The sequence below is a fragment of the Diaporthe amygdali genome, assembly GCF_026229845.1.
Source record: "Diaporthe amygdali strain CAA958 chromosome Unknown NODE_24_length_778219_cov_64_757418, whole genome shotgun sequence".
NCBI classification, from domain to species: domain Eukaryota; kingdom Fungi; phylum Ascomycota; class Sordariomycetes; order Diaporthales; family Diaporthaceae; genus Diaporthe; species Diaporthe amygdali.
In genome coordinates this window covers 318,492-778,219 of record NW_026517044.1, presented here as the reverse complement: position 1 = coordinate 778,219, position 459,728 = coordinate 318,492, and the positions used below count along the sequence as shown (strand labels likewise).

The window sequence follows — 459,728 nt, the reverse complement described above, 5'->3', positions numbered from 1 at the left end:
AATAAAGTTTTTTAATATATAAAAAGCTTAATATACTTTTTTATTTTATATAAAAACTTTAAAATTTATTTTTAAAAAATTTAATTTTATAATATTTTTTTTATAATATACTTTATTTAAAATAATCTCTTTTAAAGTATTAGCTTTTTTATAATTAATAATTTATAATAATAATTTAAAATATATATTTAAATAATAATTATAAATATAATAATTAAGTGTAATATATTAATAATAAGTATATAAGTTTAATATAATATATAGCTAATTTAATATAATATTTAATAAATATATTAAAATATTTTTTATAAAGCAATTTAAATTATAAGTACTTAATACTTTTTTTTTATAACTTTTTATATATAAACTTATTAATTATTAATTTAATATTTTTAAAAGCACTTTATAATTAAATATATATTTAAAAAAATAAAAACTTAAAAATATTTTTAATATTATATTTAAAGTATTATATACTTATAAATTTAATAATTTTTAATAATTATAATATAATATATTTAGTTAATAATATTTAATTATTAAAATTAAATATATAAATATAAAAACAACTTTATTTTTAATAATTAAAAAAGGAAAGTAAGTACTTAAAAATATATTTAATAAAAAAATAAAGCTATAAACTAAAAATTTTAAACTTAAAAATATAATAGTTATAAAAATTTTTTATATAAATATTACTTTTAAAGCTTATTTATAAAAATTAAAAGTATAATATTATAAGCTTAATTATATATTATACTTTAAAATATTTAAAAAAAATATAGTTTTATAAGTATTTATTAAGAAATATAATTTAATATTTTTTAAATATAAACTATTTTTTATTTATTTACTTTTAATACTTTTTATAATTAAGCTTTATAAATTTTAATAATTATAAAGTATAGCTAAAATAATACTATTTTTAGTATTTAAAAAATAAAAAAGAAAATAATATATATTTTACTTTTTAATAAATTATATACTTTTTAAAATAAATTTAAAATATATTTAGCACTTTAAATTTAAATACTTAAAGAAAAATACTTTAAAAAAACTTATTAGTATTATAAAAGAAGTATAAATTAATAGTATAATATAAATTAATTATAAATACTATTTAAAGGTATATATAATAAAAGTTATATTTAAAGCTTATTTAAATTACTTTTTATTAAAGCTTTTTTAAAACAATTTTTAAAATTTATTTAATTTTAAAGGAGCTTTAAATTTTATAAAGTAAGCTTTTATTATTAAAAATAAGTAAAATAAAAGATTATTTATTTACTTTTTAATATAAAAAATAAAGAATTAAGTTTTATTATTATTATAAAACTTTAAAGCTTAAATTTATTAATACTTTAAACTTATAATTTATATAATATATTTAAATAATAATATATTATTATTTAGTTAGTAAATTAAAATTAATTATATAATATAAGCTAAAAGCTTAAAAATTAAGCTTAAAATATTATTAGTAAATATTTATAAATTTAATAAAAGCTTAAAAAAAGTTAATTATAAACTTATTAAGCAATTTATTATTATAAGTTATAAAATAAACTTATTATTATATTTAAAATTAAAAGCTATAAAAGTAATTTATTAAATATATATTATTTTATAATATTAAATAAAAAATTAAAAATTTTTAATAAAAGTATTTAAAAAATAATATATTTAATATTTTTATTAATATAAACTAGTAATTATAAGAAAACTTATTATAAATTTTTACTTTAATTAAAAAAGTATTTATACTTAAAATTACTAAACTTATATATTTAATAAAAATAAAGTATAAAAAATAAATAAGTATTTATTTAAAATATAAAAGCGTATTTATATAAAATACTTTATAAATTATTATATATTTAACTTATATAAAATTTAAATTTTAATATTTAATAAAATATAAATTATATATAATATACACTTTAATAAATAGTTTTTTTTATAAAAATTTAAAAAATAAAGCTTAATAAATTTATATTTATAATTAAAATAATTAATAAAATTAAAAAACTTATATATATTATAAATTTAAATTTATAAGCTATAAAAAAAGCTTTAAATAACTTTAATTAACTTTAAAAAAGTAATTTTAAAAGTATATTATTTAATATAATTAACTTGCTTAATATATAAAAAAGTTAAAACTTAAAAGTAAATATATTTAATACTAAAAAATATAAGTTTTATTAAAATAATATTTTTTAAAAAAAAAGTATAAGTAATTAAATATAAAAACTTTTAATTTTAAAAAAAATATTTAAGTTAGTAAATATATTAAGTTTAAAGTTTAATTAATTTAAAAATAAGTAATTAAAATTATAATTTATTAATTTAATAATTAAATATTTTTTAATATTTAAATTATAATTAAGTTAAAGTTTAAAAAAAAATTAAGCTTTAGTAAATAAAGTTTTACTATTAAAAAAAATAATATTTTAATAAATAAAAATTTGCTATTAAAAATAATTATAAAGTATATAAAAGGGTTAGTAAAAAATTATAAACCTTTAATATATATAAGTTGTTAATTTATAATATAAAGAAATAATAAATTTAATTATTTTTTAATATTTATAACTTATTTTTTAAATATTTTAAAATTATTTAAAAGCTAAAAAAAATTAAAAAAATATTTATTTTTTAAATATATTATAGCTAAAGTAAGCTAATATAAGTTAATAAGTAAAAGATATAAAAGAATATTACTTAAACTATTATTATACTTTATATTTAATTATTAAAACTATAGTTTATATAATAAATATATTAATAAAAAGAAATTTTTATTATTAAAGCAATTTTATAAAATTATTAAATAAATAGTAAAACTTAAAAAACTATTTAATAAAAAATAATTTTATTAAAGCTATATATACTAAAATTAAAATACTAATTAAATTAAGTATATAAAAAATTATAAAAAAAAAAGGTAATATTAAAACTTTTATTTTTAAAATAAATATTTATTTATAAATTTAATAAAAATAAAAACTTTATAAAATATAAAGTATAGATTTATATATAAAGAAATTTTTAAATATTTAACTTATTATAAAATATTTATATAGTAATATTTATAATTAAACTTTTTTAAATAATTATTATAATAATTATAAAGTTTAACTTAAAAATTAATTAAATAAATATAATTAAAGTATTTTTAAATATTATAAAAAAAAGTTATAAACTAGTATTTTATAAGCTACTAAATAGCTTTTAAAAACTAAAAAAGTATATATTATTAAAATATACTTTATATAAACTTTAAAATTTATTATTATAATAGTATAAAGAATTTAGTTATATTTTTAATTAATTTAAGCTTTTACTATTAATAAAAAAATTATACTTATTTATAAACTAAATAAAAAGCATTATAATAATTTTTTATATAAATAATATTTTAATATTTTATTATTAAAAATATTAAATAAAAGCTTTTTAAATTAAAAAAAGTATTAAATATATATATAATATAATAAATTAAAAAGTTATAAAATAGTTTTTAAATATATAAATAATTAGAAATTATAAAAAAAAAATAATTAACTTAATATATAATATATACTTTAAAAAAATTATACTTAAATTTAGTTTAATAAGTAATAAAAAGTTTTTACTAATAACTTTTTTATTAATTAATAAGCTATAAAAATATATTAAAAAAGTTATATATATTAAAATTAAAAAATATTAAAAGTATATAAAATTAGTATTATATATTATAATAATACTTTACTTAAATATAGTATATATAATTATACAGCTTTTATAATTCTTTATAAACTTTAAACTTATATATTTTAATGTAAATAACTATTTAATATAATACCTTTATTTAATAAAAATATTAAAAATTAAATATAAAAAAGGATTTTAAAATATTAATATACTTTTAATTATTAAAAATGCTTTTTTTATAAATAATAAAACATTTTAAAAATTATTTTAAAAATTTATAATTATATTATTTAATAAATTAATTTATTAAAAAATAATTAAATAAAGTATAATAGCTATTTTAATTATAAAAGCTAAACTTATAATTTTAAACTATATAATTAAAAATATAATAGTACTTTAAAGATTTTTTATTAATATTTTATTAAATATTAGTAAACTATAGAAAATTTACTATAATAATAAATAAGCTATTTAGCTTATTATATTAATAAAAGATAAGCTTATAATTTAGTTAAAATATTTAAATATTTAATAAATATAGTTAAAAAAATAATATTAAAAAAAAGAGTTTAAAATTAAATACTTTAAAACTAGTAAAATACTAGCTAATAAGCTTATAAAAAACCTTATAAAAAGATAATTTAAGCACTTTTAATTACTATTAAACCTTTATAATATAAAAATATTAGCAAATTAAGTTAAATAATATATATTAATACTAACAAATTTTATTTAGCTAAATTTATAAAAGCTTATTAATAATTAAATATTTAAAATATTAATTATATTATAACTTTAAAAAATAATATTATATTAAATAAAAATAATTTATAAAGCTTTATATAAAAGTATTATATACTTTTTTAATTATATTTTTTATTATATAAATAAAAATATACTTTATATAATACTTAAAGTTAATTATATAGTAATTTTTTTTATTAGTATTTTTAATACTATTAAAATTAATAGTTTAAATTTAATAAGTAATTTTTTTATTAAAGTTTTTAATTAAAAAACTATAAAAAACTTAAAAAATATACTTTTTAATATTAAAATTAATTAATATATTTAAAAATAATTTAATATATTTATTAATAACTTCAATAATATTATTACCTATTAATAAGCTATTACTTTTAAATATATTTTTTATATTAATATTTTTAGTATTACTATTAAGCTTTTTAAAATTATTATTTAAAAGTATAAAAAATAAGCTATATTTATTTTTAATATTATTAAGCTTATTAATAAAATATTATTTTAAATACTTTTTTTAAATAATATAAATATTTATAAAAACCTTTTTATTAAAATTAATAATTATATTATAAAAAGTTTAAATATTAATATATAAAATAATAAAAATAAAAATATACTTTTTACTATAAATATATTATAAATAGTAATTATTATTATTAAAATAATTAAAATAATTATTATTATTTTTATTATTAATAAGTAAATATATATAAATAAAGTAAAGCTTATTATATTAAATTATAATTTTAAGCTTAAATTTATTTTTAAAAAATAATTTATAAAGTATTTTATAATTATAAATAATAATAAATAAAATATAGCTAAATACTTAAAATTTTAAATTAATATAATAAAAAGCTTTTAAAGTATATTTTTTAAAAAAAGTTAAATTATTTATATTTAGCTTTTTAATACTTTTTTTTTAAAGCTTTATAATATTTTTATATTTACTTTTAATAATAATATAAGCTTTTTTATTAGCTAAAAGCTTAATTATATTTAAATAAATATATTAATAATATTTTAATAAATAAGTAATAATAAAAAGTATTTATAAATAAAAAAAAAGTAAAGTATTTTAAAATTAATAAAAAAGTTAAAAAATATATTATTTAGTAATTTTTAATATATAATAAATTAACTATTTATAATTTTTATTAATATAATTTATAATAAAAAAAATTAATAAAAAAGTTTTTTAATAAATATATAAATAATAGCTTAAAAAAACTATTTTATAAAAGTATAAGTTTAAAATATATTAATTATTTATAAAAATTATAATTTAAATAATTATATATAAAGTTTTTATAAATAAAAGTAAAAAAATATTATATATTATAAAATAAGTAATAAAAAAAAGGTTATTATTAATATAATTAATAGTTATAAGTAAAAAGAATTAAAAATTAAAATATATACTTTAAAAAATTATTTTTATATTTAAAGCAATAATTAATATATATTATTATTAAACTTATTAATATTTTAAAATTATTATTACTAAATACGTTATTATAATTATTAAGCGCTTTTTTAAAGGAAAATATTAGACTTTACTAAATTAATATTTTTTTTATTAAATTTTTTTTTAATTAGCTATATTTATAATAATTAGTTTTAAATTACTTTTAAATAAATACTTAATAATATTTAAAAAATATATTATAAATTTAATATATATATAAGCTACTAAAAGTTATTATAAAGAAGTATATATTTGCTAAAGCACTTATAAATTACACTTTAAAAGCTTACTTTTTACTAAAGTAAACTTAGCTAAAACAATAACGCTTTTATTTATACTCCACTACTTGCTATATAATTCACAGTGCTTTACAGGATAACAGATTAAAGAGACTTAACTATGTGCTTTGTGTAATAAAGTGCTTTCCCACGGAAGGACCATTCTGACCATGTTACCATTGTTCAGCCATTGTATTATTGCTCTTGAAATTTTTACAAATAGACGGGAAGAAAGACCAGAGATAGCCTTTCATTGATCAATGCTGCTAACACATACAGGGACGGCTTAACCGTTCCAGACAATAAACAGATTAGAGTCCTCCTAGGCACCGCTCCTCTTTTCATAATTATGTTTTGACCCAATCTGCAAAATGGTGTGAAAGATACATCCTGAAAAGCCTTACCTGAACATCTGGTCCCCCTCCCATCCCAAAACAAGAAAGAAAGCTGCAACATGGATACTGTGTAATATGCATGGTACCTTTCATTGGTAGGTAGGCATGCATCACAAAAGCAGTGCTTGCATTTGGTTTTTTTTTTCTTTCACATTTTTACAAAATCTCTACATAGGTACGAGGGAAAGTATCTGGTAGAGGGTATCATATGCATAGATCAAGAATAGAACAAATGTAAGGCACGTGTTAGTTTCTTGGTGTGATAGACTTTCTTTGCAGTCCTCTAGCACGCTGTCGTCCGAGCCACTGGCAGGGTCTCTATTCTAAGGTCTGAACAGGGCGCTTCAGAGTGGTCGCAGCCAAAAATTTAGATTTAATCTACCAAAGTATAGACTCTTTGCCTTGGTCCCTCATAAGTGAACCTCTCATGGGACCACCTCCTCTGGGAACATCTCCCATCAGCTATACCCCTGCTTGCTTGAAACCCATCCAAAGAATAGACTCCATTGTACCAATAGCTGATCGCAACTTGGTGAGATTTAACATGCTCGCTGAAGTGCAGTGCAAATTTGGTATTTTCTTAACTTGGTCGGGGTTTGTGAAGGGCCATATGGTAGCCCTGGTCTATTCCAGCTCTGCCTTCACGAGGCGTTGTGTTTCCCAGTAGTTTCCGTTCCATCAGGTAATTTGCGCTCCTCCCTCTCCATTTCCTCCAAGACCCGCATAGCCGTGGCTGGGCTTACGCCGCGGGCAGGCGGCATGTCCTCTGTATAATTGAGTTCCGCAACGGTCAGCGGCCAGGCGTGCTCATCTGCAGAATAAAATCGCTCCTGTAATGCCACTTACTCCAGGCAGGATGACGCTCCAAGATCTCTTCACTAGTGCTACTCCATGCTCGATCAAATGCGTCTTTGAACAGGGCCTTTGTGTCCTTCTCTTGAGTTGGGTTCTGTGTGTCTGATTGTACTGGCGCGGCAGAAGCCTCGTTAGGACTATCGGAGGCCACCTTGGCCTTGACAGAATGCGTGTTGGCAGACATTGAGGTGGAAACGGGTTGTTTCTGGAATTGCGAAGACTTCGTTGCACTGGAAGTTTGGTTGTGTGGAACGGCGAGATTGGAAGGATGAGGCTGAGACACGGGGTGTAGTGTTGGGGCTTTGGGGCTCTAAGTACCCTAGGGCGCCTGGCTGCTGCCTCAGTGCAGTGGGGTTTGGGCTGTCAGTTGGTCGCGAGACCCATTCTGGGACCTTGGCAGCCTTCAGTATTCAGGCTGCAAAGCATTGCCACGGAAATCTAAAAGCAGTCATCTTTCAGATACGATCACTACAGTTGTTTACGACGACCCTGTGAGCATTAGGACCACCGTTTTGATTTATGGCATCTGCTAGAATTGTGACACACTCTAAGTTAGTCGCGTCTGTACTGCTCTTGCCTCCGAACTGAATGACAATGTTCTGGGTTCCGCTCAAGTTCGGGATTATATCCAAAGACTTCGTCTTCCATGACCACTTGATCATAGCATTGTATGTTGATTTCTTCGTGGTTGGGTCGATAGATCTGTGCTACTGTTAGAACAATAGGAGCAACAGGTGAAGAAAACCTGTTTAAAAGCATGGCAATCAAGCTGGAGAATTTTACGTATTCCCACGTACCGGGAAAGTGTAGGAATAGAACTTGCTTTAGGTAGTTGAAATACGCAGGTAACTAAGGCTTACTCCTCGCTAAAACTTTCATACTCCCACGTATTCTGCAAGATGTGTGCTGTGTACTGTGCATGTTATTTGTGCGTGGCAGGCTGGAAGCCGGTACTGCACCCTGATCAACTCAGCCGCACTGGACGCTGCCCCCGGCCCCAAGCCCTTAGCCAACTATGATCTGCATGGCGCAAAAGGAACACAATTTTAGATATGCACGACGTGCAGCTGCCTCAACATGATAACGTTACTTGTGCTACTGCGTAATTAACATTACTAGGTATACATAGTGCTGCACTAAGGAATATCGTTTAGTGTCCGCAATTGGGGTGGCTTTGTTCTTCCGGACTGCATCGCGGATCCTTGAAGACAACGCTGCGGCATGCTTTGTGTAAGGTTAGCAATCTGTCACTCTGGAAGATGACCCAGACGCTAAATGGGAACAAGGGCGCTGCCTGGTGTCCCATAAATTTATGGCAACTTGCACGAGTGACTGCGCCCTGGAGTTGTGTCACACCAGCGCCGAGGGTGTTGTGCAAAGTGTCGTCACGAAGTATGCGAGATATCAAGGACAGCTGCAAACGCTGCAGCCGAGCATTATCTCTAAAGCGGCATGATTTCATTTGGCGTGTTTGAATGAGCTGCGCCTTCCTGCTAATTCAGCTTTGCTAAAAATTAATCTGCCCTAATGCTTTAACTTACTTTTTGTTGTTGATAGCTTAAAGGCTCTGCACATGATGACTGGTATGAGATCGGCAACAGTCTGTACTACTCGACTCAATCAGCAACGGTCTTGGCACATGAACTTCAGAATATGCCAACTGAGACGAGAATCTTTCTCAGGCAATGAAATGTAATCTCGAAGAGAGGTATCACCGGTATGAGCCCGGCAGCGTCTGGACCTTGGCTTGAAAGCATTGCGTTCCTTGAAAAAGGGCACTTGCATAGTGAATGACTTATTCATCAGCCCTACTTCGTTACGCCCAATTTGAAATTGTTACGAGCCAGCTCGGCTGTGTTGAACGATCAGCTCGTCTCATTCCTGCGGGCTGCTGCGGCACAGTACAGAATCCTCACCTGCTTGCATATCGTGCGACCACGTGGATTCTTGACACTAATCCATGGCATCGTTTATCTCCTTGCTTTTTTTAGAAGTCTTAGAAGCAGCATCTGAGCCCTTCTTATTCGAGTTATGTCCAATTACTTGAGAGAGCTCCTATATTCCAGAACGCTATGTATCCTCCAGAAGGCTATAACTGACCTGCATTGTTAAACGGACTTCCTCTTAACCTTCCAAACTCCATATTGACATATCTAACAGTCAGAAAATACCGCCATTCGAATAAATACTGCTGCTCTATGCTTCAAGGCAGCTCATTTTCAGACCTGCTCAGATTTCTAGACAATTGTCTCGAGTCCAGAATTCGAGCCAGCTTAGGAAGTTCTGCAGCCATAAAATGCGGCGCTCATCAACAGGCTCGCCAACACCGATCAGGCCACTGTCAATAGACTCGCTATGCATCGCTGACAATGAAATCTCCTCTGTGGCTATGAGACAGGAGCTTTCGCCACCGCTTTCACCACCTGCTATTGTCGACTCTCTGCATGACGACTCAGCGAGGGATTCAGTCGCGACTCCACTAGCCTCTGACTACAACACTATGTTGGGGCCAAAGCGAACGGAATCTCCAGCACAGCAATCCAGCCCGGCTGATCCGAACGCGGTATTTCTTCGAGACATGTGGTTTTGAAAGACATCATGCATTCTTTTCAGCTTTGCTTGCGTTATAGCCATAACGATTCTGTCAACCCGATTAGATGGCACCTGGCTCTCAAAATGGACATTCTTCCTGCAGCCAAGTACGACTTTCTCAATTCTTATCACAGCAGCCAAAAGCTCTATGATGGTAGCTGTGGCAGAGGTACTTAGCCAAATAAAATGGCTTCAAATGAGCCTTCCAAATGCCCATTCGGTGTCGGACTTTGCCGCCTTCGACTCAGCTAGTCGTGGCCCTATGGGGTCGCTCAGTCTTTTCTATCTCTGGAAGCCCCAGTCAAGGATCCTACCACCAATGGTCTATGCGGCGTCTTTGATCACAATTGCCGCCCTGGCCATGGGCCCTTTCACCCAGCAAGTCATCATGATCCAAGCAGACAACTTGGTAATACAGGAAGGTATCAACTCTACTATTGCTGTTTCTAACTACTACAACCATGATCCGACAAACAATGAAGTCGGAATGTCATTGACTGAGACTGGAGGCTTCGAAATGGGGGGCAATTCGTTTGGGACTGATGTGGAACCAGACGTTCAAGGGTCTTTCTATAACGGCTGTTATAATCTGGGAAAGTCCTCTCTCGACTTTAGCTGCCCTTCGAGCAACTGCTCCTGGGACGCCTTCAATTCTCTGGGTCTTTGCAGTACTTGCCAAGACGTTTCTGAAACCACCCAGATAGTTGGATCTCTGAGTTCCGCGGTGAGTGTGCTGACGCCTCAAGGCTGGTTCGTCAATAGCATCAACGCTTGGGATCGGGTGGTAGCCATCGCAAATGAGACTTTTGTCCATTGGATGTTGGAGGCCTTTCCGGGGGCTCAGAAGTTTGACACTTTGTCAGCATCGTCGACGTTGGAGAACTTGCCAGCAAGCCTCGTGTCAATGATTTTCCTGCAAATTTCGTATGAAAGTGTCGGACCGAAACTCACTGTAACGGAATGCTCAATTGATTGGTGTGCAAAACAGTACAGCAACATCACTGTTGTAAGTCGTTCTGTATTCCTCACTGCCTCTTTTGTGACCCGCCTGACTGAGATACTAGATAAACGGGAAACTTCAAGAACATTACTCAATCCAGGAATTGCCGCTCTGGCCTGTTGCTGGCCAGGACTTCGGCGGCCTCGCCAGAGGGCAAAGGGCCTATAATTGGGAGTTGTTGTTAACACCAAATACCGACCGTAGTAATACCTCCTCTCCTTGGTCGCCTTTCGATCACGGCGGACTCAATGTCAGCATTTACGAACACACCGCCCTGTCATCCTTCTTGGTTGACAAATTTAATACCAGTGGACCAGAGAGCGAATCGAAGGCCACACTTTTTGGAAACGGGCAGAACGTAACGTCCACTATTAGGAACATCACCGACAGTATGACGAACGCGATAGTTAGGTCGAGTTCCAAACTACCGGCCCTCGGTATTGTATGGCATCAAGAGCCCGTTATTCATGTTCAATGGGCGTGGTTAGCCCTGCCGCTGGTTTTGGTTCTGCTCAGTGCCATTCTGCTAGCATCGACGGTAGTGGCGACAAAGCGCTTTCATGCCCCACAGTGGAAATCATCTCCGCTGCCCCTCTTGTATCACGGCATCCGAAACTGGGACGACGATGAAGAGCAAGACTTAGTGGAGGGAAGACTAGAGAGAGTGCATGTAATGGAGGATAGGGCGCGCTCAAAGCAAGTGCGGATTTTCACCACTTCGAAAGGCGGCAGGTGGTTGACAGTTTAGTACCTTGACTCGTAAGGCGAATGAACTGAGAATATCAGCTATACTCATGTCAGCATGAGTCCAGGATAACAATGAATAATCTCTCACATTGTCAACCATGTCATCTCTCCTATATACGAATGTCGTCTTAAGACCCAAGCCTCTCAACCTCCAAACTAGCCCAAACAAACGCGGCCTCGCCCAGCGGCGCATTGAACACAACAGGCCGGCCAGTATAGTAGTCATAAGTAGCAGTCGAGTTCAGACTGCACACAATAACAGTACCATTCCACCCCAGCGTGCCATTCCCATAATCAACAACAAACTCATTCGCTGTATAATCATACGCCCGCAGCGCCACGTCCGCCAGCGGCTGATTATCCTCTACCAGGCCCAGCCGCAGGCCCTTGAGTATCGAGAAGATATACAGCGCCGTGGACGAGCTCTCGAGGAAGTTGCCCTCGCGGCCGGGGAAGGCGGGCAGCTGCCACCAGACACCGGTCTCCTCGTCGGCATACTGGACCAAATTGGTCATCAGCGTGGTCGCCTGGCTCCGGATGGCCGCCAACAAATCGGCACAACCACCCGCACCGCTGCCGGCACAGCCACCGCCTTCCGCGGTCAGCACCTCCCACGCGTTGACCAGCCCAGTCAGATACCATCCGAGGGCCCTACCCCAGGCGTATGGCGACGAGCCAGTCGAGTTGTTGGCCCACACCGCGGTCTTGGAGGCATCATAGCCGTGGGCCGTCAGGCCCGTCGAGTTCTGATAGCACTTCTCGTACAGCAGCGTGATCTGCAGCAGCATGTCCGCCGTGGAATAAGCGCTAGACGGCTCCGCCATGTACGGCAGGAAAGACGCCGCCCCGTCGAGGTACGACCAGTACGGGTAGACATAATACCAGAACCCGCCGAACTGGTTGCGGCGCTGCAGCGCGAGGGACGAGTTGAGCGTGTCGAGCGTCAGCACCTCCGCGGCGGTGAGCTCGCCGGCGCCGGGGCTGTCCTCGAGGCCCAGCAGGGCCTGGGCGATGGTGAGCCTGTCCAGGGGCAGCAGCGCGGCGGCTGTGGCGTTGGAGAAGGCCGGCTCCGCGGAGATGCTGCTGATGATGTCGTCGACGTACGCCGAGAAGTCCGCAACCTGGTCCGGCGAGGAGGACCCGTACAGTTCAAGCCAGGCCTGTGTTGACAGGGCGAGCACGCCGGACTCGAGCGTGCTGGTCGACTGGCCCGACGACACGATGCCCTGCTGCCGGCTGATGGCCGACTCGATCATCCGGGTTGAGAACGGCTTGGTGGTTGCATTCTGGGCGGACGCGGACGCCGTGGCGAGGGCGAGGGCGAGGGTGAGGAGGACCCCTGGGCGTGGAGACGGCATATTGGACGACTTTCCCGGGCTCTCAAGACAGCCTGGTCTGCTTGATTGGACGGACGCTGTCGCGAGGTAGGGTGTCGAGGGATACTTTTGTCCTGGCCACAGCCGTCAAGGTCCTCTACTGCATTTACCTATGACTCGCCGGCTCATTTCCCGCGAGAGCCCGCGCAGACTCCATTGTTCGTCTCCTTTTTCCAGGCTCCGGGTCCACCGGCTGTCAGCATTGAAGCACCCCTGCACAATCGGAGATGGGAGCCGGGGACTGAACTAGCCTGTGCCGGCAGATGTCGATGGCGATCCCCGGTCAGAACAAAGTCTAATTGATGACGCCCCTCCCCTAAAAAAGAATACTCTGTTCGCCATCATTCCCGCGATGAACTTGAGGAATGTCCAGCCAAAGTGAAATTCGAATAGACATGCTACGTTCTCAAAGAACACTACAATCCATGCATGACTGACATGTGAACAACCCAATTGTATCGATGCTCATAAGATTATATCTTTGCCGCCATCTCTACCCTCCAGCGGCATTCATTCTAGGATACCCAACGTCTATCATTATGAGTAGTACAACAATTAGCCACGTAAACCGCACCAGTAGAAACGCCACGCTGACCCAGAATCTTGTCATGATACGTATGTGCAACAAAAGAAAATTATGTCCTCGCAAGGACAGCAATCCCATCAGCAGCGCCATGTTCCCACAAAGTCTTGAAAGCCCAAACAGTCAAAGCCGTGGGCATTCCTCATCCCACCCATCGTCTTGTAAACGGTTGTTGGCCTCCCCCGTCCGAATCCATTACCACATTTAGGAACAACAATAAAGTCTCCTCTAGTCATCATCGTTCTCCTCGTCGCACCTCACTTTGCCATAGTGACCACCACTTGTCCCCCAAGCTACCAGGTCACCACCCACCTAGGCCTCCCTAGGCCTAACATTCTCATCACTGTGCCTTTTCAACGGCCGTGAAAGGAAGGACCTGTTGGCAAAATTGAACCTCGGCCTGAAGCTAACCTTCGATCGGCTTGCAGTGCCATTATCACTGCTGCTCCACGGACCCGCCCAGCGTAGGCCGCTCTTCAGCAAAGAGCTCGCCCCACGAGTGCACCGGGGAGTCCACTACCGCCCACGGTCGTTCTCCTATGAGCCGTCGTTGCTTGCGCTGCTCTGCCGCGGCAGGCCGAGCGGACTACGCTGGCTCGTTGGTATTATGGCAGTGTTACCAGCTGTCATCAGCAGGGGGTTGCCGCTCATGAGCGCCTTGCTCCCGAGCGACTTGTGCTTCGCAGGCGGGCCTTCGGGCGACAAGGGTACGAGGAATTGGCTTCGTCTCATAACTCCATCAATATCCAGGTCGTTATCATCCGGTCCAGTGTCATCTCCTATGAACGTCCAGCTCTCCTCTTCGGCGTCGTCATCTAAGTCGTCGGAGCCCGAAGTCGCTGCCCGTTCAGCTGCAGCAGCGTTCCTGCCCGCCTTCCTTTCGATGAGGGACTTGGCGTACTCCATATCGCGATAGATGCATTGAATGGCTGTGTCAACACCATTTTCCTGCCCGACAAAGGTTAGCAACAGAATCATGATTCCAAGAGAGCAGAGCTTACCTTGCGAATGTTCTCCCCTAAAACTCGCGCCTTGACAATCATCCTTTCTGAGTGCGTGGCCTCCCACAGCGCTCTGGCGAATGAGTTCACACCCCACTTCCTGAGAAGAATGCCAACACCGAGGTCATCGACACGGTTTCCGAAAAAGAATTGATCGCCAAAGAAGGGACGGACTATAGTCGGTATACCAGCCCGCAAGCTTGCGCCTGTCGTCCCGGAGCCACCATGATGTGCCGCGGCGTCGATTTGGTTGAACAGCCAGTCATGAGGAGCGGATTTGATGGGGAATATTTCAGGGGGAAGGGGTGTCTCAGTTGTGCCACTGCTTCCAGCGTGAGCACCCTTGGTAGAGCTGTTGCCATCAGCAACTCCTGTTTTCTTAGCCTCTTCAGACTTGGGATCAAGACGATCGCTCCACCCCTTGCTGAGAATGCACCGGACATCCGCCTTCAGAACGGCATCGATAATCTCACGGGTGAATTTGGCCGGGTTGTCCATGATGATGCTGCCAAATCCAACATACACAATTTTCTTGTCGTCTTGTCTGGCTTTCTTGATGAAAGCCACCAGGTCTGCTGGAGGTGTCCAGTCCGCACCACCCTCGTTGAGGAACCAGTAACCAGTAACGCGGATCCAGTCGCTGTAGTCCAGCGGCGGAGGCACGACGTGTTGTGAGAAGTTGTACAAGAACGGGACCTTGTTGGGTTGCATCTTCTCGAGGCTGGTATTTGGCAAGCCCAGGGTCTTGTTGCGCCAACGGTTAATCTGGTGCGCAGTGAATTTCCAGAAGACGGAGTCGAAAAGAACATATGTGACCAAGTTGTAAGCACCGCCCATCTTCCTCTCAGGCATCATAAATGCGTGCGGGTAGGCCCTGGTTCTCGTCCAAGGCATGCCAAAGGCCCGGAAGTAGGGTATACATAGCTTCTCGGCAATATGAATGCCTCCCATGGCAGAAGGGCTTTCGATAAGGACATCAGAGCCCTTGCACGCCAACCAACTGCTGGCTAGAAGACCGTCTAGCCAACTCCGCATAGTAGAGCTAGCCTCTCGGAGGAAGGCTACTGTGAATGTGCCGTTCTCGATACAAAGTCGCATGAGCTCTCCAGGATCACCTTCAATAGGGGCAAAATCAATGCCATGTCCTTCGATCCAGTCCTTGAACTCGGCGTGGGTGGCGATCTTAGGCTTGTGACCTTCGGCAAGTAATCCTTTGCAAAGTGCAATGTAAGGCTGCACGTCGCCTCTCGAACCAATAGTGAGACAGGTGATTCGAAGAGACTTCTCGGGCTTGAAGTTGATAAAGGACGCCTTAGGATCATCGAATATGATAGTCGGCCCGTCGGAAACGTTCGAAGTTTGGCGTGGGAGAGTGATCTCATGTTCAGGAAATTCATCATGCCGAGCTTCCTCGAGCGCTTTGTGTTCTTCCTCTGCGTTCTGAGCATCTTCTTTCTCGTCCGAGTCTAGCTCCCCAGACTCACGCAAGAATTTGGCAGCTTCAATACCCCTCAGCAAGAAGACAGCCAAGTCGTCGCGCAGCGCTGAGTCGCCGAACTCGAAGAAAAGCTCCTCATGACCACGGATAACAACCACCAGACCAGCGTAACCGAAACGGAAGCCACTTGACTTCGTGACATTCTCAATATCACGAATTGGAAGGATCAATTTTGTGCGAGACCCAGCAATGAGACTTCGAAAGCAGAAGTTCCGGTCGCTCATGTAGACTTTGCCGTAGAGAGGCAGGACACGCATGAAGTAACCAAAATAGGTCGCCCTCAACTTTTCTGACCTCGGCAGGGCGAAGTGATCCTGGAATCGCTGCTCGGAGACCTTGTCCTGTTCCTCGTCGTCGGCTTCGTCGTCTGTCCGCAGCGCAGCCGGCTCGTCATAGTGTCTCTGGCCGCCTTTCCACATTCCGGACATCTTTCCGGCGTAGCCCACCGATTCAGTAGCAAGCATGCCACCTACTCGTTTGGAGTGTCGGCCTAGGTACTCCGCAAAAGCGCCAACTCTCTGCAGCGGGTACGAACCCATCTTACTGATCGTTTGTAGCGTGGGAGTCGACGGATTTCCCTCCATCTTCTCGCCAGAAGAAAGGTCAACTGCATGTCCTGTGGTAGCGGCATGGTGAGGCCTGAAATGAGCATTGATGGATCCAGTGGATACGTGGTGATGAGGACTACGAGGTGATTCACGCTCGTTTCCCCTCGATGCGGAAGCTGACCTCCGGAGCGTAGGGCTGTGAAAGACATCGCTTCCTCTGAGAATTTGGCTGGCTGATTGGTCCATCTCTCCTGAAGTCGTCATGGCTGAAATGCTCGCTATGCTTGGGTCTTCGGTTGATTCGGCATTGGAATCCGTGGACGTGAATTTGTCTGCCCCGGGTTTGGTGTCATCGTGACGATGTCTGCTAACTGACCGGCTGTCTCTGCTGTAACTCCTCCTAGGGATTTCATGACGGCTCGTGTCCCTACTTCCTCGACCGAACTGTCGGATCGCATCGAAACTGGTCCTCGAGAAATCACCACTAGCGCGAGGGGAGGGGCCTGTCGGTGATTGAGGGGACAAGGGCGAGAGTGTAGCCCTCACGTTATCTCGCAACTTGGCAGTGCGTATTGGCGCTAGGCCAGGCTGGAGACCAGTGAAGGAGCCCCTGGATGCTGGCCCAGTTGACGTAGCTGCTTCATCCACAGTTGGCGGTACGTCGACCTTCTTGGTTTGACTATCGTTGCTAGACGTAGCGTCTTCGATAAGGATTTTGAGGACGCCAATCGCTTCCTTACCAAAACTGAAGAAGGAGAAGAAGTACTATTGAGTGTAGGTTAGAAAGTTTTACCACAACGGAGAGTTTTCTTCAGCTTGTGCCCTACCTCGTCAATAGCGTACGTCTCATCATTGTCGATCACACGAATTTTGCAGGTGTCTGCAAATTCTAGCATCTGCGTCTCTTCAATGTCGATCACATTCGCGATCGGCAGGCTGATTTTGACGCTGTCTCCGTCGTTGTGACTTCGGAAGATGACCCGCTGCAGACATTTGACCCATTCCTTAGCACTCGGTGCGCTGTCTGCCCGAAAATGATACGTCCTGTGGTCAGTCTCAACGGAGAAATGAAGGCCATCCTTATCCTTGTCGGTGATTGTAGCAGAGATGCCATATCTTAAATCGATTTGGCCATGAGGAAGGTACAGATTTGAGGGATCGCGAAAGTACGAGAGCACATCGCCCTTGAGCCGGAACCAGTACCTGTTGTACTTGGGATTTCGCTTGCCGGACTTGAAAAGATAGCCAGACTTGGTGACCTCATGCTTGTATATTGTGAGCGATGTTCTCTCGGGATCTAGTTCGGGCTGACTGACCGCTTTCTTGGGAAGGTATGCGTAGAAGCAGATGTGTTTAGACGTTATGTAAATGTAGCCCTGCAGGAGCACACCTTGAAGCAGCCAGCATGGATATTCTATTCCCGATGTCAGCTCTTGTCCAAATACTAGGCCACAGGGACAGTGTCCAACCTGAGATCAATTCCTCTGGCTCATCAAACTCAAAAATCTTCTGCAGCCTTTTTGAGAGTTCAGACGGCCCTGGGTCTGTAGTCTCTGATGACTCGCCCTGTCTATCAGTCGAGCGCCGCTCTATGTCAAAACTTGGCCGTGCCGACATTTCGGCGCGTGCATCAAGCATTCGGCTCATCATCGGCGCAAGCCGGGGTTCGTCGTTCGCCTGGCCATCGCCAGTCGAGGACTCTGGCTCCGACTCCTCTTGGATTTGAGACACAGACTTCTTGCTCTCCTTCTTAGAGCGACTCTTAGTCGACAACTTGGATAATATTGGGACAGACTTCATCAACTTGCTATCGCTGAACTTCCGGCGATGTTGTTTGCTGGTCTTGGATGCCGGCTGCTTCAGCACTGTGGTCTGCGCCAGTTTTCCAGCGGTAGCATCGCCTTTTCGCTTGGTATGTGGTCCGTTTTCGTCAGACGCGTCTCCCTCCTCTTCCTCACTGCTGTGTCCCTCGAATCTATCGTGGAAGTCGACCTTCGGGCCGGCAGCAGCAATGAGACCGAAGATGCTCTGATTCAGGTTCATGAATGATTGGTTGCCCTGGCCAAGCCCGACAGGCAAGACGTCCTCCTCTTGATCCTCGTCTCCATCTTTTTGTTGAAGCTGTTCCGGAAAATCCATGCTGGACAGGTGAGGGGGCCGTCGCTTTTGCAGCCTGCGATGAGATACTCGACGGCGGGACTCGTCTTCGGAAGGGCGGCCAGGAGACCAGGCGCCACGCTGACGATGTGGATGAGATGTTGTTGAGGTCGTATTGGAGTCTCTTTGTTGGTGTGCACCGTGTTTCGCGTCTGCCTGTGACTCGGCAGAAGGTTGTGGAGGGTTCGGAGGTTGAGAATGCTCGGGCTCCATTGTCTCGTGGGTCGGTCTAGGCAGACCGCTGCCTAGATGGGCAAAGGATGCTGCAAGACAGTCTGGAGGTCAAGTTCCTAGTGGATGATATGCAGGTGGGACGAGATGCAGCGAACGTTGGACAGCAGGGTTGAGCTTTTGTCCAAGGATGGAGGTGTGGTACCCCCGGATGCAGCTTCCCTGGGCTGGACGTGGTTCACGATGGAATACTGAATGGAGTACTCGGACTGTCGAGGCCACCAGCTGACCAGTGTGAAGAGATCCAGGACAGAGGCTTGGTCGACTGATCCACCGGTATTGGCTTGGACAAAGGCCCGCAGCTAACAACTGACAACGTGGGCTATGAAATCGACACAGTCAGGGCAGATGGAGTGGTTATTGCAGAGAGAGGCTCGTCGTGCACCCTTTTCGGATAGCTTGGTCTGCTGTGGAGCATGTATAGGTCACACGCCAGGCTGACTACCCGGATACCGTCCAGAGTCTGGTGAGAGGATAACGATGGCCAGGGCAACAGAGGTGTGTGATCAGAGCGAGTGAGGTGTGCAACTGCTCGACAAGAGAACGAATAAGCACTTGGAGGTTCAGGACAGGGGCCAGGAACACGGCGGCCGAGGAACGGTTGCTGGATGCTGTGCAGGCAGTATTTTTAGGAATATCGCCAAGTCTTGCGGCACAGGCAGGAGATGGTTTGAGCCCGGAAAAGCAGGAATGATCCAACAGCAGGGCTCGATTGCCGCTGTGTGCGAGGCGAGTCGAGTAGAGAATCAACGAGACCCTGAGCGACGGTACGTTCTAGGTCGAGGGACCTGTGACGACTTGGGATGAAGTGATGGAGTCGGCATGATAGATAGCGAACGAATGACCCCAGTGATGAGCAGAATGAGGTCTTCACATTGGCCGAGCGCAGCTGGCAGTGGATACTGGAAGACCCACCCGCCACTTAGCGCCTTCTGCCTTATCGATTAAGATGCCCAGGCACGCCTTTGTCCCTCAAGGTCCAAGGTGCGGGACTCGGTGACGCTGGAAAGCTCCCCAGCTGACAGCTATCACATGCCAGAAGGGGGTCACTCGAGCTCTGGAACTAGTCGCCCCGGCGCCACTTCGCCTCAAACTCATCACGACTTGGGGAGTCTCAACCGCACACATGCGCCGCTCACTCTGGCTGTGGTCGAAAGCTTTCGAGATTACTGTAGAGCTCTGTTTCTGTTCATTTTGGTGTTTACCCTGCGACAGAGGGGAGCATACTGCTTCCAGGGATATCCATTCCTCCCGAGCAGCCTCCAAGGCCACCATCTTCTGCGCTGTGGAGCTCTCCGGAGTACCCGCCACGTTCTAAACCCAAAGAAACCAGAAAGTTTTCACCACATTGGTCTATTGCTTGGATTCATCCAAGGCTGCGGTTTAGTCTTCTGCAAAAATACATTATGCTTTTTACAAGCTGCGGATTGTGCGACATCGCTCCCAGCTGACCCCGTCAACTCCCGAATGTCGGTTGAGTGCCATGCAGGATATCGGTGCATCCGTTCCCAACATTTCCAATGAAAGCGTCCCAGTTCACATCCACAGGCACACCTTGCCCGAGGCTGTACCACCAACCACCCAGTTTTGAGACGGATGCAGATGCGCAACAGCCGGTACGGCGGTAATGCCGTCACCATCCAGTTGGGCTAATTGCTCGCCATTGGCGTCGTAGACGTCTACGAATCTGTTCATGTTTCCAATCGCAAGCTTCTGAATGCCATCTGCTGGGCGTCGCTGCCATTGCGGCTTCAGTATCGTGACCCATCTTCCCGTCTGGTTGTTGTGCTTCACGATGCTCGAAGGCTTCATCTCCTTCTCGGATATTTTGTGCCCCACCTTCCACGATGTGGCGTCGTTGAAGTCGTAAATCTTGATGGTGTCGTCGTAGGAGCTGGTAGCGATGTGACCACCAGGGCTCCAAGACGCATGTGACACTGACAGCCTTGACACATGCTCCTCAATCAGTGCTGGGTGCCGCATGTCGCCCTTGCCTGATATCTTTCTCATATCCCAGATTTTCATTGTGCGGTCGAGCGATGCCGTGGCGAACAGATGAGGAGCGTAGGGGTGCAAGGCGAAGCCCCCGATTTTGGAGTCGCTCAATTCCCAGATCTCTGCGTCGTCCTTTGTGCGAACGTCGTATCGACCGACGGACCCTGAAAGTGTCGAGAACACAATGGTACTGGCGTCATTTTGAGCCATGTCGATTGCACTGATAGGGAGGTCTTCGTCATCGTCGGGTGCGAATACTTGCACAGAGACCGGTGTGCCAGCCCCGAGATCCAGCTTCCTGATGGACGAGTCGTACGATGCCGTATAGACTGATTTCAGGTCTGTAAGTGGAAAGTGGAAAGATGAAATGGTTCTTGTATGTGTCTTGAATGCTGCAATCACTGGATCAGGAATCTCGGCGTCCTCGTCGTCATCGTCGACTTCAGGCGCATCTTGAGATGCATCGAAAATTCCCATTGCGCCTTCTTTATCGCCTGCAAAGATGAGTGGCTTGTCCTCCGTGGGGTGGAAGCCCATCGAATAAATGCGCTGTGGCACAATTTTGATATCTGTGTTGCACTCAGGTCAGATGCCCGCCCAGAGACCGCCAATGAATTTCTCTTTAACCCACCATTGACTGCCCATTTATCATATAACTCCAAACTATTCATCTTCTTCCTCAAATTTCGCAGATCTTCGTCCGTGGTTTCCTTAATGTCATCCTCGTCAAATGTCCGCACCCCCGGTTCCGCCCCCAGTCGTGGCAGAGAGATGAGACCTGTGACTGCATCGACACCGTTTGTGGTAAACTTGCGCCCCTCGACCAAAATGTCGCCGAGGTTCAAGTCATCGTTAACCCTGGCTTTCTTTGCCGGTCTGTCCGAAGGGAAAAGTGAGGCAGGTGCCAAATCCTCAGCTTCGCGCTTGACCGTTTCACCCTTCAAGCGCGAGCTGGCGCGAGTCGGCACAGCCCTCTCCCTCTTGGGCTGCTCCCTTCTCTCTACTGCTGGCCTCTTAGGCCGTGGGCGAGGTTGAGGTTTAGGGGCGGCAGGCTTGGCGATTTTGGAGGCGGCGTGTGATAGGTCCTTCAAGATCTCATTGTTGGCCACGATATTCTGCAGGCGGCGCTGCTCGAAGGCCGACAGGGGCTCTTTTTCCTTCTTAACGGGCATTTTCACCTGATTGCGCAATTCCAATTGCAGTGAGACTTTCTGAATCCAGAAGAATGTGTGCCTTAGGAGCGAGAATGAAAGAGCAAAAAGTCCCAGGCAGTGATGGTGCGGTCGGTGATCGACGCGTCAAAGAAAAAGCACTTTAAAGTGTGACGCGCCCAACCGGGGACGAGACGCGAGTGGCACACGCTTGCACGCTATGGAGCCTGGAGCTGCCTGGAGCTGGGAGGCTTAGCAGGGGTGGCCGATAAAGTGCTGGTCCAAGCGTCCAGAGCCTCTTATCGCCAGAAATTTTGGAGAGCCGCAGACTGGGCCTGCACCTCTTAGGACCACCCGAATTACTGCTCCCTAACATTCAGGGCTCTCTGTCGTTCCAAAATGTCAGCGACCTTGACGCCCTTTCTGTTCCAGACACGGACGTTGGCCCGGTTCGCAAGAGCCGGGTCTGTAGCGCCGCCTCGTCTCGCCCGGTCACTGCGTATCGGCACAGGTCGTCGACGCGGAACATCCGACCACGACCCAATCCCCTTCGAACTTCCCCCGGAACTCGAGAACCCGGACACGCTTCGACGCGCAGAGCCACTGGATACGGGTACGATCACGCCCGTCGAGCGTCAAGCCTTTGACAAGATATTCAAGGAAATCAACGAGAAGGGGAAGAGCCTGCCCATTGTCCCGCCAAAGCGAGAAGACACGCCGGACCTTGCACAAACGGAGCCGAGCTTTCTCAAGGCTCTCTACGATGGCGGGCCGTTCAACATCAGCGCGATAATACAGGATGCCGCCGAGAGGCAGACCGAAGCCAAGGCCTCAACCAGCGGGTTCGACCCTCTGTCCCCGCTAGAGTCGACGTTCTCAGCTGCCGATCGAGAGCGGGCACTGTTGAAATTTCCACCAAGCCTCAGACGAGGGGCCAGGACAGCGTTTGGCATGTTGGACTCCGCTAGGGATGTTTCCGTCACCACGGAAGGTGGTGCTAAGGAAGAGTTGGGTCTCGGAAATTCGCAGGTAGATGCAGTAGAGGCTGTTGAGTCGTCCGATAGGCTGTCCAAGACACTAGAGGTGGAAGCATTACGCCGGGAGGCGAGACTCACAATCAAGGCCACGATGGAACAGGCCGAGAATGACTTTGCACTCTGGGACGTGGTGGAAAAGGAGGTCTTCCCCTTGGTCAAGAGGCTTGGGATCTCCAACACTCAGAGTCAGCCGGAGCCATCGCCGAAAGGGAAGAAGGCGAAGCTTGTCAAAAAGAAGAAGGCGGTTGCAAATGGAGAAGAGAGTCCTGCTTCTACAGAGGCGGCGGCGCAGGCGCCTGCCAAGGCTGAGCTCAGCATGGATATCTACGGGCCGATCTACCCCATGCTCCTCCTCGACGCTCTGCACCTGCTCGACAAAAAGTTCTCCAGGCCCTCACCCCTGGTCTTCTCCCTCCTGCCACGAATCAAACAGCTCGGCCTGGCGTCGTACGTGCTTGGCGTCAGTACACCGTTCTACAACAAGTTGATCAGCGTTTTGTGGGAGCGATTTGGTGATGCGGGCGGTGCCCTGTCGCTCCTTGAGGAGATGCGACATGCCGGTCTGTCTTTTGATGAGGAAACCAAGTCCGTTGTGCATCAAATCGAGCGGGTGCTCTTTTCCGCGGAGAGAGGGGACAACGGGCAGTTTCTCAAGAAACTAATGGACATGCCCGAATACGAACCTATCCTGGCCATGAGGTTGTCACATTGGGTGGGACAGATTGATAGGAGTATTAACGAACGCAACAGCGCGTTCAGGTACTAGAATGAGGTCACTTTGGGACGAATTGAAACTGTAAATATACCGAGGCGATCTATACAGAGCAGTGCGTCGACTCCTGGAAGCTGTCCGCTGACCTGACGTCTTTGGGACATCAGATGAAATCTCAATCAACACTCTGCAGCAAGTACAGCAAGTAAAGATAGAAAATCCACCTGAGTCATTACATCACGCTCAAACTGCTCGAATCAGCAAGAAACAAGCTGGTTATGTCTGAGGCCTCATTCCATTCGGATCCTCGACAGTACTTGCGAAATTTCCTTTTCCGGTAAACATGGAGACGAATACGATTTCGATGTTGAAACCGCGGGCTGTGTTGAAGCATTGATTCTGGTGAGCCAATCAACTAGCTTGCTACCATGAACCAGCTATAATCCCCAAAACGGATGTGTAGCGGACTCCTGCTTGTCTTCAAGCTTTAACAGTATGTGAACCATTTCTATAAAAGCCGTCGTGTTTGTAGGTTTGCAACTTTCTCTTGATTCATCGACATCACTTCAGCACCAACGCCATTCCAAAGTGTCAGCGCCTCCTATAATTCCCAAGACGTCTTACAACCGGAGTAACATTCCCTACACAGTTCTCTTCTACAGCTTAAGATAACATGGGTAGGTACACGCTCCCAATTGATCACAAGCACAACTGACAAGCGGCTCAGGTCGCTTCGAAATAACGTACTGCGGCACGATTCCAGCCGGCGTGAACAAAGAAAAGGCAGTAGCGGTCATGCACGACCACGACGGCTACTTCCGCGCAGCGGAACACTACCGGGAGCACAAGGAGCTACCCGACGACAGCGGCTCCGACCACAAAGTGCCGTCGGCGATTCAGGCCCGCAGCGCAGGGTCCTCACCCGAGGTCAAGATCTACTCTGTGCGCAATGAGGTGCCCAACCCCGTCTTCAGCTCCAAGGTGGACACGAAATACGAGGTTGTGGATCTGGCGGACGGGATATGGTACCGCGCTACATCGGCGATGGGGGTTGTCAATGAAGGACTGTGGACCGTCGAGGAAGGGTCTGATGGGCTGCAATTGTCTGTGAGCATCCAGGTTGAGTGCAATGTCGCGCTGAAGGGACTTGTTAAGGGCCAGGTTCAGTCTGGTGCTGAACAGATCCACAAGAACCTCCTTGCGATCATGCAAAAGTAGAAATAGTTTCTACGAGTTCAATTTATCCAATAGACACCGAAATCAATGGGTCGGTTTTATCATCGATTCTTGATTACTAAAGCTTAATCCAAAAGGTATCATGTGGATGAGTGCACCTGGACACAGGCATGCATAAAAAGTCCAAAACTGCAATGTGATTATATTGGAGTATTGTACGGAAGATCGTCACCGCCTCTATCTCAGTCCCATAGGCCCATGGTCTCTTATGGGCATCCACGGCCCCAACCTGTTGAGATCGCACAGCAATCGGCGCCCTGTCAAATGAAGATCGGTCAGCCATACTCACCAGAGAGTCCGAAAGGAAGGCGAGAACACTTACGCATTCAACACCAAAATTGTTGCAGAAGTCGAGCTGATACGCTGGCTCGTCGCATACACCGTTGCGAGTCTTGTGTTGGTTCCTGCAGCCGCCCCGGCCGGACCAGCAGCAGTCCTGGCTGGGGTCACACTAAAGGGTGATGGGAAAACGTCAGATTTCGCGCGTACAAGCACATAGTCTGAAATTGAGGGCAAGGGGGCTGTTAAATGGATTTGAACATACAGCGACAGTGACAGAGACCATCACGGCCAGGACGGAGAGGATGTGGCTGATCTGCATTATGGCGAATTTTGTGGCTGCAAAAGTGTATTACTTTAAGATGTATAGACGAAGATCAGTATGGTCCAGGATTGGAGCAGACGAGAGTGGTGAGGCCAAATTCGGGGGAAAGCCTTTGAGATGAAGGTATCAGAACAGGACTGTGCAACTAGACCGGAAGCTTGAACACTGTCCACCAAATCTACAAGATCGACTGGAAATCTGGGTCTCTTTATGTTCTGATCGAGCAAATTGAGCCCAGAAATGGCACAGTATGGACGAGTCAGGAGCCTTCTTGAGATTCCATCTCGTGCCAGATATGGCATGCCTTCTTCTGCAGCTGATAACAGACACCTTGCCAAGTGAGATTCCTCTGAGACTTGGCTGGCACAGTCCTTTTCCGGAGTTCTATGTATGGACTTCAGACCCGCCCGGAATGGTACTAGCCGGGAGAATGACAACTCATTTATGAGTTACTCACGTCAGGTCAGCCTTGGATAAATCACCCATGCGTACCATGGACTCGTTCAAGCCTCATGCCACCAACATCGCCAATAACCACCACGTGGTCCCATTTATTCGGGAACTTGCCGTTCAGCTTGTTCCCCAGACTATCCAGGATTCAGGTACATCGTATAAAAGATGGATAAACTGGGTCCTATGGACCGCTGATCGATCGGTGGACCCGAAATGAGCTGCGCCCGACTCAGTCAGTCCAAAAACATAGATAATCGGCACTCAATGACGCAAAGCAGATAGTGAAAGTTTAGGGATGGAGAATCAAGATATTAGGATGCATCCACAATAAAATCATTTTACCCCATCACCAGTGTCATGGGAAAAGAGCGGTCGGCATCGATATTGCGTCTAGCTTGGGTCGATGGCATTGCCTCGATGTGACCTTTGAGATCATCACGTGTCTACTCTGGCACTTTGTTGTGATCCAGAGACGAAGTCTCAACTACTAGCTGCGAGACCCTTTCTTGGGTAAGCATGGACACAATGCGGCTGAAGGATAATGTAGGCTAAAGATACACGAATAACAGAATTAAAGGCACCAACGGCAGCCTCGACCATGGACGTGCTCGCTAATTATTGAGGGACAAGACGTCCGTGTCGTGAATTTTAACTACAGACTATAGAATGGTACTACGTGATATTCTCAGACATTAGACAGATTAGAGGAAGTGCATCTGGATGAGGCCAGGCAGGAGGACACAGATCGATGGCAAATTATTGAATTATTAGGTGTGTTTTTGGAAAGAATCGTGACAATAAATCATCCAAGCGCAAATTCGTAAACACAGTCATGATTGAAATTGATTAGACAGATTTATCTGTGACGGCTCCCTTTGCGTGACAAATCTTCTCGCAATAATACGTTATCTGCAACAAGTGTTAGTTAACCCGAGGAAGATATTAGTATCTTGAAAGAATCATTTTTTTACAGACCTCGTCTCCACCGATGTGCTTCATTTTGGAGTTGCAATATACACCGTCGTAAGTGCAATCGGGGCAAGTATTCCACCACTCAGTGCCCTGGTTCCGGTTCTTATAGGCGTTGCATGCACACTCGGTGGCCTCCGCTTCAATATCATTGCCCCAAACGTAATCCTCGCCACGGCAGTAAGCGATGTGGTGCAGATCAGCCAGCGTGCTGTAGGGTTGATTTGAAAGTTAGCGCGTTCAATTCCACAATGAATGAGCCGAGAAGGCAGTGCTTACGTGGCCGCCATGAAGGCAACGATAATGGCCTGCTTGAAAAGCATTGTGAGGGAGATCGACTTGGTAAAAAAGATGTTTGGAGTGGCAAAGTAAGAGAGAGAATTGTGGTTGATGTAGAGAATACGATTCCGAGAAGTGGCAGGAGGTGATCACGTTATATAAGATCAACATCCAGTAAACCCACCCTCCAGTTACGAATCGGTGCAGATGAAGAGGCCGATAACCCCCAACCCTATTCCATTGTGTGCAATCAATCCGCAATCGTGCCAGGTCGGCAACCCACTATGGTCCGAGTCGTAGAGACATCAACAAACTTGTCATCCGACGGCAGATAACCCTTGGATCCAAAGATAGAACTTGCTTCATCTTGGGCCGTTGGTTCCTGGAGCTGATTGAAGTGGAACCACCTTGGAAAGCAGTGTATCAAGATGCACGTGAACTACTTCACTCTGCTTACAACCATCAGGGTTCTGCAGTTGGATTACGAGATAGTGGAATGTAAGTGGATGGACCACTGCTCTACTTGTCTGCAGGCCCGCCGCCAAGTCAAGCAGAAGAAGATAAGATCTACGAACGACAGGCTTGTGAGGCTTATGCCGACTGTACCGAGCACGTGTTAGGCTAATTTAAAAAGCACGCACTTATAAGGAGAAAGACTTAGAGGATGGTTGTCAGATCTCAGAACGAAACCGATTCAGACACATGGGCCCTGGCCCACACCAGGCAGCACCCCTGTTGGCTACAGTGAGCCCTACAAAGCTTGGCATTTAAGCTTAAACTGACGTTGAAATGTTGATCGCTCTTTAACTAACCGCCATTCGAGTCAGGAAATGGAAACAGTGCAAAGCCGGATCTTTTTATCTCATGTGACACTCCGGCTCGGCATGACCCGAGATTGCGTTGATCCTAAATGGGAATGACGACAGACAATTGGGAAGAAAAACAATGATCTGTAACAGTGAACATGAATCAAGTTTCACGTCGATAAGCTTACCTTTGTGATGAGCCTATCTTGCTTAGCATCCTGACGCCTGAAATGGATCCAAGTCGCTCCACAACCTGTTCCTGGGCGGACCTTGCGGCCCCCATTTTCGCCCCACAGGTTCCCCAGTTCCACCAAGTCCACAGAGTAGTGGTCTTAGAGGACAAGGCCAATGGGAAGACTAGGAAAGACTATGTTCGTGGGGTGGGATGTTAGGCGGAAAAGGGGGTGGGACCAAAATGTGTGAAAAGATGGATGTCTTGGCCTATCGAGAGGTGGATAGAAATAGTTCATAGCCTGTGGAGATCGAAGTGATACAAAATCAGCGGAACGAGTCAAACAAGTCAGCATATCTAGTCTCGTGACGAGGCTAAGGCTTGGTTCACGTAGGAATCATGAGTTCGGGCAGGAATACATGGGTTTGCCGGATGTCAGGCAAGGGTATACACAAGTCCGGTATACACGTGGGATATCGCGGGTGGACTCTCACTTTGTGGAATTGTTGAGTCGAACGTCGGTGGGCGACTAGTCATGGCCACAACATGATGGAGATGCGTGCTCGAAAGATTGCAACTGCAACAGATCTATTTGAGTTTGAGGGTCATATATAAAACTACCTGTGGCGCCCTTCCAGATCTAAGAAATTTTCTAAGCAGGCTCATCAAGCAATCCAATCGCTCACTCTTGATCTTCGATCTCTCACTCATTCAGCCATTTCGCTCATTCCAGTGCCCCTGTCAAAATCACGATGCATTCCAAGATCATCATTGCCGCCTTCTTGGCTTCCATTGCGAGCAGTAGCCCGGTGTCCGTCACTCGGTCCGAGTCGACCCTCCCCTTCACTGGCAATGTCGCCCTGCCCGAGGAGTACAACAGCACTCTCTGGGTCCCTGGCACTGTCCTCAAGGCTCACCAAGTCCTGCTTTTCGGCGAGAACCGCGCCGAGGTCGTTGACCAGGATGTCTGGACGAACCTCATTGAGCCTCAATTGAACCAGCTTCACGCGGTCGATGAGACTGCCGGACAAGTGATCTCGACCCGGGAGGAGCACTGGGACGAGAAGCGAGAGTGCCAGGAGATCACGTCTGCCGTCACGGACAAGACTGAGAACTTTGTGGACTGGGACGTGCAGATGTCTCCAGTTGTGAGTTACCTTACGACCGTATTATTTTTAAAGTGCTAAACTAATCATTCTGGTTCTCAAGATTCACGGTGTTGGAGCGCGTACTGTGGTCACCGTCACTCAAGGCTACAGCGTCACTAACGGTCTTACTGTCGGCGGCGGTCTCGACTACACCTTCACCAAGGACATCCTGAAGGGTGCCCTCAAGATCGACTACTCGCACTCCTGGACAACTACCTACCAAGCTGCCATGGCGTACGAGGTCACTGAGGGATATTCCGGCACTGTTGTCACGAAGCCCACCGTCACCCGGAGGACCGGCCGCATCCTCAAGGGTTGCATTGGCAGACAGGTGAGCACTGTCCCCTCCGCCTTCCTGGTCTATATAGTGGATTCTAATCTAGCTCTGCCTATCTCAGACTTCTCAGGGCACCTTCTCGGCAACTTCCCACGAGGAAGGCCAGCGTGGCGGTCTGACTTGGGTCCAGGGTAACATCAGTCTGTGCCAGAAGCAGATTGCTGATGGTGCTCCCCTTTCTCGTTGCAACGGCGGCGGCAACTTCATCTAGGTTTTCCAACTAAGATCTGAGACAACCCGGGGGGGAGATGACACTCCACGTGCACTTGTGCACTTGAGCGGAAGTCTAGGGCTTGTGCTGGAGTTTTAACGAGCCACATGGTTCCATAATTCGATGAATACCTAGTTCACAGTTTAATCTAATGATTTCGAAGCGTGGCTATGGACTGTATTATTTCCGTACATCAAGATAATGATGTGAAGCTACTTACCCAGGGTGACCCCCGTTTTCCCCACCCCATCCCAGTGATAATTCAGCAGACTATCTCGCCGGCATGGCATGCAAGGAAGTGATTTTTCAAATCCATGTATTTAGCAAAACGACTTTCGCAGCCAGAGCTGATACAAGATCAAGGAAGCTGACCAGGGTGTAGCCATTGGAAGGGATCGCGCAAACTTACTGTCAGAAGTAAGCCCAAACTATTTGCTTCGAGGTTGAGAGGGAAAAGGAAGGCGGCTTCGCAATGACTGGATGATATGACCATTTGCCGACGAGAGCTGAGCGCTATTGTCCTCCGTTTTGGCTCCTTCAGCACAATGCTCAGGGATCACAGGGGTAGCGCGGCACTAACGCCTCCTTCCGAGCCTCAATGCGAGAGGGAATTTACTAGCGCCGTTATTGTCCTTTATGATCCCTGAGCATTGTCAATTTCGGGTCGGACGTTTCCACACTATCCCGAATATTGAACTTTCTGCTTGTGTTGTTGCGGTGTATTTGAGTTGCGCCTCTATGCTGTGTAAGCACTACCTAGCTAGACTTGGCCATGCAAGTTGGGTTCGTTGGGTCAGATTCTCACGTCAGCAACTGGGAACCGGCATATGCACCAATGTCTTGTTTCTCGTGCAACCTCGGGATATATTCCCGCTCTTCCCTTGTGAATCAATGCATGCAATTACAGTCTTTAATTTATCATTTGCAGTCCACAAGTCCTGCGATAACCACGATGACGAACCCAACGAATTTGCCATCTCGTTATGAGATCCGCAAGCTCGATCTTGAGCACTCACAATGGGCAGCAGCCATCGTGTGTCATAGCAACATGTTTCACAGCACCGTCTTCCCCCACGTCTATCCGGAGGGTAAGACTGCGCGTTTCAACAATATGTTAAAAGCCGCCGACTACCTTGTCGACCACCAGATCAACTCCGGCCTATCACTCGGTGTATTTGACAAAGAATACCAGTACAAAAGGACTGAATCTGCCTCAACCAACGGCAAATTCTACTGGGACCCCGAAAATAATGATGTTTCGGGCGAGGAGCTTCTTGAAGCCATGGACTTTCCCCTCGTCAGCGTCGCTCTTTCCTACGACGGCGCTGATACTCTAGACTCAGCGCGAATGGCACCGTTGGTCGCCAGCCTTCCCGTCTTTGCGTTAGTGTATCATCACCTTGACGTCCTGGATCCGCGGCCCTTCGAGGACTGGAGGCCTGCCAAGCAACGCGGGGAGATCCTCATGCGCAATGCCACGAGCACTAGGCGTGAATATGAGGGGAAGGGGCTCATGGCCGCCCTTGCGAGATACCTGATGCGAGACGCCGCTGCGAAGGGGTACAAGGCATCGAACATCGAATGTCTTAATGATGCAGTGACGCATGTATGGTCGGAGCCTCCCAGTCCCTTCAAAGGGGAGATCATTTCCAGTTTCCGGTCTGAGGAGTACGAGGAAGATCAAGATGGAAAGAAAATTAACCCATTTGCCCCGTCGAAGCAGCTGGTCACGAGGGTTTGGACGACGCTTTCGGGCTCATAATTTTAGAAGGCACTGTATCTCAAAACTCTCCTCAGATATCTGTCGGCATTCCAGCTCTTCTGGGGTCGGGATTTGACGAGTTACCAGTGAAGAAGAAATTGCTCTCGGCCATCTTGAGAAGAGCCTGCGTTCTCAACCAGGTCGACGCTTAGGCAGCGGACAATTTAGGTTGCCCTAGAGAAGAGATCCACCTTGAGCTCTGCGGTGATGACAAGAAAAATAGATATGGACGTTTAAATAAGAGATAACAATAAATTATATAGCCGATTGATAATCTACTCAATACATTTGCTACGTTCCACGTCAATGCATGACCTGGTAGCCAAGACCATGTGCCAAGCGATAGAGTCCCTCCATCCAGCCAGTTCACTCCTTCCAGCTTACGTCCACTCAAATATTCTCCTTTCGTCGTGCTTTCCCGTGTCGACATGTGCGCTTGCATCCACAACAGGCTTAACGAGTGAGACCACGAAACTGTCCGGAGATCAGTGCTGCCACCTGAATTCTTCCTCTTTTTACATAAACCAAACCTATACCCTTACTGCGTCACATCCCATCTGACGGATTCCCAGAGCCTAATTTATGTCATGTTTTCGCTGGGAATTGAATCAACCAAGTCTTCCGATGTCATCTTTACTCAAGGTTTCCGCTCTGCTCATAATGATGAGATGTTTGATCGCCTGCGACCATTTGCTACCACCTTCTGAACTCCAAAGTAACGCTGAACGGACACACATCACGCTTCCAAGCTGGTCTCAGGCCTCGGAAACAATGGATGAAGGACACAGTGGCTCGTACCTAGGTACATACCCACCCAAAAGGTTGGCGGGGCGCTCAAGAACGAGTTAAATTAACGCTGTCAGAATCTGTGGTGGCGGTCAGAAATCATGACTCTGTTCTTGTCAAGACTTCCGAGGCGCATCAGACGCTGCTCATTGCATCCGACTCAGTTGGGCTGCCTCCGTCTGAAACACCAGCCCCAAGCGAGTATACAAAGTCAAGAGTGAGTACTGCTCATTCATCTGGAATCTATACAATGACTTATCTGATACCCAATAGCAGAAGGCGGCGTCTAATGGGCAACAACATCCATCAAAGACGAAGGCTCAAACAGTTGGTACCGGTTGTAAGAAGTGGACAATGACTCAGAAACAAGCTGATACTACAGCTTGGTTTTCGCTGCTCATCTGCATCGTGTTCTGTCTTTAGGGTGGAATCATCTATTGGAGCCAGAGGCCATGAATGCCAAGATCACCGACTTGTGAACAGGATTGCGTACGCGATCTTATACAACTCTACCAAATTTGCTGCTCCTGCATTTCCATAGAAAGCATTCCCTGATATTTCACCAACCGGAGCCACCGAATAGCCCGTCTGTAATGCGTGGCATCAAGCGTGCAAGAGTCAAAGGTTACAGTGTAGCTACTTGCACATTGAAGACAGCGCTCCAGGTACCGCACCTATTCAAGACACGGCAAATGAAGTCTTGTCGCATAAGATTCAGAGTCCCGTCCCTGACTTCCAGATTGTACTGCGAAATATTGGCTTTCATTGACTCCAATGCAAGTAGTGGCCTTTGAAGACCAACCCGAAGATATGTTGAAATCATGCAAGTGGCGTGGTCCATTCAACGCCCTGCCCCAGACCTTCTTCAACACCAACCCGCCCAAGCAAAACTTCGAGAAGCCTATACGCAGCACTGGGATTAAACTCCGGCAGTTCATGGCCCGCCCCAGCCACGTCCACAAATACAACGCCCCTCTCATATACCCATGTTCCCATCTCCCCAGCCTGCCCCACGAGGCTGGCATTGCCCGTGGCAGACGGGACAAGGAACCTCTGCGTCGGCTCGGCGCTGAAGCCAGTTGCCCCACGCCAGGTCACATTCTGCAGGGCAAAAAGGGTGCCCACGGAAGGGATGAGCATGTCGAGCGCACCATTGAGGACTAGGTTCAACGGGACACTGTCGAACACAGCGGGCAGGGCCCCGAAGGATGCCGGGGGAGCCAGGTCACCGCCTGTGCCCGGGCCGCCAGTTGCACTGTCGTTCACAAAGACGGACCGCGGGCCGCAGGTAGAATATGAGACCTCTGGGGCGTTCATGGCGCGCTGGACCTCGCTCTGGTTGAAGTAGCCTCCTAACTCCGTTTTGGCGACGTTGAATACATCCAGAGGGTCGTACTTGTTGGGACATGTATCCGTGATGTGGTAGACGTTGAAGCAGGGATTGATCAGAGTCGCGGCCTCGGTGACGTAGTTACGGAAAGGTGAGTCTCCCTCGTCTATGTCAGGCCTCGTAGGCATGGGGCCTGAGGTTGGGAACTTGAAATATGTGTCGAAGAACGAGGTGTAATTGTACTGTTCTTGATGGACAATTCGAATCTCGTCCTGAAATGAGGAATTGAGTCGTAAAAATGCTTGATTGTTCTCCACAAAGTCTAGCATGGGAACTGTGGCTCGGTTAGATATTTTTTAGGCTTGAAAAATAACATGTCTCACAAAGCGAAAGAATCCGTGGTTGAGAGACCCTCCGCAATGAGGATCAGGCAGGCCAAAGAATAAAATGATTAGAAATGGAGAAGGGCAGGAGACATACTCTCAACCAAGGCTACATCTGGACTGATTGCTGGATCGATGAGCATGGTTCCTTGCACATTGTAGTACGCCGTATCGTTGGCATTCAACATCGCCTGCGCGATGTAAGGGATGTATTTCTAAGACGAAGAATGTCAGCACTTTTCCAACACCGTAAAGCAGTGTCTCGTGCATAACTTACGCCAGCATAACTTTCCCCCGTAATGTATACTTTTCGGTTCGTTAAATTAAACGTGTCGATAAAGTTCTTCCAAAAGCCCAAGAACTGGTCAGCAGTATCATCCGAACCATATGCAGTAGGATCGCCTTGAGAAAATCCCGCGCCTACGGGCTGGTCGATCCAGACCATGTTCGTGAGCCTGGTCCATGCCCATGGATTCGAGACCGGCTGCGCTGTGCCCGCTTGCCACAGGAAGTTGCCGTTCTCCTGAAGCAACCCAATCAGACTCGAACATCCTGGCCCGCCGTTTAGCCAGATAGTGATTTCGTCGCTCGCTGCGGGATTTTCCGAGGGAGAGAACCAGAAGTATAATTTCTGCGTGTCATTGGGATTGGACGAGACAGGAAGAAGTCCACCGTACGACTCGCCTATGTCGAATGGGACGTAAGGGAAGTTGTAGCGATCGATGACAAATTCCTCGGACCTTTTGTTCAGATAAGAAGAGGCGTCGCAGAGCCCAACTAGTAGGACTAATTTGTGAAAATGCATGGCGATGCCCAAGTCCAGAGGAGTCTAGAAACGAAAGATAAGCGAAAGAATGTTTCCGTTGAGGACGAGGTGAGACCAGGAGAGGAATAGTGAGAGTCTTTCCGGTTGAGAAATGTATATATGATGCTCTCAAAAGTGCCCCCTAGATTGAGGGGAAATCGACTGATAAGGGTCAATTTCCGAGTCGAAGCAAAAACACCACCTTAACCTTGCACGTACAGCGCAGCGTAGTACATCATATGCTTTGCTTGCTGGAAACGAGCTCCAGCGTACAATGAACCCCTCATCTTTTCTCCGACTCGCCAAAATGACCCAATCTATTTAAGGTTTGCCGCCCACCCAGGGCTGCTGGGTCTTCACGAACCTTCTTCTAAGCAATTGGAAACAAAGCAAATGTCGAAATAATTCATGCGTCTAAGCATCGTCGCCCCGCTATGGATTGATTCATCGGAAGAGACTCCATTTTCGAATGTTCGTCGCCGCAGAAAACATCCACGGCTAGTGACATGCCGGATACCAGCGACTTCAGGGCTGCATGTAGTTTGCCGGGTTTGGTGAGACCACTGAATCCTCGGTACACCAGAATTGGAAGTCCCGCTGGCAAAGGGGCCGTCATCGTGTCACACCATCGGTTTGTCGAAGGATAAATATATTCTTACTTGTTCATGATCTTAACGCCATCTTCTTCCATATCAACATTCTGGTACCGAACAGCAGTGCAGTCAGTCATTGCGAGTCCGGCTCAGCCGGATCGCTATCCCTGGCAACATTAGTAATTATGAAATACGAACACGCAAACACAGCTCGCTTGACGTATGCAGCAAGGGCAGTTTATCCGGTATATCTCAATGAGTTCTATCTTGAGAACATTTCAACAAAAGTACTTTGAGACAAGCCAACGAATAGTTGTGTTGAAGTCTTTACTGTTTTTTAGCCGAAAAGGCTCATGTATCGGTCTCACACCCACACACGTGCGCATTCCAAAAGAATGTTCATACATTTATACCGAAGGTACTCTCTGTTGTACAGTGCGATACTCAAGATGATGCCTCGGTCTCTCAAGCGGTTGGTTCCTACAAGCCAAGTCAAGTCTCAAAATCAACACTCTTAGCGACATCCGAGAAATTATGAACAGCCGTGTTCAACTCTCCAATCCGTCCCTGCAACATACCCAGCGTGTCTTCGCCGAGCGGAACCCTGAGAAAGTCGGATCCCTTGTCCTCGAACGGGCCTGTACCATCCACAGCCTGCACAATTACTATTGCCGCCCGATCGGGATCAATCTTGTAGCTCTTCGGGTCATGCACCATAGCTAGCATAGACTCCAGCGCGGCGTCTTTGTACTCCGGCCTCAGCGAAGCATCCTTGCTGGCGCTGATGCTATTGTCTACGAAAGGCGTGCGGATTCCCGCGGGGGTGGCGATGAGCAGGCGGATGTTCAAGTGGGCGACTTCTGCTGCCAGTGCCGTCGAGAAGGCGTCCACTGCACCCTTGCTTGCGGAATACACCGCGATCGTGGGCATCGGGTAGACCGCCGTGGTGCTGGAGATGTTGACAATCGTGCCACCTCCCTGGGCCCTCATCAGTGGGACGAGGAGCCTGCTGAGCCTCATGATACCCCAAACATTCGTCTCGAAGATTGCCCTCGCGAGGTCTATCTCGAAGTCCTCGAAGACGGACCCGCCGGCAATGCCGGCGTTGTTTATGAGGACGTCAATCTTGCCGTGGACCAAGGGCAGGATCGTATCTTGGAACTGGCTTTCCAAAGATGATGATGACACGTCCAATGTGGCCCAGATCCCACCCAAGGAGGTGATTTCGGCGACCTTGTCGGGTGTTTTGGAGGGGTTCCGTGAGGTTGCGATGACTTTGTGGCCGGCTGCGATGGCTGCCTTGGCAAGAGAGTACCCCAGACCGGAGGAACAGCCCGTGATAAGAAAGACTTTAGGGTGAGTAGACATTTTGAATGCTCTCTTGTATTGTCACAGGGTTTGAATTTGCCAAAGTACGATCTTGAATGCTCTGGAAGGAATTGAGTGATTGTTTGCAGACCTCATCCATTTGCAAGTGGTGATACTACATGCTTATATATCTACGTACTGCGCTATAAAGACCTGCCTTGGTCGAACGTGACAGCATCTCAAGCCAGAATGTTGGAATTGGTCAGCTTGACTCCGTTGGTGATGTGTGCTGTGCGCGGCTAGATTTCAGTCCGTGAAGTCGGCGCTTGGCACCGCCGATATTGAGGGACGGATGTGAGATCACGGGTGGATTGGTCCATCCGCATCGGTGGTCGGAGACTATTTACTTACCCACTAGTCCGGCTTTAGGAAAACTCAACTACTCCGAGCATAAAGCGGGATTCTGACAACCGATAGTCTGGGTAGGCACTTTTCCAACCATCTCAAGTTATGGGGTTAATAATGTGAATCTCAACACTAGAACAGGCGGACCACCCAGCATTACTAACCGGTGTTAGACCATAAGACCGATAATCTCCAGCGTTTAACTTTACCTGGTGGAGCAACGATAGCTTGGCGACAAGAGACCTAATATGTGAGCTCAGGAAAGTGGCTTTCAAATTATAAGATGAGAACTGCCCTGCTACTATTCCACTCTCTCAGCCCTAAATATGTAGTGGAGCCCGTGGCAGGCTGGAGGAAGTTTCAACTCATCGCTGAGTTTGTTCATAGCAAGCTCAAAGTCTAAGGGGATACTTCCACAGCATCTATTGCAAAAGAAATAGAGTCCCAAAACTGTTCTTGAAAATTGAAAAACCTTCCCAGAAAGTCTTCACTTGAGGGCTTTTCAAATTTCAGACTACTATTCAACGATTTTAGGTTCGTACCTACTAAACAATCCGCAGCGGAGGAAATATCAATGGTTTTAATGAAGTCTTTCAAGCCATGATAGAATACTAAGTTGGTTATGAGCATCTGAGTTCCAAGAAATACAATCCGTCGGCGAGAACGACTTGCATACATCTCATACGACCCATCTTGAGATGGCCTACATTGCCACAAACAGCTGAAATTTTTATCATGACTTCAACTGGTGTCAGTCTTTGCTCCCAATCGATACTGAATGGCATCGGCTAAGATTGAACAGGTAGACACCCGAGACTTTGTCCTTCGAGTGTCCCCAGCCTGCCTGTCTGCCAACTGTCTTCAAGTGTCTTCTTGCACATCATATACTCGATAACATGTCACGGTCCTCTTACGGCTATGTCAGCGGTACACGATTCGAGTCTCGACCGTACTCTTTGTTCGGCTGTGTCTTGCACATGCATAGCTGCCTTCTTCCTAGTCCCAAAGATCCCCTCGTCAGTGCCTCAGTGCTGCATAGAGCATTCGACTTAACGCCTGCCAGCAAAACGAGTCGACCGATCTGGCAGAAACTCAAAGTGACCCCTCCGTTCTGCAACCAAACGTACCACTACTTGCAGTATCTCTTTGATAATGAGCCAATATGTCATGTTAAGGCCAACTCCAGAATCATCCATTCAAATTGGCTGCGCCTCGAGTTGTCCCAGTCCGTGGCGACAACTTTGAGTCCACCACAAAGCTATATAACTTGAAGGCCTAATGGACGTTCAATGAGGAAATTATCTTTGCACATGGTATTTCTGAATATCATCCCTCTCAAAGAGCCAGATATCAGGGTGAAGCTCGGGTCAAAATCTTCCTGGAATTTCCGGAGGACGCCGATACGTAAATATTAATACGAGAAAGCAGGGCATTTTATCCATGTGTCTCTCCTATCACGGCCCAAGGATGGAGACTTGTCGATCCACAAGGACATATCTTTGCAGCATAAGTGGACCGAACTACCTTCAGCTGTCGAGCTGTGCCGCTGACTGAAAAGAAAGCTGCCATCATTCAGTATCGCGACCTGATCGTAGTCGAATGATTGCGTAGGCTTAACCTCCAACCAGATGAGCGCATGTGTTCAACAACTCCATCCTGACACACACGACGGCACACTTCACGACATGCTCCCTAGGTAAAGTATTCTGCTGCTTCTGTTGAGCGTACCCACCTGTAGATACCTAGCAGTTTGTATCTGTCAATAAATAAAGTTTCAAACTACGTGATTCATGACTTGATAACTCGTTGAGTTTTCAGCTAGGTTTCCCTCCCTTTTGTAGCCTGATTCTGCATGATCAGCACTCTGGGGAATCTATTTTTACACTACTTTGGGTCTCGTCTCTCCTCACGAGCTGCAGTAGAATTCCATGGATATAATCGCAAATGTGTATTCCGTCAACTTTGGTCACAATAATCTTTCCATTGTAAGGACATTCTAACAGGCACATCTTCACACACTGGCAGCCATCAGATTCGTTCCAGTCCAAGGTTGGCAAGACAGCCCCTAACCCTACCTGGGGACCATGCAATTGGGGCTGCCCAGGTGGTTGCTTCCCGGCCCGTGGCGCCACTGGCGAGGGCCTCCCTCGCTGTGGTGGGGTTCCCATGGGCGGCTCGTCTTCAATACTTCGTATTCTGGGTTCAGCTACCCACTGATGCGAGCCTTTAGGCCGAGAGAACTGCCGTGGGTTCCGGTACTCTCTCTTGTAGGAAAGTGTAAAATGTTGTGTTCTATTGAATGTCTCGTCGAGATCAGCCACAAACTCGATTTGATCGTCGAAAAGCACAGGTGCAACCGAAGGCCACTGTTTTTGTGGAATCCTCCGACGTGCAACCCGCCAAGACATGTCAAGTGGTAGGTCATCAGGTGGCTTGCCGGGGATACAAAGTCGCGCACCACGTTCCTTTTGAGTTTGATTGCGTAGTGCAGGAGGATCACAGGGTATCTCGGATGATTTGATTGCCTTCTTGGGAGGTTGATTGCTTGATTACGGCTTGGAGTGATGGAGAAACGCTGGCGACATTGTGGTAATCTCCTGCGATGGGCGGATGCAGGCGCGCTCGCATCGATCTTCAATGAGTCTGCGACCCTCCGCCCTGTCTACCGTGCCCTTGCGTGCAGATGGAGGTTTGACTCCAGATCACCACACCAGATGGTGAGGACTGATGCAGCCCGTCGATCTCTGCCGGAAGTTTAACCTGCAGTGCTGCGCTATGCTGTGCTGTGCTGTTGCTGCGGTGTATACACGTGGGCGGTGGCCTCCCACCGATCGACGAACTGTTGCGATGTTCTGCTACCCTGAATCACATCCCTCCTTGGGTCCCATGGCATATCGGCGGCCTTATGAATCGCTTCGAGATTCAAAACCAGGAGCCAGTTGCTTCAGAATGCCGAGACGCGCGAGTCAAAACCTGGGGAAGGGCTCGCAAAGTCGCATCTATTTCTAAGTGTCACAAAGGGGAGCCCCTCTAATTTTGCCGCTCCCTTCCGCATCTGACACGCCCTGGCCGCCCTCATTGGCCAATCGTGGTGGCCGATGGCTGGCCGTTCCTGCATTTTTTGTGGACCCTGCATGAACGTTGCAGCTGAACCCCGACAGGGAAGGCAGGGGCAAGCGCAGGGAAGGCATGGCCATTCTCAGGAATCTCCAGCAGCAACACACCACTCCTGCCTCGACCTGCCACACCACGGAATCCGCTAAGCTTTTGCCGCTGGAGAGAACCCTGTGTGAATTAAAGACCCCAAGACCACAAGACCACAGGAACCACAGGAACCCAGGCACAAGCCACACACACCTTGCTCCTTCCCGAGATTCCTCTGACCACCAATTTTGGCTGCTGCCCCTTCCGCTGTTGGTGGTAGTAGTCTACTTTCACTAGTAGCTCCTTGGCCTCGGCCTGGCATCCCGTCCAGGAGGGTCTCCTTGTTTTCCCTCTACTCTTATTCTCCCTGCTTGCTCGCTGGGCATCCGAGGCCAATTTCTTCCATTCTTTCCACTCTTTTTCCCACGCCGCACCTTCCCTTGACAGCTTGACAGCCAGCCCCCTTTCGTGTCGTTGAGTGAGGTGTGGATCGTGTGGATTGCAGATTGTGGATCGTCGTGGACTGGGCCCTCTTCTCGCCTGCTCCCTACCTTCTTCGTACATTCCTTTGTTCTGACGACGACTTGCTTGTGGCATATTGATTGCCCGAGATCCCCAAGACCGTTTTTATCCATTTCAGCACGTTCCTTTACTTATCACCCCATTTGAGACCTCGAATCAGGACATTTGACTTCATCCACAACACTGTCGCCGTCACTGTCGTATTGCGAGCAATACACAGCAACCTTTAGTTTGCCTGCAACCCGCAACCCGCAGCGGCAGTAACCACGCTCCTTACTCCCACCACCATCCGAGTCTCCCGGAACCAGCCCGACGTAATTCAGGACGGACGCCACCATGGAGAGAATACACCCCCGCGAAATTTTGTCACCCGCCGCTCGAGCAGCAATGGACACCACCATGGCGACGACCTCCACTTCCACCTCCCACAGCCTTCTGAGACGCGGCGCCAGGATAGCCCGCTCGGTCCTGACCAGCCGAAAGGAATGCGTGGAAAACTCGCAGGTCAACACCTGTGAAAAGCCGTCCATGTCCACAGACGCAACAATCGGTATCATGGTAGCAGTTGGGTAGGTCCTCCACCTCATTGTGACCTGCAATGCCCCACCCGGTGCGAGACAGTCAACTGACCGTCAGCATATGACATTCAGAGTTGTCGCCCTCGTCGCCGTCTTTGGCGTCCTGGTCATGCTTCATCTCCGTGCTCAGCGCAACGCCAAAGCCGAATTTGCGAACGACCACCACGACCTCTCCGACTACGGCCTAGACGAAATCCCAGCTAAGAAGGGAGGCAAGAGCGGCCACCTACAACAACCCACCACTCAAATGAATCGTCTTTCGGCGCAAGAACTCGTGGAGGCTCAGAATCCGTTCGGAGCAGGGGCAGAGCTGTCAGACACAGACAAGATGTCGAGCAGGGGCAGCCCACCAAAATATCCCGACGCAGTGAAGATGTAGGAAATCGATGAGAAGGCGATACATCCTCGGGCAACAGATGGTACGCGCATCGGAGGGGATAGGACATGGTTTCTGACACCGATCATGGAGGGAGTAGTGAGCGGATTCGGCACGAGGGATCGACCTCGAGGAGCCCCAACATGGAATCTTGCGTGGAGCTTGGTGCAAGGCGCAGAAGCGCGGAATACCCAGATCATCCTCCGCCTTACATCCTTCGTTCGATTGGTGGGATTCTGTCAACGTCATTGGCAACCCAGTGTCTCCAGATGGTTGACGGCCGACGGGAAGGAATGGATTTCCTAAGATGCCCACAACCGACAACGACGTACCGATCACGCAAACAGCACCGTCGATTGACAGAGGCCAGCTGGGGTGTGATTGGGCTTGCTTGAGACGATCGATGGCATTTTGACATTGACAGACAATAGCAACAGGGAATGTCGAAGAAAGTTCGACAGGTTTTACGGATCACGATATTCACGATAGGAGCATTAGTAATTGTTTACATTCTTCTGAGCCACATTTTCAGAAAGTTACTATTTAGTGATTCCCGGCCGCGATGCATTAGGCCCCTGGGCCGAGGAAATCATGCTCGGAGATAGTACGTGATCTGCCACCAGCCTCTGGCTGGTAGGATCGGCTGGTGCGTATCTGAGTCGTCCAGGCGGAAGCTACACGTAATGTTCGATCAGGCGAGCAGCACGCGTCCAATGTTGGTCGTTCTAGCTTTGCCGTGGCTGCGTAGTTTTCGGGGCAAGCTCGCCCGGCACCTGCTATGTTGTGACGCCGGAATGATGGCAATAAGCTTCTGAGTCTAACACGGCCCAGAGCCCCGGATCTTACGATGACATAACCCCATGCCAGTCAGTCTATTTGTGTCTTGCAACATTCCAATGTGAAGGTCTTAATATCGTGCACTGCCAGCTTTTGGTGACGTCGTTGCCCTTCACGCGAGGAAGGCCCAAGCATTTTGGGAAGTGCCTGTCATCGAGCACAGGGTCGTTGTGCGCTCTATTATGAGTGACTGGGCTTCTATTGGGTGAGCACTTCTCTGCATTGAGCTCGACATGGGCTGAGCATTCTCCCAAGACCAGTCCTCTTGTCATACAAAGGTGCTTGAAAAAGGAAGGTTGCCTTCGAGAATCTGGATGAGACACCTAATGGAGATGCCGCAGTGTCAGCTTCAGGACGTACGGGCTCAACGCAGAAGTGATGTTGTGTTTCCAGGTCTCCATCCTCATCCACAAGCCTTGGGGTTCCAGTGCACTTGATGTGTTCGCGCTGCAGAAGCTAGAGGAAAGGGGAGTAAGAGTGAGGAGGCATTTTCCCGGTAGCAACAAAGTCAAGATCACTCCGCCGTCAACCAACTCGTCGTTGACGGAATGACACCCTGCGCCTCTTCAACTGAGGTCCACAACCAGACTTTATGTGGAAGGGAGCTCTTAATTGACTGGCCCGAGGCAGGATCTGGCTCATATCGCCAAGATCGCGGTGTATGGTTACAGTAGCATCTGGCTTTTTCGAGTTCTCATGTGCATTCGGGAAGGATACAAGGGACTGGTCGAATTTCTCTGCCCTGACCAGAATAGTCACCCCCTTTGGCTAAACAGGTAGTGTTCATGAGGTGCGTTCCTTGGCCTCCCCTGGCGATCCGGGCATCAATAGACCGAAGACCCATGACCCATGTGTCTCTCCCAGCAGAGTGGTTCCTCTCCCCAGACTTCTCCGCACCACTAGCCAGGCCGCCGTCTGCTTGTCAGGCTTGTCTGGGGCCGACAAACGTCAACGTTGGGGAAGCCCCACCGCAAACCCAATTTCCGATCTCCACCGCCACGGACTTCCACCCTCCATAGCTGCCAATAATCTGACCAATTGACTGACGCATGACCATGTACCAAGTCCATCTCGGGACAGAGTACCACGACTGCCACAGCACGGCCAGCAGAGGGCTGACGTATATCTACAGGATGAAGACATGGTGTGCGCTTGACTGGCCCTGCCTCTCTCTCGGAGATGGTGAAGGCGCCTGGACAAAAACACTCTTCCCGTCAAGATGCGTCTCCAATGGCTTAGGCGAGGCATTCTGCCTCTCCTCTCGCTCGCAGCAACTGTCCGAGGTACCCTGATTGCGAACCAGAGCGACGCGTACCTTCTCATCGCCAATGACAGACTGACTGCCGCCGTCAATAAGTCAACAGGGTCTATCAACTACCTCTACTTGGATGGACAGAACCTGCTTGGTACGACGGCTTCGTCTGTTGTCACGCCTGGCGGCTCAACAGGAAACGGAGTCAGTGGCATTGGGCCATACCTGGATTGTTACTGTACTCCGAGCGGAGCCTACACCCCAGGGTCTCAAAAGGCCAACTATACACTTTACTCCGGCGTCGATTCATTGAACGTCTCCTATGGAGGAATATCTATGAGCCAGGTCTATGCTCCGACCGGGCAGGTGCTCGAGCAGTACTGGTTCCTCCGCGACGGCGAGACGGGCCTGCACATGTTCAGCCGCTTCGCCTACCACAACAAGACGAGGCCTTCGTCGGGCGTCTTTCAGGAATTCCGGACACTCTTCAGGCCCAACACGCCGCTCTGGACAGAGCTGGTCACAGACTCCGAGATTCACGCTCCTTCTCCTGTGCCGAACCCTGCAGCAGGCAACTCCTCGTTGGCATACACTGTGCAGGACGCGACATGGTACATCGGCAACAGGACTGCGGACCCGTACGTCGAGGCATTTTCTGACTACTTTACAAAGTACACGTTCTCGAGCGTGTGGAGGGACCAGAAAGTCCATGGAATGTTCGCAGATGGCAAGCACAGCAACGATGGGTCGACTTTCGGTTCTTGGCTTGTGATGAATACGAAGGACACGTACTTTGGAGGCCCAACCTGGTCGGATCTCGTGGTGGATGGCATCGTGTACAACTACATCGTCTCGAACCACCACGGCAACCAGGCACCTAATATTGTGGATGGGTTTGATCGGACTTTTGGCCCGTCCTACTATCTTTTCAACAAGGGACAGCCTGGGGCTGCATGGCAGGATCTGTACAACGAGGCACTCGAATTGGCTACCCCCGAGTGGAACGCACAGTTCTACGACGACATTGCACATCTCGTGCCGAACTACGTGCCCACTTCTGGCCGTGGCTCCTGGAAGGCCACCGTTAAGATCCCTGAGGGCGGCGAGAATCCGGTTGCAGTGCTGTCGGTCCCAGGTTTCGACTTCCAGGACAACAGCAACGACACAAATGCATACCAGTACTGGGCCGACATCGATGCCGAGACGGGCGAGATCCAGATCGATCGGGTCAAGGCTGGTAATTATAGGCTCACCGTGTATGCGAACGGAATTTTCGGTGACTACGTCCAGGAGGGCATTGTGGTAGAGGCTGGAGAGACGACAGACACTGGGGTCATCACTTGGGAAGCCGAGTCGGCTGGCAAGGAGCTCTGGCGAATAGGCACGCCGGACAAGACCGGCGGCGAGTGGCTCCACGGCGACCACCCCGACCCAGACCATCCCCTTCATCCCCCAGAATACCGGATTTACTTTGCCGCGTACGACTACCTCGATGACTTCCCCAACGGCGTCAACTTCCACGTTGGTACCTCCGATGAAGCCAAGGACCTGAACTACGTTCACTGGTCGGTCTTTGGCGGCTACGCGAACTCTGTGCGCCCGACACAGGTTGAGGGAGACGGGAACATCAACAACTGGACCGTGACTTTCGACGTGGACGAACAGGCATTAGCCGGGACGACGGAGGCCATCTTCACCATCCAGCTCGCTGGCGCGAAGGGGGCTTCTGGGAACACAGACGTGTTCAATGCTTCGCAGCCATATGCCAACATCCCTTACAACGTGGTGATGAATGGTCACGAGTTGGAGACCTGGACAATCCCGTAAGTCACTCGACTAAGAGCTGCCTCTGTGGTATCTATGGATTACTGACACAATGAAATTTCAATAGGTATAATCAGTCTTCATCATGCGCTGTTCGAAGTGGTATTACATGTTACCATGTATCCAACAAATGGACCTTCCCCACGAGTTACTTGCATGCCGGCAAGAACACTACGAATGAGATCATTCTGAGTCTGCCTTTTAATGCTACAGACTACGAGAGCGCATTGTTACCAAGGAGCATATATGTACAGTATGATGCCCTGAGGCTGGAAGTAAAGTAGTCTCTTGGCAGATTGGACGTGTATATAGAAGTGGGAATTGTACAACTCATCACACATTGTCCATGACACCAGGCTGAATGATCTCGAGCTTCGCTGCCAGCTCCGTCCACAGCTGTTTTCCGATTTTTTGACCCTCTGGGCCTCTTACGAAAGCGGATGGCCTATGAGTCCTGTCAGTGTTGGGTTACTGGAGAGAGAGAGAGTCTCTTGCACTTACGTTCCAACCTGGCAGTCATCGAGATATTGGCCATGGGTCTCCTTGCCTCCTTCTGCTGCGTTGACAAGGATCCGCCCTCCCTCTTCAGACGTCCTGGACATGAGAGCGGCGAGGCACACATAGTAGATGCGAAACAGCCAGGTGCCATCCCTCATGATTTCCGTCTTGACGAAGCCGGGGTTAATGATGGAGGTCGTGATCCGGCCTGGCTTGGACGACTTGGTGATCTGGTCGGCTAGCTCCCGGATGATGAGCAGCTCCATCAGCTTGGAGACGTTGTACCTGAATGTCATCAGAATCTACGTCCCGGATCGATGGTAGGTGATGGGCCGGGCAAATTACTTACCTGTCAGGCATCCTCGCCTTCTTCTCGTCCGCCAACTCTTGAAAGATACTCTCACTATTCCGCTCCGGGAAATCCGTCATGTAGTGAACAAAACTCCCCGTGAAAGTCAAAACAACCTCCTTATCATGCCTCACGCTCGTCTCTCTCAGCTTAGGCAGCAATAGCAACCCCAGCAGGAACGTACTGACCACATTGACTGTGATCGTCACCTCATCCTTCTCAGCCACAGAAAACCCGCTTTTGTACACATACATGCCCGCATTGCAGACCACCACATCAAGCCTGTCCAGCTCGGCGGCGGCGCGCGCGGCGAAGGCCCGGACGCTTGCGTAGGACGCGAGGTCGAGCGTCCACACCTGCACGACAGACTCGAGGCCCTTACGGTCCGGGAACGAGGCCCGGATTGACGCGGCCGCGGCGCTGCCCTTGTCGGGGTTGCGGACAGCGAGGATTATGCGCGCGGCGTCGAGGCGGACGAGATGCCGGGCTGCCTCGAGCCCCATGCCCGTGTTGGAGCCGGTTATGATGATGGTCTGGCCGGTGAAGCGCTTGGTTGGGGTGGGGAGGTGAGTTAGGAGTTGGGATTTGAGGAATTGTTTGGTTCTTGGCCAGTTTACTTCTGCCATAGTGGAGGATCTAGAAGGCTTTCTCGTGCTTCTGGGATTCTATTCGGTAGCAGTTGTCTTACGGCATGGATGTATGTCTCTAAAATTCGCAAATATTCTGACATGTTCAATCTTGGGATATTGCATTTATAAATCATGGACGAGTCGGATTACATATTGCACCGTCGGGATGTCTTGAGGCAACAATGAGCCAAGTTCATGGAGAGCTTCGAAACGCTCCGAGCACCCATGAATCTTTGTGTAAGCCAGTTGCATATGGATCTTCCGGCAAGCCTCCCGAGCCGTGACCCGAATTGCCGTATTGGGGGTTTGGTCCTTGTCTTGATTGGCATGCCCTTTGTCCTGGATCTAGCCAAGCCAGATCTGTATTAGTGGTGTAAGCAGCCTGCATATGCGCTAGGCCGAAGGAAGCGAGAGGATCGTGGTAGCTCCGCCAGGGGGGCGTACTTGTCCGACTTAATAAAGACGTCAACCCACCCGATGTAAGCAGGTTGCATATCGCCGACATCATCTTCAGATTCGAGCTTGTGGCCTGCCCGAGATGGCGGATTATAAGCGTGACACTCTGCTTTCACTGGCCTCGATGCCCCAGCTGCAGGATGCAAAATGCCCCGAGGATGACTGGACTGGCCTCCGGGACCGAGCCGAGAGGCGGAAGAGACAGAACCGGCTGAACGTCAGAGCGCACCGGAGACGGAAAGCTGCTGCTGATCAACAGAAGCCAGATTCTTCTGCGAGCTTTGTTCCTCTCACGTCGAAGGGAAACACCGATGCGGGCCGGAATGCAATACGTAAGCCGCAGTCGGGTTCCATGGTAACGACCACGTCGACGACGACCTCAGCCCTACCGCTACGAATCGCATGCGACGTGAAAGGGAATCCTGATTTCAAAGGCTTCTCTTTTCCGCTTTCGCAAGACCACCTCATCCACATCATCGAGCTGAACGTCTACCGCGCCTCTCTGACCAACATCTATATCCTCGGTGCTTACAGCCTCCTTTGCAACCGGGAGTGTGGGTACGCCCTGAACAACTCCGAGCCCCCCTTATTTCCATGGACAGGCTACCAGCCCTCCGGAAACATCCCGGAATCCCTCAGGCCGACGCCGCTCCAGCAGAGCACCCCTCACGAGGTGTGGATAGACATACTCCCGTCCGCCCGGATGCGGGACAACGCTATCGTTGCCGTGGCGGAGGGCAGGCTGTACAATGAAGACCTCTGCGCGGATATCTTGAGGGGCATTTGCGGCGAGGGCAAAGGGTGCGGTCGCAGTCGGAGTGTGAATACCCCCGGCAGTAGCGATGATGGGGTTGAGGCTCGGTTGATCGTGTGGAACAACCCGTGGGACCCGAGCGGGTGGGAGGTGACGGAGGGGTTTCTGAAGAAGTGGGGGTTCTTGCTCAAGGGTGCTGGTGAGGATGGCATGGTGGCGGCGACGAACCGGTGGCGGGCTTTGAGGGGGGAGGATCCTATTGTTTGGGAGGTGGAGTGATTTCCGAGTGATAGTCAATGTATTTACCTACGTATCTGCAGTAGTCCAGGGCCTCACCGATACTAAGTAAATGAAAAGGGACCTCAACCAAGAATTGCAGTGATTTCGGGCCCAAGGTATCATATCAAGGTTTTGGGTATCCCTGAAATATGCTGAGAAACCCCGACAACAATTTGTCGATGTGCCGTGCTTGGACAGCTGTAGGTATATGTAGCAGTTGATCGCCAAATTCATCAACTTCTGGATTCTAAATAATAGCAGGATTGGCATTTCTTTTGACTCGTTCGCATGGTCAACTAGGCCTGCAAGTGGGTTACTCATAGTCGAGCTTTTCGTCCACGAATGACTACTGTAACTTAATTCTCTCTATAGATGGGAATGTGGGTATTTGCACTGACGATGACCTAAGCGTAACAACCGATTACGCACAGCTTTTTAACGGACTTTATGGGGAGATGCTTCTACCCCAGCTTGATGGATGGTGAGCCGTCTTCTGGGAGATGATGAGAACTTCGTGCTCACAAGAGGACAGCCAGGCTTGTTGACATTGCTGAAATAGTTCTAACAAAGCTCGGCCTCACTGGATCCTGAACAAGTAGAAATAAAGAAGTGTATAGCCGGACTATAACGTCATGACGAGTCAAATTCTGATAGGATCGTCTGCTCTTGAATTGGTGGAGCGTCTATATTGAGGGAAGCATTGCTCAGATTCCATTCCCAACAAGAATCATCATTTAACCGAGTATTCAAATAAGAGATCTGACCATGTCTTTGAATTTGAACCTGTCAATGAGGAAGTGAACTTCTTGAGACTCAATGTAATGTGTCGCTTGTCATTCAGACCTACTTCTCAGTTACAACAAGTAGTCATGGAAGCTGTACAGTGAGATTATGCTGTCTGCCCTTCGAGGATGCTAAATAAGATGCACGTCATGCATGTGATGCCTCTGAACCCATAATGTAGAGCCAGCCATACGAGATGCGTTAATAGAAGAATCGTTTGAGTGACTTTCACCTCGGCCTTTAGATTCAGGTCCTTCAACACTTATTGACTGTTCAGGCGTTTTCAGGCCCGGAAGTACCATTGCACGCGTAGACATCGTTGTTTCCACTCACTCGAGTGACGGCATGTGCTCCTGTGTCATGATTTTAGGCGATAAAAGGGGGCAGAACAACTTGTGGTTCCTTTCGGGATGACCCATAAATAGAACATTCTGCCCGCCCCTTGTCGTATTGTCGTAGATTCAAACTAGCTGACCATTGCCAACTTCGGCACCATAGCCTGTACGAGATCGAAATCGCAGATCTGCTCGGGACAGATCAACCCGTGTGTGGGGTCTTCACGTTGAAACCATGTTGGCTGCTTGGGACTGTCCACCTTGTCGCCTCTCCTCTCGTGTTTTAGGAGAAAAGCGATATGTAAGACCAGTCTCGACTGACATCATGATCATTTGTAGCATTCTAAAGCCGGTCTTCCGAGGCTGTCGAGGCTAGTAATGTCCTTTGCGCTGGGGCCAATCAAAAACATGAGCGAACCGTACAGTCTTTAGGTCCCTCATCACGTAGCCTTTAATTCACGAATGGCACTTGGCCGTCCTGAGCAAAGTCACGGTGGAGCTGTCAGGGACCCATTTTGGCTTCCGTATAGCCGTGCCAAAAGCATTGACTCAAGTAGCTTCAGCTGGCGAAATCTTGGACAGGTTCAATGGCGCCCAGTAGGGCTGTACCGGTACATGGGCAAGGCCTGGTTCCCGCCCCCACCCCCACCCCCTGGCACCGACCCGGAATTCCCAGACTCGACACCACCAGGTAAAACTCAAGAAGAATGTGGAACTCACAATTGATACGTTTGATCTTGTTGATGATCTGAAAGGCCTACCTAGACAGGCGGCGCTACTTCAACCTTGAGAGAAAAAAACACTTGAGCCGATGGAGCCAGGCTGAGCAAATAATGCTCGGTCTATCTCTGACCAAGCGCAGCTATGTCAGGGACCAGCACTGTACGAAAGAGATAAGAACCTTGGAAGCTTACAGGTGGTGGGAAACCAGCCGCAAGAAATTGCGGAAGTTGTAGCGGCATCGCCGGGCCCGAAGGCGTTCTCAAGACGTCCATCGTCCCATGCAGTCAAGAGATCGGCTTCGCGCGAGTAGGAGCTATGAAATTCAGAGACCATGAACATTGCATGATACGAAGGAGAGCGTCCACAGGTGGCTTGTTTATCCTTTTTGCCGCTTCCATCGCGGAATGATCGGGACGTCCCCGGGGAGACTAATTATACCGGCGCCAACGCCTCAAATGACATCTGGATCTGTGCGGACGGTCGGTAGCGAGCGGCCCTGGATGTCCTGGCCGACGTTATCGAAATTGGTGGCCCCGACCAAGAGTGGTGATGGTGTGTAGAAAAGCAACGGCGGCTGAAGAAAATGTGACGGCCACAGCGTCAGAGCGCATGCAGGAACCCAGATTGCTGATATTGCTGATAAGCTCGTTGGCCATCCAGCAGCCATCACCCTGCACCCTTTTGATCATCTATTGATGCCAATATGCCGCCCACAATCTCAATGTTGAGCGCCTTCCTCCTTGGCCTCAGCCTCGACCACAATGCTGAGTAGCACCCGCATTCGTGCACGGTCGTCTACCGCGATATCGATCGAGGGCTCTGCAGCGGGCATTCAGGAACGCGCAATGTTACTCCATCTCCTAGCACGCCACGAGGCGCGCCACTCAGAGACGGCTGAGCTCCATGGCGCGCCGGACCGGCGAAGAGCTCTTGTGCCCTGATCGTTGCGGCTCACGCAGGCAGCAAAGTCAACAAATCCATCCACCAGGGCCATCGAGACGCGGAGCTGGTGGCGCGGTGGTTGGCCTGGAGCTTATCGGGCTGAACACGAGGGGGCTTGCAGCTATTGGGAAAGGGCTGCGTGACAACGTGACGGCTGCATGCTCTGCCTACAGACTGAGTAGACTACTGTGCTGGATTGGCCTACAGCGTGGAAGGCTCAATCCAGCGGCAGATCATCCAAGATGGGATGAACACGCCTCGTATCTGGCCTCCTCTCATGATGGCTGCATGCCTCTGCCACCCGCGCTATGACGGCATGCATGAGCATGAGCACGAGCAACGAAAATGAGAGCTTTAGCTTGTGAGAGAGAGGCACAGCGGCGTGCAGAGGAGGGTTACAGGAACCCCCACGGCTCCCTCCCTGGCCCCGGAAGCTGCCATCTGCCATCCCAACTTGTTCCGAACCAAAAGAAAACCCCTTTCGACGAGCCACCAATCTGGGCCTGGTACCGATCTGGCTATCCGACCAAGCCTTTGCCAACTTCAGGGTTCTTCCAGGCTTGATTCCAGCCTCAAATAGAGCCGCCGGGCTTCCCGCGTGCTTGGCGTTTCTGGAAATTTTTAACCGAATTTCATCGACTTTCGCCTGCCTTCAGACCTTTAACCCGCCAATTTCGGGCCCAGTACACGCCCGGTGGAGCCAGGACAGACGTCCCAGCCAACCGGTCCACTCAATTGTTGCAACGTTGGCCCATGACGAAACCTGGGTCGATAAGAGTGCTGATCACGACCCACTGTTTCTATTTCGAGATCCTTTCCGTTGGCCAAAGGCCAGATCCTGTCCTCTCCTGCCCCGTCGGCCCCGTGCAGGTCCTTTCTCGCCCGCACCAAGCACGATGAAGACTCTTCCAAGCTTTGTCGCCCCTCTCGCCCTCTCCCCAGCTTTGCCCATCACTCGCTCATCAGTGGGGGAGCTAACGACTTCTGCACTGCCAATGGCCCACACGATCTCGCAGCACAGAAGCGCGCGACAGTGCCCAGTCTGCAGTTCGAGCCCGCTGTCTTGGGACAAGCTTGTTCCCGCAACGGCGGGCAACGGCCAACGGCAGCCGGGACATTGGCATACCGTGGCATGAGCTTGACGCCGTATCGCTCCCGCCAAGCTAGCCCCGAAATGACGAGGCGGTGCTGGGCCGTGGTCTGTGGACTGTGAACGTCGTGGACACGAAAAGTCCTGAATAAGGTTGCGCCCCCACTCCCCTGTCTCAGTCCCACAGAACAGGCTTGCCCTGGCGAAATACCCGAGCCGACTTGGATCATCAAGATCTACCGCGGGATCAAAAAGCACTGGATTCTGGACCTATGTACCCCCGAAGATCTGCTGTGAGCAGCCTCGCCCGCCCACCAACCCCGGCCTATCCCACTGCGCCAACGGCCTCTTTCACCGCTTGCGCGTAACTGGCGTACGACGCTACTCCCGGTGTGGCATACCACATGCACGTCGTGCAACGATCGTACTAGGCTGACTAGTAGAAGCAGCATGACAAGGTTGTTTTCACGAGAAAACAGCAGCCTGTAGCTCTCTTATCTCTCTGCTCGCTTGAAAGTGTGTGTGACTCGGGGCACCCCATCAAAGCCTGTCTCCACCAGAAGCCTGTATTTCGCACATGCATGCCTACTATGGCTGTATGGTACGTATACACTGTACCTTTTGGGCGAAGCCCCCTATCAGGGATCCATGGGACCGAGGCAGAGGTTTCCAAAGGCGAAAGTGTCCACCTTGAAAGTCCAGAAGTATCGAATGAATGTGGGATCGAGCCTCCTATTGCATCAGCCGCTGTGGCTGGCCCGCGCCGGGATAGAGAGTCCCACTACAATGGGACCCGCCGCCACGAACATGCTAGCTACCGCCAACGCATCTGGGACGTACTTCCTGGGATTCCTAACATCTCCACTGTACCTTTCGTGGATCAAGTGTTAGCAAGCATGTCCAACGTGCTCAACCTTTCCCCGTCACTATGCATCACGAATAGCACGGCCATGACCTCGTATCCCCTTCAGAGTGGACCTGCCTGCCTGACCCACGGGGCGGGTTCGGGAATCGTGCGAGCCAACAAGTTTTTTTTTGACTTTTGACCATCTTCAGCGGTGGTTCGGTTTCTCGATTATTTTCTTTCCCGTAACTATTCTCTCGCTTTTTGCTTGCTGTTTCGTCATTGCTGAGGTGGCTTGGTTTTCGTCTTCCTATCTATCTTGTCTGTCTGTCGTTCCGACCTTGTCACTCGCTCGTGTTGTTGCCGGACCCTCGCTTTCCTCCAGTTTTCTTATCTTGTTCCGCAAATCTGATAGAGGGAGAAGTCGACATACCCAGAATTTCATGCGTGCTTCGACGCGCGCCGAGGGACCTGCAAGATGTTAGTCCCGGAGTCCTTGCTTCTCCTTCTGGGTTCTCTCATACCCGCCCAGGCTCTGAAGTATGACCCGGACTACGAGGACTGGAACTTGAACACAAATCAGAACACACAAAATCCTTTGGAATACACAGGGCAATGGGAAGATCATGACTTCAACCCGTCTCCGAAGAATTGGAGATTTCCCTTCTACACACTCTTCCTGGACCGGTATGCCAACGGCGACCCAACAAACGACAATGCAAATAATACAGTCTTCGAGACGGAGGTCATGGGGACGCAGCTGCGGTTTGGCGGCGACATAGAAGGATTGGTCGACAGTCTCGATTACATCCAAGGCATGGGAATCAAAGGCCTCTACGTGGCTGGCTCGCCTTTCATCAACCAGCCCTACGCTGCTGATTCCTACTCGCCGCTCGACCATACTCTGCTGGACCTTCACTTTGGTAACATCACAGCTTGGCGGGATGCGATTACCGAAATCCACCGCCGCGGCATGTAAGTGGATTCTGCCCGACGACTTTGCTCGGCACGCTTGATGCGTTGAAGTTGGGGGATCAGCTTGGCGCCAAAGCTTGGCCTGTTCCCACAGATGCTGACAACACTCCAGGTACATCTTACTTGACAACACAGTCGCGACTATGGGTGATCTCATGTAAGCCATGCCTGACCCCTATCTCTCAGCAATTCCCAGTGCTGACCTTCCCGAAGCGGTTTCACAGGCTATCTGAACAAGTCAGCCCCGTACGTTCCTGAACACGAGCACACAGCTCTCTGGAAGACCTCACGGCGTTACCACGACTTCACCTTTGGAACTACATTCAATGATACTTGCGAGCACTTTCCAAGGCTGTACTGGGATAATGGATCCGAAGTCGGCTCTGCCGTGTATGGCAGCTTTGGTGGTTGTTACAATGGCGACTTCGACCAATTTGGTGACACTGAAGCTTTCGGCGTGTACGCTGATTACCGTCGACAACTTACCAAATTCGCTTCCGTCCAGGATCGACTTCGCGAATGGGTCCCTGATGTGCTAGAGCGGATCTCGCTGTTCTCATGCCTTACCATTCAAATGCTCGACATCGATGGATTCCGTTACGACAAGGCAACCCAGGTCACAGTCGACGCCGAGGGGAAATTCTCAGCAAACCTTCGCAAATGCGCCAGGGACGTCGGCAAAGACAACTTTTTCCTACCTGGTGAAATTACTGGTGGTGATACCTTCGGTGCTGTTTACGTTGGTCGTGGTCGGTCGCCTGATCAATATATTGACAACGAGGAGAAGGCTGTCAACTTAACGAACGTTACCGCGGCCGATATGGACATCTTCATTCGAGAGGAAGGACAACAAGCTCTTGATAGCGCAGCTTTCCACTATTCTATCTATCGTAATCTGCTACGATTTTTGGGTATGGATGGTGGTATGGAGGCTGCGTATGATCTCCCGAAGAACTGGGTTGCCGCTTGGAACAGAATGCTGCAGACGAACGACTTTATCAACGCTGAGACTGGCCTTGTGGACCCTCGACACATGTACGGAGTGGTCAATCAGGATGTGTTCAGATGGCCTGCTATCACCTTTGGTATCGAACGCAACTTGCTGGGCCTCTTCATTACCACTCTGCACATGCCAGGCATCCCGCTGCTTCTCTGGGGAGAAGAGCAAGCCTTCTACGTGCTCGACAACACGGCATCGAATTACATGTTCGGAAGACAGCCCATTACTTCTACCCCGGCATGGCATGCTCATGGATGCTACAGTCTTCCCGGTGAGCTGTACTTCCACATGCCACTCAACGCCACTTTGCACGGATGCGAGGACCCCACAGTTGCGTGGGATCACAGAGATTCGACTCACCCCATCCGAAACGTCATCAAGCACATGTACTATCTTCGTGAAAAGTTCCCGGTTCTGACGGATGGCTTCTACCTGGAGCAGCTGTCCAACAAGACGGAGTGGATCTACTTGCCAGGAAGTTCTGGCGTTGGCACAGAGGAAGGTCTATGGTCCACAATGCGGTCTTCATACCTTGGCATCCAAGACATGGACACTGACACACCGGTGTGGTTGCTCTACCACAATCGCAACACCTCGTACACATACACCTTCGACTGTACCGATGACGATCAAGCTCTCATCTCACCCTTTGACTCGGGAACCACAGTGAAGAATCTGTTCTTCCCTCACCAAACGATGGATCTCAAGGACTCGCCCAAGAAGCTCAAGATCAACGGGTCGACCGAGTACAATGGTTGCGTCGACTCTGTCACTCTTGATGCATTCGAGTTCCGCGCATACGTGCCACAGAAGCTATGGGTTCCTCCTCCACCTATGCTTACCAAGTTTAAGCCCGGCCATGATTACAGGATCCAATCGACCGAAGAGAGCACAACTGTCCTCGTTGAGATCCACACGAATGTTCTCATGGATTGCGACTCGTTTACCCAAGCCATCAACTTTACTTCAATCACGGAATCAGGCCTCACTCCATCTATTGACACCTCTACGGTCAAGTGTGGCAATGTGACAACCATTGAGCAGCCTGATTATGTGGGAGTCCTAGAGTCTGCATGGGGTTGGTCTGCCAACATCACCGGCTTTGGCCAAGGTATCCACCAGATTATTGTCAACAACGCCACAACCGCTGATCTAGGTTCTTACACTAACTCTACGGACCGCTTCCTCCTCCGAATCGGCGGGGCAGACAACCCTCTCATCTTCCCCCAGACCTCCAATTACTCGTCGACGCTTGTGACCAAGGACTCAAACGGAGGGCTCACGCTGAACCATAGTGCTCCAGGTGCCAGTTGGTTCCGCTACTCGACAAACTGGGCTTCCTCTTTCAGTAACTGGACGCGGTACGAGTCAACCACCGCAATCGACATGTTGCCATGGTCGGGTACCACGGACCAGGAGTGGAAGGGCGAGCACGTCATTGTGCAATACCACAGCAAGCTCCTCGGTAGCAGTGCTTTTGAGCAGCGAGGTGATGTGGACTACGATGGTCCTATGCGGCGATTCCCGCATATCTGGTCTTCTGGCCCATTCAACCAGTATGGATATGATGCCGGTGCGAGCAACCAGTTCAAGCACACCGCCGAGTCGATCTGGCAGTGGCACTACATGGATGAGTGGCCGGCGACGGTTCAGCTCAGCGTCTGGGGAATGAACCCCGATAAGACGCCGGACCAGTCCTTCGTGTACGGCGATATTGACACTGACGGTGTACTCGATCGCCTCCCGCCGTCTTCGCTTGTGGAGAGTAACATCAATATCTCGAGCGCACCATCCAAGCCCCATCTGGCGTACAGACTGGTGGTCCAAGATTCCACCCTGAAGTACGGCTTGGTCCCCGTCGGCAACATGTACCAGCAGCTGGTCCTGTACCTTCTACTCTGGATTCTGCCCGTCATCCTTGGCTTCGCCGCCGTGCAAGCTTTCAAGCGCTCCTTCTACAAGATCAAGTTCAACGAGGTCGGTGTTGCTAAGGCATCCGGATTCACTCTGCTTGTTTCCAAGGCCAAGGACACCATCGCCAGTATGAGCGGCAAGGACGAGAAGGACGCCCAGGCCATGATCGCGGCCGCTGCAGCAGGAGCAGGCAAACGCAAGCGTGTTCTAATCGCCACCATGGAGTACAACATCGATGACTGGGGTGTGAAGATCAAGATCGGCGGTCTGGGTGTGATGGCCCAGCTGATGGGCACGGCCCTGAAGCACCAGGATCTTATTTGGGTTGTGCCTTGTGTTGGAGGTATCGACTACCCTGTTGATACACCCGCCGAGCCAATGTTCGTCAAGATTATGGGCCAGTACTATGAGATTCAGGTGCAGTACCACAAGGTTGAGAACATCACTTATGTTCTCCTTGATGCGCCCGTGTTCAGGAGGCAGACTAAGGCAGAGCCGTATCCCCCGCGTATGGACGATATGGAGAGTGCTATCTACTATTCCGCCTGGTGGGTAATCCCCTGATTTTACTTGTCTCTGAACCACCTTACTAATTTCTTCTCAGGAACCAATGTATTGCCGAGACTGTCAACCGATTCCCTGTCGACATGTACCACATCAACGATTATCACGGTGCTTGTGCTCCGCTGTACCTCTTGCCTCGCGTTATCCCCGTGGCCTTGTCTCTCCATAACGCTGAGTTCCAGGGAATGTGGCCTATGCGAACGCCTGAGGAAAGCAAGGAGGTCTGTGAGGTCTACAACTTGTCAGAGGACATCGTCAAGGAATATGTTCAGTTCGGCTCAGGTAAGTCGTCCCAAAAATCGGCGCATTTTCTTTTTCTTTCGCAAGACAAGCGCTGACTCGTCACCAGTCTTCAACTTGCTGCACGCCGGTGCCAGTTACCTGCGAATCCACCAACAGGGTTTCGGTGCAGTCGGTGTCTCCAAGAAGTATGGTGACCGGTCTTTTGCGCGTTACCCTATCTTCTGGGGCCTGAAGAAGGTCGGACAGCTGCCAAACCCGGATCCGACTGTAAGTGAAATACCTTTGCTATTCCCGATATCGTTCTGAGGGCCAAAAACTGACATTCCGTCTCCTAGGACACTGCCGAATGGAGCAAGGACACCGCTCTCACTACCGACGCCCCGACTATCGATCAGGAATTCGAGGCAGGCAGAGCAGACCTCAAGCGCCAGGCTCAGGAGTGGGCCGGCCTTGAGCAAAACCCTGAAGCTGAACTCTTCGTCTTCGTGGGACGTTGGTCTCTGCAGAAGGGTGTTGACCTCATCGCTGATATTTTCCCCTGGGTGCTGGAGACATACCCTCAGACCCAGCTGATTGTAAGTACACTCTGGGAAAAGTGAGCCCTGGGATTGGATGACTGATTATTCGACAGTGCATCGGACCTATGATCGATCTCTACGGTAAATTCGCAGCTTTAAAGCTGGCCAAGCTAATGGAGAAGTACCCCGGACGCGTTTACAGCAAGCCTGAGTTCACAGCGCTTCCCCCTTATATCTTCAGTGGTGCGGAATTCGCCTTGATCCCCTCCCGAGACGAACCCTTCGGTCTTGTTGCCGTTGAATTCGGACGTAAGGGAGCCCTGGGCGTTGGTGCCAGGGTTGGTGGTCTTGGACAAATGCCTGGTTGGTGGTACACGGTGGAGAGTACCAAAGCATCGCATCTGTTGCACCAGTTCAAGAACGCAATCGTGGCAGCTCTGAAGACAGACACCCAGACTAGGGCAACGATGCGCGCATACTCTGCCAAACAGCGATTCCCAGTTGCCGAGTGGCTCGAGAAGCTCGAAAAGCTGCAGCAAAACGTCATCAGGATATCTGAAAAGACAGCCAAGAAGAGCAGCAAGAAGAAGTTCTTGTCCAGCACGATGAATCTTCTGAACCCGAGCAAGGAGGCGCTGAACACGGAAATTCAGCTGCAGGACCGCATGCCCCCTTGGATGACACAGGTTTCCGACCACGACGACGATGCCTCCACAATGTACAACCAAAACAACCAATCTCGCCTCACCACCGCCCTGAACACCCCGATGCAGAGCCGTCCTGTGTCACCTGGTGGCTACGAGTCCGCAATGAGCTCGCGATCCGGAACACCGTTGCCCTGGTCTCCTGGCCACGGCCGCATGGAATCTGAATCACCAAGCGTTCTCTCCTTCTCTCGACCGTTCGCCCTTGGCATGCAAAATAATGCCAGTCGAGCCTCTATGCTTAGTGTCGATGAGGTCGTCGGTGAGCGTCATGACTACAAGCTCCAACAGACTGATCCCTTCTTCACGGACTCTAGGGGAGAGTTCTACACGGAGTTCGAGCAGAAGCTGGGCACCCTCGACGCGAGCAACTCCATCTCGGACCTGTGTATCGAGGACTATCTGATCAAATCTGAGAAGGAGTGGTTCTCAGAGTTCCGTGACGTACGCTTGGGTAGGGGTCGGGCCCGCGATTCCTCGGCGTCAAGACCTGGGTCCCGCGCCTCGTCTCGCAACGCGTCTCGGAACCGTTCCCGGTCTCAGCTGCGGTTGTCTCTCGGCCACGAGCGTCGGCCCTCTCGCCTGATGAACGCCACGCCTGTGGGTAGCGATGCAGGGACACCTAGCGAGGAAGAGGATTATGAGCGACAATTCGAGCTGCCCCAGGACTACAAGCCGCCCAGCGGATTGCAGAAGTACCTCCAGTACCAGTTCGGCGATTGGCCCGTCTACGCAATCCTCCTCTCTATCAGTCAGGTCATCGCCACGAACTCCTACCAGATCACTCTCTTGACAGGAACGGTCGGACAAACAGCCACGAAGCTCTATGTCGTCGCATCCATCTACCTGGGATCCACAATCGTGTGGTACACCCTGTCCCGGACCCTCAGCCTCGTCTACTCGACGGCTATACCCTTCTACTTTTACGGTATCGCATTCGTCATCCTCGGCTTCTCTCCATTCGCGAGCAATGACGATGTGCAAGGCTGGCTACAAAACGTGGCAACAGGTTTCTACGCGTTCGCGGCCTCATCCGGTGGTATCTCCTTTGCGTTCAACTTCGGCACCGACGGTGGTTCTACCGTGTCTACCTGGATCATGCGCCTGGCAATCATCCAGGGCGTGTCCCAGGTCTATACAGTAGCTCTCTGGGCATGGGGCAGTGCCATCAGCGACGCAACGGCCGACGGCGAGACCGGCGCCTACTCCCTGGCCAACTCACCCTGGATGCTCGCCGTCTGTCTGCCAGCTGCCCTCATCCTCTGGGCCATCGGCACAGTCCTCTACCTAGGCCTGCCTGAATTCTACCGTGAGACGCCTGGTCCCGTGCCGCAGCTGTGGAAGACGCTGCTCAAGCGCAAGACCATCGCGTGGTACCTGCTCGCGGTCATCATCCAGAACTACTTCCTCTCGTCCCTCTACGGCCGCAACTGGTTCTTCCTGTTCTCGTCGGCCGTCCTCCCGACCTGGTCCGTGATCCTGCTCGCGCTGTTCTTCTTCGTCATCCTGTGGTGCGCGGTGCTCTTTGGCCTGGCCAAGGTGTCGCAGTCCCACCCCTGGCTGTTCCCCATGTTCGCCGTCGGCCTCGGCGCCCCGCGCTGGGCGCAGATCTTCTGGAGCTGCTCGCGCATCGGCCTGTGGCTGCCCTGGGCCGGCGGCGCCGTCGCCAGCGCCGTGGCGAGCCGCCTCGTGTGGCTGTGGCTCGGCCTCCTGGACTCGGTCCAGGGCGCCGGCATCGGCATGATCCTCATGCTCACGCTGACCAGAGTCCACGTCGCCGCCGCCGTCATCGCCGCCCAGGTGCTGGGCTCCCTGGCTACCATCGCCGGCCGTGCCACCGCGCCTGACAACCTGGGCCCCGGCCCTGTCTTCCCTGATCTCTCTCAGGGTGCCGGGCACGTACTCGGGAGCGCCTGGTTCTGGGTGGTGCTCCTGCTGAATCTGGGTATTTGTATTGGGTATTTCAAGTTCTTCCGCAAGGAACAGGTTAGCAAGCCGTAAGAAGGGCTTGGTATTGGTCATTTCCTTTTTTTTGTCTAATGGCTTTCAAAGGCTTGGTGCATATCCTGGGGTTTTGGTATATACACTTATAGATGTTGGGCCCTGCTTGGGTGGATCGCATGGCGTATGGGGCGTGAATGTACATATGGGACTGGGCTGCTAATGTTTATTTTACTTGTTCAATAATGATATCCTCTGTATCAAAGTTCGTCTGTGTTATCCACCTTTCTGGCTTTTGTCCCCGCACGTGCCATCGATCTCTGTGAGTGTTCAAGAACTCGAGTTCGATGTCCTATTTGGGGATCAACAGTGATAGAGCTTGACTGCAGCTTCGGGACGAACTGATCGACGTTCACGCTGCAGCTCCTCGCATTGTGCAGCAAACAAAGCTGCATTGCTAATCTCCCACGTGGGTGGCACGCCACCCTCGGGATGTGGTGGCAGCCCGAGACACACATGAAGTGGGACTGCGGGATGACCGTGACCACATTGGAGAAAACCCTGCTATGCGGTCAACAGAGAATGCTACCTCTCAGCCCTATTCGTGTTTCACACAGGGGATCTTTTGTGTCTGTCAGCAGAGAGAGGTGCGGGGAGGCGCGATCGGTGAAAGGGCCGCTAACATTGTCTTGGAAAGGCTTGGTCCTGAAGCTTCGCCATCGCCGCGCAAGACCGTGGGGCTGGCTGGAATTCAACCACTCGCGGGGACTGTATTATCACACGGATGGAATTGGCAGGGTTGATAAATGTCTCATCTTTTCAGTGTAAGTTATGTTTCATTTTATTAAGGCCGGCCTAGGTCAATCTTTGGCAGCGAAGGCTACGAGGATGTTCGGAATAGACTTCATATTGCCTGGCCAACTTCTGATCAGAGCTTAGACTTGTCCACTGAACCCCGTCTCCTGAAGCTGGATTCTGAGAACACGGTAGTTTTGATTTCGCCAGCTGTAAATAGCTGCTTAAGTCATTTCTGGTGAAGAGTAGAGACTTGAACCTCGTGCACAGGACTATAGAACAAACGGGCATGTGTTGAGCCGGTCTGAGCTCAGCACTATGAGATGGACATTTGGAAAGGCCGTTCTGACCGATGATGATCTCAACGAGGCTCGACTGACTTGTATTCGTCACCTTCGCGCCTCTACGTTGGATCCGCGAGGCCCAATCACCTAGGTGCTAGACAGCACGGGCCACAATGCCACGCAATGCTTGATCGGTATACCTAGTTATCTCCATTCTTGTCTTGCCGGGAAGTGATGACATTCCCCTGCCAAGACTTCCAATTTGGCCCCCTCCGTTCTTCTTTTTGTTCTTTTCTTAGACAAGGCCCAAGACACAGCAAAAGAATTGGCCAGTCAGGATCTCTCGAAATCGAATCCGGACGAAACGTGCTCAGGGAACGTGTATGTCTGACTCGATGGGTGCGAATATGTTCTGGCTGTGCTTGTGGGGAGAACCTTGATGCGAATTGACAAGCCAGGATTTCGTGATATACGGTCTGGGTTGCAGTTTCCTCGTTGTTGTCGTGGGTTTTCAAGTCTGGACCTGTTATCTACCTAGGTATACTCTATGTATGGTAGGTGACTATTAGAGAATCTCGGAACACCAGTTTACCCGTCATTCTTCTGTACTCAGTAGGAACAAGAGCAGAGCTGCGGAAGCCGAATTGGCATCCGTTTTCTTTTGTTTACTCTACACGTGCCTTCGACGACGAAAAAGTTGTTGGTGTGTGATACCCCAGCAAGGATTACACGTATCTAAGTATGGTGTTGCACTTGGTGGAGCTAGTGTTCTCCCACTTCCCGCCGCTTCGCCCCTTTCAAGCTCCCTTGGACCCGCAATTTTTACGCAGGATACGAGGAATGTCCAATGAAGCACCGTTGAAATGTAATGATATGGACCTTGTTACGCGTGTCCCGCGGTTATCTAGGTCCAGCCTTGTCTTACGCGTAATAGCCCTGCTGCATTCATCACGGTGGGTCCTGCTCGGTGACGGCGCAGATGCTGATGAGCCTCCTCCCGACGTTTACCACCATCCGAACTGTGGGCCATCTGGGGAGCGTCGTGGCACTCCACGCATGAAGAGTAAACGAAACAACCTTCTTTTTCTGGATCAGATGAAGGTCGATCTGTATATAAGCTAAGATGGTAGCTCCCAAACTTGAATCGGACGAGATCTTCATCCTCATCAACAACTCTCACACTCACTGAGTAGCCTCTATCACTTTCTTTACTGCCTCATTTCCACTGTCGAATACACAGTCGCTTTCGTACGATACCCAAATTTCCAAATTTCAGTTTCTCAATTTCAAAGTCATCAAAATGGTTGGTTTCTCTAAGATCGCCACCGGCCTCAGTCTGGCCGCCGGTGCCCTCGCCCACCCCGGCGAGCACCACAGCAACGATCACATCAAGCGGGAAATCGAGGTCCGCGATCTGACTGCTGAGATTGGCGCTCGTTCTCTTGGTGCTTGTGCCAACTCTGCTACCGCCCGTCGCGTCAAGCAGCGCAACATCCAAAGGAGAGCCAACACCGTCAAGGCTATCCGCGAAGCCCGCGGCATCAAGGCCAACCCTAAGAAGTACCGCCGTGATCTGGCTGCCCTTGAGGAATGGGAGACAGTCAACCACAACTACACTGGTGTCAACGACTATGACATGTTCACGGCCCTTGAGACGGTGTTCGATGCCAACACGTCTTGCATCCTCGCCCCTGAGGTCACCGCCGGTCCTTATTACATGGTTGGCGAATACTTCCGCTCCAACGTCAAGGAGGCTGAGTGGTCCGAGGGTGTCGACCTGTTCCTTGAGGTCCAATACGTGGATATCTCCGACTGTTCCCCGGTCCCCAATGTGGCCGTGGATATCTGGAACGCCAACGCAACAGGTGTCTACTCTGGAATCTCCGTCTCGGGTAACTACGCCGCGGATGGCGTCAACTCCACCTACCTCCGTGGTGTGCAACTGACCGACCACGACGGTGTTGTTTCATTCGAGACCATCTTCCCCGGTCACTACGATGGTCGTGCGACTCACACTCATCTGCTCGCCCACACCAACGCCACCGTCATGCCCAACGGAACTATCTCCATCTGGAACAAGCCTGTTGCCCACATCGGCCAGCTCTTCTACCCTGAGGAGCTCCGCACCGCCGTTGAGGCGACGTCCCCCTACAACACAAACACCGTTGACGTGACCACCAACGACGAAGACATGTGGAGCATCGTCCAGACCGACACCAACTACGACCCCTTCCCCCAGTTCCTCTACCTGGGTGACGATATCACCGATGGTCTCTTTGCTTGGATCCAGATCGGTATCAACTCCACTGTCGACTACCAGAACGACGATTACTACGCCATTGCTGGCTACCTCGCTGCTGACGGTGGACACGCTCAGTCGAATGCTTTAACTGGATCTGGTGGTGGTGACGGTGGCAACGGAACTGCTCCTTCTGGAGCTATGCCTTCTGGGGCTGCCCCCACATCCGCTTAAGAGGATTTTTCTTTTCTTCGCGTGGAAGAACATCTCTTAAATATTCACGAAGTCTTTTTAGGGTTTTCCGTTTTACTTCATAGCGTTTCCAAATTTTTATAGGCAGACAATAGAACGAGTCTTGGGAGTGCATTCATGTATGAGGACCATCGAGCAACGTGAATACATCATGCTTTCAGTTCGTTCCTCTTTGGGTTTCAAATTTTGTCCGTGTGATAAATGTCACTCTGTTCAATTTAATCGTACATTGATGCAGCCCTCTCCGCTTCCATGGACTCCGAAAAAGTCCAGCCCGCCGCCGAAGGGACGACGTCCACACCGTAGAAGCCCATCAAGTCGAAGAAGTTTTGACCCAGGCTTAGAATTTATCAGCAATTGTTTGTGCCTACCCAAGGCAATTTCTTTAGGCCATGGTACCTACAAAGCTCGGGTCCTGGTAATCTCGTCGATCTGCTGGCCCGACTGCCTCTCTTCCGGCATCAGGCAGACTCGTTTCGCCAGCTTACGAAGGGCCATGGTGAAAGTCACCATGCTTTGGCGGTATTGCAGCTGTGCTGCATGGCCTTGGCTGCGGACTATCTGGGAGTCTACAGCATTGTAGCAGCGGTTCAGAAAGTGCCGGTCCACGCCCGGAATCTGCTCCATGTAATCGACGTGCTTTAGGTTCTTGGACCCGACTCCATCTGTGAGTTCTGTCTGGACCTATATCTCGCGTTAGTGTTTAACCCAGATACGTATCAGGAGACAAAGCACGTACATTTGCCATGATGACTAAGGTAGATTGCTTGTAATTTGGATGTGATCCTTGCTTGCGATGGTGAGTTTGAGTTGGCAATCTCTGTTGATAACGCGAATTTCTCTTAACTAGCAGAGGAAATCGCAAAGTGGGCGTATGGTCCGGAGTTCAAAAGACAGTTTCTGTGTTCAAACACCAAGGCTGACATCGGGGTTCATGAAATTTCAATTCAGACGAGCACCTATGGCTCATCCCTCTGTATTGTGCATCAGACCCATTGAGCTCGAATGTGTCTCAATGGATGAGAGCAAGAGCACAATGTGCAACCCCTTTCATCTCACCTTCCGCAAGCAGCCTCGTCACGCAGCCGCATGGAACAGGCTCATTGTGGTTCGAAAAACCTATGCCAGCTTTGTTTTCACTACGCACACAAAGCATTGTTCCAGCTTGAGAATTACTAGCTCTAGACTTCCTATATTACAAATCACATGAGACCCCGCGAATTCATATCAAAATTTGTTTGTGTCATCAGAATTTCGCGATACTGAGAGAAATCATTGTCACCAGTCTACCATGATCACTGGGGTACTTTTGTCACTGGTATACTATCATCACTGGTCTACATTTGATCCCTTAGGATTAATCGACTTGGTCTCAATACTACAAGTCTTTTTTCCAATATGCCTTCCTTATTAAATCATCTAATCGGTCAGTAAGCCAATAATTATGTTAGCTTTACATATCTTCTCGAAATAGCCCTCAGGGTGGAAATGTGCCAGAGATTGTCGACTACATACTCTGGGCCACAAAAGAATATCTGAAGCTGTGCTGATGGCTTCGCATTCCAAATTCCTCCTATACGTGATTGGCAAGCGGCAATAGGACTAGATCAAGTTATCCATACTGTCAGTCCTCGAATTCTTCAAGAGGAAATGCAAGAACACTTCCGACTTTCAAAAGGTCTAGGTCACAAAACCTCGGGCTTCCAATGCACCCAAATGAATCGAGGAAGCTAGCAAACTTTTCTAGCAGCACAATAGTAATGGCTTCACAGATTAGCGTCACGCAGTAACATGAAGCCTAGCCAAGGCATGACATGTTGCTGGTGCCAATGGTCCAGTGCTGTGACTTGCTTCTTCTGGTGATACTTAACATCTTGTAGCAGCTAATTTTAGTGCTTCAAACTCTAATTATCCCTTGCCTAAGTGTAACAAACACATGGACCATTACCGAACAATGGTTCGTGTTGGTAAATAACCCCCCAAAATTACACATTCGGAGACTTCCTGGATATTCCCAAATTCCATTGTTTCCTGCAATCTTGAATGGCTTCTAGCCTTTTGAAATTCAGAATTTTTTGATCGAAACGCGCTTCGCCTTGATGACAGCTCACTTCCCGAGAAGCATCAAGGAGATTATATGCGTGTGATGCAGCGATATCCATGTTTTTTATGCCATTCTGGTCTAGACTGTCCCAGATTTCTGGAACCCAAGCGGCGGGACACCGCTTGCTGGAACCTGGCAAAGAGAGACTCATCGCCAGTACTAGTGCATCGATCGGAAAATTTGGGAATTCAAATTCTGGTGGGAACCCCCCTGCTCCGCCATGATTTACAGAAAAGTTCATGTGACAGTGACTGTGTGCCAACCCAACTTGTCCCTTGCCCTGTCAAGCTGTCGCCTACCCTCCCTACTTCTGTCTCGATGAATCCGACGATAGGTACTGCAGTGGTTATGCTAGTATGCCACACTTTCCACAAATTTGCTTCCAGAGGTTCTTGATATGAAATCAAAAATTTTCCAGGCGATCATTGTTCTCGGGAGATTGAGTGCTTGATAGTGTATCCGCCAACCGTGAGACTGTGGGTCGAATGAAGCAACAAACGGCTTTAATTACTCGCAAATAAGCCAGCTGACACGATCAACACAAGCACAGGCGGATTTCAGAAGTACTAGGTGCTCGGATCTGCAGCAAAATAGCCATTCATGATGGAGATTCCGTAGAGAACCGTTGATGATTCCGATGGAAGCGCCCATAATTTCATTAATCGTTAACTACCCACTCAATTACATCCTGGATTTCGTGTATTATCAATCTGCACCGGTCTTCGCCAAAGCTCCAAAACACGCATGCACTACCTTCTGAGCCCCCCGGCTGCCCTTGAGCCGAAGCTATATCAGGAGACATATCGCCACAATGACAAGCAAGAACACCGCTAGGATGAAGATTGACGGATGTTCCCGTGAGAACTCCTTTATGGATCTCCAAACTTTCCGGATCCATCCCTTGACAGTTCTCGGTTTCTCTTCTGGGGTACTCATATTGGCCTCCTCAACATTGACCCACTGGTTGTCTTGCTGGTACATGACCACACCCCTTTCCGACTCCGCAGAGCTGATTGACTCCTCGTCGATGCTCTTGGCGGTGCTCTTGTTGAAGCGTTGCTTGGTTGAGGAGATCCTCCTCTTCAGCACGTAGAGGTATCGTCTCCGCTGTCTCGGCTCCGGGTCCTCCTTCCCAATTGGCTTGGGTGCACTGTCGGGGAGAGGAGTGTATCCTGGCAGCGCAGGGGGCAGGTCTTGGCCGAGGCTTTCGAGGTCATACTCTGGCGGATCGTCGGTGTACTGCTGGCTGTCGAATGGGTTTTCCACGACCGGCTCAGGTGTCTGCGTCCTTTCCGAGCTGCGATCTGAGCTTAGGTCAGGCATGGTCTCGTCGCTCATGGCGGCGTATCCAAGCCGCATGCGGCGTAGGAGGGTGCGCCCCTTTGGGTCTGACCTTGCATCGGGAAGCTGGTGAGGCTGCACGTGCTGGCCTGAGTGCCAGAAGATAGGAGCCGTGAGAACCATGATGTTGGATGGCTGACTGTGCAGGCTACGAATGGGCGAATCTTTGTGGCTTGGATGCTTCTGCGGTCGAAGGAGAACAAGTGTGAAAGCGCCTTGGCTTTTGCTTGCCGCTCAAGACCTAGCTAGGGCCAGTGGTAGTGCGAAGGAAAACGTATGCAATGAACAAGACAATCAGAAAGTTGAGACTCCAAAATTTGTGTCTCATCAGTCGGAATGGAAGATGATATACGATTTGGGCGCGTCGAGAACAAGGTTCATACAGACCTGTAACAAGAAATTAACTTTCATGCTGCCTCTGTGCCGTCATCGCGTATGCGCGCTGTAGCCCTAAACCGCGTCCTGACTCCGTGAATATTCGGGAATTCAATGCCTTGACTCTTCGCGGGCGACTGTCATCGGTTCCGAGTACAGCTCAAAACGCATCTCACCGCACATGGGATTCCTGAGCCAAGGGCACTACTGGCATCAATGCAAATATTTGGGTGCTTAGCTTGAAATCCCCGATAGTGGATTATGCAGCCTCACTTGCCAGCCTACGTGTCAGACTCTTGGCGGTGGCCTCACCGGCGGTCCCCTGTGACTGAACCTCGGTTCCTGTTTCAACCACGCCTTGTTCAAGGTTGTTGCTGATTGGTATGAATTCGTGGCGATTAAACATCTAGGGTTCCCCATGATCCCTCTCCAAAATCCGAGTCGGGCCATCAAGGCACAAATTTCACTTGCTCAAACGCATACCGCCAAAAGTCAATATTGGGCATTAACGAATAAAGGTCCCTGTGGGCGAGTGAGACGGATCTCGATCATTGCAGTGCATTATGGTCACTAAAGCGAGCTGAGTCAAAAGTAGTAAAGCCCCAACAGGCGCGCCTTACCTCAGCAGCAGGCGACCGAACACTTGGACTCTCTGCCCCAAGAAGTCTAGACCAAGGTGAAAGACCGTTTCAAGAAGAATTAGTACAGTTGGTCAACGATGACTTCAAAGCAACTGTGCCGGATATCCCTGGTCACATACACCCCCATTCGTCATCGATCCCTCAACTCGGTATGCCCTATCCTATGCGCCTTGTTGTCGGAACACATCCTTGAGAGCCGAGAATGGTTGGCCAAGAGTGGATACCGCGCGTGAAAGGTTCGGGCCTACGCGATGGCCGATCCTGGTCTGCCCCTGGCATCATGCTTCTTGCGAAGAAGCGGCGTTGCTTGAAGCAATTCAGTCACATGTGAGCGATTCCATCAATGATTTTCAAGACCGCAATGCCCTCAAAACCTGCCTCCAGACCAGCAGAGGATATCTGTCTTCTGCACAGATCCCGGCTGATTAGTTGCAAGGCGGTCAGTCTTGACACGATGCGTGCGTGTCATTTGCATCAATTTGCGGGGGACGTGGAACAGCTTTTTGGCGAATCCGGGTTGACTGCCTTCCTAATTGATATGCTAGTCGTCTTCAGTTGCGCGTCTGGATGTAGGGAGCGCGTCTCGGAAGTAGTACAATTCCCGGAAACGGCGCGGCAGCTTTTCTGTCTCGAGCTGCTTCTTTGAAGCAGATCGAATCTCGGCCTGCACAAGACCTCGTGATCGCTAGCTATGAGTCTGTATTACAAGACTTCAAGATGAGTGATGATGCTATATCCCTTTACGTCACCAATCGATGCATATGATTTGATTTTCAACATTCTGTGAAATGTCTGCTACTAGTAAGCAACTCATCAACGGGGGCTTTTGGAGTAATACATACCGAGGCAGCTTCGGTTGTCGCAGAGAAATTTCAAGAGTCGGCGCTGGCCTACAACAACTAAAGACCGTTTTGACTCGTGATTGGCAAGATCTCACGAGCCGTAGCATGTGGCGAATCTCAGAGGCTTTAGAGACTTGATTGTCCCAAGATCATCATAGTTCATTATAATGCATGTGACCTCCAGTAGTGGACTGACAAAAGAATTAATGGGTTTCGACTAGGAGCAACTTAAACGGAGGTAGTCTAGACGCAACTATGGCCAATTTCTCCTTGAATCTTCCACGTCGGTGTCCTCCACACTGGCAACTATTGGCAACAATGGCCCATGACCCACAATTACTTAGAGTAGGCTCTGGACATGATGAGTTCTAACCTGGACCTCCAGTCTTCTACTGATTTGAATCTGCGCCACATCCATTCATCATCAACTTCGACACTCCAGTCGGATCTGAGATTCGCCGGATCTACCGAATGCCATTCTGGTCCATCCTCTGTCTGATGCCATTTCACCCCAAGGCTCTGAGCTGAGAGGTATTCATCCTCGCTTAGCCTGAAGTCATTGAGCTCTGTTATGACCTCCCTCATTCGTTGCGGCCAGTAAGTTTCCCAGAAAGATATACCATACGGGTCGTCCTCCGTACGTAGGGACTGAAACTTTGACTCAAACTCCTCTACCAACTCTTCAAGAAGCTGTAACAAGGAATTGTCTTCGCTCATGAGCTCGTGAATCTCATTGTCATCACGCTGAAATTCTTGAAGTTGTTCATCATGAGAGCATGTGTGGCGAATCTCCAACAGTTCGAAGGTCAGGTAGCGGATTGCAGACCGAAGTTGCTCCATGGTGATGACGGGTCTCCATCCGTTCAAGAATCTCGAGAATGCGTAAATGTCAATTTGCCCTGGAATCTTCAACCAAATCCCGTCCGGGCTGGGATTACCCCCCAGGAACCATATGAATGGAGAGCAGCCGCCAGGAGAGCATTTGCAGTGGCAGCCATCGCGGACATCGTGAGTCGACAAAATATCTGTCAGGAACTGGACCTTGGGCACGTCATATTCGTGGAGTGCTTCGAAATGGTTGTGTATAATGAGACTTATAGATCTATAAAGATAATGGGCGGTTGTCGCCAAAAGATCGGGAACTGGATCCCATAAATTGGCGCCATGTTCGATCAGCCAGGCACAAGCCCCGTACCGGTGGGATCTCCAAGTATGATATTGGTTAATACCGATGTCTCTGGGCATTTCCAACCAAGAACACAGAGGAGGTACGTCAAGGAAATCAAACTCCTCGCAATCGCGAAAACCAAGCTGAAAAAGAGTATCAAAGTGGGAGTGATCGAACCAGTTGAGGGGGCTTTGGTGAAACATGGATTCAGGCAGGTATATTTCGAATTTCGCGTCGGGTGGATCAAGTCGCAAAGGCAATGGTATCTCGAACCCTCGACTTTTCAAAACCGTGACGACAAGGCACGCTCTGGAATCTAAAACAGCAGCCTCATGAAGGCCTAGGGCAGCAGCCATATCGCCTGATAGCCTTTCCAGAGCGTATATTTTCAATCTTTCTCTCCGATTTCTCATATGCTTCAGAAGCTCACCTCTGCAGCCTTGACAAAGGTATGAAAAATAGACTGAGAAAGGAATCGGCACTCTACAATCAGACTCAAGAAGGACAGCCACAGACGCGTTGCAGGGCTCAGTGGGCAGACTGGAACAAGTAAATGCGGCATATTCCAGTGCCGTGTGACCGACGCAATCCGTCTGATCAAGCAAGGCTGTCCCAGGACCCCGCAGTAAGAGTCTCAAACAGGCCGGCTGACCAGCTGCCAGATGCACGGGAGTGTGGCCAAACAGGCTCCGCTCCTTGAGTGTGGATGGATTGTTGGCAAGGAGGTTCGCAACCTTCTCTTTGTCACCACTAAGGACAGCCAAACTCAGTGGGCCGCATTCGCAAGCTTCGCAGGGATATTGTCATTAATCGAAGATTCTGCGATATTATTAAGGTAACAGGTCACATACCTTCAGCCGTTGCTTGAGAGCGACGAAGTAGACTTAGGAGAAATATAGGCTCCACGTGGCTCTCAAGGAAGAGATCGACTCCCACCAAAGATGAATGGGCGAGAATTGGTGTGCAACGGTCTTGAGAACAAAAGAAATCAATGATCGGTGAATTACATGGCTCAATTTGTTTATAAAGTATTTTCGTTGACTCTGGTGCCGGATATTCGACAATGCATAGATCCCAGGCAGGTGTCCTGATGGTGAGAATCATCATTAGATCATGCCTGAGCGGGCGAGTGCGAGTTTTGTCGGTAAGAACTCACTTGCCGTGAATATCTTGTGTCATCGATGGGACCCCATAACGGATAAGAATATTCGCGAGGTTGAGATAGCGATCGTCCACATGATGTTTTAAAAATTCATAAAGCGAAGATGAACCTGCTGTCAATGCTTTCTACACGGTTCATCAGTTATACTACATGAAAACCTCCAGATTCACTTATGCCTCGAGCAGTTGACGGACCTTGCTTTGTGTCAAGTGATGCATAACCGAGCGTCCACGGTCGTCGATTGCCTTCGGCGCGGCTTTCCCGTCCCGGTAGAGAAGAATTATATCGGCAATGCAGAGATCAACGAATTCCAGAAAAGTCGCCGTCCATGTTTCCGTTGCTCCGTCTGCATTCCATGGGAAGAGATTCAGGAACCAGTGCAACATGTTGAATATACGGAAGACAGGTGCCGTTGAGCTGTCGACAGAAGGGTAGTAGGTGAATTTTGGACTCAGGCTGAAGCCACCAGCGCCGAAGCTGGTTGAGAAGGACAGGCCTATAGCACAGCTGATGAGCCCTCTCAAACCATTATATCGCATCTCCCAACGCGTTCCTTTTGTGCTACTTAGACTGGTATGGAAGGGGCAGTCTGGCAGGTGATATTGGACCTTTGAGCGTTCGCTAGAAAAGACCCAAGACGCCATCGTGGTTATTTTCTGATACGTGAACCGGCGTTCACGACACGAACAACTCGAATGAAGTGGTTGGAATAGCTCAAGATGATCAGTCTTCCCGCCGGGAGGGGTGATTGATTGTGATACCGGACCTGGAAGTGTGGTGTCGTTCGAGATTGTATTGGATGTTTGGTCATCGATCATCTGGCACAGCTTCCTCAATTGTGATGGCTTCGCTATGAGACGGCCGACAGCTTGTTGATAGCTTATCTGAGAGGAAAGATCAGCATATGTTGTAGATTGTGATTGTTTAGGGGACAGATCATTGCAGGGCGTTGATGTACACCAACAAATGTCTCCTCAGACATATGCTCCTGTGGACGATTTCTCATGCTCAGAGGATTCAATTGTCTATAATGAGCGACGACTACACCTACCAACTCCAACTGCTTTTTCTGGTCGCAAGCAAGGTCCTTCAGAAGAGGAAATACATCCTCAATGAGCCGGGTTTTCTCGAGTATCTTGTCCGTGAGCTGAGCAGCATTGGCCATGATCTGAGGTGCAGTGTTATCAAGCTGTTCCTGAATGTTGGGCAAGGTCGACTGTTGCATGGTCATGATGGTCGACTCGATGCCGACAGCAACGTCTCTGCACCCAAGTCAACAAGGAGAGCAATGTTGCAACTCTACATGAGTGACTCACAGTCCAGCCACTTGCAGGGCCGTCTGGAGCGTTCCTATGACCTTGGCCAACTGAGCCTGCAGTTTCTCAAGTCTCGAGCGGTGGAATGCGTATGTGAGCTTCTGTCCCTGTTCTTTCATGCTAAGTGTGATGCGGCTATCATGGCTCCCGGACGTGGAGCCCTGCAGTTCGGAAACTAGGCTCTCCAGTGCTACAACCTCCTTCTCACACGTTGCGATGCATGTTCTCACAGCTGATGTCGACGATTGGTGAATGGGCGAGATTTTGGCGATTGATTTCTCGACCGTTGCGAGCAGGTTATACATCCCTTGTGCTTGCTGTTTGGCTGACTCGACTTCTTGGTTACTGCTCTTGAAGGCGTCTAGATAGCTCGTCACTGCAGTGCAGGTCTTCAACCCAAATGCGACCAGTCCAGTAACAGACGCTGCTATCGAAAGTGGGTCACTCATGATGATAGTTTGTTGAAGAGCGCGCCTTATCAAAGGAGAACTTCTTCGACGGCCTGTTGACTTCTTGGTTGTGAGAATGTCAGAAATGGAAGACTGAGTAAGAAGGAAATCAAAGAAATTAGACTTTGGGCTTAGCCTAGCAAGACCAGGCATCGCAAGGAGGCAACCGGCACATGAGCACCACTTCCTACACAAGAAATTGCCGTGAACCCGACTGTCCGCGACGGCTGGCCGCACACGGGTCCCAGCTTCCATACTAACATGGTCTGTGTTTGCTTGCGCAACCACAAGGAAACGGGCCACAGGCTGCTGTGTTCCCAAAGCAGTTTGCTCTTGAAACCGCTCAGCGACGCGGATGAAGTTGAACACGGGCCTAGCGAAATCAAGAAGGCGGGAAAGAGAGGCCCCGAGGACACATCGCGTGAATAGTGGCGCTTTGTGGAACAACGGCATTGGAAAGAGACGAGAACAGCCAGTTGATTGCTTCCATCCTTAGGATGCACTTGGTCTCTTCAGCGCGATGCACATGGGTTTCTAATGGTCTCCCCAAATCTCTACGTGTGTACTGATTTCGTAACAGGGGCGTGACAACCGAGGGGTATTAGTCATTCGTCATGTCATCTTGTCATCGTGTAGGACCAAGGGCCTCAGGATCCTCGTATCTATGCTGGCTTCGTACTACTCCTGCGCCGCTCTCTTCTCCTCCTCTTCTGGCGTCAGGGCTTTCACCTGTAAAGCGTGTATGCCGCCTTCCCGTGCCATTTCCTCTTTTAGTAGCTGGTTCACCATGCGGTGGCGCTGGATTTGTCGGCTCCCCTCGAACTCCTTGGAGACGATGACCAGTCGGAAGTGCGTTTCGGCAGATGTGCTGCCGGCCATCGCTTTGTGGTGTTTGTGAAGGTGAGAGTCATTGTAGATCTTGACACTGTCTCCAAACTTGTCGACGAGCTGCAGTGGCAATTTATGTCAGCTGTTGCAGATCTTTTGAGTCTTGTTGGTGAGGCAGTGCGCATACCTTCTTCCGTATCTCCTGCTGGACCGGGCCGCCAGACTCGGAGCTCGCGGCCGGGCTACCAGGTTGCGACATAGCAGCAAACAAGCGTTTGTTCAGGATTGTCGTGCTTGGAGCCGAACGCAGAGAACGTAAAGATTGACGCAGCAACATGGATGAGTTGGACACGCGGCGATGTGGCTGCTGTCGTTTCCAGAAGCTCGAGGCGGGCAGAATGCAGAAAAGCTGGGTAGCTCTCGGTCGTCAAGGTTCGGCACAAGCTCGAGAAAGTTGAGCCTCTCAGATGCGCATCATTGCACATGCACATCAAGGGTCGTGCCGATCCTGGATGGAGCCCCAGCCAGATTACTAAGCCCAGCAGCCCCTGAGTTCGGGGTTACCGCAGGGAGGCCCTTGCGAGGGCGGGTCGCGAACAGACACTGCAGGGCTTGGGTGGAAGCGATCGAGACACGTCTGCGACGACGAGCCAGTACCTACTGTACGGCAACTTCGACAAGCTGGCGTCCGTCGTCCCGACTCTCCCTTTAAACCTACTGCGAACCTAGAGGAACCCTATCTACGAACAAGATTTTGTACGAACTTATAAGCCCACGTCGTCTTCGGATCCCCCCACCATGTCTGGCATCAACTCCCCCGAGCTCCTCGCCGCCTACGAGGCCGTCCGCAGCGACAAGGACGAGACCAAGTGGCTGCTCATCTCCTCGAGCACGACTAGCAAGCAGATGACCCTGCAGGAGTCAAGCACCGAGTCCTTCGAGGCGATGGTCGACAAGCTGGCCGACGACCAGATCCAGTACGCCTACGCGCGCGTCGAGTACGCCAACGACTCGGAGAGCACCCGCGTCAAGTTTGCGCTGATAATATGGAACGGCCCCAACGTCCACTCGGCCAAGAAGTTCAAGATGCTGTCAGAGGTCCAGGAGGTCAAGAAGGTGCTGCACCACTACAGCAAGGAGTTCAACGCCGACGACAAGAGGGACCTCGCCTTCGACGACATCGTCAAGGAGCTGCGGAGGTCCGGCGGCGCCGACTACAACGGCGGGCGCGGCTAGGCGTCGCGCTCGCCCGGGGTGTTTGAGAATGGGTTGCGAGCGTCAGCATGGTGTTTGGCGGTGGTTCTGGTTGAATTCAAAGAGGCAGTTGCGCGTTGCGCTCCCTTGCTGGGCGTTTGGTTGGATACGCATCTCGTGGGGCATCGGCATTCGATACAGCGTGGTTGTGGCAATCTACAATTCCGATTTCTTCGTGCGACATTTTTATGTCCAGGCTTTCACTCCCTTCTGCCTCTCGTGGTCCTTTCCCCGCTGTTCTCTTACCGTCCCCGGGACAAGAATGAAAGGCATGTGACCGACACGGCGTGGTTCCAGCGACTAACAAAATCAGCTTCGACTAGTCCTGTTCCTGCTGGTAGCTTTGGAGTAAGACGGCGAAGACCCCTATTCACAGGCATGCGGACCTTCATGGTAATCTCGCTTCTCAGATTTCGCGAAGACCTGTTGGGCGCCGGCTGGACACGCGGTCGGTGAGTACCGTGGATATACTGACAAGAAACAGGATTCATCATTATCGTCAATTTCCAAATTTCGAAAAGGGACGGATTTCCTCCAGCCTATATTATCTTGAAAGTGTTTTGAGGGCTTCCTCTTTTCCTTTTTCTTTCGACGGCCAATATCTGCTCGCAGACCTGCAGATCGAGAGCGAAACATATTTTCTGTCAATGTTGGGCTCCATACCGGAAGGCCTCGAACGCCATTTCGACCGACGTCTCTCTGCCCTGACACAGAGAGTCGTTTCGTATTTCGATTTTGTCATCACCCTGGCACAGCAGGAATTGGGAATGGTTAGAGGTCCCGGTCTATCGTTAAAGTCTTCATCCACGGCGCTGTCGCTGAACGCGAGTCTTATGACATCGTGAATGAAGCACAGTATGAACTGCAATGATTTAAAGGCGACGATAACCACATTTTGCGTCTCACTGCAATGGAGTCGGTGAGTTTGCTTCTAGACATGGCCAATACCAGTATCTACGGCCCGAGTCCCGATGAATGCATATAGCATAGAGTTCTACACCGAATCTGCTTCACACAATGCAAAGCACCAATCTACTGAGACGCGGAATCGATTACTTATGCATGGCAGAAGGATGAAAGCAGGTAACACATGCTTATACCCCGGGTGATAGTTTGATAGGCAGGGAAAAGAAGCAGCACAAGTTTATGAAATGTATTGGCGTCCCTATTGCTCTTGATCCCATGCTAGTGACGGAAAAGAAGAGAAAAGTAAGTGTGCGTGCGCTCTCCACAATGTAAAATAAATATGGCCGTCGCCAGTACTGGTGCTAATTCGGAGGCAGCTGGTCGTCCTCTGCCTTGGGCGCCCGCAGCTGCTCACCCAACTTCTCAAACGCCTCGAGTATCTCTGCCCGGTGGCCCTCGCTCCAATCCTTCCTTGTCTCGTCCCCAATCTTACCCTCCGTAACGGCAAGCATGCCCTCCGGGCCGCGGCCCCCAAAGAAACCCAGCAGCGGCCGCGGCTCAATGACAGTCAAGCCCATGGCGGTCAGGACGCCCTTGACCTGTTCATTGGCCAAGTTGCCTCCCTTCACGCCGTAGCTGACAAGCGCGACGGGCTTGCCGGTGAAACCGTTAAGGAGATAATCGATTGCGTTCTTGGTGGCGCCAGACATGCCGTAATTGTACTCGTTCAAAATGAAGATGTAGCCGTCGTGAGAGGACATCTCGTCAGCCCAAGCCTTGGAGGTTTCTTGCTCGAATTGGGGCCCGCCGGGCTTGATCATCATGGGAGGCAGGGACTCGCTGAAAACGGGTAGGTTGAAGGACTTGAGATCGACGGTTTTGAGGTTGATATTTGCCGCTTTGGCTGAGGGCTCAAGGACTGTTGAGAGGAGGGATGCGACAGAGGGCCCTATACGGATTCCGCGAGTCGAGGTGACGACGAGGGCCACACTTTTGGCCGCGACAGACATTTTTATGTGTTTGTGATAGATTTTGCCTGGAAAAACTTAAGAAAATTACTTTTATCTTCAGCACAATTGGTCTTTCCTCTGGATGCATCTTCTCAAATGAAGCAAGGCTTCGTTCGATTTTATATGCGTCGCACACATGGTGATGTCTCTGCCTTGAGGCCCATTTCTCTTTTACAAATGCACACTGATAGTCGGGGATCAACATGCTTTGCAATCAAGCGCGCGGAAACTTTCACTCTAGGCAACTAGAAGGCACACAGCTAGCTCCACATCAATTCGTCGTGAGCACTGGCAATGGTTTCAGTGGCCATCTCCGGCTTAGAAGGAAGGGGAAGGGCGAGCCGAGCGGCCCTAGCTGCTGATTCTCAAGATGGAAAGGCGAGACGGGCGAGGATGTTAGTAAGCATGACCTCCTGTGACTATCTCTCGATTACATTGTGCCGCCCTTCTCGGGTCGATGTCACCTCGCGGCCGCTGTCATTACATCAACGAGGAGCGTTTTAGAGTCCAAAGATATGTCGAGAGAGGACGCAACGTGATTTACGTAGGATTTCGGAGCTTTTCTCAACCTTAGAGTGACCAGTCTGCGTGCACTGCGCACTGAGCTCTACCACCAAGAGCTGTTATCACCCTGCCTGGGAGACCGCCCGCCCCTACTTTGTATGCTACCAAAGCACTTTCACTTGACGCCTTGCCTCTGCATATGCCCTACCCTTCCTCATCAGCGCCGTGTCTCTTCCACGGGTAACCTGATTTTCTGACACACTTCCCACATTTCCAGGGTATGTCCGAAATTTTGGAATCTCTGCTTCCCCTTTCCGCTGCAGGGTCCAAATGCCAAGACTTCGCTTTCAAGTGGTCGAGTTCGCATTCCATGCAACCGTGTTGGACAAAGTAGGCGCTGTAGTCCGCCTCAGAGTCGCCGACCCACGTGCTTCGATTTCCCTTCACAGCAACAAGGAATAGATCAGAAGCGAAACTGGGAAATTTGGTGATCAAATCAATAAAGGTTCTTGACCTGTACAGGCGGAACCTGACAGCATGCGCGTAGTCTATTAGGACTTGTTGGCAGGGTTTGGCGTGCGGGCATACATCGTATGCGATGGCCACGGCACTGAAAAATTCTTCAACGATCGCCTTGATATCTCCGGCTGGCTTTGTTTGATTCATGATCTTGATGTTGGGTTCCAAATAATCTTCAAAGGTGGCGATGATGTCTTTCTGGAGTGGTTCGAGGCCGAAGAAGTCGGCAGCAGACCAAAGACGAACATACTTGCTGATGATGGAGTCGCCCTCGCATTCGTTGACGCTGGTCGTGTCCATAGCTTTGCCACCAATCAGCATGCAGAGAGAATATATGCTAGGATGAGAATCACGTACCTCCTGAGTACAGGTAGCGGACAACCACATTGGTCAGCTCTGGCGAGAATTCTGTGATTGTGATCTTCCTTGACGCCGCCTCCTGTACATTTGGTAAGAGTTAGTTGATCGCGAGGGAAAATGGCAAATAATCCCTTGTAAACTCACCTCAAAATCGCCGGTGAGAGCTTTCTCAAACCATTTGCATCTCTTGCAGATGACGCTCCTGTGCAAGCTCCACGAACGATCACCACAGACCAATTCCACGTCGCTAAAGTTTCCAGTTTCAAGTAGACTGCAATGTCCATTGTAAGAATCACGTTGTGCAAGCTAGCTGAGGAGTCTTGGGATCTGGGATAGGAGCTCACCTCAGGTCGCTTGACATGAATCTGTCTTCGCAGTTCTCAAGGTTCAGCGCTTGGGACAGACGCGCGACGGCATCAGCGTCTGGTTGCGCCTTGGGAGTTTCTGCTTGAGACATCGTAAATGGCGCTCCGCGGTGATAGTGTTGCTTGTTTGCGAGATGACAAGAGTATCGAGGTAGTAGGAAAAGGGAGCTAGAAGTTTTGCAAGTCGGGGGAGGAAGGCATTAGGTTTTGACCGCGCTAGCTTCCCAACACTCGAAGCTGAAAGAAATCAGACGGTCAGGTCGAAAGTAACACTGTAAGGTCAAGGCAAGCCGCCAAATGATTACGCAGTTCAAGTAGGTACTCCACCGGGTGCTTGCTGGTGTCCGCGTATTTTGATGCCGCCTGACAGCAGGCATGACCAGATGGCCAGTAGCTTTTGGACATTTGCAACCAGTGGCAATCGTCAGACACTCCCTGCATCCGTCATGTAAAGTCTGTGAAACAGCTTCGAGATCCTATTGTACCAAGAGGGGTACCGCTAGACTACTTGTTGGTGTTCCGAAGTGAAATCAGGACTTTCTTGAATGTTGCCATGATACTGAACGTGACGCAGCTCTAAGAACCAACTGGCGACCATCAAAGAGCCCCCATACTTTGAGTGCGCTTCAGTCCTAGTCGTCGCCAAATGAGAAGCTTCCACTCGGCACAAGTCCACTGAAAATTGACTCCGAGTCTCAGTAAGATCCTGCGTTGGTTCCTCACAAAGCTGCCAAGTCCATACACAAGCCATCTATCTTTCTAGCTGCTGATTCATCGTTGCCACACTGCCCTTTTCGCCTGTCCAAGGCCCCTCACCAGGATCGTCGCAGTACTTACCTCGACGACTGAAAGATGCCAGTGCAATTACCGGCAAAACTTGGCTACTGTTGGGTGCACCTTTTAACTGCCTTCTATATGATTATCAATCCCCGGTAAACTCTTGAGATTTCCATACGATGTACGCATTACTTCATAAAACTCTTTGAATTATATATTTCATTCACAATACCGTGGGTTTGTCTACTATAATATCGAAAAGTATATATTTCAAGCGCTGTGAAGAATTGAAGTATATTTTTTTCAGGCCACAGCAGCAACAATCGCTACACTGATGAAGCACACACGGCCTCGTAGTTTCACATCACGCACCGCATACACCAAAACGCGCAACACTCGGGTCATGATCCGACACAACATCGTCCTCAGCTGCCCAAGTGTTGACATGGATGTGCTCATAGCCAGCACCCTCCTCGAGCCCCGGGCTCACGTACATATGGTCAAGCGCCTGAGTATTCATGTCATACGTGTACGTGTACCGCTCCTCAACAGGCATGCCGACAACCTCATCCAGCTCGGTCAAGCCAGAGATATCGGCGAAAGCTGTGAGCGGCTCAACGAAGGCGAACTCGTTGAAGTCGCCTGCGGCTATGACGGCTGCAGAGGAATCAATGGCGAGAATTTCCGCAATGAATTGCTGTCTTCTGTTAGCTTCTCCATATGAATACTGTAGGAAAGAGAAAGATAACTTACGCCTGTGACATTTGCTTGCAGCAGTCTGTTGCCAACGACGCCGTTGACAGGCGGCCTCAAATCACCCTGCAGACTCGAACTGCCGCCCTTGGAGCTCCAGTGGACATTCACCGTGAAGAACGGCTTCGTCGCGCCCTCGGCAAGCCATGCAGCTACCAGTGGCTTGCGGGTGGCATCCCAGGCCGGGTTGGCCGGGTCGAGCCGGCCGGGGTTCAAGGTGAGTTCCGGGCCAGATTCTCCGGACACGACCTCGGTGGCAGTGGTGCTGTCGCCAGTGTTCGGCTTGTACAAGCTCAACACCTCAGGGCGGTAGAGGTAGGCCACGCGGATATTTCCGCCCGGCTGGCCGCCGTCCTCGCCGTCGACTGGAGCAATCTCGACGAAGGAGTAGGTGATGTTGCTGACGGCCGCGATGGCGTCTACGAGAGTCGTGAGGGTGGCGTTGGCGTCGACCACACCGTCATTGGTCGGCCCGCTGTTGTCTTGGATCTCCTGGACGAACATCAAGTCCGGCGCGCCGAGATAGTTGACGATATGGTCTGCCCTCTTGTCGAAGTTCGTGGAGGTCGGCGCCAGGTTCTCCACGTTGTAGTCACCGACGGTGATTCCTTCGCAAGATCGCGTGCTTGTCAGCGTCGTTGCCGGCGCAGCTTCCTCTGCAACGGTAATGAGCTCGTACGCCGTCAGGGGAATGATGTAGTAGAACCCAAATTGCTGATATACAACGCCGGTAATGTCGGTTGCTTTGTCTCCGATCTTGGGCGACGCCGGATTGCTTGTGCCGTCGAGAGGCTCGTCAATCTTGATGACCTCAGGGTTTGAGTCCAGGGCCGTCATAGTCAGACTGCCTCTTGCGCTGCGGCCAGTCACCGGCCATCCGCCCGTGACCCATGTCTCTCCGTACGAGTTGGGGCGCGAAATGATTGTCACATTCTTGATGGTGACTAGCTCAGCACTGAGACTCTCCCAAAAGTCAAGACCATAATTTGCTGGATCAAGCACCGGGTTCACCGATGAAATATTGGCAACAGCATTGGGTATGGCGTAGATATCGCCCCCATCAAGACTGGAGAACTGCTCCGTGGGTGGGTTGAGCGTATCCTCGCCAATCACCAGGGCAGTGACCGTGTTGTTGCTCGAGATGACAACGACATTTGTAGGTGAAGTGAGTTCAGTCAGGTAGAGGTAAGTGGAGCCACTAGACCTGTACTCGCTCACTCTGGCATCGAAAGTGATGATATCTCCGACGCTGAGCGAGCTGCCCAAGCTGGTGCTATAAACGAAAGCTGAGTCGGATGTGGTGGTATCATTGTCCGGAGCCGTGGATCGAACAAAGATCCCGGTGGACCCCTTGGCAGTGATCAACCCACTGATGTTGGTCAAACTCTGGCCGGCGTATGGCGACAGGAATTTGTTGCCATTGATCTCGGAGATGCTCACCGCTGCAGCAGAGCGGATGAGCAAAGCGCTGGCGACGCTGCAGAGGAACTGCATCATGTTTGCTCGGCGGGAGAGGGTCGAAAGGCCGATGGACTCAGATCCATCTTGCTCATGTACATAAAGCTCTCGATGGGGAAGGGTAGCATTTGTAGTCGTCACTGAGTAGATCCCGGCCGAGCCTCACAAGGGAAGGATGCCAGGGGCAGCTGGCGGAGAAGGCTGCCAAGCTGCTGAATGCAAGTTATCCGAGGCATCGATCTAATCATATCGCACATTGGAGGGCACGTTGCGATCTATCAATGGGGACCCAGTCCCAAAACGACAGGTCGAAGAGGTGGTTTATCACGCCAAGGCGGCAAAGGCACAAGACAGGCAGTGTTCCACCGCGACTAATCTCAGCTATTGGGCGAATCAGGGCTGTCCCCAGCAGGTGTCGCGCCCCTGCTGGTCCCGCCAAGGCCTCTATTCCGACGTCTCTCGATATCAGTATTGAAAGGGGCAGTAATGGGCATGGACGACGCTGAAATTAAATGTCTATGAATTATGTACAGCTCCGGCCCAGTCCCCGGCGATTTGTCTCTGCGTTTCTTGATCGCCGGACCACTGAAGATGTCTGGGCTGAAAGACTTCGGGTAACTGTGCCGTTTATAGAGATGCAACAATCTTCGGCAGAAGGGTATGTTCCGTCCAATTCCATATAGCGGTACTGTCCTGCGATGTCCAAGCTGCACCCGTCCACCACGTGTTTCTCTGTCCCTGCAAGGCATTGATTTCATCATAGAATCTGTCCTCGATAGCCTCGTTAGAAACGGTCAGCTGGTAGGGCGAATGGTTCTCGAAAGCCGCGAAGCTAGGAATTCCTGAAATGTTGTACCCGTTTCCAGTAACGATCCTCGATAGCTCCTGCAATATTGTTTCCTTCATGGCCTCGTCTGACAGGAAGGCGGAGCTGCCAAAGTACACCGTGGCAAGACTTGGGTTGCCAGCTACCGTTCGAAAAGTGTACGATGTTGGCTGAGCTGGAATCGCATACGGAGCGTCGAGATCGACATTTGAGAACAGGGTGGATGGAGGAAGACCAGATACGTTTAGCACACCGACTGAGGTGTAGCTATTGTTGAACTGACCAAAAAGACTCCTCTCATGGTCACCCAGATCGAGACCCAGATTCTGAAGGTTAGAGAGTGTTGGTTGAATCGCAATGAGAAGCTCTCTCGCATGGATGACCTCTGTTCCACTGGGAGTGCTTACAGACACGGCCACACCGCAGCCACTTCGCCTGATGCTTGAAATTGTGCTGCTGAGGTATGCGCCCTTGCCCAGCTGTCCGAGGGCTGTGTCATAAAGGACTTGGTTTCCGCCGCTCGTCGCTGGCACTGCCACCACCCCGCTCCCGGTGCCGACGAATTGCTTGACCAGGGACAAAGAGAAGTACTTCATAACATACAGGGTCCTTTGAGCTAGGATGTTGCCAAGGCCTTGCATGTAGATGAATGACATGTCCGATATAGCACCGAGCTCGTACTTGTCCAAGAAGTCGCCCCAGGGTAACAGGAGATCTTCCGGGACAGGATCTGGGAGCTCGAATCCGTTGTCGAGGTATGGGTACTGCGCGACTATCTTCATGTACTTTTGGAGGGCCAGTTGCAAAGCCGTTTGGTTTGCCCACAGAACGGAGTCGGGTATCTCGACCGCCTTGCCGTCTGTTTGAAAATTGGCGTACAGCCTAGATGTCTTGCTGCCGGATAGGGATGCAAATGGGACTTCGAGAGAGGTGAAGAAGTCCGTTACCACAGAAACATTCTGGTATTGCATCACTCCAAAGTCGAAGACCTTGCCCGTGGTAGTGTCATGGAAGGTGTTGACATGGCCTCCAAGTTGCGACTGCTTCTCTACCAGGGCAACGGTGTATCCCATTTGTTGAAGACGTATCGCAGCGTACGTTCCGCTTGCGCCGCCGCCGATGATGGCGATGTCACGCGTTTGGTTGCGGAGGGTGCCTGCAGTGGCTAGAGCCACGCCCACCGTTACGGCCAGGAAAGCTGGGAAACTGGCAAACCGCATGGTCAGAATGTCATGCGCAGGCGTTCTGGAACGAGCTGTCGATGCTGGAGTTTGGAGGCAGAAAAGACGCAGATGTCAGATGGCGAGATATTTGCAGGTGTTCTGACATTTAATATGTCGGCGTCATGGCAAATTCAAGTCAGACCGGGCCAATTGAATTCTGCGGCCCTGGAATCTGTCGATCATTGTCACTGCTGGATTTGCTGTGCCACATGGCTGCCTCAACAGCCCACCAAGCCTGATTTGGCAGTCTGTCAGAAGTCCCAAATTTGTATAAATTTACAAGATTCAATTATGATTCTGCAAACGTGTCATTTGCAAGCCTCGTTTTCGACATCGCTGGGTCTCGAAAACCGAAACTCGCTTCTCATTCCTATCCGTCTCGCAGTACACAGTCTACAGCACACAGGGCACATTCATTTGCGTTGCCTGACGTCTTTGCTCGGTACAGTTGAAGGGAATAGCAAAATACTAGCTGGCATGACGCTAATGCACGCAACTGTCCCAAATTGCTGAAAAACGCACACCGCTCAATTCCTGTTGGCTACTCAATTTTGTTGACTCTCCTTTTCTTCGCAATCGGAGATAAGGTGTGCCAAACAAAGTGTACAAAAGCACAGTGCATTTTGCTGAGACGGGATGCTAACAATCAATCAGAACATTGAATGCAAACTAGAAGCTCACACGGCCTCTGCCACAATGTGCTCGCCCGACCTCGTTGACAATAGATCCATAGTACGAAGCGGTCGAGGATTGTGTTTTAAAGAAGCATGCATTGTTGAACGAGCCGCCTTTTTGTCTTCATAAGAAGGCTCCAGTGACATTGTTTCGTGCCCCTTGCCGATGCTAGACTGGGAGCATTGTTGCAAACAGCCAGTATTTATGTCTGTAAGTCACACGGGACCTGACTGGGAGATTGTTACCATGCAATCAATTCATCAGACGGGATCCAGTGAGGCTGGGACTCTCACATCACATTCTTTACGCGATCATCAGGGCTATCAGGCATAGTCTCATACAGACATCTATCATGTCCGTCCCTACACGAGACAAAATCGACATGGTTGTCCAATCTAGAAAGCGCAAGCACTCTGACGATAACGTGCTCAAAGCCGATGAGCCTCCCCAGAAGAAGAGTCGTACCGAGGAGACAAATCTCTGGACAACAGTCAAGGAATACCTGAAAAGTCCTTGTGAAAACTCGCAACCTTCAGTGTCGTGTCCAATCTGCATGATACCCATCGCAATCCGTGGTGTTCCCCAACTCAGGCCGTGTCCTTGGAAACTTGCTGACGAATCTCAGAAAGTTGGGGTTGTCCTACCCTGTAGCCACATTATTTGTCAGGATTGCATGAGTGGGCACATCTCTGCTCAAGATGAACTGATCCAGTCCGGGGATAAATGGTGTCCATGCTGCCGCGCTGATTTGTTGTTCTCCGGATGCCTGCATCTCATTCCCTCGCAGCGATTGCCAATAGCTACGTGCGAGAATACCTCCATGGTCCCGCTGACGAGACCAGAAATGCCGCCAAATGATTTTCCCGAGGATTGCTGGGAATGCACTGCGAAATGCACTACAGACTACATCGATGTCAGTATGAGCTTTGTTTCGGAACTCATTCACGGAGTACCGCATGAAGAATCCCCCGAGTGGGAGACACTTGTTCAACAGTCTCAGCTTTTAGTCAGAGGCTATTTGGACCAACAGCGTACTGGTCCGAGCTGGCGGAAGGGCAGTATCTCTGCCAGGAAGCTTCAGGTAAGTTTCATGGACGAAGGGCTCGCTGATCTAGCCCACGATGCTATTGTGCATTCGACGGAAAATAGCACCACTGCGTTTGGAGCATTCTGGTTTGTTCCGGTCCATCGTAACTTTCAAGGACCTCCTTAAATAGCGAAACCCTCATTGTGGGTCGCAAAGATCAATGGCAGCACTGGACCACGTTCATGCCTTGGTACATCATTTTCAAGTGGATGGGTGGCTGGCTGAAATAGATATAGAGCCTCAAAGCATTCAACTGGGCAGTTCTTAATTTTCAATTTGGCAAAAGTGATTCTCAGATTTGTCTATGGGGGAGCAACTAGATATGCGCTCTCACATGATGGACTGAACGATTAATTGTAGCATATTCCAATTTGTCCAGATATCGGAATGAATCTAAACATTCGTTGCAAATGCGTGCGACTAGCTAATCTGCCCCTTGTAGCAAAGCCACAGCGTTGCGTGTCATGAATGTCATATGTTGATCTATGAGCAGCTAACGATTGTCCTCGTTTGCTTGGAAATCGTTGACAGGGTCTTATTTACTACATGGCGCTATGCAGGATATGCTACTTCCTAACTGCTCGGCGGACACAGGTCTGAATTCCAAATTCTCAATTCAACGCCCAGTGTTCTCATCATAGATGCTTTCACAACTCCTGGTCTCTCCACAAACTACGATACTAGCAGTCTCAAGCAGACTTTCAGTTCAACTTCAGGGTTCCTAGCTAGATCTCCACCGTTTCGGTACTCTTTCAGGATTCTATTTCCCCAGATTTCGATCTCCAGGATCTCGCAGGCACGAACTTTAGAGAGCAGGAAGGGGACTGTTTCCAGATGTAGACGTGAATTACAAAATAGGCCATCGAAATACAGCGACGGCCCATCTTTGCTACTGCTTTCGATTTGGTCATTGGGTGACAACCTGTCGTCTCGCAAGGTCAGCCGATCTAGGTACAGTTTGGAACAAAACTACAGCCCCGATATGGCTTATTTGCTGTTTACGAGTTTAAAACTCCAACACAATACAGCATTTACTGCGCAGCGAGATCATTCGGCAGTTCATAGTTGGAACAGGTCTCCCTTTATTCATGTGCGTCTATTTCCTTCAGTACTACGACTGGCGTACGTTGAGACCGTTGAAGAATATGTCCGTGCCCGATATTTAAGACTGCCAAGTCCTCTCAGAACAACGTGCGCCTCGAAGCAGCACTCCACTGAGCGTTTCCAGACCGTCAATGTAGACGTCGAACTGCTCCGCCATCTGCACTTATCTGGCACCTCATGCCAAGAGTATGTTTCCCTATGATCGATCGAGGCCTGTCTTTATATGCCGCCGATTCAGTCGCGACTCGACAACACCGTGAGATATGATACTCAGTCCTCAGCCGAACAGTGTCGGCATGCCGAGATGTCCTTTCTTTTCGTCGTCTAGTGAAGGGTGGCAACTCAAGATGTCCGCAGCGTAGCGCTACGGGCCATGACCGGGTAAGAGCGGCTCCGTCTCGCCATCTATCTTATCATCAGGCAATGCGTCATCTACAGCACCGCGGTAGAGGTAGTAATGCTGGAAGAAGGCCACCAGGTCGAAAAAGACGGTGACATTGCCCAGCGCAAACTTGGCAGGGTTAGCAAGGACCGCGGACCAGTCACCACCCTGGATCGAGTCTATAAAGAGTTGCACGAGTGACAGGACCGCTCCAGTCAGGTCCAAAGAGAACTGTGTGATGCTGAGTCCTCGTGTAGACTTGCGCCGGATGTTGAGCCATATCTGCGGCGCGTATTTGACGAAGGTGAGGAAGGCCTTGACGTTTCCCATGAGGTAGACCTGTGAGAGTAAGAAGATGACATGTGTGGATGAGACTGAGCCTGGCACCATCGTTCATGCACTCACCACGTCTAGCCATTCCCACCTGAAAGAAGTTGGCTGGAGACCGACAACCAGTGCGCCGAGCATGACGGCACCGACGCAGCCCCAGAAGAACCCAAGGGACCACCGGCTGCACCTTATGTTCTTGATAGGGGCAAAGCGCCACAGCCTTGGGTAGAACTGAGAGTAAATGAGGACCGCGATGAGTGCGCCGTGGACGGCGTAGGCGATATCGTTGGGCTGCACTGTCGGGATGGGATTACGCGGATAGCGATGCGCGTACTGCGCCCTCACCACGGGGGAGAGGAACAGGACTAGATTGTGGACGGCATAAGAGGCCATTCCCAGAATGTTGAGGAAGGCAAAGTCGATGGAAAACCCCGTCGTTGTTCTGCGGCGGATGTTGAGGAAGAACTGGGGGTAGAACGATGCCGTCCAGCAGAGCATGTAGGTCCACCCAATGACGGTTGATAACGTCTTGATGGTGATGAGAGCCATCCTGAGTGACCGATGTATCAGCTCTGACAAGAGCTTCTTGACTATTGGATCTGGTGAGGCATGTGGTTGTGATGTAGATAGATGTGTTGCGGTGTTTAAATTCTGCCAAGCACGGTCAGGTCCTCGTGGCACCCGACGGACCGGCCAGATAACGGCCGATTTAGCTGCATGATGGGCTGGGCCCGCCTTAAGCTTTGGCGATCCGGCCGGCCGGCGGCCACTGATTTGTCCCTGATGCAACTTTAGCTGCCCGGCCGCCATTCCGATTGCATCCATCTGCTGTACCCCACTTGCTGTTCGTCGTGGATGACCTGCATGGAGGGCAACGTGCCTATCTGATTCCTGAAATCCATTTCAGAGGTCTCTATAAATATACTCTGTCAGGTCGCTCTGTGGACTTCGAAATCCTGACGTTTGAACTGTGTCTGTCTTGGCTTGACGAAGATCTTTCCCGCCCCAAGCACCACTCTTCCAGGGCCTACCAGACACATATTTCAATGGATGCTCAAGTACGACAAACCCGAGAGGATCTTTGCACAACTTGCCTGCAAACAATATTCAGCAGGTAGGGCATCTGGATGACAGTGGTCTGCATTGCTCACATTTAGACCTTCTCAGTCAGTAGGGTTGCCCAATGATGTGGTCGTGTGTCCCGAAAATAAGGGCTCTTCGACAACGCGAACAAATTCATTTCGACGGTATCAACTCCGGGTGTCAAGGTTACTAATTCCTGGGTCACCGGTTTCGCACTGCCCCCAATATCGGACCGCTGCGACGACGTTCAGTAAGCGGAAGATGTAAGACTGCCTTGCAGACTGTAATAAACTGATATGTCAACCAAATCTGAATTAAGCACTAAATAATCATCTGGCAGCATAGTCTGACACTCCTACATGCTCGTACAGTCTAAAATCTAGCCCCTCCTCTTGATTTTTCAGCAACGTTATGCGACGTGATTCCACTTTGCAAACCCCACTCACCGAGGCTCTTCGGTGATCGGCGACACTGACGATGACTAAACCTACCTAGTACAGTAGGAACCGTCCATTGTGCCTCGGCACAGCTCTTTACTGAGGAGACCGCCTTGGCACAGCGCCTGGCCTCGAAGTGTTTAGTGCATAGCAGTCGCCCGTGGAACATTCTTCGGGACGTGGGCCGTGGGGCATGGCAGGTTCAAAGTTGTATTATTCATCAGAACGTCACCGCAACGGTGATATAACAGCATCAGGTGCCCCTGACTCGATACGCCAGATCTCAGTATGAAAATATGACAACGCCTCTCTGAGTATCTTAGGATCGGTCAACATCTAAAAACGAACAATTTACAACAGACATCCCGGAACAGAACATTGTGTTCAACCTGCCATCACTCTCCTTCAACCCAAACTTCAATCTCGGGATCACCGCAAGCATGTCTACACCCAACAAGACCTTCATCTTCAAGAAGGTCCCTAAGGGCTTCCCAGTGCCCGGGCAAGACCTCGTGACCGAGGACCGACCCATTGATCTGAATGCTGTCCCCCAAGGCGGCTTGGTCCTTCAAAATTTTGTCAGCAGCTTCGACCCCTACATGCGTCCGCGAATGAGGGACCCAGGCATCAAGTCCTACTCGCCAGCTTTCGACTTGGACGGGCCTGTGACGAGCCACTGCATCGCCAAGGTTCTCAAATCCAATAGCCCGGACTTCAAGGAGGGTGACCTGGTTGCCGCCTTCGTCAACATCGCTGAGTACTCTTACGCGCCCAAGGAGCTGATCGCCGGGAAGCGCGTGTTCAAGCTCCACAACCCTCACAACCTCGACCTCGCGCTCTTTGTCGGCACCCTGGGCATGCCCGGCCTGACGGCTTATTCTTCCCTGTACAAGATTGGCCAGCCCAAGAAGGGGGAGACCATCTTCATCAGCAGCGCTGCAGGAGCTGTGGGCCAAGTCGTCGGCCAAATCGCCAAGCACGAGGGTCTCACCGTCATTGGCAGCGTGGGTTCGGATGATAAGCTGGACTTCATCACCAAAGAGCTTGGTTTCGATGCCGGCACGAACTACAAGAAGGAGTCGACTGCCGATGCGCTGAAGAGGCTGGCGCCCAACGGCATCGATATTTACTACGAGAACGTCGGCGGCGAGGTCTTGGAGGGAGCGCTGGATGCCTTGAACACACACGGCAGGATCATCGCCTGCGGAATGGTGAGTACATTTTCTTCTGAGCCCCTAACGGTTATTTTTGATTGAAACAATATGCTGACGACGTGGCGAAGATCTCTCAATACAACGCCAAGGACGCGTCTGAGCGATATGGAGTCAAGAACTTGATGCACATCGTCACAAAGAGAATTACCATGCAAGGCTTCATCGTTGGCGACCCGGGCTTCGGGCCGGCCTACGCCCAGGAACACCAGGAGAAGGTGCAGTCGTGGCTCGCCGACGGAAGCTTTAAGGCCAAGGTGCATGTCACAGACGGCATCGACAACGCCGCAGAGGGCTTCCTTGGTCTGCTCGAGGGCAAGAACTTCGGCAAGGCCGTGCTGAAGATTGCGGACTACTAGATACTATTTGGGCACTAGTGAATAAATATACCACACAAGCAGTTTAATACATAAGAGCAAGTACTGTAAGATTTGTACCCCAGCATGCTCACTTGGATCTATAGATCTGTCACCCACTAGGCGAGCGACCTGGGCGGCACAGCAGATCCGACCCACTTGCTTGCGACACTGCGCCCTAGGGGCCCCATCTCGGCATATTTAGACCACGGCAGGATCCCATAATGTTACCGGGGTCCATATCACTTGTCACATTCAACAGACAATCGGACGGACTTATGAATGTTGGTATCTCTTACCAAGTCCTGAGATCTCATTCGAGGTAAACCTGGCCGAATGTGCAAGAACGCCAGCCAACACCGAACCGCCCCATGTATAACTCACCAAAAGTGACGATTGCGGTCAAAAGATACTATCATAAGATGTGTCAGAGCAATCATTCTGCCTTTGCAGGCCTAGATACCCAATGCACCTACTTTGCACCTGTTTGGCACCTCTTGGTTAGAGCCAAGGAAGGGCTGGCTTGTAAGCGGAGAAATGATGTGCGCCGGTTATGACCGCACGATCTCCGAGTGTACGCAGGTCGACGGCTTAGCCTACTGCCTTGGCACCTCGCGCTCGCTCTGAAAACCGCGTGCCGAACTTATAAATATTAGTGATCTTTAAGCGAGGTTGTACTTACGCGAAACAAGTATGCGACTGATCGCCCCAGTACTTGTTTTGTCAACATACAAATCATACTCTCGCCCATCTGGACATTCGCTACATAGCGTCCTAAACAGAGGGGCCTTTTTCGAAATACTTCACCTTAAGCGGAACGTTGCATTCACACAATTCACTCACAGAGGATTAAAGCTCTACCATAGCGATCCAGAGGAAGTAAACATGTCCGCCCCATCCAAAAGAAAGATCCTCGGCATCGGCATCCTCAAAGAAAGCTCTTCACAAGATCCAGCATACAGTCCTGAGCGTGTCAAGCAAGAAGTCGACCAAGAACTTGCGAGGCTGCGGGAAGCAGGATTCGAGTTTACGCTTTACTTCGCGGACAGCAAGGACATCGAGGCGACCATGCCGGCAGTCAAAAGTCTATTGAGGGACTCAACATGGGATGGTGTCTCCGTCGGCTTTGGACTCCGGGGTGCGCCGGAATACACGGCTCTCTTCGAAGACATTGTCAATGCTGCCATCAAGGAGACTCGGGGTCATGTGCCGAAGCTCATGTTCACGAGCTCGACCACAGATATCTACGATGCTGCCATCAGAGTTTTGGGGGCAAGGCCGTGAGGAACGAAATCCAGCAGTTGAGGACTTTTGAGGATGAGCTGTGGCTCATGTTGCATCCATGAAAAGCTTGAACCACAGTGTCCGGGCCGAATCGAAAGTAATCAATTAATAAGAAAATTCAATTGAATGAAACGTACTCCAGTACCTAAGACCTGCACCCGCACCCCCCCCCCCCACCACACACACACACACACACACACAAAGATAAAGCAGAAACCTGATACATAATTCGAAGGGCATTGTGCAATCCACGGTACAAAATATCCCACTCCTTAGAAAAGATGACCAGTCTCTACTCAGCCCGAGGCTTCACATTTACCCTGAAGTCCTTAATGCCCACAAACCAGGCACACTTAGAAGGCAACTCAGGCATCTTACTCAATGGCTCAATCAGAGTCATGTCAAAATTCCTCACCAGATACGGAATCACCTTCGCGATCTCCAACAAGCTGATGTTTTTTCCAATGCAAGTTCTGCTGCCCAGACCGAAGGGCATATACATCGCGTTCATGGCCTTCAGCTTCTCCTCGGAAGACTCAAGCCATCTCTCAGGGCGGAACTCCTCAGCGTCCTCGCCCCAGACCTCCTTGTTGCGATGAGCCACCCAGCAGTTGACTCCGACGTTCGTACCCGCAGGGAAGTACGTGCCGCACAGCGTCGCTCCTCCGGCAGGAACTATCCTCCAGAGGCATAGACCGACCGCGGGGTGCATCCGTAGTGCCTCCTTCAAGACCGCCTGCAGGTAGGGCAGGTTCTGGGTCTCAGCGAAGCTGGGCGGGTCGCTCAGAGCGCCTCTAGTGTGGGCCTCGTCCAGCTCAGCGCGCAATTTGGTTAGCACCCTTGGGTTCTTGATAATGTTGTAGAACGTGGCGTTTAGGGAGATAGAGGTGGTGTCGCTGCCTGCGAAGACATTCCCGCTGCATCCGCCCGTAACAAGCTCGTTCTGCGTCAGGCCGTCCAGCTTCTTCTCGCCGCGCTGGGCGGCGTCGTACATGTCGAGGAGCTTGGAGCAAAAGTCTGGCTGCGTGATGGCCTGGCGCTCCGGGTCGTCGTAGCCGTTGATGCTCTCCTTCTTGGCCTGTTCGATGCGCTCCTGTGTGAAGGCCGAGATCTTCCCGGGGCCCTCGGCTGTACTTCGCTGGGCCATGAAACGCGTCAGGGAACGGAGAGGAGCAAAGAAGCCGGCGGTGTGGCTCCACTCGAGGATGCTGCCTATTGTCTTGATCATGCCAGCGATATCCTTTCCGGTTTCCAGAAAGCCGAATCGTTTGGAGTACTGTTAGTCAGAATTGTGGGGGTCAGCTTCGTTGTCCCTCTGATAGAACGTTCCCGTGGCCTTGACATGATGGAACATACGGTGATCTCGCCAATAACATCAAAGGCATAGTATTGGAACCACTTTGAAAGGTCAATCGTCTCGCCGGACTTGGCGCGCATTCGCAGCCTGTTTGACAGAATATCGATGCAGTTGTTGACGTATGGTTCGTAGCTGACAAGACTAGACATGGCATACACACCCGCATAGTGCCGGCGTGTGCTGGAGTGCGCCTTGATGTCTCTAAGTGCGAACAAGTTGGTACGATAGAGATCGTGCCGTGCATTCCAGACCTCGTACCACTTGGACTTCTCGTATTGCGTGCCGTGGCCATAGATTGTCTTTATGGCGGCCGGGTCGTCGATACTATAGTAGTTTGGACCCACGCGGACGATTTTTCCTTTTCATGTTGTTAACGAATGGGAAGAGCTAGTAGTGTTTTCAAAAATCAGAAATATTGCGCACCATATTTCTGGTGAAGTTCGACATGTTCAGTCTGCATCTTCCCCTTCGACTGCCTGTACGCCAGCCACAGGTCGGTGAAGCGTGCGAGAAACGGGCCTGGTGCGCTAGGGTTTTTACTCCAAAGACGGGATACGATAAAAATGACGAAAGCCAGGCCTGCCACTGCTGGCCAGCTGGCGAACGGTAACGTCTCAAGCATGTTGGTCAGTGATTGCGATTATCGTCGACAGCAAGATGGTCTGGTGTGTTGCTGCCTTCGGAACAATTCGTGGAAAGAGCAGAATGAAGTCCAAAACACGAAAGCTCGTACTCATATAGACAGCTGCAAGAAACCATGCGTAGTATTGCGGGGTCTGGAGTGTTGATTCATGCTTAATGCTGCCCAAGGTGCTCGGACTCCAATTCGAGGGCGATGCCCCGTGGAATACTACTTTTTTGTTCCGCGGATTTAAAACCAGACCTTGGCTCAGAACCCACTCCTTCTACACTGCAACCTTCAGCACTTGACCTCCAATTGGTCGCCAACCACCCTATGGATAGTATTGATTTATTTTTTATACCAGCCTACGTCGAACTTAGATTCGTTTGATACCAATGTTTTTTCTGTTTTGTTTCCCAAAATTTGATGCGGTCACATGGTAGTTAACGTTGATTGGTTCATAAATCCGTGGAACGACCTTGGTAATGACGGCACATCGATAGGTTGAGGTGGAGAACCCCATTACACGCACCACCAAACAGAAATGGACCGTGGGCTACCCATCTAGCAGCTATGACGGAGGAAAAGCGACTCCGATAATAGAGCGGTGTTGATCTAGCACATAGTATACGGGGCAATCGGGTCAAATTACCGGCCGACAGAGGACAGGGTCGAAGACATCCTGCAACAATAAACCACCATAGATTTCCGAACCCCCGAATACTCACATATGCCCAGGTGGAGCTCTTAAGTCAGGTTTCATGTCCTACCGGACACCTGATTCAGCCCGAAGGCCGGTCCCGTCACCCACCAATCCGGGTGGGGACTAGCTGTCTCCTGGTCGCCGTCATGAATATCCGTTAGACTATACACAAATTATCCTGCTAGACGTTCTATATGCCAGGAAATTTATGTCACCAAAGAAATCAAGCCCAAGTTCAACAAGAACTAAAACCGACTGTTGGCTTGAATTTTTGACTTGGCGTGTCCCGAATCGTTGATTCACTCGTACACCACGGCATCCTTACGGTAATCGGAGGCGCCGAACCTGCGATTAAAAAAAAGTGATGTACGGCTTATTGACGAGTTTCCAAGAATTCGGGTTGTCCCCGACTTGTCGAAGCATTTTGCCGCTCCCAGAATGACAACGGGTGCGATTTGCGTTTGCTCTGGACCAAGCCATGCCGCAAAATAGGCTGCTTTTAGCAATGAATTGGGATATGCAACTTGCGAGATGCGAAGCGGGCTTGACGAAGGCATTCAATTCAACGCGCGAGCTCTCAATGAATCAAGGTCGGTGCTTCGGGCTGGTCGGAAGGCTGTACATGAAGTTCTGTGTCTTCTTCGGGCAAGGAGAGCGGGCCGCATTGACATAGCAACCACAGTACTGTAAAATAACCATGCAAGGCAGCTTCTTGGCCTCTTTCCAATCGTGGCATAACCTGCCCGATCCATGTTAATCTTCAGGGTATAGATGCATCGTTCAATTCAAAATTCTTTAAGAATTATAAAATTACCGGTGCTTAGATGCTATCACAAAAGGTCCAAGAGCATATGCGTACAGAAGATAACAAATAAAATGCACTAATCAATAGTCTCTAAAAATAGATCATGGACACACCCACACCCTAGGGGTATCAATACCCAACCTCAAGTGCCCTTTCACTGCTGAGACAAAGTTTCGAAGTCCTGAATACTGTCCGGTACATTTAATAGACATGTAGAAAATGATTTAGTTTCACATTCCTTGAAACCCTGGAAACCTACTTTCGTCTAAGCGTCGGGTGACGCAGGGCAACACGTCAGAGCTGAGGCGGCAACGTAGAAGCCAAGTAACAGACTTAGACTGATTAAGGAATGTGAGGTTCACTCTAGCGTCATGCGCACGATTCACCCAAGATGAAGCCAATGAGACCCATAGATACGAGGACTATATTGGTCGTGCTGATAGACCTTGAAAGGCATGAAGCTGTGATCTCGCGTTATGTCTGTGTTGACCATGTACACGCCTGTCTGTTGCATCAAGACATTGAAGACTAGGACCTCGATTTCGAAAACTCAGGCTCGAGCAGATTTGTCTTAGGCCCAACTGCTTGATTCCACTAGGCTTCCACCTTGCCCCTCGTTTGAGCTCCGTGCCGAAGTCCAATAAAGGTGAGAAGGACACAGAAATTGAATCGGGAGGCTGTGTTGACCCAGTGACATAAGATGTCAACGGTGAATTGTCTTTTGCTCTGGGAATAAGGATTTACGTCGTCTGATTCAAACATCTTGCGGTGAGGATTAGGAAGATGGCCTGCGGGTACGAGAGGGACGAGAACCTTGCCGGCCGGACGACTTTGTTATCTGGAGGTCTCCGTACATCCAATCATACACGCACATGCCTGACTTATGTGAAGCTCATAATGAGGTAGTGAACAATCTACACGGAGGAAAAGGGGCTTGACTGAAGGACTGTGTTGGCGAACAGCCAGGGGCAAGTATCTACTAACAGTGTAACCGGCCCGGGCGTGCTAGGTTTGTTATTGCAGGACTGCTCCATGATGGCGCGTTCCAGCTCCACCACCGCACATACGTAGATGCAGAGTTATCTATCTTAACTTGGAAATTCTGCATGCTATTGAGATATATTCGTCATCATCTGCTTCATTAGTGGATAAGGACGAAACATGGCCAAAAGCGGACAGCACAGTGGACATCGAACAGGCCTTGATCAGTCCACGGAATCTTATCTGCACGTGACTGTACCCATCTTTTCCGATCACGGCATCAGAGACGAATCTGACGAATCCTGACTGACAGCAGTGGCTGCGCGTCTGTCCCAGAACGGCCTTACATCACGGTAGTAAGCCACTCCATACATTTGTGTATGTCTAAATTTGATACAACGTATACACTGAAGCACTGTCGGCACCCGAGCATCGAATCACACCGGGGACTACCGGCGCGGGGATCCTTCCGTCATACCGCTGCCCTGACCCATCGTCGCAGGCTCAATTGCTTGATTCCCCGGTCTGCGATACAGGGGCGAAAGGGGGCGACCCATAGCCGCTCAGCAGCATGTTGTGCATGATATCGACGGCTCCCCTTCCTATAAGGATGGGGAGCCGTCAGGCTCGTTGCCTCTCAACTGTCGTCTTGGGTGCGAGACGCAGCGTGAAATCGAACTCATCAGCGACAATGGGTACTCTTACTCCTCCACGTCAATTCCATGGACCGCAGGGATGGACCAGGATGTACTCCAGCGGTAGAAGATACGAGTCGGTGGTCGTTGGTGCTGGCGCTGGAGGTATTGGTGTTGTTGGAAACCTACTCGAGGTGCAGAAGGGCCCGATATTGTGGGCTGACGAGTTGTTCGATGGTGGACGACTTAACAAACATTACCGGGAGGTGCCTTCGAACACCAAAGCCAAATTCTTCACCAAATACGCCGAGGGAGTTGAGGCATTCAGGAATATTGCCAAAGAGACCCCTGAACCCAACGCGATGAGCCATCTCCTCAGCTTGGACCCGGAGAAGACATGTCACATAGCACAAGCTGCAGACTTGTGTCTGATGTTAACAAATGGGCTGGATGAACAAAAAGGGGTGTCAAAACACCAAGGCAGAGTCACTGATGCGGCATGGTCAAACTCAACTTGGAGCGTTTCCGTCTCAACATCCAGCAGCACTTCACCCACACAATTCGATGCCAGCAGACTCGTTTTCTGTACCGGCTCCTCACCCATCAGCGGTCCTCTCCCTGTCACTCACCTTCAGGAAGTCCACCTCGACACCGCCCTCTCACCCACACTCCTATCCAAGACCCTCCCCACCGACCAGCCCACGCAGATCGGCGTGATCGGCGCCTCCCACTCTGCCATCCTCGTCCTACGTAATCTATCTCGCCTAGCAACCAGCACCCATCCCCAGCTGCGTATCAAATGGTTCACCCGCCACCCTCTCCGTTACGCTGAGGAGCGCGACGGCTGGATCCTGCGGGACAACACGGGCCTCAAAGGCGAGGTTGCCACCTGGGCGCGCGAGAACTTAGAAGAGCAAGTCCTCTCTTCATCATCCGTTTCAGGCCACCTCGTCAAGATCGCGACGAGCCATGGCGACGAGACGGAGACGTACAAGCGCGAATTGGCAGACTGCACTCATGTGTGCCAGGCCATCGGCTACAAGCCTGAGAAGCTGCCTGAGCTGCGGGTTGAGGGCCGGAAGGTGACGCCCAAGTTTGACAACACGACGGGGTCATTCGTCGACGCGGAGTCCGGAGACAAAATACCGGGCCTCTTTGGTGCTGGTATTGCGTTTCCCCAGCGGGTTGTTGATCCGGAGGGCAACGTGGAGTATGCCGTGGGGTTATTCAAGTTCATGAACTTTTTGAAAAAGGTAGTGCCCGAGTGGTAGACATTTAGAAGACTGCATTGCATGTATAGAGGGAAAGAGGTCCTTCTCCACATATACAAGATCCTTGGCTGGTTTTGGGTTGCTGAGGGTGGTTGTGGGATCATTAAACTAAACTTGCATCGAAGGTGTCCAAGAAAGAAAATAGACATAAATGTACTCGAGGCTAGGAGTCCCCAGGTAAGCAAGTCGGAGATATAAAATAATATATCTATGTAAAAGGAAGAAAGATAAACTCTACTTAGTCTTTGAATTACTAGCCTAATTTCTAGTAGACTACCTCCTTTCTCTGAAAAATCATTTAAGCACAGTGTACGCTCCCTCAATTCTGCCCGGAAACTTTCTGCATCGCTGCATGTGGTGAATCCGGCGTAAGCGTCTGAGGCTGCACAGTTCTTCCATTCCTCGCTCAGCTCTTCATTCCAGAGGCTTTTCAGACCTAATCGTTCTTGATCAATTTCAAGCATCAAGAACGCTCTACGAGTTTCACAAGGTTCACTACACTTGTGGTACAATTCGACGGCTCCTGAGGGTAGAATGTCATGAGGTTTGCAAGCAGCTTAGCTCGAAAGCGTTGCGAGGCTGTAGCTCTACATGTTCCTGCAGCTGATTGGAATCCCATTGAGAGTCTTGTTACTTACCTTACTGATATTTAGTAGCTCCAGAGTCCTCCAAATGGTTGCCTTGGGATTTATCGACCCCTCTGGTCATTCACCGACGTGGAGGTCGATGTCAGTCAGAGATCCCTCGTCCTTATAGACCAGCCGTACAATTTCGACTCTGTCCCGAAGACCAGGATTCTTCGGCACTGAGAGATTCCACTCTATCTCAATTAATAGGATTTTCTCGCGAAAAAAAATGCTATGTGAGGTTTTTTCTTGTTTTCTTTTTAGTGGGGGGGGGGGGGGTTGGTTTTTCTTTCAGTCTGTCCTCGATTTCCACGGAAAAAGATCTGTATAATCTGATATTAACAGACATATACAACGACTAGTGAAACCAAACCAAATTAAATTACAAAATAAATATCTATTGAAACGGTCCTCACGTAGTCACGGCACGAAGACTCGATTTGACTACAGAGATTTGTTGATTCTTTGTTGAGGTTTGCCCATCAAAAAGAACGAGCTTAACCCAGGTGTCCGCTTCGCCATTTCGCGGCCACAATATGTCTTGTAACGGCACATCTATAAGACTGCATTGTGCTCCAGAAAGCGTCCTGGATTCTAACTTTTTGAATAAGGAACGTACTCTTACTATAATTCAGAGGTGTAGGGCGCCGTCGCATGGAGTGGATAAGTAAAAGAAGGGGGGGATAGCTGTAGGATAACCAGCTATAAAATAACCTTTCTTAGAATACCCTCTTATATAATAACCTCCTATAGGACAACCTCCTATAGGATAAACTCCTGTGGGATAACGTTCTGTAGAATAACCTCCTATAGGATAACTTCCTATGGGATAATCTTATATAGGATAATCTCTTATAGAATAACCTTCTATAGAATAACCTCTTATAGGATAACCTCCTATAGGATAACCTTCTGTGGGATAGCGTCTTATAGGATAACCTCCTATAAGATAACCTCCTATGGAATAACCTCTTATGGGATAACCTCCTATGCGGTAAACTCCTATAGTAACCTTTTTTAGGATAACCTGTTATAGGATAATTCCTTAAGTAATAATCTCTTCTAATCCTTTTCAATTAGATAGGCTCCTATATGGGAAAGTATAGAAAAGCTATACGAGGCCTCTGTAATGAGATGTTGAAAGTTTTAAAGGTGTAATGATGTTCTTCCTGAGACGGGGCCCCACGCTGCTGCACTATAAGAAAGTGAATCAAAAGGTGAGAATCCAGAACATCTTCTGGAATACAGCGTCGTCTTATATAGCCGTGCTGTTATAGTTCTAATAGTATATGTAAAGGCAGAAGCAGCGCAGCTGCACACATATGATCAAACCTATCTGCAGACAGTGGACTGACAAGATATAAGCTATCAATACAGGCCTAAGTTACACGCACAGAAGCGTTAATCCCGAGAAATGCTGCCCTCAAGAAATATATTTTCGTTCAGAAATATTGCTCTCGTTCAGAAGCGTTGCCTCGGCTGAAAATACAAGAGCACTCAAAGATCGCTTCGTTTAGTACTGTTCCTCGCCAGCCAAACGCCTACACTTGGTTGACAAACGTGAGCTGGAAAGAGGTAGACATCGATAGACTTTAAAATGTTCCCGAGTCTGCAACCAAGCAACCCAGCTGGAGTTACAACATTAGCAGCGGCGAACGCTCACACCTCCACAACGACCAGTCACCAGCAACATGTTCTAGCGAAGTCGCTCAAGGAGCGAGAGCCTCCATACCTCTGCTACTTTGAGCTGATGATGCATTCCACCCCAGCCCCCTGCCTCCATCATCAGAAGCGGGGGTATCTATCGACATGTCAGTCAGCATGGTACCGAGAGGCAACATCGCCGGCCCTTTGTTGCCGCCCTTGACCACCACCATGACATCGCCCGTGATCCGCATTGCTAGCACCCCATTCCCTACATTCCATTTGCCGTGGTCCAGCCTTGGTATGCCCCCCCCCCCTCTTCAGGCTCTGCATGCCGAGGTTAAGGATTGGATCGGGTGACCGAGCGGCGCTGGGCGGCATGGCCAAGGCGATGGTTAAGAGGAACTGCTTGAGATTCGACACATTCTGGGGCAAAGACAGCTTCGCCAACGACATCATGTCTGGGTCGTAGCACAATTGCCGTGACCTCGGCAAATTGGCCCCCGAACTTTTACTTCCACCTATTCATGGAGTTGCTAGTTGCTCGTCATCTAGTGGGTTCAATCAGGATGGCTTGCGAGTTCGAGATGACGATCGCATTCATCTTTGACACCTTTGGAATCTGCTTAATGGGTATCCCATAAGCTCTTCTTCCACCTATCCACCATCGCGGTCACGGCATTCTCAGAAGTCGTTGTTCGACTCACCTCGCAAGGAAAGCCCATTTCTTGGGAAGCATCATGGACGAGTTGGCTCGACCTGAAGAACCACTTTGACTACGAATGGACGAGGTCCAACCACCCGTTCCCAGCCAGTCTGTTGGTGGCTTCACCCAGACAAAGCTGGGTTCTTACAGGGAAGTTCGGGACAAGCTCATGGAGTGGAAGATTGGACACCAGACAATTCGAGTCGCCCTTCCATATCGAGAGGCCCATATTCGACCATGTTAACGAGGAACACGGTGTTCCGCCCAGGGGCTGGTTGCAGGTGGTCCCACGGCTTGAGAGGAAGGCACGCAGGAACTGCCTGGACAAGTTGAGCAGGGGCAGGAGGGTGCCTTCCCACCCAGGGCCACGCAACCAGCGAGCAGAAGTCTTGAGGACTTTCTTCAGGCAGGCCGTGGCCCCGTGTTCTCATGTCTTCAAGCAACCATCATCGAAAATGCCCGCTGTTATCAAAGAGTTCGCCGGGCTCTTGGCCCGCTTCAAGCAGTTCGTTCGCCCGTCCCGGGGCACGGGGGTGCCCGCGGGAGATGATTCTTGTCTCCCGGAGGAGGGAGTGCCCATCTCTCTCTTTCTCTGGCAAGATGATGATCCCTCGGTGCCGCCTCCCCCTCCCCCCTACGTCCCTCCCTCCTCCTCTTCTCTGCCACCCTCCCCTCCGCCACCATCCCCCCTTCCCAAGAAGAGGGCGGCTGTTGCCGTGGCTCGGCCAGCCAAGAAGCCAAAGAAAATCTAATCACAAAAAAAATTAAAAATTAAAACCCCCTCAAAAAAATTATCATTACCGACACGATTTTGGTTGCTTTCGCTCGCTGGCTCAATCAATGAGGGTCGCTCGCTGGCTCAATCAACGGGTCGTTCGCTGGCTCGATCGACGACTTGTTTCACGAGCTTACTCAACGAATCTCGGCTTCTACTTCGGCTGATACCACAGGACTGGCCTTCAAGAACTCCTCGGGAATTCGGGGGTCACCCAGGCACATGTTAGTCCCACTTGCACCCACATAGCACTGTGCTGATCAGACCAGCTCTAGCTGACGGCTAAATCGTGATGGAGCATACCAATACCGACTAACCAAGATGATTTCGTCGATTCGACACAACGAATGAGACTCAGGAGCAACAACCATCACGCTGGCCACATCGGCATTGGCTCTCTACCAACATCACGATCGAACCACTTACCGAGCCCTTCAATCAGACACACACGCGGTGGGAAATGGCGTGGTGGGCTCGAATCGATTCGAGAGTGCTACCGAGAGGTCCCTACTTCCTCTTGACCCAAGAGCAACGAGGTATGTTAATTGTACCTTGAGTCTATACGGAACTAACTGTGCTGCAAGATCACCCTCTTCGAAGCCAGCAGATTGGGACAAGCACTGTATGGCTCTACCATTTTGAGTGGGGGAGAGCGAACAGAGCACATGCTCGAGGGGCCTCCGGCCTGATAAGGGGTAATTCAGCACATGATTTGAATGGAGCGAGGAGCTTCTGGGGTGGTTGTTCGCAAATGATGGTGGCGGGAGTGGAAGTGGTACGCCGTTATGGCACCTGGTATTCATTCGCACGTGTGAGGGCATCCTCTTGGTCTCATGCTGTCTCTTTGGGGTCTGGATACATTTTTTGGGCGGTCTGGAAATTGGTTAGGCTATGTAAGTCCTTATTTGACTGATTGAGGCATATCTACGCCCCCCCTCCCCCGGAGGAGGGGCAAAACTACTTAGGGAAAGACTAATAGGATTTACTGGCGTATCGGCTTGAATACTCAACAATAGCTTACAGCTTCTACCACTAAATGATAGATGGCTTCAACTGCGTCATTATTATCGAAACTATCGACTTCGCTGATGTTCACGATGAAATGTAATATGGGTAGCTATGTAAATAGAGAACTTTTGTTCCGAACAAATATAACTTCATGATGATTCGTTTACTTGGACGTATATTTATTCGAGGACTCGCGCACACAGAAATATAAAGCTGACGAAAGTTTTCAAGCCACAGAGCTCACGCCCGTATGAACATGTTCTGTTCAGTTGTGTAAGGAGCAGATTTTAAAATGAAATTTCCTTGTCAGTTCTCAGTCACTGGACCTACTTGCCCCATGTGCACGTTGTCACTCTGCAAAGTGAGTCACTGATTTCAATGACAGTGATCTGCAGATCTTGGGGAAACAAAAAGGTGATCTGGCCCGTTTCATCCACCTCAGTCTCTCTTCCAACTACGATCACGACTACCAGCAACAAATATTCCAGACAAGTACTCCTACCAAACTTCAAGTTGTTTCCAGGGATCTACGATCAAGAGAGTTTGCAAAAGAGACACTTCAACTTCTTGGAAGCCCTCGTGCTGCCTTGGGAATACCCTCATTCGTTATGGATCCCACTCGAAACCGAGGCCAGCCTCCAAACCAGGATCCACGGCAGCGACCGGGAGGCTCTTCGATGCCGTCGACAGGGGCTACTTCTCAACCTCGCCCAAACCTGATTCCCTTCCTACAGTCTCGTCAACCCAATACCACGTCCAATACACTGCGATCAGGACCTACCCAAGCCCCACTCTCAATGGATGCCCCAGGACAAGATCAACGCCCCAGGGCAGTCGTATTCATGGAAAACTACGAGGCACCTCAGAATGTACCGCGAGAGCTAGGTGGCAAACAGATATTTCCTCGGGCTATGGCGGGTGAGAGAGGCTGGGCTTTCCGATCCCTCCCCGTCACCGGAAGCATGGGAGCTTCCGTCCATTGGATCTGGGTAGTCGTTTCTATCGGGGGTGCGACAAGGCGCGGCTGGATGCCGCAAGGGTCACTGAAGCCCGGTGAGTTCCTATGTGACTCCATGCCCATCGAGATTCCAATGCAGAAGATGCATCAGCCTCCTCTCCAAGAGACGACCTCCCAACAGAAAGACACTGTGTTGTATCGAACCCTGCAAGGTATCTGGGAAGGCATACGTAACAACCGAGATACATTTCTTGCACCCATTGCCAGTCAAGAAGACATCAGTCTCGCGGAGCTGACTCTTTATGGAACAGGGGGTAGTGGGTATGCCGACCTACTCTACAGGTCTATCTCCCCCCAGCTTCGGAACATCATGGATCAGGGTCACTTCAATCCCCGGGAGTTTCTCGACCCAAGCAAAGCTGTCCGGCAGATGACTTCGTCGTGGCCGAGCGACGACTACGCCGTCATCTACCTCATGGTATCGGACGGCGTCCAACATGGCATCAAGAATCTGGTCAATCCACCGGCGCAGAATGACCTGGCCATCTACGCAGGTCAAGGGGCAAATGGTCCCAACCGCTGCTTGACTGGTGGATCAAGCTGCCATCAGTGGCTTCTAACGCATCCGGAGCTGAGGCATGGCAATTGCGTCAAATACAAGATCGCAAGAACAGGCAAAAATACTGTCTGGATCCCATTCATGTTGATCAAAAAGTCGAACAACGAGCTCCACGGCCTGGGTTGGGAGAACCTCCTTCACGTGGCCGAGCTGACGACCGTCATTCTACTGAAGACGTGGAACCCCCTCGTTCTGAAAACCGTGAACCCCCATCAGATGGGTAGCTATGCACGGGATTACGAGTCAGCCTCTATATTCAGGGGGCTCATCGACGAAGTGTCTGAGAGGACTGGCTAGCATCCGGCCCCAACACTTGGTACGAACTGGACGACCCCCATTTACTCGATGATGCCCGAGGAACGGGTATGGGTTTCGTGGTATGATATTGAGCGGCAGTCTTACTTCTTCCGCACGCGATGCACATTGCACTTCTTCAACCCAGAACGCGCATCAAAGCCGCTCACGTCGAAGAAAGGCACAGTAACACCGCGGCGCCCAGGAACACAGTTGTGCCTCAACATCTCGGGGCGCAAACTGACCATACCGAAAGATTTATACAAATCGAACCATCTAAAGCCTGGTGATGGAGTACATGTGTAGGTCGAGAGATCGCCAGCTTCGTATTCTGCAATTCCCTTGTTTAGCGGAAGCAGAGGTCTGGTACGTTTTTGAAAGCTAATGTTTGGTACCTAGGCTCTTTGAAATGTGCTGCGATGAAGCCATGCGGGTATTCAGGCGACACGACATACCTTTCGTGCGCATTCCCAGTATATGTGGAAACCCAGAAGTCGAGAAGCTTGCATCCATGTCACTCAAATTTCAGTGGGAAGACCCCGCTTCCGGAGGATGGAAAGAATGCATTGGACAGCGTCAACGGCTGTTCTTAAATAAAGAGGTCTCCCAACTCTCGACCGGAATGCACATCTTCTCAATTCTTACACAGTCAATCTACGTCAGTTCTCACACGACACAAATCCCCAAGTGGTTAAATACGGGATACCGCAACACGGTCAAGACAATCAAGTACAATCACTTACGACAAACCCAAAAATTGGAAGTGGTACCGAGGAAGACAATCCCATGGCCAAAGGACAATACAATCGACGAGAACCGCGTGCGGCTGCGGGATTACTTGCAGGGGAAGGGGGCAGATACTGTGTTGGACGACAAAAGCCAGATGAGCAAAGTCCGTGGCCCACCCCGAGGGAACTGTGATCTGTGCTACTCACTTATGAGTGTATGTCAATCCCCCCCTCTTTCTGTACACAGCGTAGGGAACAGAAGTCTGACCGAGGCTCTTATCTTAAAATAGACAGACAAGTGCGACTACAATCCGGGTACCCTCAGCTGTTGGCGATGTGAGGCGTTCAACCGGCCCTGCACGTGGACTACCAAAGCTGATGGGCCTGGCTCAACCAACTCGTCAGGCCTAAGCAAGGCTACGATCGACTTGTTGGCATCCGGGGGCCCCTTGGAGGGCCTCGGTATACCAGCCGCGTTCCACCGCGCGGCAAACCTAGCGAAAGAACCACAGGGAATGGTGTGGAGGATCGAGCCTCCGTTTGCGATGGGCATCGAATCAGACGTGGCTGAGGAACAAAGGGATGCCCCCTCACCAGACATGGACGATATGGAGGGTAGCGATGAAGATGAGTAGGTGAGTGGTGATGGCGTGGCATAGACAGCCAAGCATACAGAGGAAGGGGTGGGTGGCTCTGAGAGATGACTGGGCAACACCAGGCTATTGCATTGCTAGGCTAGCAAACCAATTTGATCGATGACTTCCAAAAACACAAGCCACTCAACCAACATGCCATGTAGATTGACGTGAGGGGTAGCGCTCTGTTCCTGAGCGCATTGTGAGTAGTTACAAAGGCGAGAAGACTGTCTCGATGGCTATCACGGCATCGTCGGTCCACCCGCTTTCAAACAACCTATGTTCCATGCAGAGGACTCCAGGACCATCGACTTGTGCCACTTCGAAGGTCACTATTCGGAAGATTCATTGGGTGTCAGTATTGCCATGCTGCCAGACCTGTAAATGTCAATGCACGCTAGCCAAGGACTCTATGAATTACGACATGGCCTGGCGCATATTTGGAGCTTAACATGCACTAGGCGAAGACGGGGCAATCAAACAAGAGTCAAAAAAAGACAGCAACCAAGAAAAAAAAGGTAGTTTCACATCTTGATGATGTGTATGTGCCCCTTGAAGATATTAGAATATGAAATTCATGAAGCAGAGGAGCACACAACTTACCCAGGCTGAGTCGAACAACCGATCTTCGCATTACAAGTGCGACGCCTTACCACTTGGCCATAGGGGCTTGAGAAAAATCTTGAAATATTAAATTATAATCCTAGGATGATTGATTTCTTAGTTTCAGCAACACGATGCAATTTGGTATTCTACCAGTATTATCATATAGTCATCGCCTCGGTCCAGATAAGTGTTTAAGAGATAGTTAATATCCCCAGCAGTTTATGATTTATAATTTAATTAGGTCTGAATGTAACTGATATGAAAGCGGGGCTGGAACCAGGAAGATTGTTCTCAAGAGTCACAGAGTCAAAATAGCTTTTCTCAATCAAGGTCCAAGCGTGGCCTTTGAAACTGGTTCTCCCCATATACAGCGGTATATAAGACCACTGATTACACTTTGTTAATGACTGATATTCTCAACAAACGCCCCCTATAAAGCTATAGAGTATTACAATACCTAGAATGTTAAAGTACTATATGATATCCCATTTGAAATATGTCCGATTGGAAACTTGATGCTAGAAAGTTGTTCCGCTGAGACAACTTCTCCCAAATATTAAACTTCATGCGACCCCCTATGGAATACCGTGGTATCGAAGGCTTCCATTAATAAAAACCGGACCTGAACTTTTGAAACCCCTGTGGGCTATAAGCAATGTTCTCTGAGCCTATACACTTGTGTTTCATATTTCTCTTTTCGAACCTGGAGGAAGTCAGATTAATATACGTGGAAACCATCATTCAGGTGCCCCATTGCACCTCACACCTAGAATACTGTTCCTTACTTTTCCCTGTTATTTACTGTGATAAATTAGATGGCATCCGCCTTCATATATAGCTTCCTACGATATTACATACCTAGACCTGCGACTATCTTCCGTTTCCCATATTGATAGTATTCTCGATCAAGGAAAACTCACAGTCCCAAATTTTGTCACCTTCAGTACTTACCACACCACACCCCTCGTCCTCACGGTTTCACTCTCATCATGCTTCTTGACATTGACATTCTTCCATGCTAGCGCACCTGCGATAGCCACAGGTATGACGCATATGCTTGTGATGACCATATTCTGCTGAGCAGCCCAATATGCTGAGATTACAGCGTTCCGGATCGAACTGCCCATTGGATAGTGTTTTTGAGCATCCAGGGACCCGAATATGTCCTTAGCAAGGTGTTCACTGTCTTGCGGCAGTGCGGCTTCCAAGGCGCCTGGAAAGACATTCGACCAGATAGCTCCAGATATACCGAGACCTAGAGCGCCGCCGATATAGAGGAAGGCACCCCAAATACCGATGGCAACAGCAACGTCATCGTGCTCGATGCTGCTTACGGCTGACATCTGACTGGATGCTGTAAGAATTCTCTCCGAGATCCCGATGAAAGCTTGACACATGAAGAGCAGGCTAGGTGGAGTGTTAGGCTTGTGGAAAAATAACAAGAGCCCAGTAAATACTCCAAGCATCGGGCTAGCAAAAAGTGCCGGATATTTGTAGTTTCCAGTTACCCGAACGATGCTTGTGAATAGTTAGATGTTTTCAGGTTCAACACACAGGGTGTAGAATTTCGAGAGCTATAGAAGTAACTTACATGCCGAAAAGAGGTGCAGAGATTGCAAAGGCAAGAGGATAAGTGTTGGTGATATACCCAGCAGTGGTTATGCTCTGATTGTGAACCACTTGAAGGTATGAACCGTAATAAGCATCCCAGATGCCGACAGACCCAACAGATGCAAAGCCTACCAGGCAGCCCCCAAGTATGTTTCTGTTCCTCATCAAAGTCCAAGGCATAAAAGTCACGGTAGCAAACCATTTCTCCCAGACAACAAATCCGATGATGGTTGAAAGGCCTAACACGAGCATTGTGATGATTCTTGCGCTTTTCCAACCATTCTCGAATGTGGGAGCGAGGGTAAAGGAGAGAAATAACAAGCAAAGTCCGGCAGTGCTCAGAGTGATACCCGGGACATCAACTTCTACCACAAGGCTTCGAAGGGTTCGAAGCAAATTTCGTTTGGCACTGCTTTGGACGACGCCACTAGCCCGGCCCGCCGACTGAACGACACGGCTGGCACGAATGAGGACAATAGTAAGCGGAAGGCAAGTAGCCACCAGGGTGAGTGCCGAAGCGCCAAAAGCCCAGCGCCAGTTGATTTTAACATGAAGAAGCTCTGCAATATTTGGTGCCGCAAAACTAGTGGCTATGGTCGGGGTCACGTATATGCCGTAGACCAGAGCTGTGGAGGGTAATCGTTAGCGGAATTTCAAGCACTTCAGCGAAATAAGTTGGGGTTACAAGGGCAATGTTTAAAAAAGATGATATAGCGATAGTAGGCAACATGGTTGTTCCAACACAACTACAATAGTGCGAATACAAGATTTTGGTATCTGAACGAGAAAGTCAAAGCAAAAAAGAAAAAGAGGAAGTCATTTTTAGTACTCTTTCTGTTGCAATATATTCTTTTCTCCTCCCCATCCCTTATTTTGTTCACTTTGTTTTTCTTCCCTGTAACTACTTCGCTGCTTGCCAGTTGCGTGTATGCATTCATTTTACTTGTGACTCGACCATCTGACACAAAACTTGCAGACTCGAATCAACGCAAAATGAGTTTGTGTGGATATTACGAAAAAGTGAAACTGGCTTTATACCTACTTCTGTTTTTGAGGGAAGTCATGTCAGCCAAGAGGACTGTAAAAACGTAATCAATCGAGTTCCAGCCGATTCCATAAATAATCTGAGCGACGGCTGTTGTAGGAAGATTTTGAGCTAGCGCCTGGATGATGAGGCCCGCTATCATGAGACCTATCGCCAGCAGGAAGCCATGGACTCGACCGAATTTGTCGATGTATTTGGCCAAAGGCAACCTCGAAACGCCGCCCACAATTCTGGTTATCATGAGTAAGAGAGGAAGAAGGTGGTGACCGGAGAATCGCGATAGGACATATGGCGTCAGGCTGACAATGACAGTCCCCACGAGCAGAATAACAAAGCTGCTGATATATATGCTATTTTTATCTTGTATTAGATTGGCTGTCGATTCATAGATATGTACTTAATGTAGAGGGGTTCACACTCACAGTGAAAAGGCTGTCCAAAGCGCCCTTACAGTTAGGAAGACGGCTAAAGCTGGAGCCTTTTCATTTTCCGCCCTGGGAGAATTCATATTCTAGTAGTAATTATTATGAGGTCAAAGATGTGTTTTTCATCACTTATTGAAACAAAGGGAGGAGCAAGTCATGATTTTATCTTTCGATGGCAATACTATGAGTCCTTTTGGATAGAATACCTGTCTCCCTTGAAATCGGTCAAGTCATTGTAACGCAATCTGGGAAGACAGATCTGTTTAGTTTTGATTCTGCTAAGGTATTGACGCTACTGCAAATAAGGACTTTTAACTTCGGCCGGCGCGAAGGCGGCGCCCATTTGACGTGGAGCCGCTTCCTCAAGCACAGTCATAGTGTGTCATATGAGTCCGAGCCAAGGACTGGAGCTGGCTGAGCTACATAGCACCTCCGATATGCAGATTGGTAAAGCCCACCAAAGTGTCAACTGTTACTAATCTGAGGCTGTAGAGGTTTCATGGGATTATCAGTGAATCTAAGCCTGTTCAGCCACTGTTTGTCGGCAGAAAATAGCATGGTTTGATAGCACAGAAACACAGATGTTGTTGTGAAAAGAAACATGTGATACCTATTTGCTCATCTCCGCAGTCATCAAGATTCTTGGTATTCTACTCGTTTGCATTGTTTGTAACCGACAAAATATTGCTGGAAGCTTTTCATTAAAAGCCCTGGTGAGACTAGACAATTTATCACATGCTGCCTCTGGACTAAGTTTAGTTACGACCTGAAGGATTCGAGAGCAGTCACATTACATGTGAATGTAAACTGAAGGTGCGTAAGATCACACTGAATAGCTTCTCACCCCGGGTAAAGAGGGGTTCTTCGTATCCTTGGACGCATCTGAATGTTCTTGTACCTTCACCAAGCGCTAAATTTGGATGCCGAGTCTTTAGAAGCCTACGCCCAAGCACTAGGCAAATAGGTCATACAATTGTGAAGCATGCCAAAGCTGCTATTAGAAAATATTTGCTGGCAGCCGCAGGGAACCGAACGCTGCTATATCAGTACTATAAGAAACTAAAAGAGATATGTTAAAACGGCGAGTGGGCCACTCGCAGTTCCAGACGCAATCGTGCCCGCGAAAGGGAGAGAGTAACGTCACCATAGTACGATGTGTCTGTCCAAATAGAAATGAGCACATAGCTTTTGGTTCCTTCAGAAGTGGGCCATCTAATAATTATTTGCATCGGCTCGAAAAGCAGTGGTTATGGACTCGTTGTTTAACGCCACACCCACTGCTTCAATGCTAAACTATTCTGACATTCCGCTTTACAACATTACTTGGGCCGGGATGTTCCAGCTACTACATGGGGAGGCAAGTCACGTTGGGACTAAGACCCAGGCACTTTGACTGATCCTACTGATTGGACTTTCGCAACCACAACTTAGGTATGTATTGATATTGCAGCGGCTATTGCCAGGGCCAGAATCACAAAATAAGCCCAGTATCGCAATGCGGTTGAGATCTAGGACAGCTTGACTAAAGGAGCGGCGCTTTGTATCTGGGTGACGGAAAATGCCTTGAGTATCAAGAAATTCAAGAATGTTGACTGAACTGACTGTGTGCAATAATTAACTACTTTGTCAGTGGCGGTAACGAACGTGGCTATGTACCCCTGACAGATATTTGAATTGGACAATGACATTCAATCAACCTTTCCAAATACGCGAACGCCATGTCCTCTCCAAGTGATCGGAATAGTTGCGCGGTGGTTCCGTGCTTCGAGTCCCTCACTTCGATTCTGTTGGCTTCGGACCTTCCAAGCCACCGCTGCCCCCGCTCCCCCCTGAACCACCACCAGACCCTCCGACACATCCTGGATAAAAGATCATTGTTTTAATCGCTGCTTTTTGCACAGTCAGTGTAACCCAGGCCGTAGTGAAATTGCATGGACTCAGCCAGTAAGGGGTTCGGAGCACTGACTCACGCAAATGAATAGGTCAAATGGGCTTGACAGACTTGTAGTTCCTGATGGTGCATTTTAACAGCCTCCAAGAGAGCAAAACTGGCTTCTTTTTGAAGTAGCTTGAAACAACTTTCTTGGTACTATTGACAGAAGGATCTATGCCATGGTACCGTACAGGCTGCCGCACTTGGGTGACAGTGCACAATGAAACAACAAAGCGAAAGCGAAGGAATCTTCGGGTCTTGAGATTATTGTGTACTCTTTCTGTTTGCATTGGCTTCACGGCGCAATAGACTTACGTGGCCTTTCACAAGACAGTGGATCATGGCGGATGATATGGGACACTATGATCTTGTATTCCCGTTTCTTGATATATATTGGACACTGCTGGAATAATTACGATCCAGAAATCCACATAAGTAGGACGGGTACGACGAGTGCAACGTCCGATCCAGAGCTCAGACGGGCATGAGGCACATACCCACACAAATCAGGTAATGAAATAGGGTACTACAAACACGACAATGTGATCAAAAGGTGCTGTTGTGGACAAGTCTAACGTATTATTGCGCTTCAGTTTAGGTAGCAATCGCTAGAGCTTATTGTCGACCTGTTTTCAGAAAGCGGGCAATGTTACGCCCCTGACACAAGTCCCACGCCAACTCTTTCACAGTGCCGTCATCAGCTCTCAAGAGTTTGATCAGATATGCTCGATAGTTGGTCATCTCAAAAAACCAACCATTTTTTAACCATGCGTCTCTGGACCGGGGGGCAAAACTATAGACGTCATCTTGATAATAATCCAGAGACATCGCCGTTTCTTTGCGAGAATTGAGCAGCATTTGAAGACTCTTACACGCTTTATTGTAAGCGAGAGTCACAGTTACCCCATAGCCGCAATACTGTCCCACCGCGTCCTCATGTGATGGTTTCAAGGCAGTCGTATTCCGATGTTTCAACCAATCCGACAGCATGTTCTCGAATCGTTGCTTCTGATACCGGCACTCCCTCTGAGCCATGGGCAAAATGCACACTCTCGGTGTGAGCTCAAAAAGCTCCTGTGTCATCACAGCTGCGGTGAAATCACTGGGGTCTGCGTAATTGATGCCGCTGCTGAGGACCACAATAGCACTCCGTGTCTGTGGGAAGAATCGCACCGCTGCAGTACCATCGCTGCTTGTGCCCATTGCTTGGTAGGAAAGAATCTTTCGGGACGTTTGTCCTAGCACGTGAGCATTTATGTACTCCAGATCAGTAGCGAAGGCGCCGTTGGCCAGTGTCTGGTTGCAGTTACCCCAGTGTATCATCCGATGAGGCAGGACGACTTTGAGCCAACCAAGGTGAAAGGCTGCGACATTTTCATCTGCACTCCTCGCCGGCCATTGCCAGTAATGATCGTCCAGAATAGTATCGACTTGTTTCAGAGGAGTCGAAGTGTCCCCGTGGAAGGCGTCCATCATTGCTGAGCACCATGTCAACATATCTTTGACAGAACTGCGAATACCAAATGTTGCCAGCGTATGCGTTTTCTTTTCCGATGTCCATTCATGATTTTGAAGAATCCATGTACCATCATCCAAGCGAATCTCACCCAGCGCAACATTTCCACAGTTGAGCAATTGTGACTCGTATATGGCCGTCGCATTCATTCCCAGTGGCTCGAGAATACGATCCCTGACGAAGTCGGCGTAGCGCATTCCACTAATTCGCTCTATGGCCAATGCGACTAATGCATAGCCAATGTTGCTGTACTCGAAAGTCCGGTCGTAGAAAGATCCAAAGTTGTCGCCCGTGGGAGTACTGTTGGCCGAGAGCATGAAGTGTTCTGCATCCACTGTCAATGATCCCTTGGGCCCGGATATTGGGACCACATAATTAGTGATACCGCCAGAGTGGCGAAGAAAGTCCTTGAATGTGGCCACGGTTGATACTCGAGCGTCGTCTCTTGGCTGAAATTCGGGAATGTAGTTGCCAACAACGTCTGTCCACTTCACTTTACGTTCTGCCACCAGAATTCCCAACGCAGCAACCACGAAGGTTTTCGACACGGAAGCAATCGTGTACAGCGTCTCATCCGTAGGTTTTTCGCCTTTGGCTACGTCACGGAATCCGCAGCCAGCGGAAAAGATGACTTCACCTTCGTGAAGTACGCCGACCATAACGGAACTATTGCGGCATTCTCGAAGAATACACTCAACGTCTTCCATACCCTTTGATAGCCTCCTCAGAATCGTCTGATAATTTCAGCTCCCATAAAAAGACAGAAATTCCACACGATTTTCTTACCTCGTCTGAAGCTGCCATTGCGTGTGGAAAAGGCTGACGTGAAAGAAGGCTACTAGCGAAAGTTATAGTAGGTGAACAACAGATCCTTGATTTGGTGTTAGAAGAGTGCTAGATCTGAATAGTGTTCCCCAAGCCATGCAGTCATTGAATCGTAAACGCCTTAGACTCTTTATTTGAATAATTAATGTATGTCAATGGCCCTGATAGCAGGTCGCCGAATCGTAATATATCCGCAGAGATTGCCTGGGAGACTTGAGCCTGCTTCGTGTGAGCTCACCCTTGGTCTGATTTCTGCGGCTTGCCGGATTATGCCAGGTAGCACATGAGGCACGTCGCCTGACATCCGTAAAAATGAGAGCATTGTTGTGTCTGATTATTTCGTAGTACCACCTGTTTGCTTGCATTGATGATAGCCGTCTCCTTTAAGCTACACCCTCCTGTTTTGGGGATGTTAAGTCCTGCTGCGAAGTCACATGTATTGTTATGGATCATACTGCCCGTATGCATGATGCAATAATAGTTATCGATATACAAGGCTGTGCCGTGCACCAAGTAGGTCTTCCTCCTCACGTGCAAACCAAGCAACAGAAAGTCCCGAAGTCCACGTCCTTACTCGGCTGCTTCTTACTAGTAGGAGCCCATCGCTCAACGTGGTCCAGCATGCCCCCATTAATCAGCAGTATTTCCCGTAGCAGACTGTCTCTGACCATCCAAACTATTGACAACAAGATGGACTTCAAACAGTATGCTGGAGATATTAGCACAAGGGGCGCTCGAAATTCATGTTCGCACCGTGCTAGACCGTGACAAGCATAGCGGCCGCTTGCTGTGCCCATATCGCCACAGGCATTTGTGTCTGCCATTCTGCTCCTGGGCCGAGGTCGTGGTCTATATCATGTTCGAGTAGAAGACGAACAAAAACGTTATATTGAGCATCCTTTGCTACGTGCAGGTAGAGGAGCAGAGGGGCTGCGTTTGCTTCTTGTGAGGGCATGGGGCTGAATGCTAGCGGGGACCTCTACAGTAGGCTGGGATTCACAGGGCCCTTGTTGGTAGGCTTATCTTATCGGCTCACCGCCGTACTATAAATAGTTTCAAGAGCACGCGCGCTGCTGCGCTGCCTCTGTCTTTCTTTTGGGTAGGCGAACCTCAACAGAAATCAATGAATTTCTACAGCCAAATTGAGCCTTCCTGCTGTGACGACGTAGGGAGCGTCTCACTTCTGAGGAGTCCTGGAAAAAGCTTAGTTAGCAGCTCTTTGGTACTCCAGATAGTAGGCCGAGAAAGCCTTTTCCTAGGAAACCTAATTGAGACATTCTCTTACCCTCTACAATTCGTATTTTAAACATCGATAATTTTACATGAAATATTATGATTGAAACTTGCTTAGACTTAATATATTTTATAGAATATAATTATAATCTTATGTAAAGCCTGTTAAATAGTTGCTTTCATAGTTACAAGTAACTAATAAGCGAGTAATTCTGTGCCCGTGAACGGAAATAAGATACAATCTCAAAATAGCTTTTCATGCTCGTTCACCCAAAGGACCTCATGCCAAACAGACTCTTCGCAAATACATAGGTCCACTCACACACGCTACACGTGGACTGCAGCGTAGTGGGTCGCCTATGCAGATAGACGGCCAGGCATCGATCAACTTTCCCGTTCAATACCGCAAATCCAATGTTTTCTTCCTTTCTAAGCTGCTCGACAACCCATTAACACCACGTTTGATTGTCGTTGCCTTGCTCAGGCACTTAAATTGTTATGCGGTCACAACTGTCATAATGGCAGAAGTCTCAGCATCCATTTCATGTCCAATTTGCGGCCAACAGAGGTGTGACGCTGCTCCCAGTGTCGAAGACCTCCGAATTCAGCTTTACAATCGATATGGAGGTTCGGGTGCTGATCGTAGGATCGACGAGGCCGAGCACAATGATTACTTCCGGGGTACATGCGAACAGTGCAACTTAGAAACTGCTCGACACAATCAACAGCAACTCTTGTGCCCTCTATGTCAGCATCTTCGACTAAGACATTTTTTCAAGTGCATCTATGGCAAGCAACGTTTTTTTGGCCTGAAAATACGCCTCGGATCCCTCCAAGAAATCCACAGTCGTCGACTTACCTGTGTATTCTGCCAATTTCTCTACACAGCGATAACTACGCATTGGAAAGCTGAATATGATGAGATACCTCCCCAAGATGGCCCAGCAGCTGGTGCCGCAGCTGTATTTCTACGGCACTCGTCGAAGCGGCAAATCTTGGTGGAGCATGGGAGCAATTGCACTCGCATAAGCCTTCTTCTATTTAAAGAATCTGCCAGCATTCCTCAGCTTGTTGTAGGTCAAGACGGCATCCGGTTCCGTGGTGCCCCTGTGGTCGGCTCAAGGTTCTCTTGGGATATGATCAGGCAATGGATTTCGGAATGCAACTCCGAGCATGATCACGCCAAGGACATGGTTCATCATCTAGCAAGCCCCCTGCCCCAAGGATTCATGGTTATCGATGTTGTGAACGGCTGTGTCGTGAATGCGCCTCCAGAGTGTCATTATATCGCTCTCAGTTACGTGTGGGGACAGCTTCATAACGACGACGTTATCGCCACTTCGAAAACCTTGGAATCTTTGAGGCAGCAGCACTCTCTCGGGCAACGGAATCTACCAGCCACTATCTGGGACTCCATGACAGTATGCCAGGCTCTCGGTGTGCAATTTCTTTGGGTCGATCGTTTGTGCATCATCCAGGATGGTGAAGCCCAAAAGATGGAGCAAATTAGAGCTATGGATGCAATCTACTCACGAGCGGCCTTCACGATCTGTGCGGCCAGTTCTTCCAGTTCTGATTCCGGCCTTCATGGTGCAAAGGATACGCCTCGCACGTTTTTTCAAGGACACGTCAAAATCAACGATTTTGAAGTCAGGGTGCGACTACCCGATAACTTCGCTTCGAGGTCCCAAACCTGGTGGAAACGGGCTTGGACTTGCCAGGAGCTTTTCCTGTCTTCACGGAAGCTGATCGTCAGCCCCTGGCAAATCTCTTTTCATTGCCCCAGGAACATCGAGTTTGAAGAGGGAACGACGGGTTTTGGAGGCGGACTATTTAGTGCAAAGTCCAGCGCTTTTGAAACATATATGGACTTTATATCCCAATATAACCAGCGCGAACTCACAATTAAAGAGGACATCTTCAACGCATTTCAGGGCCTTTTCAAACGGGCGTATGGGAGTCTCAAATACTCCATCCACGGACTCCCAGAACCGGACTTCGACAGTGCCATACTATGGGATGTTTCCCCGATCAAGCCAGAGGATGTCGACCCCGACCCCATACGTAGGCCACCTCCCAGCGCATCGCAAGATCTAGCTCAGGGCGGCCTTGGCCGGCACAGGCAACGCATCCCCCGACAGAGCGACCGTGTTGTTCTTCCTAGTTGGTCGTGGGTACAGTCGCGGGGGTATGCAACGTGGATCGGAACGTTGTTGCGAAGCACTTCGACTGGACGCGGTGACGCTGCCAGAATCATTGCATCACTGGCTCGATGGAATATTGTGGAACAGGGCGCTGAAAGACCTCGAGCTATACTGGCCCAGGGAAGCATTGGAAGAGAAGAGGACGAGAACAGATGGCAAATATACGCATGGAGTGCATGGGCCAAGAAGTGTTTGGAGGAGGACCTGCCAAGCGAACTGCAAGATGCAAGCAATCTGTCCCGTTTGAAGGAAAGAGTCGTGAAGAGATGGCCAACATACGCCGACTACTGGCAGGACGCCCTTGCTTCACCCAGTCCTTGGATCTGCGGCACCGCTGGCGAGATCGCGCTCGCTAGGGAGAAGCCTGGCAGAATAATACTTCGCTCAACTTTGGCGACACTCCGACTCGATTATCGAGACTGCTGCCTGCGATCTCCGAATGGTGAACCTGTGGGTATCTTGGTGGATCATCATAATTGTGAACAGATGATGGGCAAGAAATGGACCTGTGCGGCCTTGGCAAGTGGCCCAGCGATCTCCCAAATGCTGAAGGTCGTTACGAAGGCAAATGATGACACATGGGGGCATGGCCGTAAAGCTGGTGCCAATCTATCAAGTGAGCCTTTGTAAGTGTACGTTACGATTGTGCCTGATAATATGCGACGCTGATGCTATGGCCAGACGCTACAACCTTTATGCTGACCACTCTTTCGAACTCGGAGTGAGGCCGGGGGTAGCGCCATATGTATACCCACCTCCCGATTGTACAATATATGATGACAGCGGACATCCTCTTTGGCCTCCGCCAGCTATATATTTGATGTTGCTTAGCCAGGATGGTGGTATTTTTCGCCGTGAGGCTATTGGTCATGTGTTGTTGAATGAGTGGGCTAAACTGCCTTCACAGTTTCGTACAATTGTTTTAGAATAGCTTGAAAGTATGGCCTTTAAGAATTACAGGCTCTTTGTTGATATTGGAGTTTCCAAGGGGGGACGAGAGTTTGTATACATTGTCACGGCATAGCTGTACCCCGCGTGACGGTCATCAAGTCAGCAGAGGCCCGCTATTGCTTTAGGAGGGCCTCTAGCCACCGCTGTTTGGCCCTTTCTTTCCTCAACCATCCACACCGTATTCCGTACAGCTCAGCTTAGTTCTTCTATTCTCAATAACAGGCGGTTAAGCAGGGTTGTCCCTTCGATTGCCACCGTTGTGACATAATAAAAGTTTACTCTGGTCACTACTAGATCACGAACGCGACTATCGACGCCGTCCATGGGCAAATGAGTAAGCAGCCTCCTGCTACGCTACCAAGCATAGACGACCTTCCGCTGCGTTCTCAAGCGCACCCTACTCTACGGACACCACGAAGCACTCTGTCACCATCGAGTCGATCAATCAAGTTGGCCCGGTTCGAAGAAGAGCCCCGGGGCACCGCGCGCTATTAGGTGCGCTTCGTCAACGAGATCATCACCCGACCAGCGCACCGAGACAAAGCTGAGCCGCCGCTCTACTATCGTCGACCGCACTACCCTGATTAGCGTTGAATCCGAGACCATCATCATGACAAACACCGGTGATGGTAACGAAGCGGAGGGCATTGTCTTGAGAACACCTACGAAGACTACTGTGCAATCGCCCCCTTATTTATGTTCAAGAGTCTCTTTGTGCCTATCTAGGCTGGCAACAGAGGCTCGCACTGGGGCGCGTCGGAGTGGTCGATCATCATGAGGTCTTCGTGAGTTGCTTGGGTGGCTGTTTTTGGTTGACAAGTGCGTGTTGTACGAGGGTCGTTCGGACTGAAAAGACTGAGGTTATCTCGCACAAAATACTGGTACGTACTTTGTGGGTCTTGAGCATCAACGTCAGTGCAGTGGATTCATGTCATGGCATGAGGGCTGTGATCGAATTTGTAGTGTACTGTAGCTGTTGATTAAAAAACTGATGTGCAACAGAGTTGCAAATCTATTTCAGTCTGTGTTAGCCATTGCTTGCTAGCGTAGTGCATATGCGATAGTACGACGAGGTTGGCCAGTTCAGGCGGACGACGTCGAGCAGGAGCAAGGGGACCGCAATATAACAGAGCTTAATCACGTTCGTGGAGCTCGGCAGCGTTTGAGTGAAGCAGATAGTTACGCCTCCTCAAGCGTCGATGTTGAATTCTCCATCTACAGGTCGTCCAGACTCGTCTTGCTCGGTCGATACGTGCAAGACTGCATCAAGATCAAGGGACGACGTAGGTCAGGTCACAATCAGAAGCAAGAGCCAGTCGCCAGGCGGTCTCGAACAGGGGGTGCGGGAACTTACATAATCACGCTAAACTCTAAACTTTAACCCCTGTAGTCGCGCTAGACCACCGATGACAACCGAGAAACTGAATGCCGCGTCTCATCTCAGCTTGCAGCCAGCATCGTCAACCAGACCTTCCCTTTGCTCAACTTTCGCAAATTCACCGGCTTGCTCCTACCTCCTTGCTCGCATCAACTGGTTGAGCTCTACTCACTGAAGACGCACTTCCCAAATCAACCATGTCTGACGAATCCGACAGCGAGGAGCATTACTACAGTGGCTCCGAGGAAGGTGACGAGTCGCACGAATCCGACTCTGATGACGCCAACCACGGTTTGCTCGACCTGGAGGCTTCTGAAGCGAGTGATGAGCCAGCGTCCGACAGCGACCAATCATCCGATTACGGCAGCTACGTCGAGGACTTTCCCAAGTTCATGCAACTGCCGCCCGAGATCCGCGAAATGGTCTGGAACGCCTTCTGCCCAGATCTCGAAGCGGAGTCGCGCGTCTTCGAGCTCCACCTGCAAACGATAATCTCACCTCCGGGCGCAGTCCATCTGCCCCTGATCGTGCGCGGCGTCGTGCCCGGTGCACAGCTGGAGGACCAGACCGCGCCGATGAGGGCCCTCATGGCCGTCCACCGCGAAAGTCGGGCCCTTGGTCTCAAGTCGGCACCTCACGAGCTCTCACTGTCGCAAGGTGAACTCGTGCGTTACCACGAAGAGCGAGACGTCCTGTTTGTTTCGTGGCAGCAGGAGGTTCTCATGCGTGGGATAGCTCTACGATTCCAGGAGTTGGGCATCTCGGCCCAGAACCTCGCCTTTGAGAACGACCTGATCCTCGGTTGCGTTGATGATCTGGTAGACCTTGTGTACCTGCTTCCTGAATTGAGAAGGCTCTTCCTCCTCGAGGAACAGATTGATCTGGACGAATCCGGCATATCTCCTCGAGAATATGCTTGGGCCGGTTCACACAACGTCCACAAATACCGTGTGGACGTTGAGGAAGAGGGTGAGGCAGGATTGATGTCACCAGTCAGCAGGATTTTCTGTTGGCCTGATCTTGACAATAATCGCGAGTTCGCCCAACAAAACATTTGTAAATCTGACGAGAACTCGTGGTGGGCAGAGACCACTGGCGAGTGTCGTCGCCGCTTAGCAGACCCTCTGGCTGACTCACGAGAGTTAAATGACAGTGACTTCCCGGATGAAGAGAAGACTGAGGCTATTAATCGACTTCAAAATATCGAAGTTTGGCCTATGATCAGATTTAATTTTAGGGAGGGTTTGCGGCGACTCATGCAAATGGAAGCTTGGAATCGATCCTGGGACGAATGGCCAAATGATTCGGAGGGCTCGTATGACGACACCGAAGATGAGTATGAGAGCGATGGTATCGACGACGCTCCCATCGATGACTCTACTTCTGAGGAGGAGGAAGACGACTTGCTTGTTCACCAATTCGACCAGGAATCGGGATCTGCTCCAGACTCCAGCCATTTGCTCGACAACACCTCTGAAATTGAGGGACTACCTCCAGCAAATTTCTCGAGCGACGAGGAGGATGAGAACCAAGGAGAGCCCGGCACGAACACATCTGGTTCGGAAAACGAGTCGGGATCACAAACTCGCGCCGCTCGCCCAAAACGGCGGGTCGTAGAATCTGACTCCGACGAGAGTGCTACAGAGACGGAGCAGTCTCCCCGACGTTCCAAGCGGCAAAGGCGTGCGATTCATGCGGAATCAGATGATGACGAAGAAGGATCATCGGATGTGGAGCCGGTGAGAGGAGCGAACAGGCGTACACGGGCTCTGCCCGCCGAATCCGAGGACGAAGACGGACAGGATGACGACGAATCACCACAAACCTCCCGTGCTGGCCGCAGACGCGTTCGTGTAAATAATGTTGACTCGGACGATGACGACGAGGAAGAGGAAGAGGTCCAACAGCCCTCTCGTGGCAGGAAGCGGCGCGGACGAGCTGTGCAAGTTGAATCCGACCAGGAGGACGAGGATGGAGAGAGCGATTCTAAAGGCGGCGGTGCCAAGACTCAAGCGGCTGGTTCTTCCGACGAGGAGGATGAGGATAGCTCAGATGAGGACGACGATGATCCACCACCGCCGAAGCGAATGTCCCTTGCGGACAGACTTCGCATGGAGAGCCGAGCAGCCCGGCCACGGCACTTCGACGACAACGATGACTCTGGGGCTGACGATGCGACCGGCGACGGCTACGGATACAGCGATGACCAGGAGGACGACGTGGACGAGTCAGACAGTGGCATGGTTATGGGTATGGCTGAGGAGTACGAGGGCGAGGATGGTGGGAGCGAAGAGGAGTATTGATCCCATAGAACCAGTGGTTGTAGATGGTTTGTGGGCTCTGGGACGTTCTGGGCACGGTTTTCTGACACATGTCGAGATACTCGGGCACAGTTGATGAGTTTTGGAAGATGGCTATCTGAGTAGACAGATGCATACGCGACAGCCTCATCTGAGGATGCAGCGTGCGAGACAGCACCATCAACGATGATCTCCCTTTTTGATACCCCGATTAAACTGCATCCTTGCCTGCCTGCGCTCTCCTGACTTGCCCGCATTCCTTGTGCGCATCTGCTTTTGCATATATCCTCGGTACCACATCCTCAAGACTGGCGGAATGCTCCCACTTGCCAAGCGGCTCCGTCGAGACATCTCTTCTCAAGCCACTAGTCACCAACCCGATACTCGCTCGGTATGTAACCGCAAGTTACAGCTCGTACTCGCTCTTGTGAACACCATGCTGGTTGCTGGCGTTCCGCAGGCCAGAGCAATCGTTGCAGTTGGAGCAGTTGATGAGGTCCTATTCGTGAATGCCAATGTAAGTAAAACGAAGCGTCCATAAGTCAAGAACCAATCGACGGATCAATTTTCGCTGGTATTTGTGCAAGCATCATGTATAGCACCAGAAGCACATGCATCTTCTGCAAAGGTGCAGACCAGCATTACTCGCATTACGGTTCTTCAAGCGTTCCTTGTTTGTGGAAACTTTCTCGGCGTCCCTCGTCAGCCCACTTGGGTTGACAATGTTGTTGAACTCCAACACAGCTTCTAATGTCGTTGCAGACGTAGGAGTCCTGCATTGGGGGTCGGGGTTGCCAGCAGAGAGCGCCGCCGGAGAGGTTCAAGGTGAATCAATGGGACTTGTGGGAAGGGGATAGAAGGAAACAGAAGGGACATTTCCGCTCACCGTGCAGTCCTTGCAATTGCTCGACTCAGTGCAATCCTATCGCCGGTGATTAGCTCGGTGCGGTTAGGAGGGTGAGATTGTGGCCGGTGCTCACGTCGCTGTCCTTCATGTTGCTGCAGTTTGTCAGTCGGTTGCATCCGACGCCTAGCCAAGGGCAAGTATGTCAGTAACGGGGTCTCCAATAGTATTACGCTGCTCTGAGCGGGCGCAGAGGCCAGGGAACCTACAGTTGCTGCTGTCTGTGCAGTCATAGCAGTCCTTCATGTTACTGCAATTGGTGTTTCCATTCTCGTCGGTAGTCATGGTGGGCTGTGTCTTTGAATGGGAAGAGGCGGGTAAGGTGTGGTGCTGTGGTGTCTTGGAAATGGCGCAATTGAGTTGACTGTTGAGCAAAGGGCTACGTTTGATGCTTATTTATCTCAGTGTTCCTGCTTGAAGGTGAATATTTCTTGGTCATATTCTCCGCACCTCTTGCAGAACGCCAGTTAGGACGGACGGTGATGTTTTGGCCCGTCTGACAGGCACATTCACTTGTGCTTCGCGTACTATGACGACATGCGACACCAACCCATTCACGGATGAAAGACTCCGGCGGCACACTCGACCGGTCGGATTGGTGGATAACCAGATGGACTATTTCGTGGAAGGATTCTCGCCTGCCAGCTCATTTGAGTCTTTGACGAATGGAGCTGTAAGCTCCCAACGCTTGGTCTTATCGGCACACAGCAGTGGATAGTGTAATATGGACTGCAGGACGGGACCCAAGCAGTGACTGGATGGCGTTGTTTAAGTTGCGAGTCTCAAGCCTCTCACCTTCCCAAAAGTGAATGGTTCACGGCCACTGGGTAGAGTAGACTCAATTCAGGCATTACTATGCGCGAGTTATTCTTGTCAACCCAGCTCAACCGCCCGCGTCACGCCGTCTGTGGCAACTAATTACCTAGGTACAGAGGAGTGGCCCCCAAATGGGCTCGCGAGATGCGTCCACAGCCTGCCTTTGACCAGCATGAACTCATGAGAAGAGCCTCATTAAGATTTCGCAGCAGTCGATCCTTGGGCTCGGGAGCTTGTGAAAAAAAAATGGTCGCCTATGTCTGGCCCAGCCTGCAGCAATAAATCAAACCCCAGCAGTTCTTCAATACCCGTCCAAATCCACGGAACCTTCTTTTACGAAACAAAAGACGTATACGTCGTTTGCCAGGTATTGTATCCCTCACTCTTTGGAACTCATAGAGGCTAGAAACTCGTTTGGCCAAAGTTGGAACCACCAGGCGTTTCGACGTCACTCAAACATTTAGAGAGATGCGGTCTTCTGGCGGGATGCAAGCGGACTTGTGATTCTTCCAATGAGCTCTCTGACAAGCCTAGCCAACAAGAATTCATTAGCCATCGCCCTGTTACTGAATATTGAGAGAGACCCATTCGGTTGCTCACCACGTTGCAGTACCAAACTCTCTTGCACTTGGAGCACTGAAGAAGTGTCTCCTCGCCAGAATCCGCTGCGATCTTGCCACAATTGTAGCAGCTGCTTGTGATCAGTATGTCTTGTACCGTTTGGGAGCAAAACGGGGACTCACCTCGGCTCTTGGAAGCTCCGAGGAATGCCAGGTTTGTAGTTTTCAAGTGCGGCGAGGAATTGCACCTTACCAGGGTGTCGAAAACCCCGATCATCATAATCAAGAGCGGCTGCCAAAAGCGCCGACGGTGAACGCAGGGCAGGATTGTTTCTCAGCACAGGTTTCAAGCCATCACGGCTTGGGATCTCAGGCACAAGTTCGCGGAGGTGATTGAAATCGTCATCCTTGATCACAGCTCCAGCTCGCATCATGATGGCACCGACGATGATGATGCGGTACTTGCCCTTACGCTCGTGCTCTCTCTGGCGGAAGAGCTTGAACAGCTCATCGCCGATTCCGCTGTTGAGGGTGCTGCGAGACTTGGAAACGAAGCCCTCGAGCTCCTTCTTGTACTCGTCCGTCTTGTAGTGGGCCCTGGCGTCGGGGGGAGCGCACATGTCTGTCTGATGGATCAAAGGAGAGAGCTGGAGGTCCTTGTCGTCACTGTCACCGAAGGCTTTGTTGATCTCCAGAGCGATGTCCAGATCCTGATCGCCCTCGAACAGGCGCATTCCCCAACGACCCATTTTGTCAGTGGTTGCGTCCGACTGGACGAATATCAAGATTGAGAAAGTCTGGATGGAATAAAGGCTAGAAACGAGGGTGTGTGGTCAGTCATTCAGTAGTGACTGATGGTTAGAACAACTTGGGCTGACAGCGTGCTGTTGGGCGAAATGGAGAGGAAGAAAGGGTCAGAGAGAGGCGACAGGCACATTGGGTTGCCTGTACTGAAAATTTGGAAGTGATGTCTGAAGGATATGGGAATGGTCAGATAGAGAGACTGCAACCTTTACTCTTGAAAATTGCACCCATTCAAATGCATGGCAAACCACTGAATCAAAGACCAGCCTCGCCCACCAGGCAGAGTCATATCTGGGACTCCAACTGCAAGCGCAGACTTGCCACGGTAAGGAAAGTAGCTTTGCACCAAAGCTTTGGCAGCAAGTACATACGTACATCCCGCGCCTGCCTTCCCTGGCTCAGACAGTTTTGGCCAACACTACCCCTTCCTTCTTTCCCTCCTTCCCAGAGCAGCCAACTTGTCCATATGAACTGGCAAAGCAGCCGTTCTTGCACCCGGGGTTGATAGTCTAGCGGCAACGCAGGACAGTCCCCTGAAGAAAATAAATCAGGCTCGCAACCTGAAGTCCAGCAGTTCAAACCTCAGGGACGCCTGAGGGATAAGGACAGCTGTGTGATAGACAGTACGCACTCGGTGGCCACCTTGAGGGCGGAAGTCTTTGCCATTTTTATCTACTGTGTTGGCTTTTTAGGTGCAGGTTGTTCATCGCGACACTCATTCCATTTACGTCCGTACTGGATGCCTTTGCGGGCCTATGAGTGCTCTACAACTCGCTGCCCTGAACATTGACAAACCTGACCTTCTCAGCATCACCGCTCACAATGCTCTTGCTGGTCACTACCCCATCAGCATTCCACTCGAAATCTACCACGATGCCTCCTCTGACCCGAAGACCCTGCACACTGCCTCCTCCCCAAGCACTGGGGATAGCTGGGCCCAAGACCACCGTCCTTGTCTCTCCTTCCCTACCACTGGGCAGAGGCAGGTCTACCACCAACATACTCAGGACATTGCCCGCCCAGCCGAAGTTCATGTCGATCTGGAATGGCGGATTCTTACCACTGTACATGCTCAACAAGTTCGGCGCAACATTGTTCAACAGGGTCAGCTGCAACTCCTCATATGCCTTGGAGGAGTCGTTCAAACGCGCCCAGCACGCGCCGCGCCAGACCTTGGGCCAGCCGTAGTTGCCCCCATTGCCGTCGGCACTAGTACCGTCTCCTCTCTCGATAAGACTCGCCCGAACTGCTTCTTGCAGAGTAGTGTTGCTGTAGCCGTCGGCAAAGCTGGAGATGGTGTTGCCGGGGTACCATCCTACGAGGTGCGAGATGTGACGGTGCTGGGGGTAAACGTTGTACAGGTATGAGTCCGGTACTTTCCACTCTTTGAGGACACCGGTACCGTAAGTGCTATCAGGGTCGATGTGGATACCGCTGTCGAGAGAGGAGAGCGTATTGGAGACGGAGTTCAGGAAATTGGTGTCTGCTTCGGATGCAAGTGTGGCGGTGCTGAGGACGGCTTCCAGGACTTGGTGGATTAGCTGCTGGTAGTGAGTGCACCCAAATGTCGTAGGGCCTTGTTCAGCGCTGTTGCATGGGTTGACGACGAGCGTTCCGTCATTGAAGAAACGATCTTCCTGGAGCTGGGATATCCAAAAGGATGCAACACCTTTTAGAAGAGGATATCCGGTCTCTGCCAGCCAGGTGGAGTTGCGGTCATAATCCCAGTGGTCAAAGACGTGAAGCATCATCCATGCCGCTGAAATAGGATCTGACAACGAGAGGTTAGTCAAAACTCATGAATTATAGAATCCGAGACAAAAAGGAAAATTAAAAAACAAAATCTTACAGTTCGCCCACTGTGCATCGTTCTTTATTCCAGTGTAACCGAAAATATTCATCTCGTTGTGCACAACCCATCCCGAACCATTGTACAAGAGCTGGGCAGTCTCGCTTCCTCTAGGAGCCCAATTCTGAGCCATGTATTCGAAGACCGGTCTTGAGAGCGAAGTCAGTCCGGTCGCATCAGCTCCCCAGTAGTTCATCTGGATGTTGATGTTGGCATGGTAGTCTGCGCTCCAAGCCGGACTGGTCTGCTCGGTCCATCGGCCTTGCAGGTTTGCAGGAAGCGATCCCTCCCTGGACGACGACACAAGCAGGTGTCGCGAATAGTCAAACATGAGAGACTCGAGGAAGGGATCGGCAGTGCCCTCTGTGTAGCGAGCCACAAGATCAGACGTTTCAATGGCAGAGGATCCAGCAGTATCTGGAATGCTCAAGTTGAAAAGACCCATCAAGGACGAGTAATCTTGGATGTGATCGACAAGCAGATCCTCATACGTGCGGCTTGCGGCTAGAGCTGTGGTTGCTTCAACTGCCGGGCCGGGGTCTTCCCCTCTGAAGGTGAAGTCGTTCGCCGCATTGCCTTTGGTCTGGTCGAAGTCCGACTCGGCGGAGAAGACAACTGTGACCGTGCGCTGACCGGCTGCCGGGGCGACCGTGAGGGATCCCGCGTCTGAGCATGATGAGCTGAGGTTGCCTGAAACTCTAAGTATGGAGTCAAATTGCAATCCAATCGATGCTTGGGTGATGCCTCTCAGACGGGTATATCCAGTACCACATGTGACGTTGGTCAAATCGGCATTCATCAATTCATTTCCGAGAGAGAATGTGACAGCAGGAAGACTGGGACTTCCGGACACAGTGTAGATGCAGCTCTTCGTGGGATAAGAGCAGAACACTGTGCTTTCAAAAACCGTCCCATTTGTGGCCCACGATGTCGTGTGTATTCCAGTGTCAAGATCAAGCTTACGCGTATAGTTGCTATAGACGCTTACGCCCCCGAGGTTGACGGTCAAATTTCCCAGAGTTTGGTAGGATCCATAATTGATTATGGGTGCCAGGATTTCAGAGATATTTCCCGTGCCATTCTGGAATATCCAATCGCGTATTCCAGGCAGGTATTGGTTGACAGGCTCTGAGGGATTGCCTCCGGTGTAAGTCTGGACTGAGTCAGAAAACGCCACCCTGAAGCTTTGAGGCTGTGCTGATGATTCTACGTACTGAGTTCTCAAATGGTCCCCCAGACCACAGAGAGTCCAAATTAAGAACGAGTGTTTCTGCACCAGGGGGACCAAATGGAATTGCTATGCTCGTACGTCAGTAATTTGTACTAAGTATAGGTGATTTGCTGCGCTAGAGAAGACGAACCTCCTAATTTGCCGTTGCCAAGAAGGTAGGCCGTCTTCAGGACGTAGTCATCGCCTTCGCCAAACGTTGCAGGTGAACTCGACCACAATGATTTTCCCGCTATTAGTGAGGGGCTGAAAGCCAGCACGGCCAGGCTCAAATTCCATTTGCAAACCATCGTGTGGTTACTCAAATGCAGCGCGGCCGCACTATGTCCTGGAAGAAGGGCCGATGGTCTGGGTTTTGCATTCGCCGAAGTGCGAGAGCTATTGACGCTGTGTGACCATAGTACGCTCCCATCGGAGTGACGAGATCATCGGGGTGACGAGATCGTCGGAGTGACAAGATCATCGAAGATGTCCAATATTTGTACACAAATGCATCCGGCAGCATCTTCGCCGCGTCTTCGCGCCGCGCCGCGGCCCAGTCCTATAATGCGACGTTGCTGTTAATTCTATTCTCCATTCAGCTAGGCACTTGGGGCATTTGACCTGACCTTGGAGAGGGGCAGCACTTCTTCTCCTCTTTCGGCCCGGAATCCCCGCCATTTCTCCAGTAATTAGCTGTGTCCATGGAGAAATAATGTTGGTCTCTGCGCGTCAATGTTTAAGAATTTTCCCGTCGGATCATATACTTCACGTGATACTTGTATACTGACAACAAACCAACGTCATCACCTCTATGGAACCACTAGCCTGGCAAGATATGCAGCGGCAGACATAGAAGGGCAAGGGAGGCTTGTAATGATGTTTAAGATTACCGGCTGCAAATTTGTGCAACTTCACGAGGTCGTTACACAGATAGAACAGTCTCGCCACAATATGGTTTGCCTCGATGTCATGGTGTGATCGGAAACTGCGCATCAGTAGTCGGACATGCCGTGCATGACGAATATAGAGATGCCCAATCGATGGCAAGCAAGCCATTTCTCAGTTAAAGAGGTTATCTTATCGTCGCTCGGCTATCGGTGTTGGATGCATCGAATGCACGAACTTGCATCAATAGCAGCTTTACAATTAGCACCGTTCCTCCAGAGCTGCATAACCAGTAGGTTCTCCCAGGTTTTCGTATCCGTATATGCGCAAATAGTGCAGCGCAGCGTAGGGGCGCAGTCGTAGTCGCAGCAGCAATGCACCACGCAGGTGTCTAATCACGATATCTAGTCTGGGTTTCGCGGCGAAAATAAGCTTACGGCAGCTTGCATCGTGCAGGCAAGGCACGGACGCAGCTGAAATATCCACCCAGGTCAACGGGCAAAGGATCGTGGTCTGCTTACAACGAGGTAGCGCTGAGCAGGTGATTCCGGTACTGTTGCTCGTGTACTGAATCCTTCCCAGAATCCTTACCACGCCACTGAATTATGATCTCGTATTGTCGAATATAAAAGTGTGAATCCCCCGGGGGGGTTTATAGAGAACAGATTAACAGGTCAAGCACGAATACAGTTCCAAATTCGCAAACTAAAACTTCAAATCCAATCTCCTGACATACAAGTTCCTCTTCAATATCTTTATCCAACCTAAGAGAAAAAAACATCATGCAGTTCTTCAGCACAATCCTGAACCTTGCTGTGGCGGCCAGCTTCTCCAGCGCCATGCCTGTCTCTTCGGCCGACTCGGACGCCACAGCAGCGACAGCACAAGTCGACTGGTATCAGGGAGTGGCGACCTTCTCAGGCACATCAGCCGTCATCAGCGCGGACGGTTCATGCGGGACCAAAGTCAGCAGCGGCACCATCACAGCTGGCGGCTGCCAGAAGCTTAGCACATATGCCTTCGGCCTCCACCACAACCCAGACCAGGCCTGCAGCTACAGGCTGTGGAAGGGTGTCACGGACTGCTCCGGCACCGACTACACAGACATCCCTATTCCGGCAGACTCCGATGTGACCTGCATCAACGACGGCGTCCTGGACGGTGGCAGATGGTATCTGGCTTCGGGTATCTACACCTGCGAGTAAGGAATGGGACGAATACAGTTTGAACTATCATCGAATACTTGGGGTGGGCGTAGGGATAGAAAAAAACCATAGACAACATGACAACCTCAAGCTAGGTATAGAGTATAGACATCCGGTTTAGCTTGATTTGATAGGTAATCCATAATGAATACTCCATCTCAAGCCCGCAATGAATCATTGAAATTGCCTACATATGTAGGATGCGCATATGCAGGCTGTGCCCTTCACAACCTGCACCAATCTTGTCTACAGGTGCACTGTATCAATCTGTGGGTCCATTCCATCCACGCCCAGCGGAGAAAACGGCCTGAAAAAAAGAAAGAAGAAAAGGAGATATGCATGTGGTCGAATCAGAATTTTCATGGTGATTTATTGCTTGCAGTAGCACCGAGAAGATCCAGAGGTATCAACAAAAGATTCACTTGAGACTTCTCTAAGGCCTGCCCCCCCCCCCCCCCCGAGGTTATTCTTTTTGAAATTTCGAGCGAAGAGCTGTGAATGAGACCCAACTCCATGACGATTCAAAACGGTATCTGCCCGTCCAGGGTTGAAGAAGACATGTGAAGCTTGATCAAGAATATCGGAAACACTTCCTCCTCGTAAAATAGTTTCATGAAAAGCCATCATTGGCTACAAATAGGGTCATCGCAATGCAGTCTTCTTTATCTCCGCCTTCTACATAATCGTTTGACATCTCTGGCAAGGAACCCATTAGGTCTTGAATGTGGGAACATTGTAATTAAATATAAACTGTTTCTATTTTATGGTATCATTGTAATATCTAGCATACACCGCTAGAAATATCATATGTATCACCTTGCTGTTGTAAGCATGTACACAGGCAAGCCAACTGCCACTACGAGCAAAAATGCTCCCCATGACATAACTGCCCGGGTCCTCCTGCCCCAGCCTGCAGCCATTGCGAAACTCATGGTCAGAAACAACGGAATCCCAAAGAGAAAGTAAGTGCTCGCCAAAACAAAGAAGAACACAAAAGCCCATAACTTATTGGTCTTGATCCATTTCCAAGAGCTCCGCCGAAAGCTATAACCATTGACAAGCGAGAGCGCCTGTATATCGACCTTCCCCCCTTTCAGATGCTCTGCGGCGTGTGCTTTCAGCTCCTTGTTACTCAGAAATTCAGCTTCCTGGTCGAATTCCTTCAGATCGCTTCGTATTGAGTCTGCGAGGTACAGAGCAGCCTTGAGTTCTCGGGGTACTTCATATTTGCCCCTGTTAGAGAGCTCAAGGTGAGCATGAAGCCACATAATCCACACACCGAAGGTCCAGATGGTGAGCAAAATCATGGCGATTTCAAGCTGGACCACTGAGAAGCCCCACTGGTAAGTCTGTTGCAGATTGACCATGACGGGCTGACAGACGGCGTTTTCTTGAATGACTTGTATAGTGTAGGTCGTATTATTGGGGGTGTAGAGGAACAATGTGTCACTTTCTTTGTCGGCCCAATAAGTGATATTGAGTGTTGGGCTTTCGAGAGTTTTCGGGTTATCGTAATCGCCTTGATACCAGATCGAACTGGTGTGATTATTGCTCCCATATTTTGACATATCTGATGTGTTCTATCAGTATTGGCATGATGATTCACGCAAAATTCGCAAGCTGACATACATTCGCTGATGCAATCGCCATAGCCACATGTCTGAGACTGGCTTTGTGGTGCTCCCCGAAACACATTATACTCAGCAGTAAGATTGACTCTGTTTCCGTCATGAATGGTGGCAACGAGTCGACGAAACTTCTCGAAAGGTACCTGTGTGCTTCCGTTTTCGAGTTTGATAACCGCGTCGTTATTGGCCGTATATCCGGTCATCGCGCTGGCGAGAGTTGGAAAGACCACGATAAACAGCATGGTAGTGGTCATGAAGGCCATCGCAAGTTTTGATCTCAGACCTCGCCTTCTGGCAAAGTCTCGAATCAAGCGAAAGATGGACGCAAAGGAAACATCGTTCCGCATAAACGTTGTCCAAAATGTCTGGTATGTGATCGGTGTGGTCTCCATGGATGCTCTGACGTAGACTGAGAATGCCTTCCACGAGAAATAAGCTAACAGGCTTTGTCCCAAGCGGCCGACTCCCTGATTCAGTGGTTAATCTTAGACGCGAGTACAAGGATTGAACGGGTGTTGAAGAAACTTACAATATCCCACACAACATCCACCACCTTGGCTTGCGTGAAAGTTAATGACCCGAACGCCAACACGATCTGAAATGTCCAGTCCAAGTTCCAGGGGTTCGTGGGCTCCAGGCTAAAAGAGCCGTCAGGAGCACAGTAGTTCCAGTAGTCGGAGCTTTCCTGGGTTACTTCTGGGATGATAACGATCGGGAAGATCACACAGAGTATGAACAATGCCACCGCCCAAATGGAGAAAAATAGCCATGTAAAATAGGCGGCCGTAGTGTGCCGCCACCTGGTAGCCTTCAAGTCGTGTCGAAGCTCTTTGATTGTCTCGGCCCACAGCGATCCCAGATATGAAGTGGCTTTCTCCGGGGTGAATGCTTGCTTGAGCGGCGAGACATTCTCTTCCGTCAGTAATGGGTCTATATCTGCGATTTTCGCCATACTGTTACTTTAGGTGTTGATCATGTCCCCGATACCAATAGTTGGTAGTTGGACCAAGATATCATTGAATGAGTGGATTCTGGGACAAACAAGCTCAATTTGTCTCGCCAAGGATCATTTTGTATGCCGTGGGGATCCGAAAGCTGAAGAGGGCGTTAAAAGATGACTGATGTGACGTCTCAGGATTGAATTATCCCTTGCCACGTGAATCCTTCGCGCTGTAAATCGCATGCAGGCAACCGTCGGAGCGAGCAAGCTCTGACATGGATGTTTCCGAGCTGAAGTGATCCTTCGACGGCTACCGAGCCAACCACCTTCAACGGCGGCCGCTCATCTCAATCGGCCAGATTGATTTCCACAGGGCGCTTAAAGCACAGCCGCACCTGCAAATATAGGTGCATGCATTATGCACATGCTCAGATGCTCCAAATAAGTCGCGATTTACAAACATTCGTTTGCGAGCAAGTGAAGGCTACACATTTGGTGTCCATGGTGGGCGTATCCGTGGCAGATCGATACTCCTTTCCCTGCGACACTTATCCTACTCATTGATGAATTTTTGAATCATTTCATTCCTTTCTGGTGAAACCACTCTACCCCCACATGCTCTGGCACCGCTCTCAATAGCCACGGGCTTCAGTAAACCATGCTCCCTTCAACAACTCTCACGCAACTACATCCAACGACTTCCAAGCATATTTCTCACTAAGACTTTCGGTGTACGGGTAAGGATAAGCCAAGTGTTATAGTCTATCTATGCGGGCCTGGTCGTTAAAAGACTCCACCTCCAGACTGGATGCATTCCACCTCTACTATCTGATTTGTGGGCCACGGCAGCCAGCTTTCAACGTAAGGCGAACACGACAGTAGTCCCCACTGCCCATGAGTACCCTGTTGACGAAACGGTGAAGAGATGGAAGATAAGTAAACTACTTACCAGTAACAAGTTGATTCATTGCAATACATGTTCGTGGACTGTTTGTCGAAAGTCTGTATTGCAGGTCAATTGCGCAAAGTCATGATTCCGCAGAGGGATGCTCAGGTGGACGTGAATTGTATATGCACGTGCTGGTGACAGGACACCTAAGTGCAAGATCTTCGTGCGCGTGCAGCCTGGGCAGCCTCCTGTCCGAGTCAACGGTGTCCGGTAGTTGTGACAGCCTACCTGAGCGTCCTGAGCTTAATGTGCCATGGTGGAAACCTTGGCGCTAAGGATAGCACGGTCCAGGCTTGGCTGACAACATCCTCTCAGGCCTGTGTTAAAAGCCACGGACACTGCCCCAGACAGCTCCATGATCAACCTGTTCCTCGACACATTCCGTTTCATACTCTTCAGCTCCTCGTCCCGTGCCTTACCCATCGAGCATCACCGCTATGAAAGCCGTCACGCTTAGCGCGGTGCTCATAGCATCGGCCGCGGGCTCTGCTCTTCCGCAGGGCCCGCAGCAACAGCAGGTCGTCTTTGGCAAGCCGGAAAAGGGCGTCGGACACTTCAGCGAGTGGAGCCGTGCCACCAAAAGGGAATTTCTCATCGACTGGCAGGCGGGCAAGGAGTCAGAATGGATCATCGTGCAGGGCAACGAGGGCGGTGATTTGGACAGCATGGCTGCGGCTCTCACATGGGCCTACCATCTGGAGCACAAGACGCTCAACGACTCGGACCCGCTCAAGGCAATAGCGCTCTTGCAGACACCGAGCCACGCGCTGGACCTGAGGCCTGAGAACAAGGTGGCGCTGGACAACTCTCAAATGACCAAGGGCCACCAAGACTTGCTTACGTTGGATGAGCTCCCCGAGGACCCTGAGACGCTTGGCCCAAAGCTGCGTGGCCTGGTCTTGGTAGACCACGCTGAACCGCTGAGGAAATGGAGGGGGGCTCCCATTCAAAGCATTTTTGACCACCACGTTGACCGCGGTGTCGCGCCTGACGCCAAGCCGCGTATTTTCGAGAAGGTGGCAAGCTGCACGACGCTGGTCGCGAGGCAGATGCTTGATGAGCTCGAGGCGCTGCCCGAGGAGTACCACATGCCGCACGAGCTGCTGGAGCTGATCCTGAGCGCGATAGCCATTGACTCTGGCGGCCTGACGAGCGATATTACAACCGAAGATGACGTGAAGGTGTCAGAACGCATCCTCAAGCGCAGCAACTGGGCGCGCAGGGACCTGGACGACGTTATGGAGGACCTCGCCGACGAGCTCAAGGACGCCAAGAAGGACCTGGATCATCTCGAGCTCCGCGACCTGCTGCGCCGCGACTGGAAGGGTGATCTGATTGACACCCCGTCACCACGTACGCCTACCGTGAGCCTGGGTTTTGCTGTTGTCCCATACTCGATGGACAACCAGATCACCAAGACCGATTTTGAAGAATTGTTTGACTGGTTCGCTGTCCATGCTGCCTGGACTGCAGAAGTCGGGGTTGACATCAGTGTGGTGCTGAACAAGTACAAGGTCAAGGAGCATGGAAAGAAGAAGAAGATCAGAGAAGTCGTGCTCGTGGTCCGTGACGATGTTCGTATCAATCAGACACAGGCCGACTCGCTGTTCCGTGTGGCGAAAACAGCGCTGGAGAATGACAAGGGTCTGGGGTTGAAGCCATGGTACAGGGCAGACGAGCTGGCACCAAGACAGATGGTGTGGACACATGAGTCAGGCGCTGGAAGGAAGATCATCAGGCCTATTGTTGAGGACGCCGTCACGGGCTGGGATGAGGTGTAGATTATTTGTTTGTAAGATAGATCATGCAAAAGCGATAGAAGGTGGTTGACATCTGTTTTATGCCAGGTGCACATACTCCTCAGTTTATGATTTAAACAGCCTCAATGTAGTCAGAGCTAGTGCCACTACCATCTCTTGAAAATGACGTGCATTATGTCCATAATCCTAGTTCAACCCAGTTCCAAGTAGGAAACATGATGGCCCTTACCTATCAAACAATGTCCTGAGCCTAAGCACATGGACATTGCCATGAGGTGGAATGTGCCAACTGTCACTTCTTCTTGGACTATTTGGTGGACCATGATGGCTGGTAATGTCTAATGACGAACCCCTCGAGCACCACAAAAGACACGAGAACTTAGCAACTACGTAGCTTGACAAAGCATTATGAACAGTTAGGTGGCCTACATACTTGGTTCTCGCATTCCTAAGACCGTTCTTGGTGGATGACTATGACGAGCATTGACTTAGTGACCCAAGCAATAAAGAGCAATCATACACATTTTTGAGGTGACATTAGAGGAGACTGCGCTGGCCAGCTAGCTGTTCGTCTAGTGTGCGTCCACACGACACTACTCAGAAACGCACTTCTGTCCCTGTCCTGGCCGGGCAAAGCTGAGAAGCGCAAGCATTGGGCCAGGGAGAATTCCTGCTGGCCGATTGCAGCTTTTCCACATCCATACAAGCACACCAACATGCTATATTCTGTCCATGCTTCTACACCCTCATGCATCAACACTTGCGAAGAAGCCGATCACTTGACTAGGGCCGCTCGTACCCTTAGCCGGGTTTCTTTAGATTTCCGAGCATCAAAATTGGCTACCAGCATAAATGGAGACAACGGCAGTTGAGCAATCTAGCCGCCACGAGCATGTCTTCGGCTCTTCAAACTCTGGTGGGCCTGGTCTTTCCGCTGTTAGTCAAAATTCCGGCCTCGTCGAACGGATTGAGCATAATGTAGGAGAGGGATTTCAGAATAAAAAAAGAACAATGTAGGTGAGTTTTAATGAATCATATGGAATCATAAACAGCCTCAAAAGTCATCAGGCAAGGATGGAAAGGGACATGAAAGGGAGGTAGGTATTAACTTACATTGCTCAATGTAGCCAAAGATGGTCCGGGGCTTGCCCATTGCGTCAGAATATGGGATACTTCAGGTCTTTGTCAGTCACAGATTTCGGTCGAAGTTGTGAGGAAGCAGGTGGTGAAGGCAAGGAACGAAGGGTCAGAAAGAAATAATGAACAATGTAGGTGAGTTTAGTGAATCATCGTGGATCATAAACAGCCTCAAAAATCATCATCAACGAAGAAAAGTAAGGAGGAACAAAAGACTCACTTTGCAACTGGTGCTGTCAATAAGGTTGATACTTGGAAGAAGCCTGAACACTGGTGATGTTAGACTTGTGAAGGACGAGCAGCTGAAGGGGCATTTGGGACAGGAAACAGTGTGTCAGACAAAATATTGAACAATGTAGTTAGGTATAAAAATAAACATATATGTGTAGAACAAATTCATAAACAGCCTCAAAAGTCATCATGTTGGAGGAAAAGTATTATTGGGCGGACTTACAAAGTCAGTGAGCGAGACTCGGAATGTTAGTGCTCAAAAAACATGCGCATCTCGTTGAGACGAAGCTTCATAACAGAGATAGCAGTACTAGCTTGAATCAAATTGCATTCGGCTGTCGTCAGTATCCGCTTCGCGCGGGCTGGTTCTATTATGTACAGATCGGATGAGATGGCATCTTGTCTATGCCTGTGTCGAGACTGGGTTGATCTCGACACCGTACGTCTCTCTTAGTCTCTCTCGGCGCCGCTCGTGGTACCCTGGTGGCTCAATACCTTTGCGGTGTCAGTCGGTTCCGCGAATCAAGGGGTGAAAATACCACTTACCTCGTCCCTCTCCAACTTCTGCTAATGTCTCCTCGAGCGGTCGCCTCCTGTTCGTCCTCAGGTGCTGTTTCCTCTCGAACTCATCCATTCCCTCTATCTCTGGCTTCTTTCCCTTTAGACTTCCACCTGTGTACTCGAAGGCTGTGAGAATGATCGAGGTAAAGGCGCCGTAGCCGAGGATCGCAGGCATCCGACCAGCTGCGAGCAAGATGGCGCGTCAGTCTGTCTGCATGATCCACGCTCTTCTGGTCGGGAAATAGACCTACCTCTGACACCCAGAATAGAACCAGCAAAGAAACCTCCAATGCCTGCATTGTAGTGGTCCTTCTTCTCACGCAGGTTGGCGGCTGCGCTGCGGGCGAACTCGTAGACACCGCCGACGGCAGCTAGATGGCGGAAACCACAGGTCAGCGATTGCCAATCTGCGTCGGTTATTTGCTCAGGGAATGGCAGATGGCTTACTGAAGGTGAAGATGGTGCCGCCGCTGCGTGTGAAGATGCCCAATGCACCGAAGTTCTGTTTTCTGGTCGCGTTCTTAATGCCGGCCGCGAAGACACCAGCGGCACCGGTGATCATGGCGCCCTGTATGCCGGCCTTGAGAGCATCGACTGGGTGGTAGAGGTCATCATCACCGTGGGGCGCCATTTCTCAAGGTGGTTCGGAGGCGTGGACTTGCGGTTGTCGTCGGATGTGTCGGTCGACAGAGGTTGCTTTGTGTCTGGCTGGGGCATGGGAGCTTCTCCGTTTCGGTCGGTTGTTCACGGTGGAGCTCCGTGCTTCTTCCAAATGTCCAATTGACTGCTCCTCATTGGCGCGTCCTGTTGAGTCAGCAGCGTAGCACGTGATCGGGACCGGGACGGTAGACCTTGCTGTACCTCAGCACGCTAAGTACCTAGGTACTCTGCCGGCCAGGGGGAGCTTGCTGATGACCCGCCCGGACGCCAGACCACGGTGTGCTGCCGCGCTCCCCACACACCTTTCAGAAGCTCTAACAGTAAGCTCCTGTGGCTCTTCTCCAAGGTTCCGTCATCCTTGTTTGGGCGCCTCTGACGTTCACTGCACCAATCAAGCTGACGCAGCCTCGTCGCCTTGTGAAGCGCTGGTCATTAAGCAACCGCCACCGTTCTGGCAGTTCATCAGCTTCTGACATCTACGAGAGTTCAACTCATCTTGCAGCTCATATCCTTCATCACATATGACTTGCACGTTGAGGCATATCCTCATACAGTAACTGCACTTCCGCCCTCTTGAACCCACAAGGTCTCAACCCAGACCCTCACCCGTGTCCATCCATTCATCCATCCATACATCCATCCACTTCGTACCCAAGGGCAGCTGGCATTCCTGGAAGACTCAGCGCCCCTTCTTCCTTTCTGCCTCGGCCTTCAGTTGGTAGTTGATCTAGGAAGCTGCGACCATCGGCCTGACAAAGACCAACCCTTGAAGGCTGTTTATCGACAGACGCAGCCGATGTGAAAGACAGCATCAACACTTGCACTTAGCTCATTGCCCAGAAGACCACCCACTTGCAGTCAGTACAATCATTCCTTCGCCATACCACGCACAAGCACCACCCCTTTTCGTTTCTATCTGGCCCACACCCATCTACATTCCTCTACATCCATACAACAGACATTCCACCATGGCCCTGGACAAACGGAGGCAGACTTGGAGCGACCTTACCATTAAACTGCATCCTCGCAAGCGTACATGCATGACTGACCTTCGACATAGCTGCCGCCACCCCGGCTGCCACGGCTGCCAGATCATGGGCGAATATAACTACAATCATCACCAGACTCGGTCACAAGGCCTCCCGGCCTACTCAGACATCGACACTAACACGGATGACGAGCCCAAACACAGGGAACTCGGTAGACCAGGTATATTGTTCTCGGTCCCCCTCCGACTCTACCTTTGGTGGCCCTAGCTGACCCTCTGGTACCTATGAAAGGCCGTCTCGCTTCGAAGTGGATTGCTGATCTTGTCAACGGCTCACTTGGCGATGCTGGTCTGCCACCATGCACAAATCCCGCCTCGGTGCATCCCGCCCGCCATGACCTCTACCGCGTGCTGAGCCAGTCCTTCGAATCTTCTGCAGGATGGAAAACCCAGGAGCACGACCAAATGCTGACCGTCTGCATGTGCCGAACATGCAAAAAGACCTTCACAATCGTCTTGAAGTGTCCCACCGGCCGTCGATGTGACAAGAATGTCCAGCGCATGCACCACCTGGTACCTACCGCCGTTTCAGACGGAGCATCCTCTCATTCCAAGCACTATCCCATCAACAGCGAGGCAAACTTCATGTGTTCTGCTGTCGGCTGCGATCTGACTGTTTGTGTCGACGTGTGTGAACGCCGCCTGCCTGAGGCTTGGGAAGCCTCTCTGGTTGATCGCGACACTGTTCGTGCAAGACTGGAGGAGCTTCTGCAGTCTAATGATCACGACAGATATGAAGACTTCAGGTCTCCGGACAAGCTTGCAAAACTGTTCCCGGCCCACTACCTTTGGCAGTACCTTAGTGACGTGCTCAAATCCGGACCCGAAACTGCGGAGAAGAAAGTGTCCTACCGTAACAAGTTCTTCACCCTCTGCTTCTGGGACAGATTTGGTGATGTCTTCGACTTTCTGGAGTTTGAGACTGTTGACGGAGACGGCGACCAGTCCCTGGTTCTGCCTCATCTCGATGAGGCGCCCTCAGCATTCACCGACCCAGTGAGTAGGAGGGGTTGGTTTGAAATCGTCCGGATACATCTGTACTTTCTGGTTGTGGACAACCTGCCCGCAGCCCTTGTCGCACCCATCGAGATGCCCGTCAACCCGCAAATCGACACAATAAAGGTGCTGGAAGAGCTGCTAGATGCCAAGTATGCTAAATCGAAGCAGTCTTTCGGCGACTACAATCCTGCTGATTTCGATATGCTCGGCGTCAATAATGACATCCATGAAAACATGCTCTGGTACGCTTGTGCCTGCCAGGGCCAGACGGATCCCACCAACCGAGAGCTCTATTTTGAGGCACTTCGCCGAGTGAGCCAGAACAGAGAGGGCGTCAGCCCTGAGTTGAGAAAATGGTTAGAAGGCGAGGAATTGGCGCTCGTCATCGTGAGGTCGGCGAGAGAGGCTGGGGCGGACCCTCTGCCCAAGGCTTACAGGGCACTCGATTCAGAACAATCTGCTAGCAACGAGTTTGTTCTCCGGCAGTTCGACAACAAGTTGAGATCGGCTTCCTTTCCCGATCGGAAAACGCTTCGGAATAACCTGTTGCTCATCGGGAGGAACAAGAAGGACCCTGATATCGTGCACTACGCGTGTCGTTTCGAGCCCGAGGAAGCCATGACATTCCTTGGAATCCCAGAAGACGCCGTGCAGGACGTCATCCCCAGTTACGTCCAGACAAACGTCAACGAGGTTTGTTCTGCTTGCCTGACTTTTTTCACACCACTTCCCTGCAGTCAGCTAACGTGACAATTGTAGGACAAAAGCATTGACCGCATTTTGGCGGCTGGTGCCTTGAGATCATTGACCAAAAAATATAACAATCATGCAGAGTTGGAAGTTCTGGCCATTGAGCTAGAGAGAGAAGCAGGCGAGCCTTGGATGGTGGACGACAACTCAATCACGGTTGCACTGGGTCCTCCTTCCCAGACAGCTGCTGGGCCTGCATTCGATGCCTCCCTACCAGTCGGCCTAGTCAACATCCGCAACACCTGTTACCTCAACAGCCTTCTTCAATATTTCAATACTGTCCTACCGGTACGCAGTGTTGTGCTCAACTGGGAAGAGTACAAAATGGAGCCAACGGAAGACAATATCAAGACACGCCGCCTAGGAGGTAGCGGCTCAGCCCTAGACAAGGCTGAGGCCTTCCTGGCCGCGAAGTTCGTCGAGGAGATGCGATCTTTATTCTTGGACCTTCAAAGCTCCAATGAAAGTGCTATCAGGCCTCAGCAACGCCTAGCACTCGCTGCGTTGAAGACGGCAGATCAACTCGTCAGGGGCAAACCGGCGGAGACTTCCACGACGGCGATAGGTCCTCAACCAACCCCCGAAGTGTCTACTAGGGATCTGCCTCCTCCACCCCCTTTGCCCGCTAGGCCTTCGCCTAAGCCCCCATCCCAGTTAACTCAGCCCACTGTTACAGTGAACGCAGTGTCGGAACACGCTGATACTGCTAGCAATGTGAGCTCCTCGACCTTGGTTGACCAAAGGGATGAAGAAGCCGACCAGACCTACGTTACGATTTCCCAAAACCCGACCAAGGACAAGAATATCCCCCAGGTCGTGCCGGCCAAGCAGAGGCTTGCGCTTGACGATGAAGACAAGGATCAAGCACTCGGCCTGGGAGATGGTGGGCGCGGACGATCTGTGGGTCGCGAACAGGATACATCAAGTGTTCCAGATGCCAACATGGGTGGCATGGACGAGACTGTGACTGTATCTGTGACGGAGACCAAGGTGGAGCAAGCGCTCACGGTAGAAGAGAAAATCACAGGTGCCCTCAACGACGTGAGTGTCACTGGGACCGAACAGCAAGATGTGGAAGAAGTCATGGGCAACATCCTCGAGCACCTCCATGCCGCTATCAAGCCGACTGGCACAGATGAGCATACCGGGAAACAGACTGATATGATCACGGAAACCTTCTACTGGTCTAGCGTCAAGAAAATCCGGACCGTCGACACGAAAAATACGGGTAAGACTCAGTCTGACTTCAGGTCTGTGCCCGATCTCTCGAGATGGATGACTGCCTTTCCAGCCAAAGAAGGCAAGATCGACCTGTACAAAGCGCTCGATAGCAACTTTGATCAGGAATTTCAAGAGGACGGCCACGAAACGTATTCTTCCATCACGAGGGCGTCTCCAATCCTGCACGTCTACATTCAGAGAAGTCAAAACGTGGATGGGAAGCTAAGCAGGAACAACAATGTCGTTGAAATACCTGAAAGGCTGTACCTGGATCGTTACATGGATGGAGACAACGACTCGGATCTCTTCAAAAAGCGGCAGCGCAGTTGGCAACTGAAGCGGCGGCTCGAAGCGCTGGATCGCCCACCGCAGGCTGAGCCAATTGAGCAAAAACGCAGGGAGGAAAAGGCCAAAGTCAATGAGGCAGGCTATGAGGTCATCGATGGAAATGATACAGTCGTCGGAGCGTTTGAGAAAGAGATGATGACCGTCGAAGACGAGGACTACGTTTCTATCCTGACTCCCGATCTTCAGCAAATGTTTATTCACCAGGGTAATCTTCCCAACCCCTCTCAACCATCCGGTGAGGATATTGCCATGGGCGGCACATCTGTTGAGTCATTGGCCAACCTCAGCTCGGACGCTTGTCGCCATCTTCATGAGTTCAACGAGGACCGCAAAGAACGTGACCGCAAGGAACTGTCTACATTGTTCTCCGACATGACTAGTGTGTCCTATCGCCTCCATGCGGTCATCTGCCACGGCGGCGGCTTGGGGTCCGGTCACTACTGGGTCTGGATTTACGACTTCGACAAGAACGTATGGCGCAGTTACAATGACGAAAGGGTCGAAGTCCATGCGGACAAGGACAAGGTTCTGAACGACCTGAACAATGGTGCCAGCCCTTACTATGTGGCGTATGTTCGTGAAGACCAGGTCGACCGGCTAGTCAAGATTCCGGAGCGAAACTTGGTCACATCTAGCGAACAGGTTCCCACAGCTGCCGAAGAGGTCATCCAGAGCGTCGACGTCGACATGCAGGACGCGGCAGAGGTGTCACATGTAGAGCATCGCGAGTAGGACTCGAGTAGTAACGCAACCGATGATTTCACTGACCCGTTCATGGATGAGATGTTCGGCTTGAGCTCTGATGACCCTCATGGTGTTATTTGCGAGGTACCTTGGCTCAAAACAAGTTCAATTCGTACTCCCCACTCACTGCACGCAATGGATCAGGCAGTCCTACTTTGTAATTCACGCGAGCGAGACAGAAACAAGACACAGAACGAAGACGATATGAATCATTCAGACACGACTTCCGCGCTCACTGTCGATCCATCTATGATTGAAATCAAGCATGAAGAGACTGGCGATGGAAGTCATTTGTCCAGACCGTGTGATCAAGAAAGCGAACTGAATCCGAAAACTCGCGGGCCTACAACACAAAATCCTGAGAGAGAGTGGGCTATGGAAAACGATGAACTTACACCCGAAATAGGCCGCGGGGACGAACGGCGTCTGAGCGAGGATGATAACGTGTCCCGTCTTTCCAGTCAGCCAGAAGGTGATCAGAATGCATCTTCGTCACATCGTATCAATAATACGGAGTCTGTGGGTCTTCCGTTGCAGCCAGGTGGTATGGCTTTTGGGCAGGCTGTTTTGTCCGAGGCGAATCCACCTGCACGGAATCGTTGGGGCGACTCTCAGTATATGGCTCACCATTTGATGCCGTATTCTTTGCCGGGAAACACGTCTTTTCCGTTGTCTCATGAAGCTGCAAGAGGTGCCATACCCCCTCCGTCTAGTTCTGTCCAGCCAGGTCAGCAGCAAGGCTCTGTGGCTAGCTCTGGCATCGATCCATATTGGTCCGAAGCCATGACGCCCATGTCGGCTGTCTCGGACTCTTCGAATAATGGCCTTATCGGGTCTCAGGGAGCTCCGATGTTCCCGCAGACAACCATTCAGACCTCCTCGGAGAGCACACTGCAGTTCAGGCTCCCTGCCTACTGGCCCGGTGCTTGGAGACAGACAGATATAATGGGGAGACCCACCACTGCTCATAGTGGTCGGGGCGCTGCGACAGCCGGCCCGATTCCAGCCAGCTCTTTTTCCTCTGCAGATAGGAATCTGACAAACAGAAACGCTTTGACGCAGCCATCTGAGGGAGATCAATTTGCAAGTCGAAGGGGGTCAGAAGAAATGAGGGTGACTAATCCAGGAGCAATGCTCACAGGCTTCCCTCTTGGAAGCGGGCTTGCTCCCTACGAACATCGCCCTATTCAATCTGGTTTTGCCTCCCAGACCCAAAATAGCATCTCTCCACACAGCCTTGTACGATCGCAACACTCCATTACACCGCTACAGCCGACTTCAGGATCCAAGGCGGAGAATGATGAGCAACACCGAGCGACTGAACAGCAAGTGAGGGAAATTAGCAGAAGAATGTTCAACGATTGCTTCCCTAACATACTCAAGAAGAGGAATTTGACCGAAGAGACGTGTCCATCATCTTTTCGTGTGCAAGTAGAAAATATCTGTGAGAGAAAGGCTAGGGAGCGACAGGGCCGAACCAAGCAGCGCAACAAAGCACCCGCTAGTGCTGCTTCACAACATGTCGAGAGAACCAACACTGATCACCTCGCAAACGATAGGTTTGATTCTCGAATACCACGAGTCACTACCCCAGAGGCGGAGGAGTTTCGAATGTCTTACCCGGATCTAAGAGACTACCCGACATGGAAAGTCAAACTCTACATGCTAGGGTCAAAAATAATGAGGAGGCAACGGAATGGACGCCCATACACTGGCCTTCCTGAAGTCACTCCGGAAGAGATACAAGAATTCCCAATACAGTTCAGATCAATACCAGGATTCCGGCCGCACGAAACGCAAATATCGGACGCTCACGCGACGGCCTTCCTACAAGCATTAAAACTTCTAGGATTATCTCTTACGGAAGTTAGGCGACTCGCACAGGCTCATGGTTCTTCTCACTCTGCTCACCTTCTTGAAGCAACTCAGCCAGCCGCTGATGATTACGTCCCCGAGTACTTGATTGATAAGTTCATGGACGTCTTTGAGATCAGCGGAGAGGAAGAAGCATTTCGGTTCCTGCGAGAATCGAAAGCAAAGGCTGCCGGAACTATACAGAAATCAGGTCCGTCACATCGCAAGCGGAGCAAAACGGCTACGGAGGAGAGTAATGAGAGTCCCAACATGCGCATGCCGGGCCGCCACGCGAGCAGTGGACGCGTTGTTCGCGAGCAGGCCTTCGCACTGGATGCTGTCTTCAATCCACTTGAAGATGACCCCTACGGCGGTGCTCTTGCCTTTGGGCCCATGCGCAGCATGGATGTTCTAATCGACGATAATCCGGCTGTCCTCGGAATCACGCGCATTCAGAACTCGAGGGGCGAGACAATGGTGGCGGGCTCTTCTGGGCGATCCGTCCGGAACAATGACAATAGTAGCCCAGTACTGAACAGGACAATTGACATTTACATCGAAGATGACTTGGTGGGCGCGGCAGAGTCGACAGCTCCAGTGGAGAAATTCAGACGATTGATGAGCTCAAGTCCCACTCCGCAGAGCCCGAAGAAGAGAGCTCGGAGGGAATTAACTGATGCAGTCACTGAAGAGGACAGTGGTGATGGTCACGACGTCTAATCTCAAAGCCGCAAGCGTCGTTGTCTGTTGGCAAGGTCTTCGACTAGCGTGACGATCCGTTGTGTACGCGGAACACTCCAGCATGATATCTATATGTAGTAAGCTAGTAATCGACAGTTTTGAGAACTGTATGATTCGGAAGTGTTGCATAAGTCCCTTTCATGAGTGATGACATGCCGACACATGAAGCCGGAAGTTACGGAGCGAGGTTGAACGCATGAATGAACATACTCGCCAATGAGATTGCCAATCGCCTAAGATGGCTATTTTCCTCCCAGATCGTCTCCGAGTATTTTCTCTGACTTGTATCTGTGCTAAAAACTTTCTCATCATACTTCTCATAGACCAGCAAGTTAAAAGGCTAGAGCAGGCACTAGTCTTTGTGAATGAGGCTGAAGTCGTGCAAAGATATCTAGAGGAGCATATTCACATCGGATCAGCGTTGGAAACAGAACGAGCTTTGCAGGAAAATTCGGCCCCTGCTAGCACGGTATTCAAATTTGCTTCAGAACAGCAGTCCGAAGAAAGAAGAAACTATATACATGAATTCATATATGCACGCTTGCGTCGTCACATACATCTCGAAAGCTATAACATTAAATCATCGGTCCCCCATACACACCTCAAGCCATCTACTCTATGCCGAGGCAAGGCAGGTGCTCGTGGGGAAGTTGCAGCTCTCCTTGCCGCCAGTGATGTCAACACCCGTGAAGGTGAAGTCGCTGCAGGAGCCATCGCCGCAGAGGATGTAGTAGTTGTAGGCGTCGGACTCGACGGTGCCGGTGACGTTCTCGAAGGTGATGGCGGAGATGTTGACGCCGTTGGTGGGCTCGCCGGTCGGGCCGCCGTTGAGGTAGTCCTGCTGGACGTCGAGGCCGTAGTCGGAGATGCCCGACATCTTGATGTTGCGGTAGGTGATGTTGGTCACGGAGCCCGTCGTGCCGCTGTTGGACTTGATGCGCACGCCGTTGGAGCTGTTGACCAGCTCCGAGTCCTCGAACAGCACCCCGTCCACCGTGTTGTTGGACTTGCCGCCGATCGACCCGATCGACAGCCCGTGCCCGCCCGAGCAGAACAGGTTGGACACGGTGATCTGCGTGCCCGAGGTCACGGCCACGCAGTCGTCCTGGTTGTACACCTGGATGTTGCTCAGCGTGACGTAGTCGGAGGAGCCGACGTCGAAACCGTCCGAGTTGTGCGCTGCGGCCTTGGTGCCGGACGCCTCGTTGGGGGCATCTCCGGCTGTGTTATTCAGGAGGATGTTCTGAGCAGTAAGGTGCTGGTTGCCCGTCATGTAGAAGCAGTGCGTGGGCCAGTTCTGGATGTTAAGACCTGAGAAGGTTGCGTAGCTGGTCTTCTTGACCACGAAGAAGTGGTCTGGCTTGCTGGTGCCTCCATTGCTTCCAAGGCCGTCCCAGTAAGCCTGCCCGTTGCCGTCAATGACGTGACCAGGGGCACCAGTCACGGTGATGTAGTCGCCTGACACAACAATAGGGTCGAAGTCCTCATCTGCTGTGTAGCCGAAAGACGTGGTGCCGCCGAAGGTAACGACAGCGCTTGGCTGCAGCTTCTGGAGGTCCAGGGTTGAGGAGGCGGGCATGGAGAGGTTGTCCAGGAGGATGTTAGAGCACGACGCGACTGCCGAAGCGACGTCGGCAGCAGCAGTGACTGTGCAGGTTGTCCCACCGTTCCCGGTCACGGCAGCATTTGTCGCAGTTGGGGCAGCCGTCGTGGCAGCAGCAGCACCCGAGGCACCAGTTGGCCTGACGGAGACCGCGGCTGCGGCTCCTGAAGGGAAAGGCGGAGCACCGAAGCCACTCTTGGACGCTGACGGGGCGCGAACGGTGGAAAGGGTTGTGTGGCTGTTGCAAGAAGCAAGCACCGCTGGGACAGCAGCAGCTGCCAGAAGGACGGACTTCATGGTTGCTGAACGTGGAGGTGTATAGCGCAAGATGTCAAACAGTGTCCAGACTTGGGTATATACAACGCGAACTTGCTCTGCAAGCCGGGAAAGTGACTGAAGGAGAGATGTACAGGGAAAAGAATGACCACAATACTCTCAGAATTTGCCTTGGCTGCGTGGGGAAGGAGAAGAAGGCGAGCGACAGCTAGCAAGTCTTATACTTGTAAAGACAGTCCAATATGTCAGCCTGTTCGACGCGCCGGCGTCCGAACCTGCATCTGGACCTCCTCCTGATATCCCCATGGTGCAGAAGGCAGGGGTCGGAGATGGGAGTAAGAACCACTTGGTCCACAATCCGATCTTGGCATCTGGCATGACATTGTGTTGGTGGTGTGCCCCGTAGATCGGGTTGAGATAAATTGTGAAGGAGGCATGACCCTAGGTCGTCTCGGAAGATGCTCCGAAGACATCAACACAGGGCTGGTGGCGAGCACGGCTGCTGTCAAGACCCCGCGCCCTTGCCTTTGACCTGTCGTCCATGTATTTACATTTACTGCCGTCTAAGTCAGTACAGAATATGTAGACCGGGACAAGCCTGGTCAGAAGACGACGAGGGTAACTCGAGCATGAGTGGAGCTTCGAGTCAAGCGTCGGCTAAGCAAGTGTCAATTTCCGCAGCTGGGGCCCGGTGGATGAAATCCATGAAGCCCACAGAGACGTGAGTGGTTGGTCCCGGCCTTTTGGGCCCCACGAGGATCCCGCCTGGGCAAAGCTTCGCGGAAGCTTGGGTTCCCTTGCCGATCGTTTCGTTTCGTCCATCGGGCTGCGAGGCGGCTATGCAGGCTTTCTTCGCCGCATCTCCCAGGCTTTAGGAAAGGAGGACGTTGGATCATTGGAAGGGTGGTGTAGGAAGGGTCGCTCCTACTGGTGGATGATCTGAAGGCCGTGGAGCATGGAACGAATCGGTAGAGTCGGCATCTCGCCAGGCATGGCTGGTCACCGGGTGGGAGTTGACGGGTAGGGGGCTGAGAAGTTCTTCAGCACTGGGTTTGATATCAGGGGTTGCCAAGACGCGGGCTAGGCTGAGAAGAGGCGGCTCAAATTCGTTGACTGAGGTCATGTTCTCAGGTTCTGCACTTCGTGGATGGGGTGTCATTTCGCATCCATGCTCAGTTGCCATGGGACGCGCAATTGGTTGTTCCATTCGAATGCAAGGAAGCGGCACAGTCTACACGGTAACAGTAGTAGTGCTGAACCGAAGAGCACGTCGATCAGGATCACCAGGCGGATACAGCCGCTTCGCTACCATGGTCGGATCGACACTGGCGCCCCATCGACGCTTCAATATGGAAGCTTGTGTTTTTGAAAGGTCATGACACCCGGGCCCGGCCTTGCATTGAGTCTCTGCTATTGTTACTTGAACTGAATGCTCACTGAGATATTAATGAAAAATGAATCCAATATTATCGAAAAGGCAATTGCATGATGGCGCACTATAGTTGGCAAAACATTGTTTCGAGTGCAAACTTACCCTTCGGCCCGTCAACTGCACTGACTCGCCTGGTGTCAATCCAAATTGGACCACGGAAGCGTGAAACTATGCCGACAACGATAGCAGAGTCAGCATTGCCGGCCCGGGGGCTCGAGGTCAACAAATTATTTATAATTGCTAAGCTCATCTACAGCAGATGAGGAATCCCGACCAGCCTTTGAACGCCCGAGCCAAACACCATGTCATCCCATCTGTGTCACCGTACCATAATACAACATTCAAGCATCTGTCAACCAAGATTACAGAGCCTGGACGCTTTCAAAAAAGGGGTTCTTGGTCAGCCGCCCATCGGCCTTGACCAGCTCCCTCAGTTTGGCCACCATCTCATCCTTGCTCATCTCGCCGCCCTGGACCTGATCCTTCCACCGTACAAGTACTTCCTTGAGCATTGCACTCCCCTCCTCTACGTCCTGCTTGCTGTAGTTGCCTGCTGTGCCTTCCTCGTGCTTGGTCGTAAAGTCTTCAAGCTCGTCCGCCTTGCGCTTCGCCATGCGAACCACCTTGTCCGGGAAGCGCACCAGCTCGGCGACGTGGATCCCGAAGCTCTGGTCGCAGATGCCCGGCTCGACCTTGTACAGCAGGGTCACCTCCCTCTTACTGTCCTTATCGCTGCCCGTGCCGCTTATGTGCGCTGTGACGTGCAGGTTCGTGACTTGGGGGTACTGCTCCGCCAACGCAGTGAGCTCGTGGAAGTGCGTTGCGAACAAGGCGAAACAGCCAATCTCTTTGACAATGTGCTCGGATATGGCCCAGGCTAGCCCGAAGCCATCGTAGGTCGATGTGCCGCGACCAAGCTCGTCGATGATAATGAGGGATTCGGCTGTCGCGGACTTGAGAATATTGGCAGTCTCCAGCATCTCGGCCATGAAGGTCGAGACGCCCTTGAGCTGGGAGTCACTCGCGCCAACTCGTGCGAGGATAGAGTCAAACACGGTCAATTCCGCCTCGCTGCACGGCACGAAACAGCCGACCTGTGCCATTAAAGCAATCACGCCGATCTGGCGGATATATGTGGACTTGCCACCCATGTTGGGACCTGTGATGATCAGGAAAGAGGACTTGTCTCGTGTGAGCTCTACATCGTTGGTGATGAACTGCACATCGTCCTGCATCTCCATGCATGGATGGCGAGCCTCCTTGAGAATTGTCTGACCCTCGCCGCGCGCATGTACCTTGGGCCGAACATACGAAATCGGGGCATGCGCAGAGCAGTGTGCGAAGGACACGATGACATCCAAGTGAGCAAGGACACCTGCCAGCCTCTCAAGGACCGGGCAGTATGATGCCGCAACGCCAACGACCTCATTGACCAGACCGCTTTGTGTGCGGTTGTAATTCTGCGACAATTGGTCAAATTCCCGGCGAATGCTGAGAAGATTATTAGTGGTAAAGTAGACGCCGTTCTTCTGGGTCGAGCACTCCTTGTACTCCTTTTTGTTGCGAATACACCCCGCCTCAGCTCGCGTAAGTCGCATGCACCATCCATGTACTTTGTGATTCTCAAGGAAGATCTTCTTGTCTTGCTCTTGGCCGAGGTCATTCGCCGCGTCCACGAATTCTCTATTCATGTCATTTCGGAGACGGTCCAGTTTCTTGCTGATGACCCGTAGGTTGTCATCGAATTCAGGCTTGATTTTGAATTCGTGTTGGTCCATCGCATCAAGGTCCACCGTTGTCTCCACCATCTCCTGGAGCTTGACGAGACTATCGGAGAGCTCGCGCAGTTTGGTGGTGTAGGCGGCGTCCAAAGGATCACGGTACGTCTCATCCATGACTGCTTCAAAAGTGCCAATGAAGCCGGGCAGTCGGATCACAACCTGGTATGCTCTCACGACGTCTTCAAGATTGGCCTTGTTCCGCTGCAGCTTTTTCGCCAGTCGGTAAAGATCAGGGACAGATCTTAGATGTTCCTCTTGCATGATCTGCCGAAGTTCAGTATCGTTGATGAAGGCCTCGACTAGCTGCTGGCGCTTCTCGATCTCGTCTTTGTTCATGAGAGGCTGCTTGAGCCATTGAGACAAGAGCCGGCTGCCCACAGGCGTCTTGCAGTGATTCAACAGTCCGTATAGACTCATCGTCTTGGAGCCATCTCGCGCTCCAGGCATCAAATTCAGAGCTTTCAAGGCAGCAGCATCCAGCTTCATGAATTGCGAGAGGTCGTGTTGATACAGCTGATACTGCCCGAAGTTGGAAGGGTCTTGAAGGACAGCAAGGTATTTGATCAGCGCAGCGGCAGATCCCATTGCCAACTTCAACTCCGTCTGCGGCAGCATCGAGGCGGAACGCTCGTCTTTCAGTATTCTTGCGAGATCTTGTTCAATGTCCTTGGTGGCGAATTCCGCCACAGGCCGCTCTGACATGGCAATGCCACAATTGTTGATGATCTGCTTTAATTTGGCCAACTCGGGGTCCTTGTCCTTGTCACCCTTGTCGAACTGTATGAGACACTCCTTGACGCCAAGTTGGATCAATAGGGCCTCGAAATTGGAGTACAAGTCGTTGTCAAGGAACTCGCTGACCCCTAGCTCGCGGACACTGGCATCCGCGAAGCACACACCGACGCTCCTTGCCTCGCTGGCCTTTGCTGAGAATTTGACGGCCATTATCATGGGTGCACCGTCAAACTGGCCTCCCAACTCGTCTTCCACATCTTGGAGGTTTCCTGGCGAGGCTTGTTTGGCGATCTTCCAGTTCATGCGACCGCCGACACTTGCCCAGATCTCGACCCGCTTGCCAAGTTTGAAGAGTGCTTCGCGGAGGAATTGTCGAAATACCGTGACGGTCATGGTCACTGAGGGCAGGCCAGTATGGTCATTCTTGCCCAGCTGGCGGACCACGGAGGTGGTCTTGTAGACGGTTCGGGCAATAAAGTTGGCATCGTCGCCGTGGGCAGTGTACCAGTCGCCTCGATCGAATATTCGGACGGTCTCATCGCTTACTGTGGGGAGAGACTTGAAGAAGCGGATAAATCCGTGCTCGTCATCGACCTGGTGAGAAGCTCGCAGTTAGAACCCGCCTTTCGAAGTTGTAAGTAAGTGGAGTCGGAACCTTTAACTCTGGTCTGGAAGACATGTCGGGCCACTAGAGGACGAAATGGAAGAAGAGTGACGAAGATTTAACCGCCCTCTATCACTGCACTGTCGAAGTCTTGGGCGAACATGTATTGAGGATATGAGCTGCAGGTGAGAGGAAGGTGCAATCACTGGGAGCTCGCTCAAGAGCAGCAACGGGTAACGCGTACCGCGACGCGACTCCATTAAGTTTCAGTGGGGCATGCAGGGCCCCCCGGATTCCAGGGTTGTAGTACCCGGGTACCTCATGAGGCGCCCAAGGACACTACGACGTCGTCCTCAAGATAAACCAAGATTTATACACAGTATTGGATTCACTGCGACGAGACTTCCTGTCTTTGATGAGGCTTGATGAAGCTAACTGATCCTTCTGTCTCCACTGGCACCAATGGAATCAGGATGAAGATCCTACGCAAGCACGGCAAGCCAGACAACGGCGTAAAAACAGCCCGAATCCGTCGCTTTCGGGCACTTTTCAACAGATATATCATGGGAGCGCTAACTAGATATTCTACTGGATTTGTTCTCCTGTCTTGACCCTTTTCTGTCTATATAGGAAAAATCGTAACCAGTATATGTAAAACAAAGTCTACTTGCCTGCGTCTTCAGTTCGTTCAATGGTCTCCTTCACAGAAATCAAGGCATCTAACGGGCTGATCAACGATGCCACGGCCCCGCGCGTCGCCGTCTTCGTCGGCGGAACATCAGGCATCGGACAACTCACGGTCAAGGCCCTAGTCGCCACGGGATCCAGCGTGAGAATCTACCTGGTCGGGCGCAAGAGCTCTGAAGAGCGCGCGAGCGCCTTCGTCCAGGAGCTGCATGCCACCAATCCCAGGGCCCAAGTCATCTGGACCGAAGGCGAGATTTCGCTCCTCGCGGAGACAAAGAGAGTATGCGAGGTCATCAAGCACAAGGAGCCACATGTCGACCTACTCTTTCTTACCGCGGGCTACGCGCCAATCGGCCCGCGGAGTGAGACTGCCGAGGGTTTGGAGGTCGCCCAAAGCCTTGAGTACTATTCGAGGGTCCTCTTCATCCAGCACCTTCTTCCACTTCTTCGTGAGGCGGAGGCCCCCAGGGTCGTCAGCGTCCTGGCGGGCGGGTTGGAGAGGGCATCTGTTGACATCGACGACATAGATCTGAAAAGACCGGGGAACTTCAACGGCATAAAGGCCCAGATGCAGTACACGGTATTGAACACAATGGCTTTGGAAAGGCTGGCCACCGAGAATCCCAACGTGACGTTCATCCATTCCTGGCCCGGTTGGGTCAACACGGGGAATGTAAGGAGGGGCCGGGACCCGAACTCGATCCTGGCCTGGATCATCTGGATTTTCCTTGAGCCCCTCATTGCCATGTTCTCGTTCAACGACGAGGAGTCCGCACAGAGGCATCTGTTTCAGAGCACCAGCGCTGCTTTTGGTGGTCGTGGCGTGCCGTGGAAGGGCAAGACAGGCGTGAATTCGCTGGACAAGCAGGAGAATGGGTTGTTTCTCGTCAATTATAAGTGCGACTGTACCCCGAATGCAAAGGTAATGCCTCTGCTACGAGACAAGGCCGGCCCCAAGATCTGGGACCATGCCCAGGAAGTTCTTGGACCGTATTTATGAAATAAGACTCTCCTCGATTCTCACGCAGTCTAAGCGAGCTCAATTCGGGGTACTTAGGAAGTAGGCTTTTGTAATATCAACATCTGTGTGAGTTGATGAGTACAACTACGAACATATAATCCCAGTAGGACTGCACAATACATAGTGTTTTTCACGACTAATGAACGCAATGCATGAGTCAATGAAGAATGACACTTATGAAGGGATGAATCTTTAAAAGACAATATGTTTAGAAGACTAGAACTCGGTTGAAGGTCAGCCGGCCAGTATTGAGAATTTAATGGGCTCAGGTGCTGTCGCTGCAACGGTCTGTTCCTGGTCGCCGAATTTGTCGATGTGAGACATGAAAAGATATGTTCAGGGTGCACTTCTGGACCATTACGGGACCCTTTTGCTCCATACAGCTTGTCCTCATAATCAGTGGATTACAACTTTATGCAGAGAGTCACATCGACCAAATCCCAAGTACAAATTCATGCTGAACGCGTGCAGTGTAATGCCACCGAGCCCATCACAGCTAAAGCACGTTGGCTGTCGAATCGGACCACATCTTTCCAGTAACAAAAGTATGATTTCCTGCATCAATCTGTACTAGAGCTCATGTGTCGGGCTGTCACAACATCTACCACCATCATGGTGATGTTGAGCATCCACAAACATGATCAACACAGCAGCAACTCGAACTTGTTTTGCCTTGCACGCCTCATCTCGTCTAACCGTTCAGCCTATCCCAGCCCAGCAAGGTTCAGTGCTCGGTGCGACCCGCCAGCTCCAAGCTGCCGCCCACTGCAGCTCCGCAGATCCAAGCTCCAAGCTCCCCACCGCCTGCTCAGGTGGAATTCTGCCGCTCAATGCCGCCAAAAAGTTACAGTGGACCCCGCGATACAACCATCTTCACCCTCCGTCTCTACCCAAAGCACCAACTACACCCAGTGTACCCCGTGTGAAACACCACCGACTGCAAACATGGAGAACAACGAAAAATCAACAACTGTTGGGGCCCCAGAAGCCTCGGATACACAGATGAACGACGCCTCAACACAGTCTCCCGAAACGAACCCGAGGAAACGCGCACGAGACGATCACGACGACGATGCAGAAGAAAACGAGGACGAGCAGGCAGACGACAATGGCGAGTCGAAACCTTCCGACGAGGGAGACGGTACAACAGAGCAGCCCAAAATCTCAAAAAGTCAATTGAAGAAATTGAAGCGACAAAAAATCTGGGAACAAAGAAGGGAAGACCGCAAGGCTCTTCGAAAGGACAAGAGGCATGAGAAGACAGCCAGGAGACGACTCGAGCGCGACGAGAAGGCCACCCAGCTCGCAGAGACTCAGGGCATAAGCAAGAGCGAGGCGATGAAACAGATCATCGCGGCCGATCAGAAGACGTCCAAGCCCAAGGTCGTCGTGCCCGTCTCCTTCATCATCGACTGCGACTTCGAGAAGTACATGCGCGAGCCCGAGCTCATCTCATTAGGCGCCCAGATCACCAGGAGCTACGCGATGAATAAGGCTGGCCAATACCAGGCGCACGTACTGGTCAGCTCATGGGGCGGGTATTTGAAGGAGAGGTTCTCGACGGTGTTGAAAGATACACATCTCAACTATAAGGGCACCCGCTTCGTTGACTATGACTTTGTGGAGGCGGGCAAGACCGCGTGGGAAATTATGCACGGCCTCAAGGGCGGCAAGTCTTGTCCCGCACTGGATGGGGAGCAAGACAAGGCAGAGAGAGAGAGCGGTGACAAACCCAGAGAAGGAGAGCAGGACCCCGCAAAAGACGAGGCACCAACGGAGAAAGAACCCACGCCCGTCCCCGAGTTCAAGACGGACTCCATCGTCTACCTCTCGGCCGACTCCCCAAACGTCCTCGACAAGCTCGAGCCATACACAAGCTACGTGATTGGCGGGATCGTCGACCGGAACCGGGAGAAGTTCCTCTGCCAGAAGCGCGCGGAGGAGAAGGGCATCCGCACGGCCAAGCTGCCGATCGGCGAGTATATGCAGATGGCGAGCCGGCAGGTCCTGGCGACGAACCATGTGGTTGAGATCATGTCCAAGTGGCTCGAGACTGGTGACTGGGGCAAGGCCTTTGAGGAGGTGATCCCGAAACGAAAGGGCGGAAAGCTGAAGGGAGTCGACGGCGAGGAAGAGGAAGGCGAGGAAGATGGAAAGGAGGCTGAGGTTGAAACTCAGCAAAGCGAGAAGCAGGATGAGCAAGACGGGAATCAAGAGGAGGCCACGAGCGAGGCTGTGGCGTAGCATGCGTGTTGACCTCATGCGCACAACTCACCGCGCCTCAAATAAATCACGGGGCATGCTGAAATGGCTTCATATCCGGGTCAATTTTGAAAGATTCATGTTGTCCACGCCAGATCAGACCCTCCAGAGAAAATTTGCACACGCGAACAGCCTGGTTCAATCGAATCGTATTTACAATTATTATTTACATGTAAGCTACTGCTTTCTTCCACCCCAGACTCTACCCTCACGAGAGCAGGGCCTCGATAGAGACAACCGACAGCGACACCTCGTTCGTAGTGGACGGCGGCAGGTGGCCACCTCCAGCGATGAGCAGCTTGTCCGGGTCCTCGGCAAAGACGCGCAGGTGGCGGGTGTAGGCATCGGGCTGGGGGGTCTCGCGCTCGTACCACTGGTCCGCGGCGCCGAGGGCCTGGTTCGTGAAGACAGTGCTCAGGCTGCCACAGCTAACGATGATGGTGCCGTTCTCGCCGCCGACGCTGCTCCACACCACGTACGGAGAGCCGGTCGGCGTCGTGCCCGTGTTGGCGGCCTTGATGGACGTCGGCTCGCTGCTGTCGAAGTCGAGCGGGTTCGCGTTGATGCGGTACGTCACCGGGAACGAGTAGCTCCCCGAGAAGTTGTGGCCCCACTCGTACGTCAGGATGTAGTCGCCCGTCGGCAGCTGGGCGATGGTCGTCATGCCTGGCCGGTCCGTGTACTCGTCGTACGCGACGTCGTCGACTAGGTCGGCCCAGGTGCGCAGGTCCGTTGTCGTCTGGTGGACGAGCTTCTGGCCGTGGTCTGGGTCGCGCTGGTCCGAGTAGTACAGGACCAGTTGGTCATCATGCAGGCTGATGATGACTGTTAGTCGTGCCATCCAAGCGCGAAAGCTTGGTGGTGAAGGATCAACTTACTAGATGAATGGCTCCCAGATGGGCGTCAGCCCATTGTTGGGAAGCGCCTCGCCGCCCGAAGCCACATTGCTTACGAACTCCCACGTGTAACCACCATCCGTGCTCGCATACACATCGATCTTGGTCTCGCTCAGATCGGTCGGGATGCTGTTCCCAGAAGCCAACACCGTGCCGGCCGGGAACCCGCCGAAGTCGACGGGCAGCTCATAGAGGAAGGGCTGATATCTCAAGCCCCATCCGTTGACCTGGTCCGTCACGTTTGAGATGGGCTCCCATGTCACACCGTGGTCGACAGACTTGTAGATGGGGAAGTAGACCAGCGGCGGCTCGGGGGAGTAGTTCTCCCATGTCGCGAGGAGGACGTTGTCGCTGAGTGTGAGCTCGGTGGTGCGCGCGTAGAGGACCCGGGGGTCCGTGTAGTCTGAGGGCGGCACGAAGATCACGTTGTTGTCGAACGTTGTGACTGTGTCATTCCGTCGGTGAAGCAAGGGGCTTGCTTGGGCTATGGAGAGGAGGGATGAGAGGAAGGCGACGGACTTGAGGGTTGCCATCTTGACGAATATGCAGGGTAGGACTACTACCTCTGAATAAGCAGGGACAGGATCGTCAGGAGAGGGAAGCTGTTGATGCAACCTTCTTATCAGATCCGGAGCATAGATGCAACTCGTCGCGCGAACCTCTCATCCTTATATAGCTGGCGTGGCGCGCCGCATTCATTCAGCACGAGCCTGCCTTGGCCATGATGGCATCATGCAGTACTGGCGGAGCCCACGTTCCTGACTGGGGCCAGGCACCCGCATGATCAGACCTCGGTGTATCTCGCACAGCGGGTGCCGCCCGCATTGAGCTGGGTGGCCCGGCGCAAATACTTCGTCAATGACTCTCGCGCGCTATAGTACAAGTTTCCCTATTACCGAGGCGTTCCTCGCTCATGGGAGAAATGCGGGCGGGCGAGTTGGAGAAGGCTTGGTGGTCTTGGAGAAGGTAGCATCCAAGATGGATCGAAGCCGGGAGTCAGGGGTTACAGCCAGTGACAGTCTGGGGAAACTCTGGGGATGCTAGCGGCGGTGGAGGTTGGAAGATGCGCACCAATGGACATGCTGCCCGTCACGCCGGCGCAAACATTATTCATCTCGTCCAGCGCTGGGCTAAGACGGCTGGACGGAAAATATGACCACACAATTCAGAATTATACCGAACGCCAGCCCTGCAGTCCTGATATACGCCCCTTCCCAATACAATGTCCCGCCATGTGGCTGTTCAGGGTGTCGCGTAGTATCGTGTCCCTGACCTGTCAACCGTCATGACACTGTTCAATATGACCTAGAATTAGAATTCCATCGACTCGGGTTCTTCCCGCTCCCTCTTCACCTTGACATCCCCCCTCTCATCCTTCAACAGGACGCTGACAAAGGTCCTGAACTGCTCGATGTACGGCTTGAGGCTGGTCTTCTCCCAGTCTTGAATACTGCTCTTGTCGTCTCCCGCGCCGTCTCCTTCGGCCCACGCGTCAATCTCACTCAGGAGGTTTTGTACTGTCGGAACCGCCGTAGGGTCAAACTCCTCCAGCTTGCCCGGTCGTGTATCAATGGGTACACAGACCCTTCCAGTACCAGGGTGTACAACGAATGGTGATTTGAGCAAATGGTTCAGTTTCTTGCTGACCTCGATATCGAGTCTGGGGTAGGTGTACTCCAGTACGATGTCCTGTTTCGCCGCTAGGAGATCTTTCGTGTCAAGATTCTTGCTCGCGCCGCCAGCTTTTGTGATGGCATCGATGTCGGCCCACTTCGATGTTGATGAGCGACCTGGCGCAGACGCCCACTTCTTGCGTAGGGAATCGTTGAGAGTCTTGTCTGGTAGTAATTGCAGCAGCTTCTCTGCCCGCTCGTCCGTGTCCCAAGGGTCTTGCCTCTCGAGAACATCCTCCGCGAAATGTGGTGCTAGGATGTCCAAGCTCCGTCTACATTCAGAGTCAGCTTATGTGGCTATGGTCGTCTTAATCGTGTAACAGGACTCACGTCAAATGTGGGTGAAGCGGTCTCCTGACATTCACCTTCTTACCGCTTTGTGCACCACCTTTGAGTACCTCCAGGTATCCTGCCACGGCCCTCCTCTTCTGGTCTTCCATGGTTCGCGCCTTCTTGTCGCAGACCCAGGCGTGGGCACCACGTCGACCCGAGTAGACCCACATGATGTGCTTGAATCCGAAATCCTCGCGCAATGCTTTGTCTACCACTTGAATAGCCATGGTAATGAACTGCCAACACTTGATACAGATATTGGCCTTGTCGCAGCATGTCCGGATGTCGTCGTAGTCTGTCAAATCAATATCGAAGCAAAGCTCTTTGGCCAGTGGCCGGAAAGCGGATAGGTTCTTGAGTTGTTTCCGGTCGCGTGGGTTAGTGGTATAGACAGGGCCGATTTCGAAACGAGATGGAAGGAGGCGAAGGACGTCTTTGCGAATGCTGTGACCGTGTCAGTGGCTTGATGCATCCAGCAGATTGGGACAGGAACGCGTACAGATCTGCCGTTGGGAAGGACTGATATCGCAAGTAGGCATCATTCTGTAATGTGAAGGCAAACTCTCTGTGACCAAAGTCATTGGTGGGCGTTGGGCTGTGGTTCAGCCATTGGAATAGATATCGCCAGGGGAAGAGACGTTGGTAGAAACTGCGCATGACCTCGGGGTCGCTGGCACTGGCTTTGATAGGGGCGCCATCACTGAGTGGGTTGTGTCAGCCTTAGCTACGAGGTCATGAGAAGCGATGTCACTGACTTAGGGACGCCTGATGAGTCTGGGACGGGAGAGCTTGTGGGCAGCGCCTGGCTTTGTGTCGTCCTGCCTGTGCTTGGGAATTCGTCGTCGTCGTCGTCCGAGTCGACATCCGCGAATAGCTCTTCCAGCTTGACCTCCTTCTTTGGCTCTTCCTCCAAGCGCAGGGCATTCACCTCTGCCATGGTAATCTCTGTGTTGCTTTCATCTTGTTGGGTTCCATTCTTGACTGGGGAGTCCTGTTCCATCTGTTCCATCTCCTCGCTCGTAGGCGTGGCCACAGGCGGAGTGGATGCTGGAGACTCAGAATGCGGCATATCGACGGCGAAATTCTTCAGAATTCAAGCTGTACACAGAGAACAGGTTGATTATTTGGCTGAAGGCTTTCAATCGTCCTTGGTGTGGGGTGGTGGTTGTAATGTTCCGGAAGAAAAGTCGCTGGGATGAGACGCGTCTGGACGCGTTGAGTGCCTAATTGGTGTACCCAGGTACCCGGGCGCTCTCACAACGCGCCTTAGCACGGTGCGGTGCTGCATGACAAAACCAGATAACGGATAGTCTAGGGTGGTACGCCAGGTGCAGTTCGCGATAGCTAGGTACCGGGGTACCTGGTTACTGCACCTAGGCAGTTATCAGCGAGTGGAGCGGGGCCTGGGCTGGGCGTTGCATTGTCGAACTGGCAAATCTTCGGGCCAGCGACGTCACATGCGGTGGGATCTCGTTGCATTTAGACGGTCAGTAGATCACTACATAGGCACATAGAATGAATGAATGACCATAGCTAGTTTTGAAGGAAGAGAAGAAAAGAAAAGAAAATCCAGCTCGCCTTTAAACGAATTTTCTTCGAGACGCACGGCTGGAGAGAGAGAGAGATATCCCATTTCCAATTCCGAGGGGAGTCTGGTCTGCTTTGTGACAGGGAAGCTCGTCCCAACTACGAGTGCCCTGATCCTTTCACCCAACGTCATCGAGAGCCGGAGCTTGAGTCGACCGAGGACCCGTTACTCGTCCTGCAGCGGTGACTGCCCGGGAGCCATCACATTCCAGCAACTCTGCTTCATCGACGACATCGATTGAAGCCCAACTACTGCAGACATCAAGTTCAAGTTCGAGTTCGAATGTGGTGCAGAGTTGGCGACTAATCGATTCCTGCATGACCTCTACAGCCTCTAATATCTGGTGGTCCGGAGCAGCCTGCGTCAATTCATCAACCCCGTGTCCGTGTCCGCTCCCGTCCTGCTACCATGGCTCCACTCCGTCTTCTAATTGAGCAGGGCAAATTTGTCGATGCTTCCGGTCGACAGGTCATCCTCCGCGGTATCAATGTCGCAGGGGACGCCAAATATCCCAGCGAGCCCTTCGACCAGCCCTCCCAAATCTCCAAAGACTTCTTTGATGGGGACAACGTCAGCTTCCACAAGAGACCTTTCACAAAGGACGATGCTCACGTACACTTTGCGAGGCTGAGGCGCTTTGGCTACAACACAATACGATATATCTTCACATGGGAGGCTATCGAGGCCCGAGGCCCTGGGATATACGACGAAGAGTGGATAAGCCACACAATAGAGGTGTTGAGGGCAGCCAAGGAATATGGCTTCTTCGTGTACATGGACCCGCATCAGGATGTGGTATGTCCGATCCTTTCTCTCTTGCATTGCAGCCTTGATATACAAGCTAACCATGAGGCCTTGTGCAGTGGTCACGGTTCTCCGGCGGCTCTGGCGCCCCGATGTGGACGCTCTACCTCGCCGGCCTGAATCCACAATCCTTCGCCGCCACGGAAGCAGCCATCGTCCAAAACACCTACCCGGAGCCCGAGAATTTCCCAAAGATGATCTGGTCTACCAACTACAACCGCCTTGCCGTTGCGACCATATTTACGCTGTTTTTTGCGGGAAGGGACTTTGCGCCTAAGTGCATCGTCGACGGCGTCAACGTGCAAGATTATCTACAAGGGCATTTCTTCAGTGCTTTGGAACATCTGGCAAAGAGGATCAAAGAAGCCGGAGATGTCAACAATGAAGTCGTCTTTGGGTGGGAGAGCATGAACGAGCCGGCGCGGGGTCTGATCGGCCTTGAGGACATGAGTGTCATTCCGAAGGAGCAGGCGCTCAAAAAAGGAACGTGTCCGACCATCTGGCAGGCCATTCTTACTGGGTCTGGACGCGCCTGTGAGGTCGATACGTGGGACATGGGTGGGCTCGGGCCTTACAAGGTTGGCAGGACCTTGATCGACCCTCAAGGCGAGATCGCTTGGCTTCCCGCTGGCTACGATGATTCGCGGTACGGTTGGAAGCGTGACCCTGGATGGAAGTTGGGAGAGTGTATATGGGCGCAGCATGGAGTTTGGGACCCCAGCTCCGACACGCTGCTGCGCAAGGACTATTTTGCGAACGATCCAAAGAACGGGGAGGTCGCGAATTATCCCTATTTTACCAACAATTGGTTCATGGAATTCTACAGGAAATATCGGGATATGGTTCGCTCACATCACCCCGAGGCGATTATGCTGTGTCAACCACCAGTGCTGGAGCTGCCGCCCAGCATCAAAGGGACCGTGGACGACGACCCGAATATGGTGTACGCGCCACACTATTACGATGGCATAACACTGATGACCAAGAAGTGGAACCGGACCTGGAATGTGGACGTGCTGGGTATACTGCGGGGCAGATATCTCACACCTGCATTCGGCATCAAAATCGGCGAGACGGCTATCCGGAATTGTTTCAGAGATCAGCTGGCAGCGATGAGGAAGGAAGGACTAGACTACATGGGTAATCACCCTTGTGTCTTGACAGAGTTTGGCATACCATTTGATATGGATGACAAGTATGCCTACAAGACGGGGGATTACTCTAGCCAGAGCGCAGCGATGGATGCGAACCACTTTGCTGTGGAAGGCAGTAGGATGGAGGGCTACTCATTATGGGTCTACTGCACAAACGTGAGTTCACCTAATTCTCAGCACCCGGCTTGAGGTAAGCAGCATAGGAGACTGATTTTGAAATCCAGAACGTCCACCAATGGGGAGACCAGTGGAATGGAGAAGACCTCTCGATCTATTCGCTCGACGACAAACCTCTGGCGACCTCGGCTGTGCCCCCTCCCATGGTTGAGTCTTCGTCCAATTCCCGTCTTTCTGAAGACGTGGCAGTGACGCCCAACAATCTCAAACAAACACTCACCAATGAAGCACCCTCCGTGTCCACAACCTCCAGCCACGCTGCCAACACAGGCAATCCCTCTCAGCTCATGAACACCACCGACCCATCCCTCAAGGCAACACCCGGCTACCGCGCCGCGGAGGCATATGTGCGGCCGGCACCGGTGGCGGTGAGCGGGGACATTACGCACTACACATTTGACCTGAAGAGCTGCACCTTCGTCCTGAAGCTGCGCACTGCCAAGGACCCGGGCCAAGAGACGCCGACGGTTATTTTTCTGCCCGAGTATCACTTCCCGCGGGAGGGCTGCGTGATCGAGGTCTCGAGTGGCAAGTGGGAGATTGGGCAGGGCGACGACGGCATCCAGCGGCTGCGATGGTGGCACGGCAAGGGCGAGCAGGACGTCAAGGTTGTGGGGCAGGCGCGGAGGTATAACGCCGGGGACGGGAAGGACGGTGCCCCTGGTGAGGAGCCGGGGTATTACGACCAGGTCAACAACTGGCTGGCCAACGGCTGTTCCGTGATGTAAATTGGGGTATTTCTTGGCCTATGACGAAGGCCAGTGGACAAGTTCCAAATGCAGGCTTGACATAAGCGTACATATTCAGCGGGCAAAGCACTGGTATTGGTATTGGTATTGGCCAGTTCGTATATAATAAATTGCAACAGAGCGCAGAAATTCTTTGGCGGATGTGTGGGTGCCAAGAAACCAGAATGGACACTATACGAATAAACTTGAACCTGGCTGATGTTTTTTCATTTGCGTTCATCCAAGAATGAAGGTTTCAAGCATAGACGGGCGAATGAAGGGAAACGTGCATTTTTTGGAAGGCTGTGCTCGGGCGGCATCTCCGAACCCGTATGAGAATCCCAGCGGACAGCTGGATCTGTCGCCGTCCATACTTAGGTATGCTTTCTCATGCTTCCTTCTCCTGGATGTCTGTCTCTGCCGGGGGAAACAAAGTTCCGGCTACTTACAAAAAAGTCGGCGATCAGATCGGAAATCTCAAGTCGAAAGCAAGTCGATCCCATCCCTCCCCGGAGGCACCCCTGGCTCCGTGACACGCGAGCCTTGTGGGACCCCCCAGCCCTGCGCCAAATCACACCATGCTGTTCTGTTTCGGGAGTGAGGATGACGAACATGGCACCAGGGCGCGATATTGCATTGCTCGATCTGATAATGGGCGAGCAATGCATGCCGGGCTAGGCCGGTTGGCCGTTGGGGGGCAGTCAAGTGCCGGGGGCCAAGAAACAGGGCTCTACTGTGGTACGGTATAAACTATATACATATTCATCGGGGCGCCGCATGGTAGCATCGTTAACGGGCCGGGATGGTAAATATAGAGTTGACAGGTGGTGACGTTTGCGGGCTATGCCCTTGAATGAATCGACTGATGGGCAAGGTAAAAATGTAAAAAAGGCGGATGTCGGTGTCCTTGTTGGTCCTCGCGCGAGGGTGTGAGGTCAATTAATTCCAATTAAGTAGAATGTATAACAATTCTACTGTATAATATGATACAGTATCTGGATAGGAAGGAGATGTGAGAGAAAAAAAAAGGGACAGCCCTCCTCCCCCTCGAATAAGGTGTTTTGTCCTACGGTTCGCCGCGTCACACGTGAGAGAAGAGAAACACGGAGTGTGCTCATGGACAATGATGAGATGGATCTGCAGAGTGTATCTTGCCCAGGGCCCGTGGAGTGTGCCTTGGAGGGTATCCCTGCAACGATGACCCTGCAATGTTGACCCTGGGTGACACCTTTGGGCTTGTTCATCGTGGCTCCAGGGAGGGAGGGAGGTCTCGATTGACCTCGATTTGGCCCGACTGGCAGGTCTGGCAGGTCTGGCAGCCCAATTAGTTGCTCCTTGCTCCTATGAAATGTGGAAATACAATCTATACAAGTCTTGTCCTGCCCCTGATTCATTTTTTTGTTTGCATGTTGGGTTTCTTTCTCAGTCCACAGTACAGTATCATTGCGTTGTTGTACGTTTCTCTGCCCAAAGTCCATCTGGCGTTTGATTGTCTGCAGATCAACTCGCTGTACAGCATGTACGTACCTCACACTCCTGCCACTCCCCGCCCCCTCCCCCCTAAATGATCGAAGCAGCACTTTTCTCGAGCTACTGCGGTGCGACGTGACCTGACAAGGCCGAGAGCGAGTCGATTGGACTGATTGACGGATTGGCAGATTGGAACGGCGCATATGCACACCTTCTTTTTGCCCTCTACCAGAGCTTAGGACTAGCTACAGGAAGTCCTAAGCAGGTGCAGAAGCATCCATCAGCCATCAGCAATCCCCCATTCAGCCCTTCTTCCAGGGCCGCGCTGGCTGCATCTGCAGCCCGTGTGTCTCTCCCCAAGCCCTTCCGTTCATCCTTCGAGTCCTTCGCTTTCTCTCTCTGTCTCCCCTCAAAAAAAGGCCCCCATCTCGCCGTTCGCCCAGCAACAGACGCCAGCCGCAGACGCCAGCCGCTAGCAGCCAAGCCAGGAGCTTACAAGCTACAGCACAAGCCACAAATCGAGCTAGGGACTGCTTAGGAGGCAGAACGAGCAACTCCACGCCGCCCTGGCTAGCCTCGATCGAGTCTCGACCCGACTCGTTCTCCCGCCAATCCGCTCGTGACTAGCCTGGGGCCCTCAACCTCGCCCATCCCGACCGACAGGCCATCCAGAGGACGAGGGACGAGGACGAGGACGAGGACGAGGACGAGGACGAGGACGAGGACGAGGACCAAGGACCAAGAACAAACACCCTGCCTGCGCCCGTGCCCGCGTGCGTCGGATCGGTCTCGTCGTCACGATAAGCACGTGGAGGAACACAGACACAAGACACAGACACAGTTGCAGGTGCATACGGAGAACGGCGCACACGCAGAGGAAAGGAGACCTCGCCCGTCTCCACTCTGTTCCTCCGTGCCACACGCTTGGCATTCGATAATTCATTCGTATTAGCTGTGAGTGCGCGCGCATTCGTCCTGTCCTCGTCTTCCCTGCCAATTGGCACGACATGACACAACACGAGTGGGTTGTGCCTATGAATTGCAATTGCGTGTGCAGTGTGTGCGAGTTGCTGCTGCGCTGTGTGGGTTCGTCGGTCGGCCTGACACCAAGTTGAGACCTGCCCGACGGAACTTGCCTTGGGCTCTGGCTGTCGATCGCCCGAGGTTTCAGTTCAGTCCCACGCTCTTTTTTTCCTGCGATCCATTGTCGTGCAGTAGTTACAGTAGTTACTGTATCCTCTTTCCGTTATCCATCTATCCCCACCACGCAATCCGGCACACCACAGCGCCCAGCTCCAGCGACCAGGCACAGCAGCACCGCACCGCATCTTGATTCGTTGCCTGCGTTCCTGGGTTCCAGAACCAACCTGCTTCGCCTCCGTCTCGCCGGCTCGCCGGCATCTGTCTGCCCAACATCCCGGATGCGCTACGCTACCGCCCAGCCCGACCACCTACCTATGCAGTACAGTTAGAATGACCTCTGACCTCGTCTCCCACAAGGAAAACACCCGCTCGCTCAAATGAGCAGGAGCATCCAGCGCCAACGCTCCATCTCGAGTCTTTCCTCACGACAGGTCGATCGCGACAGAGATAGAGACCACGCCAACGGCGGCCTTGGGCTGCTGAGCCCCTACAATAGCAGATCCCCCCTCGCGGGCCTTCCTCACTCCCCTTTGTCTCTAGATGCCACCTCCACAAAGCTCTCCAGGCCGACCTTCCTGCTGGACCGCAAGGCCACCGAGGATATCGCTAAGCTCGACGGAGTCCTCTTCGACGACGTCCCCACCCTCGGCTCCAGCAGCTCCCTCCTCTCCAGCCTAGGCGCCGGCTCTCCATATCCTACCATCAACACCTCCGGCGCGCCTTCGCCCACCTCGCAGTACCTGTCCGCCCCATCGCTCGCCGGCCAGAGGAGAAGGGCCAACACTGCCAGCGGCCCACTCTCGCCTGCTCCGCCGCCCGACTCCCCCGCCGATTCTCCGAGCAAATCTACGAATCGCGGCGTCGCGTTCCCTCCTCCTTCAGCCCGACCACCCACCAGCCGCCGAACCCCCGTGCCAGCTGCCATTCCCTCCCCGTCTTCTCAACCGCCGCCGCCTCCTCCGAAACCACAGTCCACCACCGCAAGCCCTGCGCCTGTGTCGCCTCCTCAGACGAGATCTCAGACTGCGCCGGCCCCGTCCTTGAACCCAGCCTCGATCGCAAATAATACCGGCGCCATGTATGGGCAGCGCCAGGGGTCGGGCGTCGACCCCTCGAGGCCCTTCCAGGTTCCCCCTCCGCCTCCTCCAATTTCGCCGCCGGCAGCAATAGGCAACATGAATAACATAATGACCAACATCCCCCCTCCGCCTCCACGATATCCCAGCGCGCCAGCCGGCGCAATGTCGTTACCAGGGCCGCCTGGCGGGCCACCTCCCAGCGGACTCCCACCTCCTCCAGGCCCGCCTCCCGGTAACACAACGCAATGGCAAGGCACCTGGAATAACGCCTATGGCTCCTACATACCTCCGCCGCCGCCTCAGCAGGCGCCGCGCCCGTACAACCCGCAGCCGTACAAGACTGTCAATGGGCAACAGATCGCCATCCCTCCACCCCCACCTCCCAGCGAAAGCATGCAGATGTCGGCTACTTACATCCCACAGGGTGACACGTACGGCGAAGGGGTCGGTATACCAGGTCTGGGAATGGATGATATGTCAACTTGGTCCGCAACCTCACAAAGTTCATGGCTGGGTAGTCTAGCTAGTCTCGGGACAACGAATAGCGACACGACGATTTCTACCTCAATCGACACCTATGGGAATCACAACAGGGGTAACTCGACGACCTCCAATGCGACAACGACAGGTTCGTCAGGAATACCACCTGAGCTCGCCTCACAGTGGCCCTTGGACCGTGTGCTGTCGTGGCTTCAAGCAAATAATTTCAGTAAGGACTGGCTCGCGACTTTCCGCGCATTGGACTTGCACGGGCTCAAGTTCCTTGAACTCGGAAGCGGCCATGGCGGACGCGGCAACTTTGGCATGATGCATCAGCGGGTGTACCCACAACTAGCAGCAGAGTGCAGCAGCAGCGGAACTGGCTGGGATCAATCGCGCGAGCGAGAAGAAGGAAAGAGGATGCGCCGGCTCATACGCGGCATCGTAAGGGGCGAGTCACCCGCGACGGTGATGTCGTCGCACGGAAGGAAAGACTCGACGAGCAATACCTCTCTTGTACCCACCAGTGCAGGCCCAGACAGTGGCTCTCCGGACACTCCTATCAAGGCCGCAGGCCCTGGATTTTCACTTGGACGTAGGTCATCATCACAGATACGGACGCAAACCATGCCCATGTTTTGGAACGGTGTTAGTAACTCAGTCACTTCTTCAGACCCCGGAGGCAACCATAGGAGAATCCTTGATAGCATCAACGACGAAGGCTCCCGCCGCCAAAGCCCGGTTGCTAGCGAGCCCGGCGAGGTAGGGACGACCAGCAACGAGCGCAGCAGTAGCAACCGAGGCTACAGCCCCGCGGCGAGTCCGGCACCAACCCAAGGGCTTTTCTCGTCTTCCACCGTGCCCAATCTCGCTTCCTCGCCAGGCGGGAGATTTGGGGGCCACCGGAACCGAAACTCCACTGACTCGGTTTCGTCAAACGCAGCTATTTATGGATCTGGCGTGCCACCCGAAGCAAGCCAGGCTCTGCGGTCGCAGATGAACGTCGCCGAAATGGCCAAGGACACGCGTCGATATGGCCACGACGGCGGTAACCGGCCCAGTCCGCTCGGCGACAACTCATCGACCGGCGACCGATCCGCCGGCGCGAGCGAGCCGCCAGGGTCCGCGAGGGAGACCAAGTCGTTCCTCTCGTTCCTCAACCCCCGGAAGAAGAAGCACCACGATGATCCCGAGTCGCCCACGAGTCCGATGCAGTTCAAGCCACACTCGCTAGGGAGCAGAGGGAATGCTAGTGAAACATCGCTTGATAGGCCCGGGTCGAGTTTCTCTGCGTCGCACGATCAGCAAAGACCGGCATCGTCAATGAGATCGAGGCGCATCACCAGGGGCAGGATATTCATACTTGCAACACTAGACTACTGGAATTACCGAATGGTGGACGTCTCGGACGTGGAATCGGCTGCAGACCTCCGAACACTGATATGCGTTAACCTTGGCTTACCCGACGCAGACGGCGCGCAACTGTATCTCACTGAGCTGGGCAAGTTCGATCACGATGATGCACTGGACGATAGTAGGCTTGTCGCCAAAAAGAAGTCACGGGCGGATGCATCTGGGTCTCTGAAGATATTCGTTCGGCCTGGAAATATGGGAGGCTTGGGGGTCAATATTGGCCAGTCGCAGAACGCGCTCTCGCCAGCTTATCTGCCCGCTGGTGCGAAGATGGATGAGGATACTTATGCACGGCTGAATGGGCAGCGCAGGAGATCTAGTTCATCTCCGCCGGCGTCGAGGCAGAACACCCTCACTGGGGGTGAGAACGACAAGCCCTCATCGGCCGGGGACGACGATGGAGCCAATGACAACAAGAGCGATGACGGCAACATCACGCAGCAGGCGGAAGCATACAAGGCCGAGATGATCAGAAAACAGCAGGAGTATCTCGCCAAACGCAAGGCTGCGAAAGAGGCCGGCAACTCGCCTTCAGATAACGGCACAGGTGGGTACAGCGGTATCGTGGGCCGTGTGGTGAACTTTGACGAGCCACGCAACTCGCCATTTGAGGACAAGAAGCCATTCGACAGTGCTTTTGCGCCGCAGCGACGAGCCCCCGCGGCACCTCTGGACCCATCCGCGACTCTCATCAAGGCCAACTCACTTTCGAAACGCGGCTCGCACCAACGGACGAGCCAAGGAAGCATGGATGGATTCCCCTCAAAGCGGCAGAGTACCGGTCTTTCCGAGAGCCCGAAGCAGATGGCCGAGAAGAAGAGGCCCAACAATGAGCGCCAGGCTCTTGGTGGCATCGGTGCTGCTCTGGCCGGCATCGGCCGCGGCTTGGGCGGAATCGCACATCCTGGAGGTGCCGGAAGAGGCACATCACCGAACAGGGCGGATGGGGAAGGCGATGGCGAATTCGCAGAAGTTGGATCAGCGAATGAACGAGGTAAGGGTGCTCAATCGAGCATTTCATTACGTGGAAGCGACGGTAGTCCGCGACCGCGAACGCCACCCAGTCCCGGTTCTTCGACCATGAGCCCGGGAGGTGTGGCGTTTGACGTGCCCGACTACTCGCCTGGCGGAACCCGATTGCCCAGAACATATTCACCCCTTGGAAGACGAAACGGGACAAGGAACAGATCCAAATCTACTAGGTACCCACTCAGGATTGACATTGATGCTAAACAACGACAAACAGGAGAAGAGGTCAAGTCTCGAAGACCGCCATCCGCAGGCGATGTCAGCCCCACGACAGCAGCCAGGACCGTCTCGGACAAACCGCCACAACTACCCAAAGTGGTCGTCAAGCCCAGGATCTTTGACGGAGACTCCTCTTCCGATGAGGACAATAACGATGACGATTCGGACGACGATTCAGACGACGGACTATTCGCGAAACCCCTGACCGGACGTGGTGCTCCTATTACTACCAAGAAGGGCAAACAGGTAGCTAGCCAAGCTGTTGCAAAACAATCACCTGTCAGCAAGGACGGCACCTTCTGGAACGACGAGGACAGCGATGGCGACGAGGATGAGGCCACACACGGAGCAAGCAGTCTCGGTAAGCGCCCAAGCTTGACTGTGAATACCAAGCGCGCCAAGAAGGGCCTGTCAGTATCATTCACGAGTCCCAAGTTGCCGTCCTCGTCTGGAAGCAAGACACCAGCAGGCGATGATGATGACCACTCGTCCAAGGGCTCAAAGAGAACACCCAACACGCCGCATTCCGAAGGATGGGACTCCAACGACAATGACGTGAAGCTTAGCAGACGCAAGAGCTTCATGGAGAAGGACACCTCGATTTGGGCCAATCGTCCCCCAACTGACGCGCTGATCAACAATCTCGAGGACTTCTTCCCCAACATCAACGTGGACCAGCCCGTGCTAGAAGACGGCAGCGAAATCCCTGGTGACCTGCCTCCCAGCCCGATAGCCGAGGAGACGGAGGAGCAACCAGGACAGGACCAAAAGCCTGTGACATCTTCAAGGATAAGTACTATATACAATGACAGTGACACTCTTGGCAGCGATGAATCTACTCTCAAAGCGCTAGAACGGCCAGCCTCTTTTGTCAGCGCAGCACAAAGAAGCACGCGGCGCTCCGGAGGCTTGGGAAGGATGAAGTCCATCAGAGAGGTGGCGCACAAGCGCTACACACAAGGCGCAGGAATGGCGCCGCCGGTGCCACCCACTCCGAACACAGCTGCTGCGAACAAGAACACGAATCTGATGCGACGCAAGTCGACCAAGATGTTCAACGCCAACATTGTGCAAATTCGACCGCAGCGCGGGTCCATGATACTGCCGCAGATCCCACAGGACCACCTCCCTAGCCTGCCACATAATGCCAACAACCAGATTCCCAAACGGCAGACGACATTCCGATGGTTCAAGGGCCAGCTCATCGGCAAGGGAACGTATGGGCGGGTTTACCTTGGTATGAACGCGACCACAGGTGAATTCTTGGCGGTGAAGGAAGTCGAGGTCAATCCCAAGGCCGCTGGAGGTGACAAGGCCAAGATGAAGGAGCTCGTTGCTGCGCTGGACCAGGAGATCGACACGATGCAGCACCTCGACCACGTGAATATCGTGCAGTATCTCGGATGCGAAAGGAAGGAGACGAGTATCTCCATCTTCCTCGAGTATATTCCCGGTGGTAGCATGGGTAGTTGTGTGAGGAAGCACGGCAAGTTTGAGGAGTCCGTCGTGGCGAGTCTTACGCGGCAAACGCTGTCAGGTCTGGCCTATCTGCACCGCGAAGGCATCCTGCATCGCGATCTCAAGGCGGACAACATCCTGCTGGACGTCGACGGAACGGCAAAGATCTCGGACTTTGGCATCAGCAAGAAGACGGACAACATCTACGGCAACGACAAGACCAACTCGATGCAGGGCTCCGTCTTTTGGATGGCACCCGAGGTGATCCGCAGCCAGGGCGAGGGCTACAGCGCAAAGGTGGACATCTGGTCGCTGGGTTGTGTGGTGCTGGAGATGTTCGCCGGGCGCAGGCCGTGGTCTAAGGACGAGGCAGTCGGCGCGATATACAAGATCGCCAACGGAGAGACGCCGCCGATCCCCGAGGAGGTGTCTGCGGCGGTGAGCCCGGTAGCGCTGGCCTTCATGTGGGATTGTTTCACTGTGTAAGTCCCCTTTTTCTCCGTCCCTCTCATTTAAACCCCCCGGAACCACTGGGACCTTTTGGTGTGGAGTACTCTTGCTGACGCTACGGTGCGATGCTCTAGCAATCCCGAGGAACGCCCGACAGCCACCAAGCTGCTTGCCGAGCACCCGTTCTGCGTCTTCAGGGACGACTATGATTTCCATCACACGGACCTGTATGCCAAAATCAAGGGGACGTGGAAGACCGCCTCGTAAGGGGTAGGAACAGGCTGGATTGCACTCCCTAGCAACTGAGCTCCCCCAAGCCCCCAAACACGCGGGGGAGATCCTCATTCCTGCCGCCCCCAGTCACAAGAAGCATCGACCAGCAGACGGACAAAGCGGCACGACCCTTACCTCTCGTGCAGCAACAGCTCCCATAGCTATCCGGGGAGGTGGGTGCGGAGGATTCCATTCCTCGCAACGCGATCTTCTTTGGGATTACTACTACTATATCATCACACCGAGGCATACCACTAGCCACGCGTACAAACGAACCAGCCAATCAACCGACTAGCCACTGATTTGGACATCCGCGGTTGGCTAAACCGTACTGCCCCCAAGCTCACTCACGGGCTGGGTGAGCGAGGGTGAATGAACGGTGCTTTCTTGGATATACTATACTACTCGTACCCATACCCGTACTCACGTACTTATATACATATACTCATCACACTCACGCTCATACCCACCACCACTATTCCCTGACACGTCTCCTTTTTCCCCCGCCCTTATTGGTTTCTCAGGGGAGCGCAGGGTGATGGAAGGGAAGGAAAGGGCGTCCCGAAGCATTGCATAGCGTTTTTCTTTGGTCTGGTATGATAGGGGATTATCGGTCATGTTAATTCAATCGAGTGACTGGCCATTCGGGGAGGGGGGCATGTGTCTGTCGGTTTAATGCCTGGGCCTAGATGATGACTCTCTCTATCTCTATATACTGGTCTATTTGGTAGATCTCTCAGCCAGCGGTTTGAATATGATTACAATGAACCTCTAAATAACGTTTCTGTGATGATGCCCCGTCGCGCGTGAGCTTCGAGCGGTTCTGTTCTTCCTTTCTGGTGGTGAGTCTGTCGCTCCTGTTCTGTCTTCGTTTCTTTCTGAGGAGTCATGATCATCTATCCCCGCCCTACTGAGCCTCCACACAGAAAGAGGCAGTATTTCTCATTGTGTGTACACTTGGGAAGCGGGGACACCATGTGACCAGGCATTGCCGTCTACAGTTCATGGGGAGACCGAACGTGTCGATGGCTCTCTCCCCGGGGCCCGAGCCGCCGGGCGAGCACGCCTCCCATTTATGTCCTCGGCCCTGTAGGTGTGTTCAATAATCAAAAGTGAACGACTTGCAGGCCCAGCACAGACGAGTCATCCATCTACGCACCTGGAACCGGCCGCTACGGTGCCCATGCGATGCTCGCGCCAACAACTCGAGCGGCCACGGCGCCAAATGAAGGGAGCACCTCGACCCCCACTGAGCCTCAACGACGGGTAGAGTGCGCACGGCACGACACTGTTTTGATTTTGGGGAAAGGCTAGGCGGTGTCCGAGTACTTTGGATATGAAGTGCCTCTACAATTATACTTCCAGGCGGTTATGCGTCCGCCTCATCATGTTTCACACCGACCCGAGCTCCTAATGATACCCCCCCCCCCCTTTCCCCCGGTGGCAGTCCTGCCCAGGAAGCTCTTCACAGCACGTAAGGGGCACAACTATCTCAGTGGACCCCGAATGCGGGTCACGGGAAGGCAAGACAGCCAGTCTGCAACAAGAAATGATGTTGTGAAGGGGCTTTCGACAGCATCGCAAGCGCCTTTTGCTGACCAGTCGCTTGTGATTCGGAACCAACGGGATGAAATGCTAAGTGGTAGACCCACGACGTTGACTCAACCCATGACACACCGCATCTGAGAATGAATGCTGGTCTCAGCTCGGGGGGACCATCGTGGGGATCCGAGGCAACACAGAAGCAAGGCAAATGCTCCCTCACCCAGCACTGAAGAAAGAGCGAGCCCCTGTGTGACAGAAGTCTGCCTCTGGCCAAGCATGGACCAGATGATGTTCACCGCGGACATGCTTATTTGTGAGGCACTTTTTCTCACATGCCAAAAAGCAGAACCGTATCAAGAAGTGTATTTGGCGAGGTCCCATCGTGGACCCGCCCACTGAGTCCTCATCCTTACATCTCGGCCAGCTCGGACTGCTTATGGTCAGCAGCTCGCTCATGACCAAATTACAGAACGTTGAGACCCACCAGGACATGCAGGCTTGTCGAGTGCAATGAAAAATTCATTGCGAACTTTTGAAACGTGGAAACCGCAAACACAGCAGAGAAGAGCTGATCCATTGTCTCTCAACGATCAATAAATTGCGATTACCTGCCGGACAAGCCTCAGTTGAGAGCTGGCGCTCTGAGGAGTGGTCGGCTTGTGTCGGTGTCTGTCCTCGTCGTTTTTACATAACACTGCCGTCTACGTAGTCCCCAGCCAGCTTGAATAAGCCATATTTGAATCTAGAATCTTCAGCTCGGAGACACTTGGTCCACATTCAAACTCGATCGACTCCCGATCGTAGCAGGCTTCATTGGCTACACACTAATCGTATGCTTGGCTACACTCTCGCAGCCCCTTTGCAGCCTACGAGACTGCAACAGTATTTAGCCGGGCCGATCAAGTCGTCCGTGCCAAGCATATATTGGGGCTAGGTGGGTGGAGCCAAACGATTTGAGAAGTAGAAGATAACCTCATCTTCCGGAATGTTCACCGGCGCAGGTGTATCCACTGGGCGCGCTTGCGATCGGGATATATTGTTGGAAGCCCATCAGACGCGCCGTTTTGAGAAAGACCGCCCAGATCGCGGGCGGCTCCTAGCTTGTCACGCCATATGTTCGACTAGGACCGCCGGCCAAGAGATGGCGGAGGTACGCGTGTAGGAGAAGGTGACGCAACTGTTTGAGGGCACTTGCGATAGCCTCAGTACATAGTAAAAGGGCATCGTGAGAATACGGGTGGACGCCTCACGGCAGACATGGTCAAGCTGGCTTGTGGGTGAATTTTCCGATCTGGAGACCTGCTGCTACTAAGCAGATCGAGGGCGCAGCAATCGACTCCGTGATCCTAAAGGAGGCCCCACTCGTCGTTTCGATCTGTGAGTATTTCACAGATGCTATTGCAGACCATCGCTAGCAAGAATCAAGCTCCGTGCAAAATTAATTTGAGCAACCAGCTCCGTGCAAGGCACAGGGACGTAATGCGACGTCATTTTCTTCTTTCCAAAAAAGGAGAGAAATAACTGCAGGGCGTTGGCTCAAGCACTCTGAGCCGCTTGTGAGGATTACTTCTCACCAATGCACCCACTTGTCTCTTCAGGGTCCAGCGCCAGGTTGTCCGAGCGCGGCTCCGGACCCTTGAGAGTGTGGTGGGGGCGACGGAGGTGCGTGCAAGTTTACCCGGCAGAAAGGGTTCAATACCGACTGTCTGGACCGTGTCATTTGAAAGAAAAGAAAAGTCGGGATGGACGATAAACGCACGTCAGGGCCGCTTGTCGCAGGGTAGGTCTGTCGAATCATAGGCCCGTGGGCGTTTCAAGCGTTGGCACGCCTTCGGTGGTAGGTGTGTGAGATTTATTCCTCCGAAATGACGTGGAGCTCGTCTGGAAAGCACCTGACAGCGCGTCAGGGCCAGACGGGATGCGTGCGGTAACAAAGCCAGTCTGATGCCGAATCGCGAACCAGGTAAAGCCATCAGATTGACGCTTCAGGAGGCGCTGGTCCTAGTGGGTCTCCCGGTTATGCAGCTTCCTCATACCGGAATCGCTGCGATTGGAGGGATGGGGAGATCGCGATGCATATGATAGATCGAAAGCTTGGCGGACGAAGGGGACCTTTGTTTTCTAGAAGCAAAATGTCGGACTTAGGGCTTAACCACTAGCGGTAGCCGCGGGGCAGGGGCCTGTGGCCCACGGGGCTAAGCCTAAAGACTGGTAGTATTGCGACCTGCGAAGGTGCAGACCGGTATGACGGTAAGCCTGCCAGCCAATGTTGGTGACAGCGGACTTCCGTAATGTTGATGTTCAGAGACCGGTATGGTTGGGATCGCTGGAAGTCGGCTTTGAGAACGGCATTGGAATTGTGCGCCTTTCCGCTCTCTTCTCTTGCTCTGTACCGCTCTGCTTGTAAGACCGAGAACAGCCACGCGTGGATTCACAAAGGGGTCCCAATCTCCCTTGTGAGTTCGATTCCTTGTAGCGAGGCTTGTGAACGAGCAGCTGGCGCTCAACGTGGGCGTAGTTGGGGTCGATAGAGCGGCGACCGGAAGAGCTCAGCCCCACAAATCGTACATCTGGAATGCAACACAACTTAGGACAAGGATAAGTGGTGCTAGTATTGCAACCGTTTTTTTCCCCCGGGAGAGAGGGGAGGGTGATTTGGGCACTTCAGAGCCAGTCCTGGAATTTGAGGATGGAATTCGGAGCTGGGGATGGGTTTGCAACGGACGCGTACGTGGTGTTATCAACGCATCGCCGCTGGCATGACTGCTGGGTTCAATCAAGAGGAGTGCATGGCTAAATGCAAAGTGCCGTCTCACGACAGACAGGACAGACAAGACTTTGGGTTTACCAGACGAATCTTCCGGCGGTCTTGCTGAGCGATGTAGCCGAAAGCAGCAGCACCTAGGGGAGCTGGATGGAATCCTGGGCTGTGAGACAGCCGAGACGCCACTGTCGCGGACTAGCAGCTGTGCTGTACTGTGCCGTGATGTTGGTAATCAGAGAAGGCCTTCTAAGCAGAAGTCGGCTATTAGTAGCAGGAGGGTAAAACATCGGCTGCTAGATTTCTCATAATGGAGAAATATCGGCATCCCGTTACGGCGTCAGTCGGACAGGCGGTGGCACAGTCCCCGGCGATCCGGCCGTGGTCATAACCTAGAGGAAGTGACGGTAGACATTAGTAATTCACTAAAGGGACGAGAAGGGCGAGTATGTGCCGCTGGAACATCATAAGGGTGGGATCGGCATGTGGCGAATTTGACACGGCGATTGGCTGGTAGGCTATTGGGAAGGTTGAAACAATACTTGGGGGGACGAGATTGCCATGTCGGCCGGGATGGGATTTTGGAGAAATCCCATATGTGCTGGCGTGCGTGCTGGCGTGTGTGGCCAGACACAAGCACGGCTGCTTGACGCGGTGGTACACATGCTAGGTGACACCACAGCGGCCCGTCTTGTCTTCTGCTGCCTTGCACATCCAACCAGCCGAGCACAGCTGGGCCCAGACAATTTCCCCAGCACGACACTTGGACTGAAGCGGTCTGGGGTGCTGCCAGGGGGGGTGGGGCCGTTAGGAGGTGGCCCGTGGTGGCCCAAGTTGATGGAGGGACGGATGAGGCGAGCGGGATGTGCTGTGGCAGTTGGAGTTTGGGAGTTTGACAGTAGTGCGTAGACAGGCAGCACAGGAAGATAGATATGAGACCAATGTGCCACCGTAGGTTGGTAAGGCTATGACGGAATTGCTGGCTGGCTGATGAAGGCCGAAGAGATACGGAGAGGCTGACTGCTGAAGATTGCGGTGGTGGTGGTGTGCCTCCGCCCACGGCATCTAGCAGGACTGGCGGGGCTGATGCGCAGCTGAGATCAGGTTGGCGGTGGGTTGAGTGCAACGTGGTGGATGAGCCGAGTCCCCTCGGAGTTGTTTATGTTATTACTTATTGTTCCTGTTTACGATGCTGTTTTGCCGGTTCTCGCAAGGGTCCAAGGGTCGGTCAGTCATGGGATTCTCGTGCAGGACGTGGCATGTGGCATGTTTCCCATATCGCGGTGGCAGAAATGGCAGAACATGCAGAACTGGGCCAGAATTTCCCATCATAGTTCCATCATCTGAGACAAGCTGCAGGGCACGATGGGGTGGCCTGGGGGTGGGGTGGGATGCGAACCTGCCTTCGTGCTACGAACCTGCCCTGCCTGCCTGCTGCTTTGCTACCTGCTGGCTGCTGTTTGCTGCGTCCAAAAATGTGAAGTGCAGGTGCGAGGAGCTTTCCCAACCGGGCCTGGACTGTGGGGCCAGGTGGTAAAAAGGAAAGCGCCTCTCTCGTTCACGGCGAGCCGCACCTGCTGTGCTTTGCGACGCTGTTAGTGCACCTTCCCCGGATCTAGTACTGTGGTTGTACCCCCAGCACATGCTGCCCGGACAGTTTGTTCCGTCAAACCTGCTCCCCATCCCGTCCTGCGTCCCAGCGCTCCGTTCCGTCCACGCCACCGTCTAACGTGCCGCTGCTCTTCTTGACGCTTTTGGCCTGGAGGATCAACAGTTAAGCGATGGCTTCGCTTTTGCTCTTTTTCTTTTTTGTCATGTTGTCCCATTGTCCAGTAGTTCATCAGCCCAGCCCAACAGTCAAGCCCACTGGCTCGCAAGATGGAGCGAGCCGGACAAGACCATCCAGGTGCCAGGCCAGTCAGGCCCTCTTGGACCAAGCGAATCAGTGGGTGCAGTCGAGTGGAGTGACTGCTCAAGCGCCCCGCCTAGAGCACAATCACAAGCAGAAGCGCAGGCACAGGGCACAGGCACAAGCTCAAGCTCAAGCTCGAGCACAAGGGAGCGCACAACGACGGCGGCCAACGCCAACGAACCGCTGCGCTGGGACTGGTTGGCCAAGTGCCACCGGCACTAACAACAACGCAGAGCAACGGAACACAAGAGGCCAGGGACATATGACAATAAAGCTTACTACTCGCACTTGCAGCGAGCACTACGATAGAACGCCAGCAGTGCGGGGGTTGTGCAGCCCAACGAACAACCTCCCTGACACCACGGCCCCAATCCTGCGGTTGCCAGAATTCAGGGCCCTCAAACTGTCGGCACGCCCATGGCTTGGGCCCTCGCAATAATGATAATAAAGTGACACAAGCTGGACCCCGCTTGTTGCCGGTCCAGGTCCAGGTCCAAGTCCCGGCCCAGGCCTGGCATTGGCATTGGCATTAGCATTGCCATTGGCAACACTCATTTGATACTGAATGCAGAAGCTCCTCACCGAGAGGGCCCAATCCCGCTGCCCTCTACAGTTTAACCTCATGGTCTACTGTGACTTACGAGATCTTGACTGTAGCGAAGCGGGGACGTGGACATGTCCCACAGCCACGATCAACTGCCCACACCTTTTTACTCAAACCCCTCCCCTTCCCCTCGCCTCGCGGGCTTCGAAATCACTACGTCCCGAAAGTGAGAGCGCCATTAATCAGCCCCCACTTGAGACGACTGGGGGAAAAGGTTGATGAAGCACGGTCGGTTGTCGGCAGGGTGAACCCAACTGCTCGATTTCTGAGAACGCGGACCTGAAGTGGTTTACCAGGTCAGGAAACGGGTACTGTGTTCCATAGGCACTAGGTACTTGACCCGAGGATCGCGAGCTAACAGCTCACCAATTCCCATCGTGTGGCCCCTGCAAATCGAGATCGATCTGCACATCCTCCCAACCGCCGTATCGGACCAGGATCGACAAAACCCAAGATCGAAAACACTTTCCCTCCACCCCAACTTCCCCCACTGCTGCGCTCCTGTGCTGTGATACGTACCATGCAGCAAAGACTGCTCGCACTGGCACCTGCCGATGCGCCGAGTCGCTGCAGGGATCTGGGCTGGGCGTCCAAGTCCTTTTACGGGTGTTGGTGCTGGCGCTGATTCTGATGCGTGTGAAGCGATTCAGCCACGAGACGGTGCTGCTTCTTGTTCAACCAGATCCAGGAGCCTGTTAAGACACAGGTTCGGGAGTGTGGACCTTATCAGCAGCATCCATCTTACTTCGCTTCGCTCTACCAGCCCAATTGACACAGGAAGGGGGTGGAGACAGGCACACCTACTGTAGTGTAAATGTCGTTCCACGCCACTGACATGGGACGTGGAGGCGCACCTGGCTGGGCAGGTGGCAGCTGGGGAGAAACACTTCCCGATTCCGTTAGCCGCAGGCCGAGCCCAAGAGCGAGCCCAAGAGCAACTCTGGAGCAAGAGCAACCCTGCAACGCAACAAAAACGCTACAGTAACGCTAACGCTCGGCTGAATAGGCACTGGGCACTGGGCTGGGCAATGGGTAGTGGGCGATGGGGGCAGGGGCAGCAGCTCGGGCTCGGTAGGGAAACCGCAGCAACGAGGACGGGAGTCAGTTCCCCCGGTCCCCTGCTGCCTTCCTGACTGCGGGTAGCGAGGAGCTGGAGAGAGAGAAAGAGAGAAGTGCGTGTGGGCGCTGGTATTGGTTCTACGGCTCGCTAGCTCAACTGGCAGTCCGTCCTTCTCCTCACCCTCACGTCGCCTCCTCCTCCTACTCCTCGCTGCTCGCCTGCGCCCTGATACAACTGGCATATGTAGTGGCAGTAGTCTAATTACCTACCTCCTGGCTCTATATCCTTCGATCGCCACCCACATTCCTACAACCTTTTCAGCCCATCGTTCCTGTTTTTATCTTACACAAGCTGGATATACAGTACACACACACACACACACACTTACACACCAAACCTGGACGATTCGGATACGTTCGAGGTGACACAACCAACTCACGCACCACTACAATAATTGAACTTCGCCGAGTCACCGTCACACCTCAACATCACCTCAGTCCTGGACAGACTCACTTATTTGGCTGAGCCTGCTCCTCTTACTAACGTCAACATGCCTCCCAAGGGCTCCCGTATGTCAACCGGGAGTGCCGGTCCCAATGTGGGCGTCCCCAGGCAGGTGTGTATTGGTCTTTGTCCCATAATTCAAGGCCTGCTCATCTGATTTGTATCTAGAGCGAGAGGACCGCCTCGGAGAACAAGGAGAGGGCGTACATCGCAGCCTCACGGAGAGGTGACCGCAGCCTCGAAGCCCGCGTGCAGTCCGCCTACGCTGCTTCCGAGATCCACAAGCAACGCACCGGCAAAGCCCTCAAGGTCTCCGAGCAGATCGTGCTGAATGAGGAAATGTACGAGGAAGAGGACGACCTCCCCGCTAGATACTCCGCCCTGCTCAACAATAACGACATTCTGGCCAGTATGCCACGTTTCCAGGCCTATGCTATCGCAACCCTCGGCACGAGAGCTGCAGCATACGACAGATTTCCCAACCTGCAGAGGGACCTCCAAAGAGAGGCCGATGTAAACGCCCAGTTTGCCGAGTTCTTCGGGCCTCGTGGATTTTCCAGTCGTCCAGCTGGAGGCTTCCAAACCAATGGCCCTTCCGCCCAACAGGTTCAGACCTCGCCACAGACGACCGCAGCGCCGTTTCCACCCACAACTCCTTCCCACCAGCCTGCATTCCACTACCCCAGCCCCCAGAACGCACTCGCCAGTCCTGTCGACAGCCATGTCGGAAGCCCAGCCACTGCCAATCCTATAATCTCCAACAGTGGCTTCCCTTCACCGAGCTTGCAAATGTCCATGCACCAAAGAAGCATGTCAATGGGTAACTTGGACGCTCTTCAGATAAGCGCGAATGGTCATTCCAGAACATCGTCCATCTCACCCGTGATGGCGCCTCAGGCCGCCCAAATGGCGGGTCAACGCCGAAGCTTCGGCGAAGCTTTTCCTGAGGCACAGTCGCCCTCGTCGACGCCACCAATGCCAGCTGCTTTCCGACAGGTTTCAGGCATGCCGTCCCCTGGAATGCCAGCTCCTATGGGGACACCACACAACCAAAACATTCAGCGCCGCGCATCACATTCATCACCGCTGTCGCCTGGGTCACTTCAGCCGGCGTATGGGACTGGCTTCACCAGCGAGTTACCAGGCAACCTGCGCGGCATGTTTCCCCAGGACACTGACTTTGCCGGGTTCTTTTCGGGCGGCCAGTCCCCCGCTGCTACCAGGTCTAATGCTACCCAAGCTCCTTTCCAACTCCAGCAGCACGGGGATTTGCGCGAGCTACGTGCGAGGAAACAATCCCGCGGCCGGAACACTCAACCAACTCCCGGGCCAAAGAAGGAATCACAGGCAGCGGTGAAGAACGAGAAGGAGCAAACGCCACATGCGAAGCTGGAGAAGACAGCGGTTAGCAATGTGGTTAAAAAAGAGACTACGGTAGACGACCAGACATTTTCCGAGAGTGACCCACTTCAGCTTTACACGCAAAGCCAGCCACTCGGAGCAGTGAAGCTCGAGACAGCAGACCTTCCGGACAATGCGGCAACACAGGTTCTTCCCGACTGTCTTGAGGAGAGCAACCTAGACGGCAACGATTTTCAGCAGTTCTACAATACCGATGACTTCACTACGGATTTCTTCAACGCCACCTCTAATTTCGATCAATTTGACTTCGATTCGTATCTTCAGATGCCCGCATCGCAGTCGGAGGTGGAAAATTAGCATCTTGATGATCTCAACCACAATTATCACTTCTCCGCACTCATGCGGTGGTATTCATGAAGCTCAGGCATACGATATCGTTCAATTCAGAACCTCTAGTGTCGGTCGATTGGCACTACAATTCACGGATCAGAGCTCAAAAAGAACACTCAACCAGAACAAAAAAAAAAGTAAAATCCAAAGAGAAAAAAATCCAAAAACGAGCGGTCTGGGTGCATCCGATCTAATTGGTCGTATGGAGTTGGGGAACTGTTCTTTGAAGATACCCTCGGGCTATCCAGTCGTATTCATTCCCAGTTTCTTCTGGCTCGATTCATCTGAAACGGTCTTCCAGACGGTCCTGTTCCCCCGGCTTGTTCGCATCTTCCGAGACCAGCATTTGCCGCGGGCCTGGGAGCCGAAGGAGCCAAGCAGGACTTGACGACCTGTATGAGCTCGTAATGATTAACTTTCTGGGGTCTTCTATCTTCTTTTGAAATATTTCATGTCGAATCATCCCGAAGTGGTAGCGAAGAAAACAGCATTCGAACCTATTAGGGCATTCGAAAAGGACAAGCGTTGCATTTAACGGGGCACATCAGTTGGGTAGTTTGCTTGATGGTAGGGGAAAAGTCAAGCATCAGCGGTGTTGGCAAAATCTGATTTTTGAACATAATAATCATTTGATTCACATTTCACGCTCGGCCGGAGGACGGTTAGGAGGTGGAACATTGGATAGGATACCCACGCCTTGATGATTCCAATCAAAAAAGACATTCTTTTCAATAATGCCGCGCCGCACGGAAACGTCATGGCTGCGTGAATTGTAGAACGTTTGAAGTGACACGCTCTCTTCACCCCATGGCCGACCAGCCCTGAAGTGATGTGTGCACCGCGGGTGTACACTGGACCCAGGCTCTCGTTCCAAATTCTCTAAGCCCGGAAGGTGCTCCAAATGTCGATGCCTCGTCCCGCCGCCCGTAATGAGGCTCGGAACAGAGCAATTGAGCTGCTTGCGATACACGGGTTGTGCGTACGTATACGCGTATATACTAACGTTCTGAGATGGTTACACTGTGAGACACTTTCCCCTCACCATCGGACTAGCTTTCCCGCCCGAGCAGAGAGCACAGATAAGGCAACCGGAACAAGAGTTAAATAGGCACTGGAGATGGCTTTCCGCTTCAAAATACATGCTAAACTTGTCAAGAGTCTCATAACTACATACAGGCCCCCTAGATTTGGGTGTGCCATTCTGGGTCTTGTCTAACAGTATCATCGTCCTCCTTGGTGGTCTAGCATCACCGTCGTCAACCCATCATGCTCCTGTTCAGCCACTGCCTACTTGTCTAATTCCTCTGTTGGCAACAAAGTTGGTGTATGTGATTTGACTCTGGATTGAATGTGCATTGAAAGCTGTGGATGTCGCGACATTCGCAAACGCGACTTGATGAGTCTGTAACTCGCAGCCTCTCGCCCTGCTGCGTGCGCTGTGCCCTAGGTCCGTCCAACAACTTGCGACGCTCCCTCGTCGCTCGGCCATTGACCCGGCTGTCAAATGCCATCGTGCCCCAAATGCTCGCCATACCAACACTAGCCATAAAACTTTCCAGCCAGATTGACGAACAGCTGAGGGAGGTCAACCGGCAGGGGAGACGCGACACGCCTCAGATCCAAAATGTCCATCCACGACCTGCGAGTGGGATGCGAACCTGGTCGATATTTTTGATGACTTCTTCAGTCATCGATTCCCCATCTTTCTTTCCCTGGTCCGGCTTCTGTTCGGTCGTCTTCTCAGAGCCCTCGTCGCCGCCACCCCCCTTGCCGCTATCTTCGCCGCTCTTCCCGTCGCCGGGTTTGCCACCACGCCCTGGCTTCTCGTTCTTCGAGTTGCCGCTCGCCCCAGCAAAGGCTGCCGATCGCGGGTTCGACGCCACGCGCATATTAGTTGTGTCGTATCCAGAGCGCGGCATGGCGCCGGCATTTCCTCTCCGCCGATGTGGTCTGTTTATGAACGGCGAGAACGTGGTAGGAACCAAAGGAACGACCAGGGGCAACTGATTAGGCTTATGGTCTCCTTGTCTTTTGTGAATGCTGAGAGTATCTTCGGCCGAGCGACTAGCAACTTCGCTACGACACACCTCTTCCAGATCTTGTGCTCCCTCCCACTGGTGGCTCCTGGGTGTCAGTCGAGCAGTGCTGCTAAATAAGGCCGACACTGGGGACCAGGCTTGGCTTGGGATGATCCCTTCCCACTGGTGGCTCCTGGGCATAAGATGCACGCTGTTGCTGAATAGACTCGACGTAGGAGGCCAGACTCGGCCTGGAGTGGCCCCCTCCCACTGGTGGCTCCTGCGCGCAATGCACACAGTGTTGCTAAATGATGCGAGGTTCTGGAGGGGCGCTTGGCTTGGTATGGCCCCTTCCCACTGATGTGCTCTGAGGCTGAAGGACGCCGAAACCACGTTGAAGCCTTCGCGCGGGTATCTCTTCGTGTGCGAAACGCCGTCGAGCTCAAGCTGACGGACGTGAAAAGGAAACCACCGGCAGGACTGGCATCTGCATATTCTGGCGGTGCTTTCGGGCGTTGCTCTGCTTGGGTAGTCCGTGACGGGCTGGGGAAATCGTCGCGGCAAGAGGCAGATCGTGAAGAGGTAGCGGAGACCTTTCGAGAGTTTGGGCGCCATTTTTGCTTGAAGTTGTGGTGGTAGCTTGGTTATACAATGTGCTTGGAGGCGCTTCTATGACTCTTTGAAGATTTGTGTTCGTTGAAAGAGCTGCTTGCTCAACATGCGTCAGATCTTGAAGTTGTTTGCGTGGATTCTTTTGTTCCAGGATAGATGGAACGCCTCAGCAGTGTCTCACATGTTTAGTTTGCGAAGCCCATCAAATTTATTCTTGAGATTTTATTGCATCTTTTGAATCTTTTGAATTTTGTGCTCTCAGACATACACCTTGCTGGGCAAGTGACTGGTATTGGTGTCAGTCTAGTAGCGCACCAAACGGTGCCGTGGACTGGTCACGGAGAACATCAAGGTTCGTAATGCCACCAGCGGCTAGGGAGTTGGGCCAAATGCTTGGGTTATCGTTCTGTAGCGATTTCATCTTGAGCTCTTCGAGAGAGCCCGTAGTCCAGGCATATTCCCATATCCCAAGCTTGGTGCCCAAGAACCACCGGTTGTGGGTGGCATATTTCTCATGACGGACGGTCGGATATTGAGGTAATAGTCTAATTCAGCAGCTTTGTGTTTGTTAGAACTCGGTTTCGGCCAACAATCAGACATGATTGAAGCAATGCAAATAAAAACACAATAATTGAAAAACAAGGTACGTAGCAGGAAGAGTGGCTCATGTGATATCGCTGGGATTCAAATGAGGCCAGAATCAGAGAGGGTATCATACCTGCAACGGTCCAATCATTTTCGAGCAGCTTTCCGAAGTATTGCGCCTCAAGCCGACAACGCCGGAGCGTCTCCGCCTCGAACAGCCTTCCGGCGCTGACTAAGGCGGTCTCGACCTCAAGCTGCCAGAAGTCCGTCTTCCATCCCTCCCTTGCCTTCGCGCCATAAAGAGCGGCCAGGCCCGCATCGCCTTGATGGATGTAGTAAGACGCCAGTCGGTGGAAGCAGTTGGACCGGATATTTCGGTCGAGCATATCCCAGGCCTCGAGAGGTAATCTCTCAAGCTTCCCGTCGCCAGCGCTACTGGAGCTTTCGATTGACTCAGGCGTGACGGGACTAGAAGCCTCGCTAGTGGTGAGCTGATATTTTCTCTCCACGTTCTCAATCAGCCTCTCATTCCTCGCCGCGAAGTCGTTCGTGAAGTGGTCATAATTGAGGTGTGTCAGCAGGACGACGTCCTCCATATGTCTGGAAGCGGTGTGTCCTGGGCCCCAATGCTTCTGAACTTCGCCCAGAAGATGGTCGTAATCATCGCAAAGTGCCTTGACCCTCGGAGGATCCGTGGCATGCGCATGCCGTATGTGATTTCTCCTTGCAAGCAAAGTGCTGCGGTCCCTAGGCCCTCGCAACTCGGACAGGAGATCACACCAGAGACCTGATGCGCAGCCAATATAATGCCGTAGAAATGCCGGGTTCGATTCGGCTAGGGCATGCAGGCTGGCAAAGCCCGCCCCGATGATTTTGTCCCGCAGGCCTACGGCCGTCAATCTGTTGATATGTGCAAGCAGGATCACGAAAATGTCGTGTCTTCCGTAGTGCAAAAAGAGATCGGGCAGGTCGATGAAGAAAAAGTAAAATGTCGAGGAATAGTCTGTCTGCAAAGCCTCCTCAACCTCAACAAAGGCCTGGCGGAGGATCTCGCCACCGTTAAAATGCTCATTCTTGACGAAGCTATCCATTGCGATGCGAAACGAATCGTAGAAGGCGTAATTATAGGCGGAAATCAGACCGGTCCCAGAAGACTTTTGCCATTCGGGCTTGCGCGAGAAGAAGCTATAGACGTGATTCCTGATATCAGTGAGAACAGACTGCATGAAGCGAGTGCCATCATCGGCGTGGGCTACTTGGTACGAAAGGACGCTGAGTTGGGGATATTGTGACCGGCGCATCATGGGTGCTGGCGCAGTCGTGGCTATTTCCGCTGGTGGAGAAGCCTCTTGGGTTTTCTGCGACGAGGCACAGTCCTTTTTCCTGGCTGGCTTGGCGGGCCGTTGCCGTTTGACCCTGTGACAGGACTTGCCGGTCGACTTCTCGATGGCTTTGCCAGAGGACAGATCCCGTCGCATCCTAATGGAAGGACTTAGTATCGCTGTCTCGGAGAGCACGATGATAGGATGAGTCATCTGGGACTGTACCTTTTGCAGTTGTATTTACTCCATGTCCATCTGGCAAACTGGGCCTTGTACATTCTCGGACTGGACACGAAAAGGTCAGTTGGTCAGCTCAAACAGCGAGGCGGTCTTGGCAGGCGGAAGGTGTGATGCCGTGTTGACAAAGATGCAAGCGTGCACATGGAGAAGAGGAGGTTATGCTCACGTGGCATGAAAGTTGTATGCCTTCATCCTCTCGACGACTTCATTGAGATTGAGGTTCTGACCCATGTACAAGTCCTTGATGACCTGCTTATGCGCCTCCCAGTCCAGGGGCGCAGGGGCGGCAGGGGGAGGGTCATGAGGCGGCGGGCCATCTGAGGAGGACGAGGCCGAGGTGGGAGTTGTCCCATCGGTAGAGGGTGTAGTCACCACCGGTCGTTCGGCCCATGCCACATGATGAACTGGCTGTATGGGCGGCAAGGCCGCAGAGGCGATTGCATATCCAGGGCCGCATTCCATGTTGGTGGGTGGCTGTCAGACGGCCATGAAAAGGGGGGCATGCAGCCTATGCGGCAGTCTGGATGCAGGAGCCAGAGCCGGCGAGAATATCAACTGAGGGACCGGCTGGATCCGGGACATAAATGTCTTGTTTGCTTCGTCCAAGGGTGCCGAGGTGGCGTGGTAGACGAAGCAGATGTGAGGCACTCAAGACTCAACAATATGTGTGCGCGGGTGTGTCAGGGGCGAGTCGCGTCGGAGGTCGCGGTATCCCGGAGCCCAGAGCCTCTTTGGGGGCCATCAAAGGGCGAAGGGCATGGCAAAACGCAGCAAGAGCAGTTGTTAGATGAGGGCAGCTGAGTGAGTGAGTGAATGAGTGTATGTTATGTATGGTATAGGGCTGAAATCTGGGGGTGAAGGTGAGGGCGAATGGCAGTAAGCCGATGAATGAGTGGCACTCTCACTCAACAAGTTGGTGGTGGTGGTGTGTCGTCTTCGTCTCGTCTCGCCGTGTCTCGCCTACAGGAAGGAGCTTAGCACGGAGGAGTAGCGCAGGTCGTAGTCGCAACAGCCGCAGAAGCAGGTTGATCTACCTTAGGTAGTTGCCTGCAGTTGGCCCAGTCGCCAGTCTTGCCAGTCTTGGCCCCTGCCCGTTGACAAAACCCCCCTGCTCATACCGAGGTACCCGAGTGTGACAGCACCCATAATTTCCCGCAGGGCGAGCAAGTCCGCCTCATTCGGCAGGAGCCTCCAACAGTCTCCATCACGCCTTACTGTGACTATACTGTGACTACTGTGACTATTGTGACTACCCCCCCTCTCCCCTGCTGTTCCCCTGCCAGTGCCCTGCCAGTGCCCTGCTAGACGAAACCACCCTTGCCTTGGCCAACCCCCATGTGGCCCCCTGCCGCGTCCTCTGCCCCCCAGCTTGGAGAAATGCAGGTCGGGTTTCTGGGTTTCTGCTTCAGTGCGACGCTCCACAGCTGACGCCGCCGCCATGCGATATATCGCATCTTTTCTCGAGATGGTCTCGTCTAGAGATTGGTTCCCTCTGATCTGGTCCCACGCCGTCGGTAGCGAGCAAGAATTGGACCAGAACCTCGGCTTTGTTTCTGGCACGTCGGCCATGTCCTTCAATTTGCATCCTGTATTACAATAAGATTTATAGCCCAGGGTCCAAACTTTGTTTGCTGCATGTGGATACATGTATGCTGGAGGATATCCGCGGGGGACCCATATCACCGTCCTGAGTGCGCGATACGCGGTTGATGAATTCCCTCACTCGGCACTCGGAGGGAATTCATCGTCCTTCTCCTTCTGGCTTCAACTCAGATGCTGGCTTTAATATCAGCCTCTTATTCAGTTGGGTATCATCAGACGCGAGGCATCGTTCACTCCCTATTACCATCATCATCACCCTCACCGTCCTGGCCTCTCGGTCTGTCCCTGGACTTGTCCTTCTTGCCCTTCTTTGCCTTCGCTTTCTCCTTCTCCGCAACCCGGTTCCACAGCTTCTCCTCGGGCTTCACCTCGGGGTCCACTTCCTTGACGAACCGCACCCAGTCGCCCCGCCTGAACTTCCACTGGTCGCCCTTCCACGTCCGCCATACGCTCCTGCCCGTCCAGCTCTCCCGTAGGCCCTTCTCGCCCGCCCCCAGCGTGGTCATGATCCGCTCCTTGAGGTGGAACGGGACCACCCCCGCCTGCGCCTCCGGCCCACCGGCAGCCTTGGACGGGATCCCCACGATCGCGTTGACCACGTTGTGCCCTATCTGAGAATGCGCCAGCTCCATCACACGGGGCGCCAACTTGGTCACCACCGCCTTGTGAAAGTTGGGCACCTGTGCGGGCGACGATAGCGCCGTGCGGATGACGATCATGGACGGCGTCGTCGACGTCGCGAGGTGCACGAGCTGGTCCGAGGATAGGGACAGCATGGAGTTCTGCAGTGTGCTCGCTGGCGCCCCGGGGATGCCAAGGAGTGCAGTGGCAAGCTGGCAGCCGTGTGACACGGTGGCAGCTTTTTGCTTGTCGGTCTGCAATGATGGCTGGAATTTCTTCGCTGGGTCATCGTCTTTAGAGGTAGATTCGTTGTCCAATCCGCAAAGCTTGGGGATAAGGTTAAGGCCATTTGTAGAGTCGTATGCAGCACACACCGCCTCCAGCAATCCCTCAAGTTCTTCAGTCACTTGCCGCACATTACACCGCTCAAAGAGGGCCTTCAAGACGTTGTACCGTTTTGCCGCGACGATTTTCGGTATCTCTGGCACCATCTTCCGTGCAGACTCGGCGACATCATCTTTGCCCATGCGGTTCAGGGCTTTGATGGCTGGGTAGCAGGCGATGTCGTTACGCATATATGTGTGTATCCTGGGGCTGAAGAAGTTCGCGTTAAGGGCTTTGAAGATCTTGGCTGGTGCGTGGGTCACAATCGTCTCGAGCAGCCTTGACCCAATTGGGTCGTACATCATCGAGTTGACAAAGTCCGAGGCGGCTGTCGAGTTATCGCTTAAGCTCTCGGGTGCGTCTGGGAGAAGCTTCAGAAGCAGTAGTTGGCCCCTCTTCTCCTTGTCCTTGCCGTTCAGGGATATGTCCAGGTCCACCATTAATTGCAGTACAGGGTTGCCTGTCGGGTGTGTCGCTAATACTCGAAGAGCAGTCGAGTCCATTGACGAAGTCGTGTCCTCGAGGATCTTCTGCGTGGCCAGAGTAAACGTTTCTGGCACAACTCTGACCTGTCCGTTCATCTCGTCGGTCTCGGTTCGCCCGCCCTGCACAGAAATGTGCTCTTTCCTCTTGCTCTGCAGTAATGACTTGGTCGAGACCTGATCCAGCGGCCGGCCTGAAAGAACCATAAGAAGCACACGGAGGGCATGCGACCCAAACCTGTCGGAGAGCAAGTACGACAGGTGAGCCTCGAGCTCGTCTAAGGTGAACAGGAATAGCTCCTCCATTGACGCCTTGGTTGCCTTCTGTTCGCCCTCGCCCTCCTCGCCTTCCTCGGCCTGCTCCTCTTCTTCGACCATGCCGCTCAACTCCCGGGTCACAACGGGGGCCGACTGTATGAAGAGCTTCTCACAACAGTGACTTGCGAAGCGATGCGTGACCAGCGTGACGAAATGCTCAGTGAAGGCCTCAAACAACCGCTTCTTTTGCCTCGTGTTGCTCAACAATATCAACCTCTCCATCAGCCTCGAGCAAGACTGGCTGCTCGCCAGCTTCAGCTCCTTGCCCACTGCTTCGGTATATATGCTCTGGAGGAAGTAGCCTCTGTCCTCGTCGGACTCGAAGTCGTTGGTCTCGAGCTTCTCGTCCGCGCTGCGGAAGTATTCTTGTTCCTCGTCCGTCAGCATGCCGAAAAACTCGCGCTCTGGTTCTCCTGAGCCACCTCCTCCGCCATTGTATTGCGGTTGCTCCGCGCCACCGTTGTAGCCATCCTCGTTGAAGGGGGCGTCCTCGTCGCCCTCGGCCGCCTCGATGCGCTGGCGCTTCCTTTCTTGCTTCGTCTCGTCATTCTCGAGCTCGCGTTGGCGCTTCTTGGCCTTCTTTTCGTCGCGGATGAGCTGCCTCTTCGATTTCTTGTCTCGGGCCATGTTTGATGTGTTGTGGATTGTTGCAAAGGCAATGCGCGAACTAAGGTTTGGAGCGGCTACAATTATCGAAACTTTTTGATCCTAGGGTCTTATCGTTATCGCTATCGTAACCCTAGAATTGGGGGGGGGGGGTTCATGCTGAGATGGCTCCCCTCAGATTCCTTCGAACATTGATGCTGTAAGTCTATTCTACCTTTTCCCTCTATGATGCGTCCCTTCGTCCCTCGTTACCAATCTTGCACTGTATAGCCTAGCAGGCCTGTTTAGGTCATGATCCAGACTCAACGTCGCGACCAATTGCCTCCAAGGCCGTGATCAGCCCGATCAACGTCTCTCTTCGCGTCTGTACATTGACCACAACCCTGAAGAAGCTCCCCTTCGGTACATCACTCCTCGAGCCGTTGAAGGCGGCGTAGTCAATCATGAAGCCCCGGCCCTTCAGCCTCCTGACCATCTCGGCCGTCCTCTTCGTGTTCTCCTCCGCTACGTCCGTAGCCTTGTAGGCAAAACAGACCTGCAGACATGGCGGCGGGGTCTCCGAGACCAATGTGAAGCCGTCCCTGGTCCCAATTTCCGTGGCCAGGAACGCGGCCATCTCAAAGGCATGGTCGACCTGCCTCTCAAAGCCATTAGGCCCGTAATACACCCAGCTCAGTGCTAGCTTGAGACTGTCGCCTCGGCGCCCGCACTGCAGCGTCAGGTCTGCCAGGTCATAGATCTCCTCGTCGTCGCCACCATCGCCGTGGAAGAGATAGTCGGCGTCGGTCTTGTTGGCCTTGTGGAACACGCGCATGTCCGGGCCCAGCAGGAAGGAGCAGGTGACGGGCGTGTTCATCATCTTGTGCGGGTTGACCGTCACCGAGTTGGCGAGGTGTGCGCCCTGGAGCTTGTGGCGGTGCTGCGAGGAGAAGGCGACGGGCCCGCCCCAGGACGCGTCCACGTGCATCCACAATCCCTCGGCTCTGCAAATAGCGGAGATCTCCTCCAGGGGATCGTACGATCCAAGAACTGTAGATCCGGCCGTGGCATTCACGTAGAGAGGCGTGAAGCCCTGCTTGCGTGCTTGTTGGACCATGGCTGCGAGGCGCGCGGGGATCATGCGCCCCGCCCTGTCCACCGGAACCAGCCAGACGTTGCTCTTGCCAATGCCGCACGTCATGGCAGCCTTCTCAACTGAATAGTGGCCGTGCTCGCTGGTGAAGAGGACAAACTCGTACACACCATTGCCACAGGCCTTGGTGTTAGGATAGAGCGTAGACCGGGCGATAACAAGGGATGTCATGTTCGACGCACTGCCTCCCGAGATAGTGACACCACCAGCATGCGGCCCATCAAAGCCAAAAAGTCCGGCCAATTTCTTAGCAGTAATCTTCTCGATGATGGTGAGAGCGGGCGAAACAGAGTAGACGTGCAGGTTGGTGTTCAGCGCTGCCAAGAGCATCTCTGTGACGACACCGACGGCATTGGTTGAGCTGTAGAGCTTGTCCAGGAAGCCCTGGTCCCAGGTGTTGACGCTGAAATTGAGAATCTGCGAGATGGCCGCGGTCAAGCCGTCCTTTCCCAGCCCCTCGCCTGCGGGGAGGATATCACGTAGGTGTTGGTGAAGGTCTTTGGCGGGGACCAGGTCGCCGCGGATGAGAGCGTTGGCAGGCTGTGATGTGGCCTGGGGGTCTCCTCCTGTGGCCCTGATGGTTGCATTATCATCTGCTTCTCTGACAAATGGGACTATGAGAGATTTGACCGCGTCGATGAGCTGGGTTGTGTCAGTGAAGGTCTGCTGTGGTCGCGTTGGAGGTGACTGAAGTCTGGGCTTACTTCCGCAACCTCGTCTGCTCGACCAGCCCCAATGAGGGGCTGTTGACTGTCCCAATCCATCTCAAGAAAGTGCTGAGAATCCGGTTGCTACACAGCTTCCGAAAATCAAGTATTGACGATTTTTTAGTCGAGTCACAAATCCTGCTCGTCTGGCCGGCTAAGATGTCAGCGATTGCAAATCAGGTCCTGTATCGGAGGCGGCTTTGGCGTCCAGACGACCCCCCAAAATGAAGGACTCAGTGATCCTTCAGTAGCTATGAAAATGTCTCATTCTGGGGGTTAGGACATTTTGAGATAGTCATCCTCTAAGTAGGAGACTCTCGTCTCTTTCTGCCATCAACATCCAACAGCGTAACTCTGGTGTGTCCAACATGTCACGCTCAATATCTGAAGATCTGTGAGAGGACTTCTCTTCTCCTCTGTCGGGGGGGGGGGATTCCCAACCCTGAGGTTTTGGTTGGGACCCTCCCCCCCAAGCCTTCTCTTGAACTGGTTCTGGAGGAGAAAGGCCGCCGAGAATAGCACAAATATTCACCACCACTTGGCCATCTGTCTCCTGCCAAGCTACTGGATCGATTGCGTTCTCGCTCTCGTCAAGTGGCCGCCAATGGTTTCATGGAAAAGCCCCCAACGTTCGACATGTAGGACACCAGAAAGCGACCGGTGAATGATTGATCGGGTGCGGTGGACGCCACCAGAAGATAGTATTGGCGGCTCTGTTTTGAAACGGTCGATATGGGACGAACTTCTGCCACATCCGTTGCCCCTCTTTGTGCTGCTGCGTGGTCTAGTCTATCTACACTACATGAACCACCACGCACGTCGAGGGGATGGTTTCACGCTAACATGGCAGAGAGGGGTGGTGGCAGACCGACTGGGCATCTAGATACAGATAGACTGGTAGATAGCCTACCAGACAGGCATGACAAGCCTCAATCAAGTGCGCCGGCGATGCTTGTCCCCCAACGGCCGCTACTGTGCACAGTTTTAAGGTGTATCGGCGTGGCGCGGGCGGCTCGAGAGTCCCCTGCCACACGTGGGAACGACGTGGTTCTTTCCAGGTTGTGCGGAGGGCTAATCCCTTTCAACGAGATAGTATCGCGCCCGGTAGCGTGTGCTACTATGTAGTCTAATAAAGGGGAATGGAGTCCTGTGAGAGCCTGACCGTCGATCCATGCCCCTTGCAGTATGGGGCAACGGTGCCTTATTTGATACACGCTGCAGAGCCCTCCAGAAATCGAAGTCGAAATCGAAATCGAAATCAAATGAATAACACCACCAAAATAGGGGTAACAGATTCTGCACACCTACCCCGCCATCCCGCATACGCATGGCATTGCCTGTAGCAGGTGGCAGCTAGGGTGTAGCGAAAGCATCGGGACAGCAAATCGGAAGGGGACGGCTGAGGTTGAGACGATGTCGACTGGTTGGATCGCTGCGAGAGGCATTCGCCAATAAGATCATACAGCGGGACCGCACCATCACGTCTATACGCACGCACACATACACGAAATCATACCCGACACACTGAATGCACCAATTGGGGGTCCCCAGAGCAACGGTGTCATCAGGGAGGTGGACGGTGGGACGGCGGAAATGGAAGATGGATGGAAGACAGACGACTCATCGACGGCCAAAAATACAACGGAGAAAAAAGAATTTTTCCCTGTTCCACGGAGGAAGGACGGGAGCCGTTCGGCAATCCCCATTCGATCGTGTCATCCACGGGAGTCCTGTGCTATTTTGCGTGTTGCAGGGCGGGCCCCGTTTTCCCTCAGGACGAGGAATCGAGAGTCCGTGGGTGAGGGGCGAAGGGGGGGCGAGGGGGCGAGGAAGAAGCACGGATGTAAATATCGGCCGATGCTGGTCTCCGAACTTGGTTCTCTCATGAACTGGACTATGGTTGATCATGACACACGTATTGAGCGGACCGTGGAAGACAGCATGCACAGTGTTATATAGGTGCATGCTGTTGTGGGCGAGAGAATACAGCAGGCAGGCAGACAAGCAGGCTCACAGAAACAGATACAGTACCTAGGCAGAGAGAGAACAGAGCAAGATTGCCATTTACATTGACAATGATATCTGCTCTGGTAGCGCACAGCACCCCCCTGCGACGGTGCACGAGCATATTTCCCCTTTGGGTCCTGTCATATCTCGGGGAAGACACCAGAGTGGGTAATCAATCCAAATGTGCCGCTGCTGCAGTGCACAATTAATCAAACGAGACGAAAAGAACAACTAGATAGATACAAGGTTTTAGCATTCTCTCTGTTCTTATTCTTCACCACCAGTCAATCATTGCTCTGCTTGCTCTGCTCAGCTCTGCATAGCCTTGGGCACAACCGCCGCCCGTCATCACCACCGGTGCAAACTCGACTCGCCTCTTGTCGTGTCGTCTCCTCTTCTTGTTATTAATATTGCTGTTATTATACATATTATTAGTACATCACACTACAGTTCACACTAGTCGATCGAGTACCCTTCTAGTCCACCTTCTACTCCGTACACTAGACCACCACCTACTTTCCCCTTCGCTTCTCCTCATCACCTCTTATTACTTGCAGCACCTGTCATCGGCCCCACCCCGCCCACACCTGCAGCAGCAAAAGAGCGAAGCAAGACCACAAGAGAGAGCACCTCGGGACTTCTTGCCTGCCTGCCTACCTCATCGCGACCCAAGCTTCAACAGTTTCAACCAGTTCCAATCGCATCTCCTGCCCGACATCCACAACCACCCACAGCTATCAATTGTCTGCCCCGTTTCATCGCGACGCCATCGCTCTCCTTCCGACCATCCCTCGAACCGCCCTTTTTTGTGATACCCACCGATCGCTCACTCCTTCTCCAAGCTTGTGGAACAACCCCTCGACCAGGCGTCGAAACAAAACACGATCTACATTCAAACAAAACAGTCCAGGCCAGCAACAGTCCTCGTGCTTCCTCGTGCTTATCTACTCCTCCTGCGCACAACTCCTACCGGTCGAATGCTATCTCGCTTTGGTGCTTCAACTCGACCCAGCCCCCTCAACAACAGAACCCCCACATAGCCAGCGAACCCCGACATCGACGGCAATCTGGCGGCAAACGAGCTCTTCTCCATCTCGCGCAAGCACTCCATCCTGGTCCCGACGACCCCCTCCTCCTCGTCGCATAACCAGCCCTTCTACCTCTCGCACCGCTCCACCCTCACCCCGCCCGCCCCTTCCGCCGCCGCCGCCGCCGCCTCGCCCTCGACCCTGCGCAAGATGCCCTCCTCAGCAAGCTCCGCGAATCGCCCGCGGGCGGCCTCGCAGAACACAATGCACCAGCAGGCCGCGGCACAGAACCAACCACCAATCCCCATCTCCATAACCATCTGCGGCGACGGCGGCTGCGGCAAGAGCTCCATCACCCTGCGACTGGTGCGGTCGCAGTGGACGTCCGAGTACGACCCCACCATCGAGGACAGCTACAGCATCACCCGCCGCATCGACGGCGCCATCTACCACCTGCACCTGACCGACACGGCCGGCCAGGAGGAGTACCGCGGCATGTGGGCCACCTCCAACCTGGGCGCCGACGCCTTCCTGATGGTCTACGACATCACCGTCAAGGACTCGCTCGACTCGCTGGGCTACTTCAACGACCTGATCGACATGGAGGCCGAGACGCGCATGGACAACGCCCAGCGCGCCCGCAAGGCCGGCGTCAGCCCCACCGCCGAGTACGGCAGCAGCTCGTCCGCCAAGACCGTCGCGCCCGTCAAGATCGTCGCCGGCAACAAGTGCGACCTGCAGGAGAGCCGGCAGGTCAGCGCCGCCACGGGCCTGGACTGGGCCCGCCGCCGGGGTTGCGGCTTCATGGAGACCAGCGCCCGCCTCGAGGTCAACATCGAGGAGACCTTTGCCCTCATCGTCCGCAGGGTCGTCGAGGCCCGCCGCCTGGCCGAGATGGGCGTCTCCGGCGCCAGTGGGGCCGCCGCCGGTGGCCAGCTTGACAGGCGAGGTGCCACCAAGCCCCTGAGCCCACTGCCGAGGAGCGACGGAGTCAGCGAGAAGCCCGACGACCGGGACACGGCGGACGGGGATGATAGGAGGGCAGGCGGTGGGTTCTGGAGGAAGCTGAGGTGTTGGTGATGAGAATTGGTGATGGAAAGAGAAGGAGAGGGAGAGGAATGACCGATCTGCGTCCGTGGCTTATTTTCCGGTGGTGATGATGCGTATGATACGGCACAAAAAGTGTGGTGTTTTAATTTTTGGTTGGGCCCGGCTGGGCTGGTTCTCAAATGGGTTGTTCGTTCACTGGCCGGGGTTTCTCCCCAAGCGGCCAAAGTCCACTCGATCTCGTTCCGATCGACTCGTCCCCCCTTGTCTTTTTCTCGTTTCCTATGTCCGTATATGTGTTTATGCACTGTTGCTCTGGAGGGTTGCTTTTATATCCCCCTCCCTCCCTCCAAGCCATTATATCCCCCGGTTGTGTGGCCAGGCGTTTATGGTGGATCAGGCGTAGCTACGGTCGTTAGCTGAGCAGGAAGGATCTCAGCTTCATGGGATTCTTGGGGTTTGCTTGCTGTCTTTTTTGTCTTCGAAGTTCTGCTCGGAGAGGAAAGTATTGTTGGCCATATAAATGAGCCGTTGCACACACTCGTGTCAATAGATTTCCGGCTCGAAGCTTTCACGCGAGTTCTGTTAAATTACGGCCAATATTGACCAGCTAGGTGCTGAACTGATTCTGATACCATTGCATCTATCCACTCACGTCTTTCAACTGACATGCCGGGAAGGGGAATAGCCCTCTATCCGTTACCTTTCGCTCCATATCGTGCTCTCCTAGCCTGACTGACCTGTCGTAAATAACCTGAGACGCCCTGTAAAAATACCCTGTACCACGTCAAACTCCATCCTGTTTCCAAAGACGCCGTCAAGCACACAACACACACTCTATCCTCATCAAAGCTCCCAATGCTCGTCGGCCCACTCCCTCCAGCCCCTGTACTCGTCGTACAGGAGCTGCTCCTTGTCGCCGCGGTACCTAACGACCTTCATAGCGCCGGCGTCCGCGACCTCCCTCCACCGGTCCCGCCTGCCCTCCCAGCCGGCCTTGCGCATCAGGCTGACGAGGGTCTGCTCCTTGGTCCAGCCCTGCTCGGTAGCGACGTCGGGAAGGTAGGTGGCGCCGTGGCGACGGCCGTCCCACTGGAAAGATATGCGGATGCCGTGGGTGCCGAGCTCCCAGTCGAGGATCTCGGCGGCGTCCTCGAAGTCGGTCAGCAGCGTGACGGCAACCTGCAGCGAGGGGAGCTCGCGCGCCGACACGCGGCTGAAGCGGCTGTCGTGCAGCGCCGCGATCACCGCGTACGACGACAGGCCCTCGGCCAGCGGCTGCGCCTCGAACGTCCCGATGCACCCCCGCAGGTGGTACTCGCCCCCGCCCGCGGCCTTGTTCCACGTCACGAACAGCGGGTACTCGGCGTCCGGGTCCGTCACGGGCTCGGCTGCGCCGCCGCCGACCACGGACGTCGCTGAGGTGTTTGCTGACAGGGAGGTGGAGCTGGAGCTGCCCGATGCGGACTCGGGAGACTGCAGGGAGGATGTGGACGAGGACGAGGAGCTAGAGGAGCTGGTGTTGCCGACAAGGCGGCGCAGGGCGGGCAGCTTCTTGACGGGCTTGTTGGACTTGGCTTCGGCGGCGTCGTCGGAGGCGAGGAAGGCGGAGTACTCGGTGAAGGAGTTCTGTACCTCTTCCAGGTCTAGTCCTTTGCGGTTCTCGAGCTTCGCTGCGAGGGTCTCGAAGCAGTAGAGGCAGTGTTCGGCGGTGGCCATGGCTGCTGTGTGTTTTGGGTTGTCTCTTTGGTGAAAGAAAGACGTGGGTCGAGTGGCAGAGACTGGATCTGGTGAGAATGGTCAAGAGAGGGTGAAGAGAGAGGAGAGAGCCGAAGAGGAAGAGGAAGAAGGACGAGGCAGAGGAGGGCGGGGAGGGCGGAGAGAGCAGCGTCGAGCTGCTGCTTGTGAGAGGCAGGGAAGAGGTAGGAGGGGCGTGGAGAAGAGGAGTTGCAATGGTGCCTGTCTAACGTGCTGCAGTCCAACAATAGTCTAGATTATCAAGACGGGTAGAGGGAGTTGCGGGAGGGTGGTGAGACGACGGCTACCTGGTTACGTTAGGCTCAGCTGGAGGAGGGGTTAGAGGCCGAGCCGCGGGGTGCTCATTGCTCGCCTGCTCAGCTGCTCCAGCTGCTAGCCTGCGGTTACTGTATGACGGATCAACACCAGCATGTGTCTAGCCTGGCGCCAAGAGGTACGTCAGCATCCCTGGGAAGCTCCACCCCCGCCTGGGGGTTAGCAGTGTCCAGGGTCAGGAACCCCTGGAGGTTTGGAAGCTAGAAGAGAGCCGAAGCCACAGCAAAGCCACTTGCAGCAGAAGTGAGGCGCTTGCTGCTCTGCTCAACCAGTCAATCCACAACCGATTCATGTCGTGAGGTCGAGTCAGCAAGGAATTGGTTGGTCCCTGAGATATCGCTACGATTATGACTGTACACATTTAATCCATCTCACAATTTCAATTCCTCACCAGTCTCGCCAGGGATTGCCCAAATATCGGCTTCCTCTCTTGGACCGTCTCAATCCACCTCCCTCAATCTTCCACTCTCCAATATCTACCACATATATCTCAGCATCACAACGAACATGGCAGACTCCACACCCTCCAACGCCCCGGTATCGGTATTCAGCCATGTTGAGCAAGTATGGGCTACCAAGATCACAACCTCCCAGCCCTACAGCATCCTCATCCCGACCATCAAGCTCATTTCTGCCACCTCGGATGGCCGTGTCACTGGCCAGCTGGTCCTCGAAGACAAGCACGTCAACTCCCTGGGCGGCATCCACGGCACCACATCCGCCGCAATAGTGGACTTCACCGCCGGCATGGCCATCGTCGCAAAGAGCGGCGGCCAGAAAACGGGTGTCTCGACCGACATCCACATCTCCTATGTGGCGAGTGCCAAGGTCGGCGACGCGGTCGAGGTCGAGTGCTGGCTCAACAAGCTTGGCAGGAACTTGGCCTACACGAGCATCGAGATCAGGAAGGTCGTCAAGGAAGGGGACGACAAGAAAGTCTTGGTTACCGGTAGCCACACCAAGTACGTCGCGTGAGAGGAGGCCATGACCACGATGGACACGTCCACTGCTTGGCTCGCTCTGAAGCCATCTCAAGTATCAAAGTACATAACGTGGGTGGATCTCCCAATAAAGAAACAGGTAGACTGTGAGTCAAAAACCTTCAGCTGTGTTCTTCAGATATATATGAGTTACATGCTCACTCAAATCCAGCCAGCCGAGCTGCGTCCCCGTCACACTTCCTTTACGGCCATCAACCAATTGAGAAATACTAACATTGTCCCAGTCGACAGGAATTCCAGACAGCGCTGATTATTGATCTGCTAAAACCAAATGCCCGTCCCCGTCCCCTTTCCTAGTATGAAGCCCCCAAACCATCTGTTTTCCAGACCAATACGCCAATACGCCAAATTCCCAATCCATAATATTCATGAAAACATGACCTATGCCTCATACGCAGCACCGAGCTTGTCGTTGAAGTGGGCGTCAATGAATGGCACTACCTCGTCCCCGAAGTCAGCAGTCGTCAGAGCCTCCTGGCTCGCAGTGGGCAGGCTGTCCCACGCGACCAGCGGCACGTCCACCACACGGACACTCTCCTGCTGGCCCTCCAGCGAGTCGTAGTACAGCTCGTGGACGGTGGGCCAGTTAGACTTGTAGTAGAAGAGGGGCGCATCCCCATCGAGAGCCGGGGTCTTGCTCTGGTCGTAGGACGACTTCTGCGAGAGGGATGTTCCCAGCAGCGTCGCCGCGTCGCTATCGTCCGACAGCCACACGATGGCGTTATTCCAGTTGTGCCTGTGGCCCAGGAGGGCTGATGGCTCCGTCTTGGGCATGTAGTACGAGTACATAATGGCGAACCTGTCCTTGTAGGTAGCTGCACGTGCATAAACCTGGCCCTGGCTGGATGAACAATCGCCGGCCATGTCGCCTGTTGGCTTCAGGCCATCACTGTGATAGTCGGTATGTTAGATAATCTGTTCTTCACAAGTTATCCTGTTGGCGATTCAACTTACCCAATGTTGCCCATCGAGTCAACAGCTGGGAACGGAACGCAGCCATTTGCGATACGGAGGTGCGGCGCGTATTTGGTGATGAGCTTGCCAACGGCACTGTCCGGAACAGCCTCGGAGAAGGAGGCCACGGCATCGTGGTCGATGATTTGGCGGGTTGCGAGCTTGGCCGGTGCGGCGAAGGCGGAACCAGCCATGACGGCGAGGCTGAAGATCGCGGCGCGGAGAGACATGATGAAGGGATTTTGGATATTACAGGTGATTGTAAGTGACAAATGAAGTTTCTTGTCCAAAGGAGTGCCAGATGATTCGTAAAGAGTGTGTTGCCGTAGAGGCTGAAGGATAGACAATGAAGTTGGATCGGGTGTTGATAATGGTGGTGGTGAGGAGTGAGTAAATTCATTGTTCAACGCCCCTTCCACCGCTCACCTTTATATTCTCGAAAACCAACTTCTCTTCTCATCAAGACCTCGAGGTTTCCCCAAATTCACCCTACACAGAGAGTAAACGAAATGAGGTTTCTCAAGATAGATGGCCCCCTACCACCGACCCCAAGCTGCCCACACTTTACTATGGTCTTGCCAACCATCCCCAGTGCTGAGTGGAACTGCGGTAAGGCTGTGATGGCCTATTTATAGGTAGCAGTCGGACGGCGGACCGAAAACAGATCATCCGGGCCGGGGCCTTCTCCTCTGTCATGAGTCGGTCTCCGTCAGGTGGGCGAGGAAGAAAGTCTTTTCTCATATGTTCTCTCCTTTCAACAGTTGGCATCAGCACAGCAACCCAAATCTAGGAAATGAATTATCGCGGCAATATCATGCGAGCTGGGACTTACTTGCATCTAACCCTCGACAACCAGGTTGAACATCACAGAGTCGGCATTGCCCTTTGTGGGTAATCGCATGGCTTTCTTACTCAGAGTCAGTGCCAGAGTCTGAACGTTGACTTGAGTAGTCTACGACTCAGGCTGAGAACCCTGGAACCCATCAAGCACATGAATAAAGACCATTTGTATCATCGACCGTTTCTTCTTATGAAGGATGAAAGACATCTAACTTCTTCTATTGTTCTCATATACCTGACAATTTGTTTGAAGCTACCTACACTTCAAATTTGACAATGGTAGCTACCGAAATGCTAGTCAATCGATAAAGTCAAGAAATTCTATGCTGTGTGTATCAGTCATTTCGCTCCTGTAAGAGACAGCGTCTGATCCGTGGCTGTGGTAGATATCTTCAGGCCACCGCCCTTTTATGCTTACTCAGAACCCGTCGGATGATCGACAGGACTATCCTTGTCTCCGCCCGACTTCTCCTCCACCTCTTTCGCCTCATCCACAGACCCATCAGGGTTGTGCCTAAGCGAAGGCTTCCGGTACCCGCGGGGGTCCTCCATCCACGCATCCAGCTCCCGTACGGCCCGCCGTGGCTCCGCCCGGAAATCCTTAAAGTACTGCTGGAGCAGCGCAGGGCTGAACTCTTCATCCCGGATCTTAGCCGAGAACTCGCGAGCAAGCCGCTCGATGTCGCCGTCGGTCCATTCCTCCATCTCCGGGTGCCGCAGGACCGCCTCGCGCGACATGTGCTGGCCCCAGCGCGTCCCAGTGTAGGCGTTGACGAACATCTCGCCCGCCTGATGCTTGGTTGCGTTGGTGAATGTCACGATGCGGTCGGCGCGTCCCGTCCGGATCAGTGCCTCGTCCAGGTTCTCGATGTGGTTGGTTGTCATTATCAGGATGCGGCCTGTGGAAATAATGTTAGATGGCGGGCTTCCTTGGTTGTTGTTGTGTGTTGGGAACGGTGCTGTGGTGACTTACCTTCCGACGCAGCGACCCCGTCAATGGCGTTGAGGAGGCCGCTTAAAGTAACCGAGTTGCCGCGTCTGCCGCTTGATCGCTTGCTCCTAGGAGGTGGCGGAAATGGCGGTTCATCATCTTCATCTGGTGATGGCAGCACCGCGGAAGCTGTCATTGGCTCGCCAGTTCCCTTCGCGTCCGTGAGGTTCCTTGACAAGGGCTGGGTGGCGTCGACGTCTTCGAGGAGCACAATACAGTGCCGAGGGACACTAGAAAAGAGTGACTCTATGTCGGAGTCACTGAAGCCAGGGGATGATAGGTTGATCATATAGACAGGAAGACCAAAGTTGCTGGCAAGGGCGAAAGCCAGGGACGATTTTCCTGTTCCGGGAGGGCCACTGAACAGATAGCCCAAACGACTGGGTTTTGGCGATTCTCGTGTCAATGCAACCATTACGACAACTTCAAAGCTCACCGTTCTGGCTGAATACTTACAGAGGCAATCCTTTCTCCTTATGCCACATTACCCCCGACCGAGAGAGGAAGCTCGTGATATCGTCCACAACTGTGTCTTTCTGCTGCTCGTTCAATATGACGGTGCTGAGTGGCCGTCTGAGGCGTGATCGAGTCCGCAACCAGTAAGGCATACTGCTATACGGTGTCATTTGCCGCTCGGGGCACCATATGAGTGTCTTTCCGCAATTTTGAGCAGCATCTTCTTTTAAAATTGTCACGAGCAAGTCTTTCAAAGGCTCTTTGGCTTTGGTTAGTGATTCCTGATCCTGTTATCACCCTCGCGAAGCACGCAGAGAGGTGGTGAGTCTGCGTGAGGAAAGAATAAAAGAGAAGACAAGTAGAGCTTACTTGTGCTTCGATTCCAGCTGAAGCAGTAAATGTCCAGCCAATTGTCTGGGGCCTCCTTGCCGTGATACTCGAGCTTCTTGTCTCTGCGTTCATACATCCAGAAGTACGCACCCTTGTGCCAGAATCGGACCTGGCCGATCTCGGGACGAAAAGTAGGAGGCTAATGAGAAATCAGCTGGTCGATGTCGGGGAGATTTGTGGCCTCGCGATTACAACATACTATCTCGTTCATCATCCGCTCGATATCGATGGAGTCTTCGGTGTCCGAGACTTCCACCTTACTCTCATTTTGGTCCATGATTTTTACCTTAGTGGCCGACCGAAACTTGGGGTTCTTAGTAACCCAGCTTAAAACCTGATCATGGATGTTACTATGTTCCGAGAGGGAGCATTTGGTATGAAGCGTAACCATTGCGAGGCGCCAAGTGGCGTTCCAAGCCAGGTGGACGAAGTGGGCGGCCGCAACGGAGGACAGAACCCCCAGCATGGAGAGGCCAGTACGTGTTCCCAGCAATGCATGAAGCAATTTCTCCGAGTCGAACCGGTCGACAACTCTTTCGACGGCTGGGAAGTAAGCGACAATCCTCCGCCAATTCATCATTAACACCGGCCAGATCGCCACCGTGGATATGCCCCCAAGAGAGGGAAAGACATCCATGACTGCAGATGTAATTATACAATAGAATACCGTCTTGATTTAGGTATGGCGGTGAGAGACCCTGCGGAAGCTGACACTGGGTGAATGAAAGACCGGGACGTAAAGATAAGTAAAGAAGCTTTCAAAACACCATAAATTCCCCGAGATGCACTCGGCATGTGGGGAGAAAACAAAAAATTTCAAGGCTGTTGACAGCTGCATGGCGTCAGAGAATGATTCTTTGGTCAGGGGTTATAAACAATGTAGTCTTGGCTAGGCAGACACAAGGCAACACTGATGGCTCCGGCACCACGCACACATATGCCGTGTAACTAAGCGGCTGCAACTAGGCGCCACTGCCTCCAAACACATCTTGTGCTGTACGTGTTGGCTGTGTATGCGGTTTGAGTGGTCGAGCCTATTTCCACTATGCCTGTTCTGGCTGGGCATACACTTGTTTGCATTTGTTAGGGATTTTCTAGCCATAGTAAGCCGCATGGATATTGCTGATCTTGATGCTCGGTGAGTTGTAGCCTCGGGGACATTCTCTCTCCTAAGACTTGATTGGACAGCAACCCGGAGAACAGATAGGATTTTGACTGCTTACCAACAACAATACAATGACATGGAAGGATCCTTCTGATTGACCAAGAGAAATTCCATACGATCGCTGCAGTATTGATAATCCAAGATGTCATAGCCATGCATAGGCTTTGTTAATATTTTTTAACCCTCAACGCAAGCGCATCCACAGCCTGAATCTGCTTCTTTCCTTGTCTGGTTCGTGCAGTCATGTGCTCTGATATCACTCACGCCTGAATTACTCAGTATGTCTTGCATGCCCTACAGCAATCACCACAAACTTAGGGTTTGGCTTTAGTCCGACTGTCTCTCCTTGCCGAGTGCAGTATTTTTCTTGTTATGGGATACAACAGCACCGAGGTCCTGACGTGCCGACGGGTGCGATGGAGCCGAATCAAATGTAAGGCTCGGATTCCCTTCCGACCTGTGACGGGCCCGGTCTGTGATTGTGAATCGTGGCCCGTACAAGTACAAGTGACACATGAACTTCGGGATTGCAGTTGAACAGTCCGGAACTTTTGATTCCTGGGTGTGCATTTGCTGTCAATCTCATCTGGGTCTTGATCCAGATGTCCATATCGCCTGAATGGCCTCCTCCTTCATCGCCATATCAATATTCTGCTTGCAAAATCCGCAGGTGTGCCCATCGTAGTGGTCTCGATCATCTTCCAGTGTAAATGATGCTCTTTCGTACACGGAATGGACTTCTGATTTGCCTCTGCAATGCTTGTGTTTATCATGGCATGTAACGGAGAATACACAATTAGTATATACGAAGCTGTATCTGCACTTGCGTCACCATTCCATATTGGATTTTGCTGTCGATATAGTCTCCCGGATCGGTGACCTTAAGCAAAGATCTGACAGACTATTGAATGGTGGGAGTTATTTTGCACATGGAAATTATTCGGGATGAAAGAGTATTGCAATCCGTTGCGTTCAAACTACTCTGGCTATGGTTAGGATGATTTGGAAGTTTGTGTTGGTTGACTTACACTTGTGGGGTGTTAGCCCAAACAGGCCTAGCCTGAAGATCTGTGGGTCATCGACTCCGAGCTAGGCTCAATTTAGCAGGACCTATAGAAGGGGGGATGAACACCCCCCCTTCGAGAATGCAGTGGGAGAAAGATATGATTTGATGTCTTGGCTCGACTCAGCTCCGAAACGCTCTGGAGTCTGGACCCTTCAACGGGCGGGCTCGTTCACCGACCGTGACGGAAAGGAGCCGACAGACTGGATCGCCAACGGGCAGCACCGAAAGATGGACCACAGCCATGGGTCAGCGCTAGGAAAATAAGGGGCTGTGACCTGGCCCTGCGAAATGAAGGGAGTATTTATTGGCTCGCGCACGATGTGAACGAGCAGCCCGATCTGCAGCCTGCAGCCTGCAGCAGTGCTAGATTGCTATGGTACGGTAGCAGCAGAATCAGCAGCAGCCAGGCCTGCCAGGGCAGCCATCCAGTGCTCGGCAGTCTGACTGTGCTGTGGGCTTGAGGGCTGAGGGCTGTGCAGGTGGTCAGCAGCCAGGCTGCAAAGAATATGGTGTTCACTCCCATTTCTGAGACATCTGCCCTCCTTGTGACCAGCTAGGCGAGTAGACTACATTTCCTCTTCAGCTGTATACAAGGAGCGGCAGTTGGTGCACTCGAGCATCAGCTTCAATGATTTCCATTGTTTCGTTCTGCGTGCTTTCTGTTTGCTTATCTGCTCTTTTCATCTGGGCTTTTCCTTTTGTCGGCATCAAGTCCTGGCTCCATCCAGCTCCTTCTGCGCCAGCCTCGAGCATGGATCCGACGGCAGCACCCATGATCCGGAAGCTGTTCAAGTCGCCCGCTTTCCGCCGCGATGATACCTCAGCTTCCGCCTCATCGACAGCATCGTCGAGTACGGTCGACTTCTACGGCAGCCAGGTAGACAACCCGACCGTCATCAACTACAGCTACACAGATAAGCCCTCGAGGCTGTTGCTGTGGGATGTCTATTATTTTTTCTACTACATTTGGGCTCTCCCATATATCATACTGCCATGGAGGCCCTTCGATTCCGGGGATCTGTCCGAGCTTGCGCCCACCAGAGGAAACCTTTGGTGTATCTTCATCCACGTTGTCCTGGCCATCCTCCAGCTGGTCATGATAATCTGCCTACCGCCTGTGGCCCTGATCCTTCCACTTTGGACAACCTTGGCAATCGTGGCAGTCTTTGTGGGCGTGAATAAAGGCCTCTGCCTTCTCATCAACGCCAAAGAAGTCTTGTTCCACTCAGACCCCGAGTATGCGAAGCCTGACCAGAAAAAGTTCGCTCACGAGCAATGGATATTCCTGAACGGAGTGGCTTGTGGCGAGCACTGGATGAAGAGTTGCCTAAACCGGTTGGCGTTGACGTTCGGCAGGCCCATCATTGGGGTTCATAATAGGACTGACGGGGTGGTGTTTGACGTGATCGAGTGTCTGATCCAGCGAAACCTCGGCTACGCCACCAACGACGTGCGGTTGTGTTATCGCATCATCAAGGAGAAGCTGTACAATCCGCAGTACTCCAAGATTGTCTTCATCCTGCACTCTCAAGGTGGGATCGAAGGAGGTCTGGTTCTCGACTGGCTGCTGCAAGAACTCCCCCAGAACCTGCTCAGCAAGTTGGAGGTCTACACCTTCGGCAACGCTGCGAACCACTTCAACAACCCATATCGAACGGTGGGATCCCAAGTCAAGGCGGAAAAAAGGCCTTTGGAGGCATCACTAGATGTTGTGGCACGCGACGGCGAAAGACCAGCATCCGCCTCAGACAGCTTGGAAGCCGGTAAGGCGAACGGACACGCCGTGGGCTCTCACCAGTCCCCGCGCCACCGCAGCCGCCGGCCCCCGACCCCAGGATCCTCTCCGCCGCCGCCCATCAGGACAAGCACAAGTGGCCTAGCCCCGAACGGCAGCGCAGGCACAGGCGACCACCGCGTACGCAGCCTGGCCAAGCAGGAGACGTCCCACCACAGCCCCGCGACGCAGTCGGAGCGCGCGATCGGCCACATCGAGCACTACGCGCACACGACCGACTTCGTGGCGCTGTGGGGGGTGCTGCACTTCGCGACGTCGGCGACGGCGGACCGGTCGATGCCGCGCTTCATCGGGCGCCTGTTCTCGCGCACCGACGGCCGCGGGGGCCACCAGTTCATCCAGCATTACCTGGACGGCATGTTCCCGCTCGCAAAGGACGCCGTCACTGGCCAGCTGGTCGGGTGCAAGGAGGTTGGCAATGAGTTCATGGAGAGCGAGATTGTGATTGGCAAGTCGGGCGACGCGGGCGCGAACGAGAGGGAGGCGTTTGCGAGTAGCTACCTCGGGTGCTCGGACGATGAGTCGGACGGGGAGGAGGAGGGGAAGAGTAAGTCTGGCGCGGCCGAAGTCTTTATGCATAATGGTGAGAGCCCCATCGCTCTACGGCGGAGGTTGGGCCTGGCGACTGAGAAGGTGAAGGTCAAGGAGCTGAGTCGGTTGTGGAAGTACCGCAACGGGAGGAGCCCGGTTGAGAAACCTCCACTGCTTGGGGCTGGGCTGAATGGGTTTGTGAGGAACGCGACGCTGTGAGGTGAGGGAGACACTGTGTCATACTATGGGCCGTCCATTTGGTTGCGGCTGCATCTGATCATTGCAAGGAGTTTCAAGGAGGTGTACGAAGGATGCATCGGAAACATCTTGTTCACGAGGGAGATACCAAGTCATGTGGGAGCTTTGCATATTCACGGATCGTCTGGCGTCTTTCAAGCATATCTTGATTTCATTACTCTGGTACCTGCATTCCTGTCTCGAGACTCATAGTTTTACGAGATCTCCAACACTCCAATTGTATCCATCCAGGTCCACGAACGTCAGCCACTTTGGACGCCCGGGTCCCTCTTCCCATATTCCAGTCTTGTACTCGACTCCCTCCCGGGCGAGCACCCGCCTGACGTTGTTGACATCGTTGACAAGGACGTTGATGCTAACGCTGCGCCCTTCAACCGCGTGTTCGGCGGATGTGGCGGTGTTGAAGTGAAGTTTCATGTTCGCCATCTGGAAGATGGCCTGCTTGCCGTCGGGCGAGACTTGGCAAGGTATCTGCTGTTCGCTCGAAGGTGCTGTGGAGACGGCTTGACCGAAGACGTCACGGAGGAAGAGGTAGGTTTGCCTGGCGCATTTGACCTCCAAATTGATGGCATTGAGTAAGAAGTCTGGAGGGTCGAATTGGGAAGGGTTGGTTTGGTTTGGCATGTTGACTGGCTTTATTATACACCTGAGATGACCGCAGTTGTCAGGGAGATGCTGTGCGTGATTGTTTCAGGGAAAGTTAGGTTGCTGTGAGTCCGAATACCCTTGTCGTGCTGAGAAGGATAGAAGAAAAGCAAGACAGTTTTCTGGAATCTGCGAGGTTTATATACTTGCTGGACAGCTGGTGATTCTTTTGCGAAGTCTAGGTGAATAATTGCAGTGAATGGTCTGGCAAATACGCCCTTGCTTCTGTGAGTCCGACTTACAACGGACGATTGTTGTACTTCAACTTCACTTTGTAAGCACCTGCCGAGTCACAATCTCCTATGACCATAAGGCCATTCTTCATTGACTCTTGAGCTTCAGCTCTTGTTGTATTCCACGTCATGCCAGAAATGCTGGCCTCCCAATCCCAGATGTGGGTGAAAATAGTCGGCTAAAAGTACGAAGTAGACGAACTAAGGGATATAACACTGACGGTGTTCAGTGTGCTTGAGGAGCTTGAATTTCCCATTTAGACAGCTTTCTGTTTTGATGAGGTCTGGGATTCTTGTGTCTCAAAAGCTCTTGCGAGTAGCTATACGCATACGGCTTATGCGAGTATCACTAAATTCTCATAGACACCCAAGAGCGTGTAGAATGTAAATATCAAAGCCTGGGAATCATCCTGTACATCATTTTGTAAGAACCAAGAGCAATAGAAGTTTATCTCATGGTATATCATCTCCCAGAAAAGATTGTACTTCTCAGGTCAAAGCCGAATATTGGGGTCCCTGGAAGCAGAGTGATGGTCTTTCACGGGGTTGATTGGAGGAGATTCAAGGTATTTATGATCTCTCAATTTGACTTACTAGCTTTAAATGTTTGTGAAGGCGGATGAGCGTGCTTGCAGGGAAAATTGTGTTTGGCTATATTTCCATCCAGACTCTTACATGTGAAATAACTGTTAATGTCCTTCTTTGGTTGCATCCTAGTCACCAACTCGGTCTTCATTCCTACCCAGGAACAAAAGATCTGTTTGAGTCACAGTGGTTACACAATTCTTAATTTCTTCGCTTTGGGCCTTAAAGGAGGCAGCAACCATCATTCAGAGCTCTCCAGTTGCTAAGCTCCTTTGAGTCAATTCTGGTGCCGGGTTGATGGCTGGGATCCTCATGAGATGCTAATCCATTCACACACAATCGTTCACTTTAAGTAAGGACACGTTCTTCCATAACATGGTGTTTGTTATTATGAAATATGCTACGCTTCTCGAAAACAATGGGTATCATTCCTCCACCTCTCTTATAGCTGATATGCAGCTCCCCACGTCTTCCGCACTCCGCCGTCCTTTTCCTCGGTCGGCGTTCTCGGCGGCGGCGTCACGATGAACTCGATCGTCTCACTCAGAGCCCTGGGCCTTGCACTGCCCGGCCTCAACGACTCCGGATGGATATAGTCGTCCTCCTCCTGCTGTCCGCCGAGCAGAGCCCGACTCGCCTCGTCCACATTCTTCTGCCGTGTCTCCTCGTCGACATCACCGTCTCGGCTGTCGTTGTTATCCCCATTTTCGGGTACTGAGTCCACCGCTCCCCTCTCGCTGCCGTCGCTAGGCGCCCGCCCGAGGCTGTTCCGCACAGACTTGGCATTAGGCACCGCGCCGCCGCCCACGGCAATCGCAGGCGGTGTGCCCCCGGCCATAACACTGTCAAGGCTTGACGACCTGCTCGCCGTGCCCCAGCCGAATGCGGTACCCATAGCATCGTCGACGTCGTTCTTCAACTTCTGCTGCTGTGCCGCGGTGCGGTCCGTGTTGGATAGCGCGCGGACGCGAGCCAACGGCGCGCTGCTGCTGCGGCCACCGCCGCTGCTGGAGGCGATGGAGCTCTGGCTCATGTTCTGCTGCCGGCTGCGGTGCTGCTTGACGTACTCGTCGAAGGCCGTGTCGCGGGTGTGGTTGTACGAGGCGCGGCGGTCGAGCCCCGTGCCTGTTACGGAGATGTAGGACGCTGGCCTCTTCGGGATGACCAGGTCGGGTGTGGACATATTCAAGGGTATCGACTCGAAAATTGTGCTAGTGCTGCCCATGAGAGCGGATGACGAGTTGGCGCGGCTCCGGCTGGCGTGCTCGTTTGTTGCGTCCACGTCATTCGTCAGGCTGAAGTTGAGGCGCCCGCCGACCCTGACGAACGAAGATCCTCGCTCTCGGGTCTTGGCAGGAGCGTCCTCCGGTGATGGTGACGTCGGGGGTGGTGATGTGATATCGACGGCGTTGCCCATGGCTACCTCCCTCGAGGCCCAGGATGCGCGGAGCTCAACATCCCAGTCATCGGACTCGTTGCGGGAGTGGGAGAGTTTGTCTTTACGATCACTCTTAAAGCCGAAGGGTTTGACATTCGCTGGGTGGCCATAATCGTCGTATTGGGCCAGACACCTCCAAATCCAGGCTGCATATGAGCCCAGAGCGAGTACCGGGATGCTATTACCTGGTTGTTAGCACAAACATCCGGATGAGGAATTTCGATGAGTTGCTCTTACATCAATAGGCCGTGAACGACTTGCGTCCCGGTGATCCATGAGGAAAGATCAGTGTCTGACATCAATCCTCCCATTATCATGGACACGATGATTCCCACAAGCTTAACAAGGCTGGAGACAACCATCTCCTTCGGTGTCAGGGCCTCGGCAAACGTCCTAAATATCTCAAATGCTGTGCATAGTATCGAGATGGCTGCGAAGCCAATAGTTATGGATTCCCATCTGATTTGACCGTCAGCACATATCCACAGCTGTTGATGACTTGGACAACCTACGCAATTGCCGTCCCATTTGTTTCATCGGAAACGCCTATGGCGTTGGCTAGAAGATATGCAGATATACCGATAAGAACTAGGTAGAGTGAAATCTGTACCATCCAAGATGGCACGAGGACCATGAGCCGCCATTGGGCCCGGTCGAATTTGGCCTGGTCGCGGTGGAGGACCATCGTCGTGGCCCCTGTCCAGCAAGATAGGTGGTGTTGGTGTGGTGTGACTGGGGCTAGCTGATGTCGTGAGAAGCTTATTCAAACGCCGAGAGACCTGGGGACAACAGGATGTCGATGAGTGCTGGAGCTATATAGATACAGAAATCATATGCCTCCACGAAAACTTATAGCAAGAAGCAAGAAAGATAAAATAAAGGGCGGTGACAATAACACCTCAGGACGGGGCGCTCTAAGACGATGTAGGATTCTAGTACTGCTAAGAATACGGTATCCCCAGATTTTGGGCGAACAGAGAACGTACACAGCCCACTTTTGGATATCCACAGCCCGATGAATGGAATCGGAGCCCGGCTCGAGAATAAGATTGAACTTTCCACGACCCGTGCTGCGCGTGCCCACTAGGCTGCCACATTCCGAAGACCTGGAAGCCAAGCCACCGGAGCAGGGCTGGGCGACCCGGCCGGGTCATCAGCAAAGAGATGAAGAGTCAGTGGACAAGTGACGCGAAGCATCAGACGCTCTGAGCATATTGAGATCCAGCGGCCAGGGGCGGCTCCACCTTCACGATATTTGACATCAAGGCCACGCAAGCGTCGCCGGCTGGATTGTGTGTGTTTTTACGACCGAGAGCATCTCGCCCGAGAATGACTGGCGGTCTGTCATCTTGACAATTCGACGGTCATGACGAAGAAAGGATGTGCGATGTCGTTGCGGCTGAGTTGGTTAGCTTTCCTGACCTCTGGCGCGCGGCGCTGGGACAAGCAATTCGACGTGGAACAACGAGATGACTTGGCCCAAGCAACGGGGTAGGATCCCGCGTGAATGGAGCCTTCACAAGGCAGATGTGACTCTAACAGATTCTGGCGCGTCTAGCGTTGGAAGAGCTGAAGATCTGGAAGGGTTTGTTGAGGGCAAATTGTAGATCGCGGACAGCGCTTGCGATCCTTCAGGATGGTCTCGCAGCAACGGCCAGGAGCAAGAAAGCACTACGCTCCATGGCCGGCTTTTGGTGGCCAATCCCCAAATGACAGCGAATCTCCGTGGGCAAAGTTCCGGGCTGGCCTGGTAGGTGGCTTTCTGACTGACTGGAGTCAGTGGCTCTGCGAACCCACAGCCGGGGAGCCACTCGCTCATCAGCCGAGTCGCGCGTGGCCCGGACGGACCCGTTCTGCGCTGGCGTGTCTTGATGAGGCTCATTTGTTGGCGTGCCGGTGCTGCACAGCACTGCGAAAATCCGGTGCTAAAAATAGGCTCGCAGCCCAAGCTCATGACGGGGCAAAGACGATTGGTCTGTCCATATGCTCCGAAGAGAACAGCCACAATCCCACCAGCGGTGATTAATCAAGACCTTATTTCCCCTGAGCTGGTGAACATGAGGCTGATAAGGTCACCGATGGGACCAACACCGTTGGATTTGATTAAGTCAGCTAGAAGGGTAGATGGATGGAAGATGCATGTTTCACCAGGAAATAAGCATATCGTGCAAAAGGCACCGCCGATGAGACCCTGCAGGCGGCAGTGGAACCTGCCGCCCTCCATTTCCAACACACCCTGTCAAAGTTTGCCTTAGCCTGCCCCAAAAAGTCTCGTGTCTCGGGCCAACCACGTGGAGTCGAGGAGACGCGACAAACGACCTCATCGTGGAAACATCTTGCTGATGAGAGCACCATGAGGGAACTGATCGGCGAGGACGCGAAATATCTGACGACAGCATCAAATGCCCCCTATGATCAGGAGTAGTGGCCAGGGTGTGACTGCTTGACCCGCCATCAGAGACGAACACTGCCTCTCGACAATAGCAGCTTGCGACCGCTGAGCCAGCCGGATTTGAGTGTCGGTGGGCCTGTTTTAAAGCCAGCACTGAGCACGTTCTTTGTGTGAGCCTCGACACAACTCAACTCATGTCGAATCGACTCGACTTAAGATGGCTCTGTGCGACCCCCCGCGGCCCTTTCCTTGTTCCTTTTTCCTTTTGCTTTAAATTTTTTTTTTTCAAAAAAAAAAATGAAGAGAATGTCAGTCGAGAGTACGCGGCTAGCCAATTTGCAGAGCCTTGGTCGTGGACACTCAACAATGTTTTGACGGAATTCTCGACAATATCATCGACCTCACCGCAGAGACAGAACAAGACTGGGTGAATTTTTTTTTTTTTTTTTATTATTTTTTTTTTTTTTACCGAGCCCGCCAATAATGTGGATCCAAAAGTCCTATCTGATGGATACAGAGAACATTGTCACACGGCAGTCGATAACATTAAGGGACGGACGCCGTCGGTGACCGCTCTGTGTTCCTGAAACGTCCCCAACATGGGAAAACCTCGACTAGGCCAGCCCTGCTCTTCCAGCAACTGCCCAGGGCAGGCGCCTGTGTTCAGGGGGAAACACCGCGTCATTCGACATCCGAGACTCTCAGCTTCCAAGGGAAGTTGCCATTCCCCTACCCATGAACCAGGGGGTAGGGGGCTGAGCAGGTAGCGAGACTCGTTTCGCGGTTTCCTCTTACCTCGCATCCAGCTCCATTTCCGGAAGCTCATATTTTCAAAGGTTGGTGGCTATGAAGCTTATTGAGTATTGTTCTCAGATCTGGCCCAGCAACGCCGTGAAAGAGCGCCATGGGGCAGCCGGCAAAACTCCTGTCACGGCTAATGCTCTGAGCATTCAGATGCTCAAGTACGCAGAACTGCGACCGACACCACGGTGGTTACGACACTGACCAGTCATGAAACGAGAGTGGTATTTTGGAGGAAGAATGGGCGGACAACGCCGCAAGTGACCGTGTTGAAGTGAATTCGCCGTTTAAAAAATACCACAATGTACAACTGTCTCCAGCCTCCCCCTCTCTCCCTCCTCATCTCCGTTGATGCCATCTACGGGGGCGTGGCAATCTAGGCCTCATCCACCCGGTCCAAAGCTCCATTAACATAATAATGCGGCTGTGTGCGACTGCGAGAGCCGACACGATCCCGTCTATACCGCCAGACAACCACCACCAAGCTCATCGTGAGGCGAGTGCCTCACATTTCCCTCGGCGGCGGCGCCTCCCTTCCTTCGTGCACGCACTCTCGTCTCATGAAGCGAGTGGTTTACAGGCCCTTGGCCACGGAGTCGAGGTAGACACCAGCGGTGTTGAAGGCGACGACGCTGCCGTCCGCAGCAGTCATGGCGGCCTGTGAGGTGGTCGGCTGCCCGGATGCGGCTTGGCGGACAACGACTAGAGATATTAAAGTCAGTATGAGATATTTCATACCAGCGTGTACCGTGCCACTACTTACGGTCTTCGTCTCCCCTGGGGCTGACTGGTGCCGCGATGGCCGCAGCGAAGAGAGTGACGAGGGTCAAGAGTGTGAACTGCATTTTGGCTGGATTTGGTGGGTTGTCGGCCGGCGACGGACTGATTACAAGTCGTAATGAATGGGTTTGTTGGTGAAGAAGGAGAGAAAGACAGTACTTGGTCTCGACAGAAATTCGGCAGTGGGACAGAGAAGAAAGAATGATAATGGAACATAAGAACTAAAGAGAAATGTGGTATTTGTATCTCCATATGGTGGGCATGAGATGCCACGGCATGTCACCTCGTCCAAGCACTCCATCTCAGACTCGGGACGAAGATCCCGTGGAATTCGAGACCAGACTTCCCCGTCACTGGACTGTACAGGATGGGGCAGCATGGAATGGGATGTATAGCTCTGCGGAGCGCTGCTTGGTAAGGTACCTGCTGCTCATCATACCCAGCATAAGACATGCCATCCCAACAGCATATTGTACATAGTACTGGTGTGGTGCACTATAGTACGGCACAGTACGGCATTAGGAAGGCTCAGCAGGGCAGCAAGACGCACTAGATAGACTAAACCTCCTGACTGACCGACTGTTCATGGTACAGTCAGTACAGTGCGTATCAGGTGTCGACCTCGAACTGCCCAAGCCGGGATGATGACATCTCGCCTGTGCTCGAGTACCCGCCCACGTAATTCGGCCATGAAGGGACCCGGCCTCCTGAGAATCTCCTTTGCCAGGGGGCGGGGATAGCAAAACACAGGCAGTTTACAGGCGGATCGGCGGGTGTTTGTGTGCATGGCTAGCATGTTGAGACCAACCCGCGCAGAGGAATACCCCGATGTTCCCCCTCGGCCCCGCCCCCAGTCCCCACCGAACAGAGTGTGTGCCACAGCAGACGGCAGTCCTCTAGGTGCCATGGAAATGCAGGCAGAAAAGCTTGGTGCTGTTTCCACTGCGGTGGGAATTTTGGAGATTACTGGGTTCAGGTCCCATCCAGCATCAGACGGAGGCGGGAGCGGACGCAGGGCTCGGGTTTGGACGGTGGGATGGTGAAACATGAGTTGTGACGACTTGTACCTGATCAGCCTCAAGGGCCGCCAGCCACAGCGGCTGCCAACAGGGAACCGTTGCATGGCGCCCGATTCTCCTGTCCCCCCTCTACCAACATGGGAGGAGCCAAACAAACGGGCACACGGGATGGAAAGCTTGGCGATGCAGTCAATCTTGCTTGCGCCGAGTGATGATCCCCCTTCCATCCCCACAAGAGGCTCACCAGGAGCCGCATCAGGACCACGACTGAACAGGGATCGATCGGCAGCGCCAACAATTGCACACACACAGCAGAGCAGGAAGAACAGGGTCTTGGCTTGGGAGAAGATCAGACAGCCTAAGAAGCCCTTCCCGTCCCTTCCGTGTTTCTGGTCTGGCCGCCGGGCTTGGGACGCCCTTTTCGACTCCATCAACCCTATCTACCGTCGAGATTTTCCGTCCTATCATTTGCTACTGCTTCTAATAATATTCTCTCTCACATTTCAGTCATGCCGACGGGCGGAATTTAGTTATTCATGAGGCTCTTTGTCCCCTTTTGCGTCGCGCCGGCTGATGAGACGTGGCTGTGAGAACAGTCAGACGTTCATTCAGACAGGCAAACAGCCAGCGTCTTGTGTCCCTTACAGTCACACAGTCTGAAGCGCGTCTAACATGATCGCTAGGCACAAAATCCATCATCTCATCTGACTACAGTGGTGTCACGCCTTGTCACTGATCGATCGACTGGCAATCTGGGTTTCAAACCACAATGCAGCAAAGCCTGTGCAGATGAACCCCGTCAAAGCACCTTCAGCTGCTTAAAGGGGGGGGGGGGGCGGCATGGTCAACACTGACTGCCTGCACTGCCGTTTTCACCTGCCTCGTCATGGACAGGGACTCGGGCACTCTGTCGGCCCAGGCAAAACGCGCTGATCGCCTGGGTCTCGGTTTGATGTCCCTAGTGCCAAGATGCCATTCGCCAGGATGCCAATCTCTGGCAACTGGATGACGACGCTTTTGCGCCTGACACCACAACCCTCTGATGGCTTGCCTGAGGAGGCTTTTAACACCACCACGTGCGCTGAGTGAACCTGCTCACGTACTATTGTCAACCCTCAATCATGGACGAAGACGGAAACTGTCGATTCCGAAGCCACTCTGAAGACAGGGGTCTCGGTTCGAGTCAGTGGCAGGGCAGGATGGACCACGACGTGTTTGAGCAACTTGATCCTCCCATTTCCACGGCCGCCCTAAGATTTCAATAATGCCACAACGTCGGGTGTCTTTTGCCATCCCAAACCGCTGGTACCTCCTTATGAAGCGTTTCTCAAGACAGCCGCTGCAGAGATGCTACGCATACCCTGATATTCAACGACGGAGAGATGATAAGCTAGGTCCTGCATCAGGCTCAGCTCCTGACAACGGGACCATGCTTCTAGGCATATCTGACAGGGCCCATCAGGTGGTGATTCGTGTGGCAGCGAGCATGATTCCAGCATTTAAAGGGTCCGAGGCCACGTCGACGAACCGCTGAGGTTACAAGATGCAATTCTCGTATCTCGGGGAGGAACAACACAGACGACGCGAGGCCAGAATACGACATCAACCATGGGCAACAATTATGATTGCAGCCTACAGCACAGGGCTCGGGCTCCAGCTTCAGAGCCTGTGAACCATCCCGCCTCCTGCCTTCGGTCTCTGGGCTAGCATTTCTGCGCAAAAGGTGATACGAATGCCGCGATGGTCCTCAATCCTCACAACGCCAGTATAGACACGGTTCATCCCAATCTCAAAAGGTAAGCGGCTCATGTTGAGACAGCGATGGGATTATTCGCGGAAGAGATGATCTGAAAACGTCATCCGGCTTTGCGTGACACCCATCCATCAACGGGAAGGTCCCTTGCCTTTCTTGAAGAGGCTGGTTATGCAGGCTCAGCTTGAGCTCGCAAACCGCTCACCTTTCATGTCGCGTGCAGCCCTACCTAAGGCCCTTTTGCATCGAGTGAAGCAAAGGCTCCTTGATCACTACGTGTGATAGCTGAGGAAGCATGCACAGGGTTTTCTTTCTGTCTTTCTCATTTGGGCCAGGTCATGCTGCCCTATTCGGTTGTCTCTTCTTACTATGTCAATAAGGCCACGAGGCATATGTGGCTGACTGTCTCGTCCAATGTGATCCTCGGCGGTGTCTTGGGTCAAAGCGTGTCCTCGCACAAATCAGGATGTGCACATCAAGGCCGGCGCTACTTCTTCGGCGCCGAATTGACTTCAAGGTTAGGGACCGAACTGAAGCCATCGGCATCCTTTATCTCTTCCAGTCCAAGCTCGGATCTGGCCGTAAGCTGCGGGATGGAGAAGGATAAGTTCACGCGAAATTGACGGACCATGACTAGCAATCTTCAACCCTTAGTGGTGACTTACCCTTGTCGCTACACACAAACCTGCGCACAGGGTCTTGTCAAGCTGAGACCAGTTTCACGGTGAAGGAATGCCTGGGGCAGTTGCCTTGCGTCTACTTCACGTCCTTTGTTGAGGTACCAGTCATTAAGACCTCATCTGCTTTGGGCACGCATTCTAGATGGTGACTGTCCTGGGAGTTGCTTGATCCGATCTCGACGAAGCCTACTCGAATTAGAACCATGAACGAGCCTCGTCCAAAGATATTGGAAAGAGAATGCGCTAGGCTAAGCAAGCCGAGGCCAGGCAGATTCTCAAAGGAGGCTCTGCACTCCCAGAGGACGATATGAACCGCTACGTCGTCTTTGCCTCCCTTTCTCTGGCCCTCCTCTCTTTGAGGCCCCGATGCACATTGCTCCAAGAATTCGTAAGCCGCTCCTCTTCCCTAGTCTTAATGACATCCATCGCACTCAGCAGCTCCAGAACCTCGTCTCTCCTCATCAGAGATGCTGGAATGCCATTGATTGCACCATCACCCTTTTTAAGTATGTCCACGAGCCCACGCCCGTATGTCTCTTCGCTAGGATCCAGCGCGCGAAGAGCCTCGTACGCCGGTTTCGAGCAGCTCACAGAGCGGAAGGTCTCGGGGTCAGCCACCATTATCTGGCCGTCCGCGCCACGGCTAACAAAAGCACAGTGGAAGCCGACGGGAAACACGTCCCGTTTGAAGGCCAGGCAACTCATCCCTGGGTCCGGCGCCTGCCGCACCTGCTTCCACTGCTGCACGAGGAAGGCGGTCCACTCGCCCTGTTTGATTGCCTCAAGACCTACCGTAGTCCAATCGCCATTGCAGTGATAGGACTTCTTTGCGTAGAATAGTGCTCGACCCGGGAGTGGCTTTACGATTCGATGATTCTGGTCTCTTTGTCAGCCGAGGGGAGTTTTGCTTGCAAGGCGTCACTATCAAAGGACGTTCCGTACCGGACCAGCTAGGCCGAAGAACTTTAGTATGTTCTGATCGCTTTGTGAATTTGTGCAGTCAAGATAGTAGTCATAATGCCTCCTGCCTCCATACTCCTCTTGGGTGCTGGCTGCCACCATCCAGCCATGCAGCACATCCAGCGTGAGCCCCGGGGTGACGGGGGCGTCGTCCACCTGGAATGTGAAGTACTGGACTCCATTTTCTCGGAAGCATCTGCCGTCTTTAGGCTCGTACTCGGCGGCCCTGGCCTGCCAGGACGACTCTTCTAGTGATCCGAAGTGGAGGATGTTCACGACCTGTTTGATAGGTAACAGAGGCGCGAAGATCTCTGTATCGAGGCCCTCATTATACCCAGGCTCGAACAGTCTGTAAGACTGCTCGAAGATCTTGTACAAGCTCTCGCTGTGGTGAGCCGCGGGCAGGCTCGATGGAGCAGGATCCCTCACGGGAGACGGCCGAGGGACGATTTCCGGAAGACCCAAGTCGGCCCGCCTCCTCCACGACTGATGATCACTAAGATATGGCCATGCGCTCTCAAGGGTGTCCTCATCAATAAGTGACGAGGCGATAACGGCAGTGTCGACAGCTGCCTGGGCTCTGAAAGAGTCCGTTAAATAAGCATGCGTCTTGGCTATCGCCGCATCGTCCTCGCCTCCCCGGTAGACCCGCTCCAAGAATGGCTCGCCATAAAACTCCATGTACTCCCAGGCAGTCAGAGGCGTGTTCCCAAACGACGTCTTGATTATTCCTTCAGGCTCGGTTCTCTGAGGTAGGATGAAAGCAAACGCGTATCTCACCGCGGCCGGGTCTGTGACGTCCAGGATAGTACAACCCTCGTCGAAGGCGGCGAGAGGCATATTGAAGGGCTCATGGGTGGCGTTGTACCCCTTCCCTGTCTCAGGTTCTACAGAAGCCCCTAGCATGAGGCAGGTGGCGATGAAAGGGAAGGCCGGCCTCTCATTGCGATACTCTGGGTTCGCCGACCATTTCTCCGGGGGCAGCTTGCTGGCGAGCTGGATCTCGTGAAGTAGGAGGCTTCGATTGGCTGGCTCCTCAAAAATCCCAATGAGTCTGTGGCAGGTCTCAACGGCCCATTCGCCCTTGTTATCGTAGTGACGATAGAGCACAGCCAGCGAGCGGTAACGCCCGTTGACTTTGGCGATGACATACAGCATGTGTGGGCTCCCCATGGTGACTTAGACAACGAAGAAGTCAATCCTGGTCGTGGAGGAAGTTCTGAAGCAAAAAGCTGACATACTGTAGTTTTTCCCGTAGCAGAGAAAAATTGCAGAGTATGTATGATGTTGAGCCAGATGTTGAGAGGCGAGCCCCACAGCCCCGACTGCTGCCTTGTAGTGGGAGGCTGCCGCCGAGCCAACAACCAACATCTGAAAAATGGAACATTGACAACTGGTCGGGTTACTGAATTGAATTATTTCCAAAATCTGGTCATGAAAACACATTATTTGTAAGAATGTATTGACACATGCATTCAAGGATGAGGATGCGGGAGTTGAAAAGCGAGGTGGTTTAGCAGCTCGCAAAGTCCTCAACGGCTGGGTGAAGTGACAGCGAGGAGCTGAACGTGACAGGCACTGCGACGTGCATCTTGGCAACATGATATCGCCAACTGGAAATATAATGCAACAGTGCCTCAGAGCCACCTGAGTGGTGATCTCTGAGACTCGGGCCCACCAACACATGAATGCCGGTGCTGCATAGGGGGACAGTCCATTTTATCCCGGCCAAGACATCCCTCCCATCACCACCATCCACGAGCACATCTCACGACCCCATCACAACCTTGGAGAAAGAGTCTCCGACCCCCTTCTCCTTCAGCCACGCCTCGAGAGCCGCCATGTCACCCCTGTTCTTCCTCGTGCCGCGCCTCTCGCCCAGGTCATCCGTGATCTCGCTCATGCCCGTGAACTTCCTCCCCTCTGGCCCACACTCCTCGCGGAACCTCTCGCTGACCTTCTTCTGGTGGCTGGGGATGTCGCCCCAGCTCTCGTTCTTGATCGCATTCATATAGCCGTCGACATCCCTGGAACTGCCCTCCAGACACAACACGCCCGGCTTGCCTGCCAAGACGAACCCCGTCAGGCTGTATGTAGCTGCGTACGAGACTAGGTCTTTGCGCTTCTCTCTCGTCGATAGAGACGGGAAATAAAACCACACCCGTATCAGGGGCCCAGCGTCTTTTAATGGCTGGGAGGATTCCTCCCGTGACTGGGCTGCGTTGCGCAGGTACTTGGGGGCATGCTCCTGGATATAGTCAAACACCGCTAGGACATCGTCCGCAGGCATGCCGCTGACCAGCTCCGCCAAGTTGGCTCGGGACATCCAGACGGGTTGGCGGACTGAGTATGCAAGCGGTGGAGGCTCAATTATATCGGGGTCTGCTGATGCCAAAGGCACAGCGATGGCGATTTGTATCTCAGGAGACAGCGTCTCGGAGTCTTCGACGTTCAGCGGAATGGTCATATCGAAGCTGAAGCTTGAAGGAAGGTTGCCACTTCCGCCGGACGGGTCCGAAGACTCGCACCATGACCGTACTTTCTCAATCATCTCGTCTGCTGTTGTATCTGGCGTCCCTGGTGACGGTGGGTACATGGCTCTAATCAGCTCCACCATCGAGAGTTGAGCCTCCAACAGGTCCCGTGGTAGGGTTACTTTCGCAGCTTCTGCCATCCTGTAGTCCTTGACCTGGTGGCCAATTAAAGCCTTTCCAGTCATGTGCGACGTATTCTGGGTATCATCATAGAGCAGCCCACAGGCTCTTCACTCGTGACTTAGTCAGTTCTTGATTGCTGTTTCCTGCTTGAGAAGTCGAGATGAGCCAAAAATTCCGAAGCCGAGCCCCACATCTCCGGACGTCAAGATAGGGAGCCCAGGGACACGACAGCGAGTGGGCGAGGCATTCAGACAAGTTTGAGACTCACAGATACGGCAGCACATGTGGATTGATCAGGGAACTAACAATGATCTGACAGTTGCCATACACCCCTGGGTTGAGGTTGAAGCGTCTGGCCGACGATAAAACGTCTCGCCAAGAGTTGGTCAGGGTCAAACCCTTAAGTCGACCGACGCCCGAGCTTGGTGAAACGCATAAATAGTTGGATAGCAAAGTCTGGCTCCAGAAGCTGGGCCTATTTTGACTCGATTTCACTAATACCCAGGAGTCACAAGTCTGTGAGCTCTCTAGCAAAAAGCGTGAATATTGTGCATGGCGCGGCAGGCTTTTGCCCCTCGTGGCTGATGTCGCTTACTATGTATATCTTGCGGCAATACCTTTGATAACGGTTGCATTGCTACCTTTTGATTTCGATTGTAGAGATCCGCACTAGATCATTAATCATTCCGGCTTCGAGAGGGCTCAACTTTTCCTATCAATTTTGATAGCGTAGGACGGGCTGCCCTGGTGAATATCGAGAGAGAGAGCACTTATGATGGCCAGGACCCCCATTTCAACGCAATTTTGACACAGCTCAACAGGTTTGTGGGTTGGACGAATATATGACTTAAGGATTTTAATCTATCATATATTCGTCAGACTTCTCTCTATATCTAATTCCAAGCTCCGTCATCATGTTTCCTTGCCAGAATACTATTCTATACAGCTGGTGTGTCTTTGGTCACGTCGTTTGTGACGGCTTCGGACATTTCTTCTGGTGGTTGGTTCGCTTGAGTCACCTTCAAGACTTCATCTCTTCGGTCTGTAGGTACGAAAATGTCGTAATACCTGGGCATCACAAAACCAAGTATAATAAGGAGGAGCCCAAGATGTGCCAAGATGAATCCAGCAATCATCATTGGGTCATACCGCAGAGTATAGAACTCGGGATAGGCAAAGCTGAAGATAATGGACAGTACGGGGCCGCTGATATATCGGAGTAGGACCGGCCAGAAGACGGGTATCTTCCAATTCTTGCCGCGGCCGACGACCAGGTTGAGGTCGCGTCGCAGTTGGTTGCCCTACATTATGATTTAGGACCGGTCCAAGTGGGGTTTCAAGGTGCAAAACTTACCGAATAGAAAGCCAAATACCAAAACCGGCTCGTAAAGACATTCGCCTTCCAGAAGCCAGCGGCGGCAGAGTCTGGAGTTTTCGCAATCAAGACTGCTGCCAGACAGCAAGCAATATAGAACCCAAAGCCAGCTCCTGCACCGGCCGCCGGGATGCCCGTACCATGCGCAACAGAGACTCCAATGATTTGCCCTCCGATGTATCCCGTATTATAAACGATAAAAGCAGGCAGGCCAGTCTGACTGACCACATCTTGCCAGCGGTATACGGTGGTCGAGCTGACGACCTCGGACCAGACCACAAAGATCAACGCAACGTTGTTGACCCATCGGTCGATGCCGTCAAGGAGGTAGAAGCCGAATTCGGTGCAGTAGGGCAAGCACATCAGGAATGAGATCAGTGTTAATGCAGTGGTGACGACGGGCCTCGAGACTTTGAACCCCGAATCAATGATGAGTGTCGCTACGACATCCAGCATGACAAACGCCGAACTGAAGCCGAGTACTATGAGGGTGAAAAAGAGCAGGGCAGCCCAGAAGTTGGCGCCCTGCATCTGAATCACAGCTTCTGGAAGCGTTAAGAAGCCTACAACAAAAGCCCCTAGCCGCTCGCCGGGTTCTGGCCACAGCTCAAGGAAGCCCACCACGCCAAAGATAGCAAAGGCGGCGACGTTCTCGAAGAGGACATTGCTGCTGCAAATCAGGATAGCGTCCATCACCGCATTGGAATACTTGGCATTGTATGAGGCATAGGAGGTGAAATAACCGAAGCCGATCCCGGTTGAGAAGAAGACCTGCCCGACAGCAGTCTGCCACACCGTGCCAGAGGCCAGCTGGTCACCCCTCCAGGTAGCCCAAAGGAGCTTGATGCCGGCACTAGCGTTGTCGAGAGACACTGCGCGGCCGACGAAGATGATCGTGGTGATGATGGGCAAGCCCATTGTGAAGTACACGACTCGGCCTGTCATGCCGACGCCGCGGAAGATAGAAAACCAGATCAGGAACCAGACGAAGGCGCTCCAGCCTACCGTCTCGCCCAGTAAACGCACACCGGTGTACTTGGTGTAATCAGCGACTGCAGCATTCCCGTCCGTCAGGTTCCCAGGGATGGGGTCGGGGTTGGCGATAACCTTGCCCATGTAGAAGTCCGTGATCTGGCCCTCCCACGGCAGGGGGCTCGTGAACGAGTGTCGGAAATAGGTCATTATCCAGGCCAAATTCACAGTGAAGTACTGGACGACGATAAAACTGACGAAGACCGGGCCCATGCCGACGCCCTTTAGTCTTCTGTTGACGTTATTAAACGCAATGACTGTCCCACCTCGGTAGGCCTGACCAATGGAGACCTCTAGGATGAGGGCTGGAACGGCAATTAGGAAGACGGCGATGAGATATGGAATGAACCATTGTAGCCCGTAATTGTTGTAGACAACGGAGGGGTATCGCAGCAGATTGCCCTGGCCGGCGCAACCGCCCATGGCAGCGAGGAGGAACGCAGCCCTCGACGGCCATTGATCACGTCCATCCTCTGATTGTGGTGGCGGTGGTGCGATCAATCCTCCAAGCTTCTTCAGGTGCCGTAGCCAGACCTTGAGGTGTTGTACCAAGGTCATGGTGGTGTTTGGGATTGGAGTGCGGCGGCAAAGGGGACTTCCACAGTCCCCTTCCGCACGGGGACCATTTGTCTTATACCAATATGTAGCTATTGGAAAACTTGGAAGATTTCGCTTGCCCAATGGAGGTCAGATCGTACGTCGCCCACGTAGGCCAAGTACTCCAGGTGCCACAACACAATCCCTTCGACTTGGCGTGCACCAGTCGCCAAGGCCGTCAGCTGTAGCCGCGTACCCGGCGTCCTGGTCACCAAGCTATGATTTTGTGGGGTTGGAGCTTGAACCTGGGCAAGACAAGCTGACGAGAAGATGGATGCCTCCACATTTCTCATATCGGAACGGGATCTGCGTACATGTATGTTGGTTGCTAATCGGGACAAGTTCGATTTTGGGATTCCGTACCCTTGAGATCACCTGTACGCAACAGTCCCTGTTGGATACGAGGCCTGAGAGGGCGAGATGTTCCGATCCTCGGCTCTTGGGTTCACATGCCCACATCTCAGATATAAGACCAGGATACATCCAGTCATACGCGCCCATTGAAGTCAAGCTCACTGAAATGATAGATCACGCCATCTCAAGCTTGTTGTGTGCCCAGACCCTATGGCTCCGGACCGGCCCTGGGACTAAGTTCATCTGGTTCATAGCATCTGTCAGTATATGGAACCACAATCACTGAAAGATGCTGAACATTAGATATCGATGTGTTAGGTATTCAGACAAAACTCATAGAAGGCGAAGAGATGGCTTGTTTGCGGTGGCGGAACAGAGGCCCGAAGACACGTGCCTGGAAAACCCCCTTCCAGTGACACTCATCGTGAAAAGTACATGTATCAGCGCCGAGACTCACAGAAACGCGTTCATACCCAAGATCCCCAAGTAGAACCCTACACAATCAGGCCGTTGTGCACAGCCGTGCTCTCTTCTTTGCCCCTCAGGCGCACCCACCACTTCCCCTTCTGCTGAACGGGCACAGAAACACCATTGATCACCCCGCTAGCCTGGGGGCCAGCAATGCCGGTCTTGCGGCGCTTGGTGCCTCTTCTAAGGCTCATCCGCCTCTTTCCACCGACGGCTGAGGCCTGGGACTCTGCCGCCTGCATGAGCTGCTGCTGAAGCTGGAGCCGTCTCTCGTGGCGGCTCCGCGAGCGATCACTCCACCTTCCCATGTTGGCCTCGATAAAATCGCCAATCTTGCGTACTGCGCGCATTCCACCGCGCGTCTGCAAGATGAAGATCAGTAGAAAGAAGGGGACGCATACTCCAACCACTGTGTTCTCTGGAGTTAGCCATTATTGTTCCAAAGAGGAACTTTCCGTCTCGACGAATGCAACGGGACACCTTCTCCCGGGTGGATGTGTCCGAAGTTGCAGTCAAAAAGGATTACGAGGAATTCAGAGCAACTCGAACGAATTATGAGTCCTAAGAAAAATGGAATTGCCTCTGGAAGCTGCTTACTGGTAACAGGGAAGCGCCAGTCGTCGGCGGAAATTGTAAACTCGGTTATGCCGAACACGGACTGTTTGGTAGTCAGATGGGTCATCCGAAAATGCCTGAATATCATTTGGAACAAGGGTATGATCAGACTTAAAGGACTCACTGTGACAAAGGTCAAAGGCAGGAACAACATCGATACGCCGGTGAGTATCTTGATGTTGTCGCCTTGCTCGATCGCCCTGCGGCTTTCCTTGACCGAGCTTCCGCTAAAAAGCTGCTCCCGCAGGCTGACGATTTCTTGCCGGACAAGCTCGTTCGCCTTGAAGACCTGCTTCAGGTCCTCGATGACATGCTCAAGCTCCTGGCGCAGCGTGCCCAGCTGCCCCAGGTAGTTCCTCCCTTCGACGCTGTCCGGCTCTGGATGTGGCCACAGCGTGCGGTCGCGCCCTGCCCAGAATTCAGGCGTGAATGTGTCTGTGTAGGCGCTGATCATGGACTTGATTCCGTCATTGATGACACCAAGGGAGTTATAGGCCCAGAAATACCGCCGGCTGAAGGTGAAGTCTGCGTCCTCGAAGAGCAGCTTGTCTCGGAGCTTGACGTCGAACATGAATTGATGCTTTACATTGATCTCGCACGTCAGTAACAGTAATTCACATGGTACCGGCACGAATGCCTGGCTTGTGTGTAGGGAAGAAACGTACCGGAGGGGTAATCAGCTTCTCAATTCGATCGTTGAGTTGGAGGTACCTTTTCGTTGCGTCCTTGTACTCGGCAACCAGACGATTTAGGAATACATAAGGCCCGTTGTAGTAGAATGGCTTTCTGATGGACTCATTTTCTGCGTGAATATGATCCGGAAAGCACTGGATGTTGAGCAGGTGATAAGGAGCGAAGGTGTCGTAAACAGCGCCCAGCCTCGAGCCCTTCCTCCTGCCCCTTCGCATCGGCACCTTGTTGACAGGCTCGCCCTCAAGTGCAAGAGCGAGAACTGAGCTACACTCTGTAATATTGATATGGTCCGGCGCTTTCTTGTCTGCGGGGCGGTGGTCATACTGCTGCCATGGGGCTGGCATTAGACCTTCACCTACTACTGTGTAGTATTTGAAAACGAAGAAGAAGGTACTTTGGTGTATGGGGTTTGCTTCAGCTGCTCGGTGCATATACGCAGTTGTTTTGCCTTGATTTCCCTGTGGAGACACAAGGTGAGAAAACAGCTCGTCCATGTCAAAATGCTCGCGCATTGCCAGATGAATACTAGCAAGCATGGCTGGTGATGGTTCTTGAAAAACTCTACAACCAAGCGTCAGCATTCTAGTTTGAGGATTATTACTGATAGTTTTACTAACGTTACACGTCCTACAGTATTGTCGTCAAGGTTGACATTCTGCATCCTTATCAGCGTATTGAGCCTTCTGAGGATAATCGTGGCGTCGAAGCGCACCTTGACAGTATCCCATACAACAGCAGGATCAAGCACTTCATCTTCGGCAGTGCCTCGATCATCATGCATTGTAGTAGCCTGTCCATTCTTGTCGATATCGTAGACTTCATATGTGGAGGCCACGTTATCAGCCGCTAGGGAATCCGAGTCGCTGCCACCAAAGAGAGTCGTTGCTTCGCATTGACGAATGACTTCCCCGAGCACAGCAAGGGTTGCTTCCTTATCATCCGTGATACTCTGCAGATGGCTAACCAGGTCAGACGGCGTATACGACTTCTGTGTTAAGGTTTTCTGGACCCGCGGCCATAAAGTCGAGTCTACTGGGAGTGATGGACTTCGCGCCACGGTGTGTGGCAGGAGAGGCAATGGTGTAAAACTGCTCGAGTCATCGTCACTCTCCCACCCAGAGCCGTCGAACACCTCGTTTGCCAGATTGTTGAAGCGCCTACGGTCTGCTAACTCATTGGTGAGCCTCCGTGGCCTTCTATCGACGGGACTGAGTTGCAATGAGGCTGTCTCGCTGGCGAAGGTTGCCCTAGAGAGCGGTACTGGGGTCGTGTCTCCGGAGGTAGAAGTTGTCCTCAGGTTTGGGGATTGGGGTGATCTGTCATTGCTTCCTGTCCTCTCCATGCGCTGACTTCCGGAGGCGCCATGGCCACGATAGGAGATCGTAGCCTCGTGCAAGGCTTTCAGATTCTTGAGGTACTGCTCTTGAGAGCGCTCCAAGGAGCGGAAGAGCTCATCAATATTTCTCTGCTGGTTAGATGCCATGGCCGTATGAAATGTTATGGGAAAAACAGAGACACAATGAACAGTGCAAGAGCAAAAGAACACAAAGAATCAAAATCAAAAAAGAAACAACAAACAGATGCTTCGATGAGAGACAAGAAGCTTTATCTACCAGCACTGCGCAGCTCGACAGATTGCCCACCCACCGGGCTTGCCCTCAAGCCTCACCGAGCTCCTACGCCCTTCAAAGCCAGGGCCGGGCAAATGGTGTCATATCGGTCTTGGGGTGTATTGAAGCTCAGCCGCAATCTGGCACCGCGGTTGCCTTGATTCGGCTGCCGCTTCAGGACTTGCATTTAGGAATAGCCCAAGACGCAGCAGCGGCATTCCAGTCACTTGACCAGGTAGACGCCCAAGTCCTGTGAGAGCGTTGCAGGAAACGTGCGTTCCCTGTCCTGCCGTTCAGCCCAATTTGGCCTGCCTAGCCAACCCAAGGTAGTATGGCGCCGGGGACTGCCAAGACGAAACAGACGTGGGCGTGGGGGGAATGTCAGCAGCGAGGCGTGCTGGCGTCGGACGGAAGCGATTCCCTCTGTAACCGATTCGCCGGAGTGTTCGCCCTAGTATCAACTCCGCCATCACTTTGCAGAGCCTCCCTCCCAAACGACGGCGTGACTATTAAACCTACGTCACAAGCCCAGAGACCGTAGCCCATTGAGAGGAAGCTCAAAGCCAGTCTCCGGTCTCGCATCAAGCCAGGCTGTCAGGAAAAGGCTGCATTCCGCAAATTACGCTCGATGGGGTTGACTAGATATGAGGCAGGTTCATTGTGACTGGGAGATGTCTAGGACTTGAGCTATGGGGCCAACTCGCCTCCAACTCCCAGCTTGTTTTCCAACAAAGCTGTCCAACTTCAAAGCCCATCAGAAAAGAGGGAAGGTCTATTGCAGTCCTGGGTCTAGAGTATAGTCTGAAGACAATGCATTACCGCCCAACATCTTAGGTTCTGTAATCTAGGACAAGTGAAGCCTGCCTGTCGTCTGCCAAATCCCCAGAACTGCCTTAAAACCCGTCAACAGTCGTACTGTATGTATTTTTTTCATAATGCATTAACCATCCATCATCCTGGGTCTAGTGCTCTGCCAACTCTGATCAAAGTAAGGGGATATCATGACATAAAGTAACGCCGGACAAGTGAGGTCGAAATGAGAAACATGCGTCATTAGTGAGCCATGACCTCCGAGTGTTGCGCACCTAGTACTGTCAGCAAACCATTTCCGTCTCGGTCAACAAAGAAAGAGGCAGTTTATGCGGTTGGAACAGATCCTGATCGACTTTCACAAAGCCAGCCTCTCAAGATCGCAGGGAAAGTCCAAAGAGACCCTTGAAATACTAACCAGAATCTGGGGCATCATCCATGTCAACATCCATGCCGTCTCCGTCGGCCGGCTGGCCCTCCAGCTCCTCCTCCTCCTCCTCGATCTCGTCTTCGCTCTCGCCATCAATGTCAACGCTACCGTCTTCGGACATTTCATCGTCCTCGCGTGCGGGCTCGCCATTCTCAGCAGCGATGCCGACCATAGCGGCATCTTCGCCGACGGCAGAGGGCTCGCCGTTGGTAGCGGCGACTCCGGCGGCCTCCTCGCCGTCGTCCTCGGCCTCGTCTGCGCCGTAATCCTCATCGTCGGGAGCGAGGTCGGCCTCGGGTTGCTCAGGAGGGAACTCGGCAGGGGCAGTCGCATCGTTGTCCCTAGAAGAGGAAAGGAATGGGTTAGTTGAAGTCACAATGCGTTATGGGAAAAAGTACGAAACATACCACTTGATGGCAAAGCGAGTCACACGAGGCTTCTCAGCGAGGATGTTGCGACGGATCTTCTCAATGATGGGCTTGGCAGGAGGATCGGCGTTGAGCTCCTCGGACTCGTACTCATTGTTGACGTAGTATCCGACGCGTACAAACTCCCTGCCATCGTAGGCGCACGTCAGGAGGACGACCGTCACGCCCATAACCTCGGCATCGGGGATGCGCTTGGTGTCGGGGGCATCTGCCTCAAAAATGAACTTGTTGACGCCGACAGGAATGGGTCCCACCAACAGGGTGTCCAGCTCCTGGTCATATTGGTCGCTTGAAGAACGTTCGGATTAGTACATAGGCCTTCGAGTATAGATCGAATCGATGATGAGCAGGACTTACGAGGTAGCAGAGCCGACATAGGTCAGTTTCCACTCCAGATCTGTGGGATGGAGATGTCAGCAATGGCCAGACTTCGAGGGAGGGGCAAGGAGGAAGTTTCTCACCCTTCTCAAGCTGCTCCAAGCACTCAAAGGTAATCTCGAACTGATAGTTGTCGGTGAACCTGGCGGGGTTGTTGAGGATATTGACCCCAAGGAGCGATACAACAGACATGATGGGCGGCGAAATGGAATGGAGTGGAGATGATGATCAAGTTTGGTATTTTGTCGCGCTGCTTGCTTCGTCGTGTGAAGCTGCTGGGAATGATGCTTTCTGATTCACAGAAGGGCTGACGGCAAGGTGACTGTGATGTCTAGATTAAATAACAGCGCATCGATGGTCGCAAAGGGCAAGGGTCTGGTTGTGATTGTTGTTGTTATTGTCGACGGGTGGAGGCAGAGAAGAAGCACGGAAGCGGAGGGTCGAGACTTCAAGCAAAAGTGCTGAAGTCCAGGTCAAAGTTGGTGCTTGAGCAGCAAGGACGCGCCTCCACTCTTCTTGTCTCTTGAAGACCGCGTTTAATGGAGGGCGGTCGCGCCAGAGGAGGGGACAGGGGTGGGGATCCCTGGCCCATCACGGGCAAGGTACCTGGGGAGAGTGGTAGCGGATTGGTGATGTCCTGGGTGCTTAGCGTGGCCCGGGAAGCTCAAAGCTGTCTCCGGCAGGCAGTGTCTTTGATGGGTCCACTTCAAGGTGTCCAGCTCTTTCACCCGTGCTGCCCATGTCTAGGTGGTCGCAAAATCGCCTACGCTGTCAACCGCCAGACATATTCTGCACGACCTACATCGGCCAGCTACTATTCTCAGCTTACAGCAAGGTCGGCTGCCGGTTAACACATATTGCATCTCCAAGCCAGCCTCTAATCATTTCTGCCATTCATTCTCTTCTAGTTGTGCCAATCTTTTTTGTTACTCTTTCCCTTCCGCAATCGGTTGCTTTCCCTCTCCAAGGCTCGCCCTTGTGTGAAGGGCCAGCATCTGTCCATCGCAGCCCCAGCCTCAAACGGCCGTCCTTTGTCAAAGATCGACTGACCTCACCCGACCCTATTCGATGTGCTTCATCTAGATACTGCGATCTCCTATCCCGTCGCCGCGACCAATCCTCGCGCGCGTGACTGCGACGCTAGCCAGCACTGAAAAGAGTCGATTTTCGTGCCCATTCGTCCGCTACCCAACTGCACCTTACTCGAACTTTCCCCCACGACCAGCACAGTCATCGCGAGTATGGCGAGCGAAGCTGTCGAGGAGAACACTTGGGCTCAGGGTGATGGCGACAATGAAGTTGAGGGAGGAAATGAAAATATACAACTTAGTGACAACACACAAGACCAAGACTTGAATCTTTCCGCTTCCGCTTCCGCTCCTGCTTCCGCAGCCGCTCAAACATCTGGTGATTCCGCGCCCAATACTGTTGGCGTTTCCGAAGATGTGGGTGAATACGATCCAGAGTCTGTCTCTGTGACTCCACTGCCGCATCTGGGCAAGCAGACTTCCCTGGAGCCTGCTCCTCAGCCTGCTCCTCAGCCGGTCAACAAGAAGCGCAAGACAGCCGGAGGTTTCCTAGTGGGAGACTCCGAGTCTGAGGATGATGACGCCTCGACGCCTGTTCCTGCTTCCAACGGCCCGCCTGCTGAGCCAATCCAAGCCTCTCACTCTCTTCCTCGTTCTTCCCCTCATGCTTCCACTCCTGTCCAGGAAGCCCAGGGAGCTGTGTCTAATGTACCCCCAACTTCTCAGGCGATTAACGCCCCAGCTCAGTCGGTCGACGAACGAGACAGTGGCTCTGTTGCCCCGGTGGAGCCCATCAACAACGGTGTCAAGCCTCCTCAGGATGTGGTCACCACGCTTGAGGCACGCATCAAGGAGGATCCTCGTGGGGCCATGGATGCCTGGCTGGATCTAATGGCTGAGTTACGGGCGCGAAACAATGTTGAAAGCATTCGATCTGTGTATGAGCGCTTCTTGGCTGTCTTCCCGCAGTCCGTAAGTTCATACCTCCCCCCCCCCCCTCAAGCTGATCCGAGCTTGACAAGTGCTAACGAGACATAGGCGGATATCTGGACCGCGTACATGGAGTTGGAGCTGAGCATGAACAATTTCGGTGGGGCAGAAGAGCTGTTCAAGAGGACACTGCCAACTATCCGGAATGTGAGGCTGTGGACCGTGTACCTCGACTACATCCGACGACGCAACGATCTGAGCGACACGACGGGTCAGGCTCGGGAGACTATCGCGAAATGCTTCGAGTTTGTTCTCAGCAGTGTCGGTGTTGACAAGGATTCTGGGCCGATCTGGGCAGAGTACATTCAGTTCATCAAGTCTGGGCCAGGTCAGGTAGGGGAGACCGACTGGGCAAGTCGGCAGAAGATGGACCAACTGCGGAAGACATACCAACGAGCCATTGCCATCCCCACTCGAAACCTCAACACTCTCTGGCGCGAATATGATCAATTCGAGATGGGAATCGATAAGAAGGTCGGGCGTGCGCTTCTCGCCCAACACTCTCCGAATTATATGTCTGCCAAGAGCACCAATATGGCCTTGGACAACATCACTCGAGGTCTGCAACGGACCAACCTCCCGCGACTTCCGCCAGCGCCGGGCTTCGATGGTGATGATGACTATACCGAGCAGATCGAGCTGTGGAAAAAGTGGATCAGCTATGAGCAGTCGGATCCGCTTGACTTGAAAACAGAAGACGGTGCCACTCTGAAGAAGAGAGTCCTCTACGTGTACCAGCAGGCTTTGATGGCTCTTCGGTTCTGGCCAGAGATGTGGGTTGACGCTGCCGAGTGGTGCTTCGAAAATGAGATGGTGGGTCCAGATGGCAGAGACAATGGCCTCGAGCTCCTGCTGCAGGGCATTGAGGCTAATCCAGAGAGTGTCTTGCTGGCTCTTAAGCACGCGGATCGCATTGAGGCCACTCATCCTATTGCCGAGGGCGACGAAGCAAAGGCTAATCGCGGCAACGCCATCAAAGCTCCTTACAGTAAAGTCTTGGATACCCTGTACGACTTGGTCAAGAAGGCCAAAGACCAGGAGAAGGCGGTCATCGACAAGATCAATGAGAACATTGCGTCCGAATCTGCGCCGCAGAGGTCTGCAGATGGTGAAGAGGACTTCGATGCGTCCGAGGATAAGGATGCCAGGATTGCCGCAAAACAAGCACAGATCAAAGCTATACAGCAGGGCTTCTCAGCTCGGACGAATGTTCTGTCTCGAACTATTTCCTTTGTTTGGATCGCCCTCGCAAGGGCAATGCGTCGGGTTCAAGGCAAAGGCGTTGTAGGCAGTACCATCGGTGGCATGCGACAGGTTTTCACCGACGCCCGTCAGAGGGGCCGCCTGACTAGCGACGTCTACGTCGCCATTGCTCTCATGGAATGGAAGGTGTACAAGGACAATGCTGGGGTCAAGATCTTCGAGCGAGGTGCCAGGCTTTTTCCAGAAGACGAATATTTCATGGTCGAATACCTCCAATTCCTTCATTCGAGGGACGACTTCACGAGTAAGTGGTCGGCAATCATATATTGAAGAAGCTGCTAACAAAGAGAAAAGATGCCAGAGTCGTTTTTGAGAACTGTGTCAAGAAGATGACGGAAAAGCCTGAGTCCGCGGACAAGGCCAAAGCCTTGTTTGCGTACTTTCACAAGTACGAGTCGCAATTCGGTGACAGATCTCAATTCGTCAAGCTGGAGCAACGCATGGCTGAACTTTTCCCTGATGATCCCAAGCTGGCTCATTTCAAGGCACGCTTCGCCACGGCAAACTTTGACCCAATCGCAGCTCGTATCATTGTGTCGCCCTCTGCTCAATTGCGCCCCAAGAATATCATGCCCTCGATTGAACAACGAGGGTCCGTGTTAAACAGTCCTCGCCCCTCCGTTCGACAGCCGAATAGTCCGCGCCAACAATTTGTCAACTCGCCGAAACGACCTCTACCAGTCGAAGATCTAGACGACTCGTTGAACCCTCCCCGCAAAATGCAGCGCGGCGAATCGCCGCTGAAGGGCGCGGCTGGTAGGCGCCTCAATCAACAGAATCGCATGCAAGCCGCCCCGATCTCCCGCGACATCACGTTCTTGTTGAGCCAAATCCCGCCGGCCTCGGCCTACGATTTCCCTCGTTTCAACTCGGGCAATATGGTCCGCTTCATTCGGGACATTCCTGTCCCAGATTTTGCAACTTGGAAGAGCAACCAGGACCGGGGAATCCGCGACAATGGAGCCCGAATGCCACCATCGCACGCTCGCCAAGTATCCAACGACGTCACGCAGTATCCATTCCAAGGCCGCAACTCTCCTCGACCTCAGAGTCCCTTTGGCGCAAGCCGTGGACAGATCGCCTCCGCTGCTGCTACTTACAGACAGTCGTCTCTCCGTCCCGGATCTAGCGGCTCGGGCTACGAGCCACCACCTCCCGCTGCAATGTACGGGCAAACTGCGCCGCCTGGAGCACCACCGCCTTTGGGTTACGGTCCTCCACCGCCAATGATGCCTACCCCTGACGGAAATTGGCCACCGCCCATTTATGGCGCCCCTGCAGGCGCGCCCCAATTCACTGTCCCGACCCCTCCTTTTGGTCAAGGTCCACCGCAGCACGATCAGTACAATGGTCGTTATTACTAGTCGGGTGGGTTGTGGTACCAGGAAGAAGCTTTTGCCTATTGCACTGGCCGAGATTCTAGAGGCAACATAGGCGCGTGCCCAGCCTCTTTCACATACCTCAGCCACAGCAAGAAGTCGCCGCCGGTTGCCACCGGTCTTAGGTACGTGCGATGCCGGTGGAATTAGGTCAATCAAGGTTGCCAGCCGCAAACAATCATCGAACGGTTCCTCAGCACTCAGCTACTGGTCGAGTCTGGCTTCGATGGGTTTTCTTGCCTGGGTCTGTCGCATTGCATCGGACCACAGGCGTCTCGGTCTAACGTACCATGTAATAATAGCAAAGGAAGAGGTCTACTCTTTGCGGCCCTTGCTTGTTTCTTGCCCGGAGTTAAAGGTGGAAGGGAGTCTTGAGGTGACACAAAATTGCATCAGGTGGGCGAGGCTGTCTGGGCTTCCTTTTCATCCAACTAAGGAATGGCGAGTTGGCAAATGAGCCCTTGCGGTGATTGAAATGCTTGCAGTCCAGAATGTGCTGGATCCAGAGACGGCGATGGCGGCTATGGATTTCCAGCACAGCTCCTGATCCTTACCAGGGCAGTCACATCAACCTTACGTAGTGAGATACCTAGGTAGATCATGGAAGAGCATCTCATGGAATTCCGGAGCCTGTGTCAGGCTGTGCCTGTGATTCACACACTCAGATGTGCCTTTGTACATTGAACTTGATTGAAACTCCGCCATGGGTGGTCTGTTTGCGTGGACACAGCCCAGGCAAGATTGAGAATGAATACCATGCTTGAATTTCCCCCACACTCCTTCATCTCCCTATACTTCTATTGTGTAGCTGCGAGCTTACAAGAAGAGCTCATTCAAATTAATTACGATTGACAATAGGAGAGATAAATATCAAGAGATCATCGATCTGGAGTAGAAGCTCTTTTGATGGAGGGTACATTTCAGTAATCCATGTATGTGCTCTATACAGGTTCATAGACAGCTTCGAGCTACTTACTGTGTGCTTTTCGGGCCTAGTAGTAGTTGACATTTCGCCATTCTCTAGCACATCAAGGTCCAGACTATCAGTCAAGTGAATCAACCTGACAAAAGTCAACATGTTGTATGTTTTGAATGTAATAAATTAACGGGTAAAATCTAGCGTTCTCATATCATGAAGTATTGTTATTTAATTTCAAGCGCCAGCATCATCTGGTGATGTTGAGTAGTAGGACAGCAGCTTGAATGTAGAGAGCGGGCAGATATTTTGCAATAACCGCACCCAGATCCTGACCATCACCGATGAATCTCGAGCAGTAAGTAGCTTGAATAATTTTAATGGCCATCTCTCAAATCTTGAAAAAGAACCCGGAACTTCCGTACAGATTGTGCCGTTCGGATAGCGTGGTCTCGCTCCGCACCTACCAAAAGCTTTGCAATTGTCCTGCGCCGCAGTTGTGTTTCAATGAAGCAAATATCCAGCCAGCTGCTGGCAAACGCAGTTCGAGATGGTTCATTTGTCCAAGTTTTTGCTTTCATCTCTCATCTCCCATCTCCTAGACAATCAAATTTTGCATCTGGAGTGTTGTGCACTGCTAGCCGAAACAAGCTATTTTACTTGAATCGGTGGATTTCGCCAGCCTGTCTTATTTGCTTGAAGCTCACGCAGGATCCGAGTCTTAGTGGTTATTCTTTTTCACGCCAGATGTGATCCAACCCTTGCGCCAGACATATTTCACACACCCTTGCCTGGTCAAGTAAGTCTGAGCTGTTCGGGTCACAGCCGTGACCTTCCGATCGGCACACTATCTGCTCATTGTGCTGACACGTGTATATCCAGCTCATGTTTTTCTCCCCGTCGGCTTCAGGGCCAATAGCTTCATCATAAACTAATCAGAAGCACATACTTTCTCCACCATGGGAGAGCAGAAAATAATGTGTAGAATTTTGACCTGGCCCAATTTCTCACTCCCAATCATTCGCTCGTTCGGGAGTGTCTTTCGTCGGTGGGAACTTTATTTCCCGTCGTTTCAATCTTCCAGAGATGAGGCGACATGTATTAACTCTTCGAGTCGCCACGATCATTTACACACCAAAACTGCTTGCCAAACGGAAGGTATGTGTCTTCTTTGAACGACCGCATCGAATTCAAGTTAGATTGACCGGGCCTGTCGTGAGGACATGTGCTGGAGTTTGACGAGCAAATAGAATACGGGGAGTATGAGTAACAAGTCTGCGGCATATTTTTGTTAGTCACTGAAGAACGTCTGCTTGGCTGGTGTAGACTGATGCAAGGGGTTCTGCTCGCTGTTATGAACTCCCAGAGTCTTGTGAAGACGCAATGTTAAGGGTTTCTTTCTCGAGACATGGAAGAGCAGAGAAAATGTGCGGCACGAACCAGGTAGTTCTTTCCACATGCCCGAAATGGTAAGAAAATGGCTTTCGTATGCATACATACAGGCTTGTGCATACATCTCGACGTGCTTGTGACTGAACTGAATGTAGAGAACCGGCGGCCTTGCATCCATTTCCTCAAGCATTCAGGAAAGCCACTTGTAGATCCCGCACAAAGTCTGTGATCTTGAGGACTTTGCTTCGCCTTGAACTCGGTTGCTTTCCAGCTGCCAAGTAAGCAGATTCTGTGGACCTGCTGGTCTTTGGCATTTTGGTAGTGATCCTCTGCATCTTTGAGCCCTGCCACATCCCAGGATCACAGTCCGAGTCTGGCCCAGATCTCAAATAGTCGTGGAAAGTTGGTGAGTATTGAGACGAACTGCACAACAAAGGCCTGCTCATGATTGACGTCCCTGTCCATGGCCATCACAGTCTGAACAACCATCTGAAGCTTTCCATCCACATTCAGATCTTGGAGACAATGCCCCAAAATCAACTCCCTGCCCCATCCATACTCTCGCCTGGTTCTCGCCCATTGTTTTCCTATTCTCTTCTCAAAAACAGCCAAGCATAGCCTTTATTCGATCCCAAGTCAGCAGAAACTTCCATCACTGACCGTTGCTGCCCACCTGGAAACAGTATTTAGACCCATTTCCATCTTTCCAAGCCAGACCTTTCGACTCTTTCTTTTCCCAAGACCAACTTAAAATCACCTTCGTGACCATCAGTCAACAGTCACGCTCCCTTTCTCAAAGCAGAGAAGACACAGGTAAGCAATAGATTGCTCTCCTTCCATCAGACTTTGAGCCCGCCACTCTGCTCCTCTTCCTTCCCGAGCATCTACCTCGTCCTTCCCTCTGCACCATCATTGACCCACCGAACCACAACAGCTGTCCATACCATACCTCTCTACCTTCCAAGCCTTTGCCCCTTTTGGGTTCTACCCGTCTACATCACAAACAAGGTAAGCACGCCAGATTCCTCACCCTACGCCTATCTCCCCACGACCTCACCCGATTTTATCTTGCACGCCCATCCACGCGTTGCTGGTTTCTTGTCAGTTCCATCATCACACACACATATCCTCGTTGAGATCTTCGCCCAAGCAAGCTCGCACGTCTTCGTGCGCGTTGAAAACTTGGTGAGTTTCCCTAGCAACCTGGACACACCTCAGAAAATCAATCTTGTTTGATTCTGCCTGGTTGGTCATCAAAACACGTTTGCGATCAACTGCTCCTTGACTTGCCTGGTCAACGAATCCTTGCACCTTCAAGCCTTGAAGGCATTTCCCACACTCCCACACATGCTTTCCGCCTTTTACCGCTGAGTCCTTCTGTTCGCGCTTTCCTTCCCTCATCGTACGCATACTTTCTCAATCTGAGAGCTCGTGGCTTGCGATACTGACGTCTACCTACCTTGTCAGGCGGACCTACTCATTTCCCCACGTGCAGCACCACCAGTCCCGCCTTGAAACTCTCATCTCTGTTGACACAGCAAGCAGCAGACCCTTCGCGAGTCTGTAATCCAAATTACTTCTCCTCTCGCGCAGCTCGACTGGTAAGCACCAATTCCTCCCTCTCTAACTCTACACTAGCCTCTTCATCAAGATCTTCGTTTCCCCAGCACCTTCAACATCCCTGCCAATCCAGTACTTTGACTTCTCGAAGCCTCACTACGTTTTCAAGAGAAACCATTTCTCGTGCCCAGTGCTGACTTCGCCCACCAGACACTCGTCATCAAACGGTTCATTAGATCCAATACTCAAACAACTTCTCATAGCAATCAAGGTATGTTTTATTCTCCTCTAGCCGCATAAAACACTCGTTTCCTGTCTCTTTCAATTCCTCTCTCCATCCAAACACCCCGCGCAGTTGACTGCTTCTTCCTCCCGTTCTACCTCTCAACCTCCAGTCGGACAGCACCTCAGGAAAGGGCCTGCCACCACCTCAGTACACGTCTTCCGTGGGAAGAAAAAAAACATCTTTTGCCCACTCTTTTGCATCTTGACATACCAACCCAGACTGCGCTTGCTGCTTTTCTGGTAAGCACCCTCAAGCCACGAGCCAAGTCGGTCTCCTTCCAAACTTCCCCATCTTATTACGCAGTCATTCCGTTTCCCGCTGCCCCCTTGTCCGCTTTCTCTTCTTGACTTTTCACCTTCCAAACACACCCTCTCTCAGTCTATTTGACCTTTCGCAAAGTGTGCTTTGGGCTCTGCCTTACAGCCACCTTCCCAAGCTAAATTCCGTTCTTTCGTGCAAGCCAAACCGCACAAGGACACTCCATAAACACTTGCCATCTGCAGCCAAACATTCCCTGACTCTTCCTCGAATTGGATCTTCCACGATCATCTTCCTGCATCTTCCTCGAGGCTGTCTCTTGGTTGCCTTTCTTAACTACACTCACAACTTGCGCACCGCCATCTCTTCCCACAAGTTGTCTCAATCCGCACCCTCAAGCTATTGCATCCCGCATCTAGTCCTCACTTCCGTCTCAATAGCTCTTTCAGGCTCTAATTGTCTCTCACTCTCAGACATCTACCACTCCAGACAACATGTCTCATCATCAGGGTGGTTACCAGAATGGTCACCAGGGTGGTCACCACCGTGGTTACCAGGGCGCTTACCAGGGCGGTTATCTCCCCGTCCCATCCTTTGATGGTCCTTCCGACACCCGCTCCCAGGGTTCTCACCACTCTGGCGGCGGCTCACGCTCGCACTCGCGTCGCACCTCTCAAGTCAGCGGCTCTTATATGTCCGCTTCTCACCCTGGCTCCCAAGCTCCAGGCTCCGCCCCACCTAGCAATGTGGGCGCACCCTCTGGTCCTGTGGGCAGCCGTCCACCTAGCAACGTGGGCGGTCGCTCTCCGCCGCGTGGCTATCCTGAACCTCTTGGCTTCGACCCTGCTCGTGAGCCCAAGAAGTTTGGCGAGGATTTCAACAAGCGCATCGATCTGCCACCTGAGGCATATGTCAAGGTAAGCTTGACTCTCAGACCAAACTCTTGTCGATGTACTTACTGACACCCTCATCAGGGCAAGCTCGAGACTCCTTTCACCCGCCGCCCCGGTCTGGGCAGCAGCGGCAAGAAGATCAATGTGCAGGTCAACCAATTCCGTGTCACAGGCATGCCTGCGCACGATATCTTCCAATACGATGTAAGTTTCGACGGTCTGTTCACACCCGCTTGCATTCTCTGACTGTGTATCACAGGTCACATTCAGCCCCGACACTGGCAAGACCAAGCCTTCTTTCTTGAACACGCTCTGGAGGACGAAGACTGCGCAGCAGAAACTCAAGTGTGATGACAAGTACGGTCCATTGCAGTTCAGGTGGCTCCACGACGGCCGTGCACTGGCATGGTCCCGAAACAATGTCTCTGAGATGCGTATCATGATCGACATGGACGAAGAGCGGAACAGGATGCCGAGGCCTGGCCAGAGCAACAAGTTCTACCTCATCATCAGGCGCAGCACCACGATCCGTCTTGCTGCCCTCAAGGCCTATCTTGAAGGGTCCATGGAATGGGACCAGTCAGTCCTGGCCTGCGCCAACTTTTTTGACCATCTGGTGCGCCAATTTCCTTCGGAGAACCTGCTGGCCATCAAGCGCAACTTCTACGACACTGAGACAAGGGACTACCGGCCGCTCAATCGTCGTGGCACCATTGAGGCTGTCAAGGGCATATACGCGGCGATTCGTATGAATTCATCCATGAAGACCGGCGGCCTTGGCCTGGGCATCAATGTGGATGTTACCAATACGACATTTTGGCACGGAGGCGAACCTTTCACTGAGCTCTGCACCAACTACGTTGCCATGTCAAAGAAGGAGTGGCAATACATAGACACGAAAGCTCTCCACGAAATGATGAAGCCAGAACAGTACCAGCACGAAGACACTCGCGAGTACTACCCAGGCATGTCTGACGCATTTAAGATGCTCCGGCGCTTCCATAAGTGCAAGTTCAACGTGATGCACCGTGGAAAGTCGAACGATCCAAAGACGTACACCATTCAGGGTTTCGTCTGGGAGCCAAAGAAGTTTGGGATGGAGGGCGCCCATGCGCGCAATTACAAGTTTACGAAGAAGTCTGGCGAGACCATTACCGTGGCTGATCACTTCCTGCAACAGTACGGTGTTCGCCTTCAGCATTGGCGCTTGCCTTTGATCGAGACCACTCGTGACGGCGTCTTCCCCATGGAGTGTGTCATCCTGAAGCGGTGGCAAAAGTACAACTTCAAGCTGGATGGTGAACAGACAGCTGCGATGATCAAGTTCGCAGTCACACGGCCTCCCGTCCGCCAGAATGCAATCATGCAGAACGTGAAGGCCCTTCGATGGGTTGACGACCCATACTTGAGGGAGTTTGGTGTAAAGATCAACCCCCAAATGACTCCCACGCAGGCTCGTGTTCTCCAGAACCCGGTCGTCCAGTTTGGCAGGAAGACAGTTGATCCACGCACCAACGGCAGGTGGGACTTGCGTGACCAGACCTTCGCCGAACCGAACGTCCGTCCTCTGAAGTCTTGGTCTATCGTTGTCGTCAACGATTGTGTCGATGCCCCCACGGCGTCGCGCTTTGCAAACTCGTTTGCTGACATATACAAGAGGCACGGCGGCAAGATCGAGGTGATGCAGCCCAAAGTTTGGCGCCTCCGGATGGAGCTCAGCGGCGCTACTGCCAATGAAATCCACAAGCTTTACAAGCAGACTGGTGATGCATACCGGGCGGTTCCTGACCTTATGTTCTTCATCATGCCCGACAAGGGCGCCATCCAGTACGAGCGCCTGAAGAAGAACATGGAGATCCGGTTCGCAACTCTTACCCAGATGGTGAATGTCGACCACGTCAAGAAGTGTAGCCCCCAGTACTGCTCCAACGTGGCTATGAAGGTCAACGCCAAGCTCGGCGGCTACACCTCGAGGCTCGCCAAGGTGCAGTTCTACACAGTCCCCACGATGGTCATCGGTGTCGACGTCTCGCACGGAGGAGCGGGCTCGGTCGCCCTCAGTGGACCACTGGCGTCTATGGCTGCTATGACCATGTCCATGGATCAAAACGCCATCAAGTACCAAGCCGTGTGTGAGACAAACGGCTACCGGGTGGAGGTGCTGACTCCGGCCAATATTCGATCGATCTTTCCGAATGCTGTGCGCCGATGGTGCCAGAAGAATGGACGCGCCCCAGAGCACGTGTTCTACTTCCGTGACGGCGTCGCCGAAGGTCAATTCGCCCACGTCATGGACTCTGAGATCAAGGAAGTGCGGAAGGTTCTTGAGGAAGTTGGACGGAACAAGCCCAAGATCACCGTCATTGTCGCCACCAAGCGACACCACATGCGCTTCTTCCCCGGCAGTGGCTCTGGCGACAAGAACGGAAACCCGTTGCCTGGTACCATTATTGAGCACGAGATTACCCATCCCTTCCACTATGACTTCTACCTGTGTTCTCATGTGGCCATTCAGGGCACCGCTCGGCCGGTTCACTACCACGTGATTCATGATGAGATCCAGTACCCCGTCGACAAGCTGCAGGCGATGATCTACCAGCAGTGTTACCAGTACATCCGCTCGACTACCCCTGTCTCCCTTCATCCGGCCATCTATTATGCTCACCTGGCGTCCGCCCGCGCCCGAGCCCATGAGGCTATCGAGTCCTCCAAGAAGGAGCCTTGGATTAGGTTCATCAACGTCATGGCGAGGCGTGACCGGACTGATACATCTTCCAATGCCCCTCGCGAGGACTCCCAGCCTCTGCTGAAGATTGGTGGAGAGGAAGGTCTGGCCAACCCCCAGAGCCTCGAGTTCTTCAAGGGAACTATGTGGTACATCTAAGTGGTGACGAGCATTCAGAAAGGAGGATTGAGGCTTATTTTTTGGCATGGAGATCTCCAGGCGACGGCGACGACATGAGTGACAAGGTGGAGACTCTGGGAGGAAGACAGGTGCACTCGCATCCTTCGAGAAGATTCGTTGTGCTGTTGCAGGAGATAGATTTGTAGACAGTCGATGATTTCTGTGGCTGGTTAGTGAGAGGCCACGGTCACATAGCATGACAATCAAGTGCGATGCATTTATGAAAATCTGTTGACCCTTGACTAGAGTATGAAGTCATGAAGTCGGATCGGTCCCAAAGCCCCATAACTTCAACGCATATTGATTCAATCTCTCGCCAGAATAACCCCTTGTCACTTGGGCAAATGCAATTGGCCACGGGAAACCGTTGGCTCCCCAAGGTGGAATATTTCGATCTTGTTGGCATGTTTCATGGCGACACAATGGAGATCACTCTTAGTCGGGGTACTTGAGACAAATGCACTGATTACGCTGTCAGAGTGTGAATGGAAATCCAAGGAGGACTTGTGGTTGATGAGGTAGCGGCAAGGTTGGAAATTATTCGCCAATTGCATCACTTTGCCTCCCTTCGTGGATCTGCTCTTGTCAGATTAGTAGTGATGGTCAAGACGCGCAAATTTAGGTCTGGTAGTAGCGCTCTCTAGGCGGTCCGTCTCCAACCATGCGAGGTGCCCCTGGGGCTTTTCTCGCCGCAGAAAGCCACCATCGTTCACCAGCAGCGGACTCGCTTCCCGACTGCGGGCTCCTTAATGCTCAACAACCACCAACCAGATGCTTTCATGTGAGCCTTGCAGCAGGACTCAAATAACGCGACACTTGGATAAGCGACCATGACGATGTGGGATCCCAGCTACTGGCGGCGTCTCATTGGCATAAGTTCCGAGACCTTGCACAAGACTATTCACCACTTAGCAAGCAAAGCCTGCCCACAGTGAATAATTGCATCACGTCCGCTGCAGACGATGCCATTCGGATCTCGGCGGGGCGTCATCAGTCTGCATGGATTGGCCCACCTGCCCACCTGCCCACCCGCAGCGGCTCGTCGTGCCTTCCGCCAATCAGTTGTGTCGCAAAGGCCGAAAGGGGAAGTCGACAGGGGGGTCGCCATGTCTAGTTGTGTGATGCTACGCTGCAGGTTCCCGCTTTCCTCAGTCAAACAAGAGAGCCTCATGTGGGAGGCGGCAAGGGTCCAACAGCTGGTCCGAGGTCAGAGCAGACCGTGGCCTCATGGGACGGTCGAGGTGGGAGACGGGCGGCGTGAGCACCTGCCTTGCTGTCCAACGGCATGCTTCATCCTTGAGCATCCACATCTCTAAGGGCAGCGACGTCTCGTGCCTCCTCCACCAGGTCAAGTTGGACGCGTACTCGGGCACAACAAACAGTCTTCTCTACAACAAAGGCATCATCAACATCAACGTCGACACCACGGCCATAATCTTTACCACAGCACTTGATATAACTGCCCACATCCACATCAGCATCAACATCCGTGGCATCTTCTACAAGGAGGAAGCTCCAGTGCTACACAATGGCTTCCCCCGATCCGTCTTCCCACAAGCCCACTTCGAACACCACCACTGCGGACGAAATAATTCAAGGACTTGGTGGCAGAGGCAGCCTCGTACTTCCCTTCGTCTTCATCTGCTTATTCATAAACGTGGCTTACATCGGGCCAAGTCACCGCAAGAGCCCCCGTGCTTGCTTTAGTCTGGCGTATCTGTTCGTCTTTTGTATTCTCAGAGGCGTCGGCGAAGCCATACATTTCTTCGACCACACCAATGCAGCCCCTTTTGTATTGAGCAACGCCGCAGCCACACTGCTTCCAGTCGCGGTCGCCTTCCTTGTCTGCGATGCGTGAGTCTCACCTCTTCTTCTATGACGCCTGTCAATCCCCTCAACATAATTCAACCTCATTTCCCACACCTACTTTCTTCACTTCCCTCCTTCAATATGACAAGACTATACTATACCGCGTGAGAAGTTCTCGCACTGATAAGAGTCTGTCGACAGCTGGAAGCTCGGCGAGCCCAGGGACGAAGAAGCTAGGGGCAACTGGTTCAGAAAGGACTGGTTCGATCGTTTCGGGGGCCTTGCGTTCGCTTGCGGCGGAGGCCTTGTTTCAATTTTTCTCGTCGCCTCGTCGTGTTCCGAGCTGGTCGGCGGCGGAGATTACACGCACAAGAGTTACAGTGAACACACGGTCTGGGCCTTGGCGCTTACTGGTGAGAGCGTGTCGCTGTCCATGGCCGTGATTCTCGTCTGCTACGCCCTCGTTTACTCACTGAAACTTCGATACGAAATTGTGAGACGCCCTGATTAGAGTCCTAAGCAATCATACGTCGTCTTTGTCGCGTCAGCAGTCATGTCTTTTTGTATCGTCATCAGGGCCAGTACCACCACGGCATTTTTCACAACTCACAGAAAGGACTTGAACCCGGTGACAGGCTCTCTGGTAATACGGATCCTGTTTGTTTACATCCCTGAGGTGGTCGCAATCATGGCGGTTCTCGTGAGCGCATACCTTACCAACCGCTACCCAACAGCGAATGACGCAGGGGCGGCAGGGGCGGCAGGGCCGGGTGGAGCTGAAAATGGCAATGGCATCGAGTTGGGTCCCCAGTCCCAGCCCCAGCCACAGCCCAGGGACGAAGGAAGGGTGGAAGGGTCGGGGAACTCAGACCAGAGCCAGGGCGCCGAGGGGTCTGAAAGAGGGCGACCTGGCTGCCCAAGCGGACACATACCAGGGATTGGTGGCATGGATGCGGTTGCGCCGAGAGATTCTTAACACCAGGTGAGTACCGGGGGAGAAGGGACGAGTACGTTAATGCTGGGGAGGTCAAAGATGCGCCGCCATTCCTGGAACAGGCTCAGACGCTGCGAGTAGATTGGAAGATCGGGTCGTCGAGGTTGGGACGTGTAGCTTTGGTTGTTGGAGGCTCGAGATGGGTACGGTTGATTGGTGCATGATCATAAAGGCGTGTAAACTGGAGTCACAGGCCATGCTCGCTGATGGACATTGATTCTGGAGAGCTTGTCGGCTTTGATACCGGCGCTTTTCGGACACGGGAAAGAAGTAGGACTCTGGTTGCGCTGTATTTCGATGATGATCAGACTTACAAGGTTGTTTTCAGAACTCGCATGTCACGATCGCAACCATCAGCGCCTAAGGCTCGGCAGCTGGGCATGTTCTGAGCTGAAAGTGAAGGCCAGAAAGTTGCCTCGGCTCCAGGTGTCCTTTGCCCGAGAACTGCCTCTGCGTCCAAGTCACACCAAGATGCAAGTCCGACGCTATCGAGTAGGATGGGAGTTGGCCGAGCGTAAAGCGATATATGTGCGTACTGCCTGCATCGAACAATCGGAGCTTTTCCAGGAGCCAAGCTCAGGCAACAGATGCGATTGGACTTGATCAGCGCTGCGGTCCAACTGGTTGTATTGCAGGGCAGGGCCAAGACCTTCTCGAACGACTGGCTGTTTGAATGACAGACTGCCTGACTGGAAACGATTACGGCTCACTGAACCAGGACCAGATCTGTATCTGCGATGTTGATCCGTATCAAGATCAATAGAGAAACTTGGATGAACACCTGCCGCGTTGGACGGATGTCGGTGTAGCTACCACTGGAGATGTCAACACGGGCCCACAACTTCAGACGACCTCGTCGCCTCCTGGATGATCCATCCCCCCAGCAAGTGAGCGAGTGCCTTCAGCCATGATCCCGTGCCGTCGACGTCTAAGTTTCGACAGCCGCACGACGAAATAGGAAATGGCCGCGAGGGATCGAGACTCGTGCTACTACTGGTGTTCACCACACCATACCTCAGCACCCACCATCCACCACCCGCCTCTGAGAAGCGTTGGCAGAGAGGACGTACCGAGGCAGGGGGCACGCCACGTCCCCGTCAGCTTCCCCAGATTCCGGGGGCGGGCTCGATGTGTGTGGGCCTGGGCCCTCTTCGGCCATGGTAACCACATCTGGTCTGGGCCGGTCTGGGCAGCGGCTCAATTGCATTGTGCCCAGAGGAACGGCCCCAGATGTGCCCCGGACTGCCTTACCCCAAACCCCGCAAACACAGTGGGCCCTCCGTGGACTACAGCAATCTGGGGGGACGAGCGAGACAGAGCAGATGGGTGCCCTCAGGGGGGCGGCTCGTCTACCCCGCGCGAAACATCACCGCGTGCCTTGGCTTTTGATCAGACTGGCCCCGGATTGGACAACACGACCTCGGCTCCATTATATCGGGCATCTGGGCAAGGACTCAGCGAGGAGGGACCTGGCACAAGAGGGTGAACGGTGACGATACGAGGATCTTCTGGGGACAGACACGTCTGAAAGGGCTGGTTGGGACGAGGAGCAGAGGATCTATATCAACTTGTGCTCCCCCATCATGTCGCTCATCTGACAACCCACGCGTCAGTGTCACATCCGTCCAACATTGAGCCCCCCCGGCCTAGCTATAATTCATGTAAGTAAGAACTCAACCACCGTCTATCCAACTGGACAGTATTTATGTGCTGTTGCCAAGAGGTTACCGCGCTACAACCCAAGTAAATCTTGTCCTCGGCGATCTACACGTATAGAGACTGTGCACGCTAGTTCCACATTTTGTCCCCAAAGCTAATCGTTCAGCCGGCAGATAAAGGGTCATCCATATCCTTTTCTCTTTCCCCGCGTCCTGAGATCCAGTCTCTCTCTCTTGCGCAACCATAAGACTGCCCCACGCGACATACAGCTCACCCTGAGGCGGCAAGATGGACCGCAACAGCGAGAAGCTGGGCGTCGACCAGATCGACGACACCACCGCGTACCCGTCCGACTCTAACATCCTTGACCATGAGTTCACGCCGGCCGAGCAGAAGCGCATCATCCAGCGCATCGACCGCCGACTCGTCACCACTGTTGGCTTCATGTACTGCGTGTCCCTGATGGACCGCACCAATCTCGGCGCTGCTGTTATTGCCGGTATGGGCACGGAGCTGAAGCTTATTGGGGACCGTTACGTGAGTGAAGTGCTTTCATCTGTTATATCAATTTGTCTGTCTGACATAATCTGCCTAGTCTATCATTACTCTCCTTTTCTTCGTGACCTACATCATATTCCAGCCACCTTCGACTGTCATCTGTCGTTCTGTGGGTCCGAGGTTCCATCTCGCTGCTATTACTCTCCTCTGGGGCGCATGCATGATCGGCATGGGATTTGTGAAGAAATGGGACCAACTGGCCGGGCTGAGAGTGATATTGGGTCTGCTCGAAGCTGGGTTCTTCCCCAGTTGCGTTTACCTTCTCAGCACGTGGTACACAAGATGTGAGTGATCAGTGAGCCCATAGTTACAGTTTTCACAGTGTACGCAAACTTACAAGTTCTACAGATGAGATGGGCAAGCGCTATGCGGTCTTTTACCTCCTGGGTTGCGTCGCATCCGCCTTCGCAGGCATCCTGGCCTATGGACTCATGCAGATGAACGGCCTGGCAGATCTGACCGGCTGGCGCTGGATCTTCATCATCGAGGGCACCCTCACCTGCCTCATCGGGATCTCCGGCTACTGGCTCCTGGTTGACTTCCCAGACTCCAAGAGGAAGTCATGGCGATTCCTCCCCGACCGCGAGCGCGCCTGGGTCGTGGCACGCGTCAATGCCGACCGCGGCGACGCGAAGATCCACGCCTTCTCGATGGCCAACTTCCTGCGCGGCGGCATGGACTGGAAGATCTGGGCGTACGCACTGATCTTCTTCAACACGACCACCATCACCTACGCGCTTGCCTACTTCCTTCCCGTTATCTTGAACGAGTCCCTAGGCTTCGAGGTCGGCGCCGCGCAGTGCCTGGTAGCACCACCGTACGCCTTCGCCGGCTTCGTCATGTTTGGCACCGGCTGGCTCGGCGACAAGTACAGGGTCAGGGGCGTCCCCATCCTCATCAACATGACCTTCTGCATCATCGGCCTGCCCATCATGGGCTTCCACCCCAACCCGTCCGTTAGGTACTTTGGCGTGTTCCTCGTCACTGCCGGCGCGAATTCGAACGTGCCTGCGACCATGTCTTACCAGGCCACCAACATCCGTGGTCAGTGGAAGAGGGCCTTCTGCTCTGCTACGCTGGTCGGATTCGGTGGACTTGGCGGCATCGCTGGATCCTTGGTCTTCCGGTGAGTTTCCCCTGAGCCCTTGGCAGGCCCCTTCCAAAGTGAAAGTTCAAACCGCCAAAGGAGGTTTGATGCTAACGCACTTGCACACAGAAACCAAGACAAGCCTTCGTACCACCCAGGCTTGTATGCCTGCATTGCTTGCACACTGCTCAACATTATCCTGGTCGGAATCCTCACGGTCTATTTCAGGATTGAGAACCGCCGGGCGGACCGCGGCGAGAAGGAGCTGGAATCCAACGACGAGGATTTCCAGCCTGGGTTCCGGTACACGTGGTAGATGTCCTGGCGCGCAAGCGAACAGCCCCATGTAAATTGCGTTGGATAGGAGGCTGTATGAGCATGTCATTTAACGATTTGAGCTTTCGGTAGAAATTATGTGGACATGATGGCCAATGCCTTGCACCGATTGGATACCCTCGATGTGAACTTGAGATGTGGCTTGAGTTTTGCGCCAGACCGATGCCATTTGTGAATGGGCAGCTGTTCTCCGACTTGGCACCTGAAGGTTCAATTTGATCTACTATGCGGCAGTGTATTCTCGAAAGACTTCTCGATGCCCGAGTAGGAATGCGGCTCTTGGGTGGTACGAGTGACACAAGATGACAGCGCGTATTCGGATGTCTCGGAACTCAGGGTAACATGAAGGGAGCCTTCACTTGTCAAAAAGATCAGTGGTGTTCGGACGGAACCACCCAATCAAGAGTAACCCCTTTATCCAAGATTGGAAAGATTGAAGCCAACTGAATCGTGCCCGGGAAGTATCCTTAGTCCTTTTTAATGAAAGCATATGCCATCGGAAATTGCTATGACCCTTGTGAATAGAAATAGACTTTTAAGGTTTTAGCCAATGCCTATCTGTCCTAGACCTCAAATTACGGGGAGAGACCCTTCTTTCTCTTCACTAAACCATTTGTTAACATTGTACCATGGCAGAGAGTGAAGAAGTCAAGTCATCATTATGCAAGTGGCGGCGAGGTAGGGGACAGGCACCTCTTTGTATAGTACATAGGTTGAATGTTATATCTTGGTCAGTCAGACTATTAGCGGATTGGGCTCGCGAGCTGGTCAAGTTGAAAGAAGGTATTGGGACATCTGTCTTGGCTAGACGAGTCTCTTGGCTAGGGTCCGGATAAGCATCACACCAAGCTTTTACACGAGAGCAATAATACCACCAATGAGCAAAGTTCGGGAATCATGATACAATGGGTCTCGGAAAGGACCTTGATGACTGAGGCGCGCGAATCCGCGTTCCCAATGAGAGTGAAATCAGAGTTTCCCTGGTGTCGGAGCCCCTATTTTTGGGACAGATAGATTAACTTCTGCGGGATCAGAAACCTTGGATAATGATATACGAGAGGCTAAACATGGGAGAAGTGCCAAGAGCATGGGATATCTATCAATGGTAGTGATTGCAGCCGTTCCGCTGCTTAGTCCCTAAAATGCCCTCATTTCCTTCACAACTTAATTTGTAGCCGGAGGTTTGCGACTGCTCAGTCTGCCCTGTTATTGGGCTCCATAGCTATGGCACCGATTGAACATGAAGTCTCGTGGGAGGATACACCACCCGGTGATATATAAAGGATGATAACCTAGCGTCAAGACTTGGGACAATTATAGGCAGATGAAATTGATCGAACGACAGAGGTGACGCCGCTCACATACGTGGCTCATTCTTCTTTTCTTTTTTTGAAATGCTGTCCAGCAAGATGACTCTCCGTCTCTTGGCTTGTCTGGTGGGAGGTGCCGTCCTCGGAACTTCTGCACAGGACAGTTCCACATTCAGCAAAGCCTTTATCGTCGAGTCAACAGTAAGCACAAGCCCTATACCCCAACCTCCTGTCTGCGGGTGTATTAAGCTCTATAGAGAACTGACTGTACACATCTTGTCTGCAGGCTGCTGGGTTCGATGTAATCTCGGACGTTCAACAGCACTTGGATGCCCAGGGGCTTCCTTGCGTAGCGGCGACCCGAATCGCCTTCGACTCGTCGCATTTCACAGGAGCGTCTTTCGATGTTTCCTGCGACACCAGCAACCCGCTGACTCCAAACACAACGGAGAGCCAGCTCCTGACCACAGTGCAGAACATCCCCGCTGTGAAGAACGCGTGGCCAGTCCTCACCTTGTCTCCCCAATGGCACAGCGCGCCAGGAGGCCGTGGCATCCAGGGCCATGATGCGACGACCCAAACATTGTCACACTTGAGGAAGCGCGCAACCAACAGCAGTGGAGACGACGTCTTCTCTACCCACCTCGGTACAGGCGTCAGTCGCGCACATGCTGCCAACATCACCGGTGCAGGCATTAGGATTGCTGTGGTTGACAGCGGCTTCGTGACCAAGGACGTCAGCCCGCTATCCGAGACCTACGTCTCGTACTCGCACGACCTGACGGATGGAGACGCCGATGTCTCTGACAACTGTTCCTTCCACGGCACCCACGTACTCGGCATCGTGGGGGCCGCCAGTGCGGACAGGAAATACGGGGTGTTGGGAGTCGCACCGGGCGCAACCTTCGAGCTGTATAGGATCCAGGCGTGCAACACATCTGGCGCTGACATCGATGTCCTGATCAGTGCCTTTGTGGAGGCTGCGGACAGGGGCGTGGACGTCATCACCTGCTCGTACGGCGGGGGCCTGGACTGGCCTAACGAGGCATGGTCTCTGGTCGCGACCCGGATCATGGAGAGCGGCATCTTCGTCTCCCTTCCGGCGAGCAACGATGGCCCCGGCATCTTTACCGCTGGGTCTCCAGGGGGCGCACGAAGTATCTCAGCTGTCGGGTCTGCAGAAAACCCCGAGACGCCCGTGTATACCTGGCAGGCGGCGTGGAATGCTACTGGCAGCTCGGGCTCGGTCGGCTTGGTGCCCGGACTGCCGTTCGATTTCTCGGGAGAGGCCCAAGATGGGCTCTCGCTGTGGCTTCCCGCCGTTGCTGAGGACCTGCCTGACGAAGACTGCAACTCTGTTCCGGACAATTTTACGCCACCCGCAGACCCCAGCCGGACTATTATGCTGATCGACTACCGCCACTGCTGGACGCTTGGTGGTGATAGACTCACTGCGAAGCTTGGTATTCCATACATCTTATACTACTCACCCAAAGATGTTGATGTGACACTATACGGCCTTCCATTCATAGAGGCAAATGCCGCCAACAATGTATCCGGTGTCGCTCTGGTGTCGTACCAAGATGCTCAGAACTTTATATCTCAGCTCAAAGAAGGCGATGTGAAAATTATCGTCCCCTCAGACACGGCATCCTCGGATGAAGAACTGTCAGTCTTGTCCAACAGCCTCACTGGAAATCTCGTCAGTGACTTCTCAAGCTGGGGCCCTTCCATGGACAGCCGCAGTCTCCCTACCTTCATCGCTCCCGGCGGCAACATCCTGTCCTCATTCCCAGACTACCTGGGCGGTTTCGGGGTCATCGGCGGGACTAGCATGGCGACCCCTTTCGCTGCGGGAGTGGCAGCTCTGGTCAAGCAGACACGTCCGGACCTGAAGCCGGCCCAGATCCAGGCTGCCATGGCGTTGACGGCGAAGCCGGTACGGCATCGCAGCGCGCCGTCCAGGAAGACACCAAAGGACTATGACTACTTGGCGCCGGTCTTTGCTCAAGGTGGAGGGCTCGTGGATGCGTGGGCAGCGGCACACACCGCAACGCTGGTGAATGTGTCGAGTCTCAGCTTCAACGACACCACGAACAGGCCGGCCTCACTGAGCTTCGAGATCACCAACACCGGAGCGGATTCCGTGGAGTACGAGTTCAACCACATCGGTGCCGCGTCAGGTTACATCCTCAACGCAACGGACAAGTACAAGTCTACCGGGTCAGACCCCGAGGCTGGCGAAGTAGTGCCAGTTTTTGCCGGAGTAGACATCACACCAAAAAGCCTCACGCTCGCGCCCGGCGCCTCGACCATCGTGTCCGTCTCCATCACGAGTGAGCCAGATCTCCCCGAAGTCAAGACGCGAGGCTCCTACTTCGGCGGATACATCGCTTTTAACACGACAAGCCCCGATGCACCTGCACTTTCACTGCCATACACCGGCTTTGGCTCGCCGCTCGTCGACCTGCCCGCCATCAACCTGGCCGAGAAATCGACGTACCTCGCAGCAGTCAATGACACTGGCGCTGAGCCCATCGACTCCGGCCGCGTATTCGTGTGCTCATACAACGTGTCGTCTGACTCGCCGTGTTCCTTTGAGGCCGACAACTACTTCCCGGCCTTTGTGTTGACTTTCATGCTGCAGCCGTATCGCTGGGTCGTCGATCTCATCCGGTCAGCGGATAAGAAGGTCGTCGTCCCAGAGATCGTGGCTGGCGGCGCCCTGGGTATCAACGGTACCACGAGTCCCTGGTACCCCGGAGGAAATTATTTTTGGGACGGCAGCGAGGGCAATAGTACGTTCTTGGTTGAGGGCTCGTACAGCTTCAGGGTGAAGGCGTTAAGATTGAACGGTCATATTGATGTTGAGGAGGATTATGATGTGGTGGAGCTGGGGGAGTGGGTGCTGAAGTATGCGAATGACAGCATAGGGTTGCCGGGTAGGAGAGCCTAGAGGACCAGCCACCTCGTCCGGTCGGGCCGGAATTTCACGCTTATAAGTGCTGCATTTGACCTAGGTCTTTTCGTTTCATCCGCAGATATTTTAGCCTGCGAATTTATCTTGATTAAACATCAACTATGTCCAGTTCCCTGCTTTGGGTTCTCAGTTTCCATCTTTTGAATATCAATATCTCCGAAACCAAATGCCTCTTTCGTATAACATAGCAGGAAGTAGTCTTCCCAAAAAAGTCTGGCTTTGGCCAATATCATCCCGTGGGGGTCTCGTTCAAGCTAGCACGTACGCTTTCCTTCCTATAAATCAGAGAGTTAGCATCTCATGGCTTGAAGAGCTTTGACAGCTTCACCACATCTCAGTCGAGATCCGAGCTGATTCAGTCAAGCGATCGGTGGGAATATCAGCATACCATGGATGCAACTCAGCAACCTTTGCGTCCTCCCCCCACTCTATAAACCAAGCCTCGAGCTTGGTGAGCTCGTGGAAGAGAAGTTCCCTCGCCCCGCCTCTTTTGATTCTCGTGTCAATGGCAGCACGTAAATAGTCTTCAGCGAGCTTCCTGTCGCCCTCCTCTTTGGCGATTTCAGCCATGTATACTTCGCAGTTCAGCTTTGCTATCAGGCACTTGCCCTCCGGTATGCGTTGCAGTGTTAGTTCCAGGAGATACTTCAAATGGTCTTTGGAGTCGCCGCGAGCCTCGGCCCTTTGTCGCTCCAATTCAGTTAGGTAGAACAGCTCGGCAGCAGCTTCGACTGAACCCTCGCCGAACTCGATTTCTTTTTGCCGGCAAATGCCCCATTGTCTCTCGGCGAGGTATGTCCCTGGCAGGGCGTCATAACCTGCCGACTCGCCCATATCCAGCCATCTAGGGAAGTTCGCGGCGCATTCTGGTGTGCCCAGTGCGGCGTCCGTTGTTTCTAACAAACATCTCCACGCTCGCACGGCTAGGTCATTCAGCGCAAAAGCATCTTGGTCGTTTAAGGCGGCTAAGCTTTGGAGGAGCTTGCGAACAGGGTGGTGTTCAGCCCAGCCCTGAGAACTTTAGTCAATGGCCAGTTATTACTTCTGAACACTAGTGTGTAGAGGACGTTCACATACCATTTCTGGCTCAGTAGAAGCCGCTGCAGTGTAGTTCACCAGCGCCTTGATGATTCGCCCAACCTGCTGTTGTTGTTCGGGAACGCTCAAGAGATGCACAATCATTGTGAAGATCCTGTTGAGAATTTGGGGAGGCTCGTGACGGAGCAGGGCACGTATCTGGCCTGGAACCTGCCTCAGAAAGACCACCGCCTCGTCCATCTTGTCTCCTCGAATAAGGCCCCTCAGGAGATGCATAGAATCGGTTATTTGTCTGGATTCTGGGTGAACGTTGCGGCCTAGGACGGATTCCACGTCAATCGTTTGGCCGTTCATGTAGCCGCGCGTGTGGGTCAGAACGGCTTCGGAAATGTAAAAGACATCGGGGGGCCTGATCGACGGCGGTTGTGGTGAAGGAGACCATCTTGCCAGCGATCTCGCCCCAGGAGCAAGTTGTAGCGCATTCTCTCTCTTGCGTCGGAGATGCTGCGCGAGGCGTTTCGGGTCCACTACGCGTCCCGTTGCTAGTACAACAGGGCGTTGTCTTTCACTGTTCAAGTCCACAAGCGTCCCGATGTCCTCATTCGTAGTCCTGATATTCTTTGAGTACCCCCATTGTTTGATCCTGACCTTGAACATCTTCAGACTGGGGGCACATCAGCGTTATAATGGAGTAACCCGGCACACAGGCGTTACTCACGAAGCCATGAAGCCATGATCCCTGGCCATAATTTCCATAACTTCTTTGAGTGGTTTTCTCTCATCGATGTACAGACGTTTGATGGTCGGCCTGTGTCGGCTCCAGTCATGTGTGCCGGGGCCCTTGCTTCCATCACCCAGCGATGTCGCCGCGCTGGGCGTGGATGTGCTTGTTGCCATTGTGCCGGGGCTGGCAGGACACAGCGTATCCACAGATCCTGGGTGCGCTTCCCGCGGCCTCACTTTGGTCCATCGAGTCCTTGAAACACGGCGATACAACGCAGAGGCTCAAGGTTGATGAAGAGATAGAGGGCGTTGAAGTCAGCTGAGCCCCTGCGCTAATTGGAGCCACCTCATGGTGACGCTGGTTGTTGGCTGGCACTAGCACCCACTGCCCACCAGGAAACCCTGCCTCGGTCCGTTCCTTGCTCCAGCTCCAGGGTTCAGAAGAGAGGGCCGCACCCACTCCAGAACAGGCGACCGAGATGGAGAACTCCAGGTTTCCTATTGCACTTCCCCAATAACACATTTCAGCAGGTGCATCGCCAACCACCTTCTTTGACCTCGTGTGGGGCTTGCTTCGCTTTACCCGCTGACTCGTCCCGTCCACAACACCAGGCGCCATTGTCCAACGTCGTGTATGTCTCGCTGCCTTGATCGCTGTGCTTATCTGGCACTGGCTCTGCCCAACATCATTGGTCCAGCTTGAAGAGCAGAATCGGGCTACCGGGCTGCCTTGACCCTGTTCGTTTGAAGGAGACCGGCTGGCTCTGGAACTGCAACTTGGGGTAATTTAACTAAATGGAATTAACGGTCGCAAAAGGACTTGGAGTGCGAGGAAGTATGGCTCTGGGGGATTTGTCCAATATGCTTTGCTGATCCTGGACTGCGTGCTCCATGCGAAGATTACGGGTGACCCGGCTCTCGGAAACTGTGATGTGCGATTTGACTCGTGGAAGAGACCTGAGACCCAAACCCGAGGTCGACGCGGATATGTCATGCAGGTGTAAGAGGAAATAGGCTCGGGTTTGAAACCGTAAACCCCGGCGAAAGCGCCAACAAAGGTGACCAAAGAGAGGCTTCAATCCATGCCAGACTCTCATATCCCAAGCCGATTCGGTGATGGCCCTGCGATCCTGCCCCTGGCATAGGAGTTTGCCCCGGCGAGGCTAGAGATAAGCTCTTGTCGTCTACTAAGCTTTCAACGGTCTCCAATCACATCGGAAGTATCAGAGTTGTGATCATCCCGATCTAGAACGTTATGCCTACGTCCACTTTCCGCTGTCTGGCTTGCGATTCGAGTAAACCTAAAACTCGGGATGCGTCTAGGGATCGCATGTCCTCCAGCTCAGTACCTCGCAACGAACCCGCAGAGGTAGTGATCCACGGAAAACATCCTAAGCGATGGCTGCATACTCAGAACCGGGTTCCTGGTCTCCTGGGATGGTATGAAAGCTACTGAAACCCACAGGGGCATCTCAAGAGCCGGAGTATAAGTCAAGCTTCAGCCGAAGACTGGTTCCTGTGGTGATCAATCTCAAGAACGTCCACTCTTTCCTTGCACCTGCCTTGGGACGCAGATCTCAGGGTTCGTCCGTCCTTCATTACTTGCTTCACTGTCATCAAAATGTCTTCACCCAAGGAAGGAGAGCAGGCTGGTGTGTACACCAACGTCACGGCGATCAAGCAGAACATGACTTCCGGCGGTAACCTAGCGTTCCACAACTTCAACAACGATTTTGCCCATATTTCCAATGCGAACGAGCGACGTAGGCTGGCCCTAGCGGAGATTGACAAAGCCCCCTTTGGCTGGTACCATGTTCGGGCCATCGCCGTAGCAGGAGTAAGTGGTGATAATGATTATTATCATCTTTTCAACCATGGAATCCTGGGCAAAAAGATCGAGCAGCTGACCAGTATCATATACAGATTGGCTTCTTCACAGATTCGTACGATATTTTCGCTATAGGCTTGGTCACCTCCCTTCTCGGAGTGGTCTATTTCGGAGGCAAGATACCAGATGCCGACGATACGGCCATCAAGGTCGCCACGTCCGCTGGAACGGTTGCTGGCCAGGTGGGTTTTGGTATACTTGCCGACATCGTGGGCAGAAAGAAGATGTACGGCCTGGAGCTTATGATCATCATCTTCTCTACCCTCGCCCAGAGTCTGTCGTCAAGCTCGCCTGCCATGTCGATTGTCGGGCTGATCGTGTTCTGGAGAGTACTAATGGGAATCGGTATTGGTGGCGATTACCCACTCTCGGCGATCATAACATCCGAATTCGCGACTACACGTTGGCGCGGATTCATGATGAACGCCGTCTTTGCCATGCAGGGCTTTGGTCAGCTGGCGGCCGGGATTGTTCTTCTAGCCGTCACCCAAGGCTTCAGAGGCTCCCTTGAGGTGTCAGAGACATTGACCGACTGCTCTACGAACGGGGCTTGCGCAAGTGCCGTGGACAAGATGTGGCGCGTCATCGTTGGGTAAGATTCCCTTGGTGCATGGCTCCCAGAAACACTCACAAGACTCTGCGCTGGAGACTGCTGGCAAGGGCCCGGAATCGTGTCAGGCCAAAGCATACATTTTTTGGGGCAGTCGCAGGTGCTAAAGGCTCGACACAAGCTGAGAGACGGATGCGTGAATACTGCTGACATGAGCTTTCGAGCAGCTTCGGAGCAGTGCCTGGCTGCTTCGCACTTTACTTCCGCCTCACGATCCCCGAGACACCTCGATACACCTTTGACGTTGACCGGGATGTCCAGAAGGCTGTAGAGGACGTTAAGACATATCGGCAGGGCAAATGGGGTGAAGGTGAGGTTGATGAATTTGCGAGGGCCCAGGCCAAGCAGTCGGCGAAGGTGGAACTAGATGTGCCCAGGGCATCGTGGTCCGACTTTGCCGCACATTACCGCAAGTGGCAGCATCTGAAGGTCTTGCTTGGCTGTGCACTGTCGTGGTTTTTCCTGGTAAGTCTTACCTTGTCGTTGATGCTAGCAATATCCTCTCTCCCGACGACCGCGCTGCAGACCTAGTGCTGAAATGTAATGCAGGATATCGCCTTTTATGGTCTCGGACTCAACAACGCAATCATCCTGAACACAATCGGCTTCAGCGGCGGCAGCAACGTCTACCAAATCTACCACCGGACAGCCATTGGCAACCTGATTCTGGTGCTGGCTGGCGCCGTACCGGGCTACTGGGTATCTGCTGCGTTGATCGACACGGTCGGGCGCAAGCCAATCCAGCTGTTTGGTTTCTTCATGCTGACGGTGCTGTTCTGTATCATCGGATTCGGGTTCTGGAATTTGTCGGGCTTAGCATTCATGGTGCTGTTCACGCTGAGCCAATTCTTCTTCAACGCCGGGCCCAACTCGACGACCTTCATCATTCCGGGCGAGGTGTTCCCGACACGGTACCGCTCGACATCCCACGGAATCTCGGCAGCCTCTGGAAAAATGGGCGCCATCATCGCACAGGTGGTCTTTGGGCCTCTCAGGAGCATCGGGGCGGATGCTGCCAAGGCCAAGACCGACCCGCGGTGGGCTGCTCCTTGGATTGCCCACATCATGCAGATTTTTGCCGCTTTCATGGCGCTGGGCTTCTGCACGTCGTGGTTAGTGCCCGAGTCGGCGAGGAAGACGCTTGAGGAGCTGGCAGGAGAGGATGATACTGCTGTCAGTGTTATTGATTCTGAATTGGATGGTGAGAAGGGCAGGGCGAGCCCTTCGTCTGGCAGATAGTGGTCTGGTGTCCTTGTGTGTTTAGTGTGGTCATTGGAGAGCTGGGTCGTTGTTGTCCTTTCAACAATACACACGGCAGCAGCCGCCTCCCTGGTATAGAATATATCAGGCCAACTTGGTATGTATGTAGCCGTGGCATCCGAGGGTAGAGGAGAAACAATCGACAATCAATCCAATCAATGTCTGGGGCCGTGACGGTCTGACAGTCCGGGGACCCCTGCGCCCGCATCGTTCCATCTGACAGGACTGACGTAGCGGTGGTCAGGGGGCTCTGAGGCTGAGCTCCAGAGACCCCTCTATTGTGTAAATCAAGAGCCCACCTGTTCCCCACCAAACGAAGGACAGTAAATCGCAATCCATCTTCCAAGTTTCCTATGCTGCCGTGAACTTCCAAGTTGCATCTCGCAACTGCAAAGGCTACTGCATCGCCGACAGACCAACCTCCAGGCACGATGGCTTCATTCCTCCGTGGAAAGCAGGCAGGCATGCAGAAGGACCTGTCTGCTGCAATCCTCCCCCACCTCTTCGAACCAGACGAACAGGCGCGCTTTGGTGTCAACTCACAGATCAGGTAAGCTCCTCACCTCACGACGCGACACACGCGCCATCCTGCTCGGAGCCTTGGTCCAGCGGGCAAGGTCGAAGGAGGAAGTGATTCTAGGCAACATAAGAGACAAGCTGGCAGATGGCTGACTTATACTGTGCCGTGGACAGTTGCCTCGCATACGATCCGACCCAATCCCTCCTAGCCGTCGGCACCAACGAGTCCAAGTTCGGCAACGGCCAGATATACGTCTTTGGACAGGGCAGGATACAGAAATATTTCCAGCTCACCAAGCCAGGCTCCATCCGAAGCCTCCACTTCTGTGCCAATCGGCTCGTCAGCCTCAATAATAGGGGCGAGCTGACAATATGGGATCTTGACACGGCCAAGAGGATCGCTGGCGGTCCCTGTGGCAGCGGCGTCGTCTGCCTGGTGACAGATCCCATGTTGGATTGGGCTTTCGTCGGCCAGTCAAGTGGCGAGGTGGCTGCATACGACCTGGACCGTGAGAGGCTGTCTCCCTTCCGGACTCCCAACTTCTGGCGACAGAAAGACCCCAAAGCCACCATGGCCCACCTCGTCTCCATCCAGCTACACCCTCGCGACATTGGCAAGTTGCTGATAGCCTACACCCACGGCGCTGTCATATACTCGTTCAAACAGAATCAGGCCACCAAGTTCTTCGAGTACGTTCTACCCGCAGGAGCTCCTGGCGGCAACTCAGAGAATCTCGACTCTGTGCGGAGGCCGAGATTGACACATGCTACCTGGCATCCCACCGGCACTTTCATCCTGACAGCTCACGATGACGGGAGTCTCGTATTCTGGGATCCCAAAGACGGCCGAGTCGTGATGGCAAGATCCTTGTACGAGACGAGAGTGGACCAGGTTGCTTCCAACCCTCCACCCCCAAGACTTATCCAGCCCTTCACCAAGATCTCGTGGTGCTGCAAAGAGAATCCGGACGATACTGCTCTCCTCATCGCTGGGGGACAAGCAACAGACGAGCCGGAAAAGGGTTTGACATTCCTAGAGCTGGGCCAGACCCCGGTATACGCTACCTCTTCCTGGCAGGCACTGGAGGATCATTTCAAGGCCAAACGCCAACATCTTCTACCCATTCCGCCCGGGACGGAAGTGACGAACTATTGTTTACTGCCTCGCTCCTCACCCCATTTTGCCGGAGCTCAAGATCCAATCGCAATACTGGCTACGCTGTCGTCGGGCGAGCTGATCACCATGAGTTTCCCTTCCGGATATCCAATCAGCCCAACCAATCAGCTTCATCCTTCGCTCTCTTTTGTCCATCCGTTTGTTACCAAAATCGTGGTCTCGACCTTGGATCGGGGTCGGTGGCTGGGGATGATGGAGAAGCGGAGCAAAGGAGAGGATCTGCTCAAGGGGGGCGCCGAGGCCCCAAAACCGCGAAGGCGATATGAGGGCAGGAACATAATCCTGGTGGCTCACGCCGACAGTACAATCCGCCTGTGGGATCTTGGCCACGCCGATGAGATGGAAAACCCGACCCAGCTGCAGGTCGATCTCTCCAGAGCTCTCGATCGATTTGAAAACGTCGACGTATCTGCTATGCACTTGGCGCCAAACACCGGCGACTTCGCAGCGGGTACGACTAGCGGCGACGTTGTGATCTACCGATGGGGTGGAAACCGAAGCTTCGGCCAGGACGAGTCAAAGCAACTCGAAAGCAACCCCGGTGGTCTAGTTGACATCAGCTCGAGAACTGAGCCGTCGCTAAAGGAAGGACTTCAGCCCTTTATCCTGTACGAGACGGGGCAAGGGCCCATCACCGCGCTCTGCGTTTCGGATGTTGGTTTCGTGGCGGTAGGTTCTGAGGGGGGTGGTATCAGCATCATCGACCTGCGTGGACCGACTGTCATCTTCAAGGCATCCATGGGCGAGCTGGCACAGAAAGAAAAGAGGTCGTCGTTTCTCAGGGGGCACTCGAGCGCCACGGCGACAAAGGACTACCCAGTGGTGATTGAATTCGGAATCATGACACTTGATGATGACAACTACTCCAGCATCGCATGCTTTGTGGGCACCGCTCAGGGCAAAGTGGCCACATTCAAGCTGCTACCCTCTGGTAACGGCTATTCAGCCAAGCTGGCCGGCGTTGCCAATCTGGGCGACAGAGTTATTGCCATCTGCCCCATCAAAACAGACTCTGGCCAGCCAGCTGCAGCTACTCCCGAGATTATGGGTGGCCTTAGAAACGGCCAGCACGTGAACGGCGTACTGGTAGTCGGTGAGCCTTCTGATTTTCCTCTACTGCTCTTCGAACCGGATACTGACTGACATGCCCTAGCGACTCAAACTGAAGCACGCATATTCAAACCTGCCAGCTCCAAAGGCGCCTCGAAGTCCTTCGACGATATCCTCTGCGACGCAGCCGCTGTCACCGAGTTCGAGCTGCATGGTTTCGCGTTGGTAGCGACATTCGGCGATGGCACCACACGCGCGTTCTCTCTTCCAGGTCTGAAAGAGATCAGCAAGGCCCCACTCCCCATGCTTGACCCCACCCGAAGCACAAGCAACATCGTCGCAGCGACTGGAGACGTCATCGGCTGGGCCGGGCCCTCGGAGCTCGTTATCATTCCTGTGTGGGGCACTGGCACTGGCAAGGCTGGGCTCAACAATGACGACAAGCTCATCAACCCCGAGGCCGTGGTACCTCCGCGCCCAACGATTTCCAACGTGCAATGGCTCTCTGGGACGCAATACGTATCACCCACAGATCTCGATCTGCTGATCGGTGGGCCTGACAGGCCGGCCTCGAAGAGGATGATTGAGGCAGCGGAGCAAGAGGCAAGGCTGGCCAGGGGAGCCCCAGGCGCAGTCTCCTCTGGGGCAGCAGGTCAGGAAGGCTGGGGTGAATACTTACAGCGGCAGATCAACGAGAGGACGGAAAAATTGAATATTATGGGGGACAACATGGAGAGCCTCAACGATAATAGTCAGGGCTGGGCTGATGATGTGAACAAGTTCATTGGCAAGCAGAAGAGGAACGTTGTAATGGGGGGGTTGAAGTCCAAGTTCTTCTAATCCCGGTGCACAGGGCTATTTGTTTCACGGTACCGCTTAAGAGATATCCAGGTCTATTTTTATGTTACCAATTTGACCCTGTCGAACGCTTATGAATCAAACAGACTACTACTTTAATAATCTCATGACACGTCCTGCATCTCCGCCCTGTGTGGTGAGCTCTCAGTCTTTCGTAATTTATAGTACCACGCAAATGGGCTCAAGATGATCGCTATCAGAACACATGTGGCACCACATAAAGACATGATCACCAGGTCGAAAGTTAGGCTGCCCGTGTCAATGTCGTGGTCTTTCATGTATTCTATGGCGCAGAGCAGGCTGACCATACAGATTGACTGAACCCCTGCGAAGGCGCTGAGCCAAATTAGGATGTCTTTGTCTGAAACTGATTTCGCCATGTTCTCTCTTTTTGAATAGAGAAATTATGAGTTCAATGGCTTAAAGTCTTGGTTGGGTGGGTAGAAAATCGAAGTCTAGATGCAAAGCACAGGTGGAAGTGGTCTTGGTCAAGACGGTAAGAACCTTGGGCTGAAATTTGGGTTTTATATTGTCGCCGGCTAGCAGTGACTACTTCCTTTCTTTTATTCACCTCACAATGCGAGTGACTCCAGCTAAATTGGGATCGAAATCTATGTCTCACATGATATGGTCTGTTTTTGATACCGCTCAGTCACTTTTTGGGAGGAGATATATTCTCAGTTGCAGCTTTGATGTGCTCTTCCACTCCCCCAGCAGAGAAAGCGTTCCAATATTATATTGAGTTCGAACCCCCCACCCCCGATCCATTATGCAGGCATCTCAACTCGATGCGCTGAGATATATGTATGTCTTTGTTTGGTAGCATTGCAAGCATGGTCTTCAGCTCTGACCAAACTGAACGAACAACATAATCACACGTGAAGTCCAAAAGATACGACCATGACCAAGCATGAATATTGTAATGGATGGGTTGTGTATTATATACCACACCAAAGTAAATCGACTATTGCGACGACTAAACTACGAAGCTATTCCCATCAAAATCCCAGAACAAAAGAAATATCTCACAAGCATCAGCAATCTCAAGCTCTTGCAACTCAGGAATTTCAAAGGCTGCTCTATAATTTGATGGCAATCCAAGTAATCACGGATCAACCGCTTCAGATTCGTCTTCGAACTCCTCTCTGAGATGTGTCTCCAGCTCCTCAGCGAGGGTCAGTGGCCGCGCAGGGATCCTCGCCCCAGGCGACACGATAGTCTCTGGGACACGGTTGCTAGATTCACTGGCCTTGTTAGCTGCGAAGTTGGTGGATCCAGCAACCGAACTAACCGTGGCATTGCCAGGCTCCGAGCTGCCTTGCTCGGGAGGCTGTGCCTTGGCTATAGCTTCCTGAGCGGGTTTCTTAACAGGCGTGTGCATTTTCTCATATATCCGCTCCAAGATTTCGATGTCTGGCCCGTTCCGGAGCGCAGCATTTTCCAGCCTCAGGTCTTTGATCATGGAAGCTTGGCAATTAGCCATCTCCTGGAGCGCCTCTGCGAGTTCGGTGGTCTGGTTCACCTGGGCTTCTAGATCAGCCATCCTAAGTACCATTCTTTCGTGGTACGTAGCTTGAGCATCTACGAAGTCTTTCCACTCCCGAGTTCCAAACGGGTGTGGGTTTCGCTGCGCCGGGCCGACAACGCGATTGAGATCTCTGCGTTGAAGAAGGCTAAATAGGGTGCTGAAAACAGTATTGATTGCCTCCCATGCGGAGGAAGTCATGGTCGTGATTGAATTTGAGGGAAAAGGATTGCCCTGACTTTTTTCTATACAGTGTTCAGGGTGGTTTTAGGAGTCCTTGTGCCGTTATGAGTATGGTTCTCAGACGAGTGAGTTAGAGCTTGGCCTATAATCACAGCCGTTTAAATGCGGCAATCTAATGGGCAATAGAAATTGTCAACAAAGGTGTGAGGAACAATGCCTTGTGACGATGAGTCTCAATTCAACAAAGAGAGAGACAGCAAAATAGGACATTGAACAAAGCCGGCATGATAATATCTCTGGTCTTAGATCGTGCAGCTTTGTAAGTCCCCGCCGATACAATAAGTCTCTCCATCGAGTTGTGACAGGGCGGCCGTGACCTGGCGAGATCATCATGTTTCAATGCAGTCGATCGTCACGGCCCCCAACATCAGGGATCAACTTGGCCGGTGCGTGACTCTTCAGGAGGGGTCATTTTTCTATGGGACAACCTCCCATGAGATAACTTCCCAACAGATAGCCCCATATAAACTTCAGTGGATTGAAGGTCAGGTAATTGAATTTGCCTTCCATTTCTGCATACTCTTAGGTGCCTAGGAAACTTTAGGTTCCCTCCACCGTCGGTCATTCTAAGCCAAAGTGGGGCGAATCCATGTTATGCTATTGGCTAAGTTCGCCAAGCACCACCACCTCGCAGTCTTCTCACTCAACCTCGAGTTCCTGCAGATGGAACATAGAGGACAGAATGCATAACATGTAGCGTGTGTAAAAGATTGAAGTCAGATACTCTATCGAAGGATGGCCACATACAAGATAGTTCTACAAGTTACACCACAAAGAGTTCTGTGGTTGTCAAACGTACGACAGGCACCTGGAGACTCCTCAACTTCGTCATCCCCTTTTTTCATGAATGCTAACTGATTGACAGTCTTACTTGTAAATCTTCATTTAAATTGGGGAGGGCGTCCGTTAGTTTTGTGATTTTAACCGCAACCCTGTGTCATCACACGAATGTGGCCGTCCTCAAGTCTGTACCTGTCGACGTCTCTTGTCTCCTAGTGACGTGAGAATGATCTCCACACGCGAGGACCTTTGGCCAACGTGACAACCGCAACAATATAGAGAATCAGAATTGGACATAGAACTGCAAGCCCAGTCTTCGATGTGGCTGTGGTGAAAATCCCAGCTGCAGCCTGCCCGCCCGAGTCGTTGTACTAGACCATAGCAAGATCCCTGAATGGTGTGAACAACTGCCGGGCCACACAGGGCACTAGAGCTGAGCCTTGAAAACGTCGCTTGCAAGCTGGATGGTGACACCGGCGGAGTCTTTCCAATGAAGCGCCGGCTGCAGCAATGGCGACCAATTATCTCTCCTGCACCTGCTCGAGACTCGGGCCTAACATGCAAGCCATCTCATCGGTGAGCTCCGGTATTGAATTTACACTTGGGCAACTACCAGTCCTCCGCGTGTGCATAAGTGATGCTTCCGCGCAGGCTCCCATCTTCGGCACTCACCCTGCTTTCTGCATGGCACTTGAATGAGTCCCTCAGCTCGCGGCGGCCCCGGCCATGCCGCCGTATCTATAGAACCGCAGTGCACCGGCGGGCGCCATCACCCTGAGCTGATAGGCATTTACGGGGAACCCTCGGCTTTGGTGGTACCCCTGGTCTCTCAGCGCCGAGAGTATCAACGTCTAAGGGTCACACGAGTCTAACACACCGAAGCCGCCTGCAAGCATCCGACCTGGAGCTTTATCCACAAGTTCACCTCGAAATCCTGTGCTTTTCCAACCTGTACGCCAAGCACCGTTAGGCTGGACCTTTTGACAGCTAGCCTCGGTACGTGAGCGCTAATGTTAGAACGACACAGCGCGGAACGGGCGACAGCTTGTGGCTCGGGTAGGGCCGCACCAGGCTCACCTTACCGGATTTTGACTCTTTTGGATGCGATCTTGTCCTGCAGGGCTGTTGGATCTGAGTTGCCTAACAAGCTGTGGGCTAGTGTAATCTGTGCCTGACGGTCTTTACCAGGGCATACATTGTACTTTTTCAGGATCGCAGAGCACAACCGAGGTTCAGATCATCAGGATGCCTTGGGACCGCGGATGTTCTGTCAATAGAACGCATACTCCAGCATCACGATGCAGTAGAAGCATACGTCTCCTGTGGCCAGGCTGAGTGCCATCGTGCAGGCACTTGGATGCGACGAAGGATGATTGAGGCGTTCTTTCAGTTATAATCAGTGCAATGACTTCCAGATATAAAACTCAACTTGACTGCCTCAAGAAGTGAGCCTTGTAAATCGTGACAAACCAACACTCCTAAACGAATTTTGCTTATGAGTCTGCAGCAGATCATCATGTCTGATACTCGATCCTCCTCGCTCGACGTCAACTTTAGTTCAAATGACGGGTATGTCTTATCTAGAACGATTGTCAACTCAGTCTAATGATTTCTCAGCTCCCAAGGCCGAGCGTCCTTGACGTCAGCAGAGTTGCAGAGGCTTCAAGAAGAACGAATACGGATGTATAGTGCCGATAACAACGATAGTCTTGCACAGCGTCTCTGGAATCGAGCCAGTAGCCAGAAAGGCGGAAATGGAGAACATCGTCGATCTAATTCAGCTCCAGGTGCATTGCATGAGCCGAAGCGTTTTGGATCTGGGGGCTGCACAGATGGTAAATAGGGGATGTCCGCGGATGACGACAGCGGCTAGTCACTAAGTACACCATATTGAACCTGTATCATGATCTATTTTTTCTCATTTCCGGCCAATTTCTTCAGTAATATTCTCCAGATCACGAGCTGTGACCCATCTTGTTGCAACTGCACTGCTATGCGGTCTTTCCCAACAGTCTGCCTAAGAATCCGTACAAATATTCAAGCCATACGGGGAAGTTTGAGCCAAGGATATCAAACTTTGCGCTGCGAAGTACAGCGGCGGAGACCGATAAAATGTTGGTTGGCAAGTATTGTGGCCTGGGATGTTGTGCAATGGGACAGATCTTACACGTCTCCCTGGCCCTGTTCTGCCCCTGTGCTTGCCGTGTTAGTGCTGTCTGACACATTTCACCCCGCGGGATGATTTTCGCCTGTGCATTGCCGGAAGTCTACTCATGACCCAGCTGACGTTTGTGTTCGGCTCTCTGCTGCAACTGAAATCCGGGGATTCCATGTCGCCGTGCGGCTGGGTCCACCCATCCGACTTTCTGTCTCTAGGAACATAGTAACATTATCTTCGTCGAAGAGAGCAGGATCTCGAGGCCTGGAGTTTACCGTCATAAACAAGACCAACAGCGCCCTCAAAACTGCTGGTTGGGTTTTGTGGCTGGCCCCTACGACGGCCAAGGATTGAATTTTTAGGGGCGGCCCGCAAGAACCATCACGCATTAGTTTATATGCAGTGGATCCATCGCCTGTTCTGACGGTCTTCACTAGTCTCAGCCCTACAAGCCATCCACGGGATGACATGGGGGTTATGGTACGTCGTTCGACAGCTCAAAACTTGGTTCAGCTGCTGCGGCGTGCGTTCAAGTTCCTAATCTGGCACACGGATATTAATTCTCTATGCTCGGGCTTCACAAGTTGTTTGCAATTTTACGCCTTCACACACCACCATAAGCAACTGTTGAAGTTTCAGCCATGGTACTCTCTTGCCTCGGGTGATACCTCACACAACATCTATGACAAGGTCATCTCGCAAAGTCGTACCCTGTGCCGAAGACTGGAGATCAATAATCTGCTTGAGAAGGTTGACAGGCACCAGTGCATTGGGTAGGCCATCAGATGGTGGCAAATCTCTTCAATCTCTTCAACCTAGGAAGAGGAACACCGCACTTGGATAGCATCAAACCCCCCCTGCCCCCCACCAAAAGAAAAGAGGAAAAACAAGAAAAAGTACCAATAACACCCACCGGATATGAGAACGCGACAGCACGCGGTTCGCGACCCAAGAAAGGACAACCCAAATGAGAAATGCGACCTCGCTAGGCAGTGCTGACCATAGACGCGCAAGAAGCTGACTTCTCAGATCTGAACTATCACAACCACTCTCAACCATCACCCCCCACGCACAGCTCCGGGCGGACTGGGCCGTCAAGAATATCGGGATGGTGCCGAAGGCCGATGGGGCTGTATCGGGGCATCAGAAAACCCCATCCAGGAATATTGTATGTTCCACGAGCATTGCCCCGAGGCATACTCATCAGCAAGCTGGGTCAACAGCAGCACGGACTTCACCGAGACGGCTGCCAGAGATATGGCTATGACGCTCATTTGGGATACTTCTGCCATCGGAAAGTCCCAAAAAGAGCCACAAGGCTCGTCTTATAAATTGGGGTTGGGGGAGATTTTTGCGGTAGACAACATTTTACTGATCTCCCAAACACATCTCCAGAATCTCCAGCACCTGCTCCTTGCTCTCCAAGGGGATCGCGTTGGTCAGGCAACAATGGTCCTTGATGCTGCTTTCTGCGATAGCCTCGAGCTTGTCTCTCCCGACCCCGTACTCTGCCAGAGTCCTCGGGAAGCCCAGCTCACGAATCAACGCGTCCAAAGCATCGCCCAGGTCTGCCTTCTCCTTGACAAGTGAGTGCTTGGTGAGTGTTGCTGCAACATCCGGGTCGGCCCAGAATGCATCCAGCACGATGGCCTGCTGCTGTGCGTTGACCTTTGCGTTGAACTTTTGCACAGCAGGGAGGCATACGCACGTCGTTTCGGCGTGTGGGACCCCCATGGGACCGAGTTGATGGCCGATACCGTGTGACCCGCCTGATTTTCATCAGCGCACTTCTTCAGAGCGACCAAGTGGAGCCCGACAATCATGGGCCAGATGTGAGCAGGAAACATTGTTACGTACCAACTTTGACCCCGTACAGATTTGCGGCCCTCATGCTCTCTGCGGCACCTAGCTGACACCTCAACCGAGCCTCGTTGTCACCCGGCTCCTGCTTTGTCCTCAACAGCCCAGGGATCAGCAGCTTGAGACCACGGAGCGAGTGTTTTGTGCCCTCCGGGTTGGGGTTCGAGCTGCAGATTGTCTCCACGCAATGGTCCACCGCCCTCAGGCCAGTGGAAAGCCAGACCTTCTGCGGCGTTGTTTGCGTAAGAGCTGAGTCCCTGGAGCGTTTTGTTAGTGAGTGGTACTGCTTTTACGAATCATACTAGGACAGGAAGGTTTCATCATCTTGGAAACCTCTTTCTGGTACGTCCAGAGTTCTTTACAAGGGGTTTCCTATCAAAATACATACATGATGATGACAGAGATGCCGATTCCTGCCGGATTTTGGAAAATTATCTTGTGATGCGTGGCATCGTTGGTAGCGCCACCCGGTGGATTGAACTCCCCGGCGCTCAGAGTTGTCGTGATAGAGACCACAGGGATAACGGAAGGGTGTACAGTCTCTGGAGCATCTGGGGGCATGGGTCTGTTGAATCTCAAGGCAAGGCTGGTCCGGAAAAGGAGATCCAGCCCATCGATGTCGTTGACGTTGTTCGCCAGAGCCTAGACATGATGAGACCAGGGAACACTGGGGCCGACGGGTGACTTACATGCGAGATAGCCTTGGCTCCATCGACGAGACTTCCACCACCAACGGTCACAATCGAGTCTGCCCCCGCCTCCTTCACCTCGTGCATGACTTGGAGGACATCGGAGTAGTAGGTGTGCGGCCGCATGCCGATGTGAGTGCCAACGACCTTTACATCATCACTATTCAGAGCCGAGCTGAGCTTCTCGACAACATCTGTTGTCTTGCTGAGCGACTCAGATATGACCAGAAATGGCTTCAGGCTGCTGAGGGTCGTGGTTAGGTGCTTTGCGCAAGCCTCCTGATAAGGGAGCCCATAAGAGATGATCGGGAACTCCTTGTCGGGATTGAATCGTTCAACAGTCTCAGTGGCCATCTTGAGGTGACAAGTTTCTGTGGCTCTTTTGTCAACAATCAAGCGCAATGTGAGTCGAGGTCGGATGAGCAGAGGAACTAACTACCGAGGGCGGTAGAAGTCGGGACGCGGGGTTGAAACTACAAATCTCACTGAGACGCATCCCCTGCAGTTCTCGTCATCACATCTGCTAGCCCATGAGACCTGGATGTACAAGATGGCCAATTGGAAGTGCGAGCTGCCGCATATCAGCGTTTCCTCCGGGCCTGGATCGGTCGTTTGCTTTCAATGCCCAGATGTAATACGCAAGGAGACTCATCTGCAGGAGCGAGGGTGTACAAAGTCTAAGGTAGTGCTTACGGTTCGTGCTGAGGTGCAACCAACATTTTGAACGAGGCAATTCAACAAAGTCACAGGGTCGCACGGTGCTCGAAACAGTTATATTCAGATCAAAGTTATATTGGCACCGATGCTGCAATGGGCCGCTGTGGTGCCCGCCTCTTACCCACAAAGTCCTCACGGCATGCCTTGCGCTTGAACGCAGTTATATTGTCTAAATTCAACGATTCTAGAGGCTGTTTCCCCCGAAATGACTTAAGCCACGGCTTCTTATGAAATAATCAGTTCAGTGCATTTGGCGGCAGGGTGGATGGTGGGTAGCAAAGATCGGTGTAGTCGGCCTTTGAAATTCATCAAGTCAGCTAAAGCTCACACGCGCACCGTCGGGGTTCTTAAACTCACATTATTGCCCCACCAACCTGGCATTGTGGCACCAGGCAAGTTGATAGCGAACATGATGATTGTGGCACAAACCTGGGTCCCACAGTCGAGACCAGTGCCCAATAAATAGTTGTACTTTCGGAACCAGACAGGGTGTACTCGAAGTATGTATCCCATGAATACCAGAGACAGTATAGCAGATGTCATGAGGTTCGTCGTCTCGTAGACAGGGAAGATGGTCCCGCCATAGAGAATCATCGTCATGTTGCAACGCGTCTCGATGTTCCAGCCTGGCTTGTACTTGTGGACAACGTAGGTGATGGCTACCAGGGCGGGACCGATAAGGAAGGAGTAGTAAATCCAGCTGTAGGGGGAGCCTTTGCTGAAGAGCACCTTGGGGCCCAGGACACCCCAAAGCACAGAGAGAGAATAGTAACTCTTTGTCTTCAGAGCAAGCCACGCGTTCGAGTCCATCTTTCCAATCAGGGTATCCTTGCCAACTAGAACTTTGTCAGAGGCTGATTCAACTCCGGGAATAAAAAGATGTTTACTTACTGTGATCTATAACCAGACGCATGATGCCGTAATTGACGAACGGACCCAACAAAGTTCCGTAGACTTGGCCCCAGAACATTTCCTTCTCTGGGATCTTCATGTAGAAACCAAACTTGTAATCCGATGTCAGATTGAGGTTCTGCTCCAGAATCTGTCGGCCGTAGGTCATGCATGTAAGGACGGCCGTCGGGTTCCCGGGGAACATTGCACCGGCCATGAGCTCTGAAAGAAAGGCCATCCCAACCTGCACATTGGCGACACCCCAGAGGATACCATTCGGGAAAGTGCAAATTACCGAAACAAGCGTGATGACGATGAATCCCCACCACGGCAGACCCATTTCCGCGCCGTAGATGCAGCCGAGAGACAAGGCCAAGCAAGGAACCAAGAGCGCGATGTACCACCAGTGAGGAACCCTTTCGGTACGGCTCATGAGCTTCAGGTATGGATCGTTGTAGTCGTCTCGAACGTTCTTGAGCGCATCGCGGAATGCAATGTATGAGTCCTTACCATACCAGAGGATCGAGTAGGCCAAGGCGGCCGTGGAAGCGGCGAATCCAAAGAAGAAGTACATGGCGTATGATGTGGACCAGCGAGGAGGAGAGTAGGCGTCCATTGCCGTCTGGTTCAGGGTATACTCAGGCGTGAGTATGCGAGTGATGTTATAAGTCTGCCCGGTGAGATCGAAGGTACCGGACGACATTGGTGGGTAATTCTGCGAGTTGATCGTGTTGGTGAAGTACATGATCGGGTACAGAAGCCAGCAGCAGAAGATGGCTCCAGCTATCTGATGCGCATTGGCCCACAGTGGCGTGTACAAGGGGGAGAGAAAGCTCGCGTAATTCCAATCCAGTGTGAAGTCGAGCATTCCGAAGCCATCTGCTTTATGTCAACTATCGATTACAGAGCCAAATGGGATACTTGCTTTGCACTGGGTACTGATTGCAGGTGTGAGATATGTACGTACAGTAGCCTGATCCCATCAAGTACGCCTTCCATTGCCCGTGGCCAAAGTAGCACAACAATGGGAGGGATGAAAGGAGGGGGAAGATGAAGCCAGGAATCCACTGGTAGCAGAAGGTAGCGCAGGCTACAATGGCGAAAAACTTTAGGGATTTCTTGGTGACGGACGGATTCTTGTGCATGGCGTTGAACAATGCAACGTTGGGGAGAACTAAATCGGGATCAGCAACGAGTTTCAAGGGTCGACTAAGATGAGAAGAGCGTCTCTTACCACCGGGATAATAGATCTTGGGTGGACGGACCAGGATATCACGATATATGCCCGTAAACGCATAACCGATCATCTGGGAAGTCAACAAGAAACAGATGCCCCATCCAGCATTGATTTTGCGGCCGTAGTAAAGTTCCAGCGCGGATAAAGGACCAAGACCTGATAGAGTGTCAGTCCATCTTTGTGTGTCCAGTAATTAGGAGTCACAATCACCAACCATAGGCAGCGTAGCAAGAACCCCAGTATGCAACAACGATTAAAGCATGTTCCTTCGCGTTCCAGGGAGCTGGATTCAGACTGAATGATTTCCCGAAAATAGTATAGGTCTTTTTCGGGAGGTACTTGGCCACTGTGACATCGTTAGTTGTTACTCTCACCTCCTTGAAAGGCATTGTATGCTTTTAAAACGGGAGTGGAAAAATCCAAAGTCTGGCGCATGTTGTATCACAGGAAGATTATACAGCAGGATAAGGGAGGAAGAAAGAGGCTTCATCCCAAGGTCACTTACTCGCATCCCCCATGCCCCATGACAGCAATTGGACCGCGTAGGAGCTCAGAGTCTGGTAATACGGCTTGAAGTAGTACATGGCAGAGATTGCACAGCCAATAACGACCCAGAAGGTAGATAGGAACCAGAAACGGAAGGTAAGGATAGGCTCGCTATGGTCATGTTAGACAGACATTTCTCGAGGAAGACATGCTAAGCAGTGAAGAAGGCCTTCTCACTTGAAATCATTGTGTAAGTCAACCGTCTTCGCGACCAGAGGGACCGGGTCTAAATCAAGAGTTAATGAATCGTTCCCCCACGTGAATTAATTTTCCGACCAGGACTCTGTATGGACGGTGTTTTGTCCCCTAATGACCAGTCTAATACGTACAGTCCTTCAGACGAGGATCGATGAACTCTTCGTTGTCTTGGGGGACATATATCTTGGCGGCATCATCGTAATCAGATTCGGGACCCGTAGACACGACTTCGATATCGGCATTCTTCTCATCATAGGGCCCCGGTGATGGAGTGGTTTTCTCCCTTGACGCCTCATTGTGCGATGTGATCTCGGAGGGCACAATGCCGTCCGGCCCACCTTCAGGAACGATGGCCATGTTGGATGGGATATTATGTCGAGTCCGGGAGAATAGAAACTCGCCTGGCCAACAAGCCTGCTAATGCTCCTCGGATAGAGCAGGTCGCACGAAGAAGAGGAGAACAGGTCCTGGACGGCCTTTATATCTACCGAATGGCCGGGCTGCCGGTAGAAAGTAACGGCATGATGCGCAGAGGTAATGTTCCATTGAGAGGCGGATTGCCACCTCGTTACCGGAGCTGGCAGGGGCATCTTCCGTGCGACGCACCCTCTGGCAGAGGAGGGAGGGGTTCATCGATCTGGGGGTGAGGACAGACCGCGGTGGTTCGATATGCTCGTTATCTCCCGCCACTCAATTCTAGAACCTCAGGACCTTCGGCAGCTTCCTCTTTGAGCAGTGAAAGGATCATGACGCCCAACAGCCCGTTGGCAAACGTAAGGTTACAGCGTCTATGGTACCGGCTGGATGGCACCGCATGCCCAATCCGTGCATCTCTGCAGCAGGAGGAGGAGCGGGCCAAGGCTAGGGGGCAAACGAGATCGCTTCTTGAGCCCGAAAGTGGTTGACGGAATACATTTTAGAAGCCCTTGATCTTCGTTATCAGCTATCATGGTCGTGGCCACGAGTTCTCGAGTCGTCCAACGGACGACAGGGACAGTGTGGAACAAGGTTGAACCTTGGCGACGCACAGAAGGACGGGGCGCAAAGCTTCTGGAAGCCATTCAGACGAGGACGGCGGTCCAACATGGGGCTTGTGGGGCCGACTGCAAGGGCGGCACCCTGGGTAGACTCGATACGGTCGCATTCGTCGTCCTCGACACACGGGGAGGCTACGTTGAGGGTTCTGGCGATCCCCTCGTGGAAGATGAAGCCATGCCCGAGGCGATGGAGGGATCACAATCCGTGACGCGCATTTGCTCACACCGCCTGAAGCGGAGCCACAGCCGACGAGATTGTAATGATCGTGGCCAAGTCAAGCCCTCATGGCGATCAAGTCTGCGGTGCTGGTGTGTCCTCAATCCGACATTCGAGATTGAGGTCGTATCTGGCACCACGCGTGACCAATGAGCGGGAAGTTGATTGCAACGCAAGCTCAATGGGGCCCTGGGGACAGAGATAAGGGCTAACCATCCGTCCGGCGGCACTGTTCGGACAGCGTTGTAACAAGCTCGACGACAATGAGTGAACCTTGTCTGGAAATAGCAAGGTGACGACGACGAGAAACCCCCATGTCGTGATCCTTGATAGCAAAGAGCACGATGGCAGAGGACATGGGTGGGCCTGACTAAACTGAACCCCGGCTACTTATCTGCACTGAGCTGCCAACACCATGCCGACGAGGGTCCTGAGGAGGGGCCACCTTATCTGCCACCGGTGGTGAAAGCATGGTGTGCTCAGAAGCCAAAACATACAGAGAAGGCAGGTCGTCTTGCCACGATACATCTTGTACCCCAGTTCGGCAAGGCCCTGGACGTGCCAGCCTTTCCCGTCTAGGTCAGATCTTGGTCCTGCAGCCATTCCCGACCAAGCTTCACAGGATCGTGGATCGTCTTGGCCGTCGCTTGATCGACTCTTGGCCTGGGGTTGTTGCCGCCGCTTCAACACTGCGCTGCCCACATTTGTGCCCAGCCAAGCCCAGAGGCGGGGTGGATCTCATGGGGACCAAAGCGTTGCTGTCAGTCAGACTACGGCGCTCTCGTTTACTGCAAGATTGGATGGCGAACACGTTCTGCGAGCAAGAAGAAATCATATTCAGGATTAAAGCGTCGTAATGTCCCCTCAAACGGCACTCCTCAAGCTGCCGACGTGTGCCACATATCAGGTGAAGAACAGGCAAGCATCAAGCAAAACCTCCAAACCTGACCCCTCAGCCCAGGCCCACACTTGAATACATGCATCCCAAAAAAGCAGGAAGAGAAAAGAAAGAAATAAAGCTCCTCGCCCATCTAGCCCTATATGAACACTTAGAAGTCGATGACACAGAACCGGGAAGAGGCAGTGAAGAGTCAAAAAGTAGCACCAGCCCAAGGATCTAAGAGAGGAGCAGAGCGGTCCCACCATCTCATAGACCTCGCAATGTGACGACCAATGTGACCCGCTCCTACTCATCTGCCAGGCCCATCCAACAACAGCTAAACACCACCAGCTAGCCACCACCACAGCTCATGCCGAAGGAGCATTGGCGGTTCCTATCCCCCAGTACTGCTCCGCATAGAACGTCGGCGGGGCAGCCGCCTTCCACATGTCGTTGAACGCCGAGAACAGCACCATGTCGTGCGGGTTGTTGCTGAACGCCGCGCGGATGCTGCTCAGGGCAGCCGCCTGCTGGTCGACGCCCGGCACCGCCTGGCCGTTGGCCGACCCCTGCCAGGGCCAGCCCGACTCGGTGACGCGCACGCGCGCCGACGGGTTGCCGAGCTTGTTGCGGATGTTCTGCACCTGGTTGGCCACGAACACGCCCGCCTGCCCGGGCGCCGTGTTGGGGTCGAAGAACGGGTGGATGTTGACCGCGCAGTAGTCGCTGGCCTGACACAGCTCCGGGTGGGCGAGCACGGCCATAAACGTGTCTACCGTCACCACGGGGCCGGTCCAGCCCGACTGCTGGAGCAGCGCCTTGCCGCTCTTGAGGGCGTTGATGATCTGCTGCGGCGTGGCCTGGCCGTTGTTGACCAGCTCGTTGCCGATACTGACGGTGTCGACGATGGACCAGTCCTTCTGGATGCCCTGCACGAGCGTGGCGATCTGGTCGCCCAGGTTGTCGAGGCTGAAGATGCCAAAGAAGACCTTGAGATTATTGCTCTTGGCAGCGGCATAGACGTTGGGGATCTGGTTGCAGTCGACACCATACACACGCACGAATCCGTAGGTCTGGCCGATGACGCCGAAGTCCTTCATGATCTGGCTGGCTGTCTTGCAACTGCCATCCGCATTGTAGGGAGCATACGCGACTCCAAAGAGACCAGAGCCCGTGGCATTATTGACGGGCGAGCCGGGACCTGTGGGAGCTGCTGGTAGGCCAGACACAGTGCGGGTGCCAGAAGGCTGATGGGCTGCTAGGCCCGCCGCCGACGCCGTATTATTAGGCGGGACGAGGACGACGATAGCCTCGGCAGTGGCGATAGGCGTACCATTCTTGTCGACAAAGACAACAATCTCAGGAAGCGAGGTCGGCGACGTGCGTGTGTTGTCCGTGATTGTGACCGTCTTACCCGTTAGATTCAGAGAACTGGTGGCGAGGTTGTTGGCGTGAGCATGGTCGTTGCCCCTGCGATGATGGTGGTGGTGGTGGTGCTCTGCGACAGCTAGGGAGAGCGCAGCAAATCCCACAATCGCTTTGGTGTTGAGTCGCATCTCGACCTAGTGGATCGTGTCAAGGGAGGCTGCAAGGCTTTCAGGGTCAAACGAGTGTATGCCTCAGTGAGAAGGCGGGCCACGAGCAAGTATCGTCGTGCTGCTGCTTTCAGTGGTGTAGGATGGGGGCGCTCAGGTGGTGAAGAGCATTCGTTGACAGCAGGAATATGGTCAAAAGGTTGACCGATGCTATTCCATTCATGGCGCTTGCCGACTGTTGAGATTGTGCATTCCAGGAGACGAGAAGGCGGGTCGCGCCTCACTCTGGGCGTCCACAATCCATCCACAAGACGCGGGAACGAGCAAGGCTCCCAGGAGCTCCTGCTCAACCGCTCCCCCTCGTGCTTCTTTGCACATTCTCGTTGGTAGGACAACAGACCAACCACTTGGTTGCTTGAGCTTTCGTCCAAGCTCATCACATCTCTCTGAACGTTCTCCTTGAATGCATCCCCCTCTCTCTGTTGTCACCGTGGTTTGGTCTTGTCTAACTGCGTGAACGCTCTATTCTGGGCCGGCTTGCCCCTCGCAGATCAAATCGGCCTGGCCAGAATAGGTCATCCCATAGGAACGGGAAGAGAATCGGTGTCCTTTCCAATCTCACCACTTGTCTCACCCGAGCACGCAATTGACGCACTACATGAGACATGACGGGAGCAAGGGGGCATAACACCTGTAGCTGTTATTTTCGATCATTAAATAAGTCTAATTCCATATGCATTGTCGTCCCACCACCATTCTTGGGATGGTTGAAGGGAAGTTACCCCAAGCTTCGGAGACAGTTCTTCTCGCGACCTCGGGAGGTGCCCCGTTCGCCTGCCTCAGACTGCCGAAGCCGCTCTACCTCAGAATGCATAGCGCCATATACATAGTCATTTGTAGATAAAGACTGGGTGCTCAGTGGTCATGAGCCAGGCAAGGACAGCTTGCTGCTCGTTTTCTTCGTCATGACCTTGGTGATGGCATGCCTGATGGTTATTCCGGCCTTCTCAATCTCCTTTTTGGAAAGACCGGTCGTAACGCATACTTTCAGGGCAGGCTGAGTGTGACCGCCGCCAACGCTCTTGTTGATTAGTGCCGTCTTCAGCCGTGTGATCATGACACCATTCGCGAGGGCCTGGCCAGTTCCGAGTTAGCGGCAGCAAAGAAGGCGATTCTACGCACGGAGAGAAAGATTTTACCTCATCGACAGATTCCTGCAGTACTCGGTCCTGGTCCTCGAAGGACAACCGCCTGGACTGGACGACATTTGGCTTGATCACCAGCAAAAGAATTGGGTTTTCCGGGGCACTCGTGCACATGACCCAGTCACTCCGCGGGTCGAGTTGCGCGCGCACCGCGCGTATGTTCTCTCGCGACGAGGCAAGTATTTCGGGGTTAGTCTGCAACATGTTTATGGTCTCACTCGCCGTGACGGCCAGCAGGGCGGGCAAAGCCGCAGAGAAGGTATACGCCATCGAGGCGATTCTCTGGTGAGCCACGACGTTCTTGTCACCAGCACAAAAGCCACCGCCGGCGCACAAGGGGCCAGCCAGCGAACCGATGATCATGTCGCATTGGGCAGGATCAACGTTTTGGGCCTCGGTGACGCCGCGGCCAGTCCGGCCAAGGACTCCGAAGGACCAGGTCTCGTCGAGAATCATGCGGAACTTGTACTTCTCCTTGAGTTCGATCTTTGCGACGAACGGAACCGTCAGCGACTGGCGTCAGCCATCTTGGCAAGGGTCTCTCTGCTTACCATGCGTGGCAGGTCAATCGAGGCGCCGGTGGTCTCGGAGAGGCCCTCGGCCACAAGAAAACGTCTCGTCAGCTTCTTCTGTTTCTTTTGGTCCTGGGCAACCTGTCTCATGACGTTTTCCAGATCATCCCAATCGCCCGGGGTATACCACTTGATGGTACATCTCGACAGCTCGATACCCTTACGGACTGGATAGTTGGTTGCGCGGTCGGTAACAATGACGTCTCCCCTCTTGCAAAACGCTGGAATGACACTGGAACTGGTAGAAAAGCCTTGCGCATAGAGGATGCATGCCTCGGTGCCCAGATAGGCCGCAACATCGGCTTCGGTCTTCATGTGGACATCCTGTGTTCCGTAGAACTGCGGCGGCCCACAGGGGCCGACGCCGTAGGTGCGGAGGGTATTAATGGCTTTCTCTTTGATCTGTTCGTTGGCATTGAAGTTGTAGACGTTGTATGAGGCCAGATTCGTAACGCTTCGGCCGTTCGCTAGTTTGACCTTGGGACCGGTTGCGCTGCAGGTGGCCCTGTGGTCAGTCTTGCTTTGGTTGATAGACGCCCTCAACATGCAGCGACACATACCCAACAATAACAGGAAGCCTCTCCATCTCTAACTCCTCAGTGGTGGTCTGGTTGCCGACCAAAGGTTCGGGCTGCCACTCTTCGACCAGCTCCTCGATCTCATCTTCGCTGAGCTTGACGTAATTGGAATCGTTTGTCGCGTAGGATGGGCTGAGCAGGTAGCGAATAAAGAATATAAGCAGAAACAGCTCGAAGATGGATCGAATAGGGTCGTTCTGGTAGCTGGCCTGGACGTAACGGATGAGCACGGCAGACCCGGGGACCTTCTGGAAGGTCTGCGAAGCCTCGCGCAGCAGGACAGCCACCTGTGCCTGGATCTCGTGCAGATCCATGGTGACGTGCCAGTGCTGCTGCCGTGATGAAGAAGACACAGGGGTTGGGGGGTTGCAGAGAGAATCGAAATTCCCGAAAGGCGGAAGGGTAGGGAGAATGTGACGGGGAGCAGGACGCTGATGATGACGGGGAAAAAAGTCCTAAGGCGGGTGACGATGGTCAATCAATGCGCGTCGTCGTTACCGTGGCCAGCGCAGGATCAGGGGCAATCTCAACTAACAGCGGTAACCCACCCACTGCGTTGGCGTGGACCGATGAAACCCACCACTAGGTCAGGGTACCTACCGAGTACCGACTGACCTGTGACTGGCTTACATAACGGGACTCCCGCATGAAATCCTCGCTCGTTTACTGATTCCGCCTCGCTCAGTCAGAATAACAAGCACTGTAGAAAACCAGACATGCATCTGAAAAGTCTCCTCTGTAGCATTGCAACCTATATGTATTCACTCGCACTCACATCCTGTGCTGCACATTAATTACACCGTGCCTGGAGTCCGCCAACCCGATTCATGCGCAGCATAAAATGGGAAAGGGGAACCCCCCTCCGGGGCTACCGACAATCGGCCCCAGAACCAACCATCAACTTTCGAGTGACTGACCACCCTATGCGAGAAAAGCAGATCCTGAGTGTAGCTTCCAGACTTCAATTAATTATGCCATTCATCTTGCCGCCTACCGGCATTGAGAACAGACATCCAGAGAAATATAGAATGCGTGCCAGTGTGAGTGTGCGTGCGTGCGTGCCGAAGCGGCGAGTCTAGACAACCATTTACCATGCCCATGATCCTTTCGTTTACTAGTCGAAAGGAATCGCAAAATCAATACAATGTACTCCCCCGCCCTCCAAAGATAAAGCAAAGAGTAACAAAAACACCGTGCCATGTGCAAAGGCCTCCTCACTCCCCACTCAAAGAGAAAATCTCCACTCTTTCCTTTTATGATACAGACCCCAACGATTTAGAAGAGACGGATCTTGGCAGCATCTCCCGTGCTTGATGCCGATGCCGACGCTTTAGTCATCGTCAGCAGCGCTCCCGTGTAGGATGCTGCACCTGTGCCTGTTTCCGTTTCGCCGATCGTGTTGTTGTTGTCCTGGCCTGTGGGCTGGAGCAGGTTTGTGCTGTCCAGCATGGAGAGCATCGACGTGGGCACGTACTTGCCCGCGATACTTGGGCCCACCATCAACACCAGGAACAGGATCAGGAGCACAAAGTAGAGAAGAGCGTAGCGGAAGACACGCTTCCTTCTCAGCTTGGACTGCTTCAGCGAGTAGATGGGTGGACGAATTTGCCGACTGTGTCAAAGTGTTAGTATTTCTTTCTTTGTCAGGGACTGTTTCAGAACGTACCTAGGACGGAGCCAGAAGAGCATGATTGAGTGCAACTTGTCCACCTGAGGGATCAGGATCACTGGACACATTATGAACAGGAGTGCGTGCCCCAGGATGAAGTCACCAGCAAAGAAGCTAAGCTCGGTGATCTTGCAAAGGAACTCTCGTGCGGGCTGCGAAATCGAATGCCAACCCATCGAGTACCATTTACCTGTCCAGAAGGCGATATTGGCCTGGTCGGTCTTCATTTCTCTCGTGAGGGCGAAGGTGATGATCAACTTCATGACCCACCGCTGCACAGCGATGACTGCGATCATGCCACTGATGGTCCGGGTGAAGTTGAAGCCCTCAAGGACGTACATCACCTCGAAAAACACGAGGAGCATGATGACGGCGATGGCGTGCGCGATCGCAGCGAGGACACTGCCAAACTTCTTGCAGCACATGCTGAATACAGGGCCCATACAGCAAGCCATCGCGAAGAAGACCGCGCACACACCAGCGTTGACGCCAATGGGACCAAGAGCGACGATACCGACACGCAGAAGAGCAGCGGTCGGCTTCGCATCCGAATCGTTGTCCTTCAAGACGCCGCCGGTGTCGTGGACTCCAGTCTGCGCATTGATGAACAGGTATGGGATCAAGGTAACGACGGCCAGCAGCAGCGGGGCGATGATCTCGGCAAAGAACACGTTAGTTACGTGAGCACGATTCACATCAGCCGACAGCTTGCCCGAAGGCTCACCCACGACCTTGCGCTTGTATCCAGTAAGCCGGGTACGGGAAAGACGGCAGTAGGCGATCCAAGACGACGCGTGAGAGACCGAGTTACCCCGAGAAAGCCATCGAAGGAATTCTCTGTAGTCGATGAAGAAGTCGTTCCACGCAAACTGGTGGGGGTTGTACAGGAAGGGCGAAATGCAGAGGGCGAGCAGTGACATCCAGAAATAGATCAGAGCGGCCTGCCAGATCGTCAAGGTTGCAAACAGCAACATCAACAGCATGCGAGCTCCAAAGTAGATCGATGGTCCAGCAAAACGGGAGAACAGGATTCCGAAGGGAATACGAGCAGTGGCGAAGCCACGACCGGTACCGATATATCTGGCACCACCGAAGGACAAGTTTTGCTGCACAGCGTTGGCATAGATCTGACAGACAAACACCTCGAAGAAGGGTGACAGAGAGCAGATTTGCTTAGCCAGACGCGTAGAGGCACGGAGGACTCCACGCTCGGTAAGCTCTTGTACAACCAGAGGTACGAAGGCGAGGAAGATGACGAAGATAATGGAGATGACACTGCGGTAGACCCAGTCCATCAGCGCAGCGGTGTTCTGGCAACCTGTCGGGTACATAGGATCCGTGATAGGGACGTTCCTGTTGTAGCTGCAAGCGATGGTTTCATGCCGGAGGGCACCGAGGTTGATCAGACAGAGCATGAACAAGTGGACTGACAGCATGATGAACATGTTGTTGACGTGGAATCCAGGATGGGCGTAGTAGAAGGAGAGGAATCGGTCCAGGGGCAGTTGAGTACCAAGGTAGTAGTACTCTCGGGACAGCATCTGTTCACCCATACCAGTTCCAATCTTGGTCGTGAAGTTGAGAATAGAACCGAAACCCAAATCACGACCCTTACCACACTGGAAGTATTCACAGTGCTTGATGCGACCACCACGCAGGACAGCATTCATACCGGCGTAAATATCCTCGTTGAGATGCAGACCCTTTTGCGCCTTGGAGACACCACCTCTCGTGGTCATGTAAATACCGTTGAGGAAATCGGGGTGACCATAATGGAGCTTGCCGCCAATCTGAGCCAGCGTACGAGCGAAGAGAGTACCGAATGTCTGTTCCTTTCCGGCGGCAACATCACCAAGAATACCAATGTTCTCGGAGAAAATGTATTCACGGGCACCAAGGATAGCAACAGGAGCAGGGGAGTTGTTCTTCACCCCAGGAGTGTAAGGAGAAACATTGTCGGTCTTCATCTCCTCGAACTCAGCGAGGACACTTCGGATCTTCAAGCACTCCTCCAGGTAGTTGTCCTGGTTAGCGTCGATAAGCTGGATGTATTCACCGCGGTAGAAAATGATCGAGTGGTTCTGGTTGTCGGACTTGCCATCTCCCAAGATGGGGTTGCCAGAGAGCTGGATTCGGAACTTCGGCTTTCGCATGCCATTCTCCATGATCTCAGAGTGGCCGTCGATGAGGGCGGAGTACAGACGCGGCTCCTCGCCCTCGTTCGCAGGTGGCTCCTCATCCAAATAGGCGATCTGCAGGTCAGGATACGCGCGCAGGAGGAACTCGGCGTTCTCCATTTCCTCCTTCTTGAACTTGGCATACCGTTGCATAGAGACGCAGATCTTGAACTTGCGGCGAGCCATGCGCTCGAGCTCACGTTCGAGCTTGTCGGAGTTGCCGCCGAACATTTGGACAACCTCGGGGTTCTCAACGCGGTAAAGGAGCTTGATAGCACGGCTGTAGTTCATGAAACCAGAGATGGTACGGTAGAGGGTCTGGAAGCGAAGCGAAGCCCAAATACGGGTTCGAAGCGTATACTCTGGGGCAGAAGACTTGAAACCGATGCAGTAGAAGGGCAAATCATCGATCTTGCTCTTGGCGGTGTCCTTCTCGGCCTTCTCCTCGTCACCGTTGTACTGCGCAGTCTCATCCGACAGAATCTTGGTATCCTTGACAAAGCAGTCCCATTCGTGAGGGTGCAGTTGCTTCAAGTACTCCAGCAGGGTGACACGCGAGTACGGCTCATCCTCACGGATAATTTCTCGGAGAGACAGTAGAATCTTCTCGCTGTAATGAGGAATGAGGACCGTGAATGTTGGCATGTTGTCCACAGGGAGCGGCTCAGGAATTGGTGTGGACAAGGACTGCGCGAAGAAAGAAATTCGGCGCTCTGCCTCACTGTGGGAGGGGAAGAACTCGGTCTTGAAGGAGTGGTCTTCCTGGGACACAAAGAAGGTCGGAGCACGCAGTGTCCGCTTACCCTCCTGCTCGGAAGGCACCTGGTGGTAGAGAAGCTTCTGCACATGGTCGATGGCAAGGAGATGCTCTCGGTACATGGAGATGACGATGGCGTTCCAGATCTGAGAAATGAGCACCTTCGGCTTGTACTTGATCTCCATGTCGGTCGTGGCCAACACCTTGGAGTAAATTCGCTTCGGTAGACGAGAGAAGACGTTCCTCCATGGCGTCATAATGGACGAACCAAGGTAAAACGATCTGGCGATAGAAACCACGGCGTTCAAGATGACGTAGAAGAGATACGTGTCGAGGAAGAAGAACACCAGATCCGTGAATGCCATCAAGATAAGGAGAACCGTTGGCTGGTACTTGCAGAGTTTGGCCTGGAGGATAGTATCACCCAGACAGCTACTGGTGTCCATTATGGCCAGATAGCGGATGGTGTCTCGGAACGACAAAGTCAGGAAACCGTAGGATTCACCGAACTTGGCACCGAAGATAACACACCACATGCCGTAAGACATGGCCATGTCGTTGCCCTTCAACCGAGGCCAGCTGGCGGTAAAGGTCTGACTGGCCACGTAGCGTCGAGACTTCTTGCTCACCAGGTAGCTGCCAAACAGGCCACCAAGGGGCATGATGGCAAAGAAGATCAAGGTGATAAGGGCGATGAAGAACTGTGCAACACCTAGAGCCAGGGCAATGGTGGAGTTCTGGTGTGCGTTGTACTCCTTGATCGTCGCCTGGGGCAAGAAAACGTACACGCCAGGGGCGACGTTGATGACGAAGACCAGGAGGAGGAATAGGAGTCGCTTGGTAAGATGCTGAGCACCGGCCCATCTCCTGGGAACGTAAGCCCATTCTGCAAGTGTCGCCAGGATTTGGATGAGAGATGCTATGCCTCCACCGAAACCGACAATGGACCACTGGGCAGATGCAGCTGGTTGCTGGTTCACCTGCTGTTCGTAATTAGGGACAAGCAGAGACGGAGCGTTGTGGGCTGTAAACATCCAGAAAACGGTCAAGTGGATGACCCAGATACGGTTGAAGTTGACGATCAGATGCATCCAAGAACGAGTCTCCTTGTATGTCTTGAAGAAGCACTTCTTCCAGTTCACCTGGTTGAGCTTCAGGTACCGCTCAGCAGGGGGCACGTCGACCAACTTCGACTTGTCCTCGAGGACGATACGCTCGATGCCTTCAGGGTACCAGAACAGCTGGTTGCAGTCATCGTAGCCAATGATCTTGTTGTGGTCCCGCTCACGTCGGACATAGACTCCATTGGTAATTTCGTAACCCTGGTCTCTGCAGTACTGGTACAGAGGCGTGATGACGTTGTTGAGGAAGGTGAACTCTGGCACGGGCTCAACGGAGTTCTGGCATGCTGGCGAGTTCAAGTAGTCATCGGCGCACTTGAACACGAAGCAGAGACACTCGGGCATGAAACGAACTTGGTTGGCTTCACCCCAGCAAAGCAGGTACAGACCCAGCTGTCGCACACGATCGTGTTGAGACATGCGGTTCATGCGGGTCTTCCATCGGAACTCAGCAGCTTCGAGGGAGTTGTCGCCCTCGAGATCTTCAAGGGTCTGCTCCTCGGCCTCACCCTTCTTCTTCTTGGCCTTCTTCTTCGACTTGGAGCCCTTCCTGTTGGAGAACCCAACAGAATCGTCGAGGTCGAGGTGAGCAGCGAAGTACCACTTGCGGAAGTTCGCGTTGTCTCCGCCAATGTAGTCGGCGTGGAGGGAGAGCAGCGCCTGGTTGGGAGTCATACGCGAAGCTCGCGAGTCCAACAGAGTCATGAGATGATCGTACATGTTGCGCATACTGTCTCTCTGGAAACCGAACTTGTTTGCAAGGTCAAGGAAGATGTCCTCAATCTCCTCCTTAGAAAGGGGGATCTGAGCTTCTGACGTCCATGCGGGATACGGCTCTCGAGAGCGTTGGCCAGCGGGCAAAACGTTGCCATAGTCCATGGCATAGTTTGGCGTGGATGCACCTGATGAACGGTTGCCACCATAGGAGATTTGCGAGGACGGCGGGCGATAGCCACGGCCGCCTTGGCCATCTTGATATCCGCCGTAGTTCTCGTCGCCTCGACCGTAGTAGTCCATGTCGGCAGCTCGAGCCATGTCGGATCTCATCGTGAAGTCGCTGAAAGTCTCGGAATCCTCCTCAGAGCCTCCACGGCGCTGACCGTGGCCACCGTAGCCACCTTGGTCGTAACCTTGGTCATAGTAGCCATTGTCGTAACCGTCCTGGCCGCCGTATTGTTCGTGGCCTTCGTAGTAGCCGCCATCTTGGTGGTAAGGATTATTCGGGTCGGAGTTGTAGTAGCCCCTAAAAGCAGAGCCTGTCAGTGTCATTCGGGATTAGGACTCCAGCGGAGGGTAAGACTTACGACTCGTCATAGTAGCCCTCCTGTCCCTGGGCGGCGTGGCCGCCGCCGTGGGCATCGTAACCATTGTCATAGTATTGACCCTGGTCATTGTCGTAGTAGGAATCAGTGTTTCCCTGCTGATGATGGCCGTAGCCATCATCATAGTCATGATTGTTGGCCGGATAGCCCGACATGTTGGATTAGATGGCTAAACCGGGAATAGCTCTTGTCAGCGAATGGATCGATCATCTGAGAAGAGGATGCGGGTTGTGACATTGACGAGATGGGACCGTTGTGCCGATTGTTGTTGGTGCAGCAATCAAGGCGCAGCAGTCATGGTGCAGCAGCAGGACAGGGCCTACAGGGGGGCGCGACGTGGTTCCTTGGCTGTCCCGCGTTTGAAGTTGCTGGGGAACAAAAGGAAGTGAAACTCACCAATCAGACTCATGAAGACTGGAATGGGGGAGCAACCGAAAAAAGACCGACTTTGGAGCCGATTATTAAGTATAGTCCGTGCTGCGCTGTGCTGTGCTGAATGATTGAAATCAAAAAGTAGCCGGCCAGAGTCGCGATGAACGTGCTCTGTGGAGGGAATAGTATGGTGCTGAAGAGCAGTCGATATGATTATTATCCTCACGCAGTCGTGACTTGAATGTGAATGATCCGAGGTGGAGGCTGTGCAATCCGAATTCCAAAACAGGAGGTGCCGAGCGATGGACTGGACAGGTTGAAGAAAGGCGTGTTGGCAAGAATCCTGGTACGATTGCTTTCTCCTTCTCTGTATCCTTCTCTTTTGCTGTTCTAGACTTCGTCCTTCTCCGTAGCTGGTCCTTGGTACGATCCCTCAAACGCTGTAGAAGCCTGGGGTGGCCGAGAGGCTGGCTGATTTGAGGTTCTCCCCAGGTGGGCTGGTGGCACTGGCGAAGGCCCCCGTAGCGATTGGATTGATGGATCGGCACTAGGTGAATCAGCGAACGGCAAGTCGGCGACGCGCTGGGTGGGCGGTGCCGGCAAGGGAGAAAGCAGAACAGAGGCTGCAAGGAGGAAGGGGAGAGGTCGGGAAAGAGCGAGTGTAGAAAGGGAAAAGGTGAGGTGAGAAAAGAGGAAGGTGAGGGAGTCGAGATTTCAGGAAAAGTACGGTCCAAGAAAGTTGGAAGACCGGTTTTCTTGGTTATGGAAAAAACCGAGCTGGGGGGAAGAGAGAGAGAGAGCTGCTAGGCGAGGAGGTGGTGTATGGTGTGGCCTGTCCTGTGGTGGGCGGCGGGAACTTGGAAAGGGGGAAAAGGAGGCTGCAGGTGCCAGGAGTGACTTCGATGGCAGGGGGGCAGGGGCCACACCCTGCTTTCTCTTCCATCACTTCCAATCAGGGCCGCACCCACACCTACAGTGTCTGACAGTGTGACTGGACACGGTGCCCAATGCGCGGCCACTATCGAGCATCCTGTACAAGGAATTGCAAACACACCCCTCCCTCCGATCGATTGTTGGCTCGTTGGCAACACAGGCACTGGCAGGGCACTGCACCAGGTACAGACTCTATCTGACTGTCCTTACTGTCCTGGCCGCCCCTAGGAGCTCCCCTGCTGACCTGCTTTGCTCTCATGAACGGCCTTCCTTGATTGCCTCTCCTGGGAGATGAGCAGAGGGGGATTGGCCGACAGCTGCATACACTACAACCTTGGAACATCGAGTCCGTACTGTAGCTGGTGGGGAGTGGCTGTGCGCAGGCCATCATCTTATCACCAACTCCCATACTGTGTGTGCTCGACTCCTGTGCCCGGGTGGACTAGTAACGGCAGCATGGAGCTCAAACTCCCGGGCCCCATTTGTTCCATTTCCCGTTCTCTGCTTCTTCCATTCACTATGTTTTCTGCTACGTACTGTATGCTGCTTCTGGCAAGGTTTGATGAGGACCCGGCTGTCATTTATCACACATACAACCGATGGATATCTGTGATGCTGGCCAGCCTTGCATTTGCCCTGGGACGCCCTGTGCTGTCCTGTGCTGTTTTCATGTATGCTCCCCGACTGTATGGTCCCCTCACTAAGTTGTGCTGTGATGTGTTGTGATGAGCTCATGGATGGACATGCATCGCTCACATGTTCGACCGGATGAACTATAGGAGGGGCTGACTGGGTGTAGTTTGTTGACAATGATATTGATGGGGAGGTTTTGTCACGAAGCGACAGGCCCTCATGACGATGAAACAAGCTCGCCTGCCGTCTGCCGTCTGGGTCCCCTGCGAAGAGGCATTGAAGCAATTTTGCCTCCACCCTTGATGGTCTGTACCGTGTATCGTATCCTTGCTGCCTTGCCAGGCTCACGATCGACACACAGCCCAAAGAGCAGGCATATGATCCATCCCGGCTGGCCAGCCCGCCTGTCCACCCGGGCCACGGACTCCGATCCGACGACGGGATGGCGAGCAACATTAGACTACATTGTACGTAGGGTGGGCTACGATAATAATTGCTGGGACCACATGTACACGTGCATGCGGCCCGTCGACAATCACTTGGCTCCTAGCCGTCATCGTCGATTGTTGTGGGCATTCTCATTTCACCAACGAGAGACGTTCGGGATGTAACAGCGGACTAAAAGGCGGCGATGGCGCCAGCCGTCGCTCCCAATTTGCCACCCAAGGCCTCTGCCAGCTGGCGTCGAACGTTTCTGGCTCTCTAGGACAATAATAAGCCTCAATTGGGCCGGCTGCCACCCGTCAATGCTGTAAATGGCCTCCAGCTAAGATCAGCACTTCACCATGCCCTGCCCGACAGCCCGAACGATAACAATGGCTGGCAGACCTGACAGACCTAGCAGATTCGGCCGGATTGGCTGCTCGAATCGCGCGTCCTGTTGATCGTGTTTCGCCACAAAGGACTGGCGCATTTTACCCCTGACGACTTCACACCTTCACAGTACACACACACCCTTCGCCATACCAAACCAGGCGCTGACTAGGCCGATTAGGCTAGGCACACACCTCATGCAGACGAGCTCGTAATGGGAATGCGAGGGACGGCGCAGCCACCGCACTGTGCTGCACGGCAACAGCTCAACGCGCAACAGTGGACCGTGGATCGCGTTCGCTGGGTCTGCAGTGCTGCAGACTGCAGACCTGCGAGCCCAAAAAAAGTGTGTAGAGGATCTCCATCACCTGCCTGCCACTCTCGACGTCATCATGAAAAACCTCCACGGCATCATCGAGCTTTGTGATCACCTTGTTGTGATGGCCATATGTGCACCCACCTAGAAAACCACAAATCATCCCACCCCGCGGCCAGTCAATGGGCCGGGCCATGCTGTGCTGTTGGGAACTGGGGGCTTTGAGAGATAATCGACAGAAGCAAGCTTTGAGGATCCCACTCAGGATCCTACTCCATTCCATAGTGCCGTCGTATTCACCAAGCTGCCACCACACCACCCGCAAAGTTTCATGCACAAGGGCAGACTGAGGATAGTGCTGTGCTCTGCAGAGGCGCATGTTCAAATACGAAGGGCCGAGGACGGTGTCGTGTAGCAGCTTACCAATCCTCAGTTCTGGCCATGCCATTGCACCGGGGAAGGTTTCCCAGAAATTTGGATGCGCTGGGTGGCCCGCCGACCATATGCAGTGGGTCCCCACGTTAAGGAGCGACCGTCCCAGAGACCTATTTTAGATCGGCCAGGGATGCCGCGCGGCGTCTCTTCTCTCGGCCTGGCACTGTGTTCCCTGTCTAATTCCCGGCACTTCCGTCCCTCCTGCACGGCCCTGACGGGCTCGATGGCGCTGGCGTTGGCGCTGGCGACGCCTCCCCAACGGCCTCCCACAGGACTCGCCCAACGCAACGGAGGAAAAAGTGAAGCAGTGGGTTGGAAGATCCGGGCGTCCGTGCAATGTGGCAGCTTCACCCACTCGTGATAATGCATGAGGCGGGCCGTGGTCGAGTCGACATTGCTCTACGTCGTCATCAGCAGCCACAATGTCACGCGGGCGCCACGCCCTTATATGCTGTGTTTGTGTCTGTTGCCCGCGCTGCTCTCTGCTGATTGCACACCTTCTTCACGAGCCAAGGAAAAGGCCCATAGATGGATGGCAGGTGCTCAGAATGCAGAGTCTTACGGTCGTCCGACCGGGCAGCGCCGCGACGCCACCAACTGCCAGACGCTTTTCGGTGGCTGAACGCTGCAAGTAGGAATCCGTGCCAGACCCGACCATGAGAATACTACCCACTCAATAAGCCTGAACACCACGAGACTAACCGAGCCCTGCCAGCCAGCCTGCCTATCTACAGTTTCGTCAAGAGTGTGCATGCATAAATGGCCGGTGTCTTATTGGTGTTGATTGTGCTCGCCAGGCATTTTAAAGTTCATATGGGTCATATGACTCCTTTGGCTGTGTTACACGCCGGACAGTTTTATGTCTCATATGCACTGCCCTCATGTCAGTCTCTACGATCGAGCAGAGACTTTTGGTAGTTGGCCATTCACATGGCAGTGTAACAGATATGATACTGCTGCACAGCATCAGTCCCAGCCATAGATGCTGTGGTACGTGATCTAGAGCAAAAGCCACGCAATGCTTGCCTATGCTTTGCATCGTGAACTCTCGTCTCGAGCCGAGCATCTCAAAATGTGACGAAGCCCGCGTAGTACAATCTCGTGGCTTGAATGGCCGATCTTGGAGCAGGGCGAATCAATATGTGGTTCCGATATTTCTATTTCTGAGGTCACATAGTATCACTGAGTGTGTACCTAGGCACGCATCCGTACCTGTGTATGTCGAGGTAGGAGAGTTTGCAGGCGATTGTCCCGAGCAGGGAGCCCAACAGGAAGAGCGCTCAAGCGAAAGTCAATCAGAGTGACGGTACGCGAAGTGACCAAGAACGCATCTTGCCCTACAGGTTGAACCTTTTGTGAATTTTAGGGCTTTTGGGTGTACCGTACAGCCTGTGTCGTCGAGAGTGGACCTCACGGTGCAATACTTGGGTGCTCAGTTCGACAGCCCGTTGCTGTGGAAACATGTTTACGACACCCCTCGGACACCCTCCATTATTTTGTTCAGCAAGAACCACCACACCCAAAATTCCACTCCACATTCTGCACTTACGTAGATAAGCTGCATCAAATAATCCGTTTTACCTGAACCATTATTATTATTGGTGTTTGAGCCTGGAAGAATTTGCAGCCATGGCTAGAGCCAGGCGTATCGTTGTCGACTCGAGCGACGACGACTTCCCAGAACTGCGGGACTTGGGCAGAAACAAAGCGGAGGAACGCAGGAGTAATGGCTCATCAGCATCACAGACAGAAAGCCTTCCCAGCAAGAGCACGGTCAGGAGGCGCAAGCTCGGGGCAATGAACGACAATACGCTACTCCGTCCCAAGATGGATAGAGGATCCTCGCGAACGATCTTTGACGATGATGGAGAGGAATTTGTCAGACCTCGGCGTACTGAGCTTCGGAACACCAAGTCGAGACCTGTGGTCAAAAGCGTTGAGCTCGACAACTATTCGGACACCGACTCAATGCATGAGGAGACAATCATCGAAGACTTCCATGACGACGATGGGTCAGAATTTGAAGCCAGCAGGGTATCAGGTTCAGATGAGAGCGATTTCACAGCCGACGAATTCTTACCACGGTCACCCTCAAAATCGAAGAGATTGGGCACAGAAGAAAGTGAAAGGAGAGGGCATGGGCAAGCAGAGCGCAGTCCCAGTCCGAGTGCTCAACTGTTATCGGAAGCAATTGAGGCGCAGGAACGGGACGGTGATAAAGCCAAGGGCAGGACAACATCCAGGAAGGCAAACAGCAAGTCAAGAGATACGACGCCATCAGACCTCACGAGGCCACTCTCAAAATTGAATCTGTGAGTTTGTCATCTTGCTGCGGCATTTTCTGTTGCTGATAAGGGCCGGTAGACATGAGCTCAAGCCGCCGAGGTCTCAAGAACCCTCATCAAGAATCGAGCGACCAACGACGCCAACATCTCCACCTCCACAGCCCAGAACATCCGGTCTCATGTCCCCGAGCAAAAAGATACCACGCATACCAGCCACGCCTCACCATTCGACTGCGGAGACCTTCTGGAATCAAGAGTTTATCGACGAGTGGAACGACGAGCACTCGCCCAAGAAGCAGCTCTTCCTCCCATCAGTTGGTGGGAGCCCATCCAAGAAGCACAACAGCCCCAGCAAGAAGTGCCAGCCGAGCGCGGCAGCCCTGGCCAAAGCCGCGAAGAAGGCTTTCGAGCAATCCAAGCGCGAACTTGCCGACAAATTCCTACGAGAACTCGACACGCAAATCACAGACGGCAAGATCTCGGAGCTCTCGGCGCCGACGGGCGGGATCCGCATCGACTGGACCAACAAGCTGAACACGACGGCCGGTCGGGCCAACTGGAAGCGCGAGACGATCAAGCGCAAGGACGGCGACTCGGGCGCCGTCACGTCGGTACGGTACAAGCACCACGCGTCGATCGAGCTGGCGGAGAAGGTCATCGACGACGAGAGCCGGCTGCTGAACGTGATCGCGCACGAGTTCTGCCACCTGGCCAACTTCATGGTCAGCGGCGTCACCACGAACCCGCACGGCCGGGAGTTCAAGGCCTGGGCCGCCAAGGTCACCGCCCGGTTCGGCGGCCGCGGCATCGAGGTGACCACCAAGCACAGCTACGACATCGACTTCAAGTACGTGTGGGAGTGCACGGCGTGCGCGCTCGAGTTCAAGCGGCACTCCAAGAGCATCAACCCTGAGCGGCACCGTTGCGGCGCGTGCAAGAGCGAGCTCAAGCAGACGAAGCCTATGCCGAGGGGAAAGCCAGGGAAGGAGTCTGATTACCAGAAGTTCATGAAAGAACAGATGAAGCTGATTAAACAGGAGAACCCCGCTAGCCCGCAGAAGGACATCATGAAAATGGTCGCGACGCGGTGGTCCCAGGAGAAGGACATGGGCTCGGGGGATAAGAAGCCGAGCCCGTCATCACAGTGCAGTAATGATAGCAGCGGCAAACCCCACAAGGTCGAGGGCGTCGCGCGGGCTATGGATAAGCTGACTCTGATAGATCTGACATGACGATCTGGCCTGGCCGCACAGAAAGGAATTGAAGTCGTTCATTTGTTCATCAGCGTAGTTAAGCATCCTCCCCGAGTGCTGTGTTTGTAGCACTGGGGCACACCAGCATCCAATGATATCCATTTCTCATGACGTCTAAGTTCTTCTCACTAAATTCTTCCACACTGTCGTAGTCGTGAATGAAATGTCGCGCCAGTGACGAGGAGGTCTGGAGCCAGGTTGCGCGGACAGACCGCAGTTGAATCGTGATTTCATGATATTCGTTGCTTAACAATCTGGACGGTATATCCCGGCTCATGCAGTAAGGGGTATCACTCTCACTCTCGTTCCCATCTCTGCTCTCTGGTTCTCTGGCCCTTCTTAAATCTCATTGAATAGGTTCCAGTCCTTCACTTTGAACGTCTCCCAGATCCTGGCCGCATCCTCGACTGCAGCCCCGATCAGCTTGCCCTGCTTTCCGAGCTGCAGATCGACCTCCTCGTCGTCGTACTCGCCCTTGATGTGCGGCACGTTGACCGTGATGAGTATGTCGGTTGACTCCTTCTCGAGGCGGAGCAGCGTCAGAATTATGGCTGTGAAGTCCGGCGCGGCGGACCTGCTGGACGGGTCTGGCGGCGGGGTCTGTGTCGCAATGAGTGTGTAGGCGGGGATCTTTGGGCTGTGAGAAATCAAGAGAAGGTCGTTAGTCAACGGCCGTTCAAGCTACGGCTGGAAAAGGCACTGTGCGTGCAGGAGGGCATACTCAAGCTTTGAGAAGACCGTCTCTGTCGAGTTCCAGACCTTGACGGTGTCGACATCTGTACCAACCAGCTCCTCCAAGTGTGTTGTTAGGGCCTTGCCATCGATCTCGTCCGAGCTGCCGGGGCCGCCAACGCGCTCGGTTATGTCGAAGATGATGCTAGTGAAGCCGTCCTTGTCGATGAAGACCTCTTGGGCGTCGGGGACCTGACGAAGCGTGCTGAGGGTAATGTTAGCGAGTTGACACTTCACGGTATTCCGTTGCAAGTTATTTTGGATCTCAGAAGGAGCTCAGTGTAGCCCCGGCTTAGTCGCATGTATGCGACCGAGTCGCGCATACCTCACATCTGCGAACTGTTCGGGCAGATCGCATTCCAGAGCCCCGCCAAATAGCTTGGTGCGTTTGTAGACAGTCTCGGCCATGTTGACTCGGGGGTCGGCGTGCCGGGCGAGCTGCTTCGTTGGTTCTGGGCTATTCAAAAATACTGCGATGTGCAACTGGTGTTCTTTTTTGTTCTGTAGAATCTCAGAGTCTCACAGGATGTTGAGTAGGAAGTGTTTAGGCACGAAGACGTTTCAAGGCAGGGCAAGGCAGCTCAGCCCCTCCAAGACAGCGGGGCTGGCGATGATGTAAGAAGCCCAGGTGCCGTCGCCCGGCCTCTGAACCAGGTTGTTACGCGACCACCATGGCACGACGGCACTTAAAGAATCACATAGCAAAACACGTCGTATGGGCCTGAAAAGTACATCAATCAAACTGCAAAATAAAGCAAAGAAAGGAATGGGAGGCAAAACCTTGGCAAAACGATAATCGAATCTGGGATCTCCAGATGAGAAGGTGCCAAAGATTGGTAGAATGGAATTTGTTGGGTCATCCCACGGTCACATCTGGTAAAAGGCAAGAGGTGAGTTCGCTGGGGAGATCCCATTCCAGCTTGATTCAATTTTGTAGCACTTATATACCTGCACGCAAAATACAGATGATGGTACTAGTTGATGTCAGACCCCCTCACATCCTCACGTTCAAGCCGCAACCTCGCCGACACATCTCCGCCAGAACCTGTACTGCATTCCGTGTCTTGGCACCTTTAATTTGTCCTGCAGTAACTCAATTGCCTCTCCTCCACAAAATTCACCAGCAAACACGCGCTCATGACCAGCAGAATGGCGACTTGTATCTTCTGCAAGATCATCAAGGGTGTGTGACGTCCTCGCACAAGTGACATGACATTGAATGAGCATAGCTCATGTCCCCCCAGAGAACCTTGATGGCTCACACCGCGGCTCAACCTAGGCGAGATCCCCTCCTTTAAGCTCTTCGAGAGCGAGAAGACGCTGGCTTTCATGGACATCCAGCCCCTTAGCAAGGGTCACGCTGTACGTCAGCCAGCCCGCCCGCCCTGGACGTCCCTTTCGACCCCAGCGCCGTTCAATGATCTTCTAACCCGTTCACTTTTCTACGCAGCTCATCATCCCCAAATTCCACGGCGAGAAGCTGGCCGACATCCCGGATGAGCACCTGACCGAGCTCCTGGTACGTGCCTCCTGCCCGCAATATCTCCTGCCACTCCTCGATGTCAGGCATTTGGGAGGCTCACACATTTGCACAGCCCGTCGCGAAGAAGATCGCTATCGCTTCCGGCGCGAAGGACTACAACATCCTGCAGAACAACGGCAAGATCGCTCACCAGGAGGTTGGACACGTAAGTCTCTCTGCTATGGTACCATAGAGTGTTACGGTCGCTAACGTCGATCACACTAGGTTCATGTTCACATTGTAAGTTTCTCCCGGGATAGTAGAAGCTCAGCCGGCTCTCTCGGCCCAAAGCCATTGGGCTCGACCGGTGGGCCCGAGATAGTTGATACAAGGGATGGATACTAATACAGTGTCGCCGCGTTCAGATCCCCAAGCCAAACGAGACAGAAGGTCTAGGCATCGGCTGGCCAACGCAGAAGCTGGAGATGGACGAGCTCAAGGCGCTTGCCGAGCAAATCAAGAGCAAGGTGTGAAGCGTTTATTTGCGGAACGTAGCTATGAAAATTGTCTACTCTGCTGTCCATAGACTCACTCCACATATACTCACAATTTCCAACGAATGCAGCAGAGATGCCAGAGTCGTCTATTCTTCTCCTTCTTGCTTCGAGTGTCTTAAGCCACTGGAGCTTCTATTTTGATTCTGCATGATATATACATCTACCTGCGTGATCATTAATCCACGTCATCCGACGACGTCGCCGCCGTCGCATCCGTCTTTTTAGGGTATGGGTCGACCTTCTCCCCTTGTAACCATCCCGTCCGGTCATAAAGCGACCTTGCCCTTAGGTACGGGTCTAGGTTCCAGTAGTCCACCCTTAGCTTGGCCGCGATGCTGTCTCTTTGGACCTTGATTGACTTGTCATCCGGATTCTGAATCCATTTGATAGTTGCGTCCTCGTAATCCTTATAGAGCTGTTCGCGCGCAGCCAACAGGCCGTCCCGCGTTGCCTCGTCCTTCATCTTGTCGTTTTCGCCAGGTGTGGGTTCTACGTATGTGTACGTCCAGTCCTCCTGTCCGTCTAGCTCTTTCAGCACACGGCTGGAGTGGATGAACTGCTCCACATCCTTGAGGTTGTTGGTGAAGTGCACTTTGCTAGCGACCACCGGGTCCAACCACCCTTTGATAATTTTCCATATTCCTGTCATTTGAGTCAGCCGGATTTACTCGACATAATTGCGCAATTTCTCTATTGTGCGACACAACACGTACCTTGGAAAATCCACGGTGACTTGTGAACCAGCACTGAGCCCAGTGATTCGGGATAGTTGGCCTCAAAACACTTGATCATAAACTTGACCGGCGTGTAGTCCTGTGCTACCGTCAGCGAGAACCCTTGTAAATCGTGAGACTCAAGCCTGCTTACCATATTGGCCATTGAGAACCCGGTCATGTCGAACAAGATAGTGGCGGTATCAACCGGTGGGCGCAAGACCATACGCGCCGTCTCGATGAGATACACGGTGTACCTCTCAAGAGATTCCTCACATTGTTCACCCTGGTGATGCAACCGTACCCTGACAACACATATGGGGCGCCCCTTGTCGTCAACGCCATGAAGGAAGCTCTTGCCCATGCGGATCTGCGCCATGAAATCCTCTCCCAGCTGCTTTTCCTTTGCATCACTTGATTTCGACTTCTCGACCATCGCCGCCTCGCCGTTTAACATGATGTCGTCATCAACGTGCACCTCGGTAGAGCGCCAGTTCATGGTGGACACCAACATAACAAGCGCATTATCAACGTCCCATTTCCTCGCTCGGAGGAAGCGCAATACCAGAGCATCAGGGTGGTCGTGCTTAATCATCGACCAGAGGGTAGCGCGGATGACCTCGGGCGACGTTGTTGCCAGTGTGTCCAGGAATTGCTTGTTTTGCCCGTACTTATCGTCAGCATCGTCAGCCTTGATCGACGCGCCCACGCCACTCGTTGTCGAGCTCGAGTCCGTGTCGCCCTTGTCCTTATTTTTCCTGGAGAAAAGCCCAATTTTCCTCTTCTTTCCTTTATCCCCCTTGTCTTTAGAGTTCGTCTTGTCGGATGGGGCTACTGAAGCGGCGTCATCCTGCTCGCCGACGGCGCACACTTGGAAGATGGCGGCCCAGAGCTTTCGCACCTTTTCCTCTTGCTCAGGCGTCAGGTTCCCAACGCGCCCCGGCAGCAACTCGGTTGTGATGTCTTGCGCCATCTCGTCGAGTTCGTGCGCCTCGGTTTCCTGGCGCGACTGAGGTCGCGGTTGGACAGCAACGTAGAGGGCAGCTACAGCGACTATCGCTACTAATGACAGATATGTCTGGGATGCGCTCGATTGAAGCGGCCTTCCGACTGGGCCTGGGAACCTCTTGGAGGAGAAATGCGCAGAGCTGTTGAGGCGACAAAGTAGTGGTGCGCGGGTTGTGGTCTTGGTCAGAATGCCCGGTTTGTAAGGGAGTCTGTAGGACGGGGATACACTCGTTGGGTGCTGTCGGAATAGAGGCGGCGCAAAGAGGCGCGCTGCGCGACAGGCTGGCTGCGGGAATCTGTCTACTAGAGACCAAGATGCTCGCATGGGAAAAGTTGCGATGCAAAGCAAGAAATACTGTCTGAGACGGCTCTAGGAGGCGCAGCTGCGGAGGATCAAAGAAGCTACCTATGTCAGACAGGCGTCAGCACAAGACAGTCTGCAGGGCCAACGAGGAGCTCAGATGACAATTGCAAAGGCGCAAGCTGAGACGTCCGAGCAGACGGGATTGAAGAGGAGACCGGGAACGGGATCGGGTTTGGAATGGGGAGGTAGATGGAGATATAGGCGTAGGCGTATTATGCGAAAATGTTCATACATACAGCAGAAGTGCAGTCGAATTGGTGAACAAGGTAGCTTTGGGCCAGCTCCAGAGGATCCGGAAATTGCGATTGCACCACCCAGTAGGTAATGAATAGACTAGGCTGGTAGGCGAGAGATCAAGGCCGAGCCTTAGGTGCTCGGTCCGAGCAGTCCACGACGATGACGAGGAGAGGCTGCTATGTACTTGAACATATGCCCGTCCGTACTCGTATACTTTTCGTATAACAAAGGCAGAGGAGGGACGGGACACGGGGGACGGGACAAGGCAGTGGACTAGCCCCCGAGCGCTCCGTGACGAGGTGAAGGGTAAGAGAAAGAGAGCGAGGCCCGTTTGAGTGAGGGACATCTGGACTACTCGCTGTAGGAGGCAGAGAGAAATTGGTCCCGTGCCTGGGCCTGGTTCTCCAGGGCTGGCGGGGTCGGCCAAGACTGGAACCCGCAAGCCCACACTGCTTTCGACCTTGGAATGATCATCGAAATGCAGACGAGATGGGCGTCCATGCCTAGCGCAGGTAAGGCGATTGACTTCAGTCCTCCAGGGATGGGTTTCGGCAGCCCGCGAGCTTACCTACCCACCTAGGAGGTGCGTTGACGCCTCCCTTGCGCGCAAGTCCTGTGATCAATGGCGGGGGTCGCAGAGGAGTGTCCCCAAGGCTGTTCTGAAGCTGGGCTGGCAGGATGGCCCCTGGAACGTGGACCCCTCCAGCACAGGGGCACGTGCCAAGGCGCCCCAGAGTGACCAAGATTGATTGTCGATAGCTGCCCCTCCAACGGCCCAAAACAGCTTCAGTAGGGCGAGCATTCGTGAGTCGCGACAACAACGCGTCAGGGCAGGTCAACGACACCGCATCCATCCAAGTCACGGTCGTCCAGCATAATCCACAAGATCGTCGAGGAAGGCTTCATAACCTCTTCAAAAAATCTCACAGCGACCAGAAAGCCAAGTCATGTCTCAAGAGCGAAAGCGTTCAACGTCGCGCACAAGGGCCTCACGGCCGACCACGCCTCTGCGGCCCTCATCTCGCTCCTCCTTTCGCGAATCAGCCAAGTCCAGCACTGGTGGCGGACCCTCCTTCCCTCTCAATGCCTTCGAGCCCGCCTTCGCTGAGCTGTCTGACGCCATGGCCGACCTTGAGGCCAACATGATGCATTTCCAGCTCATGCATGAGAGCTTGGCCCGCTTCAGCGAGAGCTTTGCCAGCTTCATGTACGGCCTCAACATGAACGCCTTCTGTGTCGACTACCCCGAGGTGCGGACCATCCAATCGTCTTCGACTCGTGATTTTATTCTTGTCGTGCATTTTGTTAACACGGCATACAGGGGCCCATTCCAGAGTCGTTCCGCAGAGCAAAGCAACGAGAGGAGCAGGCCACAACACAAATTCCGGAGCCTAAGTCCACAGGGGAGCTCGAGGGCGAGACCACCTACATGTAATTGGCCAGATTCACGCATGACCTTACAGAGCAGCCAGCTAAATGATCGTGCCTCTAGGACCACAGACACATCCTTCGTTGACAACCCGTCTTCGTCAAGAACGGCAGCTCCCAAATTCCAGACGCCAGCCCCAAAGCCGAGGACATCACGGGTGCCTGCGCCGTCTACCCGTGGCGGCAGCCAGACCCGAGGAGGCCGCGGTGGCACGCGTGGCACGCGGCCTAGTAGGCTCGCGGCACCAAGGGCCAGAGGCATCAGATGAATGGCTTTGCAAGCACTGAGCAGTAATTTGCAATGACAAACCACGTGCGGCATGCCGCCCTGCGATCTGTGGTGGTTCCGACTGATGTGCACTGAACAGCACAACAGGTTGTAAGGAGGAATCAGGCGGATCAGGCAAGCAGTCACGGAGGCTAACAGCCACATCCCTCGCGTGTACAATTCATGTCTGGCGGCCGCATGCCGCGCCGGGTAGGACTGAGATACACTGGGACGATGAGCAGAAGGGTCGAAGCATGTACTTATATGAACCAAGGACATGCGAACCACGAATATTGGCAATTTTACAGTGAGAACACAATCGAGCTGTTGACAATCAATACGTAGTCACTTCGCATCACTTTGGCTTAGTTCTCAAGTTCTACAATATGTGCCAGCTCATCTTGGTAACGGCCTGCAGCCGGGGCTCCATTCCGGGACGCGTTCCCAGCTTCCGCGCCGGGCCGCCGAAGAGACCCACCCTTCCCATTTCCTCATCAGATGGGTACCCTCATCAGCCAAGCTCTCCTCCCATCACCCGCCCACGAACTTTGAGCTATGGGGTGAATCGACTCAACGCTTCCAGAAGCTATCTAGTACTGGTCCGAAACTCTTTACATTGCATATCCACATGGCATCTCATCGGGTTTTACAGTACGTGGCCGGGGCAAAGACGAAGCCCCCAACCGTATACATGCGGTGTCACGTCAAGCCTGGCGCAAGCAAAGTACGGGAAGGCATCACCGCTCTGACAGACAACACCATCGAGCTCTGCGTCTCTGCAGTCCCCAAAGACGGCGAGTCCAACAAGGCTGTGCTCGCAGTTTTGAGTGAAGTGAGCCCTTCACATTCACAATTAAGTCTTAGCAGTCATGAGCTGACACCGGGCCCAGGCGCTCAACGTCCCAAAGTCAGATCTCCAAATCACCCGTGGTGCAAAGTCCAGGGATAAAGTCATCGCTCTTGGTGGCAAGGCAGTCCAGGACAGCGAGACAGAATGTATCAGCCGCATAATGAAGCAGCTTGACGACGCAATCGAGGCAAACGGCTCTTGAACCAGCAAGCCCAAGCACCGGGAACGGACATGCAAGGGCTTGCATCAAATAAGATCGTGCTTGTGCCATTCGGGCATTTGAACTCTCCCACAGCAATATGTTTTACCCGGTAATTGGTATCGCAGGTGATTTGTACCTATGCCACCACCTGCCCGACTGACCTCAAAGCCCTTCATAAGGGAAATCAACGCCAGTCTATACCATCGACCTCATCGTCAGGTGCGTGCAGCACGCACACCTCTTCGCCATCACTAGAACACAATCATGATCAGGTCGATCTATCACGTCAAGGACCTGCTTTCAAGGGAGCGAAGCAGGGTGTCTTGCATGCACTGTGAACAACACAACACATTCAGGACACTGCAAGACATACATTGCCAATGTCTCGACGAGCCAGCGCTGTGAGGCGAATAGCCCTATCGGCGAGGCGCAAGTCTGATACGGATGACATACGACACAGTGGAGCGTCTGCTTTTCTTTTCTACTGCCGGTGCCACCGCGTCCACTTCTTGTTCTATTTACTTTATCAGGACCCTGTTCAAAGCGCCATGCGCCATGATGTGGATGAAGACCGCTACAAAATGAATTAGCAAGACTTCATGGCTGCAAAAATGCCCCGTCCTAGAACCAGCACCTCCATGTATGACCAACAGGGACTTTTGTAAAAATTATTCTCATTTCACTGCCGTTGACACTGCTGTTTTCTAATACATCGAATCAGATGTCTCACACAAATGGAAATGGCAACATCACGAGATATCAACCGTGGGCTGCCTGGCAACTTCTGGCAATTCGCGTAGATTGTTCACATATTTTACACAAAATCTTTTAACCCTCTCAGCTCTCGCATTTGAATTCCTCAAGCATTCCAATCGACACTACCAGCGGCGCCGAGCACTTTATCAGCAAGAGATTCATTGGTACCAGTTCCATCTGGCTCAATGTGAGTAGACCTATCGTTCATGTCAGCGACTGGATACATTTCCAGACAGTTTCTCGAACAAGAAAAGAAAGCAGACTTACTTCACCTTGCCATTCTGGATGACCAAGGCGTACCGCTTGCTTCTGTGGTTTCCAAAGATTTTTGTAGCATCAAAGTCAAGGTCAAGTGCCTTTGTGAACTCAGCGGAGGGATCGGCAATGAAGCGGATCTATAAATCACAGAATCAGCATGATGGGTGAGTTTCTGGGCAGCATTCAACTCACACCCTGTGTGCCGGCAGGATCCAACGCCTCACCCCAAGCACTCATGACAAAGGGGTCGTTGACACTGACGACGAAGACCTTGCCAGCATCCTTGAGGTTTGGGTGGGTGAGATAGCTGGGTATGTGCTTCTGGGAGCACCCGGGGCCTGTGCAGCAAGGTCAGTCTACATGAGCAGGGCACGACGGGGAGGCCAGGGCAAGTCGAGTCAGGCCTGATGTGGTCGTGGCAATGGCAGACATACTGAAGGCTCCGGGCACACCGATGATGAGGCCATCCTCGGCGGCGAATTCCTTGGCCAAGTTGACGGTGTTTGCGGGAGAGCCCTCTGTGAGGACGTCAAGGTTGGGGACGCTGTCGCCGACGCTGACCAGAGCTGCGGGCGTCGCGTGGAAGGCCCTGGTGGTCCTGGCCGTGGAGGCGATGCCGGAGCGGGCCGCCAGGGTCATGGGACGAAGGGATGCTCTGAATGCCATTGTACACAGCTGCAGTGGGGGTCAGGTGGACGTATTTTTTGTCTGTCTGTTTGTCTGTCTGGTGGGGGATGGATGGATCAGGAGACACAAGGCCGAAGAACGGTAGGGTGTGATGGGAGCTCAACACAACATTGGGATGGATGGCAGCTTCCCAGCTTCTCTGAACCTTGAGCAATGGATGGACGGGTCGGGCCTTCCTGGGCCTGGCGTTCTGATGACATCACATTGGCATCCCTGTAGGTTGTGCCTGTGGCCTGCCTACAGCGCTACATTCTACACAATAGATAGATCTGGCAGTCAGTCTACAAGGAATAACAGCAACCGCCTTCCTCTCCTGCCTGCCAAAAAAAAAAAAGTCATACAGGTTGGAGGTGTCAAATGCAGATTTTGTGACGAGGAGTAGGGAGTCATACTGTTGTCCTCTTGGGGTCATATCTTCTCCCAATCGCTGCCTGCTTGAGGAATCCACTCAGACGCAGAGCTGAGCAGGCAGGCCATTTCCCCTTAGCCGGTCAGGTTTGGGCAAGAACGGCGGTTGATTGCACAATACATGTACAGTACATGTACATGTTGGCTTGAAAAAGAAATTGTTGGTTCCTCGAAGAAGAAGAAGAAGAAGAAGGCAGTCACCATGGCCTGCTCTGACTGATGGCACCCTCCTGTCCAGGAGTCGCTGCTCGTGCTCTTGGTCTCCCAACAAGCAGCTGTGCCTCTCACTCACTCGCTTTCTCTCTCACCCGCAGGCGCCCGTAGTACCAAGTATTACGATTTATTGATGATCCTAAACTTAGATGTTCCCCTGCTTTGCACGCATCTGGTCCCCTGTCAGCCTGTATCCACCCCTGCCCAGGTCCCAAAGCCTCTGCGGCTGCGGCTGCGGTTCGGGTTGCGAAGGAGCAGGGAGCGCAGTCAAAACGGCACCTTTATCGGCGCCAGCAGCCTGGCTCCCGGTCCCTCTTTATCGCCCTCTGTTACACCCAGCTGACTTACCACTTTAACTCCGGTCGTTGATGACTGTTCACTGTCCCGTTTTGCGTTTGATTGTCTGGTAATTTTGCCCCTCCTTAAACTACTTTGGTCTACCAGGCGTATGGCACGGGTCTCGACTGGTCACGCATAGGCCTGCACCCAGCTGGCCCATCTCCAACCGACTCTGTCCCAGTCCACCACCCAACCAACACCCACCTACCACTGACCAACCCACGACCGTCATCATAACCATCTCTTCGCCGATCCCATCCACACCCTACCCTCTCCTCTCCTGCCTGTCTCCTGCCTGCCTGCCCGCCTGCCTGCCTGCATATTTGCATATCTCTACGCGATACTCGGCCTGCTTCGACCCCCGCCGACCTCCCTCGCAGCCCATCTCATCCCATCTCATCCTGTCCCATCCCATAAACCCACAATAAACCAGCGTCAGAGCAGCAAGACTCGGGTCTCCGCCTCCGAGTCGCCTCGCCCGTCACCATTCCTCCTAAATCTCGCAAGAGAAAGGCGGCTGAGGCGAAGTTATCCTCGACAATCAAGGACTCCCACCCCAAGAAGAGGACTTCTGCCGCAGCTGCCCATCCCACGCAAGGCTCGCCCCCAACTCCTGTCACCACCGCATCCACCAACATGGACTCGGACGATGATATGATCTCAATCTCCAGCGAAGACGATGTCTTGCAGGATGAAAGCGACAACTCTGCCGATGATGGTAGGGTCAACCCCTTCCTCCCTCTCCCCATCCAACACCCTCTTTCAGCTTAACACAGCTGGCTGACCAACCCGACTCATTCACAGGCTTCGACTTCGAGGAGGAACCCGACACCGAGCTGCCCGGCCAGAGCGACTTCAGTCCCAAGAAGAAAGTCTCCTACGACTTGACGTACAAGGTCTACGAGCCCCAAGACATCCAGAAGCAGCAAGACGACCTGATCGATGAGGTGAACATGATCCTCGAACTGTCAAAAGAGGACGCAGCCATACTGCTTCGCTACTTTCGCTGGAACAAGGAGAGACTGATCGACGACTACATGGACAAGCCGAGGAAAGTCCTCGAGGCTGCTGGGCTCGTGACTGGTCCTCATTCCGGCCCACAGCTCGAGGTTAGGCCGGGCTTCATGTGCGAGATCTGCTGCGAGGATGACGACGACCTTCAGACGTTCGCAATGAAGTGTGGCCACCGCTATTGTGTGGAATGCTATCAACACTACTTGACACAAAAGATTCGGGAGGAGGGCGAGGCTGCACGGATACAGTGCCCCTCGGACGGTTGCCACCGCATCCTCGACGCCCGTTCTCTGGACCTTCTGGTCGCCCGGGACCTGCAGTACCGCTACCGACAGCTTCTTAACAGGACTTACGTGGAGGACAGCAATACCCTGAAGTGGTGCCCTGCTCCAGATTGCGAAAATGCCATAAATTGTGGCATCAAGAAGAAAGACCTTGACAAGGTCGTCCCTACTGTTGCCTGCTCTTGCGGCCACCGCTTCTGTTTTGGCTGCATCCTCAACGACCACCAGCCTGCACCGTGCGAGCTGGTAAAGAGGTGGCTGAAGAAGTGTGCTGACGACAGCGAGACTGCCAACTGGATCTCGGCCAACACTAAGGAGTGTCCCAAATGCAACTCAACGATCGAGAAAAACGGCGGATGCAACCACATGACATGTAGGAAGTGCAAGTATGAATTCTGTTGGATGTGCATGGGACTATGGTCGGAGCATGGCACCAGCTGGTACAACTGTAATCGGTTCGAGGAGAAGAGCGGCACCGATGCACGCGACGCTCAGGCTAAATCTCGTGTGTCTCTCGAGAGGTACCTGCACTACTACAATCGGTACGCCAACCATGAGCAATCCGCTCGTCTGGACAAGGACATATATCAGAAGACGGAAAAGAAGATGATCCAATTACAAACGGCCTCAGGCATGTCTTGGATCGAGGTGCAATACCTCAACTCGGCGTCACAAGCTCTTCAGACCTGCCGGCAAACGCTCAAGTGGACATATGCCTTTGCGTTCTACCTCGCCCGCAACAACCTGACCGAAATCTTCGAAGACAACCAGAAAGACCTAGAGATGGCAGTCGAGGCTTTGTCGGAGATGTTCGAGAAGCCTATTCCTGAGCTGTCCGACCCGAAGTTGAAGGTCGAGATAATGGACAAGACGGCATACTGTAACAAGAGACGGGTCATTCTTCTAGAGGACACTGCTGAAAACCTTGCAAATGGTAAGCTACAACATTGCTGACTTGTTTAGTTGATGGATCTCGGCGCTGACGATTCCGTAGGCAAGTGGAAATTCAACGTCGACCTTCACAGCCCCGGGGCCGCAACGGCCAGCAACAGCGCTCAGCGATAGGCTCGGGGCCTTGGAGGCGATCTTTCGCGCCGCGGGCTTACACCGATGGCTCCCTTGACGCCTCTTTCCGCGACAGTCAAGTGGTAGTGCTTAAGGAAAGCTCGCGAATATTCCAGGTCATTGACCTACCATCATGACATTATGGCATCAGAGATTCGATTATGGGCCGGCAGTTGCAGGGAAAGTTCCGCGGTGCGGAGCAAGTGCCTGGAGCTTCTCCAAAACGGATCCAAGGGCGCTGTTGAAGGCGTTGACGTTTATGGCGAATTACCAAGGGGCGGCAGCGTGCAATTGTACTGACAGAAACGCATCACACGGGATAGGGACCGTCATGATAGTTAGAAGGGACATGGATGTTTTTTACTCCTTTTTTTCTCCTTTTTGCACAGACCTTGGGACCATTTGGAGTCTTGGCTTGTACATGCATTGCATTACCAGGGCTGGAAACGGCGGGTATCTTGCTAAGGCAACGAATCATTAGACCTGTGCTTCGTCTTTCATGTTGTTCTGGCGTGTATAGTAATGAGATGAGCTACTAGCAACAGGCGCCGCATACGCAGGCCATACCACTTTTAAGCTCATGGACACGACCAATGATCCACTATCGCGTGTCATTGGTCATGTGTCCAGTCCATGCCCGGTTCTATAGCAGAAAAAAAGTGTCGAGGACCTTGTGAGGCAGACATGTTGTCGATGGGTTGCTAAAACATTCATCCGACGAGGCGGAAGCTACCCGCTACCGACCCTCGGGTGAAGCCAAAACCACCCCTGAGATTTCCGGTAAGTGGCGGGTCAATGCTTACCCCCGGGCTGCAGTAGTGCCGAGGAAGGCTCCCGACTCCGACTGATCATACCCGAGGTGGGGGGTTGATCTGGACCTGGGGAAGGAAACGGCCGCTGCTTTCCGGACAGGATCATGAAGCTACTTGGCGACATCGGGAACTCTTGGAGCGTCGGTTAAGCGTGCCTGGATGGTTGGCCGGACCGGAGAGACACTCATTCTTGTCCTCAACTCTGCACAACACAATTGATTTCCTTCTTCATCATCCTCAAGGTCCTAAAGCCTCTCTGTGACTGTGTGGACCCGCTTGCTCAGACAGACCCGTCGTCGTCGGCTACCGCACTGCACTCGGGAGCTTAACATTGAATTGATTCGTGGCTGGTAGACGATTCGTCTTCACCCTCTGCTTCTTGCTGGTGCCATAGACGGACTGGAAGGTCACGCCCTCCCCCGTAGCCCTCGAACAATCCCTCAAACCAGACAGGCGACGAGACGATGCCGTCCGCCGGTGTGTGTATGCGGACACTCCGCGCATACTCCAAGTATGGCTCAAATGTGCGTGCCCTGGGCCTTCAGCAGGACGGGCCTCCCTCCTTGAAGTATTCCCCCTGCATGATGTGAATTAGTAGAGCTGACTGCGTTCTCCCGAGACAGCATGCCCTCCTCTTCGCCCGCACCTTCTCGGCAACCTCCCGGCGTGCTGAGATCAACAAGGTCTACCCGTCTGCCGCCAAAGCCCTCGAGGACATGAAGCCCAACACCACCCTGCTCTGCGGAGGTTTCGGGCTGTGCGGTGTCCCTGACACGCTCATTGACGAGATCCTCCAGAAGCCCGACATCAATGGGCTGACGGCCGTGTCTAACAACGCGGGCACGGACAATAGCGGGCTGGGCAAGCTGCTCAAGACGAAGCAGATCAGCAAGATGATTGCCAGCTACATCGGCGAGAACAAGACCTTCGAGCAGATGTACCTGACGGGCGAGGTGGAGCTGGAGCTGACGCCGCAAGGCACGCTGGCCGAGAGGTGCGCGTCGGGCGGGAAGGGCATCCCGGCCTTCTACACGCCAGCGGCGTTCGGCACCGTCGTGCAGACGGGCGACCTGCCGCTCAAGAACAAGCCCGACGGCTCTCCGGACCAGTACAGCTACCCCAAGGACGTCAAGGTGTTCAACGGCAAGAGCTACCTGCTCGAGCACGCCATCGACGGCGACTACGCCTTCGTCAAGGCCTACAAGGCCGACAAGCTGGGCAACTGCCAGTTCCGCCTGGCCGCCAACAACTTCAATGGCGCGATGGGCCGCAACGCCAGGATGACCATCGTCGAGGCCGAGCACATCGTCGAGCCGGGCGAGATCCCGCCCGAGGCCGTCCACCTGCCGGGCATCTACGTCAAGCGCGTCATCCAGAGCACGGCGGAGAAGAACATCGAGAAGTTCACCTTCTCCAAGGAGCCCGGCGAAGAGGCCAGCGCCGCGGCGCTGGGCACGGGCGACACGGCCGCCAAGAGGGAGCGCATCGTGAGGCGCGCGGCCAAGGAGTTCAAGAACGGCATGTACGCGAACCTGGGCATCGGCATGCCGATGCTGGCGCCGGGCTTCGTGGGGCCCGAGGTCGAGGTGCAGCTGCAGAGCGAGAACGGCATCCTGGGGCTGGGGCCCTACCCGCGCAAGGGCGGCGAGGACGCCGACCTCATCAACGCGGGCAAGGAGACGGTGACGCTCAAGCCGGGCGCGGCCGTCTTCGGCAGCGAGGAGAGCTTCGGCATGATCCGCTCCGGCCGCATCAACCTCACCATCCTGGGCGCCATGCAGGTCAGCGCCACCGGCGACCTGGCCAACTGGATGCTGCCCGGCAAGGTCAAGGGCTTCGGCGGCGCCATGGACCTCGTCAGCAACCCGAGCGCCACCAAGGTCGTCGTCACCATGGAGCACACGGACAAGAAGGGCCGGCCCAAGATCATGAAGCAGTGCGCTTTCCCACTGACGGGCAGGGCTTGCGTGTCTAGGATCATCACAGAGCTGGTAAGTCATATGCGGCCCTTGGGCTCTCCGGAGTCCATGATAGACCCGAGTAAGGTGGAGCTAACGTTGTCGTAGGGTGTGTTCGATGTCGATTTCTCACACGGACTCACGCTCATTGAGATTGCCGAGGGCGTGACGGTGGATGAGATCAAGGCCAAGACCGAGGCACCGTTCAAGGTGGCGGATGACCTGAAGCCTATGCTGTAGTCATAGTACGGCCTGGTGTCTCCAAACGTTTCACTAGCTGCCGCTTAGAAGTGCAAAAATGTTACTCGAGGCAATGGCGGGAGTGAGGTCAGGAGTAGAGGGTGGAGGGTGCTGTGGTGCTGATCCCTGCAATGAAAATGTAAAGCTACCGGCGGATGTGTGATGAAAATCAAGGCAAGAGACGTGCGGTCACCTCATAGACTCCGTTGTCATAACATTAAAAAAAAACTTTAATAAAACTTGTTGCAAAAGGACTGTGGAAATGATCGCGTTTAAAGGTTGTCCACATCCTGAAGAGTGATGTGCAAGTACAAACCTCACCAAGGGGTCCCTTACACTTTTGTGTTAACTTGCTTCAGAACAGTCGTTCCCACAAGATAAACTAACCTGCTACGGGTTGAAGTTCTCTAAGATAATTTAATATGGGGCTGCCTCTACAAAAATAATATACTATCTTTCATAGGAAAATTTGTCAAGTATTGTCTTGTCGGTTGGTCTTCCTTACTCTTAACGATTTCTTTAAGTTTTAACTTTGGTATCGTTATGAACTAGAGTTCGAGATGGTATCAAACCGTAGAAAGTCGATGCACATGGAAACTGAGAAGCTTGCTGCGTTGGCTTCACAGTGGCATGGAGACAGACCTCCTCATTGGCGAGCATGTCACATTCTATAGCCCACTCATAGCCTGGTTCTTTTCACCTTCAGTCACCAATTCAAAGTACTAGTAGCTGAGGCTAGATGCAGATTCAGTTGAATGCACCCATCTCAGTCAGGGAAACAGTCTAGACTTTGTGCCGTCTTGTTATAGAAATACCCGATCCTTGTTGTGCAGCGAGCGTTTCTGTAACACCGTACATATTGCAAACGCTCTGACAAGAGGACTAGGACAGCAATCAGCTTACGCTGAGTTGTGAGGCGAACATTTCAGATCTTGCCAGTCGAAACGAGCACCATCCAAGTAAAGGCCTGCGAGGAGGTGCCGCGAATGGTACAAGCCGTAAAGTTGTTGTAAGGCCGGATATGGCACGACAGCTGACTCTCTGAGTTGATTGGAGGATTATCACCTTTTGAATTGAGATAATGCCTCACTGAGGTTGACGGCTTTGCGCTTCTTCCTGGACCGTATAGTTGCGGCGGATGAGGGGTATGGTCGCTCTGTTACAGAAGGTGACTTTTGAAATGCGCTCTTCTGACCCTGTTCCTCAGAGGGTACTGGGAATCTAGCATCATTCTGCCAGTATCGCCAGAAAAACTTTCGCTCCTCACGCAGGGAACCTCGTACTTCGGTCAGGAATTCTGAGTCTTCGCCCAGAGTCAACGAGGCCATGGCATTGGACGAAAGAGGAGCATCCGCGAGGCGGGGCTGTTGAAGCATCCTTAAAGCTGGCATATCGAGTATATTATAGATGTCGAGGTGGCGGACATTGCGAGGAGCACTCCAGTCGATTGGTCGTGTAGGTCCAACGAGAAGCCGGTGGATCTTTAGAGACAACTGCAACCAACACTGATGAGACTCCAGGCTGACCTCATCGTCTCTATCATCATCACAAGTCACAGCTTCAATCCAATCGCAATAGACCCAGCCAAGGGCCCTGGCAAGGGATTTCGAATGTACCCATTCCTGTTTCCCAGCCGTGATATCGAGCATTGTCAGCGCCGGGAACTGGGTCAGGTATTGAAGAGACCGCTCAGTAATAGAGCGGTGGGTAGAAAGTCGAATGCCTTTCAATTTAGGGAATGAATCACCCCCGAGGCTCCAGGCCTTAAACAAGCGGTCGCTTAACCTGGGAAACGGAGTTTTACTGTTGGAGGGCTCCACGAGCTCCAACAAGCCGAGGTTTTTAGACCATCGCGGAAGGTAGAGCAACTCCTCGGCCTTGACCAGGCAGGATCCTGCAATCCGCAGATGCGATATGAAAACAAAATCGTGGGACTGAAGAGGCTTCAGATAGACAGAAAGGTCCGCCGTCGGACTTTCAATATGCTGGTGGAACCGGTGCAAGGCCTGGGTGCTTCGGGTCTCAAGATGGCCGGCGCGCCCAAGCTGCTGAAAGACCCTCCAAGTGCTCAAAGAGATGGACCTAAGGGATGGTCAGCAGCGACGCTCTTGAAGGATATTCTGCAGGCATATGATCTACAAGAGGAAACGGTAGGTGAAAGCCAGGCAGAATGAAGTAGCGAGGTATGGGACAAGAACATCTTTGTTGCTGCAAGCAATTGGAAGGTTCACCGATGGAAAGGTCAACCTACTCAAGGTCCAAGTGCTTCAAGACGAGCTGCAAGGCGCGTGGTGAAAGACCACGAAGATGCGAAAAATCGAGATTCTGCATGTTGGCCGCCACAACTCTAGCTGCCAGGTCGGCTAATGAGGGAAGCCTTCGAGGATGGTGCTCTGGCACGTGTGGCATGCGCCGTGGTGGTGGGCTACGACGCGGCCTTCGTCTACGGTCCCAGCCGACGTCAGAACTGTCTGTCGCTGGTGCTGACCACTCTCTAGCCACGAAGGGGTCCATAGTGTATGTGGTGGTTGGTGTTTACAGATTGCTGCCCAAGCCTGTTGCCAGTGCCATTGAGGTAGCGAGAGAAGGTCCTCCGTCGCGGGGAGGCAGGAGAACAAAGTTCGCGACAGGGTCTCATCTAGCAGCCTGCCGCCGAGACCAGCAGCGCGTTGAATTTCAGTATTCCCATCCCATTTATGTGGGTGAGCAACTCGCAGGTCCAGCCACAACTATATAGGTGGGCTCGTTCGGATATCTAGCCTCAGAAGATGGTAGACTGAGGATGGCTAGTACCTAGTATGGTATCGATCAAGCAGTTGCAGGATGTCTCGTTGGTATAATTTATCTGGTACCCAACTGGAGCCGAAGCTGAATACAGGCCAGAAGGTAAGCAAACGATGGTTATTCTGACCCCCGGTTTCCCCTCCAGCTGCCACGGAGAAAACAGGCCAAAAGTCAGAGTGAATACGGGGGTCTTAAGTTTTATGTTGATGAAGAAAAGAGAAGAGGAAGAGAGAGGTGGAGGCCGGCTCTGCACAGGTTTTCATGTGCAGGCCCGTCCTCGTGGAGCTTACATAAGCACACAGCAGCCAATGAACGCGGATGCGAACCTTGGTGTCAGCATGGCCCTGGTCCCTGGTCATTAGTACAGGGGGTGTGCTCTGTACTGTCCAAATGTGCCTAGAAATGTACAGCCTTAATAGTAGTACCCTGGCTGCTAGCTGCCTAGCAGGAAACGGTCAGTCAGTAGTAGGGAGGGAGGGGCACCGCTTTCACTTAGTTTACTGGCTCCCAAGATTGGGCGAGTGTGAATCATTTCTTGTCGTGCCCCTCTCTCTCTCTCTCTCTCTCTGCTTTTGGTATTGTCCTTGACCGTCTCGACTCGATTCGACTTGACTCGACTCGAACATCCCCAACTCGATTTGCTACTCGAGTACCTCTTGCAACATTTGCTACCCAACCAGCACCGAGAGACCGCTATTTTATTCCACCAGGACAAATTCAACAACTTTGTGGGCAGCTCCTGCGACAAACTCACACTCACACACCGGCCCTCATATTTCCATTCGTAATGGCAGGCGCTCCTGGAGGAAACTCGCGCGGCCGAGGCGGCAAGTTCAAGAAGCCCACACGTGGAGGTATGTTCCTTAGCGGTGGCCCTGTGAAGTCCACGCCATGACGCACTTCGCCGTTACTTACCCAGGTCTTCAACAGGCGGCAAGCACTTCTCGCGCGACCTCCGACCCCTTGATGCCGACGGCAATGAGATCTCCATGTGGAGCACCGACGCCGTAAAGAAGGACGAGTCTGGCTCCGACGAGTCCGACGAAGACTCCGAGGAAGAGTCCGATGACGAAGGCGGCCCCTCAAACGCTGCGGCGCAGGAACTCAGTCGTGAGGATCGCAAGAAGGAAAAGAAGGCCCGCAAGGACGCCGCCATCGCCAGGGCAAAAGCCGCCGCCGTGCAGGTCGGCGACCTGCCTCCCAGCGACGGCGAGTCTGACGAAGACGATGACATGCCCGCCAATCCCAATCACTCCAAGGCAGCGCGCAAGCAGCTTGAGCCAGTCAACGTTGACGAGGCGGCCGAGGCTGTGTCTGGACTGAGCATCAAGCAGCCGCAGAGCCGGCGTGAACGAGAGGCTCTCGAGGCTGCTCAGGCTCAGGCCCGCTACAGGAAGCTGCACGAGGAAGGCAAGACTGACCAAGCCAAGGCTGACCTGGAGCGGCTGGCGGCCATTCGTGAGAAGAGAGAGGCCGACAAGGCCCGGAAAGAGGTATGTGCCCCCACCACCGAGCGTTCATTTTGCCTACTTGCTGACCAGTCTTACCTTGCCAGGCCGAGCGCCAGGAGAAAGAGGAGCAGGAGAGGGCTAAGAAGGCTGAGATTGAGGCAAAGGAGGCAAAGAAGCGAGAGGCGGCCCTCGGTAAGGCGGCGCCGGGCAAGAAGGGAGGGAAGAAGTCAAAGTAGGATCCTGGCTTTGACAGCGATCACGAGCAGGCTGCATGGAAGGGAAGACTTCCCCGTAGAGTTCCCGGCGGGGCACACATAGACGATAAGCGAGTTCGGGCCATAAACAGCGGCACCACGATTTCTTTCACACATTTGGGTAACACAGGATGCGGCGGCTTGTCTAATCAAGAGACTCACTCGCCCTCGCATTGTCAACAGCAGCAATGTTCCTTTTCCTTGATTCGGTGACAAAGCCGATTGATTGATGCACCAGGTACTTGACCCCATGATGCTACATGTTCGCGAGCCCATCTGAGCCAACACTCTCCTTCCAAAATTCATCAAAATCGATGCCCTGTTCTTCAAATAGGTCTCTGATCTTTTGAGCCACCTCCACTTGCTTTTCTGGTCCGAAACCGCCCGGCTGTGAAGACTCAAACTGGACTATCTCGATCCAGCGGTAGAACAGATCCTCCTTGCCCGCGGCAGCCAGCGCATCCCGGAAAGCAAAGACCTGTGATCTTCGCTCATCGTCCGGCGCATCGTCCGGCATAGCCTCATCTCTCACCTTCAGGTCCAGGGACAGCCACCCATGAGCCTCGTGGTGCACGAGAACCATCAACTTGAAAGTGTCCAGCGCCACGGCCTTGTCGTCGACGAGCTTCGTGGCGTCGACCATGGCGGCCCAGTCGAGGTCCCACTCGTTGTTCATGGTCAGGTAGCCCGTCTTCTCGTTCAGCAGCATCGGGTTCGCCGCCACGCCGATGTTGGTCATGAGCTGGCTCCTCGCCTCGAGGTTGTCGCCCCTGATAGCCTCGCGGACCTTGCCGTCCCACGTGGGCCTGCTGCGGCGCACGTAGATCTCCTTGTCGCGGAAGCCGACGTTCCACCGCCACTGCGCGGGGCTGCCGTGGGTCCTGCCGAAGCAAAACTCGACGGGCCAGGGCCAGACGAAGACGAAGAGCAGGAAGTCCAGCAGGAAGGTGAGTGCGCGGCGGGCTATGACCCAGGCGATGAGGCCCCAGGAAGACTCGGAGGCGGCAATGGTGGTCTCGTTGCTGTGGCCAAGGCCCGAGGCCAGGAGCGCAAAATACCAGGGGCTGACATAGTAGACGCGCCAGGCGAAGAGCAACGCAATGGCGACGTTGATGGCCACGGGTACCAGGAAGATCTTGCGCTTGAAGTCGGCTGGCTTGGAGTCGACGTGCGCTATGTAGACGTGGCTTGGCGATAAGGAGGCATAGAATGGCGCGAGGACTTCAGGGGCGGGCTTGAAGGGCTTTGGGGGCTCAGAGGAGTTTGATGGCGAGGGCTTGGGCTTCCTTGAGGAGGCTTTCTTGGGCGGCATCCTGGCGGGCTATGAACAGCTATCGCCCTGAATGGGATTCCTCGACAGGGAGGAATGAAGCGACGGAGAGCCCGGAATGAGTTACTTTGACTTGGGAGCCAATGGCTTGTGGCTACAATGAGAGTCTGAAAGGAGTCGGGGGGGGGGGTAGGGAACGTCGCGATGAGACTAATCGGCTGGATGACTTTTTTGGAGGTATCTGTCGCGTGCAAGTAAATAACCCCTGAGCCCGGAGCTTCCTGGGTAGATACAAAGTCTGGAAGTACTCGGTAGGGAGCTTGGGCTTGAGCTAGCCCGCCTGTCCGCCCGTGGATCACCTCTGTGGGTACCTTGCCAGGTGGGTACCTCAGTGCCGGGACAGCTACGTAATTCCGTGCCCATCCGGCCCGTCCATTCGGTCCCTGCCTGCCAAAGCTCCAAAAAATTCCCCGTCGCGGTCCCGGTCGCGCGCTTGTCTTGGTCTCACTGACGACGAGAGCTCCAGCATCTGGCATTGCGGGTGATCAACCAACTGCAAGCCTATGCATCAGCATGTTGAGAAGCCAAGTTCAGGTACGCTGAAGAGTCTGTGGCACATAGCATGGTTCCAATTAACTGACGGGCGCAAAACTGCAGAAGCAGGGCGGCTTCTACGTCTGCGCATCATGTCGCCGACAAAACCGGCACAGCTTGACCCAGCTGCGCTCTAGAGCCCCAACGCCAGGCCGAGCAACCTCATCCGCGTCGCAACTCTTCTCCTCAGCTTCCCGCACACTTTCTAGCCGTCAAGTACCACGCGACCCTCGAGCTGCAGCCCCGCAGATACACAACGACCCCCTCTCCGTGGCGACCCGGACAGGCGTCCGGGGTTACAGCTCATATGGCAAATTTGGGTCAGGCACGTTACCCGGCCAGACAAATGCGGACTGGGCGAAAGCAGTCTCACCGTCTGGCTGGGGAGGGAGAAAGCCAGGAGCCAGCAAGATAACGCCGGCCAAGCCTACATCCGTAGCACCGGCCGCATCTACTCCCATGCCAGACAGCGGCCTACCTTCGACCAGTGCATCGGGTCAGCAGAGTGCAGCTTCTGCGCGAGCCACAGCCTCCGGAGACTCAAGTGAGAACTTGGCCCAGGATAGAGCATGGCAGCCGACCGATCATAGGCCTTTCCATGTCCAAGCCGGGTTCGCTGACAGAAATCCGATTCGACCCACGAGGGAAACTGATACGGGCGGCGGCAAATTGCCTGACCGTCCCGCATCTCGAATTCCAGGACTGTCTGGCAGGGGCTCGATGGGTAGCTTCAAGTCTGAAGCGATACCGCGTCGAGAGAACGCCCCATATACTCCGCTCCCTACCTCCGAAGCTCACTCTAAGATTCAGCAGCCCGGACCCCACCATCAACATCGGATGCGTCCAGCTTTCTCCGTGAAAAGAGAAGTATCCAGGCCGCAACGCCCGCCTCCGGGATCCGAGTACCCTCAGCTTCGCCGAAGATCGCCGAGCGTGGATGACTTCGAGACTCTGAGTCCTTTCAACATACCCGGTGAGGGTAAGCCTTCCTCGACACCACCCACAAATCTACCTCTCGATAAGCCGCCACGTAGGTCAACAACTAGGACAGTCAGACTAGACCTCGGTTCCAGTTTGCGCAAGCCATCGAGAATCGGGGACTCGGCGCCAGATCCAGTCGACAGCTTTGCCAACTCCAGTGTAGAAAGATCCTCGAGCCTCGGAGATGTGGCGCCCAGCCGCCTGGAGGCTGCTATAGACGTAGGCCGACGGCCGAGCCGTGAATCCTCGAAAGTGTCAAAGCCGGTCGACCAGTTTTCGTTGATGCGGGACGCATCGAACACAGCACAAGGTACTCAGAATACCATCGCCAAGGACAGCGATTGGGGGCTTTTGGAGAGCGACCTAGTTTCCCCCCGAGGGCAACATGCACGGAGGCGTCGCGAGGAGGCTCGGGACTTTCCTGCAGGTGACATGGCTTCGCCTGAAGAGCGACATGCACAGAGGCGCCGCGAGAATACCTTCAACCAAACAGGATATCGAGGGCAAGACTCGGGAGCACGCCCTGCGCGCCGAGAGAGGGAGTCTGACAGGCGCGGCCGCAGCAAAGATGTCGAGCGATCTGACGACAAACCAAAGAAAAGGCAGAACTACCGGGCCCGAGACTATGACGAGGGTGACGAGGATGAGCATGACCCTGGGTTCGACTACGAAGAGTACCGAGCTCGAAAAGAGGCGACCAGACGGCGGAAGGAGGAGAAGAGGGCCGCGAAGGAAGCTTCGGCCCCAAAGACGATTTTGCTGCCGGAGTATATAACCGTCTTTGATCTCGCACAGGCGCTTGGTGTCAAACCACAACAATTCCTCAGCGATCTTGGCGAACTTGGATTCGAGAACATACTTCATGACAGTATCATGACGGGTGAAACCGCTGCGTTAGTCGCTGGGGAGTATGGTCTTGATCCTATCCTCGATACAGGCGACAATGTAGATTTGAAACCACGACCAGCACCAGAAGATCCGTCAGCGTTGCCACCTCGGCCACCAATCGTCACCATCATGGGGCATGTCGACCATGGCAAGACCACCATGCTAGACTGGCTGCGCAAGTCATCTGTTGCGGCACAGGAGCATGGTGGCATCACACAACATATCGGTGCTTTCTCAGTTCGTCTTTCTGCAGGCAAGGTCATTACCTTCCTGGATACTCCTGGCCACGCCGCGTTCTTGAGTATGCGGCAGCGTGGTGCCAACGTGACAGACATTGTAGTCCTCGTCGTGGCCGTTGACGATAGTGTCAAGCCACAGACCCTCGAGGCCCTCAAACACGCTCAAAACGCAAAAGTGCCCATCATCGTGGCTATCAACAAAATAGACATGGATGAAAGACGTATCGACCACGTCAAACAGGATCTAGCCGCCAACGGCGTGGAGATTGAGGACTTCGGCGGCGATGTGCAAGTGGTCGCCGTGAGCGGAAAGACAGGCAAGGGAATGGACGACTTGGAAGAGAGCATCCTCACCTTGTCCGAAATCCTGGACGTTCGCGCCGAGACGGACGGCATGGCCGAGGGCTGGATCCTCGAGGCGAGTGTCAAGGTCGACGGCAAGGCGGCGACAGTGCTCGTCAAGCGCGGCACCCTGCGCGTGGGCGACCTGATCGTGGCCGGGACCACGTACGCCAGGATCAGGATGATGCGCAACGAGGCCGGGGCCGTCATCGAGGAAGCCGGGCCGGGAACGCCTGTCGAAGTACTAGGGTGGAGAGACTCCCCAGCAGCTGGAGATCTGGTCATCCAGGCGGAGGATGAGGACAGAGCCCACGCGGCGGTTGACTACCGAGCAGAACTTGCGGATCGAACTAGGGCCGCTGCGCAAAAGGGAGAGGAGGAGGTGAAGAACCGCGAGAAGGCCGAGCAGGAGGCGCTAGAGAAGATGATGGCAGAAGGTGGCGAGGACGCTGTCCCAGCCGAGGCAGAGCAAACGGGGCCCAAGACAGTAAATATCATCGTCAGGGGCGACGTGATGGGATCCGTCGAGGCCGTCTGCGCGGCAGTCATGGAGATCGGCAACAATGAGGTGCAATCGCGGATTCTGAGGTCTTCCCCCGGTCAGATCAACGAGTCTGATGTCGACCTCATGGCTGTGGCCAAGGGCTGCATCATCAACTTCAACAGCCCCATCCCGGGCTTCATCAAGAGCATGGCCGAGGCACAGGGCGTCAGGATTCTCGACCACACGATTATCTACCACCTTGTCGAGGACGTCAAGACGATGATGTCAGAGCAGCTGGCGCCGATCATCAGCCAGAAGGTTCTGGCCGAGGCTGAAGTACTGCAGGTGTTTGCTATCAACATTGTGAAGCGGAAGTTCAGGAACATCGCCGGTGTGAAGGTGAGGACGGGCTCCTTGACAAGGGGCGGGTTGTACAGGGTGATGCGGAATGGGGAGAAGGTCTTTGAAGGTTCGATATCCCCCCCCCCCGGTTCCCGTTACGACAATTATGCTGACTGACTCACTTGCGCAGGCAAACTTGATGCTCTGAAGCAGGGCAAGAAGGATGTCAAGGAGATGAGGAGAGGTACCGAGTGTGGTCTTTCGTTTGAGGCCTGGGACGAGTTTCAGCCTGGCGACATCATCCAACTATTTGAAGAGGTACAGCAGAAGCGGTACCTGTGAGCGGACGTATCGGCAGGGCATCTCAGATTCAAACTTTTGAGGGTATACGCTTTTGCTGTGTGGATGCTGGGGCCCGTTAAGATATGTTTGTACATGAATTGTATATATATATATATACATAGATCTGGGCTTCACTAGATGACTGGACAACCAACAATATTAGACCAGGATTGCTGGCCGCGAAGACACGGCTACTACCAGCGTTTTGGCGCGGAGATATTAGTCGACATGAACGTCCTGCTCGTGACTGTCGACTGTGACCGCTCCTTCTCCAGCTTGCTGAGCCCTATCCTATCGGTCATCGGTGTTGCAGCAATGATATTGTCGAACTCGTCATCTTCCTCGCCGTTGTCGGAATCGGGCTCGGCATCCGAGTCAACCTTCATCTTCCCTGTCGGTTGTTGCGGTCTTGATATCGTCTCGGGGCGCTTCTTCTGGTCTGAATTCTCAGGGTTGGCAAAAGGTCTTGACGCCAGGACTTTCCTCCGGATCTCTTCCATGGCCGCATCTTCTTCTTCGCTGTCGTCTGAGATGTCAAATGGGTCTTTTTCCTCGCTTGCTTCCTTTGGTGTAGGGTCTGGCTTCTTGCCAAGGTAAATGCCATCCACACTGTTGTCGTCATCTTCACCGTCCTCTTCGTCCTCGCCACTCCCCTCCTCATCTGAGTCCTCCTCCCCCTCGTCTGAATCTTGGATGACCCGCCGGTTCACATTGCCGCTCTTCCACATGTCATCATCGGAGCCTTCTTCTCGATTGTCGGCATACTCCTTCTCAAGCCGCGCCATCCACTCCTCCTCGGTCCTCTTGACAGCCTTCTCATCCTCACATTCAGAATACTTCTTCAGCAGCGACGCATTGATCTTCAAGAAGGCCTCCCCGTACGAGAAGGGCTCCAGCACCTGAGTCGCCCAGTCTAGGTGGCCGCAGATGGCAAAGGCAGCGGCAAGTGCCTCAGCACAGTTCAGCCTCCACGGCTTGCCGTAGTTGACGGTGTTGGCGGCGACCAGGTACGGCAGCAGCCTCTCGCACTTGCCGCCGACCTTGCTCCACTGAACCTCCTTGGTCCTGGCCCAGGAGCACTCGACGACGGCGGCGCCGTAGGTCTCGAGCAGCTCCCTGTCGGCGGGCGACACGACGTGCTTGCCGTTGGGGGTGATGATGACGCCGTTGTGGCGCTGGCCGAGGTGGAGGCCGCGCATGAGCCCGACCTTCATGAGGCGCTTCCCGCTGCAGCGCTTGGGGTCGCAGTGGCCCAGGTCCCAGCAGGCGGCCTTGAAGGGCGGGCGCGGTCGGCCAGATGACGAGGAGGCGGCGCCGGTGGAGGGGTCATCGTCTTGCTCGTTGTGCTGCGCGTTGCCGCCGCCGCGTTTTGGGTGAACGGTGAAGGTCTTTTTGCTTCGGGGGTCTTTCTTGTGGCGGACCATGGTGACTATGGCGAGAGTATGTACGGTGCGTTGTGTTGCCTGGTTTTTTTTCTTCGTTACTATTCTGGGCGAGGTCTCACGTCGGAGTTGCATCCAGAAACGACGGCAACTTTTTGGAGGGGCAATTGCACGGCGCAGGGTTATTTGGGTTAGTCAGGCCCAAAGCTAGCTAGTAGTGTACCTATGTACATTGACGTCTACACTGCATGTTCAATTGTCTCGCAGAGGTAGATTAGATATAGCTCCAACTCAGAATTCCACCAGCCTACATCACGTCTCTGATTTCGAATTGTCGATCTAGCCATGCTACTACTAATCGATACTACCTCACGTACTGCCGACTTCCAAAGTTCTAAGCCATAATGAGGGGCAGGATGAAGGGGATGGATCATCGTGAAGTCTATTTCCACTCTAGTAATATCGTCCGACAATCCGGGGAAAGCTCCAAATTGTTGGGACGAGTTCCGTCGCCACTCCCTGGACGACACCTTCATAACCCCTCCAACTCCTCATCCTCCTCCCCCCATTCGATTCGAAATCAATGCCGTCCAAGTCAAGTCCACACAAACACACGCATTCACACATTCACATCCTGACACCCACATAACACAAAGCTTTCGTTGTGCAATGCTTTCGTATATCTACGGCCGCCTGGTGGGCGCGTCGGCGCACCAGGCCATCCCCATCGAGCCCGTTGAGGTGCACCGAATAGAGACAGCCCCAGAGAAACGCCCCCGAACGCTCAAGCACCTGCTCCGCGCAAACCACACCAACAATGCAATCCTCTACAACTCATTACGGTTCCACAACCACCTGCCACACATCCTTGGCTCCGCGTACCTCCTTGGCGCCTCTCCCGACCAGCTGCACAACATCTACGACGTCGAGTCCAAGGAGCTCGAGCCCTGGTCCGACAGCCCGGCTGAAATAGTCCAGGATGACTGGCGTGACTTTCTCGGCGACAGGCATTACCAGAGGGCTTACATCGACTTCTTCGAGGACCAGCTGGTCGGCAGGCGCCTGGGCACCCAGTCGTGGGACTGGACCAAGGTCGTCAACGACTACGTGTGGGGGGCCCTGGACGGCGGCCCGCCGCTGGGCAACAACCTTGTGGCAGGCCTGGGCCATCCCTTGATACATCTGGGCTACGCCTACGAGCTGGACAATAAGGAACTCGCCATAGAGGCGCTGGCCATGGCGGCTACGCAGTACGATTTCATGCACAAGTACATCGACGACCCAAAATACACCCGGCCACCGCCAAAGGGGGGCTTTATCTCGACGTCGCCCATCGAGATCCTCGAGAAGGTCAGGGGCGACAAGAGGTTCGACGGGCTGTTCGACAAGGGCCAGGGCTTTGACAACATCGAGGTCCTTTTTGACAAGCACGAGGACCTGGTGCTTGAGTACTGGAACGCGTGGGATGTGGGCAGCGATCCGCTCAAGCGTTTCAAGGAGAGCCAGGAGGCTGCCACGGCGCTACTGGTGGCGACAGTGCCGCCGGGGGCACATTCATACAACTTCCTGGTGGTGCACCTACTCACGACCAGCCACGCCGTGCGCATCCTGCTGCCGCTGATCCCAGCCAGGTTCCATATCCCACTGGTGCGGCAGTGGTGGCTGTTCACGGTGTCGACGTACATCGCGGAGCTGAGGCCCAAGATCGACCCGGACTACGTGCCCTGGCCGGAGGGATCCTCGCAAAAGGGCTGGGCTTACGTTGAGGACAAGGCCCTCAACGGACAGTATGCCACAGATGCTCACTTCGTCAAGGCGGTAAGAGCGATGAAGGAGGCGGCAAGGACCTGGGGGGATGTTCACGAGCGGTATCTGGCCTCGGCTGTGCGGTTTGTGGATGACTTCCGGGGCTGGACGTTCTCATGATATGGCTGCAGTGCGACTGTTGTATCAGATTGTTGTTGACCGTAACCCTCAAGGGTTGATTCGCATTGCCGCAGTGCAGCGTGACTTGCATGGTAAAAGCGCAAGGAGCGAGCTGGCCAAATGTCCATGGCTGAATGAAGGCTTAGTCCGGGAGCCAGAGCACTCGTCCGGTTGCTCGTCCGAGACTTGTCAACGGCGGCGGCATCAACGGAAGTTCCGAACCAAGCTCGTGTCCCGGAGATTGCTGCACAATGCTTGATCCGCTGGCGTGTACGGAGACTACTTCAGAATACTCTGCATGCACACACAAGCTCCAAGCCTGGCTCGCACGTGTCAGGGATGAAGCAGCAGAACGGACGATGTTGGGATGAACCTGCGCGGAATGATTGCCCATGTCGGCTATTTTTCTACTGCATGGCCAAAATAGTAGAATTTACAATAGCTGACTGTGGTCCCGAGGCATCGGGATCTACAGCGGTACTTGCCCCCTTGCCCCTAGATCGGCCCCTATATCAGGGGAGTATCCTTGGCAGAACATGTAATTTACAGCACCTCCACCTGAGACCAGACACCGTTATGTATTCTACTTGCATTAGTCTGCAAATTCGATCTGCTGGTGCAAGCGCCTCGACTGTTCAACCGGCCGACTTGACAACCTGACTGGCAAAGCAGCTGGGGCACAGCATGGTGCCTCCTTCCAAGGTCTTGCCCTTGCTGGGCGTCTCTTTCCAAACAATCTCCCTGCCGCCGCCGACGCTGCCGCCAAGGTACAACAGTACAGTACATTAGTAGACTATGTACTGCGGCCAGGCCACCACGCAATGGAAGGGGAACGCAATGCAATGCGCCACCACCTCGCCGCCAACTCAGCCTTATTTCCCGAGTTCCTGCTTCAGCTGACTGTGTCGCATCACCATCACCATCACCAACTCCCACTCCCACTCCCACCTCCCGTTTCCCCTGGGTCATGGCCGAGAATGTGTCCCGGCCTGTCTCCCTCTCCAGCACAGCAGACACAACCAAGACGGACAACCCATCCATCTCCACTGCACTGCATGCAGTCTTGCCCAGGGAGCCTACTTGAATCAGTGTCTCCATCCCGGCGGCCAAGCTTGACCACTCGACGCTGCCAGCGCTGTTGTTGTATTGAAGGATCCACGGTGGGGAGGTGATCATCAGCTGGTTCCATCACCTTGTTCCTTAATAAACAGTCGGGTCCCTTGTCGTCGTCTTCGATTGTCGCTTTGGCTTGCCTGGTCAAAGTCTAGCCTCTTGACGTTCCCCGCGGATCCGATCGACAACGAGAGCTACAACGACCTCGACCTCGACCTCGACCTCGCCCGCGACGCCGCAAGCCAACGAAAACTAGCCCCTGCCCAGTTGTGATCTATCAATCCATTCTGCGCACAGGACTTCTATACTATACTACTCTAACCTTGTTCCTTATTGTACTATACTGGATCTTAGAACGGGTCGGCGCATCAACATCCGCCAACATGGGTCTACGAGACATCTTGAAGAAGAAGGACAAGATCGATGATAGTAACGAAAATAAGAAAGAAGATACTACGAGAAATCTCCAGGCCCCAGAGTTCACCTTCATCCGCTCCGATACACACTCGCACGAGGTGATACAACCACCAAGCGACCCCAACAGCCAGAATGCAAGCCGCGAGAATGTGAACTTTCTCAGCGCAAGTGATGCTCAGAATTCCGCAGGCTCAGCTGGAGAAGGAACAGGAGTCTCACGGCCGCGTCGCGTCTCTGACGTCTTCAAGCCTCGCTCGAGAGGCTCGTCGGTGTCTGTTCCTAGTAGGGCCAGCAGCTTGTCAGTTTCCGACAAGGGCGGACCCAGCCGTCGAATCTCGCAGCGTCTACACCTGAAGCGCGCCCCTGCTAGTTCCGAGAACGTGCCTGAAAACCTGCCGGAAATCGTCGTCGCTGGAGGCGAGGAGGAGGCCGAGAAGCAGTGGGAGAAGCGTGCGACGATCCTCGCCAAAACAGCCAACGAGAATGAGCTGCAACGGGGCCGCCCAGCCAGCCCCACCACGGACCCCTACATCTCTGCTGGCATATCGGGCGGGCTGGGGAGCATGCGGATCAGCAACGAAAGGAGGGTCAGCGATGGCGTGGCGAGCTCGCCAGCCATCGACGCCGACATCCAGGAGGCCATACGACTGCACGAGGAGGGCAAGTTGGAGAAGAGCACCAAGTTGTTTGGTGTTTTGGCCGATCCGGAAGGGGCAAATAACCCGCTCAGCCAGGTGCTTTATGGTCTCGCATTAAGGTAAGTGATTCATTCTTTGTACCGCGAGAGTCGGTTTCTGGCGGCCGTGATCGCCAGGCCACACCCGCACGCACAACGCAGCAGGCACCTCGCAGTATTTTCGTCTCACACCCTTTGCCGGCCTCTTACCGAAGCCACACTGACTCTCTCAGGCACGGATGGGGCTGCGAACCTGTCCCTGAAAAGGCAGTGTTCTACCTGTCTGCGGCAGCGAAGAACGCCGCCGATGTCGAGAGCCTGGCTCTGCAGGCCGGCCTCAAGAAGGGCGGTGCGGCCAAAGGAGAACTGGTTCTGGCGATCTTCGAGCTGGCCAACTGCTTCCGTCAAGGCTGGGGCATCGACAAGGATCCGATTGCAGCTAAGCAGGTATGTGGTCTCTTTGTTTATCAGGCGCTGAGAGGATTCTGTACTTGAGCTGGGCCTCTTGAGCTGGGATGGATGTGGCTTTTGTGCCTGAGCTGAACATACCAACGCGATCGGACCATTTAGCGCGAAGGAGACGGGCGTCTACAACAGCCATGACTGACATTGTCTTGTTTGGCAGTACTACGAAACAGCTGCGAACCTCGGGGACACAGGTTTGTCAAAGCCAATTTTACCGACCTGGTCGGTGATGCGGTACGGGCACATGAAGCTGATAGGTCGCCCTGAACAGACGCTATGAACGAGGTAGCATGGTGCTATTTGGAGGGCTTTGGCTGCAAAAAGGACAAGGTAAGCTTTCCAGTTTGTAATTCTTCGTGGCCCTCGATTCACGAGCCACGGACTGTAAAATGGCAAATCCTTTGGGAAGTGATGGAGGGCTTGAGCCTCATGACTGCGGCTGACGCAACTCGTGCGTCTTGCTGCACGTTGTGCCGGATCTCAATCCAACTCGCTGGATCTCCTTGGGCATCAACAGGGCGGACGTGTTTGGGAGCAAGCCAAGCCCTTATCGCAAGGCTCATCCGTTCCCCATGCGCAGCTGCAGGATGACGGATGCACGCAAAGTCTCACGAGGCTGACGATACCCATGTCACAGTATTCGGCGGCCAAGTACTACCGTTTGGCCGAGAAAAATGGGAACAAAACGCTGGGAAATTCTTGGTAAGCCATTAGACTCCTTTTTGTTACGGCCTCGCCTTGCCCCGTGTGCATGCGCTTCGCAGCTCGCACAAAGACGCCCAACATGCAAAAGTCCACACCTTATTCAGTCGCCTCGCCTGATTTCAGACTTGGGTGGGTGCTAGTCCGCACGCGGAAGGCCCTTCGACTAGGGACTACATGGTGCCCGTTGCAGGTGACAGGCCGGCACAGCCCTTGACAGGCTACGGGTTCTTGACTGGTCCAAATCGGAGGGCCTAGGCGCCCTCGGCCGTCTGATCCTTCATCTGGCCTCATTCGGGCCTCACTGGCCATGGTGTCACCGAAGCCGTACGCGTGAAGAGGTTGAATCGTACATGCTCTGACGCGGCCCAGTCGGCTTTTCCCTTCTCGTTCCCCGCGACGGTGTTCAGCTCATTGTCTTCCGGCATAGTGTCTTTCAACTCTCGCTTCGCAGTCCAAGTGGACGCCACATTAAATTGCTGGCTGAAGTCTATTCCCCTGCTTGCTTGACGCTGGGCTTCACAGCCTGTCCAGGCCCAACCGTGTATGCTAACAGGGTCGCGCAGGATTTGGAAGGACAAGTACAACCCCGAGAACAGGAAGGGCAAGAAGTAGAAGTACAGTCGACTCTACAACTCCGCGGCCCCTGATCGAGGCGGGGCTGGAATCTTGAGAATATCCCTCAGTGGCACCAGTCTCCCGTGCCACCGTACAACACGGGAGCGCCGGGACGCTGCACGGCGGAGATCAGAGAGGAGCAGAGTGTACGAGGCTAGCCTGTGTTTTGGGCAACAAGGCCCGGAGGGAGCCGGGCTTCGCGTTCGAGAACTCCAGCGTTCCCCGGCATCAAGATTGCGACCATGCCGGGGGCCGCCTTTCACGAAGTACTGGCCCTTTTCATTCGTGCCCACGGTCATGCAGTGGCACGATGAAGGCCCAAAGGCTTCATGCCCACCAGTTTCGCGGGTCGGTGGAGGAATTGCAGGTGTGCCTTGGAGACATGCAACGTAACTAAGCTACTGCAGACCGTGGCCGCGGGGAATGCGGGTACGGCTTACTGGTTCTTGAAGTTGGAGCTCCGGGGCTGATGCTCCTCAAGGGGCCTGCGCCCGCATGGTCTGGAGCGGCCCAGCTTCATGGGGTGGACTGATGAGATTGGGTATAATTCAGGTATATATTTACTGGCCCATAACGAGCCAGGGCTGTTGGAAAAAGTGCACAAGTCAAGGCATTCTGAGACTCGTTACGGTCATTGTGACCAGTGTCCTTGCAACATCCGAGAGAAGAAACTCCTGCCTGTGCCCCCAGTACGCGGTTGGCCTGTTCAACCCAGTGATCTTCCAATGGGATACGGAATCCACAACAACCACCGGAGCGATTGTCACGCCTTTGCTCCTCCTCGCCCATATACGGACGCCGTCCTGCCTGCATGGTCAGCAGCGAGGCAGGGCAGGTGAACAAAAACGCTCCGAGGAGGCGTTGATCGGCGTCCAACCAGTGCCGAGTCAGCCCCGGCACGGCACGGCGGGCAACACTTCTGACATGTTTGGACACACACACACAAATACATGCACACTGGCTATACGCTGCTGCTGCGTCATCCTCCAGCCTGCGCGCTTAAAGATGACGGACCCGGCGCCGCGGCGCCATCTGTGGGACGACCCCCGGCTGATTCGCAGCTCTCGCGGGTCAGCTGATGGGAGGAGCCCAGGATTTATAGATAGATAACTCTCTGATTCACATCACGAAGGAATACACGAATGTCTAGAGCCGAATGATCCTGTAGGCTGCTGATTACGGTCTGCTGCTGTTGATTGATGCCTTGCTAGCTCCTCTGGTGGTGATTCCCGGGCCCGGGGGGTGGGGGTTTTTGGTTGACACGGCAGTGTTCGATCATTCGATGCTATGTTTTACGGCGGCCCCTTCCAGGTCGAATACACTGCAAGTGGGTTCGGTCATATGAGTGTCACCATGAAGCAATCTCGGGAAGCATGGTGTAACTTCATTTTGAGAACGTCGAGTTGTTCTTCTATGTGTACATTGTAAATATCTCTCGCGTTGTCTTGCAGGAGCTACTACTCCAACCACATCACCGGGGGATCAAGGCGAGGCCAGATCGAGATCCGGACCTTGTCAAAAGAAAGGCGGTTCCTTTATGCCTAGCGAGCGATCTATCTTGGGCTACTCGCAATCCTGACGTGCTTTCCGACGTAGCCTCACAGCGTCTCCTGACTGAGCCATTCGTCAGGAACAAACCTCTCCCCCACCCCCCCCCCCCCTTCTGGGCAAATCAGTTGCATCGCAGCACGCTCATCTGACAAGACAGCTGATGCCCAATCCCCCCCCCCCAAAATCCCAACTCGATCGATCGCCGGTTCGCTCAAAACAGGCCAGGGAAAAGGAGGAATCCACTTTTGGGCGCGGCCATACGCAGGAGGGAGAAAGAAAGAAAAGGAACGAGTTGCGTAGTATTATCTCCCTGGTCATCCGTACCCGCAGAACCCAACCCATGTAGTCCGAGCGTATGACAGGCCCGCGCCGCCCTCCCGATGCAACGTGAAACCTTCCCACCCTCTTTTCCCTTTGGCACACAGCGAAGGTTGGGGCCGGGTAAGACATGACCAATGGGCTTTCATTCTTTGCTTTCGTGTTCTTCTCGTTTTCGCAAGTGTGTACCCCCAGCGTACCAACGTACCGTACTCGCAGTAGCGTGGTGAATGGGGGCTAAACCAGAACCAAGAACATCCCCCAACCCATGATCTGCCCCCCCCCCCCCAGCGCGCCTCGTGCGCCAACGGGCAGACGGGGCCAATGACGGCCAGGTTCGGCGGGCAGTGGTGACTTGACCGAGACATGGCCCATTTTGGGCTTTGTTTAAGCTGCGACATGAACGTCATGAAAAACGTGGGCTTGAAGGCGAGACACGTTTGCGGCGAATAGCATGGTGTCTTGTTTCCTCTTTGGGTCGCTCGGGTGCGAATCTTGACACGTCCCCGAGGAAAAATGTCGAACCTGCTTCAAATCAGCTGGTGAATGCACATGTCACGGCGAACACGGCGAACAGAGCGGAGAGCAGCATGTCAACACATGTTGGGGAGGGGACTCGGTGTGTCATATTAGCTCGGGAGCTCTAGCTACAAGAGTCTGTCATCGTCGAAACATGCGTTCGTCCCAGAGCACATGTCCGACTCCAAATTACCATCCAGCACAACGTCTATAGTCATGAGGACTGCAGCAGATCCTCCACCGCGTCAACGCCGCCCCAAGAGAGCCCCTCATTTGTTTGCCTGTCGGGCCTGAGTTCACGAGCTGTGTTCGACTCGTTACGTCTCATCCCGCATCCCGTCACCCACCCACCCATCCCATCCAATTCAATTCCATCGTCCCTTTTCCGTTCATCATCCTCTCCCGAACAACCAGCCACGCCCCCCGCAACCGCTCAAGAGGAAACAAGCTAGGAAATTGGTCGACAAATGAGATGCTTGATCGCAGAGAATGACTGTGTGCGTCGTCGTGAGACGGTTGCATATTTTTTGTGTGTCGAGGACACCTTGTCGGGACCCGATCTCGCTCTCCTGTAGTGTCAGGAAGTGTGAAACATGAAAAGAAACTTCCTGGGCGGGTTGATATTCCCCTCTCGCTAGAGGGTGATACTGATGACTGATGCAGTCCAAGCAGAGCAACCAAATGATGCCCTTCTCAATCTGGGGTCTTTGCCATGGAGATCCGAATTCGTCTTCTCGAGGCTCTGTACTGTCGATGCCGAGGTCCTAAACAGACAATTGGCCGTCCCATATCCCAAACCAGCCCATGCAACTGTTGAAAAGTTCGGCGCGCTGCCATAACCAAGATAAGAACCCCCAAGACCAACCACCCAATGATACCCATTCCCAATACGTGAGGAGATAAAACAATACAACCAAAATCAAACAAGATCGAAGCAAAGGGGTTGGGATGAGGGGACAGTGGAAATTCAAACGCTCGCTCGCCTGCTGTAAATCAATCGCTAAAAACAGGAAAATGTAAAAATCCAAGATAAATGAGACAATGAAATCGCTGACAAGTAACGAGAAATCGAGTGTGGAGCAAAGAAAAACAGAGAGAGAGAAAAAAAGGACACAATGACAATCTTTGGGTGTGCGTGAGCACAAAAGTATGTAGTCGCTGCGCGGGAGCGCGTCGAAGAAGTGTATGTGTGCGGCGATAGCTTCAATACAGGCTTGCAATGCTGACTGGTTCGAGATAAATCAAGCAGATGTAGCGGAGATGAATCTGGGTCTATGATCGTGATAATTCGTTGGTGCTTCAACCCACAGGTAAATCGTCGGCGTGTGAAGGCGTCGTTATTTCATCAATCATGCTGTGGCAATTTTTCCATGGCTGTTGTCCGTACCGCCGCACTCGGCCACCATTTTCGCAAATGATCGAACCACGTCACCGGGGATCTGGTCCCACAAAAGCGACCTCGTGTACACCTCGGCCTTGCTGTCGGTCCTCATGGAGGCAAGAGCCTGAGCCAAATTCTTCCTGCCCTGGCTGGTAGACTTTTCTGTGGGCGCGTTCTGGAGGAAGTCATGCGAGTTCACACCTTCATACTGCGCGGGAGTCAGGCCAAAGAGTTGCTCGTTTTGCTGCTCTTGGGTCGGCTGCGTGAGGCTGTCAGACAGGTCCCCAAGCATCGACGGAGCCACACCGTCCAAGCCATTGCCAAGAACGGGCATCGACGCTGTTGGTGCCGAAGCCCATGATGTGCCAGTAGGCTGGGCCATGGACTCCAGACCGCCAGAAGCAGTTTGCGCCACTCCAGCGTCCTTGAGGACATTCTCGAGGATGGAAGCCGAAGCAGCCCTGACGTCTTCAGAGACGCGGGGGACGTTGGACTGGCGGTTGGAGAGGACGAAGGCGCCCACGAGGAACAGCATGAAGAGTAGGCCACCTTGGGTCGCGGGCTTCTCGACATCGGATGCGACGTTGACCTCGGATTTCTTGGCGGGCACAATCTGCATCTCCTGCTTCACCTCGGGCTGCTCCATGGGGAAGTCGGCACCGAACAGACCCATGCCATCCCAAGGACCATCCATAGTCATTCCCTCCATATCGCCGAAGGCTGCACCCGTGAAGGCTTGGTTTGCGATGCCATTGGCCTGAGACATGGCTTGGTTCTCCAACGCCTGGACGTGGTTGCTGAGAACGCTAACCTTCTTGCGCAGCTCACCAGTCTCGATGGTGTGAGTACGAACCATCTCCTCCTTCTCGAACTTGAGTTGTTCGATGAGCTGGACGTCTTGCTGCTTCTCGCGCATCATCTGTTCCATCTGCAGCCGCATCTGCTCCATGTCTGCTTCCAAATCGCCGATGATTGAGGTGAATTGCTTCTTCTCATCCTCGAGCCGCTCGGTGTGCATCTTCTTTCTCTGTCTCGAGTCAAGGCTGAGAGACAAATGTCAGTGAAATCTGCTAGTAGTAAGGGGGAAAGGAAAACAACTCACGCTGCCTGCCGGTTGCGCAGCAGCCTCTTTTGCTGCTTCAACTCCTTGATCTCGGTCTCATCGGTCGACTGAGCAATCAGGGTGTCGATGTTGTTGAGCGTGCGCTCGGCTGGAATGTCAAAACGAGCATTCTTCTTGCGGATGCCGTCTCCTCTCCTTAGCTCGTTGTGCGACCTGATAGTAGCGCCGTCATTCTTTGGGTCCTTGAGACCAGTCATCCAACCGTCCTTCGAGCCAGACTGCTGCATAGGATGGCCGCTGACAGGAGGAAACATTGGAACCTGGTTCCCCGGGTTGCTAAAGGGCGTCTGGCCTTGCATTTGAGGCCGCTGAAAGGGAATACCGGCGTTGGTGTTGGTGTTGTTGTTGTGGTTGTTATCATAGTCGGTGGGAAGGCCATCAAACTGCGCCATAGGGGTGCAGGAACCAGAGTTGCTCATGGACCAGGGGTTAGTTGGTTGAGAAACGAAGGTCTGAGGCTGAGGCTGCTGGAATTGATGTTGGTCCATACGGTAGAAGGGGTTGTTGCTGTTGAGATGCTGAGGTTGTGGTTGAGGCTGGTGCGCGTGCTGAGATTGTTGGTGTTCCATCTGGTTGTCCATGAAGGGGTTGTTGGACATCTGGGATGGGTTTGACTCCATGTCCACAGCGGCCCATGGCTCATTTTTGGGAGAGAAGAGCGTGGTCGAAACAGCAAAGGATTCTCTCCTGCTGTCGGCCATATTCGGTGACATCTCAAGCCCGGAGTCCATGGCGTTCTGGTCGAGGATGCTGTCGTCTAATATGCAATCCTCCTCGTCGAAGTATTTTTGTTGTGCGTGTGCGGTGTCTACCGTCAAACCAGATTGCCGGTAGTAATTTTGCATCTGCAATGTCGAGACCATGGTGGTCTCTTGAGGCTTGGAATCAAGGGACTACTAAGCCTCAACAGGAGTATCGGTATCAACCTCGGTGGCGACCTTGGGTTGTACCGAGAACAGAGGCGTGATGTCTGTGGTGATAAACTCGTGTTAGTCTTGAGAGGGCTGGATGGCTGTGTTAGGTGAGATGAGATGATGAAATAGATAGAAAGAGAGAGAGCGGTGAGAAATGAAGAATGTTGATGAGGTTCTCATGAAAGGTTTTATTTTTGGAAATGCCCGGGGACTCGCGCCGTGGGTGGAGTGTTCAGGCTGTGGGCTTGCTGCTCTTCTCTCCCCGGGCGGCAAAGCGGGTAGGGAGGATGTGGGATTTTTCTTTTCGAAATTTCCCGGGAGGAGCGCCAGACCTTTCTGGAAATGTTTGTGTGATGGGGTCCGTTGAAATGCTCGCCAAGCGGTGGATAGCACTTCTCAGGATTTCTCGGACACACACAGCATATACGCAGGTAATTGTGGAACAGAAGAAGGGAATATGAGAAGGAGGGGGGTTGTCCAAGAATCTGGGGGAAAAGGACAGGTGAGGGGGGGAGGGGAGGGGGGTAAGCAGGAGGACAGAGCCGTCAAGCAGAGTGAGTGGTTGATCGCATGGGGTGGAGAAGCCGGGTGGCCAAAAGGACCACAATTGGGACCACACAACAATAGAGCCCGCACTCAGCTCAGCAATGCTGAATATACAGACAGGTCCGGGGCATCGGCACACAGGCAGACTCTGCTCAGACAGGAAAATTCTGTGAGGGAGACGGAGTAAGGGCCGCGGATATCTCTATCTAGGAGTTCTCCGAGCAGAAAGACAAACAGGCAGTGTGCGCGTGAGTGATGGCGTGCGGGAGAGAACAGAAGCAAAGTTGCAGCACTGACCACGCTCGATCTATATTGTCAAGGGTGATTGATCGTCTGATCGTTCCCCTCGGTCCGGCGTCCGCGACTGGTGATGGCCGTATTGGCGCAGAGAGGAAGCGAGAGAAGAGCGGAGAGAGGTGTATATCTCGACTGGGCCGGGCAAGAGAGGCAGTCGGCTTCCAAGTGAGTCAAATTCAGGATGAGGTGAGAATAGGTGATGATTCGGCTATTGTAGATAGACGATCGGGGTGGTTGTGTTGCGGCTGGCAGAGCGAAGAGCAAACTGAACAGCGAGCGCTCAAAAGATAAGGAGGAGAGCAGAGGGGGGCGGCAGTTGCGGCGCTGATAATGGAGACGAGAGTGCCGACCTTTGAGCGCGACAAGCAGACTTTGATGATGTATGTTTTGGATGGTGACAGACGGGGTTTGGAAGAGACGGTGGAGGGGCAGCTTGGATTTGTACCCCCTCGAAGATGCAAGCTGGGCGTTGGTTTGATGAAGAGAGAAGAGACTGGATGTGGGCATGAGTGTGACCAGGGTAGGTCGACGTTGGGTACGGATACCCAGATACCACAGCACGGCAGCAGAGAGATACAGTAGGAACCAGCAGAGAGCACACACAGAGAGAGTGTGAGAGTGAGAGAAAGACCCATGCCCTTGCCAGGGTGGGAGGGGTACGTACCTTGGTGCCATCCAAGGTGGAGACTCTGAGTGAGTATCCCATGGAAGGCCCAGAGGGTGATTGAGCCGGAGCGACGGACAAGGTGCCCGTCCCCAAAAGGCCGCAAGGGTCCCAAGATGCCCGTCCCGATTGGGACTCCGTTTCCACCGTCCAAACCTATGCGCAAATGCAAACGCAAAACGCAAACGGGGGGGTTTCGTCGGTGCAGTTACAGTACTGTACTGTACTTGGGATGGTGCTGCTGTGTGTCTACAGTACTGCCCACTGCCTGCTAGGGGTCGATAAGTGGGTTCGGTTCGCCTGACTTTTGCACTTCCTTCATGCACTCGCTCAATGCAAGCACTGAGTGCCTGCTGCACGGTGCTTGTCGCAGTGCCGCCTTCGTGCATGCAGACAAGGACGTCTGGACGTCAGGGCTTGTCCACCATCTCCTCGCTGGGCATATCGGGCATCGGAGGATTCATGTGCCAGGAGGAGGAGCCGTATTAGCAGCCCAGCTCAAGCTCTATTCAGCTCAACTCTCGACTCGACTCGACTAGACCCATCCCAAGCCCAAAGTCACCGTTACAACACGAGCTGGTGACTGGTGACTGGAGACTGGAGGCTGATGACTGGTGACCGGGGACGTCATAGGCCAGGAGTTGAGGATGAAGGACGTCTGGTGAAGCTTCTTCAAAGTTGGCCAAACGATTTCGGCATCATAGTGGGCAGCAGTTGATGAAACATTGGCATGTCAAAAGCATGTCGGCACCGTCATCAGCCACAGACAGGCAAAGCGGATGGCTGTGGCTCTCAGTTTCAGCAGTACCGCAGTACTGTAAACAGTACTGTATGGGCTGGTGGCTTAACACCTTGGCAGGCCAGCCTCTCTGTCAACACCTGTGGCAGTGGAAGACTGGTAGACTAGGTGATGGCTGGAGTTAGTGTCCAAGTCCAAGTCGCGGGCGCGACGCCACTGCCGTTGTCGAGCCGGGAGACGACTCGCGCGTTGTAAACACTGGTTCAGTATGGGAGGCGACTAATAACAGGACGACTCAAACGGCGGTGGGAGGCTGGATGGCGGCTGGCTGGGCTGGCTGGGCTGGCTGGGCTGGCGTGAGCAGATGGAGTGGCTGATTGCCGCAGTCCCAGCCGATCGCCGTGCTGATCTCTTCTAGACTACTGGACCTAGGAGGCTAGGAAACCTTATCCAGTGAACTTGCAGGTTTCATCGAGCAGTGACAGGACGAGACAGGGCAGGCCAGGACAGGCGCAACTCACTTGGTTTGCGGCTACGAAGTTTCGACGCGGTGTGCTCTAGGCGCTGACGACCAACGGTTGGTGCACCACCAAAGATAAGACGACAGAGGCGTGCAGGCAGGCAGGTTCACACAGGAACAGGCACAGGCTCAGGCAGTACGGTCAGGTCAGCAGCACCGCTCAGGGAGCAGGAGGTGGTGTCCTGTCGCTTCCTCTGCTCTGCTCTGCCCCTCGCCTCCGATCCGCACCGATCCGAGATCGAATCACAGACTCGCAGTCATGTTCGCTGACGGGAAATCTGGGGTCCAGGTGCCGGGTACCCACTTGCCCACCTGGGCTAATCTAACCACCCCCTAGACGGCCTTCTAGAAGATCATGCACGGGTTCTTTGTGGCCGGCCATGCCTTCCAGGGACAGAAGGGCGAACGGAAATGCTCCCGGCATTGTTAGGCGCCGCCCAGGGCTCTGGACATCCGATGACCTCGTCCACTACATGGCTCGGGGCAACACGAGCAGGCAGACCTTGGGGGGGTCTTCTGGGTTCTGTAGAATAGAAGGGCTGCTGGTACGGGATACCGTGGACGGAGCTGGAATGACTGGCTCACAGGATACTACCAGTGCTGTGTGTGCAGCCCTGCAGCAGGTTGGGTATCAACGGCCGTTGTGCGAGACGGCGACGTTTGTGCCCAAGGCAGGCCTACCTCACACACAAACTAGCCTGTCATCGTCATCTACAGGTCGAAACAGTGTGTCACGCAGCCCGGCCGTTTCGAGCCACACACTCTCTCAGGTCCTGTTGCAATCCCATCCCATCCCGTTCAGTTCCATCCCGTCCCATCCCATCCCATCAACCCATCCCACCTGGGCAACCCCCGTGCACTGGGCCTCACCCTCTTACAGGCCAGAGCTTAGCCCGAGGCTCCAAATGTGGAAGCATTCCCGCCAGTGATCAGTCCAGGCTCGTGGGGGAAAGCGAGGGAAGACTTCCCATTGCTCGAGAGACCGTTCCATGCTGACTACGAGGCAGCTGACCGTTACGGCGAGTCACTAATGGGTGAGGCACCCAGTCTACTGTAGGTATGCTACCTATCCAAGGTCTCTAGGGACGCATAGTTGGCTGCTATACATAAACAGGACATGCAGAGCCGCGGCTATTGGACGCTGGGCCAAAGTCGCAGGCCAGATGACGACCCCAGGTTGAAGCAGCTCACCTCACCCACGAGGCAATCGAAATCGGCTAATGGAGCCTGACTCGGAGCTAGTGCCCATAGCCACCCATGAAGTGCAAGCCATAGCACACAGCTAGTGGTGCCCACCCCTCGAGTCATGCCTCTCCAGATCATGATAGGCGAAGATGCATCCCCGACCTTTGGCCCCACCTCAGTCTGTTTCGCCAAGGAGATCAGGGTTAGGGTACAGGGGTAAGAACTGGTCAATTGTATCTGTCTGGAGGGGGGATGCAAAGGAGGGGGGGGCACTGGGGGGGTTAGTCACGACAGACGGACTGCTTTGTTGAATCAGACTTTTCTCCTCCATGGCCTTGGGTTGACTCCACCACGTACAGATCGCGTTACCTCTGTCCGCTGGCAACGCGTCGATGGTGCGATCTGTTCGATTTGTTGAGCGGACCTGTTGTCTCCTCGGCCTGTTTTACTGCACACGCAGACATGCAGACATGCAGCAACAGCTTGTGCTGTCTCCGTACCTTGCTTGGATTTTTTTCGTCGCCTCTTGGTCGCGATAACCGACGGCTTGGACCCTCCGACCCTCTCTGCTGCCTCCCGCGGCTGCTGCACCAGCACCAGCACCGTACGCAGGCCTGGGCTGATGAAGCAGGAGAAAAGTCGGTGGCTGGGCGCGCATGCAAGGCCCGCTGGGATTTCCACGGCCACAGGGGACGCCGCAGGGGACGGCGCGTCGTGTTTGGCTGATGGCAGTGATGGGTCGAATCTTAAAGATCCCAGCGAGGCGGCCGCATATCCTGCGGCCCGTCGTGGAGTCCCAAAACCATCCCGTCCACCACACAACCACCCACCATGGCCCGTCGTAAAGTCGGTGTGTCGTCTCTCCAGGTTGCCGTCTTCCAATCAGCTGCCGAAGCTGCCCTTTCCAAAACCTCACCCAGACGATCCAAGGGCCCGGCGGATCCAGTCCGGTCAGGACTACCCGAGACAATCGACGCGTGCTACTCGCGACTATTCTCGAGCCCCATCGCCAGATCCTCACCCATGCAGCTCATCATCCGAAATCCATTCTCTGCTGTGCCATACCGTGCTGTCTATGGCCTGCGGCGATCGTAGCCTCGCGCCACTCGCGACGGCTTGCTCCCTGGCTCTCCCCGTCCTCGCTTCCGCACCATCAGTGACTGATTATCCTCCGTCCGTTCGACCTTGGGTATCCATCCGTGATAGACAATGCAACGCCCAATGCCATCATACTTGCCAGAATCATCCCATTATGCTCTTTCTCGCCTGCCCACCGTTTCGAGAACGGCAGTCGACAGCCAGGAGGCGGCGTCATCTGGGGCTTGGCCTGTGCAGTCGCTTTAGAGCACGTCCGAGCCTCCTTTGAAGGCTCGCGGCGTTAGCTACCGGCTTCCATGGCGGTCTCCAGGACTCCAGACACCAGTAGCTAGTGGTGAGATAATATCGAACCGAATGCGTAACTTTTGGCGGCTCTGCTGACCTTCGGCTTGACTTGTCGTCCTATCCACCGTCCAGGTATCCTTGGTCTAAACCTCCTGCTTCCTGCTTCACCCGTTCCTGTACCTGCGTGGGCTCCAGGCACGGGCAGGAGTGGCCCTCGAGTGTCCATTCCCGGCAGGACAACACAGCCGACGATAAGACTATACTCAGGCGTCAGCTCATCATTTTGTACATGGGCAGAATATTGACTTGCCGCGCCTGCCGCCCTATGAGTACTGCCTCAAAGCACGACAGAGGCTCCTCTGAGGCAGCCCATGGCCGAATATGGTTGAATGTCAAACTTGAGCCATGGCCAAGCGACGATCTAGCTTGGATCCGGCATCTTCTCCATTTCGACGGGGTCAATAGCTGTCCTATACAGCACAGCTGATGAAACGGGCCGCCAGTTGTGTGCGGAATTTCGGAAATGTGGGCCTTGACAGTAGCTCCTGGACTGTCGTTTTGGTGCTGGCGCTTTCATCGGCGTGCGCGTTTGAGTCCTGGTTGCACCGTCCACGTCTTGCGGGCTCGTCGGCAAGGTGTGCGATGGTCGCTCAAGTCTTCGGCCTGTCATTTGTGTTCTGAGTGTCTACCAGGCGCAGAGATACGAAAATCCATCGTGTGTGCTGACGTTAGAACAAGCTGTGGCCAATGTCACAAGGAACCCTTGTAAACTCTACCCACTACTCCCCCAGCCGTCAAGCCTGTCAACAATTTCCCGGGGTCCTGGTGAATGTCTGTGCTCTCCCAGAACCTGCATTCTCACACACAAGTCAGGCTTTCACGTTGGAAGCCGGCTTCTATGCCTTCTACGGCTTCTATTTCCACGGGCCAGGTCGCCAGCATTGTCGGCTTCGGCAGACTGGCATCTGCAGGATTCCCAAACGCTGGTCAACGTTCAACCCACGGCGCTATCTCCGTTGGCGCTGTTCCGACCATCTCTGAAACCAGGGCTCTGCCTGCCACAGCTACGATGCCATTCCCTGCCGGGCCATGGCAGCCATCTCGTTTATGGGCACATCTCCCGCCGTGACACCAGGAGCGGAAATTTCGATCGCAAGACGTCATCGCCGTCCATACGGCGAGGGCATCGTTGACACCCGTGAACTAGCCCGAAAGCTTATTCTCAAGCTGGTCTTGGCGGGGTTGCGCCCTGCCCTAGAAACCAGCGACCGCTCCTCACAACATGGCCGTTTCCTGGTACGCCATGGGTTGAGTAAACAGACGCGCATGAATTTTTCGAGAACAAGGTTTGATTATCCAACACCCGAAGCCCAGAGGTTCAACAGCCGAGACACCGGGAAAATCGGGACGTCCCACTTGGGCGGTGAGGGCGGCTGGGTTCAACCCGGCGTCTTGTTCGTGTCATCCTGGGAGAGTGCCCGCTGCGATGACCGAAATTTCTCGGGGGCACCATCTCTGAGACGCGCGTAATGATGGGAATTCCGCGGCGGGGCCTGGGAATCTCGATGAGCAACTGATGGAGCCTTGTCAAACTTGGCTCCCCACAAGACAGCGATCGTGTTCGCATCGGAACGTGGAGGCTCAGAAGGTTATCCATCGCATGGGCCGCAAATCTACTCCGCTGATGGAGATCTGCTGGCCGCGAGCGGTAGGGGGAGAAGTACTCGCGGCAATGTGTGCAGCAAGCGCACCAGAGCTCGTATTGGCTGAACAGACGCCGTGTTCCTTGAAGCATTCACGACATTGCCGCGACTCCTTCATTTTGTCGATTGAGCGCGCTTGTGATGGCTTTTGTTTGAGAGAGTCGGATGGGGCGGGAAGAGACAGCGTATTCTTGCACTGCAGATCAACGCAGTATTTCAGCATCCCGGATGGAGACCAGCTCACCGGTTGACAAGAACACCCGGCAAGCAAACTGCAGACTTCAGAACATAAAGCTAAGGGACGAGTCCAACGGAGACCCAGTGACAACCTGGTGAGGGTTACAGTTCGGAAGGCATTCACATCATACAGCCCTTCCAAACGCTCAGCATATCTCTATCTTGTGACGGTTCAAATATATCTGGGAGTCGGTCAAAAAGCAAAGGCTCACTGCGCATTTGAGAAGTCCACATAGGCTACAGCAGCTGGGACCACTTCAAATTAGTCACTGAATGGCCCGGCCAGAGCTGATGTTCGCCCACATTTTTATTCGACGGGCCTTCTCCGTCTCATACAGCTGATCATAGTTCTTACACTCGAATTATCTTCTCGTCATGTCTAAGCAAGTCTTCCGCTCCTGTGAGATTTAATTGTGATATGGCAGTGTATGACGCACGAATTCTTGTATCTCGTGGCTGGCTGGAAGTCTCCTACTTCTGAGTTGTCCCAACGGAATAGGGGAAGACCATTCTGGTTTTTTGGGCATGATAGTACCCATAACTCCAAGGGTATCAGCCCCTGATGCTGCCTACTGATCAAATAGGGCGCCGATCTTGGGACTATTTGCGCCCTTGAGTAGTCGAGTGCTCTACCAAGTTTGCCGACAACCTTAAGTTATGGGGCACGCATGGACTGCAAGCCTGGAGGCTCAATCGCCCTTCTACGGGTAGGTGAAAAGCAAGTTCTTTTCGCACGGATGGGAGCCTCGACTTGTTGAGCTGTATGGGGTCGTGAATTACAACCCGACTTGAATAGAGCAGACGAGACGACCGAGATCGTTTGTTGATGTGCTGGCGGTAACTCCGGAGCGGGATCGAGTAATGGATACCGTGTTCGAATCAGCTTGAGTTGTGAGACTCGGGCATTAGCTCGCTGGGCGAGATAGGCTGCCTGGGTGCCCACAACTACGTTGAGGGTCTGATCATGAGACACGTCGCCTAGCTAGCCAGTCGCCAAAGAAGACGAACATAAACTAGAGCGATCTACAAACCGGGCAAACAAGAAGGAAGCAACAGGCCGCGATTGTACGCCCTGTCACAACACTGGCAGAACTCTTCAGCAACTACACAGGCTGGGCCGACGCAAACCGTAGATATAGAAGAGGGATGAGAGTGAAGAATCATTAGCTTCAAGACCACGTTACACGCCAAACTCTGTAAAAAATGTCAAAACAACCAACCCCCTAGGTCCCGGACATACCTGCCTATACATGAGCAGTGATCAGCCGGTGCGAGCCTTGTTATAAGCACCGAGATTCAGACGGGGTAACTAATTTAGGGCCCAAGTTTTGTATATATACGTGTCGGTCACGGAGAAGCATAGCGTGTGTGGACTTAGGCCGCCAAGTGCGCGAAATTTCACTGACATCGGGCGAATATATCCCGCGCAATTTGATTATTACTTACAGCATAGGGTGATACGGCCTCAGCTGATGAACACGATGCCGACATAACGCCAGCCTGCTTCCCGGCCTTGATACGGTGATATAGGACCGTGGGGAGACGTATAGCCTAGCCCAAATGTGAGACGGGTCTGTCACAGAAACGGTATACCTTTGAGCGACCAAAGTGATCCACACATCAGATTGGCGATATGACACATGTTCACCTTCTAGTATTGTTCGTAATGAAGTCGAAACCAAGACATCCTGGGAAGGCGGGCACATCGTCGAGGTATCCCGGGCGACTAGCGAGGGATTAAATGGCAGTTTGCATTGCCAGACACGGCAACAGCCGCAGCTTGTGTCGTGATAAGCAACACATGGTGCCTAAGAGCGTCTGAAGAAAGGGTCACCATGGCCCTGATTTACCTGAATTGCTACTATTATCTTGAAGTCTACCTGGCGGAGACTTCTTTCAACCAGAACCCTTCTTTCGTGTGAAGCGCATCTTCTCTATAAAGGTCCAAATAGCTATTTGTTGAATTTTCTGAGGAAACGATGAGTGAATCAGGAATAAATTTCAAACAGAAAAAGGACTAGGGGGTTTAGTGGCCAGAAGTACATATGTATATACAGGAGAGAAGGAAAGGAAAGGAAATATGATGAACATATCTTTTTTAAAATTCCAAATCAACATAAAATTCAGATTAAGAACTTAAAGGTTAATTATTTCAACAAAGAGAAGTCAAATCTGAATCTACAGAAAGTTAAAATTGAAACAGATAATTCTCAGAATAGAAAAGAAAGGAGAATTTTTTTTTTCCCGCCAGACCCTCGCCCCAGAGCGAGAACGCAATTCCAAATTACTGGAAGATAATTCGCCCAGAATTAATTTGGTGAAAATATCCATCCCTACTCTAAGTCCATATTTGATCTCAGATCCTTTGTCATTGTATGAATAACTTTACTATCCAAAGTCTTTTTGAAATCACTAGGAATGTATGTTGTTCTTATAAATTGTCATGAATTGATAAGGATATATTCGAAGGATGTTCAGAATGACTATTTGAGTTGAAAAAAGAGGCCTAGGCTCAGAGCGAGGACTTCAAAGCCTATGACCTTCAGAGGGACCGCTCCGGAGAGCTTCCCACGCACGCAATGACATTTTATAGGGGCAACTGAGCTAGAGATTGTCCAGCCGTCACACGAAAGTTGTCTTATAATCCGTGCTGGCAGGCATGGGAATGTTTTGAAAGTACGTGCTGCTTCTCATGACCGATTTCGTTTCTCGAAGAGTAACTCATACTTGGCTGGCAAGTATATCACCTGGCAAGACTGTCTGTTGGGCGCGGGAACTTGATAAGACGGCCCGGCGTTGTGACATACCTTGATGGCATGTCTTGGGCGGCCCTGCTGTATAATGCGAGGAGCCGCCGGGACGCAACGCTTTTCATGCCGAGCGGTTTGTTGTCTTGACATGGCAACACAGTGAAGGAAGGTCTCAACATCTCATGACATCTCATATACATTGTTATTCTTTATATTAGCTATCTCTCTCTCTTTCTCTCTTCTTCTTTTTCTTCTATCTTCTTTCTAAGGGTAACCAGCGGCCTGGAATGCCTGTCCTTCTTCCGCAAGGATCCATAAGGGGATCTTGAACAATGGTCTACTCTGCAGATGCCAAACGACCGGGTCCATGAAGCGGATGGACGAGCACGAGACCGTCCGCCTTTCAAACACCGGTATGGATCAATTAAAGGAGATGAAGTCCTGTTCAAAGTCCATAGGATCTTCTTCACCGATGAACTCTTCAACCTCGTCAGAGTCAACATCGTTGCTGCTGACTGAGTTGTTGCCGTCGTCGCTCGACAGGTCATCCTCATCATCTCCGCTTGCGTTCTGCGCGAGAGCGGCATTTGCCTTTCGGAGGACGCTTGCCCTCTCTCGATGGGGGAGTTTACAACCCTTTGTCTTACAGACACCTGTGTTGCTGAAATCAGGGCATTCAAAGACGTGACGATCGGGACAGCTGATGCCCTTCTCGCAGTAGCCGTAGAAGCCAAATGACTGGCAAACCGGGGCACCTGGAGGTAGAATACGGTGAGTATATGGACATTCACTTGCCCTGCAGTTGCCCTTGGCATAGTGCACACAGTGCGGCGTGCGCTCCGGGGTCAGGTCATGAGATAGGTCACACTGATCCCCGGCGGAACAAGTGCCTTTTTGAAGAAGCTCCTTGCATGCAGAGACTTTTAATGGATCGTGGACGTAACGGCACATGGGGCCTTTTGGACAAGAACCTATAGACAAATTGACGTGGTCAGCAACATCTGCCAGTAGCCTACGGCACAGACACAGAGCTGTCAGTGCAGAAGAGCTGGGGGAACGGGGAAACAAGGGGGTACCAGTATTAGAAAAGTTTCTGCAAGTAACGTTTGTCTTCTTGACGGTCGCAGATTGTCTGGATATTTCTCAGTCAGCAGATGCACTCGATCGGGACGGGCGACATACCGGTGAGCCTTAACGATCGCCTGACGGTACATATTGCCGTTCTTGGACCGATGGAACTTGACCCCTCCGACCAGGGCCATCTTGGGCGTGGCCTTGGGGTTATTTGGATCTCCTGACGAGGGTGAGCAGAGACGCGTGTAGTGATGAGATGACGGCAACGCACCAGGAAGCTTGACCAGCTTGCTGCCGTTGTTTGCGACTCTGAAGCGGATACCCTCCACCGATATCTCATAGGTGGGCGCTGAAGCGGGGTTAGCAGAGACAGTAGAGGGGTTTGCCGTATGTTTGAGGTGGTTCATGAGTTGGGCCCGTTCGCGATGCTCCTTTTGCTGCTGCTTCTGGAGTCTCGTTTGCTGCATCGCCTTATTCCGTGCCTCGGTCTGCTCATGGAAGACATTGGAGTTGATAAGTTGTAGGTGGCGGTCGCTTCTTGTGACCCATGAAGAGGCCGTGTCATCGGATGTAGAGCCTGCGACGTGATTGGAGTTGTTCGTAGCATTGGGGTTGTTGAGGACAAGGGATCTGTGTCGATGAACGGGCTTCGCAACGCGATATCCTGCACGACCTGGTGCGGCATACGGATGATGACCACGATAGTAACCGCCACGTCCAGATGCTAGCGATGCTCCTGGTTAACTAGGCATTCGTCAACGAGTGTGGTGTTTGGGCACAACATACATCGGGAAGGGCCGGAGGTCGCAGGTGTTCCTGGAGCGAGGCCTGCCTGTTGGTTCTTTGCACGGTTAATCTGGCCTGTGACAACTCGTCAGAAACAGTCAAGACTACGCGACCACGCATCGCATCGCATCGCATCGCATCGCATCGCATCGCATCGTGTCGGCTGGGAGGTACTTGCCTGCCAGGAGGCTGATCTGCTCCATCAACTTCTGGTCCTCATCAGACATGATGGATGAGATCCCAGACTGAGGTCCTAGGTAGGTTGTATCTTGGGTGAAAATTGACGTATGCTGAGGCGTGCGTTCGGCGCTCAAACTGAAATTGGTGTGTGCAGGAAAGTTGGAGGTTTGCTAGAAACGAGGTGTTGATTATAAACTGCAGAGAAGTCAAAGTTGCTCGATGTTGGCAACGGCGGCAGGCTATGAGACTAGCGGGAAGGCTGGTTGCTCGCGCCATGTACTCCCCGTTCCATGTGGCTCGCACGTGACGATAAGATCATATCAGATAAGAGTGGGCAGAATTACATCATTCGCAGCTAGGCAGGCAGCTCCAGGTACGGAGTGGCCTAGTCCACATTGTCTCCTACTGTGGATGCCTTTCAATGATCATATACAGCAGGACATAATGCAGAAAAGCCACCATTGAGACTTTTTCTTTTAGTAATTATGCATAGGTAAAAACAGCAAACCACATTCCTTTGATTATGGACTGGGCCAATGGCTGAAAGCGGAACACCAGGCCAAGTGACCTGCAAAGTGAATCAGTTCACGGGTACTACGGTACGTTGAAAGACCCTTCTTACGTAAGCCAGCCTGCCTCCCGACCTGGACCCCATCGACGCTGCGCCGGCACTTCGTTCGAGACATCCAGACATAGAGACAATCGACGCAACACCCCTCAGCAGTTCTGCTAAGAGGAGACCAAGGCGCAGAAAATCGCACAGATAGCTCAAAATGGCGGACGCAGCCGTTAAGCCAGACCCGGCTGTCAAGCCCGACCCGGACGCCCTCCAAGGCGGATCCCCCATGGCCATTGATGCCTACGAAGACGACATCGGCGACCTGGATCTTGAATTCTACGCCCCGAGGGACCCAGATGGCAATCCAGCCCCCCAGGACAACCTCTTCATGGCTCGCGTGCCCACGTATGTCTGGGCTGCTTGGGACAAGATCGACGACGACACCCCAATTGAGATCGGGAGGCTACGCGCCTGGAGCGAGCCCGATAAGAAGGGTGTACCCAAGGTCCGCACCTCCTCCCCTCCTCCCTCCTATCCATGTCCGCGCACACAAGCCGCTGACTTGATTCCCCCTTCTATCATAGAGAAAAATGAGGCTTTTGCTGAAAAGCAACGTCGCCTCCCATCAAGGTCTACCCCGTGAATACGATCTGGACGACACCAACCAAGCAGTCAAGAATACCTTCATCTTCAACGAGTCGGATATTGAGGGCTTCAAGAACAAGAACAAGTTGCGCAAGGATGCTGCCGATCAGAATATCCCCTCCTATCTCTTGCGCGCCAAGGTCGAGAAGCCAGCTCAACAAAGCTCTCGTGGCGGACGTGGACGACGAGGAAGGGACACTTTCAGACAGGTCATCCCCAGTACGTTTTTGCTTACCCACCTTTGATATTCTCCAAACAAATCATACTAACCATACAACAGAGAAAACAGCAATCTATGGGCGTGTCTCACAGGAAGTAAACATGAATCCGATAGGTATGTACTTTGTCTTCAGCAAGAGATGGGCAGGATCTAAACCCTACGCAAAGATAACCCAGAGACCGCATACCTCATGGCCGTCCGGGCGCAGGAGCAAGTGACGCCAAAGAATACGACCCAGATCATCGACCGCTTCACCGTCACCAACAACGTCGTCCAGGTCGGCACGACACAGGCCACCAAGGCCTTCGAGAGCTTCATCAAGGACACGCGCACGCAGACCAAGAAGGCCAAGGCCGAGGCCAAGACGGCGCGCATGCCCGAGAACGAGCTGTTCGACAAGATCTTCCAGTGCTTCCGCCAGTACAACTACTGGTCGCTCAAGGCCCTCCGCTCCGCCATTCCCCAGCCCGAGGTGTACCTCCGGTCGACGCTCGAGAAGGTGGCCGACCTGCACAAGAGCGGCCGCTTCGCCAACAACTGGAGCCTGAAGGCCGAGCACCAGGACATCGGCGCGCAGGCTGTGGCGGAGACGGCGCCCACCATGAACTTTGCGGAGGATTCCGAGGACGAGGAGATGGAGGATGTTCAGATTTAGTGAGCAGCTTGGCTGGCCCGATCGAGGGATTGCGCCGTCTACAGGGGGAGCTTGTGAACTACGCACGGCAAAGGCGTTTCACGGTGCGCTGCCGGATTCACTTGAGGAAAAGCATGTGCGGGTTTGGTTGTCTCTTTTCTTTTTTTCATGCCCGAGGCGTTTTAGGGGTCAAATGGTTTTTACTTGCATGGACAGGCTACTATTCCAACTTGATATGATACCCTCGGCCCGTACGGGCTTCAAATGCCGTTTTGCAGTGGGATTTTCGCGATCGCGCATGTTCAGAACTTTTGGGCCGGCTTCTGTTCACCCAGTTTCAACCCGACCGGCCATTTTTAGAAACCCTATGTGCAGACGAGCGCTCGATCCTACTGCTCATCCGCCGTGTGGTCCAGATCCTCTAGATTGCCCAGCTTCCCAGCCTGCGCCTCCTCGTCCATGCTCGACGTGTCCTCGAGGTCGCCCACCAGCCTGGCGAGCAGCGCCTCTATGCGCGCGTTGCTGTCCTCGAGGGCCTCGAGCCGCGTCGTCAGGTCGCTCATCTCCTCGCTGTCGTTGAAGATGCCCTGCAGCTCCTGCCGCAGGCCCGGGAACGGCGCCATGCTATCCCTCCTGCTGAGCACCTTGCCCGCCCCAGGTGACTTGGGCGTCTGCCGGCCGTCTGAGGCGGTGGGCGTTACCCCGAGCTGGTCACCGGCGTCTTTGGTGGTGCCGGTGTTGTTGTTTCCGTCCCTTTCGTGTGATTGTTTGTTCTTATGTTGCTTGATTATGTTTTGTAGCATGGTCGAGTCGGCCGTGGTGGTCCTCTGGAACTGCCGACGGATCATGTGGCGCGTCAGGTCGTCGTCGACAGAGATGGCATCTTCAATCTCATCCGGAGGCGAGAGGTCGAATACGGCGTGGATGTCGCCGTGTGTCGTGATGCGCCACTTTTCCCAGAACCACTGGTACCTCCTCTCGTTCCCGTTGACTACGGTCGATCGCCTGGTCGCTGCCGACACAGGCCATAGAGCACGCCGCTCGACGGCGGCGATGATGAGGAGCAGAGGAAGGTTGAGCAGTCGCACCGCCGCGACGTGGATCTTGTGGAACCATCGGGGGCTGACGACAAATTTCAGTGGCACCAGCACGAAAAGTGCGAGGATGTTGAAGGGTGGCTGATAAGCGAAGATCGCGTCGCTCTTGACGCCTTCCAGTGTCTGGACTGCGTGGCGGTACTGAATCTCGGCGGTGGCGTTGGACACGATAGTGCTGAAGGTGTTTGAGAGCATGGACACCAGGATAGTGAGAAAAAGCGTGTTACCCAGGAAGGCAAAGGTGACCATGAGGCATGGGCCCAAGATCTGGTGGAACTCGGGGGCCCTTTGGATGCCGGTGCCATCGAGGCCAAACCAGATCCAGAGCAGCCACTTGCTCACCGTGATTGTCGAGTGATCTCCGTCCCCAAGCCAGATCAGTGACATGAGGAATCCGGCGAAACACCAGGCCGCAAGGGCTGTCAATGTGGTGAAGTCGGCCATCATGGCTCTCAAGGAGACGAATAGCAGGTTGTTGGAGAGTAAGTTGAAGGCGAGACGGGGGATAAGCACCGGAGCACCCATCGCGAGGACGTCGAGGGCCTGCTGGTCCGTACCATGGCTGTCGGTACGCCAGCCTTGAATACGCAGAACGAGATAAATCCAGAAGATGACAGCGAACGTGACATCCAGGAAGCTCCATAGGTTCTGAGTATACACCTGCCTGTGCCATATGTGTCAGTCAGGGGTGCGTGGGATGACTGACGGGGAGGGGGTAACTCACCAGCCATGTTCCAGTATCGTGGCAAAATTGTCGAGTACCCATCCAAATGCATACACTGAAAACATGACTTCAAATATCGAGAAGGTAGTGGGGTCTCGCTCGGCCATGAACAGCACGTAGAGAACCAATAATATCATAAACTGCATGATCTCGAGGTAGTTCCTCGTCCTCGGGACGATCAAACGGTACTGGTTCAGCAGCGACGCCGCCCTGGGGTCATAGAGGCTGATCGGCTTCTGCTTGTATCGATCCGGGATGATGTCCATGAAACTGCTAGGCGTGTATATCACGCGACCCTCGTAGATGGCGTCAATGACCTTTTGGCAGGATGTTGAGCTCAGGAACAACTTGCTCTCGCTCAGTATGGCAACTTCGAGAGCGGGCAGTGTCGTATGGTAGCTGAAAGAGTCAGAAGAGGACGCCTCTCGGCGAATGTCCTCGGGAGCATTCTGAAAGGGGGAGAAGCCGGCGACGAGGATATGAGCGAGGATGAGCAGCCCATCGGGGCCCTCATTGTCCTCGTTGAAACGCCGGAGAATGCGAGTGGCGACGAGCTCACACAAGGTAGCACGAGTGTAGTTCACATTTTGCCGGTTATGCAGATGTGACTGCTCGTGCATGAACTGTGTGCGGTTCACCAGGAGGCAGTAGACTAGACCATATCAGCATCGCGAGCGGACTTGTCTAGGGGAGGATAAAGGCCTCGCCATGAGGAGAGGCGGGACGGGGCAGACTCACCAATGGAGATGTCATCTAGGTCGTACAGCTTATCGACCAAAGGCCGTATGACAGATATGTTGATCCTCACATCTCTCAGTTGCTCAAGGCTCATGTAGTCCTCGACAATGGAGACCACATCCCTCCTGATGCGGTGGATGTTGGTGTAGACGGGCAGGTGAGAGTGTGGGTTGGGCACGCAAGAGAAGACAGGCTCAGTGTCCAGCTCATGGCTCATGTGTCTCCTCAACAGCGGCCGCCGCTCTGGCTCCACGATCTGCAGGTGACGGTTGCTACGAGAGCGAGGGCTGCATTCTTGGTCTTGGCCTTGGCGTTGTTGTTCTTGATGCTCGCCCTGGCTCTGGCCGTTCTGGGCCTGGGCCGACATGCTGTGGACGGAGCCAATGCCTTACGCCAGCCAGGGGAGGAGTGGGTTCCGTCCAACACTGCGCTCCAACAGATTTCGAGCGCCGGGTGAGCAACACCAAATATGTCTGCTGCCAGATCAGGGCTCGAGGGCGTGGTACGGGCGAACAGGCGTAACCTTCAACCTTGTTGGTCCAGTCGGGACTGTGATCTCCCCAATCGCCGGCGTGCGACTGACGATGAGATGTCGAATCGAATCAGGTCGGGACTGTCCAACAAGGGAGCTCCTCGAAGCGAGACAAAGGTCGCTGTGGTCGTCGCCGTGGGCTGTGGTTGACCTATGGCTAACTGTAGTGAGTATAAGGGGCGGTAAGACAGACTGACTCGCTGGCCATTGACACATGCACAGCCAGGAATGGACTTCAGTAAATGGACTGCTAGCTTCGTTTGTGGGGTTTGGCCAGCTGGCCGTGCTTGATAAAGAACGATCAAGTAAGATCAAGGCCCTTCTTGTCCTGTTTTCGCACCCTGGGCAGATTGCGTCGCGTCAGATCGCGTTGATTTGGGTCAACCCGAGTCGACCTGGGTTCAATCGAGCCCTTTTTCACCCCAAACAAGCATCACACAGTCCCCCGTCCCGCCGCCCCCTCCAAACCTACTTGACCCGAATGACGCAAACCTGCAGGGGACCGTCCATTCCAGAGGCACAGCTGTGGCCACTAATGGGCGATCTGCCGCTGCTACGTGCGAACTCCAAGGCACAGTACTACTATCTATCTATGTGCTTATTGAGATAAATGTGTATGCACGTCTGTACATTCGTTAAATATAGTAATTACTCAATCTACTGTACATGCAGTCAGCCTCTCGCTTCAGCCCGATCCACCAATTGCCTTTGACGTGTGGGTATATATAGATACCCGAGACACCTATCTATAATCTATGTCAGCTTCCAAGGCGTTGATCATACAACGGTTATCTACTGTTGTTGTTCACTGTTGAACCGCTCCAAATCTCGCCGGCTCAAAGGGCTTTTCGGTCATCATAAGGTGCTGAAACATCGCATCTCATCTCGTTAATTGTTCCAGGACTATCTCGCCTCTTCCAAGCATCCTGACCACAGAGAGGCAGGCAGGGCTGGGCTGGACTGCTCAATTCCCAATCGCAACCCGCGTCGAGACTTGAACCGTTTCGCCCTGTTCCCCTGGTATCATACAAATGAGCAAGGCCCTTCAAGTTGAGGGCTGGCCTCTCCAAGTTCATGTCGAAAAAAAATAAAAAGGATATTGTACATGCTTTAGAACATAAACATTACAATGTGGTATCTCTGCCTCACTCTTCTCTTTTTCCTCCAATCCCCCATCATAAAAGACGACCAAGAAAGAATATGAAGATCGGGTTGGGTAACACAAAAGAACATCTGGGGATTAAAAGAAAAGAAGAAAAAAGAAAGCCACATGCTTGTGGGTTGTCGAGGCCATCAACCTGCCTGCTGTCTCCCTGTTATCTCATTTCTTTTCTCCTTCTGCCAGACCGTGAAACCTCAATCAGTTGCTTCAGACCTTTTCCGAGTCTTGAAACGTGCCCACAGCATCCATTCCCGCCTCCGGAGCTTCCCTTTGTGTTGACTCGAGAGCTGGTGGCTGCTTTGCATGTGGAGAAATGCTGATAGAGCTGTTCTGCGGCCCGATGATCCTCGCTTTTTTGGGAGACATGCTGTAAATGCCTATCCTTTAACGCCGCTGCTGATCGCATAAACCCACAAAGTATTAATTGAATTCCATATCGAACGCCGACACAATGCCTTCTCTTGTTGGTCTCTTTCGCGACTCGTTTTCCTACGGGGTATATCGTCATCCTCGATCTAAGCATCTTCTCGACCTCGTCGTCATCTCTCTGTCACCATCTGTCACACATGTGGTGCGCCAGGTCGTCCTTTGCCTAATGATTCGAGCAGCTCATGAGGAGGTATTCTTTGCATACCACTACCGCGATCGAACATGGATGTTGGAGCCGGTTGGTATCCCTCTCGCTTCTTCCTTAGTCGTTCCATGGCCATACCAGCGACGACAATGAGAAGGGTCAGGCCGAGGGCGATGGCTAGGCCGATGAGCACAATGGCGTATATTGGGAGACTGCCGCTGCTGCTGCTGCTGAAGAAATTTGTCTTCTCAACAAATACCCGGGAAATAGTGCCCGCGGTGTTTCCAGCCTTAGTGGTCAAGGCGAAGGGGGTCAGTGCAGTCCCGTTGAATAGAGCGGCACTTGCGCTGCCGAAGGCGGGGATCACGATGTGCCCGGTCAGCATCAACGACATCGTGTCGTCGAGCAGGTCCGAGGAGCCCTTCGACTCAGTGAGAGTAAATACTTGTAGCGACCGGATATCTGTTCCGGCCTCGAACGGCTGACCAGCCGACTTCCAATTGGACCCGTCATACTTCATCAAGTAGATGGATCCGTTGGTTGCAGTGCCCGTGATCCACACCTGGTCGCCTTTAGCAGAGCCAGCGACGATAACATCCACAGGGCCGGGAAGTTGGGTGCCGCCAGGATAGTTTTCCCAGGACTGTGCGCCTGATGTGTAAGAGACCAGGTAGCTCGTGGAGCCGTTAACACTGAAGTTTCCTCCCGCAACGAGGAGCTCATCAGTCACCCATGCCATGGCCCTAGCCTCCCCCAACAAGTTGTTGCCCGGGCGAGTCCACTGAGCCGAGGAAGAGCTGAAAGAGCAGACTGCTGGACAGCCAAGGGAGCCTGCCGAGGTGAACGATCCACCGACAAATACGTCGCCGCTATTCGGGCGAACAGCGATGGCGCTGACCGTGGCGCTGCCGCCTTCCAGGGCCGGAGGCTGTGAGCCATAGTCGTTTGCCTTCAGATCAAATGACACCAAGCCGCTAACATTGGTCCCGCTGACGAGGCCAGTCACGTTGCCACCAGCAAAAACCTTGGAGTCTTGAATGGCAACCGCAACGAATGTCGAATCCTGAGAGATACCAGAGGCGAAGCCAGTGATGGTAGCGTTGTCGCCATCAGTGCTGTTCACAATGGCGACGTTGTGAATGGTGGATCCGTTGCTTCCTGTGAGAGTGAACCGCCCTGCAAGCACAGTGATGTTGAGGTCGTCCTTGTTCAAGAAGGCTCCATCGATGACCCCAGACGCGCTGCCGTTGAGAATGTCCCGCTTTAATGAAGAAAAGGCCGAGGATGAGTTGCGTTGGATCCGAGCACCAAAGTCGTCGAGGCCAAAATCAGGTTCCGATCCACTCAAACTAGCTGCTCCAACGGCTCCGAGGGTCGATGATACGACTGTACCAGCATAGAGAGGGTTGCTTCCGGTCACGTCGAGAACGGAGGTAGTCAGCATGCCGTCCAAATATTCCACAGGTCCATCCAGGTTCACCAGCCAGTTCCCTTGGCTTGGTACCCAGACCCCGAAGCCGTCGGTCAATACGGCTTGGTTGCCTTCAAATGCGTTGAGCTGGCTGAAATTTCCGGTAAAGCTGACAACCTCCTCGGTGGTGCCGGATATGTTCATCGTCAAAGGAACCACCGCCGATACTGGGCCGTTGACACCAGAGCCTAGGGCGCTCCACGTGTTGGATGAGGTATCGAAAACCGCGATGTTGGCAAGACCAGATGCGTCATTAGTCTGAGTGTTATTGAAGGACCCTCCCACGAAGAGCTTGGTGCCGTTGACGTGCATAGAAGCGACGAACCCATCGAGACCACCATCGAGGGACCGCACTGAAGAATCCTGTTGATCAATCGACACAATGTTGCTCGAAGCTGAGGAGGTGAAATTGCCTCCGATAAATGTTACGGTGCCCGAAGTGGCCAGCGCATTAACGGCGGATCCGGTGGAAAAGTTCATCCCCAGCTTGTCGTAGACCGAGTTCTGGAAGTCGGAGGAGTTAAAGCTGGTGACGGACGGGTCGTATTCAAACAGTCCGTTGAGGCCTCCGGTGGTGTTGTACAAGACAAAACCAACTCTTTGAGCCACGATGGTCTGCTGCGAGAGGGACTGGCCGCTCGCGGGGGTCAAGGTCACGGCGGGCCGGAACGAGCTCGACGTCGCGTCCACGTATCCGTAATAGATGGGGTCATACTTGTCGAAGTTGTTCGTTTGAAAGAGCGAGGTGCTGATAGAGCCATTCGTACCTGTCGTGGGTGACATAGTGCCACTGAGATGGACCTGACCACGTGAGTCACACGTGTCGTCTTGCAGGCAACCGGGCGTGTACATGTTGACGGTGTAGTAGCCAGACTCTCTAATGTCCGGGAAGAACACAACAGAAGCCGAGTCCGTGGTGATGGGACTCGAAAGCTGAGCAGTCAGATACCGGGAGCTGTTGGCAAACGTCGACGAGACAGTCCAAGGGCCCGTCTGGGTGGCATTCGAGGCGGTGGAGATGCCTGCGCAGGACGGCTCGTTGAAGTCACTGACGGCGAATGAAAAGATGTCATCTTGAAACAACTCAATGCCGTTCAGGCCACCGCCACTTCCGTACCAGTCCGAAACGTCGATTCGGAAAGCGTTCATTCCTATGACGTTGACGAAATGGAACTCCTGAAAGGTAACGTTGGTGTCGCTGCTTAGTGGACACTCGCTGGTGCAGGTAAGATTCTGTTTGGTTTCGGGATCGATGTAGGTGAGGTTCATGATGCCATTGATAGGCAGGGCCGTGAAGCGCCACGTCTTGGTCCCTCGGCCATCCTGATGTGTGTTATACAGGCGCAGCTTTGTCGGCCGATAGCCAAAGCCCATGTTCGCCTGCCAAAATCCAGCCGTATTGTCCGCAAGCAGCCACGTGTTGCCCGCTCCGTCGTCGCCGCTGGTCTTGCAAACGATATTGCTGGGCTGATCAAAGCCAGTGGTTGTCGTCGTGCTGCCGGAGGTGAGGTTTGCTGTGGAGAGGTTGATGACCTGCTCGTCTGGCGTGCTAGGCGTGCTCGCGTTGCCTAGCCCGGTGAAGCTTCCGCCGAAGATGATGTGACCGTTTGATGCTTTTGCGATGGACAAGACGGGGCCGTTGAAGCCAGCAAAAGGCAGGGCTGTGAAGCCGGTCCCGGTAGCCCACGAGACAGCATTTGTAGAATTCTCAATGCCCATAAAGTTGCCCCCGACATAGACCGTATCGTTGTCGCAGAGAACAGCGTTGACGGAGCCCTGTATGCCAGGCAGCTGCCTGACTTCGGTGGTGTTGGGGTTAAAGAGGGCGATACCGGTGGACTCGCGGTCGCCTAGGCTGGTGAAGTTTCCAGCTATTATGACGCCCTGTGGGACTCCATCGGCGACATAGTTACACATGGATTGGATGGAGGCGTCGGCCTGGACGACGGTTGTGAGAACTCCATTTGGCAGGCGAGCCAGCAGCCCCTCGCTGCCATTTGTCCTGAATGGGTCCTCGTCCTGGCCCTCGAACTGGTAGAGCGATAAACCCGCGAAGTCGCCAGCAAAGCCAACCCGACCCAGTGATGCTATGTCCAGGTCGAGGAAGGAGTCAGGTACGGAGGTAAAATTAATGGCGTGCGAAACCGGTATTGATGCGAGCGAGGAGACTGTTAGAAAAGATTTAAGTAATGTAGAAGCACCTGTTCTTGGTTGCCGGGCGACACGGCGCCGTGAGAGGAGGGATCTCATGGCGCGAGTCACCCAGGTAAATGAGGAACAGCCCGTTGAGTGTGTGGGTTGGTTGGTGCCGGTATTGCGGTTTGCGGAGTTGATATGCTACGCGTAATCCATCTCAATACCAGAAAGAACGGGGAAAAGGGTCGAGGGGGCTCGGTCGCGGGCGATGGTTGCGTTGGCGCGAATCGCGTGGTTTGGGAGCTGTGAGGCGGTCGGAGAATTGGCACGAGGCGCGGGGACGTGGTGATTATGAAACGAGCGTGGGTTGGAAATCGACACCGAAGGAAAAGATGGACGAGGAGAGATGGTAACAACAGCGGGCAATGGCGTCCTCGCTGCGGTCTGCACCCCTAGGCGAATTGAAGTTGTCGTCGAGAGACGGAGACGGCCCACCCAAGTGGAATGGGGACGGGATGGGAAAAAAAGAAAGCCGGGTAAAAAGAGTGCAACTGGCTTTGGTTGGCTGGAGGGAGGACAAAGCCAGTGAATGAGGGTGATTAGATGCGGTTGACTACCCGTCGTGGTCGGGTGGGATCGTGTTGTGTCGGGTTGCGTGGGAAGCGGTCGGTGGAATTGATTGATGGTCAGGAGAAGGTCTCGCTCGTGTGGTCCAAAGTGGGCCCTGCAGGTCAGGATATTGAAGGTACCACAGAATGTAGTCAGGTACGAGAGCAGCCGACAAAGCTAATACTGTAAACTGCCTGGTTGGATGCAGGTCGGGACGGGACAGGGCCAAAGCAGGCCTAGGAGGAGGAGCAGCAGCACCAAGAGCAGGAGGAGGAGGAGGACGGGAGAGGGGGTGTATCAGCCTGCAGCAGATAAGAAAAAGGAAAACAGCTCGGCAGGATCTTTTCCCCTTCTTTCTGCTCCCTCACAGTCAGTCAATCTCAATCTCTCACTCACTCCCTCTCGGCTCTCTTTCTGTCTGTAACTTGTCACTGTTGCTGTGTCAAGCAAGAGTCAAGATGAAGGCGAGATTGAGATTGGGGCTGTGGCTTGGTCGACGGGTGCAGGGAAACTACAGGGAACCCAAGGAAGGCCAAGGTTACCAGGCGCACATCTTTTAATTTGCGAAGGGGGACGGCCGGGATGGTCGAGTTGGACATGGCGAATGGCAGCAGTTCCTCTGTTCCTGCAGCGGTGGGCCCCGTGGACCCACAGACAGGGGCCGGGGGCACCTGTGAGCGTGAGAGTCTGTGAGCCTGTGAGTCTGGCAGCCAGTCGGGATCATGTATCCAGGTAGTCTGCTGTACTGTATTTGCTGTACGTACGTACTCATGTACTCGTGCATTCGTGTTCTCTCGCGTACACTCCTCCCGTCCTGTGGCCCTCTTGCCTATCCACTCCTGCATATTTCAGAAGCTACCTCAAGAACATCAGCGCAACACGCAACAAACAGTTGCGACTGGCTCTGACCGTCTTCCACATTCCGCACTCTCCAACGGGAAGGATATACAGTACGCGCGTGGTCATGAAGACTCGCACACCCACTCCTGACGACTTACACAGTAGTTCTGCAGGCAGGCATGTGCTGTGTTATTGTGCAATAACACAGTACATCATATGGTTCCCAAACTCTCTTCTCCCCAATCATGCCAACCAGGTCAATAGCAACAGAAACAGAAACAGCGACAACAATAGCAATAACAGAGGGGATATTATTACACACACCTTGCTCCCTCCTCCCTGTCTGCCGTGCCATTCAGTGGATGGGTGTCCAGTAATCCGGTACGCCATCCAGAGAAAATTTCCCTGACGACAATCAACGAAAACGTGGAGGTGACGCTAGTCCTGCGTCCCGGCCTTTCAAGTGCTCCAGGTCTGTGTGGTCTGTCGGTGTCTGGTCTAGCACCTTACGTGTTGTACAGCGCATACATAGTCCACAAGACAGCATCTGACAGTCGGATTTCGACCGAGCGGGCTGCTATGGGGCCAGACTAGGACGAGCACCGGCCCGTACAGAACCTTAGGCTGCATGTGCCTCTTGGTATGCGAGGTATGCGAAGCATGCGAAAGCAAGAGATGCAAAGCAAGAGATGCGATGCCACAGTACAGACAGAGACCGAGCCGGTAACCCGGGTTTTACCTGCATGAACCATGGCCTGCAGGCAACCTTGAAGGTTCCATGTGCCACTGAGTTGCAGCCAACCAACAGAGCCTCGAAAGCCTACTGTTACAGGAGTGCGCAGTCAAAAATGCCGTGATCCCCTGAAGCATAACCGCTTTCTCTGCCCCCAAATTTCTCAGCCTCTCAGCCTTCCTGTCCCTCATTCTCTTGAAACCGACCGACGAGTACAAGCTTGAGCTCTCTTTTTCGCCTGATCTTCTCCTGCGGGGCTTTCGCCCGTTTGCCATCCCATCTCTTAGACTGCATGCCTGGGTCCGCGCGGCAAGCCGTGGCAATGCTGGGATGAAGTTGCTAGCCTGACTTGGTGCGGCGACGACAACCCGGGCTCGTCCTTGCACGCACGCATGCTCTCTAATATGGTAGTCTACAGTGCTATGCACACAACACTTGCTCCCACTACAGTAGCCCTCGCTGCCCGGTCCATCAGTGCCGCTGCTGTGCTAACAGACCTCGTTTTCATCTGTCTACCCACTCCGTGAGTGGGTTGCAGCTCGGGAACCCCGGCCCCGCCTGCTCTCAGCACTCTCCCGACGGGCGAGGCATCACAGGTATCAGATTCCACCGGCACCCAACGCCCAACCAGTGCAAACCAGGACGGCAGACCGGTAGAGGCAGAGCCAGGGCAGAGAGACAGGGCACGAAACATCAAACCGTCCGGGGCGGTAAGGCGGCCGAGCCAGACTGCAGCCCATCTTGGTTCGGCTGCGACAGCCGTAGCATGGGGCATGGCATGAATTCGGATCTGATTCCTCTCGGGCTGGACGCTGCGATCAATGCCGTGATTCGGTCCTGGGCCGCCTGCAGACCAAGCAGCAACCCTGGGCAAGGCTACATACTCCTTTTTGGCTTCGGCGCTGCTATGCTACGCGCCCACTTAGACGATACACAGCACATATCATAGTAGCCATCGGCGCAAGATTGCGGGCTAAGCAGAAGTATACCAAATACAGCCACCTACAGTGCCTAGGTAGGTAGTTGCCGTCACTAGTGACTAGGTATCTTAAGTAAAGAATTCACAACGACACCTTTACCGCTCGTACGAACTCGAGGTAATTCGATTGGCCCTTCTCCCTAGAAGAGAAAGAGCAAAGAGGATGTCTACTCTGTGTGTGCGTGTGCGTGCGAGGCTTATTCATGCCCGTGTGATGTCATCCTAGGCCCACTGCAGAGCTGTCTCCCCTCGCCAGCGCAGAAGAGCCGCAGGTCTCGCTACATGACAGTATTGCGTCGCAGATGCTATCGCGACGGGCAGACTCGTATCCAGGCCCAGACCACACATATGGATCCCTTGACTGTCCTCCCGTCCGAGATAGTGCTCCGCATTCTCGAGTTCGCATCCATTGGCATTATCGCCAACTTGACTCGGACAGCCAGGTCATGGCACACCTTCATCGACGATATACACCAAGATGCTATATATGCCGCTCACCTCCCGCGGGCCTCACGCTCAACCACGCCCAATGAATACATGGGTGCCTTGAAAGCCTTCCGCCCCGACTCCCTCTCGCACGGCGTCAGTTCATGGAAAGAAGCCTGCAGGCGGCGCTGTCTGCTGCAGGACGCATGGGACTCTCCCAACCCTAGGCCCATCGCCACTGTTATCCAGATCGGCAGCCACCCAGTATGGCGTTTCAAGCCCGACTTTGACCGCAGGCTCATCGTGTCGACGAGCCAAGCAGGCGGCGTCAACGTGGTCGACATGGACACGGGTGACTTGCTCTGGTCACTGGGCCGCCATGAGGTACGGCCTTTTGCTCATCTGGAGTACCAGGATGGTACCGCTGTCTGGGTATGCTACTAAGCCCCCTTCTACATTCCATTCTGTTGGCCTACAGAGTCTTTCTCTTTCCTGGGGTTCAGTGTCACGAATGGGGACCACCCATCCGCACGGCTGCTGCTCGACTGGCCTTTCAGGTGGCTTTTTGGATAACTCGTTAACACGAAACCTTGCAAAGGACCGCTTCGGAAATTCGCTTGAAGTTTGGAAGACGGACTTGCCCGACTGCGTGAGGGGCGAGTTCCGCCGGGTCGCATTGCTGCCTCATGACACCGAGACGCGAGGCTTCCAGCTGTCCTACGACACACTCTGCGTGGTCTCTACCGAGGGGGAGGGCTTTGTGTACGATGTTCCTACAGCACGTCCCGAGGCACCGGTGACGCTGCGGACGCACCTACGGATTGCAAATGGGGCCATTGGCCACCTGTATCAATGTCAAAAAGCCGTGGTGTACTCCATGGGGTCGGAGGGCTATCACTTCCACGACAAGATATCTGGCGAGCTGCTGGGCGTTCTCCAGCCCCGGAGTGCGAGCCAAGTGCAGGTATACCACATTGCGCACCCTGTCACCTTTGCATCCGATGCCAGCAACATCGTCGACATTATCGGTGGCTTTGGCGGCATACTATCAACTCAGACCGGGCTGCCGTTCGGGCCTCAGAACAACGCCGAAAGACTAACGCCCATGGCCGTTGGGCAGGGCCCATTGACTTGCGAACTGCGCCGGGCCGACCCAGAAGCAGAGGCACAGCATCTCATTCCCCCCATCGACGAAGACGAGTGGGGGGCGGGCATGCTGAATGGGAATACGATGGCTGGTGTGTCCCGCGGTGGGCGGCTGCTTGTTTGCTGGGATTGGCAACGAGCCCTCAGCCACCCACAAGACCTGTCTTCATTTACAGCCGTTATCGAGTGTGAGCCAAGCGGCGATAGAAGCTTCGATCTAGGAGGCTGGCTTTCTATCCACGAGACAGTGGGTGGTAAACGAGTGCTGTTCGAGGTGAAGGAGAGAATCTACATGCTCTCGCTTGGCGAAGATGGTAGATTCGAGTTGGGTAGGCCGGCTTTCGCAGTAGCACAGAGTATTGCGCCGCAGATCACGGTTCCAGTCAGTTTCATGGCTATTTATGACGATTGTATCATGAGCACCTTCACAACACTAGGCATGGAGCTAGAGGAGGACGGGGACGGAGACGGGCCGGAGGAGCAGCTGGACCCTCCACGCAGGGAGAGATATTTCCCAACGAAGGCAGTGAGGGTGTTGTGCCTTGCGCCTGATGTCGATGGGGATGCCTCGGATAACACCGATGTGTAGAATAATCGCAGCGAAGCTCGTTCCACCGAGGGTTCACTTAGCCTCACCATTTTCAGCCTTTCCCGCGTCCCTCATCCTGTCCTTGTACTGCCTCGGCGTCTCAAACGGCTGGTCACTCTCGGCCTTGCCCAGGCCAAACCAACCCTTACTCTTCCCTCCCAAGGCGCTCCACAGACCGGTGTTCTTCCTCTTGGCCTCGGCCTCGGCCTCTCTGTACTTCCTCTCCGTAGCCTCGCTGCCAAATTCGACGCCCGTTTTGGCCTCGTATGTCGTCGCGAGGCCGCGCCGGAGCATCTCCAGCCCTACGTCCCGGCGGAAGAAAAGGAAGCGGCGCACATAGGTGGTGGCCACGACCCGCTCGTATTGGTCGCGCTTGTAGATTTGCGCGCGCACGTATCGGTTCAGGATAGATGATTGGAGCCATTGGAGGGCCTCGGCAGCGTAGGGTTGCGCGGGACGGCCAAAGTGCGCGCCTTCGGGGGCGTCGATGCCGGCGAGTCGGATGGGTATCTAGATGGGAGGACGAATGTCAGCGACTGTACCTCCGCAGGAGAGAGCTGCTTCCCGACAAAAACGTACAGTCTGCCCTTTCAGCTTCTTCCTGTCTGTGGGCACCTGCCTCAACCAGCCCCAGCCCGCCAGTCGCCCGCCAGGCGTGTGGAACAAATGGAAGCCGTCGCCATCGCCCACGCTCGTGACTCGTCCAAACAGGGTCCGCTTGCGATAGTGGTGCGGCAGCACGTAGTTCACGCTAGGTATCCGTCGCAGATAAGTCCTGTAGAACTTGATCCCGCCGAGGAGCACCGTCGTGATCACGAAAGCCGGAATCCAGGTCCTTGGGTCTTTGTAGTGATCCCAGTCCTTGACATCCAGTGACTCGTTCCAGCTGACGATGTGAGCGCCTGGTCTTGGTGATTTGTCCTCATTGTCCTTTTTGGGGGAAGAGGACGACCAGGGCCATGACATCTTGCTGCGGTTCAATGGGCGCAAGCAAAATGTGCTGGTTGGGGACCTTTGGTCGGTGAACGTGAGTAGTTGCCGAGGTTTGACCCAGGAAGTTTGTAGTTCCAGGGTTTCCTACAGACTGCGGGGAGGCGATTGGCGGCCACGACAGGGGTGGGATGGTCTGTTGGTTGAGTGAGGTCAGTCTTGAATTAACACATGAATAACCAATCCCTTTGACAATTATTGATCACATGTGTGCATTTGAGACCACGTATGGTGGAGGAAAGCCTTGATCATTCCAAGTCTTGCGCCATCCATATTCTCTCTCTACGGGTAACTGATTACGAAACAGCGACAAGCAGCACGCGCATCTCCCCCCGACCAAAGTCCCCCTTACCCCTTGAAGGACGGATGTAACAGCCAATACACCTTTTTGCGTCTGTTAAAACGTAGCGAGACGCTCCTCTCTGCGGTTTGTATGGAAATTGCTCTTTCAAGCGCCCTGTACTTTGAAAGTCCGTCCACTGGCCGTCTTGCGCTCCTTCTCCTCACTGTCGGGCCTTGCTCTTCGGAGCACTGAGAAATGTTAGTCTTCCTGCACTGCTGAGGACCAGGGTGGAAGCAATCTTACCTTGGAGGAAATCTGCCGTACGCCGTCGCATTCTGGAGTGAATGTATGCCTGTTGTTTGTCAGAAACGATGCGATGATCCAAAAGGAGACATTTCACTGCGGAAAAATGGACTGACCTTGGAGGCTTTGATGTGGTAGTGGAAGTAGTCGCGGAATGTTTGGATGTGGGAGATGACATCCGGCATCCGCTGCGGTGTCAGGTGTCGCGGAAACAGAACTGGGCCCAGTCAGTGGAAGACACCAAAGAGAGATCAGGAAAGCTCAGCCTACCGAAGGTGACATAGCCTATCTCACCAGTGCTGGAGTTCTGCACTCCTGGCACGCCTTGCAGCTCCAGGGGCGGGTCCGTACGGAACAGCACCTGTGGCGCATTCTGAATAGCCCGCCGTCTGGCATCCACGAACTCCTGGATGAACACCTTTCCAAACACACGGTCTGTTTCCTCCCTAAAGATGGTGCTGAAGATGACAGTGACTCGGTCGTGGCTCGCCTTGACGTAGATGGCCTCTTCCTCACGGTAGTGAATCGCCATGACTTCTCCACCCTCTCGAACACCCTGCGGCGCCTCTTCAGACGTGAACTTCGATGCTTCCTCTTTCAGCTTGTAGTGCTCCTCGTAGGCGTGCTCGAATGGCGCAGCCATAGCGTTGCGCTTAAGTAGGGAGATCTTCTTGACAAGCTCGTCTCTAGCCTCTGCATCTCAATAGTCAGAATCCTGTCAGGCTCCCCGCACATACTCGCTCAACATACCCTTTTCAGCTGGGAGGTTCTCCAGATCGACTACAACAGAGAAGTCGTAGCCTGGCTCAGGGGGCACAACGTATTCGCCATACTCGCGGTTGAGGACCTGCTCGGCACCGTACTTGACGAGGTCTCGCCAGCATTTTATCTGGATGGACACCTGGATCTTGGTCTTGGTCTCAGGAGTTGAAATGTGGAAGATGACGCCGTCGAAATCCGATACCGTCTGATCGATGTTGACCGGAGCAGCCCTGAGGGAGGAAGTCAGCTACGGGCGGTGATGATGGCGCAGGACAGCGTAACAACACGCCTTACCCAGAGAACCGCTCCGTCAGGACCGATTGGATCAGCACATTTTGGTAATCGAGGAGAAGCATCGTGGCGGTTGCTTCTTGTCTCCGTTTCCCCGCGGTGAACTGGAAGATGGATGGGCAATGCGATGTAATGTCGAGTCGAGTGACAAGGTCCGTCGACTGTGCTGTTACCCCGAGCTGCAGCTGCCTCCTGTCTGTCCTAGTGGGGCTTGTACGTTGGCGACCTTGCTTGGGCAGGTATGATGTACCAGTGCGTGCCCCTGACCGCGGGAATGAGTTATGTAATTGGGTCCCGGTGGGGCGGGGGGCAGCGTCTTATCGATAAGGCCACCCCTGCAAAAAAGTACCGACCCTTGATGGTGGCCGGGCAAGAGGGCTTGTCGAACTTTTTGTCCAACGAGACCAAGGCCTGCCCAAAGGAATGCACATGGAATGAGAGCAAGTCTGCCTGCTCTCCTGTCACCATGGTCAAATCATATCTGTAGGTCATTCTTGACCATCCAACAGGCTCGATCATCCCGCTAATCAAACCCACAGGAAATACGAGCACTCCAAGTCGTTCGGCCTCATCACATCGAGCTCGTCCAATATCGTCTGGTCCAACAATCAGAAGACTGCGACTGGGGCAGGCCAAGCCGTTGTTGCCGCCAACGAGGAGGTGATATGCTGGGACATCAAGAAAGGCGAGCTACTGTCTCGGTGGCGCGATGAGAATTGCAAGGCCCAGGTCACTGCCCTAGCCCATAGCAAGACCGACAGCGATATATTTGCGGTCGGATACGAAGACGGCAGCATCCGCCTCTGGGACAGCAAGATATCCACAACAATTCTCAACTTCAACGGCCACAAGTCTGCCATTACGGTATTGGCTTTTGACAAATCCGGCGTGCGCTTGGCCAGCGGCTCTAAAGACACCGATGTAATAATATGGGACTTGGTCGCGGAGGTAGGCCAGTACAAGCTTCGAGGGCACAAGGACCAGGTGACGGGACTGAGATTCATCGAGCCGGCTCCTCAAGCGGAGGATGAAGATACGCACCAGGCCATGCAGCTGGACGGGGACGACCAAGGCGAAGGCTTCCTCCTAACAACAGGCAAGGACTCTCTGATCAAGCTCTGGGACCTGTCATCGCGGCACTGTGTCGAGACGCATGTTGCACAAACAAACGGAGAGTGCTGGGCCCTTGGTGTGTCTCCTGACCTGAGTGGGTGCATCACGGCAGGCAATGACGGCGAGCTCAAGGTCTGGTCATTAGATACAGCGGGCCTCTCTGCCGCAGCACGCCAAGTGGACATACAGAATGTGCAATTTCTTCACGACCGTGGAACACTCTTCAGAAACAGCAAAGACAGGGCGGTTGAGGTGTCATTTCACCCGCGACGCGACTACTTTGCTGTGCACGGCGTCGAGAAATCAGTTGAGATATGGCGGCTGAAGTCCGATGCGGAGGTGAAAAAGAGCTTGGCAAGAAAGAAAAAGAGGAGGAGAGAAAAGGCTGCTTCTGGCAAGAAAAGCAAAAATGCTGCAGATGTCGATATGGGGGATGACGAAGGACAGGAAGATGAAGACGCCCAGCCCGAGCTTTCCGATTTGTTCGCACAGCATGTCGTTATCAGGACAACAGGCAAGGTGCGGTCGGTAGATTGGGCGACGAATCACGGACACAAGCAGTTGCAATTGCTGATCGCAACGACGAATAACCAGCTCGAACTGTACGACATCACCGGAAAGGAGAAATCGAGCAAGTCAAAGAAAGACGACGTACCGGACTACACAAGGTCCCTTGCAGTAGACCTCCCGGGGCACAGAGCTGATATCCGTGCGGTCTCGCTGAGTTCGGACGACAAAATGCTTGCGTCTGCAGCCAATGGCAGCTTGAAAATCTGGAACGTCAAGACGCAGACATGTATTAGGACCTTTGAGTGCGGATATGCTCTCTGCTGCTCGTTCTTGCCGGGCGACAAGGTCGTGGTGGTGGGCACCAAGAGTGGTGAAATAGAGCTGTTTGACGTCGTGTCGGCATCCCTCATCGACAGCGTATCCGCTCACGAAGGGGCCATCTGGTCCCTGCATGTGCACCCAGACGGCCGTTCTGTTGTCACTGGAAGTGCGGACAAGACGATCAAGTTCTGGGACTTCAAAATCGTGCAAGAGCAAGTCTTGGGCACCACTAGAACGACCCCAAAGCTGAAGCTGGTGCAGTCCAGGGTCCTCAAGGTTGCAGATGATGTTTTGAGCTTGAAGTTCTCCCCCGATGCCAAACTCCTCGCTGTTGCTCTACTGGACAATACGGTCAAGGTGTTCTTTACAGACTCACTCAAGCTTTATCTCAACTTATACGGCCACAAGCTCCCGGTCCTGAGCATGGACATCTCGTATGACAGCAAGCTCATTGTCACCAGCTCGGCAGACAAGAATGTGAGGATATGGGGCTTGGACTTCGGAGACTGCCACAAGGCACTCTTTGCACACCAGGACAGCATTCTTCAGGTCGCCTTTGTGCCTCATAACTCGGATGGAAACGGGCACCACTTCTTCAGTACTAGCAAAGACCGAAGCATCAAGTATTGGGATGCCGACAAATTCGAGCAAATTCAGAGGATTGATGGCCACCACGGAGAGATCTGGGCACTTGCTGTCAGCCACGGCGGTACTTCCATTGTCAGCGCCAGTCACGACAAAAGTATCCGCGTTTGGGAGGAGACAGACGAGCAAATATTCCTCGAGGAAGAGCGAGAGCGAGAGATCGAGGAGCTGTACGAAGGCACGCTGACGACGTCACTCGGGAATGACGCAGACCCAGAGCAACAAGACGGCGAGGTGGCTGCCGCCAGCAAGCAAACGGTAGAGACCCTCATGGCAGGAGAAAGGATTGTAGAAGCACTCGAACTCGGCATAGAAGATCTCAATCTGGTCAAAGAATGGGAGGAGACGAAACTCGGCAACCCGAGCATTGCACCACCACAGCGAAACCCGATCTTCATGGCCCTGGGCGGCATCAGTGCCGAAGTCTATGTCATGAACACGCTTCAGCGTATCAAGGCTTCAGCACTGCACGATGCTCTGCTCGTTCTGCCATTTTCCGCCGTTCCCTTGCTGTTCACCTTTATCAACCTCTTCGCAGCGAGATCCATGAACATCCCTCTGACGTGCCGGATACTATTTTTCATGCTCAAAACGCACCACAAGCAAATTGTGGCTAGCAGGACAATGAGGGTCATGCTGGATGGAATACGAATGAATTTAAGGCAGGCATTGAAAAGGCAGAAGGATGAGCTGGGTTACAACATCGCCGCTCTGAAAGTTGTTGGGATGCAGATCCAGGAGAAGAGCATCAAGAACTACGTTGACGACACTTGGGAAGCCGACGAAGAAGGGCGGAGTACCAGGAAGCGAGCCTTTCTACACGTCTCGTGAGAGACGAGCCGGCATCGCGCACATGGGCATTGGCGTATGGTGGCAGTTAACATCGGTTGGTCAGTAATTGGCCAATAGCGATAGCGTTGATTCACACAACGCCAGGGACAACGTGCCGTATGGTCTAGTCCAGATTTATGGCAACCATGGTCGAGCCAAGATTTGGCAGCCAGCTGTAGCAAGACATAGAGAAGCAATTTAGGGTATCAGCCGCCTTGCGGCCAAGAAAGTAACCTAAGTTTGAAGGATGCATGGCAACAGTAGGACGTCGAAATATCCCTCTTTCATGACAAATGGTACGTATAAGTCCTGTCGGGAGCTGGTTTGATCTTGTATGATCCTCCCCTCAAAGACCGCCAGAAAGCATTGCCTGATTGCCATGTTATGTGAACTGGCTGCACTCGACAGTCAAATAAGGGAATAAAGTCCTGCCTAGCGGCTCGCAACGGTCGAAGTGGCTTTTGCCGACACAACGCGATCTCCGCATCTTCCCCGCGCCGGTGGGTTGTGGGCGTCATGCGACCGACTAAGGGACAGGACGGCGGGACGGCCATGGCTCGGATCGGAGACAATCCTGGGGTAAACAGGGGGCGTCAAACTGGCTTAGTGAGGGAGTTGTCATGCTGCGAAACGAACTTCTGTCGCGAACCATCCCGCTCGGAAGAGGCCCGCGGGTCTTGCAAGGGACTGGGTATGCTGCTATTCTCCATTTACACTCCAACCTGTTGGCCCACACAGTCTGCTTTCAGAAGTTGTCCCGCAGTACAATATCCCGTAGGATGTTACCCTACACGAGGTTATCCCATGGCAGGTAATCCTACGGGAGGTTTATCTCATCGGAGGATACCCAACAAGAGGGTTATCCCGCAATAGATCATGCCATGGGAGGTTTCTTACAGGGCCTACAGGAGGTTATCTCCTAGTAAATTATTCCACAGGAGGTTACCCTACAGGGGGTAATCCCATGAGAAGGAGTGTGTACTAGTTAAGTCATGCCTGAATAAGCGTACAGACAACAGGGTCTACAAATTGCCGCGATATAACAGCCCTACTAATGCGGCGGCTATTAAACCGGGGTGCTTCTCTCCCCTCCTGGTAAATGGTTGTCCTTCCCAAGACTTTGTGTATAAAAGCTATTGCGTACGTGTTGTCGTCAACACTCATAGTGCAGACCAACTCCCACCTAGCAGACAGTGATAACAGAGAAGCACCTAGAACATGGGTGATTTAAATGGCTCGGCGGGGAATCATGCCAATGGCACCGCCTTTGCATTAAAAGAAGAGCCAGTGGAAAACTTAAGACCGTTGAAAGTTCGCGTGGTTGGTGCTGGGTACTCCGGTATTTGTGCAGCTATCAGGTCGGCGATGCTTTCCCCGCCCCGTTCCCACGGGTACACATCTGACGCCGTCAGCAGGATACCCGAGCGACTAAGAAACATTGACCTTGTGGTATACGAAAAGAATGAGGGAATCGGCGGTGTCTGGTAAGTTTCCCAGGAGAGTGGGATGAAGAGAAACGTTCGGAACTGGGTTCACTGACGCCGTGCAGGTGGTTGAACAAGTATCCGGGTAAGAGGTGTATGCCAGTTTGATGGTATCGTTGCTGACATGATATACGATGGAGGTCTGGCTTGTGACATCCCATGTAAGCTGTCCCCATGTTGTTCCTCGGGCTGTGACGCCAAACAGGTTAACAAGAAGAAGCTCATTCCTACCAATACTCGTTTGCGCCAAATGCCCACTGGTCATCTATGTACGCACCTGGGCGAGAGATCCAGAGGTACCTCCAAGGCGTGGCAGAAAAGTTTGGCGCCGTGCGCTTCATCAAGACGCAGCACAAGGTGCTCCGATGTGCGTGGAATGCGGCAACCAAGAAGTGGGCTGTCCAAGTGCAGAAGACCGACACTGGAGAGACATTCGAGGAGAATGACATAGACTTTGTCATAACGGCCCGGGGCCAGCTCAATGAGATCGCATGGCCCCAGGTCCCGGGACTGGACAAATACCAGGGCAAACTCCTCCACTCGGCGGACTGGGACGAGGAGTGAGTAGCGTTGTGTGCGGTTTGCTGAGCAACAAGGGCTGACACGAGCCAGGTACGACTTCCGGAACAAGAAAGTTGGCGTCATCGGAAACGGCTCCAGTTCCATTCAGATTGTACCAAGCCTGCAGCCCGTTGAAGGATTAAGCATGACGGTGTTCATGCGCTCGCCTACCTGGATCTCCGGCGCATTTGGCGATGCTGCGATGATTGCACTGGGTCTTGATCCGAATGTCACCACATGTAGGTATAAAGTTCATATCCCTTTAAAAGGACGTCATCCAAGCAACGAGCTCTGACCTTCTGGCTGCCCGCAACTTCAGTGACACCGGAAAAGCGCGAAGCCCTCGCCTCAGACCCTGAGGCCTACCTCAAGTTCCGCAAGGTCATCGAAGACGGAGGCAACCTCATCCACGAGGGCACTGTTCATGGATCAGCCGTGCAGAAACATCTCAGCAAGGAATTCGCGGCTTCGATGAGGGAGAAGCTGGCCAAGAAGCCCGAGCTCTTCGATGTGATCATCCCGACCTTCGCCCCTGGGTGCCGACGCCTGACCCCGGGCAAGGGCTACCTCGAGGCTCTGGTTCAAGACAACGTAGAGGTCACCAACGAGACCATCGCCGAGGTCACCGAGACGGGCGTGAAGCTTGCTGGGGGCCGCGAGGTCCAGGTCGATGCCCTCGCGTGTGCCACGGGCTTCAGGACGAGCGCGCCGCCCAACTTCGAGGTTGCGGGCAGGGATGGGCTGACCCTCGCGCAACGCTGGAGCCCACACCCGGAGAGCTATCTGAGCGTGATGGTGGACGGGTTCCCGAACTATCTCATGATGTTTGGGCCCAACAGCGCCATCGGCTTCGGGTCCCTCACCAAGATCCTGGAGAGCGAGTGTGATTACTGCGTCAAGATACTGCGCAAGATGCAGAAAGAAGACTATGCGACCATCGAGCCCAAGGCGGAGAGGGTCAGGGATTTCCAACAGTACGTCGGGGCTTATTTCGAAGGAACGGTCTACAAGGATAAGGTTAGTATTTCTGGATTCATTTTTGACCCATTCCAGGCGAATCACCTGCCATCCGTCGCCTGCTCCACTACTTGCCTTCAAGCCCTTCGTCAGGCCGCAACTTTTGGGGCAGGTGACGGGCACATGGTGGCTTAATACTCGCTATTTTCTATAAGCCTTTTGTCTTAGTACTTTGATAGCTGACCCTACATTCTGCAGTGCAAATCTTGGTATCGAAGCGAAGGAGGCAAGGGAGACTGGATCATCGGGCTCTGGCCCGGCTCGACACTCCACGCTCTAGATGCCCTGATGTCTCCTCGTTGGGAGGATTACAGCTTCGAGAGCGCCGATCCCACAGGCAACGGACTAAGATGGCTGGGCAACGGCTGGAGCGTGACCGAAACCGAAGGCGACCCGTCGTGGTATATCAACCCTGACGAGGTGAACTGGCCCAAGGAGGGCAAGCCAGAAGAGGCGCCACGCTACAAGGCAAGGCCTTGGGCACATTAGATACTGTGTTAGGTACCGCCTCTGACTGTTTCTGACGGCCTGTGCATATTGGCCCGGCTTGTACCTTGGCGTGACCTGGGCAGGCGCATACCTTCACCCGCTCTGATTGAGTTGTAGGACCTTTCAGGTTACATCATTCATATTGTTTACATGTTGTACATTGACTACATAAACACCACAATAATCAGCTCCACCACATGCGACCATATCCACAAGAAAATATCGGATCCCGTTCGCTCTCCTGTAATCAAGCTTGTGAGAGGTCGATTAGTAGTTGGGTCGGTGACGACCAGCGAATCCCGACTGTTGCATGTATAATTTCTTTTTGCCTTTTTGCTCTTACTTGCTCTCCCGCCTGCTGCTTAGTTACGTTTGTTGGCTTTTCTCGAAAAAAAAAAAAGTCCAGCCACGATGGTGCTCGTTGAAGAAAGCAGGTGTGGGCGCAGCTAAGGATCCCGCCGCTCAGATTTCGTAATACAAGTAAGGCGAGACAGTATCGGTAGTGCAGGCTGTTGTAATTTCAATGGTGATTTCATGGTGAGTGTAGCTTCGTGCTATTGATCTTGACACAGCTGACAAGCTACTTGGATAGACCCAATATTTACAGTGTAACTAGTGGCAACCGCTACCAAGTTCGAACAATCTTTTTTTTTTTCTGAAAAGAAGACTAGAACTAGCAATCATTGCAAGGCTGCACCCACGGACCAAAGCCGTCGACCTTCGTGATAAGAGTGCCGTTGGCGGTGAACTTGTTATACAACGCGTCCACCTCCATGTGGAACCCATCATCACTCGTGATCTTGGTCCCGTTGGCGACCGGGCCCGTGGAGGACAAGTCCGAGAACCAGTCCCAGTGGCCGTTCGTCAGGTTCAGCGCCGTGAAGGTGACGTTCTCGAACCCGGCGAGCACGTTGTGCCCGTCGTCGCAGAAGTCGTGGTACGTGGCCGCGACCGACTGGATGCTCGAGTTGGTGGCCGGGTCCCAGACGACCGTCACGTTGGCGTGGCCGCTCGCCGACCCGTACAGCGTGTACTCGCCCGCCGGCAGGATGGGGAGGTCCGGGATCTGCATGCCCGGCGTGTACTTGATGGCCCAGGGGACCTCGTCCGGGATCTCCAGCTCCGAGGGCTCGGGCACGGCGAGCGGCGAGCGGCTGGTCAGGTGCGCGACCATGACGCGCGCCGCGCGGCCGTCCGGGTAGGGCGACGCCTCGCACGCGAGGGGGTTGTCCCCCCCGCAGGCCGGGTCGACGGCCAGCCACTGGTAGTAGGCGACCTTTGTGCCGTCGCGGCTCCAGCGCGGGTCGGCGCCGGCGTTCCAGTTGGGGTCGTTGACGGCGCCGGCGCTGCCGTTGCCGGCGGCGTTGAGCTGCTGGCCAAAGTACAGGCCGCGGTCGCCGTCGCGGTCGAGGAGGAACGGCTGGAAGAAGCGGCGCATGCCGTTGTTGCGCACCGACGAGCACGCCGTGGCCGTGATCACGTCCGTCACGGGCGGCACCGTGCGCAGGGCCGCCATGAACTCGACCCTCTGCGTCCCGCGCGTGTCCAGGACGATCTGCCACTCGTCGTCGGGCGATACGCTGATGGGGTCGACGTAGCCCGGGTGCGAGGTCAGGCGGCGGACGGCGCCGGTGGCGAGGTCGACGGCGAAAACGTCAATGTTGCAGGACTCGACCGGGTATCCCACGTACGTGACCTCCTTCCCGGTGCCTGTCCAGCCCCGCAGCTCGCCGACCGTGATAGCGGACCGGTTGAGGAGAAGAGTCCGGCCGTCATCCGCAACGGAAATTGGGTAAGGGTTCTCCGGGTTGCGCAGGATGGTCGTGTTGACGAGGCTGTACCTCGATGCCGCCTCGTCAAACTGCAGCCGGGAGATGCCAGTGAACTCGTCCAGTAGGCCAGCGGTCGACACGCTGAAGCTGTTCCACGTGATATGGACGTTGTCCGGGTGGAGGCGCAGCTCGCGGATCTCGAGCCCAGTCTCGGTGCCGTCATCGAAGAATATGGGGTATATGTGTGTGCTGTTGGGCGTGCAGGCCTCACTTGCCAGCTCGGCGCCGCCGCAGTCGATGATGTTGATGCCGGACAGCGCTCGTGTCCCGTCATGGAATGTCTGGGGGTACGAGGCCAGGTCGCCTGTCACTCCGGCTCGGTTGGCCTCGGGAACGCCACAGGTGATGCACTTCCAGGCGTCACCGTTGGGAAAGGTCGTGCCGTCGGCCTTGATCAGGATGAATTGCACACCGGAGTAAATGCTGGCCGGGTCCGGGGCGGCTGGAGCGCCGACATAGGTGACTGTGGCGGCTACGTGGAGGCCGTCTGGTGTAAAGTCACCGCTCTGGAGACCGGTCCGAAGTATACAGCCGGTGCTGTGCGAGTTAACGTCCGAGGTACATGCGCCTTCGCTGGTGTCGGCCAAAGCAGGAGGCTGTGGCAGCTCGACAACCTCGATGGGCTCGGGGGCAGGTGGTGTGGCCAGGCCGGTAGCCCTCTTGGAGTCGCTGTGGGCAGCGGCGCCTGAGATGGCCAGCAGTGCATTGACAGCGTTTGATGAAATGCGCATGTTGACGGGGAGAGGTCTACAGCACAATACCAATGCTGAGGACTGACGAGCCCCCGACCTGGACTCTGGTGGCCATCAGACGGCACTTATATATATCGCCAGCCATTTTCATGGGACGTGACCAATTGTGCCTCCCATTCCGTCATGCAGCCGTGGCCTGGGATGCGGCATGACCAACACGAGTTCTTCAAAATGGAGACGATGCCCGGAGATGCTCATCACTGTTCTGATTAACACCGGCATATATGAGAACTACATCGAGCACAAGTGGGGCGGGTGGCACCCGCCTTGCAGTCGTTCCCGGCGATCGCCACGGCGGGCGGCCTAGCGCTGGTACGGGTGAGTCATTGGCCTATGAGGAGCGTCAGAATACGGACTATACGGCTGTATTTACGTATTCTGCGTATTCCCCATTCCCATCCGTATCCGCACCGACAAGGGGGGTGCGGGAGGGTGGAGCTTGGAGGAGGACATGGTACTGTGATAATGTCCGAAAGGGATATCGTCTGTGATCTCAGCATGGCTCATACTGCCTACTACCATATAACGTATCCAATACGTGGTTAGGGCTGGCCAGACTGGTAGCGGTTTGGTTACCCTGGTACACGATGGCAACACTCATTGTATAGCCTGTTCTTGTGCACAACAAATGAAGATGCTTGGTCAGACGACGGATCACTTCTGGCGGACGGGGCAACACATTTATGCTTTCTTAATTTGATTAGCTGTCCATCCGTGAGCACGGTACCATCCTGCCATCCTGCCATCCTGCCGGCCAGCGAGGCACTTGGCTATATCCGGGCCTTGGGGTTCTTAGCCCTGTCCTGCTCCTCGTCCGACTCCCGGATCAGGGCCCACGCGAGCTCGGCGACAGGCCCCCTCGCCAAGGCGTGCTCCTGCGCCTTTGCGCTGGTGGCCTGCCTGACGGCCGCCCGCGCGGCGATGCCCTGGCAGATGGCGCTGAGGCGGAAGGTGGCGAAGGCCTCGGCCCACTTGAGCTCCCGCTCCATGCCGTCCCACCGGCCGCTACCCAGCCCGGCCGCCGTGGCGTAGATGGAGGCGAGCTGGTCCGGCGGCGGCAGGCCCGGGGTGGCGCCGGGCAGGAAGCCCGTGTGGGCGTGCGGGATCCGGGTCTCGGGCGGGCCATGCGCCGTCCGCGCCGAGGAGAAGGGCATCAGGGCGTTTGCGAGGTCGGAGAGCGGGTGGCCTATGGTGGACATCTCCCAGCTGCAGGGTCGCGTTGTTAGCATTTTTGGACGATTAAAAAAACAAGACGGGGACGCGGAACTGGTCTACTGACTCCAGAATGCCTATGACCCTCGGCTCTGTCTTGTGGAAGACAAGGTTGTCGATCTTGTAGTCACCGTGAATCAGTGTGCCTCTATCCCGTGGTTGCTTGGCAGCATCCTCAAAGAAGCGCGTCATCTCGGCAAAGTGCGGCAGGTCGCCGACCTCGACGCCCGTGTCGACATCGGTAACCCTGGCCTGGGCCTCGCAGATAGTCCTCCAGGTGGCGATCTGGCGGTTGAAGAAGCCGCTGGGCTTGCCAAAGTCGCCGAGCCCGACCTTTTTCGCGTCGACGCTGTGCAGCTTGGCCAGCGTGCGGATGGCGTCGCTCCACATCTCGGAGCGGTCGTGGGGCGAGACATCGGGTATGGCAGGATCCTCGATGATGCGGCCGTCGAGGAACTCCATGATGTAGAAGGGGGTGCCGATGACGGCGGCGTCCTCGCACAACACATAGGCCTTGGGGGCGGGCACATCTGTGTTGCGCAGGGCGTGGATGATGCGGTACTCTCGCTCGACCTTGTGGGCTGTCTTGGAAACCAGCTTTCCTGGAGGCTTCTTGCGCAGGACAAAGCGCTGGCCCGTTGGTTTGGACGTGAGAAGGTAGGTCGGATTGCTCTGGCCGTACCCAAACTGTTTGACGTCTAGCGGCGGCGAGATATCGGGCACGGCTTTTGAGATGTAGGCCTCCAGGGCGGGCACATCGATGGGCTGACGCACCGGGCCGGCCATATTGTGTGTGTGTGTGTGTGTGGCGGCTGTTGAGTGAGAGGATGTTGTGAGTGGCCCAGTGAGTGAGTAGTGAGTGAGGGACTGGATGACTGAATAAGTGGGTGAGGACAGGATGAGGGCCAGAGGGTTCAGAAGCGGCTCAACGACATATAGACTGTGCTAATGCATATGCTTTCCTGTAGGATGACGACTCTTGACCTTGTGCTTGTGAGACCTGAGACCCGACCTCACGATGGTCTGTTGGAGGGGGGCCCAAGTCACAGTGATGGAGTAGGCAGAGCGATCCAGTGTCGGCGACGGCGTCGGCTGCGCTGTGCCGAGGTATCCAAATGCGTTGATGTGGAGGTACCCATTATCGAAGCTGGGGTAAGCTCCACCTCGGCAAAGGGCATGAATGTACAATACAGGATTGGTAGGGATCAGGGGTCGATCGCTTGATATCACCCGCATACGTTTATTTATTCTGACCATATATTCTAAATATCTACCCTCACCCAGCCAACCACATCTATACTATACTATATTTTGTCTGCTGGTGAAGTTCTGCACTTAAGCACAACACTACCACGCATTTGACACCAAAGTTAAAAATATAGTGTCTGCACGCTTTTGTTATGTATTGAAAGACAAATTCCCGGTATCTTCTTCCCTTGTCCCCCGAGATGTGAACAATTCTCATCGCCTGCAAATATGTATACAACTCACAGCCCCCTAATCTGCTCAACAACCCAATCCTTAGCCCCCACAGCTTCAGGAAGCCCATACATAAACGCCAGCGGGAAGCAGTGCATCTGCCTCTCCCAGTGCAGCCACGCGCCGCCCACGCCCTGCGCAGCACACGCGTCGCGGAAGCCCAACGCCGCCGGCGCCAGGATGTCGTAGCCCCCCGTCACGCCGATCAGCCTCACGCCCGCGCGCGCGAGCACGCCGCCCACGTCGTCGGCCGCCGCGGCGGGCGAGATCCACGCGCAGGCCGGGTCCACGCCCGCCGCCCACGCCGCCGCCTCCCCGTTGTGCGAGCCCACCGTCAGCACCGGGTCCCGGCGCGCCAGCACCTGCATCTCCTTCCCCCACGTCTCCATGGGCCTGAGATCCACGGCCGGCGAGATGGCGAGCAGGGCCAAGGGCTTGGGGCTTGTCGTGTTGCCTGTGTCCTCTTCGCTTCGCAACGAGTCCAGCGCCAGGCAGAGGACCAGGTTCCCGCCGGACGAGTCGCCCGCCAGGATGGCCTGCTCCCCGTCGCGGGCGCCCTGCTTGAGGAGGGAGGCGAAGAGCCTCCTGAGCACGGGGAACGCCGTGACCGCCGGCGAGGACGGCGCGAGGGGCGCGCTGACGACCGTCACCGTCAGCCCGGGCACGTTGCGGACCAGTTCGGCGCAGAACTTCCAGTGCTGTCCGGAGGGGGGGCTCTGCCAGCCTCCTCCTGCGATGTAGTACATACGAAGTCTCCTCCTCGGCGGTGGCGCGGCGTAATTGCTGCTCCTGATGCTGTTGTTATTGTTGTTGTTGTTTTCGCTGTTATTATGAGCCGTTATGTCGTAGAGCCATATATCCTGCTGCTGCCTCTCCACCACCCTGACTGCGCGGTTGATCTTCCTGTCATGCTTGAGCCTGGGCGACCCGGCTGGGAACGTGCTCTTCGGGGCCACGAGACGTGGTTTGAAAGGCCGGATGAGTGTCTGCAGCACTAGGGAAAAGATGCTGCGGTCTGTCCGGTGGTGGATTTCCATTGCCCCCGGGTTGTCCGCACCACTCAAGGAGCGGTTTCTAAGTCCCTTCGTCTTTAACAGACCAACACCGGTAAAATATTCAGTGTCGGACGTAGTGCATTCGTTAGAAGCGAACGAGCGAGCCCGCTTGGCTCTGAAGTTGTCTTGGAAGCTGCTGCCAGGTACGTCATAGAAGGGCCCAATTTCAAGCCAATTTTACTGGACATTCCCGATGAATCACGAGCGCGAAGAGGAATCATGCGTGTATGTGTGTTGCTCTTATCCAAGAGCCAACTTCTTGGAATCATAATCATTCAGCGCTGAAACCACCGCAATAGTATACAATTAATCATGGCCCCGACAGGTGAGGTTTAGATGTCCCGTCCCGCCCATACTTGGTCTGAGTGGTACCCGGACGGCCCATCCAGTCCGTGTCATTAGCCTCCAGTTAAAGTCCATGGGGTATAACCCGCAAATTCTTCGCTAGTCTATTCCTTTTCGTTCCCATGCATGTCCTGTTCGTTACAGCCGAGGGACCAATGGTGAGAGGTGCCCTGGTCCTGTCTGATTCTCATTGCAAATTGAAAGCGACCCTGGCCCATTGCCTCGCTGCCTCGTGTGCATGGCTTCTCGCTCGTCCGCCCAGATCGAACCTCAGCCTGGTAATCTGCAGTGTAAAGGACCAAAACTACTGTCCATGGGACATCATTGCCTGATACTTGGTTCATAGCAACTCCGCCCCTCTGAACGCCTTTACGCCGGTTTGACCTACATACGGGTGCCCCCGTTGAAATTGGAATTGTTTAAGCGTTGTTCACAACCGCCCGTGCCTGGCCTTGAAGATGGCCACTTTGTCGTCGTAGAAGAGAATCTCCCTCAGACGCAGACGGGTCTTTGCTGCCGGTTCAACGAACGAGTCATCGTCGTCCGAGTCCTCGTCGCTATGGTGTTCCTCAGACTGCGTCTCATCCGGATCTGTCGGGCTTGTGGGGGTGCCCTCGTCATCCGAATCATCTGGGTCATCAGAATTGTCTTCTGTGTCGTTCTCGTCTTCGTCGGTGGCCTCGTCCACCTCTGCCGCCGGCTGGTCCGAGCCGTGGCCATTCACGCCGTTGGCTGCGCCGCCGTTGCCGTTCAGGAGGCCGGCGCCTGCGTTATCGGTTGCACGCTGCTCCATGATCTCGAAACACTTGGTCGATATGCCCACATAGCACAGCTGAATGTCCGGGCACAACGTGATGATGTCCGCCACCTGCATCACCAGTTCTTTAGGCTCGAAGTTGCTTATGACATGATCCGCCATGTACGGGATGTGGAGCGAGCGCAGCTGTGACATGTGGGGGAGACGCTGCAGGAAGGTGTGCTGGTCTTCTAGTTAGTAACAATATCCTTTCATGATCAAACCAAGGAGGGAAAATTGGGATTGGAAAAGACATACCCAGTCCTTGTAGTCGATAGAGACGGACAGCTCCTTCAGCTTCTTCATCCGGCCACTGGTAATATACTGCAGGAGATCGCTTGTGAGGCACCAAGACCGCCACCTCATAGTCTCGGCAGAATTCGCTCCCGAGGACGTAGTCTTGTTCGAACTGTCCAGGAGGAGCTTCTTCAAGCTGTTCCGATGCCGCTTGATAGCCCCCTTGAAGATGGAATCGATCGTCACTTGTGGAGGGGCACTGGCAGCGGTGCCACGCCTCCGGTCTTGCAAGAAAAGACACTCTAGAGAATTCGGAGCCAAGGTTTCCTTGATGAAGGCGATGAGGGACTGGGACGTCTGATCTGTGTGGATGGTCTTCAGGCCCAGCTGGTACTCCATCGGCCCGTTGGGCACCGGCTTGCTCGAAGTGGGCGAGATTCCGTACCCAGACTCCTGCGGTTTGGGCTCAAATTGCTTCTTCAGCAGTTTCCACAGGTTCTCATGCTGGGCACAGTCGAGAATTGTCAAGCTGGTCAGCACGGTCCAGTCGAATGCCTTGCTGCAGACCTGCATTGAGAGCGGAACTCTCTCCAGCTCCAGAGTGGTCAACTTGAGCTTGCCGTCCAGTCTTTTCCTCGCCGGAGTGCCGGGACCCGAAGCGCCTGGTGTCCTCATGGTAGAAGACCGCCGTGAGCCCATCTCTGTGTCAAGCGACGGTGTTCCAGCTGCAGGGCTGGGCTCGCCCGAGAACGGCGGAGGTGGAGCATCTCCTGACAAGGGTGGCGCACCGGACTCTCCTGTCAACGGCGTATGCTGGCCGGGACTGCTTTCAGGCACGGGCAGAGGGGGAGCTGGCTTCGTTTTCGGGATCTTCCTGCGAATGTCATACACCCGTCCCACAAGTACACCCAGGATCCCACCAAGCCTCCTCTCGCCGATGGAGCTCTCACCGGGCCACCGGGCGTTGTGGTCTACCTGTTGTAGTTCTGGGCTGTCCCACGTCTGCACGAAGTCCTTGTGGACAGCCTTGGACGAGACTCCTAGCCTGAGTTCCTGAAGGACATCTTTGGACCGCTCCACCAGCACGGCCATCTCGTCGAGGTAGGCCAGCTCATCAACGTCCAACACAGTGAGGCTCTTGAGGGGCGGCAAGACACTGAATGTAGGGTATTCAACCTGGTTCTCCGAGTATGTGAACGGCGCGCTTGGGGCGGGGTGTGAGGCAGTCGAGGGGAGTGCAATCCCAATGGGTGTGAGGGTGCTGCCCGCTGGCACCACGGCTGCTTGGGGCGCAGCTGGAGCCGGACTTGATGAGGATGACGGCGACGCGCCAGTGTCGTTGTTGTCGTGCCACCGGATCCAGACGCGTTCCAGCATGCACTCGCGAGTTTCCTCGTCTGGAAGTGAGCCGAGTGCGATGAAGATGTCGGACAAGACACCCGTGGGCATGTCCCAGATGAAGGTCTCGAGGCTCTTCATCTTGGAGACGGCCAAGGCCACCAAGGTCCCCAGCATCTTGCCACTCTCCTTGTTGATCATGTACTCGGCGACCCAGTCGTTGGGGCCATTGCCAAGCGAGAACTTGCGGGTGTGCTGGGCATAGTTGTTGTCTCCAAACTTGATGGGTGCTGGGGTTTGGTCCCCATAGTTGCGGAATCGGGTGGTAGTGCGGGCAAAGGAGCTGCCCAGACACAGTGTCGACAGTCCATATGTCAGGGCATCGACGCTCTTGGCCTCGGTGGTGGTGGTATGAGCGTCGGGCCAGACTATGTCGAACCTGGAGTAGATGTGAGGAATTGCGAGCTTGTAGAGGGTCGAGTTGGTCAGGGCAAGAGAGGTCAGGTCGTTGGTATGAGTGATCTACGATTGCCAACCGTTAGCATGACTCTCTGGGTTCGGGATTGGAGACACAATAGGCAGAGGCACCCGACAAGCGGGTCCAGTGCGTGACTTGCCTCTTTAACAATCAGGCGGAGGATATCTTCGGGCAGATCCAGAAGATTCTTGGTCTCGGGCGGCTGTTGGTCCCAGTCGGGGTCTTTGCTCTTTAGGTACTCGGTGATTGGGTCGTGATCCATGATGTCTCCTGCCTCGTCCTGGTAGACCTGGGAGACGTGCCTGGGGTCGCCGCTGAGGTCGGCATCGAGGTCGGGATTGTCGATGTCGTCCACGGGTGACTCGTCCGGGTAGCCGTCTTGTGGTGGATCGTCGTAGTCGCGATTGCTGTAGGTATTTTGGTCGTACTCGTCGGCGTCGTGGGGATTGCGGTCGTCGTAGCCGTCGTCAAAGCCATTTGGCTCGTCATAGGCCTGTTCGGGGTTTGGGTAACCGCCGTCCTGGTAGTCGTCGTCGTCGTACTGGTCGTGGCTCATTGTGACAGTCGGGGTGGCCCACCACTTCTCTTCTCGGCAGTGTTCCGGTGGCAATTGCGTATGGCCTCTCAGACCCGTTCAGTCCGTCTTGCTCAGGATCGGGATCGGGATCGGGATCGAGACGGAGTTCCAGTTGCAGTTCTAGGAGCACAGGAGGGTTACTGGTACTGATGTTGGTGTTGGCGTTGGCAGTGGCAGTGGCAGTGGCAAGATTCGATATTCGCCTGGGGTTGGAATGGGACCCTGGGGTATCTATCTGCCTGTCTGTGGCTTCCAAGGCATGCAGACTATACACACGACACAGGCATAGAGGTGGATGGAACGGTGGCCCAGCCTTCGGATGGGACAGTCGGAGCTGAGGGTTGAAGAGGGCGAGACGGACAGAGAATCCACATTAGACGAGATGCTGCAGATTGGGGGCAAGAAACAAAAGACAGGTGGACGCAAAAGGTGAGGCCGGGAGGTCGGAGGGTAGATGGCCTGGATGTTGGGACGATCGACGAATAGCCTTTTCTCAGAATAGCAGCCCGCGGGAGGGAGGAGGCAGAGGCGCTCACTCAACTCGACTAACTGCCAACCAGCATCCAGCGTCCGGCAGCCAGCAGCGTCCAGCATCTAGCAGCAAGCAGCAAGCAGCAGCCAGACAAACGGTCGACCAGCCCTGCCAGCCCCAGCCCCAGTTTAGCCCAGCCCACCCAGCCCGTGTTGGATGGAGAGGGCCTGCAGCCTGTAGCCTATAGCCTGTACCTAGCCTGTAACCTGGGCCCCCAGCAGCCAGTCGCCTGCCAGACAGAGGCCAACCCCAACCTCCAACCTCCAAGCTGGGCGAGGGGCCCACAGAGGGGGAGACCGTGCCACCCCAGTCCACCCGACTCGCTTGCCGCACAGGGCAGGCGGTGGTCCGTATGGCCCACGTTTTTCCCTTCACCAGCAGGGATTGAAACGCCCGCGCTGCCGCGGTGCCTGGGGCCCTGGGAGCTTACCCCCCGGGCGCCCCCACAGGAGGTGCCCACCACCCTACTCCCACCCGCCCGTCTGCCGCCCACGCAGCCCACGTCGACGCCAACCAGCAGCAGCAGCAGCAGCAGCAGCAGTGCTCACCTCACCTCACCTCAGGGCTGGCTCACTAAGGCACGCGGTACACGGCACGCGGCACGCGGCACTGGGGCAGCTCTGACTCTCTCTCTCTCTCTCTCTATCTCTTTGACGGCCGCATGCGGCGTGGGTGCTACACCTGCAGGAGCAGCTGCAGGAGCCGCAGGGGAGCAGGATGAGGATGAGGATTAGGATGACGAGGCTGACCCAAGACTATGACCACTGGCCACCGACCAGCCAGACTGGCCCAGTGCAGGCGGCCGTTGTGTGCCCGTCTTGTTTCACTCCCTGGCGGACATGGGAGTAAAAATAGATGGTCTATCACAACAATAACAATAGCAATAACAATGTCAACAGTAATAATAGTCGTCGTGGTAGTAGTAGTAAGTAGAAGAAGAAGAAGATATTCCCTCGACCCACCCGTCATCACTGTTGTTTCATATATCAGCTCATCCGAGCCGGCCGCTCTTCGCCTCCCCCGTCCATCATGATCTGTCTGCTGTATCTGTGTCTGCATGTTCCTAACCCACCGGCCGTCATTAGTGGGGCCCGGCCTAGCCCAGCTCCGTTCCGTGCATCCCGCTGCCGCCCCCGGATCTTCGCCAGGGGTTCGTCGGTTGGTTCGACTTCCCTACGGTCCACTGCTTCAAACCCTCGGCTGGCCTGCGCAGCTCCGACTGTAAATAAATAAATTGGTTTGTGATTCACACACAAGTGGGAGTCTGAGTCATAGAGGAGATAACACCCATTATCTAGGCCCAAGAAACAGCATACAGATTACGGCATTGCCGACCAAGATCTCATGTTTCAGGCGGGGTGCTCATATTAGACGATAATTCCACGCAGTCCTTCCGTTCACCGCTTCGAGTGGACTTCAGAGAACAAGACACAAATTGTAATGCATCGGCCAGCGTCGGCTGGGCTCAATATTGAGTTGGATCGCTACCTTAGTAGATCCCTGAACGCCCAGACTTCCTGGACCCGTCTCCCCAGCGCCATACCAGAGGCGACCATGAGTTATAGTACATGTAAACCGCTGACCACTCAGCTTTTTTTTTTTTGAATGACCCAAGCAAGGCAGACAACATTGTCCTCAATCTCAATCATCTTCAATATCGTCATCGCTCAGTACCAGCTTATTCTGCAGGCTACTGATCATCGACCCCTCACCCTCTTCGCTCCGCGATTTTATCGCTGGCACTCGCTTCTTCCTTGGTGATGCCTCTTCCGTAGGCTTATCCGTCGCCCATGACTCTCCCGCTGGCGCTGCACTTTCGTCTAACTCGGCATCCGACTCTGCGTCCGCCGGCGGCCCAATCCCCTGAAACGATACCACTTTATCGAGATCGCGCACGCCCATCGAGTACAACGACGTCCGGCGGGAGCGCATAATATGTGCCATGTAGGGCAGCCTCTCCAAGACCATCTCTTTCCGTGCCGAATTGCCCAGTGACAGGAGTGTCGAGTTTTCTGGCTCCTGTGCTTCAGCCTCAGCTTTCGCTGGTTTCGGTCTGGTCGCGTACTTCATCTCTGACCGGTTGCCCACCCAGTCACCCACGCTACCACCCTTGGTCTTGCGAAAAGCAGACGCACCAGTGCTGAAATTGGAGCTCCCGTTCTGGGCGGCTGCGGACGCCGGGTTCTCGCTTTCCCCCTTGAGCATCTTGGTAGCCCACAGGTCTACCAGGCCCTCCACTTCCTCCTTTGTTCGCCACAACTTGATGCTCGTCGGGTAGTACATCTTGAAAGCATCACCGCCTCTGCCGGAAGTAGCGCTCTTTCGTTTGACCGGGCATGGTAGAGAGAACAGGAGCCCACGGACAGCTACTTCGAAGGCCATCTCATCCTGTCGGAGAATGTGGCTACCTTGGTCCTTTCCCATGTTGGAAAACCCTTTGCCGCCAAAGAAGATGTCCCAGGACGGGTTGAGAAGATCGCTCTCGGACAGATAGTCAATGCAATCATTTACGTAGTCTATTGATGAGTTTGGGTCGGAGGAGCCGGTTCGTTCGCATGACAAGGCGTAGTTTTCATGCAATGCCGAGATGAAGGTTGAGGTGTCTGTTCCCGTCTCGTCAATCAGCGTCCCGACCGCTATCTGCGATCGCTTGGGTCGTGAGAATTGCCTCAGGTGCGGCGGCATCTGCTCTGCCGCCTCTTCTTCCGATCCAGGTGGGTACGGCTGTTCGTCCCTCTTGTTGTACACAACTTTGCCGACGGCGTGGAAGATTCCCAGGCTCGCCTCCCTCTGCGAGATGAGCTCCAAGCTCCCTTGTTCTCCTTTTGTCAATACTTGGTCCTTACTGGCCTTTTTCGACTTGGTGAACACGACCTTGGATCCCCAGTCCGCGTCGTCGTCACCCTTCAAGCAGAGGAATTCAAGCGACGAGATCGCACTCCTGACATCGCCAATTTCGGCTAAACGCTTCAGCACTAATGGGCCGGGGGTTCTCCGTCGTCCAGAGATACGGGCTTCTTTCTTCACAATCAACTCCAGTGCCTTGACTAAAAGAGTCGGTGCGACATCGTTGTACTCGATGACCCCAGTGCCGGGGTGCCGGAGGATCTCAGGCCCGAGCAAACGGTGTGCAGTGAAGCTATCAGCAGAGGCCGAGGTGGTCGTCAGCAGCGTCTCCGATATGATCATCACAATCGGGATTATTGGTTCGGAAAGCCCTTGTTGCCCGAAAGCCGCCAATGAGGGCGTGCTGTTGACCAGGCACTGCATCACTGTTCTTCGAAAAGATGTCAAGGCACTCCCCGAGCGCATGAAGGTGTTGGGGAACTCTTCAATAAGGATGACCCTCTTTTGATCTACATCTTGTGGTCCCTGTGATATTGCCCCTGCGGTCTTGCCTGTGCTAGGGGCAGAATTGTCGTCATCGTCCAAATCCAGCTGGCCGAACTTGCCCCCACGTCCCATAAACTCTTCAAACTGAGCCGAAGCAGACTGAAAGCCTTGAGTAGTGCCTGTAGACCCTGTAGGATTCCTCCACTCCAGGATCTCGAAGCCAACTTCCTTTGCTAGTAGTTGCAAGGTGGTAGTCTTTCCTGTGCCGGCCGAGCCTTTGAGTACGAGCAGCCGTTGGCGCATGCGACCGCTCAGCACATCTTCAAGCCATTTGCGTACATCAGCTACCTTCTTCTTGTGCACGACAAGCTCGTCCAGGTTCAAGGGGCCAAATCGTTCCGACCATGGCCTTCTGTCTTCGCCTTCGCCTGACGAAGCTGAGTTTAGGCGTGGAGTTTTCATGAACCTCTGACTGGCAACACCACTGATGCTGGAAGATGTTGCGGAGTCAAAAGCATCCCCGGTCCTCTTGTGAGCCTTCTTCCCGACCAAGCTTGACCCAACAGCTCTGTGTGCTCCTATCTCTTCATCGTCGGAAAGCGGGTCACTTAGGATATCCAATGCTTGGGCCTCGGTCTTTTTCGGAACGCCGTTGGACCTGCCTTCTGTCATAGCCTTCTGGCTCTGCTTGGAAAACAGTGTCCGGATATTCGCTGATTTCCCTTTCTCCTCGATCTGCTTCTTGTTCTTCGCTGGGCTCTTGCCCGAGCTTTTCGCCGCTGCGGCGCTATTTGGGCGGGTGCGGCTCCCATTGCCTTCGGCTGGAGCTGCAGTCACGGCAGCACGGGTTGAGCGGGTGGATTTTCGTACGGGACTCGGTGACTGTGATAGAGGCTCGTCGTTGTCGGCGTTGGAGGACTTGGCGGGGGAAGAGAAGTAGAAGTTGAGACTGTTCTTCTTGGGCGTCGTGGTGGGCGTGGGCTGTGGTCTCTCTTCCTCATCGTCCTCTTCGTCGGCGACCAGATTCCGCCTGCGGCGCTTTGCAGGCGGCGGTGCCATTGTCCACTCGGGGGCGTACCAGCATCTGTCGTAAATTCGCTGCGAGGGCTTCTCATATAAGGCTGTAGAAATGAGGCGTGCCTGGTGGGGTGTCTACCAGCCGGCAAAGGCCAATTGACTGTCTGAAGATACTGGCAAAGCTTAGAGTCGCCCTTGTTCACGCGGGAAGAGCATGTTTACGGGATGACGATGATATGGAGCACTTTTGTATGGGGACGAGAGATCTGGACGGGTCCTCGAGGTCCCCACCAGCCAGCTGGGCTTACATTATTGCAGGTTCGTTGGCTTGCATGTGCAGGGGTCCTGAGCTTCCGCATGGACCGATCGATGGGCGGTAGCTCCTGCCTGGACCTGCTGTTGCCTGCGCAGCGCAGCGCATGTGACCTGGCGCCTACCCGTTCCCTCGGACCCTCTTTCCTATCGTTGTGAGGTCGCGTCGCGCTTTGCCTCCGTCGCGTCAACAATTGGAATCTTTACAACTTCGCCACCAAGACTTCCTCTGCAAAACACATAACACATCAATTCCAAACTGTGACTGCAAATTTTCATTCTGACTCGAGTCCCTCAATTTCTCACCTTGCAATTTCTGCCCCACACATTACCGCAAAAATGACCCAAACAGAGGAGGAGTATGACGAGGCACAGGCGGGCGATGAGAGCATGACCGGCCCTGGGGCGCCCACCCCGCTGGCAGCTCTTGAGGCGAGTCTTCACGGCTACTTCATGTGCCATAGAGCCTGTTCCTAACGACACTTATGTAAATAGGGTCTCAGCGGTCTCACCAAGCGCGACATTCAGCTCATCGTAGATGGAGGCTACAACACGGTCGAGTCTGTGGCTTACACACCACGGAGGAACCTTGAGCAGATCAAGGGCATCTCGGAGCAGAAGGCAAACAAAATCCTCCAAGAAGGTATTCATTCGCATCTCCTAAGTCATCACAATAATGTCTGGCCATTTTTCAAGCATCCGTTCACACCCACTCACTTGCTCTCACAGCATCGAAACTCGTTCCCATGGGGTTCACAACCGCCACAGAGATGCACCAACGCCGCAGCGAGCTGATATCCATCACCACCGGCTCCAAGAACCTCGACACTCTACTTGCCGGTGGTATTGAGACTGGCAGTGTAACCGAGATTTTTGGCGAGTTCCGTACTGGTAAATCTCAAATCTGTCACACCCTGGCCGTCACTTGCCAGCTGCCCTTCGACATGGGTGGTGGCGAGGGCAAGTGTCTCTACATCGACACCGAGGGAACCTTCAGACCTGTGCGTCTGCTGTCCGTTGCCAACCGTTATGGCTTATCCGGCGAGGAGGTGCTTGACAATGTCGCATATGCACGAGCCTACAACTCCGACCACCAGCTGCAGCTCCTCAACCAGGCTGCGGCCATGATGTGCGAGACCAGGTTCTCTCTTCTGGTAGTCGACTCAGCCACGTCCCTGTACCGAACCGATTTCCTAGGCCGAGGGGAGCTCAGCAGTCGGCAGACACATCTTGCCAAGTTCATGCGCACGCTGCAACGACTTGCAGATGAATTCGGCATTGCCGTCGTCATCACAAACCAGGTTGTTGCTCAGGTAGATGGTGGCCCCTCTGCCATGTTCAATCCAGACCCCAAGAAGCCGATCGGCGGCAATATCATCGCCCACGCTTCCACAACCCGTCTCAGTCTGAAGAAGGGCCGCGGCGAGACTCGTATTGCGAAAATCTACGACAGCCCTTGTCTTCCAGAAGCCGACTGCCTGTTCGCCATCCAAGAGGATGGTATCGGCGACCCGTCTCCCAAGGATGCAGAGAAGATGGACAGGTAGTCTGGTGATTGGCACTTTGGGAACGTTGCATGAATTGCCTCCACATTTAGAGTAGATTAGAGTGCTCTGGAGATGGAGAGCATCGTTGAATGAGGCAGGCTGGTGAGGAGCCGAGGCACGGAGTGAGGAGCATTACAGCACTCATTGTCTGAAAATCTTCCTGGCTTATTGGGTTACGTGGCATGGTAGCTAGGCGTTGTCGACTTTTGGCTTTGGGAACTTTCGTATCACATTACTTTATTTCACTTTCTGGTAGACAAAGACGCAGGTGAGCGTGTTGCAATCAAAGACCTGGTTCATGACCAGAGCATCTTCTCTTTCAGGCCAGACGGAGTGTCCAGAGAGCCTCTCTTGACTGAGGATGGACCCAATGCTTACAGCGAAGCTTAAAAAGGTGTGGTTGATTATTTTGCATCAACTGAGGATCATATTGAGCATCATAGAACAGTAAGTACGATAGGGAGACGGACATGCCTCGTCACAGGACCTACGCCTGCGATCTTTGGATTTACCGATACATACTACGTGCTTAGTAGGTATGCTGCACGAAAAGTTGATTCAGATAATTGCTATTTGCTCTACCTATAATCGACTCCGGAATCAATATGCATCCAAGAGCATTGCCCAGAGAAACACATTCCTTTCTCACCTTCCTCGATAACAACTGCGCTCAGCGGAAGAAAAAGAGAAAAAGATCGACAGGCACTACCATTGCAGGAAATAGGGCCCTTTCACTCCAAACCGAAATTCGCAGACACCACCGTGACCCGAGACCATCCGCGCCCGGCGCAGCCCGGAGATCACAGCGTATAGCCTCGTCCCGTACCGCAGCGAGGACCCGAGTTTTGGTAGCAAAAACTTCGGGGGTGTGAGATAGAGACCTCTTTTCAATGCTTAAGACATTATACCTTATATATATTTCGACAACTAGTACTTAGCTGTTCTTGCAGGCCAGCATTAAAGCCCGCTAGTCATTCATCGGCGGGTTGCGTTCTCTATTTGCGTATAGTGTCAGAAGGGACAATCCAAGATTTCAGGTCTGCTGGCTACAGAGATAAGTACGTGATCCGTTCGCTCGCTTCGCCTCGACTTATCTGCCGCTCGCCGCTCATCCGGAGCTGCCCTCGAATCCCTCTGAGCGGCTTGCCTGCCTCATCCTTCTGTTCATCCCAGTCACACACGGCACAGCACTCGGGACGAACTTGGTCGTTCCTGGGTGGATCAAGAGGAGAATCGCTTCTTCCATTGTGATTTGAGACTAACCTAAGCTACCGATACCTCGAATTTCAGCAAGTACAGAACCCCCGACCGAGTTCGTCTCTGTTTGCAACCGAAACTCCGTCGTGATCAAAAACTCCTGCCCTGTCCTGGTTACGCCCACGCCGATGCCGCTTGAATGACACAAAACGGAAGTGCTATGTAGAACCAGCCATGTATGGATCGGCTGGAAAGCAGAAGATGAAAGCTCGAAGCTCGCAGCCCGCGCCGCACGAGAACTTGGGTGTTCAAAAAAAAGGGGGGGGGGGGAAGAGTGGGAAGGAAATGCTGATCTATATGCCGACGCCGTTGTTGTGCTATGCCCCACAAAGCAAATCGATCCCTCAAATCGGAAGATATCGTCCCTTCGTGTCCTTCCCTTGAACGCTAGAACCAGTTGACTTGCTGTTTCGCTGTCGCTCGTTCGCAGGCCGGCTGAAAGTATGGGGGCGCTTCCTCATGGGTTCGATAGATTGCGGGGGCGTTCAAGTGACGATTTGGACCTCCTTTGCGCCCTGTTGTCAATGAAAAAATTACGTGTGATCCTATACGTTCCACATATTTGCAGTGTAGGAGATTGCCGTGTGTTCCGCAGATGTGATTTGAGGCCAAGGGGTCTCCATTCGGTGTTCATCGAGTACTAGTTCGGAGCATAAAAGCCATTACTCGAGATTACCACATTCTGATCGGCCCGTCCATATTCCAGGCTTTGGTTGTATTGTGTGTAAGCAGGGTTTCGAAACTGACTCATATGAGGGAGCTGTTGAGAGAATGCCGAGTGGGTTGGTGGTGGCCCTGGAAATGATGTTGGGAGTGGAAGCTCCGCTGAAGCCGGGGCTTGTAGGCTGCCACCGCCAAGTGGAGCCGAGTAGTTTTGATAATTCCCCATGTGCGGTACTTGTGGAGAATAACCGCTCACCGAGCCGTTTACAGGAGGACTAGCAGGTGCGTAACCTGAGAAGTTCTGTCCTAGAGGCGCGAGGGTGGCAGGGTGGTTGGTTACAGCGTGATGCATGATACTGGCGCGCGGGTACGTTGTCTGTTGCAAGTTAGGCATGTTCTGCGCCCTCCGAGACCAGAAATCGTTTGAATGGTTGTGTTGCGGTGGGTTGTGCAACTGAGAAGGGGAGAAAGGCTGACGGACCGGACTGTGCTGCTGTGAGGCAGTGTTCGAAGGGTCATATCTCTGTTCAGTGACGGCGCCGGTGAGGAGCAGGCTTCCATGCCGCTGGTCGTGTACCCTCGAAGAATCGTGTCGGGGGCGTTGTCTCCGCTGAGTGTCGCTCGGGTCTTCTGGTGGCGCCCGCCGCTCGCCAGCAGCTGAGACATCTCGGTGAAAGCCCTCAACGTGGGGCTGAGAACCTCGAGGATGCATCGCATATTGATGATACATGTCCACGCCGGAAGGGTCTCTCCTCAGAGCCTGTATCGCTCGACGGTATGCGGGCATGCCAAGGTCCGCATCGAATCGGGCGACCTGGTACGTCCTTCGCAGCATGTCCCTACTCGGCGGCGCCGGCTCCGAGTGCAGCTTATCCCGGCAGTACGGACAACTATCGGCATCCTCGAACCACTTGAGGATGCAGTGGTTGCCGAATACGTGCTTGCACTTTGGCAAACGAAGAGGATGCTCGTTGATGCCTTCTGGGCTGGCCACACCGAAGTCGTTGTAACAAATTACGCAGGCTTTTGTTTTATATTAGCTTTTAACGCAAGGCGACGCAAAATCGGAGAAAGGTAGGGTTATTCTCTCACTTCTCTCATTTTCAGGCAAACTCTCGATCTCCACATTCTGCAATGCCTTAATAGCCTTCTGAGACGCAACCCGCTTGTTGGACATCTGGCCACGGAGGAGCTGAGCTTGTCGGACACTGCGGAGGCCGGTATACTGCCAACGTGAGCCGCTCTCATCTAGATCGCTGTCATCGTCCAAGCTAGACCCAGGAGACGCGGCAGTGTCGCTGTTGCCCTCGTTCGATGTCGCACCCGGCCGAGACCTTAGACCGGCGAAAGCAGAAGCTGGAGACGTAAATCCTTCGCGTGAGCCGTACGCCGCCACTGTGGCTCTCCTCGAGGCAGAATCTATAGGCTGGGCCCTGGGATTCGAAGCGGGAGGAGGTAACCTGGCGTGTGGTTGCATGTTCACATCCGGGTGACCAGGCGGGAAGCCGTGGCCGTTTGTGCGTAGCTGAGGGTTATGCGAGGGATGGTTAGGCCTGTTCGCGTCAGTGTCGTGCCCAGAGCTAGCGTTGTTCGGCTCAGATGGAGGCGCAGACGCAGGAGGAAGAGCCCCTCTGGACGCAGATTGCGAGTCGGAGCCCTGAGCATCGACCTCGATGCGTTCTGCCGTAGAGTTCGGGCTGGTGTGAGAGTGCAGGATGTGTTGGAAGTCTCCTGGGCCTTGAGGGACTTGCGGGTTTCGCTGCAAAGGACGAGGTGCTGGTGGGACAAAGGTCACTGGAGAGTATGGCTGGTGAGCCGAGATTGGAGGTAGTGCACTGAACTCTGGGATCTGGTGGTTGAAGGAAGCCTCATAAGTCGAGTCTGCCGGTCGAGGTGGCGTGGCGGTGGTGTTGCTGTGAGGCCAGTGCTGCAGGAAAGATGGCGGGTGAGGGTGGTGGTGAGGATGTAGGAAGGCATCTGAGGACATTGGCGGGAAGTACTGCTGGCTCCAACCTCGGTGCTCCTGCCACATGTTTCGATATTGGTCCCCATGGCGCCAACCAGCCAGTGCTGGGCAACCTCCTCCTACCCGTGGTCCAACATGTTGGTGAGGATCGTGGCGCTGCATTTCATAGTCCATGGCATCCTCATCCATACTATTCCTTGCCGTATGTAAGTGACGGCCGCCGGTGGGGTGCCAGTTGGTGTTGGTGTCGACGACCAGCTCTGGTAATGCAGGTGGACGATAGTGGCCGAGAGACGACGAGGCCAGGACGTCTAGGGGAAACCAGGCCGACTTCGCGAAGGTAGGAGGGCAGCGGTGGTGTTGGTCTTGGTTGTGCTGCTGCTGTTGATGCCGAAGGTGGTTGTCGAGTGGTGGGCCGGCTGCCGGATGCGGCCTAGACACTATGTGAGCATGGGAGAGTTCAGGCAGAGTGCAGAGGCACTCACGAGCTGGTGTGGGGGTGGGCGAGTCTGGTTCGTTCGCCTTTGTCTGGCGTGTTAGTTGCTCAGTGACACCCTCAGGTCTGTAAGTCGCACGCAAGGCCAGAAAGTGAGAGAAAAGAGTGCTGAGGGAAGTCAGGATGGGAATTAAGTAAGAGGAAAGAAAGAGAAAGGGCGGAAGGCGGGAAACGGGGCGTCAGAGTCTCAGATGCAATGCAGTCAGTCCGTCAGTCATGTGTGGAGAGAGGAGGAGGGGTCCATGTGTCGCAGTGCAGAGTGGTGCAGTGCACTGCAGTGCAGTAAAGTGCAGTGAAGCTCAGTTTGGCTCCGTTCCGTTCAGTTCAGTCCAGGTTCCGGCTCAGTTCAGACCACTGCAGACCAAGGACCACACCAGCCCGGCCCAGCCCCAGGCCCAGCCCCAGCAGACAGGATAGGATGGGTAGACCAAGACCAGGGAACGAGGGACGAGGGACGAGGGATGTAAGAGGAGGAGGTGGTGGGAGGAGACCAGGCGCACAGGGATGGAGGTGGAGCGCGGGCTGTTACTGTACGCAGTAAGAGCCGGCGCAGGCAAGGGTCAGGATGACGGACAAGTGAGTAAATGAATTATAAAAAAGAGCCCAGCCAGCCAGCACAGGGCAAGATTCCGGGAGTGACTGGACGAGTGACTGGGCAACTGACTGGGCAACTAACCGACTGACTGACTTGGGACCGTCACTACAAAGACTACGTCCAGTACATTACATCCAGTACCGTACTTGAATGTGGACAGGGGGAGGGGGGCGCGGGGCACATGGCTGGACAGGGACATGGACATGGGAATGGGACGTGGACGTGGTGGGCGTGGACATGGGGGGCAAGGACATGGATATGTGAGACTGAGACGGAGACGGAGTGGCAGTGGATTGGACTGGGTGCTCGCGAGCAATATTAGCAAAACAGAGGATAAGCATACTGTAGACTGCGTGGAAGAAGGGTGGACAGGCAGGCGGGCGGGCAGGCAACCAGGCAGGGTGGGATAAGACGGGACAAGGACCCATACACGCCATAATCCTCCTCCCTTAGCCCTGGGCAGGCTGGCAGGCTGGCAGGCTCGCAGTGTGGGTTGGTTGGTTGTTAGTATGGGTGACCGACAATGGTACAAGAGCTGCACTACTGAACCGTAGCCCAAACACTTGCTACTTCAAAGTTGGCTCGACGCGATGCAATGCGATGCCGCTTGCGTTGCGCTGAACGCTCAACTGCGTTGCTTTGCGTTGCGTCGGTCTGCTCGCCTGTCCGCCCTGCATCGCCCTGCCCTGCATTACACCACCTGTGGGCACCTGTGGGGAGCAGTCGGGCAGTCTGGCAAGTGCCGCTGGCAAAGCAGAAGCGAACCAAAGCAAAGGAAAAGCCCAAAGAAAAGAAAAATAAATAAACAAGGCAATCAAATGCTTGTTGGCTATCCGGGTCTGGTCTGGTCTTATCAGACCCATGGGTCTCACAGCGTGGGGCAAGGGACATGGATGGATTAGAACATGGGCATGAACATGGACATGGATATTGAGCATGGATATGGGGTATGCACACAGTGAAGGGCAAGCACTTATTGCTGCGTCCATGTACGTAGTGTAGTCTATGTAGCAGAGGGCCAGCGCGGCACAGTGAGCTCGTCCGCGTTTGGCTGATTGACTGATTGATTGTCTTGCCAATGAGAGGGAGAAGAGATGCGAGCTTGGGGGTGCCGAGGTAGTGAGATCGGCTGCAGGTCAGAGCAGAGCGGATGGCGTTGGAGTGGGTGGGTGCGCCAACAAAAAGACCACGAGAGGGAGGAGTAAAATTGGACGGAATGCCGAACCATCTGCCTGCTTGCCTGGCGGTAGTAATGAGCCGTGCTGATCGCCATGGGCCATGAGTTGGTGAGCCACCGTCTGGTCGTAGCCGAGTCAGAGCAGATTTGGCCCTTGGCCCATGGGCAAAGTCAGCCGAGTGTTGCGAGCTTCGGCAAGGTTCACTTCCAGGTTTCGGAACTTTTGACACACAGTCAGAATATCATCTCGCGTCTTTTGACCCTCACATTCGGATGCACCCAGACCCTCACCGACACCGAGCTGGCGCTGGACCTGGACCTGGACCCCCTCGCTTCGCACCCAGAGGTTGACGGCCATGTCAGAGGAGTCCCTTGATGGCACAAGAGAAATGCCTTACTGTGCGTATGAGTTTCGTATCGAAAAGCCTCAATTGCCAATACTCCCTGCACGCAATCTGCATTGAAGGAAGGGACTCCCTCCGACCAGGGGGGAAGACAAATCAATTAAATCCCCTGTCTGCTGGACCCCACTTTCCCTGTCGAGGCTAATCTGCCCTTATCTATTGGCTCAGGCTGCAGAAGCGAAGGGATCATCGCCAGGGGTGGTGAGAACGACATCAGACGGAAGGAGAGCTCTTGTCCCTCCAAACAAGGTAGCTGCCATGTACACACACGTACCCGCCGCCATGGAGAGCGTGCCCACAGCACAACGCATACAACACACAACACACAACACAGCACACACACACACAAAACAGTGCACACAACACAACGCGACACAATACAACACACAGTATCCAGCGCATCAAGGCCCCTCTCGCCTGCAATGCAGCAGAGCGAGCACAACACAGCACAGCACAGCACAGCGGCTGGGCAGCAAGCACAGCAAGCACAGCTCCGTGATGTGGGCTCAGCTGTTCATGCAGGGTTGGGCCTGCACAGAGCAATGAAATGCGGTCGAAATGCGGTCAGCCTCCAGTCACTCCAACGACAAAGTCCCCTCGTTCGGGCTCCGACTCGTTCGCCCTAACCAGCGCTTCAAGTATGTCATGGATGGAAGCAAGTCACGATGAATGGATGAACAGATGGATGCATCCCGGACAGGCCATGCCTGGGAAGAAGGGCAGGGAACCCGTCAAATCTGATCACTGGGTCCATTGGCGCCTTTGGTTTCTTTCCTTGCCCCATTCACTCGTTCATACATAACTGCCAATATCGACCAGCCCACACAGCACATACCTCCTGCGGGGTCAACAGATCGGCGCCAGCAAACAATAGTACGCAAGTGTACCAGTCCAGCGCCGTGGGAATGGACCGCCCCAGGCTTGCCAGGTAGATGCCAGCCAGCGCACCCTACATACCATGCAGTACAGACCTCGATCCCAGACACGCGGGCGATGATGTAAGAAGCAGACGAAAATCTCAAGACTCGCTGCTGGCTTGACTCATGTTGCAGCTGGAGAGCACGACAAGGACAAGACGGGGCACCACTCCGAGACCGCTGACCGCTCAAGTTGCAAGCCTCTGTCCATGCAGACCCTGAGGCTATTGCACCAGACCCGTGCCAGGTCGCTCACGTCGAACAGCCAGAGAGAGGCAGAGGGGAGACACATACACAGGCATACTCCAGGCAGAGGCAGCAGTGATACATCATATTATATGGTGCTCGATGAGGCTGGCTGCATGCATAGTACGCACGTATACGTACATACCTGACGACCCGGGTTGACGATGGTATAAGAAGTCAGGCGGACCCGCCACTACGACGTGCTGGTCCTGTGCGTCCCAGTCGAGTCTCAACCCGCGAAGAACCCTACACTCCCTTGTTCGTTCTGACCTACCTACGAGTGCTTGTATCTGCCAGCCAGCTTCCAGCCAGCCAGACACGGCGCCCAGGTCCCGCCAGTGGTTGGCTCGGCTCGGTTCAGAGTCTTGTCCCTCCGCAGCAAACAGGCCTACTTTGACTCTTTGTTGCTGGCCGATGCTTGGTCCTGTGGACCAACATGTGTCCAGCCCGGCCCAGGCATCCCTCGCGAGCTGGTCCCTCCCGACCAGAGACACATCGGAAGATTTCTGTGTCAGAGACACCGCAAAAATTGCAGCTGTATTCGGGAAACGGAGGGAGAAAAGAAAAGTCAAGAATGAAAATTTGCCCACGGACCGACAGACCGATACTCAATTCAGCCCACTCATTATGATTCTCTGCACAGGCAGGCATATGAATGCAGGCAGGCAGGCAGGTGAGAGACAAGGCAGGCAAGCGCGCCGTGGCCCTGCTTGACTTTTTGCGAGGTCGTATTCGCCTTGGCAAACCTGTGTCACAAGAAGCGTGGATACTCCGTCGTCTTGTTGTCCGACACCTGGCTTATAGTCCAAGCATGGTAAATCTGACCATGTCCTTCAGCTCGCCAGGGTTTTATGTTGTCCCATCTCCTTCGCTCGCAGAACCCGGCCGACGGTAGATCCGACCCCAAGAAATCCCGAAGCTGCAACATGGCCATTCAAGCAGCCCAACGCCACGCCGGCCGCATTCATTCGTCTGCAAAAGTCCTCCCTCAGTACTCCTCACATGACGGGTGCCGCCCGAAATCCCGGCCTGGTCATGCCTGCGGGCACTTTGCACTGAGGCTGTCGAAGCCCCCTCCGCGCGACCTGATCCGCTCGGGACTTGGGACCCTCTCCTCCACGACGGTGCTGAGAGCCGGTGCACGAACAAGATGCGCTCATGCACGCCAAAGGTCACTATCGCTAGTCACAGAACGTGGCGCCGGCTACATTATTTGCTATCATGTTTCCTTCCGTTGCGACGCAATCCAGAGCTTTGCCGGTGTCAGCCGGCGGCCGTGGGATCCTGCAACACAGCCCATTTATTGCCTTCTTGATGGGAGACAAGCCCAAGCCAACCCAGAAAGATTGATTGCTATGGTAGGTCAGGTGAGTAGGCTTTTTGTCTAAAATTTGCCTGCGTCCGCAGCAAATTACTGGCTTGCGCGGTCCGGCAGCTCGGAGGGGCAATACCCCTCCCACGACTGCTCCTTAAAGTTATGTCTCCGGGCCACGACAAACTTCTTTTGATCCCGACAATCGATGATTGCTGGAATCATGACCTGTGGATAGCCTAGGACGGACTAGGCCGTCTCGCAAGCGAAAGCGTCGTAGCACTGCACCCACTGCAGCTCTAACGGAATCCGGCGGGGACCATTCAACGTGACCGGCGGACCAGGAAGCCACTGCTACGCTGAATCGTTCTTGACGAGGTTGGACGTCGTCTCCTTGACCGCACCGTCAGCGCCACTTCTCCTTGCACGGTCAGTTCAGCGCCTGCCGCTGTCCCAAGTGCTTGCCGTACTCAGTGAAAATGGTGCCGAGAGGGCCTGATACTTGACCACTCACGGACCTCTCATACCTCCCAGCAGGGCAAATGTCAAGCAATAGACAGCTGAATCGCCGGTTTCATAAGTCAAACCTTGCTCCATCGGTCGATCTATGATGCATAGCAAAGTGATCAGCGACAATGGAGAAATATCCAGATAAAGAAAGACAGCCAGCATCAGTGAATGCAGCTTCGTAGGTGCGAGACAGCGCCCAAGTACCGCACCGTATTTATCCATGGTTATGCTTTGGAACTGGTCCAACAGCGTGCAGCCCCGCCATCGATGTCGTGAACACTTCCACAGAGTCGCTAGGCAGTGCTTGAAGCCAGCGAGGTTGACGTCGTCGTCCGAGACCTGGAGCGCCATCCGGGTTCATTCGGCGGTGTCCTGCTTTGACGACCCCTTGTCGACATGATCGCGCGCTATGGTTAGGGCACCCCCAAGAGGTCGTTACGATTGGTAGTTCGAGTCCCGAAATTCGAGACCTGCGCACAGCCTCCAGAGTTTCATTTCATCAGTGGGCAGTATGGTCGTGCCAGAACATGATATCTAAGTGGTAGTAGTGGCATGCGCACCGCACCCTGACCTGGCCTGGTCATTTATTCTGAGGACGGTGCTTAGCCGTGTGCAGTAAGAACGCACCGAGTGCGCCGTCAGATACCACGGGCAAGGCTGATTATTGCCAACAAGGAATGGGCAGCCGACTGACACACCGAGCTCTCAATTTTGATGCAGGCCGGCACAGGATCTCCCCTGCCGATCCAACCCGCCCCGGGAGAGGACACTGTCCCGTTTGTCGTAGAAGGGAATGTCCGCTGACGGCGCCGGACAAGGCCGAGGGCGGGCCGCCGTGATCGGTGGACCCCTCCGAGCCATTTCCCGAACAGGAAGGTCTCATGCCCCGCGCCCACCGGAGTCGTGCCCGTCACGATGCCGTGTACTGCGGAGCAACAGTGATTTCTTGTTTCCTGCTGCCAAACTTCACATGGTAATTCTGGCAGATCGTCTAGTTACCGACACACAACGTTGATGCCCTCTACCCACTCCTGCCCAAACAGTACGCATAACGACACCATCGCATACGCTATGGACACGCAAAAGGTTCGAGCGAACTTCCCGGCGCTGAGCCAGGACCAGGTCTTCTTCGATAACGCCGGAGGCAGCCAGATCCTTGGATCTGTTGTTGATTCGTAGGTAATATCTACTTGCACCTACGTTGCCTCCATATCTGTAGAGACACTCGACTAATAGAATGCCTCACATGCAGGATACGTGACTATCTGATCAACTCCAACGTGCAGCTGGGAGCAACGTATGACGTCGGGAAAAAGGCCACCTCCAGATATGAAGAAGGCTACCAGGCAGCGGCGAAATACATCAACGCCTCCCGCGAAGAGATAGGCACGTCTCATCTCTCCTCCTTCACCACATCAACCAACTTCCCTTGCTGACCAAAGTGATGACGCAGTCCTGGGTGCGTCGACAACCCAGCTCTTTCGCAACTTCGCCTCCACGCTGAACTTCCAGCCTGGCGACGAGATAGTCATCTCGGCCATCGACCACGAGGCCAACATCGCCCCCTGGGTCGACCTCGCCAAGCACCAGGACCTGGTCCTGAAGTGGTGGAAGCCCGCCTCGGCCACGGCGCCAAAGCTCCTTGCCTCAGAACTGACGCCCCTGCTGTCAGAGCGCACCAGGCTCGTGACATGCACGCACGCGAGCAACATCCTGGGCACGATCCACGACATCAAGGCCATCGCCGCCGCGGCGCACGCAGCGAACCCGTCGGCGCTGGTGTGCGTGGACGCGGTGGCGTACGCGCCGCACCGCCGCATCGACGTGCGCGCTCTAGGCGTCGACGTCTACGCCTTCAGCTGGTACAAGGTGTACGGTCCTCACATCGCGGTGCTGTACGCGGCAGCCGGGTCGGCGCAGGCGCAAATGCGCAGCCTCGGCCACTTCTTCAACCCGCACGCCACGCTCGAGAACAAGCTCGGCCTCGCGGGCGGCAGCTACGAGCTCGTCAGCGGCATCAGCGCCGTGGCCTCTTACGTCGACGCCGTCGGCTGGGAGGCGATCGTAGCGCAGGAGGCGGAGCTGCAGGGCACGCTGCTTGGGTACCTCAATGGGAGGGACGATGTCACCGTGCGCGGAGAGACAAGCGCCGACGGGGCTGTCAGGGTGCCGACGGTGAGTTTCACGGTGAAGGGTTGGGACTCGAGGGAGCTAGTTGAGACGGTGGAGAAGGAGACGAGGTTTGGGTTCAGATGGGGTGCTTTCTACTCCAACAGGCTGGTAAACGAAGTCTTGGGGCTGGGAAAGGATGGAGTGGTGAGGGTGAGTATGGTGCATTATAATACTGGTGAGTTGTCCCCCATACATGTTTTCCGTTTCCTGGCCGCGTAGAGCTGACTAGAGCATGACGCAGTTGACGAGGTGAAGGCATTCATAGCTGCTCTAGACAAGGCATTGTCACAGAAGAAGTAGAAACTCCTAGTGTGATGGTAGATTCGGCGAGTTGGAAATGATAAACGACTATTTCTCAGATAACAAGCAGTCCGCACGCCGCTGAAACCACCATGTACTCAGGGGAACATACCTGATATGGGGGCTGGGATGGTTGCAATGCCCCGAACCCAGACAGGCCGAGACTCTAGACTGACTCCAACGCATCACGTGCCCAGAAAACTCTTCTTGTCTCGGGTCCGACGTCAACTGAACCGCACCCAAGATATCACGTCTCATTCCTCACCAAACCAAAGCATAGCAGCCATGCTCCCCACGCCAGACACTTCACACGTGTCCTACTCACGAGTCTACGAGCCAGCAGAGGACTCCTTCCTCCTCCTCGACACGCTCTCCTCGCCCTCAGAGACCGCCTTCCTGCAACAACGCTTCGGCTCGACGACGACAACGACCAGCCCTCACAGCCACGACCACCGCCCGCCACCACCACCCCCCCTGGTCGTCGAGGTCGGCACCGGCTCGGGGGTGGTCCTGGGCTTCGTCAACGCGCACGCGCTCCCCATCTTCGGCACCCGCGGCGTGCTCACCCTAGGCGTGGACGTCAACGCCTTCGCCTGCAGCGCGACGGCCGCAACGGCCGCGCGCGCCGCCGCCGACAACCCGGGCACGCACGGGCGGTTCCTCGGCGCCGTGAGGGGCGACCTGCTCGCGCCGCTGCGGGCCGGCAGCGCCGACGTGCTGGTCTTCAACCCGCCGTACGTGCCGACGGACGAGCTGCCGGCGCAGGACGACGCGCGGCTCCTCGGCGGCGCGGGGAAGCAAGGGGAGGGGGTTGAGGATGAGGAAAGGAGCATGAGCGCGAGCGCCAGGTTCGACCGCGACTCGTACCTGCTGTCGCTGTCGTACGCGGGCGGCCGGGACGGCATGGAGATCACGGACCGGCTGATCGAGGGCCTGCCGGGCGTGCTGAGCGCGAGGGGCTGCGCGTACCTGCTGCTGTGCGCGGGCAACAAGCCCGAGGAGGTCAAGGCGAGGATCCGGGGGTTTGGGCCGGCGTGGCGCGTGTTGACCGTCGGGGACAGCGGGAAGCAGGCCGGGTGGGAGAAGCTTCAGATCATTAGAATTTGGAGGGACGCTGATGACGACGGCGGAGGCCGCGGAGGCAGTGACAACGACACTGGTACCTAAAGGGGGAGAAAGGACGCACAATTAGACGCTTTTTTTATGATTGCAGGCAATTGTATCCATGCCTCTTCTTTTGACGACTTGATGCCGCATAAATGCCCTGACGAGTTTCAATTTCCTTTCTCTGTCCCCAACGCCACGACAATGAGACGCCGCTCCTTTTGCAAAGGCCCATATCCAGCGAGCTAAGCAACAACCACGGCCTGTCCAAGTTGGGAATTCCGCCCTGTCGACAAAAGCCGGGAAGCTGTAGCAGTCGACCTGAGATGCCTCACCCTCCCCATGAGCTTGGTTACAGCTCCAGCAATCCTTCGTACCACGCACTGGTGTTCCAGCGTACGCTTGACACCTCGTTCCGGCTCGTCGATATGTGCCACCACACGAATAATACCGTCCACACACCAGGCTGCGGTTTACCTCCCCCGTCCAAAGCCGCGACCACGGCCACCACCCCTCCCGCGCCCGCCGCCCCTGCCACCGCGGCCGCCACGCATGCCGCCGCCGCTTGCTCCGCGGTCGGCCTCCTTGCGCGCCTTGTTCTTGGGCTTGGGCGCGTCGTCGATGAGCAGCGTGTCGAGCGGCAGGGAGTCGGGCAGGATGTAGTACCGGACCGTGGAGCCCCTGATGTTCATGGCGTCGAGCTGGACCGGCTCCTGGCCCTTGGGCGTCATCTTGACGTTGCGCAGCGCCGTGTTCATCTGCGGCGAGACGGATGTGATTGTGCCGTGGACGATGGTTCCTGCGTTGGCCCACCACGGCCCCAATGTCAGCGTCCCATGTCGGATGAAGAGAAGGGGTGTAGGACGGGGGGAGGGGGGAGAAATGGGCAGGCTGGGTATTCACCATTCTTGAGCTCAATTGTCACCGTCTCGTTGGCGCATTTCATCAAAAATCTAGCATGGGGTCCATGATTAGCCTCGAGGTTTGGCGCCGTCGGCTCGCGATGCTTGAGACAGCTGGTTCAGCACAAACGGTGCAGAGGACGGAGGAGAAAAGCAGGAGGGTACCGGGCTGAGAGGGGCTGCTTACCTGACGAGCTTCATCTTGGCGACGGGCGAGAGGAACGGGCACCTCGGCGATTCTGATTGAGAAGTGGGTTGCGTATGTTGAATTGGTCGCGAACGAGGCTGCCTTGGGCAGTGGAAGCTGCAGACGCGCCGAGAGCTCCAAATTCGAGAGAGGCTGTCGGGCACGGGCCATGTCTCCAGTCATGTGATGGCGTGGCTACTTCAACGCTACTTCGGCTTCAGCCACCTTCATGTAGGAAAACAGGTACTACGAAGGTACTTATATCCAGATATCAGATTTATACTCTCATGGGGGTATTCGTGCAGTGCTCAAGACAGACTGAAATCAAACTATGTACAAAGAGGCACAGGCCAGGAACTGGCGGGTGATAAGGCGATGTGGTGTCCTTGTTCCCTCTGCCCGACCAACTGAAGTAGAGTCGCTGCTGGGCACCGCAGTTCGCCCTTTGCAAACACATGACGCTAATGGCCCTCATGGCTCTTTACAATGCTGCGACTCACTTGGTCTTATCGCTCTCGTACTCCGAGACCTTCTCCCACTCGTCCTCGGTGCTGGCGCTCGACTTGCTGCCCTGCGACTGCTGCGACGCGCGCTCCTTGACCTCGCCCGCGCTCGGCTGCTGCACCTCGGCGTCCTTGCTCGCCGCGGTCGCCTGCTGGGCCCTGGTCTTGCTCCTCGTCAGGACCGTCTCCACCTCCGTCTCGCTCTCGGAGGACGACGCCCTGGCCGCCGTTCTGCGGGCCGCCCTTGCCTTCTCTGCTACCTCCTTGTCATGGTTTGCCTGCAGCTCCCGCGCGAACCAGTTGATGGCGTACCACAGGCCGCCGCTCAGGAAGGAGAGGATGACGAAGTGGATGCTGTAGGTCGCGAGGAGCAGCGCGAAGAGGACGAGCTGCAGGCAGGCGAAGGTGACGTTGGTCGCAATCAGGAGGGATGGCGTGGGCCCGGGGATGAAGATGGACTCCCACAGGTCCTGGATAAATTGCGACATGTTGGTCAGACGAGACGAGTCGGACGGTTTGTAATATATCAGAGTGGTTGGTGTTGTGGTGGTGGTGAGCGTAGATGGCGGTTGGCTGGTCCAGGCTTGGGTGTCTTGCTTTGTTGTGGGGGTGGAGTCACGATCAACTGGAAGTCATGGGCGACGTTAGTTTCAGTGTGTTGACTGGGCGCCTCTAAACAAGGACACGTCGGAATACTGGTGACAAAGAAGACACGTCTTTTGCTGCCTGAATATAGCCCGGGGGTTCCCAAGGGTTGCTTACCCGGCTCGATGATAACGTGCTGTCGGGATGTACAGCACCGCACTTGACCCCTCCGAGCGCGACGTAACCAGCTAGAGCTGTCGATTGAAGATGGAAAGACGTCGGGCAGTCAAGAGAGCACAGCGACGCCAGCGAGGATATGAGCCTGTGCGAAAAGTCGGCCTCGTGCCGCAGAGTGGCTGGAAGTCAAAGGGGGCAAATTGGTCAGACGTCGCGATGACTGGAGAAGCGAGAATCCCGTGCCGTCAGTCACTCGCGGTGCTAGTTGGGGACGGGATGGCTGGCTTTTGGTTTCCGTTCGGAGGGGTCCACGCCAGACAACAAATAAATGGCGGGGAAGCGTTGACAACAAACTCACTGGCTGACAGGGGTCGAGTGCCATGACACTTTCAGCCTGACATTTATCCTGTGACCTGCATTTTTGTCTACTATTAAACTTGTCTTTAGTAATTGTTCCGATGCAAAAGATATTTAATAACTTGAGGATTTTATAACGTCTTCAAAAGATATGGCATGCCCGTCCACACTTCTAACACGACTGGTGACCAGTGACCAGTAACAAGTGGCCAAGAACCGAGCTTATACTTCGGATGGGGAACAGAGTCAATACGTCACGAATGCTGCCATACGTTGGGATTGTCTACTTACGTACCTATATTGGTCGGTAGTAGAAAGCGACTGTCCTCAGGTGTTGGACACTATTGACGAAAGCTGGGCTTGCAGGCTCGTACTGTACAATGTGGCCGACGGAGCTTAGTACTTAAATACCGTGTCAAGACAGCCGGCCATGTTGTTGTGTTCTCATGCTTCAGACGTCCTCATGTATTCATATCGACGTCGCAGATCTCATGTTGCAATGGCTGCTGTTCACTTCTGGTGTATCCTGTAAATATTGCTGAAGTGATGACTGTAGATACACCGACCAACATCAATGCTAGAAAATCGAGATTTCAAGTAATCATATCCAATAAATACATACTATCTATCCCTATAGGTCTGGGTATACAAAGGGCCTCGGGCGCCAACAAAACCGCGACGGAGACCATGGCCGGGTTGCCCAACCATTGTATTGTACACGGCGCCATGTCCCTGATATCCAAAAATTCCATCACAATCTAAAACTATGCCCAGGTGGTATATAATGTCATCATCCCGAGTCCCAGCCCTAGCCCTCCATCGCCCCGCAGAAGGACCAGGTGAACCAAGAAGCACAGCCAAACGCCCATCGCAATGCTTGAAGAAACGCCACCAATGCTGTCATTATCAGTCCGTGTAGGCACAGGACTCGCTCTTGTCCCAACCATATATGCTCCATCTAAGAGAATTTCTCTTTCAGCTCCCCATCCTCCACAGTGCTGACGAATGCGTGCCTCAGAAAGTGAAGCCAGGTCTTGTTCAGCTTCTTTGCCTTCTTCTTCTTCTTCTTCTTGTCTTTCTTACCCTTCTTCTTCTTGTTCTTCTTCTCGGCTTCTACATCGTCGGCTTCAGAATCATCTGTGTCAGAATCATCGTCCGTTTCGGACAAGTCTTGCTCGAACTCGTCTAGGTCGCCATCCTCGGGCTCTTCAACAACGAAATCGTCCAAGTCATCGACAATATCGCCACCAGGCAGCAATAGCTCGGCAGTCTTAGCCTTGGCGGTCTTGCCCATCCGGTAAGCCAGCTCAACAAAGCTCTTGACGGTCAAGTCGGTCAGGTTGTACAATTTGTCATCATACGTCGTGTACTCGATATCAAACTGAAATTCCCGAGGCTTCGGTTTCTTACTCTTCGGCATCTTGTTTCCGTGCTTGCCCTTGCGCCACTTCTCGGCATCAAGGTCCTCAGACTGGGGAGCAATGTCGTTGTTGATGTAGGTTAGGTTCGCATAGTACTGCTTGTAGCCAGTGAGGGTAAGCGGTTGTGGTGAGTAGGCCGGTCCGGGGGGTGACGATTTTGAAGGGGGTTCAGGAACGACCAAATTGGGATCCTTGGGCTTCTTCCCCTTCTTCTTCTTTTTCTTCTTGTTCTTGTCGCCCTTGTGCTTCTTCTTCTTCTTCTTCTCCGCTTCAACGTCATCGTTCAAATCACGAAGCTCCAGCTCTACCTCAGAGACCTCGTCCGCGTCGTTCTTTGGTCGGACGGTTGGGAGCTTCTTGGTGTAGTCGGCCCAAGTCACTGCATCCTCGAGGCCAGTGATGTTGTATTCGAAGACTCGGAGCGTTGGGAAATAATTTGGCACGATGCTCGGGCTGACGAGGGCCAAATGGTATCGCTCTGCCCATTCGCCATCGAGCTTGTCCTTGTCCTTGCCCTTCTTTCCTTTCTTCTTCTTCTTCTTGTTCTTCTCTGATTCAAAGTCAAGGCTTTTGGACGCGCCTGGCTTTGTTAACTTCGCCCACCCTTCACGCAATTCCTCGAGATAGTCGGTGGCTGACTGCACTGAAAGCTCGTCATCCATATTCTCCCGAACAGTGACTTCCTCGTCTTCAGACTCCACCTCGTCTTCAGACTCCACCCCGGCCGGGCGGATGTCAATCTCATTCGTGTCCATGAGAACGAAGTGGTCAATGTTCATGTGGCCGTAGACACCAGTGATGACCACGTCGCGGTACTGCTTCAGCCAAAGAGTGTATTTCTGCCAGCAAGTCTCATCCCAGAGCATCTTGCTGTCAGTGCGAGCTGGTGGAACGTGGCCCATGAGGATGGCTTTCATGCCACGGTCCCTCATGAACTGCAGCTGGACCCTGAGCCACTCCATGTGCTTAAAGCCAGGCTCCGATGGCTTTACGCAATCATCGACGCCTGCATTTCTGTCGAAGAAGTACAGAGTGTTCAAACTGAAGACGGCAAGCTTGTTCGGAATGACCTCGACGTAGAACCAGCCGCCAAACTCAAAGCTGTGGCGTTGCTCCTCGGGGATGAAATGACGCCAGATGTCGGTGTAGTACCTCAGCCACTTGTTGGGCCCGGGCATGAGGACATTGTGCGGCAGGATGTCGTTGTTGCCAAAGGTAGGGATGACTGGCACATTGGCCCCCTTGTCGTCGGAAAAAGTCTCGGCGAACTTGTTGGCCAGCAATCGGTTCGTGCCGAGCACCTGAGCAGGCGATCGTGGGATGTCCTCATCAGAGTCATGGCGGGCGCTGTCGCCGGTCCAGATGACGAAATCGATCTCGTCGCGGAGCTTGGAGGATATTATCCAGTCAAAGGTGGCATTGACGAGTGAGATGGGCGTGTCGCAGTCCGAGGTCTCGGCGCCGTAGGTGCCGGCTGGGCCTTTCCCGCTGTGGCAGGCATAACCTGCTGCTGTGGAGGTGTGAACTTTGTAAAACTCATCAGGATGGAAGTCTGCGAATGCGATCAGCGTCAAACCCTCGCTATTACCGCGGATCGTGGTGGGGCAGATGGACTGCTTGTAGGTAGGAGCCGAGCTAGCAGCGCCGGCAGGCTGGGAGCTCACCTGTGATATGCAGGAACCGGCCATGCAGCTTTCTGGACTGGGCGGTCTTCTTCTGTGCTGTTATTGGCGGTGGTGATGGTGGTGTATCACCCAGCGGGTGCTGCTCGATGGCACCAGCTGCAAGGGGAATCTGAGGTTGTGGCAGAGCCGGTGCAGCGATGACGCCAGTGCACAGGTACGCCAGGCCTGCCGCAAATAGCATTGCGCCGGTCGCCATGTTGCGCGCGACCAGGCTCGAAGGCCAGAGGCAGAGTTAGGGATCGGTAAAGAGATGTGTCGAGACAGGTTTTCCGGTTTCTAGGATTCGGTCGAGGGAGACATTGCAGGGCTAAATGAGCGGTTGGTGATGTACAGTGAGGATAAAGGAGATGGTGCAGGCTGACAGACAGTCGGTCAGACAGTCGGTCAAGAAGTCCTGGGTCTGGAGGAAATAAATCCTTGGACAGGAGGAAACGCCTTTTTTGGATGTGTCAATTTTTCTGTCGCATGGCCAGGTGGACGAGGAAGTCGAGACCCGGGCCACCAGCTAGACAGACTAGGTAGCCTAGGTACTGTAGACTAGCTAGCTGTCAAGACGTCAACTGCTGGGATCCGCTGTCAGGCAGGAACAGCACGGCACAACCAGGTGGTACCTGAGTGCCTGAGTAAGGCCGGGAAACGGGAAAGAAGCTGCGAGACGGAGACGGCAGACGGCAGACTGCTGCAGACACGGCAGTGACGGCAGAACCAACAAGGGAGCTGAGGTGATACGTCACTGGCTGTCCAGGGTACGGGGGTCCCGCCCGGCAGATCCAGACTTTTAAACCTTTGGGCTTTGAGACTCTCGGAGCCAACCTTGGAACGAGGCTCGGTCAAGGAATTGGGATGTGGCGTGCGTTTCGAAATGAGAGAGATAGAGAGAGAGATGGCGAGGTTCGAGCGAGCCAAAGAGAGAGAGAGAGAGAGAAGAAACATTGAGAAACAACACATACGCATACCTAGGTGGTCTATTAGTAGCCCCATCGCGGTTAGATATATTTATTCGTCGAATGCAGGCCACCCGCCACAGACCACCGATCACAGACCGCAGACCGCATTCCTCCTGAGAATCTGAGCATACTGTATTGTATGTGCTACTGACTGTGCGTAGCCCTGCATTTACTGCGTGCGGGTAGCGTGGCTGTCTCATCCATCGCTTGTCACCGTCACCCAGCTTCGACCGTCAGTCTTTGTCACACACACGCACACACGCACGCACACACACACTCACTCGTGTGCTTCGTGACCAGTGCACCAGTCTCGAGGCTTACCGACGCCTCGTGCGCACTAGAACACGTACCATTCAGTTAGACAAGCTGGGTGGCTAGGTGCTTTAGTGGTCTCGTGCCGCACCGCGCTTCCTGCAAGGCTGAACCACGTCTCAGCTCTGGGGTTCCCCGGATTCCGTCTCGGGCCAATGCCAGTCGCCCATGCCCACACGTGTAACCACCTTCACCCCCAAAATGCCCAAAAACGTCCCCCAGGCAATCGCGCGACGGGCCAAGCAACCTCCCGCCGCAACCTGCAACCAGCACGATTCGTACACGAGAACCTTTATGGCAGGAGACCACATGCTCAGCCAACTTCGATCTTGGACAGCCAGCCTGGCCCGCCTCGATCCTGCTGTCCGGTGGCTCGACCTGCTCGGCCTACTCGGCCCAGAAGGGGCCAGTGTCGCGTGCTTCGTAAAACCGACTTTTGACCCTTTGTTGCGGCCGCTGTCGCATTACGTGGGAGCGACATGGCGATGCCGATGCTGATGCTGACTCTGAGTCTCGCGATGATGCAACTGAGCAGCGGATATTGACGGTAAACTTATGCGACATCTCAGGTCACACAGGTCCATGATCCAAAAGTCATGCTGGCCGTGGCAATAAATGGCCCGTCCAGTCAGCCAGAGGCTCGTGACAGCTGCGGAGTGATACCCGTGCATGTGTATCCGGGCTTGGATTGACTTTACGCAATGGTGCAGGTGGCTCAGATTCATAGAACCGCAAACATGCAGAATGTGACCTCTGTCGAATATTATATGAGTTGCCGCCGCTGCCTCTCGCGCTCAACGCGGGAAGCCCAGTCAAAGGCTCACCAGAACTGAGTTGACGTAAAATCTACTTCTTGCCATCGTGTGCTCCCGCCACGCGACACATCCTTGTGGCTCTAAATCCTCGAAGGGCACGTATGTAGCAGGACACGAGGTGCAGACTGAAGCTTGCCTCTCGCCGTCAGGCCTTCTATGGAAATGGGGCCTTGGTCTTCGGAAGACCTGCCGAGCAAGATAGGCCGACCGCCCCGGATCCGGCCTCCGGGCAGCCCCGTCATGGCCCGTGCGTGATTCTTCGCAGGCTAGAAAATCCCTTCTTGCGGCCGTTCCAACGACTTTTCTTGCTTCTTCAACATTCAAACGCAACTCCACAAAACGCCCTGGTCCTTCCATGGCTCGGTGTCCTTGCCCCCCTTCTCGAGGGGGAACGTTGCAAGATTGAAATAGCCGTACGTTTGAGGGTGGTCGTAGCACTTTTCGTGCTGTGACGGCCTCCTATGGTTTTAACCGGCGACACTCCAGCTTTTTGTAGTGGCCATTTGAAGGCCACCCTCTCGAGGGCAAATTGTGTGCCGACTTGGATCTACTGGACCTATGACTTCGCACAGACAATGCTGCCATGCATGGAAAGCTTCAGAAGAGGCTTGGGAGCTGAGGATTTTGTCCAGCGACTATGTTCCAGCATGCCAACAAGTGGTCACCAATGTAGAGCTTGTGTGAAGCCTTGACAACCCCCAGGTTAAGCTCAGCATGCTCGTACCTATGCGGCAGTCCTGGTCTATAAACTTTTTCGTGTCCAATGATAGCTGTAGCTTGTTGTCATTCCAATTCTACTGAGACTCTTGAGGCCAGAGAGCAAAGCTTGTGAGCCATGTGCAGTGGTGAGTATATCAATATCTAGGGGTGGGGTGCTGGTGGTGAAGCTCCATTACAGGGATTGGCGGCCCTGCAGCTTTGGGTGACAGGGCGGCCAGAAATTCTGCCAGCCTCATCAGTGGCAGAAACCGCGTCAACGCGCATTTCAACAGAGCTCCCATCCAAGCTTGGCTCTCCACCACCCATCACGTCGCCAGCCTCTCAAGGCCTTTTTCGCTTCTTGGACATCCCGAACGTAGGAGGCAGCTTTCAAGATGGAGCCCGAGCCGCCAATCCTCTTCAAGGAGACTCGCGTCAATCTGGAGCCTGCCTCCAACGCGTCCATCGTCCACATCAGACTTCCTGCCCCCACCAGGTCAAGAGATCGCCGCTCCATTGGGCTCGACAAGTACGGCGAGGAGGAGAGGACATACCGATCGAGGAACCTGGCCAGCGCCGCCTCCATTTACCACAGGAAGCACCACGACTCGCCCCGGAGCTTCCTCTGGCGCGTCCTCGAGGATGACACCGTTTTGAGCATCCGCGCCGCCGACGTCTCCAAACAACAGAACGCCCCCGACGCAAACCTCATCCTCAACCTGCGCTTCCCAAACCCTATACGAGCTTCGTGCATCGCCCTTGCCGACGCTGCAGAGCACGACGCGCTCAGCATTTTCGCACTCGACCACAGCAATTATCTCTACACCATAGTCTTGCGACCCGATCACTTTCGAAAACGTTCCGCAACAGAAAACGGCATCGGCGATGCCTGCAAGACACACCTGTCCGGCGCCTTCAGCTTCAAACACCCACACCGGCTGGTCGCTGTCAGCGCGCATCAGGTGGTCGTCACATTCCATGATGGAGGTCTGATCCGGTTTGATAGGGACCGGACTCATAATGGTACAGAAACTTTTCTTATAACATGGGGACAACCCTACTGACGCATGGGAAAACAGCCAACAGTCAAACGTGGAAGGAGACAAACTTCAGTGCCCAAGGCTGGGCTACGAGCTTCCGCAGTCTGCTCCCTCTGCCGTTCCAGGGCGGCCACACGATCAAGCATGGCAAGGCCAACATGGAACTGAGTGCCGCGACTTCGGTAGTAACCGACACTTTGGGTGTTGAATCCGCCAAATTCCTCTTCTCAGTCTGTCTCGACCATCGCTTACGGATCTGGAACGTCCAGTCAGGCGCGATTCTGTACACAGCGGACATGCTAGGCGTGGAACGCAACCCGCAAGAGATTGGAAAGTGGATCATCGATCCAGGCCGCGATAATCTCGTCCGCATAGTTGGGCAGACTGAAGGTCGACGGACGCTGGTGACCTATTCTCCGGTTGCCAACGAGTTCAAGTTCTGGAAGGTGGAAACCCAAGATGATACAACAATCTTTGTCCACGACATGTTTCCGGACCAGCAACTCACGCCCCCAGGGCTCTCATCAGGGGATGTGTGGACGCTGGCTGATTTTGGCGTGGCACAACCTACTGGCCAAGCCTTCCACCTCTGGGTCCTCACCAAGAACAACCTCACTTACCGAGTCCAGAAACTGGAGTTTCGTGCTTCGGACTCGGAAGACGACTGGAGGTCTGGCTGGATGTCTGTTCATATCGATAACGAGCACCCAAGCGCCGAGTCCTCCAACCCTGGGGATCCTACCGACGCGACAGAAAAATGGCTCCAGACCTTGTTCTACCCCGGGCGGTTCTCAAGGGCAACTCTCGAGGCTGCCCTGGCCATGTACGAGCGGGGGCTCGGGTCCAAAGAAACGACGGCTAGGAATGGGAAGGGCCTGATCGAAGCAGTATGCTCTGTGTTGGGCTCAACAGCGACCCTCGACAGACTCGCAACCGGTGAGATGGACTTCGACCAGTTCCGGTCCCACAGCCAGGTCTCCTGGCGTCGATTCTATCGTCTGGTCCTGGAACTGGACAAGCAGCGGGGCGAAGCACTCTCGCTGGCCCTAGATCATAACTCGGGCTTGGCTTGGGTACTATGTGCCGACGTCGTTGCCGCTGTGCACCCATGCTCAACCTTAGACCAGATCTACCACAAGTCCCCAGGCACGATAGACGTGGAGAATGAGAACGTGGCAGCACTGGTGTCTGCTGGGCTGGATCTCGTTGATAACTTCTCAGACAGTATCATGCAGCAAGCCAATGCCGCCCTGCGGCTAGAGTTGTTTGATGAATCATCAGACACAGACATGGAGCGAATACAACGGTTCTTCGACGAGTCAGCGTCATGGCGAGGGATCTCCGAGGAGGACGCGGCTCAAGTTGTCGAAAGTCTTGGGAGCGATTTCAGGATTGTCACTCAGGAGCTATACCGACAGCTTGTTGATCTTTTCGCGACGACCGAGGATGCTCGCGCTAGAGATGTTCGACATCCGCTCACAGAGTTCGGAAGGAAAGTAGTTGTGAAATCCGTTCAAGAAACAGCAGAACTGCAGTGGCAGGTTTTGTTGAGCCAGCTGCTCCTCCTGGTACACATGGAGTATGAGTACGATGAGGACAATGAGGAGAGCGCTCTTCACTCAAGATTGGACATCGGTTTTGTCTATCGCCAGCTCATCGAAGCCCTGAAGCATCTCGAATTCCTCAGGTGGCTAGTCAAGACGGAGATCAGCGTCCCCGTTCTGAAACCAGAACGGTCTAATGGGTCACCAACGACTACGAAACGGCCAGATGACATGCGGACAATCACTGCTTTCGAGGTGATCATCAGCCACCTACTCGGGCTTGTGGACGTCGATGGTGAGCCTTTGGCATCGAGCCTGACGGATGTGGTGATCGACATCTGTGCCCCTGACAGCGGCATCGAGCTGTCGCCTGCGTTAATACAATGCTCCCTATTGAAGGCAGACCGGCCGGACCTGGCGCTGGAACTTAAGAGGTTCTGTGATCAAGACCCGTTCCCAGTCTATATCCAGGGCCGCGTCTTCCTATTTCTTAAGGACTACACCACAGCTGCCCTCCACTTCAAGAAAGCAGCCGTTGGAATGAGTAAGTTTTCCTTAGCCTGTTCGCTCGCAACATCACACTCTAACAACTTCTCAGGTGTCCCAATGAAACATACGGAACGACACACTGGTGGTCTCCTAGATGAGACAGAAAAGAATCTTCTGAACAGCGGCCTCGCCAATTACTATTCCCACATCGTCTCACTATTTGACCGGCACAAGGCCTTTTCCTACGTCATCGACTTCGCCCGCCTCTCCTTACAATTCGCCCAAGCCCCAGATTCCAAGTCGACAAGGATAGAAATGCTCAGCCGCCTTTTCACCGCCTCGACGTCCATCTCACGGTTCGACATGGCCCACGCAACCCTGCTGTCCATGCCAGACCGCGCGCTAAAGCTGTCATGCCTGAAGAAGCTCGTCGAGCGGATGTGCGAGACAGCGCAGACGTCGGAGCTGACGGCGCTGCCGTTCTCGGGCATGCAGGAGGACGTCGACTCGATCCTGCAGCAGAAGTGCAGGGCGACGACGGACGTGGTCCGCGGGACGCCGTACCACCAGATCCTGTACGCGTGGCGCATCACGCACAACGACTACCGCGGCGCCGCGGCGGTGCTCCACGACCGGCTGCAGAAGCTACGCCAGACGGGCGAGGCCGACAGGCTCAACGGCGACGACGTGCTCGACACGGCCGTGACGAGGCAGTTCCTCCTGCTGATCAATGCGCTCAGTTGCGTCGACCCCAAGCAAGCCTGGATTACCGTCGAGGAGGCCCCGGCGGCCAACGGGGATGCCAGAGCTGACCACGACGGCGCCGCCGCCAAGCCGAGAAGGAAGGTGGTCACTCTTGCCGACCTCAGGAGGCAGTACCAGGCTGAGCTGGACCGGATCGCGGCGATACAGAATAACCAGTTTGGGTTCACGGCGGAGGACGATGATGATGTGATGGTCATTGACCCGTGAGCAAGTCCACGAAAGATAGAGTTGGCAAGGTGCTATGGGTTTTGTAGGATTATGAGGCATAGGCAAAAGAGCAATTTGAGCCCTGACGATGATACCAATTCAGCGCAGAGAGAGGGAAAGCGAGGCTAGATAACAAAAGGAGTCGACCGACTAGAGGCATAGGGCTCGACGACCATGGGCGAACAGGTGGACAGTTGCATCAAGCGCTTTACAGTTGTTGAGTGGATGAGCTTTGCTAGGCAGAAAAAGGAAGCCATTTTGTAGTGTAATGATGGTTAGTACGATCTACGAACAGAGACAGATCACGGTTCTGAAGTGACAACCGCACTCCAATGAATGAACCGCGATGCCGGAAGACAGATGGTCATGCCCCTTACGCGCCCGAGGCAGATACGCAAAGGGTGCTGGTCGGAATTAATGCTTTTTTGCCCATTGAAGAAGAAGACCTATCATAGAACGAGAACGCCGTGACAATGCTTTGAATGTGGACTAGATAAATCATAAGCCACCGCTCACTTGTGAGCGTTGGCAGTGTTTCCCTCTACTGCGGCCGTTCGCGTGAGATCATGCGTGAGCCGCCGCGAGCTTGCTGGCGTTCTCTGGGGGTGGCGCTGGCAGTGCTGTGCCGTCTGCGTTTCCGTTGTTGCTGAGCTCAGGGGCTTGGCGGTAAAGTATTATCTCGGACTGTTTGAAATATCTCCGGGCGTCTGATAGAATGTGTTAGTATGGCTTGACGAACCCGTGAAGGAAATGGATTCCCTGAGGACAGGGTGGCTTACCTTCATCAATGAGTACCAGACTCAGGTAGTATCTCGTGGAGAACTTCTTGTTCACATCACGGAATGTTGGTGTCAGGTCAAAGCCGCCCAGGAAGAGTCGGATGGGGATGGTCTCGCCTCTTGATGGGGAGCCGTCCATGATCTGTTCAAGGACACGACTTGGTCAGCGTTGCCAACATAGCACTCGGCCCATCCGGCCGGAGAGGGCCAGGAGTCCCGGCATCACTCACCTCGAAGCGCACCAGCGTTTCGCTCTCGTTGTACTGGTTGGGCGCCGCGCCGGTCGTCTCCCTCCGGATAATACTAAGCTCCATGTGCTTGATCTTCAACCGGACCAGCAGGAAGTAGATCCTCCCGACGATGACGTCCTTGAGGTGGTACTTGCTCTTGGAGTACTCGAACTCGATGTGCAGGCAGTCCTCGATGCCGACGTCCATCTTGATGCTGCTGTTCATCTCGGGCGGGATGCGGTACGAGTAGACCCAGATGTCCTTCTCGCGGATGACGTCGGCCATGCGCCGGCTGACGGTGACGCGCACGAAGTAGCGCAGCTTGACGTTGATGCCGTTGTAGGACTCGTACTGCTTCTCGACGTTCTTGAAGTTGAAGTCGAAGGTCTGCGGGTGCTGGAGCTCGCCCGGCGCGGCCAGCTCTTGGACCAGGGAGAGGAATTCGTAGTGGTTGCCGCGGTCGAAGAACATTTCTGCAGCGGGGGGATGTCAGCATTTGAGGTTATAGAATGCGCACAGGTTGGACTCGGCTTTGAGCCTAGTGGTAGGCGCACCGATCGTGCCAATGAACTGGACCTTGATGCCGGTGTGCTCCAGCCGCTTGCCGTCCTTTGGCCTGACTGTGACGGCGCCCTTGACCGATTCGCCGTCCATGTACAGCGGTGCCTTCTCGCGGCGGTTCTTGTCCAGCTTCACGTCGACCATGGCGCGCTCGTCGGCATCCTCCAGGACGACGTCGATGTCGACGGGCGTCGCGAAGAAGTACGACATGTTGCCGGCGCCCCGTGAGCTAGGCAGCTTGACTGATGTTGGATTGATCTGGCGGTAGGGTGTTGTAGGCGGGAGGATCCCAAGACGTTCGTGACAGAGGGCAGACGGAGTCTACGATAGTTGCGCTGGGGTTGAAGTGCTGGAGATATTGGGAGTGGTGGTGGGAGTGAGAGCGGGCGTTGTTGCGACTACGTAGATTACCTTAAGTGGACGAGGCGTCACTGCCCGGCCAAGCTCCCCGTTGAAGACCACCTGCCAGGGTACCTAGGTACAGGGGGTGGAAGCTGGGATCCACAGCTGACGAACGCATGGACCAGCTAGAGCATCGCCATGAACATCATGCAGAGTATTAAAGAATTCTATAATTTACAGAGCAGGTAGTTGCCATTGCCATTTGCAGATAGAGGCGCTGGCAGCTGCAAAATCTGAGCTCATACGTGGATATGCACGCCGTCGAGCCTGCGACGACTCAATCTCTACAACTCGACTCCAAGATGCAACTGTTCTTCAGCGGCTCCACGCGAGGGGCAGACACACAGACAAACGGCCAAATAACCCAACAACCAAACGGCCAAAAGGCCAATGTGCCAACTCTAACAGAGCGAGATCTTAGGCACTCGGGCAGCAGACAGCACGAATGATTGAGCTGCATCAAATGGCTTTCAATGGACCAGTTTCCAGTGACAGCTCTCAAGTGGGCGAATTTAAGCGGCAGAACCCTTTGCTTGGTGGTTGAATTGTAGGCGCTGGTTATGCACCTGAAATTTGGACAGACATCCAATGTCTCCTCTGTTACTCTCCAGTTGACTCGAGTCCGTATTTAATAAATATGAGTCTGCATGAATGGTCTGTGTTGTTGGTTCATGAGAAAGTGAAGAGTTCCACAGTACCTAGGTAGAAGAAATGGTAGAAGCCAAGGCGACATACGCCGATAGTCGCTTATCGGGACCCAGCGAGAATGCGCTAAGTGGGGCGGCAGGACGGCACAAAGTAACTCCTTGCTCCGAAAAAATCGAAGCCGGCCAGCGCACGAATTTCGCATGGCCACCAGCGGGCGATTCTCAAAAGTTGCCAGTCGGAGAGAGTGAACTTCGCGGCCCTTTGAAGATACCCTCATCGACAACCCATCTCGCCACACCACCCCCCCGAACCGACCGGCAAGATGAAGTACATTCATTCCGAGGAGACCCTGGAAATCCCAGAGGGAGGTACGATTAACCTTTTACGACGCCTGTTCCCCAGCCAAAGCGACCCAAGCCGAGCCGTCAATTGCCAGGAAAGAGGAGGACACAGGGCAGACCACAACGACGCGGGAGAAGCAGACCAAGGAGGAAGAGATGTTGATGCCCTCCGAGGCTGACATAGGGGCGACTTCTACGACGACTTTTCCACATAGCTGAATCCCCACAAGGATGCGACAATCTGGCGAATCTATATCTGGCGATTGACTGGCACGGCGCGTCTGGCACTGCTAGGCGAACATACACATAACATGCATGGATTGTTGCATCAGATGCTGACGATGTTTTGTCTCCACAAACAGTCAAGGTCCAGATCAAGGCACGACAGATCAATGTCGAGGGACCTCGTGGCAAGCTGGTGAAGGACCTGTCCCACATCGCCGTCAGCTTCTCGACGCCCAAGAAGAACGTCATCGCCATCCACATCCACCATGGTGTCCGCAAGAACGTCGCCGCCCTCCGAACCGTCCGCACCATCATCAACAACCTGATCATCGGTGTCACGAAAGGCTTCAAGTACAAGATGCGATACGTCTACGCCCATTTCCCCATCAACGTCAACCTGGACAAGAACTCCGACGGTGTCTTCGAGGTTGAGATCCGGTATGTCTGAAAGCCAGGCGCAATCATTGGAGCGGACGGACGGGCAAGATGCCATGAAGAATCATGAGCAGTCCCGAGCAAGGTGGAACGTGGAGGCTGATATTTATGGTTGAACAGAAACTTCATCGGCGAGAAGCTCGTCCGCAGAGTCATCATGCAGTCCGGTGTTGATGTCGAGATCTCCAAGGCCCAGAAGGACGAGCTGGTTCTGTCCGGCAACTCCCTCGAGGCCGTCTCCCAGTCCGCCGCAGACATCCAGCAGATCTGCCGTGTGCGAAACAAGGATATCCGAAAGGTAAGCTCTTCCCACTCAAAGGGCAGTGGGGTTCGGGGGAACAGGGTGAATGCTGACAGTCTGGTAGTTCCTTGACGGTATGTACGTCTCGGAGAAGGGCAACGTCGTCGAGGATGCCGCGTAAATGGAGACAAGGGTCCTCGGTCTCGATTTCTTTGTGCTTTTCTGGGTTCACGGAGTGGCAAGGGGTTCATCAATTTGGGACATATGCATGTCAAGTAGCATGACGCTACGGAATCAAAAAGAATCGGAAACTTGACGAATCGATGCCTTTTTCCTGGCCAGAACGATGGCGATCCAACGACTATACATGCTCCTGAGTGGACGTGACAGATCAACGAGTGGGAGATTTGGTTGCTTCCAGAGGCGGAATGAGACACTCGCTCTCGATGCTTCTCGTTAATAACGAAGCCATGAGAAGCACTAGGAAATGCATGATACCTCACCAATCCAAGCCTTGAAGCATACTGACAAGCGGAATATGGGTTGTGATTTACATTTTTCTGCAAGTCAGGTTTTACGTGGGATCTCGTCTTGCACCGCCGGTTGGCAATCTCGCTTTAGGGTGCTTGAAAAAGGCTGTATCTATGATACCACAGGTAATGCTTTCAGTAGACGGCGTCACTGAGTCCTGAGCCGTGATTCAGACCGCCATTACGGGAATAGTTCGCTCACCCGGGACCATGGTGGCAGTGTACCGCCTCAATTCCTGCCGAGAAGACTCGGACACACGACTCCAAGCCAAGGTGAAGACCTGTTGATAGTCAGTCGGAAACGGTGACCTATGGAGTCCGTGTGTAAAGACCATACGTCGGGATCGCTACGTGGGTCGGACAGATCGTACTGACGGCGTCCGGACCTCCACCGGGCGGAGCAATCGATCCTGGCGGAGCCTCGACCCGGGCCATTGGCTCCGTGAGGCTGCTCTGGGTCCTTGACTTGTCTTTGAGTCCATTGAAATGGGCGCAGTAGCTGTCTGCAGTATCTAACAGCGCAGCGATTTGTGTGGTTGGACCGAGCCAAGTAGAATCAGATGTGCAAGTTGATTTGCGCAACACCAGCGAGCCTTGATATCAACCAGTAGATAATTCGTATTTTATATCTAGCATCAGCCTCCTCGAAATGGGTTGTTCCGGTCATTAGGTCAGTCCCCTGGACGAAGCACATGAGGCTGGTTAGTTACAGCCCCCTCTGCTTAAGCGACCTTAGCATTTTCGGGCCAGGGCCCGCATCTGCAGGAGCTCTGACTTCGAATAACTAGGCCCATCAGTGGAGGTGAACATAAGGGGACGTCATAGAGACACATTCGTCGTAGGTGGAGGACTGCTGTGTTGGCTGCGCGACTTGTACGACGATTGGTGACGGATCGTCGAGCCAAAGTCCTCAAATGATGTTGAAATCAATTTTCGAGGGACCGATGGTGACACGAGTCCTACTTGAGACAGACACGAGAGATCTCAGCCGTCTGCCCAGCTAGTAGCAGCACCGTCGAGCGACATGATTTCACGAAATGAGATCACACCGCTATAGACTGCCAGCCTAGGCCCACCAAGAGGCGCCAGCTGGGAACCGGCCCGGCAGCTGGCGGCGGTGCTTGAGCTCCGCCTGTAGTCTAATCAAGGTCGAGCAGCAAAGACGAGTGGCCCACTTTCTAAGGTTTGCCGAGGGAGGCCAGGTTACCCCCTGTCGCCAGAGGTCATTGCCCAGCCAGCGAGGAGGGGGGGACAACAGCTCGTCCAGAGCTGTTGTTGGTGGGAAAGCAAACACGGGCAGGCACAAGCACATCTACTGCGTACAAGGGCATGCATGTGCAGCTTGGTAACGGGCGAACCACAGCTTCCAACCGTGGGATCGAGGCTTCGTAGCTTGCAGGTTGTGCCGACGCCGTTCCCTGCAGCCGTATGCGCTCCCAGTATGGACGGTTCCAAGGAGTGAAATGGAGGGATGGATGCAATTGAGCCTGATGATCGGGCGGGGAGGGGTCGTGTAGACCACACTACATGGGCCACTGATACCCAAGAGTACCTGCAGTGGACTGATCGATGATGGATGACAGCTGTAGACTTTGACAACCAGACCAGGCTACGATGGCGATCCAATTTGTGGAACAGTATATGATGGATACTGTAGCTTGCTCATGACGACTGTGTAATGAATAGCAGTTTTGTCATTCTGTCTGTCTGTCATGTTGACGGGGCGCTTGTGACGAAAGAGGCATCTGTTTTGAAAATGGGTGAGGTTGGGAACTGGGGCCGAGGTGGCTGGTAAACAACCTCGCATCCCACTTTGGCTAACACCCAAGCTCGACATCCCACACCCTCAACCGCCCTGCTATTTCTCTCACCTGCTGCTTATTATTCAAAATCCCTACGCCGGCATGCTAAATGTGAGATAGATGCCCTGCATCTGCCAGCCATCCAAATAAAAAAATTACAGGCCCTAGAAACACCAGCTGCACTCCTGACTTGTCCCTGACTTCTTGTCACACCTCACATGCTTTTCTCGCCCTTCTCCTCTCTCCCTCCTCCATCCCAACTCTCTTCACTTACACTGCACTGCACTCTTTTCACTCCCACTCGGGCCTCACTCACACTCTATCGCGATTAAGGTTCTTCCTTAGATCGCAGTCTGTGGGAAGGCGAGCCTTACTCAAGTCAAGCACAAGCATCGCTCACGGACTTCAACACAACATTCGGGCGGCTCAGGTCGGCCCAGCTTTGACTCGTCCGCACCCTTCACTTTTGCGACAAGGTCATTCCAGTCCCAATCTCGACCTTTCCTCGTGGCATTGAGACACGGAACGGATCGAAGCCTTTCCTCTACAGCACTGGCTAGCTTCATCCCCATTTCTGGGCTCCCAAACCCGCTGTCATCTGGACACGAGCTGAGGCGGCGAGAGCAGAAGGTGTGAGGTGCCAGCACCAGGGAGGGGGTGCTCGTCTGCAGCTCCTCTTGGCTGTCAGCCAGCTCGACAGACAGCGACAACTCACCGCCGGAGCTCGACATCGCAAGGCCGGCAAGTTCTGACGACGCAGGCTGTTTTGCCAGCAACAGCTTCATTCAACATCATGAGGTTTTCAATTGACCCGCGGCCTCGTCCGCTGTCCTCCATCACATCATTACAAAAAATATTATTGTGCCTGAGCGCATCCATACAGCTTGCGCAAGCCGGCCCGTATCCAAAAGACGACCTACATGACACACTTGGCTCCGGTTTCTTAGTCGATCGCAGCTGCGCAACCTATTGTGGCGTCGACAATCAATACTGTTGCGCAGAAGGGCAGGCCTGCACAACCAATGCGGGCATAGCCGGATGCACCGACACTGCTCTCGGCGGTGGCTTTGGTATTTACACCACCACGTGGACAGAGACGGACACGTACACGAGCACCATCTCGAGTTACTACCCTGCAACCACTGGGGACAACGGCGCCGCATGTGTGCCTCCAGAAGGCTCTGGCCAGAAGGCATGTGGCTCCATCTGCTGCGCTAGCTGGCAGTACTGTGCCTATGACGGCCAATGCAGTGGAGGAGTCGCAGGGGGCGGAGGAGCCACAACAACCGGTGGCAGCATGGTTTCGACTACCATCACCACAAGTGGAACTACCATCACCACTCAGTACAGCGCGCCCTACCGGGTCACCAGCGGCACAACTGGGACCGGCACGACTACCTCCACGGGAACGATTGAGAGCGCGACATCGACAGGCAGCGGCAATGGAACTGCCGTAACCACCGGGGGGAACTCCCTGAGCGGAGGTGCCATCGCCGGCATCGTTATTGGCGTCATTGCCGGAGTCGTCATCCTGCTCGCCATCTGCGCCTGCTGTATCATGCGCGGTCTTTGGCACGGCCTGCTGGCCATCTTTGGACTCGGTCCCGGGAAGAAGAGGAAATCTCGCAGCCGTGACGAGACCATCATCGTTGAAGAGGAACGCTACTCCCGGCACGGCAGCGCCGCTGCTCATTCCAGACGAGACACACACGGCGGCTGGTTTGCTGCGAAGCCGCCGAGGTCAGCGGCAGGCAGTCGTCGTGCCTCAGGTGTATCGGAGAAGAGGAGGGAATCATCAAGCAACGCGGGGTGGTGGGGTGCAGGCGCACTGGGCACAATGGCCCTGTTGCTGGGCCTTCGACGAGACAAGAAGCGCAAGGAGCAGGCGAAGCGGGCGTCACGGCCGAGAAGCGATGTGAGCAGTAGCTACTTCTCGGACTCGTACACGGCCAGCAGCCCCAGTGAGTTCTCCTCAGACTACACTTACTCCAGTGTTTATACGCGTCCTCCGCAACCCCACGCTCCTCCAGTCCAGGTCCATCGGGGCCCTCCTACCGTGCACTCGGCATCGGGAGCCGGTAGGGAGAGGGATGACTATTTCAAATCTAACGTGCCACCCGAATATGCAGGCTCCGCGAGCTCTGGTGGTAGGACACGAGATACACGCCGCAGCCGTCGGACGGAGACGACACGCATCTCGCGAGCTCCGTCCAGGCGGTGATAATAGTGGCCGCCTTCTAGGGCAGCCCCTGTTTTCTCCCTTTCAATAAAAAATCGTGTATCTCCTGTTTCCTTTGTCAACAACCACCAAAAGCGTCCGTCCTCTCCTGCCGAGAGCGACCCGAAACTCTTACCGGAGAGATACAAGCACCACAAGCCCACACAAAACCCCCGTGTACACAATATCAAATCAAATACCCACCCAAGATACCACATGCCTCATGGCTGCCAGCATCCGCAACGCTTTGCATGGACACGGCCCAACTCGCTGTCAGGTCAGCGGGCTGGGTTTTTGGTATATATCACTAATTTTCAACCCCCTCCCCATTGGTTGCATCATTTGCTGGTTGGCCCCTCTTTCTTTCTTCAAAACTATTGTTTGGCGTTCATGGAAGGGACAAGAAGGGTAAACACACCGAGAGAGAGAGATATCTGCTTGGCCCCTTCTTCGAGGAAGAGTCTGGATGACGAGATATGAGGGCGGGAGGCGGGATGATGAACGATGAGACGAAGGGAAAGGAATCACGAAGGAATCTGGTTATGAGAGCAGATCGTGTCGGAGGGGACGATAATGACGGCAAGAGATTATGGATGATCTGACCAGATGGGATCCGGAGGGATATGAGGGAGATGATATTGTACATTAAAGAACCAAGAACGTTATGAGACGAGATCTCTGGATACCCATGCAGTCGATAGATGATGAGGCATGATCTGGAAGGATAATGAATGCATTTGAGCTCAAAGAAAGCTCTACAAAACAAGACCTGATTGTTGTTCGATCGCTACGAACTTGTATCCACATCTGAGAATTTGACAAAAGTGTCCGTGAAGTAGAGATCGTAATTATACTCTGAGGGAAGAAATGGACTGAAGAGGGTTTCCTTGATGAGTGTGCAGAACAGCTGCAGGCAAAGGATGCTGCCGACACGGCCCAAGTTCAGGGTCCACAGCAAGCCAGAAATTGTTAGTACAGCTGGGCAGCGGCAGAGGAGCCAGAGGAGCTGCAGCTCCAGCCTGCCCAGGCATAGAATGCCCGCCAAGCTGGTGCGGTACAGCAGCTGATAGCCCATGTCATTTCGTAATCGTGCTCTCCAGCTCCTCGACCTCGACCTCGACCACGACAACGACACTTGCAGTGACGACAACCCTATTCCCGCAGCTGACAGCGAGAGCTTCCAAGCTCATTTCCCAGCCTCTGAAATCCCCCACACGACTTTCACCATCACACCGCCAGAGGCAAGATGTCGCTGGATCCGCCGACATACCTCGCCTCGCTGCAGAACAACATCCGCCAACGGCCGATCCCCTGGGAGGGCGCAGTGCGGGCTGGCACGCTGACTGAGGATCAATTGGCCAAGATCAAGGCGGTCGAGCGGGCGAAGAAGGAGGCGCGCACACAGACTGTCGAGAACGACCTCGATGGATACCGGATACTCTTCGTCGGCGAGCAGGGCAAGCCCAGCGTGCTGGAGCTGGCGCGGAAGAGGACAGAGGTCGTGCAGTACATCTTGGTCCTGCTGAGCGACCTGCTCGATAGTATGTTCGACATGCATGCGCCCAAATACAAGCTCTCGAGGATCTCAGGACCTTGCAGTTAATGACTGACTGGCTGGCTAACTGACTTGACACTCACAGGCGTCCCTTCTCTGTCGAAAGCGCTCTTCAAGAACGGCGACCCATACAAGCACTTCCTCCCACTGCTCGCACACTCCTCCAGCTCCGATGACCCTATACCTCTTCTCACCTCCACCGTCCTGACCAGCCTGATGGCCAGCTCTCGCGACGAGTCCACCGCAACTCTCAAGAAGGCCCTCCCTCACCTCTTCAGCTATCTGTCCTCCCTGACTAAGAACTCGGACGCCGGCCTGCAGGACATCGGCGTGCTTGAATACTCCTCCTTGCTGTACGGGAGTGCTTCCCGCCAGCAGTTCTGGGCACAGCGCAGCGAGACCGTGGCTCCCCTGATAGAGATACTCCAGAAGGCATGCGGGGTTTCCAACGGTGATGTGTCTGCGAGCCTGTGGAGCAGCACGACGGGCCTGTCTAGGGGTGCTGAGTCTGACGGCTCGTTGGGCGGCGGTGTCGGCTTGCAGTTGCTTTACCACGTGCTGCTTGTGCTCTGGCAGCTGAGTTTCGAGGGCGAGGAAGTAGGGGACGACCTGAACGAGTAAGTCACGGCTGCCGAGCAGGCATATCGACACACATCCACCTGGCAGGCAGCGATGCTGACGTTTTCACAGCGAGTACGACATCGTCCTCCTGTACACACAGCTACTTCGCCTGTCCCCCAAGGAGAAGACAACCCGTCTCCTCGTCTCCACGCTTTACAACCTTCTGCGAACCAACCAAAAGACCCTCCTCCCGCAGGCGGTGCTGGTCCGGCTGCCCGCGCTGCTGCAGAACCTCAGCTCGCGCCACCTGACGGACCCGGACCTGCAGGAGGAGCTGGCGGCGCTCAAGGAGATGCTGGAGGAGTACACCAAGACCAAGACGACGTTCGACGAGTACGTGGCCGAGGTGCAGTCGGGCCACCTGCGGTGGTCGCCGCCGCACAAGAGCACGGTGTTCTGGGCCGAGAACGCGCGCAAGATCATCGACTACGAGAACGGCGAGCTGCTCAAGAAGCTCGCCGAGGTCATGACCAAGCCGTGGGACAACGACAAGGCCGTGCTGGCCATCGCGTGCAACGACGTCGGCAGCCTCGTCCGCGAGGTCCCCGAGCGCAGGGGCACGCTCGAGAAGCTCGGCCTCAAGACGAGGGTCATGCAGCTCATGGGTGAGGCCGACGAGAACGTCAGGTGGGAGAGCCTCAGGGCGCTGGGCGGGTGGCTCAAGTACAGTTTCGAGAACAATGACAAATAAGGGGGGTGTTTACATCGGGCGGCGGGAATTGTAGTGGTACGGCGGGAATGGGTAGCATATGAGAAATTGTACGAAGCATTGCATTTGTATATTGATGTCCTGTTTGCTCTTTTACCGTGGTCAGACTGTCTAGGCGGATGAACGATTGACATGCTTAGTCAACATCATTGTTTCGTGCTTCACAAGGGATATTTCTGGTCCATTATGCCTTGTTGGTCGAAATGCTGGGTGCAATCGAATTTCTGTTATTCGAGACAGGCCAGCTCCCGCGAGTATCAAGCATATCATAGAACTTGCCAGATATTCCTACAGACTATTACCACGCGTAAAGTCTCACTCAGTCAATGAAGTACAGACATTCACGGTGTTACACGGCATACCATGCGAGTTCCTTCTTCCTTGCAGAATGTTTACCTAGGTAGACCTGTATTTGATTTTCCGTGGGCTACGTAGCCTGGTACGCTTTCCATCATGCTGGTATGAAGAGACGAAAAATGCAAAGCAACCTTTCCATCAAGCTTTTATTGAACATACTGTATTTGTCACGTTTGTATGCAAGAGTTGCTCCGTTCCTGGAAAGTACACTGTCTCCCGGGGCCATCAGAAGGCTTCTAGATGAGTCAAGTTGGTTGGAAGACTCGAAGCAGTAAGAACAACCAAGTATCGTATCACGGTTTCGCACGAATTTGGCAAATGTGGCGAGTTGGACTCTGTTACTCGTTTCTCATATCCAATCTTGCCGTCCGTGTGCTATGTTTATGGATGTCGAATCAAAATTTAAAGAAGTTATTGTTACACCGTGCACTTGTCTTCTCGCTGTTTAACGGGCCATGCGTTTTTTCTCCCGCGTGTGTATGAGTATCCACGCCCTTTGGAGCAATAAATGTACATAATGGGTTGCCAATGGCACGTGGACAATTACACTTCAACACCAAAGATTTGGTTTAGAGGCAGCGGACACAAAAAAGTAGGGTTCGTTTCTGGACAGCCCGCAGCCCAAGGGGCCACATGTTGATACAACAGAGTGTAAACTACTACGAAGGAGCCCCGGAGGACGCGCAGCAGGTGCAGGTGAGTCTCAAGGATTGGGACCGGGGGGAATGAGGAGAGTAGAGGGGAGGACAGGCTGGGGGAATCCAAGACTGGGAAACGATCCAGCCTAAGAGAACCTGTCCTGGAGGTATGAGGTCCTCCAAACTGAGCGGGCACCCAGCTCATCACCGCGTTCCCGACCACGGCGATCGGCTGGGTCGTTCCATCGGCAGGACGTGGATTAGTTCTTTTTGCCTATGTTTCAGGTGGGGCTTGAACCCGGAGCCTTCACGTTGCCGTGAGAGGGCTCAGTGCAGACCGATGAGGTATGGTCGCCAGCCGGGTAAGCTGTGGTTCTCCACGAGACCTTTTGCTCTTTACCAGTTGCCTGATCGCGCTGCCATTGCGCCAAATTGCCAGTAGAACGTGTCGATATTGGGGGCCTAGGTGGGTTTATAAAGATGGTTTCGAAGGCAACTTGGGATGGAAGCAAAGGGCTCTGGGCCATGACCTTTTTGATTCTTTCGACCATATTTCCAACCCCTACCGTAGATAGACGACCATATCTAGATGACCTTTGTTGAATGCTGTTGACCTCCACACTCGCGTCACCATGCCTTTTCCCTGACTGTTGAAGATATGTAAACAGACCGTAAGAGCTTCTTATGCGGGAGCGGTACCCTTCCAGTACTTCGTCGCAACAAATGGCATCTTGGTTACCGTAGCCTTGCGGTTCCTCCCCCTCACGACAACATCGACCTCTGTGCCTGACTTGTGGAAGCCATCCTTAATGTACCCCATGGCGATGTTCTTACCCAGCGTCGGGCTTGGGCACCCGCTCGTGATCTTTCCAATCTTCTCACCCTCCTTGCTTACGATTTCGACGCCCTCTCTTGCGGGCGCACCTTCAACCACGAATCCAACCCTCCTCCTCTCGACACCCAGACCACCCTTGCTCTTGAGGACGAGCTGCTTGGAGATGACCTCGGCTCCGTGGTACCCTGCGTCTGCACCCCTCCGCTCCTTGGGGATGATCCAGCTCAGACCGCCCTCGACGGGGGTGGTGGTATCATCCAGGTCGTGACCGTACAGACACATGCCGGCTTCCAGCCTGAGGCTGTCCCTTGCGCCCAGGCCCGCGAACTGAAGCTTCTCGGGGCCAACCGCCAGCAGGGCCTCGGTCACGGCAACGGTCTCCTCGGCAGAAGGAACAGAGATCTCAAAGCCGTCCTCGCCCGTGTAGCCGCCGCGGCTGATCAGGACCGGGCTGGACACCTCCATCCCCAGCAGCTTGATCTTGGCCTCGATGCACGAGCCAAAGTACAGCTTCGTCACGTCGATAGCCTCAGGCTCCGCAAGCACCGACGCCAGGATCTCGGCGCTCAGCGGGCCCTGCAGCGCGACGAGCCCCTTTTGGTCCTGCTTCTCGTGCTTGACCTGCCCCCCGAAGGAAGCGAGCTGCTCAGCGAGGTAGGCGTCGTCCTTGGCGCGGCAGGCGGCGTTGGTGACGACGTAGAACCTGTCGTCGGCCAGCTTGGTGATGACGGTGTCGTCGACGATGCCGCCCGTCCGCGGGTGCAGCAGCGCCGACAGCGTGCTCTTGTTCACGGGGAGGGTCTCGAGGTTCGAGGGCGTGACGCTCTGCAGGAAGGCGGCGGCGCCCGGCCCGCTGAAGATGCGCTGCACCATGTGCGAGACGTCGAAGAGCGAGGCGTGCGTGCGCGTGAACTTGTGCGACTCGGACACGGACAGGCCCGCGTACTGCACGGGCATCTGGAAGCCGCCGAAGGGCACCATCTTTGCGCCGTGGACGAGGTGCAGGTCGTACAGGGCCGTCTTCTGGAGAGGGGCCTCAGAGGAGTAGCTCCTCGTGCCCGGGGCGCGCAGAGAGGCATTGCCCCTTTCCTGCTGGGCTGCCAATTGTGACGCCCTTGGTGAGCCGGATGGCAGCAATGAGGGCGGGGATGAGGACGAGCATGAGGACAGGGCGCGGTGCGACACTGAGAGTGAGCTGCCAACGCCAGCCTTGGCCCGGAGGCCAGTTTGAGGCTTCAAGACTGATGTTATTCTCCTCATGCTGTCCAATTGATGTGCTTGCAATCCCAGGGAAAAAAAGAAAAGAAAAGAGGACGCAAACTCAATCCAAGATCTCAACGTCGCCGAGAGTCGTGTACTGCCGGCTATCACAGGCCCGCCCGTCGGGTGTAGTTCATATTAGTCAGGGGAACTCGGCCTCCCGCTGCCGATAGCGGCGATTCGGTGTGGTCAGCTAGTCAGCTACTGCGTGATGCCCGAGATAAGACAGCACCCCGTCGAGCACATTTGTGGTACATCCATTTCAATACTTGAAAATAATTAAGTCAACTGACTAAGACAACTGGTCAGATGTAAATTGTGCCGGTTCAATCTGCGTTGGGCACTGTGAAGATTGATGAAATTGATGTCGACTTCAGGACATCTAGTTATCACTTGCGAAAAGAGCAAAAAGAAAAAAGGAAAAACAATTAATTCAGTTTTTGCTGCATGCCGTTTTAGACCATCTCGCAAGGCACACATGATTCGCAACTTCAGGATGGAAGAGCAAGTCTTGCACACTAAGTACTTAGATCGTCAACACTCACGGGACTCAGCGTCTGCTCTAACCCAGCGAACGAACCATGGGATCATGAATGAATGGCCCCGTGATGCTTAGTGCACTTTAGCAATGCACCAGGGTGCGACGATGATTTTTTGGTTGCTTTTCCCTTTCTTTTTCGTTCTAGTGCCAAACCCTGATCACATAGATATAAAAGTCTGTGTGCCCTTCAAATGTTGCTTTGCTGTTTCCTACCTCTCCAAGCAACTCCATCTCGTTCGAGGGCTTAGGGGATGAGCAACGCAAACCAAGTCATGTCTTGCGTACGTCCGTCCTCTGAACCACTGCTCCCCGCCCCACAAGGTGGAGGGGACGACAGGCGGTCTAGAGGCAGCGTGCGCAGGTCACATATATGCCGTGTGCATTAAGTGTAGTAATTAATGTTGACCTATGATGAAAACCTCAGATGGGGAACAACTGAGGTCGATTTTGCGTTTTAGACTTGGCGACGATGCTTTACTGATACTGCTGAGCTTGGCCGGTGCTGTCTTTTGTTGTTTTGCTTGGATGCGCGAGGCCTTAACGTTTTCCAAAAGGGTGCGAATATGGCGTTTTCGGCTCTCCGGGAAGGGGCTCCCGGCCATTGTGAACATGGCGCATTCATCGTCGTGCGGGATGATACGAGGGCTCGCTGGCACTGATCTCTGCAGTTGCAAATCTCAACATCTTCCTAAGCCATAATTTTCGTGCCATATGTAGGGAGCCTCCAACGCACTTTCAAAGGTCTAGTTGGAGGAAAGATTGGAAAGATATTCCTCGGTCGCTCACTGAATAGGCCAATCGTTCTCAAGTAACTGCATACCTGCGTGGCCTCCATCCCGTAGGTTATCCTACTTACCCACATAGGTACACAAGATACTCCAATAAGTTCTGGAATTTGTACTCACTCAGTTTGTCGCAGTCGGTTTCGGCCAGCTAGATCGCTCTGCCTTGTGATATTTGACGTGCCCTGCGCCTGGCAGCTCGGTACAGGAATCATATCAATTGAATGTCTTTCGCTACATGCCTTACCAAAAAGATAGATAGGAGAACATCAATAGGTATTGTCTCTTGTTGATCATTTACCTGATATCTCTTCTACCTAGCAGAACTTACTCGGTACATAGACACATGACTTGTAGGATTCAGCACACTTCGTGATATCGCAGTAATCGTATATATTGCAGGAATATATGGTCCTGATGCGATGTTTTACAGGTCCATGGACGTCTTTGATATGGAACATGGTGCTGGTCGATGGTTCCTTGATGGCACATGTGTACGCACACTCTCAAGCCCTCTCTGAAGCAATCAAAAATAAAATTATTCAAGTGCTATAAAGCTGTTACGTGCTCGGACTCTTCCAAATAGACAGTTTGTGGCATGCTCAAAATCATTCACCATATCAGCCGAAGATAAGTGAGTATTCATGGTGTGTGACAGCTTGATTCGACGTTTCCCCATTGTGGCCATGGCTTTCGTACGACGTGACATGCAGCCACCGCTCCGGAAAAGGAATGGCTGGTGAGGCTCAGCTGAACTGCACCCCGCGCATCAGACTGCGAAAATGAGGCTGTGTTTTTACACATCATCTCTCTGTGGCAACACTACTGAACGGCAAGGTCATCAAGTTGACCTTGCTTAAGCTGGCGGGTTCACGCCTAGAGTCACCCTGCAAATCCTCGTGCAGACCCCAAGGCGACATCAGTAGGGAACATCCATTCGACCATGAGGTTCCAGTGACTTGTGACCCTGCACACTCTGCTTGAGGTATGTGACTCTGTCATGTCTTGTTCATGACACATACCGAGTTGATCCACTGAACAGCTGGCGCTCTCATCACCATCCCAGAATGCGTTCCAGTCGTCGCACCTGGAGAATTCGCGGCGTTCCACGGGAGTTTGACAAAGACAGCCTGGCCCGTGCTCTTCGATATCACTCAAATCTACAATGGGCTGGCGAATACAAAGCAGAAAATGTCGACACCGGCGGTAACGACGTCAGAGTTCACACTCTCGCACCGGATCTCCGAGGCGACGAGCAGGTAGCCACCGTACGCTTCGACAACCTCCCATCGCAGCTGTCTGACCTAGGGGCTAGGGGTCAGTTGTCGATCAGTATTGACATAGATGCGGAAAATCGGCCAGTGGGACACCAATGCGAGCGTGCGACCATTCGAAGCGTCGAAGTCTCCATCGATGAGCACTTTGATGGGATAACAACACTTATCTCGCCCGTCACTGATGAGAACCATCAAATCGATATTCTTGCTGTTTCAGGCCTAGGCAGTCATCCCTTTGGATCGTTCGTGCACAAGGAGGACGGAAATATGTGGTTGACGAACAATCTCCCACGAGATATTCCTACCGCCCGAGTAATGATCTTCGGCTATGAAAGCAGGTTACAGGATAGCACCAGCCTTGTTCAACTCGAGGATCTAGCCAGCCCGCTTCAAGATGCTGTGAGTCGACTGTTACGTTCCGACAGGGGCAAGCCCCTTCTTCTCATCGGTCACAGTCTCGGCGGGCTGCTGGCCAAACAGGTATTGATTCGAGTTGCTGAGTCCCGGTCCGACTTCGCATCGGAACTCCCTAGCCTCCGCGACATGATCCTCGGATTGCTTCTCTTCGGTACGCCTAACGATGGCTTGGATGTCGAATCGCTTGTACCAATGGTGAACGACCAGCCGAACCGGTCTCTCCTTGAGTCACTCAAACCCAATTCTCCAGTCTTGAAGAGGCAGAGACAGGAATTCTCGATGGTCCTGGAACGCACGAAGTTCCAGTTGATTTGCTTTTATGAGACAGAATTGTCACCAACAGCTGCTAAGGTAGACACACTCTTCACTTTGAGGACTGTCAGTGCTAAGTCTGCCGCAGGATCCAACAACCGGACAATACAAGATGAGCGGTCCGCGCCGATGCCTCGTCAGCGAACCTTCTGCAACCCGCTGTCTGCCTGATGGTGTTTCTTCGACCCATTCCATAGCAATTCGTCGGACACATTCAGATCTAGTCAAGTTCTCGACCTACGACGCCGAGTACGACAGAATTGCCTACGTCCTTGAACGGATACAGAGAAGGGAATACCAATATTCTCAGGTCAGATGGAATTCGCAATACAAGAACCCATCCCACGAATTGGAAGAAATACTGGTCGATAAGCCAGCCAAGAGATCCGCGGAGGAGACGCTCCCGTCGCCGATTGGAAAGCGGCCTCGAATAGCCAGCAATCTATCAAAAAACAACAATCTGCAAGCTGGCAGCAACCACGCCCCACGCGATCCATTCCTACACGATGAGATGAAACACCTTAAAGAGGCACTCGTACAACAGCTATATTTTTCCAAGATCGACGAGCGCCTAACACACCTAACACCTGCCCAAGGAACGACATGCCGCTGGTTCCTCAACGAGCCCAAGTACAAGTCTTGGCAAGATATGGATCAGCAGTCAGATCACGGCGGTTTCCTTTGGATCAAAGGCAATCCAGGCACCGGAAAGTCGACTTTAATGAAACACCTTTTCGAAGCAGCCAAACTCAACGCGAAGGGTGACACCTTGCGACTTACGTTGTCATTTTTCTTCCTCGCGAGAGGCGCGGTTGAGGAGAAGACAACGACTGGTCTTTACCGCTCTCTTCTTCATCAGCTCTTTGAGATGGCCCCGGATCTTCAAGATAGTCTGGAGTGGTTGACAGCTGATGGTGCCAGAACGGTCCAAGGGAATGGGTGGTCTGAGGAGGCGTTGCAGCAGACGTTGAAGCATGCTGTTCCAAAGCTGCGGAATCGGTCGTTGACTATTTTCGTGGATGCACTCGATGAATGCGATGAAAACAAGGCTGGTGAGATGGTGTCCTTCTTCGAAGACCTATGTGATTGCGCGGCAGAAGCAAGGGCTCGGTTGCAGGTCTGTTTCTCTAGTCGGTATTATCCGACTGTTGTCGTCGAGAAGGGCATTGAAGTCAATTTAGAAGACGAAATGGGGCATACGGAGGACATCAAGAAATATGTCAAATCGAGACTGAAGCTGAAGTCGAAGCACGCCGAGGCACTCAGATCTGAAATTCTTGAGAAATCTTCTGGGATATTCCTCTGGGTCGTCTTGGTTCTTGATATACTCAACAACGATACCTCCGTTTCCATTTTGAAGAAACGCGAACGTCTCAAGGAAATCCCGACGAGACTGAACGACCTATTTCGGATGATGATTACAAGGGACGGCGAAAACCTCGAACAACTACATCTTTGTCTCCAATGGGTTCTCTTCGCGTCCCGTGCTCTGAAGCCCCAGGAGCTCTATTTCGCCATCCAATTTGGTTCCGACAAGGAATGCTCGGGCTTTTGGGACCAAGCAGATTTGGACTTGGACGACATGAAGACTTTTGTGAGGAGTTCTTCTAAGGGCCTGGCTGAAGTTACGAGGAACAAGGCCTCCGAGGTCCAATTCATTCACGAGTCTGTCCGAGATTTCTTGTTGGGTAAATATGGGGGCCAGTGGTCAGGGGCTTCCGAAAATTTCAGGAGTTGCGCGCACCAAGTCTTGAGGGACTGCTGCCTTGTTCAGGTGAACGCTTCAATCAGCCTGTACGCCGAAATTCCAGATTCTCTACCACAGGATCCCAAGGTAGCGCGACAACTACGGGAGGACATTAGCTTGAAGTTTCCATTTCTCGAATACTCTGTTCATAATGTCCTTCATCATTCCAACCTTTCTCAACGGAATAGGTTAGAGCAGGGGCAGTTTCTTGCCGATTTTCCTCTGCAACAATGGATTCTCCTCAACAATGCTCTCGAGCAGTACAACATTCGGAGATATACGAAGTCAGTCAGTCTGCTTTATATATTTGCGGAGAGAAACCTGGCCGACCTCATTCAGAACCATTCTGGGAGAAAGTCCTGTTTCCATGTTGAGGATGAACGTTACGGTGCACCAGCTCTTGCAGCACTGGCTAACCGCAGTCACGAAGCAGTCCGAGCGTTTTTAAGGGCTCAGGCGGAAGGAGAGTCACCGATGTCTCCGCTTCATGGCTTCTGTAAACGGTATGAGCAGGATGAGAACAGGCCGACCGCATTCAGCCGCGAGTTCACTTTCAAACGATCAAAAAGTGTTCTGCATAATCTTTTAAGGCACGACACGGAAACGATGGCCCTTGTCTTTCTTTTGAGCTCGCAAGGCCCCGCTGAGTCTGTGGACTGCAGGGACGGAGAGCACCAAACGCCGCTGTGCCTTGCTGCTGCAAAGGGACACAAAGCCGTCGTTGAGTTGCTGCTCAAAAAAGGTGCTGATATTGAGTGGAAGGATAACCGATCTCGGTCACCGTTATCAAATGCTGCCAGGAACGGTCACGAGGTCCTGACCAGACTTCTGCTCAAAAATGGTGCTGATATTGAGTCGGAGGATGACCATTCTCGGACACCGGTATCGCATGCTGCTGAGAACGGTCACGAGGTTCTTACCAGACTGCTGTTCGAAAAAGGTGTTGATATTGGATCGAATGCCAATCAACGTGGGTCGCCATTATCATACGCTGCCGGAAAAGGACGCGAAGCGGTCGTCAAACTTTTGTTGGAAAAAGGTGTTGACATTGAATCGGAGGATTACTTCAGCGGGACACCATTATTAAGTGCTGTTGAAAGTGGGCACGAAGCCATCGTCAGACTATTGTTGGAAAAAGGTGCTAATGTGGAAACAAGAGATATTACGGGTCGGACGCCGTTAACATATGCTGTTGCGTACGAGCGGGAGAATCTTGTCAAACTGTTGCTCGAAAATGGTGCTGACACAGTGTTGAGGTATCGGCGTACTTGGGAGCCGGGCGAGTTTAAAGCTCTAAGACCCTCGATGAAAACTCGCAGAAAGATCTTTAGGCTCCTTGCCGAGAAAGGTGCTGGTATCGAGGATGGAGATAACAACGGCCGGATGGTATCGTTGCGCGAGGTTCGCAACAAGAGCGACGACCATGTTGAGTTGTTGCTCGAATATGATGCTGATATTGAGTCGATGGATGTGAACGGCCAACCATAGGCTGCTTAGAACTTCGCGGATTAGGGCATTAGTAGGTTGTTGCAAGAGAGATCTTGGGCTATTGGATGGAGGAGGAAGCCGTTATTAGGTCACTGTTCGAGTAGGGTGCTAATTTAGTTTTCACGCCTAGCCGTGGGTTTGTTTGTCATGTATCCTCCCCGGAATGCCTTCAAGCATTAATTACATCGTGACAACACCTCGGCTACGGCCACCTGATCCTCGAGTCCTGCATCTTCCGTCCCCCTTTCCTATCTCATGCAACTCCTGGATTCCTTTATTACTGGCTCCCCGCATGGTGCTCCAGATCAGCCACAGCTATGTGCCGCTTCAAGAGATCGTCCGAAGATGGCATCTCTGTCATGCAGTTCATCTTTTCTGCCTGCTTCGGCCTGCTCCAAAACAGTGCACCATATTCTCGGAATGATTGTCCACGAGGAATTGCCATGTTATGGGCTCCACGATGAGACGCCCAAGCGAGTACATGTCGAATCTCTTCTGGTGTGGCTGCCGATTGGCCTTGCGGCCGTATGAATGGCGGTACAGCCCTGACCGCTGGCTCGTCTCGGGCAACTGTGTGAAAACTTTGGCTACGTTCTGAGTGTGTGGTCGCGCAATTTGCTATTCAACAATATACGGCGTCGACTGCAAAATCTCCCGCGCGCTTGCTCCCTGCTTGGCCAGGAACACGACAATGGCCGGCCGCAACGACTTACGCATCCAACATGTTGTGTGCAGCTGAAGCACCGCATCTGCAATATTACGGCTGATCCCAAGTCGTCTGGCAAGTGAGGTTCCTAGTATGGTTTTCACGAGCTCATCCAACCCTATCACTTTCAAATCGACTGAGTTTGCTGGCAGCACGAACGAACGCTAGTCCTGCAGTGAGAAAAGCCGCAGGCAGGAAAGCGAGTGAAAAGACTCATGGATCGGGAAACCGCGAGCACAATTCATCTGCTGGTTGAAACCACACATTCTGAACCCTCCACAACCTTACACTGCACAAATACTGGCTCTTCCCGACACAATGCGGGCTCGATCCCAGCTCCCCGCAACTCTCCTCCGATTCTGAGTCGAATATGTCGAAGCTGCAGCTCCGACAGCGTCGTAATGGGAGCAAGGTGCCTCTCTGAAGGAGGTTGTATCCTCGTCGTCGCGTTTGTCCGCGACCGCAACCAGTCTGAACTGCTGAACATAGGTCGCGACTTGATTGCCTCCTCGCCGGCATGGCATTGATGCCTTGCCACATCACCGATTTCCTCGATCTGCTCGGCTGCCGTTGTGCTCGCGTTGAAAGAAACGAGCCCAGGCAAAAGCTTATCCATGTCGTCTTCTTCGCCCTCTCGCACCCCGTAATCAACGAGTATATCCAAGTTGTCGACAGGTTCTCAATCTCGTCTAAATACTGCTTCAGAATGGCCTTGTCCCGCCTTACCATCCCAGCCTTTTGTAGGATTGGTCTGTTGACTTAATTGTTCCTGCCTCAGTCTAAGTCGCCAGCCACAGGCGACCGATGAGCTTCGCAATTCCTTGCTTTGGTGATTCCACAGCGCGCAGCATTTCGGCTTTTCCCAATGTTTCTTCGGACACCTCAAGGGATTAGCGGGTCTTGAGTTTCTCAGCTGAAGTAACAATTATCGGCAATTGGGTTTGAAAGCGAATCTGCCTCTATGACTCACATAGAATCAACATTTTATTTAACATTCCACTCAAAATTTAACGATTTTAGCACTGTTGTGAAATTAGATAACAGGTAGTGTAAGAAAGCAGCTTTAGAATAAAATAATAACAACATTTACTAATTTAAGGAAGTCTTCAAGAATTTAACAATGAAGAAGACTTGAGAGCTGGACTGCGACCTTTGAACCGAAAATTTTAAGCCAGTGGTTGGTTTAATAAACTCATCCCACGCCATAGTTGTGGCCCTCGGTAACGGGGAGCTATCATTACCCCCTGTCGCCGGACGTATTGAGATAACATGCGTTGACATAAATCTGGAGGCGCTGGCCACCAAGATTTTTCAAGGCAGCTACTTATCAAGATGATCCAGAAAGTGCGGTACACAATGTCTTTAGGATCAATGCTGGCCACCACTGGATCTTCAAGGGCCGGCGGCATCAGCGGGCGCTCTGACTTCTGTCATGTCCGATGCCACGAAAGCAAAATTTACCCGTATAGTTGTGCCTTTTGATCAGTTCGACAGGATGCACAGCCTAGTGAGGGATTACTGCAAACAAGACAAGGCCATGGCCGTCAAATTTCCCTTACAGAAGGGGTACTTTCTTGGCACGAGAAAGACTTTACGTTGTGCGCCACTCCTCGCAGCGTCCCAGGGAGCAAGCAAGAGGAACAACGATTGTGTCAGTGATCTTATCAAACATGATGTTAATGTTGGTGTACAGATTAAGAAGTCAGGCAAATCGGCATCGCACCCGGCTGTCGAGAACGACCAGATGGAGGGCTACGTCAGGCTCATTTGGCTGCTGGTACATGCCGGAGCCGGAATTATTATGTCTGATAAGAATGGAGATTTTCTACTGACCAAAGTCTTCTTCGGGGTGGGGTCTCTGCCGTTGAAAAAGTATCGTCTCGGGACCTTGGTCGTACTTCTCCGGACGGCGCAGAGCCGAACTTACATGCCTGCGGTACAGGCAATATACCTTTGCATTTGCATGTGCGGCGGCAAGACAAGTGGGCTGTCGTTATGCTTCTTGACAAAGGGGCAGATGTCGACGCAGGGCTTCTTCCGGTGAGACCCTCTGCAGATAACAGCCAATGAGTTCCGTGGCAACCTAGGCCACGGTCATGTCCAGGTTCTGGATCTCCTATTCCAGAACAAAGCACTCATTAACGAGCGAGCCAGCGCACTGAGCCGAACCGCCCTCCACCTGGCAGTCGTTTCGGGGACTGCACACTCTGTAAATCTTCTCCTCGAATATGGAGCAAACCCGCAACTTGCTGACAAGAATGGCCAAACCGCCGTAGTGCTCGAGATAAAGGAAGCAACGAAGACGACAGCCTATCCCTAAAAGATCGAGGACCACGTCGAGATTATGGACCGGCTGGTCAAGAGGCTTGGTCCCTCTTGACCATAAGCTGGCAACCTGAAGGGGCGGTGTGATATCAAAGTTGCTTGCTCGGGGGATATTGAATTACTGCGTACTCTTCTCGTCGACGGCAGCCTTGATCCGCAGTCGAAGTTTCGGCAGGACTGTGATGGAGTCGTCCGGGCGACGGGTAACTCGGGGGGAGGAGCTGATTGAGCGATACATGGACTCGGAGTAGGCTACATACATGTCAGTCACATGAGATCGGGGAGTTTGCATCTGATGATACTTGGGAACGGCTTGCTTCTGGGTGGTTTCACGGCAACGCCTTCTCAAGACAACTTGGTGCTACCGCTGTCGACGAAGTTGCCCCGTATCAAATGGGCACGGCAGCGCCGTGGCTGCAAGACTGCTTTGATGGTCCATCAAAAATTTTGAGCTGATAATAAAGATGATTTAACGCCAGTATGGTCTTTGGTGACGGCATCGGTGCTGTTGATACAGCAGCAGAGGCCGTTGCTGAGCATGGCAGCCCAGAGTCCACTTGACGCTGCAATCAGTCATGTTGTTGACAGGCAAATAATGGGAAGAAATCCTCAGATAAGCACAGGACGAATAATCCAGGACGTTGTCTCGCAGAGTATAGAATTGAATCAACTCTCTGGACGTATCTTTGACAAAGTTGATACAGAGTGTGCGTCGGTCACCCTACTTCGTATGCGCATCGAGAGCACCATGCCAGCTTGCGGACCCTTCGGAGACAACGAGGCCATTTCCCTCGTGATGACATCCACATCCTATGGAGATGACCCATCAGAGCTGTCCTCGTGAGGCTCACCAGTGGGGTCTGCGAGGGCTGACAGGCAAATTTCCCGATGACAAATTCGGCCTCATAGTTCCCTGTGCTGGCATCCATCCATCCACCTTCACAGCCCGGCAGCAAGAAGAGAAGCACGAACAGCCCTAGGCAGTGACAGTAAGTGCTTGGTAAGGCACAAATCCGCGTCTCGTCTACCCATCGCGTGGTGATCTCGGTGTGACGTTCCCGCCCGGTGCTGGGACTATCGACGACGGGACCGAACGACTGAAAATAGCCGCGTCGACTGGGCAAGACCAGTGGTCCCTGTAGAATCCTTGTGTGTAAAAATGGAAGAAGACCTTCCACTTCCGTCTGCGTCAAGCTGTCATTCCAGCCCACGTTCAAGGAGCCATCGTGGACAAGAGCCGCGATGCGTGGCGACAAGGAGCAGGGGGGTTCATCCAAACGCCGTTTGACGAACCTCACCGGCTCCAATCGCCGCCAGATATGAACGCCACTGCGACACTAATAGTGATGTCTCATTGTGATTCTGATGCCATCATCGTTATTGCTGTCGAATCCCCCTGCAGGGTGGGGCAGTCGAGTGTCGGTCCGTCTTGTCAGTCTGCCCCTTTTTGGCCACGAGTGCACTGCCTCATCCTCCCGTCTCCCACCCCTTGCGCGCCCATGGGCCAGCAGCCTCAACGACAACCACAACAATCGGCCCAGACGCGCCCCGTGCGCTAGCTGGCGCCTATCTGGAGACTTTTTTATTCTGTTGCCTGGAAGCAAACCCCCCGTATCGCGGCAAATCCTCCACCACGGGAAGGAAGCCCCTCCACATTTTGCTCACCAGGCAAGGCGCAACCCTCGCACACGGGCGGTGGCGGGCGGCGAACAGCTCAGGCTTTCACTGTGGCCCCTGCCCTGCCGGCAGAGGGCCTTGCGACGGGGCTAGGGCATCGCAGGAACGGCCGCCTCTTTCCCTCTTGCGTATGGCTGGGGCATCCAGGGCCCTGGTGCTCGCGTCTAAGTGGGTTGCGCGAGCCTGCGAATCCGCCTGCCTGGGAATCGTGGAGGTGCGGTCGCGTCAACGGCGGCTCTTTGTTGACGCCTGAAGGCAGGGACAAGGGCTCGTGGTTCTAAATATGGTCGGTTCACTGTGGGTGGAGATAGATCTGATCGACCTGGGTAGACGGGCGGAGAGATGGATGGAAATCCTTCCCTGAAACGCATGGCTGGATCGACGTGGGCACGCAGGCACGGTGCCTGGATGTTCGTTGTGGGTTCGGATGAAGAAGCAGGCTATTCTGGGCGGAGCACGCGAGGCAGACTGACACGGGCAGATCAGTAGAGACGTCGGATCACCTGCAGAACGCTACTTACGCTGTCTAATTTGCCCTCGGCGTACTGTTGAGCCATGGGGCGATCGCGGCCTCGAGGGTGGCGAGCCGGACCGCGCAGGAGGATCACGAGAGCTACCGTTCAGGGAGAGTTCTCGCGAAATTGGCTGTGCAGTGTTGATCAACGGCCGGTCGGCAATATCACGGAGGCAGCCATGAGTTCTTGGAGGCCGTCCTCTCCCACCTTGGCATGAAACAGAAACTCCAAAGGATCTAAGGTTGGGGAGGACCACGCGCTGCAAGGTGCCTGTCAGCCACTCTTGGTGACAGAGAGCTTGAACACTGCTTCTGCATGCAGTAAATGCCTGACCGTTGCCGATGAGAGTACGCACTCTGTCCTGAAACAGATCCTGCTCATGCAAGCGGTACTCGATCTGGTTCCACGGCGAATGGTGGTTGCAAATAGCTTCAATCTGCCCTGGGCGAGGTGGGCCGGGCTTGGCCTCGCAGCCTGGCTTGACGGGCGAGGACAAGGGGGGCGTGTGCATTCGAGCGCGGGACAATGTCCTGCCCTCTGTCGCCATGTACTCCGTGTGCGGAAACAAGTCGTGCGGGCAAACCTCCCGCATCTCAGTCACGATGTTCATTCGCGGCTGCTGCACATGGCCCGGCAGGGGTAACCACAACGCGGCTCGTCAACCATGGATGTCTACAGGATCACAGTATCTGGGCATTCTACCGTTACGCCTGATAAATGACAAATGCCTGGCTGGTCCCTCAGCCAGGATCGATCATGACGGGTAACTTGCAGGATATGTGCCGATGTGACAAGAGGTGGCCGCATGGCGTCGAGGGCCATATCTTGTGTCCCAGACAGGCAATTAGACACTGAGCGCCAGGTTGAGGTTGACACATGCTGTACGATACGATGATCCATCTTTAGCAACCGATAGCCCAGAAGTAAATGAAATGAACTTGGCAGTCGGCAAGATCAACGGGGTTAGGTCTCATGAAGGAAGACACGACAGCCGACAGGAGTCATCTTGTGCTGCCGCTCGTCAGAAGCTGTCACTCACCACCAGGGCACCCAGCGGACATCTCTCCGCGAACATGACCACCGTAGAGGTCGTACAGTACCACGAGAACAAAGTCCAGGCGCTTATGAGATCCGGCTCATCCGAAATCAGGGGCCCCTGGGACGTTGGGTATCACTGCGCAACTACACGAAACTGTTGGCCGGTTGGCCGCCAGTGAATGATACGACAGCAAGTGCCGGCTCGCCATAATATACTCTACGATTGTCTCGAGTACAACTATCCCCTCTTGCACTGACTCGCTGGAGAGTGTTAAAGATGGCTTCAGAGAACGAGGCAGTTGAGATATACCGAGATTCATCGAGATCGACCGCGGAAGTTCCGCGGTTGTGAGGACAGCGATAGAGTATTCACAGCATATACGAGACCAGAGATAGCTCGAAGCCACCAGTAAATGTCATATAGAACCCATTAACGGCCAGTCATTGTGGGGCAGGAATGGACATGAAGGCGTGACAGCTCCCAATGAGCTGCAGGCCCGAGCCAGTGGAGAGTCATGGGTGGCTTGCCCTGACTGTCAGAAGCTTTCCCATGATTACTGTGCAGCCAGAGTTCAATGCAAGCATTTGTACCAATCAGTCTTGCTAGAACACCACATAGCGCATCTTGAAAATCATATCGTGTTGTAGATGGACTGCCCAGTCGAGACAGCCAGGCGAAGAGTCCAATGATGGTAGCCAGATTGGTTGCCACAGCATCCAATTCTCCCCTAAACCATCTCATGTCTCTTGGAAGATGGTCCTTTGGCAAGCTACACCGAGGCTCAGAACATAGGCGAGCTCCCTCGAACGACGATGATACCTGTGCTTGCTTACAGTGAGGCTATGTCTCGCAACACGCACTCGGTTTCGTTACGATGATGATCTAGTAAGCGTCCTATTCAAGACAGACGAAAGACCAACACAAAGCCGGCATGGACCGAGATGATCGTTACGAATGAAAAGACAAGAAGAAGCAAAGACGGGTCGGCAGATCAACCCAGAGAGTCGGGCGCAAAGGGACCTTCTGGGCACTCGGTCCCCAGCCACTCAGCACGACTCCAAGCCTAGCCCGCTGGGCTAGGTTCAAAAGCGAGCATATCAGGCGACGATAGCTTCACTCAAAGACAAAAAACACGGGTTCTTCCCTGCCGACACGCCATGAATGCGACGGCGCCAGATAATTTTGTTTTCGTGAGAAGAATGACGCCCCTCCGAGTGTTGGGCCTGCTCACTGCGGCAAGACTCGTGTGTCACCTTCCATTCCTGAACGGCGAGGCCGGAATGGGGAGGGTGGAGTAATATCTCGTCTGCCTGTGTAACCCCAAAGGACCATGCAGAGGCGGAAAGAAGTAAAGAACAATTGCCTACTGGTCATTTTTGCCGACATTCTCAGTGGAGTAAAGTGAGCCAGTCGCAGTCAAGTGACAGTGCCAGTGGGTGAAACAATGCCCAATGCCGGCAGCAGTAGACCGTCAAATCCCGCATGGTAAGGCTGAAGAGTGCTTACTGTCTTACAGTTCTGTGCAGTGCAAGCAATGGTTCCCAGAGCACCGGTACTTTACCCCCACAGGGGCAACAAGGGAGAGAGAGACAGTGGAAATGTTCCTGTTAGTCTTACCGCTGCTTGACTCTGGCCGGCCCCAGTGCAACGAATCGACACTCCCACGGGTGGTGATCAGTGGGACCTATGTACAAGAAAAGCTCAGTCATCTGAGACATTTTGATGTGATGTTCGCCCGCCTCACGATCTTGTCCCACCAAAATGGCAATATCGAGGCCAGCCACGGCAACGGGAGTGGCATCTCATCCGGTTAGCAGCCGAATCGGCCGGTGTCTCTGTCGTACACCCTCGGCGGGCGGGTCGGACAATTGTTTTGTTCTTTTCTTGCTTCTGGCCTTGGCTTGCCTTGCTTCGGATTGGGCTCGCTTCTCGAAGAGCGAAACATGCTTCGATGGGCGCGGGAGGCGCCCCCTTCCCCGCCGTCTTTGGCAAAGGGCAGATACGTGGCTTGCTCCTGTGAGGCCCAATGTGTCCCGATCCAGATCGCGAGTTGGGGGCTGTTGTGCCCATTTCGGCGAGCCGGCAAATCACAGCCTGAGACATGCCACCGCTCGCCGCCCGTAAGGGCGCTCTCTTGCGCCAGAGGTGTTTAAGCAAGAGGTTGACGTACACCAGCACGTGAAAACAGGACTAGTCGCTGGCCTCTGGGGTGTGAGCGTGGTCGCACACAGTCATCAAGATCAGCCTTTGGCCGCTGCCAAGCCGACCTGCCCACTGCATTCTAGTCGACCCAGACGTACACAGCAGCTGCTCTGTAGCGATAACAAGAATAGACGAGACGATGGCACGAAGCTTGTGATAGCCGAACAACAAAAGCAGTCAGTAGGGTTACGGGGGCTAACCCGACAAAAATGGAGCCTGCAAATCTGGGCCCCAGTAAAGTATGGACAGCGGGACCGAAGCGAGCAGGCCAATCCCTTTGCAGCGAATGTATCTGCCTGCTGGCACCGTGGCAGTTCCTCGGCGTCGGGACCGGTAATTTTTCAAAGCGGGCACATTTGTAAAATACCACGACCCGCCCCAGCCAGGAGTTTAATTGAATCGGCCTTGCGGCCGACCCTTGGAGGCGGAGCAATGGCACTGGCTCTCGCCAACCATTTTCGTGGATCTCGCAGTCCGTTGGGATGGGAGACGGCGGTCCACAATTCAAAATTCAACTGCAATCCCGGTGCTTGTTCCCGGCGTTTCGGAAGTTGCAATCATCTTTGATGTGTGATCCTGTGTTTGCATGTGTTCGACCGCTGGGAAGGGAAGGATTCTAGGTTAGCCACCACAGCCCTACCGAACTAGCAAGACCGCGTTTTACCTGGAAAAGACACAGTCTGTTCAAGTCAGAGAGCTTTTCGAGCAGCTAGAAGCCGCAGGCGGGCGTGTCACCGTACGCGATTTCGTGTAACGATCGCTGCTATGGTGACGCAGAGCTCCGAAGTGGCTGCCAAGGGGGTGTCATGTATGGATGGTTCGTGGAAGGGTGGTGCCAAGCTGTCGATAGCTTTTGCGATCGCTGCTACCCCTGGTCGTAGTAGCAGAGCTGGGGCCGAGTGTGATTGGATACTACCGTAGGATGGCGCGCAAAAGAACCCTCGTTTGATGCATATATTGCTTTTCGGGGCGCTGCCGTAACGGTGTGCGGTGACAGCTCTGCGCGCTGGCTACACAGTATTGTCGATGCAACCGGGGGCTGAGGCTTGATCAAATACAACGGTACTGGGCATGTACAATTGCCTGGGCAGGCTGCATTATCTTCATCTCTTGCCGTTGGCTTTCCCTGTCCTTGCCGTTGTTGCATAGTCGGCCAAGACAGGTTTTCGCCGCCTTTTGACAACCGGTCAAGTAGGTCCCCGTGTTGGTGTTGTCACGGGCCCTCATTTCGAATCAGCATGAGACCAGTGCCCTACGTGGGCAGCCGATGAGTGTTGTCCATGCATGTCCCTGGACGGTATGGACCGCTCTCGAGTAATGAGCTGAGAACCCCATCCCAAAGTATGATTTGTGCCTCTCTGAAAGAACTAGTGGCTGCCAGTACTGGCTCTGACTAGGATATTGTTTCTGTCGTGCTTCGGTTGCACAGGTTCTCTGCGATACATTGCACAAGATCTCACGGCACCCAAATATCACACCCTACCTGCTGCTGGTGCTGCAGCTCGCCCGGGATGGATGTTGAGCTAAGGGTGGCCGTAGGGCTGGAGACCATCCTGTAGGGAGGTGGTCGCCGCCTGAGAGAGGTTTCCCCGTGCGGGGATGCCCATGTTTGTCAGCTCCAGCCCACACACGGCTTCTCTGCCGTGGTGCCATAGGGTGTGATCACAAGCTAGTCCCCGACTCGTATGATTGAAGAGCAGCTCGCTCGATGGAAATGCTCGATATCACTTCGACACGGCTCGGATAGACCGTATCATCATTGTTCTGTCATGGAGATGACTGCAGGTGTCCCGATCTTGTTGGCTCGAGTATACGAAGGATGGCCACATGGCTCACCGTCTCGGTAAGGGGACTGCAGCAGTCCGCGCACGATGTGTATCAGCATTGTAACCCAACCACACATGATGGTGAGCCAGCCAATCAACGACACTGGATGTCCCAGCCGGCCCTGCGCTACTTGTTTTACGAGGAAAACGATGGAGGCTCTGTTTGGTACGGCCCATCAGTCCTTCCGGCAGGCTGAGGAGTTCGGCCAAATAGCTTGACCGACGGAGGCAGAGCGAAGGCTGTATTTGTAAAGGACCCCATGGACTGAACGACGATGAAGCCATCGCATTTGGGCCAGGACACACATTGATTGGACATTATGAAGTCTGAGTCCCAGACTAGCGAAATCCAGTCAGCGCGTTCGTGTTGCGGCAGCAAGTGTTCCATAAGCAGATCTGCTGTCGCCAGGCACGCCCCTGTTATGCCCTGGAGAGGCTTACAGAGAACCCAAGATCCTCACCGAGCTCGTCGTCTACCAAGGGTCGGGACACAACATGTACTGAATGACCTCGACTGGTCAATGATTCAACGAGACGTGCAAGTCTGTTGCAAACTTCGATTCTTAGTCCTTCCCGTTCCTTGTCCAATGACAGCATGCGTGGTAGCTTTGCGTATGACCAGTTCAGGGTTGCGCAATTAGCTGCGAGGCCAGGGCTTTGCAGGCCGATGACTGGTCGCAGTTCCAAGCAATCGAGGCGCAACTCTGCGCCCACATAGACGCTGCAGAGGTGCCGCGTTGAAATAACCGTTGTATCAACTGAACACATTTTGCCCATTTAACAAGACCTAGTGGCGAGGCCTCTGTTCTTTCACGAGCCGATCACACATTGCCGCTCTCGCCGCAATGAAGCGGGCAGCCGTCGAATGAGCAAGGTGGAAGAGTAGCGCAACGGCCAGTAGGACGCTGGCTTCCGAACTATTGGCTGACGACGTTGAGGCACCTCTTAGTGGTGTTCTGAGGAAGAGTCCTAGAGCGGTGCCTGAGCCTTGTAGGGCTGCGGGAGTACCCACGACAAAGCAATCCTCCCGTTCAAACCGTGCGAACTACCGTTGTCTTGCGTTGTCTGATGGGCTGCCCGAGCCCTCACATGCGTCGTCCCGTTGATCCGGTGACCAAGTCGAAGACTGAATGACCACCATCAAGAGGAGCTGCATGCGTTCGTATCACTGCGGGGCATTCAAGTGCGGTTCTCTGCCGACTCTGTGAAAGGACTGGGTGCTTGCGTTCGTGTGTGCGACAGGCGGTTGAGCTGCGTGTTCCACCCATGCAAATGGGGGTAATTGTCGGTGGCCTTAACAATTTTCTAGGACTCGTTTGTGGTACATCTACGTCAGCGAGTGACATCTGTGCCGGCCTTGTGCGATTTGTAGGGGTGAGGGGTGTGGATTCAGCGACTGCCTCACTTTGATGCATCTCCTGCAGCATGAATGAGCTGTTATTTGCACGGATCTGATAGTCTGACCGACTGTTGGCAGGTAGGTCACAGTGGGCAATCGCCTGCAGCAATAATGGCTCCCAAGTGGTGGGCTCCCGCATAACTCTGGATGCCTTGGTGTGGCACAGCTTGTGCGACCTCGCTGGCCGTCTAGGCGCGGCTAATTTGAGAGGACCAGAGAGTGTCATGGTAACACAAAGTGGCCCCCGGTAAGCACTGTGCCACCATAAAAGTGGGCTGTGTAACGTGAAGTGTCAAAAGCTCAAGCGCGAACTCCTCTCCAGAGTCTCTGCATTTGTCAAATGAATACCACCATTTCGGCCATTTTCCGGTGCCGACGCCGCCCGGTACCGACCCCGGAGTTGTGTCCTGGGACAGAACCCAAACTTTACATGCTGTCTGGTGTCGAGCCTAGAGCTAATTTCTTGTCGGCCTGCGCTGCGGACTGCGCAACTCAGCAGATTTGATATTGACCATTCATTGATAGTGCAGGACGAGGGATTTCAACCTCGTCCTCTGGGTCACCTGGCGGGCCAATAGATAGCTCCAGTAGTCGAGGCCGCGACTGTAAGTCCTCGAATCGAAGCGAGGACAAGCAGCCTGTTGAAACTGCTCATTACCGCTTATCGGCGCTGGTTCATGCGGAGCTTCATGGTACACGTTAATTCGCCCATGAAGTCACATTTGTTCCATGTAAATCTTGCCGGTGACTTTGAGTCAATTGTGTCTGTGGATTTTTGCTGTGACGACGACGACAACTGTGTTGGTTGCTGCCCACGTGCCCACCCCTTTTTTTCACTGTGTTGCATTGAACAGGGTTCTTTTGTAGACCATGACACGCTGTGAGTTTGCCTGCGATGAACTGGACCCAGCCAAATGCCAAGGCTAGATCCACTCTGGCAGTCTGGGCATTCCGGGTGCAATTGCACGGCCCAACACGTCGAACCTTGACGAATGAAAAACCCCGATATTGCGACCTTATCAAGGGTCGGCGGGCCGCAACTTAGTGCACATCCTTGATGGGTAGCTATTGTACCTGCAACGGTACCAGCAACGATGTTGAAAAAAAAAAAAAAGGAAGACGCCAAAGCGCAAAGCCTGCGTCTAAATGCGCCTGACAAGCGCTGTCACTGGCAGCTCACGTCTGCTGTACAACTTGGCTTCCTTCCTCGGTAGCGAGTCTGCGAGGAAGCTGCAAGAACAAATGGGTTGTTGCATGTATGCGGCCTGCTCCGATTCTCGATAAGAAAGGACCCGAAGATTGTACCGCAGCGCTGGAAAGTGGTTCCACAAGAGGGTCGCCAAGTTACGGCAAGGATCAACGGTCCCCGCAAGCCGGGGAACAAATCGAGCAGGGCCCGTCGCCGCCCGAGCCCTGTGGTCAGCGGAGCCCACCCTCCTGTGAGGGCCGAGAGTAATTATCAATCCCCATCGGATCGGGAACATGATGGAAATGGCGTGTCCATCCCTGAAGACCTTGCAGAAGTATCATCAAAGGCGAGACTCTCCCGCTACTTGGCTGTGGGTTCTCGCACGAGCACCAACCGGGACCTGTTGCGACATCGTTACTGATGCAAGCTGGGGACTTGAAAGATTTGCAAATCACAGGTCGACCTGGATAAGGACTGCCGATGGACGATCGTTGTTTGCGCTCAGACTGCTCGATAGGGGCTCCGGGAATAGGCAAGACCGCACGCTCGGGGTTACGAGTTGAGCAGGCGGTCAGGCGGTGCCAGGGCCGGCCTCAAATCCGACCGTCTGGTTTGAGGTGCCTGGCCTGACAGAGACAGAGAATAAGATAGAAGACAATCACGAGCGGCCCATTGACGGGGCCAACTGCCAGGAAAACCGAGCAAATGCGGCGGCGATGGAAGAGCTGAGAGCCATCAGCCCCAAGACCTGGCAAATTGAGCAGACCAAGTCGTGTGGCATCCTGCCACCAGCGAAGGAATTGCCGCCACAAGCGTTTCAGTCTTGCAATGGCGCGTGCTCGTGTGCGACGCCAGTCGCTTGTGGTCGCTTCATCCTGAGGCCGGCTTGTCTCCAGATCCAGGAATCGCAAATGCTAGGCACCCCCGATTCGGCGACGCTGGGGGGCAGGGTGACAAAGACAGAGGGCCTTTTGGTGGCGTTACACTGGCTGCAACGGTTCAGGGAGCGGGCGGCGGCAAATGGATCTTGATGGGTCTCGTCGCTTTCGTCTGGGACCTTTTGGTCAAGGGTCCTGTCTAGTGTATTGTGCCTGCTCTGCACCCGTCCCCACGAGGGCATATGCAAGCTCCAGGGCTGCACTCGAGGCAATGCAACGCTGCGCTGCGCCCATTGAACTTCGGGTCCGATGCGAGTTGGCATGCATCGGATGACGGGGCCATCCCGGCTGAGTTGCAAGCTTTCGAATGTAGCATTAGGCAGACACCTTTTGGGCAAGATCAAGATGAAGGAATTACCATCGCGACAGTGGACAAAGATCTTGTTCCTTTCTTTACCTTGCCAGGACAGAGACAGAAACAGAAACAGATGTGGGCTCGCTGGCTTCGATCGACAAGGTCCCTTTGTGCGGCCCACACACAGAAAACAGGGGAGGGCAAGGAAGGGGGGGGGGCGTCGAAGGTAGGTTAGTACGTATTGCTTGTGGTACCTTCTTCCACCAAAACACACACACACACACACACACACACACAATAGCCCAAAACGTCATCATTGCAGTTGCCAGACTCTGGCCTGTGCTTAGACGGCAGGAACAAGAACCATTGGCACTTGCTCTTCTTCAGACGAATTGTAGTCTACTTGGGCTAGTGGCTTACTGCGTTGCACACACACCCACACACACATAATACTTCCCCAATTGCCCTAGCCTGTGTGGTAGTGCTGCTTTGCTGGCGACTGCGCCTTGTAACGAGAAATAGACAGCCAGTAGTCCTGCTTGACGCTGGAAAATTAAAGCGTGGCTAGATAGGCGATGGTGGAGGAGTCAGGGCACTAGCCAGCGGCGTGAGCATTCCGCAGGGCGAAGCACCGATTTCTCCATGCAGGAGAAGTCAGAGGTTGGGTTTTACATGCGAAGAGACTGGTGGTGGAAAGCCTCAACATGAACCTCACCTAACATGACCCCTGCAAACAGACCCCTGGGGGGACCCAGGTACCTCTCTCGCGAGGTGGTGGAGCTCGCGTCTTCAAGCCTCGTGGCCCCCCTGGGATCTCGTCAGCCGGGACGAGGCACAGCAGATTGAGAGATATCTCGAAGGAATGCCACCATGCCACAGGGCTCTCGCCGTCTGCCGGTGGATATCGCTGTCTCGGGAATATCGGTGCCTGAGGCCCGGCGGCCTAACTACTGTAGGACTGAGATCTGAGTGAGGTCAGGGCACGCTGACCCAGAACAGACCATACTAGGCCACGGCCTTGACACATGGCCATGGCCAGCTTTGCCAGCCACCACGCTGAATGTCTAGCCTGCCAAAATCTCTCAATATAGAACACGATAGCCAAGGGCAAGGCTGGTTGCTGACCTCACCGCTCTGGCTTGTGCGATACTGTTCAGTCGATGATGCGCTGAGACCGACTCAGAGACCCACGAGGGATGGAAATATTCCGGGGTGCAAGTCTGAACCTTCAATCGTCCCTTACAGGACCTGGAGTGCTCATCCATGTCACAACTGCGGTCATTAAGAGAACAGTGACACAAGCATCCTGGGTGCATGGCAGAGGCCAAATGAGCTGAAATGTGGGGTGACGTCGAGAGGCTTCGATTGGTGGTGCTCATCACGGGTGTGCATCGTGAATGCTGTCGATTGTTCTTGCGCAGCTGTTTGGCGGTAGGCTCTGCTTCGCCGACTTTACCGGCCGGCATTGGATGGGAGATGGAGGGGAAAAAAGGAGGAGGTGTCGCCAAGGCGAGGGCTTTGGTGTGAAGACACCTCCTCATCAAACTCCCCACGTTTGTGGCCCCGTACATAATCTCTCCCATGCGTTCGGGTCAAACAGCCCTGCTGTCTTCATGCAGGAGAAAACCAACAGCAGAAATGGCCGCCATGGCCTCTGGTCATATGATCTTCTAGAACAAGTCTGCGCCCCCGGCCCCCCTCCCCTTCGCCACGCATGTCCTGCAGCATGCTGTGATCGTTCCCAAGATACGGGATGCTCTTACTGTCAGCGTCGCAGTTCTGACAGTCTGACGAGTAAGAGACCGAACACCTCGTGAGCTATTGAAATGCTGTCAGACCGTCCGATTGTTGCCGGAGCTAGTTGGGCAGCACGGCGGCGGAAAGAGGCAGACGCCACGCGGGAGAGAAGCAGGGTGCGAAGCTAATTGTTCCTCCCATCTACCAACGCTGCGGAAACAGGCGACAGGAGCCGAAGAGAGTGAGATTAAAGTACGCAGTACACAGATCACCATGTGCGTTTCGCTAGGCAGCTGTCTGCCCAACAAGCCGGGGCCATGAGCATTCGGACGGAACGAGCTATCCGATGGGTGCAGGCTGTCCACAGTAGCAAGGGCCTCTGGTCGTAAAGGTAATCTCGCATCCACACCGGCGTAGATGCCCCTTTTCCCCTCGCCAGCGAACAGAGCAAGCTCCTCGTAATGAAGAATAGGCATCAAAGATCGTCTTTGCTTCTTTTGGCATTTTGCCCTCTGCGGGAGCACGTTTCATCTCGCCTGCAGCTTTTGGGAAGGTCGGCTGTGAGCAGGAAGTGAGCTAGCCCGTGTATGCTGCCCACCTCGCCAGCACACTCGGCTACCCAGTAGGGTCGGGTTTCGGAGCCCAGGCCAGCACACCCACTCAATGGCGACCCAAGCGCCCGGCGCAACGTTCTGGTAGCGATTGAGGGATGTCATTGGTCGATGGCCGCAACTCGTGAGCGAGCAACAGGGTGCGGTACAATGCAGGGCCATGAGAAACGTATGGGCTCGCATACAGCAAAACATGATATCAATCAGGGGTCAAGGAAGTGGAGAAAGAGGGTGGCAGCCCTGAACTGGACTCATTCCCAGAACTCAACCCGATCGCTGTGGTGTGAGAGATCCCCAGCTGCACGGTATTTGGGACCTGGGTTATTGCTGCATTGCCGCGACCAACATGGTCGCTGTCGAGCAATCCCTCGAAGGGCTGGTTGGAAACAGATGCTTCGTTGTAGGGTGCCACGCTAGACTGTGAGAGTGTAACCCTGACATTCGGCTATCGTCAGCCATTCGCTCAACACGGATTCCTTGGTAGCTAAGACTTCGCAAAGCCCGAGGTTTTTAGTCGATGAGCAAACCCCGAAGCCTATTCACGCGGACGTGATTTCACAGGGTTGGGGGGGGGGTGGGCGGCACAGGCCAAAATGGCCATCAACCGTTGAGGACCTCTCTCTCATTAGCACCACCCTGCTGTCTTCGATGATTACGGGCCTTGCCACCAGAGAGGCATCAATGAGCCTGAGAGTCAAGCTACCCTCGCTGCCTCAGAGTTCGTTAGTGCATATGATTTCTGGTGATAAGACAGTGTGACCAGACCCTTGGGATTTGGGGGTGGCCAGTGGGTGGGTCGGTCTGATGGGGGTCCCTGGTCTGAACAAGAGGCCGACCAGGGTCTCTGCACTGGGATCCAGGCTCAATCAGGGCAATGCGTGTTTCGTACGAGACTCGGCGCCGACTGGATTCGCTCCAGGCGAGCTCAAGGGAGGAATCAGTGCTGGACTCTTTTCAGATATTGACACAGCAGACGCGGGCTGCTGGATGCCGTTCGTGAGCTGCGTGTTGGAAGGGTTTGGAGGACCACAGCATAAGCTCGCACGTTTTCATCGCTTGGCGTCCCGTAGACTCGGGACAGCGCACATCTCGCAATTGAGTTTGGGAGGGGGTGGCAGCCAGAAGATGAGATGCCCACCTGCAGAGGTGGGTGAGCTTGGTGCAGACTAGGCCGATTCGAGCATCACCACCAAGACAGGCAATAACGGCCAATTCTGAGAGGCCAGGCAGGCAGGCATGGCACCTGACACCTGGCACCACTATATCTCTAAATAGAAGGAAGGAAGAGCGACGACGCAGTTTCCAAGATTTGATGGCAATCCTGATGATGGCTGGGTTGAATCGAGGCTGGAACTATGCTGAGCAGCCAGTGTATGGCAATAGCAAGAGTGGGGATGGGGGTTGCACAAATTATGGCCATTCCAGCCCCCTTCTTCGTGCCACCCCTGCATCGTGACACACACAGTACAGTACAGCACGCGTCTCAAACGAGCTCTTATCCTCTCGCACACAAGCGTTGGTTTGCGCCTAAAAGATGGCGCAGAAAAGAGCACCACGCATGCGCCATCTCGAAGCGCTCGGAAAGCTGTTTTCTGCAAAAATGTGTTGTGCAATGATGGCTACAGAAGCGCCGAGGGTGATGGGTTTAGACGAGAGAGGCTGCCTATTGTGATTGCTGTTATCGATTGAATGTTAGACCGATCCACATGGGCAGGGACGTGGTTTCCTGTCAAAAAGGCAACCCCTCAGTCTCTCAGTCACATCGCGCCTGTCACAGCTCCCAGGTATCCCTCAAGCTTGAGTCACCGGCGCGGAGTAAAACATACGACAACAACGCTTATACCTGCCCGCCCGTTGAGATCACCAATGCGGATCCTCGGATTTGCATCCGAGCAACTTTCGGCTTGGAGTGCTCGAATTGCGAGAGTCCTAGTAGCGCGGCCTCGAGCAAATGAGCAGGCCTCCAGGGCTTTGCCGTGCCTGCAAGGCTGCTTTTCGCATTTCGCATCTCGACGAGCAGGGTCCAGGCGTGCTGTGCTCGTCAGGGTCATCATCACACCGAGCCCTCCTGGCCCTCCTCAAATCCGCACCACCAAGCGCGGCAAGGCAATCTTCTGATATTCTGCTCTATGCCTTGGTGGCGAGTCTCGAGTCCGTGCATGCGGGTTTTCCCAGCTCTGCCGCAGATCATGTACAGCACCTGCACTTGTTTGACCTCAACTATACTGCATCGAGGACATCAAAAGACCTACATCCCTGCCCTGCCGTGTCGCCAGGGCAAGTGATGCCGACATCCAGATATGGTGTATTTTACCCTTCAAAGCTTGAACCCTGATGGCACTCACACTGCACTGCACTGCACACTTTGAGACGCTGTGATAGCTGTGCACTTGTGATACCTAGACCGACCGGCACAGCCCCAGTGATGAAGCAGTGCTCAACTGCTCGACCTCCAACAGGCCTCTTCCATGCTCCCGTCAGCCGTTGGTCAATGCGTGGCGGCCCCTAGCCTACGGCCCACGGACTTGGTCGAATACCGGGAGCACACAATAGACAATGCAGAGAGTTGCTTAATTTCCATTCGCAATGCCAACCTGTCGCGGAGTTCGGAGCACGGAGCATATCGAGTACTAACCGTTTGCAGTCTACGTACAGTACAGTGCAGTACAGATCAATATCAAAGGGGCTTTGGCTTGATGGTGTTGTGTTGTTTGAGGAACCCTGACGAGTCCCCGCCAGACTACCTACAGTACTACTAGGTATACTGTGCTACTGCCTGCATCCGTCCTCCTCGTCACACGCCGTCATCGTGGACACTGGTTGAGCCTTACAGTTCCAGCCATGAAGACGTGGAGACAGGCTCACATCGGGGAATGCTATTTGTGGCGCATGGGCGTACATGAGCGCCGAACGATGATGCGATGTGATGTGAGTGGTGGTGGTGCACCTGGGCAGCTGCAAGAAGCCGGAAGTGCTGACGGACGGGGCGAGACGGCGACCCAAGACGACGGGTCGGCCTGTCCACTGCACTGCACTGTCCCCTGTCGATTTTCTCGCGGCGAGCATGGGCATGACTGGACGATGGATGTACGTCCACCATGTAACACAAAAGCACCCAGAAACACAGAGTTGGGCCCCGGTGCTTTGCCCAGGCGGGCAATACCACGCAGCCGAGCCAGCTCGATGGGGAGATATTGGACGGTTGGTCTGCTGGGGAGACATCGCGGAAGGGGGAAGGGGCACACCCATAGCCCTACGAAAGGACCTTACATGCAGTCTCCAGAGTACAACCCCGTCGGTACCCATCGCAACGAGCACCCGGCCACCAGACGGAAGGTACCGACCCTCAGTGGTCGATGAACGAGGGGAAGCAAGGGTGCCCAGCCTAGCGCGGTACTTGGGCCTTGTACTCGAGCAACCAGGCTCGCCATGTATACTACTATTCTCCCAGGTGGCCGCTCTCCACACCCGAGTATCCCCGTTATGGCAATAGCCATGTCCAATTTTACCCAGGAGGTACGTACCTCTTTTTTCCCTCATGGCAGAAATTACCTAACCACACCCCAACACGGCGGCACGGCTCCACCAGGTCTGCGACCCTGCGAGGGGGGCCCTGATCGTCAACCAACAAGATCAGAGAGAATGCTGAAGCCTGCGGTCCACCTCCACCCGCCATCTTGGACCGGGCACCCAGCTTCTCTGAGTGTACAGTAGCAACCCCAGCAGTCGGTGGGCCGCGGCCGGAAACAGCAAGCACCCAAGCGGTCTCTTTTCTCGTCCCCACCTCCTTCGTCTCTGTCTGGTGATGCTGTCTGTGGTTCCCCCAGTCCAGTGACCTCTCACCGCGCCACTCCACTACAGACAGAGCAGACAGCCGACAGCAGACAACAGGAGACAGACTTGAGGGCAGCTCGAATCGTTCGTTTTTGTGGGCAGCACTAGCGCCAACGTTACACAAAGCGACAACCAACGGGGACAGGAGCAGGGGCAGGGACAAGGAAGGACGGGGACGAGGGACAGGGACAGGTACCCCCACCTCAGAGCTGCTGTCTGTCTGTCTGTCTGTCTCTCTGTCTGTCCCCTCCAACCAGCCCAGCCTAGCAAGCCCAGCCTGCTCCCTCTGATCTTGATCTATCTATCTGCCTTGCAGTCACAGCCAGCATTTTACATGTAGCGCCAGTCCAGATGCTGCACGGAACGGTACATGATCGCTGGTCTGTCTGACATTACCACACAATCACACAAATTTTCACGTCGTACAGCCCGGAATCTGGAGCCTGTGCCCCTCACACGGTTGCACAGCACAACATGGGGCTGATGGCTGTGTCGCCATCGTCTCGTCTCGTCTCTTCTTCGTCACCAGGCCCCAGGTCCCCTCCAGGGTCTGTGTACCCACTCCAGCACGGTCTCCTCTCCGCTGTTTGACGGCCTCTGCCTTCGCACCGCAGTACTGAAAGAGCGGGCGGCGCAGGCAGACACATACACAGACACAGTCACCAATTGCGAGTTACGCGCTTGCGACAGACACAACCCAACCCCACTCGCCTGTGTTACCGTCGCACAGAACAGAGAACAGCTCAGCTCAGCACACGGCACACTCAGCGCACACTAAGCACACTCAGCACAATCAGACACACACGATGAACTGGTTCGCCTCCCCGCCTCGTCTCGCCTCGCCTGGCCTCCATCCCTTTCTCCCCTTCCCAGACCAAACCATCGCTCGACACGAGTGAGCCTTTCTAATCCAACAGTCCTCGTGAGATGAGCCACCACCGGTCTCTAGATAGATAGGTTTCTCACCGAGATGGGTCATGTCTGTGTGCGTGCGCCTTTGGGCTTATCCACACGGCCCCACGACCCACCTCCCATGCGGACGGAGTCGCTGTCCGCACACACAAGGGACCAGAGACAAGAGGCAGGAGGCAGGAGACAGGAAAAGACACACACACACACATACACACACACACACACTCAAGAAAGACATCATCCATCATCCACCACCCACTGCAACTCTGGCAATGTCACTTTGCCGCTTCTTCCCTAGCCTTGCCTATTCTGAGAGCTCTCCCCTCGTGGCGGATGCAGCCCATGTCTACGCAGAAGTACCTAGCTAGGGTACATCAATACAACACAAAAGGCCTTGTCTTACTCGACACACCCCTCCCCCCTCTCTCACTGTGTACGAGCCATCCCGACTCCCACTCTTGTTCACCCCTGCTATCCATCATTTCCTGGTGCTGGCGGACACTGTCCAGCCCAACCCAGCCCTGCCCTACCCTGTCCTCGAGACTTCCTTCAACCCATGCCCCCTGTGAACATCGGACTTGACACTACCCGGCTAACCATAGTACGTACTGTGCTGCAACTGCCTTACCGTTGCCCACCCCGTGCCATCCTTGCACATTCGCTACCTGGCCAGGGTCAGGTACCTTCGTACCTGGGGGTCTCCTGTTCTTTCTGCTGTGGTGCTTGTCCTCACCATGTGGCCCTGCGGCACTGTGCCCAGGGCGTGGGTACATGCCTCCAGTGTCCATCATCTCGTCTCTGGTCCTAGCCTGTTCCCGATATTGCTCAGCGAGACCTTGCTAGCCTGGCTGGTGGCATGGCCCCAGGTACGATCCACACATGTATCCTTCTCCCTGGCTCATACCAGTGCGCTTATAAGCTCAAGTGGCCCTGCTCGATGGGGACCGCTCTTGAGGCTGAGATATCCGTCGAGCTTCCTTCCTACCAAAGATAGACGAGCTACAGCATCTCAGAACTCATCGTCCCCGTAACGTTATTTCGGAGCCTAGAGATACCTATCACCGGCCTCAACTCCATCTCCACCTTCCCACCCACGCGCCATTACTGGATTATAAGTGTGTGTGTATAAACCGCCAGAGACGACGACGGCAAGACACATCTCTCTGCACACTACAAACAGCATCTTTCTCCAATTCATTGCCAGCAGCAACAGCAAAAGAAGCAACAGGCAAGATTCCAACTGCAAGGGGACATCGGATCCAAGTCAATCATCCCAAGTCAACCAACGTACGTGCAAAACGGCTTTTTGCGTCACTCGCCCTAGACCCGTCTTTCTGCCTTTTTAGTCTTGCTATTATTTCCTTTCC

The 459,728-nt window shown here is 53.2% G+C and overlaps 141 protein-coding genes across 141 annotated transcripts; 64 read left to right on the top strand and 77 right to left on the bottom strand.

The window, feature by feature from the left end:
* Window positions 1-7,249: 7,249 nt before the first annotated feature.
* Window positions 7,250-9,389, bottom strand: J7T55_010862 (uncharacterized protein; the record flags this gene model as incomplete). Its single annotated transcript, XM_053130975.1, has 7 exons — window positions 7,250-7,374; window positions 7,455-7,693; window positions 8,010-8,165; window positions 8,324-8,369; window positions 8,715-8,953; window positions 9,276-9,315; window positions 9,380-9,389. The coding sequence occupies 7 exons, from the start codon at window positions 9,387-9,389 to the stop codon at window positions 7,250-7,252; spliced, it is 855 nt and encodes a 284-aa protein (XP_052991142.1).
* A 370-nt stretch (window positions 9,390-9,759) lies between these two features.
* On the top strand, window positions 9,760-11,803 carry J7T55_010861 (uncharacterized protein; the record flags this gene model as incomplete). The annotated part of the gene is made up of 5 exons (XM_053130974.1): window positions 9,760-10,026; window positions 10,077-10,224; window positions 10,304-10,979; window positions 11,049-11,061; window positions 11,120-11,803. The coding sequence occupies 5 exons, from the start codon at window positions 9,760-9,762 to the stop codon at window positions 11,801-11,803; spliced, it is 1,788 nt and encodes a 595-aa protein (XP_052991141.1).
* A 127-nt stretch (window positions 11,804-11,930) lies between these two features.
* On the bottom strand, window positions 11,931-13,160 carry J7T55_010860 (uncharacterized protein; the record flags this gene model as incomplete). The annotated part of the gene is made up of 1 exon (XM_053130972.1): window positions 11,931-13,160. The coding sequence occupies one exon, from the start codon at window positions 13,158-13,160 to the stop codon at window positions 11,931-11,933; it is 1,230 nt and encodes a 409-aa protein (XP_052991140.1).
* Window positions 13,161-14,298: 1,138 nt separating this feature from the next.
* On the bottom strand, window positions 14,299-19,178 carry J7T55_010859 (uncharacterized protein; the record flags this gene model as incomplete). The annotated part of the gene is made up of 4 exons (XM_053130971.1): window positions 14,299-14,709; window positions 14,763-17,573; window positions 17,636-18,222; window positions 18,278-19,178. The coding sequence occupies 4 exons, from the start codon at window positions 19,176-19,178 to the stop codon at window positions 14,299-14,301; spliced, it is 4,710 nt and encodes a 1,569-aa protein (XP_052991139.1).
* Window positions 19,179-20,732: 1,554 nt separating this feature from the next.
* Window positions 20,733-22,363, bottom strand: J7T55_010858 (uncharacterized protein; the record flags this gene model as incomplete). The annotated part of the gene is made up of 2 exons (XM_053130970.1): window positions 20,733-21,760; window positions 21,823-22,363. 2 exons carry the CDS (start codon window positions 22,361-22,363, stop codon window positions 20,733-20,735), a joined length of 1,569 nt encoding a protein of 522 aa, XP_052991138.1.
* A 378-nt stretch (window positions 22,364-22,741) lies between these two features.
* Window positions 22,742-25,309, top strand: J7T55_010857 (uncharacterized protein; the record flags this gene model as incomplete). The annotated part of the gene is made up of 3 exons (XM_053130969.1): window positions 22,742-24,138; window positions 24,662-24,681; window positions 24,819-25,309. The coding sequence occupies 3 exons, from the start codon at window positions 22,742-22,744 to the stop codon at window positions 25,307-25,309; spliced, it is 1,908 nt and encodes a 635-aa protein (XP_052991137.1).
* Window positions 25,310-25,533: 224 nt separating this feature from the next.
* Window positions 25,534-25,928, bottom strand: J7T55_010856 (uncharacterized protein; the record flags this gene model as incomplete). The annotated part of the gene is made up of 3 exons (XM_053130968.1): window positions 25,534-25,584; window positions 25,650-25,778; window positions 25,872-25,928. The coding sequence occupies 3 exons, from the start codon at window positions 25,926-25,928 to the stop codon at window positions 25,534-25,536; spliced, it is 237 nt and encodes a 78-aa protein (XP_052991136.1).
* A 1,302-nt stretch (window positions 25,929-27,230) lies between these two features.
* Window positions 27,231-27,676, bottom strand: J7T55_010855 (uncharacterized protein; the record flags this gene model as incomplete). The annotated part of the gene is made up of 3 exons (XM_053130967.1): window positions 27,231-27,293; window positions 27,360-27,564; window positions 27,633-27,676. 3 exons carry the CDS (start codon window positions 27,674-27,676, stop codon window positions 27,231-27,233), a joined length of 312 nt encoding a protein of 103 aa, XP_052991135.1.
* Window positions 27,677-29,362: 1,686 nt separating this feature from the next.
* On the top strand, window positions 29,363-30,306 carry J7T55_010854 (uncharacterized protein; the record flags this gene model as incomplete). Its single annotated transcript, XM_053130966.1, has 3 exons — window positions 29,363-29,758; window positions 29,820-30,089; window positions 30,157-30,306. 3 exons carry the CDS (start codon window positions 29,363-29,365, stop codon window positions 30,304-30,306), a joined length of 816 nt encoding a protein of 271 aa, XP_052991134.1.
* A 952-nt stretch (window positions 30,307-31,258) lies between these two features.
* Window positions 31,259-32,068, top strand: J7T55_010853 (uncharacterized protein; the record flags this gene model as incomplete). Its single annotated transcript, XM_053130965.1, has 1 exon — window positions 31,259-32,068. One exon carries the CDS (start codon window positions 31,259-31,261, stop codon window positions 32,066-32,068), a length of 810 nt encoding a protein of 269 aa, XP_052991133.1.
* A 1,605-nt stretch (window positions 32,069-33,673) lies between these two features.
* Window positions 33,674-35,659, bottom strand: J7T55_010852 (uncharacterized protein; the record flags this gene model as incomplete). The annotated part of the gene is made up of 4 exons (XM_053130964.1): window positions 33,674-34,518; window positions 34,665-34,782; window positions 34,845-35,307; window positions 35,592-35,659. 4 exons carry the CDS (start codon window positions 35,657-35,659, stop codon window positions 33,674-33,676), a joined length of 1,494 nt encoding a protein of 497 aa, XP_052991132.1.
* A 798-nt stretch (window positions 35,660-36,457) lies between these two features.
* On the bottom strand, window positions 36,458-37,333 carry J7T55_010851 (uncharacterized protein; the record flags this gene model as incomplete). The annotated part of the gene is made up of 1 exon (XM_053130963.1): window positions 36,458-37,333. The coding sequence occupies one exon, from the start codon at window positions 37,331-37,333 to the stop codon at window positions 36,458-36,460; it is 876 nt and encodes a 291-aa protein (XP_052991131.1).
* A 4,398-nt stretch (window positions 37,334-41,731) lies between these two features.
* J7T55_010850 (uncharacterized protein) lies at window positions 41,732-42,301 on the top strand (the record flags this gene model as incomplete). The annotated part of the gene is made up of 2 exons (XM_053130961.1): window positions 41,732-41,913; window positions 41,995-42,301. 2 exons carry the CDS (start codon window positions 41,732-41,734, stop codon window positions 42,299-42,301), a joined length of 489 nt encoding a protein of 162 aa, XP_052991130.1.
* Window positions 42,302-44,354: 2,053 nt separating this feature from the next.
* Window positions 44,355-46,214, top strand: J7T55_010849 (uncharacterized protein; the record flags this gene model as incomplete). The annotated part of the gene is made up of 1 exon (XM_053130960.1): window positions 44,355-46,214. One exon carries the CDS (start codon window positions 44,355-44,357, stop codon window positions 46,212-46,214), a length of 1,860 nt encoding a protein of 619 aa, XP_052991129.1.
* A 330-nt stretch (window positions 46,215-46,544) lies between these two features.
* J7T55_010848 (uncharacterized protein) lies at window positions 46,545-47,684 on the bottom strand (the record flags this gene model as incomplete). Its single annotated transcript, XM_053130959.1, has 3 exons — window positions 46,545-46,656; window positions 46,713-46,994; window positions 47,059-47,684. 3 exons carry the CDS (start codon window positions 47,682-47,684, stop codon window positions 46,545-46,547), a joined length of 1,020 nt encoding a protein of 339 aa, XP_052991128.1.
* Window positions 47,685-48,225: 541 nt separating this feature from the next.
* Window positions 48,226-49,176, top strand: J7T55_010847 (bhydrolase domain-containing protein; the record flags this gene model as incomplete). The annotated part of the gene is made up of 1 exon (XM_053130958.1): window positions 48,226-49,176. One exon carries the CDS (start codon window positions 48,226-48,228, stop codon window positions 49,174-49,176), a length of 951 nt encoding a protein of 316 aa, XP_052991127.1.
* Window positions 49,177-54,371: 5,195 nt separating this feature from the next.
* Window positions 54,372-61,812, top strand: J7T55_010846 (uncharacterized protein; the record flags this gene model as incomplete). Its single annotated transcript, XM_053130957.1, has 7 exons — window positions 54,372-54,868; window positions 54,981-55,025; window positions 55,082-58,330; window positions 58,387-58,628; window positions 58,696-58,856; window positions 58,925-59,164; window positions 59,221-61,812. The coding sequence occupies 7 exons, from the start codon at window positions 54,372-54,374 to the stop codon at window positions 61,810-61,812; spliced, it is 7,026 nt and encodes a 2,341-aa protein (XP_052991126.1).
* A 2,319-nt stretch (window positions 61,813-64,131) lies between these two features.
* J7T55_010845 (gpi anchored) lies at window positions 64,132-65,304 on the top strand (the record flags this gene model as incomplete). Its single annotated transcript, XM_053130956.1, has 1 exon — window positions 64,132-65,304. The coding sequence occupies one exon, from the start codon at window positions 64,132-64,134 to the stop codon at window positions 65,302-65,304; it is 1,173 nt and encodes a 390-aa protein (XP_052991125.1).
* A 236-nt stretch (window positions 65,305-65,540) lies between these two features.
* On the bottom strand, window positions 65,541-66,070 carry J7T55_010844 (uncharacterized protein; the record flags this gene model as incomplete). The annotated part of the gene is made up of 3 exons (XM_053130955.1): window positions 65,541-65,661; window positions 65,726-66,006; window positions 66,062-66,070. The coding sequence occupies 3 exons, from the start codon at window positions 66,068-66,070 to the stop codon at window positions 65,541-65,543; spliced, it is 411 nt and encodes a 136-aa protein (XP_052991124.1).
* Window positions 66,071-68,212: 2,142 nt separating this feature from the next.
* Window positions 68,213-68,890, bottom strand: J7T55_010843 (uncharacterized protein; the record flags this gene model as incomplete). The annotated part of the gene is made up of 1 exon (XM_053130954.1): window positions 68,213-68,890. One exon carries the CDS (start codon window positions 68,888-68,890, stop codon window positions 68,213-68,215), a length of 678 nt encoding a protein of 225 aa, XP_052991123.1.
* Window positions 68,891-70,961: 2,071 nt separating this feature from the next.
* On the bottom strand, window positions 70,962-71,465 carry J7T55_010842 (uncharacterized protein; the record flags this gene model as incomplete). The annotated part of the gene is made up of 1 exon (XM_053130953.1): window positions 70,962-71,465. The coding sequence occupies one exon, from the start codon at window positions 71,463-71,465 to the stop codon at window positions 70,962-70,964; it is 504 nt and encodes a 167-aa protein (XP_052991122.1).
* A 1,660-nt stretch (window positions 71,466-73,125) lies between these two features.
* On the bottom strand, window positions 73,126-74,720 carry J7T55_010841 (uncharacterized protein; the record flags this gene model as incomplete). The annotated part of the gene is made up of 4 exons (XM_053130952.1): window positions 73,126-73,451; window positions 73,644-73,839; window positions 74,007-74,217; window positions 74,272-74,720. 4 exons carry the CDS (start codon window positions 74,718-74,720, stop codon window positions 73,126-73,128), a joined length of 1,182 nt encoding a protein of 393 aa, XP_052991121.1.
* A 678-nt stretch (window positions 74,721-75,398) lies between these two features.
* On the bottom strand, window positions 75,399-75,885 carry J7T55_010840 (uncharacterized protein; the record flags this gene model as incomplete). Its single annotated transcript, XM_053130950.1, has 2 exons — window positions 75,399-75,668; window positions 75,736-75,885. The coding sequence occupies 2 exons, from the start codon at window positions 75,883-75,885 to the stop codon at window positions 75,399-75,401; spliced, it is 420 nt and encodes a 139-aa protein (XP_052991120.1).
* A 461-nt stretch (window positions 75,886-76,346) lies between these two features.
* J7T55_010839 (uncharacterized protein) lies at window positions 76,347-76,784 on the top strand (the record flags this gene model as incomplete). Its single annotated transcript, XM_053130949.1, has 1 exon — window positions 76,347-76,784. One exon carries the CDS (start codon window positions 76,347-76,349, stop codon window positions 76,782-76,784), a length of 438 nt encoding a protein of 145 aa, XP_052991119.1.
* A 1,286-nt stretch (window positions 76,785-78,070) lies between these two features.
* Window positions 78,071-78,718, bottom strand: J7T55_010838 (uncharacterized protein; the record flags this gene model as incomplete). The annotated part of the gene is made up of 1 exon (XM_053130948.1): window positions 78,071-78,718. The coding sequence occupies one exon, from the start codon at window positions 78,716-78,718 to the stop codon at window positions 78,071-78,073; it is 648 nt and encodes a 215-aa protein (XP_052991118.1).
* Window positions 78,719-79,718: 1,000 nt separating this feature from the next.
* On the bottom strand, window positions 79,719-80,558 carry J7T55_010837 (uncharacterized protein; the record flags this gene model as incomplete). Its single annotated transcript, XM_053130947.1, has 5 exons — window positions 79,719-79,736; window positions 79,811-80,043; window positions 80,099-80,180; window positions 80,246-80,372; window positions 80,446-80,558. 5 exons carry the CDS (start codon window positions 80,556-80,558, stop codon window positions 79,719-79,721), a joined length of 573 nt encoding a protein of 190 aa, XP_052991117.1.
* Window positions 80,559-81,607: 1,049 nt separating this feature from the next.
* On the bottom strand, window positions 81,608-83,493 carry J7T55_010836 (endonuclease exonuclease phosphatase family protein; the record flags this gene model as incomplete). The annotated part of the gene is made up of 2 exons (XM_053130946.1): window positions 81,608-81,940; window positions 81,997-83,493. 2 exons carry the CDS (start codon window positions 83,491-83,493, stop codon window positions 81,608-81,610), a joined length of 1,830 nt encoding a protein of 609 aa, XP_052991116.1.
* Window positions 83,494-84,081: 588 nt separating this feature from the next.
* J7T55_010835 (FAD/NAD(P)-binding domain-containing protein) lies at window positions 84,082-85,500 on the bottom strand (the record flags this gene model as incomplete). Its single annotated transcript, XM_053130945.1, has 1 exon — window positions 84,082-85,500. The coding sequence occupies one exon, from the start codon at window positions 85,498-85,500 to the stop codon at window positions 84,082-84,084; it is 1,419 nt and encodes a 472-aa protein (XP_052991115.1).
* A 3,233-nt stretch (window positions 85,501-88,733) lies between these two features.
* On the bottom strand, window positions 88,734-89,630 carry J7T55_010833 (uncharacterized protein; the record flags this gene model as incomplete). Its single annotated transcript, XM_053130944.1, has 2 exons — window positions 88,734-89,090; window positions 89,157-89,630. 2 exons carry the CDS (start codon window positions 89,628-89,630, stop codon window positions 88,734-88,736), a joined length of 831 nt encoding a protein of 276 aa, XP_052991114.1.
* Window positions 89,631-91,041: 1,411 nt separating this feature from the next.
* On the top strand, window positions 91,042-92,171 carry J7T55_010832 (uncharacterized protein; the record flags this gene model as incomplete). The annotated part of the gene is made up of 2 exons (XM_053130943.1): window positions 91,042-91,812; window positions 91,884-92,171. 2 exons carry the CDS (start codon window positions 91,042-91,044, stop codon window positions 92,169-92,171), a joined length of 1,059 nt encoding a protein of 352 aa, XP_052991113.1.
* Window positions 92,172-93,053: 882 nt separating this feature from the next.
* On the top strand, window positions 93,054-93,452 carry J7T55_010831 (uncharacterized protein; the record flags this gene model as incomplete). Its single annotated transcript, XM_053130942.1, has 1 exon — window positions 93,054-93,452. The coding sequence occupies one exon, from the start codon at window positions 93,054-93,056 to the stop codon at window positions 93,450-93,452; it is 399 nt and encodes a 132-aa protein (XP_052991112.1).
* Window positions 93,453-93,744: 292 nt separating this feature from the next.
* J7T55_010830 (cytochrome p450 pisatin) lies at window positions 93,745-95,431 on the bottom strand (the record flags this gene model as incomplete). The annotated part of the gene is made up of 3 exons (XM_053130940.1): window positions 93,745-94,728; window positions 94,809-95,167; window positions 95,233-95,431. The coding sequence occupies 3 exons, from the start codon at window positions 95,429-95,431 to the stop codon at window positions 93,745-93,747; spliced, it is 1,542 nt and encodes a 513-aa protein (XP_052991111.1).
* Window positions 95,432-98,611: 3,180 nt separating this feature from the next.
* On the top strand, window positions 98,612-99,826 carry J7T55_0108299 (uncharacterized protein; the record flags this gene model as incomplete). Its single annotated transcript, XM_053130939.1, has 1 exon — window positions 98,612-99,826. The coding sequence occupies one exon, from the start codon at window positions 98,612-98,614 to the stop codon at window positions 99,824-99,826; it is 1,215 nt and encodes a 404-aa protein (XP_052991110.1).
* A 2,447-nt stretch (window positions 99,827-102,273) lies between these two features.
* J7T55_010828 (uncharacterized protein) lies at window positions 102,274-103,554 on the top strand (the record flags this gene model as incomplete). Its single annotated transcript, XM_053130938.1, has 3 exons — window positions 102,274-102,397; window positions 102,652-102,729; window positions 102,785-103,554. 3 exons carry the CDS (start codon window positions 102,274-102,276, stop codon window positions 103,552-103,554), a joined length of 972 nt encoding a protein of 323 aa, XP_052991109.1.
* A 1,828-nt stretch (window positions 103,555-105,382) lies between these two features.
* J7T55_010827 (uncharacterized protein) lies at window positions 105,383-106,459 on the top strand (the record flags this gene model as incomplete). Its single annotated transcript, XM_053130937.1, has 1 exon — window positions 105,383-106,459. The coding sequence occupies one exon, from the start codon at window positions 105,383-105,385 to the stop codon at window positions 106,457-106,459; it is 1,077 nt and encodes a 358-aa protein (XP_052991108.1).
* Window positions 106,460-107,078: 619 nt separating this feature from the next.
* J7T55_010826 (uncharacterized protein) lies at window positions 107,079-107,819 on the top strand (the record flags this gene model as incomplete). Its single annotated transcript, XM_053130936.1, has 2 exons — window positions 107,079-107,399; window positions 107,475-107,819. 2 exons carry the CDS (start codon window positions 107,079-107,081, stop codon window positions 107,817-107,819), a joined length of 666 nt encoding a protein of 221 aa, XP_052991107.1.
* Window positions 107,820-109,372: 1,553 nt separating this feature from the next.
* Window positions 109,373-111,322, bottom strand: J7T55_010825 (major facilitator superfamily transporter; the record flags this gene model as incomplete). The annotated part of the gene is made up of 3 exons (XM_053130935.1): window positions 109,373-109,832; window positions 110,017-110,662; window positions 111,079-111,322. 3 exons carry the CDS (start codon window positions 111,320-111,322, stop codon window positions 109,373-109,375), a joined length of 1,350 nt encoding a protein of 449 aa, XP_052991106.1.
* Window positions 111,323-114,047: 2,725 nt separating this feature from the next.
* On the bottom strand, window positions 114,048-115,759 carry J7T55_010824 (uncharacterized protein; the record flags this gene model as incomplete). The annotated part of the gene is made up of 3 exons (XM_053130934.1): window positions 114,048-114,065; window positions 114,367-115,689; window positions 115,742-115,759. The coding sequence occupies 3 exons, from the start codon at window positions 115,757-115,759 to the stop codon at window positions 114,048-114,050; spliced, it is 1,359 nt and encodes a 452-aa protein (XP_052991105.1).
* Window positions 115,760-117,531: 1,772 nt separating this feature from the next.
* J7T55_010823 (uncharacterized protein) lies at window positions 117,532-119,942 on the top strand (the record flags this gene model as incomplete). The annotated part of the gene is made up of 3 exons (XM_053130933.1): window positions 117,532-117,694; window positions 117,902-119,833; window positions 119,899-119,942. The coding sequence occupies 3 exons, from the start codon at window positions 117,532-117,534 to the stop codon at window positions 119,940-119,942; spliced, it is 2,139 nt and encodes a 712-aa protein (XP_052991104.1).
* A 1,801-nt stretch (window positions 119,943-121,743) lies between these two features.
* Window positions 121,744-123,849, top strand: J7T55_010822 (uncharacterized protein; the record flags this gene model as incomplete). Its single annotated transcript, XM_053130932.1, has 1 exon — window positions 121,744-123,849. One exon carries the CDS (start codon window positions 121,744-121,746, stop codon window positions 123,847-123,849), a length of 2,106 nt encoding a protein of 701 aa, XP_052991103.1.
* Window positions 123,850-124,252: 403 nt separating this feature from the next.
* Window positions 124,253-125,035, bottom strand: J7T55_010821 (uncharacterized protein; the record flags this gene model as incomplete). The annotated part of the gene is made up of 4 exons (XM_053130931.1): window positions 124,253-124,345; window positions 124,733-124,768; window positions 124,827-124,876; window positions 124,960-125,035. 4 exons carry the CDS (start codon window positions 125,033-125,035, stop codon window positions 124,253-124,255), a joined length of 255 nt encoding a protein of 84 aa, XP_052991102.1.
* Window positions 125,036-126,114: 1,079 nt separating this feature from the next.
* Window positions 126,115-126,875, bottom strand: J7T55_010820 (uncharacterized protein; the record flags this gene model as incomplete). The annotated part of the gene is made up of 3 exons (XM_053130929.1): window positions 126,115-126,126; window positions 126,185-126,257; window positions 126,310-126,875. The coding sequence occupies 3 exons, from the start codon at window positions 126,873-126,875 to the stop codon at window positions 126,115-126,117; spliced, it is 651 nt and encodes a 216-aa protein (XP_052991101.1).
* Window positions 126,876-127,694: 819 nt separating this feature from the next.
* J7T55_010819 (uncharacterized protein) lies at window positions 127,695-130,297 on the bottom strand (the record flags this gene model as incomplete). The annotated part of the gene is made up of 4 exons (XM_053130928.1): window positions 127,695-128,701; window positions 128,780-129,932; window positions 129,994-130,076; window positions 130,141-130,297. The coding sequence occupies 4 exons, from the start codon at window positions 130,295-130,297 to the stop codon at window positions 127,695-127,697; spliced, it is 2,400 nt and encodes a 799-aa protein (XP_052991100.1).
* Window positions 130,298-131,656: 1,359 nt separating this feature from the next.
* J7T55_010818 (uncharacterized protein) lies at window positions 131,657-132,079 on the top strand (the record flags this gene model as incomplete). Its single annotated transcript, XM_053130927.1, has 1 exon — window positions 131,657-132,079. One exon carries the CDS (start codon window positions 131,657-131,659, stop codon window positions 132,077-132,079), a length of 423 nt encoding a protein of 140 aa, XP_052991099.1.
* Window positions 132,080-132,891: 812 nt separating this feature from the next.
* On the bottom strand, window positions 132,892-134,659 carry J7T55_010817 (uncharacterized protein; the record flags this gene model as incomplete). Its single annotated transcript, XM_053130926.1, has 3 exons — window positions 132,892-133,649; window positions 133,709-134,174; window positions 134,237-134,659. The coding sequence occupies 3 exons, from the start codon at window positions 134,657-134,659 to the stop codon at window positions 132,892-132,894; spliced, it is 1,647 nt and encodes a 548-aa protein (XP_052991098.1).
* A 1,374-nt stretch (window positions 134,660-136,033) lies between these two features.
* On the top strand, window positions 136,034-137,377 carry J7T55_010816 (endoplasmic reticulum mannosyl-oligosaccharidealpha-mannosidase; the record flags this gene model as incomplete). The annotated part of the gene is made up of 1 exon (XM_053130925.1): window positions 136,034-137,377. One exon carries the CDS (start codon window positions 136,034-136,036, stop codon window positions 137,375-137,377), a length of 1,344 nt encoding a protein of 447 aa, XP_052991097.1.
* Window positions 137,378-139,127: 1,750 nt separating this feature from the next.
* J7T55_010815 (nadh-ubiquinone oxidoreductase) lies at window positions 139,128-139,916 on the bottom strand (the record flags this gene model as incomplete). Its single annotated transcript, XM_053130924.1, has 4 exons — window positions 139,128-139,219; window positions 139,271-139,468; window positions 139,537-139,656; window positions 139,733-139,916. 4 exons carry the CDS (start codon window positions 139,914-139,916, stop codon window positions 139,128-139,130), a joined length of 594 nt encoding a protein of 197 aa, XP_052991096.1.
* Window positions 139,917-140,913: 997 nt separating this feature from the next.
* J7T55_010814 (uncharacterized protein) lies at window positions 140,914-145,043 on the top strand (the record flags this gene model as incomplete). Its single annotated transcript, XM_053130923.1, has 3 exons — window positions 140,914-141,154; window positions 141,226-142,685; window positions 142,752-145,043. The coding sequence occupies 3 exons, from the start codon at window positions 140,914-140,916 to the stop codon at window positions 145,041-145,043; spliced, it is 3,993 nt and encodes a 1,330-aa protein (XP_052991095.1).
* A 795-nt stretch (window positions 145,044-145,838) lies between these two features.
* J7T55_010813 (uncharacterized protein) lies at window positions 145,839-147,629 on the top strand (the record flags this gene model as incomplete). The annotated part of the gene is made up of 3 exons (XM_053130922.1): window positions 145,839-146,142; window positions 146,291-146,384; window positions 146,615-147,629. 3 exons carry the CDS (start codon window positions 145,839-145,841, stop codon window positions 147,627-147,629), a joined length of 1,413 nt encoding a protein of 470 aa, XP_052991094.1.
* Window positions 147,630-148,266: 637 nt separating this feature from the next.
* Window positions 148,267-149,550, bottom strand: J7T55_010812 (endopolygalacturonase 3; the record flags this gene model as incomplete). Its single annotated transcript, XM_053130921.1, has 1 exon — window positions 148,267-149,550. The coding sequence occupies one exon, from the start codon at window positions 149,548-149,550 to the stop codon at window positions 148,267-148,269; it is 1,284 nt and encodes a 427-aa protein (XP_052991093.1).
* Window positions 149,551-151,323: 1,773 nt separating this feature from the next.
* J7T55_010811 (dna mismatch repair protein msh-2) lies at window positions 151,324-154,244 on the bottom strand (the record flags this gene model as incomplete). Its single annotated transcript, XM_053130920.1, has 2 exons — window positions 151,324-154,071; window positions 154,218-154,244. 2 exons carry the CDS (start codon window positions 154,242-154,244, stop codon window positions 151,324-151,326), a joined length of 2,775 nt encoding a protein of 924 aa, XP_052991092.1.
* A 528-nt stretch (window positions 154,245-154,772) lies between these two features.
* On the top strand, window positions 154,773-155,768 carry J7T55_010810 (short chain dehydrogenase reductase family protein; the record flags this gene model as incomplete). Its single annotated transcript, XM_053130917.1, has 1 exon — window positions 154,773-155,768. The coding sequence occupies one exon, from the start codon at window positions 154,773-154,775 to the stop codon at window positions 155,766-155,768; it is 996 nt and encodes a 331-aa protein (XP_052991091.1).
* A 966-nt stretch (window positions 155,769-156,734) lies between these two features.
* J7T55_010809 (uncharacterized protein) lies at window positions 156,735-158,033 on the top strand (the record flags this gene model as incomplete). Its single annotated transcript, XM_053130916.1, has 1 exon — window positions 156,735-158,033. The coding sequence occupies one exon, from the start codon at window positions 156,735-156,737 to the stop codon at window positions 158,031-158,033; it is 1,299 nt and encodes a 432-aa protein (XP_052991090.1).
* A 226-nt stretch (window positions 158,034-158,259) lies between these two features.
* Window positions 158,260-159,480, bottom strand: J7T55_010808 (bnr asp-box repeat domain protein; the record flags this gene model as incomplete). Its single annotated transcript, XM_053130915.1, has 2 exons — window positions 158,260-158,866; window positions 158,930-159,480. The coding sequence occupies 2 exons, from the start codon at window positions 159,478-159,480 to the stop codon at window positions 158,260-158,262; spliced, it is 1,158 nt and encodes a 385-aa protein (XP_052991089.1).
* Window positions 159,481-160,258: 778 nt separating this feature from the next.
* Window positions 160,259-162,022, bottom strand: J7T55_010807 (eukaryotic and archaeal DNA primase small subunit; the record flags this gene model as incomplete). Its single annotated transcript, XM_053130914.1, has 4 exons — window positions 160,259-160,892; window positions 160,951-161,397; window positions 161,453-161,653; window positions 161,709-162,022. The coding sequence occupies 4 exons, from the start codon at window positions 162,020-162,022 to the stop codon at window positions 160,259-160,261; spliced, it is 1,596 nt and encodes a 531-aa protein (XP_052991088.1).
* Window positions 162,023-162,949: 927 nt separating this feature from the next.
* Window positions 162,950-165,404, top strand: J7T55_010806 (uncharacterized protein; the record flags this gene model as incomplete). Its single annotated transcript, XM_053130913.1, has 3 exons — window positions 162,950-163,336; window positions 163,405-164,655; window positions 164,724-165,404. The coding sequence occupies 3 exons, from the start codon at window positions 162,950-162,952 to the stop codon at window positions 165,402-165,404; spliced, it is 2,319 nt and encodes a 772-aa protein (XP_052991087.1).
* A 2,990-nt stretch (window positions 165,405-168,394) lies between these two features.
* On the top strand, window positions 168,395-174,412 carry J7T55_010805 (MAP kinase kinase kinase mkh1; the record flags this gene model as incomplete). Its single annotated transcript, XM_053130912.1, has 3 exons — window positions 168,395-171,983; window positions 172,236-174,177; window positions 174,280-174,412. 3 exons carry the CDS (start codon window positions 168,395-168,397, stop codon window positions 174,410-174,412), a joined length of 5,664 nt encoding a protein of 1,887 aa, XP_052991086.1.
* Window positions 174,413-182,850: 8,438 nt separating this feature from the next.
* J7T55_010804 (uncharacterized protein) lies at window positions 182,851-184,523 on the top strand (the record flags this gene model as incomplete). Its single annotated transcript, XM_053130911.1, has 2 exons — window positions 182,851-182,916; window positions 182,973-184,523. The coding sequence occupies 2 exons, from the start codon at window positions 182,851-182,853 to the stop codon at window positions 184,521-184,523; spliced, it is 1,617 nt and encodes a 538-aa protein (XP_052991085.1).
* A 1,646-nt stretch (window positions 184,524-186,169) lies between these two features.
* On the bottom strand, window positions 186,170-187,189 carry J7T55_010803 (uncharacterized protein; the record flags this gene model as incomplete). Its single annotated transcript, XM_053130910.1, has 1 exon — window positions 186,170-187,189. One exon carries the CDS (start codon window positions 187,187-187,189, stop codon window positions 186,170-186,172), a length of 1,020 nt encoding a protein of 339 aa, XP_052991084.1.
* Window positions 187,190-187,484: 295 nt separating this feature from the next.
* J7T55_010802 (uncharacterized protein) lies at window positions 187,485-189,795 on the bottom strand (the record flags this gene model as incomplete). The annotated part of the gene is made up of 4 exons (XM_053130909.1): window positions 187,485-187,615; window positions 187,905-189,250; window positions 189,319-189,378; window positions 189,500-189,795. 4 exons carry the CDS (start codon window positions 189,793-189,795, stop codon window positions 187,485-187,487), a joined length of 1,833 nt encoding a protein of 610 aa, XP_052991083.1.
* A 1,370-nt stretch (window positions 189,796-191,165) lies between these two features.
* J7T55_010801 (uncharacterized protein) lies at window positions 191,166-193,367 on the bottom strand (the record flags this gene model as incomplete). Its single annotated transcript, XM_053130908.1, has 1 exon — window positions 191,166-193,367. One exon carries the CDS (start codon window positions 193,365-193,367, stop codon window positions 191,166-191,168), a length of 2,202 nt encoding a protein of 733 aa, XP_052991082.1.
* Window positions 193,368-193,635: 268 nt separating this feature from the next.
* J7T55_010800 (cysteine sulfinic acid decarboxylase) lies at window positions 193,636-195,242 on the bottom strand (the record flags this gene model as incomplete). The annotated part of the gene is made up of 2 exons (XM_053130906.1): window positions 193,636-195,120; window positions 195,183-195,242. 2 exons carry the CDS (start codon window positions 195,240-195,242, stop codon window positions 193,636-193,638), a joined length of 1,545 nt encoding a protein of 514 aa, XP_052991081.1.
* A 3,017-nt stretch (window positions 195,243-198,259) lies between these two features.
* J7T55_010799 (uncharacterized protein) lies at window positions 198,260-199,300 on the top strand (the record flags this gene model as incomplete). Its single annotated transcript, XM_053130905.1, has 1 exon — window positions 198,260-199,300. The coding sequence occupies one exon, from the start codon at window positions 198,260-198,262 to the stop codon at window positions 199,298-199,300; it is 1,041 nt and encodes a 346-aa protein (XP_052991080.1).
* Window positions 199,301-200,113: 813 nt separating this feature from the next.
* J7T55_010798 (mmecr1 family protein) lies at window positions 200,114-200,986 on the bottom strand (the record flags this gene model as incomplete). The annotated part of the gene is made up of 1 exon (XM_053130904.1): window positions 200,114-200,986. One exon carries the CDS (start codon window positions 200,984-200,986, stop codon window positions 200,114-200,116), a length of 873 nt encoding a protein of 290 aa, XP_052991079.1.
* Window positions 200,987-201,847: 861 nt separating this feature from the next.
* J7T55_010797 (thioesterase family protein) lies at window positions 201,848-202,315 on the top strand (the record flags this gene model as incomplete). Its single annotated transcript, XM_053130903.1, has 1 exon — window positions 201,848-202,315. The coding sequence occupies one exon, from the start codon at window positions 201,848-201,850 to the stop codon at window positions 202,313-202,315; it is 468 nt and encodes a 155-aa protein (XP_052991078.1).
* A 407-nt stretch (window positions 202,316-202,722) lies between these two features.
* On the bottom strand, window positions 202,723-203,525 carry J7T55_010796 (necrosis and ethylene inducing peptide 2 precursor; the record flags this gene model as incomplete). Its single annotated transcript, XM_053130902.1, has 2 exons — window positions 202,723-203,230; window positions 203,296-203,525. The coding sequence occupies 2 exons, from the start codon at window positions 203,523-203,525 to the stop codon at window positions 202,723-202,725; spliced, it is 738 nt and encodes a 245-aa protein (XP_052991077.1).
* A 1,024-nt stretch (window positions 203,526-204,549) lies between these two features.
* J7T55_010795 (uncharacterized protein) lies at window positions 204,550-206,249 on the bottom strand (the record flags this gene model as incomplete). Its single annotated transcript, XM_053130901.1, has 5 exons — window positions 204,550-205,034; window positions 205,109-205,506; window positions 205,583-205,841; window positions 205,952-206,111; window positions 206,172-206,249. 5 exons carry the CDS (start codon window positions 206,247-206,249, stop codon window positions 204,550-204,552), a joined length of 1,380 nt encoding a protein of 459 aa, XP_052991076.1.
* A 2,705-nt stretch (window positions 206,250-208,954) lies between these two features.
* On the top strand, window positions 208,955-210,748 carry J7T55_010794 (uncharacterized protein; the record flags this gene model as incomplete). The annotated part of the gene is made up of 1 exon (XM_053130900.1): window positions 208,955-210,748. One exon carries the CDS (start codon window positions 208,955-208,957, stop codon window positions 210,746-210,748), a length of 1,794 nt encoding a protein of 597 aa, XP_052991075.1.
* Window positions 210,749-210,973: 225 nt separating this feature from the next.
* On the bottom strand, window positions 210,974-211,411 carry J7T55_010793 (uncharacterized protein; the record flags this gene model as incomplete). Its single annotated transcript, XM_053130899.1, has 1 exon — window positions 210,974-211,411. The coding sequence occupies one exon, from the start codon at window positions 211,409-211,411 to the stop codon at window positions 210,974-210,976; it is 438 nt and encodes a 145-aa protein (XP_052991074.1).
* Window positions 211,412-212,692: 1,281 nt separating this feature from the next.
* On the bottom strand, window positions 212,693-214,373 carry J7T55_010792 (uncharacterized protein; the record flags this gene model as incomplete). The annotated part of the gene is made up of 3 exons (XM_053130898.1): window positions 212,693-213,866; window positions 213,926-214,147; window positions 214,201-214,373. 3 exons carry the CDS (start codon window positions 214,371-214,373, stop codon window positions 212,693-212,695), a joined length of 1,569 nt encoding a protein of 522 aa, XP_052991073.1.
* A 3,082-nt stretch (window positions 214,374-217,455) lies between these two features.
* On the bottom strand, window positions 217,456-217,726 carry J7T55_010791 (uncharacterized protein; the record flags this gene model as incomplete). Its single annotated transcript, XM_053130897.1, has 2 exons — window positions 217,456-217,583; window positions 217,645-217,726. 2 exons carry the CDS (start codon window positions 217,724-217,726, stop codon window positions 217,456-217,458), a joined length of 210 nt encoding a protein of 69 aa, XP_052991072.1.
* Window positions 217,727-221,428: 3,702 nt separating this feature from the next.
* On the bottom strand, window positions 221,429-223,246 carry J7T55_010790 (uncharacterized protein; the record flags this gene model as incomplete). Its single annotated transcript, XM_053130895.1, has 2 exons — window positions 221,429-221,989; window positions 222,056-223,246. The coding sequence occupies 2 exons, from the start codon at window positions 223,244-223,246 to the stop codon at window positions 221,429-221,431; spliced, it is 1,752 nt and encodes a 583-aa protein (XP_052991071.1).
* A 595-nt stretch (window positions 223,247-223,841) lies between these two features.
* Window positions 223,842-224,792, bottom strand: J7T55_010789 (uncharacterized protein; the record flags this gene model as incomplete). Its single annotated transcript, XM_053130894.1, has 1 exon — window positions 223,842-224,792. The coding sequence occupies one exon, from the start codon at window positions 224,790-224,792 to the stop codon at window positions 223,842-223,844; it is 951 nt and encodes a 316-aa protein (XP_052991070.1).
* An 876-nt stretch (window positions 224,793-225,668) lies between these two features.
* On the bottom strand, window positions 225,669-227,695 carry J7T55_010788 (sodium chloride dependent neurotransmitter; the record flags this gene model as incomplete). The annotated part of the gene is made up of 2 exons (XM_053130893.1): window positions 225,669-226,031; window positions 226,085-227,695. 2 exons carry the CDS (start codon window positions 227,693-227,695, stop codon window positions 225,669-225,671), a joined length of 1,974 nt encoding a protein of 657 aa, XP_052991069.1.
* An 887-nt stretch (window positions 227,696-228,582) lies between these two features.
* Window positions 228,583-231,347, bottom strand: J7T55_010787 (uncharacterized protein; the record flags this gene model as incomplete). The annotated part of the gene is made up of 6 exons (XM_053130892.1): window positions 228,583-228,965; window positions 229,154-229,214; window positions 229,296-229,751; window positions 229,837-230,190; window positions 230,259-230,322; window positions 230,482-231,347. 6 exons carry the CDS (start codon window positions 231,345-231,347, stop codon window positions 228,583-228,585), a joined length of 2,184 nt encoding a protein of 727 aa, XP_052991068.1.
* A 1,350-nt stretch (window positions 231,348-232,697) lies between these two features.
* J7T55_010786 (histone chaperone asf1) lies at window positions 232,698-233,712 on the bottom strand (the record flags this gene model as incomplete). The annotated part of the gene is made up of 4 exons (XM_053130891.1): window positions 232,698-233,055; window positions 233,122-233,430; window positions 233,500-233,539; window positions 233,604-233,712. 4 exons carry the CDS (start codon window positions 233,710-233,712, stop codon window positions 232,698-232,700), a joined length of 816 nt encoding a protein of 271 aa, XP_052991067.1.
* Window positions 233,713-234,761: 1,049 nt separating this feature from the next.
* On the top strand, window positions 234,762-238,165 carry J7T55_010785 (uncharacterized protein; the record flags this gene model as incomplete). The annotated part of the gene is made up of 3 exons (XM_053130890.1): window positions 234,762-235,520; window positions 235,587-237,045; window positions 237,096-238,165. 3 exons carry the CDS (start codon window positions 234,762-234,764, stop codon window positions 238,163-238,165), a joined length of 3,288 nt encoding a protein of 1,095 aa, XP_052991066.1.
* Window positions 238,166-243,086: 4,921 nt separating this feature from the next.
* On the top strand, window positions 243,087-246,369 carry J7T55_010784 (uncharacterized protein; the record flags this gene model as incomplete). Its single annotated transcript, XM_053130889.1, has 3 exons — window positions 243,087-243,509; window positions 243,567-243,689; window positions 243,745-246,369. 3 exons carry the CDS (start codon window positions 243,087-243,089, stop codon window positions 246,367-246,369), a joined length of 3,171 nt encoding a protein of 1,056 aa, XP_052991065.1.
* Window positions 246,370-247,617: 1,248 nt separating this feature from the next.
* J7T55_010783 (uncharacterized protein) lies at window positions 247,618-249,175 on the top strand (the record flags this gene model as incomplete). Its single annotated transcript, XM_053130888.1, has 4 exons — window positions 247,618-247,994; window positions 248,098-248,244; window positions 248,401-248,692; window positions 248,816-249,175. The coding sequence occupies 4 exons, from the start codon at window positions 247,618-247,620 to the stop codon at window positions 249,173-249,175; spliced, it is 1,176 nt and encodes a 391-aa protein (XP_052991064.1).
* A 1,965-nt stretch (window positions 249,176-251,140) lies between these two features.
* J7T55_010782 (uncharacterized protein) lies at window positions 251,141-252,813 on the top strand (the record flags this gene model as incomplete). Its single annotated transcript, XM_053130887.1, has 4 exons — window positions 251,141-251,389; window positions 251,448-251,694; window positions 251,759-252,536; window positions 252,627-252,813. 4 exons carry the CDS (start codon window positions 251,141-251,143, stop codon window positions 252,811-252,813), a joined length of 1,461 nt encoding a protein of 486 aa, XP_052991063.1.
* Window positions 252,814-254,242: 1,429 nt separating this feature from the next.
* Window positions 254,243-257,099, top strand: J7T55_010781 (serine endopeptidase; the record flags this gene model as incomplete). Its single annotated transcript, XM_053130886.1, has 2 exons — window positions 254,243-254,344; window positions 254,430-257,099. 2 exons carry the CDS (start codon window positions 254,243-254,245, stop codon window positions 257,097-257,099), a joined length of 2,772 nt encoding a protein of 923 aa, XP_052991062.1.
* A 253-nt stretch (window positions 257,100-257,352) lies between these two features.
* J7T55_010780 (uncharacterized protein) lies at window positions 257,353-259,058 on the bottom strand (the record flags this gene model as incomplete). Its single annotated transcript, XM_053130884.1, has 4 exons — window positions 257,353-257,398; window positions 257,512-258,134; window positions 258,201-258,825; window positions 258,880-259,058. 4 exons carry the CDS (start codon window positions 259,056-259,058, stop codon window positions 257,353-257,355), a joined length of 1,473 nt encoding a protein of 490 aa, XP_052991061.1.
* Window positions 259,059-260,505: 1,447 nt separating this feature from the next.
* On the top strand, window positions 260,506-262,621 carry J7T55_010779 (snare-dependent exocytosis protein; the record flags this gene model as incomplete). The annotated part of the gene is made up of 4 exons (XM_053130883.1): window positions 260,506-260,721; window positions 260,808-261,364; window positions 261,550-261,847; window positions 261,932-262,621. 4 exons carry the CDS (start codon window positions 260,506-260,508, stop codon window positions 262,619-262,621), a joined length of 1,761 nt encoding a protein of 586 aa, XP_052991060.1.
* A 452-nt stretch (window positions 262,622-263,073) lies between these two features.
* Window positions 263,074-266,228, top strand: J7T55_010778 (uncharacterized protein; the record flags this gene model as incomplete). Its single annotated transcript, XM_053130882.1, has 3 exons — window positions 263,074-263,192; window positions 263,336-265,431; window positions 265,492-266,228. 3 exons carry the CDS (start codon window positions 263,074-263,076, stop codon window positions 266,226-266,228), a joined length of 2,952 nt encoding a protein of 983 aa, XP_052991059.1.
* A 1,123-nt stretch (window positions 266,229-267,351) lies between these two features.
* J7T55_010777 (uncharacterized protein) lies at window positions 267,352-267,972 on the bottom strand (the record flags this gene model as incomplete). Its single annotated transcript, XM_053130881.1, has 1 exon — window positions 267,352-267,972. The coding sequence occupies one exon, from the start codon at window positions 267,970-267,972 to the stop codon at window positions 267,352-267,354; it is 621 nt and encodes a 206-aa protein (XP_052991058.1).
* Window positions 267,973-269,498: 1,526 nt separating this feature from the next.
* Window positions 269,499-270,136, bottom strand: J7T55_010776 (uncharacterized protein; the record flags this gene model as incomplete). The annotated part of the gene is made up of 4 exons (XM_053130880.1): window positions 269,499-269,645; window positions 269,696-269,801; window positions 269,877-269,942; window positions 270,081-270,136. 4 exons carry the CDS (start codon window positions 270,134-270,136, stop codon window positions 269,499-269,501), a joined length of 375 nt encoding a protein of 124 aa, XP_052991057.1.
* Window positions 270,137-272,003: 1,867 nt separating this feature from the next.
* On the bottom strand, window positions 272,004-273,855 carry J7T55_010775 (uncharacterized protein; the record flags this gene model as incomplete). The annotated part of the gene is made up of 6 exons (XM_053130879.1): window positions 272,004-272,082; window positions 272,153-272,221; window positions 272,340-272,721; window positions 272,810-273,069; window positions 273,201-273,454; window positions 273,502-273,855. 6 exons carry the CDS (start codon window positions 273,853-273,855, stop codon window positions 272,004-272,006), a joined length of 1,398 nt encoding a protein of 465 aa, XP_052991056.1.
* A 599-nt stretch (window positions 273,856-274,454) lies between these two features.
* Window positions 274,455-277,447, bottom strand: J7T55_010774 (oligopeptide transporter 6; the record flags this gene model as incomplete). The annotated part of the gene is made up of 9 exons (XM_053130878.1): window positions 274,455-274,514; window positions 274,576-275,054; window positions 275,110-275,988; window positions 276,077-276,283; window positions 276,344-276,502; window positions 276,561-276,692; window positions 276,852-277,003; window positions 277,070-277,118; window positions 277,222-277,447. The coding sequence occupies 9 exons, from the start codon at window positions 277,445-277,447 to the stop codon at window positions 274,455-274,457; spliced, it is 2,343 nt and encodes a 780-aa protein (XP_052991055.1).
* Window positions 277,448-278,038: 591 nt separating this feature from the next.
* On the top strand, window positions 278,039-278,497 carry J7T55_010773 (uncharacterized protein; the record flags this gene model as incomplete). The annotated part of the gene is made up of 1 exon (XM_053130877.1): window positions 278,039-278,497. One exon carries the CDS (start codon window positions 278,039-278,041, stop codon window positions 278,495-278,497), a length of 459 nt encoding a protein of 152 aa, XP_052991054.1.
* A 1,095-nt stretch (window positions 278,498-279,592) lies between these two features.
* On the bottom strand, window positions 279,593-280,780 carry J7T55_010772 (cell wall glucanase; the record flags this gene model as incomplete). Its single annotated transcript, XM_053130876.1, has 1 exon — window positions 279,593-280,780. The coding sequence occupies one exon, from the start codon at window positions 280,778-280,780 to the stop codon at window positions 279,593-279,595; it is 1,188 nt and encodes a 395-aa protein (XP_052991053.1).
* A 901-nt stretch (window positions 280,781-281,681) lies between these two features.
* Window positions 281,682-283,428, bottom strand: J7T55_010771 (serine palmitoyltransferase; the record flags this gene model as incomplete). Its single annotated transcript, XM_053130875.1, has 4 exons — window positions 281,682-281,894; window positions 281,959-282,450; window positions 282,516-283,029; window positions 283,097-283,428. 4 exons carry the CDS (start codon window positions 283,426-283,428, stop codon window positions 281,682-281,684), a joined length of 1,551 nt encoding a protein of 516 aa, XP_052991052.1.
* A 961-nt stretch (window positions 283,429-284,389) lies between these two features.
* J7T55_010770 (glycosyltransferase family 48 protein) lies at window positions 284,390-290,315 on the bottom strand (the record flags this gene model as incomplete). The annotated part of the gene is made up of 3 exons (XM_053130873.1): window positions 284,390-284,726; window positions 284,781-290,081; window positions 290,143-290,315. 3 exons carry the CDS (start codon window positions 290,313-290,315, stop codon window positions 284,390-284,392), a joined length of 5,811 nt encoding a protein of 1,936 aa, XP_052991051.1.
* Window positions 290,316-295,291: 4,976 nt separating this feature from the next.
* On the top strand, window positions 295,292-297,179 carry J7T55_010769 (uncharacterized protein; the record flags this gene model as incomplete). Its single annotated transcript, XM_053130872.1, has 2 exons — window positions 295,292-295,974; window positions 296,027-297,179. The coding sequence occupies 2 exons, from the start codon at window positions 295,292-295,294 to the stop codon at window positions 297,177-297,179; spliced, it is 1,836 nt and encodes a 611-aa protein (XP_052991050.1).
* A 360-nt stretch (window positions 297,180-297,539) lies between these two features.
* J7T55_010768 (uncharacterized protein) lies at window positions 297,540-298,340 on the bottom strand (the record flags this gene model as incomplete). The annotated part of the gene is made up of 3 exons (XM_053130871.1): window positions 297,540-297,837; window positions 297,922-298,137; window positions 298,258-298,340. 3 exons carry the CDS (start codon window positions 298,338-298,340, stop codon window positions 297,540-297,542), a joined length of 597 nt encoding a protein of 198 aa, XP_052991049.1.
* Window positions 298,341-299,069: 729 nt separating this feature from the next.
* J7T55_010767 (hit family protein 1) lies at window positions 299,070-299,927 on the top strand (the record flags this gene model as incomplete). Its single annotated transcript, XM_053130870.1, has 6 exons — window positions 299,070-299,115; window positions 299,212-299,294; window positions 299,383-299,451; window positions 299,528-299,620; window positions 299,680-299,694; window positions 299,820-299,927. 6 exons carry the CDS (start codon window positions 299,070-299,072, stop codon window positions 299,925-299,927), a joined length of 414 nt encoding a protein of 137 aa, XP_052991048.1.
* A 199-nt stretch (window positions 299,928-300,126) lies between these two features.
* Window positions 300,127-301,997, bottom strand: J7T55_010766 (uncharacterized protein; the record flags this gene model as incomplete). The annotated part of the gene is made up of 3 exons (XM_053130869.1): window positions 300,127-300,593; window positions 300,665-300,764; window positions 300,819-301,997. 3 exons carry the CDS (start codon window positions 301,995-301,997, stop codon window positions 300,127-300,129), a joined length of 1,746 nt encoding a protein of 581 aa, XP_052991047.1.
* Window positions 301,998-303,220: 1,223 nt separating this feature from the next.
* J7T55_010765 (uncharacterized protein) lies at window positions 303,221-305,021 on the top strand (the record flags this gene model as incomplete). Its single annotated transcript, XM_053130868.1, has 5 exons — window positions 303,221-303,523; window positions 303,595-303,704; window positions 303,816-303,932; window positions 304,315-304,801; window positions 304,860-305,021. 5 exons carry the CDS (start codon window positions 303,221-303,223, stop codon window positions 305,019-305,021), a joined length of 1,179 nt encoding a protein of 392 aa, XP_052991046.1.
* An 859-nt stretch (window positions 305,022-305,880) lies between these two features.
* On the bottom strand, window positions 305,881-306,701 carry J7T55_010764 (redoxin; the record flags this gene model as incomplete). Its single annotated transcript, XM_053130867.1, has 4 exons — window positions 305,881-305,974; window positions 306,045-306,172; window positions 306,228-306,373; window positions 306,470-306,701. The coding sequence occupies 4 exons, from the start codon at window positions 306,699-306,701 to the stop codon at window positions 305,881-305,883; spliced, it is 600 nt and encodes a 199-aa protein (XP_052991045.1).
* A 1,617-nt stretch (window positions 306,702-308,318) lies between these two features.
* On the top strand, window positions 308,319-310,045 carry J7T55_010763 (ibr domain-containing protein; the record flags this gene model as incomplete). The annotated part of the gene is made up of 3 exons (XM_053130866.1): window positions 308,319-308,400; window positions 308,487-309,914; window positions 309,975-310,045. The coding sequence occupies 3 exons, from the start codon at window positions 308,319-308,321 to the stop codon at window positions 310,043-310,045; spliced, it is 1,581 nt and encodes a 526-aa protein (XP_052991044.1).
* Window positions 310,046-311,321: 1,276 nt separating this feature from the next.
* On the top strand, window positions 311,322-313,055 carry J7T55_010762 (succinyl-3-ketoacid-coenzyme a transferase subunit a; the record flags this gene model as incomplete). Its single annotated transcript, XM_053130865.1, has 3 exons — window positions 311,322-311,381; window positions 311,481-312,848; window positions 312,924-313,055. The coding sequence occupies 3 exons, from the start codon at window positions 311,322-311,324 to the stop codon at window positions 313,053-313,055; spliced, it is 1,560 nt and encodes a 519-aa protein (XP_052991043.1).
* Window positions 313,056-313,980: 925 nt separating this feature from the next.
* J7T55_010761 (uncharacterized protein) lies at window positions 313,981-315,569 on the bottom strand (the record flags this gene model as incomplete). The annotated part of the gene is made up of 3 exons (XM_053130864.1): window positions 313,981-314,096; window positions 314,146-315,137; window positions 315,307-315,569. 3 exons carry the CDS (start codon window positions 315,567-315,569, stop codon window positions 313,981-313,983), a joined length of 1,371 nt encoding a protein of 456 aa, XP_052991042.1.
* A 1,057-nt stretch (window positions 315,570-316,626) lies between these two features.
* Window positions 316,627-317,526, top strand: J7T55_010760 (casein kinase substrate phosphoprotein pp28; the record flags this gene model as incomplete). The annotated part of the gene is made up of 3 exons (XM_053130862.1): window positions 316,627-316,693; window positions 316,770-317,332; window positions 317,395-317,526. The coding sequence occupies 3 exons, from the start codon at window positions 316,627-316,629 to the stop codon at window positions 317,524-317,526; spliced, it is 762 nt and encodes a 253-aa protein (XP_052991041.1).
* A 274-nt stretch (window positions 317,527-317,800) lies between these two features.
* Window positions 317,801-318,856, bottom strand: J7T55_010759 (uncharacterized protein; the record flags this gene model as incomplete). Its single annotated transcript, XM_053130861.1, has 1 exon — window positions 317,801-318,856. One exon carries the CDS (start codon window positions 318,854-318,856, stop codon window positions 317,801-317,803), a length of 1,056 nt encoding a protein of 351 aa, XP_052991040.1.
* A 531-nt stretch (window positions 318,857-319,387) lies between these two features.
* On the top strand, window positions 319,388-323,026 carry J7T55_010758 (uncharacterized protein; the record flags this gene model as incomplete). Its single annotated transcript, XM_053130860.1, has 3 exons — window positions 319,388-319,408; window positions 319,472-322,811; window positions 322,875-323,026. 3 exons carry the CDS (start codon window positions 319,388-319,390, stop codon window positions 323,024-323,026), a joined length of 3,513 nt encoding a protein of 1,170 aa, XP_052991039.1.
* A 194-nt stretch (window positions 323,027-323,220) lies between these two features.
* Window positions 323,221-324,450, bottom strand: J7T55_010757 (uncharacterized protein; the record flags this gene model as incomplete). Its single annotated transcript, XM_053130859.1, has 1 exon — window positions 323,221-324,450. The coding sequence occupies one exon, from the start codon at window positions 324,448-324,450 to the stop codon at window positions 323,221-323,223; it is 1,230 nt and encodes a 409-aa protein (XP_052991038.1).
* Window positions 324,451-325,077: 627 nt separating this feature from the next.
* J7T55_010756 (uncharacterized protein) lies at window positions 325,078-326,334 on the top strand (the record flags this gene model as incomplete). Its single annotated transcript, XM_053130858.1, has 1 exon — window positions 325,078-326,334. The coding sequence occupies one exon, from the start codon at window positions 325,078-325,080 to the stop codon at window positions 326,332-326,334; it is 1,257 nt and encodes a 418-aa protein (XP_052991037.1).
* Window positions 326,335-327,301: 967 nt separating this feature from the next.
* On the top strand, window positions 327,302-327,720 carry J7T55_010755 (uncharacterized protein; the record flags this gene model as incomplete). Its single annotated transcript, XM_053130857.1, has 2 exons — window positions 327,302-327,394; window positions 327,598-327,720. The coding sequence occupies 2 exons, from the start codon at window positions 327,302-327,304 to the stop codon at window positions 327,718-327,720; spliced, it is 216 nt and encodes a 71-aa protein (XP_052991036.1).
* Window positions 327,721-327,830: 110 nt separating this feature from the next.
* On the top strand, window positions 327,831-330,322 carry J7T55_010754 (uncharacterized protein; the record flags this gene model as incomplete). Its single annotated transcript, XM_053130856.1, has 6 exons — window positions 327,831-328,621; window positions 328,774-328,987; window positions 329,166-329,199; window positions 329,277-329,335; window positions 329,643-329,707; window positions 330,274-330,322. The coding sequence occupies 6 exons, from the start codon at window positions 327,831-327,833 to the stop codon at window positions 330,320-330,322; spliced, it is 1,212 nt and encodes a 403-aa protein (XP_052991035.1).
* Window positions 330,323-334,062: 3,740 nt separating this feature from the next.
* Window positions 334,063-336,080, bottom strand: J7T55_010753 (bzip transcription factor; the record flags this gene model as incomplete). Its single annotated transcript, XM_053130855.1, has 2 exons — window positions 334,063-335,137; window positions 335,197-336,080. 2 exons carry the CDS (start codon window positions 336,078-336,080, stop codon window positions 334,063-334,065), a joined length of 1,959 nt encoding a protein of 652 aa, XP_052991034.1.
* Window positions 336,081-340,913: 4,833 nt separating this feature from the next.
* Window positions 340,914-341,177, top strand: J7T55_010752 (uncharacterized protein; the record flags this gene model as incomplete). The annotated part of the gene is made up of 1 exon (XM_053130854.1): window positions 340,914-341,177. The coding sequence occupies one exon, from the start codon at window positions 340,914-340,916 to the stop codon at window positions 341,175-341,177; it is 264 nt and encodes an 87-aa protein (XP_052991033.1).
* Window positions 341,178-346,575: 5,398 nt separating this feature from the next.
* On the bottom strand, window positions 346,576-348,242 carry J7T55_010751 (uncharacterized protein; the record flags this gene model as incomplete). The annotated part of the gene is made up of 5 exons (XM_053130853.1): window positions 346,576-346,910; window positions 347,232-347,287; window positions 347,338-347,859; window positions 348,016-348,057; window positions 348,124-348,242. 5 exons carry the CDS (start codon window positions 348,240-348,242, stop codon window positions 346,576-346,578), a joined length of 1,074 nt encoding a protein of 357 aa, XP_052991032.1.
* A 726-nt stretch (window positions 348,243-348,968) lies between these two features.
* On the top strand, window positions 348,969-350,274 carry J7T55_010750 (transcription initiation factor iif; the record flags this gene model as incomplete). The annotated part of the gene is made up of 4 exons (XM_053130851.1): window positions 348,969-349,259; window positions 349,339-349,618; window positions 349,680-349,733; window positions 349,787-350,274. The coding sequence occupies 4 exons, from the start codon at window positions 348,969-348,971 to the stop codon at window positions 350,272-350,274; spliced, it is 1,113 nt and encodes a 370-aa protein (XP_052991031.1).
* A 368-nt stretch (window positions 350,275-350,642) lies between these two features.
* J7T55_010749 (nonselective cation channel) lies at window positions 350,643-353,179 on the bottom strand (the record flags this gene model as incomplete). The annotated part of the gene is made up of 3 exons (XM_053130850.1): window positions 350,643-352,014; window positions 352,075-352,726; window positions 352,813-353,179. 3 exons carry the CDS (start codon window positions 353,177-353,179, stop codon window positions 350,643-350,645), a joined length of 2,391 nt encoding a protein of 796 aa, XP_052991030.1.
* Window positions 353,180-355,066: 1,887 nt separating this feature from the next.
* On the bottom strand, window positions 355,067-358,801 carry J7T55_010748 (uncharacterized protein; the record flags this gene model as incomplete). Its single annotated transcript, XM_053130849.1, has 1 exon — window positions 355,067-358,801. One exon carries the CDS (start codon window positions 358,799-358,801, stop codon window positions 355,067-355,069), a length of 3,735 nt encoding a protein of 1,244 aa, XP_052991029.1.
* Window positions 358,802-362,196: 3,395 nt separating this feature from the next.
* On the top strand, window positions 362,197-364,009 carry J7T55_010747 (uncharacterized protein; the record flags this gene model as incomplete). Its single annotated transcript, XM_053130848.1, has 2 exons — window positions 362,197-362,706; window positions 362,873-364,009. The coding sequence occupies 2 exons, from the start codon at window positions 362,197-362,199 to the stop codon at window positions 364,007-364,009; spliced, it is 1,647 nt and encodes a 548-aa protein (XP_052991028.1).
* A 33-nt stretch (window positions 364,010-364,042) lies between these two features.
* On the bottom strand, window positions 364,043-364,975 carry J7T55_010746 (uncharacterized protein; the record flags this gene model as incomplete). The annotated part of the gene is made up of 2 exons (XM_053130847.1): window positions 364,043-364,519; window positions 364,589-364,975. 2 exons carry the CDS (start codon window positions 364,973-364,975, stop codon window positions 364,043-364,045), a joined length of 864 nt encoding a protein of 287 aa, XP_052991027.1.
* Window positions 364,976-365,447: 472 nt separating this feature from the next.
* On the bottom strand, window positions 365,448-366,703 carry J7T55_010745 (uncharacterized protein; the record flags this gene model as incomplete). The annotated part of the gene is made up of 6 exons (XM_053130846.1): window positions 365,448-365,530; window positions 365,586-365,634; window positions 365,702-365,802; window positions 365,856-366,278; window positions 366,336-366,577; window positions 366,642-366,703. The coding sequence occupies 6 exons, from the start codon at window positions 366,701-366,703 to the stop codon at window positions 365,448-365,450; spliced, it is 960 nt and encodes a 319-aa protein (XP_052991026.1).
* Window positions 366,704-367,104: 401 nt separating this feature from the next.
* J7T55_010744 (uncharacterized protein) lies at window positions 367,105-370,058 on the top strand (the record flags this gene model as incomplete). Its single annotated transcript, XM_053130845.1, has 2 exons — window positions 367,105-367,121; window positions 367,178-370,058. 2 exons carry the CDS (start codon window positions 367,105-367,107, stop codon window positions 370,056-370,058), a joined length of 2,898 nt encoding a protein of 965 aa, XP_052991025.1.
* Window positions 370,059-371,423: 1,365 nt separating this feature from the next.
* J7T55_010743 (uncharacterized protein) lies at window positions 371,424-373,609 on the top strand (the record flags this gene model as incomplete). The annotated part of the gene is made up of 7 exons (XM_053130844.1): window positions 371,424-371,542; window positions 371,608-371,627; window positions 371,683-371,703; window positions 371,763-372,102; window positions 372,155-372,342; window positions 372,423-373,120; window positions 373,319-373,609. The coding sequence occupies 7 exons, from the start codon at window positions 371,424-371,426 to the stop codon at window positions 373,607-373,609; spliced, it is 1,677 nt and encodes a 558-aa protein (XP_052991024.1).
* Window positions 373,610-374,282: 673 nt separating this feature from the next.
* On the bottom strand, window positions 374,283-376,172 carry J7T55_010742 (uncharacterized protein; the record flags this gene model as incomplete). The annotated part of the gene is made up of 1 exon (XM_053130843.1): window positions 374,283-376,172. The coding sequence occupies one exon, from the start codon at window positions 376,170-376,172 to the stop codon at window positions 374,283-374,285; it is 1,890 nt and encodes a 629-aa protein (XP_052991023.1).
* Window positions 376,173-376,963: 791 nt separating this feature from the next.
* J7T55_010741 (phosphotransferase enzyme family domain-containing protein) lies at window positions 376,964-378,191 on the bottom strand (the record flags this gene model as incomplete). The annotated part of the gene is made up of 2 exons (XM_053130842.1): window positions 376,964-377,399; window positions 377,473-378,191. The coding sequence occupies 2 exons, from the start codon at window positions 378,189-378,191 to the stop codon at window positions 376,964-376,966; spliced, it is 1,155 nt and encodes a 384-aa protein (XP_052991022.1).
* A 701-nt stretch (window positions 378,192-378,892) lies between these two features.
* J7T55_010740 (uncharacterized protein) lies at window positions 378,893-379,921 on the bottom strand (the record flags this gene model as incomplete). Its single annotated transcript, XM_053130840.1, has 1 exon — window positions 378,893-379,921. The coding sequence occupies one exon, from the start codon at window positions 379,919-379,921 to the stop codon at window positions 378,893-378,895; it is 1,029 nt and encodes a 342-aa protein (XP_052991021.1).
* A 793-nt stretch (window positions 379,922-380,714) lies between these two features.
* On the bottom strand, window positions 380,715-383,689 carry J7T55_010739 (f-box domain-containing protein; the record flags this gene model as incomplete). The annotated part of the gene is made up of 3 exons (XM_053130839.1): window positions 380,715-381,263; window positions 381,339-383,177; window positions 383,249-383,689. The coding sequence occupies 3 exons, from the start codon at window positions 383,687-383,689 to the stop codon at window positions 380,715-380,717; spliced, it is 2,829 nt and encodes a 942-aa protein (XP_052991020.1).
* A 403-nt stretch (window positions 383,690-384,092) lies between these two features.
* J7T55_010738 (uncharacterized protein) lies at window positions 384,093-384,976 on the top strand (the record flags this gene model as incomplete). The annotated part of the gene is made up of 2 exons (XM_053130838.1): window positions 384,093-384,139; window positions 384,271-384,976. 2 exons carry the CDS (start codon window positions 384,093-384,095, stop codon window positions 384,974-384,976), a joined length of 753 nt encoding a protein of 250 aa, XP_052991019.1.
* Window positions 384,977-385,883: 907 nt separating this feature from the next.
* J7T55_010737 (uncharacterized protein) lies at window positions 385,884-388,634 on the bottom strand (the record flags this gene model as incomplete). Its single annotated transcript, XM_053130837.1, has 1 exon — window positions 385,884-388,634. One exon carries the CDS (start codon window positions 388,632-388,634, stop codon window positions 385,884-385,886), a length of 2,751 nt encoding a protein of 916 aa, XP_052991018.1.
* Window positions 388,635-389,243: 609 nt separating this feature from the next.
* J7T55_010736 (DNA repair protein rhp51) lies at window positions 389,244-390,451 on the top strand (the record flags this gene model as incomplete). Its single annotated transcript, XM_053130836.1, has 3 exons — window positions 389,244-389,359; window positions 389,408-389,547; window positions 389,634-390,451. The coding sequence occupies 3 exons, from the start codon at window positions 389,244-389,246 to the stop codon at window positions 390,449-390,451; spliced, it is 1,074 nt and encodes a 357-aa protein (XP_052991017.1).
* Window positions 390,452-392,348: 1,897 nt separating this feature from the next.
* Window positions 392,349-395,633, bottom strand: J7T55_010735 (uncharacterized protein; the record flags this gene model as incomplete). The annotated part of the gene is made up of 4 exons (XM_053130835.1): window positions 392,349-393,394; window positions 393,464-394,770; window positions 394,823-394,865; window positions 395,561-395,633. 4 exons carry the CDS (start codon window positions 395,631-395,633, stop codon window positions 392,349-392,351), a joined length of 2,469 nt encoding a protein of 822 aa, XP_052991016.1.
* Window positions 395,634-396,699: 1,066 nt separating this feature from the next.
* On the top strand, window positions 396,700-396,981 carry J7T55_010734 (uncharacterized protein; the record flags this gene model as incomplete). Its single annotated transcript, XM_053130834.1, has 1 exon — window positions 396,700-396,981. The coding sequence occupies one exon, from the start codon at window positions 396,700-396,702 to the stop codon at window positions 396,979-396,981; it is 282 nt and encodes a 93-aa protein (XP_052991015.1).
* Window positions 396,982-401,065: 4,084 nt separating this feature from the next.
* J7T55_010733 (cysteine desulfurase) lies at window positions 401,066-402,466 on the top strand (the record flags this gene model as incomplete). The annotated part of the gene is made up of 4 exons (XM_053130833.1): window positions 401,066-401,169; window positions 401,247-401,384; window positions 401,437-402,341; window positions 402,408-402,466. 4 exons carry the CDS (start codon window positions 401,066-401,068, stop codon window positions 402,464-402,466), a joined length of 1,206 nt encoding a protein of 401 aa, XP_052991014.1.
* A 285-nt stretch (window positions 402,467-402,751) lies between these two features.
* J7T55_010732 (uncharacterized protein) lies at window positions 402,752-403,633 on the top strand (the record flags this gene model as incomplete). The annotated part of the gene is made up of 1 exon (XM_053130832.1): window positions 402,752-403,633. The coding sequence occupies one exon, from the start codon at window positions 402,752-402,754 to the stop codon at window positions 403,631-403,633; it is 882 nt and encodes a 293-aa protein (XP_052991013.1).
* A 410-nt stretch (window positions 403,634-404,043) lies between these two features.
* On the bottom strand, window positions 404,044-405,650 carry J7T55_010731 (MFS sugar transporter; the record flags this gene model as incomplete). Its single annotated transcript, XM_053130831.1, has 5 exons — window positions 404,044-404,369; window positions 404,474-404,523; window positions 404,660-404,711; window positions 405,068-405,102; window positions 405,160-405,650. 5 exons carry the CDS (start codon window positions 405,648-405,650, stop codon window positions 404,044-404,046), a joined length of 954 nt encoding a protein of 317 aa, XP_052991012.1.
* A 1,589-nt stretch (window positions 405,651-407,239) lies between these two features.
* J7T55_010730 (uncharacterized protein) lies at window positions 407,240-409,583 on the bottom strand (the record flags this gene model as incomplete). Its single annotated transcript, XM_053130829.1, has 2 exons — window positions 407,240-409,254; window positions 409,367-409,583. 2 exons carry the CDS (start codon window positions 409,581-409,583, stop codon window positions 407,240-407,242), a joined length of 2,232 nt encoding a protein of 743 aa, XP_052991011.1.
* A 2,972-nt stretch (window positions 409,584-412,555) lies between these two features.
* Window positions 412,556-416,205, top strand: J7T55_010729 (dna repair protein rad51; the record flags this gene model as incomplete). Its single annotated transcript, XM_053130828.1, has 3 exons — window positions 412,556-413,183; window positions 413,240-415,288; window positions 415,343-416,205. The coding sequence occupies 3 exons, from the start codon at window positions 412,556-412,558 to the stop codon at window positions 416,203-416,205; spliced, it is 3,540 nt and encodes a 1,179-aa protein (XP_052991010.1).
* A 564-nt stretch (window positions 416,206-416,769) lies between these two features.
* Window positions 416,770-417,985, bottom strand: J7T55_010728 (uncharacterized protein; the record flags this gene model as incomplete). The annotated part of the gene is made up of 4 exons (XM_053130827.1): window positions 416,770-416,912; window positions 416,985-417,126; window positions 417,215-417,687; window positions 417,769-417,985. 4 exons carry the CDS (start codon window positions 417,983-417,985, stop codon window positions 416,770-416,772), a joined length of 975 nt encoding a protein of 324 aa, XP_052991009.1.
* A 1,162-nt stretch (window positions 417,986-419,147) lies between these two features.
* On the top strand, window positions 419,148-420,248 carry J7T55_010727 (uncharacterized protein; the record flags this gene model as incomplete). Its single annotated transcript, XM_053130826.1, has 4 exons — window positions 419,148-419,193; window positions 419,529-419,829; window positions 419,947-420,124; window positions 420,192-420,248. 4 exons carry the CDS (start codon window positions 419,148-419,150, stop codon window positions 420,246-420,248), a joined length of 582 nt encoding a protein of 193 aa, XP_052991008.1.
* A 2,944-nt stretch (window positions 420,249-423,192) lies between these two features.
* Window positions 423,193-424,620, top strand: J7T55_010726 (uncharacterized protein; the record flags this gene model as incomplete). Its single annotated transcript, XM_053130825.1, has 1 exon — window positions 423,193-424,620. The coding sequence occupies one exon, from the start codon at window positions 423,193-423,195 to the stop codon at window positions 424,618-424,620; it is 1,428 nt and encodes a 475-aa protein (XP_052991007.1).
* A 1,243-nt stretch (window positions 424,621-425,863) lies between these two features.
* J7T55_010725 (uncharacterized protein) lies at window positions 425,864-427,484 on the top strand (the record flags this gene model as incomplete). Its single annotated transcript, XM_053130824.1, has 3 exons — window positions 425,864-426,158; window positions 426,258-426,789; window positions 426,863-427,484. 3 exons carry the CDS (start codon window positions 425,864-425,866, stop codon window positions 427,482-427,484), a joined length of 1,449 nt encoding a protein of 482 aa, XP_052991006.1.
* Window positions 427,485-429,179: 1,695 nt separating this feature from the next.
* J7T55_010724 (glycine cleavage system t protein) lies at window positions 429,180-430,592 on the bottom strand (the record flags this gene model as incomplete). Its single annotated transcript, XM_053130823.1, has 1 exon — window positions 429,180-430,592. One exon carries the CDS (start codon window positions 430,590-430,592, stop codon window positions 429,180-429,182), a length of 1,413 nt encoding a protein of 470 aa, XP_052991005.1.
* A 2,390-nt stretch (window positions 430,593-432,982) lies between these two features.
* J7T55_010723 (uncharacterized protein) lies at window positions 432,983-437,156 on the top strand (the record flags this gene model as incomplete). The annotated part of the gene is made up of 2 exons (XM_053130822.1): window positions 432,983-433,960; window positions 434,010-437,156. 2 exons carry the CDS (start codon window positions 432,983-432,985, stop codon window positions 437,154-437,156), a joined length of 4,125 nt encoding a protein of 1,374 aa, XP_052991004.1.
* Window positions 437,157-437,522: 366 nt separating this feature from the next.
* J7T55_010722 (uncharacterized protein) lies at window positions 437,523-438,478 on the bottom strand (the record flags this gene model as incomplete). The annotated part of the gene is made up of 3 exons (XM_053130821.1): window positions 437,523-437,750; window positions 437,870-437,934; window positions 438,151-438,478. 3 exons carry the CDS (start codon window positions 438,476-438,478, stop codon window positions 437,523-437,525), a joined length of 621 nt encoding a protein of 206 aa, XP_052991003.1.
* Window positions 438,479-439,399: 921 nt separating this feature from the next.
* J7T55_010721 (uncharacterized protein) lies at window positions 439,400-439,906 on the top strand (the record flags this gene model as incomplete). The annotated part of the gene is made up of 1 exon (XM_053130820.1): window positions 439,400-439,906. The coding sequence occupies one exon, from the start codon at window positions 439,400-439,402 to the stop codon at window positions 439,904-439,906; it is 507 nt and encodes a 168-aa protein (XP_052991002.1).
* Window positions 439,907-459,728: the final 19,822 nt, after the last annotated feature.